The sequence below is a fragment of the Hippoglossus hippoglossus genome, chromosome 13, assembly GCF_009819705.1.
Source record: "Hippoglossus hippoglossus isolate fHipHip1 chromosome 13, fHipHip1.pri, whole genome shotgun sequence".
Lineage (NCBI taxonomy): Eukaryota > Metazoa > Chordata > Actinopteri > Pleuronectiformes > Pleuronectidae > Hippoglossus > Hippoglossus hippoglossus.
This window is the reverse complement of record NC_047163.1, coordinates 13,022,990-13,580,860: the sequence shown is the minus strand read 5'-3', so window position 1 is coordinate 13,580,860 and position 557,871 is coordinate 13,022,990. Positions and strand designations below refer to the sequence as shown.

At 40.9% G+C, this 557,871-nt stretch overlaps 24 protein-coding genes, 1 long non-coding RNA gene and 2 other non-coding genes across 77 annotated transcripts; 16 read left to right on the top strand and 11 right to left on the bottom strand.

The window, feature by feature from the left end:
• Positions 1–30,104: 30,104 nt before the first annotated feature.
• On the bottom strand, positions 30,105–49,462 carry igsf5b (immunoglobulin superfamily, member 5b). 5 transcript variants are annotated; one of them, XM_034605360.1, is made up of 11 exons: positions 49,315–49,462; positions 47,652–47,717; positions 44,700–45,017; positions 40,022–40,149; positions 38,802–38,967; positions 37,486–37,611; positions 34,003–34,027; positions 32,211–32,299; positions 32,006–32,035; positions 31,633–31,697; positions 30,105–30,473 (listed from the first exon to the last, which is right to left on the bottom strand). In XM_034605360.1, the coding sequence occupies exons 2-11, from the start codon at positions 47,698–47,700 to the stop codon at positions 30,363–30,365; spliced, it is 1,107 nt and encodes a 368-aa protein (XP_034461251.1). In that variant the 5' UTR covers positions 47,701–47,717; positions 49,315–49,462; the 3' UTR covers positions 30,105–30,362. The 5 variants fall into 5 exon arrangements, with proteins under 5 accessions (XP_034461251.1, XP_034461249.1, XP_034461250.1 ...); XM_034605358.1 differs by having other exon boundaries at positions 37,486–37,617; positions 49,315–49,461; XM_034605359.1 differs by having other exon boundaries at positions 37,486–37,617; positions 44,700–45,014; positions 49,315–49,461.
• Positions 49,463–50,147: 685 nt separating this feature from the next.
• sh3bgr (SH3 domain binding glutamate-rich protein) lies at positions 50,148–65,714 on the bottom strand. Of its 22 annotated transcripts, none has more exons than XM_034605364.1 (13): positions 65,534–65,714; positions 64,217–64,402; positions 63,410–63,490; positions 62,441–62,524; positions 60,008–60,178; positions 58,711–58,737; positions 58,598–58,618; positions 56,989–57,012; positions 56,559–56,585; positions 54,119–54,145; positions 52,530–52,559; positions 52,004–52,065; positions 50,148–50,837 (listed from the first exon to the last, which is right to left on the bottom strand). In XM_034605364.1, exons 1-12 carry the CDS (start codon positions 65,576–65,578, stop codon positions 52,048–52,050), a joined length of 741 nt encoding a protein of 246 aa, XP_034461255.1. In that variant the 5' UTR covers positions 65,579–65,714; the 3' UTR covers positions 50,148–50,837; positions 52,004–52,047. The 22 variants fall into 22 exon arrangements, with proteins under 22 accessions (XP_034461255.1, XP_034461256.1, XP_034461259.1 ...); XM_034605365.1 differs by having other exon boundaries at positions 60,008–60,175; XM_034605368.1 differs by lacking the exon at positions 54,119–54,145.
• A 1,900-nt stretch (positions 65,715–67,614) lies between these two features.
• On the bottom strand, positions 67,615–72,964 carry get1 (guided entry of tail-anchored proteins factor 1). Its single transcript, XM_034605388.1, has 6 exons — positions 72,847–72,964; positions 72,604–72,763; positions 71,981–72,146; positions 69,455–69,522; positions 69,239–69,353; positions 67,615–68,698 (listed from the first exon to the last, which is right to left on the bottom strand). The coding sequence occupies exons 2-6, from the start codon at positions 72,691–72,693 to the stop codon at positions 68,625–68,627; spliced, it is 513 nt and encodes a 170-aa protein (XP_034461279.1). The 5' UTR covers positions 72,694–72,763; positions 72,847–72,964; the 3' UTR covers positions 67,615–68,624.
• Positions 72,965–73,202: 238 nt separating this feature from the next.
• LOC117773441 (histone H3.v1-like) lies at positions 73,203–76,357 on the top strand. The gene is made up of 6 exons (XM_034605389.1): positions 73,203–73,390; positions 74,413–74,439; positions 74,944–74,982; positions 75,111–75,149; positions 75,241–75,399; positions 75,499–76,357. The coding sequence occupies exons 1-6, from the start codon at positions 73,376–73,378 to the stop codon at positions 75,625–75,627; spliced, it is 408 nt and encodes a 135-aa protein (XP_034461280.1). The 5' UTR covers positions 73,203–73,375; the 3' UTR covers positions 75,628–76,357.
• A 3,820-nt stretch (positions 76,358–80,177) lies between these two features.
• On the top strand, positions 80,178–85,791 carry zgc:153372 (uncharacterized protein LOC767695 homolog). Of its 5 annotated transcripts, XM_034605356.1 has the most exons (13): positions 80,196–80,220; positions 80,486–80,598; positions 80,631–80,668; positions 81,325–81,374; positions 81,977–82,110; positions 82,619–82,769; positions 82,846–82,982; positions 83,666–83,735; positions 84,349–84,430; positions 84,551–84,682; positions 84,770–84,912; positions 85,027–85,149; positions 85,422–85,791. In XM_034605356.1, the coding sequence occupies exons 3-13, from the start codon at positions 80,647–80,649 to the stop codon at positions 85,506–85,508; spliced, it is 1,131 nt and encodes a 376-aa protein (XP_034461247.1). In that variant the 5' UTR covers positions 80,196–80,220; positions 80,486–80,598; positions 80,631–80,646; the 3' UTR covers positions 85,509–85,791. The 5 variants fall into 5 exon arrangements, with proteins under 5 accessions (XP_034461248.1, XP_034461245.1, XP_034461244.1 ...); XM_034605354.1 differs by lacking the exons at positions 80,486–80,598; positions 80,631–80,668 and having other exon boundaries at positions 80,185–80,256; positions 85,422–85,535; positions 85,657–85,791; XM_034605355.1 differs by lacking the exon at positions 80,196–80,220 and having other exon boundaries at positions 80,308–80,598.
• A 346-nt stretch (positions 85,792–86,137) lies between these two features.
• aifm4 (apoptosis inducing factor mitochondria associated 4) lies at positions 86,138–93,899 on the bottom strand. 3 transcript variants are annotated; one of them, XM_034605349.1, is made up of 19 exons: positions 93,733–93,899; positions 92,250–92,333; positions 92,025–92,134; positions 91,812–91,921; positions 90,884–90,928; positions 90,699–90,780; positions 90,464–90,576; positions 89,938–90,024; positions 89,745–89,836; positions 89,513–89,643; positions 89,217–89,332; positions 89,054–89,125; positions 88,455–88,518; positions 88,266–88,342; positions 87,903–88,020; positions 87,705–87,803; positions 87,508–87,583; positions 87,308–87,412; positions 86,138–86,725 (listed from the first exon to the last, which is right to left on the bottom strand). In XM_034605349.1, exons 1-19 carry the CDS (start codon positions 93,882–93,884, stop codon positions 86,695–86,697), a joined length of 1,764 nt encoding a protein of 587 aa, XP_034461240.1. In that variant the 5' UTR covers positions 93,885–93,899; the 3' UTR covers positions 86,138–86,694. The 3 variants fall into 3 exon arrangements, with proteins under 3 accessions (XP_034461240.1, XP_034461241.1, XP_034461242.1); XM_034605350.1 differs by having other exon boundaries at positions 92,250–92,327; XM_034605351.1 differs by having other exon boundaries at positions 92,250–92,331; positions 93,736–93,820.
• Positions 93,900–97,826: 3,927 nt separating this feature from the next.
• tlcd2 (TLC domain containing 2) lies at positions 97,827–123,450 on the top strand. The gene is made up of 4 exons (XM_034604396.1): positions 97,827–98,405; positions 99,348–99,430; positions 102,601–102,683; positions 119,955–123,450. Exons 1-4 carry the CDS (start codon positions 98,227–98,229, stop codon positions 120,333–120,335), a joined length of 726 nt encoding a protein of 241 aa, XP_034460287.1. The 5' UTR covers positions 97,827–98,226; the 3' UTR covers positions 120,336–123,450.
• A 1,113-nt stretch (positions 123,451–124,563) lies between these two features.
• si:dkey-54n8.4 (coiled-coil domain-containing protein 92) lies at positions 124,564–135,400 on the top strand. The gene is made up of 4 exons (XM_034604395.1): positions 124,564–125,005; positions 125,783–125,927; positions 130,859–130,906; positions 133,705–135,400. Exons 2-4 carry the CDS (start codon positions 125,792–125,794, stop codon positions 134,421–134,423), a joined length of 903 nt encoding a protein of 300 aa, XP_034460286.1. The 5' UTR covers positions 124,564–125,005; positions 125,783–125,791; the 3' UTR covers positions 134,424–135,400.
• Positions 135,401–139,872: 4,472 nt separating this feature from the next.
• Positions 139,873–161,333, top strand: cluha (clustered mitochondria (cluA/CLU1) homolog a). 4 transcript variants are annotated; one of them, XR_004615844.1, is made up of 28 exons: positions 139,873–140,293; positions 146,897–147,087; positions 147,596–147,767; positions 148,433–148,576; positions 148,766–148,893; positions 149,059–149,213; positions 150,577–150,702; positions 151,107–151,254; positions 151,355–151,447; positions 151,846–152,280; positions 152,570–152,829; positions 152,917–153,230; positions 154,826–154,927; positions 155,136–155,236; positions 155,340–155,492; positions 155,583–155,645; positions 155,736–155,980; positions 156,078–156,162; positions 156,261–156,414; positions 156,908–157,047; positions 157,137–157,217; positions 157,317–157,442; positions 157,554–157,675; positions 157,800–157,893; positions 157,984–158,118; positions 158,213–158,286; positions 158,764–160,872; positions 161,143–161,333. XR_004615844.1 is itself a non-coding variant. In XM_034604352.1 (27 exons), exons 1-27 carry the CDS (start codon positions 140,164–140,166, stop codon positions 158,888–158,890), a joined length of 4,185 nt encoding a protein of 1,394 aa, XP_034460243.1. In that variant the 5' UTR covers positions 139,906–140,163; the 3' UTR covers positions 158,891–161,333. The 4 variants fall into 4 exon arrangements, 1 of the variants encoding a protein (XP_034460243.1); XR_004615843.1 differs by having other exon boundaries at positions 139,906–140,293; positions 152,917–153,317; XR_004615845.1 differs by lacking the exon at positions 139,873–140,293 and adding an exon at positions 141,319–141,410 and having other exon boundaries at positions 152,917–153,317.
• Positions 161,334–162,495: 1,162 nt separating this feature from the next.
• pafah1b1a (platelet-activating factor acetylhydrolase 1b, regulatory subunit 1a) lies at positions 162,496–194,764 on the top strand. The gene is made up of 11 exons (XM_034604021.1): positions 162,496–162,688; positions 169,520–169,832; positions 179,372–179,456; positions 181,791–181,865; positions 182,121–182,327; positions 185,655–185,823; positions 187,412–187,514; positions 187,651–187,879; positions 189,772–189,873; positions 189,985–190,141; positions 190,810–194,764. The coding sequence occupies exons 2-11, from the start codon at positions 169,801–169,803 to the stop codon at positions 190,881–190,883; spliced, it is 1,233 nt and encodes a 410-aa protein (XP_034459912.1). The 5' UTR covers positions 162,496–162,688; positions 169,520–169,800; the 3' UTR covers positions 190,884–194,764.
• A 594-nt stretch (positions 194,765–195,358) lies between these two features.
• mettl16 (methyltransferase like 16) lies at positions 195,359–216,244 on the top strand. 2 transcript variants are annotated; one of them, XM_034603702.1, is made up of 10 exons: positions 195,359–195,443; positions 195,822–195,959; positions 202,871–203,058; positions 204,373–204,513; positions 205,076–205,191; positions 205,380–205,522; positions 208,169–208,238; positions 209,723–209,812; positions 214,181–214,354; positions 215,277–216,244. In XM_034603702.1, exons 2-10 carry the CDS (start codon positions 195,832–195,834, stop codon positions 215,892–215,894), a joined length of 1,668 nt encoding a protein of 555 aa, XP_034459593.1. In that variant the 5' UTR covers positions 195,359–195,443; positions 195,822–195,831; the 3' UTR covers positions 215,895–216,244. The 2 variants fall into 2 exon arrangements, with proteins under 2 accessions (XP_034459593.1, XP_034459592.1); XM_034603701.1 differs by having other exon boundaries at positions 195,397–195,548.
• Positions 216,245–217,968: 1,724 nt separating this feature from the next.
• mnta (MAX network transcriptional repressor a) lies at positions 217,969–234,867 on the top strand. 2 transcript variants are annotated; one of them, XM_034603693.1, is made up of 6 exons: positions 217,969–218,267; positions 222,918–223,530; positions 224,002–224,043; positions 224,257–224,368; positions 231,615–231,807; positions 232,022–234,867. In XM_034603693.1, the coding sequence occupies exons 1-6, from the start codon at positions 218,195–218,197 to the stop codon at positions 232,819–232,821; spliced, it is 1,833 nt and encodes a 610-aa protein (XP_034459584.1). In that variant the 5' UTR covers positions 217,969–218,194; the 3' UTR covers positions 232,822–234,867. The 2 variants fall into 2 exon arrangements, with proteins under 2 accessions (XP_034459584.1, XP_034459583.1); XM_034603692.1 differs by having other exon boundaries at positions 217,971–218,267; positions 222,915–223,530.
• A 1,615-nt stretch (positions 234,868–236,482) lies between these two features.
• On the bottom strand, positions 236,483–283,131 carry sept4b (septin 4b). Of its 6 annotated transcripts, XM_034603695.1 has the most exons (13): positions 245,680–246,916; positions 244,527–244,889; positions 244,092–244,188; positions 243,891–243,977; positions 243,634–243,757; positions 243,345–243,479; positions 242,124–242,241; positions 241,870–241,971; positions 240,993–241,089; positions 240,559–240,721; positions 239,739–239,838; positions 238,072–238,162; positions 236,483–237,895 (listed from the first exon to the last, which is right to left on the bottom strand). In XM_034603695.1, the coding sequence occupies exons 1-12, from the start codon at positions 245,911–245,913 to the stop codon at positions 238,094–238,096; spliced, it is 1,689 nt and encodes a 562-aa protein (XP_034459586.1). In that variant the 5' UTR covers positions 245,914–246,916; the 3' UTR covers positions 236,483–237,895; positions 238,072–238,093. The 6 variants fall into 6 exon arrangements, with proteins under 6 accessions (XP_034459586.1, XP_034459588.1, XP_034459585.1 ...); XM_034603697.1 differs by lacking the exons at positions 244,527–244,889; positions 245,680–246,916 and adding exons at positions 276,661–276,668; positions 282,880–283,131 and having other exon boundaries at positions 237,575–238,162; XM_034603694.1 differs by having other exon boundaries at positions 237,575–238,162; positions 245,680–246,915.
• A 4,910-nt stretch (positions 283,132–288,041) lies between these two features.
• limk1a (LIM domain kinase 1a) lies at positions 288,042–339,204 on the bottom strand. 3 transcript variants are annotated; one of them, XM_034604963.1, is made up of 16 exons: positions 339,026–339,204; positions 335,527–335,626; positions 313,426–313,564; positions 298,918–299,027; positions 296,883–297,098; positions 296,533–296,638; positions 295,470–295,681; positions 294,732–294,918; positions 294,379–294,465; positions 291,495–291,626; positions 291,245–291,304; positions 290,611–290,676; positions 290,015–290,183; positions 289,785–289,840; positions 289,014–289,171; positions 288,042–288,363 (listed from the first exon to the last, which is right to left on the bottom strand). In XM_034604963.1, the coding sequence occupies exons 1-16, from the start codon at positions 339,081–339,083 to the stop codon at positions 288,189–288,191; spliced, it is 2,031 nt and encodes a 676-aa protein (XP_034460854.1). In that variant the 5' UTR covers positions 339,084–339,204; the 3' UTR covers positions 288,042–288,188. The 3 variants fall into 3 exon arrangements, with proteins under 3 accessions (XP_034460854.1, XP_034460852.1, XP_034460855.1); XM_034604961.1 differs by lacking the exons at positions 335,527–335,626; positions 339,026–339,204 and adding an exon at positions 326,750–326,928; XM_034604964.1 differs by lacking the exons at positions 313,426–313,564; positions 335,527–335,626; positions 339,026–339,204 and adding an exon at positions 304,813–305,062.
• A 732-nt stretch (positions 339,205–339,936) lies between these two features.
• On the top strand, positions 339,937–340,009 carry trnav-cac. Its single transcript has one exon. It is a non-coding gene; the product is annotated as a tRNA-Val (tRNA).
• Positions 340,010–341,175: 1,166 nt separating this feature from the next.
• elna (elastin a) lies at positions 341,176–390,799 on the bottom strand. The gene is made up of 42 exons (XM_034604960.1): positions 390,487–390,799; positions 380,373–380,441; positions 379,307–379,354; positions 378,057–378,137; positions 359,315–359,390; positions 359,065–359,120; positions 358,892–358,939; positions 358,327–358,437; positions 358,079–358,132; positions 357,895–358,005; positions 357,636–357,671; positions 357,192–357,410; positions 356,735–356,851; positions 356,194–356,313; positions 355,959–356,069; positions 355,806–355,874; positions 355,664–355,696; positions 355,399–355,479; positions 355,241–355,279; positions 354,777–354,899; positions 354,100–354,219; positions 353,970–354,005; positions 353,571–353,621; positions 352,627–352,629; positions 352,501–352,527; positions 352,399–352,413; positions 352,263–352,292; positions 352,145–352,171; positions 351,700–351,747; positions 350,972–351,010; positions 350,789–350,887; positions 350,599–350,655; positions 350,281–350,316; positions 349,918–349,989; positions 348,994–349,041; positions 348,449–348,493; positions 346,328–346,363; positions 345,892–345,927; positions 345,452–345,487; positions 345,012–345,047; positions 343,355–343,435; positions 341,176–342,720 (listed from the first exon to the last, which is right to left on the bottom strand). The coding sequence occupies exons 1-42, from the start codon at positions 390,560–390,562 to the stop codon at positions 342,674–342,676; spliced, it is 2,703 nt and encodes a 900-aa protein (XP_034460851.1). The 5' UTR covers positions 390,563–390,799; the 3' UTR covers positions 341,176–342,673.
• Positions 390,800–434,430: 43,631 nt separating this feature from the next.
• Positions 434,431–441,446, top strand: nipsnap2 (nipsnap homolog 2). 2 transcript variants are annotated; one of them, XR_004615883.1, is made up of 11 exons: positions 434,431–434,587; positions 435,175–435,314; positions 435,395–435,440; positions 435,819–435,913; positions 436,645–436,715; positions 436,794–436,934; positions 438,149–438,180; positions 439,821–439,915; positions 440,143–440,226; positions 440,399–440,517; positions 440,548–441,446. XR_004615883.1 is itself a non-coding variant. In XM_034604957.1 (10 exons), the coding sequence occupies exons 1-10, from the start codon at positions 434,496–434,498 to the stop codon at positions 440,461–440,463; spliced, it is 861 nt and encodes a 286-aa protein (XP_034460848.1). In that variant the 5' UTR covers positions 434,431–434,495; the 3' UTR covers positions 440,464–441,446. The 2 variants fall into 2 exon arrangements, 1 of the variants encoding a protein (XP_034460848.1); XM_034604957.1 differs by having other exon boundaries at positions 440,399–441,446.
• Positions 441,447–441,671: 225 nt separating this feature from the next.
• Positions 441,672–445,297, bottom strand: psph (phosphoserine phosphatase). Of its 2 annotated transcripts, none has more exons than XM_034604958.1 (6): positions 445,149–445,297; positions 443,547–443,690; positions 443,315–443,449; positions 442,431–442,576; positions 442,088–442,236; positions 441,672–441,967 (listed from the first exon to the last, which is right to left on the bottom strand). In XM_034604958.1, the coding sequence occupies exons 2-6, from the start codon at positions 443,684–443,686 to the stop codon at positions 441,857–441,859; spliced, it is 681 nt and encodes a 226-aa protein (XP_034460849.1). In that variant the 5' UTR covers positions 443,687–443,690; positions 445,149–445,297; the 3' UTR covers positions 441,672–441,856. The 2 variants fall into 2 exon arrangements, with proteins under 2 accessions (XP_034460849.1, XP_034460850.1); XM_034604959.1 differs by lacking the exon at positions 445,149–445,297 and adding an exon at positions 444,806–445,101.
• A 2,274-nt stretch (positions 445,298–447,571) lies between these two features.
• LOC117773234 lies at positions 447,572–464,172 on the top strand. 2 transcript variants are annotated; one of them, XR_004615882.1, is made up of 4 exons: positions 447,572–448,089; positions 448,373–448,430; positions 448,518–449,274; positions 464,161–464,172. It is a non-coding gene; the product is annotated as an uncharacterized LOC117773234 (long non-coding RNA). The 2 variants fall into 2 exon arrangements; XR_004615881.1 differs by having other exon boundaries at positions 448,373–448,433.
• Positions 447,600–447,737, top strand: LOC117773514. Its single transcript, XR_004615942.1, has one exon. It is a non-coding gene; the product is annotated as a small nucleolar RNA SNORA15 (small nucleolar RNA).
• phkg1a (phosphorylase kinase, gamma 1a (muscle)) lies at positions 448,714–458,206 on the bottom strand. The gene is made up of 10 exons (XM_034604954.1): positions 458,071–458,206; positions 456,886–457,033; positions 454,926–455,104; positions 454,655–454,709; positions 454,506–454,571; positions 454,258–454,421; positions 452,507–452,597; positions 452,262–452,415; positions 451,998–452,123; positions 448,714–449,941 (listed from the first exon to the last, which is right to left on the bottom strand). The coding sequence occupies exons 2-10, from the start codon at positions 456,966–456,968 to the stop codon at positions 449,675–449,677; spliced, it is 1,185 nt and encodes a 394-aa protein (XP_034460845.1). The 5' UTR covers positions 456,969–457,033; positions 458,071–458,206; the 3' UTR covers positions 448,714–449,674.
• chchd2 (coiled-coil-helix-coiled-coil-helix domain containing 2) lies at positions 459,364–463,194 on the bottom strand. Of its 2 annotated transcripts, XR_004615880.1 has the most exons (5): positions 463,016–463,159; positions 461,306–461,564; positions 460,546–460,765; positions 459,592–459,742; positions 459,364–459,533 (listed from the first exon to the last, which is right to left on the bottom strand). XR_004615880.1 is itself a non-coding variant. In XM_034604956.1 (4 exons), the coding sequence occupies exons 1-4, from the start codon at positions 463,063–463,065 to the stop codon at positions 459,732–459,734; spliced, it is 540 nt and encodes a 179-aa protein (XP_034460847.1). In that variant the 5' UTR covers positions 463,066–463,194; the 3' UTR covers positions 459,364–459,731. The 2 variants fall into 2 exon arrangements, 1 of the variants encoding a protein (XP_034460847.1); XM_034604956.1 differs by having other exon boundaries at positions 459,364–459,742; positions 463,016–463,194.
• Positions 464,173–470,799: 6,627 nt separating the features above from the next.
• Positions 470,800–476,490, bottom strand: im:7138535 (uncharacterized protein LOC797998 homolog). Its single transcript, XM_034604953.1, has 8 exons — positions 476,332–476,490; positions 476,112–476,218; positions 472,881–473,006; positions 472,476–472,729; positions 472,311–472,391; positions 472,120–472,236; positions 471,355–471,501; positions 470,800–471,254 (listed from the first exon to the last, which is right to left on the bottom strand). The coding sequence occupies exons 1-8, from the start codon at positions 476,373–476,375 to the stop codon at positions 471,090–471,092; spliced, it is 1,041 nt and encodes a 346-aa protein (XP_034460844.1). The 5' UTR covers positions 476,376–476,490; the 3' UTR covers positions 470,800–471,089.
• A 3,277-nt stretch (positions 476,491–479,767) lies between these two features.
• On the top strand, positions 479,768–495,558 carry si:ch211-235m3.5 (BICD family-like cargo adapter 1). Its single transcript, XM_034604863.1, has 10 exons — positions 479,768–480,192; positions 482,072–482,287; positions 488,085–488,204; positions 489,362–489,508; positions 490,077–490,259; positions 492,152–492,316; positions 492,929–493,006; positions 493,496–493,608; positions 493,763–493,883; positions 494,561–495,558. Exons 1-10 carry the CDS (start codon positions 479,947–479,949, stop codon positions 494,816–494,818), a joined length of 1,647 nt encoding a protein of 548 aa, XP_034460754.1. The 5' UTR covers positions 479,768–479,946; the 3' UTR covers positions 494,819–495,558.
• Positions 495,559–496,959: 1,401 nt separating this feature from the next.
• ube4a (ubiquitination factor E4A (UFD2 homolog, yeast)) lies at positions 496,960–507,779 on the top strand. The gene is made up of 20 exons (XM_034604561.1): positions 496,960–497,056; positions 498,848–499,017; positions 499,134–499,310; positions 499,890–500,002; positions 500,129–500,281; positions 500,384–500,543; positions 500,652–500,854; positions 501,068–501,259; positions 501,365–501,698; positions 501,899–502,025; positions 502,191–502,498; positions 502,780–502,912; positions 503,064–503,254; positions 503,590–503,690; positions 504,144–504,257; positions 504,538–504,712; positions 504,812–504,992; positions 505,194–505,341; positions 505,522–505,679; positions 505,883–507,779. The coding sequence occupies exons 2-20, from the start codon at positions 498,888–498,890 to the stop codon at positions 506,016–506,018; spliced, it is 3,234 nt and encodes a 1,077-aa protein (XP_034460452.1). The 5' UTR covers positions 496,960–497,056; positions 498,848–498,887; the 3' UTR covers positions 506,019–507,779.
• Positions 507,780–510,358: 2,579 nt separating this feature from the next.
• kmt2a (lysine (K)-specific methyltransferase 2A) lies at positions 510,359–548,128 on the top strand. 2 transcript variants are annotated; one of them, XM_034603449.1, is made up of 34 exons: positions 510,359–510,665; positions 520,600–520,672; positions 520,805–524,115; positions 524,725–524,902; positions 525,265–525,493; positions 525,637–526,328; positions 526,440–526,513; positions 526,627–526,863; positions 527,010–527,156; positions 528,656–528,754; positions 529,188–529,308; positions 529,468–529,581; positions 529,830–530,014; positions 530,153–530,329; positions 530,583–530,693; positions 531,327–531,400; positions 533,545–533,759; positions 533,862–533,956; positions 534,039–534,176; positions 534,288–534,446; positions 534,620–534,731; positions 534,834–534,912; positions 535,061–535,221; positions 535,312–535,458; positions 535,628–538,283; positions 538,392–541,025; positions 541,473–541,541; positions 541,622–541,848; positions 542,107–542,181; positions 542,307–542,481; positions 542,782–542,889; positions 543,016–543,096; positions 543,261–543,390; positions 543,487–548,128. In XM_034603449.1, exons 1-34 carry the CDS (start codon positions 510,420–510,422, stop codon positions 543,760–543,762), a joined length of 13,605 nt encoding a protein of 4,534 aa, XP_034459340.1. In that variant the 5' UTR covers positions 510,359–510,419; the 3' UTR covers positions 543,763–548,128. The 2 variants fall into 2 exon arrangements, with proteins under 2 accessions (XP_034459340.1, XP_034459337.1); XM_034603446.1 differs by having other exon boundaries at positions 526,609–526,863.
• Positions 548,129–550,662: 2,534 nt separating this feature from the next.
• Positions 550,663–557,374, top strand: c1qtnf5 (C1q and TNF related 5). 3 transcript variants are annotated; one of them, XM_034604844.1, is made up of 4 exons: positions 550,663–550,861; positions 551,317–551,419; positions 555,695–555,939; positions 556,454–557,374. In XM_034604844.1, exons 3-4 carry the CDS (start codon positions 555,708–555,710, stop codon positions 556,972–556,974), a joined length of 753 nt encoding a protein of 250 aa, XP_034460735.1. In that variant the 5' UTR covers positions 550,663–550,861; positions 551,317–551,419; positions 555,695–555,707; the 3' UTR covers positions 556,975–557,374. The 3 variants fall into 3 exon arrangements, with proteins under 3 accessions (XP_034460735.1, XP_034460734.1, XP_034460736.1); XM_034604843.1 differs by having other exon boundaries at positions 550,663–550,910; XM_034604845.1 differs by having other exon boundaries at positions 550,668–550,806.
• The last annotated feature ends 497 nt before the right edge of the window (positions 557,375–557,871 follow it).

The window sequence follows — 557,871 nt, the reverse complement described above, 5'->3', positions numbered from 1 at the left end:
GAGCTCTGAAGTAAAACGATGCTCCCCGTTTGTATCTTCTTTTAATGCATCACTACAATGTTACATTTGATCATAATTTAATTTCACGTAATGGGCAGTGATATTTCCATGGTTTTCTCTCTGCTCACGTTGATTGCACGGTTCAAGGTTTTGCTAATTAGATTTTCTCTGCATGGTGCATTCCCAAATACCAGCGTGTTGGCTTTATTGCATCAGAGAGACCGAGCTTTGTTTTTTTATTTCATTAAATGAGCTGAAAGAGGGAGAGCTGGTTCGTTGGAGGATGGTGCCTATTTCTAGGGCTTGTGTAATCGTTTTTTACATCAGTTTCACCCATCCAGCCATATCCATTCCCTCCTTCAACATCCGTTTCAGAAACTAAGGTAGTTAATTATCATTATCATTTGTTCTAAAATCCATGCATCCCTTTGTGAAATTCACAACGGTGTTTGACAAATTGAGCAAGCAGCGACTTCATTCCAGAACCTCTACGCGATTCTTGCACATCCGACTGGAAATAGCACCGAAGGTCTGGTGTAGACGCAGCTCGAGGGTTGTTCAGCTTCCCCATGGACTGTCACTGCGAGCGTTGAAGTCCCAGTTGAGCCTTGATAGATGGGGGAAGAGGAAACTGATTACAAATGAAGCCTAACATCTAGCTGCTGCTCTGATCTGCCCTTTGTGTCTCTGGGTATCTGTCAATGCGCCTGACAAGCTGGAGCGAATTTGCTCTAAAATTGCTATGGGGTGTTTGTTCCTCAGAAATAGTCCTCAGATTTCTCTGCTCAAGATGGTTGGAAGAAAGGAAGCGGCGTGGTTTTTGATGTGGGCAGCAGATGGTACTGAGGTTTCTGTGGAAGTTTATAAGGTTTGCAATGAACGGCACAATCTGTGATGCATGAAATGTAACAATAAAGCTGAGATAACGTTGAATGCAGACGACACTGGTTTAAGATCTGAGACCTTTAGCTAAATCTGTATCGACTGAACAAAACAAGATGCACAGAAGCTTTTACATGGCTGAACCTTGAAATGTTAATTAACAATGACAATTTATGAATTTGCAAAGGTCAAACTACCCTGGCTAAGAAATTATGTTTGGCATGAGGAAGCCGTCCTCAGGTGAGATCTGAGTCACTGGTGAGTGCCCATCCCTTCCTTAATATTCAGGTGAAGCTTCTGCATCGATACCTGTTAACATAATCAATTGTTGTCTGAGGGAGTGGAGACGTCAGAAAAATACCTGAGCACAACTGGTTAGAACAAGAGTAGAACATTTACAAGCAGGCACATTGTTGATCAGCTTGTGGAGACATCAGATGATCATTTTGGAGAAACAGCCGGTTGTTGTGGATGGATTAGAGGGAACACACCTGAAGGGAAATGTATACTGACAGTGTGTGTGTGTGTGTGTGTGTGTGTGTGTGTGTTCCTGTACTTATATGAGAACCATTTTAGACAAGTGAGGACATTTTGGCCTGTCCTCGATTCTTCAAAGGGCTGCTTGAGGGTTAAGACTTGGTTTTAGGGTTGGGGTTAGAATTAGGTTTAGGTTTGGGTAAGGGGCTAGGGACTGCATATGTCAATAAGTGTCCTCACTGTGAAAGAAAAACAATTGTGTGTGTTTACATGTGCGTGTGTGTTTGTGTGTATTTGCATGTATAGTCGTACTGAGTCAAATTACGTGAATTTAATAAATGTAATGGTGGTGATGTAAACCTGCAGCTCTCCGAGTTCAGCATTGATTTTTCTCTGCAGGTTAGTACAGGACATCGGTCATGTGACATCTGAATAAAGGGCTCAGGGAATAGCAGACTGTTGCTGTACAGTTTAGTGTTGGACATAAATCTTGAACTTGTTGTGGACATAAAACAGACCTTTTGTGATAGTGAGAAAATCATGAGAAGGTTTGGTTGGTTCATTTTCAGTGGATTGTCCCTTTACAGCGCAGGTTATTGGTGCCCTGTCACTGAACATGAGCTGTGTCTCAATTCAGAGGCCACATCCTGCGGAGGACCTGATCTACGCAGCCGACCTTGGCTGCATCCTCCGACAGCCATGTACACGGCATCAGCCAAATTGACATGAGACTGTCTGGTCACCTATTGCTTCACCAGCTTGTCCCGTTGTTACAGTCGTCGCCTAGCAACAAAGCTATGGACAAAAATATCTTTTCTTTTACTGTAACACGTGAACTGTTAGCTGTTCAGTTGAGCACTTACATTTAAAAATAAATTCTTCCCTTCTTACCCTGCCAGGAGATTCAGCCCTTGTTGCATTTGCAAGAGCAGAGGTAACAGTTCATGGTGGCAGTACAGGTCATGAATCATGCCGCCTCCATGTTAATGAATAGGACATAGGGCCAAACTAAAAAGTCGAAATACACGTCAAATAAAATGTTCTTAAACATGTCATTGTTGGTTGTGCATATCACAATGATGTTTGTTCAAGTGCTCATTTCTCTGGTAAGTTTTTCTTACACAACCTCGATACCACGGCTCCAGTCCTTGTGAGTACAAAAGCGCAAGATGGCAGCACCCGCATCCAGGATATTTTGCCCTCATTTTTGTAAAACAGGAGGAAGAGAAGATGCGTGATCCATCGTTACATAAAGTCTATGTATAGGACACTTCAGCAGGTTCACTGAGAGTCGACACTGAGGATTACATTTATATCCTTCTTGTTGTAAAAGTCTCCCTTCATCTCAAGAAACAAATGCAAAAACATACAAAGGACTCTAAAGACCTTTGTGTTTCATCAGTGATCACAAACACTTTAATTAATGAATCAGTATTATATGATACGTTGTTGAACTTTCTGTGGGGTCTCGTCTGCCTGTAGCTTATATAACTCATCCCACTGTGTAAGATGTTGTGTTTCAGGATTTTGACTCATGAATTATTCTGAAGTAACACCTCCATTGTGGTTGTGTTGGAGATATCCTCCCTCCGAGAGTTACACACAATCTATTTTGTGTGTGTGTGTGTGTGTGTGTGTGTGTGTGTGTGTGTGTGTGTGTGTGTGTGTGTGTGTGTGTGTGTGTGTGTGTGTGTGTGTGTGTGTGTGTGTGTGTGTGTGTGTGTGTGTGTGTGTGTGTGTGTGTGTGGACATACTCTATGTAAATGTGTGGTAACTAAGCCTTTTGTAGATGTTTGCATACATTTCTTCCAGGTTAAAATGATTTTGCTGTTTTGTGTGGAATCCAAACACACACAGTAAAGCCATGCTGTCTGTCATATAAAATTTCACAATAAAAACATCCACAGTTTGTCAGGCACACATCTTTAGCCTGTGTGATGTTGTGTGATATTGCTTTTTAGCGTAATAAATGCCTGTATTATTGCCTGCATACCTTTTTTTTAATTTGCAAATGTATTATTTATTTACATTGTCTTACTCATATTGGGATAAACACTGAATTTTTCATTTTTAATCTCGTTTTAAAGGCGGTACTATATTTCTGAATCAGTCTCTTTTCTTCAATAACAGCCACTGTTCTAAAATGTGTGTTTACAGTGCCTTTGCTTCCTGCTGCGACTGGTGTAAGTGATTTGGCAGAAGAGATGTGAGGAGAGTGAGAGCGATCCTGAGAGTGTGTTGTTGTCAGGGACCAAGATGAACAGATGAATTCAAGCGAACCCAACTGAATAGTAGTCAGAGGAACGTTTTGATTGTTCGCCGCACTGAAAGGAAAATAAAGATACCAACACTGTGACAGTTAACTTAGCCCTTAAACACATAGGACATATATCTCCTCTGTGGAGCACAGCAGCTCTCTGATACACACAGAGAATCAATCTCATCTTTATCAAAGGAGGCGCAGAGAGCGTTTCGACCACACACAGACTTCACTTTCATCTTTCTCCAACAGAAGAAGCCAACCTTAGCCCAGCACGTTGGTGCACAGGGGGCAGAGACAGTGACCTCCTTCCATGCTGCGGGGGGGATGTGGATAAAAATACACACCTTCACGAGCCCAGCAGCAACTGTACAAGTGTGATTGATGTGAAAAGCCTGAATGATACAAACTTACAGTGTTTGCATTATAATGATGACTTTGAAAAAGCATTCGTCAATACTTTCATGGTAAACACAACATGGTGACACAGCAAAACATGTTTGACTATACAATTCATTCTGATGTACTAAACCCCACACATGTAAATCTTCATGCCTCAGAAATCGTTTTTTCACTTTGGTCTATATCGACCCCCTGTTCAAGACTGTTGAAGTGTGACGCTAGTGATTAAACATAATGGATCTGATTCAACTGTCTAAAATATATTTGTTATATCTGTGAGTTAAGGCCCTTGCACATCAACGGCACAAAAACCCATAATGATCTAGTGCTCCTTTTGCCTAAAAGTGAAATACCTACGTACTATATTGATGAAGAGAGGAGAACTTTGTGAGTTTCACTGGTTCAGGAGATTAAACTGTATCACTGTATTCAGGATGTATTTCACTATGTCTGTCGGACAGTTTGAAGAACTGCTGCAACATCTGGCACAAAGATCACAATTTTTTCTTGAATATTAAATTTGTCGAAGATTCCTGTGAGTTTGTACACAGTCCCAGCTGTGCACATCTGGTTCATTAATTTTTCTTCGACAGGAGCTGTGTCGCCTGTTGCCTGATGCAACATCGTGTACTTTTAAAGACCCAAATAACCGTGAGCTGGGGCTAAAGACAAATATATTGAATTCATCAACAAACGTTTTATCAGATTGGATATAGAGGAGGAAGTGCTGCTTCAAAATATGACGTCAACAACACGCACGCTGGCTGGTTAGATGTGTGTGTTGGAACTAGAATCTTGTAATCATTGACCTCGGTCAAAAAAATATCGCTCAGTGAAACACCATCTCTGATGTGGAAGCTTGCATTGATTGTATACAGGTTTGATTAACTACTGTATTAATAACATGCAAATTCATCGCAAGAAACACAAACAACTTGAAAAAAAAATACTTGAAGATGAATTTCTTACCACAGCATTATTAACATAAAAGAATAAGGCTGGCAATATACTTATATAGTTTACAGCCCCATAAAAGTACAATGTAATGATCAAACAGTTATTGCATTTGTAGCCAAAGCCTTATAGCTTGATTCTCTGTGGGATATACAGTAGGTCCATTGAGTGAGGAGCGTGTACACTAACATTTCAGAGCTACTGCTGAAGAAAGAGTCAAACCAAATTATATTAAATTTCATAAAAGAGCTGGTTGCTTCGCAGCTTGTCTCGTATTATTAACATTCAGTAGGATTCAGTGTCCCTTTAATCACCAGGAACAATAGACGCACACAGATTTGTCTTGTTGACACTGGTGAGACAGCCTCAGTGACGGCTTACAGAGCTTCACAGTTCACACACAGTATGACGAACAGAACCAAGTGTACAGTGTAATTCACCGTCACTGCAGGAGACATCATCACATATATAATACAGACTCGTGCCCACAGATCAAATCAGTCCACACACACACATTCACCCCGCAGCACAGGGAAGTGATTCATCTTTATCATCACGTTACTTCACATTCCACAGAGGGAGGCTGGGCTACAATCACAGATGGCTGCCTACAGTTTAACCGACCCCTGATCTGTATTACTAACACCATGAAGAAGAATGTGCCTGTGGGTCAATTACACACTCAGTTAGTTCAGTTAAAGGTGCAGTGTGTACGATTTTGTGGCATCGAGCTGTGAAGTTGCACTTTGCAAACAAATGAATACCCTTCACCTCACCCTTCGTTATGGTCTTCAGGTAACTAAAAAACATGAAGGGCCCTCTCTGGAGCCAATGGTAAGTTTGTCTGCTATGGGCTACTGTGGAAACATGGTGGACTCTGTGAAAGACTCCTGTTGTAGATATAAAGGGTTAATCTCAATGTAACACTAATATGGTCATTCTTAGTTTCAGCAAATTGCCTCATTGCAGCAAATTATATAATAAGAAAATAAAAATAAGTTAATTGGAAAATGACATGTCAAATTAGCAGTGTTTAAGGATCAGGAAAGCAAAGAGTAGAGAACATATGATGCAAATGTGACAACAATGAATGCAGAGAGATGGAAGATGAGATGAAAAAGAAAGAAAAGGAACTCACCTCCCTCTCTGGGCTCAGACGAGGGAGAACAACCAGCTCAGAGCTCCCTGGAAGAAGACGAGAGAGACGATCAAAGGCTCCTTTGAGAAAGAATGAAAAGAAGCGAAGGGAGCCTGGGACAGCTGTTGAAGAAAAAAGAGAGTTACTGAGTTATAGATTACTCCAAAAAAGAGACAGAACAAAGTGAATAAAAGAACTAGTAGAGTGTCTTATACAGTCTGATATATAAAAGTACCTGCACAGACTTTGGTCGAGCTGAGAATGAAGGCGAGTTGAGGGCTGATCAAGCGACTAACGTAGAAGTTGATAAAATGATAACATCGGGTAATTTTAAGAGATGACAAGAGGATTTTTTTTTAAAATAAGATAAGACTTTATTGATCCCATGCTGGGAATGTTCACTTGTTACAGCAGCAGATTGTCAGAATGAGGGAGAGACGTATAAAATGGAAGAAAAAGTCAATAAAATAAAATTGAATAAATATACAGAGAACATTTACATTAGATACATGTTTCACTACAGACAGATATACTATGGGTAGAGAGTAAAGTGCAGTGGCATCGCACAGGATGTATACTGTATTTTGCAGTTAAGATATTGAAATAAATCTAGAGACAGATATGAATAGAAATACTTCTGTAAGTATGTAGGTGAGTGTGGGACAGTGTTTAGTTTAAAACGGCATAGAGGTAATGATGTCTGATCTATTGAGGGGGCCACATGGCTTTCATAGTGCTGACATACAAGCCAGTAGCCAGTCAGATTTACCTTTAGTCTGAGCATAGCCACAAGTTTGGCCTGTATCATTGATTACAAGGCCAAAACACTTGATGTACACTTAAGGTGCACAACTGAGGTTATGTCCCTAACATCCACCGGTTGCCGCTAACACCTGCTAACATCTACTGGTAGTTGGCAACTTAATTTGTGCAGAAGACTTTCAAAAAAGGGATATTCACCATCTTGTCCTATATTTTCTAAAATCTATATTTAAAATTATATATATATATATATTCACAATTGTCTGCAATGCGATATATATATATATATATATATATCGCATATAGGTGCCAAGTCTTATCACAGAAACGTTGACCCCTTATGTGCCTGTTCACAGCTTCAGATCCTCGGGTGGAGCGCTGCTGGCTGTTCTGAAGTCGAGGCTGAAAGCTAAAGGTGATCGTGCTTCTGCCATCAGGGCCCCTCGCCATGGAACGACCTACCTGAGGAGATGAAGCTCGCAGAGTCAGTGACTTCTTTTAAATCACTTCTTAAATCCCATTTTTATAGACTTGCTTTCATGTGATGTCTTTTTTATCGTCATCATTTTCAATCACCTTTTATTTTATTATTTTTATTGTCCCTTTACTGCTGTTTATGTGATCTAGTTTGTATTCGACATAGTTATCGACCACCTCAATGTTGATGTCCTGCCTTCCTGTCACATTGCTTCCTGCCGATTTTTATTTCTCCTGTATTTGCCTTTTGCTTCGCTGTCAAATCCCTTTGTAAACTCTGTTTTTAAAGGGGCTTTATAAATAACGTGTATTATTATTATTATGATTAAACACTACACCCCATAAACCAAGCAAATAACCCATGATTAAAGTCCTTTATAGACATCAAAAAGTACAATTCAGCATTCAGGTACAATGCAAAGACACATGCAAACTAAAGCACATGTGATAAAGTGGAATTATTACACATGATTACAAGTTTGGTGTGTAAGTCATCTGCAGAAACCTGTCCCTCTCACACTGTGGGTGCAGTGGCCTGTTCTGGAGGTGAACGAGCTGCTCGAGGCCCCACAGTGTCAAGGAGCCGGACTGGCATGTATTCATTTCAGTCTGTGGAGGAGCAGGAGCCAGTGCAAAGCTCTAAGCTACAGAAGAGCAGCAGCTTCACATCTCTCGTATCAGGTGGTTCCGTGTGTGAGCCTGAGGCCAGTGTATCGCTCAGCACTGCATCTGTTGTCTCCACCCGTTTGATTAAGGCACAACCACACAGCTCTCAACAACTGTGCCAACCGCAGCTTTTTATATATTTCTGCTCAGGATTGCCGGGATGTGTGAGTGCAATGTAAAGTTAAAACTGTGCAGCTTCTGTCTGCTCCTCACAGCTCAGATAATCACTTCAGATGGGTTGTAACTAACATGTCTCTTATGATTAAGGTACAGAGCAGTCGAGGCAGAACACCTTACTCGGTTGTCTCTGTCATTATCTCTTTCACTGTCAAACGTTGCCTTTCCAATTAAAATAATTCCAAATTAACATCAGGAGATGATTGCATTAGTAGAATTCAACTTCAACTATGCACATATTCACTTTATATATTTACATATGTCTTATCTATACATTGTTTGCATTGAGGTTTTATTTGTTTTAACATGCTTTTAAGATTTATTACCTACCTTCCTACCTACTCTCTATCCATCTATTCTATTTTAAGGATTGGATTTTATTTATGTTTCATACTATGTATTTTAAGTGTGTGTCTATGTTTGTCTGAGCTCGCAAAGACAAATTTCAATCCACTTAAGTTGATGTGACGATGGCGAAGTGTTAAATGTTGAATCCTCATTTTCACTTTGGCATATCTGCACTGTTTTATAAATGGAAGGAGCTACTGCAGACAAATAACATGAACCATAACCTTCTGCCCTTTAGCCATTGCTGCCCCATCTGTACACAATCTACACTCACTGTCTACACTCTTACATGTCGACCACCAGATGTGTGTGTGTGTGTGTGAGTGTGTGTGTGCATGCACCTCTTCACACTCTACAAACAAGCATTGTGCCAAAGGAGCCCAGGGACATTCTCCTTGTGCTTACGACTGTGACTGGCAAGTTAATCGTGTCCACCACTGGAGAGCAACAGACAGCTGTATAATGAAATCTTACACAGCTCCGCCTGCCTTCCTGGGATCCTCTTCCTGGGATGATCTACAGCCATTGTCTCTCTCTGACTCTTCTTTCGTCTTCCTCTGTGCGTCCTCTCCTCACGACTCTCTCCTCCCAGCCGCTGTCTCACACCTCGTCACTGTCCGTTTGCGTGACGCTCCTCCTATCTGTGAAGCGTCAGCTGCTGCAGCCAGGTCCCCCGCATGTGTAGAGTGAAACGCTCCTCCTGATCAGACAGTGCAGAGCCATTTTTATAATCAGGACTAGCTGCTGGGCACTGGAAGCCACAGAGCCAATCAGCTTCTATTAACACACAGCTCGCTGAGTACAAAGTACAGTGCAGCTAATGAGATTCAGCCTGTTTCAGAGGGGAAGGAAAACACAGCTACACAAGCTCAGCGCTTAAAGAAGATGTAGAAAGCAAATGATGCTGATCTCCTCTCGTACTGAACTCAGCCCTTGTGCATAACAGATGAAAGATGAACTCTCATCATCCTCATGCAGTTCATGCACATATGCTCACACTTGGGCTGCGCTCAAAAAGTCAAATAATCTTCTATCCAACCACGATTCCTTGACCCAGATGGAAAACGTCCTGAGGTCAAGGAAAGATGTGAAGGCGAAGCTGTAAGGAAATTGGAAAGGAGAACCACCGCACAGGATAAACTCTGTGCTGTGGGCCGTGCGCTGACAGTTTAATTAAGTTTTCTGTCCAAAACAGAAAGATACATCCTGAGAAAGATGTTTTCAGGTTATACATAAATAACATTTAACCATCAGTTACAAACAGGAAATAACAACAAAACTGATTATATTGAAAATGAAATTAAAACAAACAGGACTGAGGTGTTGAAGATATATAATAGTGGAGAAAATATATTTTGTTTGCATTCTGCAATTGGGGGATTAAAATGACTTTTGCATTTGGTTCTGATAATGATATTAATATTTAGTGATGATGATATGATGATGATATGATATGCTTGTTGTTCAGCGTGACTCCTGTCTGGACAGATGGAACAGAGAAACTCAAACAACCATGTGAGAATTCACATCAGTTCTGGATCGTGTCTCAAGAATAAATCAGCTTGTCTGTTTTTCAATATTTAAGTGGGTTGTGTCCAGGCCGATGGTCCAGGTGCAACTATGAGGTTTCGTCGATTTAAATGTTGATGCCAGAATAAATTGTGCGATGGCATTTTCTCCTTTCCTTTCGACGATTAGTTAGGAAGCACTGAAGCTCCTATCCTTATTATTTAGAGAATTTTAAAAGCTCCTTATTATGGCGGCTGCTGAAATACTTCCGGGTCCTTTTAGGAACCTTCCTTAGCAAAATGGACTATTTGAACACACCCTACGTGTCTTCCACCTCATCTCACATCGTTTCACATGCACAATCATACACAGTATCAATCACACACCTTCCTCACATGCGTTTTTTTTAACTGCACTCCTCCGGCTGCCGTGTTGATCTCCAGCAGAGTACAGACAGTTCATTTCATGTCTCAGCTCAACACACTCCACTTATTTTTGCCTAATCACTGGGAATGTTGCCAGTCAAAGGAAAGTGATGATGGGCTGTCTACATGTCAGGCGCCAGCTGAAGAGTGAGAGAGGGAGACGGCGATGAACAAAGTGGAATCCAGCGACTTGAGTGAATTTAGAACTCCTTGCCTACTGGTGAGGTCTGGATCAAGGGGCAACATCCCGGGCTGAGCGATGAGGCCAATACGGAAGTGCAAAAAGCTGCAGTTCACTGGATGGCCACTTGAGCCTGGCTCCAAGAAGGAGTCAATTCACATTGACTCCCATGTTAAAAAGCCCGACTTTAGAGCAGAATTAAACCTGTTTACAGCCTGGTTCAAAAAACGGTTTTAGTCTCAATCACTAAGTTCTTCCTTCATGACAACTCTGAGGGCGGTGATTTTTTTTCTAACTCACTCGTTTAAATTATATAGAGGTTTGAAATTATGAATAATTATCACTTGATGGACAGGTGACGTCACCGTTAGCGCGCGACTCCAGCTCCTAGCCTGTTGCCTGCTCGGCTTCACCTGAGCTAACAGGCTAACAGGCTAACCCCCGTCACCGAACAGGACCCGAGTCTGTGGAGAGGTTTCACTCACATATCGGATGAATAATACGGTTTGATGTTCGGCTTGTTCCCCGGACGGAGAACTTAAAGACGTCTGCGCTCCCGTTTCTGTGGTAAGTAAAGTATAGTATGTTATGTATGTGTTAGTAGTGATGAGCAGGTATCGGTGTCTCTGTACCTGGCTTGTTAGTTTAGCTCCGCTAGCCTGCAGGCAAGATACCAGCAGTAATGGCGATGCTAACGGGACCGTACGGGAGTTATTACCGACATGAACCGAGACAGGAGACGGTGTGTGTTTGGAGAATAAGCTCCACCACGTAAGATATCTAATGTTATGTAAAGTTGTTTCACTCGCCAACCCATTTGACTTGACTACGTTACACAGATTATTATTCTGCAGAAACCGATTTACTGTGATCAACTGAAACGTGAGTATTTAAAGTCACATCTGCATTTTAAGAGCAGCTGTTTAAAGTAGCATTACGTCTCCTAAAGCTCTTTATTCAGAGTATTGGTGTTGATGTGTTGTAACGTGTTAGTGAAAACTAAACTTGTCGGCTACATTCAGTTTTTACATCGTTAATCTTAGGCAGACTTTACTGAATTGTGTTAAATAAGTGGGCATGCAGAATAATGTATTTTTTTGTCACATAAATAAATTATAGGAAGTGTAACTTTACTAGAATAGACAGTCACATAGAGAACCTGAGGCTGATGTCCACCACCTATTTCCTAAGCTGAAATGATTATGATCTGATGAACTTTGAAGTAATAAACTTTTATTTTTACCATGTAAAAGTCTGTTAAGGAGTTAACCTGGCACATGTATGACTTTACATATCTGTGTATTTGTGTTGAATGTTCCTCTAGGTGACTCAGACAGCCTGCACCTGTGGATGTCCAACATGAGACACAACTGGAATCCAACCAGACTGAACACTGAGGGTCATCACTTCAACACTGACTCCAGGTACAGACCTGTTTTCATAACTTACAAACAATCAAAGCATTGCACATAATACATAATGTATTAAATTATATATGCAATACTATTAATGTGGAAGAACTCCATACTGTACATTCATTGTCTTGGTAGTGCACTGTTTAATCCAAAACCATGTTCAAATACATAGTTGAATATCCACAGAAAATAAGGATACAAACTTTGTTCATAAGTAACACTTCCTCTACAATAATGCCATACTTTTATGTTTCCTGTCATTTTATTAGGGACAGACGAGCCTGAAGGACACAGCTGTGTTGACTGTGTTCTGTCTCTTATGGCAAAGAAGAAAAATAAAACACTGGGTTTTTATCTAAAGTGTATCAAATCAGAAAGTAAAAGATAAACATTGTTCTGATAAGTGTTCATTTTTTTAACCAACCATAATGAATATAGAAATTAACTCTATTATCCATGACACTTAGCAATGACTCTAAACAGTTGCAGGCCATCTTTAGTTAAGGGAGGAAAACATGAAGTGTTGTGCAGATGAAGCTGGTGCAGGTCGTCCTCATGTTGACCAGCCTGAAGCTGCCGATCTCCACCATGTTGCTGCTGCCACAGTGGATGCTGAGGACATCAGGTGCTGCAGTGCTTCATCTAATGAAAAGAAGAAACTCACTATAAAAGGATGTTTTATGTTGTGTATGTTCCAGCAAAGACTGGTTCTTACAGTTTATTCTGTGTTCAGCAGGTGGAAGCACCACAGATTTCAGACAGAACCGATGTACTGGGCTCTGGGTTTGTACCCTCATGGTTAAATGCACATATTGTAAGTCACTTTGGATAAAAGCATCAGCTAAATGAAATGTAATGTACTGAAAGAAATAAAACATTGTACAAATAGATAAAATGTCTTTCTACCTCATCTGTAATATTCAAGGTGATAATCTCCCACAGAGCTGTTGATAACAGTCCACATGAAGTCTCTCCACTTCTCAGTGTGAAAACATAATTATATAATAAATCTGAGAACCAACAGTGGTGTGTGGAGATTATAATCTTATCTAAACTCTAATTCACTGTAAATTCCATAACAGGCTAAATAAACAAGGTGGCAATAGTAATGGTGGTTATACCAGCCTGTATCAGAACATTTGTGAAACATATAGTTACTATCACATGCAACTTACACATGTAGCGTATTCATATTAACTTATTAAAATCAAGTCACAACCTAACACACGACTCTGTAGTAGTATAGTTAATTTGCTTCAATCTGTTCATTACACGTGTTAAATAAACGGTACCTTTTATAACAATTACATATTAAAAACCACTTGAGGCATGTAAGCATATGATTATGATAATAGATAAAGCAATAGGTTTTGTTGTTGTGTAGTTTCAAGGTTACTTACCTCTAGTGAGTTCGTTGTAAACATCGCGACCATCCTGAAGCAACATCACCTCAGCGCTAGCCGGTTAGCAGCCGCGGTTAGCATGTAGCCTAGCTCCTTAGCCTGAGCTAACCAGGTAACGTTGAGCTCTGCGGGCGTGGCTCAGCTGTCAGTCTTCACTCGCGCTCCTCCTCTTTGCCCATTTATTGGTTAGCCAGGAACTAGGAGGAGTCAGCACCGGCAAGATGGCGCCGGGTGAACGCCTACTACTAGCCTCATTTTCACTCTTCAGAAACCAACGGGTGACGTCACGGACCCTACGTCCATCTATACAGTCTATGGTCTTCATCTGTGATTAAAGGAATCCTCATTTGATAGGAATCCTCCTTTGATCAACTTCAAAGTCATACTAGTGTTGTAGACTGAAACAGATCATAGCAAATTAGCTCACCTATTTAAGAGAAACATTTGTCAGTGGAACCAGACACGACGACCGTGAGCCAACGTCAGACACACGAGAAACTTCTCTCCAGTGACTTTCGACCATCGCAAGACAAGAGAATACTCTCCAAAAACTTTTGTACACAGCTACAGAAGAAAGTACTCTAGAGAAACCTTCTTGCTACACTGCAGCACCTGTTACATCGACATGGAGAGGGTCAACAGCTCAGGAGATGAGCCACACAAGTGCAACTTGAGCAAAATGCTCTGCCGAGAACTCAAGGACTTGCATAGGGAATTCCAGGAGCTGGGGGCTGAAAACGCCCGTCTGAAGGAGCTGAAGGCTGAAAGCACCCGTCTGGAGGAGCGAGAGGCTGAAAACGCCTGGCTGAAAGAGCTGGAGGTAGTAAACGGCCGACTGGAGGCTGAAAATGCCTTGCTGAAGGCTGAAAATGCCCGGGTGAAAGACCTGGAGGCTCAAAACCAACGGCTGGAGAGGCTGAGGACTGAAAACGCTGCTCTCAAAAAGCAGGTCACCATGAAAGATATTTCCAGGGGAGAAGAGAGGAAGAAGATGGTCGAGAAGTTGGAGTCTTCTGCCTCACTTCTGTTGAAGTCCAAAGACGACGTGACCAGCTTGATTCAGCTCGTGGAGTCTGAAAAAGCCAAAGAGAAGGAGCTGGAGAAGGAGCTCAGGAACATGAACCTGAGGTTTAAAGTAAAAGAGGTCGAGGTCGTCTCCCTAAATGCAGACCTGAAGCTCCAGGAGGACAAGCTGCAGCAATACATGCTCAAAAATGAGGGCAGGTCTGAGGAAATAGAGGAGCTGCAAAAAAAAAATAGAGCCTTAGATGAAAGGTGGTCCACCGAGCACAAGGAGTCCCTAGAAAGGGAAATCAAGCTGGAGGACGACATCAAACTCCTGATCCAGCAGAACATTGTGCTTCAGGTACGTTACACCAACTCATTCTGATTGAATAATATTGGATTGTTGATTTGTTTCCGATTCAGACTTTGAAAAAGAAAAGAGTGAAACTTATGTTGTCTCTGTCTTTTCAGGAACAGGCCTTGAGGACCGACAGCTACAAGGAGAGGGTCAAGAAGGAGAAAGAGGAGAAGAAAGAAAGGAAGAAGAGCGAGAAGGAGGAGAAGATGAAAAAGAAAGAAAGGAAGAAGGAGGAGGAGATGAAAAAGAAAGAAAGGAAGAAGGAGGAGGAGATGAAAAAGAAAGAAAGGAAGAAGAGAGAGAAGGAGGAGAATGAGGAGAATGAGGGGACGACGAGGAGGAGGTTCCCCTGTTTTCCCTTCAACTTCAAACCCTCCTAATCTCCTCTCCCATCCTTTCTCTCCCTCTGCCCTGTCAATCATCCCCTCATCCCAGCTCCCCCCACTACCTTACACCTTAACCCCCTCCCCTCCTCACCCTCCATCTACCTGTATGTGTTAGAAAATAAATAAAAACGATCTATCAATAACAGTGACCTTTCCTCTGTCTAGTGATTCCAGAAAGCTCTGTCAGTATGTGACTTGTATATCTCAAGAACTGCTCTTCTTATCAGCTACACACATGTTTATTCAAAGGCCGATTGAAGAGCAGTTTTTGTGACTGTTGTGATTTCTTTTTTAATAAACTTTGAATAAACAGACAACCAGCGCTGTGGCTGATGTTTGGTCCACAATCAAAATGATGAAAACCAAACATTTATATGTAAAAAAAACTAAATATCTATTTATATTTTATTCCTTTGTATTTTAGCTGGAAAACACACATTCTCCGCAGCACTATCCTTTTATTAGATTTAATTATATTATTTTGAAAGACACTGACAGACTATGTATCTACTTAACCAAGGTATGTTTACTTAGTTTTTCTGCTTATTATTCTGCATCAAAATATACAGAGGCTGTACATCACGTAATAACTCCGCTGCAGAGATCACATGGTTTTGTTGACACCCCATCGACACCGGTGTCGGCTATCCTCACAACAAACTCTCTTTACGTCTTCATCCAGTCTATGGTTCATCCTCAATAGACGATCTTTGACATGAACCCACTCTGTTAGAAGAAGCGGGTTCATCCCATCTGGATCCTATTTGTCTTGCCTTGTCTGCGCTGCTGATCAATACCAATTGTATTAGAAGTGGAAGAGGGCCAAACCAATGTGCACTGTCAGCACCTGCACACAGATGGATTGGTCTGGAAATATAGGCAATACTGCTGTTTATTCATATCAGCGAGAGACACGTTGATAGTAATTGAATCCATCTTAAAACAACCCCTCTCATCATGTAAATCAATAGCAAATTAAGAATGATTCCCTTGATTCCAAAGTCAATTTAAGGATCGCGGGGAGCCTTGTGCATCGTGACAAGTGAGAAGTCTGGAGAAAATGAGATGAGCACTAAAGCGCAAAACAATGAGAAGCTAAATCTAACACCTAAAAGGAATAATGAGCCAATTTGGGAAACATAAAGCTTCTTTTATTCTTTTCAATAGATACATAGAAATATCTTCAGCACTCACATATTTGTTATAAATATACAGAAGCTAAATACTAGGAGATGTTCAGTTTAGCTAGAATAAGTGTGAACAAAAGTCTCTCAGACTCTGCTTAGTTTATACTATGGTGAAATGCATGTTTTAATTTAGAACGCTAAAGTTACACAATCATTTTTTTGTCACTTTATTTATCTCTTATATAAACAAGTATTTTGTTCATCAATGTTTGTTTTGAAATGTACTTTAAATAAACCGACTGCAATGCTCTTGGCCACTAGACCTGTTTCTAACTGGATCTGCAGTATGTAACGGTTCCCACAAAAATGAAAATTCACTCATTATCTATGCGGTGAACTATCCCTTTAATCCAATATATATTTTGTGATGCTCCACTTAAGTTGGCCCAGAGTGAGATAGAAGCAGGAGCTGGAAGCTTTTAGCAGAGATAAGAACTAAGGGTCATTGCTGTATTTTTACCATCATCTTGTTAAAGAATAACATTAAGATATCAAATCGAGATTTGTATGGATACAGAGAGCTGTAACAGTGTCAGTTTAAACAAGTTACAAAATTGTGAATCGTGATTGCAATTACATGCCGGAGACATTTAAATACCTTTTACATTATCGGCATCACATTTGTGGTGCTGTTAAAAGCAACGGTTCCATTACACTAATATGTCTTTATTGCTTCATGATGCAGCACAGACAACATCAACTGTGTAAAACCAGAGCAGCACAACATGAAACAGTTATAATAGATCATGCATCATAAAAAACCCAAAGCTGTGAGTTGGGAAATGAAAAGGAACCGCCCTGACCATAACTTTTGAAGAGACTTTTTGGACATTTTTGTGGACTTGAATTATATATTTCAACTTGGATCTGTATTCCTGTTTGAACTTGTATTTCAATTACTAGCATTTTGAATTTCTTCCTGTATTACGCCAGAAACAACAACAATTGCGGCTAAACACAAGTTAGCAGCCTATTAGCAGCATTCACAGGCATCGGCCCAACCAATATTACTTGGACCCACTTGGACCACAGCGTTCTTCTCTGGTATTTGACGGTTAATTGATGGACACTCTATCGCCACCTACTGGCCTGGTATGCTTGTTTGAGTGTTTGTATTTTGTTTGGATGAATATTTTTTGTTAAAACGGGGGGGGAAATATCTGTCCAAAAGATAACTGCAGCAAAGTGTAATCAAGGCTCTAGTCCCTGTGCTCTGCTGTCTCTTCTTTCAGTTTGTTGGTTCCTGATCGTGTTCCTCATCCTTCTGTTTTTGCTCCTATCGTGTTCTAGTCTTCCTGTTTCTTCCCTTTGCTTTTTGGAGCTTTTTGAATTTTTCAATTTCCAGTTTGCCTGTAAACTGTAAGCCTGCCACTGCTTGTTAAATGTCAGATTTCTTCTCACCTGCTTTGCCCTTGGTCTGCTATTTGGATGCTGCTGACTGCAAACCCTAACAAAATGTCTGATCGAATCAGACAGGACATGACACATCAGAGAGTTTCATTTAGAGATAAACAAACACAGGGTTTGGCTGAGTGCAGCTTTTATACAGTTTGAGAGGACAGAGTGAAACAGAGGAGCTCTGCTGGCTCAGTCTTTCTAGGAGAAAGGTTTATTCTTTGTTGACTCTCATTACCTAGAAGGGATGTTAAATCAAGACATCCAAGAGAATGTACAAATAAAAATCCCACTGGAGAAGGTGTACAGTTACATTATTTCACACTGTCCCTGGCTCAGCTGGGAAAGAGCAAAGCCACTGTTTCTCTCATTAACTGACCACGAATTTCAGACCTGAAAAAGAGAGAACCAGTCAACTCAGCAGCAAACGAGAGAACATCATGGACAGCCCGTGCTTCATTACTGCCAGAAGTTCCCAATGACATTATTGGAAATTGCTTTTGAAGATGACTTCAGTACAAGAAATGAAAGTGCTGAACGAAGCAGACAGGAGCAGAAAAGGTCTGGGTAGGGCACAAGGGCACATTACTGATGGTCTATCGATAGCCAATAGCTTGGAAACCTATCAATTATTTCTCATTTATCTAGCGAGGAGGAGCAAAGATCCATGATGGAAGAACATGCAACTACACTCTGAAAAGTTCAAACCTACTAAATCAAAACAGAGGGTTCTGTTAAAAGTTCTGTAAAAGTTTATACAGTATGAATATGTCAAAGATAGAACATGTAACTTTGAAATGGACAAAGTCATGAAGTAGAGTGGATATTATTCAGTTAAAAGGCGACAAAAATTAAACGGCACGCTGAATAAAATTGGGGATTTTTCTGGGTTTGAACTTTGTTGGAAACATTATGGATGATGTAAGTACACAAGTGAATAAAATATTTAGTCCTTTGGCCGTTAATCAGGATAGAGTTTTTAATTTTAGATACGTGTTTAATTTACCAGTGCCATTACTTATACCTCTTATTATCCTTTAAGGTGCTGCTGACAGCCAGAGAACATGCACACTCCACAGAGAAAGACCCTGGCCGAACTGGGATTCGAACCAAGAACCTTCTTGCTGTGAGGTGACAACCAATGCACCATAAAACATCAGGATCCTGAAAGTGTCCATTTTTCTGCCAGTTCTTTAAAGAGAAGTTTTGCCCAGTGTGGGATTTTTTTTATATTCATGTCATGTAGTGTAGTGGAGCACTGGTATGTGAGCCCCAGGGAGTTTCTGAGGGATCCTAATCACCACTGGAATAATGGAGGTGTGTGTTAATAACTGAAGGTCAGTGATAAAATGAGAAGCACTCACATTAGGAAACTACACCCTGAGGTTACCGTCTCACTTACTTCTGGATTCTTCTTTCTCTTTCTCCTTCAGTCACTCCCTGTTTCTCACCATTAAGCTACTGCAGAGGTTCATCCAAGGCCACACACTATATTATAACGTTTTTATTCAGACAGGATAGTTCTCGCTTTCTCTATAGTCCTGATTCTTTCAGCTGATTTGCGGTGGCAGTTTTTAAACTCTCATCATAACCCGTATAATTGTAATACAATTATCTTTCAATCAGCTACCCAGTATACTCATTCATTAATCTGCCATAAGCTCAGTAAATTTGTGCATGTGCGTCATTTCAAATTCTACAAACTGCTGCATAAAGATACTGTTAGTTACACTAAGAGATCAGAGACACATCTACTTCCTGCTCCGCTCATCTCCAGATTGCTGTCAGTATCTGCTCTGTTCTCACGGCGTTTTGATCTCGACATGATTTCCTTTTAACCCCTGTTCTCCACTTCTTCATGCCCCCTGCCTGTTTGCTTTAACCTACTTGTCTTCGGATTCCCTGGAGCCTCCTGAGGGTTCTTCATTCCCATGTGTCATGCCACATGGCGCCTTAACTCCTTTCACCTGTCCCCCTTCTCATCGCTCCTTACTTTTGCCTGGATTTCCAATAAACCTTTTTTTATTATTCCCCCTGGCTGGTTATTGAATCTGCTTCTTGGTCCACATGTTTACTGTATCATAACAGACGGTAAACTTTGTTCAAAGACCAGACGTAGCTTCACATTATCCAGCACAAACCAGAGAGAAACAGGACAAAAGTTAAATGTAAAATATCTTACTTAGATACCTACAAAACACAAATTTAACAAATAATGTAAGAAAATTATAAAATGATATGTTTTGATATTTTTAAGTCTGCAGTGTGAGGTGTTTCTGACAGGTCCGTCTCTAAACTGTATGAAGGTGTAAATCGTATTAAAACCTTTCAGTGCAATCTATAGTGTCTCAAAAAACAGTAGTCAACAGCTGAAGCTAAGCAAAAGTTCAATCGAGTTCAGGGAGACTGTCTTCTTACAAGTGCATCCCAAGACTCATTCTCTCTTTCCATCCAATCCCAGTCTGACGCGCTCACCTTGATCCAATCCCCTGTAAGCTGTCAAAGTTTATAGTGTTGTCTCTCCCTCCTGTCATTCAGCTGTCAGTTCAGTGCTGTGATCACTGAGTGACCCACCTCCACCCCTGCACCGCCACAGCTCTGGATACCATGTCATCTCCCTTCAACCGTCCAATCAGAAGCTCTCATGAGACGTCCTGACTTCCTGCTCCATTCCTCATCACCACAAAATGCAAAAGTTGCCGTATAGGAGTAAGTTGAGGAGTTTATTAAAATTGCAAAGAGGAGTCATCAGATACATCTTTTCTCTTTATCTCTTGTAACTTTAACCACCATGTACCCTAGTTGCTCAGCCTCTATTTTTTATTTAGAGATGGTTTTGATCAGTGGGCAGGGTCTCAGGCAGGTTGGGGGGAAGATGAAGGGTCTCTCACAGTAGCATTCACCTCGGGCTCACACACTTCATTTGCCTGATGCCTCAAAATAGTGGAGGAGGGTAAAAAAAAATCAATGGTGTGCTTTACACACTCAATAATTTAAGGAAGATCACAAGATCACGGAGGATTAGTGTTTCACTGTCATAATATTCTGGAATGATCAAGCCAATGGTTGACTTCGATCCAGCGACTGGAACTTCCTGCTCGTGTTTTTAGCAGTCGTATGTTTGGCTGCTGAACTGCAGAGTCAGGTGAAAAAAAGTGCAAGTGGAGAATGTAGCTGGTCCTGTAAGAGGCTTTCAGTTTATCACAACTTGCGAATGCAGCTTAGTCCACTGCAACATTTTATCAAAGGGCACAGCTGTCAGTTCTGAATGATCCCCTTATATAGCCTCTGCCTGGATCCCATGTCCTTAAATTCAGTGCTTATACAACCCACAGTTTGGAAATTACAGTAGTACTTTACATAAAGGCCGGGTTTTTTTCTGCATTTAAGCCCTAAAACCTAATTCAAGATATATTCAATGCATAATGAAATTTGAAAAATGCATTTTATAGAATTTACTTACATTAAATTATATCTTTGATCATTTTTCCCCACTTCTGGCATAATGGTTTTCTTACTTTACTAGACTGTAATTAAAAGTTGATGACACATCTCTACTTCCTCCCACTATCTAGAAATTAGGCCAAATTATCCCAGATATGAACGCAGCCATCTTATGTTGATGATGCCATTTGCAGCCAGAGTCTGCACAGTAACGCTCGTGATGAAGGTCCCACCAGTACACATGCTCGACCAATCACGAGTCTGTCACAGCTTTTTATAGCATCAAAAATCGAATTAAAACCAAACTTACTTTTTTTGGGTCCGTGTCACATTCATTTACATGGAGGGGGCGGGGTTAAGGACCTATGCTGCAGCTTTGGGTTCACTTTTGCGGAGCCGGCAGTGTAAACTAGCAAAGTGAGGCTTGAGTTAATCTTGACATGCAATTTCTTAAAGGATTAGTCTGGTTGTATTTTATGTATTGTCAATAAATCTCACAGAAAGACCAATGCAAGCAATGACTCACTGGCATACAAATTTTCTTACTGCGGACAAATCTTGTTTTCATTCAAAAGACATGTGACGGATCCACTTTGGATTTGAAAACACTTGAGGATATCTGAGTTTAAAACCAGTGGCAGCACAATTCATAACAACATTCGTCACACGTTTTTATTCATGTTCTCTTTGTGCAGAAGTCAACCAGACATTTTTCTGTTCCCTCCATTTGTTTTGGGAATTCTTTAGCGATCAAATCCCAGTGTGCATCGACCACCATCGTCTCTGGGCTATTAGGAGGTGATTGAGCAGTTTCCCCTCTTTTAAAACTGAAATGCACAAATCAATGGCAGAACATGACAAATGCATTTACTGCGTAGCTGATGGCAGATATCGCCCTGGCAGTCTGATTTGTTTAAGGTCAGCATAATTTTTCTTCTGACACACATGTTTGATGAACTTGCTGCAAAGCTGCTGCTTCAGGGGGAGCTCAGGCCTTGAATAATAAACTGTTCTCAATGGATGTTGTATTTTATGCGCTCAACCAGAGGAAGGAAAATTCAGCAGTGATCATGTAAGGTTCCAGTTTTCTTTTCTTTTTTTTTATCGGCAAAACTTATTTTATGTTATAAAGTGTCAATAGAAAAAACCTGACATTTGTGTTTCCAATATTTTAATCTGGTCAGCTACTGTGAGGTTTACTGTGATATTACTGCATGAAGGTCTTTGCACATATTCTTTGTCCCGGAATTGTCGCACGTTTCAAAATAAATGCGACCTCATGTCGTTTCAATCACATTTACGCACTGACTCCGAAACTTCCCTCCGTCTTTATAGTTTTCACAAAATATTCTCAAAACTGTTGCAGAGAGTTGTTTGAACTGTTCAGGATCAATTGCATGAGAGAAATGTGTTTTCTGTTCTCAAATGCGCTCTCAGTACTGGCAGCGTATCAAACTGGACCACTGATATCCTGAAATAGATTTGGATCATTTTAAAGCTCCTTTACACGGACGGAATTCTCCCTGTTCCTGACGGCTTCTCAGGATTGGAGTGGATCGGAGTGGACCACAAAATCATCCTCATTCCTCGACTCTATTTTATCTCCTATTTTGGTTATAAATAGATTAATAAAATGTTGTCAGACTCAGTGTGCAAGGTTTCTGTGGGCAACGATTTCTATTGGATGACGGCTTAAAAAAAGCATTCAAAAAATAAGAACTTGGTGTGAAACAATCTTAAGTCTGAACAGACCAAAGCTTAGATCTACAGATGTTGCCACAGAAGAGGCAGGTGGGAGCTTCCACCAATTCTCGAGTCCCCCTGCAGCAGCCACAGGTTTGGCTCTGACCCGGCCGTGCTAGACACATGTCTTCACACATTTTCCCCATTTGCTTAGTATCCTGTCAATAAAGGCACAATACCAGGAATACTATCTTTAAAGGATAGAGGATGCAGTAGAGAGCAGATCCTGGCAAATATTAGAACATTTAAAATGGTAATTACAAACCTTATCTAGTAAAAGTTCAAGAGTAATTTAGGGAGTTAATCAGGTGTAGTGATCCCAAAAATGAACGTCAAAGTGCAAAGAATCTTCAGCCAGACTTAAATTGGTGTGATTAATTTCAGGACAAAATCAGGTTGAATCCATGATGTGTTTCCAACTTAATCTCGACCTATAGTTTTCATGTGATGCAGAGATGCCAGCACATGGCAGGGAAGAAGCCCCTGTGTTTCTGCTGGAATTGCTTCACCAAGCTACTGTAGCAGTTGTCAGATTGATTGACGAGTCAGTGCTGGATTTTACGAGAAGTGCTTTCTGATACAACAGAGTTGGTGCATAAGTCTTTTTGGGTTCCCATACAACGACAGCTGGATATCATTTATCAGGACAGTGCTATCAGGGGATGTGGTGTGCAGAAGCGCTGACGTGCTGAACTGCTCCCCCCCTTCACTGCCAACTTTACTACCATCTGAGCCCAGCCATGACAGATGGGCAGGACAGGACATGCAATCAAAAAAAGAGGGCTCAAAGGGCTTGCACAGAGGGTCAGCAGTCCCTGTCCCCTTTGGGGGACACAAAGGCACTCAGCGTCCATCAGGAGTTGGAATTGATCTGGGCAGGTGTCAGTTCAACTTTAGTAGAGTTAGGAAAAAAGTGGAGCCATTTCGTTATTACCAATTTATTCAGGGCACATCAAGAGCTTAATCATTGTCTGAAATCGGTGCAAAATATCTAACTTGAAACTGACTATAAGCAAACTTTTTAAATTGTGGTGTAGGTCGGCTTGTCTGCTGTGGCCGGGCTTGATTCGGTATCAAATTGCGCCCCATTGCCCGTCGGACTATCGACTCAGCACGTCTTTGAACATCTACAGTTTCATGATGAAACATATTTTTACTCTTGCCAGTGTCCATTTGTTGATATATTTTATATTCAACACCGAGCACCACATAATGATTTTTTTTCAAATGGGTAAAATCTTTCTTCATAGTAGATCTGTGCACTGCTCATTGATTCATTCTGCCCCTCCTGACTTTGTTTGCTTGCAGATCTTATCTCGTCCTGAGAGAGCCGATCTCAGGATGCACCAATACAAGGTGTGAACAAACAAACTTAGCGCTGTCCACTTGAGATCGTATCTCTCAGGATGGATGTTATTATCAGGTCTGAACAGGGCCTGACTTAACACAGTGAGTCACACCCTCAGAGGTAAGCGACAGCCAGATGCAGACACAGCAGACACCTGCTGCACTGTGTGCCAAGACCAGTAAATCAGACCAGTGGCAAAAACAAGTGACTATAAATATCTATTGGCCTTTTGTATAAATACTGACCATTGAACATCTCTACGCTTCTTGCTGTGGTGATTAGTCTGTGCAAACACTTCATGAGTTCCACTAAACAGCTAATGAAGAGAACTAACAGGTTAATGTCAAGGACTTCAGCCTCTGTTGATGGTAATGATTCTAGACACATTATACAGCAGCACAGAGGTACTGTTGGAGGCCTATATGTGGCAGGAGTTCCGTGCTATATGCTGCACTTGAAAGCATTGGTTTTCAATAATGAGAGGAGGCGTTAAGTAATTAATCCGTGGTGCTCTATCGGTGCAGGAACCTCAAGGGCCTGAACAAAAGCTTGAACTGCTTAATTTGCCCTGACCAGTTCCAAGAGGGGGCCCATTTAATTCAACTCAATCAACGCAGTGGCATGCTGGAGTGGCAGAGCTTTTTACGTGCCTGTTGTGCACGAATAAATATTTATAAAGCTGATGATGAAGTACTCTCAGGGTTTATGTGTCATTACCATATTCATGTTGGAGGAGTCCTTGTGGCCCCATGTACTCAGAGGTCAGTGAAAGCTGAGCCAACATTTAAGGTGAGGAGTCTTAATATATAGTGTATAAACAATAGACTGTATAAAGATGGTCGACCCAGCTCCACTTCCCCCCACTATCCAGAAATGAAGCCAAAATATCCCGGATACGAACGGTGCCATCTTGTGCCAATGACGTCAGAGTCTGCGAAGACCCTGTCTGCGTTCAGCACAGATCCCAGGGAGTGCATTAGCTCATGAACTGCAGGCTAAACACCGGTATAATGACAGAGAAGCTGACTCAGCTGGCTGGAGAGGAGCTCAGGACACACCTGCATTCAGCGTGGATCCCACCGAGCCTGTTAACTCATGTATGGAGCTGCATTATAAGGGAATAACTAATTTGAACCAAAACTGACTTAAGTTTGGTCCATGTCCCACCCACTAACATGAAGGAGGTTGGGTTTATGACCTATACTGCAGCCGACTACCAGGAGGTGATCAAAACAATTTGGCTTCACTTTTAGGAGTTTGTCATGTCGTCCATCTTTATATACAGTCTGTGATGTAAACAAGCAGAAGACAGACTTCACATGTCACTGATTTACTATTATTTTTGACATGCAGTTGTTTAAAGATTAGTCAGGAACATTTTATGTACTACAATTATATGAAGAGACCAAAAGCAACAATGAACTACTCCTAATGAATATTTCCATTTAAGCTGATGACTGATAAATCCTCCACTGTCCAAACATATGGAACACATCAATGAGCCACAGCGTCGCAGTGGGTCACATGTTCCCTCATTACGAGGAACATGGGCACTGTAATTCATTTTGAATTATTACTGTCACACACCGTGTTGCTGCTGAAAATAGTCGCCAACAAGTGCATCACATGTTCCTGTTTGAATAATGTTTATTAACTAAAATTATTTTTTATCTTCAATATAAACCAGTGCAATTTATTGAGAGATGGAGAAACTCACTGTTGGTTTTGGTATTTCCATGGCATCAGTTAAGAATAGCAAAAATGCATTATATTGCCAGTGTTAGACCTTCAGAGTTGCCTGACGAACAATGAAACACAAACAGCAGGCGATGCTGCTCCGGCACTAAGAAAAATGTAAATGTGTGGTTTCAACATCCTCGCTCTGCTCAGCGTCTCCTCCTGCAGACGAGCAGTGACTGGCCTGCTAATGGACCCTGAAGAACAGGAAGTGGAAAGCATAATATAACAAGCCACTGGAGACACCATGTTGTACTCCAGAGAGCCATTAGCCATAGTTTCCATTTATTTATCCATAGACCCAAATTTTTTTGCAAGACTGCAAGCGGCTCCTTGCTAATTGCGTTAAGGTAGCTATGGAGGTGCAGTGGTCCACCCCAGCAGGAGACTCCTCTGCCGTCAGCCCCCCTGATGGTTCTGTTCCACTTTGTGATTTTCTTAACCTGCTATACCGACAGGCGGTCCCCGGCAGACGCAGTAAGTTTGTACACTGACGTAGAGTCTAGGAACCAGAGAGGCACAAGAGAGTGCTGTGTCCCTGTAGTATTACACAGCAAGGTGAGGAGGAGATGGAGAATGAGTGTCAGTGAATCCGGAGGATTGTTATGGAAGGTGAAAGTGAGGGACCTTGTGATCCAAACAAATGGATGTGAGTCAAAAGTTGCCTCCTTGTAAAATAGCAAATGTGGCCAAATTATCCCAAGACAAGCATGGGCTCTTTTTTTAGAAACATGCGGTGCTCTGGGCAAGGTGTAATCTGGATGTGAACCTAAAGGGGCCCATGTGGTAAATGGTGAATATTGGTTTGTTACAGCCTCACAGTTGGAAATCTGGACACTGGCCAAACAACATGAGCGCACAACTTTGTGGAGCGTAACCGACACCCACGATGTTCCCTGAGTACGCAAGCCCCGGGGAAGGGTAGGGTTAAGCTGAAAAACAAAACACTAATGCAGGTCATGCAATAGGCCTCTCATTTTGCCTCTGTCTTTGTCAGAAACCTAATTTATTTAAAAGCCTGCCTGCTTCAATGTCAGGTGTTTGGTGCGAGAAAACAGACGGCGGCGACAACGAAAGCATAGCGGGGGAGAGAGAGAGAGAGAGAGAGGACAATCACATGCCTCACATTCAGTGGCGAGATGTGATTTCCTAAGTGAATATCTGTGTCAGACATATGGTGATAGAAAATAGCAGGAAACCGTGTCAGCGTGCTATTTTCAATAATGCAGAAGCGCATGCTGTCACCGTATAATTGACAATTCAAGGGAGGATTTCAGTGAAATGTCAACTCCTGTGTTTATTGTATATAAGCCTTTACTTCCTGGGGTTTAAATCTATTCTTCTGTCTAAAAGATGCTGGAAAGCCAAACCTTCAACACGATGAAAGTGGTGGGATGTAACAAAGTACAAGTTCTTAGTTACTAATGTGTATTTTTCATATATATGTACTTTACTTAAGTGGATTTATTTTCAGGTACTTTTCACTTTTACTCCACCACATATATCAGCAAATACCTGTACTTTGTCTACTCCACTGCATTTTTACAATGCATTGTAATTTTTACACTCAATGGACAGATAACACTAGACCAGCAGCAGCATCACTGGTGAAGAAACACCCGAGAGACTTAGCCATTAATTAATATGACGATTTGTCTGTAGTCTGGGGGATGATGTTAGTTTGCATAGGTTGTCACAAATACTGTAGTATTACTGTTAGATTCTCCCATTCATGTTTTATGAAGTGAATAAGAAAATCGTGTAATCACAACATCACATTTGTGGTTCATCTTGTCCCTTTCTAATGCAATATTTAAGGTCACTCTGTGTAAAGTTTTAATGATAGTAGACTGTAACAGAAGCACCAAATTTGGGGTGTAACAGCCAAATGTATCTTCTTTATGCTACCGGAGCCTCCTCAGGTTAGTTTCCCCCACTGGCTCTGTGTGGATGCAAAGACCTGTCTGAGCTACTTCAATCAGAGCTGTTAAGTCTCAATGGCTCAATGGAATTCTGTTTAACTATATTCATCTTGTTGTCCACATTTGTTGATATGTCAGAAAAACACACCACGTTATTTCGTTGGGTGGAACATAACTGCAGGCATGGAGGAGGCTCAGAGCACCGCTACCTGAACCAGAGGATCAGTCAGAGCAGCTGAGGGCTGTTAGCTGAGTGATCCTCTGGCACAAAAGGCAGCAGCAGAGGTGCCAGGGGGAGACACTCAGGAGAGACACGTGGACACACATGGGAAGAGACGTAAGGGGGAGAGACTGGCAGAGTTTGAGCTGAGCTGTAAAACCGAGGTGACAGCAGAAATAGCTGGCAACTTTAAGTTGAGTTTGATTTAAGATTGGTATGATTGAGGAAAAAATAAAATGCTGAAAAGAAACTCCTTTTGTCTCTGGGTGTGTGTGGGAGACCCCGGTGACGTCATCAATTGCCACAGTGACCTTTTGGTCTTTTTGGATTATAGTGATACTAGATAAAAGTGAAAGAAAAGGGGTGTGTATTACAAGTTTATTCCATGTATTGATATATCTACTACATCAGCATTATTTTAGCCAGTAGTTGACAAATATTTTGTGTGGCCCCCAAACCTCCAGTAATTTTCCTATTTGGCCAACTTGCTATTGAAGTTGAATATCCCTGCATTAGGCCTGTAGATGCATGTTTCGAAATCAGTGCTTGTGTCTCTGACTGATGATTGTATAAATTATTCTAGTTCACCAAAAAATCCTTGAAACAGATGAATGTTTGTGTGCATCTCCAGTGCCTGCTGTCCTCCTGACGTCTGGCCACCTTGCAATATATCTGCATTATTTTACAATGATATGCAACCAGAGAATTGAGCCCACTGCACATGACTGCATTTGTTTTCAGCAGAGCTTGTGTTTGCAGCCACGTAGCCACCGTGCCATTCTCTGCAGTCTTATAAAGCTAATCATGGCTGCCAGCAGCGATAAATCAAGTGTAAAACTAAAAGGCTCAATCGGAATGTGCATTGGCCCTCAGTGAAATGAAAGAGTATTTTCCTATTCAACATAATACAGGCTGCTGATTGCATTGCTGTGCCATTCCTTTTAAGGCCTTTTGTTTGTGGGAGGTGACAAATGATGCATAAATACTTAAAGAGTCGCCTCAGCAGCAGCATCCAAAAAAGGCCTTTTTACAAACAATGATAATGACCCCATGTGGTACAATTTGATTAACACAGGAGCAGCTCCCTTCACTGGTAAAAATGGTTTCTGAGATGTGAAAAATAACGCATGGAAATAAGTTTTAGTTTTTTTTCTGCCGGACATATTTTTTCCTACATAGCAGCGATGGGCATGTCATCTTTTTAATGCATGCCAACTCCTTTAATAACAGCCGTGCTGCTGAGACTATACAATGTCTGGCAGATTCATAAACCACCACCTCCTCTAGGCTCCATCTTTTACTATTATGAAATGCAAATGTTATGTCACCCACTTCACGCGGAGATAAATCAGAGACTCCTTGCATTAATACATGGAGCCACTTCACTCTCACTGCACCGCCGGTCACACAGAGTTAATGTGCACTCCAGCCTTTGCCACTGATGCTGCCTTTTATAACCCTTTCCTTTCCATGCCTGTGGAAATTAATTGAGTTTGAGATGACACCACATAGGAAATGGAAAAAGAGTCACATAAACTGCACTGAAACCAGGATTAGACCAAAATGATGGAACTGGCTACAGAACTCCAGCATGGTAAGGTGTTGTTGGAGGAGATTCAAGATATTCTTCTTGTTCAGTCTGTGGCGGACAGAGGGAAGACGCTTATAAGAGGAAAATCATTTGTTTATTATAAAAACATGTGTTCCAACTCTTTTTGCTTTCTGCAGGTCAACCAAAACCTGCTCAAAGGTTATTGGTCAAACTAGAAATGATACCCAGAAAGAAATCTACATATTCTACATATTCACATGCAGAATCTGTTTATAGAGATTATATATGGGGTGATTCAAAGCCAACAAAACAAATGAAACAAACAAAAAACATTTTTTGAAAATACTATGTTATGTAGTCACAAACAATTTACATTTTTGACAATTCACTTTGAAAATACAAAAGATATAGCTTCATAAAATCTGTATGCTGTATTCATACAGTTTATTTAACATTAGCCTCTACCTTTACAAAAAGTATAACCATACAAACACTGGTGAGTTGTCCAGTTGTGAATATGATACATCTTAATAATCTAAAAATGCTCTTTTCATCGACACCATATTTATTACATCATAATAAACTACATTCAAACTGTGGTAATCCTCCTGACGTTCACAGGGTTTTCCTCTGACGTACTCGCCGGGCCTTGGCTCTCACTGTGCAGAGACGGGCTGCTAAAGTACACGACATCAGGGACCTATAGAACATCATCAAATTTAATTCTCAAGAACACAGTCACTGGAGAAGGCGCGGTTCTTCTTTGTCTGTTGAATTAATGCTGCTGCATCAATGTACAAACAGGAAAGACCATCTCTTGTCGGTTTGTCCATTACGAGCTACTGTAGAAACAAGGCGGAGCACTGTGGTGTCCGCGGAGGCAAGACCCACTGCTCACTATATAAATATATAAGGCTCATTCTAACAAAAACACTAGGGTTTTTTAATTAAGGTGGTTACACAGTCACTATAACATAGTTATGAGAATTATAACCCATTTTCACAAATACATCCTCATCATTTCTACACCCTGTCTCTGCCCTGAAAGGTTTGTGTGGTCCTACATTGGTGCAGCAGTGCCTCTGTGGATGTTTCTTTGAATTGTAATTACCAATAAAGTATGATCTGGAAGACAGCTATTGCCTTTAAAGGCCTCGAAGTGTGTTGTCCTCCACTGTCAGTACCTCCCAGATGAGGTAATCATATTGGTTCAATACTACAGAGACAGTGAATCGGAGCTGAACTCGTGTCAGAGCTGCTCCACAACACAGTTAATTATGAAAGGAAACTAAATAAGCCGGGTCCACAAGAGAGCAGTTTCACCTTTCATTATTAGACACCAGGATATTCCACATCAGGCATCAATACAGTATAGTTATCCAGAATCAATGTGGCAATCAATAACAGGTCAGGCCAAAAAAAATCTCTCAGGCAAAATGATCTCATCAACATTGACATGTCAGGATCATGTAAAGGACATGAGAATATTTACAAAGTACGAAGACACAAATTTTTCTCAATTTGTGTCTCAGTCAGTTTGGCCCTTCATGTAGTCCTGCAGATCATCACAACATTCAGATCATGTGCTACAATGATGGCGCTGCCACTCAGAGGACGCATTGGTGAGGGCATTGTGTGGAAATCTACCAATTTGGATTCACGGAGCGATGGATGATTTGAATTGTGTGGCGTGAGGTCGGCTGAGGTGAGACAGAGCAGCAGTGCAGCTCTCTTCTGTTCTCATCAACGTTAGAGGAGCTATAGCAGGAAGTCCATCTGCAGAATGACTGGACGCATTATTCAGCTTGGGTTGACTCTATCAGTCTCTCTCTCTCTCTCTCTCTCTCTCTCTGCCTTACCTTGTGAAAACTGGCAAAGTCCATCTGTCTACGAATTTCCATGATTAGCTCATTGTAATCTGCGTCTGCAGGGTGAGAAACAGCAGTTAAGCCTGATCTAACCTTGCAGCCCTTCTGACCAGCTACAGCCCACTTTGGACTCAAAGTGCACCTCAGCAAAACAGCAAGGATTCAGGCGAATTAGTGGCTCAGAGGTCTGGGATGTGTGCAAAATAAACACTGCAAACCGAATATAAATCTGTCTTTTCTTTACCTCTAAAAAATTATTCAAAATTTGAAATAAATGTAATTTGCATGATTTTGAAACCAGCTGATTATGTGGTTTGTTGCTGCTTAATTGATTAACTATTTGATGAAAGCCAATTGTAAGTACCTGGCCCACTGGTTTTACCTAGTTTGTGATCTGCGAAGTACACAATATGTTACGACTATGACAAAGCAAAGTGATAAACCACGGATTTAAAAGACCAAACCAGCATTTTTGCATGTTTTAAACCATTTAAACCATGCTACACTGTCTTCAACAGTTTGAAATTGGGTTTACAGTTCTTATAGTGAACTACGTGTTGCTTACTCACCTGTGGGACCCTCTTTAGAGTATCCCAGGTTATCAGTCCCTCTTGTCACCTCAGCAACCACTCCTCTCCCAACCACCGATTGGTCGAACCTGCAAATGCACAATGGAGAAGATAACCTTTATATGAGATATGGCAGGGCCACTTAATCTGAGACCGCGTTGTTGTGGCCACAAACATTTTTCCTTCCTCCCACAGCTGCAGTAGATCATTGGGCGGCTGCATTGTTGCAAAATGAACCTCATCATCATTTTTCACTGCGTTTTATTAGACCCAACCCGAGAGCTCAACTCTCACTTCAATGTGCTCAATGGAAAAGCTATAAAATGAATTCCAGCTGAATGAGAAAGGCTGACAAAGACGAAGCAGAATGTATCTTCTTCTGAAATGAGCTAATGACCATTTGGATCTTAATCACGTTGTGACTAAATGTAATAGATATTTAATGCATGTCATTTCAAATTCATGTCTTCAGTTTAATCTATAATGAGGAACAATTAAAATACAATTATTCTCAGAAACAAGTTATACGTATTGATTAAGATTCAAACTAAGTCTGAATTTATAGTAGCTTATTTTAAAGGTGTGGTAATCCAATACACTTTTTCCCTCATTTTATCTTAAGCCTTCACAGTTGATCTCATAAACTGCTTTTAGACATGCACTGAACTCCACAGATCCTCTGTATTGTTTCTGCAGGAGGTGCATGTGAGAACGCATGTCCGAGTGAGAGGTGGAGTGTGGGGGTCGATGACACTTCTAACATGCGACAGACGCAAAAAAAAAGTCAACAAATATCTCCCAGTGAAAAAGCAATGACACACACAGAAGACACAGACGAAGATGTCAAGAGAGTTTGTGTTGATAAGAGCTGACGACGGTGTCGTGGAGCTGTAAACGTGATCTCCGCAGCAGAGTTAATACATCGCCTCCTGCCTCTACCTGCGACACCCGGCTGCTTCACCTCTGGCCTGAGTAACCTGGAGGATTTGTTGTGAACGCGTTGTCATGACTCTAGACTCAAGATTATTTTGGATTTGTTGTTTTGGTTTTATTATGGACTCTTTTGTTGATGGTCTTTTCCTGTTTCTCCTTGTGCTGAGGTTTGGATTTGGGTTCTCCTTGAGTTTTCAGTTTCCTGTTTTATTTTGAAGATTTGCTCCTTGTGTGTTTCCTACTTTACTTCCTGTCTTTGTCCCGTTTCCTGCCCCTGTGATTGTCTGCACCTGTTCCTCATGTGTTTCACCTGTGTCCAATAACCCCTGCCTCCCCTGTGTATAGAAGTCTTTGTGCCTCCATTTGTCTTTGTCAGTTCGTTCTGTTGGGTTTTGTCGAAGCAGGTGGACCCAAAAATGCAGAGCAAAAAGGTAGTAAAACAAAAGGTGTCCTTTAATGTAAGGCAAAGTTCTTGCAAAGAAAAAACTAAAATAAAAATCCATAAACTCAAAAAGGTTAACAGCAAAAACAAGGAAAACACTATAGGAGACACTCGAAAAAGAGAAGGGAACTGATGGAGGACAAATGACGACAGGGTGGTGAGACGGCCATGAAAGACGCAAACTAATTCTGTCATCCATAATAAAACCAAAACAACAAATCCAAAATACTCTTAATAAAAGAGGCAAAGTCTAGGTCTTAAATCCAGAGTCATGACGCGCGTCGGTGCAGAGAACCTCCCGAATCCAATTCTCCCAATTTCATGTCTGAAAACAGCTATAGTAAAGAAAATCCTTTTCATTGTTTCAAAAAGCCCCATAAAGCAAAACAGGTGGAAGAAAAAGTTTTTCAATCTCACCATGAAGGCTCCTTTGGGCTTGGATCTGAAAGGTAAAAGGAAAATGAGGCATTAAGTTTCCAGAACTATTATGACCTATCATCTGCTAACTTTATTATTCTCACTGCATTGACAACAGAACCATTGTGCTGGCTCACTGCATCAATATAAATGTCCCGCTGTTTATCAGTTTTGGGTTCTGTACTAATATCCCAGCCTCCAGTCAGTTTGAAATTCAGCAGTGAAAGCTAGAGCTGAGTGTTGATGAGTTTTGTAACGTGGCTTTGTGGTTGTCTTCGCTGAAGGTCCTCCTGGCCACGGAAAAAACACACACCGATGTAACAGTGGGGCAGATGGTGCTTTCCCCAGGAGAGATACAAACTGTTCCTCTTACCGGGGGAGAAATTGCCTTTGTCGTTATATTTTAAATCCCTGCTGTCATGCCAACCAAAGTCTTTGAGGGTGAATATATTAGATCCCTTCTATTTTTCCCAAATTTTTCAAAGCATACATTATTCCCTATTGAGATGGATTACCCAAAGAAAAGCTCAGTGACTTGGAAGTGAGCCACATCGTCAAACATCCTCATGAAGTTAATTTCTCTTGCTCAGGGGTGTTACATAAAAGCTAGGAGACTGAAGCAGGGAGGGGGATGTAGATGGTATTAGAAGTTTCAGGTACAGACACAAACCTGGCACACCTGCCCTTTGATAATCCCTCAGCGCTAAACCATGGCCATGATTTGCAATGGTCCAGAATCAGTCACAGGGATTACATTGACTTTTAAATGTGTGACTCAGGGCCACTTTTTTGTTATCTCACACAAACAGGCCTCCGCCGCCTCCTTGCGCTAGAACAACGATCCCCTCGGAGATGGCAGTCCAGAAACATCTCTGCAACCTCCTGCTTTCCTGGCTAGACTCTTTTTTTACAACATCGCGCCACCTCCAGAACGTGCTGGGGTATCGACCTCACTGCTTGGAAACTTGACAAGTGGTCCCTCCACATCACAAATATTCCGTCCAAGTCAGGAGCTCTAAAGGAGTTGCAGTAAAACTGTCTCACGGTGTGGTGAGTTTAAACCTTATTAATGGGTTTATACAATTTTCCTGACCCACGAAAGACCCGGAGGGCTGTGAAGACAGAGTTGGTACTGCTTTGGTCACCTCTCAGCTTTAAAAACAAAGTCTCAAAATGTTTCTCTTGAAGGTATAGTTCAACATTTTGGGAATTATGCTCATCTGTTCTGCATAAATCTAAGAATAAAAATGTATATTTAAATTAATTAAAACAGAGAGCAATTTCACTGGTTGATAAAACCATTCAATTTCTATAGAAGTCTAAGAGAAAATGACTCGTACTTCTCACTTGATAGTAAACCTTTTCCCTAAGGAGTTTAAAGTCTCAATCGGTTGTTTCAAGTTTTCTTCAATACAGCCTGGTGTTCACTTTGTAAATAATGGTCCCATTTAGTGTAGGTGATGTGTGGTATGCATTAGGGTGTGGATACCGTGTGATTGACAACTAGTACCATCCAATGGGTGTTGTTCTCGAGCTCTAGGTGAGTCTTACCCCCCTATCCTCCAAATATGGTCACTTCTGGTTTCAAAAGATGAACAAATGGCGCCGGCCAAAATGCCAAACTCGAGGTTTCAAAATGGCACTTCATGAACCAATGGGTTACATCACAGTGGGTTGCCATTTGGATATAATGAAATCATCAGTCAGCTGTAGTATTAGAGTTTTTGTTACCTTTGGACAGAACTTTCTTTCAGTCTTATTTGTATGTGTGTCAGACCTAATCCTTTTTCTTTCCTCTCCGTTATTATGCAGATATTGGACAGAGGAGTCAAGGTGCTGTTTAAATGCTCTAAACACATAAATACGACACATATTGTTTACAGCGGCCATGTTTTTTCACACAGGTCTGAACAATTACACAACTTAGAAAATTAGAGGAGCACATGAATGCCCAGTAACAGCAGCATGGTGTGCAGGTGTGTTTGTGTGCTCTGAGAGACGTCAAACCCCAGTCATGTTTACATCACTACCTATCTGATAGGGAGCCATCATGCTTTATAAATTTAGGTAAGGTCAATGGTTTCATAGGGAGGGACTAACGTGTACTGAGCGCAGATCACAATGCACACATAGAGGGTGTGACTTTATTCTCTGCTCAGGATACCATAACTGCATTATTTCTTGATATTGAAAATAGTTTTCAGCTGCTAAACTAATGTTTAAAGCCTCATTTATGTATAACTTTTATTCTCCTCATCAAATATTTGCCAAAAAAGCTGCATGGTGCTGTGTTTCAGTGGGGTATATTCAAACATACAGACTCATGTGGAAGGAATGTGGGGTGTCAGGAGGACCTATTGTTCCCCAAGGTACAACTTCTGTCAGTGTATCAACAATCCTTTTAGCAAACAGGTTGCTCAAGATCTCATTTCCCCCGAAACAACTGTCAACTCTTCCTCATATTTCAATGTCCTTCATCAGACTGTCTCACTGATGCGGCTAACAAGCACTGAGACATAGTCCCTTCTTTTCTACAAGGCAGGCCCACTCAAATGACTATGTTACTGCAACCACCTTTATTAAATCAAACACCTGCAGTGAAAAGATTACTGGTCTCACTCTGGTGGGACGACTGTCAGCGTATTGTGTTAGTATTTCATATTTTTCATTATTATTTGAAGGCTCAAGAGTATAAACGTCAAACTAGATGATTCTAACAACAATGACTAAGAACAAAAAATAAAATATAAGTTACAAATTAAATTACCCAAAATATCGGAATATATTTTAAATCTTTTATGACTTATTGTTTTCTTTTCTTCTTTTTGTTTGTGTGTGTGTGTGTGTGTGTGAATATTGTTATTATTATATATTAATATATTTATACATGCATGAACATTGTAAAGCTCTTCAATCTTTCTGCATCTGACTGTCTGTATGCCCTGACAGAAATCAGACTGCATGAAAAGAAACCCTGCACTGCAGCACTACCGCAATCGTCTTAATTAACATGTTACCGCAATTTCCAAAAATACAGTGAGTTACTGTAAATGCAATCTACCCACAATGCCAGGCAAATTGTGGTAACTAACTGTAAAGATGTTTTATGGTATTTTTTGTGTGTAATTTGTGTTTTTTAACTGTAAAAATACTGCAAAGATTAACAGTGTGCCTTGTTGTTCATGGAGATAATTATTCCTTCCTGTCTTGACTAGTCGAACACACACACACCTCCGTAACCTCTTTGCTGCTGCTTTTTGCAGAGAAGTAACGCTTTCTGCTGACAACTAATGTTCCGCCTTTGTCAGAAAAAATATAGCGTGCCCTTGGTGAAGGCCAGCACGGGGGGGCATTGCCGAGTCACAGCATGTAACCACCCATCTTCTTCATTATACTTTAATCACAGTTTCTTTACAGGAAAGATGTAGGGGGAGGTGACATTCAATTCACCTGGAGCAATTTAAGGAAGAGAAAAGTGCCTACTTGCTTGTCTCCTCTGTCTGTAGCAGAGGACAATGCAGATGCCGAGCAGGAGGAGCAGCAGAAGAGCAGAGAGGGAGGCAGTCACTGCCAGCGGGACCGTGCAGTCATCATCTTCCTGCACCACCTCTGCAACTGAGGAGGGGAGGTCACGTCAGTGTTGTGGTAAAATAAATGCTGAAGCAAGTGTTGTTAGTTTGCAATTCAATTACAGATTTGCAGACATGGTGTAAAGAAAGCTGCGTTTAATATCCTGTTTTAATTTGCAGTGGCGGGCAAAAGAGAGGAACAGTTCTGTCGCGTGGAGTCGAAGAAAACGTACAAATGGAATATGATGTTTTTATTTTACAGGCTGTGCAAACTCATGCAGTTTCGATCTGCCACTTGCTATTCCACTCTGCTCTTCAATAATAACGCTGAGTGATGATTCACCAGCTTCCCCAAAATAAGGAGGGAACTAAATGAAACACACAAAGGGAAACATGCTAGAAAAGGAAACACATAGAAATGAAGAGAGAGAGAGAACTAAAACAGGACAGAACAAAGCAGTGACGAGTAAGAGCTTCCTACTGTGCATTCACATGCATGCAGTCATGTTATGTAAATGTACAATATGTAACTTTGGCCACTAGGGGTCTTTCAATCAAAACAATTATTAGAGTGACTGCCCACTTTTATAACAGCCCTGGTTCCTAAAAAACTTTGTACATAGTTTAAAAGTGAAGGGACTACACATCCTATGAACCATGGTGAATTCCTGACTGATCACTCTCCTATGGCTCAAAACCTCTATTCAGCAAATGAATGGGTTATTTACTTCTGCAACGTCGCTGTTTCTGTAACAAAAGACCAAGTTTGATGACTCGTGAAGCAGCATGAGGTCACCACCATTGCCAATAATCTACCTGATGTGACTTAGGTGCAAATGATGTTCACGGATGAATTAATGCATCAAAGTTTTATTCACGTTACGCGGCAAACAGCAATGTAGAATTGTGATCCATTACCAGTGACCAATACAAACAGTGGAAGGAAAAAACAAAGGACTGGCTAACTGGCTAACTGGCTAACAGTTTGTTTGTCCTTCGTCATACGTCGTTTGAGCTGGAAGTTATTGCAGCTATGGACAAAGCCACAGGTAAAGGAAATGTGATGCAATTAAAAGGCGACCAAAATGAAACATCCCGTTACCTTGAATAATATTGGGGATTTCTCTGAGTTTGAATATAATGGATTATGTACATAAGTCAAAGACATTTTAATATGAAGAATTGTTATATATTCTCTTTAATGTGAAACATACAGTGTTCCAGTCTCACCCACTGTCAGACGGACGCCGCTCTTCAGTGGCGTGGTGAGGGCAGACACGGAGACCAGACAATCCACTTCAGAGCTCTTTGCCGCCATCACACTGAGGTTGCTGCTCACAGTGAAGAGGCTCTTCCCCGATTCTTCACTGCTGATGTTGTATTCAGCCTGGCTCACCTGCACACCATCCCCCACAGAGAGAGGAGCATTATCATTTACTGTTTATTCTAATCAGGATGTCTGCTCCCACTGACCAGTTATCCTGGAAATACACCACACACAAGTATTCATCCACACATTTTTACTGAACAGGACTGATGATGCAGGGCTGGTGTGTATCTCTCTGCCATATTTTCTTAAAGCTCCAGTGTGTAAGATTTCAGTGAAAGGGATCTATTGGCAGAAATTTAATATAAAATAATCATGTGAGGTTTTCACTAGTGTGTTTCATCTCAATTATACGAATCGTTGTTTTCTTCACCCGAGAGACCCCCTGGGCCCTTGGTATTTAAATACTTTATATTTACATCGGGAGCACGTCCTCTCTACGGAGGCTGCCATTTTTTTTTTTTTTTTTACAGTAGTCCAAACTGGACAAAGTTAACATCTTTTGAGTTTTTATGACAACTGAAGGTTTCCACAGGTAGGGTGAGGTGAGGGGTATTCAGCTGCAACGTGCAACTTCACCACTAGATGTCCCTAAATTCTACTCACTGAACATTTAAGTTGTAAAAGAGAAGTTAAAGGAAGCTCAGCTCTTCGAAGGGGATAGACAGTATCACTCCCTCTCTGTTCAGAGGGGGGACAGGGTATCCTACTAAATCACATAATGAAGTTCACACTAGAACTTTTTCGACTAACAATATTATAATTCATTGACTTTGTTGTGGCCAGATTCTTTCTGAATTGTAATGCAGATTGACAATCTTCTGCCATAAAATTAAGGTGAGAGAATGAGCTAGAATTGTTCTTGACCCACTATTGTATTCTATTTTTGCAAGATGCAGCTAATACACAGATACGGACATAAACATGTAAATTCAGTTATGATTTATGCAGCTAGAATTCCCAATATTGTCTCAAAGGGGTTTTTACAATATTTGCAGCATATATCATAATCTATCCTCAGACCTGCAGTTTAAAAAAAATATATTATATGAATAAAGAATATGATCCATTTCAATATAGAGCAGATAATGATGTGCGTGTCTGTCTGCAGTCATGTAGTTACCTTCTTGTCATTCACCTGCCAGTACAGACTGGGTTCAGGATACCATCCTGCTGCTCGGCATTCAAATATCACTGACTTCCCCTTGAAAGCCAACTTGTCGTCCCCCGAGACTTTGACGATGCCCTTTTCTGCAAGCAGAAGAAAATACATTAACAAACTGGAATTTTGTGCTTTTCATTTTTTTAAGTGCCTGCATGTGAAGGTTAATCATGCCTGTATATTCCTCTGGATGCATGTGTGTACATTTAACCGATTTTTATCATCAGTAACCTTTGAAATTCATGCAGCTGCATGCATGTATGTGTATCTCTCTGTTGCCTGGTGAATGCTTTTCTTTATCCCCCTTCATTTTCCTCCCTGGCACCAAATAAGCTACTTAAGGCCCCTGAGAGATACAGTATCTCATCTGTGAGGTCTATTGTCTGGCAGACTGAAAGCTGGTGGAGGCAACAGACAATTGCTATAGACAGAAAGATAATTACAGGAGCTTCACCGCTTTGTCTAAGCGAAGGATATGCCAGTGTTGATTTAGGTTCAAATCCTCAGACGTTTCTGTGCACATTATTGGCCGGCCCTTTTCTCCAGCTGCCTTTATTTGATGCCTGATTTGGTGTCATAAACATTGTCCTGTCCAAGTCTTAACAGCGCCCGGTTCTGATTGTGGACTCCAGCTGCTCTCTGAGAACCTCGGCACCGGCGAGTCAAGGTTGGCGAGGAACCAGCAGCCTTATTTGCACTGATTGGGGCAGGCACATCATGGCTGATTAATCCATCTGAATAGGAAATGAACGTCAGCTCTTCCTCCCAAAGCTCCACTCTAAGTGATCTAAGTTTTCACAAGGGTTGTTAATTACTGTAGGGGAAACTCTTTGGGCTGCAGTGGCGAGCTGTGTGAAGCGGGGAATCCCCAGCTTACTCCGATTTCAGAGATTTTCCAGTAGGGCTCTTTAATTGGGAAATTGCAGGCAGCTTTAAAAGGTGTAGTTAGTGATTCTGGGGAACAACTGTGGATGCTTGAAAACAAATACACTCCTCCTTTTGCTGCTGCTTCAGAAGGTGGTAAACCACTTATCTCAATAAGTTGCATTTAGCCACCACAGACATTAGCATTATATGTCAACAATATGCGAACTCTGCATTTACACAAATGACAACTTCAATGACCAGAATCAACCACAACTGCTTGTGCATATCTGTCCTTGAAAAGCCGACAGTCAGACCATGATGTACCATCGCAGCTGCACCACCGGTGTTAATGACTGGCTGCTTCCTGCTCGGACAATGTTATGTACCGGTGCGTGGTCACAGCAGCCCACAGCAGCCCACAGCACCATCCAGAGGCAACTCCTTGTCATCTCTCCACCCCTGAAACATGAATCTTGACCCTTTTGTTATCTTTGTTGGGTTAGCTTTAGTCCGTGGTGACTCAGTACTTAGAATTTGGAGCGCTACTGTGACAACCCATGTTGCTGATTGGCTAAAATAGTGTTATGCTGTCCGGTCGGCCAGCATTTTTGTCTTTCTTCAGTGCAGAGATATAAGCAGAATTTAACTAAAAGGGAGTGAAATTGCTTACCCCATCTTTATATAACATGCACTTTATGTGTGGTTGCAGATTTATTCCAATTGGGATGTGGGGCACAATTCCTCTACAATTACCACATCCATGTTCACGGTTATCTGATTTATAAGACATCTGGTCATCTTCAGATCAAGTAAAAAGGCTTGCGAGCACATATTGATTTGTCAAAGCGAAAGGATTGTGCGTTTGAGTGAGCGAGAGACATAAGCATGAGGGAGGGGACAGTGACGTTCATATTTACAGCATCTTCATATTGGACAATTAAAGCAGGGAGTGTGGATGATGGCATCAAGAGTCAACCAGCCCTGTGTGGATTTGTGGCCCTGTCCCAACAGTATATTTGAGGCTGCAGTGCACAAATCACAGGCAGAGTTGCTGACTGTTAACCGGCCATGCCAGGATGCACAATTAATTCAAAGGCTGTGTCAGGCCGTATGATCCTCCGCATCCAGACTGGAGGGCCTGATTCACCATACACTCCTGTTAATGGCTGCATATGTCAGTGGGGATTTGTGGCACTGGCAGCAATGAGGGCTCTCTCAGTAATATATTGGCAGCGAAGGATCATTGGTTTTTGTCCCCTCCCCCCCCCATTCGCTTTTTGCAGAGCGAATGTTTCCAGGCCGATCTTCTTTTTAGCTGAGCTCTCAGTTTGGTTTGTACACACTGTTATTTGACTTCTTAAAAAGTTGTCTTAAAAACGCCATCCATACATTTTTCAAAATATAGTTGGTGCGCTTGAACAACCCTTTTCAAAACTAAAAGAGACAAAGAATTAAGACTCAAAGATCTAATTTGAAACCTTTATATATTTATATGATGATCATTTACACTTATGATTTCCAAATTTATGACAATAAGGAGATACTAAAAAGTTTGAACTTGAATTATACCATAGGTCGTTTTTAAATTGCATATTGAATTTGTTTAAACTTTCTGTTATAAGTTTAGGGAATGAATGAACAGTTTGTAATAATAACATTAAATCACTGATATCTGTAAAGATCTACATTATTTGTCTCTTAAAAACAGATATATTGATCTTTGGGACTGTTCAGAGTTTCTATTTTTAAATTGATTCGGCCATTGAAGAAAAATCAGACAACCCTCACTTCAGCAAAAATTTCAACTGTATAGCATGAAAACTTTTTCTGGTCTCTCATTCACCTAAGTTACACACCAATAATCAGATGAAACCAATAAATTAGGAATTTAAAAATGGAAAAATAATAGTGTTTCTCTGCATAATTTTGAAAGTTTGAAGTCCATTTCTATTTTTATTTTTTTACAGTGTACAATCACTAATCTGTATCCATCTATCACTTATGCTGGCTTTCCTTATGGATTGGTGGGTGGTGCTGGATCCAATCCCAGCTCACATTGGGCAAGAAGTGAGTTATCACAGCAACATAGAGACAAACTACCCTCCACACACAAATTCACAATTATGGTCAATTTAGAGTCTCCAATTGACCTAACCTCATATCTGCATGTCTGTGGACTGGGGTGGGGGGGGGGGGGGGGAGCTGGAGTACCTGGAGATGACCCGCAGATTCAGGGAGATCATGCAAACTCCACACAGAAAGGCTAGGATTCAAACCAACAACCCTCATGCTGTGAGGTGACAGTGGCCACATTAAATGCAGGAATATCTTTGGTAATCCCTGTGAGGGAAATCCCACTCCCTAACATGCTGGTTCACACTGCAGTGCATTCAGAGCTGATTCTGTATATCTTGCTGCCTGCTCTGACCTGTTGAGTTCAACACTTTCCAGCTGGTAAGTAGAATTGGATTGGAATTGGACTGATAAGTGTTGGGCCAATCAATTCACCACCTCCCACGCTGTCATTAGCAATGTCACAAGAACCATCAAACATGCCGGGGTAACTGTGTTCCACCACGCAGACCTAAAGGATTTCCCAGCCTACACACTTGTATTGATCTCTCAGGTACCAATGCAGCTGTTATTACAGAAAATTGAAAACTTTGATTCTATTAACTCCACTCTGCAAACCAGCTAAAGCACTCAATTAAGACGTGTCCCCTTAAATCCACAACAATATGATGTCTTTTTTGTGCTCTTTGTTATTTTTAGTGGAGACAGCAGTGTGTGGGGGTGTGCAGCATCAGAGCTGCTACACAACCATTTCTTCGTCCCTTCATTTACCTCCTTTTCGAGTTTATTTCTGCACTTTCTCACACTGCAATGATTTTCAAGAGATGTGCCATCTGCTTAGTTTCCTCCCAGTGTGTGTGTTTGTGTGTGAATGTGTGTGCATGCCTGTACTTATATCTTTGTGAGGACCATTTTGAGCCTATAGACCTTATGGAGAGAGTACATTGTGGGAGAGTGAGGACATTTTGGCCGTTCCTCAATTTTTCAATGAGCTGATCGAGGGTTCTATGTGCAGCGCTTTTTCTATCACAGGCCATTCACACACTGTTGGCACAGCCATCAGGGGCAATTTGGGGCTCAGTATCTTGCCCAAGGACACTTCAGAATGCAAAATGGACGAGCTGTCTATCAAACCTCTGACATTCTGGTTAGTGGATGACCCACTCTACCCCCTGTGTCACAGCTGCCCCTTTACGTGTAGTTGTGGTGGTTAAGGTTATGGTAAGGTACAAGGGAAAGCATTATGCCAAAGAGTGTCCTCACTAAGACAGTAGTAGAAGACAATGTTTGTGTGTGTGTGTGTGTGTGTGTGTGTGTGTGTGTGTGTGTGTGTGTGTGTGTGTGTGTGTGTGTGTCTGTATTTATATAGAGTTTTTGGAGATGATCACTCAAAGCAGTTTATAGTACAGTTCTGTCATTCACCCGTTCACAAACACATTCATAGATGTGCTGCACTTTCTCTATCACACATCACCCACACGCTGCCGGGACAGCTGTCAGGGGTAATTTGGGGTTCAGCATCTTGCCCGAGGACACTTCGGCAGGTGGAATGGATCGAACCGCCAACCCTCTGGTTAATGGACGACCCGCTGTACCGTCTGAGCCACAGCCGTGCATGTGTGAGAATAAATCACACAGATGCACTTAATACCTCAGACTATGTTCTCTCACACAAACACGTACAGACGAACACACAGACCTTGTACGAACAGGTTTGCTGTTTTCCTGTCGATGCCCTGAAGGTCACAGGTCACTTGTCCCTGGTTGTACCTCTCTGTGCTGTTCAGGACAAACACCCAGCTGTCTCTCTTGGAGCCGGAGACTGGCTCAGCTGTCACATTAGTGATGGGGGACTGCAGGACACCGTGCAACTTCGAGATGGTGACCGCCGCTGTGCCGTTCAGCAGCCACAACATCACGGTCCACTTGGTGTTGGAGGCGCTGCAGGTAAACCGAGCCTCCTCCCCTCGCAGGACAGTCAGTGTTTCTGGGTACAGCTTCATCTGAGCTCCAGCTGCTGAAGGTCCAAACATAAACAGAAATAAACCACGGTAACTTTAGTCACATCAATGTGATGCTGAGTCTGAGAACAGATCACATCACCGGAACACCACTTATGAACAGACGAACCTTCAAAGGAACAGTGTGACATTTCTTGCTGAGAATTAGATGAGACCACCTCATATTACGCTGCCTGAGGAAATACTCAGTAGCTTCCTTTGAATTAAAGCTTAAAATGTACTTTTATCGTACCACATTCCCGGATTTTACCTCATTCTAGTTTTTCATTATTGCAACGGGTGGTCATAAATTGAATATCTGTCACCATGTTTTTATAATAAAAAAAAATTATAATTTTTTCTTTTATGCCTGTGTTTTTTAAATGTTACTTCTGTGTGTTTTTACTTGTTTTTTCCTATTTATGAAGCACTTAGTAATTTTATTTTGAAAAGCGCTATAAAGATATTATTATTATTATCTGTTTGGTAAATTTGAACCAACAGCTAGCTGCCAGTTAGCTTAGCATAACAATCTCGCTCCTTCTGAAGGTAAAACCATCTAAACCTAATTAACATGTTACATTTTGTCAAATTTATACAAAACAAAAGTGGAAAAACAAAAGGTTGTGGTGCTATGGGAGGTTATGTGCATCACCATGAGGTTGCCTAGCAACAATATACTTTATAACTCAAAGCATTATAAAGCAATCCCAATTAAGAGGTTGGATACACAAAATGCAAACAACACTATATTGCACAGTTTCACGACTAATCACATTCACAGAAAACATTGAACTTTTTTGCAATGCAAATGGACTCCTTTCGAATACTAAATAGGTAAAAACTACTGTACTGATTTCCACTATATTTTGTAAAGGGGTGGGAAGTGACCAAGGGAGGATCCCATTAAAATTTGGTGCAGGTTTAAACTTTCACTTTCTTTAAAGTTGCAAGATACTGTGTTTTTAAAAATTTCTTTAATTTCTAAGTGAATAAATTATGGATCTTGATGATGATCAAAATCTCGGCCATGTGAATTTAGATTTAGGTTTCATTGAGGGACTGTTGGGCCTTTGTGGAGGTATGAGCTCTGTGAGTTCCATTCAAATTTGTATTATTTTGGAAGAGACTTTGCCTGCAAGGTAAAGGAAAAGCATAAATATGGAGGAGACTCAGTGACCAGTAAGTCGACAGATCCACTCAGTGTGTTCAGGGCCCCGGACAAACTGAAGAATTCAGTGATGTTGTTTTATTCATCGCTTCACGAGCCATATGAGGGTGAAAAATTTAGAGGAGGTTGTTGGCTCCTTGTCTGATGTAGAAATCTGAGTCTTGCCAGAGGATCAAGTGTGTGTCACTTATAGAGAACCTTGTCAGCACAATCAAGACATGGAGAGCAAGTGAAAGTAAGAGTGCAGAGATAAATTAAATAGGGCTGAAAGGACTGAAAGAGACAAATGAAAGAGAATGACGGCACCACTCCCTACCCGTCTGTTTCTTAAAGCTGTTGACAAGATGGCTGATTGGCTGAATGGGATGAATGAGGGTAAACAAGTTTTCAAGTTTCAAGTTTTATGAGTCAAATGTAAGTTTACAGTAAAATGAAAAGTGTTGAACGAGGACAGGTCAGCTCAGCAATGCAATGAGAGCAATGTCATAGCGAATAAAAAGTAAGATAAAAAAATAAGAAATTTAAAGCAAGTAAAGAGCTGAATATAGAAACAAGAATTAAACACAATAGTATATATATTAGAGAATGCATGTGGGAAACCAAAGTGACAAGTGTATACTGTACAAGTTTATGTATATAAAGTTATTGCACATTTTCCCGAGGTGAACCAGGATTTACGAGAAAAAATAATGCATGGCTGTCACTCTGCAGGGTTTTAACAGTAACCTACAGACATCTATAAAGATACAAGGGTCACATGATAGGGGCTAAAATAATCTATAAGGAAACATTCATAACCAAGTGTACACTAACAGAAACACACACACACACACGCGCACGCACACACACACACACACACACACACGCACGCACACGCACACACACACACAGAGAGAGGCAAACATCCTCAATTACAATCTTTCAAATCTGTGTGTTTTTCTGTTGCAGAAAAATGAAGGAGATGTGGAATTAGCATTAATGGTGAACTGTGAAATATGACATAACATGCTCATGCCGCAGCACTGCAGGGTGATGTATCACTTGTTTGTGGCATGATAACTGTGTTACCTTCTACAGCCAGCGGCGCAGACTCATAAATGTTGCATATGTTTAGGAAATTAGGTCTGAGAAATATGTAGGCCGGCACATAGAGCTATTTCTTTTCATCGCAATCGGAGAAAGGCAGACTAATGAGCAGCATTTGTGCAAGATGCTTTTAGGACCATGAACCAGTGACTGTGAAGTCACATACACACTGGCAACATCTTATCTTATCAGTCTATTAACTGAATAGGCAGCCATTTTGGAGAAGATGAATTGTTTTGTTCAGATTGATTGTCTGTGGGTTTAATCTGAAGGGTTCCACCATTAAACACACCACAGCAGTGAATAAAGCTGTTAATACACACAGATTACTTTTCCCCTGTGATACATCACCAACCATGGAAGCTGCTGTGTTTCTTATGAGCTGAACTCTCACCTTGAATCCCGCAGGAAAGTAGCAGCACCAACAGATGAAGCACCATCATTCAACGCATGGAAGGCCCTGAAATGAAAGTTAGTGAATCCATTACCTCTGCCAACGAGTTAATGTTTTCATTGGCATTTGTTTGATGGTTGGCAAGATTGCTCAAAAGCTACTTCACTGATTTACATAAAATTTTGTGGAGGGGTGGAGTGAAGGGCCCGCTAAAGTTTGGAGTGGATCTGGATAAACAGGCTGACATTTTTTTCACTTTCTTTTACATGACGAGATAGGATGTTCGCCTTGTTGGAGGTATGTGCTCTCTGCGTGACTTTCTAGTTCCAAGGACCATAGTTGATCATAATCTCAGGTTTTTAGCTATGCTAGTCACATGGATCCATGACAGTGTCTTAAATATCTTAATAACTATCGGACACACTGCCACTAAATGTGATGCAGGTGCCAGCATTGCCATTAGGATATGCCTTCATGACTTTGGCGATCCCCTTAGCTGCTCTCATTCAAAGTTTTCACTTATGCTGTGAAATACCTCAACATGTAGAGGAGGGACTGGCTGAGAGATTAATGTTTCTCAAAGGATAAATATGACTGATTCAGTCAATGCTTAGATTTTTACTGTGGAACCAGCATCAGGATTATATTTGAGGTTTTAATTAAAATGTCTCAACAACAACTAATGGATCCTTTTAGTGAAATAAAAAAAAAATTCTCATCTTCATAATTCTGATTACAACCATTCTAAAACACAACCAAATTCAGGGTTTACCTAAAGTTACGTACATCAATACAACACATAAAGGACTTAAAGGTCCAGTGTGTAAGATTTAGGAGAAAGAGATCTATTGGCAGAAATTCACTGTAAAATAATTCTAGTGATGTTTTCACTAGTGTGTTTGATCTAAATTGAACTAATTGTTGTTTTCTTTACCCTAGAATGGGCCTTTTATATTTAAATACTTTATATTTACATTACGAGTGGGTCTTCCGTGTGTTTTTTACAGTAGAACAGACTGGACAAAGTAAACACCTGTTTATGACAACTGAAGGTTACCACAGGTTCTCTATCATGTTTGGAAGGGGAGGGTGAGGTGACGGGTGTTTAGCTGCAACATGCAACTTCACCAGTACAATGCAATTGCAATAAAGTGTTTCTATTCAATTCTATTCTATTGAATACATATTACTCTTGGATCACTACCACACACAGAGGATATTTCTATATTGTCAAAGTGCAAGGAAGTCAAAACAGCAGGAATGTGAAGACATTTTCTTGATCTTGAGAGAACCCTAGTAGCATGACTTTTTACAAGCTGGATCTGTTCAGTGGATATCTGGGGCAGACAAGGTAATTTAGTCAATTTAAGAATTACAATATTCCCATCGGCTGTAAACAAACGGCTTCCGTATCCTGGAATTTTAACCATACAACTCCTAAGCTTTCTTTGTTGTGTGGAAAAGAGAAGAAAAAAAAGGTTTAGGTCCAAACTAAATATTAACCTAGTATTTTTATTCATTTATTAAATAAAAACACTAGGGTAACCAGTAAAATTACTGAGGTGTTCGATCCTCTATAAAAAGCAGCATCTCTAAAATACAACTGAAGCTCATCTTACGTTTAAAATGAAAGACATTAGAATTATCTATGTGTGTGACTCACCTCAGTCCAATGTGTGTGTGGATGAGCAGCTAGCGTCGCACACAGTGGATTCATGTCAACAATGCTGCTTCTTCCTCATGCCTGGTGCTCTGCCATGTCGCCCAAAAACAGTCCCGTTAAATATTAGCAGAGTCGGAGCAGGGAACTTTGTCCTCTGCAGATGTATAAGTACACAGAGTGACTCACACTGCAAACAATGCCTCCTGTAAGTCCCCCAGTTCCCAGGGCCCCTGAGACCAGGCCCCCACTCTCTTCACATGAATGCATTCAGACACACTAAATGATGTATGATTTAAAAAAAGATGACAGGTTTGGTAATTAAAAAAATAGAAAACCTTTGGCAACTTGTATTTTATAGGGGGAAAACATATTTTTTACCCTCCTGAGGGTAAGGGCCGGGTCCATTGCTGGCAAAAGTTTGTTTTACTTTTGATACTTTAATATTAGATTTAGCTGTTAATACTTTATACTTTTAAGTATTTCTTTGACCAGTGCTCTTTTCAACTCTCCAAACTTTAAACAAAGAACAAATTCCTTGCCTCTTATTTTTACTTACAGTGGGGTTCTTATAGTCGACAGGCTATTATAACTATATTTAGCATATAAACAATGCTGAAATGGTGCAGTGAGATAACTAGAGTACATGATTGGCCATTTCTTTCCATATCATCTAATAATAATAGCGCATTTTCACTTTACGCCTCCACCCAGAATCTCTGGGGACAAGGCAGTTGCTTTCCTGTTGACCTCCACACTGCTCAGACAGCACAATAGACCATTGATTCATACATGTCGACAAAAGAGTTTAAAATAAAACCAAATAGAACAACATGTTTTTTTTAACCAGTCTACTTTATTGCATTTTCAAAGTCTTAGTCACGTGTTTCACTCTTCATTCAACAAAGTGCATTGATTAGACAGGAGTATTGGCAGCAGTAATTGCAGTTGTGCTGGAGTAGATCGCAGTCCTGCAGTATGTGCGTATTTTCTTCCTAATGTTGCCACTAGAAGTCTTAGTTTGCATTCATACATTCAGTTGATGGGAGAAGGCACAGAAATGAGAGTGCAGAAACGAGCCATGAACCTTTGAATCTGAATGCGAGAAGACGCTACAGCTAAGGATTGCCAAGGTAATGTTTTATTTTGAATAGGTCACTGCCTCTTTGTGCTAGAAAACTAGAAATCTCTTAAAGTAAAACATGAGACACATGTTTGAATTTAATAAAATAACTGTTGGTGCATTTTACAAAAGCTACTCATTAAAAACCAACTGACGCCGCGAGGCTACGCTGCACATTTCCATTACAGTATGACTCTACACGCAAAATATAAAAATTAAGTCATCATTGCAGTCAAAAGGGGACGGTGGGGACTGGGGGGGGGGGGGGGTCACAAATGTGGGCTGTGGGACTTCTCAGTTTGGATGGCGTTTTCAGTGGGGCCTTGGGGAGGGGTGGCAGGAGCTGTCTGAGGATGTTGAGCGTCAGGGGTCGGGGAGAGACGGTACAGGAGGCTCCTCCGGGCTGAGACATAAGAAGAAAACAAAAGAGGTCACACATGTTTCAGTTGTCTGTGGCGGCTGAGGGAGCCACCATCGCTGTGGTGTGTGCCACCCAGTGTGCCCAGTCCTCCGCAGGCACATGTGAAGCCCACTTAGCAATTTCCTCTAACATGGCGTGACAGAGGCTCGCAGGGGTTGGATGACGGGTGGGAGAGCGGCATTGCCTTTCCCTTCAAAGCCTGCTCTGCGGCTCTCTTCCTGCAGTGGGTCATAGATGGCCGACGTGCACAGAGAGGAACTAAAAGACAGGCTTTGAAGATTAGGATTATTATCATCATCATCATCATCACTGCCTGGGAGGGACAAAAATAGGATATGTGTGACGTTTTTCTTAAAGCTCCAAACGATCCTCAGGCAGATGGAGACGGTGGAGGCAGTCCCTTGTAAACAGGCAGCTGAATTAATTGGTTTCCTCTGACTGAACACTTTAAAGTGTAAGTCAACAGAAAAAAAAAAGACAACCAAGGTGAAGCAAGGACGGCATCAGCTTTAGTATATTTCATTTGTTATTAATTTGATTGGGAGAGTGCTCATTAATCAATAGACAAAATACCAGAGTTAGCCAGAGTTAGTTGTTAAAGCTAATTTCCCTGTAGCTAGTATTTACATGGCAACCGGGGATAAAATAAAATGATCCGCATTATATAATGACAAATATCTATGGATGGTATGCGCATCATGCAAACCGTCCAAACTAACCCATGATTAAAACATTGCAGCCAATAATAAAATAAAAATGATAACCCATGATTTAATAATACACCCCAGTAAAAACAAGCAAATAACCCATGATTAAAGTACATAATAAAATCACACAATACAATATGAGATTATATGTAAAGGCCAATTACATTGTACTGTAAAGTCAGCACAGTATATAGTGTAGATAAAGCAGACAGGTTGAGTAAGTGTTGTTGTTGTTGTTAAAGTGGCCTTTGAGCCAGGGTCAAACACACAAAAGCATAAAACCATTTCACAACACAGCTATATGTTTTTAATGAATCTGTTTACATAAAATTCTAATATGAAAGCAAACACCAAGAGGATCAGTTCACATAATGTTGCACTGCCCTCCAGTGGTGAAGCATTAAAACTTGACAGCCGAGAAAAAAGGAGAAGAGTATTCACCTGGGCAGCAGCAAATCGACATCATCCACGTCACCTAGCTTCAACTACTCCGCCTCTTCCTCCTGTTTAAAGACATAATAATGTGTTTTTACAAGGGAAGCAATAAAAGATGTCAAGGGTAAGCATAAATAATTAAAATCTATTTTGAATCTAATCTTTAAGTGTGTTTTAAATTTGCATAATCCCTGTGAGGATTGGGGCAGTGTGTTTGTATCCATTCAAGGCATTTAATGGATTTAGGACAAAAGATAACAGTTGGATCTGCTTGGACCTCTGCAAAGGTACAAGCAGCAATGAGGGCAGGAGATTTCTTCTCTCCAAAACAACCTTGATTGCCATCTCCACTGAGAATGTTAAATCAAATAAAACCAAACATTGCTGGGACTGAAGCTGCACCATTTTCTATTTCCCACAAAAGAACATCCTCTGAGTTCGAGTGAAATAATACTTTTTGCAGGCAGGTCAAGCCCCAGATGGATAAAAAATAGATTCAAGAAAGTAGATTCTACTTTCTCTGTTACACTACCTGTGTTTCTTCCAAGTCTCCTTCTTCTTCCTTTGACACATAAAAGAGAAAAAGAAAGAAGGGTGTCATGTGAAGTCATGGTCCAGGTTGCAGGAAGGTGAGAGGACTTCACGTATTAGTGCTTGAAGTTATGGGTGGGTTAAAAAAAAGTTTAAAGCAGAGAACTAGAGAAACTAAGGAAAGTCTGTAGATCTGATAAGAGTGGTTCTTCGTTTTATGTTGTATTTAAGTGTTAACACTCAAGCTGGGAAAAAGGGAGTGGGCATCATTAACCATAATTAGATGCTATAATCACTTGATTCCATCCAGTCGTACAATTACAGGTAGCTGGAACCATAGACTGTGTATAAAGATGGACGACATGACATTCCCTAAAAGTGAAGCCAAAACGTCTCAATCCCCCCCTGGTGGCTGGCTGCAGTATAGGTCATAAATCCTGAATTTTTATGAAATGAGATGTTTAAAATAATAAGTTAAAAGTAAACTTATTGAACGTTGGTTCCTCATATTTTTAACCGCTAAAGTAACCATCGATTTTACTGTAGCCTATATAAAGATGGACAAATTGACTATTCCCAAAGGTGAAGCCAAAGTGTCTCGATCGCCACCTGGTGGCTGGCTGCAGTACAGATCCCATCTACTCCATGTAAGTGAATGGGACCTGGACCAAACCAAAGTCAAAGTACACAAATAAATCAAATAAAGTTTTCTTAAATTCTGTTATCACAATGATGTTTGTTTAAGTGTAATTTTTTCCAGCAAGTTTGGTTTTAATTCGTTATTTAATGCTAGAAAAATGTAGTGAAACATCATGATTGACAATTGAGACTGACTCATGATTGGTTGAGCATGTGTATCGGTGGGAACTCGCCCCCATGGCTCCACACCGCGACCTCTACTGCGCCGAATGCGCAAAATGCCAGCGTTGAGATATTTTGGCTTTTTTTCTGGATAGTGGGAGGAAGTAGAGACACATCATCCATCCTCATATACAGCCTGCAGTTACTACATACAGATTTTTCCGCTTATTTCCTCGTAGTATTGCAAAGTAACGAGAACTGCTCCATCTCCTCCATCTTATTTGGAACTTGTCACATCCACTTTGTTTGTACTCTTGGCAAAGACAAACAAAAGCCATAACTTCTTAAAAAAAGGGGGGGGAAGCGGACTCGTCCCCCTGTCAAGTCAGCGCATCCCCCGGCACTTGTGACATCTAGCTCATGTGGAGACAGGCAGAGACAAACAACACAGCAAAACTTCCCACCTGTTCTTCCGGCTTCAAAACAAAAACAGTAAAACTGTGTTGGCAGACTCAGAGAAAATGTCTATGTGAATATTTCAAAACACCCACTGCAGCACTGTACTAACAGCGAACACTGTGGTGTCCTCTCTGCATAAATTCCCGAGTTGTGTCACATTGCCCCATTGTGCACTGGACCACATGATGCAAGACTTGCAAGAGACAGCGGTAAAGTTAACATTAACCTGTACTTACAGCCTTTGTATGCAATCAGGTCATGCATGAAAAATCCCAAACTAAATATGATTCACACCGTGCACAACATGGGTAGAGCGAAATTCAATTATACCTCTTGTACTTCAGCCTCTTCTTCTTCCTGTGGGAGATTAAATCAGGTGGTGTTTAGTCAAGTCAAGAGAATATCCATCCTACGGTGTATGGCGGGTATTTCTGTTACAGTCACCATGCTGCACACCAGCAGGCATCTCTATGGAGGGAAAAAACTACCATTCCATGCAGCACACAGAGAGATAGAAGAAAGAGGGAGGATAGTGAAACTCAGGACATCCCAAAGCAACTACCTCACTGCCTCATTCTTTTTGCTCCTGCAAGAAAGGTAGGACGACAAACGGCAAGATAGATGGAGAGTTGGAAAGGAAAGAGGGCAAAGCAAAGCGAAGCAAAGATGATAGAAGAACACGCAGAGGCTGGAATGTCTCTGAGAGGCAGAGTCCTTTCAACAAGATGCTGAGTACAGGCATATTAAATACAATTTTTCTAACTGAGGTTGATCTGGTTAGTTGTGATCTCTAAGGTAACCTGGCTCCACCCGACCTAACGTGCCACTATTAGTGGCACGTTAGGTCGGGTGGAACTTTTAGTGAGCAACAGCGCCCTCTGCAGTCACAGGTGGTGATAAAGTTCTTCATCTGAGTGATGAAGTGGTTTTCATGTAGAGAAAAAACTAAGCAATCTGAACTGAAACACAACAGAACAATGGATATCCCATATGATGCCCAACTTCCTGAACTAGATGAGCTGCTGCTGTAACAAACACACCTGGCATTGTTAAGAATTCTTCAAATTTAAAAAATCTCCCTGCTAAACATCGAAGACAAATGCTGATTTTAATGACCTTTAAATGATGGTACCTGCTCACCAAAGGCTAGAGCAGGAACATCAAACTAATTTTGGAATTGCTATTTTTAAATTTAAATAAGAGCTGTGTGGAGAAGTGTGGAAAGTCCCTGAAGTGAGTCTTAATCCAAATAGTCTAACCCCATCATCAGAGCTCTGTGCTGTTTGAACAACAATATGCAAGCAAGTGCATACAGTAGGTCTGGTTTCAGAAGTGGACGGAGGCACAATGAAGTCCGTAGTCTCCCTAATAACTGAAGGCTGCCTCAGTGGTTTATAAATATTCTACATCTGGAGTATGATGGACAGAGTGAACACTCTTTTCAAAACAATTTTAGAGACTTAATCAAAGTAACACTGTAAAAAAGGGTGGGTAAACAATAAGATTTGAAAAGAGAGAGGGATGTTGTTTAACCCCTGTCCACAGAGAAAGTGACATACCTGTAGGTGCGTGCACGTTAACATGCATTTTGACTCATGTGACTGTATAAATAGATCTGGTAGATGGACATAAGGTCTCCTAATACAGGGCAATGTCAAACTGATGCAACATAAATAAGGGACTTAACAGTATGAGGACAATTACATTACTATTTTCTAATACTGCCAATTTCCCGATGACAATCACTGAAGGTCATAGTTTAATCATCACTGCATATATAGGTGCATTGGAAGAGTACACACTCTTAGAGGTTACAAGAAAAACCTCTTGATATGGCCAACAGTGTTGTCATGTACTGTATTCTGTACCATGCTGCTTATCTAGATATGATTGGTCCCTTTTGGCCTGATGGCATGGGAAACTCTGAAATGACTTTTTCTGGAATGTCTTCAGTGTAACACAAAACGAAGAATCAGGGTCACATGAAGGGTAAAAACAATTTTGAGATTTCGAGAATAAAGCCATAATATTTTAAGAATGTGAATGCAATGTGTTATTTTAGAGGAGGGATATCAGAAGATCAGATATGACCTGTGTTCAAATAAGGAATGTGGAGATTCTTGTTGTTGAGTAAAAGTTTCAAAAATTATCATACATTATCATAAGTATCAGGACTTTGAAGAGATGAAGCAGAAAATTTAGTCTATTCTTTTGTGGAGGAATAAAAGTTTGGTAGTGGTCGGCTGCAGGGCTACCATTAGTTACATCTAAGTGCTACTCAAAGGAGATTCATAGTTTGTCACGAAATCAAGATTTTGGAACCAGAAGAGAGCACAGGTTGTCTTTGCTGCTTATTGCCCTTTTTCTAATTGCATAACGACTTTATTATGGAAATATTATGACTTTCTTCTCATTAAATTAGACTGTCCGAGCAATTTTACTACTTTAGAAAATTAAATCAAAACTTTATTCTCAAAATATTATGACTTTATTTTAAATATGATGACTTTCTTGAAATATTATTACCTTTTACACATTTAATTAAACTTTTTTATAATTAAATTAAAACTTTATTCTCAAATTTTATGACTTTATATTAAATATAATGACTTTTCTTTTAATAGAATTACTTTCTTCTTGATTATGACTTTATTCTCAAAATGAAGCTGAATAGCTTACAGGGAGGTGGGAAGGGATGGGGGATTGAAAAAGGACAAAACAAACTGAGGAAGGCTAGAGGCTGGTACAAAAACACATCACAGGAATCTACCTCAAGCTGTCGCAGTTCTTCTTCCTCCTATAAGGAATAACAGATAGTAGGTCAGCAGGCTGTGTGGGGAGCAAAAGAGCACCACAGGCATGCGCTACAGAAAACAGAATTAAAATGGAAACTATGGGGATGGTTGAGGTTGTCAGGAAGCAGCTACAGGACTGGGAAGAAATGAGGAACATGGGTGTTAGCAGGAAGAGGGGTTAACAACGTGGAATAGAGGGATGGAAAGAGAAGAGTTAGAACATGTCAGCATATCAAAGAGTATATACACAGTTGAGTGGAAACAGCAGACCAAGACCCAGCCCCTGCCCCCCACCACCCTGACTCAACCACAGGAGCCTTCCCTGATTTGTGTACCATCAAACCCACACTGCTGATGATTATATGGAGGAACCGTAGAAAGAGGCGATCACCGACGCACAGTTACCTCTGACTGCAAATCCTCTTCTTCCTGGAGGGAGCAAACCAAGAGATGGATAAAAAGGGCAAAGAAGGGGGTCAAATGCTATATGGTGCGCTCATGAGGAACATGACTGGTGTGTGATCAGCAGCAGCAGGAGACTGTCATGAATTGAAGTGAAGTGATTTAAATGGACTGGAAGACTGACAGAGGAAACATGTAGATTCTTAAATAGAGCTGCCTGAACTGGCTGATGGAAATAGACATGTCTAGTCAATCATTGTTTGAGCTATTTCAATTAAAATGGCTCGATTACAATTTGAACTTCAAAGACGAAATGTACACACTGTTTTAAGTAGCCTACAATGTCTAACTGTACGACATATTAGGGCCATATTGTAAAGTCATTATACTGCAAGAACAAAGTCATAATTCAATGAGGGAAAAAAAGTAATAATATTTAGAGAAAAGGGGTTGTATGCCTCCACCAACCAGTGCAGTTTCCATCTACAAAAATTGGTTTCCTCTGATTCATATAAGGTCACTGTGACATTTATCTTTGATGATTGAAATCTGATCAGTTCATCTTTGAGTCCAGGTGACAACTGTTTAAAGTTAAAGAAATCCCCCCTTGGCGGTGATGAGATATCACATTCAAGAGGTTCCAAAACATGTTTTGTGAGGCTGGTGTAACCTTGACCTTTTACCTTTGACCACCAAAATCTAAACATTTAATCAGTGAGTCCATGTGAACATGTGTGCCAAATTTGAAAGAATTCTATTGAGATGTTCCTGAGATATTATATTCACAAGGTAAAACATGTGTTTCAAGAGGTCAGTGACCTGGACCTTTGACTTTTGACCAACAAACTCATCAGTTCCTCCATGAGTCAAAGTGAACTTTATTCTAATAATATTACAGCTTTATTCTCATAACATTATGACTTCATTCTTGTAATAATATGACTTTATTCCAATAATATTGTGACTTTATTCTCGAAATCTCTTTCCTTTTAAGTGGCCCTAATACTCAAAGTAAGCAAAGCATTAAGAGTTCAAAGTTACTTGAGTACCCTGAAGGTCAAGTAAGACATTCTTTAAACATTGTCCAAATGTCTTGTAATATTTTCCATCTTTTGTATAGGGCTGTTGAATTTGTTTGAATTGTTCCTAATATTTGCAGCACAAAAGTTGTTTTCTGTTCAAATTAGCAAAAAGAGGTAAAAAATATGCAAGTTTTAGATGCTACTCAACTACAAGGGAAAAAGAAGGGGATATGAAGCTTGGAAGTGGGTAAAAATATAGATTAGAACCATATTCACATTGATATGAAAAAAAGATTCATGCATATCAAAAAATGTCTGCCCAATGTTGAGTGATGCAACTGTGACGAAAAAAAGTTTGGATATCCACTAGAATTATTATTACAGTGAATTGATTTGACGGTTAATAGAAAGAAGAGCAGCTTGCGTTAGTAATAATTATCGTAGATGACATTTTCAGATCAGGGTTCAGGCATGCAAACTTGGCTGAGCTCTGGTGACGATTGGTCAGAGCACTCATTCTAAACCAACAACTACTGCTAAGAATGGAAAGAGTTGGTTAATGAACATCCACACACAGTGTCCCTTCTTACCCTGTCATCATCAGCTTCGTCCTGTTCAAGAAAAGACCAGAAAACGACTGAAACACAGCCTCTTTAAGCTTTTAATTCAGTTCAGTGTGCTCAGAAACTTTAGATAATCTCACCTGTTCTTCTTCCTCTGCATGAGCCTGCTGAAAGAGAAGAGAGGACAAAATTTGAGACGTCAGACTGCAAAGACAGAAAACCGAGGACACTCCCAACAAACAGTATACAGTATACAGTATATCCAGACCAGAGACTGTATATAAAGATGGACGACATGACGACATTCCCCAAAAGGGAAGCCAAAGCGTCTTGATCTGGCTGCAGTATAGGTCATGAACCCTGCCTCCTCCATGTTAGTGGATGGAACATGAACCAAAATAAAAAGTCAAGGTGTACACTTCAAGTGCAAATTTTTGGGCTAGTTTGGTTTTAAATAGTTAAAGCTATAAGAAACGGGGTGAAATGTCATGGTTAACAGATGAGACAGACCCCTCGATTGGTCAGCCATGTGTATCGTTGGGACCTCGCTCCTTTCCCCAAATATTACCATGCAGACTCCGGCTCCAAATGATGCAATCAACACAGGATGGCAGCCTTCACATCCACGACATTTGCCTTGTTTCCGGATAGTTCACCAAAAGTGAAGCCAAAGCATCTTGATTGTCACCTAGTGGCTGACTGCAGTATAGGTACCACACCCCACCACATCATGGTATGTAAACCAAACTAAAAAAAGATGTTTACTGTCATTATAGGTCGTTCTTATCACAATAATGTGTATTTTTGGCAAGTTGGTTTTATTAGTTATTTGATGCTACTACTGTGCAGACCCTGGCTCCAAGTGACGTTCATATCTGGGACATTTTGGCTTCATGTATGGATGGTGGGAGGAAGTGGAGACACGTCGTCCATTTTATACAGTCTATGGTTGGACCCTACTGACACAGCCATGAACATGACAGTTAATAGAGAATGTATATGCAGTGCAATTGGGGATCAATCATCAAGATGAGTGGTAACAGAATCATCAGTAAAATATAAAGGGAGGTGACAAATGAGAGTAAATTAAAAGACAAACAGAGACACGTTGAAAAAGTTGCAGTAATAGAGAAGTTAAATGTCCAGTGGTGCTTAAGGGACAAACGGGAAATGATGAAGAGGAATGTTGCACATGGTGGGTTAGTAAATGATTGAATCCAGGGAGAGAGGAGGAGATGCAATACAAGGGGGACAAGAACTTAAAAAGGAGGCAAATCCTTGATGTGGAGGAAGAAGACGACATTAAAGGGAAGGTATAGATGCTGAGGGGAGAGAAGCAGAGCATGCCAGGTGAAGGAAAAAGACATTCAACACATTCAAGAAGTGGAGGGAGAGGCCGAACGAAGAGAGGATGGATTCTAGTCTAGAGGCAATTACTGTGACTTCTGTAACCTCATCTGTTTCTTCCACTGCCTCCTCCTCGTCTGCAGGGGCCTCGTCGCCTTCTGTTTCCTCTTCCATGGCTTCATCATCTGCATTCTCTCCTTCCGCTACCTCCCCCTCCTCCTCAACGTGTGCATCTCCGTTACGCTCCTCCAGTGGAACCTCCTTATTGTAAGGTGAAAACAACAACTGGTGTTCAAAATAAGAAAAACTTTTAATGTCATAGTTGTTCAGGCAGCTCGTCAGTCTGGGAGGTGCGAAAACTTAAAATGTAGGTGTTAGTCAACTCTGGGAACAATGTGGAGGAGGAGATGTAGCAGTTAAAGGTGAAGACTGGAATGTCAATGATCTGGATGAATTTCAATGTGACCATCGATGAGAGTCAGACATGGCCTTAAAGGAATACTTCAACATTTTGGATATTATACTTATTCACTTTCTTAAGAGTTATATTAAATGATCAATATAACTTTCAGCAGCCAACTAGATTTTCTCTGGAAGGAAAAGGCTGGAAACATAAGCTGCTTTCAGACATGCACTGAAGTCTGGACATTTCCAGTGGGTCTGTATGTGAGAATGCAAATGTCCTAACCAATTGCTCTGGACATTTTTCTGAAACCTGTCCTGCTTGCCCCTGAGTTAAATGTGTGGGAAATGTCAGAGTGAGTCCATGTGAGAACACAGCAAGAACATTTGCGTAAAAATCCCAGCGAGAGGGTGTGTTTCTATCATGTGATGGAAGCAAAACTGGAAGAATACAAATGTCTCGTGATAAAAAAAAGAGGTGCCATACAGATAAGATGTCCACTTGGAAAGACAATGAGATTCGAGAGCTTTTGACGATAAGCGACGACGCTTATGTCCTGCCTCCAGCATACTCACGTGGCGTCACATGACATCGTTTTCTTAATCTGCACAACAATTTGACATTATAATTATCAATTTGCCATTTTGCAGAAAGTTATGTACGGTTCCCGATTAAACAAACCATACGGTATGTAACATGTTCTTTGGCGTGCTTCAACTGTTCCTCAACTAATCAGTCTATCACTACATTCCCACTGCAAGCCTTGGTGCTCATTTCAGAGGTTTTTCTGGATCCGGTTTCTTTATGTAGCTGTTCACATTATCTTTTAAAATGTGGCCATGATCCGACTCCAATGTGAACTGGTCAGGGCCCTGATGGGACTCACATCTGATTCTGGCCACTTGGGCCCGCTGTGTGAACGTAGTCTAATTAACAGAATTTAATAAATCAGCAGAGAAACAGAGTGGGAGCTGAACTCTGCTCAAAACAAAATGCAGCTAAATGAACTCAGAATTCAGGTTCAGTTGTACAGAAGCATATAGCGTTTACTGCTTTGTCTTTCTGAATGAACTAGCTCAAAATCCTTGTACTTTCCGTCAGTACAATCCCAAAGTATGATCCCTGAGCTGCCTGCACAAAGCCAACAGACTAATAACAATGCCTTCTATATATCTTAAAGACACAAGTATATCCCAATGTCTTGAACCAAAATAAAACTGAGTCACACTACACAGGCAGGTTATATTTGCTTCAAGTAGTAGGTTATTTAGCCAATTAGGTTAAATCAGTGCTTCTTTTGGGATTTTGAGGAAGGCAATCTCATTCATTGAGAAAAACAAGTGGACGCAGTACGCTTCTGTGCTGCTTAACAGGACTCTTATATTGTCATGGCAACAAAAAAACAATAAATCCATTACATCTTCTTCTGATACTTAAATCTTAAGGTAGAAAATCTGGGAAACAGTATTTTGCGGCCATGTCAATATCCTGCAATGTAATGAGTGAAATGTGTCAGTGGAGTAACATCCTGCGTATAGGGAATGTTTGCTGAATGTTTGTTATTGACTTTGATGGATGAAGAGTGGAATGCAGGAAGTGAATGATTTACAGTATTTTCTTAAGGAATGTTTAGATTTGGGACCCAGTCTGTCTCCTATGTAAACTGAGAAAAAAGTTAGGACAGCAAGGATTTTCTATAGGGAGGAAAAATGTTAGAGAGTGGTATCAAATGTAAAAGACATAAAATGCTTTTTAAACGTCTGCAAAACCACAATAACAACAAAAACAAAACAAAAAAATCACAAAGCAAATCAAACTTTATAAAGTACTAACATGAAGAAAGGAATGTAGGAACATGATGCTTCACTATGCTGTGGCACAACCCAGTGTTATAATGACAACTCCATATTCTGTTAATGTGAAATAAAAACATTCAATCATGCAAAACACAAACAGATTAGTGAACATCGTGATGACTGGGACAAGAGGAAAATAATGGTCTGATCAAGTCGACAGGTTGGGACAGAAGTGAAGCTGTTAAGGGACACTGGATGGAAAAGGAGAAAGGTGAAACACAGGTGAAAAGAAACACAACATGAGGGAAGAAACGATGGCATTACTATTGTGTCCTCAAGGTCTCCGTTCATTTCCTCAACATGGTTCCCGTTCGTCACAATGTGCGCCTTGTCAGCCTGCGCTGCTTCCTGTGTCAATGAAATGTCCGAATGTAACACAAGTGTATGATACAGAATCAGTCCTGAAAAAGTACTGTTTGGATCACCAGACAATATGCTGTTCACATTTTTAAGTTACAGCCTCTTTGAATATGGTCAAACCAAAATGGTTTCCTTGAAATCAAAGTGTATTCTTTCAATGTATCTAATAGTGAAAAAAAGATGTAACAGATTTGGAAAAATGTAGAGAAAGGCAGGGTCAGTCTGAAGTAGCGATATCTTAAATTTTATCCAGCATCCGCCAGGGTGTAGGAAAATATAATCTGACATGTGTTGAAAGAAGTAAAATTTGGTTTAAAAAAAAAAAAGTAAGACAGCTTTTCGAGTCGATTACACTCAACGCGTGACATGCTGTATCATTTATGTATTAATATTTGATAACCTGATCATTTAAAATATGGAATCTGGTTTTCCTATATGTATTTTGGACTCTTTTGTATTATTTAAAATACTCATGCAGCTGGGTTTGGGATTTTAATCTGTTCGTGTAAACATATACTACATGCATGACAAAATAATAAAAACTTTATCATTTATGCGGGTATAGGTGCTAGCCTAAGACCCTTTGTAGGGCTTTTAAGTCTTTTAATAGCCTGTTGATTAGCCTGTTTATTTTTTAAATTTTTCAAGAGGTTGAAATCCTACAAGAATATCCTAACTGACAAAATCATCAACTAACAATGTACCATAATGTCACACAATATCAATAACAGCTATACTTAAGAATATAAAGTTGAACACTGTTGACACTGTCCCATCACAGCAGATTTACAGCCCGGTATATAGGGGTAAGGGAAATATTGTGATTTTGTTCCGATTTTTTTCACACAGTGGAAAATACGAAATTTTTCCAACCTTGGACCCAGGGGGAGGGGGCAGCCCCAGGAAGGCGAACACAGAGTTGTCCTCCTTGGCATCGAAGAAGGTGTCGTAGTCCTGTTTAAAAATATGAGAAAAATTGTCTACTCACTCGTTGTGTGCAAGCAGTGGAGCAGGTCACTACATTGTGATTGTATATACAGTAACTACCATGTTTTAATCAAAGACTGTATATAAAGATGGACGACATGAGCGCTCCCAAAAAGTGAAGCCAAATTGTCTCAATCGTCACCTTCATAAATCCCTTCCACCTCCATGTTAGTGGATGGGCCACGGACCAAACTAAAAAGTCAAAATATATACGTCAAAAGGACTAACAGTGGTCAAAAAACTATCTTGAAACACGGGTTTGACCCCCAACTACCCATGAACTGGCTCTCTGATTTAAAAAAGATTCTATCATTGAATGTTACAGCGAGATTTAATAAGGCAAAACCCACCATTACTTTCTGGAGTATTGTATTAGAAGAATTGTCTAACAATTAAGGATGTCTGTATCTTGGTTTACAGTTTCATTAATATATCGCAAACCTTTGATTTCATGAGTTGACCTTTCATGTTGTAAATGGTTTTACAGTGTTGACTTTTTGATCAAATAAATGTGAATCACAAAAAATATATCTCAAATAATTTCTATCAAAGGTGGTTTCTGATATTTTCAGTCAAAAACGTGGTAAATCCACATGAAAATACATGTAAACTCTGTACTATTCTTCAGAGGTCCCTGCATTTAACATCTTGTGCCATTCAGTAATCAATAAACAGTCTTAAGGACAGACTCACCCCACAGTAGCTCTCTTCATTGAAGATCTGAGGAGGCAGGGGGATCCCGTTGGCTGGCTTCTTCTCCTCTGGGACGTTCTGCCTCATCCACATGCGGTTCTCCTCATTGCAGGCGATGTCCAGTGGATCATACTCCACTCTAAGAGCCTCCAGGAAGCCGACAACATCTTGCTGCTTCTTTTTGATCTGGGGGCAGAAAAATAAAAAAAATAACATGATCTTTATAAAATATCAACACTGATTTCACAGTATGTGGGAGGGAAGGCTGTAATTTCTGATTTCAAAGATGAAAAAAACCCTGCACTTCTATCAGGGTTAAGTGTGCAACAAACACGAGTACATGACACACACAGAGGGTTCAAATAAGGAACTTGACACCCCACACCCCCCCGGTCTCCTGTCCTTACAAATAAACATACAAACCAGGCCTCTAATGAATCGCTGATCAACAGAAAATTAATCCCCAGCTATTTTGATAATGAACTAATGGTTTATGTGATATATTTGCTGGTTTGAGCTCAAAGTGTACTCATTTCGACATAGTAAATTTAATATCTTTGAGTTTTGGGCTGTTAGTTAGACACAGCATGTAATGTAATTTAACCTCTGGAAACCGACGGTCTATTTTTCACTAAGTTCTGACAAATTGTAGCCTAAAGTTTAACTAATTATCTACTCTTTTTTTTTTTAAATAAAGATTGAATTGTCTTCTGCTCATCTGAAAACAGTATGGGCAGCTTGCATTGTCCCAACACAGACTCAATGAGGCTCTATGCACATGCAAATCCAAGGAGAAACAACCAGGTCTCCCTGCTGTGACTGAGACAACAGTTCTATATCCAAGTGGGCCACCATGCCACCATGCCACCACCCCCCAGTTCAAAGTGTTTATTTAGCTCTGCCAAAAGTAGATCTAGAGGATGAATGCGCCCTCCCTGCAGTGGTCACAACCTAACTGTTCCTACAAGCTAAATCTGATCATCACATGTAATAAGAAATTGTTGTTGTTGGAGGGTAAGATCCCAACTGGTGTGGTTTTTAAAAACGTCTGAATATCGGGGTGTGAGACACAAAATGAGTTTGAGACCCCCTGCTCGAGAAAGATCTGCATGTCAATGAGCTCGACCTGATTACAATGAGATAGCACTAAAACAAGACTAAAACACAAATGAGCGCAAACAAAGCCAATGGAATGTGAATAATCAAAGGCGGCTGACATTAATTCCGAGGTTTAGCGCTGTCGAGTCAGAGTGAGTGAAAAGGTTTTGCGGTAAGTTTGCGTCAACGAGAATTCGTGCGCACAGGGTGAAAACTTACCGCAGTGGATCCCGATGAAGAGGCGAGGAAAACTTTGATCACCATTATTTGACTTTATAATGTGGAGAGTGTGCAACAAGTAGACTCTTAAAGGAGCAGGCAACCTCCTCTATTATTAGAGCTCACCCACGACAGAGACATAACACTGAGATCACACACACACACTCAGCAGAGGCTATATTTGTCTCCATCAGTGCAGGATTGGAGGGATCTGGCCCCTAGGGGCGCAGCACAACGCTGACTGATTGGCAACTTCAGCTGTCTGTCGGCACAGGGGCACAGTGGAGTGGTTCTGCTGCGTCCTGCTGAGTTCATATATGGACAGAAATAGCACTGACCAGCAATGTAGGCTGTAAGACTCAGGTTCCCAAACGCAGGCCCTCGGACCCCTTAAAGGCCCGTGGATCAGGATCCCATGCAGAAAAAACAGGGAAATGCTGTATTTCATTTAGTTGTTTGTGAAACTTGGAATATAAGTTTAGACAAGTTAGGATAAGATGTTTAACTGAACAATGTTCCTTTCTGTCAGTGTATGTCAGTGTAATTTGATGGCTAATGTGCAATCGGTCTCAATATATACTGCTCACACTGTTTATATTCTCTTTACACTGTATATTTTATTTCTTTTTTTATATATATTTCCTTGTGTTTGCATTGCATGTTTACATAAATGAGATTTACTTGCACAAAATAGTAACTTCGGTTCATAAAGGAGGAGACCAGGACGCCAGTTGTCGCTCACCTTACTGGTGTTTAATGTAACAGACTGATTGGCCGAGAGCAAAGCAGCTGGACAGGACCCCAGGACACTTGAACAGGGTCACTATAGGCCGTGTATGAAGATGTTTAAAGCGTCTCCACTATGGAATATGAACACTGCCATTTTACACAGTCAGTCTCAGCTGTCAATACCTGAAACAACAGAACCCATATTTGAGAAAATGTCATTTGCTGAGTACTTTGACTCTCTAGTTTTGTCCATGTCCCATCCACTAACATATGAGAAGTCAGATTTAAGACCTATACTGCAGCCAGCCACCAGGTGGTGATCGATCGATTGGTGAGCAACAAGAGACAGCTTAACTCAAAAAGAAAGAAAAAGGGACGCTTTCACTTTTCAGGTTAATATGAGGAACCAATGTTCCTTAAGTTTAGCCAAACTTTATTTTTAAAATCCCATTTTGTATCAAGTCAGTACACGTTGGAATTACAAGGTCTATAGATAAGTTTTACCAGTTTTTTTTCATGCAGGGCTTTTATGAGCAGATTTCTCTGTGATCCTTTAGCTTGAAATCTTCAAATATCTGCACCTGCTTCACGTTATTTTTTTCACTATATCATCAGGTATATGGATATCTATTTTCTGTTAAGCTGAGGCTTATGTTTTCCTGTTCCTATTTTTTCTCAGATTGGAAATGCATGTAAAAGTGAAGTATATATGTGAGGCAGCTGTCTTCACTCTCAAGAGGGATAGTGCCAGTGAGCCTCATCACAGACACCTCCAGATGTTCCTCTCTCCAGACTGTGCTGTGGCTCTCATAGTCCACAACACTCATCTTACAGTGAAGACCAGACTGACTCACTGACGCCAGAGGCAAAGTCATCAGACAAATGGCAAGAATCAAGACTATCTGTTAGAGAGGAGGGTATTTTATTTAACATGATTTAATATGTGTAGCAGGAATCATGGTGCTTATACAGTATATAATGTAAATATATTGAAACTAATTCATCTAATCGTGTGTAGAAAAAAACAACAACCAGGGAACTGTTCACAGCCGAACTATGAAATTGCCTCCGATCAAGCCTCAGCAGGTTTCAAACCAGAGGATCCAGTCTGACAACTTTTCTGCATCAGTAAACTATAGCAGCAGTTAACTGAGGCCCAGACCGAGAATACACCCCCATCATCACCACACAGTGGCACTGCAGCGCTATGCAGAGGACAGTATTCCCTCTGGTGTCTCCCATGCTCAGTCAGATCTGAAACGTTGTTAAATCATTACGTGCACAGGAAGCCCAGAGACACAAAAAACAAGCTGTTGGTGGTTACCCATCCTTAGAAGTTGGAATGATTTATCTGTGTGCACCTTTCATTTACCTACTCCCACATATCACCCAAAGTCTAAATAAAAGTCACACAAATCATATATTGGAGAACAGGTGAAGATCTATATTTGTCACCTATAATTGACCATTAGTGAACCACTGACACTGAGGGCTTTATGCTTCAGTTTGATGGTGTAATTCCTGTTTAGTGGTCACCAGTGAAACTGAGAAAACTTGGATTGTTATTAATGTTCTATGTAAGCATTTTGCTGGCACAGACTTTCGAATAACTTCAAATGTTAATCTAGTTAAGATATCAGACAAGATAGACTCTAGTAATGGTTTCTATTATGTATCATAGACACTTTACTTGCTAATAAAATGTGTACATTTCACGTCCTGGAGGCGAAAATGGCACGGAATTAAAGGAGTGGCCCCAGGCTTTGTGGCCACTAGGCAAATTATGCAATCAGTATGTGTCTGAACACAGTATAACATCATATAACATCGGTAACACAGACTATTGTGGCTACCCTACCTCAGTGTGAGTGAAGGGCGATTGAAGACACAAGAGTGGAAAAGAGTCTTTTGCTCTGAGAGAAGTCATTTCATTGGTTAGTTTAACCTTTAAGATGCCATAAAAAGCTGAACCAGTAGATAAAGTTTCTTCATTTCAATCCATTACAGTTTTACTTTAAGAAAACTACCTGACATGTTTCTACTGGTCAACTCACAATTTGCAAAGTGACACTGAATGAAAGCTTTTCTTTTGATATTCTTTATTAAAAGCGCATTTCAGTATTTCCAAATCATAACATTTTGAACATTCTCACAATAAGTTAAAAGAAATAAATCACCATGACAAAATTCAACAACAACAAATCGGTATGTTGCAAAATGAGACGGCCAACACCAAAAATGCACTGCATTTTTAGAAGTTGACCTGGAGCAGCAGACCAAAAAATAAACGGAACAAAACTTGAGCGTTCAGCTACAGCGTGTTGAGCAATATGTGAAGAAAAAGCTGTTCGATGTTTGATCTCTAGCTGACAGCATGGAGGCCCAGCGTCACTACTTTGTTGCAAACCACCAACCAGGATGTGATTCCCACTCCACCTGAAAGGAAAGGACAACTGTCAGTGAATCAATAAACGGACTGTACTATGTGACAAGTTTAAAGCCCATTTTCCACTGGTCAAAAGCCCACTAACATCTGGCTTTTGTCTACAATGGGAGTGGGTACAATCGTCATTCACTCCTGGGTCAAATGACTCTGCAGAAGACAGGTTTTTATTAGTTCCTGCTCCCATCGGCAGTGATGGAAACAAGACACCCGGGTGGACGCGTTAATTTGGCAAGACTGCGAGGTGAGAGAGCACCTCAGTTTTCAGTGCATTTGTGACATCACGCACCGGGGGGAAAACACGTTTTTTGCGGCTTTACAAATATTTAAATATGGAAAAATAGAGCAAACTGTCCTTTACACATAAACCAAGTCCTAATGTATGTTGTGTTGATTGAAAAAAGGTTATATTTGGGGTGTCCCACTTGCATTTGTAAATAAATTCCCTTATTTTTATCAAATACAAAAACACTGAGTTTTGACTGTGACTCAGACAAATTTCCCCAGTGAATAATAAAGTAAATCTTGATTACCTGCCACTCCTGTTGGGAAGGCAACCAGTCGCTCCACAGGGGCAATCCATCGACTGGGAACCACTGTCACCGGATCAGAGTAATACTTCCATATCAGGGAGACCATCAGAGCAGCCTGACAAATTAAAGAGACACATGGGTTGGTACATCATCAAAAAATAGGTATATCACTATGTAGCTAGTAATGTCACCTATTTTTTAACACTCTCCACCTACCTGTAATATATAAAAGGCAATGTTCACAACCCATTTCATCTTGGCCTGTTGTGCAGTTCTTGATTTCACTGCAAAAAGGAGAATATAAGTCACTGTTAGGCTCAGCAAACTGATTGATGTGGCAATGTAGCCTTCAATTATTCTGCCGTAGTGCCTGTTATACCGGTTAATCAGACTGCACCGCCATTTTGTTTAAATCACCAAGAAGATTATGTTTTCGTCTGCACTTGTTTGTTTGTTAATTAGTTTGCAGGATTCACAAGAACTACTCAACCGATTTCCATGAAATCTTGTGGAGGGGTAGGGCATGAACCTAGGCAGCACTGTGAGATATGTTTTATTGATTTCTCTGAGAGTAATTCATAGATCTTGATGGGAAAAAAAATTAGGAAAGTTCAAGGGACCGATGTATGTGTGTGTGTCCTGATCTAGTAAATTCACATGTGGTTTCATAAGGGGACTGTGTGTGCTCTAATGAGTGCCATTAGTTCATAATGTGAATCACAGATCAGGAGAAACAGGCAGTGATTCAGAGTTCTAAAACCTGAAGAAGAGCTTTTTATTGTCTATTTCCAAGTATTGTTTTCCAGCTATTTGTAGGGTAATATATAGGGTTGCAAAGGGGTGGAAACTTTCCGGAAACTTTCCATGGGAAGTTAAGCTGGGGAATTTTGAAAAAAATTTTTTACCGCAAATTAAACGCTGAGCAATAAAAAAATAATTCAAAACTCTATTTTAAAGATGTATGGAATGCAGCACACGCTGCACGTTGAATTTCAACCCTGCACTGTGCATTTCTCCATCACATGCGCAGTGCATTCTTCCATCACATGCACAGATAATTCCCAGCATCCTGCACACTACAGCAGGGCTATTGAGGCCACACTACTGCATTAGCCCAAGGACTAGTCAGGTAAGTTTTGATGATATTACTGGGGAAAATATATAAGCATGCTGATTGAGGATTGTTCATCTGTTCATCTAACCTATTTCTATTCATTTATCCATCAATTGTAAAATATTTTTAAAGACGATTCCAATTGTTTAGCTAACTATTTATATCTCTGGCATTGCATTAGTGTTTTTTACAAGCTTTTTTCTCATCTTATTCTACAGAACAATGCCACGTGCACTATCTCGTGTGTGGAGACATTTCACCCCAGCCAATGTAGAAGGAAAGGCTGTGTACATTTGCAAATACTGTGCAAAGACCTATGTTAAGAATGCCACAAAGATGCAGAAGCATATAGTCAAGTGCCCAAAGTTTCCTCAGGGCTCAAATCAGCTTATGACAAAACAAAATGTTTATATTTATGTCTGTATATGACAAGGTAAATACAGTTAGTATAAATTACCCACACAATTTCCAGTTTATTCCCGTTAATTCCCGTTAATTCCCGTATATTCCCATGGAAAGTTTCCAACTTTGAATATTCCCGGAAATTTGCAACCCTAGTAATATAGCATGATTACAATACAATTACAGTGTGATGTGTTCAAGGTCTTGAGGAAAGACTGAGGGTGATGTCTGAAAAAGTACATATAATTATATATATGAGAAATAATGATACATTACAGGAAGTATATTTTGTTCATTTTTGGATATTACACCCAAATACTTTTCGTTCAAACAGAGGAGAGTTCCCATTTATCAACACAATGGTAAGGGCCATTCCATTCAGCCGTTTGGGACAGAAAAGAGTGATTGGTTAAAAGATATGAAACATTGAGTAAAACACAGGCTGTGTAGCTTGATCAGGGGAGATAGAAAACTATCTATAAAGTATAAACGTGGCAATTATCTGAAACACCTTTGCACTGCAGGCAATGTGCATCACACTCAAATTCTATTCAGCCACTTCCTTTCTTCACCCGACCTAATCCTGAGGCTGAGAGTGAAGGACAGCGACAGGCAGCAGCTGTTCATAGTGGACATAGAGTGGAGTGTATTATCCAAAACCTACTGCAAATTCCTATGGGTTGTGGTTTTAATGTGTAAATCTGCTGTAGTAGACATGCACAGGTGCGGAAGACTCAACTGTGCAATTTACAGTCACAGTGACAGTATATCGTCATATAGTTTCCCTTGAAGAAAAAACAGCTACTGTAGGTGGACTAAGTAACATGAAAAACAAATCAGCAGTCCTGCATCGAGAACTGCCTTTTTTAGGGCAGGGCCATAAGACAATATCAATACTCATAGCAATATAGTTTTTTAATATAATACTTATACATTGTGCAAGCACAGGAAGGAGATACCGCACATAAATGATCTGCCTCAGATTTGTAAAATGTTTTGCTGTTTATCAAGTATTTGTAATTTTCTGCTCATAAAGAAGAGTTTAAAACCACATCCTTCACTCAGGAGCAAACATCAGTCTTTGAACTGAACTGGAGTAATAATGCAGCATTTTTTGTGTTGTCATTGTTTGTATGTTGTTACTAGATGTTCCTCATAATTAAACACCACTTCATCTTCGGGGCTCCTGCCATCTTCTCATGTCAGTAACTACTGCTGCTGCTCACCATGTGTTTTCAGCTTGTCTGTCATCTTGTTGATTTTGCGCTCCAGTCTGGCATATCTGGCAAACTCATCCATCATGCTGATGGAGGACTGCTCCTTCTTCATCTCCTGGACCTCAGCCCTCATTTCACTCTCCAGCTCAGCATCTTTCTGCACCATCTTTGAGAGCTTTAGGAGGAGAAGGGTGGAGAAGGCTGTTACTGAGGGAGCAGGGGGACATGGTTATCTGCAGTGGAGGCTGTGGTTTATAGATGCAGAGGCTCAACAACACAGTGTTCCTGCTTATTGAGCTATCCCAGAGCTTCAGCCAACAGATTTCCATTATGCTAAGCCATCTGTAGCAGCAGAGCTAATATGTAAACACGGTTACACAACATTACATTATTTCCTCTTGAACAACCATGTTGTAAAAAGCTTGTCCCCTTGGGTTTTGTTATTAGAAATGGTTCTCAGACAAACCACACCCATGTAGTATCTATTATGTATTAGCTAATTCGCTCAACCAAGCTAGTCCACAAGGAGGCTGCAGTCTGAGACGAGGCAAAAACAGAAACAACGACAATACACTGCTCCCGCCTGCGCTTTTCAGTGAAACGTGTCGTATATAACATCAGCCGCTACTTACGAAAGAGGATATGGAGGGCAGGAGTGTTTTCATGAGGTTGCACAGGAACACCGAGCCCAGCACAAGGAACCACGCATACCCGGCCGCCATGTTTGTTCTCCTCCCCCCACCAGCAGCCTCCTTGTTGCAGCTGTGGAGCCGCTGCAGCAGCCACACGGTGCTGTTACATAATAACTAGGCCAGTCAGGTTATTCGGGTTATAACGAAAGCTAATAATGTACAAAGAAAACATCTTTACAGCACCTGGTCGATCTTATTTATTGGATGGTATTGATTAGATGTGTGTTTCACAAAGATAAATACATGAAGCACTTAAACCGATTCACGAAGGTTTGTTTCGTTCACGTGCGGCCTTGTTTTAAAAACTCCATCCATGTTGTTTTATTCCCTTTTCTCGCACACACCCTGTGTCTCGGTGACTTTGCTGGGCTCAGTGATTGGCACACGCTTTGCCCATACAGGTATGGTGTTATGGTTCAAAAAACATGCTGCCTCGGCCCGCCGGCGAATCACCGAGAGCGGGAGGCGGGGCGCCGCTCTTCCCTGTGGATTGGTAGGAGGAGGGATAAAATATGCCCGAGCGGGGGATCCAATCAGGTGCGAGCTGGTCCTGGTACTGGTCGGAGGTTTTGTGTGTGAAGTTGCAGACCGCACTGTGGAGGTGTGGGCAGCGAGAGGTACAGGACAGACCCCCACGAGTTCAAGTGTTTAAAACAACCTAAAAAGGCCGACTTCTATTCTCTTTTGTCTCTGCCTTAAAACCTCAGCAACAATGGGAAGGAAAAGGGTAAGTTGAAAATATGTACGCTTATGTGGGATTTCTCTTTAAATGCAGCGCGTGTGTTTTTAAACCAAACACACGCGGTGTCTTTATGTTGCGTCGCTACAACGTTTCTTTTGGAGACTGCATGTGCAATGTAAGGCTCGAGTTCCTCGGTAGGCTCCATGTGCAGGAATGGAGTCCACCTCCACTGTTCTCAGGTCTGTCGTGTCTCACCCTGTTGATACAGGGAAGTGGCGCCTTTTTACTTAGCACGGCGCAGCACGCGTCTTCACCGAGCAACTCGGCGCGTCGGCATTGTTTCCTCTAACGCAACCACTACATCCGCGATCCACTCGCTAAACACGAAGCTGATGGTTTAATAATATTTAATGTTCACCGTGTGCTAAGGCCAAACAAAGGGGTGTACCCAGAGACCGTCGATGCGCAGGTCCTCAAAGAAAATTTTCTTGCGTAATGGTTATTTGAGCGTATTACCGCGAGGACGCGCTACGGGTTTTCGCAGCGTTTTTGGACCGTGTGAAACCAGCCGCCATTGTGGAGATATTTAACCCACGTTTGTGCGTGTATTGTAAAGAAAAAGGCTGGTGTGTTTTATTTTCGTTATAGCGGCTGATTTATACGACATCTGGTCGTTTTTGCTAACTTTGTTTACTAAGCGTTGGGAGAAGTTTTATGGAGTAAACTCCGAACATGCAGCACCGTGCTGATGTTAGCGCGGAGCGCGTGTTGGAGGTGGAGCGAGCTCATTTCCCCCCTTTTCTTCAACTAGCTGCAGCATCGCGATGTGTGCTTGCAACAAAAACCCTAGATGATCTGGGCTTCATTATAAAGTTTTAACTCGCTTAGTGATTATAGAGAAACGTGTCAGACCTCCCCCACTCACTTTTAAGGTTGCATAATTTCTTTGTGACTTAAGGGGAGGGAGAGGTGCCCATCCCCCCTTTGCACTACACACCCACTTGAGCTCATGAATGGTTGTTGTTTCTCAACTTACTAATTTTTTTTCTCCTTTCTGTCTCTCGCAGAACAGCACCGCTGCAGGCGATGAAGAGGTTAGTATTCCTGTCCCCGGATGCCCAAACTGCCCCCAAATGGTTGTTGCCGTCCAGTGTCCACATCTGAACATTTTGTTCTTTTGTCTGTCGAGAGAGAAAGGGGTGGACTTGGTTGATGCAGGATGGCTGTTTGCAAAGTTTAAGTGCAGCCCAGGGTTATCTATGCAAGTCAAAACCTGAAGTACAAAGACTGGCTTGGTCTGCCAGTTGGTTTTATTTTGCAGGTTTTAAACCTGGTCACTCCGTATTTGGTTTGAATAAATGATCAGCCTCTAGGGGGCACTGTTAGATTTGTTGTGCAAATGGCCCCCTTGTCTACTTCGCCTGTTTCAAGTACCCTGACACTGTTGATGTTTCCACATTTTTGATGAGAATTACCTAATTTTTCAGATTTTCTAACAGTAAGCATTAAGTGATAAAATTGTTTATTAGACTTTGAATAGTTTTCCAAATACGGACTGAGAGAAAATTCATATTGAACACATATTGGTGTCTACATAGGTATCGGTGCCATTGAGGAAGTCTTCAAGGGTGCGATCGGTAAGTTCCACAAAGCCCAACAAAAATTGTCACCTTAATAAAACAATCAGCATATTTATAATGTACTGTATATATTCTGTTGTCCTAGTCTGATACTTAATTGTTTTGTCCGTACATTTGTGTTACAGAGAGAGGATGAACCTAAACCACTGCCAGAAAAGGCAAAGGTAAAACAAGTTTTTGTTGTTGTTCATGTCATTGCACAAGAGCACGACATTCAACAAAAATATATTTCATGCTGTTTGTTTGACCCTGTAGGTACCACCCAAGATTAAAAAGGTGAAAGAGGCACCAAAGCCAAAGGCAAAGGCTAAGGGAAAGACCACGGGGAAGAAAGAAGAACCTAAGGAAGAAGAGGAGGAGGAAGAAGAAGAAGAAGAGGTCCCAGCAGAGAACGGAGACGCCAAAGCAGAAAAGGTAAGAATTTCTTTTTTTATGACGCATGTCTCCTGAAATTGGCTCGTTTGCAAAGTTCAATGAGAATAAGGTATAACGACTGGTTTCTCCATCCTCCAGGAGGAGGCAGCAGCAGCAGAGGAGACAGAAGAAAAGGAGGACAAGACGGAGGAGGAGGACGAGGAAGAAGAAGAGGAAGAGGAGGAGGAGGAGGAAGAGGGAAAGAAGAAGAAGAAAGCAGCAGAGTAGTTACAAAAAAACAAACACTCAATTGCCAATGTTCCCCATTCCTCTTTTCTTGTACAATGCAGAGAATATTTTTATCTATTTTCTTAAGACAGCAGTGTTTTTAGGGATGTGATTACAAAAGTGCTTTTTAAAGGATACTACAAATTACATTCAGTTTCATGGCTTCTGTGAAGGGAAAGTTTGTGGGGTCTCTTTCATTGTACTTGTGTTTTCTTTGACTTCTTTTTTTGTCTTAGGTTGTAGTTTTCTGCATGATCTGCCGTCGTGTCTTATCAAGTCAATTTGATGTTCGAATTAGGAGAGTTTACCTGAGACATTCCCACGTCGTCTTGAGGGTTTTTGTCACCTGTACTGCTTTGGAGTTTAATACATCCTAATGTGTTTGATAGGAAATGAGATGATTAAAAGTCTGACAGTTGTGTTTTAAGCTAAGTAACATCTTCACAATGTTAACTTGAATTATTTTCACTAGTACTGGCATTGGCCACATTGATTTTTCTTTTCTTTTATGCAGTCTGTGATGGTACATTTTTGAGGACAGTTAAATAGATCCACATTCTGTTAATCATACTTGCTGTTTTGGTCCTTTCAGGTTAACTGTATTTTCACCTCAGCCTACAAAATGTATTTGCCGCAAATTTGTGCATATGTTCAATGTGGTTTTTGGGATTTCTCTACTAATGTACAGTTTCCTCCTTTTTAAAAAAACAATAAAAGGATTTTTCTTTAATTTGTGTGAAGTGCTAGTTCAAACAGGAATCAGCTGAAATAATCAAGGGTGTCATACAAGCTTTTGATACATGGCCTCATGGTCAAATAGTCTTCAAGGACCAATTTTAATTGATAATGTGCTGAAGTAGTGTCTGTTTCAATTCTACCAAAGTTACAATACATAAAGTTCAGAAACGTCAGTGGGCAAAACTAATTTTGCTTGTTGATAGTTGAGACCATGGTTTCATCAAGGACTTTTCGTTGACCTTGTTTGAAAATCAGAAATTGTAGATGACTTATTCAGAGTTCCACTGAATTTGTAAAATATGAATTTTGTTTTTATTCTTTCAATTACCCCACAAAACTGAACTCCCATGGACAGATCAACTTGTTTGGGAACCCCAGTGCTGAATATCCTATTGGACTCCTGTTTCCTTCAACATTCCATCAAGTGTCATGCATTCAGAATACCATGCTACTAAACCCAGCCTTGCCTGACCCACAGCATATCTGATAAATTACCCAGTGGTAGAAAGAGAGTGACACGTGAGTCAAGTGTGGCCCTCCAGCAAGAATATTTTACTTTTTACTTTAACAGTTCACATTTAATTTATTCAGGATTTTTCACAAATTTCCTGTAGATAACAAAATGAAAACAAGACAGAAATCCAATGAATTTGAACCTTGTGACAGATACTGTTCCCATGACGAGAGATAGATGCAGGCTATGGTGCTTCTTTTTCTGTGTTGAGCTGTTTTAAGTCTAATAAACCTACCAGTACATAGAATGAGACCAAAATTGTCAGCCGTTTAAAACAATGTTTGTGTTCAAGCTTGGAACATTTCATATATGAGTAATATCTTTCTTGCCAGATGACTATAATCATAAACTGCTTTAATTCTTAGTCCTCATTTAGTCATACATGTTCAATTTAGGATTGCACTATTAATCAAATCCTCTCTCTTTTTTTTGTACTTAAATAGACATCTTCATTTTCACCGCACCTATATCCTGGTTGCCCCATGATGAACACGGCTGAAATAAACAATGGCTTTCCAATGAAATTTCATACACCACAAGTCAGACGGTTTTTTTTTTAATTCACAATTTTATTTTAAATGTAATCAGTTCAAGTCTGGACATAAACCTTAAATGGTATAATGGTGATGAAAAAAAAAAAAGGGTAAATAGTAGTGTTGATTTAATAGAAAACAGACATCAATAAAGATATGTAAGAAAATCAAGACCTGAAAGCTGAAAGCCCACAGGTATAAAGGCACAAGTCGAGGACCAGCACAGACTCTGGACCTAAACCCTGTCAAACTGGTTTGGGATGAAGTGAACAGGAGGTAAAAAAGTTTTATTTCTGCAGCAGAGTTGAAGAACAACTTTTCTTATTTGATTTCTATTGAAGAAAGAACATTGTGAGTTTGTACGGTTGAATGAGTCAAAGTGATAAATTAAAGTATGAAATTCAGTTATTCCTTCTTTTTTTTTATGTCCATGTGTCTAATTGCTTGATTTTCAGAAACATTGAGACAAGAAACTACACCTGGAAATAAATGAAGCTGAAACTTCTGGTGCATATGATTACATAAACATGATCAAATATAGATATTACATCCTTTCACTCTACCAGTCAGGCCAAACAGCCACAGCTATTTCCATTCAGTTCTCTCCACAAACCCTCCTTCCCAACATCTGCTTATTAATCCTTTTATTTCCCCCCCCCCCAAAAAAACTCCCTAATTCATAACATTGAACAAATTTATGCATACATATTTCCACTCCCACACTACACACGTCACATTCCTTTTTACTTTCAGATCAAACCTACCTACCATCAGGTTGTAGTAAACCCTAAAAATCGAAGTTTTCACATTCGATACTGTTCATCTTCCCTCTCAGATTCATTCATAGTCTTTCTACATCCATATCATTCATAACGTTCTTCCACGCTTTCTCGTCAGCCGGTCTTCTCACGTCTTTCCCTCTTACACATCTGTACATCACTCATGTTTACACACACATCAGACCCACTCTGCTCTCTCCTTCACCCACATACATTTCTACTTCCTCTGTTATCTCCCCACAGCCTCTCTCTCAATCATATCCACCCATTCTTCCAGCATTGCCTTCTTAATCTTTTCCATCTCCCCCTTCGCTGTACCCCACAACACTTCATCACCCCTTTCTCTTCTCCCTCATCTACCACTACCTGGGCCCTCATAAACCCAGGGTACATACTCATAAACTAAACCCCTCACCTTTCTAATCCCTGCTTTCCATATCACCCTGTTTACGTTCAATATATCAATTGGCTGATATGGGCCATTCAAGATATGCACCAATATGAAAACTTTTATTGGATTGTATAAACAATATGCATTTATGATTATATTTAACATTAACATTTCTTTTTGTCTTAATTCAAGTTCTATATATTATATAGAACTTGATATTTGTGTTTTCTTTCAATTTATCTTTATTTCTTTAAAAAATATTATTTAACATAAGAATCATTTACAATTATTTCTAATATATGATAGTTTTTTACTTCTTGATATCGGTATCGGCACTGGCCGAGTTCTCATTGTCTGCTGCACATGTGTTTTTACTCACACAAGGTTATTGTTTTGCCGTTGTGTTATTATTGTGTTACTGGGGGTTAAAAACAGTCAAACAAGTGGAAAAGGGGCTTGAGACAGACCAGCAACATTGTGTAATTTCCTTTACCTTGAAACCGCAGCTTAATTAAAATGAGTTTGATGCTTGAGTTTGAATATGGAGAATGTTTCCTCCTTCAGCAGCAGCTTCAACCGTCAGAACCCGGTCCAGCAAGTTGAACTGTTAAAAAAGATCAGGAAGTTATTAAAAACCAGAGTTTATCTCCAATATTCAGCAGGAAACTTTTAAAATAGGAAAAATTCTAAACCGAGTTTTGTCGGATTTGTTACAGCAGCAGCTCTTCTGGTTCAGGAAGCCGAGGATCATGGATCATTTTTCTCAACCTGAAAAAATTCGTTAATAGCCCAAAGACAGCCCAAAAGAGTTAATCATCACATGTGACTATGGAGTATATATATATATATATATATATATATATAGTGAGAAAGTTTTCACACTGGTTATTTTATCTTTCGTGCACAATGTTATTTTCAGCCGCTTGATGGTGCTCTGTTGTTTTCCTCTCGGTTGATGTACGAGGCAGCTCACTGTGCTTTAGTGGCTGTTTGCATCTGTGAGTGCATGTATGATTCATATACATTCATAAAATAAAATAATTTAAAATCTATTTTAAGATGCAGTTTACAAAGAGAAATAAATAAGTGGATTTATAGAAATGTTCATTTTTATTTTCATTTCCCTGCTACTTTTCCTCGTATTTGGTAATTAAATTTTATTGTTGTCACCAGTCCTGTGCAAGCACAGATGTGCAAGCGTGCAGAGTTGAAAAAAAAAAGGAAAAATACTAAGAAAACCCCTGAAAACTCTGCAAACTGTAGTAAGACAACCAATACTAGGCCCCTGACCTTGGGCTCCAGTACACGCGGCCTCCAGCTTAAGCTTAACTCTGCTCTGAGGAGCATCTACCCCCTGGCTTTATACCGGAAGCAACCTCCTACAAGAGAAACCATACAGACAAAATCTCTACAAGATGTGAAATTGAAAATATTGATCTACCCATCAGCATTTCACCCGACCTAGCCTGTCGGAAATATCCCTATGCTCTATTATATGGGCACTAAAAACAGCATTTCTGTGATAGCAGTCAAAACCCCCCTCTGGACTGGCTTTCATGTGGTTCACTCCAGATTGCCCCCTATACAAATGGAGTTGGAATCTCCCTCTTCCTGAACCCTGCATGAAGGCGAGAGAGAGTGAATATAACAGCCAAATAAAACTGTGTCTTAAAGGTAATTTCCAACTACTGGTTGTGGACCCTGTGTATAATTACAGTTTAGCAAGATTGAAAGGTTTATGTGAGTGCTAGCTTAACATGCTAGAATGCTGGCTAATGCCACAGCCATGCTAATGCTGCTGATACTGAGGTGCTGCGACCAATGTTGTTAACATAGCATATGACTAGTATAACTGTGTCCCTCGTTTGTGTATGTTAAGTTTTTTTCAACTTCTATATTACAGGGCATGTGGTAACCCCATGACAGTGAGTCTTTCCAAGATGTGTCTCCTCTGAAGCAGAAGCAACACCACCCTCTGCTGGCGGCAAAGAGAATCATCCCCATAATCAACACTTGTTGCTTTGTGACCATTGAAATTTGGGTTGTTTTTTTGTTTTGTTTTTCATGTTCAGAAAAGAAGATAAAGGTACAATGTGGTCGTTGTATTGCAAGACAACATTTTCATGAGTAAAAATGTCAGGGTTACATATACTGTTTTTTCCTTGATGGTGAAGCAGCAGCAACAGCACCCTCTGCTGGAAGCAAAGATAATCATCATCAACACTTTTGTTGTGACCATTGAAACTTGGGTTTTTGTTTTTTTTAATGTTCAGGAAAACAAGCTCAAGGTGCAATGTTGTCGTAATATTGCAAGAAAAAGAAATGAGAATATTCAATAATTTCCCTCAGTAATAATGTCAGGGTTTCCCTTTTTAGGGCTTGTCCTGCTTTTGTCTCCATTGCAACTGTTTTCACTCTCATTTGCACTAAAGCAGCTGAAATCGATTCACTATCACTTGGTGTTATACTGTGACGATTAAGCGTTCCCTTAATTATATTTGGAGCAGTGTTTATATGTATAATTTGATGTAAAATATATTAAGTGCCGGTCGAGACGTGCACAGTCACGTGACGTAATGACGTGGAAAAGCAGAAGGGTTCTTGATCAGCTCCGAACCTGCAGCAGCAGCACTCGGTGTGGGAGAAGGGGGCTGAGGGGACAGTGGAGAGCAGACCTGACACCAGTCCTGATTCCCGTTAATAACACGTGAAATTTCTTTTTGTTCTTTTATCTATGTGAAGCTCATTTGGACGCGATGACGAGTGCCGATGACGTGCGGGAAACCGTGAAGGTATTGATTATTGATTTTGAATAATTTGTTCACTGGAGTTGATCAACTTTTGCTCTTCTTGTCTCGCAACAGCAGCTCACTGTGGTGTTGTAGCCCACTGAGGGTTTTACTTGAACCTGAAGATACTGAGATTTCTCCTCTTTTCATTCCAAATTATTATGCAACCAATTATACGTTGAAACTCTTGCGCCACGTTCCTAATATAATATAATAAAAATAATTTTGAATCTTTATTCTTTTATATGCAATGGGGGAAATATCAGTACTTCAATAGCATATACTGTTTGTATCATATTGTGTCATTACTGCTTAAATAATGAGGTGAACAAATTAAATATATATTCTTTAAATGTTCTAACAGTTGCTGTGGAGGTGGTTCGAACCATTTTAATAATAAAGCAAATCTAGTTATAATGTTAAAAGTATGTAATTGTAGTAAAATGTGATTTATTTCAATTTTTTTGTAGTAGAATGTGAGTGTTGAAATGTTCTAGGTGACCATTTAGACTTTCCCCTACAGAGTGTAAAAGAATGTTGTTGCATGTCTGAGCCATAGACTTGGTTAATACTTACTTAGCACGTTGCATAACATATGTGTGCAGAAATACTATGGCGGTCGACTGGAGTCCTCCTGTGACCTGCAAACAAGTGCTGCCTCCTGCAGTTTGTCCTGCAGCCCACTGCCGAGCAGTGTCACAGACGCACTGAGGCTGGTTCACCCAGAGGTAACCAAAAGGTACGGTACCTCTGCATTTTCTATGTCAACTTTAGTGTTAAAGCACATTTAAAACAGCCAGAGTTAACCAAAGTCCTATACGATCAACATGAACAAAGAGAAATGCAAGAATACATTTCCCTTCAGGATCAATAAAGCTATCTAGCGTTCTATCTACAGGTCGTTCAAAGGTTTAAATATCTTTGTATGTCTATCTTCAAGAGTAGAAGGTGCAGTGGCAATAAGAGATTAGATACACACTGCAGCCATTGTCTTCATGATGGAGACAGGTCACTGCATTGAGAAAATACTTAGTGAACATCTCTGTGAATACATGGGACAGTATAAACATATGGCTGAAATCTCTGCACAGTCAATGACCTACATCTAGTTCATCAAAATCACATCCAGTAGAAAAAACCCTGGATACCACAGGATGATCTTTGTAATGTCCATACACATCCCATCATTGAACAGTAACTTTGTATTAATGCACTCTTGTCCTTAACAATACCCTCTCAATCTCCAGATTCTTCGGGTGCGGCCTTCCCTTCCCCGCGAAGCTCGAGGGCTGCAGAGTGCTGGACCTCGGCAGTGGCTCCGGCAGAGATTGTTATGCCTTCAGTAAACTCGTTGGCCCGAGTGGACACGTGACGGGGGTCGATATGACGGAGGAGCTGGTAGCTATACATGCATGTACACGCCAGCGACTCTTGAGTTCTGTACTTTCTATTGATTTAACTCGTCTCTGTTTAGGTCACTGCCTCTCGTCAGTACATTGAGTATCATCAAAAGAAGTTTGACTACAAGGAGCCCAATGTGACCTTTGTCCAGGGGTACATGGAGAAGCTGGGGGAAGCTGGCATACAGAGTGACTCAATGGATGTTGTGCTGTAGGTTTAGATCAGAGCTGTTTAGGTTAGAGCTGCTTTCAGACATGGACTGAACTCAGAAGATCCTCCGGACATTCTGTGTATGTGAACACAAATTTCCCATTGAAAGCCTCCTGAGTTTCTGCGGACTCTCTCCGGCCAGTCCCATAGTATAAAGTCAGCAGAATGTCCGGAGGAGCCGATGTGAGAACACAGCAGGAGATCCACCGCAGAATTACGAGTGAGTGGGAGGGTTACTTACGTTTCTAACACGTGACAGACGTACAAATGAAAAATAACAAAAAGAAAACAATTAGTGATGAAACAGCGGTGCCACACACGTATAAGACACAGACAAAGATGTCAACGCCAAAGCTGGTGTCGATGTGCTGTAAACAAAAACGCGGGATCTCTACAGCAGGATTCATACGTTACATCCTGCCTCTGTCTTGTGCACCACCCCTCACCTGAACGCTCCGGAGATTTCTGAGTCATTGAGAACTGCAGAATCTCCTTCTGTATTATTAGTGTGAAAGGTAACTTTCTGAGAAAGTCCGGACCCAATTCTCCGGACATTCTCCAGAGGTCATGTCTGAAAACAACTTATGACTCTACAAGATCTGACAAATAACTTAATCATCTGTTACTCGCAGAGAGCTTTGATATGTTGCTAAAAACCTTTTTTGTCCTTCTAATCTATCCAGATCCAACTGTGTCATCTGTTTGTGTCCTGATGAAAGAGCAGTGCTGCAGCAAGCTTACAACGTCCTCAAGGTTGGTCTGAAGAATTTCTACCAACAAAATTTATAGGCAAAGTAGTGATTTCCACATGCACCGGCTAATAGTCGACTACTCATCGAAGCAGGGCCGGTCACTTTATCTTATTGTGTCCTTTTAATTTTTGGCCACGCTGCAGTGACGCGGGTGAAGTGACGTTGATTCAAGTAAAGCAACAGTTTCCTCTCTTCGGTCCTCAGTCTGAAGGAGACTCGATTTGCTTAACAACAGCATGGTTGGTGAAGCTAATAATTGTTTAGCTAATGGCTTAAAGGGGATATATTGTTTTTTCTTACTTTCAGAGGTAAATATTTGATTAATGGGTCCCCTTTAAACAAAATGTCTGTCTGTAGTCTGAGTTAATGGTTAATTGGTCATGAATCTGGTTTAACTTTGACCAACCCCCCTCTCACAGTGTTCTCGCTGCCAGTTCTCCCCGTATTCGCATTTGTTTTCTCCAGATACTCAACCTGTTGGCCCTGCGACGGGCTGGTGACCTGTCAAGGGTGTACCACTCTAAATTTGAATAGTTCTTCCATGTGTCATGCCACACCAAACAAAAGTTTGTGGAAATGTTGGTACAAACCATTTGATTTATCCTTTCATACAGGAGGGAGGTGAACTGTACTTCAGTGACATGTATGCCAGCAAAGTTGTTCCTCAACACATGAAGCATGATGCAGTCCTGTGGGGTAAAATAACGCTGCACCATCATCTAAAATCAAGTTTAAAGGCCACACATACATAGTAGGATCACTTTATCACTGATAAACAGAATGCATTCACTGTGGTTTTCTTCTTTTTGGTGTTAGGTGAAGGAATGGGTGGCTCTTTGTTTTGGCAAGACCTAATTGCATTGGCCCATAGCATAGGTTTCAGCACTCCACATCTTGTCTCAGCAAGCCACATTGTGATCTACAACAATGAACTCAAGGCAAAGGCAGGTAATGGAAAAAAAAAAGGGGTAAGATTTAACTTTAAAGACGTGTGTAAAGATCGTTCTACAGCTGAGCCAGATCTTCGTTCCGCAGGTGATATCAGCTACGCTTCAGGGACTTACCGGCTCTTCAAGCTGCCCAAACGTCCAGTCGTGTCTAAGGCAACAGTGACCTACAAAGGAACTGTGGGAGATTTCCCAGATCAGCTGGACTTTGATTCATCACACTGTTTCAAGGTACTTCACAAGTGACCAATTGGCGTATTGTTACAAGAAACAAAAACATTAAAAAAAATACTTTAAAACACATGTACTGTATCATTATGTCAATGTTTTCTTTCGGCTTTACAGAAAGATGTTGCAGTGGAGGTAAATGGAGAGATGGCAGCAATTCTCCAGAGTTCCCGCTTCTTCCCTGATTTTGAAATTGAGATGTCGGATAAACCTGAGTCCAACTCAGAGTCAACACCACAGGTAGCTGGTATTTTTGGTTTAATGGCTAAGATGCTTTAATTCTAATTGATAACTGGTTGCATTCACCGATCTTGAACCCATTTTGTGCATGCAATCAGATATAATTATTTGAAATTGTCTTAAATTTCCAACTTTAAATATGAAGAAAAACATCAAATTGCACCACTTAAACTTTGATTCTAAGAGATACTTAAAAAAAAAAAATTTAAGGTTTAAGGCTCTACACCAACAGATAACACAGTGACCACTGATGTTCTTCATTTTTTCCTCAGTACTGCCACCTCAACCCGTTTCTGTTGGCTGACAGACTGGGGTCTTCTGTCAAACAATGCTCCAAAACAAGCAAAGAAAAAGTCTAATGAATACAGAGGAAATGGATTTGAAGACTCTCCTCAAAAATGTTTTGCAGATTTTGTTTTTACAGGTTACTTAAAGCCTTAATATTTGTATGTGCTGACCATCATGTACCTGTGGAGATGTAGTCAAGGATTGGTTTTTTTCAGGATATCACATTGTCTGTTTGTGTTCACAGTCAATGCTGTTATAGTATAATACATACATTGCATCATCAACAAAAAACATGTTGAACAAAAAAGGTTCTCACATTTCAACTGATGAAATATAAATAAAAATCTCACTAATCTTTGTCTCCAAAATCTTTTCTCTGTTGTGGTCGCTCAATGATTTATTAAAGTGTGTGTAACACAAAGTGAAGGGGAAAAGGACAAGTAAACATTACCATAGTGAACCCACAGTTGTTGTAGAACCAACACTCCTCACTTCTCATGCTCAGGGAACACAGTCTTAATGTAATGAAGGCTGATAATATGGATAACCAGTGGTGTTCAAACTCTTCACATTAATTCAATACCTGAGCAATACTTGTATTTAAACACGTATTTCCTGAGTAACTAAAAGACCTTTTAAGATACTACAAAGTACTTTCTTAATTCACTTTCAAGAATTCAGGTTCTACAATTCAAGATAAAGACAGAACAAGCTACATCTCTGCTGTAAACATTTGCGGTATATTGGATAAAGGCATTACAGTACATATGAAACAAAAACCTCGAAGAGAAAAGTCAAAGTGCATGAACTGTTAATTATCAACATATTTCTGTATTTTAGATTTCAAATAACTTAAACCCAAATTCTAACTTTATAAACTCTTCAAAGTGGATAAATCACATTGTACTATTTTTGCAGGGATCTTAAAATGTAAAGCTTACCAATATATTTGGATATACTGATGTATATGGCCAACACAATTCATTAATGTGTAATGGTTTACACACTTTACTTTGACTGGTGAAACAGATTTAGACGTATCCAGGCAATATTCATTATGCTGAGATCAGATTATTCACTTGATGCCCAAAGTGGAAATTCAGTAAAGCTGTGTGTGGAAACTATGGTAACAGGTTTTCTGAGTAAGAGAAGAGGTCTGATTGGCTGGCAGGAGGCCAGATGCAGTGAATGGACAGAGGGGGAGAGCAGTGATATCGTCCGTGAGTGGCATTACTCCTGAACACAGCGGCACTCTGGTCACATCTGCAGCCAGCTCACGTCATCGGATCTGAGAAGATTAAAAAAGTGAGAAAACTAATATTCAGTAAAGAGCAGTGACCAGGTTATGAGGCACTAGTGAAGAGGAAAAACAAAGCCTATCAATGTGTTGACCAGAGCTTCGACTGTGTAGTCCCACTTACTCAACTGAAACCCAACTGCACTGTGGATATTACCCATGATCCCCGGCTTCCTTAACCAAAAGAGCTGCCGTTGTAACAAATACACCAAACTTGCTTTACTCCTGAACTTGTTGGATCTGATTCTGGCAATTTAAACATTGTCAGTGAACCCTCAAACTGACAAAGCTGCTAATTTAAGATAAAAAACGTGTTCCTTTGAAAAGGGTCAATGTCGTGTTCACAGCTTGTCTCTGTTAACCCCAAGTGGCAAAACTATTTAAGGCAGCTTTAATAATTCAAACTTAACCCATGTTGGTAATGGGGGTGTTTTAATGCTGTCCAATGGTTTGAGCTGCTTTATCACAACACTGGTAATAAATGACATACCACAGCAAATATCAAAACTGAGGACTTCATCAGTGTGTCCTGTATATGTGGGACATATGTGAACATTGTACAATATCACTCACTGAGCCTGTGTCTTTTTAAAAACCTGCCCAGTGGCCATCAGCTCTGCGAGACGAGCCACAGCAGGATCGAACATCAGGCTGGCCGCAGCAACTACCACCTCATCCCTGTTGACAATAGGAGAAATAAAATCATTTTTAATTGAGACAAATCCCATAAAATCATATTCATATGTATCAGGAGTTATTCCACAGCTGCTTACTTGATGTAAAATGCCAGGAATTTCCTCTCTTCCACTTTGCCTTTAAATATAATTTCTGTGTATCCTTCCCCGTAGCCTGGACGGAGGAAATGAAAAGGTGAAATGTGATCGAAGCAACCAGGGCTGAAATATTCTGATGTCAGGGTGAGATTTTCTCCATAACTACTAAATAAAATAAATACATGTATATCTATTACCTGTGTATCTAATGCTCTTCCCAAGCAACACAGTCCAGAAGAAAGGAACCGACTTAATTTCGGTTGGTTTCTTCAGCATGTTCAGAGCAGCCACTCTTCCTGAGGTAAAGGAAATAAAGAAACCACCATAAAATTGTCTGGAACAAAAATGTGGAAATAAACAGAACAAAACGTGCGTCTCTGACTTCAGCCTCTTACCGTGAGCGTGTGACATTTGCCAGTGAGCGATGTTGACTCTTTGGTCGCCACGAATGGCCAGAGGGAAGCAGGTAACATCTCCAGCACTGAAAATATCAGTTATATTGGTCCTCATGAACTGTTAGAGAGGATACAGCATTAGCTTTACAAACACAAGTATATAACATGATATCTACTATTCATGTCAGTCATCTGGACACAGGGATTCAGATAATATAACGTGTGTTTGACCAGAAGTATTCAAAAACATGCAATTCAATCCAGCAAGTCATAAATTTAAAGCTGTAAAGACAAATTCTTGTTTCATTAGCTAATGACAGTAACACAGTGATTCAGTGTTGTTGTCCATTAACTGTGTGTTACCTTGTCAACAATCACAGCTTTCCTTGAATCCACCTCCACCCCGCTTCCTTCCAGAAAATCTGAGTTAGGGATCACACCTGTAAAACAGATCTTTGGGTTGGATTTTTTTTTTTTTTGCGGAGCTGAAAGATCTGAATGTGAAAGACTCTATTTGGGGAATTTGAGCCGAGGCGGCAGACGCCTAATTACCGATTCCAGCAATCACCACATCAGCTTCCAGGACTGTACCACTCTTTAGCACCACCTCCTTCACCTGAAAAACATAAAATATGAATCTGTGATAGAAAATACATCCGCGGCATATTGGCGGTTCCATGACAAAATGCTTTTGCATTGGGAAAAAAAAGCACATGTATAAATAATAAATCAAATTCAATTCAAATCACTTTATCTGATGGGAACTTCATCTGTGTAAAAGCATCAGTGCACATATGCATAGCCGCCTATAACTGTAGAAGTAATAAACAAAGAACAGTGTTTAAATGAATAGATCAGTCCGTCTGGTGGGTGTAGGCACAAAGCTGGATTAGTCCTGAATGTGATTGATCTGCATCTCTGACCTGAGGGTAAGTGGCTGTAGTGGCTGTGTAATGTGTGTGTGGTGCCTGAGGCTATTTGTATTTCTTTCTTCCAAATAAAATAAAATTACTGCTTCAGCTTCAGGGTCCAGGTATAGCTCACCATCATGGTTTACATGGACACTTGAATAGAATTGATTTACCGATAATGTTATTATTAACACCTACTACGACAAGGGCTATATGCTAACAGAATAAAGTTAGATTTACCTTGCCATTCTCCCCTTTAATCTCAGTGACTGTGTCATTCATGTAAAACTTCACGTTTTGCTCCTCCAACATCTAAAAGGGGGGAACAAATATTATATTTAATAGAAGACAAAAAATGAAAATTTATTTTCTCACAGTAAAAGATGAATCCTATCATACTTACTTGCATCGTCATTTTGCCGATCTCCGGGCCCAGAGACCGCTCATACGGGTAAGTGGAAGTGCCCACCATGGCCACACTGGCAGCTTTGTCTGATAAGAAGGACACCACCTCCATACCTATTGTGTGTTAATAGTAATGAAAAACACTTAAATAGCCTGCCTTTACTTTGCACTGTCAAATGCATTTTTTATATTAAGAGAGAAAGCTATGAATCATCACTTTACCTGATAATCATTAAAAGAAACAAACACCTACAGAGCTCATTGTTGCAATGTAAAGAAATCGAATGTGATAACCTATGAAGGAGGCTCCGATGACCACAGCCTTTCTCCCAAGGCAGGAGCTGTGAATCTCTTTGGCGTCTTCATGGTTCTGCAGTACGTTCACTCCCTGCAGGTCCCAACCAGGACAGCTGAGCGGCCGCGCTCTGTGAACACGATCAGGAACGTCACACCGCTGTGGAAATCTATGTTTCTGTCTCCAACTGTTTCTAAAAGACTCGAGGAGCAGGATTGTGATGACTCTAACCTGCAGCCTGTGGAGATGAGGAGCTGGTCGTAATGCTGCACAGTGCCATCACCCAACTTCACCGCCTTGTCCGCGGGGTTTACAGACACCACCTGCAAAATAAAAAAACACATTTCTTGACAAAGACCAAAGAGAGTTTTTCCTCAAAAAGGTTCGAAGACATCACAGAGAGTTTGTGTCCTTTTCTTCTCACCTCCTTCTGTGTCCACATCTCTATTCCATGTTGTTGATAAAAGTCACTTGACCGGAGGAGGATGCTGCTGCTGTCCACGTTCATAGCCTGAAAGGAGGTTTATGCCACTTACCAACAATCTACATCTCAATACAGGATACAAACACAAATGATGATCTAGTTCTTTTATTTTGATCAGGACAGTGCTTATCTTGTGATAAATGAGCCAGAATTGGGTGTACATGCAAATTTTCATCAGTGGTTCTTAGACATTTCTTAAAAAAATGTCCTGAAATAAAGTAAGATTACCTATCACATGAAATTACAAATATCCATATCAGTACAATTAAAACCCTCCAAACTAACTGTACATAAAACCCATGATTAGAACACTACACCCAATAAAAAAAGGGAAAAAAAGAAAACCACAGATATAATACGAAGCCATATATACACATATAACCTAAAGTTTATATGTGTATATATGTATACATATAACCTAAAGTTTATATGTGTATATATATATATAAAAGAGTGGGATAATTACCTTACTCAGTTTGGGTTTGTCAAACGGAGGGAGTGTGTCTTTGGTGACCATGATGATACGACCCTCGTAGCAGTTCTGTCTCAGCGTCTCCGCACAAACCAGCGAGGCCGGGCCTTAAAAAAAAAATCATATTCACTGTGTAACATACAGATATTTACTGATAAAACCTATTAAATACACAGGCTATGTTCTTAAACTCTCGGAAGGGCCTGTATTTATTATATCTAGTTCTTACCTCCTCCTATGAGCAGGACAGTATGTTTGATGTCTGGTACCATGCTGCACATGTCCTTCACTCGCCTGGTCAGATTAAGAGACTGAGGGAAACACAAAATCAAGGGAATGTTTAAAATAGGGTATTTATATAAGGAAACACTGTGGTAATTTTACTGTACGTGTGTTTAACTTGCTGCGTCTTACTTTTTTGTCGATGGAAACGTACACCTTGCCATCTTCAACTTTGACCTGTTAAATTAAATTTTTTAAAGTGTAAGTTCAGAGGTAAAAGGATTTAAAAAAAAATCAATATTTGGATAGAATGAGTAAGTATCGTGAACAATATTAACATCTGGTAACAGAACTACACATTTGATGAACTGGGGATAAGTACTAATTTGCAGTTTTACTGCTTCCTTCTTGCAAAGTTTTGATTAGACACTATGAACTCAATGTGGTGAGTAACCGGAATTTCTAGACATAAAGATCCAACATAACAGCTGATTAGTCTTATTATAGTATTCCTCCATGTAATTAGCTTCTTGGCCAAAACATACAGTATACCATTAAAGCTGTTTTCAGATATGAACTCTGGAAAATGTCTGTAAAATTGCATCAGGACATTTTCCAGAGTTTGCCTTCACATGTGAAGAGCGCAGCAGGATATTGTCTGGGTCCGACGCATTCACAACAACAGGAAAAAGTTGAGAATTTTCAGGAGGCAGGACATACGGCATAAATTCCACTGTGGAAAGCATGCTGTTTTTGTTACAGCAAATCAACACCAGCTCTCAAATCTAGTTTTCTTTCTTCAGCCTCTTCTACGTGTATGACACCTCTGTTTCATCCTGAGATATTTGGATTATTCCAGTTTTGTGTCCATCACATGTTAGAAACGTCCTCAACACGCCCACTTGCTTGCTGTGAATATTCTGGACATTTTCCTGCTGTATTCTCACATGACTCCCTCCGACATTTTCCAGCCATTTTACAAGGGAGAATGGAAAATCAAATGAATGGGTGCAATTTGTGCAGATAAACCACCACGACTGTAACTACACTCTTCTGGATTTGTTTCTGTCATAAGATCAGTAAATGTCATTGGAGGTTGGTCTCTACAGCCGTGTTTCACCTTATAGCTGGGAAGACAGTCTAAACCTGGATACTCTTCAATGTCTCCGGTTCGGACGTTAAAACAAGCCCCATGAAAGGGACATCTGACTCTGTCACCAACCAATGTTCCTGCATCATCAGAGGACAGAGGGTTAAATTCACTCAAAGCAAAAGCCAAAAACGTTTAATTGAGTCATAAATCAGATGTTAATGTGCAATGATGAAAGTCTACCTTTGATAAGAGGAGCGTTGTAATGAGAGCACCGGCTCCCAACAGCACTGTACTGACCGTGGGTACGGACCAGCAGCACTTTCTGCTCCCCCACAGTTACTTCCCTCATCCTTAATAAACACACGACAGACAAGGAGACAAAACAGTGAGGAAACAAATCCAGTTTACTCAAACTAATCATGAAAGTATTGATCATCTCGTTTTCCCTGTGAGAAGAAGACTTACTGTCCATCGTTCAGGTCGTCCTCCTGACAAACCAGTCCAGTCACCTGCTCGTCCCCTAGTTCTTGACACTGACTCATCCTGAAACTGTGAGATATGAATGTGTTGAAAAAACTTGTGAGTTGTTCGGCCTGAATTCCAACTGACTGTGAGTGGAACACGTGACACAGGCACCCATAATTAACTATGAATGAAAAGAAAACAAATACATCCTTATATATAGAACCTCAATTAAGAATGAAGCAGTTAGTCTCTTATTAGGAGTTTCATCAAATTCATTGTAGCCACGTCTTAAAAACCCTATATGATAATGATCTAATATTTTATATATATATTATATATTTTTATGTATATAACCTACAGGAAGAAAGAGCAGTGAAATTAAAAATGTTGTGTGATGTTCCTTTAAGCTCCTTTTCATTCCCACTTGTCTGCTGTCGAGACCGTTTCAAGAGCAATTCAATTATTGAATACAAAATGCTGTGTCACTGTTGCAGATAATAACAGTGTCACTTCAAAACCAGTTGTTTTGCAGGACACACCTTCTACACACTCCTTCAGGACAACATTGTAAAGCAAATACCAGAAATACAAAGTAATGCGCATGAGTGCATACATCTCACAACCTGATTTCTCTGTCCTCTCCCGAATAAAATGGCAAAACATTTTGGGCACTTTGAATGTTTAGCTTCCTCTCCATCACATGATAACACAATGGAGGTATCTGATTGGTCCAAAACTCCTTCTGCAGCACGACAGCTACATACAACCAGACTCATGAAGAACTAATCTTCAGAGACAAGCACAATAGAGACTTCTGCAACAGATGATGTGACCACAGCACACATCCCTTTTCTCTGGGATCACATGAGTGGACAGAAACCACTGTGACATGTTGTTAACCTCCATTACAAAACTGCCTCAAGTGAACTGAGGATAATCTGGGCTCTGGTAAAGGCAAAGGGTGGTCACACCAAATTGGGGCTGCAACTAATGCCTATTTACAGCACTGTATTCATTATTTCCTTGGCTGATCATTAATGGACACATCTGAAAGCAGTAAGAAATGCCCAGCACAGTTTTCTAGAGCTCATGGTGCCTTGAATTAGATTTTTGATCAAAACAGGACTTGAGTGATTAATCCTGTAATCGACTAACCATTGCAGCTCTACATCAAACACCGATATCATTCCACTTGTGTCTATTTAATGAAACTTGCATGCAGATATAGGCTTATATAAACAAATCATTATTTAGATATCCTCCCTTTATCTTTAGCGCCCAGAGCTTTTACACTCGTAATTGTAACCACAGCTTTTGGTTTGAGCAGACAGAAGAGAAAACCGTATTATTCTGAAATCAGACGCTATAGAATATAGGATCTCCAGTGCACGTGAAAGGCACCGCATGTTATCTATTATATGCGACCTGTGTATTTTAATTGCGTACATGTATCGACATTAATGGGAGAGGTATGAGAGCTCACCTGTTTTCCTTCACCTGACAGTGATCAGAGGAAACGATGCTGCTCTGCTGATACACTGATCGTCTCCCCTGCACGCACACACCGCGGGTTGGTCGGGCACGCGCACTGACTACTCGAGGTCCACCTCCCACGTGACTGCCAGGAGGAGCCATGTGGTCCGGCTAAAGCTCCTCCCACCACGAGGGAGGGGCGGAGGAGATGAATGGGACATTACGTTTGACTTTATGAACATAAAAATATTGTAAGAAAGAACAATGTTGAGGTGTTCGTACTTGAGTACTGAGAACCAGAGGAAGGGGGAAATTAATGGAAACTTGTCTTATGATAATGAGGGGTGTTGTCCTGTGGATGTGTGGTTTGTTGAAGGCTAAAAGATATCCCAGAGGATAAGTGTGTAACTTTGGATAACTGTGATTGTCAGGTTGTCAGTGTTTTTGCTCTAGATCATTGTCAGTGAGGCAAATCAGAAAACAGTACAACTGCTCTGCATTTTTTACGCACCTCTAAAAAGCCATCACGTTTGAAAAAAATCACTTTCATATTTGTGAAAACGTCATTTTATATATTTGTATTTTCTTTCAACAAGAAAGATTTCACTGCTTCTACCCCAGCAGGTTACATTTAAGAGGGGACTGTTTTTTACTTCTCCACATTAATAAGGCAGATATCATTAGTATAGTTATACAGTGCATCCGGAAAGTATTCACAGCGCTTCACTTTTTCCACATTTTGTTATGTTACAGCCTTATTCCAAAATGGATTAAATTCATTTTTCCCCTCAAAATTCCACACACAATAACCCATAATGATAACGTGAAAAAGGGTTTTGGGAAATGTTTTGCTAATTTATGAAAAAATAAAAAACGAAAAGATCACATGTACATAAGTATTCACAGCCTTTGCCATGACACTCAAAATTGAGCTCAGGTGCATCCTGTATCCACTGATCATCCTTGAGATGCTTCTACAACTTGATTGGACTCCACCTCTGGTCAATTCAATTGATTGGACATGATTTGGAAAGGCACACACCTGTCTGTCTATATAAGGTCCCACCGTTGACAGTGCGTGTCAGAGCACGAACCAAGCCATGAAGTCCAAGGAATTGTCTGTAGACCTCTGAGACAGGATCAAATCGAGTCACAGATCTGGGGAAGGGTACAGAAAAATGTCTGCAGCATTGAAGGTCCCTATGAGCACATTGGCCTCTATCATCCGTCAATGGAAGAAGTTTGGAACCACCAGGACTCTTCGTAGAGCTGGACGCCCGGCCAAACTGAGCGATCGGGGGAGAAGGGCCTTAGTCAGGGAGGTGACCAAGAACCCGATGGTCACTCTGACAGAGCTCAAGCGTTGCACTGTGAAGAGAGGAGAACCTTCCAGAAGGACAACTATCTCTGCAGCACTCCACCAATCAGGCCTGTATGATAGAGTGGCCAGACGGAAGCCACTCCTCAGTAAAAGGCACATGACAGCCCGCCTGGAGTTTGCCAAAAGGCACCTGAAGGACTCTCAGACCATGAGAAACAAAATTCTCTAGTCTGATGAAACAAAGATTGAACTCTTTGGCCTGAATGCCAAGCGTCATGTCTGGAGGAAACCAGTCACCGCTCATCACCTGGCCAATACCATCCCTACAGTGAAGCATGGTGGTGGCAGCATCATGCTGTGGGGATGTTTTTCAGCGGCAGGAACTGGGAGACTAGTCAGGATCGAGGGAAAGATGAATGCAGCAATGTACAGAGACATCCTTGATGAAAACCTGCTCCGGAGCGCTCTGGACCTCAGACTGGGGCGAAGGTTCATCTTCCAACAGGACAACGACCCTAAGCACACAGCCAAGATAACAAAGGAGTGGCTTCGGGACAACTCTTTGAATGTCCTTGAGTGGCCCAGACTTTAACCCGATTGAACATCTCTGGAGAGATCTGAAAATGGCTGTGCACCGACACACCCCATCCAACCTGATGGAGCTTGAGAGGTCCTGCAAAGAAGAATGGGAGAAACTGCCCAAAAATAGGTGTGCCAAGCTTGTATCATCCTACTCAAAAAGACTTGAGGCTGTTATATTTTCGTTCTTTATTTTTAATACATTTTAAACAAACTTTTTTCACTTTGTCATTATGGGGTATTGTATGCAGAATTTTGAGGGAAAAAATGAATTTAATCCATTTTGGAATAAGGCTGTAACATAACAAAATGTGGGAAAGATGAAGCGCTGTGAATACTTTCCGGATGCACTGTATGAGCCATTGTTGAATATTATTCCAGACCTCCTGAGCTGGTTTAGTTTGAAAGCTCTCTCTTATCTCCCAGGTGTCTATTAGTTGTTAGCACTTTCTCTAGAGACTGATTCCCCCCCCCCCTGTTAAACTTCATACATGGTTTCAATTAGATATGTGTTTGAGGTAAGTTAGATACTTTTCACATTTTGCTGAGAAAAATGTCTAAAAACTATTTGTGTTGCAGTACTTTTCTTTCCTCTCCCATGTATTATTTCCCAGCTCACCCTTAAGGGAGCCAACCCCTTAAGTTAGCCAAATAAAAAAGTATCTTCAACTTTAGCTGCTATAAAACAGCAAAATGCTGCTCACACAGAGGTATTAACAATTTGATACGTCATAAACAGCCTGATATAACCCTGACAGGGTCACTTTCTGCCGAATGAGTATTTTTACTTTTGATACTCCAAGCACATTTTTGTACGTTTTGGTTTGAGTCTTTCTTTCACCACTGTTATCTTATCATGAATGTTCATAGGCAGCTAAGAACTGAATAATTCTAACCAATTTGTGTTTTTCCTATTTGCAAACCAAAGATATTTCAAATGAATAAGAATTGTCTATAAATCTCAAAAGAGGAGAAAAGAAAAGTTTCACCACTGATCATTTTATAAATGTTTGTAAAATGTTTTACAAGCCAAATATCAATTTATTTATATCAATTTATTGATATTTCACACTGTCAGGTTCAAATCACCCATATTGACAATATCCCTGTCAGAAGTAATATTGGAGCTGAGGGACATGTGTCCGGCACAATGCACCATGATGCTTTACCAGATGGTGGCGCTGTGTCATTCACGTTCATGGCTGTGACTTGAATGAAGACAGCGCTCCCTCGGTCACTAACACTGAATGAAACAACAGTGGAAAGATGCTTTTCAATAAAAATGATATTTTCAGTTATATGAATAATTTTTAGTGTTAAAAACAAAGAATCAATCTCAGTCTCTCACATGTTATTTATTTACATGTGAAATAAACCTTTTCTTTCTATAAATGTGAACCAATAAAACTTATGTGGGCTTCAAGTGCTCCTCGTAATTTATAACTTCCTTTGTCAGACAGACCTTTCAATTGCATTCCTGGATTGTGGTACTTGTGATGAACCCCTCGTTGGTGACTGTTGTTTTATTTTAGAAATATAGCACTCGAGCGAACGCAGCTCCAGAGGAGGATATCAGAGGACATCTAGGCTAAAAACATGGTGTAAACGACGCCGTTTCGAGTCCAAGCTTACGGACACTTGGATGACACCACAGGAGCAGTATGGTTTTGATCCCAACAGATTTTATTTTATTTTATTCTATTTTGTTTTATTTTATTCTATTTTAACAATTGGTATTTTGATGTATTGTGTGTTGCTGTTTTTCTTGTTGAACCTTTTGCTTTGTGAAGCACTTTGGTCAACCAAGGTGTTTTAAATGTGCTATATAAATAAAATTGACATTGACATTGGAGGTATTTTATCTTTTTTTTCTGTTGTTTTTTAACGTTTGAAGAATTGGTCACCATTGACTTCAATTATATTTGGCTGCAACACTGTTTACCCCTGAAAAGTGTCTTGTGGACTCAAACACTTCACCCACCCCTCAATCGACATAGTGGTGAGTAGATACTGAGTGAAGTAGATACTGAGTGGAATGTTTGGGTCAACAATCCCTTTGAGTACATTAATGATCAGCACAGGCCCTACTGCCATGACATATATATCTCATACACACTGTTTAGTAAATCGTGTTTTCAGTCTGTGGTGGAGAAATGTCCGACGGCTCGTGAACGTAGAACAACACATGTAACGTGTTTATGGCCGCGCCCCTTCATAGTAGGGCGGGCAGAGCGCGTGGTCGGTTTGTGTCAATGTCAAATAGTTACACAAGCGACCGATGAGGTTGTACAACTGGACGGTTTCACAACGACACGCGCAGCCGCACCTCACACCTGTAACCACACAGACACACACACATATATATAATGATATAGATTCAGCTGGAACATCACAGAGAGACGAAACAAGAGAAACCCATCAGGTCGAGTCAGCGGGAAAACCATCTGACACACAACCGAGCTCGACTCCTCTGTTCGGACACCACGTTGTGATTTCCATCGGTAACCAGTCGTCTCCCGTGCGGGGGCCACGCTCTTCGCTGTCCGCTGCGCTCACAGACACAAGTGTGGCCGGTTGCCTCTGCACATCACTCACAGGTCAGTCATGGATCTGAGCTCAGTGATTGTCACCACCGGCGGCTCCGCGGTCTTCTTCAGACTTGTCAATGCCGGGGTCAGTAAGCTGCCCATGCCCGAGTCCGCCGTCAGGAACGCGTGGAAATGGAGAAATATCTCCACATCGGTCGTGCACAGTTTCATCACCGCGATATGGGCCGTGCTCTGGTAAGTTAAACACAACAAACTCTTATTTATTATGATTACCGTTATCATTTTAATTCTATCAGGGGATACACTATGATACACTATGATACACTAGGATGATACTTTTTGATCAGATGTGATAGTTAACAATATTATACGATACTTTTAATAAGATATGATACTTTACAATATTATATGATAACACATGATACAATACTTAACGATACGATTCTTTACTATACTTCAAGATACGATATGATAGGAGATACTTATTAAATCCCTCATGGGGAAAACATCTTACACATAGCACATGGCAACAGGTAACAGAACATCTTTGTATGGAGGCAGTAGACAAGTGGAAAGCACAGCTGCAAGGTGACCATTAAGAAATGATGAGGATCAAACACTTTTTCATGAATGGATTTTTTGGAATTTGGGGAATTTTGGAGTGGTTGTATTCAAATATTAGTGAATTATCCAATAATTCAGACTGCAGTTTGAATTACTTTTGTTTCAATCTAGGCAATATGGCTAAAAATTAAATTAAGATAAAAAAAAAACATGTATATCAGTTGATATACATGTTATAGTTTTCTTTTTAGGTTTAGAATATTTTTGGCTCCTGAGTGAAGGCTGTGGTTTTAAATTCTTCTTTAAGGGGCAGAGAATGACAAACACTTGATAAACAGCTTTTTACAAATCTGATGTCGATCAATCATGTGTTATACCTCCTCACTGTGTTACTCAATGAACAAGTAATATATCGATATATTGAACCTTTGTTATATTGTTATTGATGAAAATTCCATTTTGATAATTGCTGATATATCACTCAGCCCCACAGGCAATTTTGAATGTAAATAAATTTGGCCTGGTTCATCATAAACTCTCAAATCACATTTCACAAACTTTTTTTTTTTTTTACTCTGAAAGTCCTTATCTGAACCGGTGTGTTTTTCGCAGCTTTTTCCGTCACCCGGAGATGGCCGAGGATCTGATAGAAACCTACTCTGTGTTTTCTCATGCTTTGGTGTCGTTTTCGATCGGTGAGTAGCAGCTCCACAGTGTTCACTGCTGAATTACAAGTTGTGTCCTCTGAATGGGACAGCGGAGGGGAGGGGTTGGGGAGGGTTCACCCAGAGAGATGCTGCCACTGTCCTATGGGAAAGTGAGGAAGTAACATCTTCCAGTATTCTGGCTCCTCTCCTTCTCCCACGTGTTGTAAGGGTTTATAAACGCCATGAAAAACAGCAGAAAACTGAAGCCAGTTTGTACAACACATTGTCTACAGTAATGAGGCAGCCACAAACAGCTCTCACTTATCAGTGATATTCTGAGTACGCAATGAATTGCAGCCATATTAATGTGCTCCATCATTTTACTGTTAAATCCTGTGGCTGTTAACTGACAGGTGATATTCACCATATTGTCCTTATGATGATTTATGAAAGTCAAGCTGTCTCTAATTCAAACATAGTCACTGCTGCCTTCAGTGTGAACTCATGGGTGTGTATTTCAATTTAGCTTGACCTAAGTTCACTTTATGTATAAATTGCCTTAACATTGCTACAGTCTGCTTTCTGTAAACCAAACTAGAGACTATCATGAATTCGATTTTGCTTGATGTCCTTATGACCTCATCGCCTGCTACTCCACATTCTTAAAATAGCAACTGGCCCTGTTTTTTAATATTCTGTCAGAAATATTGTTCTAGAGCGACTAGTGGCACGTGAGAGCACTTAAATCCACAAATTTGTTGGATCTGTGCCGAGCAACAAGTTCTCCCAGAGGATTCCCAGGATGTTTGACATTCTTTCAGGAAGCCCAGCCCTGGAAGCTGGCAAAGCGAGGAGCATTGTCAGTGCGTGAAGATCAATGGGTGGCATTATGATCGGTCCCAGGCACCGTGCGTAACCCCTTGTGCAGTCATGTGACATCACCGGGACAGAGACTGCGCAAAAAGGTTGATTTATGTGTGCAGTCCATATCAGATGTGGGTGATAACAGAGAGGGGAGTCATCTATATGCAAGAACTTGGGAAGAGCTTCTCCCAAACCCTCCCACCAGAGATGTGGTGTGATTCTTCTGAGGCGTCACTTAGTTTTCAGAGGAGTTTTATTCCAGCAGATGTGTGGATGGAGCTCGGCTCTCTGGGATACCACGCTACAAAGCTCGCAGTGACATACATTGAATGATTGTAGGCTTGTTGAATGAAGACCTTGTCCAGTGCCTTAAACAATGTCCTGCAGAGAAACCCAAGTATGGTTAATGTTTAAGGGAGTCGAGCCTTTTTCCTGGACCTGGAATTCTCCATGTTTAGTGAATTTCATAGTTTAGTCATTGTATCCCACAGTTTATCGTAAAGGTCAGTGTACTACAGAAGTCACTAATGGAACAATATATACCATCATGTATTAAGAGACAAGAGGAGAGAGGGCAGCACTTCCCAGCCTTCTCTCTCTGTCGATTCTATTCCTTATTCTTATCAAAAATGTTATCAGGAGGATGAAGACGGACAGATTTATATTTGCCGGCCTTTTCACAGTTTAAAAAAGTGTCTTAGCGTTTATCCCGATATTTCCAATGGTGCTTTTTTCCTAAAATTATTACTATTAAGTGTTAAATAAACATATACATTTATAATGGGATTTTCCATTGGCTGGCCGACGTTGTTGCTGCACATCATAATCCATAATCCATGAAAGAAAATGTTGTTTTTATTCTATTGCTGAAGAGCTCAGTATATAGTTCTACATGAAGTTCCATATAGTGAGTAGTGGTTAGTGAATGAGTAGGTGATTTTGGACACAGCCTATTTCTAACATTAAAATATGAAGTTACCTCTAATACAGAAAAAAAAGACATGCTGATAGTGAATGTAAGTCAAGTTTACACCGGCAGCAAAAACAAACTAAGCCAGTGTCATAATCAGGTTTTTCATGCTTAACCAGATTTTTCCATCACTATCATTATGTTGACGTGTGAAGCCCGGTTGTATGACTAATTGGTTTGAGAGAGGAATCCCCGGAAACTCACTGCAGGAGACGTTGAATGGACAAAACGTATCAGCTACTTCACCTGAAACCAACTTTTTCCTCTGCTGACTTTTCTATTCAGGCTTTTAGGTGATGGCAAGTGAAAAGTCAAAGCAGTGTTTGATACCCTGGTTCTCGGTGTAGATGTTGGCATTAATAGACACTGGCTGATATAATAATAATAATAATAACCTTTTTTGTATAAAACTTGTCAAAACACAGTTACAAAGGGCTTTATAGAACAAAATCAAACAGAGCTCACAGTCAAGATAAAAAAACAAAAACGTGAAAAATAGAACGTACAGTCAAGATAAAGACAGCAAAACACATGTGTTAAACAACATGGAAGAGAGTACCTAACTACAATGGAGTGTTAAGATCAAAAGTATAGAGCCTGGGCTTCACAATGGCATTTTGCCCATGTTAGTTTTTATAACATGCTAAAAATAGAAAGCAAGATCAGTTTTTCTTGTTCTGATTACAGATCTATCAGATGGAGCTGAATGATGATACTGAGTTATAATAAAAACACAAGTGCGAGATGAGAGATATGAGTCCGCTTGCTGGAGTTGACGGTTCGTAGAAAACCTTGACCTAAACTCCACCTCTCGTTGCCATTGTTGGAAAGACTGCATTGTGTAGGAGTTCCCCTTGTCCATTGTCGACGGTCTTCTGAAACAATATGAACTCTTATGGAGACCACCTAATGAAAATAAACCAATCAAATGCTTTGCAATAGCGATCTTGCAATAATTACTTGGTCTGGGGTTTGGTAGCAAGGACCTTTGTTTATGTCGAGAAGAACCATCTACGTCGTCACAGCGACAGAAGGGTCCTGGTGTCAGATTTCAAACATAATGGGGGGGGGATTAATTCCTGCTTCACCAAAGCCCTGACCGCCTGTGCACCCCTCTATCCTCAACACTTCATTATTTTTTTTCCAGCATTCAAAAGAGCTGTCACCATGGATACGGCTGGTGGCGGGGAAGGATGGGTTGGGGGTGGTGGATATGAATAGCCCCTCTCCAAGACACATCTTGGTTGCTGTCGTCATGGAAGCAGGGGTCCTCCCGACACACTCGATGAAACCCGAGGCTGCTCTTGTCATAAGAATCTGTTGCGTTTCGGTTGATTAATGAATCGCTGAACCCTAAAATGTGATATTCTGCTCATCCCCACAGGTTACTTCATCTACGACTTCTTTGACATGGTGCTCAACCAGAAGCTGAATCAGTCCTGGGAGCTTCTCTTCCATCACATTGTGGTAGGTCTATCAAGTATAACTCACAGTTAAAATCGAGCTGTGGTCCGAGATTTTATCCTTTGACCGAAGATGTCCCTGAGAGGAGATAACCTGCCCTTTTATATATGAGTGAGAAACCGGATCATGAATTCAATAAACAGTGTATCTACTGTCTGGACGAATCTCGCGCCAAAACTCCAACACACCTGTCAGAGACACTGACACGGGGAAGACAAAGTACCGGTCTTTCTTGTTGAGTTACAAAGACCAAGTGAGGGAGGAACAAAGACAATCATTCCAGTGTGACACCCCCGCCCCCTACCCCTCCCAAGCATGGAACCTCCCCGTCATGCCTCCAGAAAGATGAACTCCACCCGTATCCCTGTGTCTTTTTGCCATCCGTTAAAGCACACAACACTTTACAGCAGTGTCCCGTCAGATCCACTCATCTTCATGATACCGTAACCCTCCCTCAGCCGAGGTATTTTCCTGAGAGTAGAACAAGTCAGACAATTTGACCCTTCCCCCCACTCCTGCTTTGAAAAGCTATGGAAAATAAATAGGGGAAAGACCTGAAGTGGAAACATAGAAACTTCACCCTGAATGAATATTTTCCTCCTCTGCTTCTGGCTGCCTGACCTACATCCAAGACTGTGCTGATGGTCTGTCTGTATGTGTGTGTGTGTGTGTGTGTCTTTGTGTGGCCAAGCTCTTGTTATTGTAGTGCATTGCTCACCCCACAGGGGCCGCATGGGTTAAATTTTTATTGTAAATGTCTCCTGACAGAATTGGAGAGGTGTTGTACTATACAGCTGCGATGATTTACATGTGTGTTTGGCTGTTAAAACAGGAGCGGGGTTTTTATCCTGACAGATGTAGAAATATTTGTCTGCAGCATTTAGAAATGAGGCCACTGAAAACGTGCTGTGTGCTGCGTGAAGAAAAGAGGATATTGCACACGGATGTTCCAGTAATGGACATGCTCAAAATAGCTATATCAACTTGCTTTATATAGAAATGTAAACATACAATCTAGTGGACTGATAAATATCACTTAAACGGTAACATCTTCAAGTGTGGTCTCTCATATATCTCTATGAAATGTAACCTCTGTTCAGTATCTCACACACAAACGCACTGAGGACCTTTAAACCAACACAGAGGCCCAACTTTGCCAGGAAACTGGTTCCAGCAGTTTACTGGTTGCATGATAAGACATGGGAGTTCCTTGCAATGAACACATGGCACAACAACCAGCATTACAGACACACAAAATATGTGTGTGTAATCAAATACTAGAGTCAGAGGATGGTGAACCTTTGTGAGATTTCATTTGTCCAGTGCTGAAGCGTCACTTTTCCCATCAAGCACAGTGAGCGCTGTGTGCTTGACCAGAGTAAAGTTTCCCCCACAATGCAGCAAGTAAAAGTAATTTACCACAAGTAATGTGCTAAGGGGAAACCATCACTTTTTGTTGTAGCTCTTGCAGGACAGCTCCATTCTCCTAGTTACTCTTCTTTAACAACTGTTTCTCAACTGATTTATTTTAAAAGGTTTTACACAGTGCAATGACTTCCTGCTCAACATCGTGAATCTCTCATCTCTGTACACACACAGCTCTCCTCCACTGCAAACAGTACACTGTTAAAGGCTCCAGGGTTTAGTGAATTATCACATCTGCACTATAATAAAACAAATTAAACAAATTACAACTTAAGTCAGTAAATAAGGACTTGCGAGATAATTTATTTCTACTTTATTTTAGGTTTTTGTGGTGGTGATGGCACCGGCCTGTGTCATCAGGGCTCTTTTGTTTCAAAACAAAATTGAAGTCTTACCTGAATCAATGTTTCACAGATTAAACTCACTTTCACTGTTGGAAATTCTCATTTTAGATTAGTTGTATTAATACTGTGGTGATGTTGTGTGGTTCTTTCTGTTGCCAAGCTCTTACTCGTGTTGTTGTAGTACACTGGGTTGAATTTCTACTGTAAATGTCTCAGACAGGATTGCAGTCGACTTGTACTGTACAGCAGCAATGATTTACATGCGTGTTTAGGTGTTAAAGCAGGAACTTTTTTTGTTTGTTTGCAGCCTTTAGTGCTCGTTTGTTCCTCAAGGAAGTTTAAGTCTCACCTGAATCAGTGTTTCACAGAGGAAAATCTGTGTTTCACTGTTGGAAAGGCTTGTTTTGGATTCGTTGTGGGGACACTGTGCTGATGTTGTGTGTACAACCTGTTTGTAGATGGCAAAGGCCTAAGTTTGAGAGTTTGAGAGAAGATAAGAAGATATTTTTTCTCCTCCACTTCCTGTAACCCTAGTGAATGGGTGCTTTGGTGAGGCAGCTGGCTATAGATTGTCACTAGACTGTGGGAGGAACGCAGATTTCTTTCTCATTGACATGGCTCTTTGTGCTTCTCTGCTGTCGCTAACTCCCTTCGTTTCCCTGCTGCGCCATCATTGAGACTTTCATTCATTCTTTTCAACGCAGTTCACTCCTTGATTTCCATGGACCTTGGGCCGTTCTCTTTCAACTCCTTTACGATCTTGTCCCTTTTTTTTTTTTCAACCTTTTCCTGCAACTTTTATAAATTGGGTTATTGTGTTGGAGGTTCGTGAAGGGTTGTAATGCGAGAGAACCACATCAGAGCTTGTTTTTCACCGGTCATCTGAAGTCTCAAGGGGTTTTCACAGTGGGCGAGTGTTCATGTTGTCACCCAGCAAATATCCATAAATCCATCTTTTATCAACACCGCTTATCCTTTGAAGGTCAATGGGTCGGGGGCGAGAGGCGAGGTACACTCTGGACAGGTCGAGCAAATACCACCAGGTACCATACACACCTTGCTGCATGTAAAGCAAGTATGGACCAAATATGTAATAATTCCTCATTAAATTGTTTAAAAACAGCTAGACCTATATTGGTATTATGTATTCTGACGACTTATGTACTTTAATTATTTAAATGTTTCAATGTTCAAATCTTCAATTTTATCCAAGGTAACAGGATGTTTCATTTTGGTCAATTTGGTCATTAAACGTGACTTTGCCTATCTCTGCTATAAATGCAGACGGAAAAAGTTTTGTTTGAAGAGTCAAACCTGTGTTTTTTTCTCATTTTCCTCCTTTGCTGTTGAGCCCCCCCACGTCCTTCCTAAGTGTTTGTCTGCACTTATATATACTTTTTTTTTGTTGACATATCTGCAATCTGCCATGAGGGTTTCCTCTCTCACACAAATGTATAGTGAAAGCCCATGTGGTGCAACTCAAGACATGTTGATCAATGTTGTCGCAGACCAGGAACAACATAATAAAGTCAAACATTCCATAGAAACCCCCCCCCCCCCCCCCCCTTATTGACTGTAGTGGAGATTACAGCGTCTGAGAAACATGGTCCTGTCACAGCCCCTGACGCCTGATGAGATCCTGTCAGCCACAACCTTGTGCTTCCCTTGGAAAACAGGAAGTCCTGATAGCTCTGCCAGAAATAGGGGGCCTCCCTGTGAGAAGATTAAATATGTATGCCCCTACAATATATTGTATAAGAAATACAGCATGCAGAATTATTCAAGTGATCAGAAATGTGCAGATTCTTAAATGTATTGTAGAAAGAGCAGATTACATTTTTTTCTTCTTGCTGCAGCTGTGCTGATTGAAGTATAGTTAATGTAAAACCAAGGTTTGTTTGCTGTGCTTGTAAAAAGACGGGGGGAAAAAACCGCAGATCCCATCCTATGTCTGTTTCAGCCATGTTTGTTTATGAAACACTGAGCATTTAGAGGTAGACGGACAGATTTTTTCCACGCTGAAGAGCGAAAGCATGTGAATAACAGTATGACCAATGTTCTCTTCTGAGATTTATCATTAATGATAAACAGTGGAAACACAGAGTCTATCAGTTTGGGCCCTGCTGTTTTCTCTGTGCTCTCACAGTTTGATGTTTTCCAACATCTTTGCTGATTCCCTCCCAAAAGTCTCTGTCATCCCTCTCTCATTAGTCTGAATTCAGTTATCTCTGTAGAGTGAGGCTCACGGGTTAATCGGCCATCTGAGGATCTGCGCTGTTTTCAATAACATCTTCTCTGCTCCGTCCAGTGGGGCCACCTCCAATTTATAGCTTTAAAACTGTATATGTAGGCCCTTAAATATTCTCCTCTATGCTTAATATTGATCCCAACTGTGTAACATTTAACCATGATTTATTCTCCAGGTAGCATGTGTTAATACTTGCTGTTACACACACAGAAATGATGAGTGGTTGGGGAAGTCATAAATTTCTCATTGCCCCATGCAAGTTCCAAAATTGCTTAAATTTGGAATTTGGGAGTTTTCTCCTCTTCTACGTATATATGCTCAAGATTGCTCCAACTGCACTGGTAGCTTTCATAAAGTACAGGATGAAACAAAAAAGAAACAGTCAAATTTGTCTAAATAACAAAAGTAAGAGCAAAAGTAAAAGCCTTAGGAATAGATAGCGAACATAAAACTCAAATAAAAACATCTGGAGGTAAAATAAGGTGAGATTTAAAGCTCAAATTACCCTAAGGATAAAAATTTGTTCAGCTTTGGATTTTTCTGTATGTTGTTCCTTGTTTAGGTGCATGATGAGAAAAAATGGATTGACCGAGCTCAGTAAAACGGTTGTTACCTCTGTGTAATCCAGTCACTGGAAGGCCACATTAACAGACAGCATTGAGGTGATGTAAGGGGATAAAAGACCAATAAGGGCCTTATTGATGAATACAACCCAGTGTGTTTCTCATCAAAACGAGACAGAGGGCCATCCAACCTTGGCATATAGCTCACAATGATGAGTATTGTACCTCTAATATATGTTAATGCAGTGTGAAAAACGGTGTACAACAGTTTTAGGGCTGCAACCGAAGCACTATGAATAAAATGTCACCAGAATCTAAAACAGAGAGGAAATGTTTCATATAACTGCTCCTTCCATCAGTACATCTTGATTTATTCACCATTGACAGATTTCAGTTTATCAGCGTGTGTCTGTGTGAGGACGTCCTACCTTATGTGCCTTCACGCTCATATTTGCCATGTTTGGAAATTCAACCTCAGTCACATTTTTCCTCTCCAACGTTGGTCTTACACCAACCTCAGACATGAAAGGAACTTGTCTCAGTTTACGGGGCATGAAAATAGATATTTGTGGGAGGAGTGTGGCGCTGTCTCACAAACTCCACAGCGAATGTCTCTTTTGGAAAGCGGGAAAGTACTATATTTGGTGGTCGGCGATGTTGTCATTGGTGTGACGCCAAGGGCTCAACTTTAACAACCTGAAATTCATGATTTAAAGTGCATGGCGCAAGTGCGTATCCAACTTAAGCTAGTTTAACAACTGGGAAAAGAGTTAATGCAACAGTCACATGGTTCAAGTGTTAGTTGTTTAACTCTTTATTCATCGGTGCCAGTCTCTTCCCTTTAAAAGACGGGGATACTTGCACCTTGGCGCGTTGTGGTCGGCAGACGTGCAGAGAGAACGCTTCTCTGCAAGAAGAGTGTATGTGCATTGGGCACCCTCCTATGCAGGGGTACTGTACTATGTTGTTGGTGCATCCTTAAAATAACAGTGAAATCATCAATCACTGACTCAAGACCAGGTGTTGTTGGTAGACCGCATTATTCCTATAGTTAAGTTTGAAGTCTTTTAGTCGTGTCTGAATAAGCCCAAAGTTCTTATCTTGGCGCTGCCCTCTGACCAGTTTTTCCGGGGTCACAGGAAATACAAATTGTTTGTGTGTAGACTTTTCACTTTAATCTGACAAGTACCAAATATACTTTCAAATTTTGCTTTCCCTACAGGTCATACTTCGCATGTGCACAGTTTGGCTTGCATCAAAGCCGCCATCAGGATTCTCTAAATGGTTTGTTTCTCTCTTACAATCTCTTAGCTGAACAGGCGGCTCTGTCTATTTCCTGAGGGATATACTTCTAGTGGTTAATGTTGCATCGACAACAACATAAACAAGCATGTTGTGAAGTGTAGCGTGGTTTGTAATATACCCTTTGTTTTGTTTTTTATGAATAAAGCTGCCGAGGCCTCTTGATATTTTCTTTAGCAGCAGCTGATGTAGTATGTATGGTATGTTTTTGTTTTTGCTCGCCAGCCCACAGATGTACTGTGTTTCCATTCATCCACAGTCTGTGGGCTACGCCACTCCTCCGCTTTGACCCACACTTTGCTGTGAAAGCCCACATGGAATGAGCGTTACTTTCTAAAATCTCAAGCGTCAGCATTGTGTTTGCAAACCAAAGGCTACTGGAACTTCTGCTGTATTTTCTGAGATGTTAGTAGAGCACACGGTTAGCTGAGCGAGATGGCCTCGTATGATTCAAGGGCAACAATATCATGACATACTCGGAAAAATGAAGGCCAATGAGCGGGTGGAGAGACACGTATTGGAAAATAGGAAACGGAATATGTGTGTGTGTGTGAGAGTTTGTTGGCGGGCGAGGATGATGATGTGTTTCTCAGTAGCCTCATCATTTTGGAGGGAGAACCTCAGGAGGTTTCCCCCACTCTGTGTATATCCAGACTGGAGGACAGACATCTGGTCTCCACTTGAACCCCAGGCTCCCGAGACACACACACACACTCACTCACACTCACTCACACACACACACACACACACACACACACACACACACACACACACACACACACACACACACACACACACACACTTGCAGCAAACCTCCTGTTTCCTGAGGGGGGCATTTCCAATTGTGTGCACACCCCCTTAACATTTTTCTTCACTGCAGCTTCCCTCCATATATCACACAAACAGCCTTGTTTTCGACCCCCCTATTCTTGCATAACGTCCAAAACATCTCCTCCTCCACCACCTACTCTCTGCAGCTTGTCCCACCCCCTCACATGGATACAAACCAATGAGAGCCTCCCCACTCTGGTAGTATGATATATTGTTTTTGTGTGGGTTTCTTTCCCTCATGGTACAACGGGTCTCACACTGAGGAATTTCCTTGTGTGTTGTTTTTGTGTCGTAAAGGGTTCCCTGCTCGAGAAATGCAAAGGAGAGAAACAGTAAAATCCACTCATCTATAGTTGCAGCTTCTTATCTTTTTATCAGCCACTGAAATGATGCTGTGAGGCACAAAACTCTCACTGTGGCATATCCAGGATGTGTCCAGTATATATACACAGCAGCAAACTGTTGGCATTGCTTTGGAATTCAAAGTAAGGAAATAGGAGGAACATCTTGTCAATAGATAAAAAACATTTTGATAGTTGAGCAAGAATGCCAAAAACAGATTTACAACATACTTGGTCTTAATCCCATCACAACGCTTATCACGGGAGAGGAATTGTGAAATCCAGTGAAGACGAAAATAAACAGAGGCAGGTCCCGTCTATCCTGAAAAGAGCAGGCTATAGTGTGAATGAGCATTTTAGTGCTTTACTACGAGGTGGACTTTGTTCACAGTTGCCTCAACCTGTAGGAATGCATTCATGTGCGTTTTGAGATAACAGAGGTGACACTCAGTAAACCACTTGTCACTGCTGAAAGCAAGTAAAGGCATTTGTGGGGATTTAAGTTGTTCTGTCATTACGACAGACGTCCATCAATTTGAATCCACAGAGAGTTAGAGGGGTTTGACTGCAGGGCCCCTCTCAGCGGGCATTTCCTGATTTCCTGTCCCGACAGTGGAGCTGACCTGAGAGCCGGATGTGACCCTGCAGAAGGATCCGTGCAGGCAGAGGCCCTGTATGAGATCAGTTTGGACCTGAGGGGTTAAAAGGGAGGAGTGGACTGGAGGGTGTGAGACTGTAAACAAATCCAGCAGCTGTGTGAAAAAGACTGTAGAATGCAATGTAGGCTATTTGAAAGGTAAATGGTCCACGACCCAAACAAAAATATTAATATTGGGTAACTGTGTGGAAACACTCTTTTCTTCACATTCTGCCTTTTTCTCTTTCTGCCTTTTTGACGAAACAGTCAACAACTATAAGTTCAAACTGCTTCTATATTATAATATTATATAATTTTGATTTTAATAAACCAATTTTTTTTTAACTCAATGCAATCGAACTTCCTATAGAAATGTATATGATCAGAGTATGTTTTTTTCCACATCGTATCCATGGTTAACTTTTTTGTTTATCCCCTCAGTGAGTCATTTGTTCCTTTGTGTAAAACAAATCATACCAGTTCTATAGGTGTGGAGTTTATTCCTAGAGAGGAAAAGGGAGACGGAAGGTGACACTCAGAAGAAGTAAGAGTGTAGAGGAAATCTACCGACTCTGACAGGCTTCATAAAGTCTGTCAGGTAAAACAGTGCATTATTAAAACATCATTGTGTCATGTCTTATTACAGTGAAGGGGTCAATAAATTAGTGTAAAACTTCAAATGATTCTTCATTTCAAAAGTTCCTCTCAATCAGTAATATGTGTGGTTTTAAATATCAATAGCTATTTACAGACTCTAAAATGCACTAGAAGACTAATTGTCCTTTATAATATTCATTATATGTTTACAAACGGGTCGGTAAACACATTAGAAAATGCAATAGTAAATATATGAGTATGTGATGGAATAGAATATGCCAGAGGCACCATGTTTGGGTTTTAACAGCCTTAGTTTTTCCCTGGTCTCCTAGAGCCCTACTTCTTCCCTCCGGGCTGTGTGTTCCATATCCTTGTGGAAATGCCTGTGACCCCAGGGTGGAGAAAAGCAGAAAAACTAGAAAGATACCACGGCAGCTGCCAAAAAAGCAAAAAGCCAGACACGTAGTGTTGTAGTGGCCCTCAGGCACACTGGGACAAATTCCAGTGTGCCACCCCATTGCAACCACACCCCACACCCACACCCCGCTGGCCACACACCCATACAAGCACACACTCCTCACTCATCCCTGTCTGCCACACCTATGGCCTTGAACCAACGCATAAAAAGATAGAGAACAAACTTGGCTGAGATCCAGCTGCTGTGGGAATTACAAATTTAAAAACCAGTGTGGGTGGGTACGCAGGCATGTGAGAGTACAGCACAGGAACAGCCTCCCACTGAACACTAGTTGTAACTATTTCATCCTCTTTTTATATTAACATGCTTCCCAGTGATCCCAATGATCAGGGAGTTCCTCATGCTGGTTTAGTGCCATGAATGAACACATTCTACAATAAAATATTATAAAAGTAAATTACCAGTATTTTGTATAATGTATGAAATATTTGCTCAAATGGTTTATATCACTCTTATATCCATGTGATAAATATGTTGCTGGATCCAGCAGATGGTTTGCATAGCTTTGCACATTTAAAGGAAACAGGGGAAAACAAGAAGCTTTGTCCAAAACAACATCTGCCTTCTAGCACCTTTGTCCAAGTCTTCTTCAGTTTTGAACTGATTGCAAGTCTTCAAGTATATATCACTTTGTGCTGAAAATGCTGAAGCCTATTAACAATATAAGTATGTCAGTGCTCGTCTTAATGAGCGTTGCGATGCAGTGGAAGAGCCATCATAACTCAAGGCAACGAAAAGCCCCACCTCTCCCTTCACAGCCAGCCTAAGTACGTCAAGTGACTGTGATTCACCCAAAAACATCTATTAACAGTGACGCAGCCTCGCCCAGATGAAGAAGACTCATTCTGTCAGCATTTTCTTTAACTACCACAAACACACTAACAACTAAATACCTGCACAGTGCTCATTTATCATATTTGCCTTCAGTCCTCCAATAATTGTGTTTGTGCTCATCTAAATCTCTGACCACACGTCTGTAACGAGAAGGAGCTGAAACATCTTGCTGTGCTGCTGTCAGCTGACGAGAGTTAACGCAGGTCGCATGATGATACTTAGTTATCTTTGCGTGTGTGTGTGTGTGTGTGTGTGTGTGTGTGTGGATTAAGTCTTTGCTTTGGGGTTAGAATTAGGTTAAGGGTTAGGGTTAGGCATTTAGTTGGGATGGTTAGGGTAAGGGGCTAGGGAATGCATTATGCCACTGAGTGTCCTCACTAAGAAGTGTGTGTGTGTGTGTGTGTGTGTGTGTGTGTGTGTGTGTGTGTGTGTGTGTGTGTGTGTGTGTGTGTGTGTGTGTGTGTGTGTGATTATTGTCTCGCCTTTCAAAGCTAAACATCTTTCCCTCCATTTCCTTCCTTGTAGACTTTGAGCCTTAGTGAGGTCCTCCCACCTCCTTATTGACCCACTGATGGTCTGTCGTTGACCAGATGGCGATATACATACATATCTCTCAGCTTCCGATTAGTTTTCTCCCCGTCGACTTCACCAGGCCACATCCTTTATGACCTGTGTTAAGGAAGCACCGTCTGTAGTTTTTTGTTACTGATTGCACTTTAGAGGCTCAGGGCAAATATGCCACGATTATGGACAGAGCTCGGAAGTTGTACCAAGACACATAAACAAACGCTAGGGCATACTGCATTTTGTAAATATGACATAATAATTACATTTGAAATTATACCAGTTTATTGTCCAGTCTTGGACAAATCTCCACCACAGACCACACGGGCCAAGCTCAGATCACGTGTTGTATTTTTCTGTTATGGACAATGACGCTTTTTTGTGACTGAACGATTGTCCTTGGACAACTACAATAAATATTGTACAAGATACATGACGTTAGTCTTCTGTACTGAGCCTGTCTTCTTTGTTTATTTTAACAGTACTTTTAGGAACAAATTAACAATTTGCCGCACCTTTTTTATTACTTAAAACAGAAAAAAACATTTCTCCAATATAATAAGAAGCTACAGGTTCAAAATACTTGGATATTTTTATTGCGCTGGTGTACATTTACAGCTCTTATTAGAAGATAAATACGAACTGGTGAACATGGTGATAGCCTCTCTCTTCCATGTGTCTGTGGGTGTGTATGTTTGCAATGCGTGCTAGACTGTGTCAAGCTCCTATGTTCTAAGGTTAATGACCTCCTTCATCTCACCACACCACCCTCTTGGTTTTTTGTCTCATGATGACATCATATCATTCAAAACTCACTTCGTAAGAAACGGGCTGCGTCAGTACTGAGCTTCACCTCCGACTGAGCCAGCTGGAGAGTTATCAGCCCGTGGTAGGGAAACTGGTTTGACATGGAAATCCTTAATCACCGTTCAGTCTGACTATTGTTACAGAAACGGTGTATCCGGGAAGTCGAGCCAAGTTTGAAATATTTGAAATATTCAGAGTCATTAATAAAAACAATCATCAGCATTGCGTCGTATATGCTGCTACTTCCATGTATGGATGTGTGAGAGAGTTGAAGGACGTAAAAATGTCTAACACACCAAACCTGGTGATGTTTACAGGTGGGCGGACATAGCACACACATGCTGTAATAGAGACACGTATGCAACATGTGAAATTCCACATACCTCGAGAACTCTGTTCAATGTATAGGTCTTCAAATCCAATCACTATAAGCTTCTGATCAATTTCTCAAAATTTTGCCTTTCAGGCGTCATCTTATATTTTTCTAGCTTCATCTTTCCCTGTGTTTCTTGTCGTCTTCAACTCTGAATACCACAGTGGCTTAGTACCTGACTTTTTGACCTAATTGTTCTTTTTATTTTAGCCTTACCCCACTTTTTGGTTGACCTTGGCCATTTTAATTTTGCACTTGCTTACCATCTTTGCACTCAGTGTTTCCCCTCTGAAAGCAAGACGAGAGGGTCCCTCACCAGGGTGTAGAGGACAGTTAATTGAGCCCATGGGGACAAAATTCATGGAACAAACATCCACACCACCTTGTTTTTCAGACCTTTGCTTGAAATTTATCCAGGTGGGTATAACAGTATAGGTTAATGTATAGAAGAATGAAGATATCATAACACAAATCTGTTTAAATATTGTAAATGAGTTGAAAGTTCATACCAGAAGGCCCATTATTTGATTTTCTATTTAGTTTACCGTTTATTTAACCAAGTGTGTTGCAGTGAGATTACAAAATCTCTTATTCGAGGCAGCCCTGGCCAAGAAGTAAGCAAAACACAATCTGCTAACATAAAAAAAACATAAAAAAAATAAAAACAGACAATAACAATTCACAGTAAATAGTAAAGCTAGAAAAAGCAGAAAGGACCTTAACTACATTTTAAAAGCCCTAATCAAGATCCGTCTACAATAGCTGTAAATACAGTTGGCAAGTAAAAAGGTGTCATTAAAGCACAAGCTCTTATTACTGGTTTCAAGTAGGATTTACCTTCACATATAAGAGGGGAGCAAAGCAAGGATGGATTTATAAATAGCTATGTACCAGTGATTGTGTCTTCACTCTGCCGAAGAAGGACACTTAACTGTGACATGTGACATGGTGTGACCAACCTAAAAGCACTGGAGTATATAGTGTCCAACCAATGTAAACATTCAGCAGAGTTATGTACAGTATATACAGTAAATCACTATAATCAAGCAAAGAACATAGCCTAGCCCCCCTTACAACATAGAAAAAGCACCATTCATTTCTAAAATAAAAACTGAACTTAAGCGTTAGTTTCTTTCAATGTAGGAAGGTGGCATCACAGCAGTAAATGATTATATCATCTGCATAAAATTTAAATGAATTTGGAATGTTTTGACCCAGTTACTTGACATAACTATTAAATAAAGTGGACCCAAAACTAACCCTTGGGGGACTCCCCTGTAAAATATGGTACAATAGACAATGTATCCAAAATGTCTTTGAAAGATTAACCTTCAAGGGTGTCGTTGGTATGATGTTGTTACCTGAAGCCAGACTGTTACGAAGAAATTACGATATTAGTGCTGAGGAGCTGCTTCAGTTGATCATGTATCAGTGCCAAAGGATCTTTGACAAGACAGATAAAATGAAAATAGGTCTGTGACTGTTAAATGAAGGGTCCACACACATGGAGAACATGGGCAGTCTTCCATTTTTTAAGAAATCCGACATTAGAAAAGCTAATTTAGGGTTTAGCGAATAAAAACAGGGTTTGTATGGCTCCAGATTATCTGGAACTGCAGGTTTTTTGGTGTCCAGTGAAGCTACTTGACAAGGGAACTAAGGGCTGAAAAAAAACAGGGAATCAGAGGCAATAAGGTGCTCCTTGAACAGTCCTGCTTGGCAGAAATGGATATGGGGCCTTAACATTGCAAGGACGTAGTTCATTGCAAATATCAGGCGCAGAAATTGTTTTATTCATTTCATTGTAGCTCACAAAAAGTCCCTGTCCCTGTTTAAATTATCAGTCATGTCAAACAGTGTAAAAAGATTAGTCTTGTCTGTGTTTTGATGGCCTTTGCCCAAACCAAATTTTTTTTTTTTACCCAGGTCAGAACCAATGGTGTCATCAATAAGTGTGCTGGAGATTTTTATTTTATGACTCAATTTTACCCAACAGGTGTTTAAATTTCTATTTTTACGAAAACATATAAAGGACTCCTGAATGTTAAAGTTTTGCAAAAACTTGGCTGTGACGTGACAGGTGTCGGACATGTTGTGTATTTCCATGACAGTCTCTACTTGGACAGTATTTGCTGGTATATGTGAAGGTCAAACCTCAGCAGAGCTTAGCGGGGAAAAGCCTGCTAATGCTGAATCATTCTAATTGTCCGATAGATCCAGGGGCTGGTGGAGGGATTACTGTGACTCGCTCCCACCACTGGGTGTGGGAGCCGGTCCCTGTCTTTTATGGATCCCATCCATGCTCACAGAGGGTTGGCTAGCTGCTTGTGTTTTATTGGTTTATCGATTATACCAGGAGGACGGACACGTGCGGCTCTTTTGTCCATTTTATCTTTTCATGGTTCATCGCTTACATTTACTGCTGCTGGCCTTGAAAGGTTTCACTGAGGTGTAGGTGACTGTGACATAAGGCTTTGACATTATTGAGTTTTACATAAAGGGTCATTAAGGTCCGCTGAGGTACTCTGTTATCTACCTTTATACCAATGTTAGGTCACGCACAACTGTCATTGGCTGATTGCCATAAACTGACACCAATAGATGTGTGAGAGTTGAGAGCTAACCACCATAAAACTAGATGCATGTGCAGGAGGAACATAACAATATCCCTTTTTTTATATCAATCATCTACATATTGTGTTGGAAGGATTTTCATATTATTTCATAATCTTTAATTTTTGGATGTCAAATCCTCCTCGATCCTTATTGCTCTGTTAACCGTATCCTGTCTTATTTAAATTTGAAAAACACTCTACCTCAAAATTAAGTCTATATCAAATATATTTACTTTTATTTAATTAATCTTTCACTCCTAGTTCCTCTACAGTTTTATAACATTTAGTCCCATAGAAGGTGTTTTACGCATCTGTGTAACCGACTCAACGCAGCGAGAAAACAGAGTCGGTTATGAAAGTATCTTCATCATCTTATCTCCAGGTTTTATAACGGTTTGTTTTGACAATGACCTTCTTATGTCGTGTTTTATCGTCCTAGATCAGGTTACACTTATCCAGGTTGAAGGCCCACTCTTATGATGTGTTGATGTGGATGTTATAACACACACACACTTACAAAACTCCCCTTCACGTGTTGTTTTTAGTGCGGGGATTGTTGTAAACTGAAATCAGGGATATTCCATAGCAACCCACCACAAACCTCTTCATGTCATATAGAAACTCACTCTAAATTCATGGGACCTTGCAAAATCCATTAGCTCAATAATACCTTATTACTTTTTTCCTTTAGGTCAAATTATACATGCAATATGTTTTCTGTAAAAAAGCATTGCAGTCAATAGAGATTTACAAAGAAACCAATTATTATGAGTGAGGTAGAATGAAATTTAATTTATTTTGAACAGAGGAACAGGCTTGAGTGGTTAGATCCCAGCAGTAAGTAGAACACACATTAGAACAGTCCTATGAATCTATGAGGCTCTAGGCACCAGTGTCTAGAGCCTAGACACTGGTGCTGGTGGTGAGGAAGGGAGCAGGAAGTCGGGACGTCTGATGAAAGACTTTTGATTGGACGGTTGATGGGAGATGACCCGGTATCCAGAGTTGAGGTGGTACAGGGGTGGAAGCTGGTCACTCAGGGATCGTGGTACTGAAGTGACAGCTGAATGACAGGAGGAAGAGAGAGCATTTTAAACTCAGGTACAGGTGATTGGCTCAAGGCAAGTGCCACGTTGTGGTTGGATAAAAAGGGAGAGTGAGCTGTTTTAGCCAAATAGTAATTAAATAATGATTGTGTATGACCACTAACATCTTACTCACCGGTTATTTGTTGACTTCGAGAACAGGGTGTTAACTCACACCTCATTAATCCAGGAGTTTTCAGACCTGACCTGCTATTGAAAACATTTCACAGGAGTGTTTGACCAGCACTGCAGTGTGATCTCACATATTTGCGTGCGTGTGCGTGTGTGTGTGTGTGTGTGTGTGTGTGTGTGTGTGTGTGTGTGTGTGTGTGTGTGTGTGTGTGTGTGTGTGTGTGTGTGTGTGTGTGTGTGTGTGTTTGTTTTCTCATCTTGAAAATGAATGTCAGGACTAGGAACTTAAAGCAACACTATGTAACTTTTACTGAGCAACAGCGCCCTCTGCAGCCACACGTGGTTATACATTCTGCTGGGCTCCAGGTCCATCTGATTAAGTTGTTTTGTAAAGAAAAAACAAATCCTATCAATCTGTTAACTGTAGATCTGACTGTGTTTTCCCATGATGCCCGGCTGTAACAAATACACCAAACTCTGTTTGGAATTCTTCATATTTTAAAAGTTTTCTCACTGTATATCAGACATTAACGCCGTTATTTTAATAACTTCTAAGTTTTTTTAAAAGTGATCCACAGTTTACTCTTGAACTTACTGGGCCCGATTCTGCCATTTAACGCTGCGACAATCAGTCAGTCCATCACTTCTCACAGGAGATCGTACCCACACTCACCAAAGTTACATTGAGCAAGAACAGACATTCAGGGTTAAGAGTTGGAATTACAGTGGCTCCATGCTCCATATTCCAAGTCAGTGAACCATCCAACTCATTTTGAAGCTGCTGTTTCCAGATAAAAAATTGTACAGTTTTGCTTTGATATCAACTACGAACAATTCTGATGAGTTTTTATAGGGTGCGTGTGCTAGGTGAATACTACACAAAGGCAGAACAAGCTTTTATAGAGAATGTTACCGAGACTAACAACCCAAAAAGTTTTTTTTTTTTTTTTTACAGCAAGTACAACACGTGCAGTGAAGAAACCTTTTGAGCTAAAGACAGAAAGATTACAGAGGATGCGTAGTGTTCTGTTGCTTTACGTGCTACAGTTACGATGCTTCACATGACTGTTTGTTCCGTGAGAGACGGCATCCTGTGACCACAAACACTTACAAAAGCACAAGATGCTTCTCCAACAGAGCCGTGATTGATGGTAAAGGTCAACCTCTCGCACAACAGGCTCATCCCATGACCTTGAACACTTGACTCTACTTTGGGCGGAACACGGCAGCTTACGTGTTAATGATTGTGAAACTACAGTCCAGTCTGTGTGAACACAGTTTGTCCCTGGAGTGTGCTCTGAGTGTGAATGAGGCTGTTGACATGCAGCAGTGGTGTGAGTGGGTGCCGGCTCCAGTGGGGAGTTGGCTGAGCAGCCTGTTGCAGAGCAAACACAATTCTGTCATCCAGATTTTACACAGCTGCTGTGAGGGTATTAGACAGCAGCACAACATACCAGATACTGCTCGTAGTCCTTTCCCCTGACTCCTCAGTGAAATGTCAGCAGAACGGACGTGTTAAGTTGAATCTCAGACAGGTTTTCAATAAAGATGCTGCTGCTGCCACCTTGTGGAGTTCATCAGTGTGTTACATCACACACTTTCGTAAGCACTGCTCAGCAGAAATCAGTCCTAACACGTGATCAGTGTCTATCAGCATGGAAACATCTAACATGGAAATCACCTCTGTCATAATGTTGTGTTGGGTAATATGAAATTTAACGCAACGTTTTTACTGCTGGAATAAAAATAAATATAAAAAAACTCTAAATGTGAATGTTAGGACCCAGCTCATAAGGGTGAAGGAAAACAACATGAAACCAGTTGTTGTTGGCTAAAATATTGAATGAGATTAAGGAAGTAAATTAGGTTTGAGCAAACTAAAAGAGGAAACATGGCTAAAGGGGCTGTTTGAAAAACAACAGAGGACTCCAGAGTAACAGAGTTACCAGTTATCTAAATAGTTAAAGCTAGGTTTGGTAATCTTGAAAAAGCACGAATCAAAATGAATCCCTAATGCTGCACACTATGTATTAAAATACTGTTATCGAATGCTCTGCTACATCCAGGGTAACGCTCCTCCTCCCTGTCTCTCCTGTAGGTGATCTCCTGTTTTGGCCTCTCTGTGGTCACAGGACGCTACGTGGGCTTTGCTGTGGTCGCCCTGTTGGTGGAGATAAACTCCATCTTCCTCCACCTCAGGCAGCTGCTGCGTATGGCCAATATCGCCGCGGGAACGCTGTACCGGGTCAACAGCATAATCAACCTGGGCACGTACGTGGTGTTCCGCATCAACACGCTGGCCTGGATGACCCGCTGGCTGGTGCTCAACCGGGACAAGGTGCCCCTCCTGGCCTACACGCTGGGCAGCGTGGGCATGGCCATCATGACGGTGATGAATATTGTCCTCTTTTATCGGCTGCTCCGGAGTGACTTTTTGAAGAATAGCACCCGGGAAACGAAGAAGGAGAAGGAGATTTAGAGACAAAGAGGAGGAAGAGACACAAGAAGGATTAGATTTCACACACTCATTGCTGTACGTTTACAACCTGTGGCTCAGATTTGGTACCACTTTGCCTTTGTGTTTAGTACAGTAAACTCATAGCTGGGAAATGAGCGATCTTTCTCATATTGTACAGATTGTAACCGGTGTGCCTCATTCCAAACACAGATCACACTCAGCCCTTATCTTTAGCTTTGGCTTCTGTCCTCTTTAAGTGTCATTAGTGGCTCACTGATGGTGAACAAAGGATTATTCATATGAACTTGTAAAACAACACAAAACACCTTCATCGTCCTGCAGGGTGATTCATCTAAATCTAAAATGTAGCTTATGGTAAGTGAATATGCACTGTTTGTAAAACCAACCCTCCAGCACCCATGTATGAATTAGTGGAATACAAATCCTCTGGGTGTGTAACACTAAAAGCTACAGAGGTGATTATTCCTTTTTTCTTTTTTCCACCAAATATCCTCAACCAAAAACCACCTGCTACCTCGCAAAGCTTCTAACAGTCGTTTACTTCTTTCTAGAACGATCTTCGCTGTCAGTGTTTGGCTGGTAGTTTGTTGTTAGAGAAGAGAAAACAGTAGGAAAAACTTTTGTCGATAGAATCAGGAAATCCAGCAAACACCAGTCCTCACGCGAGGAGAGAAGAGGGTACTCGAATGGTGAGAAAATACCAAATACGCCAATAAGTGGCATTTCTATTAAAGCAAAATAGATTTAAACAATAATAGCCTTTTTAAAAGATTACGTAAAAATAACTGTTGAAGCTTAAACAAATCAGTGATAAGTCAGAAAAACTAAAAAAGAGTCAGCGTCCATCAGTCAATAATTTTTTTATAGAGTCTCATGATGGCGGACAGTCTGCAGTAGGAGCTTTCAGACTACCTCTTATTCTTCATCTGGCCTGTGGGTGGCAGCAAACTCCTTAATATCACCTCAGTGGCCTGAAGACCACCAGAGGTGTCTTTTATTTTGTAATATCCTCAGAAATCCGTGCCATTTAATTTTAAGTTGGCACAGGAAGATGTGGAGAAATCCTCTAGGTCAGTGTTTGATCAAGCAGGTGTGAGAGCTGTGAGTACAGCAAACTGTTCAGCACGCTGCTACCTACTCCTCCCACTCACACTATGACATCATGATGATGCCATTTGTGTTTTTTGCGTTTTTGCTTATTTTTTTGTATATTAATTGTCTGAAGGGGTTAAATTGTGTATATGTATAATTTATTTGTACTTAAAATAGTAGTAGGGGATTAAGGAAGGAATGAACACAGTGTTCAGTGAATTTCCCAGTTGTGAAAAACAAGTCGATTATGGTGAAGCTGATTTTGTGAGTCATGTTGCTGTGGGACGTTTTGCCACTTTGGTTAAACATTGTGATTTGTTTTGTTTCTGCTGCTGTCGAAGCCCCAAAACTAACTATTTCACAAACGCAGCAGCAGTAAGTTCAGTGCAAAGGAAACATTACACAAATTGTAAAAGAAGTCAGTTTATTAGGAACACCAAGCTAAACGAATACAGTCTAACACAGAGCAGTCCTGTGATCGATCTCACCATCATCAGTGATCATGTTGAATTTTTATAATACCTCCAATGTTTTTGGGTTGTCCGCTTGGCCGTCCTATTCTTGTGAACACGATATTTCAAGAACACCTTGAGGGAATTTCTTCGAATTTGGTCAAAATCTTCGGTTGGACTCAAAGATGAACTGATGAGATTTTGGTCAAAGGTCACTGTGACCTTACGTAACAAAATAAAATTTAACTAGTGATTAGATTTTGGTGGTTGAAGGCCTCAAAAAAAGGTTTTTGGTTTCTTGAATATATGTCTGCCTGAAGGTAATTTTTTCAAACTTTGATCACTTGGACTCAAAGATGAACTGATTAGATTTCAGGTACATTACCATACATGAAATGTATGTATAAATGTATAAAATACACTGAACATTATAACCTCCATGAAGGGAGGATTTGTTGCTGAACTGAACTGTGTTGGACTCAATTTGTTTTGGCTGAATGTATTTTGCAGATAAATAATTGACACAAACAAAGTCCATAAATTTAAATCTTGGTCCGTATTAACACCAAGACATGGCTGCAATAAACAGACTGCACTGTTTTGGGAGGAAGGCAGTAGAGGTGGAATTATTATTATTCTTGTGACTTAACTCCCTGTTGCCTTTTTTATAAAGATGAAGTGTATCTCTCTTTTTGATTTTATTTTAAATTGTGAATCTAGATTAGCTTTTCTTCAAATGTTTCGGGCAGCTTTGTGGTTGTAGTAAGGAAAACTGGTGATGATTGAAAGTCTTTCTAACAAACAAGCTTATGTTTGTGAATGTTTTGTGCAAAGCTGTAATGTTATTGGAATTACACGTTTGATAGCAGATTTGTTCATGATGTTGCCGGGTGCTCTTATATTATAGGACAGCAGCCAAGTCAAGATTCTTCCTAGATAAAAGATACAGCTGTCTTCACTCCTATTCCGGGTCTTCTTGTTTCTTATGTCTTTGTTTCCTAATCATGATTGCCTGAGGCCACTGGATGGTGCTGTGGTCTTGTATTTCCATGGGTATAGTGGTGATTTTCTGGTGATTGGTGAAATATTGATATTTATTGAGGATTTTACGGTTAAAATAATTAAATTTATTGAAGACTATTGACACTGTGCAGCTCATCAAGGACTGATCCAACCGTTGAGGGGAAAAACCTTAAATACTGAAGCATCAGAGACTGGCTGATGTTTTTAAAGTAAAGTAAAATCATCTGTTGTCTCTGAGCATCAAACTATCACAAGATTTTCTCTCTGATGAATATTAGTAAATGTTTTTGTCAGCGTGTGTCATTTGTACAGATGGGTTTTCTTTACTAACTCACAAAGCAACATTCACAGTGACATCATGGCGACGGCGGTTTCAAATAAAGGCTGGGTTAATGGGGTCAGCCCTGCACTTCCTGGGGTCCGCAGCAAACAAACCTACCTTATTAGTTTGATAACAGTTTTATTTTTAATGTTTTGTAAATGAAAATCCAATTTATGTTTTATACAATAACTGTTTAATGGTAAAAATAAAGATCATTGAAATGAAATGTTGTGTTTTGCTTTCACCGTTCCACTTGTCTGACAGATGTAACCAGAGATTTGGGGATTAATGACATATTATAGTCAGACATGTTACTTAGGTATAGGTAGCAATAGAACAATGTGAAGGTACTCCATCACAATTCAAAATATGCATTTTTAAGGAAGACTGCCACCCTGTCAGAATCATATGTATTATAATACAGCATCAATATTACTGAGTCACTAATATTACAGCATTTTAATTTTTGTAATTGTTCCGGTGCAGCTAAGTACCGTAGTTCTATAAAATGGCAACATATGTTATAGGCTCATTGTATATCTTTTGCATATAGAAACAAATATTAATAAATATTAATAATAATGTGTTTATGAAATCTTGTGAATTTAAATAGGAATGCACCCAAGTAAACTACAAGTAACATTTTCTTTTGTACCAGAATTATGTGGGGAGGACATGAAATCCGAAATGTTATTTTTATCCTTATATAGTTGGGCTTTATTATATAGCATTTGTCGTGTAGTTGTTTGAATAGATTGCCCAACTCAGAGTTTTTATTAGGTAATGTGGTATATGTTGTTTTAATCTGTGGTTTAACTGCATGGCTGGCTTTATCTTATCATAGGGAGCATTGCAATTACTTTCGATTTAAAGGATTATTAACCTTGAACCGACCATTTATTTTGATACTTATATACTTTGCTTCTTTGCTCATGTGGCCTGTGATTTAATAATATTAATAACAGCCTCTTTGTGTGTGTCCTCACTTCCTTTACACAAGTTAAAGACTTGTATTTGATAACCCCATGAATGCTTGGTCCTCAGGAGGACAAACACTGTATCAGCCTCTGACTGTCTCTGTTCGTGGTGCTGAAATCTCACCAACCAAAAACCATGGGTCTCAGAATAATGAAACCTGATTTGCAGCAGATGTTTAAACTATAATTGTTTCTAATCACATTGCTTTAGTATATATTTTACATGAAGGTGTGTTTTCCTTTGTACTCCCACGAGTCCACACACCCGTAGTTCGGTATTGATCCTCTTCAGACTCCATACATTCAGATCAGGGCTGCTCCCTCCAATCAGCTGCCGTCTTCACTCTGTCGTACGATGTTCTCGCGTTTTCTGCGCACGGCGGCTTGTTTTCACGGCATTTCCCGAGCTCGGCGTCCACAGCGGCCTGACGTGCGGGTGATGGGGAGCAGACGCGTGCATGGTGAAGACTATATGTAACAAAACATGGGCTGCGCACCTCATCCTCGGACTCTGAGAACATGACGCATGACGCGGACGTCGCAGCGGAGTGCAGCGGTTTCTCCAGAGCGCAGCGGTGGTTGTGCCTTTCTACGCAGCTCTCCAGCCTCTTCTCCCCCCTCCTGCTGGGATCAGAAGGCGTCACATGCGGCTGAGACGCACTCGGATAACATGTCTGTGGAGGAGAACCGCAGCCTGCAGGATCTGGACCAGCGCTGGAGGCCAGCATGCCCGCACCGGAGGACCTTTTTATAACCATTGCAAACCGTATCTCTTGAATTTAGACACTTTACATCAATTCAAAGGTAAGAAGAGACACTTGTGTTTAGTGATTGTTCAATGCAAAAATGCGTAGTTGGGTTTGTAGATGTACCCTGCATATGATTTGCTGCCATTCCTTATAAATATGGTAATGTCAAAAAAAGTAATGTTTATTATTGTAATCCTGGCATTCCATAGTATTCATTTACGGAGTAATGAGATATGAGTATAATCAAATACTTGTTTTTTGATAGTACATTGGTGTATATTAATATGTCAATGACTTAAATTTGCAAGATCTACTTTTTATTTGTTTGCTCTATCAAATTATGATGATTTGAATGTATTTGAATGTATTTTTTATGTTTGAATGTTGGGATTTGCAAACGGATAAATGACTGTGTTATAAGCCCAAGATGGAAAATCATATTGCTGCTTGCACTAGTTTACAAGAAACTATTGCTGAGTTGGCCTTTTACCAGGTTTGAGCGAAAATGTCTGTGCACGTTTGCTCCCATTTCTGTTGATCTCTCTGGTCATCAATACCTTATTTATAGACCCCCCCCCCCCTCCACCACCACCACCACATGACCTCAATACTTTCAATCCCCTCCCTCTGTAGCTGACACAAGCAGCATTCATCACAGTGTGAGAAAATGACATTTACAGCTTTATATAGTAGCTACTTTGGCCACAAGCTCGTTGGTATAATCTGCCAAGTGTTATTTTATTATTCCTAAAGTGTATCAAGTGTAAGGTCTAATAATTTAGAAACTAGCCATGAGTATTTGACCATGCCAATTCTCTCCCTGTGTCTCCAGACTGCAGCCATGGCTGATGAAAGCAGCAGCGTGTCCCAGCAGTTAAAGAGTGTGGAGAGGAGCATGGTGTTCCTCCGGCAGGAGCACCTCACCTTGCTCCACGGCCTCCACCTGGAGATCCTCTCCCTGCAGAAACGATGCTCAGGTGAACAGTGTGTGTGTGTCTGTGTGTGTGAGAAAGAGAGAGGCCATTATGTCACCTGGAACACCAAAGACATTTTTAGTGGTTCAATAATTTATATAGTAAAATAGACCCTCAAATGAATGAGCAAGTTGGCTTTTCTATATATATTATTAATTATACTTATACTCATATTATAATTTTTTGGTTTAGTCTATAAAATGACAAAAAAAAGAACGATATACTTCCCATCAAAGTTAAGTTTTGTCCAAGTAAGACTCCAAAGATATTTTCTACCACATGTGAAGAAAAGCAGAAAATCCTCACGCTTGACAGGACAGAACAGATAATGTTTGTCATTTTTACTTGAAAAACTATGGATAGGATTCATCAATAATCAGAATACACTGTTATACATTCTCTGTCAATAACAGACCAATGACTTCAGTTGTAAACAGCTCATGTTTATCTGCTTCATTTGAACCTCTTCTTTAGTGTTGCTTTCCTTCTCAGCTGCTTTAATTCTTCATTAATCTGCAGGGACCCCTCTCATTGACCCCCTACCGTCACACAGACGATTTATTCAGAGCTTTAATTACAGGCCTGATGGATTATTAGAAAGACGATGGTTCCAGGCCTTTTTTTAATGACGGTTTAATAATCCTTCCAGCCTGCTCCCACATATAATTCATTTGTAATGGTTTCACCTTCTTTTATTCTGGCTGCATGACCAGTATATCATTTCAGGGCGTGGTGGTGGTTTGGTAACAGTCTTCAGTTGTTGTCCTTTTCAAACAGTACCCATGTGCACACGCTCCCCATTGTTCATCGTGTGGGTGACTGCTCCATCAGTCAGAGGCAGACTGTGACTACATGGTGATGTCATGCTACAATTCCTGTAGATGACATCATATCCTGTTTGAGGCTTAATGGATAATACATCCATATAATCAAGCCAGTGCACATGAACACTCACACAAACACACACACACACACATGCACACTGCTATTATACTTGTGAGGACATTTGATTTAATTCATTCTCTGGAGGCTGTCCCTGTCCTTTACTACTGCAGCTACATGCGTAAAGCCTACACCCTCACATCATGCTGCATTCATGCAATACAGAACAGAACACCTGCTTTTTTGAGTTGTTCACACAATGATCCTATAATCTTAGTGCTAAACTATATAGTCACACCAGATTCAGATGATTTTGTTGTTTAAGGTATTTGCTGCTGTCTTCAGAAGGTTACAACCTAACAGTGTATAGTTTAAATAAAATGAGCAGAATGGATTGTACTAGGGTTAATGTAGCGGTGCAGTTTCAGCCTTGCTGCCAACAGTTTGTCGATATGTCTGTAGTTTTTTAATGGAGTGAAAGATATTGTCTATGTCAGAAATTCCCGATATCTCCAAGTCAGAGGTTGAAGTTTTCCCACTCAGCTGCTCTTAAATACAGTTTAAACATTGTGATATGACCATTGCAGTAATCTGATCTTAATTCTAACCTAAAACCCTAAAATGAATGGGGCTGTAAAGATAACAGAATCCCCAACATTTCGTCTTCACAAACTGAACACAAACATACACATGGTACAGACTAACATACAAAATACTCTAACACACACACACATTTATCGTCAATCAAATAAATCCTCGGAAAGATGCACACAAACATGTCCATCATGGTTTGGTTAATCCATGGATTCCATAGCGCTTAGTAATCCATCCAAAGGGGATTGTGGTTAAACAAATACTGTGTGTGTGTGTGTGTGTACGTGTGTGTGTGTGTCTGCGTGTGTGTGTTTTACAGATAGTTGATGACTTCTGTCCACACAGAATCAAAGTGATGTTCATGTATTCATTCAGCATCCAGGAAAACACGACAGTTGTTTGGCTGAACCTTCAGAAAAACAACATTATAAGAAATCATTTTATCAATAACAGAGACTTCAGAGAGATTTACTGCTTTTTCTCTCTGGCAATAAACACATTCTGTCCTCGTGTCTCATAAACAGAAATAAATCTTTGTCCTGCAGCAGCTGGAGTCATGAATCTGCTCAGCAGTTTGTGTCTGCCTGTAACACAGACCTTTATCTCCACACTCCTCAGACGTTTCTGCAGGGTTGCATAAGCAGGGACAGTGTTCTGCCACATTCACTGAAACACCCAAGATCATCTCCTCTTTCTGCCGAGCGTCTTTAAAGCCTCTTATGATGCTTTCATGCCATAGTGGAAAATCTTCTTTTTAAGGCAAAGTAGGATCAAATGGCTGCTGCACAGGCTCATTGATTCCCAGTATGCAGGAAAATGAGACTGAAAATAACAATCTCTCAAAAATGTAATTACGATCCTCGTTATAGGTCGATATGTTAAGTTTTGGTCGATGTGGAGAAACGTGAAGGTCAAAACAAACGTTGCTGCTTCAATTTATCGAAGCTCACTTACTGGTTGATTATATTTGCTCCTGCACACATCCACAAACAATCCCTGAAAGGCTCACCCCCTGCTCCCCGGATAGAGCTGGCCAAAGTGCTCAACTTTGAAATGACAATTGGGTGTGATAGTTGTTTGCTGCCACCTCGCTCATGTGCAGCCTGGCAGGGTACTGCTAGCTTGATCTGATGGTGGGAGCATGCATAATTATCTCTGTGGTTGTATTGTTGACCTCTACTACCACTACTCCTTATTGGCATGAAGGCATTTACCTTTCTCTAACCTCATTCAAAAAGGGGCCCTTTTCTCTGATATGATGTGTGAGTCACAGAAATCAATTATTTGCGGGTGTGTTCGTGCAGTTTGTCCTCTTTACAACGTCCAAGGTTGAGCCGAGAAACAAAACCCCCGGAATGCTCAGTGAGGCTGCAGGAGATAAGTCTGATCTACAAAGACACACACACACACACACACACACACACACACACACACACACACACACACACACACACACACACACACACACACACACACACACACACACACACACACACACACACAGGATGCTGAAATGTGCTGAGCACCTCTTTTCCTTTATGTGACTCTGTTTTCAAGAAATATTTCTCACAGTCGGCCCCCTGCTGTGAAATGAACTTCGTAAATGCCTCTGGCAGTTGTGAATGAGGATAATAACGAAAAAAAATCAAATTCATATTCCTCAAACACCCCCACCTTCCTTCCTACCTCTCTTCCTTACTCTTCTCTTTTATCTTTCTTCCTCTCCTCTTCACCCACTCATCTTTCTCTTTTCAGGCTCTTTTCAGGTTAGAACTAACCACCATGTGCTCCTCTAGATTATCTCTATTTTTAACCGCTCTGGGAAGTCAAATCTATGCCCCATTAATCTAAAAATTACTGTAGACAGACACACACACACACACACACTCACGTGTGTGCTGAGAGCTTGATGTCAAGATTTCCCCACAGTCAGGCATCACTGACTGACCATCGAGATGAGTGACAGTCCAGACACGACCAGGCAGCCGTCTGGTTTCCACAAGAGACAAATGTTTTTATCAGGGACAATCCAACATCATTAATAACTGAAACCAGTCTGATACATTATCTTCTCAAACCATTAGTTGCTGTAATGCCAGAACATGAGATATAATCCATCCAGAATCTAAAAATGTCAGTGTGCCAGATATCATATCACGTAATATTTGGATAATCCTAATCATACTGCAGAGGGATCTCACTGTGACACGATTCAACTCTCTCACTATGATGGCTACTACAATCATGTCTGTTTTAACCCTGCTTTCATACATGTACTGAAGTCCAGACATTTCCCTGAAATTATTCAGAGGGGCTGTATGAATGCCAATGTTGTCCAAGTCAGTTGCTGTGGATATTTTCCTGCCAGCCCTAGTAAAATATCCAGAAAATGTCCATGAATGAGCCCATGTGAGAATACAGCGGAAAACATTTCTAAAACCTGATAGACGAAAAAGTTAAAAACAAACAAGCAGATTGCAAATATCTCAGGATGAACAAGAGGTACCATACACGTAGAAGATTTGAGAATGGAGAGCTTTTAGTGATAAGGACTGACTTCGGTGTTGATGTGCTGTAAACAAAAAGCAGCGAAATTGATTGCAGGAGGCTGTGAGCTCTACCCGGACACCAACCCTCGCCTGAATGTCCCAGACATTTTCCTGTTCTTGTGAACGCATCTGAACCGGACATGCTCTTGCTGCGTTCTTCAAATTGGAGACTCCAGAAAATGTCTGGTCCCATTTTTGAGAGTTCATGTCTGAAAACGGCATTAGTGTCCATTCTAACATTCAGACAAGATATTTGATGCAAAAGTTATCGATTAAATCAAGCTATGAAATACATCTACAAATATCATGTTATGTGCTGTATTAAGAAGTATACAGTACATAACATGATATTTCTAATTCATCAGCGTGCAGACTGTTTACAGAGTGAAAGTGTAGATTTGGATTGAAATGTGAGTAAAGGTTATTTTCTTAGCAACATCAGATGTTTTAATAATTGCAGCTTAATACCAAGCATCTCTATCTCACTATAGGTTCCTATTTGTTTGGTTTGCATTGCCCCTTGAAGCAAAATTGCAGCGGCAGTAGTTTTTATTTAAGTGTGGATTGATTTCAGGGAGAATTGCTAATGATGCTTATACATCTTATTAAAGTTACAGTAAAGAGTTTTTTTTATCCTCACTGCGACAAGTAATGAAACAGGGCATCACTGGCAGAAAGTCTCTGGCACAAATTCTTTTGATGTAAAGTTTCAGATTTAGCCTCATAAAATATGTATGAGCTCAGTGATGTGCTGGAAACTGCATCGAGCATCTGCTATGTTAACCAACAGGAAACGTCTGGGTAGATGCAGCTTATTTCAGAACCACTCAGCCTCTGTATTTATGCTCTAACAATATGATTTCACATGGTTTTAATGGCTCTTTCCTGTTTTTCTCTTGTGTTTTTCAGAATTGACGAGCGAGCTGAAGGTGGTGCCTTCAGGCAGAAGCCAATTAGGTAAAACTCACAGTGACGAATTGATCTATATGCTTTTTTTTTTGTTGTCTTCTGGTTTGGAGACACAGAGTCAGAGACATGTTTACATTTGTCTGGGCCAGTTACTCTCGCTGCACTCAACCCCCAATCGACCATCTCTCTGTGCCTGCATCCATCTCTGCCTCCCTCTGCCCTTCCCACCCTCCCATCCCCCCCGGGGACAGATCCCTGTCAGCCGCCTGCCTCCTTTTTTTCACCCCTGCCTCCTTACGTATCTCTCTCTGTCTGTTCATCCACAAGCTGCAGGAAGTCTCTTACAAACCATCAGTGCAAATTGCATCTGTGTTTTCCCTTGTATGTGTGTTTATTTGCTTTTTTCCTCACGTGTGCACATTTTCCTGCTTGAAAAGAATTGGTCACGGCCATATGAAGATATACACACAGCTGCAAAGACAGTGGATCATAGCTGACGTTGGCGGGACCATCTATTGTGTCTGGATGCAGGGATAGGCATCATTTTGTCACAGCGAATTAGACACAGATTCAAAAGGCTGAATGTGTGTGTGTACTTGTACAGATTCTTTGTGGGGACTATTTTGAGCCTACAACCTACAGAGTGAGGACATTTTGGCTGGTCCTCACTTTCTGACCCACTTATAACGGGTTGTTTCATCATTAAGATTTGGTTTGAGGGGTTGGGTTAGAATTGGGTTTAGGTTAGGGTCAGGCAATTAGTTTTGATGGTTAAGAATAGGGTATGGGGCTAGGAAAAGCATTATGTCTATGAGTGTCCTCTCTAAGATAGATGTACAAACCTGTGTGTGTGGCTACATTACTACATTACGTTATCCCACGATCCATTAATACAACACTGCCCCCTGTTCTCCTCCCCTACCTCGACAAAATTGATCCATCCTCTTTTTCTTTTTCCTGCTCTCATTTTTCCACGAAGGTCCCAGCGGGGGTGTCCGCTTACAGACTTTGCTAAGAGGGAGGGGAAGCTTAGAGTCGGGAAAAGAGAGGGAGGAAGAGGTGGAGAGAGAGGTATATAGAAGAGAGCAATTAATGGAAAAGGTAAAGGCAGCAGGATCAGGATGCGGTGAGCTGGCAGACATGGTGGAGGAGAAAAGGTTACTATGGGAAGTGAATATCACATTAGGTGGACATTAGTTAGTTTAGAGCCCAACCTGGGGGTGGTGATGGGCGACTGAGACTGATCGGTCCCCAGAGGAATGGGGAATATGGAAGGACAAGGATGTAGAAAAGGAAAGAAAAGGATGAAAAGATGTTCGTGAAAGGAAAGAATGATGTTTGAAGCACCCTATTACATTCAAGCCTAATCTGGACTCCAAGGCTTTAAAGGTCTCTAAAATCTCCCACTACCCTTTGAGATCCTCTCACCCAGAAACCTCGTCCTAGTTCGACTGTCAGCGTCGGCCTCTGTGGATGTAATCTCCTTCTCCTCTGGAGAGCTGGAGCTCAGTCAGCCCTGAGGTTGCTGCACTGACTCAGGCCTTTTCATCTATTCTTCCCTCTCCTCTGGGGATTTTCACATGAACGAAAAAGAACACAAAGGATATATATATATACACAAGCAGAAAATATATATACGGTCTTAAATGAAACCTTGGGACAGAGGTTGATGTGAGAAGACCTAAAGCACTAGTGTGTCTTTGTAGCCGTCTAGGAAAGGATGTCTTATCTGTACTGGATGATGATACTGTACAGTACACAAAGGTTTGTATAGTGCAGCATTAACTGTTTTTGGTTTTAATTACTTTCCTCGGATATGAACTTGGAGGAGATAAACAGAATATAAAATAACAAAATATAAACCTATTGTAAACATATACTGTTTATAAAGATGGATGATATAATGGCTTCCTAAAAGTGTCTAGATTGCCCCCTGGTGGCTGGCTGCAGTATAGGCCATAAACCCAGCCTCCTCTGTGTTGGTGGATGGGACATGGACCAAACTAAGTCAAAATACACATTGATCACCAGAAATGCAGTAAACAGCAGTTTTGATGATTGATCAATTATAATTAATAACTGAATTAAAAAACTAATAATTATTGGTTTAGCTTCTCTCATGTAAGGATTTCTTTCTGTTTGTATCTACGTCTTTGGATTTTTCATTTCTGTTCAGACAAAACAAGTTGTTTTAAGACTTCACATTTGACTGAAAACATTAGTCACATTTTAAGCAGAAGCTAAAAATGAATCTGGCTTATTAACACATCTTAGATTGTAACCATGCTGGATGATGAAGAGTAATTTTGATACATTGTCCTGCTTCAGTACAGCCTTTCATTTGTGGGAATGTAGGTTACACTAATCAACCTATATATAAAATATAATGTATATTATATTTAGCAAATTGTTCCCAGCAGCTGCCTAGACCCACTTTAAAGCCTCCACAGCAATTTCGTAGCTCACACATTTTTTTCAGAATGAAATAATAATAGTTATCATGATTTGGTCCAGTTATTACTTTCATATAATTTTTAAATGAACATATCTGTGCCAAGAATATTATATATGGATAATGTTGGAATTGTGGCTCTGGACCAACAAAGCCTCAGCTTTGCATATATAAGTGAGATTGTGACAATGTGTCACAAAGTAAAGAACACAATTATTTAACTGTGTCTGTATACTCTGTCTGTTTTATGTGTGTTTCGTTTTGTGTGCGTTGTGGAGAGAGCATTCACATTATTTGACTTAGTTTGTGAATTATTGGATTGAGCAAATACACAAGTTTTATTTAAAATCCTATTCGAACATGTTTCAACATTTGCATTTCTTCACTGTGTCAGAGTTACAGGAGGAAGAGGAGCTCCTGGAAGAACATTGTCGCCATGTGGAGAACCGGCTTGAAGAGCAGGATTGCACCTTAGGAGAGCTGCGTAATGAGCTGACTCACAAAGGGGCGTTGGTGGGAGCCCTCAGAGCCAATCTCAAAGAAAAAGAGCGCCATTTCCTGGAGGAGCTCAAGCGACGCAGCCACTGCTCGACCATCCTCAACACAGAGCTGCAGAAACAAACAGAGGCAGCAGCGTACCTCTCCTTCCAGCTGCACGCTGCGAGGCAGAAACTTCACCACCAGCGGATGCAGCAGAGGCAGGTGCTCCTCGCCAGGGCCAACAGTCAGGGGGCCAAGTACGGTGCCGAGCAGAACTCCGTTTCTCCACACATGCCGTCAGGAGCCTCCCCTTCCTCCCCTGTGGTAAAACCGAAGCGTAAGAGCGGCAGGGCATCTTCGAGGGTGGAGCGTTCCCGGGAGTGCGTGCCCATAGAGAGAGTGATGGGCCCTGCAGAGCCCACAGCCATGCCGGACCCTGCGCTCTTCCTTCACCCTCGAAGGCACAGAGCTCGATCCAGGCACACCGTGGCACAGAGACAGACCCCACTCGGCATGGAGAGGGAGGATGAGGAGGAAGGAGGTGGGGAGGGGCCAGTGGAGCCCCAGGATGAAGCTGCCAGACTGATGTCTTCAGCTGCAGTGCCCCCTGCTGCTGAGACGAAGGCAGACTAGGGACTACTGTGACCTGTGCTTTTAACTGCAGTGTGATCACTGTATTAATATCATATGTCAGACTGTTAATGCTGTGTTCTGCACCTTGACCCAATTGATACTGAGACTGGGTTTAGCTATTGAATTATATCACACTTACCATAGAAACTTTTTTTAATTGACTTTGATATAACCTCAATCAACAAAAAGAAACTCAGTGAGTGTCACTTTAAGTCATTCTTAGATTAAATCAGATCTATCTGTTTACACTGCTGCCACATGCTCTGTATACTGTGGGGCCTGATTACAAAGCAATCTCTTTTCGATTTACGGTGAGGGGGAGTTTGAAGAGGGTAGCAGCCATTTTGGGTGGACTACGAGCCCAGCTGTGTGGCCCGACCAACTGTGACCTTTCAAGGCCAACCATAAATCACTCAATGTGGGCACATGTTTGTGTGGCCTGCTGAGAATAGCTAAGGCAACAGACACTTCCTGTTTGATGTCCTCCATGTGATGATTGTAAGGAAGTATGTTTTTCAGTAACTTGCAGTTATTTCACTTTTGGGTACCTTTTGAATTCGTGACTGTGAACACCATTCTGTTACCACAGTGTTTCATTGTTTTTTACATTTTATACCTTATTTACAGAATATACTTTCTGATTTGCCCTAAAACCCAACAACAGACGACAATACTCCAGAAGCTAGAATTCAACAGGCTGTTGAGTTTTATATTAGAAGGGTACTTGGACAGCACATACTGTAACTTCTCCAAGGTAGTGTCCTATCTCACAATGTTAAAGAGAGTGAAATAAAAATTCTGGATTTGCCTGTTTATCCAGATCGCCAAAATGTAAAGGGCTCTGTCTCGGGTCAGTACAGGAACGGAACCCTCTGAACTAAATGGAATTTATTTTCAAGTCAGGTCAAAATGTCTGATGTGCAAAAAATACAAATTTGACCCCAGCCGTACTTAAAAAATGAACTTAAAGATAACGTCAATCTGCTCTGCATAATTACTACAGACCTCTTTGTTTATTATTTTATTATTATTAATTTTAAACTCCGTGCTGTTGGCTCATTGTGAAATCAAACCACAAAAACAGGAAAAACACCACCATACCTACCACACACATGCAGGACATTATTCTTACTTTCAAAACATGATTTTGAAATAATAATATTATTCTTCCACCAATACGTAATTAATATCAGTTGTTAACTATTTTTTACAGATGAAAACTAAATTGGCAACTTAATTTATTTTATCAGGGCCTGTCATAGGTGGATGCAAAGTTCATTCAGTGGTCGTAACTTTGGCCTTGTGCAATCTTTGAATCCAGGGCTGAACACACAGTATTTCATTGTGTTACTCAAAGCTACACACCGAGACAGACATTTGCAACTTCTCCTCTGTAGTGACTGCTTTGTATAAATAGACCACATTCAGGTTATAATCAGTTGGGTCTGGGTGTGGTTTGTGCACTAAACAAACACACGCAATCACACACACATGGACTACTACTTCTTCAACTCATTTGTGGTTGAGCTCGTTGGGTTGGTGGGGTTTTTTTCACCTCAGGAAAAAATGGACAAACAGGAACATAAGTGTAGGTTCAGGTTTGTTTTCAGCTGAAGGATGGTCTCTACCTGCACTGTGTTCATTTTCTGTTTTACACAAATCCCCAAAGACAAGACACTGTAAAAGACAAGACGGCAGGCTCAGCTGAATGATATTAATGGAGTGTGCATGCGTCCACTGTCATGTGCACATGGTGGCCCCTGGTGTAACAATGAGCAAATGGCATCTTTGGAAAATAAGCAGTAGAAAGAAAATCAAACTAACACTTTCAATGACTGTAATTCAATGCAGGACATACTTTTCATGTTATCGCTTACATGTATCACTGCTGATTATTAATTCAATGTTCTGATGAATACCCCACTGTAGCTGCTGCCTTACTATAGAGGAAAATGGATGCTAGCAAAGCAGGACTCTGAACAAAATATGGAGACGTATAAGACATTTATCTACTCAAGTACTGTGTCCTTTTGTTTCTACAACACTTTTATAAGACGCTGTGGGGTTTGCATATAAAGGTTTTTCTTTATTTGAAAGTATTTTATCCGAGTCGGTCGACAATAGAGCCAGGACCTGACTGAACATCAGTTACTCTGACAGGAGCCTTCCCGTAAGACTGAATCTAATTGTGGTTAGTTGCTGTGAGGCTTTTCTTGCCTTCTACAGCTACTGGTTAGAAGTATAGGATCCTGTTTTAGTAGTAAATGTTCAATAAAGCAATATATCAATATATTTATATATTATTAGTAGGTTACATCCACTGGAATAAGTACACTTGAAGTGTTAAAATAGATTATTTAGATTGTTTAACTTTGTATATTGCTACTGTATGTTTTGCTGAATATTTTTCTGAATTGATTTTGAAAAAGTTCTGTTGATTTGTCACATGATTAATTGTGTTACAGTTTACAGGAGGCATGTAGGAATCAAGGATATGTTGTGTGTAAAGCCGCATTAAGAAAAGGGCATATTGATGCAGCATGAGACTGGATGAAAAGGCTATCTTCTTTTTTAGCAAAAATGCAAATGTGATGAGGGCTTTCGTTCGCCTCTTAGCTGGTAAGCTATTAGCATAACTGTGTGCACTATTCTTCCTCTGGTTTTATGAGACAGTTCAAAGCTGTCTTCTTTAAAACAGTTTTTTTTCCTTCCATGAACATAGAGACTGTTTGACCTCATGACATCATCACTCCACTTGTCATCCAAATGAAAGGACAGGTAGATTAAACTCTCCACCCACCTTCCTTAACACTGATTTCACATCTCAGATGCTTTGGTATTATGTAACATCTCTGATGAATAATCAAAACACTGGCTGCTATATATGCACCCGAGCTGCAGTTTGTCCAAAGCCAAGACTGATGACTTGTTTGTTGGCTTTGAAGGAAAAACGCTAATGAGCCAAAGAGGCCCACCACCGAAATTAACACAAAGACAGAATGGTGTGGTGCCTTTATGAAGATGTCTTTTCATGAATATTTCAGCTAAAGGGAGTAACTCTTCACCGCCTGATTTTTTTCTAATCCTCAGAGCATGTCTAACTTCATCACTCAAACACCACAAGACATTTTATCATTTACTCACACCCACGGAGAACGTCTTCCATCTTTCTAAATGCCTATATCATAACTCTAATCCTCATAATAAAGATGCTAACAAATGTCAGCAGCAGAAACACCTCTGTCTCATCCTGGTTGAGATCAAAATGTTTATTTTTAGGGTTATGTTACATGGGCTCTAGCAATAATGCTGTGTGGTACCCGATGTGAGAAGCAGAGAGGTGATGCTCTGGGTCTTTCTACGGTTTTTGGTCCTTGGCTGAGCACAAGCTACTGACTGGTTACCGCATATACTGTGTTTAGCTTCCTATACTGATCTACTGTACATATAATTGGAATAAAATGGAGGATTGTCTAGTCTGCTGTTTATTGAAACAGAGAACACGTTTCCAGATGATTCTATTATTTATATTTTCTCAGACATTTATCTTAGTCAACAACAATAATTTGATGTATGAGAAATCTAATGTCTATTTGGTTGGATTCTGTAACGTCACTTTGACCATACAGGAGACCGTTAACACATGATATTGATAACTGCTTCATACGTCATACAACACACAGGGTCAGAAAGCTGCTGCATATTGAAATATAAATCTTTATTATAAAATAAATAAGTTGATTGAGTAAAAGCAGTCTTAAGCAACCGTGAACCGATTGGTTGATGTGCAATAGAAACAGTGCACGTCATGTACACACACCACCTGATCTCACATTACTAAACAACACAACAAAACAAATGGAAACAAAACCACTAAGGCAGTGTCTCACTGGCTGCAAACCAACCAAGTAAAACATAATCAAACTCATACAAAAAAGTAATAGCATCACTTAGGACTGATAAATGTTTTGGATTACACATTGCAAGTTGTGAGAATGTGGGGATCTTTCCAAACATTATTCTCTCTTCTTATCTATAAAGTAATTCAGTGTATTTAGTAAATAATAAAATAATATTCAAGCCAGTTTGAAATATTATCTACAATTTACCACTCTATAATTGTAAAAGGATACCTGTGAGAAATTATTCAGGTCAGCCTAATTTTTACAGTATTTTTTTAAGAGAAGCAGATACTATCTCATAAGACTCCTGACACTGTTATCTGCTGTGTGTAAAATAATTGTATTACTTGAAGAAAATATTTGGCATGTTAAGTAAAGTTTCAGGCCCAAATTGTCCCTTTAGGATGAGAGGAAAAGTGTTTTCTGTTCTTAACCAAGAGACAAGTTGGACTTTAAACTTATTTTCTTTATATAATAAGGGCACTGTCCTGTGATCATCATAGACTGTATATAAAGATAAATGACATGACATCTTCCCAAAACTGAAAACAAAGCATCTTAATCGCCCCCTGGTGGCTGGCTGCAGTGTAGGTCATAGGGTCGCCTCCTCTGTGTTAGAGGATGGGACATGCGCCAACCTAGAAAGTCACATGTCGAATACATTATTCGTAAAGATTTTTTCAGTCCTTTTAGGTAGTTCTTATCACAATGATGTCCAAGTGTTACTTTTTTCTGGTAGGTTTGGTTATGATAAATTATTTGATGCTGTAAAAATGCGGTGAAAGGTCATGATTGACAGCTCGAGTCTCGATTGGTTGAGCGTGTGCATCAGTGGAACCTCGATACCTTGCCTCCATCCCTGATCGCAACTGCATAGACTCTGGCTCCAAATGTGCACGGTGGTGGAGTTTGTGTCCGGGATATTTTGACCTCATATCTGGATATTGGGAGGAAGGGAAGACGTGTCGTCCATCTTCATATGCAGTATATGGCAGTGGTTCTTAAACGTTTGCACTTGATGGACCCTTTTACTGAAGCAAACTAGACCACAGACCCCCATTTGCAAAGATTTTTCATTTTAGATGTGTTATTTTAGTGAGTGTATGAAATTCAGGAACAGAGTAGTCATACATTCTCTCTGTGTTACCTATAGATTACATTTTGCCAGGGACCCCCTGGAACCTCTCCCGGTCAGACCAATTGGGGTCCCTGCACCCCACTTTGGGAACCCCTGGTCTATGGTGATCACGGTGAAATATCTATATTATGGTCAGTGATCAGTTGTGTATATGTCACAGTTGTGAATTGCTGCTCTCAGTGGGAGTGGGGTGAAGCAGGTCAGTGTAACAGCCACTGACATGTGAGTCAAACTGTCAAAGGTAAGTCCTGGTAATTAATAATTAGTTTGTGTTGTTGATAACAGTAACAGTGCTGCAGTTATTTGTCTTCCACGATCATTTATTCTTCGTGTATATGAGAAACTCTCCACTGTCTAAAAAATAAAGATGAGATTTCAAATTAAAGAAAGAGCGAACCATTTGTCGTATGCGGCTTTCCGTAGCGCCACGCTCAGTGGGTGGGGAAGTGCAACGCAAAGGCAAAGAGGTCAAGAGGAGGGAGGAGAGAACCACGTGTGATCCCCACCATGTACAGCGCTGTCCTTCCTCCGTAGACTTGTTTTTGTAAGCTCGTACCCTTCGCATGTAGCCAGCTAGCCCGCGACAGCCGGAGAAGCAGATAGGGATTTCATTGGGTTGTTTTGCATTTCTAAAGCAAGACTCATACATTCGAGCGAAGCTGCTGGGGGGGGGTTTCTGGAGCGACACTGACTGCCGACCATGGTGAGCAAGACAGATGACATCCCGGCGTCAGTGCCTAACTGTAATCCGGTTGATCTTGCGGATGAAGCCGGGGATGGAGTCCATCACGAATCCAGCAAGACGCGACTGAAGGATTCCTGCGACTGTGGTGAGACTCCGCAGCTACAGAGGCTCCTTCGCATGTTCTGTCATCGCACTTAACATGTACAATACACACGTTGATTACACTTATCACGATGCATGCAGTGAGAGTTATCACACACCCGACACTTGTGTGCATTAACTATGCTCAATGTGCTATATAATGTTACTGTATATAACATTTAGCTCTCAACTAAAGCTGGAGACATTAGCCTCCATGCTTTGTGTGACTTCAAAGTCCTCAGACCCAAGGTGATGGTCTCTTGGGTTGACCCATAGGGGTTGACCCCCTCCTTCTCCCCCCCAACCATCTCCTTGACAGCCTCTTGCAGTTTAAAAGCACCTAGCATCACCTGCTAATCCGCAGTAAACATGCATATGTTTGAGCTGGTTTGTGCTATTAGCAAGTGAGCATCCTCCACTGCATCAAATTCAAGTCTACATCCGAGTGTCATCGCTGTGATCGATTCTGACACTGTCACCGGGAGCACAGAAGGCTAACCCAAACACCGGCATGCTAACATTAGCACCGTCGCTCAGTATGCGGCTAGTTAGCTCGCAGGCTAGCCGGCTAACTAGCAAGCAGCGGCTCCAGTCAGTGTCGCAGAGATGAACGCAGGCGGTGAAAGCGGGTGTTTTACGGGTAAAGTATGAGTCGACAGTGATGCACATGATTCGTGGAGTTTTCACAGTGGAGCCGCTTGTGTTGTACGAACCCGTAACGACGCACATGTTCGGTAATAACATGTGAGAGCCAGGAACTGAAGGTCACCTTCAGTGGAGCTGCTCACTGCTCGCATGAACACGGGGGGGGACGGTCATAAAACCGGTTAGGGTTAGGTGTATTCTACTGTAAATGTGTCCACCAGTTCATGTGACGGATGTGTTACCGCCTCGTTTTTACTGTTAAACGTGCGTTATAATAGATGTCAGGTGGATTAAACACCCAGCGGCCAGTAATAACCGTCTAACCGGCCCCCCTCACCTCCCCGCCGGGGAAGATCATATCTAGCGTCCCTGCTCGACCGGGAAGCGGAAGCTGGTCGTCGCGTAAAAAAGTCACGGTGGTGCGTGCACGGTGAGAGGGAAGGTTACGCTCATGGTGAATGAAGTGCAGGAAGCTGGTGAGTATGGTGACAGATAAAAAAAGTTGCCGTGAGGCGGATTGAACCGACTCGAGCGGTGCCAGCCGGCGGAGTTCACGTTACACAACCTGCAGAGCAACCGGAGTGTGTGCAGTGTGTCTGTCACATGTGGGACCTTCAATTGTCTCTGTCTCTTATAGGGAAACACAGGCGGGGGAAGCTCAATGCGCCCAGTCTGAGTGCAGGTTAATTCATACGTGTTTCTGGGTGGGGACTTCAGTTTGAGCTGTCCAGTCCATCCACAAACCCTTAACATTTAACAGCTGAAACAAGTAGTCCTTCAGTTAGAATGAATTATTCTCATATTGTAGCAGTTTCGGTTCTATTTGAAGCACAGGTCCCACACGTTTCCCCCCATGTTCTGTGGTCCCTGCTCACCAGCTGTCAGGATCTGTGCGTTTTCCTTTGTATTATGTGATATTTAAAATGTATATGTGAAGTTTTGAAGTGTGGGACATCATAAGCGACCTGATGGTATCAACTTGCGCTTTAGGAACCGTGTTCGGCATTATACACCTTTTAGGGCCCAAGTGATAAATAATGAATCCTGACTTGATCTGGAAAATAATCATTAGTTGCAGCTACAGTCGATCAATCAATTGGTGAACTTTAAAAAAATATGGATCAGCAGCAATATTTCATGCAAAAAATGTAAAGTTTTCTCTCTTTACATGCACACATCTGTCTTTTCAGTCTGTTTATAGAGACAAAATATGACATTTTGTGATTCACCTTGTGCTCTGGGAAAATGAATATGAATTGGCTGCTGATTCTAATTTAATACTTTTAGATTAACAAGTTGCGATTCATTATGCATGTTAGTGTTATGACCATGAGCCTCCGCTTCAAAACAATCTGAGCATGATGACAGAGAAACATGCTAGTCCCACCCCCACATCCTCATTATATGGGCTTATTCGTGCTGGCAGCAACTTGAAAATTGTGCAGTAAGAATGAGGAGCGGCATCTCCCCAGACCTCCATTACCGACTGGCTGCTTTTCACCACTTGTTGGCTGCCTCATATTCTTGTGCAAGATCCTGCAGTTTTCTATATTTGAATTATTCTTCTTAAATCTCTCAGCCCATAACAAGTTCCCTGAGCACAAAAAGTTGTCTTTAAATTACTTGCTTTGTTTGATCAACAGTTTAAAAACTCAAATATATATAATTGGCATATAAAAATGATATAACTACCACAATAAAATCATCACATCCCAACAAGCCGAAACTATTTTGTATCCAAAACGATAACCATCTTCAGAATGACTTGCATCTTCTCGTTATGTTTTATTATGTAGCTGAGGGATGTAGTTGTCGTCATTCATTCTTGGCAAGTTTGATTTTATAAAGTCGAACAAGCTTTTCATTCACTCTTCACAGCTGTCACATCTGCATGACTCAGGGTCTGTCTGTCCACCAGGAGCTTTCCACCTTGTGATGCTAGTTGGGTTGTCGTTTCAGGGTTGTCTGGCTGGCTGGTTAATGTTGCTATGGCGGCAGTCAGGGTGCCCATGTCAAGGACTGCAGAGCAGAGAGATGGTTGACTGCTGCTGGGTTTATTATTTTGTCAACAACAGGATAATTTGTCTGTAATAAACAACTAAGGAAGAGTTTATTTCCAAGTGTTGTTTTCTCTGAAAGATGATCATGTGAATCAGCCCTCTGAGCTGATTGATTCACAGAAAGGTTTAGCCAGAGGGAAAATGTTTCAGTGTGTCTCTTTTTTTGTTTTTGTATCTTTCATTGATTCTTTACCATGACCTGGTAGAGGGCTTCTGCCTGGTCTCATACCACAGGTGTGTGATTGTTTTGGGTCAAGACATCGCTGCTTAATGACCTCTCGCATGTCTTCATTTTGTATGTTTTTAGCTGTTGTGGACATTTGAGGTTACAGAGCTGACTGGTTTGTTCCCATTTGAACTCCCCTGCAAATTACTGATGGAGAGTTGGTGTGGCTCTGGTATGATATTTAACTTGGATTGGATTTTAAGAGTTTAAAGTTGAGTGGACGATACTCGAGACAAAGTTAGTCTTTTTTTTAGTGAAGAAATGCTATATTTTAATATCATGGCAAAAGACATGATATTAAAATATAGCAAAGAAAATGAGTAAATATATCGAGATACACTGAATAGTTGTATTATTCTGTGATTAAATGAGTGATTCGCAGTTTAACTGAGGGATAAATTGAAGTAGTTTGGTGGGAGGTGAATTTATTTACTCAGATGTCGGTACTTCATGATGCGATACTTTGACAAATCCGGTATTGTCATAAAACAATCAAGAATTCAGTGGCCCAGAATAACCAGAAATATTACAGGGATAGCTGCGCCTGCAAAAATTATTTCACTCAAAGATGTATCTGTACTGGATTACCTCTTATATCCCTTTTATAATAATGATAAACAGACACATCAGCATCTTCCTTCAGAACAAACTGCTGTTTCATTCTTTGACCGTCACCATATTCTGTCTCGAAACATGCATCTAGATTTTTGCTTCTTTCTCTCTAAAAAAAAAACAGGAGGTATTGAATTTGTGATTTCGACTGTAACTTCACCATCACCTTTCTCCTGTAACACAGACTGAGGCTGGATTGCCTCATCAATCACTGTGGATACTCCAAGCTAAAACAAATTAAACTTACAGCTTCACATTTTATAAAGCTAAATCCAGTGACTCGTTTGGCGTTGAACCAACTGATTCATGGACCAGCAGCTCTTAATATTACAAAACAGTTATTTCTTATTTAACATGGAAATTAGTTCAGTGCATGTCTGAGCGCAGCTTTAGCGCAGCTTTAGCGCGTGTGTGGTTGACGAGGAGGAAAATGTTTCGCTACAGCGCATTTGAGGGGTAACAAAGTAGAAGCTAATTTGCAGTATTTTGTAAATCTAAGGTAGCTAATTCGGGGGTGTTGATGGAAACCATCTAACATTAGCAACACATTATTATTAAGGGGCAGCTGTGGCTGAGGGGGGTATAGTGGTCGTCACCTAACCAGAAAGTTGGTGGCTAGATATCGTTCTTCCCCATCTGCATGTCGAAATGTCCTCGGGCAAAATACTGACACCCCCCCCCCCCCCCCCGAAAAATGTGTTGCCAAAAGATGAATTGTTTGGTAAAAAAAGTCAATTTAAAGGCTCATATTATGTATTGTCCATCGCTAACGTGCTAGCGTGCGACCCATAAACACAGAAACCTTACCATTCTAATACATAGATTTGCAGATGACCCGATACCATTCGTTTTTCTTTGTCTTCACATTTAGTTTCCATTTCCAAGATGTCTGCCTAAATAACTCCTATCTTACCACTTTACCATGTGTAGCGTACAGTAGCTGGTTAAACGTCAAACACGAGGCTTGTGGGTTTGAGCAGGGTCAAAGCTGCAGGCGAGTGAAAAGTTGTTGAAAATGTTGGTTGAACTAATTTGTATATTCATAGATGTGCATATACTAAATAAGGCTAATGTGTAGAGTTGCATCCAAGTCATTATAAGGACATGGGATCATGTTCTTATAAAATATATATATATATTTCTTTCAGTGGATTTTGTTCAATGACAAAAAATGTTGCGAGCCACTGCTCTAAATGATGGATGTAGATGATGGCTGCTCGAAAACCGATGGACACTGTCCTGTGTAGCCTGTCAAATGAGTCCAGCTGAACTGAAACACTTCAAAACTCTAGGTAAAACTTTCAACTCCCTGATCTTATAATCAACTGCCATCTGATAATGTTTCTCTCCTGACAACTGAAAGCACAAACGACTACAGCACCAAAACACTTGACACCAGCCCCTCGTTCTCCTCTGGCTTGTAATGTTACGATCTTGTGTCGTCCGAAGCCGTTGTGTTTGTTATTCAGAGCGTGGCCTGCCGTGCTTCAGCCCCTGCTCCTCCACCATTTTAGCACGTTCATTCCTCACCCGGGGTCGTAGTCCAGTTATGAGGCCCCACCCCTCCCTGCGGGCCCTTCTCCTAAGTAACCCTGACGCTGTGCTACCCTTGATAAGTGAGCAAGGACACGCAGGCTGGCAGCAGTTGTCCCAGTGAGAGAAAACAGTTGTCTGACATCCATGTACGGATACTCGGCCTTGCTGCTCTGAATTAATCTATCCAGGGGCCTTTTATTCATGTCATAATTCGTTCTTCTTAAATTAGCTTGTCATTCATTGGTGTAGATTTTTTACATTACGTAGTTTATATATATATATATATATATATATATATATATATATATATATATATATAAATAAATGTAAAATTAAGGGATTGAACATCAATTAAAGAGGTTTTTTTTTTTTTATCAAATGGGTTACTAGCAGAGTTGATGTTCACTCACGATCAGCCATGCAAATGACCAGTAAAACCCTGTTGTGAATGTTTAAATATTTTGTATTCACCCTCTGTTCCAACAGTGTTGCCTTAAGCAGGTTGTTGTTGGTAATAAGATTCATTCATTCTTTCTTTATCAGCTTTTTACTTATTGTTAATTTTCTAATACAATTATTTGTTTGTTGTAGGTTCAACTTTTGTAGGTTCAAAGAGAAAATGCTTGTACAGTTGATTTAGTTAAATTTAGTGTTGAATTAATCTGAATTAAATGCACTCACACTGCAGCAATGGAATACTGTAGCTTAGCTTTGTAGGCTCTGTTAACAAATTCATAAATATTTCATAAGGATATTCGTAAGGTCGTTGAGCCTCTGGCTACATGTGCTTTGTTTGTCACCAGGCTGCCTGGCAGCGTCTCTGTGAAAAGGGTTTTCTGTGTTGTCAGGATGACTTGCATGGCTGACTGTCTGAACATGCTGTTCACTGTTGCCCAGTTACTGTTGGCTGTTGAGAACAGAGCTGTTTCTTTATACAATTTAATTGTAGTGCAGGATTTCAGGTGTAAATGCTTTGTATATATTGTTTTTATACTAATAGATGTAATATATACCTATTCATTAAAATGTCTAAAAACAACTAGACATACGTTCTACATTTTTTTTGACTTGTGAACATGCATTATCCAAAATATTTCAAACAATGTTTAATCCCAGAAAAGTCCCAAGTTTTATTCAAGATAACAGGGCGTTTCATTTTGCTTGCCTTTTAACTGTCAATCGCCTTGCTTAAAAGTCAGCTGGTTTTTTATTCATTTCATTATTTGTATTGGTCACTTGTAATGGATCATGTATATTCATTTCTGTTTGCTGCATAACGTGAATAAAACTTAAATACATGACCTTATCTGTGAGCTTGATTTGACTAGCGTCAGGTAGATGTAGACGACAACTCCCATGATCCCATGCTGCTTCAAGATGCTATCAAACTAGGTCTTTTGTTATTGTTTTCATTAAATGGCCCAGAGCAGCTGAAGCTACATATTGTACATTTACATTGTCAGAAAACTGTATTAAAACTTGAGTGAAAGGTCCATAATTCACAGCTGACCTGTGTTTTCTGCTGCAGGGCACACTGCAGATACAGCCATGGTGAACGGGGACGGGGCTCACGAGCACACAGAGGAGACTGAGGCGACGCATGATGGGACCAGTGAGGTGGACGGAGATGACTCCAACGAACAGGAAGTGATTGTGATCCAGGACACAGGCTTCACTGTTAAGATCCAGGCACCGGGCACAGAGCCGTTTGACCTGCAGGTAAGGATGTGGCGCTTCACGAGCAGCAGGTCTTTAGGTTGGGTTTAAACCATAGACTAAATTTAAAGTTGGACGACATGACTATACACAGCGTAAGGGTTAAAAAGTAATTTAACTTTTTTTGGTATGTTTGGTTTTAATTAGATATAAAAATGAGGTGAAATGTCATTAACAGCTGAGACTAAATGACTCACACTCCATCACTCCAACAGTCTTTGGTTTAAACTGACACTATTAGCCTCTGGCAAATAAATAAAATGTTAATGTTCTTGGTGAAATACTTTTGACCTGCTCTGTTTTATTTATGCCATTTACCTGGTCATAGTCACAACAGAAGAAGCAATAATTACCTCTAGTATAACTTTGTACAGTTGTGATATCCTTTCTGAACACCATGTTACTCTGATCAGTTGATCCCAAAGTAGCCCATATTTCTCAAGCTGTAAATATTTCTAAAGATTTGCATTTCCAGATTATTTCATCTCCCCTCTTCGCTCCTCTCCCTCAGGTGTCTCCTCAAGAAATGGTGCAGGAAATCCATCAGGTGTTAATAGACCGTGAGGACACCTGCCACCGCACCTGCTTCTCCCTGCAGCTGGATGGAAACGTGCTGGACAACTTCGCTGAGCTTAAGTCTATCGAGGGCCTGCAGGAGGGCTCGCTGCTCAAAGTGGTGGAAGGTCAGAAGCCCGCCAGCAATTTGTTGTTGTCTTTGTGCAAATAGAGAAATTAACGTTGAAAAGTTGAGCTGTAACCATAATGCTGCCATTGTTTTAGTCTGATATTTAAAGCATGTAAAATAAATGTAAATCATTATCCTCAATGAAACACATTTATATTTTCAACAGTCTTTTTCCTTTGGAGGATTTATTCATTCTTATTGAACCAACAAATAAAACATGTAGCTTTTTATTAAATGTCCAAAAGCTCTACGTAAAGATGCAGAGTGTAACCATCTGTGTTGGGAAGCTACAGGGAAAATGTGTTCGACCTCCCAATGAAAATGTCTCAGACTAATCTGGTCATGTGAAAACACATAAACCGTTAATGGCAGTGATAGAGTCAGACTGCATGGGCAGGTGCAACCTGACAAACCTGATCTTACATCATCATTCACAGCAAATACAGTGTTAAAACTGTTTCATCTACATATAAATGGTTTAAGGAACAATACACAAGTTAAAATATAACCTGCATAACTGGTAAAATGGCTGCAGGCAAAGACTAACTGAAATTAGTTATTTTATATTTTCATAACAAATTCAGATTATCCTGATCAATTACTCCCAAACTTCTCAATACCCATTTGTAACCTTTGGGTTTCTTTTGCCTGTTTTTGCTGCAGAGCCGTACACTGTACGTGAAGCTCGTATCCACGTGCGTCACATCAGAGACCTGCTGAAAAGTCTGGACCCATCAGACTCCTACAACGGAGTGGACTGCAACTCCCTCTCCTTCCTCAGCATCTTCACTGACGGAGACCTTGGAGGTACAACACCACAGGGCTTTTCAGAAGTTACATTTTTATATTCAATTTGGTAAAGTTAATGCTTTGTGACATAGGTGTCTCTTGCATGTGGTTACATTATCCTCCTGTGTTGCTGAGTTTAACACATTAGTGAAAGATGGAACCTCCGTTGTCCTGCACAAACTCATCTTACTCGTGATGTGCTTGCAGATAGTGGTAAGCGAAAGAAAAAGGGTAATGACCTGGAGCAGATTGACTGCACCCCCCCAGAGCACATCCTGCCTGGCAGTAAAGACCGCCCCCTGGTGCCCCTTCAGCCACAGAACAAGGAATGGAAGGTGAGAAGTTGCCTGGGTTTGGCTCTACATGTAAACATAATCACGGACAAGAAAAACTGAGCCTCAACCAAGTGCAAATTCATAGTAATCAAATAAAAGAAAGTAAATTAAAATGTTTTCGTTTAAACTTTTTAATTTGACCGTTTGGTTTAATATCCTCGACAGCCTATGCAGTGCCTGAAGGTCCTGACCATGAGCGGCTGGAACCCTCCACCTGGAAACCGGAAGATGCACGGTGACCTCATGTATCTGTACATGGTGACTGTGGAGGAACGCCATATCAGTGTCACTGCCTCTACACGCGGCTTCTACCTCAACCAGTCAGTCAACAGTTCTACCCTGTATCTCTAACGGCTCCATTGTTTCACTTTAGTACCAGTTTATACACAAAGTATTTGGCTGTTATGCAGAGCAACAAATGGGAACCCATCTGACACAGGACACAAAGTGTCACAGGTGCAATTGTCATTTTCTCATTAAGCTCATGTTGTTTAAATACCAAATGCACTTGCACCCATCTGAGCACCTAGGATTTGTTGGTCTTAAAATGTGGTGTGATCAGGAGCTTTGTTGATGCTTCAGGCAAAAGAAACTTATTGCATCATTGACCAATAAAAACCTGGTCTAAAGTCAGTGCAGCATTTCACTGTTTGATGTGCAATATGCACACACACACTTTCACTTTGTATACAGGCAAATCAATTTGCAAGCTTGCCTGGATTTTACTAGGAATGGGGGATGGTACTCTGATTGATTAAGTACATATTACACCCAAAACACAACTGTGATTGATTAAGTACAACTCTTTAATAACCATGCACCTGGAGCATTGACTTTTTTTCTGCTATCAAACAACAAAAGTGGATCTAAATACACTTGCTCCCAAATTGTTAAAGTGTTATTTTATTTATAACCTACACCACCATCAGCTCAAGTCCGGTATCTCGCAGCAGTTAAACCTCGATAAGCTGATGTTTAGTGCAACAGGTGCTGCTGTGAGTGAAGTTAGTCTTGAAACATGCGCCTCACATTTCCTCTGCATGTTGTCTCCATTGAAATAGAACAGGCTTTCATATATTTGCAGCTTCTTTTAATGGAAGACAGTGTGATAAGTGTTGATAGAGACTCGACAACTGTGGTCTATAAGCCGTTGTAGGATCCTAATTTTGGATGCCAGCAAAAGCTTAGCAATCAAATTAATGAGCTGCAATCGGATTACTCTGGAAAATAGAATTGGGGAAGATATTGTTAGGCTTGGAGCAGTGTTGTCTGTTTCTAACAACTTTATCACAGCCATGATACCGTCTGTGTACCACTGGGCAAATTATGTATGTTGTTAATACAACCCCTGCAGCAAACAAACATTAAATAATGTTAAAGCACTGTTCATTTTTATGCCATGAACCTGAAAAACTAGAAAAAAGTCAAACAGTAATTTTGGCTTCTGCAAATGTTTGCGCAACCAGGACATTCTAAGTTAGACACTTTTAGTAGCCAGCCAACTTTTGCCTACAGGTGTAAGTTCCTCATGTTTTAAATTCTGTGAACATTGGTGCAATAAGTTACTTCCCTGCAGTTAAACTAGTCCCCAGTTCAGGCTTGTTTAGTCCTTTATCTTTTCTACCCAGTACTTCATATATTACTGTGAGTTATGATGGTAAAATGTCTGCGTTATTATTCCAGATCTACCACCTACACCTTTAACCCCAAACCAGCCAATCCCAGCTTCCTGAGCCACTCTCTGGTGGAGCTGCTGAGCCAGATCAGTCCTGCCTTCAAGAAGAACTTCACTGCCATGCAGAAGAAAAGGTGACGACATCTCTTCGCCTTTAGTGTCACTTAATCTGTTCTCCTGTCAGAGATCAACCTCCCTACATCTTGAATGATTCATGCATCTTTCCTTCAGCGGATTCACAACCTTCTGTTTTCACTTTGTACTTTACTAAAACTAATTATTTTTACAATCAGTCACTCATTTGTTCATTTACTTTATTTGAACATGTGAGAACATATTCACAGCAGAGATCTGACCAGGTGGCATCAGGCTAAAATCTCAAAGCACAATAACAAATGGATTTACTCTGATTCTTGTTATTCCCTGGTTGTAATTTTAATGATTTCAGAAACTGCTTAAAATTTCAGATGAACTTTCTAAAATGTGTGTGTATATATAAAAAGACCAAGCAAGTAGATATTTTCTGTTTTTGCTGCAGGGTCCAGAAGCATCCCTTTGAGAGGATAGCCACGCCCTTCCAGGTCTACAGCTGGACCGCTCCGCAGGTAGACCACGCCATGGACTGTGTTCGTGCCGAGGACGCCTACACCTCCCGCCTGGGTTATGAGGAGCACATACCTGGACAGGTGGGCGCAACTGAACACATCAGCAAACCAGGCAGATGTACTCTATGATGTGAAGTTGTTTTTCAGTGTTTTGAAGTTGTTTGTGCTGATGCGTCTCCAGACCAGAGATTGGAATGAGGAGCTGCAGACAACCAGAGAGCTTCCCAGGAAGAACCTGCCTGAACGGCTGCTGAGGGAGCGAGCCATATTCAAGGTATTGTTGAGCTGCTCAGGCTTTGTCCCATTGTGTGAATTTATATTGGTTTCTTGTGGTTTTGTAATGTCTTTTAATACATTGATTCATAATCCTCAAATTATTAAAAAGTCTTGCTTTTCATTTTTATAGATTCTTGCATACTTTTTATTTCCTGCTGTAGGCAGTAACATCAATTGTGATTTTGGTATTAAAAAGATCTTAAGTTGAACATTGTCAACCTGCCTGATTCCTGTTGTAAAAACTTTGCAGATGGTGTTAGATTGGCCATGTGGCTCTCACTCTGCCTTAATGATATCAGAAGTAATAACCCGATGACTACTTGCTGACTGTGACGGGCGATGTGTAGCTTTTCTTATAAATCACCACCACGTCTCTTTTTTAAATTTCCCCTGCAGGTCCACAGTGACTTTGCAGCAGCTGCCACTCGAGGAGCAATGGCAGTAATCGATGGCAACGTCATGGCCATCAACCCCGGCGAGGAGACGCGCATGCAGATGTTCATCTGGAACAACATCTTCTTCAGCCTTGGCTTCGACGTGCGGGACCACTATCGTGAGTTGGGAGGAGATGCCGCTGCCCACGCTGCGCCCACCAATGACTTGAACGGAGTACGAGCGTACGGGGCGGTGGACGTGGAGGGTCTCTACACCCTTGGGACGGTAGTGGTGGACTACAGAGGCTACCGAGTGACTGCCCAGTCCATCATCCCAGGAATCCTGGAACGTGAGCAGGAGCAGAGCGTCATCTACGGATCCATTGACTTTGGAAAGACTGTTGTGTCTCACAACAAATATCTGGAGCTGCTGGAGAAGACCAGCAGGCCGCTCAAGGTCAGTAAAGCCCAATTCATGCTTCTGTGTTGAAGCTACGCCGTAGCATACCCGTAGACGTGTACTCTACGCAGAGTCCTCCCCAGAAATGTAAATATGCGGAGACGTGCATTTTTTTAATATATATTCAGGACTTAAAGAATGAATTAAGTCTTGGACTTGAGAGCCACAGACAGGGTAGTCAAGTCGTTGAGTATGAATGACGGACTAACAACCTTTTTTACGTTTTCATAGTGTTTGTTGCTACTTACAAAAGCCTTATCTTTGCTATGCTTGGTATAAATTTTAGGTCCAGAGACACGATGTACTGAACGAGAAGAACGACTCAGTGGACCTTTGCTCCTCTGTCGAGTGTAAAGGCATCATTGGAAACGATGGCCGACACTATATCCTGGACCTCCTGCGTACTTTCCCCCCTGACCTCAATTTCCTGCCCGTGGACGGTGAGGAGCTGCCTCCAGAGAGTCGGCACCAAGGCTTCCCCCGCCAGCACCGCCACCGCCTGGCATGTCTCCGCCAAGAGCTCATCGAGGCCTTTGTTGAGCACAGGTAGGAGTCTGCCACAGTGAGCATGAACGCAGTTCTGTCGTCGCATGGAGCTTTTGTACATCAACTGTTGTTTGTGTCCCTCTCCAGATATCTTCTCTTCATGAAGATGGCGGCGTTACAGCTCATGCAACAGAAAGCAAACAGGGACACTAAGACTGACAGACCTGCCATCACAGAAACATCCACAGAAAACAAAGCAGATACAAGCCTGACTCAGACAACTGCAGCAGATTCGACTGCAACAGAGGTCTCCACAGACAGCACAAGCCTGACAGACAACAGCACCTCTGCTGCCTCACAGTCACCACCTGACAGTGAAGAAAACTCAACAAAGCCCACCACAAACGGGCCTGTAGACCCCCCAACCACCCAGAACGGAGAGTGCAAGAGCCCACTGGAGGGTAAGGAGCTTGAGGAAAGTATTCCAGGATTAGCTCAGGCCAAAGAGCTGGCGGAGACCTTAGTTGCTGAAGATGGATCTGGTATTGGTACGTCCAAAAATAACCCAAAAAGCAAATCGGGGACGATGCAGGGAGAGCTACTCCGGTGGAAAATTGCATAGAAAAAAAGTAGTGTTTAATCACAGTTGAGAAGTATTTTTTCTTGTCTTTGTGCAGCTAATTTTAGAGTGTGTGTGTTCGTAGCATTAGAGTATCTTGTAGAGCATTAAAGTGCCTGTTACTGGATCATAGTGACTTCTCTCCACCTGGCTAGCTGTCCCTGCTCAGTCCTCAGCCTGCTGTGGGGTGGAGTGTTGGCATCCAATCAAATCAACCCGTCGCTCCCTGTTCCAGCCTGCGACGCCTCTGCTGTGGGATAGTAACTGAATAATCAGTTGCAGTCTGTTAATCCAAATCTGTTTTTTGGAATGTAAAAGATAATCATGTTCAGTGATTTGTGTACTGATCCTTAATCACAGTAATATGCTTGTCAAACGAACTGACCTGATCTATAGTGGTTGTAGTTTTGCATGTTCAACGGATTTGAAAAGGTAGTGGGTGCTCGTCCACATTGAGATTAACCTCAACTAACCGACGTTTGATACTGTCGAGCAAATCACTCCTTTGTGCATTTACAAGATGAATGCTCCTGTCTGTTGTGTGATCAGCTGATCAGCAGTAATCACACAACCCTGTGATCTCAGAGTTGGAGGTGACAGAAATTTGGCTTCTATTCATTTGAAGATATTCTGATACCACTACCACCATTAATAAAATCTCACACCGGGCATCGGCAAATATACACAAATCTATGTCCCAATCTGATACCACATCGTTCATTAATTTCACCCAGATTGAATTTTAATGTACTTTTCCTTGAAATCATTACTTGTTCTTTTGCCACTCAAAAACTGCAGTCACTCTGTCCTGCCACTGGCAAGTACTGTGTTTAGAGCAGCTAAGAAGAAGTGATCTTTGGTAGTGTAGCATTATCCAGAGCGAGCTAAAATGTCAGCAATTTAGCAAAATATTTCATGCTGTAAAGTTCCTCAAGTAAAACAGTGACGCGTAATATAGGCAAGACTTCAGTTTCAAGAGGTGGCACTTTGCAACACTAGCAATAGGTGATAGCAGTCATTACTTATACACATGGTCAGTAGCATACAGCTGTTAAACAACTTTATATAAGCTTTTTTTGTTTTTTTTAGCTTAGCTTTTCATCATGATATTATGGTACCTTCATCTGATTTTGTTGGTTAGTGGTATGTAAGCAAACAATTGTGGAAAGCATGAAATCAATTAAAAAGAAAAAAAATTGGGGTATAAGCTAAACTTTTATTTATGCTGTATTTGATTGGTACTCTGTATCGGCCGATTCGCAAAGTCCAGGTATTTGAATCCTTATCAGAATAAGAAAAATGGTATCAGAATATCTCCATTTACACTATTAAGCCATATCACTCAAGTGAGCACCTTCAGCTCCGTAATCCACACGTGTATGTTGCCATTATTTTAAACATTTCTGCTTCCTGTGTTCTGATCCCTGTCACCAACAGATCCCAAGAGCCGTGAGGTCGTCCTTAACGCTTGCAAGGCAGTCGGATCCATCAGCAACACATCTTTTGACATTCGCTTCAACCCTGACATCTTCTCCCCAGGTGAGCGTGACACAGAAGATGAATGATGAAGAGAAGCTTTACAAGAGCTTTAATGTATGTAAAATATTACAATATAAAGCCTCTATAGGATGGAAATATTTGGATTATTTTGCTTCTCAGGAATGAAACCTTAACAGCCAGGCCACTTTGCTGTGTATTGAACATAAACAATAATACATATTAATAAATGTATTATGTTTTTAAACAGGGGTACGTTTCCCAGACGACAGTGCAAATGAAATCCAGAAGCAGAAGCAGCTGCTTAAAGATGCTGCTGCCTTCCTGGTGTCCTGTCAGATCCCATCACTGGTCAGTAACACACAAACACAAACAGATCCAGATCTTACAGGGGTTGAATTTTTCATGTTGTGTATCTGAGCTTACAGCCCTGTGTGCGTGTGTGTTCGAGCAGGTTAAAGACTGTTTGGACCACAGTACTCTGCCCATGGATGGAGCCACACTCACAGAGGCCCTGCACCAGAGAGGCATCAATGCTCGCTATTTGGGGACAGTTCTGCAGTTTGTGGATAAAACCCCTGCTAAAGCACAGCTGGAGCACTTCTATGTGAGTCTGATTCCACGAATCTGACCTTCACATACTGTTCGTACTTGTGTTTATTCATTCTAAAAATATATATTTTCTTCCATATCTTAGAGAATAGGAATCAGTGAGCTGATCACCAGATGTGCAAAACATATCTTCAAGACATACCTCCAGGTTTGAAAGATTTAACTTTCATTATCTACATTCTAAAAAGACAAACCTACTTTTACTTTAATTAATGTCTCTCTTATTTTTGTCATTCAGGGCGTGGAGTTGTCTGCCCTCTCTGCTGCTGTAAGTCATTTCCTCAACTGTTTACTGAGCTCCTTCCCTGATGCTGTCGCCCACCTGCCTCCCGACGAGCTGGTGTCACGCCGCAAAAGCCGTAAACGTCGCAACAGGGTCCCCGGCGGCGGAGACAACACTGCGTGGGCCAGCCTCACGCCCAGCGAGCTGTGGAAGAACATTGCCACCGAGGCACAGAGCTACTATCACTTCACCATACAGTGGTGAGGGCACCATCTTTCAATGTGAAACAAATGTTTAAGGGGTTTTTGATTTTCTTTTAGTGACTAATATCGTGTTTTGAAATGTTTGTTTGTTCAGTGAGAGCGTGGACCAGGTGGTGGAGAAATACGGCCTCCAGAAAAGCACCTTGCTCAGAGAAATTGCAATCAAAACTGGCATCCAGGTAACACCCATGGAGTCTAGTGACCACCTCGTCGCCACTTTACCAAATGGCCATTCTGGTACATTTAATCTATATTATCTTTTTCATATGTCTTGTAGATTCTGATAAAGGAGTACAACTTTGACAGCCGCCACAAGCCTGCCTTCACAGAGGAGGACATCCTGAATATTTTCCCTGTTGTGAAGCACGTTAACCCCAAAGCCTCCGACGCCTTCCACTTCTTCCAGAGTGGACAGGCCAAAGTACAGCAAGGTGAGACATGCTTATCGCACTTGATGCAGTCAGACATGTTAATTTACAAACCTGAGTCAAACATTGACCTCCTGACTGCTCCTCATGCGGCTCCCTTTGTTTGTTAATGAGCACCTACCAAGCCTGAGTAGCCACTTTATCACCATATTGCATATACATGTGTTGCATCAAATACATGTACAATATACAAGGACACTGTTAAGATTCAACACAGGTAAAATATCAATTCTCTGATATAGTTGAAAGGAATATTTGTTACCGTACAGTTACTAAATGCAAATAATTTCCCTAAAAAATGTATTTTGATTTGATTATGAATTGCAAATTCGCACAAAATGTCACCTATTCGTAGATATTGGCACTCTAAACATGCCTTATTATTATTGTTATTTATTTTTTTCATTATTTCTTTAGAAATTCAGTAACTGTTGCACTTGGCGGAGGTAATAAATACCGCCGATGTAGCACATCAACCATTTGTCTTGATTTCCAGGTTTCCTGAAGGAGGGCTGTGAGCTGATCAATGAGGCTCTCAACCTCTTCAACAATGTGTACGGACCCATGCACGTAGAGATCTGTGCCTGCCTGCGCCTGCTGGCACGCCTTAATTACATCATGGGAGACCACGCTGAGGTACGTAGCATTTACTCTAACCTTGTCTGTAACTTTTACAAAAGTGTCCTCTTGTTATGATTTCACTAAACATGTGTATTTACCGGCAGGCTCTGAGTAACCAGCAGAAGGCCGTTCTGATGAGTGAAAGAGTCCTCGGCATCGAGCACCCGAACACTATTCAAGAATATGTGAGTCATCACGCCCAGAGATGGATCTTTTTAGGTTAAAAGTTTGAAATCCTTCTTGTATTTATTTTTATTTCCTGTGTGTGTCTCTCCACTTCTTAGATGCACTTGGCTCTGTACTGCTTTGCCAATGGGCAGCTGTCGACCGCCCTGAAGCTGCTGTATCGTGCCCGTTACCTCATGCTGCTGGTCTGCGGGGAGGACCACCCAGAGATGGCACTGCTGGACGTGAGTATTTAGTTTTTTGAGATTTATAAATAATCAACATCAATAAAATGGTAATGTTGACATACTGTGCTCAGTTTTTAATATTTACTGTTCATGGTTCTCCTTCCACAGAGTAACATCGGGTTGGTGCTGCACGGAGTGATGGAGTATGATTTATCTTTGAGATTCTTGGAGTATGCCTTGACCGTCAACACAAAGTACCACGGACCCCGGTCCCTCAAAGTGGCCCTCAGGTGGGGACACATTCATCATCATCATCATCATCATCATCATCATCATCATCATCATCATCATCTATAATGGTATAATACTGACTTTACGTGATGGTTTATATAACATGTTGTTTTTTTTTTTCAGTCATCATTTGGTTGCGAGGGTTTACGAGAGCAAGGCTGAGTTCCGCTCTGCACTACAGCATGAGAAGGAAGGCTACACTATTTACAAGAACCAGGTACAGCCTGCAGGAATCCAAACTGCTGACAAACGTCTCTATCAAATGTGATGAATTGATACTTAATACTCCTTCTTCTCTTCCTCTCAGATGGGTGAGGCACATGAGAAAACCAAGGAGAGCTCCGAGTACCTGAAGTATCTCACCCAGCAGGCCGTGGCTCTGCAGAGAACCATGAATGAGATCTACAAGAACGGCTCCAACGCCAGCATCATGCCCCTCAAGGTGACTGCTCTCAGTCTGAAGTGTTATTGTCGTTCCATCTGTTAAAACCGTAAACATTCAGCACTGATATCATGTTTTTCCTCTGTTTCTCCAGTTCACTGCCCCCAGCATGGCTAGCATCCTGGAACAGCTCAACATCATCAACGGCATCATCTTTATACCTCTCAGGTAGAGTCCCATTACAATATAAGTGTATGTGGAGTATAAATAAAAATATGATTCCAAAAGTCTGTTCAGAGTTACACACTCGTTGCAGTCACATGTAAATGCCCAGGGTTCCCTTCATTCTCATTGTCAGTTGAAGACTTTACTATTCTATTTTTCCCCTGGTGCGTCTTGTTTAATGTCACAAATGCGCCGGAAACCAATGTGTTAATACAAAAAAAAATCCATGTTGCACGTCGTTCCCAACATGTAAAAAACACCAACTACTCAAAGGTTATGGCTATTTACGTGCCAATGCCCGTGGGTGTTAGTGGGGTTTTTGACCAGTGGAAAAGGAGCTTCAGAATTCAAGTCCAAATAAGGTTATTTTTTAATAAAATTGAGGGAAACATAAAAGGCTCACATTTTAATTTGTGAATCTGGGCTAGAAGTTTCTTCTACAAAAGGTCTATCATTGACCCGTCTCGTTTTTCTTTGCAGCCAAAAGGATCTGGAGAACCTGAAGGCGGAGGTTCAACGGCGGCAGCAGCTGCAGGAGCTGGGAAAGAGCGAGGAGCAGGCTGAAGAAAGACCACTGGAACTAGAGGACACAATTCCCATTGATTAATGCCCAGAAAGCCCTCAACGCGCTGCTGCTTTCTGCTATTTGAGGGGGAGGGAGAAGAGGCTGTGACGAAACAGCCATGTCACCAGGCCTGTGGACCTGAGAAGCAAGCAGTTAAAATCAGCATTGAAATAAACAGGGGAGGGAGAGGGATGGATGGGTCAGGGCAGTCCAGAGAACAAACTGTGTGAACTGTAGGACGGATAAATACAGAGCAGGAAGTTCCTACAAGGTAGGATGCGAGGGAAGAGAAAGTACAAACGACATAGAATCAATATTAATGTGCAATCTTAAAAAAAGAAAAAATATATATCCCCGACCCGAGAACCTGGTGATGAAGTCACTGGAGGCGTCAGCTGCTTAGAAATATGATCATATATGAACGAGTGTTTGCAGCCGGGGGAGGGAGACCAAGGATGACCATGACATTGTATACCAGAGCCTTATCCACTTATCCACTGTACCATCATCCCCAAGTCAGGCTTCTTCTCAACTTAAACTTCCTATAACCACTGAAAGCCCAGGACCACGTTTTGCCCCACCATACCCTTACTAGCCTCGAGGAAACCCCAAGCATTTACCCCACACCTACACACGCCACCCCGCCCTGGTGCTCTAAATGATAAAGCACCTACCCTGTCCTAGAACTCAGGGGTACTTTATACTGTGCACTAAGACCAGAATACAGTAAATAAATTTGAGATTTTTTTCACGTGGGCCTTCAGAATGTAAATGTTCACTCTCTGTGGCTTCTTTGAGCCAGTTCACAACAACCGCTTATTGTTCTCACATGAACCCAATGGTCTATTCTTTTAACCGTTCTATCATTTTTACTTATGACATCCCAGGTGGGTCCCTGCTGTGACCCGTGGTTCCTGAATCTCCAAGCAAGGAAACAACACATTAGTTAGCTTTTCAACTGTTTGATTATTTGCTGGATTTGTTTTTTTTTTTCCTTTTTAAGTAAATGATGACTTGTTTTTGTTTAGTTTTTTTGTAAAAGTGCACAGGAGAATTAAAAAGGTATTTTAGGCCTGTTAATCATCAGTTAAATTAAGCCATGTCTGTTTTATAGAAAATGTATAGAAGTGGGAAAAAAAGATGTATAAATCTCTATCGGGTTTAGACAGGTACTGGATGGATGATAATGGAAAAACCGCAGAATTGAAAACGTCCACTTTATGCAGTAGATTTATCTATCTATATAGTAGCTGTGTCCAACTTTCTATTTTTACACATTGAAAGAAAATGTGTGCATGTGTGTTTGTATGTGTGACGGTGTGTTTGTGTGTGTGTGTGTGTGTCTTTGTGTAGTTCAAGAGAAAACTCTTATTGGCCAGAGCTGTTGCTTATTTTTGCTGCTGCATAGTTTGAATAGAGGCTGAGTGAACATTGGCTTTCCAGATGTTTTATTTTTCTACACGCAGTTAACCTGTTTGGATGGCTGACGCCTCTTTTCTTAAAACATTCATGGCCACCAATGTTGTCAATCTGTTTCTGCATCAAACCTCTCACCATCGGACAGGTGTTCAACATTGGCAGTAGTGAGTGATTTATTGTTGCTGGGTGTATTTTCTTTTTTTTTCATTATTGGATCATGTCATCTTTTCATATGTAACTGAGACAGAAAACCAGCCAGGAGTGTCTGTTCATTGAGCAGTATTTAGTGCACTTTCTTGTGCTGTGTGGGTGTGTTAACATTCACGGCACCTCCAAAAGTGGACAAACGAAGGGCTGCCTCGATGTGATGTACCAAAAAAAAAGACTGATAAAGGGTTTGTTTGCGCTTGTATACATGCAATGTATCCCTCCCATGGCAATTTGTTACTTAATTGTTGCCGTGTCTAAATGTTTATGTGATTAAAGCAATAGAGAGATGGTGCTGGAGCTGTTGCAGAAAATGCAGTTTTTACTTTGGCATAAGATGTGCAACACTGACTGACTGTACTTGGCTGAGTGCAAATCCAGGAGAAGTGTTTATGTGTGTGTATATATAAACAAACAACATAAAGTGAGCTGTAGAGACTGAACCATGACATTTTTACAGTGAGTTTCCTGATTATGCTCCTAAAACATGATGCCCTCACATGCAGGAGCAGAGCCTGGTGTGTACTGTGCCTATTATTTATCCTTCTGAAAGCAATGAGCGTGATGACAGGTAGAATCTTCATAATGTTGAAATATTCTTGATTTTTTTTTTTTTTCTGAATTTTTTGGATCATACTTTTTCAGTTCTACATTTTCTCTTAACCAAGTCTAGCTCGACGGTAATACCACCAGTGTCCACGAGGTGTCACACTAACACCTCTGTCATTGTGAAGACCATGCATTGACCTAAATGTCAGTCATGTAGTGTGAATGCGCACAAATACACACAAGTTCGGTACATTAAAGAGGGAATTTTTATTTTAAGCATTTTGTTTTTCAATTATATTAGTCCGATGACAAAAAATAATAGACTGCTACCTTTTGAACATGTTCTGAACCTGTTGAAATCTCCCAACAGCCGTGAGTCTATTGTTTGGATGTTTTAATAGTTTATAAAATAGAATAAATTCATTGAGAATAATCAAACTGTCTGCAGAAAACTCTATATTGTTTTTTTTTTTAACACAGTGCCTCGGTTAAGTTGTACACATCAGAGTCCAGTTTTCAGTTGTGACCATTGAACAGGTTTAGCTGTTTAAAGTGCATGAGCTTATTTCACACTATTTAACATAAGCATAAGACGTAAGGGAAACAAGAAGGTACATGGTGTAATGATGCAAAACGTAGTTAGAATTTTTTTAATAAACATGGCTTTCAAATAAACCAAATTGCCAAACACCTTAATTGAAAAGTGCAGAGAATAAAGCTGAAATATTAATTTAATTGTATATGTACAATACAATATTGTAATTAGAAATTGAGCAGAGCTGTGTATTTTATAAATGCAGATTATGGTGTCTTTAGTGTACATTCAGCATTGTGTATATTTTTAGCGTGTAATACAAACCTTATCTTGATTTGCAAACTATGAGGTGGCCATAATAAGATTGGACCCAAGGTAATAGTATAACAACTTGTATGAACTTCTACAAAGATGCACATAACCACATGTGCAGAACAGCTACAATGGACAGTGAAATGATCCCAAAATAGACGCATATCTTGTCATATGTTACCTTTTCAATTTCATCCCCATAGTCTTTTACACATCTGTTTCCAGGGGCTTACTGTCTAATAATCCATGCATGGCTGTAGACTATCTCAAATTATACATAGCAGCTACTATATATATATTAGAATATTTTAAATTCTCAATTTGGCATACATATATCAGACAATCTAACTATTCATAGTGTACAATTTATTTTTTCAGGGGGTTAAAGAGTTAACAGTCTCTTTGTTTTGAGTGGTAATACTGCAAGTGTCAGCAAATTGAGAGGATTCACATGAATAGTTCATATCTAATGCTGTCTTGTGTTTGAACCACACTTGATATTAACAGAATTGTAAAGAAACGCCTCGTGTTTGGGACATTTACTTGAGAAAGGAGCCATTAAAGAGTTAACAGTAAATAGTTGTGTTTTTTTTCTTTTTTTCTGCGTGCGCGCTCTCGTCGCCCCGTGAACGCGAGCTCCGTGCGCGCTCCGGGCTGAAGGCGAATGCGGCAGGCGACGAGAAAACAAGCGGCGGAGACGAGACGCGGCTCAGCTCCACATCACAAGACCCGATCCCTCTGCAGCGGAAACCTCACGCCCTGTCGGGTCGTGTTACCGCAGGAGACGGCGGAGGACATCCACGGCCAGAGAGCATAGGGTGAGTCCCAACGCGGTCCTGTCAGCGAGCCGGTCGGGGGCGAAGGACTCGGCCGTTAGGTGGGAAAATGACGATGTGGCTGTAACGTCTGCGCCTCCTTTCTATGTCTCAAAATGGCGGATAGGCCGCTTGGACCGGAGCAGCAGGTACCGTGTCAGCGGACTGTATCCTCGGGTACAGAGAACCGCCTTCCCTCTGGGACAAAATAAAAAAAAAAGCAGTCGGTCAATGTCAGCTACTGCGCGAGCTAACTGTCGCTAACTGGGCTTGAATTGAACGCGGTACCGGAGTGAAGAGTCAACTTTCTGACTGAAGCTAACTTGGCTAACGTTAACTTTAGCTAACGATAACGCAGAGCTACCGGCTGTCAGCTCGACCGGGAGTCGTTACCGACGTCAACACGGTGGCGAGAACGTGTCGGTGTGTCCGGCGTGGTGACACCAGCGTTTATTACAGTGGCGTCTGGCGTCCGGCGTCCATCCCGAGTCGGTAATGGGCAGTAATTAGCACAGTGGGAAGCAGAGTCTCTGCCTGTCAACGTTGTTAAAAAATACCACACGGCCAAATCCCATGTAGCTCACGCGGCCCTAACATTAGCGGTGCTACCGGTGAGTCGTTCGAACGTGTTGCTGCTGTCACCGTGTTGATGTTGTGTTAATCGCTTGTGTCCAGTGTTGGGATCTGAAAAGGGCGTAAAGAGCGGCTCGTTTTCTGTCCTCAGCTGTTTCCAGTGCACGCACACACACACACACCAGTGCAGTGGAGCGCCACACAACCCCTGCTGCAGTTTTCTACCGTGGCATGTTCCTTCGCATGTCTTCTCTGCTGTGTCTTGTAGCTGGAGGGTGCTCCCTGCGTCTCGCATGCTTCATGCGGTTTGTTGGCACGGTGTTATAAAATCAGGGTGGAGCACATCGGAGGGGATGAGTTTATAGGAACTGCCTCTACCCGGTGCCCGAGTGTCTTCTCTCTCATTGTGCGGATGCGACTTGAGGGGATTTGTGGAACCTGGGTTTACATTGAGATGAATGGAAATCGGTGGCGATTGGTGGCTGGCAAGGTTGTGCACTGAATTCCACAAACGGCGCTCTCTCTTGATTTACGCAAGCATGTCACGGATGTATCGGATAGAAAGCACTGGTTAAAGTCGGAGACCGTGGCTGTTTTAGTTTCCTCTGCCACGCCTGTAAGGACTGCCTTGCAGCTGATAGACTGGACTTATTGGACATTGATGAAATTGTTCAGCTTTCTAAAAAGAAACCCTGTCTGTGCTCCACTCTCAGGTAAGAGTGTTTGTGTTTTAGACTTGAATTTAACCAAATGCAACGATTTTGAAAAGGGGTGTGTACCATATTTCTGCTTGTAGTTATTTTGACAGCTATTCTTAGCAACATAACCAAATTAAAAGATATGGATCTACTAAAATGGCAATAATGTTTGTTTGATTTCTAATATCATAGGCAAAGAATATTTTGGCACTGTGGTTGTGGACTTACAGGGTGTTTTCACACCTGCCTTGTTTGGTTCGAATGTTTCCTTTCATTTGCTTTGATGATAAAATCCAAAGCCATAATAGTAATTGAAATATAGAGGCAATGATATTAATCGGATATTTTAATTGTCTCCATTGAAATGAAGCTACACACATGTAGATGATGGCGTCAGGACGTAGCCATGTCATACAAAGTTTTTGAGTGTGCTGGCAAAATTACAATGTGAAACCAAAAGTATACAATGGAGCATAAACATTAACCTTGGACTTGCATCTGTGAAAACACCTGACAGTGATGCTGAAAAGACTCAAAGTTCAAACTAGTTTCAAATTGTGTCTAGCTACCCATTTTCTGTGTTTGACTACTGGGAATAACAAGCTAATATGACAACAGCAGCACTTTGTTTTTGTATAATATCGACATGCTTCATTTCTCTAGTGGTAATTGTGGGAGACAGTGGATGCAGTCAGTTGGTTGTACTTGAAAGCGTTCTTGGTCAGTCCTGAGTTTTGTCAGAGGTTGATTTGAATAAGTGCATCCCTGCAGCGGGGGTCTATTCAGTGCTGTCAGTAATGGAACCGCTGCACCAGCACCAATTGTACATGACTGCAATACAAAGCTTCAGCAGTTGGAAGTGTTGCTTTGCTTGGGCTCGCTTCCACTTCTTCAGCAGGAGACTTGAACACTTTACAGTTACAGATCTTGTTGATTGTTTTTCTCTCTAATACCGTTGTAAAAGACTGACAGGATTTTTGGAGGTATTGCCTAAAAGCGGGCAATGGGGGAATCCTCCTTATTTTAAGTCAACAGATGATGAAAGTGAGAGGCTGTTTGTCTTTGTGATTGTGGAGGGCTGAAGAGCAGGCCTCCACATTACTCTCCCTCCCTGCCCAGTCACACTGACGTTGACCTTCCACACAGCTTACCCAGCAGCTAACTGACTGGTGATAACTGACCTGCTGCCAACAGCAGCTGCCTGTCAACTCACAAATGGCCACTTTGACACAGTGTTTGTCAATCATTTTTAAAATAAAATGATTGACAATGTTTGTGTGAAACTAATATCAGTGCCAACGATCTCAAGAAGCTATTGAATATAACTTAAGCAACCACTTATCCTTTAGTGTGTGCCAAAGTAGCTTTTGGAGAATTAAGAGGTTGGATTTGAACATGTTTCATGCTTGGCAACAACAACTGGCAGACTTTGCATTCACATCCAGTCTAAATTTAGAGCTGTGACAATTTATATCACCAACTTGTTGGCATGACGTGAATGCCCTGGAGAGATCCAAATCATATTGATTTGAACAAGCACCTTATGGCTGCTAAGTGGGACTTTGCTTGTACCATACGAGTAATTGAAACCTGTATTTCTATATGAAAGAGGCTAACTAGTCAGTATTGTGTTGTTCCCACTTGTGTGTGCCGGTTGTTATATACAACTGAGTTGTTGTTTCTGTGAGTGTCCTGCCTGCTCTGTGTTTTGTTCCTCTGTTGGTTTTGTCAGTGGATGAAGGCTCTCATATAATTTATGATTAAATATCGATTCAGTTTAAGATATTGCATTGTACAAAACCAATTTTACTTGGATACAAAAGACATTCTCAGAACTAAAGCTGTAAACTGTGCATGGAAAACTTGGTGCAGGTATTGGGCTGAGGAATTGAAACAATATTCGTTGATTGAGTTTAAGTCATAAGTGCTTTAACTTAAGACAGAGCTTTAACTTAAGTAGAAAAGTTTAATATTTTCTTAGATAATGACCAAATATGCATTTTAAAAAATCTATAATACATAGATAAATGGGTAAATCACAGTAGCTTATAACTATAGTTAATTAAAATGATGTGACCTCCAGTGTTTGTGTGTTACTTGTGCTCAGCTGGAGTCGAGCTTTGTCAACAAGCAGAGTCCACTTTTGTGTCACATCCCAATGAGTGCACACATTATAAAGCTGCATTGTTCAGTCACCTTTTACTGTTCTATTTTCATGCGTCTATGAGTAAGTTAGCTGTTTCTGCATGCCATACTGTAGTCTAGCTTTTTAGAATTGCTCCATGTCATTTGTAAAAAGTCAGTCAAGTATGATGATAATGTTACTTTCCCAGTTCAGAGACGATATGAAGTCACCAAAACAAAAAAATGAAGTCGATCCAGATTCCAGCTGTTTGAGATGCTTGGTTTTGAAAGAGGATAGTGTCATAAGGACACTGAGAAAACTCTGAGCTGTGAACCAGAGGTGACAGTGAGGCGATAGCTTTGTCAACATGATTGTATGTTTGCTTTTTGACAAGCTGCTAGGACACAATTTCACACGAACAGACTTTACTGCTGACTGGTGTTTTTATTTCCATCCTCTCGCCCTGCATTCCTCAGGGGTGTGTTCCTTTTTGAAGACATTGAAGTGTTGATTATTAGAAAATGTTGAACACATACCTTGTCGGCCATATTTGACAGGTTGAGTAATGATAAGCTGTAATATGGTACAAATTTATGATGGGTTGCAGTTTGACCAGATGCCAAATTGGTCAGCTTCAGTGTTGTTACATGTGCACTAACCACTTATTGAGTTTTTGAGAGTTTTGTGCTTTTCTGAACGGTTTTCTGACACAATCGTTATTATTGTGGGTTTTCTGTTTTTGTTACTTGCTGTTTTGACTTAAATCCTGTGTTTGGGTTTTTCAAATATGTAGGCCCAGCTCTAATGCCAGACTTCATAAAAACAGATTGTGCACAGACAGTGACACAATGGGTGTGGTTCATTACAGTTTTGTCTTGACATTTGGCTGTTGAATTGAGACGGAGACAGAGGAATCATTCCATTTTTCATTAAAAATGGCCTTCACTACAGACGACCTGTTGGCACCCATCAGGAAATTAAACATCTCTCAAGAGTCTGCTCCATTATTATAAGGAGCACTTTACTGTACAGTTGTCGCTGCTACACAAAAACAAGAGAATCAATGGTAGGAAGACACATAACCATTATTAACCATCAGCAGGCAGATTTATAGATGCTGCAGCCCATTCCCCCTTCCATCGAGACTGGACTGCATTTTTGTGCTGAGGCAATTAGTCTGATTATGGGATTGTGCAAACAATTTGCTCAATACTGAAGCCACAAACGAGATTTGCAGAGAGGGGAGTCTAACACATTAATGGATACATACAGTGATGACAGCTGCCAGCAGCACAGAGGGAGGTGTCAGTGTATAGTGGATGACCTAATTTCACTCCCGATAGCGGTTGTACAAGTTGATTTAGAAGGTTCGTGCTTTTAATGCACGTTTTGTTTGTGGAGAGTTTTGAAGGAACCATTTTATCTTCAGTGCCATCGTCCTACCGTGTTGTTGTTATGCTATGACCCTGGACCATGGCTGAGTTGTTGGGCAGCATGCACCCCCAGCATGCCGTAATCCACACAGTCAGAGCTAAGCAGACATTTGGATGGCTGTTAGGTGGGGACATCAGGGTTCAGGGGTTAGCTGTTGGCTACGTTAGGTTGCTGTCTGGGTGTCAAAGTGTCAAAAATGCAAATAAAAAAGCAAAAACTAGTGTTTTACTTAATTCCTTAGAAGAATCAGTATTACATCTGTGTCCTTTGTGTCTATGTTTCCCCTATGTTTTCTAAAGCTGCTTTCAGACATGCACTGAACTCAGCAGATCCTCCATATTTTCTCCTGAGAAGGTACATGTGTGAATGCAAATGTCAGTTAGAGGCACTGTAGTTTCTGTGGACTTTCTCCGCCTGGTCCCCTAGTATAAAGTCTTTGGATAGCCAGGAGATTTCGATGTGAGAACACAGCAGGGGATCCCCTGCTGGATTGATGGAACTACTAACATGCAACAGATGCAAAAATGAAATGAAAACAAAAAAACAAACGAATATCTCCTTGTCAAAAAGCTGTGCCATACACGTAGAAGACACTGACGAAGATGTCAAGAGAGTTTGTGGTGATTGTGATCAGAGCTGACGAGGGTGTCTGGGTGCTTTAAACATGATCACGTGATCTCAGCCATGGCATTAATACGTCACTTCCTGCCTCTGTCTGCTCCACCTCTTGCCTCAATAATGCAGAAGATTGGTTGCTGTTGTGAACGCTTCCGTGCAGAGAACCTCCCGCTGCGTTGTGCATGTGTGAAAAGCAAAGTCTGGGTTAAGTCTGCACCCAATTCTCTGGATTTTACCACAGGTCATGTCTGAAAACAGCTTACGTTGCTTTGCTTCTTGTGTGAGCGAGGAGGAATGTAAAAGAGGAATTTTCCCTTGTGGTAATGTCACTCCTGCATCAGCAGCTGAATTGAATAATGTGTAAATTTTCCTTCATTGCAATGGAATGTTTCCAATCCTCATGCTTACTCCAGATACATCTGTTTCCTTCAGGGGACCCGTTCCCATGCAGCAAATCTCTTGCCTAACACACTCGCTCTTCTGCACGTGTCCGGACGTTGGTGCCATGTTTTAGTTTTGTCGGTTTGTTGCAGGTCTCTGGAAAGACATAAATTGACTTTGTTTGAACCGTTCTTTACTGGTCTGGCAGATATTTAGTCAGATTGGTCCCAGTAGACTAAGAGGCTTATTGTAGCTCACAGTTGGTATTCTAGCTGCTACCTGTGTTGGTCAACTGCTTTTCACGACTACGAAGCAGTATAAAAATAGACATTATTGTTCCTCACATCAGTATTCCACTCCCAACAATAAATTAATATTCAGACTCACACTAATAAATGATTACAAATGGATGTAGTGATTTCATTGTGCCATCAGCCAGCTTTTGAGGAGGTGTCATAATGGTATGAAAATGTCAGGGGAATTCGACAATAGCTCAGCCGTTACTCAAGCCTGCTCGGCTGTGTCCTGTTTTTCTTTTCTTTATGCAACCTGGGCGGAGAAGCAGTTGCACTGAGAATGTGGGTCAGCCCTTGTATGTGCGCAGAGAGGAATTTGCTGCAAGAGCAAAGCAGACTGGTGACATGACTGACTGACTGGACATGACAAGACTCATCGTGAAGCGTAGATGGCAGAATTGCAGCTGTAAATCTAATGTTGGAGTGCTCTATGGAAAGTGTATGATAGATGAGTGTATGTTGTCTTTTACATGCTTGATGCTGAGTGCTGTTGAAGCGTCACTGTGGGAGTTATTTTTCTGACAACACAGCTTGTATTGTTTTGTGCTTCTGTAATTTTGCAATAGTTCACAGCCATTTTGTCTGTGTATAACTGGTGCAGATACTGATACAGCACTCCTTTGGCCCGTAAACATTTTCATCCCTACCCACTCTCCCTGTAATCCGTCATGCATACCTAATGTCCATTTTTCCCCTCTCTCTTTTCCAGATGCAGTGTAGATTTGACTGGTGACTGGTCTGCAGCCTCTCCACTTCTCTTGTCCCTGGAGTCCGCCGGTTGGGGGGCAGATTCCTGCGTTCCCTTCCTCTCAGTCTCAACCGTTGCCTGGACAAAACCAACCGCCTGCCATTGGAGTGCACGGCTCATCCACGCCTGTGTTGCCTGGATCAGCACAGCTCATCTCCTGACTGAGGAGAACGTAGCAGCTGCACAAGGTTCTCCTTTTACCAACTGATCCCTCCTAACCCCGCCCACACCTCTCCGTCACCATGGTGCTGTCACAACGACAACGAGATGAACTGTGAGTTGCCAACACACCTTTCACAACATGTGGCTCGAATATGGAGAGATCAGTCATGATTTGTGGGTTGATGCATTGTGGTATCAGTGTTGCTTATATCATGTGACGAGAAACACCTGCTCAGCTGTAGAAAGAATGGCCGTGGATAAATAAGCTCTTCTTTTGATTTACCAAAATATATTTTACTTAATAACTCAGTAAAGTGCTTTGAGTTGTTTTGAATAGAAAAGTGATGTATGAATGCAAACCACCTTTTAATCATGTTTGTTGACATTGAATTTAAGAGGTCTTGCAGCAAACATATATTGATCATCCACCTACACTACATACTGTTTGATGAATGCAAAACAATCACAATGTGTTTTGTGACATTGCGAGAAGCTTCAAGTGCCACACTAGAGGAACAATCAGAAATCCTAAGTGTTGCACCAAGCTTCCTTGTCTTCCTCTGAGCTCACGGTCAGTCAACAGCAGATAGAAGTAATGGTATACAGATCAGAGCATGTGCTGTGAAGTGTATATATCTAGCAAGCGGGTAAAGTGAGAGAGATTATGATGGGGAGGGGGTGTAATTTGGCCCTGCTCAATCTGGGTTTGGTAATTAACCCCTGAGGCAGGAGATGGAAAGTTAAGGCATCTCAATGTGAGATACAAGGTCATGAGTGGGAGTTAACATGATCTTGTTGAGCTTTTCCCCTCCATGAAAGAAGCATGCCTAAAACTTTATAATTTATCTGTGCACTGTCTGAGAAATGCATCAGTGCTCACATGATGAAGCTCTTTAACATTCAGTGCACTGTTCCTGTGTTTTTAGATTAGCACTGTGGGAGGGGACTGTTGGTATGGAGAGGTCCATTGGAATGCTAATCTTTCATGCTATTTGCCATTCAGAGGAAGCTGCCAGCCCCCCCCCCCCCCACAAGTCTCTGGCCCCATAGTTTACAGGAAGCTGGTGTTGGACACTTGAGTCACATTCAAGCATCTGTTGCATTCCACCTCTCATTGAGTTAGTTAGCATGAAGTGTCCTTAAGACCTTGTTCAGACCTAGTATTCACACATTGAGTGATCTGATCTCAAGTGGTCAGGTGTAAACACACCAAAGACACACTGAAGAAAACCGATCACAGACTTGGACCACATTAGAAGGTGTTTGGGGCACATTTGGCATCACATGCAAATGCATCCTGGGCCACATTGAAGGACCGCCTACTCAGCTGAAGTCCCACAGTGTTAATGAACTGACATTTTGTGTTTCCCATACATTTTTATATTATTTGTGGCCACTGATGCAAATACTAACACTGACCACTAGATTATTATTTTTTTTAATGAGAATTTGTATTTCATTGTAGAGCTGCGTGCTGCATTTATTTTTCATTGGGCCCCCTTCTTTCTTTCTCAAAGTGTGGTTCAACATCAGAGCGATGTTGGCATTTGATTTTTATTACTTGGAAAGTAAAGGAGGTTGTCATCATTAATGTCATATTATGCAGTATAACTCAAACTACTGAAATGTTTTCCATAAAAGTGATGGGGCATGATCCAAGGAAGAATCCATATGATTTACTAGTGGATCCAGATAAATGGATGGATCCAGGTTTTTTCCCCCCCACTTAAACATGGTGAGATAGGGCCTTAGCCATGGCAAAGATATGCTCCCTCCAAGTGCCCTTCGAGTTTATCTATATATTTTATTAATTATATACTTGAAAATGGTTTTTCCTTGTTTTTATTGTCTGAAAAGGGAACTAGCCTGTCCCTAAACCGATGCTATTTTGTCAGCACCACAGTCAGATGCTGTAGCTGTTAGAGCATCTTCATAACAGCTCTATTTTTATGTACATAGCGAATGAAAAGCACATTTGTGTTTCTTTCCTGGGTCAGGGGACTCGTCCCCGCCGGTGTGCATTATAAATAGACACAGAGCACAAACTATCAGCTCCCCCTGAAAGACCTGGAGGCAGCCGTGTGCAGATTGGTCCTTGCTTTTGAACATTATCTTTGCTTTACAAAGAAAATCCCCTCAGCCTCCTCCATGTCTTAGGCTACAAGCTTGCTCATGTGATTTTGTCCTTTTTCCATTGCCCCCTGGCTGTGAATGTGATGGATCAAAAGATTAGATGTCGAGACCTCGGCCATTCAGAGGACATAAAGGTGACCTAAACAAGCTATGATGAAAGCTGTTTGAATTCACTCAGTCAAAGCCATGACATGACGAGGTTAGAGTGGTTAAGAGCATCTGTTTCATTCGTATGTATTTACTAGTCTTATAATATTCCTTCACACTCAAATAAGCTGAATTATGTAAAGCTTGAACTTCAGCTTCTTTTGTAATGTCACGTTGTTCTCCTGACTTTTTTATATTTCCCAGCGATCCAAATAGAGATTCTTTAAAAGTTGGTTATGGATTATGATGAACAACGGAGGAAGTGAAATTGGTCCACGGAAATTATTGAATGCAAAGCAGTAGCTGCTGATACACTTTGAGGCTAATTCTTGAAAAACAATGTATTTGTCCACAAAAATTTAAAGCTCATTGTTTTTATTTATTTACACAAGGCTATAAAGATCCTATTATCGTGGTTACAACTCAGGCTGTATGATTTGAATAAAAGCTCATACCAAATAGAGGATTAGGTAATGTCCTGTCCAGATAATGATACATATCATTACTCGTTGATCTTGATTTAGTTTCTTCTTAAATCAGTTGGCGTCCAACATAACTTTTTGCAGCTGTCATTGAGATCATCAGTTTACATTTTTAGGGTCAGAATTGTGGTTTAAAGGCCATCTCTATGTGTAGTAGCAATGTAGTGGTTGGCTGTGACTGGTGTCTTCTCAGGGGTGGGGGCTGCATGCAGATGCAATTTGTTTGTATTAGGTCTGCATGACATGAGAAAAATCTGTGATGAGCGACAACATTTTTCAGTATTGTGATGATGATATGACTTGCGATACATGAATAACTACTGAAATGTACAGTCACACTTCTAAGTCTTCCGCAGCCATTGTGTGTCTGATGGTACCTGACAGCTAGCTGGGTCTCGTGGTGTGAATGCATGGCATCCAGGGCTCCATCTGATAAGGCAAATGTGCCCATGTCGAGTGTATGAATTAAGGGTTTTCCTTGCGTTTCTGGCTTAATAAGTTTCCAATAATGAGACGTTGTGGCTTTTCTCATCAGGGTGCAGCCATATAATGTGATCCTTATCTCATCTTATCAATAAAGCACACCTTATCCAGGTCTTTATTGATGTTCTTATTGGTTCTTGTTATTTTTATTAGGAATACAAATTTGAACAGGATTACAAAAAACAAATAGTCTCTTGAGCAAATATTGTGTCTCTGTGTCAAAAGCTTGTTGAACAGGTGGTGTGATAAAGGACTCTCACTGACTTTAAATGCAATCATAAATGCAATGGTTATGATTGCATTTAAAGTGCTACAAGCACAATTATTGTGACCTAGAGTAAAACGTCCACTTCTCCCTGGTCCTCTTTTTGCCTTTGTGCTTTCCACTGTAATCGTGTTTCAGATGTGTTTATTGTACATGTTCAAATTGTGATTATGATTAAAATATAATTTATCTGTTGATGCTACATTTTGTTGCATGTTTTTGTCCCAGAATCTCTGCATTTGTACTCAGTGTACTAAACTTGCCTGGGTGCAACTGCAGGGGGTCTATTGGCAATACAGATTTGATTTTGCCTCGGGACTAACACAGATGGACTGGCATTGTTACAGAGTGAGTCCTGGACCCATCATCCCATATCAATCATTCCACATTCTTTGGGAAGATGAGTAACCCACTGGATGTTTAAAACCAAAAATGTTGCACTTTTTATGTTCTATTACAATTAGAAAAAAAGCCCTTAGAACCTAAATATTCAGTTCACAATTATGCATGCATGCTGAAGATATGAAGAGGCTGCAAATCCTCTCTTTTCAAATAACTGAAAAGATAAAAAATATTCTCATTACTTTTCTGTTGTGCAGTTTGAGATTGTCAGTTTTCTGTCGTATGTTTCATCACGACGATAAAATCTCTCAAATCCATCATGTCAAAAATGTGTCCTTCTCATTTGCAGCACCGTCCACAATATAATTACTGCTACCAGAGATATTTAAAAAGATTACTACCTCAGGAGAAATGATTTAGAAATAAAATCCTGTCTGGGATAGGAAGTCTAGTCTCGAATCTGTGCTCCGTCTCTCTGTTATCCTTTGTTTTTATAAGCTTAAATTACATGAACATTGGACATGTTGGTGTATAGACCAGACAGCTGGTTTTTCTGCCCCATGCTGATTTTTGAAGACACACAGCACATTCTCCATAATGAGGAATAGTAGGTGAATAGCCTGATAGTGAATGGATTTTACTCTCCTGTGGATCTCAGATGGGGGAAGATTCCCTCTTTAAAGGTTTCTTTGGGATTAAGAGATGATCCCTACTGCAGCGCTCTTAATTTATATGGAAGCAGAGACTTCTTTTCCTCCACAGCCTACCTGTTTCACATTGAAAGAGGCTTTGTGATGCATGAAAGTTGGGAATCAAGTAAAGAACAGAAACTTCCATAGATAAACCAGGTTTTCTCTTTAAAATGATTGTGATTAATTATATGGTTAAAATTGGTGGTCATTGCCTTTAGGTGTCAAGCTTGATGTCTCACTTACGAAGACCTGGGGCTCCTCATCAGTCAAGAAAAATAAATAGTGAATTGGTTAAACTTTTCACTGACATCCAGCGGAAGCAGGGCAATTATGCAATCCTGTCATATGATTTTTGTGGAATGTCATTGGTAACAAGTTCTCCCTCAGACTTTATCAGCTGTTTAGTACTCAGCTGTTCAGACGGAGAAATACGCTGAATGTACTGAATTTGTCCCTTGTTATTTTCACATTGATTAATTAAACCTAGTGTTGTGTTTTTTGCTCAATGTAAAAAAAGAGATGGTTTGTAATGACTTGACTCTCTGGTATTTCTCATACTGTTGATGTGCTACTTCATCAGTTGCTTTGTTGGACTGAGTTGTAGTACTGAGATCTTGTTGTTCTTTCAGTTGTCAAGCTGGGAAAGATGCTCCTATGATTTTTGAGGCTTTTCATCAATTCTCCCAAAATTTGTGCTTTGGCTAAATTGCAGAGCTTTTGATGATACAATACTAAAAAAGACCTCCTGCCTTTTAGCTCTTGAAATGAGAGCTGAAAGACTTAGGTGGGAGTGTTGCTTTTGTTCACACATGATGCATGACAAAAATATCAGTGTAAAGCTGCATGTCTGTTTTAGTCCTGAAATGGAGTTCCATACTTTGCCATTTTAGCACAGTCTTTACCTGAGGATCAGCATAAAGGAACATGAAATTAGATGTAGTATTTTTCTTTAGCAGAGTTGCCATGAGTACATATACTCAGCAGTGACAGTGGTTATGTCACCACACAGCAATGGCCTGTTGTCCCTGGTGTTTGCTCAGTGATTATCATTTTAGAGAACAACCTCTGGTGCAGCCTTTGTAAGCTTTTGTAGGACAGGCGGGGCCAACAGGAAATCTTAAGCCTCATTTAGAGGAGGTAGTACACTTGTTTTCAAACGCAACATGTCTAAGGGTGTGACCAACCTGCTCACAAAAAACTGTTGACAGTGATGCATGCTTATACTGATATGACTTGAAATGATGTAGAGGAAGGTGCATTTTATATGTGCTTAGGGATCTTTCAGAGTTCATACATAAGATGCTTCCTATAAAACATTCATCTGTGGTATTGAAAGATTGAACGGGTCTATACATTGTCAGCTCTATAAAATACTCCTGTAAGGTTTTTACCAGTTGACAAATATACGGCGCAGGTCAGCGGCCTGGCCAGACAAGCAAAATTGCTCTTCAGCTCAGATTAATTAGAGAGAGTCTGTTGCTGATGGGAGTGCTGTAGTCCCGTGTGCTTTATTCCTCTGCTGTCTCTGCTGTGTAAATAATGTGTCCTCAGTTAAAAGAACCATAATCTGTGCCTTAACAAGAGCGTTTACTGGCTTAGTCATGTCTGCTCAGTTAGTTAATACATCTATTTTTTGGGGGCATTAACGTATATATGAACCTCCAATATTCAGACCTGGGCAACCACACATTTCGCTATGACGTGTATTGTTTTGTTTGTTTTTTAAAGATACTGGACATGACTGCTTTGTGATGTTATTATTCCAACATTTTCTATGATAAAGGATTGTACAATCTAAAAAAAAAAGTACAAAACCCCCTCCATTAATCAGTACTCCAACAATTTGTAGTAGCCCTATAGTTGTTTGTCAGCATTTATCAGAAAACTGAGGTAGCTAGCCTGTCTCTCTTTTTTTACTATTATCTTCACAAGAATTGCCTTTAACTAGGGCTGTAACAGATGATTTTTTTTTTCACATCAGTTTGCAGTTTGTTGTCATAGAACATCCTACTGGAGAGCAAGTATGACCCATTCAACTTGTAATCTTAACATTCACGTTTATTCTTTAAGCTGTACCATATTAAAAACATGTAATAAAAATTGTAAACATGGGTTAGACGGGTTATTTCAACAATCCAGTGGCCATTGAAACAGAATAACTTAGGTTCAGTTTATCATGCTATAACTGCACTTTTAAACATATCTGACCACATTTACCAAAAAGTAGGGAAGTCTGATAGTGGGTGGATGCTCAGTAAGTTACTCATCTCCACAATGATGTGAAAGTATATGATCATAGAGTAGGAACTGGCAGGAAGTGATGCAGACATGCTGGATGTGTGACTCACCTCTCTTCTCAGAACGATGAGGTCATTCATACCTCCCTGTGCTCGACCTCGTCTCTCTGTGTCACTCCATCAAGGGATTATTGTTGAGGTCTGACCAACCACAGCACTGATTTAACCCATGTGAGACCCTCCTACAAGATATCTTGCACCTCATAACATGAGTATGATTTTAAGTGAAGCAGAAGCATTGAAGCAGACTGAGTTTACCACTCTCCCTCTCTTCTCTCTGTCCTCTGTCCATGTATTCACCCTGCCCTCTTTCTCACTATCTACCCATCTCATCATCTAGCTTTGGGCTACTGGTAACCATGGAAACCAGCCGGGTTGCTCTTTCTCTGTCGGCATTGATACACATCTCCCTCTTTTCCACTGTCTTCCTCTCATTTCCTCACAGTATTTGAGGGCTCCACCACGTATTGAAAACTGCCTTACCCTCGCACATCCACTGTAAAGTGGGGTTCAGTAGGAGTGGTGGATCCTCTGTGTTGATATTGAGGACTACTCTTTTGAGTGCAAATTGTCCATTTTGACTTATTTAAAATTTTGGCCAGTTTGATTGACTTTGCTTTGTGGTTATTTTCCATTATTAACGAATCTACTACTATATTTTTTTTTTATTGTGTTGGAGTTAGGGTGAATCATTTAGTCCAGGGTCGGGGAATGTCCGTATGCAGCCTGCAAGATTGTTTGATACGGCCCGCGAGGCAATTCATAAAATAATTTTTGGGACAATATAACGTCCAACATAATGTTATCGTGACAGGCCTACATTAATATTTTTCAAAATGCACAAAGTTAGAGAATTCTTTGCACAGTTACTCATATCCAAGCAAAATTGGTATTGTGCGTATTTAAACATGTAGTATTATTTAGTAGTTTAAAAACCCACAAGATATTCAGCACAAAATGTATCTAAATTGTTGACTAAAAGTTTTTTTTTAATCAACTAATTGTTGCTTTAAATGGCTAAATAACTTGGTTGTAAACATTATGCAAGAACACTTAAAAATCCCTGAATCTGCATAAATAAAGTGCTACTGAAAATAAATTGCTCCAGCTGCCACTGCTGCAGGTGAACCCATTTGAGCTCTCATTACATTAGTTCCTAATTTAACAAAGTTTTTCATTTCACAATCAACACCAACTTATGTCAATTATGAGTTAGACAACTAAGTAGTAACATTTCAGACTGTGGGGCATGTAGGTGTTTTGGATCTCTGTTTGTCTTCCTGATACTCAGGTGCTCTGGTAAAGGTTGTTGGGTTTGGGTCATGCAGATCTACTGACACACCCACACCACATCAAACTTTCTGCCTCATTTGTTTCAGACAGGCTAGCCCACCTCAGCCCTCCCCACTAGTTTTGTAGATGTCCAGCAGGCACGCTGTCAGAGAAGCAGATAACCTCTTACTAACCTTGAGCTGTAATAAGGTCTGCTTGTGTTGTCACTGGGCTTCAGGTGGGCAGACGGAGACGGGGGTTTCAGTGCTCAACGCTGACCAAAAGGGCACAGGGGGCACAGGCTGGGCTGACAGATTGTACCCCCCACCCCCTTCATATTGGCACCTCAAAGCACTGCTGCCTGACAGCTTGTCTAGCGTCTCCTGGCATTAATGGTGGGGATCGCTGTGCACACACACAGGAGGGCTGGAATCAGGGAAATATTGTATTACTATTAAAGGAAAATTGCATTTATATCAGACATTCATGAATTCAGTGTTTGTGTTCCTTTAGTCATGTTTTTGTATTTTTAAGTCAGTTATTGCCAAGTCTGGTATTCAGTAGAGAAAACTGAAGGTGCGAAGATGAACAAAATTCGGTCCTGGAGAAAAGAGGTGTTCAGAAGAGTTGTTTTTAAAATAAATACTTTACTGCCAATTGCTTATTCAAATTAAGTTTAACTGTGAGATAATGTGTTTGTTAGGTGTTGATGTGTATTGTAAGTGTGTGAAATTTTCTAATAGAAAAATCAGGAGACAAAACAGGAAGAGTGAAGGTATTGTCCTCTGTTCTTGCCTTCAGCTCTGACTGTCTGGTCTATTGTCTGTCCTATCTAAACATCTCAGCAGAAATTGAAAGTATAAGGACAGTGACACAACGCTGCTGCCATCCCCACAATCTTTAGTGTTGGCTTTCTGCAAGGTCAAGTGTCTTTTGCATGTGTTTGTCTGCAAATGGATGCCTGAGAAGGAGACAAACTGGACCATCAGTAGCCAGTCGTTCCTTCAGTTAACAGACGATTATCCTGCTACCCAATGATTTGTCTCTGTGTGTATGTTGGTGACGGTAGCATGTACAATGAATCTCATTTTGCCCATATCTACACCATAGGGAGTCATCCCTTACTATAATTTGCCTGCAGCAGTGTGTGTGTGTGTGTGTGTGTGTGTGTGTGTGTGTGTGTGTGTGTGTGTGTGTGTGTGTGTGTGTGTGTGTGTGTGTGTGTGTGTGTGTGTGTGTGTGTGTGTGTGTGTGTGTGTGTGTGTGTGTGTGTGTGTGTGTGTGTGTGTGTCAGACTGATTTTATGCATGCAGAGCATTTTAATTATGTGGCTTAAAGCGTTAAAACATTCTGAATGTGTGAAAAACATGTTAAAATTACATCTGTCTGACACGTTTCCTGAACATGCTAATTTGTGTCTTTGTTTCACAGCGTTGAATACAACTTCAGTCTTCACCTCGTTTCTCTCGTGCCAGTTAAACAACTATCACGTCTGCTAATCAGGAGAACTAATTACGGGTTCCCTTTGTCTGTTTCAGAAATCGAGCGATAGCCGATTATCTACGTTCCAATGGATATGAAGAGGCATATTCCACTTTCAAGAAGGAGGCGGAATTAGATAATGTGAGTAGATTAATGGTGGACACGTACATCCTCACCGTCAATCAGACCAATTTATACCAACAATATGCCTTGATTTCCACTAAATTTCTCATTTGAGTCAATATGTTCACAAGTGTGACTGGGAGCACCTGCCCCCAATTATCGTGGTGTGTTCCATTACGCTTTAAGCTGTGCTACTGTTTCCCTGCTTATCTTTGCTTTCTGATAAAATTACACTTTGCTGTATTTGAATATCGTGAAGATACACTGTATTAGGTATAGATGTACCTAATAAATAGGTACAGATGTACCTAATAAAGTGGACAGTGAGTGTACCTCAGTGATATCATTTTACTGTGAAATGTTCTTCATATTCTACTCCCCACATGTAAGTAAAATATTGTCCTCAATAATAAAGATATAGTTGAATCTACTTGAGAAAAAAATTATTCTCTCACTGTTAATCCAATATAGATGTGAACAGCTACCATCATCCTTTAAAATGGAAGTCTGCACTTACACCTCCTAATCATTGTATTTTGAAACTTGATATACCCTATAACAAAGCCAAATTGTGAATGGAAATCTCATTTTCCACCCTCCCTCTCTGCAGCGCCTCTTCTTTCACCTTGCCTTCACGTGACACCCCACCCCCCTCAATGCTCTAGTTTTAAATTGCCCTGTGGAAGAATATATACATACCTGCTTGCACACACAGATTTATTTAACACTGCTGATAGGCTGGCAGGCTGCAGTGAAGCCTGGCACTTGCCATTTTGTGTGTCCTTGTCTCGTGTTTCTGTCCTTCTGTGTGTGTTGGTGTAATGGGCATAGTGTCTAGGCAGATGGTAGATTAGATGACGGCAGACTTGTTCAAACTGGGTTTCCCCATTCTCTTTCTACTCCATTTGCCTCAGTTCATGTCTTTGTCTTTTCATACACCTCATGTTATAGTCGAAGGAATCACCTCTTGTTGTTTATAGGCATCCAGGTCGAGCTAGTTGTGAAATTGGAGTGAAAACACTAATTTTCTACCTCACTGACACTCATGGCTTTCTGTCAATGGGGATTTTTGATGCTTTCATAGTTATTAATAGCCTCAAAGCATGGGCACACACACGGTACCATCATAACATTTATATCGGTTAGATATTTTTTGAATAAAGTGAAATTTCATTTAATTTGAGTGTTTTTACCTTTTTTAATTTAATCACATCTAGGGAAAAGGTCCTTTTTTATTTTTCATCTAAAAACTGTTCCAGGAAGAGAAACACTACAGACTCTTTTACGATGTATTTATGTCAGTTGAGCTCATTGTAATCACCATTTTATTCCTCTTTTTTTAATGCAAGTTATTTATGGTGTCATTGCATATACATCTAATGCAATTACAGAAGATGGTATGTGTGAGATGATGATAATAATAATAATAATAAACAACTCCAATAATAGAAATATCAATCTGTGTGCATAGGGGGCGTAACAATTCTGGAACAGTGATACATCCAATAAATTTTCCAATTTGGACAGCTGGAAACCATCAAATTTCTTTATTTTTTTCTATCGATTGATTTTCAAAATCCAGTACTTTTTTTCTGAACAACTAATTTATAAGTCATCTTAGCGTTGCAGCTCCGCGTGTAATATTAGATTGTTGTTTAACGAATGCAATTTGAGTCTGTCACTGCAGGCTCTTGGAAATGGTGATGGTTGTATTTGACTGTTTTCCTTTATAGCAAACTGTTAATAAATCAAGAAAATAATTGGTAGCTGAATTGAAAATCAAAATAATGGTTAGCCGAAGCCTCAGCATTAATTTGAGTTTGAATGTAGTGACAGAGTAGACATCCCTCCACATTGTTTTGTTTGTTTCTTGGCAGTAAGATTCAAACTGTGAGTGCCATGAGGTCCGTTACGTAAAAGTTAGCAGCCAGCTTGTGGTATTATCCTGCAGGCTTCTGTCTGCCAGGACTGCCACAAGTTAACTTCCACTGCTGCCTCTGGTACTGTGTGTGTGGCTGTAAACTGCCTAAGTCTTCCTTGTCTGCAGAAGATTAGCCTGTGTGAGAGGGATTAGGACTAGGGTGTGTATTTATGTGTGTGTGTTAGTGGCGTGTATGCATGTGTGTGTGTGTGTCCTACACTAGGTTGGCGGTGTCTGGTAGTCAGGGTTGGCTTGTGACTGGTGTGTAAATAATTCCCTGTTCGTTCTTACTAGAGCCAAAGACTTCAACATGCCACCCCAGCTGGCCCCCCTCCCACGGGTCTCACAGATTATGCTGAGCCCACAACTTTGATTGGCTTTCTTTGCATGTTTGCTGATATTTTAACAACCCCCCACTCTTTTCTCCACAGAATGAAGAGTTGGATAAGAAGTATGCTGGCCTTTTGGAAAAGAAATGGACCTCAGTCATCAGATTACAAAAGAAGGTTTGTGGGGCCTTTTCCTCCTCAAAGAATGGTTGTGGGAATTATAGTCTTGTGAATGGTTCACAACATTACTGCTGAATCCACTGTAGGAAATGTACCATGGAAAGCATTAACTCGACTGTTTTAACCAAAAGTATTACACATTAACAGACGCAAGCAAACTTAACCCCTTTATTTCCTCCACGGTACAATGTAAAATGTTCATCTTATTTTCTGCCCCTACACTGCTAACTCATACCTGTTGGCTCTGGACAGGTGATGGAGCTTGAATCCAAACTGAATGAAGCTAAAGAGGAGATCACCCTGGGAGGACCCGTCAGTCAGAAGCGTGACCCCAAAGAGTGGATCCCACGCCCACCAGAAAGGTATGCGCTGAGTGGGCACCGCAGTCCGGTCACCCGCGTCATCTTCCACCCAGTCTTCAGTGTCATGGTGTCGGCTTCTGAGGACGCCACAATAAAGGTCAGTGCTGGTTAGACAATGACAATTTATTCATTTATTTAGATTGTGTCTTAAATGATATTTGCTGCTGAGGGCTGCAGGTTTCCTAAACAAAGCTGCAGTTGGTGATTTGACTCAGGTTTTTCCTCTGGGATTGAATATGTGCAATCACTGGTGTATTCAGAAATAAAACCTGCTGGACTGTGCTCCTTTGCACATGATAAGATAACCCTGGTCTGTTCTGTGTGTCTGTTAATGTTTGTTTCCATTTCATAACCATGTACTGTGTGTACTTTGTGTACACTTCAAGGATTCCAAAGTCACAGTAGAAAATGGAAACTTGATGATAACCCTCAATGAAGAGCTTCAAACCTTTCAGTATTCCAGGGATAAAAAGCAGCTGCCATCCTTATGTTACTTCTTGGGTTTTAGGATATTATTCACTGTACACATGTATTTACTCATTGGAAGCATCATTATAAAGAAATTAAATTGTGTTTGGTAGTGATTAAAGAATTAGTATAATATTACACTTTGTGCTTTGCTGTGCTGTACCTTGCTTTAGACTAATTCATACTCGAGTCAATACTGACAGCAGATTTGTTATTAATGGTAATAACAATAATATTGGTATCAAGCTGAGATCACAGAGGCTGTCATGTGTTGCAGAGCTGGTTGTAGAATTAATGTATTCATTAAGTAAAGCATTTAACTGGTGAGAACATAAAATTGATGTTGATGAAACGTGTGGTAGGCAGGTTTGAGTACTGCACTTGGTCATATGACATTGTCACTAATGTATATTGCACAGTATATCTTGAGTGTTTTTGGATTAAAAAAATAATATATTTAAATCCAGTTAACCTAATTTGCTGAGAGACAATTTTTGAATAGTATTTGTAAAATTCAATTTTTCAGTCTATGATGCCTTCCACTCCCAGTTCACACAGAAAGTACAGGTGTGGCTCAGCACCAATTATATTTAGTATGCACATTTTTTAATTGGAGATGTTTTGACTAAAGCAGGTATTTATACTTGAGAAAAGTCAAACATAAGATTGCACTTGCATTATTATTTCAAATATAGATTTATCAGCTGTCTGATTTCAGAGCTTCCTGCAGGAGACGACTGCAGGCTGCACTGTCAGTGTTTGTGTTCACACCCCCTCCTCACGTTACAATACTAAGATTCAGTTAAATATTTTCTAATTTAGTGCTAGCTTGGTGGCAGCTTGTGCTCATTCTGTTGAATGCCGCCCCTCTCTCCTCCTCCTCCCGTCCATCTATGAAGCTTCACTCTTCCAGACACGCCCTGATCTACACAAACATGTCTCTGTTATCTCTGTTTCCTTAGATTTTAACTCCATGGTCTGTCTCAGGGCTATATTTTCGCCAGCGTCCCTCCCTTGCCCTGCTGTACAATGCCAATACTCTGCTGAGCTGTTTGTCCTCCATATATTATTCATCAGACAATAAGAGACACTTGTTCATCTCCTCCTCTGCTACACCCACACAGCAGGGATTCCTCTCTATGTTTTGGCATCATCTTCCTCTTCCAACCTCACACCTCCCCTCCTCCCTCTGCACCCCACCCACCCAGCACACCGCCTCATTAATCTTCCACTTAAAGCTTCAGCTGCCCCACCATGACTACCTACCATCAGAGACATCCATCCCTCAGCAGGAGGAGGCAGGCATGGGCCCAAATTTAAAATTCAGCCCTGCTTTCTTGCACCTCACTCCTAGCTGGCTCGTCTCTCTGTGGCCTGGCCTAACTCCCCCTGTGTCCCACTTTTTCTCCTCCTGAGCAGCTCTGTTAAATTTTTAACTGGGGAGTCGACCTTGTGCTCTTTATGCTGAAAAGCACAGACTTAGAAGCTCATCCGCTTTCCACCTCATGGCAGTGCCTGATATTCAGACTAAAAGCCATTTCATGTCGTTCAGTCAGTCTGACTTTGTGTTCATGCCACCTCTTTTGTTTTTTCCTTTTTTTTTATTGATAGGAAAGGTTGCTTTGTTTGCCTTAAACAATCAGTGGCAATTGGCACATTCACCCTGTTACAGAAGCTGCAGCAGCGAATAGTCAAAAGCTGATATGGTTAATTTATTTTACGACCAGTCAATCAGCATAAAATTAATCCATTTAACATTTGACAAAATATTAATTGTTTTAGACATTTTCTATGCAAAAACGTTTTCTGGTCCCAGCTTCTAAAATGTAAAGTCTTTTCTTCGTCATATGCCATTAAATTGAATGTCAATAAAACAACCTTAAGCCATCTGGCTCTGAGAAAGTATGAATGACATTACACTATTTTTAATAGAGTAAACAAGTCAGATTTATCAATACAGAAAATAACTGTTAGTTGTATCCGAAGTGACTGTTTGTTTTACTTTTGGCCATTGAATGAACACGATCCAAGGCATTTCCCCCTGAGATTGTCTGGAAAAGATACTTAAATAATATCCTGAGGAGAAGAAAATCATCAGTGTTGGGATACAGGTAGTTAATTGATGATGGTTGGGGTAGAGGCTGCTATTGTACACTGTTCACGTGTAGACTGTTAGACCAGGTGTAGCTCAGAACACATAAACTGCATTGATCTTCTCTTGGATAAATCCCTGTACACACACATCACCATCTGCACTGTCTGTAGCTTCCTTGGGGGGGCAGGCAGAAGGACCAGGGGGAGGGAGGAGAGGGTGGGGTTCTCATGTCACCGTCTGCTCAAAATCTCCCACTCCTCGAGATGGACCACGAAGGGTTTATCCCTCCATGACAAACCGTCTGCTTGAAAGCTAGAGAGATGCAGAAGCTTTCTCAGGCTATAAATCTGAATTATTACAGTTCACGTTTTCTGTCTTTACTGCAACTGGCTTCACTGTACTCAGCATAATGAACTGTCTCATGGCTTTTATCAGTTCTAACTATATATATCTTGGAACATGCATCCCTGCCATAAGTGCCATTAGCATCAGTAATGCATCATGGATTCCCTAATTCAATATGTAAAAAGAGTGTGTGAGGCCTGTGTGAGCTCTGAAGACAAAGGTAATGGCAGTGTTTTTAATGCCGACAGTGTTGGTCAATGTGAGCACTGAAATGTGACTTCTTCCTTGAGCAGCCTGCTTCTGTCTCCTCAGTTTGTTTTGGCTTCAGGGTTGCTCAGCTGACACATTACCTAACTTGGAGTCACAGATGATCTGACACTCTGGGCTTTGCTGGGTTCTGGAAAAGGATTAATTTAAAAATTAACAGCACACTCTAGTCAGTGACATACAGACTGTGGTTAGTGAAAAACTGGTCAGTTCCTCTTAAGATAATACGTGAATGTTTCTCTTCTCCAGGTTTGGGACTATGAAACAGGAGACTTTGAACGCACACTGAAAGGCCACACAGATTCGGTGCAGGACATCTCTTTTGACCTGACAGGAAAACTGCTAGCATCCTGCTCTGCTGACATGACTATCAAGCTTTGGGATTTTCAAGGCTTTGAATGCATCAGGACCATGCACGGTAAGAAGATAAAAATGTTAAATTTTTCAATAAATTCAAATGATGACTTTTATTTCTCGTCATCATGGACATTTTCTGGTATGTTTTCCACGTCATTGCTGTGTAAATGTAGCATGTGACTGTAGGCAGGGCTCAGGTGGTGTAAATACTGTTCATTATCACATTTGATTCTGCTTATAAGCCTCAATCTGCTCCAATTCACTGCACCCTATGCTCAGATATCATGGCCAGCTCTGACAAATGGACTGCTTTATCATGTGTCTCGCTCCACAGTATACTCCCTACAGGCGCTTTGACCCATCACTGCTTAAAATCTAATCATTTACAGTCATTTAAATGGTGAAGAATTGGCTCAGGTTTTTGATGAGCCTATTTATATTCTTTTTCTCCTCCACCATTGGTCATGCCATCAATGAAAGCGTCCTGGGGCAGACATTTCCCTCTTTTACATCCTAATTTTCAAATGTATGATGGCAACATATTCTACATCTGCCCTCAGGCCTTGCTGATGTTCGGCACCCCAGTATGAATAATTTGTATTTCCTTTTTGAAACTGAGAGATGTCACCCCCCCCCCCCCCCCCATACTAACAAGCCAACAGCAGCCTAAACAGTATGAGTCTTCTGCACATGTAGGTCCCCCCCCACAAAGTGCTGCTGTGTCTTAATCACTAATGTCTGACTGTGAAGCAGACGTGAATGAATAGCAATGAATTAAATGAGCCTACTTAAATAATAAAAATGGCCCTGTAATTTTTGTTTAATTCTAGCTGGAGTTGTAAATCCTGCTTTTTGTAGAGATTTACCTGGTTGTCTGTTGTAAATGAGGGAGTAGGCTGCTGGCACACATTCTCAAACAGATGAGCTGCATTCACACAGAAAAAAAACATGTAAATGCAGAGATCATTGTCTGAAACCTTTGATTTAACCGTGCCCGTTGTCTTCATTTGTTCCCCACCGTTTCCCCTCCATCCTTCTCTTTACCTCATCTCAATTCACTTCTAATTCATCTACTCAGCCTTTTCTTGTTTTTTATTTACTCCTCCTTTTTTATATCTGAAAAAAATTAACTGGGCCAACTTGTGAAGTAGATTAGTGCCGATTTGGACAGCAGTTTAATTATCCTCTTCAGCACCAGATAGCCGTTATTATAGCTTGATGGCATTTACACACACACACACACACACACACACACACACACACACAGAGAGTTAAGCTGGCCTTTTAGCGTATACTTACTGTTGTCTTCTTCTGTTTAGCAGCTTAAATATGGCCCAGCGCCTGGTAATTAACCATCTCTTATTCTCCGTGGAACAGCATAGACCTCAGTAACTTGGCTGCCTAAATTGTCATTTAATTGGCTAATTACAACCAAACCCATCGTTTTTGGAGCTGTTGGTGGCCAAATATGTTAAGAAAAAGTGTTGCTGAATTTTGAGTATGATTTCTAGATAAAGAAGAGGAGACTAAAGAGATGAAGTGTTTCCGTCTGAAATTATACAATTACATCTAATCTAGCTTGAAATGGGCTTGTGTTGCTCAGTGTTTATAATTGTCTAAGATCTTATTTTGTCTTTTCTGTTTTTCAGGACATGACCACAATGTTTCGTCTGTAGCCATCATGCCCAATGGAGATCACATTGTTTCTGCCTCGAGGGACAAAACCATAAAAATGTGGGAGGTGGCAACTGGGTACGCAGAATCCCAAAACACCCTTTAACCATCCTTGAAAACCACTGTTTTTTTTCTTAAGGTTGATGTTGTGACTCATGAATCACATCTACTCTGACAACTGGATGAACTTATTTTATTGTTATGTGCTTGTTAGATACTGTGTGAAGACCTTCACAGGCCACAGAGAGTGGGTCCGTATGGTGCGGCCAAACCAGGACGGCACACTGATCGCCAGCTGTTCAAATGACCAGACAGTGCGTGTTTGGGTTGTGGCTTCGAAAGACTGCAAGGCTGAACTGCGTGAGCACGAACACGTGGTGGAGTGCATCTCCTGGGCACCAGAGAGCGCCCACCCCACCATCCAAGAAGCCACAGGCTCTGAGGTAGAGAACCGCTCAGACCTTTACTAATTTCTCCTAATTTTTCTCAGGTCTGGAAGGTTTCAGGGGCGTTGCACTGTAGTGTTCAGCGCAAGGACTTTTTCCCCTATCTTTCCTGATTGACCCAGTAGCTAATATGTCAACTCACCTTATGTTTGGTATCTGAGCAGTATAAGCAGTGTTGTAACTGTCTGATGAGAAATTGGTGAAACTAGAAAGATATTTTCAAGACTGGCCCAAATGAGACAATAACTGACTAGTGAACAAGAGGAGCAATCAAGCAATCATTACTGTGCAACTATCTCACACACTGAGCATGGTGATGGAGCTTATGAATCCTGGAGTGAAACTAAATCTCACAAGTAAACAAATTGTCAATAAATCACTGATATCAACAATTCTAAAGCCGCAGATATGCTTGATGGATTGGTCATTGCGCGCGCCAACTGTGACATTGACATGATGGCTTTCCCTTCCATACTCACCCTTGAGGCACTTGATTCAGTCTAGTCTTCTCCTAAATGATAGATGTCATAAACAGAACAGTCATCGGCTTCTTTCCTCCAGGAGCACCCTGGGCTTGTGCACACTTTTGCTTTGACAAACCCGTCATGTTTTTTAATTCCAGTTTCCTGCAGAATGCCACCTCAATCTCCCTCCAGGAGCCATCTGGGAATATCTCTGCTCCCTCAGGTGTCATACAGATGTTTGTAAAGGTGGACGTGTTTGCAGACAACACCACGCATAAATTATGCCAGTTCTGATGCGCAAAGACAGGAACAACGAACATAAACCAAGCTTAAGCCACTCAGGTCATTTAAAGAATAATTCGGATCAACTCTGAATCTCCATTGGTTGAAGATTAAAAAATTAACACATACCCATACATATGAAGGGTACAATGATGGCGTGTGGATATAACCAGTAAAGTCAGTTTTGAGTCTGTTTGGATGTTTCATTTGTCGCTGATGCTGCTCTTCAGAGACCTTGCACCTTTTATGTGAAATAATCACACCTCTTCAAGGCAAACAAAGCTATTTGATGTGTTCGCTCATTCACTCTGGATTTCTCAGTGTCAGATGATGCAGAATGTGTCCCTCTACATGCGTAACCATGTCAGTTGGTCTTATACGTCACTGCTCCAACAGCCATGTGAATAAGCCGACTCAAATGAGGTGCGTGTGTGTGCACACACAAAAGCGAATATCTGCATGGCCTTAAGTCAACCCACGCTCCCTCGTCATGCCTTGTGACTTTGTGTGTCCAATTGTAGCTTTATCAGATTAAAACAATATTTCCCTTGTAGCAGTTACCCTGTTCTAACCTGTGTAAAGCTGCAACAAACTGTTTTCTTTGTTATTAATTAGTCTTATTTGCCTTTTCTTGGAACACAAAAAGACACACCTGATAATTAGGATTAATCAATGCATTTAATATTCTTTACGCAAAAACATTAATGCCTTAAATATCACTTCCAGTTTTATGGACTGAACAATGCAGACCTTAAGAGATTGCTGTTGTCTTACAGATGTTTGGATGTGCGTTTGTCCTATTTGTCAATAACATTATACACTCACAGTCACTCTAATGTGGTTTATTTGGGCTGTTCTGCTGGTCAGTGTGTTGTGCTACAAGCTCCTTGACCTTTCTGGTTATCGCCTTGAGGCACCTGCCAGCCTGTTTGAACACACTCTCCACTGGTGCAGTTAAATGAGTGATTCCAGTGTGGCAGACAGAGCTTGTAAACATATTTTATTGTGTTTACAGAATTTGTGGTTAACGTAGCAGTTTATGAGTTTACTCCCCAGTAGTGTCGAGAGGATTAAAACCTGATTGACCATTCATTTTTCATCATTATTGACTTTTATTTTTTTCCACTCTTTGTGCCCAACCAGACCAAGAAGAGTGGTAAGCCAGGCCCCTTCCTGCTGTCTGGCTCCAGAGACAAAACCATCAAGATGTGGGATGTCAGCATTGGCATGTGCCTTATGACACTGGTGAGGACCATCTTAAGCTAATAGACTTTTTTGTTTGTATTTATATAAATTCATGAGTGAGATGAATTGGCTTAGACCTGGTGTCTTGAGCAGCATCTGTCCGTGTCACAGGTCGGCCATGACAACTGGGTGCGAGGGATCATCTTCCACCCTGGAGGCAAGTTCATTGTGACCTGTGCAGACGACAAGACCTTAAGGATCTGGGACTACAAGAACAAGCGCTGCATGAAAACCCTGTGTGCCCACGAACACTTTGTTACCTCTCTGGGTAAGCAGCTCTTCACTTCACTCCCCCAAAACAAAGGTTTCATCCTTGTTATTGTTTGACCAGTCAGTCTCTTGAGGTGCAAGGAAATCTCTTTGTTTAGAGAGAGGTTCAGTATCTTCTCCAGCGTCGGTGTGTTGAGTGTCCTGAGGGTTCCTGGCAGCAGGGGGGTAAGAGGGAGACGAGCGCTCCAGGATTTTCCCTCTTCCCCCTTCATGTATCTGCAGCTTTTCCGCACATCAAGGCTGGAGAACTCTCTTGAAGAGGAGATCATTGTGAGCTATTGAAGTGATGAGCAGGTTCTGTTTTTCACTCGAGTACAGTGTTGGCTGGTCAAATATATTTTGACCCATTTTAACAGTTTATTTTTATTTTTGTATTAGTCCAGAATCAAAGTCATGATACTGAAAAGCTGGCTGTGTCGCGTAAAGGCCACAGTTGCCAAACTACTACCTGTCCATAGATTATTTATAAATCTATCTTTATTTTTGTCTATCCTAAATCCACTCTTGTGCCTCTCTGAGTTCCAGTCAGAGGCCTGTTAATTATTGCAGTGGAAATGGGTTGGCAGCAGTCGTGTTGCATAAATCTTTCAGTGATTCTCGGCACAAGCAGAGTTTATTTCCTCTCTCGTACTTCGTTTTGATTATCTTTTTTGTTTTCTTCTGCAGATTTCCACAAGGCTGCTCCCTATGTTGTCACTGGGAGCGTAGATCAAACATTAAAAGTGTGGGAGTGCCGCTGATCTGGACCTCGGAGGATTGGACCACCACCCTAATTACCCAGGCGCTCCTCTGGATCCCATCTTCCCTCCTGCCATCCCACCTACCCCTTTCATCCCAACACCCCCCTCCCCCCACCCCCTCATCTAAAATTAAGTCTCACCCGCACATCTTCATCTCCTCCGGCTGCACTTACCCCCATGGTTATTTACCCATCGCGCTCTCTGGTCCAATAACTTTTGTCCTTCTTTGTAAATTATTCCTGGATGTAGATCAAGCTATTAAATGTTACACAAAAAAGTATTCTTGCATGGTAATCCAAAATTGTATACTGTAAATTTACATAACGTTGTCTAGAAGTACCATAGGTTTAACACGGGGCTGGCCGTCTGTCACGCAGCCTTACCGACCAACCGAAGGCAGATGTTTTTGACTGGGTGTAAAATGTAGGGCACTAAAAACCAATAATTTAAGAAATGACAGTGTCTTTATGTGTAAGATTTATTTTTGTCTATTTTTTTATTTAGGATTTTTTTCTGTTATTTCTCTCCTTCACTGTCGTAGTCTGTTGGTGCCTAGCTTGGTGAAACTTTCGAGAGATAAGGCAGGAGAAGCATATATGACGCGATAAGATGCGATTGTTTGTGGGGCTTTGTTATTGAAATAATCTGTAGCTTTATAACGTCACTTCTCAAGTGTGCATACCATTTCTCTTCATGTGGAACTAGGTAATATTTTATTGGCTGTATATACGAATGTTTCAAACTGTTGTCGTTGGACCTTGGGGGTTTAAAAACAGCTTTGTACTCTTGTCATGTTGGCACATGAACCACTGCTAGGCTTTAGATAAATGATCCCGTTCAATGAATCTGCAGTAAAGAATAAAAAGTTGAAACGTTGCAGAGCGGCTTTGTGAAAAACCCAAAGTTTTTTCCAAGCAGCCCGATGTAGCAAGCATGTTTGTTTGGCTTTCGCTGTTAGTGAGCACCTTGGGTCACAGCAGCAGTTAGGGGATTACACCTATTTAATCTCTAGCACTTGATAAAGACCTTGGGTGTGTCTCCCTCCACCAGACGATTTCCTGTGACCTTGCATGTCAGACTTTTGACAGACAGACTAAACACTCTGTCCACTACTAGTCTCCTGACCAGTCAGTCTTGGTTGAGATTGATGTACCATAGGAATTAGGTAAAGTCAGAAGATGCTCAGTCGACCCATGATGCATCTGAAAGCCACTAACAGAAGCCTCATGTGAAACAGCCCTGCTAAAGATTTAACTAAAGGCATGATGAGGAGTCAAAGTAAGGCCCCCTGGGTTTGATATCTGGGATGTGCAAAGATCTCTTAATTTTAGGGGTGAAATTTAAGTTCTGCATAATAAAAATGGTTTTGAGTGGAAAAAACAGTTTTCTGTGAAAATATGAATTGTAAATTTAGCTTGTTATAGAGAGATTTGGCAATTTTGTATTATCGCACTAAAGGATGAAGTGGATGGGAATGAAGGATTGGTGAGGAAGAGCTAGCAGCGGATGAGCTCTGTTGAGGCTATTTTGTTCATCAGAGGGGTCTGATGTAGAGGTTGCGGTTTTATCGGACTGACTCCTTGCTGAAAAAAGGTGGAGAAACTCCTGCATTAGATAAAAGAGGAGAATGATGAAGCCTGAGCGACGAAGATCTCTGCAGACAAACCCCACAGACAACCTCAACAATCTTTTGAGTGGCATTCCTCAAAGGTTTGACTTTTGGAGCCGTGACTGTAAAATGAAAGACTGTAAAATGAGCGTAAACCAGGCCGTGCTGTAGAAACGACCATTCCACTCCCCGCTGGAAGACAAAAACAATGAACCATCATGCTTGTGACTGTTGCTGGCGCGGTGATTCATTAATCTTGCACATCCCTGTTTTCACTAAGTCTTTGGTCCTTTTTAATAATGATCAAAGACGACATTAAAATTGAATGATGTTGATAAATGCATAAACCTATAATTTCTGATTAGCCTTTTCATTCCAATTCAGTTCTTGGCTAATAAAGAATTCCACTGCTTAACTGATCTTAGCTTATTTGCCAAGTGTTCTTCTTCCTGTGTGTGCTGGACGCGGTGATCTGCTGCTCAAGCTCCTACTAGTGGCTACTGTGAGCCTACTGTGACCTGTTGATGTAGCACTGCTGCATGTAAACCTGCACCAGCAGCAGAGCCGTCAGAACACTGAGCGTTCACAAAGACTCAATTCTGCTATTCACAGACCAATTTGATTGAATATTGATGTGAGAAAAGGTCTGTATTTAAAGTAGTTTGACATTTTGGGAAATAACTTGTTTGCTTTTTATGCAGAGATTTGGATGAGAATATTACATTTCAAAGTCGAGAAGAGAATTAAATATTGTACATTTTTTGAAAATCTAAATTTGTGGACTGACAGAGTTAACAAAACAGAGGTGTAATGCTGCATTCAGGCACTGTCAGCAAAATGGGAGGAATAAAAACGTTTTTTTATGACTCATCACTCCCAACTGTTTAACCCTAGTGCTGGTATTACCCTTGTATTTAGAGCATGTGTTGATAACACATGTATTTAGTAGTTTGTTGTAAAATTAGATGAATGGATTGTATCAACCAGCAGCAGCATCATTTGCAGCCACTCTGCCAACAGTTTGTTGACGTGTTAGTTATTTTTTTATCAAGTTGGAAATAATCGTTGTCAGAAATCACCTATATCTTTGACCAATGATTACAAGGCTGATGGGAATGTTTCCATTCTTCCACTCAAGCTAAAAATGAATTCCTAAATGATGAAATGTGAATGCAGCATGTGTTGACTAACTTTCTGGAGTCCCCCTGGTTGCCTGGCAACTGCTATCTTCCATTGGCTAGAGTCAGGCTATTCGTCTGATTCCAGTTATGCTAAGCTAAGCTAACCATCTACAAACATCTATCTTCTCATCTAAAACTATGTAATATAGTGAATTCAACCTTTTTTCCCAAACTGTCAGACTCCTCCGGTAACATCACTGAGTGTGTATGAGTTCAGACAGCTCTGTTCCCTGGTCGTAGAAAGGCTGGTCGTGTTGTGTGTGATGCAAACTGATGAAGGTTCACCACCTCCATCTTCTGTAAATGCAATGGGATTGTGGCAGACTAGGATGTTCCTAAGGAGAAACCCTCTCCTTCAGGGAATATTACTGATGTCTCCCTTTGATATGTGCCCCCTCCTCCGCCCCTGACCCTTACAAAGGTTTTTATTTAGTTTTATTTTATTTTCTACAAGCTGTTTTCTGAGTGGAGAATCAGCTGTTTTTTGTAGTCCTATTTGACATGGCTAATGAAGATGCCAGTGTGTTCAATGTTCTAGCTGAAGCCAAAAAAATGGAGATGTGTCAGAACAATCTGGTTTAAAAAATGACGCTCGTCTCCTCAGGATCACGCTATGACATGCCAGACCGTAAAATGTAAATTTAAAGGAATAAAATCTTCCCTTCTTTGGTTTTATTGAAGGAAGGTGTTTAATCGAAGGTCAGGATGATGTGTGTCCTGATTCTTTTGTAAGAAAAAGTAGATAAAAAGCAGCGGCTGGTGTTTGTACACCAGTGTGTGCCCTGTTGAAGAAAATCCCCTTTGCCATTTGCAGGTCCCAAGCAATCCCTGTGCTGCTCTGGTTTTGGTGTATGAAGGGACTGACAGACAGGCCGTGACTGTCTGGAGGTCATTTCCTGCTGCCTCAGGTCCACCTGTCCTCTGTAACCTGCCTGTGAACCACATGTGAGGGCTTCAGACTGCACAACAAGCTCCGACAGCAGAGCTTGTGATGTTTTCGCCACTATGGTCTCACTCTTCACTCAGCAAACTGTCAACAATATACCTGGATGTCATTATTGTTTGCAATATAATAAAAGAAGTAAAATCTGCATCTGTGTGTCCTGCTCATTTGTAGTGAGCTGTCGGGGGTTTAACTGAAGAGAGGTGCATTTATAACATTACATTTGGAGAAATTTAAATTAAATTTAAATTTTCCATCTGAGATACAGATCATTGTAGGTTGTGCCGATAAATAAAAATAATGTAAAAAGTAAGATAACTTATACAATGAATAATCAAATGTATGATGAACAGAATAAACCAGCTGTTTTGATAAGTTTGTTCTGAAAATGTTTGTAAAATAGACATTTTTATCTATCATTTAAAATGTGAAATTGGAATATTTGTTGTTCTGTAAACTTGGTAAATTTATCAAAAATATAAAGCCTGAAAAGTAAATAGCAAATATGGTTATTTTCAAATGAAATTGAATTTGTGAATAAACAATTTAACAATAAAAATCACTTTACATTCAAAATATACAATGAACTTATAAAAAATAAAATCTAATAAGTGTATATGATGTTGTACATTAAGAAATTAAATGTGATTGGGAATACTGAGTAATTTTGTTATATTTTATCAAAGATTCTGTTGAAAAACTGAAATGTTTCTGAAAGTGTTTTTTCCTGACGTCACTGCGCATCGACGTCGAGCGCTGACGTCGATGCGCTGACGTCGAGGTCATCCCGGAAGAGAGGAGCAGCGAGTGGGGAACGTTTGGACAACGTGAGTTGTGTGATTGTTCCACACAGTTTTAAAGTGTTGAGAAGTTCACACCGCTCGTGGAATAATAACAAAGCATCGTCACGACAAGACCCAGGCTTTGTGTAGGTAAGCAGGAAGTAGTGTTAGCTACGTGTTAGCTTCCAGAGTTAGCTTACTGCACCGAACCAGTCCGTTAGTCCGTTAGTTTGACTGCAAGTTGGAGAAATTACATATTTGTTTCCTTCTTCAACGTAACGTAACTTAACCTGACACCAGCAGCCGCTATTTGGTGGATATGTAATGCCAGTATTCTTCAGATCAAGTTGTTTTGTAATGTCTCTGTGTAGTTTTCGATCCAAACCCTCACATCATGTCTGGTGTTTCCTGTCTTGTCCTCAGCTCCGTGAACATGGCTCTGAATAAGTCCATGCATCCTCGGAACCGCTACAAAGACCGACCCCCGGACTTCTCCTACCTGGCCTCCAAGTACCCGGACTTCCAGCAGCACGTGCACACCAGCCTCACAGGCCGCCCCGTGTGAGTACCTGGCACTGATCACACTGTTTACTCTGATGAGACCATCTGTGCGTGACTGAGTCTGTCCTGGATCTCAACTCTGTCCTGGATCTCAGCTCTGTCCTCATCATCATCAGTCACACAGCAGCTTTAATGTCCGTCTGCGTCTATTTAATGTGTCAATAGTCACATGAAGGCTAAAAGCCACTGTCCAGTCGTCATGTGATACTGAGTGATACACTGCTGCTGCTGTTTCAGTGGATTCTGCTGTTTCAGACTGTCACTTTTAAATGATTTTATCTAGATGTAATAAGATTTAAAAAAAACAATTAGGTTATCATAAAAATGCTGAATATTGGATCAGATAATCAGCCAGGCTTATAATCATCCAATCCCTATGGTGTACATTTGACCAGACTCTAATCCAATCAATAGTGTTCAACTGATATTCCTCTCTTGTTACTTTGCTATGTTGAGCTTTGTCTGATGAATATGTGTGAGGCCATGATTACTTGTATACGTTCTGCAAGTCTCAATGCGCTCTACTAGACTTAGATCCCTCCCTCTTCCCGTTCGCCATCGGTCCTCATAAGTGCAGATTTCATGACAAAGAAATCGATGGCTGAACAAAACCCTGCTGCCGGGTTTTTAAAAATCAGGTGGAAAAACCTAAAATCAGAAGAATGAAAGCTGTTTAAGCTGCATATTAATGTCTGAAGTTACAGAGTGAGGTGTACGGGTGTCCACATTCTTCTGTCAACTCAATCTGGTCTTTGCTTCTCCTTCATCTTCTGGCATCAGCGGGAAGAATCGGAATCAGAGAGAAAGATCAACATTGAGAAAACAAACCCAACATCACTAGAGATTTGTTCTAATTCACTTCCTCCTCTGTGAAGTCGCTCTAATGAAGAAAAGGAGCAAACAAAGTTAATATGAGCAATTTAAAAAATAGCTTAGTGTGTCAATCAAATACTGAACAGTAAGCTCCCAGTTTCACCTCACACTCTGTGTGTGTGCGTGTGTGGGTACATACACACTTGTAGATCTATCCTTGTGAGGACTAATTGTAGTTAAAGGACATTTTAGTGTCATGATTAGAATTAGGATCAGGTTAGAGTTAGGTCTAAGGAGCGAGGGAAAGCACAGTATCCTCACAAGAGGTACAGGTCAGTGTGTGAGAGAGGGATGGAGAGGCAGAGAGATGCTGCTCTGAGAAGTCATGATGTGAGAGAGTCCAGGCAGCAGAACAAAGGGAATATGTCTGGATTAGTGGCCATTGACGTCAGACTGTGTGAGATCATGATGGCTGCTGCTGTGGGAAAGAAACATGAACCACATCAGCGTTTTTCCTCTGTGATGTAGCACTGGGAGCTCTGGTTCGCAGCCACTATTTGCTCTTACTCTGGCTGTCAAGCACTCAAATCAGGCTGTTTGTGTTTCTATTACGTTTTAATTAATAAAACCCTCATAAAGGAAAAATGAAGGCGTCTGGCAGGAGGTGTATATTTAAAAAGACTATCAATAGACTGTTATCTTCAACCTCTCAAATGTGATAATTTACCACTTTTCTTGGTCTTTGGACATTCAATTATAACTAGTGTTTGGGTTTTGGATCTAACCAGACATTTAAAGAAATCCTCTTTAATTTTAAATATTTTGTTGTAACTCTCAGTAGATACAAACATTTGTCCCAAACAAAGAACCTTCCAGAATCATTTATACTGACAGTTAGTGTTGGACGTGTGTCTGAGCTCTGCTGTTCGTCTGTCAGCTCTGACACCGCCCTCCTTCCTCTTTGTGTTTTTATGAAGCAACTACCTCGTCTGCTCTGTGAGGAAATCACTTGTTATGTTCAGTGTTATGCAGATGAATGCAGATCTGGTGTCAGTGCAGCGAGTGTGAACATCTGTGTGCGACTGTGAACATATTGGTGTGGGCCGATCCTTTGTGGTTGTGAGGTGTCCAGTCAGTCGTATTTCCGCGGGGCGAACGTGCATGTGTGGGCTGGCCGTGTGTGACAGGTGTTAATTATCAATCTGTGGTGTCCGTGTCTGTCTGTGGCTCCCAGACAGACAAACGGACAACGCACAATGTGGTAGTTGTGTTGTGACACCTAGGTAATAGTCGTCTGTGACATTTTTAGTACAAAAGAATGATCACAAAGCACGATCTACAAGCATCAATCACTTTATTAGGAAAACCATACTAATACTAGGTTATAAAACTGCCTCAGTTCTTTGTGGCGTGGATTCCAAATATTCATTTATTTTTATTTTTATGAATTCTCGAGGAGCAGACCATTATATTTGCTAAATAAAATGACAAATCGGCCAAAAAAATTCAACCTGATGAATAGATAATATATTTGTCCAATCACCCAAGTTGAGAAATTGTTTAAACCATCGTTAAAGTAACGTTAGTCAGTTCCCGATTTATTGCTTTTGTCTGCAACATGAACGCATGTCTAACTTTCTGGTTAACCGTCGGCAGAAATCTGGCTCCTCTTCCTCGTCACTCTGTCATTCCATCAGTGGAGGGATTAGCGTGGTTTTGTATTTCCCAATGAATTCATCTCCTGGGTTTTTAAGTATTTAAGCAGCGAGTCGGGGGATGAGGGTAATCTTGGGGAGACACTCACTCAAGACGTGTCTCCCCTCATTTAGGAGTCGTTAGTGGAGTGGGCTGATAGCAGCGGGCAGAGAGTCGAGCTCAGACCAGGCAGCTGGAGAAGATGTGGTGTATGTGATTGGAAATGAAATGAGAAACGGATAAACCCCCAAATAGAGAGTGGGTTTGTTTTTTGGGGAAGGAGGACAGTGGCTCAGATTGGGGAGATAGAGGGGCGGGATTAGGAGAAATGAATGGGTATTAAAAATTAAAAACATCCTTGGTGACATTTAATTTGGCAGTCTTATTTTTTACGGGCAGGGAGACGATCATCTGTAGAACGACTTCCACTTCCGCAACTAATGAAATGTTACATTTTCTCACCCATTTTTTTTTTAGACTTGGGTTAGGGTTAGGGTTAGGGTTAATTTAAAGCATAAATGAATAATTATGACCACACTTTAAATTTATATATGTAACCCTACGATGATCTGCATGACCTCTCTTACTGTAAAGTCCACCATTAACATACTAACTTATTTTTACTATCTAGTGGGAGATAATAGAAAGTCACTGCCTCATTTAGGACATTATTGTTTTTACACAGTTTACCCTCTTTATCTGCTGTGAAGAAGTCATGCTCTTAATATCCAGGTGGAACCACCACTGTATCTTAATTGCTGTTTTTACATCATCAGCAGCTCTGCAGAGTTGCAAAATATCACAAAATAATCTCAGCGATATTTAGAGTCCATGTATCCTGTTTGTCATTTCTGCTCTTGTGAGGAATTAAAACGTTTCACTCAGTGTTTTATAAGAAAAAAAAAACCTGACAAGAGAGAAGTTGCTGCTAATCAGCAAAAAAAGGGAGGTAAATCTACCTTGAAGGTCACCTCTCTGTGGACAGATTGAAAGGGTGTGTGTGTGTGTGTTTTCATGCTGATCATGTAACATGGAGGTGAGAGCGAGCTGTTTGTCTCAGCAGTAAACTTCCCTCTGGTTTAATGATGTCATCCTCTTCATCCATCTGAACCTGAGCCAAGGGCGTTTCTGCTTCTCAGCACTTTCTTCTTCTCTTTCATTCATTTTCTTCCTTCCTTCCTTCACATACAGTCTCACTCTACACTTCTATTCCTCCTTTTCACCTGCTCCACGCGAGCTGGAATCAGCTTTAACTCCTGAATCCTACCTCCTTTTTTTCCCCCTTCCTCTTTTCATTATCTCATCACAACTTCTGGGCTCATGTTTGTCCCACTCGGTTTCCCGTCGGCCACGTTGATGTCGTATGCACGCAGCGCTGCACCTACGTGGCAGCACGTGACGTAAATCGCGGGCACTCTCACGCTCCGTCTGGTATCAGCCATTGCTCCAGCGTGGCCGGATTTGCGTGCTCTCTTCATCTGTTCGGTAGGTGGGGTTGCCATGGAGACGTTGCAGTGCTGCTGATGGGAGTGATCGGTCCATATTACACACACACACACACACACACACACACACACACACACACACACACACACACACACACCATTGTATGCACACACAGTCATCGGGGACTAAAAATAGAGGGCTGGCCTGAGCAGCCTGCCTCTCTGAATATTGATCGTTATCTAATGATGCCTCTGAGGAGAAATGAAAGAGGGCAGAATGTGTGAGAGCTGGACAGATGAGAGAAGCCGGCGTTCATTTTGGGAAACAGTGAGTGTTGTGCTGATGTATCACTTCTGCCTCAATAGCCGGATTCCACGCAAAGGCTGCGTCTTCTTTGTAAACCTGTCGTACAACCTCAGAGGAGCCCGCTGTTAGTTTTTCACCTAGAGGTCACACATGTTCAGCAGCTGATTACACTGGATCATTAACCTAATATGTTCATTAGGTGATAAGACACTGGCTGAGATTAATGTGGGACTCTGCAGGTAAATCCCTTCTCATTTGTATCTGTCTCACACCTGGCTGCAGGAGGGTCTTTGCCATCTCTCCTGACTGAACATTGTGTGTGTAGAAACACTCTACTCCCCTTCAGCCAGATACACAAACCGGTATTCCCCCATTGGAATATTATTACACTTCCTTGTACCAATGTGCATCATGTAATCATGATATCAACTGAAATATCTACGGTATTAGAGTTAGATTTTAACGCATGATAAAAAAGGGCTTCAAGATATATTAATAATGAAGATGCTGCTTTCAGGGTTTCTGCATTTTTGCTTCTCATGTTGTGCTGTAGTCGTGTAGGTGGCAAAACAAATCAAGTCACCACAATGCAGTCGTAACACAAACTATCTTGAGCCTTCTGACTGAGGCCTGACACCGTCTGATAATGAGCAGTTCCCAAGACTTAATTCAGATTGACTTCAGCCCATTGATGTATTGAGAGAGCTGAAAACGGCGCCATCACATCTGCACCAATATGATATCGTTTTTGAATACATCACTTTTGATACGTCCACACTACTCCGGAGCTGCGTTTTAGTCGGGACGTGCAAAAACAAAGACATTTAGAAAGGATCATGCAGTCAGTGGTATTTGCTTCTTTATCGGCTCTTATCAGTCAGGACTCGTCGACCAGCAGTGATTACAAAGTGTTTCTAACACTTATTGTCAGTAAAACTCCACGTTGTTGTCCCTGCTTTTCACCATTACTCTCTCATTCATAATATTTTCTACGACTATGCAACCAAGTGTTAACAGACAATCTGCCTCAGTAACAGCACAAACTTAATTTCATATCTCACTGGTACCTGAAGCGATGCAGCCCTTGGTATTGTTTTAACACAGGACGGTTTTCAGTCTGAACTCTCACCTAAAGAGTCTTTCTAGTAATTACACAGAGCTGGAAAGAAGGGAGAAAATGAATCGGGCTGCACTTTCGTCTGATGTGTAGTATCACAGAGGATGAGCTGAGCAATGAGAAAAATATTCCATCTGTTTGTAAATAATTGATTTGTGAAAAGAAACAGTCTCACTGTGAAAATAATGAAAACATCCGACGTTGACTGTTTTAGTCTCTCTCTCAGTTGTGGCTCTGTCTAACCAGCAGTAAATAGGATGTTTTTTTTTTTCAACTGGAATATACTCACACCAAACTCGTGTGGTGCCAGACCCTCCCATCACCAGGACGCGTCTAATTACATCTGCCAAGGTGTGAAAGTGCTCAGCCAAGCTTTAATTATACCGATCACACCCACTCGTTTTGTCTGCCGCACTCGTGCCTGCCCGTTTGACAGCTGAAATCATTAAACATGTCGAGAGGAGAAGACGGGGGTGGCGAGTGAGTGGGACTAAGAACTGGGAATAAAAAGTGGCACGTCTTAGTGTGGAAAATATGAATTCTATTGTCATTAGCAGGGGATTGTGAACTGATGGGCTGCTTATCTCCACATTGTCCTTCGTGTGTGTGTTTTTTATGTGAAGTAATGGGCTTCAGTGCAGGGAGCCGGCGTACAGTAGTAAGAGCTGTTGGGTTAATTGCGGTCAGGTCTCCTCACTGGTAAAATGAGGATCAGCCAGTGACGATATTAAATTTAAAATCATCCTTTAAGGAGAAACTTTAACTTCTTACAAACCTCAGTCTTTTGTAGCTTTGGCCAGAACCACCACCATCGTAATAATAACAAATCAAATTCAGTAAGTAAACTGCTGGGGTCTGGGAACATGGCGGCATCTTTAATGGAAGGAAAAAAAATTAGATTAAAAGCAGCAGGATAATTTGGATTTAATTTATTTGGCAGAGAAAACAAGGGGGAACAGTAGAGTTATTACTCATATCTTATTACTTATCTTATTATCATATTACTCGTGTCTGTTGTACATTAAAATTCTGTTTTATATAATCCCATATTACTTTGTGATATTCAAACACAGTTTATTTTACCAGCTGTTTTGGAATCAAAAAAAGTCTTAAAAGTTACAAACTAATAAAAATATGTGGATGAATATATATGAAGGAAATGGTAAAAGAAATGGTGCTGAATCAGACGTTCCCAAGTTTTGAAGGTGTCCTTATTATTGTTACTACTGACACGTCAGCTGATTCTAAATGAAGTGGTTTAGATAATCTGGCTAAATCGTTGTCTTGTGTGAAACCTGTCCGATTGTCTGACCGCTTGTGTTTCTGGATCTGTTGGTTTTAGTGATGCGCTGTTTTTTGGCAGTTTTAGTGTCATCATAACAAACAAAATGGCTAAAATTACAACAATAATTTCCTTTTACCCAACAGATATGTTTTAGATGAGAGAGATTAATCCGATCCAAACTACACTGTGTTCCTGTGGCGTTTAAAATAATTCCCTGAACTCATTCAGCCATGTTTGTTTCTCCTCCAGTGTGAATTTCAAAGAGCCGGAGGCGGTGCGAGCGCTGACCTGCACTCTGCTGAAGGAGGACTTTGGTTTGACCATCGAGATCCCACTGGAGCGCCTCATACCCACTGTCCCCCTACGCCTCAACTACATCCACTGGGTGGAGGACCTCATCGACGGCCAGAAGCAGCCGCGCAGGGGCATCGACATCGGTACCACCGCCACTGTCCTCGTCATTGTTGTAAATGTGTGTTTTTGATAGGTGTCACTTATATTATCATGTGGTGAGGACGCTTCAAGTGAGTAGAGCTGTCAGAACTTTTAATAATCACAATGTTCAGTTTAGAAGAAGGATGAAATTCAGTGCAGCAGAACCAAAGAACTGATCTTTTTTACTTCATGGTTTCTTACTCCTCTTTAAACACTGTGTGTCTGATCGCTGCACGTTTCATCTTCATCTTCAACAGAAAGTTATCGTTGTCCAGGATTGAGATCTCACGCAGGAACTAAACACAAATAAACATTCAGATAAATAACAGTTATCACGATATTTAAATAGCACATTTCAAAACAGCTGTTATGTGCAAAGAGGGCAAATAAAAACAAGAATACAAAACATCAACGACAACAAACTAAATAATATTTTAAATCAAAAGTAAATGATATAGTACAACTCAATACAAAAGAAAAGGAAAAAAGACATAGCTAAAGACAATCAGGAAAAAGCCATTTGGCAACATTACGTTTGGGGAGATTATTTAAAAACGTTTCAGGTCTGAGTTCCTCAGGTAAACTATGCCAGAATGAAAATACATGAGTTCCTCAGGTAAACTATGCCAGAATGAAAATACATGTTGGTCATGGTCGTTGCAAATTAAATTGAGATTAAGTGTAGAGAAAATTAAATCCAAGAAATAAACCCATTGAGAGTGTAGGTAATTGTCCCAGATTTGATTTGAGTTGCGGACTCCTGCTCTACTTTGTTCTTCATGTGTGCAGCAGCAGCTCTGAACCACACACCAAATGTCAGCTGTAGCTTCCAGCTGGTTCATGTGGCCAGTCGCTCCCAGTGTTCCCAGCACATACTAGTCCAACCCCCTCCACATGTCCAGAGTGTGTTTGCTGTTGTGTCTTTCATCTTTGTGTGTCCTCTCATTAGAGCCTCTGGTGACCCTGAGTCTTTCAGTACACAGACTGAAGCTGTCTTCTCTCTGATGGATCACCTTCACTAACTGCTGTCACCTCTGGACTGAATTAAGCCTTAGTTCTTTTATAGATGTGAATGATTGAATAAAAGCTCCGGTCACAGACATTTATTGATCCATGAGGCCACTGATTTAAAGATAATGATTTAAAGACACAGATCACACACACTCTGACACAGCCTTTCCTTCGGTCCTTTACTTTAAATAGCATCCAAGAATATGTCTGTACTGATCACTGAGACATAACCATTCATCATCCTCATGATGAAATACATCACTGTCACGCTGCCATAATTGTGTGTGTTATGTGTATTTCCATAGGCACTGGGGCGTCTTGTATTTACCCCTTACTGGGAGCCACAATGAACGGCTGGTATTTCCTCGCCACAGAGGTGGACGACATCTGTTTCGACTACGCTACGAAAAACGTGGAGCAGAACAAGATGTCTGACCTCATTAAAGGTGAGTGTGGTCCTGGTCAAACCAGATCAGAAAAGACGGAGGCACAAAACCTCTCGAGTACTGAGTGTGGTTTATTACCTCCGGCAAGGACGTTGTGTTTTCATTTCCGTCTGTGTGAAATTTAGCAGGATTACACAAAAAGTATTATATAATACAATTTTGTGAAGGGGTGGGGCATGACCAAGAGAAGAACCCATTAAATTTAAGATTGGATCCAGATAAACGGGTGCATCCTGAATTTTATTTTCCTTTCTTCAATATGCGAGATGCGGGTGTTAGCCTTGTCGGAGGTATGCACTCTTAGCATCCTTAATCTGTGCCTTAAAATAAAATCTGTGTCTCAATCATTGTTAAGATTACAAATATTTTGATAATTGACATTAAGTGTCAAACATGTTATGGTTTCTTTGTCTAAATCTCAAAGATTTGCTGCGTCTTTGTTTTCTGTGATAATAAACTACAACCTAAAGTCTGTTTGTCAAAAATTGTCATAATACCTAAAATCATACAGCAAATGCTTGTCTCACTCAAGTTTTTTTTTTTTTTTTTTTACTTCCCTCAGTCGTCAAAGTTCCTCAGAAGACTTTACTGATGGATGCCTTGAAAGAAGAGACAGAGATCATATACGACTTCTGCATGTGCAACCCCCCTTTCTTTGCAAACCAGCTTGAAGCGCAGGTTAGTTTTCCTCCAGCACAAATTGTTTACTGCTGCTCGGTCACATTCTTCAACAGTAAAAGTAAAAATCTACATTTCTCTCGTGGAGCGTCAACACAACACGGAGTAAACACCAAGACGATACATGGTAGTAACTACCTCTAATAGGATTTAGTCCTAATCTCTCTCTGTCTTGTTGCTCTCTCCAGGGGGTAAACTCCAGGAACTCACGCCGACCTCCTCCCAGTTCAGTGAACACAGGCGGGGTGACGGAGATCATGGCGGAGGGCGGGGAGCTGGAGTTTGTCAAGAGGATCATTCACGACAGTCTGCAGCTCAAGAAACGCCTGCGGTGAGGAGACCAGGACTTTCACCTTCAACATTAAAACCTGAATCCCACACGATGTTTGTCTTTAGATGCAACCAAATCCAAACCAGATTCACCAAATCTAGTCCTACAGAGCAATGAGCCGTTACTCTGTGCTGAGTGGCTGTGAGAGGTTTAAATGGCCACTGAGAGAACCAGTGAAGAGGTTGCTGGGCATTGATGGAGCTGTTACCCACACTTGCTGTAGTGATTTTGGCGCACGCTGTACCCTGCACTGTCTGAGAGCCCACAGGGAACAGCTGTGTTTGGGTGGGGGGGGGGGGGGGGGTCTCCAGCGGCCGTCACTTTACCCTCCCCCTTAACCAGGGCTGTCACTGGGGCAGCGGAGTGAGACTCGGGTAGCAGGAGCTGCAGAGTGGTGCTATTAAAACTAATTAGACATGCCACACCTGCTTGGCCTCCAACAGTTAGAGTGTGTGCGTGTGTGTGTGGGCTCTTGTACAGCTGTCTTTGTGAGGACCAGTTTGAGTCTACAACCTACAGAGTGAGGACATTTAGGCCGGTCCTCCTTTAATGGACTGTTTGGGGGTTAAGACTTGGTTTTAGGGTTAGAATTAGGTTAAGGTTAGGTTAAGGGTTGGGGTTAGGGTTAGGGTTAGGCATTTAGTTTGGATGGTTAGGGTAAGGGGCTAGGGAATGCATTATGCCAATGAGTGTCCTCACTGAGATAGCTGTACAAACATTTGTGTGTGTGCACATGCGTGTGTTCCCATAATGCTTCAGTGAAAAGACGAGCAGCCCTGAGAGGGGCTGATGTTAACACCTGCTTGCTCTTGTGTGGCTCTGTGTTACACTTGTGTAGTGAGGACACATAAAGTGAGAATGAACGCAGCCTCATTTAACAAGTTTTGAGGCTCGGGCCAAACCAACCATGGCTGGCTGTCACTCCCAGAAGCATGCTGGGACACCAGAGCCACCAGGTGTCCATGGAAACACTGCCAGCTTGTTGGATTGGTCCTTTGTGACGCTCCACCGCCGCGCCCTCCTCCTCCTCTTTCACTCTTCTTCCTCGCCACCTCAGTATAACACACATCCAGATATCCTCAAGCAAAATCAGAAATGGGGAAACACTCCATGTTTATCAAGGCATTGATATGAAAATTAGTCTTCTCTGGTAATAGGATCGTAATCACATGTCTGTGCTTCAGAAACATGTGGAGAGAGAGAGAGAGAAGATTGCATATGGACGCTGATGCAGCTGCACACTCTGGGCTGTTTGAAAAAGCCGTCTGGAGGAGGAGGGTTTTCTGGGGACTCTTCTGGGTGTTTCCTCCCCACTGTGTGGAGAAGTGAGGAACATCTGTGAATATTAGAGCTGTTCAATATTTCATTCAGTGGCCTCAGTGGCTGACGTGTTGCTCTCCCCACCCCTCCACCCCTCTGGGCATCTTCATTCCTTCCAAACCTCATTACATTTCAGAGCTATTTCAACCCGTCAGCCAGCAGTTTAAACAGTTTTTAACATGTTGCGTGGTTGAGTTGGGTGTGACTGCAGGTGTGTTCAGATCAATGTGGTTGTGAATACGTCCTAACCTTCAAATACATAATTATACAGAGATGATACTTGGAGATTATGTTCTTGAAGATATGTTTATAAAGCTTTGTCTGCTTTTCTTGATTAATCTATTCACCGGTTAGTCACAAAGTGTCGGGAAAAAGGTGAAACAATCTTCTGATTTTTAATTTAGTTTAAACAACAATTTGAAATCCTCAAAATTGATTTATCACACAACAGAGAAAAGCAGCAAATCATCAGAGAAGTTGACGAAGAGAATTCTCACTTTAAAAATTGTTTAAATAATTAAACATCCATTCAATTAGTTTCTAAATAGTCTATTACTTTTTGATTAACAGTATAATAGTTTCAAAATTGTAAGAATAATTGTAAGATAGACTTTTATAAATCCAAAAAACTTGTTACAGACCTGAGTCGTGTCTGTGGTTCCTTCACAGCCTCCTGCTGGTACAGTAGACATAGCCTGAGAGGCAAAACCCAGGGAAAAACCCACTAATAATTTAAAAACTTTATGCTGTGATATTTGAGGGCAACACATCAATCTTTTCATCAACTCTGACCTTCTTTCATCTTAATTTTGGCAGCTGAACAGCCAGAGGCACCTGTTTGAAGAGGTTTAATAAATCAAACACACCCCTAAAAGTTCTGAACACTAAACTAAACAAAGATTTCACGAGTGGAACGTAGCGTCCTAATCTTTGAGTAGATATCCAAATGCTTTTTATTTTTATATTTCACTTTTCAGCCATTGAATAGAGACCATATGATTGTATTGAATTATTATCTCTTGTAATCGGAGCGCTCTTTGTTTCAGACTGACTCTGATGTGTTTATTGTTCCTCCGTCTTCCTCTGCTGCTCACTGATCAAGACTAACCTCATCCCTTTACTGCTCAGCAGAGGTTATTGATCAGCCCTCCACCACAGGACGACTTCAAACCATCTTTTCCTCCACTTTGGGCTGAACATACTCAGCTCTTTGTCTTTGTGTTGCTCCCTAAAGCCCAGCTCAGCTTGTTTGATCTCTGCTCGGTGGTTCACGCCCCGGCCCGTCACTGTCACACCGCTGGTTAATGTGGATCCTTCTTTCTGCAGGTGGTACAGCTGCATGTTGGGGAAGAAGTGCAGCCTGGCACCTTTGAAAGAGGAGCTGAGGAAACAAGGGGTGAGACCCAGAACAAAGACAAACAAACACATCTGCAACCACTGTTTCACACAGCAGCCTCAGCTATTTGTTCTGTCTGTTCCTGCAGCAACACGCTGCTCTGTGCACAGCTTCATGACGGCTTGTTAAAATAATCTTCGCCTCGCATCTCAAACCAACGCTCATCTGGGTGTGAGCATCGATGTTAGCAGCCAGTTGTCGCTGTGCAGAGATCTAGAAAAACGACAACAGATCAGCTCTTTCTGATATGCCACCTAAGCAGTGTCACAAATGAGCCATGAACGAGCTGATTTCTGTTCGCAGTGCATGAGCGAATCACGCGGCGCTCTGCAGCTAACATGCATTACTGTCATTAGCCTAACTAATAGCCCAGCACAGGATTTTCTTACCGCTGCAGACCTCTGGTTTTGTGCCAGTCACTTCCCTCACATGTTCAAAATGCAGAAATGGAGAGTGAGACGCCTCCTCACACCTGCCATCCCTCTGTCCTCCTCCAGAGGTTTCAGAGTTGCTGTCGCTGCTCATCAGAGTGAGTGCAGCCTTGGCTGATGTCCAGGGAGGAGAGTGTAGCCTCCTTTTTAAAGTGTGTGTAAAAGGAAACCCGGCCCAGTTAATATGCTAATGCCTTCATCAGCCATTACTTAATTTTCTCGAATTTCTCCTCGTGTCTTTAAAAGATAAAAACCTACATCAGATACTGAGGAGTTTGACCTGTGACTTTTATCAAAACGACTCTCCTGTACCTTTTGTACTGCAGCAGTTCACTGACTGTTAAAGTTAACAGGGTTTTCACAGCACATGCATGTTTTGTCACATCATGGATATATGCACATTATATTCACACCCATGGTTCAAGATGTGGAGCCAAAGCTCACAGTGAGAAAATGTCTCTTTCACACCATCAGAGGTCGTCGCAGGTCACTGGGTGCTATAGGATTTAGTTCAAGAGTGAAGTGATGAAAATGATTAGAGAGATTTTAAGGCTGTTTTAGATTGTATCACCTGTACTGTACATATTACTCAACCTCCACCCAAGGCAACATACTGCAGGGTTTTCAATATGTTAAAATACTATGTACTAAATATTTTTGATAATGTTATTGCTCATTGAACCCTGCTCCCGTCGCAATTTAAAAATAATCCAAATTTTGCTTTTTTAGAGGAATATTTTGTCTGTATAAACAGTTTGGAATAGTGTGTTGTAGTTCCTTTTCAAAGATTTAAATATTAACACGCTATAATAAAACTATAAACAAGACCAACATGGAACCTTGGTCAGAATTTATCTCAGTACTCTGGGTTTGGCTGTGGGAAAGACTACGGAAACCTACTTTAGTTTGCAAGATAATTTCAAATGTTTCACTCATGACATCACAGGCCCACATAAATCCCTAATTAAACTCTTTCTGAAATGATCTGCGGCATGAATCTATCATCCACATGCTGCTACTTTCTCATTCCGTCTGTGTTTCCTTGTCTCTCAGGTGCCGAAAGTGACGCACACAGAGTTTTGTCAGGGACGGACCATGCGGTGGGCGCTGGCCTGGAGCTTCTACGATGATGTGATTGTTCCGGTGAGTCTGTGCAGATTTTCATTTCTGTTCCCTCGAAGAACTTCGCTCTGACTGCCCACTTAAGACTCATAGGATTGGTTTGTTTTGAATAATGAAACTCAGTGGCTTTATGAAGGGTTATGCTTCGAGAACAGTACCACATATTAATACCCCAAAAAATGAATCTAATCAGCATTGGTCCTTTTTCTCTTGGAGCCGCTGCCCTCATGCTCGTGACTGTTTCTAAACCTGCTTAATAATGCACCGCCTCTGTCCCGCTCCGTCCTCTCGCCTCTCTCCAGACTGTATCCCCTTTCCCCGCAGCCTCCTTTCCATTAGAAGCACTTATTCCTGCCTCTGGGGAGATGTTTATGTGATTTTAACGCGCTGTAGCCAGGCAACAGTTGCCAGGTCACGACTGCGAGCGCACACACACACCTTACATTGTCTTATGTGCACAGTGAGAGTTGGCGATAAATAGAAAATGGGCACACAGAGGACTGAGAATGATTCTTCAGTGGTGTGTGTGGGTGTGGGTGTGGGTGTGTGAGAGAGGACTGTTGGTGTTCTGGACTCTTCAGCATAAAAGCAGTTGAGCAGAAGGATTGGCCTACATTTCCTCCTCCTCCTCCACTTTCACCCAGATCCACTGCCATTCACTGTGTGTTGTGTGGTTACATGACAGAAGTTCTTGCATGTGTGAATCTTTGCATGGTTGACTTCCTGATTCTGCCTGCCTGCATGTGCATCTATGGCCGTCTGGTATAATGTATGTACATAGGAGGTTCATTAAAGTTACATATAGATGATAACATGTGTGACATGCATCCAGATGTGACCTACTTATCACCCTCCTTACCAGGTCATCCTGGAACATGCTATTACTGCATTTACTGCTTTGTTTCCTCTGGTTTAAAATTAATATATCCAGACAGGGGAGACATTTTCCTCTACAAGTGACTAATTGAAACAATCATTAATAAACCAAGTTGAATTTTTACACCTCTGTCAAGTTATTCTGCATGGGGGGAAAAAAATAGTTTTTCATATAAACGACCCACTTTTCTCTGTCTCCAAATGTATCAAGCTCGTGAGAGATTTGATCAGTTATTGTGTTGATTTAAAGAAACAGAATGTTGTGGTTTTCCTTCTGAAGTCTTTTATAGATTAAATAAACAACATATAATGTGTTAATTGGTGAGGTTTTCATGAGCTGGTGGGCAGATTGTGTGAGACTGTACAGACAAGACAGAAAATAATAATGGAATCATTAATCATGTCACTATATTTATCATAGATGCAGAGGATGGATATTAGTGAAGGAAAAGCAGATAAAGAAACCGAGTAAACACAGACAAAAGAGGAGGACAGAGAAACGAGCACATGCAGACAGAATAAAAGAACAGATCAGACTGCGTCAGACAGCCAGGCTTCATCTGAGCCCTGAGGCAGTGGTGGTTGTTGCTCATACAGGCCTCTGGCAGGAGGAGGTTCAGGAGGAGTCCATACAGGGGGGAGTTGACAAAAAGGAAAATGGCTGTGGGGAGGAGAGGGGGTGATCAGAGAATGATTTACTATGTTTGCCTTAAGGTGAAATTGGCTGTGTGTGTGTGTGTGTGTGTGTGTGTGTGTGTGTGTGTGTGTGTGTGTGTGTGTGTGTGTGTGTGTGTGTGTGTGTGTGTGTGTGTGTGTGTGTGTGTGTGTGTGTGTGTGTGTGTGTGTGTGTGTGTGTGTGTGTGTGCACTCAGGAGGTCAAGAGAGATGACTGAATTACCTTCTATCTGGAGAGAAGAGCTCTTGTTGGATCTGTACGCTTTTAGTGTGGAGAGTTTTCAAAATGTGGCGAAACCTTTGTTGTGTCTACCCAGAGGGAGAGAGAGAGTGTGTGTGTCAGAACGTGTGTGTGTGTGAGAGAGAGTATGCAGTGAGGTGTAAGTGGGATTAATAATAGTGTAAAAGAGCAGCAGCGTCTACTCGTGGGTCTCATGTTCTTTGTCTGTGAATCTGTGTTCGTTTCTGTGTGTGTGTGTGTGTGTGTCTGTCTGTGTGTTTTATATACCAGTGTATTAGTGCAAGAATCTGTGTCAAGGATGCTCTGTACAAACACACAGATTTGCCCTGATGGATTTTATTGATTACCTCTCCCTCTACATTGAGCTTCAGGGCCTGCAGAGCGGAAACGGGGGAGAGACGTCTGTGAGAAACGATAAGAAATGAAAGAATCTCTAACAAGCAGCCAGACGAGGCAGCGTCCATTGTTCAGTCCTTGGTTTCAAATATGTCAAACTCCCCTAAACGTGTATTTTAATGGACCATAATTTAAACAAGAAATCAATCGATGATCAAGACTGAAAAACCTTTTGCTTTCAAATTCATCTATTCCTCTTAGAGCCATTACAGAAAGAGAAAACACATTTACATCATTAATTGTAAATAACGACCACAGCTTCACAAGCGATGCACTACAATGAACAAGTAATCAAAACTTGTCTCCAGATCGCTGCAGCAGTGTGAAGGTCAACGTCTGCTCCATCCCTCAGCCGTTTGTAGGTCAGTCGGCCATACTGTCTGCTCCGTCACCGCACGCTGCTGCTGCTGCTGCTGCTGCTGCTGCAGACCCCCGCCGTCTCCCCACTCTCACTCAGCCTGCAGTGACACACAAGTGCAGCTCTGAAATATTGGCTGCAGTGGACGTGTAGCGGGCGATGGCTGCAGAGCGTCAGCTGGATTCAGACACTTTGGAGTAACGACCAGCTCGGCCATGATAGCATGACATCAGAGAGGATGAGAGATGAGGAACGGAGTTTACTTCATTGCAGGTTCAAGTGGAGTTCATGTGGTGTGTGCGCCCTCTTGTGGTGGGTAATGAACATCCATCCAGTGTCCACCCAGCTTGAAGTATCAGATCATCACAGGAGTAATGATCTGATCTGGTTTAATCAGTTGTTACATTTTAAGACAGAAAATGTTAGAAAAAGAGAAGAAAGCTTTTCATAGATATTGCTCTGATGATGACTGCAGTTCCTCTGTGGACTCCGTCTGTCTCAGTGTCTTCTGTCTCTTCATGTGATCTCACACTGACTCTATGATGTAGAGATCAGGGCTGTGGCTGTCGCACCATCTGTTGCAGGACTCTGTGAAGATGCTTCTTTATGGTTGTATGTTTTGGGTCCTTCTGCAGAATAATTGTGGGTGCGGTCACACAACTCTGTGTACCTGATGGTACTGATTGAAGGATAGGAATGTAAACCCTTCATCTCATGTTGTTTAACAGTTGTTCAGAGCAGCTGTCTGTCCATGAACTCTGACTTGTAATTCAGAGTTGGAGATATCAGGAGTTTCTGACAGCAACGATATTCACCCCCCTTAGTGAAAAGTTCGACATATTTGGCAGAAAAGCTGAAAATGCCCCACTGTGAGTCGACAGAATGTTTGAGACAAATACCACATATGTGCATTTGCCTTGATCAGGAGGTCACCAGCTGGACAATTCACTGTTTGTCTCTCCTCTGTCTCCTGTCTCATCATCACTGTTAACATCAAAAATAACAGCAATAAATATACTTTCAAAAAAGAAAGGAAAATGCACCATTGCCTGTAGTTACAAAATAAAAATCAACAGTCGATTTAGTTCATTTTAGAAGAGCTGTACTTGGTTTGTATCTGCTTGTAACGAACATGCTACAAGAAAAGAATATCATTTATGCAGATCAGCTGGCGTGACTAGCCACGCTGGAACGTTGAACACTCCTGCGTCAGAATAAGAAGAGTTTTTCCTGTTCTTCACATTCTTCCTGTAGTGAGTAAATGCAGCATAATGCAGAAACGGTGCCGAAAACATTTGCAGTTCTGTGTAATGAATATTAACATTAGCCATCGATATTCACCACATGTGTGATACAGGTTTTACTTTGTGTAAACTAGTTCTCTTTAATGCCCTTTGATGGTGGCTTTGCTCTGGATATAGAAGCATTGAACTACCATCACTCAAGTAATTTCCATTTCCTGGTGTTTAGGTCTGAAAATGAGGTCAGATAAAGAAATAAAAGTAGTTAGATTAACAATTTGCCGCACGATTGTGTAAAAAGTGAAATAAGTAAAGTGGGAAAAATAGAAAGGGAATTAGCAGAAACAAAAATTCTGTACTGTTGTGCTAAGGTTCAATCAGTTGTTTTAATATTTTAGAATTTGTGTCCATTATTAAATCATCTTATTGATTATGGTATCCATGGTATTGTCAACATCACCTTTCAACTTGTCTGTTTCTCCATGAAACCATGCACGTAATAAGGAAACCGATTTCATTTGTATCCTGTTGCATTTTGTTTCACACATCCAGAATAATCTTCAGTGCGTATTATTGTTTGACTGTCTCTGGTTCTCTCTCAGTCTCCTCCCAGTAAAAAGCGTAAACTGGAGAAGTCACGGAAACCGCTGTCCTTCACACTCCCAGAGGCTGGACTGAAGGAGCTGCGGGTCAAAGCTTTGGCAATGGGCTGCTCAGCCGGCAGCCCAGTGGACAACGTCACCGCTCTGCTGGAGAGGACACTCACTGACCTGAGGGTGAGACTTCCAGAGATGTGACGTCTGTCTCAGACTTGTTTCTGTGACTTGTTGTGGCATCTGACTTCAACCTCAACAGTGTTATTCAAACTACTAGATTTAATTTCTTAGTTTCACCAGCACCTAGAGCAAGCAGGGTTCTCTAATATATGGTGTTTGCTCCCAGTAGATCACAATATAATACAGTACTCAGTGGCTACATCCACACCACTACATTTTAGTTTGAAAACTCTTCACTGTTGCTCTGTTTGCGCCTGCAGTCCTCACTCCTCTGGGTTTTCAATTGTCTAAAAGGTTTAAAACGCTGCCGCCCCAGTTTTAGTTTGAAAGCTCTGGGGAACATTCTGAAACTGAAACATTCCTGATTTCTTATCAGACACAACTCGACTAGCAGCAGTGGACACAAAGCATCTCCAACACTTACTGTCACTAACAGCTACACATCGTTGTCAGCTCAAGAAAACAATTCCCATTTCACTTGTCTCTGGGCTGTAGTATTTTCTGTAACTAAGGAACCAACTAAAAATAGACAATCTGCTTCCTGTGTACACCGGCACGCACATGTCCAGAGTATGAGGCTTTTCCCTTCATATGCATTTTCAGGTGTTTACGTATGGACGGGGATTATTACTGATTCAGAGCTGAAATGTTCATGTGGACGTAGATCGTTAAAATTAAAATGTAAATGTATTACCATGAATGTAGCCAATGACCACACAACAGCTTCAGACGTTACTATAGAGATGAGTCAACACGTCTGACACTTAACTCATCAGAAACAAAACATCAGAAGCTTTAGGGTCATAAAGGTGATGATTATTTGCAGATCTGTTGCATGAATTGTGCACATTTTGATTTGACTTTACTGATCATACCTGTATGTAGCAGAATTATGTCATCGATATGTCTTCTCTCGTGACAGGTGCTGCACAAGCGTATCCCCTGCAGGGAGCAGGAGCAGAGTCTCGTCCTGACGGCTGTGGAGAACAATTGGATTCACGGTCGACAGAAGCGACGTGAACAGAAGCGTCAGTTGCGAGAGCTTCCCAGGGCGCCTCACTGGGCCGCCGCCAGCTCTCAAACCACCGCGGCTTCAGCTGCTCATCCAAAGAACCCACCCTCCAAAAACCAGCCTGCTTCCAAACAAAACAGCAGCGACACTCAGGGTGATGTCTCTCACAAGGAAACCACATCTGTACAAGAGGAGACTGGCAACGGCTGCTCTTCCAGTAAAGATGAAACACGGAACGCGGCTGGAGAACAGAGCGAAGTCTCAAACGATGTGAGCAGTAAAGATGTGGACATGGAGTCTGCAGGCCCGAAGGAAATGGCTCCCGCAGCCAATGAGCCCCCGACACAGCGACCCCCGAGCCCCGGTGCAGTCAAACACTTCCTGTTTAAGTGTCTGCTGAACGTGATGCTGGAGGGGAGCGACGTGCTGATTGAGATGCACTACGTCGAAGGTCAGAACAAAGACCTGTTGAACCAGCTGTGCACGTACCTGAAGAACTCACTTTTAAAGTCTATCGCAAGGCCCTGAACCATCAGGAGGTTAGATCTGAGTGCCTGTCTGTTGAGAAGTGTCTTTCAGGAGAGTTGGAATGAATTGTCTGTGTGTATCCATCAGCAGGCGGCTTTTGACAAGTTCAGAAAATGCTGAGTTTGTTCCAGGAAAGAATCAACTGTGTGTTCAGATGTTTTGTCTTCAAAATTGTGTAAACATTTTGAATAAATTTAGTTTTTTATTTGAATTTTATACAAAGTCAAGTCGTTTTTTTTATGATGATGCATTGTCTCCAAGCGGCCACAAGGGGGCATTATTTGTGTTTCTTCTATAAGGGACCATTCCTGTCATGATTTGTTGTATGAAGATTAAAACCCTTTTAATCTGTGTGTTTTAGACACTGTATTTGTGAGCAGCTTCGGTTTGGTAGTCGTCACATTTTACATTTACACACAGTCTGTGATTCAGGATGTTTGTGGAGCTGTTCCTGTTCCTGGACAACCTTCAGTGTTGTAGGCACCCTTATTGCTCTGTAGTGGCTGACTAGTTTCCTGAGCTGAGTAGATAAGAAGAAGAGAGAGACTTAAATATTCAGGTACATGTGTGTACGTGTAGAGTCACAGGAAAAAACACTGCTCCTGGGTGTACGACATGTCCCTAGGTTATACCAGGGCGTCGAGTCCATTAGTGTGTGTGAGCGTGTGTGTGTGTGTCAGTCATGTGACAGTTGAGCAACAGCAGAGTTAAAAACAAGCACTGACTGTCCTATTGTCACAGAATCCAACTACTTAAACTGTGTATTCAACATCCTGGTCAAGAAGTTAAAAAAACACCAGGCTATATATACATATTTATATATATAGTTAAATATGTATAGTTATACACATGAACCTATTTTTTCACATTTACAAAGAGTGAGTTAAATTCATGTACATAACTGAATGTGTAAATCAGTCTGGATATTCCTGGGCTGTGGATGGAATATAATAACCATATATTTTCCACTTATCTGTGTAATATCCTGTATTACTGGATCATAGTGGATCTGTCTGGAGCTCAGTAGTCTTAACATATACATTATGAGTTATGTTATCTCTGCCAAGGTGTGTTCATCCCAAGATGACGCACAAACCATTCGACAGATTTCCAGGAGACGTAGTGGAAGGATGCATTGTGTGTCAGGAAAGAACTAATTAAACTTTGGATTTATGAATTGTTTTATGTATGTCTCGGTATATGAGCGTGTACAATTTGGTGCCAGCCGATTGACTTCAAGGGGACTGTTGAGCCCCGGTGGAGGAATGTGCTCTGCGGAGCGCCACTCTGGATGTGTAGAGTAAAGTCAGATTCAGTTGAGTAAACAGTACTATATTTTACAATGTAGGGGAATGGAAGTACTTAAGTACAGTGCAAGTATCTCAAACTGTAATGAAGTACCACACTTGACTAAAGTACTTTATTACTTTCCACCACTGTCTATCTTTGTACTTTTTTGCGGTTTACTCCACATGAGGTCATTTCAGGTCACTGAAGTTAACCGTTTAGGAAAGGTCATGGAGACTGAGTGAATGTAGGTCATCAGACTGTACATCATGTTCCATCAAACCACAATGACTTGATTTGGATTCATCTCTGTTCTCCGTGCAAAATCATTACATGTAAACTGCGCTCACAGGTGTAGTTCACACACACACACAACATGGCAACATCGATGGTGGAGCCATTGCTGCTGGTTGATAGTTGAACAGTGTGAGATGTAAAGTGACTGTAGTCACGGTTACTTGTAAAAGTGTCATTTTCAAGTTTATATTCTGGTATAGTTGTCGTTACTAAATCGTTACTAGCTGTGACTCTGGCTGCTGAACGGACGCGGTCGCTAAGCGACACTTGACCTCCGGTGGTGGAGACTTGGTTGTTAACGTCTCCTCCAGCGACATTTTGTGACTTTTCTCCAGTGGGTTGATTGTTGAAAGGACGTGAGTGTGACTCAGGCCCGCGGCTCATGACTGGGTGAGTCCGGGAGACTCCACGTCCACTCCTCCCTCGCTGTCGCTCCGTGTTTTCTCTTGTCGGAGGCAGCGTGTCTGTGGGCGGTTCCAAGCGCTGCGTGATTCACAAACCTTATTTGTTCCTACTACTTTGAGCGCCATCTTGTTTGTAACTCCCCTACGTAAGTGCTAGAGTTTCTGGTGAGGGGGTGTCCGGTTACCCGTTTTTCTCCAGCCTCAGTCTGGGGACCTCTCCCTGTGCTGCCCGGGCACGTAGCGCTGTTTTTGGCTCTTTGGTCTTTCTAGAACATTTTGTTTTTCATTTTTATTTTTTACAACTGGACAGAGATGAGCATCGAAACGCTCCTGGAAGCAGCCAAGTTTTTGGAATTGCAAGCCCAGCAACAACAGAAAGCACGTGGTAAGTTGCTATTTTATTACATTTAAATAAAATGAGTGTCTATCCCTCTTTAGTAACTGACATGTATTCTTATCACGCGTGAAGAATCGTGAAAAAAAATGTCTGCGGAAGATCCATTTTCTGTGCCAAAGACAAACTACAATTGTCGGTGGTTTGTTACCAGCTCGTCTGAACTATCTGCTGTATGCACCTCACTGGTCTGTTGCTTTATAACTTGAATCTGAACCACAGCCACTGAGGGGAACCTGGCTATGTAAATACGCGATATTTTACTTTTACTTTCATATTCGTTTCAAGCGCACAGACGTGCTGCAGAGTTTGATCTCAGTTGTCTCAAATAAACAGCAGTTTAACTCTCACACACACACACAGAGACACTCTGACTGTTGCAGTCTGAGGAGTTACTGCATTGAAACCTGCTGCACACACAGAGCAGTGTTTATGTGCAACAGCAGCATCGCTCTGAACTTGTCAGATCCTCTCTGCCTCTGCTCCTCTGTGTGATCGTGACCGTCTGCACGCACTGCAACACATGTAAAACACGTAGAATAAATAGAAATGCACAACAAACATGGGGGAAGGTGTAGGGCGGTGGCGCAGGGCCGAGCTTCTTTTACATAATGACCTGACATCGTCCGCCGGGGATCAAGTGACTGTGCACGTCGGACCTCCTCTGTTCTAACATCGCTGCTGCTGTTTGCACATGTATCAGCTGTGGTCGTTTAATATCATGTCTCGGGCTACCTGCATGTGTCCCGTTAAATACACAAATAGATAAATAAATAAACAAACTCCCTAAAACCTCTCAGACGCTACTGACGAGCTCCGAGTGTCTGTCGATGACGTGTACCTCCAGTCACGCCCCCATCACGTTAACAGCTATCAGGGAGCGAGGAGGCTGGCCCCGCCCTTTTCACCACGTGCGTGCTGGGCAACCCCTCTCAAAGATTGTTTATGAAGAAGATGACTCTCGTGCTCCCCTAAAGCAGATTGTGTTTAAATGCTCCACTTTCATGACGATAAAATGTGATAGACGACCAGATGCTGCAGCTCAGACATTAAAACATGCTCCCCGTCAAAGTAAAAGCTTTATATATAAAATGTCCAGTGTGTAGGATATAGGTGGATCTACCACTAGAAATACAATGTAATGTTCATAAATATGTTTTCATTGAAGTATAATCTCCTGTAACCAAGACTTCCACTTGACTCAACCATGTTTCTACAGAAACACAGAAGGGACAAACCAGACTTTAGAGAGGGTCTGTCACTTATACATTTGTTTCCTGAAGTCCACAGTAACTTCTCCCAGATGCTTGGAAAGGTGAAGTGACACTTATTCATAGGTAGCAATCCACAAGATGCCACTGAAGTCTGGTCCTTTAACATAACAATAGAGGAAAGAGATGTAAAATTAATGCTCTAAAGTTCTATTCTTGTATATTGTACCCCCCAAAGTTACCATATGTGCTACAGCTACCCTGAGCAATACATACAATTAGACTTTAGCCTTAAAAAGAATGAGCCATTTATGTACGTGACAATGGAACATATCCTTCAACCGTCTGTTGTTGTGAGTGTTTCCACAGCCATGGACACATTAGGCCTCGCTCACACATGGACTGTGATCTGTGTTTGGCCGGCTTCACCTATTGTTTTCACGTTTGAAGAGAAACCACCTGCGACTGTGATGTTCATGTGTATAACACGTGAACCTAATACGAGAAACTGAAGCTGTTAGCGCTGCAAACACACCATGTTGATTCTTCTGTCACTGCAGATATGACTCAGATAACCGTTTTTATTATTCCAAGTTACATGTCCTAATCACACAGAATTTAAGGATTTGCTCTCCTTTCATGGTTATGACAGGGTAACAACAGGTTACTGATGTTTATGCTAACAGTGTAACCTTTTATAAAATACATTATATGAATTTCCTGTGTTGTGCAGGCTTGAATCAAGTATAGCTTTTCTCTATATTTAAAGGTTTCCTCGTGTTTAAACAGTCAGTATAGAGGAGATATATGTATTAAGGCCAAAATGCTATTAAATAGCAATTTAACACATTTTATGAAGGCCTGCATTTTCCCTCCTATTACGATGATGGAGATGTTAGTGATATTTAGAACAGGGTCAGAGTGAGAGCTCCTGTTTTTTTCTCCTCTCCCTGTTCCTCCCGCCTTGCTGCATTGAGAGAGCAGAGTCCTCCCTCCCTCCCCCCCTCCCTCCCTGCTACTGGAGAGCAGGTCACTGTGTGGAGGAAAGTAGGCCAGTGTTTCTCTATGTGCTGCTGCAGTTATATAACGTCTATAGAGAACCCTGTTGTTTTTTTAAGTGTTACATTGGTTTTCGCTCAGTAAAGGACTCCTCTGTTTAGTGTGTATGTTCGTGCTACGACACAAAATTATCGGTGTCTCATAACAAGGCGTGTAACATCTAATGAAAGCCGGCCTGCACACCAACCAGTACATCTTGTTCTTCAGATTTTCCTTTTACTTTGAAGAAAAGATTTGTGATTGAAACATTATATATACACGCGGCAAAAGGTGACTAACACAACTGTTCAATCTGACACCAATAAAATGTTCTCCAGAGATATTGGGAGCTGGAAATGTCTCTGTCCCCTTTTACATGGTTTCTTACAGTGACAAACACGTTTGGCAAGTTAAAGCACTTCCTATAAAAAGTTCATTACAAAAAATAGAATAACTTTAAACTTGAGCTCTACATTTTTGGTAGATTGGAATCTGTATATAACTTATTATACTAAGCAATTAAAATGTAACTGATTAATGCAAAGCTTACACAACAAATAACATCATTTCAAGGCAGAAATATTAGAGAATAAGCAAATTAATATAAATATAAAGTATAAGTATTGTACGCTTTGCTGCTAGGTTATCAGGTACACCTAATTAACAGTTCTGCAGTAAACCTGTCCTCATGTAGGCTGTTCTTCTTTATTATATCTGAGAAGGGTTGAATCAAGGACAACTGGGCTTGTTTGTAGAGACTCGGATACATTTCTGATGAACTGAAGAGACCTTGTCTTCTGAATATATCTACAAGTCTAGTTGTCCTTGATTAAACCCCCCCTGGATAAACATGACCTGGATGACTGAGGATCTTCAGACGTTTTAGAGAGATGATGTGTTTTCAGTAGCTTTTAACAAACACAATGATGTGTAATTAAGTGCAGTTTCACTGTCAAAGAATCTGCAGTGAAGATATTATGGTGTAGTGCTGCTGCAATGACCCTGGTCTCCTTCATAATGATGTTAATGACAGCTACACCTCTGACTCTAACATCACAGCTGTCATAGCAACAAGGCAGCCCCTTCCTCCCGCATCCATACATTATGGAGGGGGTTGCTTGAATATGAATGGGTAGTTCTACAAGGCTCTTTTATTCCAAATTTATGACCAAATACTGTAGCATAGAGATCAGTGAGTCACTCACATTTTACTGCAGTGTGTCCTCTTGACTAACTAGTAGAGATTCAGTAACAGCCAACCTCAAAAAAGTGTTGTTTTTTTTTACTCTTCACTACATGCCTCCTGTGTCCTTGACATGCCTCGGGACACCTTTAACCGAAGTAAATGCTGGACACGTCTCAGTGGTGGGGCTCCCTCAGTGTGAGTTTTTGTTGGTAGAGACAGAGCAGACTTTTACCCAGCCCCCGAACATCAGTGGACTGTGACTGGGATTACATTACAGCAACATCATCGCCATTAAAGCTACAGCCTCTTTTTGTTCGAGCTGCCACAGTTTAAAGCCAGTTAAAGAGAAGAACATCCGTCCCCATTAATTATGACTTTCATTCATCCCTGTTTGCTCATCTGAAATAATGCTAATTTTGCTAATGGGTACTACAACAGGCAGTGATCCTATTAAAATAAAGGCCTTTCCTAATGATGGAGCATCCATTGCTGTTGCTGTTAGACCTTAGTTTTTATCTGTAGATAAATCATTTGTTTTACGGCACTGTAATTTGATTAACACAATCGTGCCACTGACGGCATGTGCAAGTTTTGAATTTTCTGTTGCTGCCTCTTGTGGAGATACCTGGGACTGTTCATCTTAACTGTTCCTTTACTAAAGCTGTTGTAAGGCAAGCGCTAAACTCCAGAAATTTTCTGGAGGGGCCATACATGAGAACGCAAATGTCTGAGTCAGTTAGTCTTGGCGTTTTCCAGAACTTTTTCTTCCAGCCCCTTACTAAAATTTCTGGAAAATGTCAGAGTAAGCCCATGTGAGAAAACAGCTGGAAAGTGGGTGTATTGATGGCGTTTCTAACACATGACGGATGCAATAGTGAAAAAACCCCCAATACAAATCCCTCAGGAGGAAAAAGAGGAGCCATAGAGTTGACATCTTCAGATGATGAAGATGTCAACTTAGACGGATTCGATTTGAGAGCTTTTGGCGATAATTGCACACACAGGTGTGTTTCCCTGTTGTTGTGAACGTGTCTGACCCGGACAATCTCCTGCTGCATTCTTCACAAGTGAAAGGCAAACTCATGAAAATGTCTGGACACAATTTTACAGACATTTTATAGAGTTTGGGTCTGAAAATTGATTTATAGGAGCTGAAGGAGACTGTGGTATTTGTTCTGGTAACCAGTTTTTTTTCTTCCACAGAAGATGAGCTAAAGGAAAAGCTTCATCTGGAGCAGGTGACGGTGCAGAGACAGTCAGATGTTTTCTATAACTCAACAATCCACATCAACAATGTCTCTAAAGCAGAGGTGCTCCGCATTGAGTGCTGCCCGGCCCCCACGCCGCCCTCTCTGCCTCCCGCCTCCATGCCTATTGCTGTCATTCCCATCCCTGTGGTCACCCCCAACCCTGCAGGCTCTCCCACTCTGCCTCTGGCCACACTCTCCCCTTCAGCCGCTCCTCCACTGGCCTCCCCAAGGAGAGACCCTCACTCCCCTCAGGAGGAAAGTGCCGTCGGCCTGCTGAGCCCTTCACAGCCCAAACCTGACCACCTAACCCCTGTGCTGACCACCAGCCACAAGCAGCCGATACAGAACCATCACCACCCACAGCTCATCGCCCCAACTAACAATACTAAACTACAGCAGCAGCTGGTCCAACGCTATCCTGGCTCCATCGTGTCACCCCCACAGCAACACGCCTTACTCCCACAGCTGGTCCCTGTTCTCCAGCAGGCTCCACTACAAAACGGCTCCATCAGCCGGGGGAGTCCTCCCGATGACGGCCGCCTGCTCGACAACAAGAAGAGGCCTGGAGGGTAAAACCTGTTAATTAGTTTACATTATTACTAATATAGGGCTATTGATTTGAATTTGTTAATTTTTGTCAATCAATATCAGCCTTTAAAATGTTAAACATTGATGACATGATAAGAAGTCCAGATGTGTTACTGACCTGCAGACCCCTGAAAGATTAGCAAAGATTAGCATCTGTGTAGCTGCTACATTATTTGAATTTCAATAGTAAAGACTAAAATTATTGATTGAGCAATTTCTAAGCTCTGACCAGAGACCTTCAATTATAAAGTAGAATTTTTGTGCATGTTACAATATCTTTTTTCACCTTAGATAATAAATTCTCCTTCAGTCATCCTGGATTTAATACTGCCATTCTACTTTCTGAGAGTAATAACATGAGAGAGCTCATCTGTGGATGATTTTGATAATTTTTGTCATGTTGCCCTTTTGGAGACCAAATTCTCACTGTGCTCTCGTCTGTGCTCTTACAGGGCAGGCACAAGAGAAGTGCACAACAAGCTTGAGAAAAACAGGTGGGTTAAACCTGTCGGCCACAGGGCCTTCTCTAACAGGGGGTATTTTTACTCTTGTATTAGAATGATTGTTTTTCCAAATGTCTTTTGTTCCATAGAGTACTTTTGTAATTGATGCACTTGTTTGGGATGGTTTAATTTGAATCTTTTTCAGTCACGAACCTCCTGTACCATAATGAATGTCTAAAGTCCTGTCCCCTCTGTGTCCCTCAGACGAGCACACTTGAAGGAGTGTTTCGAGACACTGAAAAAGAACATCCCCAACATCGACGAGAAGAAAACCTCCAATCTGAGCGTGCTGAGGAGTGCACTGAGATACATTCAGGTAAGCTGCTGGTGTCTGAGGTTTGATCACTGTTTCATGCGTACACTTGAGGGATTTTTAAAAAGTAGTTACTAATTGTTAAAAGACTTAATGTTTAGGTCATATCATAACTGTTTATTCTAATATGAAGCGCAGTTCATTCAGTACGTAGTCTTTGTTGTAATGTATCTTCGGCAAAGACCCGGGGCTGAGCAGCAACACCAGAGTTTGAACTTTTGATACTTTAGTAATGCATTGAACTCTCGTGTTACCAGAATATTCTTTGCATCATGTACAGATGTTTGTGAATCTTGCACTAGGATGATATTGGTATTATCAAGATTGGTACTTGTTTGTAATAGTTTGTTGGCAGCAACAAAAGTATGTTTCATTTGTAGTATACGTGTGATCACAGTAGTAATTATCATTATAATAAGTTCGGAATTTAATCACAGTGATTTATGAGTGTTTTTTTTAGCTCTGCCAGGAAAGGGTTATTAGTAGAGCTATAATTGATTTTCATTACAAATTCATCTGTTCGTAATTGGTAAAATGTGGTTTAAAATTGCCTGTCACACATTTTTAACAACCAAGGTGAAACCTTCAAATGTTAAGTCATGTCAAACTTGACGTGAGATTTGATTTAAAATGTTTCAGAGAAAAATCTAGCTTCTTCTTGCTTGATCTTCATATTGATTTAGTCCCACTCTGCTTTGTCCAGCATTTCCTGTCTTGTGTATTTCTATGTGAATCCCCAAAACTTTTTGTACCATTTTTAAAATTACTTTTTGTATTAATATTGGAAAGTCTGTCATGTCTACAAATGACTCACCATGTTTTGAGGTGCTAGGTATGAGAGTAGAGTTGTTGTAAAAAGCTGGTGCAAAGGTCCACCACTGGCCTATTTTAACTCTCTCAGACTGTGACTGTGCTGCAGAGCATGTCAGTGTTTAATGTGTGTCATTTTTCCCTCCTCCTATCGATAGGTCATGTTGGATGGCAGGTTTAAATATGAGATGCAAATTCACCCATGGGCCCAGACTGGCATCAGGGTTTGCAGTTTAGGTATTTATACTGCAATTATTTGACTTGCAAAATCCAGGCGGGAATTATAATTGCATATAAGCCAATAGAATTTTTTTTTTGTAATTGTACGTGAAATCCCTGATTGGTTATGAGCTTTTAAGGGCTCTACGAGAATACTCTCTCCTGTATTTGTTCATATTATTATATAACTGAGGTGTAGATTTACTCATCAAAACGTGTCCACACAGTGGACAGTGTGTTGCTGATTTGATGCTCTGAGTAACAGCGGTCTGGTAATTTCTCTCTGTGTGTGGATACTGAGGGAAACTAGGACAGCGTGGGTGCACAGCTCGTCACCCAATCTCCTTCCCTCTGCCACCTCTCTGTGTGATTAACCAACACAGTGTTCAGGGTGTAGTGTTCAACTGGCAGACGAACCTGCCTCCCCCTTTCTCCTATCAAACAACAGCCGAGATGGACAAGGGATATATTTAAATCAAATAGACTTAGTACGTCCCTCTTTATCACACGGTGTCTTTTTTCACTGGCCAGGCTGGTGCTGTTTAGTTTTGAAGAGGTGGAGTAAAAGACGTGCGTCTTGCCTGCAAAAAAAAAAAAACTCTCCCTGAACACTGCCTCCTCCTAATGTGCTCCTTCTGTACTCCTGTCCTTGCCCTCCTCTGGGCTGGCAGCAGAGCAGCAGCCTGCACACAAAAACATTGTGCTGAAGAGTAAGAGGCTTTAGGCTTAGTATCACATTTCATTTGATTTATTTTACTCATTGTCTTTAGTGTTCATTTGGAAATAAGTACAGTGGTAATAGTGGCTGATTATGATCAGTTTCTCACAGTAAGTGACGTTCCTGGCTCTTGCTCTACTTCCTCATTTCATTTCAAAGCGCAAATGACTCAGCAACTATGACTAAAACACTTGCCTGCACATAGATTGTTTTGCTGTTAGGTTGCGTCGGAGTTTTTAAGTTAAACAGAGATATACATGGGTTTGTGTTTTTATTGTCATGTAGTATATTTGTTCATAAAGGCATTCCCCCCAAGGCTGTAGTAACACACCAAAACTCAGGCTGTAAAATAAGTCCTGATGCATGAGAGCTCCTCCTCTCTACTCCCCCTCCCTCCCTCCCTTCATCCTGCCTCACTGAGCTTTTATGGCCACATGAGCAGCAAGCACATGGCTAGCCTGATCCGCGTGACGTCACCCCCGTGCTGGGCCCCCGCCCAGTGCTGCAACAGTCAGGACTCGCCGTACCAGCAGGCTTAACTGCCAGCCGCAGGGAGGGAATACGGAGCGGTAAACACAAGGTTCGGTTTACTCTGCTCGTGCTTTGTTTCCCTCTTGATGCAGATGGAGCTCGCTCCTCTGCTGCTTGTCCCCAAATGTCAGTCTGAAGCATGTTGTGCCATCTTCTGGGGAAACTGAAGACAGATGAGTAAAAAAAGCCTGTATGTTTCAGTCTTTGCAGCACTGTAGTGCTGATATATCTTCTATCGAAGCATGGCCTTAAAACATAGGTGCACTGGTAATTTTTTTCAGATTTTAAACGTCACTACTTACTAAGCTTTGTAAAAATCTCAGTGACACACTTCACCCACATGATATATTGACTATAAAGTAGTTAATTAGATTTTTGTTGTATTTATCTAAAAGGAGTCTTACATAATTCTGTACTGCAGCATGGTCTGGACTATTGCCCAGTTAGTTCTAAGCCAAGATGAGTTAATTAGGGCAGATATGACCAGCACAAGCGCGTACACAAGCAATGACTTGCAGAAGCAGTTTTTTTTCCTCAGACAAGCCTTTTATTGTTGAAGTCTGACACCACGTGAAATCTTCTGTTCCACCTGGAAGGCACAGCAAGACATGGGTTTATGGTTACCACCACACTGTCACAAGACCTATGTGCAGAAGCCTGATCAGTCAGCCAGGCTGTAAAGCATGTCTGCAACGTGGCCTCTACAGCTCCTGGCCCTTTAAGAAAACCCAGCCTTGTGCTGTCTGTCCCAGGCTGCTGCAAATGTGAGTCAGTGAGTACAGCTTGTATTGCTCTCTTTCAATCCTCTGCTATCTGCCGCCCTCCCCCTCCCGTTCTCTGTGGGGCCATGTGCTCGGCACTCGCATTGCAGTGTGACAGCACTTGATCGGTGTTTACCTTGCGCACACGCTCGCACACAATGCAGGCAGCCTATCACCGCGCGGATCTAGATTTTCACAAATGAGGCCGAGGTGTTGCCTTGTCTCTGTGGAAGGTGGAGGTTTGCAGGCTCAGCCATGTGCAAAGAAACAAAAAGGGGCTTGGCACATAGTGTCCTACCAACCTGTTGATTAACAGGAGGATCAAGTCATGTGGGATCCATCTGCTACAGATTTGGTTATCAGGTGTAACCATGGTTAATGTAGACTCACTGTTTCTAAGGAGACGAGCTTGGTGTGTGTTCTATCCACCATCAGCACTGTAGCAGGAAGAGTTCAGTGGGTCTTGGTGTTTGTAGAGCGTCTCTCCCCTCTCGTTTTTTTTCTCTCGATGAGTCATAGTTAGTGGCACGCACAGTTGTGGCTCCACTCATGTATGACTGCCTGCTAATACATGAGCGCAAGCGGGAGGCAGACAGTTCTTTTTGGTCCATGTGTTACATTTAGTACACACTTTAACACTTTTCATTCTGCTCCACTGACAATCCTTTTTAGTCTTTTGAGACAGCTATTCCCAATTCATCTGAAAACTGTAATTTACAATTACAGCCAGACTGGGTGTTGAAATAAAACTTTGTGTAGAAACCCTGTCGGAGAAAAGTACATTGCACGTTTGGCACATGGTGTGCTCGCTTTTAGGTTACCGAGGAAACCTTATAGGGTTTTTAGCTGTTTCCATGACAACCAAAGATGGGGGCATTTCAGTACCTCATGTGTTGAGGACGAGGACACTGTTAACGTGTTGTGACTGGAACACGGATATCCCCAGCTCTTCTAGTTGCAAAAGAGAGAGACTGTTAATGACTGGTCCTGAGTTACACGTGTCCAGACGTTCATAAATTGTGTGTTAAGGTTGAAATCGGCTCATTAATGTGTGTCTGAAAAGAGGTAACAAGAAATTGCAGTTCTGAACTGTCGAACTAAGTTGGAGGTAATGCAGAAGCAGGTTAAATTTTAAATACATTTCCTCCACGCGAGATCACTTACAATATGAAGATATGTATCTCAGTCAAAAGAAGATAATCCCAGGATATGCATCAGAATGTTTGTTATCAATGTTGGATTTCAAACTGTCAAACCAGTATTGGCCTTAACTCCAGGTACTTCTTGTCCTTGATTAATAGATTGAACAGTGTATGTGGATTAATTTGTGATTAGGTGAATTCACATCTTTCCACTGCTAATGTGATATGTCTCTAGGGCTGGGCGATAAAACGATAGTGATAATTATTGCAATATAACTTTTCCTCGATAGAAATATAAGACATGGTCGATATAACTCCTGAGGTGGACCACTCTGCATCAATGCAGTGACAGAACATAATCGATTCATGTTTTCCGCTACATTCATTGTTTTAGCGGTTTTCCACCACTGAATAATTATAACACAGCTGCTTCAGGATCAGGACAGACGCACATTAAAGGTCAGGTCGTCCTGAATGAATCTCTGTCGGAGTCTGCTTCCTACTCCCACTGTGACCTGCGCTCACTTTACACTTTACCAATAAACGCCATCACGGATGACAAGTTATTAGGAAACGTGCAGTACTGATATTTACTTTGTGTTTGTTCGAGTTGCTCTAGAGTTTATTAGACACATGTTTAAACCTGCTACACGAGATGTAATGTGACGCGCACAGTCAGGACATCAGGGTTAAAGTGACCGGAACGATCAGGAGTCATGATCCGACACCATTATTAATAACTATTTTAGAATATCTGACTTGATGGTGAATGTCCCATGTGATTATCAGTTTGTGTGTGAATAGGGACAGAGACGAACACACACACAGACAGAAGATAAATCCTTCCTGCAGATTTACGACCTAACTTCATTGTTGCAGATGAAGTGATGCCCGTTATCCAGGAACATAATATAAAGTTTTTTTTATAAAGATCAGTTCTACGTGTGAGTGATTAGAAAACATCAGAGGAGCAGAGTCCGTTGTTGACCTGCGTGAGTGTTGTGCAAGTTCACATTTAAAAATATCTACTTCAAAGTTCAGTTCATACAGATGAAAATAAACTAGTTCACGTTCATAGTTATTTTTTTTTCAATTTTGAACTAAGTTCACTGTTCCAAATATGAACTATTTCACGTTCATTTGTTCTGTTTTTTATTGGGATGGTTATGATTTAGATGACACAGTTACGATCATGTATTTGGTTATCAACCGATGTCTGATCAGAAATCTGGATCCTCTAGTGACTCTAACACTGAGTACTGGCTGTGGGCGTCACATCTCACACAAAATTATACATTTTTCAGTCTCATAAAGTCTGGAGCGAATCAAACTCTAAGTTACTTCATGTACTGATCAGGTCCTGAGACTGTGTGACGCTGTGTGAGTGAATGGGGCGGGGCCCAGGGGCCTGTGTGTGTGTGTGTGTGTGTGTGTAAACTCTAACTCGCACCCAGTCTCAAACAAACTGCTTCAGCAGTAGTAGATGCGTCTGTACCGCTAACACCAGCCATGCTGTGCCGTGTCTTTGGAAACGTCATGCTGTGTGTGGTAAAACGGTGTCGTAAAACCTGAGCGGCATTTACTCTCACGTTCATCATATGTAAACTGATTCTTTCAGTTAGCGTTCACCAAGAATGTGAACGTGCACAACACTGACCTGCGCAGAGTAATGCGCCTCAGTGCAGTGGCGCTGATTTGATTTATATCGTGATATATACCGATATTGACCAATATGAAAACATTTATTGTGATAAGGTCTTTTTCCATATCGCCCAGCCCTCTATGTGTCTGAGTTTGTATTTGTGTGTGAACAGCCCCAGTGGGACACAGCCAAAGCATAGAGCTATTGGCCTGTGCATTTCTAATCCTGGATATAACTAGAGACAGGTGCCGAATCAAACAAGGCCCGCCTTTTGTACCCCTTTGCTATTTATGTACGTGCATATTGTGCCACTTATGCACTCACGGGCCGTGCACAGCCAATTTAACACACTGTACGACTAATGCCACACAAACTATCACACAGACATACACAGTGGCATGAACACTAGCAGGAAGTCCAGTCGTCGAGGCTTTATGATCCTGAGTCATCAGATTGTTGGTCACATACTGTATTTCATACAGAGTCACTTCCCTGAGCCTCGATGCCAGAGAGCGTGCTGGATAGTCAACGTGTCATAAATTATATAAAGTGTTTGATTTCAAAACCCTAATCCGGAACAACATAATTCTATCCTGTTGGTACTCTAAGCCAGCAATGATTTATTAAGAAATGTGTTCTTTGCATAATATTTTGGTGCTTAGTCTTGGTTGAATTTTATTAATTCAACCTAACATTTCCTCCTGTTACTGGGAACAGGGAAGTCCACCTCAGTGTGTTTCGTTTTGCTGTGTGTCAGCTGACGGGTTAAGGGAAATTGGGTCACAGAAAGCCACTGCCTAGAAGCACCTCTTACTTTCCACACTCATTCCCTCCCTCCCTCCCTCCCTCCCTCCCTCCCTCCCTCCCTCGTGCGCCTGTCGCTCTGTTATTTTGTTCACTGCACACTGGCTCTGGTTTATTATTTATTAACATTAAATGTCATTACTTGTTGGACATATTCCTGATTAATTAGCTGGGAAGATAGACAAGCATTATGCAAGCTTTTTCTGATGGGATTTTGAAGTAAACACAGTGAATTAACATAATAGATTATAATAAAATGACAGTGACAATATTTAATAACACTTAATATTGCCCAAAACCTCTGTAAAAAAATACCTCTCTGTGTTGGCAGAGGTTTATTCAGCCTGATGCTAAGTTTTGAGGATACACATATCCATGTATTCAAAAGTCCCTCAGATCATTTGTCAAACATTATTGAAACAGTTTAAGTATGTTTATGCTTCGTACTCATAGGCAAGGCAAAATACCTCAGTCTAATTCAAACCTACCAACTAAGGCCTTAAACATTAAACTCAAATTCAATCAGGACCTCCTTCTGTCAAAAGCCCAGTTTCACAAAGACTAGATTTAATGTGGGGTTGCTGTGTTAGATTATTACAAAACATTTACTTTCCCTTCTCAGACGCTGAAGCGGAAAGAGAAGGAGTACGAGCATGACATGGAGCGACTGGCCAGAGAGAAGATCGCCACACAGCAGCGATTAGCAGAGCTGAAGAATGACCTGAGCCAATGGATGGATGTAATTGAGATCGATCGCGTCCTCAGACAGACGGTTCAGCCTGAGGAGGACCAGGCCTCGACCTCGACTGCCTCAGGTAGGCTGACTGTCAGGGAGGTGCCGCTGTGGTCCTGCCCCTGTATTATAATTAAACATTTAAGATTATTTAAACCTATGTTAATCTTAAGTGAGTTTTTATGAGTTTGAAACAGCAAATTGTCAAGAGTGAAAAACCTCATTACCTTCATTAATCTAGGTGCAAAAATCACATTATTAGTTATACTAAGTGAATTCATCTGTTTATGTTGCAGAAGGTGAAGACGTTATGGAAGATGACTTAGATGAGGAAACTGCACCAAGAGCACAGGCAGCCTTACCCATAGTGCCTCAAACCATGAAACCTGAGCTGCACAAGAGTTCAGCACCTGCTCAGACCCCAACCCTGACCCCAGCCACCACCACTACCTCCTTCATCACTCAACACATCTCCATCCAGCACAAACCCCGTCTGCAGCCTCAGCCGCTCAATCTTCCACAGCCGGTTCCCAAGTCTGCAGCTGTACCAACACTCACAGCCATGACATCCAGCACTCCCACCATCCCCAGTCAACCCCTGATCCAGACCCAGACACAGATGGTGACGACGCCCAGCCTACACCCGACAGTTATTGCCCACGCTTCAGTGTCCCATCCTTCAGTCATCCAAGCAGTCAACCATGTCATCCAGGCAGGGGGTCCCAAACACATTGCCCACCTGGCTCCCTCCACCACAACCTCTGTCCAGTTAGCCCCCGGCCACCAACCCATTGGTCACATCACCATTCATCCGGTGGCTCACCTGAGCCAGCATCTCCCTACCCTCTACCCCCAACAGGTGGCTGTCACACAATCAGCTGTGATGGGTCACATCACCCACACATTAAACCACGCCCACACCCAGGTGAATGGCACTACACCTAACCAGGCAGCTGCCACCATCATTGGCAAGCAGACAGCAGTGAGCACCCAAATGGTGACCCACCATCCACAGCTGGTGGGTCAGACAGTGCTCAACCCTGTGACAATGGTGACCATGCCCTCCTTCCCCATCAGCACTCTGAAGCTGGCCTGAGCACTGCTAACGGGACCACAGGGTGCAGAGACGCCCCCACGACGGGACAACCACAGGCCTCGGACCAGGCCATTTACGAGCCCACAGTGACGGCAGGAGAAATGACAGTACATGAAGCATTACAGCTGTTAAAAAGCAACCAGGATCATTCCTAAAACAAAGTAAAAACCCTTCAGTACCACAGTGTTCTGAAACCTGGGATATACCAGTCTGCATGTGACTGATGGTCATCGTGTGGAAGTACACAGAGGGCACATCTTCAGATTTAGTTACTGACGATGGAGAAGCAATAGTCTATTTCACAGTCACATTTTACAAAAACACCTCCTTATAGGGAAGATGTACAGTACAGTACAGTGTCCAGCTTCCTGTGATAGTATGGCTGTAGGTTGGTGGTTAGACTCCCTCTTATCACTTCGACTGCTGTGGATCAACCAATAGCAGCTCATGCACTAGAGAGGCTACAGTGAGGTTTGAGAGCCGTGACTGTGTAAGATCAGAGTGTTGGAGCAGCCATAGGCAGCACGTTGGGAATGTGATTTAGGAGAGCTCCTCCTCTCCAGCAGAGGCACATGCTGCTGGGCTGGAGCTAAACTGTGGCCTGAACTCGATCTCCTGCACTGGAGCGGCAGTCCTCAGTGATCACACATAAAGCAACAGCTTCACCTGCAGGCTGTTTGGGTTTATTAATACTACTATTCCTGTAATGGTGGAAAGAATTCCTCTAAATGAAATACAATGCTGATGGTAGTCACTTAAAGAACACGCAGTTTTGGAATTAAAGGACAATCAACTTGTACTTAGCTCTAATATTTGTCCTTCAAACAAACAAGCAACTGAGCAAAAGTGCAAGTTTAAGGATAACGTTTTTTTTGTCACTGCTGTTTGAAAAAAATATTTTGCCAAATAGGATCATTTTCCACATCTTCATGACCCCTTCATTCAAATGTCACAGCACACAGTGGCTTATTTAAAAATGTAATGTGACAGCGAAAAAAAAACACAGTCAAAGTTGAGTGTTTAGAGATTATGAATGTGAAAACCTAAAAAAAGGTCCATGAAAATAGTGAAGTGTGTTTCTATGCTGTCTTGTAGGGCAAATGGTGTAGACTGTGTTTGCATGCTGTGGATGCATGCCATGGCTTAGTTTATGTAATGATTATTTGCAAAGTGAGGACATCGCTGTGGTTGCAGTAAGATTTTTTTGGCTCAGAGCTGAACCTCTGTCATTCATACGTTTGGGTTGAGATCAGTACAAAGTGATTTCAGCAGCTGACATAAATCCAATCATTGTTTTTTCAATACCATCCTTTTTTCAAAGCTAGCACTGTGAAAATCAACGTTTGTCTCAATGAGCAGCAACCCCACAGTTCAGCGTAGCACTTGAACAGCAACACGCTGTGCTCTGATTTAATCTGAATGTACTGATCGGCAAAAGGATACTGAGCAGCGCACTCACCAGAAGTTTATACCTTTTTTGGGGGTTTTTAATAAAAAAAAAAAAAAAGTGATTACTTTATTAAAGTATCATGTGTATGTAAAGTGTAACATTTAAAACTGATTTTGTACTTCGAGATTTCCTGTTTCATCTAGAGCATAACTTCTGTTCATTGTAAATTTTATAGTATAGCTTTTTTTTTTTTTCGGGACCATGTACAGTGCTGTATGTCAGAGCAGACCTCCCACGCTGATACCACATTCGGCCACTTTGGAAAGTATTCACCCTTTAATTTTTATATGTTTTGTTCTGATGCAATATGATATCAGCAAGTTCTTTAATTTCACATTTTATACAAACTATTCTGAGCAAATGCATTTTAAAACCATATTGCAGCAAAACCAAACGTGTGAAAGTCAACAGGGATTCAGGTACTGGAAGAAGCAACAATAATACATGTCTTTTCCCTATGGAGAAAGTTTACGTTGTATATAGACTGTAAATGTTGGGCTGCATCTAGATCTAACTGTATTATGTAAAAAGCTGGGGGAAATATCAAATGAAAAATTTATTAAAAATATACTTAATAAAATTTATTATGTTTAAAAGAAATGCCTGAAGACATTTTCTTTTAGTATCTCAGCAATTCAAAGATGTTTTTTTTTATTTGGCATTTGAGAAAAGTCAGGATAAAATGGTGATTTAATACAACTACTACTAAGGGGATTACAATTTACATCAGTGATGGTAGATGAAATATTAGTCACACTGATGAGATGTCAAATACTTCACAACTGCATTAACATCAGATTTACTCCAGGCCTGTTCATAAGTTTAAGTTCTGTTTAGCATCCTGGGTGAACAGACGTGGTGTAGTGTGCTGGTACCAGACTCCCTAAATATACAGTCTATGGCTGATACCTCATTGAAGCACGACTCTGTACTTACTGATAAGTTAAAAGCTCATCATGAATATAAATATATAGCATTTCAGCTGAAGTCATCATTCAGTGTGGCCCAGGATGCATTTTGTTTGTGTTCACACTTTTGTGTCTTGTCTACTTTTTACTAGGAAAAAAAAAAATATATCCAATATTATCTGTAATTAATCTGTAATTTAGGTGGGAAATTTTGATAACCTTAAAAAAAATTACAGAAGAGGTTTAATCCTAACCTCCATTTATTAACCTTTCTACTTCAGAGGAAATACAGAGGGAAAGTGAATGAATGGATGACAGCATCCCAGGGACAGTTAGCTGACTAGATTGTGACAATAAAGCTTTCTTAAATATAATAATTGGTTCACAGCCATAGACTGTGCGGTTTAAATTGTACAACTGAAGAGAAGCTGCGATACACGTCGAGTTTATATCTCAACTGCAAAATCAGAAGCTAATATCAGCGTCATTGTTTAACTAGCTCGCTAAAGCACTTTAGGAATCATGCTAACTCTGTTTGCCTTCGCATTTGATAAGAAACATGTTCCGGTGGCGTAAACAAGACAATAATAGATTAACATTCAGAACATGAAGGATAAGAATTGACTCACAGTTTTTCCTGCGTCATTAGCCTCCAGTTTGCTCCTCGTCAAAATGACGCTAACGGCATTCACCCGTTAAAGACCAGTTCAAGCTAGCTAGCCAACAGGTCGTCAGTTAGCTGTTAGCTTCCGACCGAAGCTAATTCCTTTGCTGTTTATGAAGCAGCAGCTGGCGATAACAGTCAAGTTAATTATTCAACTTATAGGAATGAGTCACACTAACTAGTTAACTAGTAACTAACTACAGGTGTTAGACACCTGAGGGGGCGGGGCCTTCAAGTCACAAGTCCTTAAACAAAAGTTCTAGTTTAACTCCAAAATTTAAACACCAGCACATATAGAGCTAATCACGTTTTGTTGATATTAAGGGCGGACGGAGGTTTTTAAAAATCCCTGCAGTACACAGAAATTAAAATTCCCTTTCTGCTACTGTTATTTTCTTTATTTTATGAACTTAAAAAAGACAAGTTAAACATTGAATGTAGCAATAGTTTTTGGCACCCTGCTAACATGTCAGTTCTATTCCCTCCTTTCCCAGCTCTTCATCCTGAGGTTGTAAATGTTGTGCTGTGGTTTTGTAAGACCGACGTTAAGCAGATGAAAATGGATTCCTCTGCATATGATTAATCTCTGGAAGCAGACGCCTCAAGAACGTGAAACTGGAAGGGACAAGAGGCATGAAATCATTTTTGTATTTTATTACAATATTAGAATTTATACATATCGTCCTCTTCATATGTATTTCGTTTTTTAAATTTATTACATAAATACTCCAAGAGTAGAATAACAAAAAAGTCAAATATAAAACAACTCAATTAAGAAAAAAATAAAGAAAAAGAAGTAATACCTGACTCTGGGACAGAAGCGCAAGGAATGTTTTTTTCTTTTCTTTGTAAAACAAAGGTCACACAACATGGCAGAATCATCAGAGTTCCGTCACTCTTGGCTTTGATAAGTTATTCCAAAACAATATTCTTCATGTCAAAATAAAACGAAACCCACTCTTTGAAAAGGAAACATTGAGGACAATGAAGTTTGTCGTTGTTGGCTTTGGTTATAAACGTTAAAGTTAGCACACGTTCAAGTTCCCATGAAGTGAGGACATCATTTAAACCAACCAAAACAATTTCCCCCAGACAGTACATGTTTTCCTTGCCCATAAATAACCATATGATCACTACACTGATCTGCATTCTGAGTAACCTTCACAAAACACATGCAAAAATAAATACACTGCATGGACTCTGGTGCGACCCCTCTGTTAGACGCCCAGCTCATGCAAAATCAAGGGTCTTGTCTTTTCAAACTCCAGATCATCTCTGATCATCTCTGACCACTGACGAGTCATCAGCTCACACATGTGCCCTGATGAAACAGGTCAACCATGTATGAGATGAACCGACTCTGAAACAACTTTGATTTGGGGATATTTCCAAATAGAAATAATAATAAAGGACTTCCTCTGTCATCTAAAAATCTTGATTTCAAATGAAGATATGGTGATCAATAAGCAATAATGACTTCTTATGTGAGTTGTGGTTGACGTCGAGCATCCATGCTGAAAACGGATAAAGCTTCAAATATAAATGAAAGAACCATCATAATAAGTTTAGACCAAATCAACTGCTACATAAAACAATCATCTATACATCATGTCAAGCAGTGCTGTGAGGTGTAGTTAAAACAAAACTAGAGACACGCACAGTAAAAGATGAAAACCATAGAAAAAAAGGACTATGGGTGCATTATAGAAAATTAAATTATGACAGTATATATATATATATATATGCATGTTGACCTTTATAATTAAAAAATAAACACTTGCACCAGAAAAGCGTGCTTATAAAAAAATCTGAGCAGGTCACCAGTACTTGATGATGTAAACCTCATATAAAAAAAAAAAGTCAAACAAAACCCCTGCGATCATGTGGCTAAATAAAGTTCAGATACGTGAACTAACCTTCAAACTAAAGACTGATTCATTCAAACAAACATCAGATCTGGCCATTTTTAATCATTTCATACTTTTTGACAGAAAACAGCAGAGTGGAGGAGGGTGGAGTGTTTTGCAGCAGCGGTGCAGTTAATGTCAGACCCTGTGGAGGATAAAGAGAGTTGATGAGCTGCAAATGTCAGACCGTCTTACCACCTACTCGCAGGTCCCTGATGACGCCGAGCGGTGTTTGGGGGGACATGTAGGGATGTCAATGTTCTCGAGAGGAATTAAGGTTTCCTGTTGTTTTTTTTATCCCAGTGATAGAGAGACACGTACGTGGTGTGACTGGTGTGCTGTGTTAATAGGCATTTTTCTGAGTGTGCATCTGATCCTGGATCCTCTGCAGCATCTCCTGCATCCGCCGCAACTGAGAGGAGAGAGGAGACAAGTGTTAGGATCCACTGTTACAGTTATTGTGTTTGTGTGTCAACAGTCTGAACACGTCAACAGGCTCTGCTGCCTTTTATACACACTAATTATTCACACATGACTGCACAGACAACAAATCAATGACAAGCAGGAGAGGAGTCTGTTCTGTTTAGATCACGTGACCTCTGCTGTCAAACGCAGGGAACCACAGGCTCCTCTCCACCTACTGAATATTCAATATTACATATGCTGCATATATACTGTATCATTTAGTTGATTATCTACTTTTTTCTATTAAAAATCTCTTACAATTACTTTTGCTTTGATTTAGATTTATCATATGATTCATAAAACTTTAAAAATAAATAACAAAGTAACACAATCATTAGCTGCTTTCTAATTTTAGTTGTTAGCATTTGTTTGGTTCCGTTTGTGTAGTAAAGGATGAAAGCTGACAACTATTTCCTCATTCCAGACATGTTGAGACTGATTGTTTAACCACATTTTAACTCATTACACAAAAAATAAAGAAACAACTGAGGACAAATAAACTCTTTATTTGACAAAATAAATAAGAATAATAAGGAATTGAATGGGAAAAAAGGGGGAAGGACACTAACACCATGTAAAACGATGTATGCCAGCTCAGTTTGTATTCAATTACCTTCACTGAAACATAACCAGTGTCTGGACTCAGAGTTTGTGAAGGTTTAAATTTAGAAACCTAAAAAGAATAATACATAAGCTAATATTTCCTCTAATAATATTCTTTCTACCCTGTGCATACAATGTTGATTTTTTTTCGGACAAAAATAATCAAATCATATTTCATACTAAGCCCTTTAAGAGGGGCTATACAAATAAAATTCCATTGATAGATACTATTTTAACATTTAAATATAATTGCTAGGATCTGAAAATAATTCTGTAAAATTCTTACAAAATTTCCTCATGAGTTTGCACCATACTGACATTATTGAACGAGCTAATTTTTTTGATAATTTAATAACCAAAGTCAAAAAGAATAGCTGCCCCCTTAAATGTGGGATTATGAAACATGTCTTAGTGCAGGGTTTGATCTACGGATGTAAAAATTGGACAATAGTTTAAAATCTTGGTAATTTTCTATCTATGATTAATATGTGTGCTGGCTTCTGCTTACTGGGTAAATGTCTCACTTTATGATGAGTGTAGAGCAACATATTCAACACTTCAGGGATTTTAGAGGGCGCAGCACATATGAAATATAACTAATTTTGTCTCTTTTGTTTCTACCCACAGTTCAGAGGTCCAGAGGGTGAGTGAGGACAGGGGAAAGAGAGGTTTGGATGTTTAAATACACTTATTCATGTTTTTGAAGCTGCTCATTGTCAGCTTCAGAAAACATGACGCGAGTGTGCTTCACATAAAGATTATAGATTATTGAGTGACACTTAGAGAGCTTCGTCTTTTAAGAGATGTAAATGTGTCTCTGGCTCGGGCTGAGAGTCTGAGTACTCGTGCTGCTCAGAGCCGTGCTCAGACTTATGGTCGTGACCATGTGACTCCGGGTGGTCATGGGCAGCGTGCCGTACCTCCTCATCTTTCTCTCGGATGAGTTTTTCCGTCTCGCTGTCCATCACTCCGGTCAACGCGGGGATGGGGAAGTCTGTGCCACTCTCCCGGGTTAGTTTGCTGCAGAGGGATTCAAGATGTAGAGAAGTTCAACATTCAATATTTACAGAAGGTTTTTGCAAGAGGAAGTATTTTCATTTTCTATGTTAATATCAAGACGAATCCCAGTTTCAAGTTAACAACATTTACTGCAGATTACATTACATTACATCTCATTTAGCTGACGCTTTTATCCAAAGCGACTTACAAAAAGTGCATTCAACCATGAGGGTACAAACCCAGAACAAAAAGAATCAAGAAAGTACAATTTTCTTCAAGAAAGCCAAACTACAAAGTGCTATATCTAAGTGCCATATAAGTGGTACTAAAGCTCTACTTCATTTAATTATTTTTTTATTCAAGGTATAGTCGGAAGAGATGTGTTTTTAGTTTGCGGCGAAAGATGTGTAGACTTTCTGCTGTCCTGATGTCATTGGGGAGCTCGTTCCACCATTTAGGAGTCACAGCAGAGGTCACTGGGTGGAGCCAGTTCTCACCTTAGACAGACATGACAGATCTCTAAGTGAAGCCAAACAATCTTACACTCATTGGTACAATTCAAATCTGCTCTGGACACTCATCTATTATCACCGGCTGAACAACTGCAGCTGATAAACTTTCTTAATACACCAACACCAGATATCTGTGAGGATAATTATGCTGCAGAATGAACCCTTAACCATTAAATACATTGAAAAACTTGAATGTGTGTGTGTGTCCTGTGCTTCAGTGCGAGCGTACTTGCGGTTGCGTTCCTTCACCACCATGCGGGTCATGCTCTGGATGCACTGGGCTCTGTAGTTCTCGTAGTGGGTCTCCCGGGTCACGTCCTTCAGATCTTGCATGTGCGAGCGGACGAGCATGTTCCTCAGCTTCACAAAGTCACAGTGTGCCGAGTTCTCCACTGCAAATCACAGCAAGCAGATCGGTTTCAACAACATATTCACCAGTCTTCAAAAACTGCTAATACTGAGTCTCTCCGGCCATGCAAGCAACCGTGAGTAGAAATGTTAAAAAGCCTAAGGTTCAATGAACACACGCACTGTCATACAAAATGTATGCAGCTTCTCTAAAGACCTATTATACTACATATGATCTTTACGTATTTTTTTCATTCATTCATGCTGTTACGAGAAATCAAACTTTAACTTGTGACATTCCTTGAGTGTGTCTACCTTCTACGATGCCCCAGGGATACAGACGGCCCCTCACCCTCTTCCCTTTGGCCTCCACCACTGTGTTGCTGCCGATTACAGCAAAGGGAATACTTTCCTTGAGGGGAGAACAAACATTAGACAGAAGGTTAAAAAGGTGTTTTCAAAACAATCTGGCAGTGGAGGAAGAGGAAATAGATGATTTTATGGATGTTTTGGTTCATCTTTCCACACTTTCCTCTTTGGTGTCTTTGTCACGTTCTCTCCAAAATTGTTCCATTTCCTCCTAACTTACTTCTTAACTTCCTAACCAACCACAGCTCTTAGACGATGGACATTAACTTGCTTAATTTTTTTTTTATTTCCCATTTTTAACACTATACTTTTATCAACGGCTTCTCAAGGACAGATGATTAACTGTGTCCTTACGGCTTAGGATGTGAACTTCCGAGGTCGTGTATTCTATGGTTTGCATATTGATTTTAAAATCACTACACTACATAATTGGATAATCTTCTTTGACGTGTTCGGGACAATAAAAGGGAAGAATTTTTCGTACGGATCCAGATCAGGGGCAGATCCATGATTTTGTTTCCACTTTCTGTTATATTGCGTTTTTCAACATTTAAGTGTTTTCTCAGAGAATAATTCTATAAGAGTGTGAAATTTGGTGCAGCTTGATTGAATGTAAGGGGACAATTAGGCCTTGGTGGAGTTATGCGCTCTACTGAGTGTCATTCTGCAGATGTTTTCAGGTGAGTTTAGTTGCAAAAACTCCAGTTCACATTTGGTTGTTTACTTACTAATGCACATGTCCCCCTGGTGAGGTACCAACCTCAGACTGCACAAAAGACAATTGGAAACAAAGACCCTGACAGCTGGCAGCTCTGACTCTCACCTTCAGCTCGTGGTCCTGCTGCTTAAAGTCCTCGTCTTCGTCAGAGTCACAGTCAGGAAACTGGTAAATCTTGATACCGTACTGCTCAATCTCCTCTCTGATCTGCAGAGGAACAAAAGAGTGAATGATACCATCAGTGACGATACATGCAGAGACTCAATAATCTTTTTTCATAAAGAACCATACATGTATATGTGATATGTGATTTCAGTTTCATGTGTGGGATAAAACACAGATACAGTTTACTCTCTTGCCTTGAATTTCTTTTTCTTCACCTCACTCGGGGTGAGTGTGTCAGCTTTGGCCAAAATAGGGACGATGTTGACCTTCTCATGCAGAGCTTTCATAAATTCCACATCCAAAGGTCGAAGGCTACAAGAGATACACCAGATACGCAATGAAACACAATTCTCCCTCTCATGTAAATAAAATAGGACCTTTAACACTCTTACAACATTTCTACAGACGAGTATTAGTGTCAGGCATGAGAAGAAAGTTAAAAGGTGAAGATTTATAGGCAGTCAAATGCATTAACATTAGTAGTTAGATATATTCTTAAAACTTCAACATTAGTTTTGAAATATTGACTTGATTCTCAACCTTACAATTTCCTTCTCGATATGCACAATGAAAAAATTGTATCTTCTGTTTTAATTTGACCTTATTTTTTTTTAAATCTTAAAATGCAAAATGCAAAATGGAAGAACGAAATCTGTCTTCTCGTATTTTTTCTTTTGCCTGGCCCTAATCCTCTCCCATACATAACATTATTTTAACACAAGGTGGTATTTTTCAACTGTTTATAGACATTTCTTTAAGTGCTGATTAACAAGGGACAGTTGCGTTATCAGAAAAGCCATTGTCACTTTCAGTCACGTTCATTTTGAGGCCTGATTTGTACTGTGAATTCATTTAGACAGGTCTGATTCTATGTCGTCAGTATAAACACAATGATTTGACCTTAACTGTTAGCCACTAACACAATGTTTTCATCGTGTTGGTCGATCGATCAGTGTTTTGCTCTCTTCGCTTCATCAGTGTTATCTGCTGAGTAATGACTGAGGCTCGTCAGCAGAGGGAGCCTTTCCTCCATCAGTGTGTCTGAAAAATGCACTGCAGCATCACTTGCAGCTTTGTGGTACATTAGTTCCTTAATGAGCACAGTCAAAGTGGAACAGTGTATGTTAAAAGCACCACATCAGCACTCAGCACAAACAATTGATTAGAGCTAAAGCGCTGCAGCAGATTTAAGTTCACCTGAAGGCAGCAGAGCACAGCTTTAACTCTGGAGAAGAGCATTAACAATTTATGGAGCTGAATGTACAATAAGTGAATAGAGATTTACGATAGAGTTAGGTGGCTGCGTGTGGAGGCTGATTAGGATATAAGCACAGAAGATTCCATACTGCGATAAAGGGGGGAATGTTCCCCATTAAAACAGAGCGAGGGGGAAAACCACTGCAGGTTTGTCGTACCCATGACCGAAGGGTGAGATGAAGTACAGGCAGCAGTGCACGCGGTTGTCCTGGATGTTCTTGCGGTTGAGGCCACTCTCGTCCCTGAAGTATTGCTCGAACTGCTGGTCGATGTAGTCAGTCACCGACTTCCAGCTACGACAAACACACACAGGGTCGTTCATTCTCTGAGGCCACAGCTGCACGATGGCACACGACTTTCTAACCACAGTAAGAGCTCAAATAGGGTTAGCCAGCTGTACTCTGTGAGGATTCATAGGTCAACTGAAACAGTTTGATCCATTCGTACCATTCAGTGTTGTTTACAGCGTCTCCAAACCCAGGCGTGTCCACGATGGTGAGTTTCAGTTTCACACCTTTCTCTTCTATATCCACCGTGTGTTTGGTGATTTCTACAGTTTGTGTGATTCGCTCTAAAGAACAGAAACAAGCAGGCCACTGTTTTTAATATCAGCCACAACATGTTGTAGAACAAATATCTATTAAACAAAAACAAACACACAAATAAAACCAAACAAAATATATGAAAAGCTGCAGCTTTGTCACCTTCAGCATTGAGCAGTTTCCTATCTTTGTAAAGATCTGTGAGAAACAGGCTGTTGACCAGAGTGGACTTTCCCAGGCCAGACTCCCCTTCAAACAAAGAACAACACAGACTGACGTTAAGACTGTGTGATTACCAGTCTCTTCAAATTTGAGGCCTGGGCTTAAGATCAAATGTCTGCTAATGTGAAGACGAGGATTTACCTGCCACCATGAGCGTGAAGTCAAATCCCTTCTTGACGGACTTGCGATGCACCTGGTTTGGCAACGTTGCAAAACCAACGTATTCCTTGTCCTGGTCCTGAAAGTGGAGACGAAGATATGAAAATACATCAGGGAAGCACACATCAACCACTCCAAAAATGTGACGGTACCATTCACAGTGTATGAACTTTCCCGCAGTTACAGAGAAGTCTTAAGAACAACACAAGAGCGAAAAGCAACGCTGGCATCTCAGAGCATCAAACTCAACCCGTACAACCGAAAGAAAATAAGCACAAATCTACCTATATTATTTAAAACAATCTCGCACAAGCTCTGTCACATCATCAGTCTGAAGATGAAAAGTTCAACACACATCACAGCACAAAGACAACTTCGTCCTCTCTGGGTTTCATGGCCAAACCTGCTTCATGTTACCTCATTATTGTTGTATGGGTCAAATCGACCCCAGGGGCTCTTGGGCCTGGACGTACCAACAGGAGACGGTAAGTCAAACTCCACACTCCTGCTCTGCTGCAAACTGGGGTCTGAACCTGAATCCGACTGCGCCCTGCCTGCCACAGGGGGCCGCAAATAAGACGGGGTATGGGGACGGTCTTCGCCCTCAGCTTCCCTGTCAACATCATGATTCTCAGAGGCCTGATGGTGATGTTCGTGCTCAGACTCATGGTGCTCATGGTCCTCATGGTGGTGGTCATGGTGGTGGTTGCCGTGCCCTCCTTGTTGGGGAGGGTCTTGCATAATGTTCTCTACCTCTGAGTCATCTGAAAGGCTTGAATGCTGGAGAGGTATAGTGGTTGAAGGGAGTGGATTAGGTGGTGCAGAGGAACAGGTGGAAAGAAACAGAGGTTGGAGGCAGAGATGGACAGTTTTTCTCTTGAATAGATTTGGATTATTCATCTTCTTTTTTATCCAAACTTGTTTTTCTTTTGTCATGATGTGAAGTAACTTTGCTCAACTCCTGCTGTTTTGACTGTCCGATATAAATAAATCTGTTCTGACTTATTCACATTGACAACAAAAACACTGTATGTTGTTGCATTTCTGTAAAGCTAACGTAGAGTGAGTCGTAATACTCAGTCATAAATTTAATTGTACTTTTACAGAAGCAGAGAGTACATCCTACATGAAGGATTATACATCTCCTGACCACTTCACAGTTCAAAATAAATTGAATAAAAAGATACACAGCTGTAGTGTAAGCTACTGTGCAAACTCCAGTTACAACAGCTCTCCCAGTCCCTCATACTGAAGTCTCCCCCCTGCCATTCAGGCACAAAGATAAATAATGCAGTGACCCTCCGCAGGCATAAGGCCTTGTAAAATGCAGCTGTAGGGCCACACTGTGACTCTGCACTCATGTTATGATTATGCCCTATACATTAACTGAGGGGAAGAAAGAAGATGAAAAATACCTAAAGGCTCAACAGATACAGTTCAGTTGAGACATTTTTAAATCATTTTGATCTTAAATCTAATTGTACAGTATGTTTGCTGTGAGCTAATCAATTAAATAAGACTATGGGGGGTAAAGTGGATAATTTGTGGGTTTTGGGGACGTCTACAGTACCTGCTCAACATCATGGTCCCTGCTTTGATTGGGGGAGGCAGGGCAGGAGTCCTGCTCGTCTGATGAAGAGTGAACCTCGTGGTCACTGTCTGCCATTGCAACTGGGGCGACAGTGCACTCTAAAATCTCCAACCAGAAAGGAGCAAGCGATGTGTAGAGGTTTAGGAGTGTGATGAAAAAAGAGACGAGTCGGTTAGGAGAAGGTGGGTGAAGGACCCCGAGAAAGTCCGCCATGAGGAAATCAGGTGCGTGAGGTGGAGGAGACAGGAGTGAAAACAAGAAGGAAGATGGAAAAAGTTAAATAAAGATTAGATAAAGGCAAAGTAATGACATACAACACAACATACCATTTCCTTTGTTAAATGGTATGAATGCAGAGCAGATGCAAAGACTGTTTGGGTGAGTAGTGAGATGACCGATCTCGATGACCGATGCATAATGGCATTTTGAGGGCAGTTGTCTACACAATCTATAATATAATGTTATTGCTCCAGCCTGGCCTCCTGCCACTACAGCGCTGCCTAATGTTATTAGCTCCTCTCATATCGTCCTTGTCCGTGTTCCAGGCACCACCACAACTTGCACCACGGCAGCTGATGACAGATGAGACGATCTTTCCCAGGTGCAGTTACATAATGCAGGGAATCATTCATGAAAATTTGAATACAAAGTAAAACACGCTGAGACACAGTGTACGTGCCCAGAGAGACTTCATGTATCTCTGAAGCCACTCTGCAGTCAAAAATCACTATCTGCTTTATGCCTTTACATGTTATCCTCACTGGATCCTACTTGGAGCCTGATGCAAGTTTGATATCCTTCTGTCACTCAACCAGAGTCAAAAAGATTATTTGAGTGATCCTGAAAAAATGTTCTCTGTCCTCCTTCCATGGTTTTAATTATGCTGCTATTTAGAGCTTAAGGGATGGAATTGGTAGTTTCACAGTTTAGGAAATCAGTGACCTGCTTTCCTGTGCTATAACCAAAGATCCAGAGATCAATGTCCCACATGGTGAATCCTGTGACCTACATACGAGAGATGGTCAATCGCAGAGCTCAAACAACTTTGTAACAGAAATGCACAAAGTTTCTCTTTCAATTTCATATTTTTTTCTTAATCGTGGAGCATCAAATTTTCTTCTTTGCATCAGTTGTAGCCTCTAGTGAAAAACAAAACTCACGCTATCACAGGGACATTAAAGCACGAGACAATCCATCCCTGAGAAAAGTAGTAACACCACAAACCAAGCTCCCTCAATGCAGGGCCTCACCTGTGGTACCTTTAATCAGCGTGTAAAGTCTCTTCTTCTTCTTTTTCTAGCCTCTCCCTTCACTACTCTTCATGCCCAGTCTAACAGGAAGCAGGAGGCAGAGATCAGAGGCTCCAGCTTTTATACGCCCCTGTCCGTCCCAGAGGACACAGCGCCCTTCCGCCCCATCGAGCCAATCGGTGCCCGGGGCAACTGATCAGCAGCATTGATGAGCTACACGACACACCGACCCACACATCAAGTACAGAGTGAAAAACTTTGAGCTGCAGAGCTGTCGAACATTTAAATATCTTACTTTCTCTTAGTTTGGTGACAGCAAGAGAATATTTTGCGCTTTATTTTGAAAAATGATTTAAACAAGTGATCTTACGAAATAATTTTGGGTCATTGACTAATCAGTTACTCTGCTAATAATTTCAGCTCTAATACAACAAGCTGAAACACTGATGCTCACTCCAACAAAGCACATATTATAGACAGCAACGAAATGTAAAGTGAATGAAAACTGCACGCACCAAGCCGTAAGATCCACCACATAAAATGCTCAAATTAAAATCATAATCCAAAATTATACATTAAACATAACCTGCTGCGCTAATGAGTTCACTACTGATAGACTATTTATACGCCAGCGTATTTGTCTTCACGTGGCACATTAAGAATTTCTCATTTATATGCAAATATATGCAGCATGTTGCTCCAAAACTACTCTACATGGTTTGTCTTTTACACACACGTCGCTCTATAGTTATGGGGACACTCATTGACATAATGCATTCCCTAGCCCCTTACTCCAACCTTAACCATCACGACTAAATGCCTAACCCTAAAACCAAGTCTTAACCCTCAAACAGCCCTTTGAATTTGTGAGGACCAGCCAAAATATCCTCACATTGATGGTATTGAACCAAAATTGGGCCTCATAAATAAAGACGCGCGCGCACACGCACACACACAGTTTGGGACAATTCGCCTAAAAGACAAAGACACAACATTTCTCCTTCAATCTTCAAACACACACCTGTTACCTTCTCATGGACAGTTCTACACTGTCCATCTTTCTCAATCATTCCTGAACATGACCTGAGCTTTAGAGTGAGGTCACAGATTTCTTCTGGTTAATCTGGTTCATCTGGTTAAACATGAAGTAATGAGGCAGAAAGGACTCTGGGCATGTCAGAGATTCACTTTCCACTAAAGCTCTAAATCAGCTTTGTAAAGTAAAGGGACAAAATTTAAACTGGAACACGGTGCAACCTTTTCCTCTCTCACTGAACCAGACGAGCGTCAGTCTGTGATGTGATTATCCTGGATATTAAAGTTTTTGGAGAAAGAAAAAAACAGTTCCAGTTAAGTCATTTAAAAAAGGAACAAAAACAATCAGGTAAAGATTGGAAAGAGCACCCAAACCCCCTGGTCTCTTTTATTACATAACACTGCGGCCTATAGAGAAAATCTAATTGGCTCCAACATCATATTCACAGAGTTTCAGTAGGCCACCACACAGAGTCTCCAAGTCTCAGCTGAGACCTGAACCAATTATAGTTTCCATTATTGGCTGATGTGACATTTCAATCAGTATATCATTAGTGATGCCCTGCAGAGTTTTCCACAGAATAAGCCTCAGACCAGGTGAGACTATAATGTGGCTACTTCACGTCCAAATGAGCTGATTCACGTCCAAAGCAGCGTGGTGCATACATGACGGGAAATGTCTCAAACACTTTGGGACAAACAAGCAAAATAGAACAACTCAAGCTCACTTGGCTTTGAAGACTTCCTCACAACATTCATTCTCAGTTTCTTCACAGACTGGGGAAATCAAACAATGGTATGCTGACAGGAACATTAAGTGTTTGATAATGACAACATGTCAACAGCTGCTTCTCTGGTATTTCCTGCTTCACTGGTAAAAATGCACTTCTGTGTTGATGCCGCTGAACACACTTTCATGCTGATCTACAGCTTGTTCACAATCTACGATCTTTCTCTCGAGGAAATGTTGGCCTGGAATGTCCTGTTTATCATAAAATACATAAAGTCAATTTGACCAGGCAATGTTTTTGTTTTGTAGAAGGATGTTGTATGAATCAGGAAAGAAGAACCCACTGATATTTAGTGTGGATCTAATCGGTTTAATCTACAAGTTCTCACGAGAGAGAAAGAACTGCATTGCATGACAGCTGAAACTATGAGGTCTGACTGTCTGCATGGATGGTAAAAACTTTATAGATGATGGTGCGAGCAAGCATGTTGAACACAGCTATACAATGCAACAAACGGATCAAAACAACAACTAAGAGATGTCTTATATTATTATCATGACAGAGAGAGAGATAATGCTTTTTTGGGATTCATTATGAAACTGCGGCAGGACAAATTAGAATATGGCAGACTGCCACAGCCTAGATAATTAATGGAAAACACTGCATTGACATGGTGAGAAAGGGCATAGCCTTGTTGGAGGTATCAGCTCTCAGGAGGACCCTTCCAGTTACCTCTGCCAAGGAGGTTATGCTTTAATTTTGTATGTCTGTTTGTCTGATAGTCCTCACCAGAAACTTGGTAAAAGGATGTGTAAAGTGTCAGGAGAGAACCGATTACATTTTGGTGTGGATCCGAATCAGGGGGTAGATCCAGTTTTTTTTTTTCACACTTTAACATTATTCAACATTTTGACTGATTTCTCAGGGAATAATTCATGGATCTTGATTTTAAAAAATCGGACATGTTTCAGGGACTGATATCTACGTGTGTGCAATAAGGTGCAGCTCCAAATAAAAATCTAGATCTAGTGAATTTATATGAAGTTTCACAAGGGAGGGGACTGTTGGGCCTCATCAGAGGTATGCAGTCTTTGAGCTCCTTTCTAGTTGCATACACATTCCAGACCAATGCATCCAATCATTTTAATGAAATTTAATGAGCGGTCTCAACGGCAAATAGAAGGTTTCTGCACAATAACATAAACACATCATGTCCTCTGTAATCTTTCATTTAAAGCTTTTCAATGACGCCACCGTTAGAAACTCTTCGGTATGCCAGTCATATTTTAAGATGGGACCCATAGAGTCCCTGAGAAAAAATTGAAGGACATGAAATCCAATTAACCATAAACAAGTTGTGTATTTGACTACGCCGCTTTGTTGCTGTTGGATCGTGGTCATGGGTTTGGCAGCCACGGTGCTGATGGATGATGATTTGTTACATGAAACACAGCTCTCAGGAGAAAAGCTTCAAATATTCGCTGTGTGACATGGGAAATGCAATCAGATGCTGCCAGAAGTCATAAAGAAACTATACAGCACGTTGTAATTGACCTTCTAAGATGAAAACGCATTTCAGCTCCAGAGGAAATGCAGTCGACAAGAGTCATTTATAATCCAGCTACAATAATTTCTAAACCATTATTCAATGACTGCTGAATCATTTTTTTCTTGGCAGACTTCTTCCTTGTTGGCAGGAATGATTACACTTGGTGCTGCGATATCGTGAAGTTAAGACAGTTTTTCAAGGAAAAGCATGAATATAAATGTGTCCGTTGACTTCAGAAACAACGCTCTGTTTATTCTGAGTTAAAAAGTGAATGTTGTGGAATGCTCAGGCTGAATACCAGTGAGGTTTCCCCTCGTGGCGAGGCCAGTAGCAGGTGGTGAAGTGAGCCATGTGCACTCTGTGTGAATGCTGTGGTTGTTTTGATAGTTAGAGCGGGGCTCTGTGTGAAGCTGGCTCGGGACACAGAGAGAGAGAGAGAGAGAGACAGAAATAGACCTGCATCACCACCATCACACACTCCCACAGCTATGAAGCTCCTGCAAATATACACCAAATATTCAACGCGAAATAAAAGACCACAACAATTATCATGTAAGTTTCTTTGGGGCAAAGTAAAAGAAAAAAAGGTGGCAGTGACCTAAGGGAGCGTGCGTCTCTGCACCAAATATCTACCTGTGAGTGTAGCAGCACTGAGCTCCATCATCAGAGGCAGACACTCACCACACTGTCACTCTAATTGACTGTATATAAACATGGCCGACAGGACTGCTCCCCAAAAGTGAAACCAAAGCGTCTTGATCACAACCTGGTGGCTGGCTGCAGTATATGTCATAAACCCAGCCTCCTCCATGTTAGTGGATGGTGCATGGACGAAACAAAAAAGTAAAAACACACGTCAAATACATTTTTCCTAAAGATGGTTTCTGCTGTTTACATATTCTTTTCATACTGTATGATTTTTTAGGTAAGCTTGTTTTTAATTAGTTATTTGATGCTATAAAATCAGAGTGATTAGATTAGAGTAATTGGTCGAGCCTTTGTATTGGCAGGACTTCGGTACAACAGTTCTATCAAAACAACCTAAATCTACTGTGCAGACTCTGGCTGAAATGCACAAGATGGCGACATTCTTATCCTGGATATTTTTGGCTTCATTTCTCGATAGCCGTATAAAGATGAGACGTGTCTTCCATCTTTATGCGGTTTGTAAGTCGTGACGTGTGACATGTGCTTCAGGGGTCTAAACTCTGTTATTTTCAAGATACCACAGTGCTGTAACTGTAGATCTCAGCGGGAGGCTTAAATATGACTATGAAAAAAGTCTGTCGCCATTGTATGCTAACGTTAGCTTAATAGTCTTAGCTGGGCAGCACATAAGCAATAACTGTGTGACAACTGAAATGAAGTTGATGAAATTAGTTGAGTGATGTGTGCTCCTGCTCAGCTGGAAAACATTTTCTAAAATTAAATTTAAATCCCATCTTCACAAAAAAAAGACGTGAATGGTGAATAAATTCCCAGGTTATATCATTGTTGTTTGCTTGTGACCTGAAGGTTTGGACCCAGATGTGGATATTCACGCGCAATGTCACATTTAACAAGCAGATATACAGTCTATGGTCACACCTGATCAATACACATGTGTTTTAACATCTTACAAAGCAGCAGAGAAACGCTCAGACACTTCAGATTGTTCCACAGTCATGTGGATGACAGATATGCCTAACTATGTCAGTTGTTTTGCAGAAAACTTTCATCCCTTGCTCAAAATCCTAATTGAGCACAAGGTCTGGTCACATGCATTCATGTGAATGGTGCAGCTCCTGTGTGGCTTCACAGGGATGAGCTTGAGAGTGTGTTTATGCACAGAGGAAACATGCAACCACCAGATGACTGTGTTGAGACAGGGAGTCACACACACACACACACACACAGAACCACAAGAGTCAGCCAAAAGGAAAGCAGCAAGCACATACCTCTGTATCACTGCTCATTTCTATGTTTGCAGCCATATTATCCCTTCAACACCAGCGGTATTCCTCCAGTTTCACCAGGCAGTAGAAATAAGAGACAGACAGCAATGAAAAGGGCCTGGGAAAGCTCCTCAGTCTCAGTGTCACTTCTTTAGTTTCACAGCACCCCGGCATTACATATGCGCACCTATTTTCCCTGCCTCACCAATCAAATGGCATCCAGGTTTTCACTACACATAACTTCACTACGCTTGGTCTGCAGACAATCTTCTTTTAAGACACAGGTACACCTTCTGTCTCTCCCACTCTGCCTATGGAGCATTTCAATAACTCCACCCTGCTCTCCACTCTTTTGGCCAGTCTGCAGCTGAAATGCAAATGAGCAGCAGCAGCAGCTTGGTTGTGCGGCGACGTCCTGACTTGAGAAGAGGTGTTGCTCTGTGGGGAGCTCTACAACATCTGTCCCGTTGCCTCGCTGCAAGCCTGCCGTGCCCTATTTCTTAAAGCCACATGTGAGACTTCAACACACAAATCTACACACACACACACACACACACACACACACACACACACACACACACACACACACACACACACACACACACACACACACACACACACACACACACACACACACACACACACACACACACACACACACACACACACACACACGTCCCAGATGATTCAGAGATAAATAATTATAAACGGAATAATGATGGTGAGGAAAACCAATCAAGGTGGGGAGATCAATCAGATTCTGTGAAAATTCAAAGATATGGGCTCTGAGCATCAGAGGACAACAACAACAGTATACACACAAATTCTCACAATGGCCGTCACATCCACAAACCTCCCAGCTGGCCAGTACCAGGGCCAGAGTGGCACAAGAAGAATCTGTTTGTGTGTGTGTGTGTCCATGGTGGTGAGTAAAAATGACTCGTGGCCTACATGCTACAAATAATCTTTTTATCTAATATACACTGTCTCTCTCCCACTTACTTTAACACACACACACACACACACACACACACACACACACACACACACACACACACACACACACACACACACACACACACACACACACACACACACACACACACACACACACACACACACACACACACACACACACGAAAGTGGGCCACAGCACAAAGCTTTTCCTTTAATCTTCATGGATCTCTGTGCTTACAAGACGCATTCATTCTTAAAGAATTAGGATTTTGTGATTAAGTTGTGATTGCTTCGGGTTCAGTACAGAAGTGAACAGGCTCAGTGTGTTTAGGCTACGACACAAAGACAGAGATGTAGTTTGAAAAGCTCAGCTCATGTTGTTGCTGGGATCTAATCTTTAGAGTTTTAGTTTAACGTGAGCAAGCAGGAGGGTGCTGAGAAAAACAGAATTCAGCTGAGAATTCATTTTGTGCCTGTGAGAGGAGGAACTGAACGTAACGTGATCCCAATCTTAATCGCTCTGTCTGCGAGTGTGCCAACCTATACAACAGTAATAACTACCATAAGTAGTAGACAGGGAGTAACACAAATAGTATCGGGTGAACAGACGTGCCCGTCCAACAAACCACACAGTGGGCAACTCTCACTTAAACCCACATTTAACACATGCACAGAAATGGCCTGAGTGAGAGGAGGGAGGAAAAAAGACATAGGCTGACAGACAGGAGATGTTACTTCCTACAAGCGAAGATGGTGCTTTGTTTTAATCCTCTGGCTGGACCTCTTCATGATGATGGGTGGTGAGTATCATGTACTGTCTGAAAGGGCTGACAGTGCCCAAGGGATGGATGGCTTAAGATATACAATCTCACTGTATGTGATGGCCTGCACACACACACACACACACAAAGTACGTGAAGACATCACACAGTAGGACAGATGAGACATGACAGTAAAGTGTCATGTATGTTGCCGTGAGGCTCACATTGCCAGTTCTAATTAAAATGTCTTGTTGTGCCAGTTTACTCTGTACAGTCTTCTGGCTCGGGTCCATGCAGCAGAGCTGGAATGAGCCACTGCACAAACCAGACGAGCAGCCAACAACCACTGCAATTTAAACATGTAAAACACCCAGCCAACAAACCAGGGAGGAGATCTGAGCTACACAAAGCTAACCTGCACAAAACACAGCAATGTGTGGGGTTACACTAGAAGAGAATGTCTTTACTCACTGCAGAGGATTTGGCCATTGTCCCCCAGTGGAGCAGATAGTGGAGCGAGGGCAGTGCCACCTGCTGTTTATGACTACAAACAGCCTGACTTTGTTGGACATGTATCTGCATGTGACAATCACAGGGTTGTATACGCACATGACCTTTTACACACACACGTCTGTTAATCAGAGCACTTACTAAGAACATTAATAACATTTTTGTTCTATCTAAATGTCTCAGTAAACCATGACAGTGATATAAGATGCAGTACATCTGAGCCCTGCGACTGATGCAGCTATTAATGTTATTACATTACACGCATGCCTTTCCTCATGTGACACGACAAAACGTCTCCTGCTCCCTGTTGTTTACAACCTGGACATTCAATCGCCAGACGTCTAGACGCTCACAAATATGTAGAGTTGAAATTAACGTTTTAATGAATATTAGCCAATCCCAGCTGGCATTGGGCGAGAGGCGGGGTAAACCCTGGAAACGTCACCTGTCCATCACAGGGCGAGATACAGAGACGAACAAACAATCACACTCACATACACACCTCCATGCAATTAGAGTCACCATATAACCTAACCTGCATGTCTTTGGACTGTAGGCGGAAGCCGGATAACACACATTATGACCATCTTATATTGATATATAATATAATATGGAACAAGTGGGAAAGATGAGATGACATTTAAAATGCTCTAATTGATCAATCAAATGTGATAAACTACGTGCTCATGTATGCATAACATCAAAAATCTAAACTGGTCATACGTGTAAGGCAAAAAGTTTTTACAATCTCACAACACTGTTTTAGGATCTTGATTATAATTTGCATGATCATTCAGGTTGTAAACATAATACTGGACTTATGTTTCACATCCAGCCCCTTTGTCCACTTATCTTTAATGAGCACTCAGGCTTATTCATACAGATTCATACTGTACAGCAGTTGTGAACACGAGGACAACCTTCGACTTTACATGGGCAGTCATGTGACCACAAGATGTTTTTGTGCAAAGAATAAAAACCTGTGTGGTTAGAGGCAGACATGAAATGTGCAGAAAACATGAATTGGACATACATTTTCTTTGGAGCTGTCTGAGAGAGAAGCTGGCTGAAACATCTGAACTACAGAGTAACGTGCGGAGGACACTAACGCCCTCTGAAGCAGAGATCTACCACCTCTACAGGAACATAAATATTGTTCTTCAACAGCGAGGAACGAGGAGACGCTGGATCTGCTGAACTTACACTTCCTACACTTCCTCCTCCATTCAATTAAGCCTTTTAATCTGACACAGAGCGATTCCTGTTGGACGGGACTTCAAGTATTTTCTCCCTTTGTTTTCTTCCCCCTTAAAAATGTGGCATGGTGCAACAATGGCTCATGTGAGTGAGGGGGTTTCCGCTGGACATTTCCCAAAACATTCATGTGAAGGTTTGCAACAGTTTAACAGGGAAACAGCTATTATTTACAATGTATTGTTAAACTTTCAGATTAATGTAATGCATAAATCCAGGCACTGTCCCCTGTGGCTTGTCCAGTCTGTGTCTCACATGGACTCACACCAGCATGGCCTGCAGAGACCAGCTGGTCCATAATCTGCCTCAAGACCATTTTAGCTACATTTTTAGCTCCGCAAAGAAGGTTCTGTTTTCGGTTAGTTTGTCCTTTAGTTAGCAGGATTACACATTGCACTACCTGACGTATTACCACGAAACTTGGAAGGATGCAGTACGGGTCAGGACAGATCTTTGTAAAGATCAATATATCTATTATGATATGAATATATTCTGAATAGATGGATTGTGTGTGGGTTTAAGATGGCGACTCTGTTTATTTAGCATTAGTCTGAGGAAGAGCCTCCTGCTTGAAACCTCACCGGCAAATAAATGCTTTTTTGGGAGCTTCAGGCTTGCGGATTTTGTCTCTTTCAAAAGTTTTGTTGATCCAGCACCCGTCAAAAGATCTTTTTATCGGATGTTGGTCCCATTTGTTGGGGTCAGAGAGAAGCATTTCGAGGCGGATCACAGAATTTTTCCAAGTTCTTTAACATAGCGAGATAGGGCATCTTTGACATTTTGACTGATTTGTCATTCATGGATTTTAATGAAAATAAAAAACAGCATCTGGTGAATTTAAATGTGTTTTCATAAGGCGGGGTTTCTGATTGCTTTTGTGAGATATCTACAAAACATGCAAAAAGAATCAGAGTGAAAACAGCAGAAAAAGAGAGCAATTACAGCCATATGAACTGTATTCTCGACATCTGGGTGTTTGTAATGTTCTGTAATCGTTTGATAAGTCTGAACCGCACCATTAGCAGCGACATGATGGTATAATGAAACCTGGCCAAATTATGAAAGAATCACTTAAAAATATCGAGCAGGTTTTAGGAGTTAGCACACACAAGGTGCTGAAATTACACTTCAAAAGCCACAACTAAAAGGTGTGGTTTCCACTGAACTCAATACAAACATATTATTCCATAACCTCTGGCAAAGTCAAGCACCTTTTAATGACTTATACTGTTTTTCCTCAACCATTATTCTAAATGAGAACCAGGAATTTGGCTCCAGTGGCTCCCATATCGCTGAACGAACCGTCTCAGAACACAAGGAAACCACAGAACAAATTGCATGACTGGGATCCAGTGTTTAAAATGTGCTGTATTATTTAGACTGGTGCTGCAACCTTATATGACTTAGAAAAACCAACACCTCCGAGACAAAAGGCAACGGCAGACAAAACAAAAGTCCGACATCTGCAGGGTGGCGGTGAACTTTTTCTCCCCCGATGAAAGGAAGTCAGTGGGTTGTTGTGTGGCCAAACTTCTGCTGCGCTTAATTCCAACCAATCAATCTCCTACGTTACATTGAACACAAAACCACCGTGTGTGATTTTTGGCTCCTGCTGGGCCTTATCAGAGCTCTGCTGGAGTCTGAAGTCAGAGCCTCAGACCTGCTCAAACAGTGTTGGCATTGTGTCTTAAACAGACTCAATAAGAGAAATTACATCAGAGTCTGGACTGAGTTTCCTGTCTTTCTTAAAAAGAGCCGACCGAGTGGAAACAAACATTAAGTAGCTGAACTATTCTCAGGTTCATTACTTTTGCAAGAGCAGATGAAGGAATGATGTTGGAGGTTTTACTGTTCATTACATCATGTGCAATACATTAAACATGTTTGACTGCAAGTTTGCACTGCAGGCGGAACACATGCCCGTGAGATAATTTGTGAAGTTTAACAACGTGCACTTTTACTGCTACATTAACATTATCAGCTCTATTGAGCTTCACCTTCCAAAGTTTGGTTGAATGTCTTAAAAGACAAACATGTGCTTTTGCTGATTTCAGACCTCTGTAACAATAAACTGAATTAGGATGCAAACGCTCTATAATCTCAGTTAACCATTTAAAAACTGCCTTGTGAAAAAGGTTTTATAAGGTTGAAGAATTCCTCTAAATGAGAAACTGTAGAGTGAACAGATAAAACCAGTCAAACAGTTTGCTCACATCTCGATGCCATGTTCTCTCTAAATGCAGGCGCCTGGAGGGTGTTTCCGTAACACATTATCTTATAATATAATATATAACTTGCAGAGGTGATGATCGTTAAAGTTTGGTGGTCAGGAAATATAAGGTAACTAACATGAACATATTCTAATTTCATAATGTCATTTAACAGGAAAATCCTCAACATCTGTTATAATCCAGAATGTCCAAGATTTAAGAGACAGGAGGTAGAACTACTTACAATGTACAGAAATGTCTTATGTAATGACCAAAGTAGCTGTAGGCAATGCTCCCTCAAGAAGCTTTTAAACTCAATTATGCTCTAGATTAATGAATAATGTATATTTAAGATTAAAGCACAAAACACACGCTCATATAAAAGTGAAGCCATAACAAGTCAGATATTTGAGAAAGTGTTAAATTCTTATAAAAGAGAAACAAAAACCTGAGAATGTGAGAGAACAATCCTCTGTACCAACCTCTTTCCAAAGAAAGCACAATTTTCTGCACCTACCACGTAGACGTCTTTTGGTCTGTAGACTTCAATAAATAAAGTTTGAGCTGCATAAAGAGATACATATACAATAGGCAAACACTTCTCTCCCAATGTAAACAAGATTATGACATTTTATCTGGATCGAGTATTTGTGAAGTGAAAGGCTGCACTAGTTTCCCTGCTACCCCTCCTGGGTCGTCTGGGGTCGTCTCCCTGAGGGGTTTGACTCGTACGTCAAAGATTGTTATGCACTTAACGGCGTCATTGATTGACAAGCAGCAGAGTCCAAATTGAGCTGACAAGAGCCTTTGATTGACAGTCCAGACATTGAATGCGATGTCCCTGTGTGCTAAGGATTATGAAGCTGTTAGCATAATAAGCAGGAGAGCTCTCTGGTCTCAGACTGACCTGTGAAGGCTAACAATCTTCCTAAAGCTGCTGTAAAGGCACAGGGTTGTTTGACTATAAAGCCAAAACACAGCTCTTACATCTGGACTTCAACTGTGAACGTGTCGACTGGAGCTGATTTCCCACTATTCTGACTTTACAGTCTCTGATCTCGTGAGTAAGAAGAGTCTGTTCTTCAGCCAGGTAGTCTGACGTACATGAGTTATAAAAAGGTAACATTTACATTTAGACTCTTTTATGTCACACACGTTTCTGCTTATTCTAAAAATAACTAGAATGGCTCTCAGTTGCACATATCTCCACCAAACAGTCCTCTAAACTTGTCTTAAAATGTTGCAATGTTAAAGAAGATGAAAAAACGAAAATCCTGGATCTGCACCTTTGTCCTGATTCCCCCTGAAATTGAATGGGTTCAATTTGTCTACCAAGATTTATGAAACCCTGTTCTGCAGTTTTTGCGTAATCTGCTCATATTCACACAAACAAACAAACAAACAAACAAACAAATGGACAGGGTGCGTCAACATAACCTCCGTGTCGGTTATAATAAGGATTTAGATACGTGCCAATCTGTCCCTAACGTATACCCTCAACAGATGGTGGTGGTGACTTCTGGGGCAGTGCCTGTTTGGCTCAGGCTCAAACATGTACTACACATAATTGTTCTCTTCCTCCTTCTCTTTCCATCTGTCCTCCTCCTCTCGATCGTAATCGGCTTCTCTAATCTTGATGCCCAAATGACCAGGAGCCACACAAAAAAAAAATACCCATAAAAAAGGGTTGGAAACCTCAACACAAGTGCCCACACACACATGCGATGCATTGCCAGCTGAGTCATCTGTGATGCCAATGAATTTAACACATGCAGCTCAAACATACGTCGTTTGCAATCAAGATGCTCCCCTTCATTCTCCTCTTTGTTACATACTTGTTTAACCTATCTGGTTTACATCTGTTTTTATATTTGAGGAACATCTGGCTGCCAGCAGCAGATGAAAATGCCTCAGCTGTCACTACCGAACATTCCTTTGACCTCAGTAACACTGCCACTGTGAAAATATCCATCCCAACACACACACTGCAGGTACAGTCCAGACAGTCATTATCAAACTCACAGCCTTCCTATTAAAGACTCCTGAGAGGACATCGCACTGAGAGAAGCAATGATAAACATCCAGGTCTTGAGAATCAGACTATAAACGTCAATATCAATGTCAAAAACAAAAGGCAGGTTGATGAACACATGATTAGTGTCTCTGCCTCCTCACAATTTAAATTAGCAGAGCTTGTCTGTGAAACGACGCCTGTGCCATACAGCCGAGCTGATCTCACTTGCCGTCACAATGCAGAAGACACGCTACACTTACCATTGTGCAGATGGCCGAGACACACACACATGCGCCACAAAGTAGAGGACAGCGACTGACTGCAAGCTGCTGCGGGTCTGTGCAGGCGAACCATTTGTGCCTCCAGTTGCAGCAGAGCTACACAGTCTTACAGCCAGACGTTAATAATGTAATGCTGAGCACAGACACATGCTGCATGCATCCCGGGCTGAACAACTGCTGCTGCTGCAAAAAGGAGCAGCGATGGTGGGGAAGGAGAGGAGGGAGAGGGTTGCTGGACTGTGAGGGTCAGAGCGAAGGTGGGAAGACAAGCTGGGAAAAAAAATTGGTGGGAGCTGGCATATCTAAGACCAGGCAATCTCATGTTAAACTTCATGACAGGTCCCTAATTTTATGAGAATTTCTGATTTTGAAATAAGTCTCAGAAAATTCAGCATTAATTCTGTTAAATACTATGTAAATTCACGAGTTCTATTTCTGCGATTGATGTGGACACAGTCCTTTTTCTTCTTGAGCAATTCATGTCTGAACCACAGTACACATCTTTATGGTTTTCCCGTATGCCAAAGCAAATAATCAAACCAAAGTTAAGCATTGGGATTAACACACCAATTTAAGCAACAAGTGAAGCTTTAACCACTGTGGTTTAAAAGACGTGGTGAGGGATGTCACCTCTATTTTGTTTAGCTAACTGCTGCTGCTGTGGCCCCAGTGTGTTTGGGCACAGTTAGTGGGGCATGATGATATTTATTTAGACTGTGCATATCCTGCTCCCTCACACACATGAACAGAGGTTGATACTCTTTGACGGTGCAGTGTCAGATTTACCGCTTTGAAAACCCGTCATCGGGCTTGTAAGAAAAACAAAGTGTTGAGCAGGCCATTAAATGTGTTTCTTTTCAAAAAGCAGAACAAGGGCACAATGAGATGTGAGAAGAGCAGCTGCAGATTTCTGCACAATTCTTGAATCAAAGAGGATGAAATTATGTACAGCACATGTTGTGCGTCACAAGCACTGACACCTAAAATAAACGGGGTGTCAAGACAGCGTCAAAAAGGAAATTGCACGGAGTCAATGTGACACCTGGCATCGTGCAGGGTATCACACAGTGAGAACCTGACAAATGAAATCATACCATGAATAATACTAAACTCCAGTTCTGGAACAAATCCTTACGATTAAGTGGTTATTCAACTGGCAACATATTAAATCTGCCAATTTTTTATTTGGAATTACTGAGTTTCAACATCAGCATCATTTTAAGGTGACAAGACGTAAATGTAGTGAGAGTTTTACATCAGGATCTTTGCAGATATGAAAAGACTTGCACAATGAGTGTCAGACAGAAGCTAGTCTTAAATGTTAAGTGCCTATTTTCTGTCTGTGATGAGTCAATAAACTGTCATTGTCAGGTGTCTGTGAAAAGTATGTCACAAGCAAAAAGTCCTTATTCTGAAACTGGGCCTTTGTAACTTTAGGAAGGTACAGCTGAGTACATCCAGGATAGGAAACGCTAGAGTTAGCATGGATAAATAGTCAACATTAAAGTCTGACCGATACATTGGTTGTAGAATATGACATTTCATTTTCATAAGGGTTTGAAAACGACATCTTAGGAATCAATGACAAACTTTTGTTTTGTTTGTACTGTATATTGTCCGATATACCGGTATCAGATATTGTGTACTCTCAAACATAATTATATTGTCATCTGTCTCCAAAGGTCCATTGCAGTCAGGCTCTGTGTGTACAGTATATGCATTATTACTCTAAAAATAAAAATGTAGTCAGGATTCTTAAATACCTACCAGCCTATAAATACTTTCTGCAGTTTTTCCCCTTATCTCCTTAGTTGGATATTTCTTTTAATCATTTGATGCTTTTATTCAATAGCCAAACCCGACCACACAAACCTGGCCTGACTGCAGAGACACTGTGGAGACAAAGTGAGTTTAACCTGGTTGATGAGTGACCTTTGTGCTGGCAGCAGCAGAAAGAGAGTTGCTCGTGTGGGACTGTATAAGAAGCCTCTTCAATGGAGCTTCAGTCAGACACAGGCTGCTCTGTGAGCTAAATGAAGGGATGAACTCCAGTGTGTAACAGCCTCGGGTCCTCGGCTGCTGGTAACAGGAAGGACTGAGCCACCAGGGCACAATGTGACAGTGATGTGAAGAGAGGGAAGTGGGTTAAGGGCAAGTTAGGAGGAGTTAACAACAGTCACAGAGAGGGAAAGAGTAGAGGAGGAGAGAAACGCCTCTGAGCAATGTAGAGACTGATGCACAGAGATCAGAGACGCCCAGAATCAAATACCATCTCATAACTATCCACAAAGAGGGTGCTCTTTTTTTCCCGTCTTCAGCTCAACTTTATCCTTCGCAGGCACCACTCCAGAAGGTTCACATTCCTGCATTTCATTCAACTCTGCTCAATTAGAAAAGTTAAATATGGCTATAATAACCTACAACATAAGTGAACTGCACATAGCAAAATGCTTCCAGCTCTGTTTCTGCATCTGTTGCAAAAGTCCATCCACCAGATGTTCATCGTATAATCTCCATAAACTAAAAATAGGAGATTTATGTTGCCGGACAAAATAAATTACTGTCACAGTGGATACACAGTCACACACTAAAATTATTCACAAACAACACACTCACACACAGATGTGTGTCAAACATGGTGAACTATTGTCGTATTTAACTCTTCAGCAGTGAAAAACTTTGAGTGAATTGTAATCTATGTGGGTCATGAGGTATTGACTGTGTGTATAGTCAGTGACATTCATCTGTCAGGGTTATACCCGGCTCACACAGGCCATTGGTCCTCTGTTGATGTTTGTTTAAATGATTGTGTGATAGTTGAACATGTGTGTCTCTGAGTTAGGCTGTAAATGTGTGGGATTGTGTTTATGTTCTGACATAAGCTATGTATGTCTCTGTATGAGGGGACAGATTGTTGAGTCTAGCCAACAGCTGTGATGTGCTAACAACAATAATCCAGTCACTGCAGACACATCTGGGATGTAATGAAAAGAACGATAACATTTTCATATGATACTAAGGCACACATATATATAAAAAGGTTTTAGACACATGCAACTCCAAAATAAGATAATACTTTGTGATGGGGACATTTTCTATGTTACAGCAGCTGAAGGGGATAGTGGCAATAGAAACTCGGAAAAAGTAATAAATAAGTAAAGATACAATATAAACAGAGTGATGTATGAGAAATAGAAAATGTATACAATGTGGGCAAAATGTACAGCTCTATACATCAGTTAAAATACTGACTTGAGATAGATTGTAATATCTGATAGCACCAGGCCATTTGAAAAATTAAACTTACGTACATAAGCCTCGCCGTATCAGAGAAGGCAGCACACACAATGGATTCTAAAGTTCTCTGCAAATGCAGCAGCTGATGCTTGGTGTCCACATAAATTAGTAGTATTCTAGAAGGAAGTTATTTAATACAATAAGCAAGTATAAACCCATCCCTTGTACCTCCAAGATTTCTTCAATGGTAAAACCTAGTATTACCTCAGCTGCGATCATTGCATATCACAAACAGGTGTTCAACACACCACCTGGCTTTAGGGAGTGGGCCAGATTAGAGTAGTTTAGTGTTCATAATGTGGATATGGGCCATTGTGATGTCACGTGGCATCATGATGGTACAGAGGCATCAGCTTGATAATTGACCTGGTGTTTCTGGAGCTTCAGGAGCAGTTTTCCCCTTTATTGTTGACTTTATGCTTTTTACCTTGCAGAACTCACAAAAAACTATACAACACACTAGAGGAAAGCGTCATACATCAGGGAGACTTCTTCCATTCTGAGATGCCAGCTACATTGAAACAGTTCCAGTGCATACACATGTGTCATCTCATTAATTAGAGGGAAATAAAGTAGTTGAGATGCGGACGACACCTCCCATGATTAGAGTAAGTCTCACTGTGCGAATCACATAAAAAAGTGAGCCGGTGTAGACAGCAGGACACGACAGCTGGCACTTTACTGGAGGGAAATCTGCAGCAGCAGCAGCAGAAGCAGGAGCGGGTCCCCCTACCTCACAGCACATACATCCTGCATGTGTGGAAGTTTACATACATGAAAAGAAATGTGAAAAATGCCTAATTTCAGGGAGGGAGTTTTTTTTTCCTTTTTCGTTCCACTCCATGAGTTGGGAGCAGGAATCTGATTGCTGACCTTAGTCTAAATTCTCAGGCTAGCTCTATTAATAGCCCAGACACCAGTGAGCGCAAGACTCCTAAGTCAGCAGCCAGTGCTTGCTCACCAGGCCCTGTTTCAGTCTGGCTCTGGATGGATCAGGCTGGTGATTAGAAAGAAAAACAAGGCTCCAATTCATTCAAGTTCTTATTCTTCAGTGTGGACAAGAAAAAGCACAAATACTGGGAAGCAAAGATCTTAATTGTAATAGTGATACACTGACTGCGTTTTTTTAGGCACTAAGTTGTGTTTGCATGGTTTCAATGCACAAAATGTCTTTTTCCCTGATGGCAGTACTGCAGAGAAGGGGGTACCCCATTTGGCACCACTCCCATGGAAAGTGTGTAGCAATGTGAGACAGACACTGCTATGTCACAACGACTGCTCATTCACAGTGAAGAAACTGTGCTTTTGTCTCCACAGACTCTATTTACAGAGTTTTGCTGAACTGCAGCTCCAACGTTGACAAGCGCTCACTGTAAATCAGTTGAAGAACTTGCCCACATCCAGCAAAAGATAAACAACCACTGACAGGCTCTTCGACATATTCTTTCAGACCTGCCAAAACCTATGACTCTGTCTTTAATGGCAGCAGAAATCCACTGTTCAAGCATCGTTCTGTCTCGCAGGAATTCCCACTCCTGTGATTGTGTGAGGTTTGCTTTCTTTAAAGCACCGGGGGATTGTACACATTGTCTTGGGATGTTATGCAATGCCAAGAAGACTTTTCCCCGGCCCACTCATGCTGTAGTTTTCCCACTGAAAACAATGTCATAACCAAAGTGGCTTGAGTGGAAAAGGCCACAACTGTCATTCTAGATAAACATGATCTCAGAGCTACATCTTACTGTCTGCCTACAACGTTTCACTCTATTGTGTAGGAACCAAAATGAGACGCGCCTTATGCTAGTTAACTTTAACAATGCCTGAAATACACACTCCTTTCATTACAGTCACAATGTCATGTTCAAATGAGAAGTTACACTGTGGCCCTCACCAGTTAGAAAGTCATTTATTTAAAGATTTTAAAAAATGTAGTGTGTTTTGTAATTTGATCTGATACTTCACAGTAGGTTTAAAAACATTTCCACCTCCTTCAGGGAGCTCCTAAAATACGCCCCATTCCCCACAAACATAAATATCACAGACATGCGGCACACGAGGGCGGCGGGTAGTCTGCTGTGGTGCAGTAGTGGTGGTGGTGGTTAACAGGTGGGGTAGAAGGGCAAGGACACTGAGGGCGTTAATTTACTGCCCAGTTGCTGCTCTATGATTGTGGTGGTAGACTACAGGGGCCCAAGGGGTCCCCTCTGTGATAAAAAGAAAAGGGTCAGCAGTTTGGAGGTATTTCACGCTCACTACACCATCACATTATATTGCAATATGCGCAAGCCAATGTTTTGAGGCATGACAGGACAGCAGCACTGCAAATTATAACCTAACTAAACTAGAAGGGCACTCAGAGAGCGCATACCTCCTATCTCGCAATGTTTAAGAAGAGAAAAAAATAACCTGGATCCGGCCAAAAGTTACTGATAACACAAGAATAACTGCCTTTGACCACCAAATTCTATTCCAAAAAATTTGAAAGGATTCTCACATGGCAATCTTAATATAATAAGTTCACAAGTAAAAGAGTTTTGCAAGATCACAGTGACTTTGACCTTTGACCTTGAACTACCAAAATCTACTCTTTTCATCACTGAGAAAAATGTTATCAACCCGTTTATGGACAACCTGAAAACATAATACCTCCCACCGGCGTGAAGGCATAACAACAGCCTCTCTTTAAGTGTCTGCATTAATTAACAAATGGGGTAATTTATCATTAATCAACACTGACAGTGATTTGCTTTCAACACAACAAAGTCACAGCTGGGTCAAGTCATCATTGGTGTACAAGCACAGTAGTTAACACAGTGTGAGCTTGTCTTGAGCTGAAAATAGAGTTCACTTCTATGGATAAACAATGTTTTGACCTTGGAGGCTCAGGATCTTATGGGAAATTAATGTGATAAATTAAGCTGGAAATAATGCTCCCACTCTGAGCTGCACAAGTATTCTTACGTCATAGTTATTTTAAGATAAATACATGTTTTTAGCAGTCAGTGTTTCTTCGGCTTCAGTTTTTACGTAAATGGTTCTTCACACATCTTACGGGAAGCGATCAGTGCTCAACCTGCTGTAAAAACTACTTTCCTGTGTCTTTGTCAAAATGTTTTATAAAAAAAACAATGAAAACAAACTCTTTAGAGATACTTGGAGAAAGGTCTGAATAAGACCTGCCAGAATATCACTCTATAAAAGAGTTGCCAGTAGCAACCGGTAAATCTTCTGAAACTACTGGATGTTTTTCTCCTTTCCTTTCACTGACCAGGAATCTAAGAAGAGACTGGAAGAGTTTTTCTAACAGTAAAAATAAGGAAGTCATTAGCCGACTATGGAGCTTCTGCTTTAATAACTAAGACCAGCTCCATAAAGCAGTTAGTAATGGGCATCTATGTTCTGCGTCCTCTTAACCTTTTAAAGAACACGCGCACACGCACACACACACACACACACACACACACACACACACACACCTGTAATTAAATCTACCTCACACAGAGCAACAGTCAATGAGTGTGTGGTTTCCTGCTGGGCTGCCAGAGGTTTTTGAACACGCTATATTTTGTGTAAATTCATTGTGAGTACCCTTAAATTAAGAAGTATATCAATAGACATACAGGTATAAGTGATGAAGGAAATGTGTGTGACTTTATATTTAACTGGAAATAATCTAGATTTAATGAGAAATGGTATAGAGCTTGATATTTAGAGTAGAAACAAAAAAACTACTTGTGTTTTGTTGTCTTATTGTAGATGTTGGCACAGTGACATTTTCAGTACGGTAATTGGTCCCTTACTGATTCTGGTTTTGTCCAACCAAAAGTCCAAAACCCCAAAATATTCACTATTCATCATTATTATTATTTCATAAAAAATAAAAATAAATCACATATGAGTATTTGAGTAGAAAAACTAGAGTTGAGTCTAACTGAACGTTTGTACCAAATTTGAAGACAGTCCCTTAAAGCATTCACATGAATGGGATGTACTGTACAGTTAGACAATCGGAAAACATAATGCATCAAGCCACTGGCTGTCGCTGGTGCAGAGGCATAACAATTGATGATTCATTTTCTGTTGAAGACTAAATCAATTACAAATCTAAGCATTGCCGTTCATAAACAGTGTCTCAGTTACGCCATTTGTCTAGAACTAAAAAACACAATCAGATGATTAGTATAGCTTCAAATTAGTTTTACTGATCAGCTTATTTGTCAACTAATTACTGCAGCTCAAGAGCAGTTTACACATCACTGGATGGTTACAAAGATTCAGCAGTGACAGGAGGTTCATAACACTGATAATACACGTAGTACTACTCTGAAAAATAAAGATGACCTTATACCTATACAGCCAAAACTTCTACCACTTTCTTCCAAATTTTGCTTCCACAACCAACAGCCATTTTTGTGTTTATAAACATATAATGTATTCATCCTGTATAGGTAATGATGAATACATATAATGTATTCATCCTGTATAGGTAATGATCTATAGAAGGTTCTTTCCCATAAAATAGAAATGAAAAAACTTAAACCTGTCTCTTATTTAAAATTTGGGGTTCAGAAATGTGGTTGTTGGCAGTTAAGAAAGATACATGTGGAGAGAGGTGGGCGTGAAGAGTGACCCTAGTGTAGTTTGAGCTCCTGGATAACAGGGAGGTCAACATGCTACAGATGTGAGTTTACGTGAAGGTTAAAGAAAGACTGGAAGACAAAGAGCAAAGTTTGAAAAGAAGGGAGCACATACAGGGGCGAGGGGTGATCCCTGAGAGGCTCCAGGGTTGGAGGGAGGCAGGAACCTCGTGTCTCCCCTTTGATCCTTCAACGAGAGGCACATGTTGTGTTGTTCACCGAGTTCCTATGATCCCAGTCCTCACAAAATCACACCGCAGATACTTCCGTTCCTGAATCCCAACACATTCACAACACAACTGCTTTCAAACACTGAGTCCCAAAGCACTTCACATTTTAAAGCATTTACACACATCAGAGGAGTCGTTCAAACTATCTCACAGACTCTTGACTCAAAACAAAGCTTCGTGATCACGGTTGTAATGTCACAGAAACAAAAAGAAGACCAATCCATACCCAGATAAGAACCCAGACAGGTCATGGCCATGACTTCATCCAAACATACACAAGACTCAATCAATCAATCAATACTGACCAGGCTTACACACACTTTAGTCTATTTGAAGATACCTTGTGTGAATGGGAACAACAAAATTATCTTGTAGCTTTCAAAAGAAGAAATAGTCTCAATAGAAAAGTTTAAATATCAAACATGTTTATGCAGAATTTTGAAAGAAAGAAGGCGATTTTATCACTAGAGCATCATCACAACTGATTCTAAGCCGTATGTGGATATTATCTGCTACAATCACCTACACTGCTGAGTCATCTGCACCTACACTACTGAATACAAAATATACTACATGTGAGTGTAGACTGAAAAAAGGAAAATAGCAGTCAGCTCTGAAATCTAAAGAAGTCCTGAATCTAGTATCATGCAGTCGCTCAAAGAGCAGTAAACATTTAGTGAATGTTGATGTGATAGAGCTGTGGTTATGGATTCAGTGTCTGGTTTCAGAAGGGTTGGCTGCTGAGTGATATGGACTTGACACACACACCAAACACACACCTAAACACACACACACACACACACACACACACACACACACACACACACACACACACACACAGACTCTGTTGTGATAAGTGTAGGAGAGAAAATTCACATGGTCAATAAAAGTGCACCTGGTCTCTCTCTGCCCTCATTACCTCCACCAAAGAGGTTTTGTTTGTTGGTTGTTTTGTCTCTTAGCAGGATTAGGCAGAAACTACTAAACTGACTTTCTTGAAACTTAGTGGAAGGGTGGGACATGGACCAAGAAAGAACTCATTCAATTTTGCCGCAAATCTGGACAATGACATTTTTTAAACATTTAGAGCCATTTAGTTGTGATGGTTAAGGTTAGGGTAAGGGGCTAGGGAATGCATCATGTCAATGAGTGTCCTCACAACTATAGAGAGACATGCATATGTGTGTGTGTGTGTGTGTGTGTGTGTGTAGTTTGGGTTATTCTCATTAGGTTGGCACTAACAGTAGATTCAAAAGTCGACCGAAAAACAATTAAATGATTGATTGATTCCCTCTTATTCTCTCTCTTTCATGACACCTCTTCTTAAACCACAATTACAGTAATATTCCCTAAAAAATTGTGGTTGCGTCTCAAACTCCCGTCCCCTCCTCACTCCTCCATCTATCATCATGTCACAGCATGCCAACACATTCCATGCTTTACTTACACCCAAGTGTTTAAATCTGATACCACCATCTGTAGAAGTGTCTGTTTGGTCTGTGTGTCCCTGCTGGTTGTGCGGATGCTGATGCAGTGAATGGAAGAATGCAGTAGGTTGAGGTTTCTCTACTGGCATCTTGTATGTCTTGTTGGAGGCCAATGGTTTTGTGGAGCAGCTCCTTAAATAAATGGAGAGCTGCTAGGAAGCTTCTCTTATCTTTTGTCATCAGTGTTTATTATGAAGTCTATATCTTCATTGCTTTTCCCTCGCACTATAGCCACAATTCTACTTCTACTAATATCCTTTTCATATGCTTATCTCTACAAAACATAATCTTTTCAATTCCCTTTTTATCCATTTTACATCCAATTATCCAATATCCATTCCTGTTCATGTTGAACTCCCAGATCCTGAGGACACAGGGCTCATTTGCAGATCGCATCAATATACAGATCTCCCGTCCTCCAGGGACATTAACCACCGTTTACTACATCCCCTGTCCTCAGCACGATCTCCTCCATCTCTCCTGCTCTTCCTTTTGGCTTCCCTGGTATTTCCTCTCACTGTCCTGCAGAACGGTGGGAGCATCTGGAAGTGTTTTCCTAAAGGGAGTGGAGGCTGCTGCAGCTAAAGTCCATGCTGCCGGTAGGCACGCAGAACTGTCCTCTCACTTTTACATGCGTACGCACGCACGGTCACGCTACACGCTCACTCTACTTCAGGACCCATTGTTATGCCCAAAAATGTGAACAGTCAATCACCGATTATCAGTGTAAAGCTTTGCATATTACAAGAAAGGCTGAAGGGAAAGTCAATTCAATTCAATTTGTACAGCGCCAAATCATAACATACATTATCTCAAGGCACTTTACATAAGGTTGAGACCTTAAAATTATGGAGAAACTCAACAGTTCCGACAATGAGCGGTGAGAATAGGGGATCAAGTCACACTGAATGGACAAATCAAAATGAGAAAAGAGTCAGTTTTTCTTTATCAGTGATAAAACTCAGAGCCCATTGGCTATCATCTAATTAGCCTCTGGCAGCAACGGACAATATTTTGACAGCAAAAATCTGGACCAAGCCACCTTCTGTTCGGCGTACACCGTTTACAGTTTGACTAGTTTCATTTATCAAACGAGTAGAAAGTTTCTCCGCACGAAACACAAACAGCAATCATTTTTGTAGGTGTTCTAGATCCAGATGACATTTTGGAAAATAGTTAACAGCTTTTTGCATTTTATTCAGATGACATAAGAAGCTGATAAATCATGCATTTAAGTTAATGTGTTCCACATCATTTGCTCTCCATATGGACTGCAACCAAAGCCTGCTCAAACGTGATTGGCCTAACTACAAACAGGAACCAAAAGACTTCCGGCCCAAAACTATTGTCCCTCACCAGCAGATTTTGCATATTCACATGCGGAATCTTTTTGATAGAGATTAGTCAGTGATTAACTGCTACTAGTGGCCCAACAAGTGTTGGATAAGATGGTAAATATATAATATAAATGATATTGAGTGCTCAAAATGTGAGAAATTTCTGCACTTAAATCATTCCTATTTTTTTTTTTGTTTCTATCACAAACACGGCTTTTAATTTTCTGCAGACATCACATCCCATGTCAGAAACGTCAGCTGCTTTCACTGTTAAAGTATGTAGCTGACTGTCCTAATTTGTTATCTGTCTGACATGTAGTTGTGTCTTCAAAGTGCCTCCATTTAGAGTCATTTAGAGTAAACACACCGACTTTGCTCCCAGATGCACAGAGATTAGATCAAGGCTTCCTGGCTCTCAGCATCAGCTACTGTTCATCCCAACAAACGTTGCTCTATCCGATTCACCAGCGCCTGTGTTGTGTGGGATGTCACTGCAGGAGTAAATTTGTAACTCAAAAGAAGTGAGAGAAAACTCGATGCTTTTTTTTTTTTTTTTTTCCGTTATTGAGCTCCATAGTAGCGTAATGGAAACAATGTATATTTTACTGGCAATAAATTACATGTCATTTAGCTGCATCCAAAGCAACTTACAATTACAATTAGTCCGTTCAGCATCAATGAGGCACCATTTTTGGGTGGTTAAGCATCTTGCCCAAGGACACTTCGGCATGGGCTGGGATTCAAGCCGCTAACCTTCTGGTTGGAGGACAACTGCTCTATCCCGTCAGTCACACACCCCCTAAATGTGATTCAATAAATAATACAACTTTTACAAGAATCAATTGATCTGTGCTAATGTTTTAGCTGAGCAACAGTGCAGTAGGGCGAGTTTTCTATTCATGGTATGCAATCAAGTCACCAAATACAGAATAATGGTTAAATGACAACATGAACTACACATGTACAAGATAAACTAGAGGTCCACCTCCTCATTTAAATACATCTTCAGTTTGATTCCAGGAGGATTTGACATGATGCTCCAAACCACAGATTAAAAAAAGGAATTTGAAAGTTGTCCCACAGGGGGTTAGAGCTTAAGAGTGAATGATGCAATACTGTAACTGCGTAATATAGGGAATGTAAATCAGTCAGTCAGCTCCACGGTTAAATCACTGAGCACAGTGGAGAAACTGTGAAAGACACATTTTGTCAAGACAATCTTTAGATGGACAAGTCTCAGAAACAGCTGGAGCACAGACTAATGATCTTCATACAGGAATGTTCCTTGATTTCCTGTGATCATGTGATAACAACTGTGATGACCTCAACACCTGCCTCACTTCCTCCCAGAATGCTGATCATCCCTGAGTTGGGAACAACTTGTGGTACTCACTCTGGTGAAGCTGTGGCATATTGTGCTTTGGTAACTAAGAGCTGGAACCTCGGTAGGGGCCATGGGAACTGGGCTGAGATTATTTATAGCGGGTGGGGGGCTTGGCAGGGGCCACTTCTATGAGGTTCTAGAGGAATGTCTGAGGTCAACCCCTGACCAAAACGTCTTCAGAGTGCTGAGGCTGGAGGTTGGGAGGCGAGCTCGGGCTGACGTGGGACATCTGCGGAGATGAAGACACGAGCCAATTAGCTCGAGGTTCTGGTGAGCTGGCCAAGCAGGGACAGGAAGGAAGCGGTGAGCATAGGAAGATAGGATGTCAGAGGAGGACCAAATAAAGCAATTCAGAGAGCCATTATAAAACCAGCTAAGATGGTTATGTTCAACGTTCAAGCTGATATTCCAGGGAGGATTGTAGAGGAATGCAGGAGATGGGACAGAACACATTGTTTCTCTAGCAATGACAAACAAAAAACATATTTAAAATGTTGCATTCCCTTTGTTTCTTAATGGCATTTGATATAAGTATTTTGGTGCTGAGTATTTGTTGTAGGCTAGCATCAACTGTATGAGACTGTAGTTAGTGGTGGTGGCGTTGGTGTCAGGTTTAGCTTCAGCAGTAGACGCATTGGTGTTTAACAACATTTAACAATGGCTCTGTTTGGTTCAAGTGTCCTAGTAAGGGACCGCATCATTCAGAGGATGTGGCCTCCGAGTAGTCCCCCCTTGGATCCTTCAAAATGGTACAGTCGCAGTGATGCAATCGGACTTGCAGCCTCCCAAGGGTGCGGTCCCTGAATTGGGACACAGCTAAGCCGTTTTCAGACATGAACTCCAAAAAATGTCCAGAAAATTGGTTCTGGACAGTTTGTCTTTCAAACACGAAGAAGGTTGCAGGGGATGCGTTCACAACAACAACAAATATCTGGAACATTCAGGTGAAAGGTGGCGTCTGGGTAGAACATGCAGGAGGTAGGACATGAGGTATATATTCCACTGCAGAAATCACGTTTTTGTTTTACAGTTGGCCCTTATTGTGAAAAGATCAAGTTGAGATCTTTGGCGGCATCTTCTACGTGTATGAAACATCTTTTTCATCCTGGGACATTTGTATTCATTTTGTTTTTTAAGTTTTGCGTCAGAACTAAAAAGGCCGACTGCAAAGGATTATGCTACAGATTATACTGCATGGTGATTCTTATAATTTTGCATGCTAGTAAATGAAGATGAAGTGCAGCCATCACCCCACTCATTCTGTATACCAAAACAAATACTGAATTGGAAATACTTGTGATGGGGTTAGATTAACTCCACATTAACCCTAAATAACTCTTGATAATTGAAAGGTACATTTACAATAAAGCCTCTCTTCTGTTGGAGAAACTGACTCAATAAATTCAAACACATGCTGGTGTCTGCTGTTCACAGCAAATCCCTCTTTAAGCATCATCTTTCACCGTCTCTTTATTGTTCGTCTCATGGCAGCGTCATATTCAGTCAAGTGTTTCCTACGTGCTACCTAACCCGATTGTTTGCCCTCACATCAAAACCGGAAAAGCCCAGAGGGCTGCCTGCCAAAGCGAAGCCCACAGGCCAAAACCCAGCCGCTACAGCCTCAGTGTCTGCATCACCACTGTGCCATTATGATTACATGTTCAAAGGGTGAAGCCCACACACTTCACCTAGCAAAGAGTTACACAGAATGATGGATCAGGTTTCACCGACGAGTGATGCGTCACCCTCTCTCACTTTGGGGCCCACAGAGTAGAGTGGCATTGTTGTGTGTGGATTCAGTGTGATAATGTACAGGATGATATCATTACTGCACAATGTAGAGTATAACGTTAACATTTGATACTGCGTGATGATTCACATGATAACAAATACGACGAGAGACAACTGCTCGATTCTGTGTCTGTTCCACCTCATTTGACACGAGACGGGTTGAACAATGAACTGAACATACCATCAGCATATGTCATGAGATCCTGTCTCACAATCATCACTTGACATTCACTTGGCTTAATTATTGCTGATGTGTCAATCAGTGGAAAAACGGGTGTGGTTCCGCAAATCTGCACATTCTGCCGTTCCAGTTTGCAAATGAATGCAACACGTTGGCAGTGACAGCAAATGAGAAAAACAGACATGGCATCAGGGGAAACTGAGAAAAGGGGGGAAACCCAGCAACCACTGCAGAAGCTAGCAAGCTAATAGGCTAATAAAGTCCAAGTATAGACTGCATATGCTTTGGCTGCACTGGCAGGGAGCAATTGAAGGCACAGGAAGCTAATGGCTAGTTGAGTAAAAGCCACAGAGGAATGCACCATGAAGACAACCTCCGGAGAGACAACCATCCTCTATGCGTCCCTGTGCACAGTTGGCACTGCCCAAGAACAGTGACGTCAGTCTGTGTCTGAGTATGTGTGTGTGCGAGTGCATGAGTGTGAGGTTATGTGTCATTTTAAGGCTAACAAAAGGAAGCCACAGCCACCCTCTTTGCTTCACCACACCCCAGAGTGGTGCTGCATGGTTTGCAGCCATGGGGTGTAGCAGCAGGGGAAGGGCACTTGAGTTATGTCAAACTGGACTGAATGATGGCTTTCACAGGAGAGGCATTGTGTTTAGACAGGAATCGCACAACGGGTTTGTTTTGAGGAACAGGAAATACATTTGTGGAGATTTGTACGACTGTTCTTTTAATCACAACACCAGCCAGAGACGTGCCAAACCATCATAAGTTAATGTTGTCAATCATTCAAAAGCCAACAGTAGCCTCTGGGTCTTATTGAATACACTAACATTAATACCAATAATCTGACAATATTCTGAATTAGACATTTTTGATTATGATGTTTACTAGTTGGGTCCTAATTCTCTGACACATACATTTGATGTTCCTTACAACCCCAACATGGAATCGTTTACTGCACGATGCTACCGTATACCCTTTTGAGAGTTTTTCTTTCTAATTTTGCAAAAGCGTCAACTCCTTATTTTTCCATCATGTTAACATTCGAACACAGAGCATTAGTCGTCAAGCAGTTGGTAACTGATAGGACGTTATAAAGCAATTTACATGTCTAAATAATTTGACTAAGGTCGGAATACTCCACATGTCTTAGTCTGTTTACATGGCAGTATCTTATTCAGACTATTGTCTTAAAACGGGTAAATATTATAATTCATGAGTCTGTGTAAACATGTCTGTTGACAGATGTTAAAAGTTTCCTCAAAAGGTGTTCCCTCTGGCAGCACACACTACAGCTTTGTCACATAGGTTTGGAATGCTGCTGAGGAAGGAACCGAGGTTTGTCACACCCATACAGATTCACTCCTCTCCACCCGACTGTGAATTGCTTGGTCTTGAAAACAAACACGCCCCCCTTTCATCCCCACTTGGTCGGGCTAAACACAGCTGCAGGGCTTTGGGATGTAGACAGTGACATTGAGAAGAGGAGTAAAGAGGAGGAGGTGGGGTGGAGAGTCAGTTTTGACACTGAGGTGACAAGCTGCTTGCTACTGGAAAGGTGATAACAGATGACAATCATGACTCCGGACCCACGATATGCTTCAGGGGAGCTAATGAGTCTGCTGAAGGTGGTTTGAGCAGACGATGTTAAGTATAACCGTAAAATGTTAAGAGTGAAACTCAGACAAAAGCAGCTGGTACACACACAAAGCTGACGCACACAGCAGATTCTCACTTGTCACCTTACGAGACAAGGAATAAGAAAATCTGGGCTCTGTGAACACACCTATTCTCACACATTTCTCTGTGGTGTCAAGTAAAACCCCAAAGCACATAAACAGAGATAAGTCACACAAGCTCAAGTACTCACAGCAAACAAAATCACAAGCTCAGTTGACATTTTCAAGTTCAAATGACTTTTCCACTCACTTGAAACCAACAGCCAAACCCCTTTTAAATTAAACTGCACAGCACGAGTTGCAGTGTCTATCAGGCTTGAAATGGGCTGACATCAACAAACCACAATGTCCTCATTTTGGTGAGATAATTGAGGTTAAATCTCCCTTCACCAACAACCTACTTCGTCTTTAGCAGCGGGACGGAGGAAAAACTATGGTTTCTTACCTCATCGTCTGGTCAGAGGAGGACGATTGATGAGCAGGAGACGTGATTTCAAAATCCACATCCAACAGGGATCAGACAGAGGAGAGGAACAGAAACACATTGTAAGTGAAGTGGCCATTTATTATGCAATAAAATGCTGAAAATAGTCTGAGAAAGGACTGATTGGTGCAGACGTGAGGTAACGTTTGAAAAGGCATCCGACACCTGAATTGTCTGCTCTCAGGACCTGCCTGACATCACTTATTATTTCTAAGAAACTGAGAACATATGATGCCAGTAGGCTTACAGCTGGTTCAGACATTAGTGACTCTATGGTTAGCTTTTACATTTCTCTTTGGGCTTGATTAAAAATTACAACAATCATTTTCCCAAAAACTTCCATCCTTTTAAATTTTAGGACACCCAAGAAACTTATTCCCAGACAGAATCGCAGTATAAGTCAGTTTAAATACAGGACTTTCATCGGACAAAATGGTCGAGTAATCTTTATCACATCCCACCAAAGAAACTGATTAAGATTAAACTTCTGCACATTTAAGTTTTGACCAGGCTCAGTTAAGGTTATTCAGAAAGTATATAAAAGCACATACATCCAAACTTGATAAAAACAAGGTGCTGGAAAGAAGTGATGAAAACCAAGAAAGACAAGAAATGCCCGCACACCTATAGGTAACGATTTGGGCATAGTCTGACAAAGGGCCTGTGCTCGAAACGTAACCTTCTTGGGAGGTTGAATAAAAAAAGTTTGTTGGAGCATCAACTGGTGTGCGGACATTTAAGTACAAAGTTTGCATTTCGTTTATTAAAATTTGACATGGCAGGAAAAATCGACAGCATAGAAAGTTTGAGCTGCGAATAACTGCGTAAAAACTAAAAGAAACACAAAAGAAACATTTAATCAAAAACAAAAGCCTTACGACAACCAATCATAACACTGATAATAAAGAATATCTATCACACTTGTATAGCCCTGATGTTTTTGCAAAGCTATGTAAACTAAAATCCCTTGATTAAATGTGTTAAGTATCACTGTCTAGATTTTGGGTAACAATAGCACCAGTGTGTGTGTGCACATATGTCTGTGGTGAAGCCTGAGTGATGATGTTGCAAAATACTGCAACATGCTTCAAGGATTGCATGAAATTCCGTCTTCAAAAGCTGAGCGTGCTTGTGGTCTGTAAATAAAGGGGTGCAGGGGCTCCCGGTGGGTTTTCAGATTTACACTGGGCCATTACAACATCAGTCACTTCTCGAGGAGTTTTTTTTATTGAACAACGACAAGAGTGGGCCGCGTTAAAACACCCTGTGGAGTCTTGCTTAAGGAAACAAAGTAGGAGTGTGGGGCATGTGCATTTATCTCTCAAAGCCTGGTGCTTTCAGATCAGTCAGCGTCTAAACAGCAGAGAACATTATTCATGATGTTTCCAGTTTACTGATTCTCTCTGTTCTTAAAAAGTCAAGACAAATCTCTTTGCTCAAAACTGCCGCTCCTGGGAAACCTACTGTGTTACAGATATTGATTCACTGCTTTGAACTCAGGTCGATCACAATCGGGTGTCTTACAACTGCTTCAGAAGCAGCAGCAAAGTTACAGCTGACAGACAGTGTTTCAGTGGTCCCTGCATACAGACTATATACTGTATAATGTATGAGCTCCATATTACTGCTGCTGCCCTTTAAAACAACTGACATCATTATGTATCACTCCTGATGCACTTTGAGTGAAAATACTTGACGTGCAAATGCAACTCCTGTGCACTGTTGACAGATCTATCCATTGAACAGATCATTTAAACATCCAAAGCTCTCTGAATGTATCTGCACATTCAGAGCTGAAAACTTCACATTACAGAGATGCAGACAATGTGATCAACATAACTGCTGCGATGGCTACACGCTCCACTGGTTCATTTTTCTTGCAGTTTATTTCTTGACCTACATGCAAAGGTCCTGCGCCAGTGATGCTGTCAGCGCAGCCACAGATAGAAGCGAGATGGGTAGTATCTCTCCACAAGGCTTTTCCCTGAGGAATGTTATCCACTGCCGACTGTGCCACCCAACCACACGCCGCTAACTCTCCCGCTAGGTGCCTTTCAGAGTTAGACATTGTTTTAAGTGAGTCTGATGTCTGGGGACTGTGTTGCTGAATTTGTTAAGTGGGTTATGGGCTCTTGATAAAGCAACTATTCGCACCTACAGCTCACAAGTTCAGATTGAAACAGAAGGTAATTGAGAAATTTCATAAATCACTGTCTTGTTTGCATGTTAGTAAATACTTTGGCCACAGTGCTGCCAAGAAATATCATAGAAATGTAGAACTGCATTTTCCAGTGAGCTGAAACACTAACAGAAAAAGTCAGACATGGAAAAACTAACATTTGAACTTGGCACCAACTTGTAAAATCTGATGTGTCTTAACAAAAATGAACTGGCAAAGACCCATGGTGAATCTTTGGGCAAGCAGTTTCATTCTCGACAACGTCAAAAGGTAACAAAATTAGCTATTCTGGGAATTATGTTCTGAAGCATTCGACAAGGGTTTTAAAACACGTCTGTTTCTCTCACTACTGATGGCTGCTGAAATAGCTTCTGGTTAAACCATTGTAATAATTCATAGTGTTATATCTAGATCTATTCACAGATACATAAACACACGACTTGTGAAAGAAAGAGAGCAACTGGGAGCATCTGAGTTCCCTTTCAGCTTTGGTTAATGTTTATAATCAAATCCAATCATCAAATCTAATGTGCATCAGGAGCTATAATCAATACATGCAAAGAAAACCACATGTAAACTCAGCACTATCTCTTTCTACTCTCTGCATATCACGCACTAGTGCTCTCATAACGTCCCACTTTCTCCACTCAGTCTCCATCTCCAACACACCAGCCCTATATCACTTGAATAAGCCTGATGTTTCAGTATGACTGTTCACTCCAGTACTAAATTATGAGTCCCTGAAAATGAACTAAATATTTTACACAGATACATCATGTCTTTGAAAGAATGAATATTAGGGCCTTTCCTAGAATTTCTTATGTTAAGCACTTCTTTCTTTGTGAAAATATACTATTAGCCAATGTGTAATGTTAGATTTCAACGAAAAACAGCAGCGAATTTAATGTAAATCGATTAAAGTTGTAAAACGAGGCTTACCTCCTTATGGCAGTAGGTGGTGCTATCACTATCACTACATACCGACAAAAGATCTGTTCAGGTCAAAAACACTTGTTTCTCTTCAGATCGTATAAATCTTTCATTCTAAGACATCAAAGGAATCTTTGACAACTGACACTGTGACATTAATCAATCAATCCTCTGATGTGTTCTTTTAGATAAAGCCTGGGTGGAGTTGAATTCAACATGGGTCAAAAGACCCGGCTCAGTTTTTATTTCTATATCTTTGCACTGAATGAATTGCATTATTCAGTATTTCAAATTGTATTATATCAAATTGTTTTTGATCATCACAAATCCTTATTTAAATTTTAAGGAGTTACTTTTTGAATCAAAATCATTTTTGTATCACTACCCTTCCAATGCACAACATGGGTCAAAAATGAGCCGTATTAATTTCCTGTGTTATTTCATGCATGAGTGTTTCTTTGTTTTTCTTTTGAAAATATGCTTTTGATTTTCTTTATCCAGAGTGTTAGCATGGCTGGTCGCAATCATTTCAGACTTACCGTTGACATGTTCATAAAGATGCTACATTAAGAACAGGATACGGAAAATGAGGAGACAATTCTCGGTTCTGAAATCTCTGATGCTGAGAACCTAGACTATGTTCTACAGGATCAAGCTGGAGTTGTGAGTATGTCTTGGAATCTAGCTCTCCTACTGTAAATGAAGGAAAGACATAGAAGATGAGACTTCTATGTCATCGAAGGAGCCTTCTCCTAAATAAAGAAGGTAGAATAAGCTATAAAAGAATATAGCAAAGAAACACCCAGCCATGCATTAAATAAAACAGCCCGTCCACTCCGCTCTGCATCTGTGAATAGGTTTGCTGCTCCCTCACTGCGAGCTAGCCACTCAATAAAATCATGACTGTTTGCTGTCCTGGCTCCTAAATGGTGGAACGAGCTCCCCATTGGCATCAGGACAGCAGAAAGTCTTCACATCTTCCGCAACAGACATGTTTGACCCATGTTGTGCATTAGAAGGGGTTTGCATAGGTTGTGTATCAAAGGGTTAACATATTCAGAGTAATCACCTGAACAACTAAACTCAACAGTGCAGTAAATCGATGAAGAGATGAAGGACCAACAGCTGATTAATTTTCCGCTGTACCTTGCAAAACTAAGGGCAAAGGAGAATGAAAGAAGAGCAGACAAGAACTGCAAAGATTAAAGAAATGTTCATCATGTACGATAACTATCAGTAAACGCAATGAGGAAGTTGCGACAATGAAAAATTTGAAAAAGGTGGCAGATGAAACTATAATTTTAGAACTCAGACAGGAGAAAGAAAATCTGCTAAATCAAAATCTGGAGCTCTTTGAATTGCTGGTACAGGAGCAGAGTTTCAGTGCTGATCAATATCCAGCTCTGCGAAACAAAGAATACTCTGCTGAGTTAACAGATGGACTGGAGAAAACTAGATGTCATCAGGCCGGGACTCTTGTCATTCAAGTCCAGTTTGGAGTAGATTGGACCATGTATATCTGAGATACGACAACCTCCAAGGAATCAAGATGACACTCCTCGAAAATGAAGTTTATCTGATGAAAGCTCTAGGAGGAGTTTGTTAAAATAAACAATGTGTAAAATGGCCAAAATGGCCACAAAATCCAAAATGGCCGACTTCCTGTTGAGTTAATCAAATCGGTGCTAGGGAATTTTTTTTTTGTCCGGTCATGATACACATGTGTACCAAATTTCGTGAAGATCGGTTAAACTTGACAGAATTGCTGCATTTTAGGGGGCGATGTTGAGCCATTTTGCCACGCCCTTTTTGAATTACTCCAGAATATGTAAATTTTCAACAGGCCTGAAGCGCCCGTGAAGTTTGGTGAGTTTTGGAGTATGTTCAAGCCGTCAAAAATGCGAATAATTTTCCTGAATTATTAAATGAAAAAGCAATAGGCTTTCGTAATGTCGGTGCTCGGGCCCTAACCGGGGCTGCGAGCAGCACTGTGCGGGCGTTAGCACTTCTCGGGACCTGATGCGGCTGCGGGGGAGGACAAACAGGGACTGGGCAAAACGGCTCCATGTTGCGTGTAAATTTGTGCATCGCGGGAAGGATAAACACGTCACTTCCCGTCACGTTAACAACATTTAACATTTTATGTAAATCTAATTAAAGTTGTAAAACGAGGCTTACCTTCTTTTGGCAGTAGGTGGTGCTATACCTATCACTACATACCGACTAATAGATCTGTTTAGGTCAAATAAACTGTTGTTTCTCTTCAGCTCGTATAAATCTTTCACCTTTGCAACAGCCTAAGACATCAATAGAATCTATGACCACTGACACTGTGACATTAAAGCAAACTGACTACAAGGAATTCTGCTTAATCAATCCTTCGCACTATCGGTGCTCGGGCCCTAATAGTGGATGATCGGTGATTTGTTGCAGCATTGCAGCAAAGGGTCAAATGGAAAGTGTTAATTGTGTTAGCCTATTGAAGAAGCACTTTCCACTGTCCTGCTCCTGCCTCTGAACTCACAGAGGTGTAAAGTGTGTGAAGCTTCTTGACACAACAACCAGAGGCCGAGCTGCTTGTTTTACTGCAGCTGGAGAGTAAATAAGAAAACAGTCTGTGAGGGATTTAACGCAGACCTCACATTATCGGTGCAATCCAGCCATGTCTTCGTGGTCCTGAAATAGTTTAGTGTGGTACCATTCTTGCATAACTGCAGAATCACACAGTGCTGCTGCTGCTGCTGCTTTGGGCTTTTCAGGGCTTTTCTTTGAGCAGGACGAAGTGTTCCCTGTGTCCTGTGACAGTGCGATTACTCTGCACCCATAATACAACACGTACTCCGATATTCGGCTTATACATCTTGATGAAATATCAGTTGCAGGCGAGCAGACACGATATCAGGTCGCACAACATTTTAACTGTTCATGCTACAGCCCTCACTGAATCCATTTAAACTGAAGACCTACTGGGTTTTAATGTGATTTTACACAGAAGACGAGCTTCACCTGAGTGAAACATCCCACACACGCAGTCAGGTGTGAGGAGGATGTGCTGGAGCTTCTGGACTCACCGTGGTTGAACACTGCGGAACGAAACCGGTTGATGCTGGACAAATTCTCCATCGCTCAAAGTTTCAGTTTGCGTCAAAGGCTGCGTCGTCCTCCTCCGTCTTCTTCTTCTTCGTCTTCTTCACCTCCCTCTTCTTCTGCTCCTCCGGTATTTCCTTAATTCCCTCAGTCTGCGCACAACTGCGGTGAGATGACAGTCTCTGTGTGTGAGTGTGTGTGTTTGACCGGACAAACCCGTCCCCCCTCAGCGTGTGTGTGTGTGTGTGCGCGTGCGCGCGTGCGTGTCGTTCAAACTGATGCTCGTGTTGCCATGTTACACTGAAAGCTTCTCTGTTTACGCCGCAAGCTTCAACTTGAGCTACGTTTATTTTTTAGCCCCAGTTGTTTGCATTTTGGAAAAATTATTCCGCCGAATTCTCTGTTATCGGTCCATATTGTTAAGATTCACTTAAATTAACTGACAACTATTGATAAATTATCTAAATACAGAAGAACATTTTAAATGTTCATTGATCTCAAGCAAGTTCCGGCGTTATAACTAGCGTGGTCCTCTGAGTCTGGGTTTCGGATTAATACTATACTTAGTACTAATACTAAGTGTGAGCAGCGTTGAATGACAAACAATGGTTGCATGCTCAAATGTAAGTTGTGAAGGTTATTTTCACCTCGCCTCTTTCGTTTCATATTTAAAAACAGCCGCAGCCCAAATAACCAACAAGAATCTATTCAACTCGTCCATTAAACGGAAAAACGTCCAAACTGGCAACGCGGACACACGCGCCCGCCCCCTGCCGGTGACGTCACGAGTCTCCCGCCGCCGCTGCAGCAGCGTCGAAATGAAAACAATCGCACGTGGATGAGATGGGAGAAAGGTCACGTGCACCTGAGAGGCCCAAAATGAAATATTTCCAATAACAGTAATAATACTCATCATAAAATAATTTGGATGCTATAACAGCACATTAATACATGAGGGTTGTTTTTAATAGCTGTGGCCTTAATGACTTTTTATACATTTTGGTTTCAAGACTACTTGTCAATTAAGTAAAGGAAGAAATACTAGTATTTTGCAGTATTTATACTATCAGGATCGACAATAGTGTATATACACATATATGCAGCTGTGTTTAGTTTTTAAATGCAGTGTCATTTCACCATAAAATAAATAGCAGAGTTAGATTGCGACATCTAGTGGTTGATTTGTGAACTTACCTTTACTTTACACTATTTTAACCTGTTCAATGTAGCTCAAGATTTTCTCCACTGGGAAAAAGCAGTACTCTTCTAATGTGAACTCATATATATTTGGAGCTGTTGTACTTTATTCTCTATATGTGCTTCAGTAAGTGGAAATAGTCATGGTGATGGTGTGAATACAGGTGAAGCTGTGACCTTTCTTGTCATTGAGATTTCGTGAACTGACAGTGACCGAGATACGTCATCATTAATGAACACACACTGAGTCTTTGGTTTGTTTAAGGAGCAACAGTTTTATTTTTAGCTGTGACAAAAGGAAAAAGAAACAGTCGCCTCCTCAGAGTCTATATGTTCACGTTCAGGATTAAAGTGCAGAATTGTTTTCACAGCTTGTGTAAAAAAAAATTAAATAAGACAACAGAAGAAATATAATATTAAAATATCAAAACTGGCAATGGAGATCTGGAAAATATAAATATCATACAGAACAAGATGAAATCTAATACAACATAGTGTCAGCAATGATATTCAGTCCACTTGAATCAGGCTCGCACTTATGATACATTAAAACAAAAGAAAAAGGAAATCAGTTCACGTTTTTTCGAGTCGTTGGCAAGGCTAGCTTACAACAAAGGCACAGCATTGTTCAGAGGTAACGATCCTTTGCAAAGAAGTGCTGCTGAGACATTCTCATCGACGCGTCTAACATGCTCGACATGGCTCCGACAGGAATGGAGACGGAAACAAAGCCACTCACGTACACTACATGCCCACGGACGAACACATCAACCAGGAGGGGTTCGGTTTACAGAAGCATGTGTTGTGTTATCAGCCTATGTTTATATCGACAGAGGGTAACATGCGCTCCTAGTGTCTGTGACGTAAGCTCCGGAAACATTTTACGGCCCTGAGCCAAAAAGTGTGAGGAGAAGGTGAGAGGTGAGACAGGCCGGGTTAAGTGCTCTATCATCAGCAGTGGTTGCAGCCTCTGGGGGCATCACATGTGAAACCAAGCAAGTCAGAAACAACACAGGACATCTTTCACAAAGGACCAGTCTGTAGGCAGCAAGCAGAACTGGGACATCACATCCTCCAGGTAGCAGAGACCAGGAAACATACTTTCTTGGCAGGTATTCAAGTGGACAATGGAAAATATAATTCATATTTCCCCTAGTGTATAATTTAACTTACAATAAAGCTGCTTCCAGAAATTCACTGGAGATAATCTCCATTCTCCAGAGGGGCTGAATGAGAGAATGCAAATGTTCGAGTGAGAGGCTCCGGACTTTCTCTGGAGTTTGTCCTGCAAGGCCTCTGGTATAAACTCTGGAGAATGTCCGAATGAGCCGATGTGAGAACACAGCAGGAAATCCTCTGGAGGATTCATGGTAAGCGAGTTGATGATGTTTCTATCATGTCACAGGCCCAAAACTTCAAAAAGCTAATATCTCAGCACAAAAAAGCAGTGCCACACACACAGAAGGCACAGACATGTTGCGCCACCCATGACCTGAACACTACAGAGAGATTTCTGAGTTGTGAACGCGTCTGACCAGAGAATCTCCTGTTGCATTGTTCATGTATGAAAGGTAAACTTTGTAGAAAGTCCAGACCCAAATGTGTGAACATTCTCCAGAATTCATGTCTCAAAACGGCTTAAAAGACTCCAGACATTCTTCTGATTTTTACCAGGGGGATGGCCAGAGAAACTCTGGAGAAAGTACACAGCAGGAGATCCTCAACAAGATTCACCGCGAGCGAGTGCGTGTGTTGATGACATTTCACAGAGGCAGAGGCAAAACTTTAAAAAACCAAAAGGAATACAAATATCTCAGGATAAAAAGCAGTGACACACACTGAAGAAAACACCATCAAAGACTTAAGGAGAGATTTTGGTGATAAGGGCCGACTAGAGAATCTCCTGCTGGGTTTTTCATAAGGCAAACTCCAGAGAAACTTTGAACCCCATTGTCCGGACATTCTCCAGAGTTCACGTCTGAAAACTGCGCCAGATAAAAAAGGCTTCTGCCAAAGGTTTTTAAAAACCTGATCCATGCACAAAAATGCATTTTAATAATCAGAAACATCATTTATTAATGCTGATATAATCCGGTTTGCTATCAGGAGGATGAAATTCCCCAGATCCCATTTTTACAGTTGAAAGGCTCTATCAGTGTCTTGCATTCATATGTATATCAACCTGAACTGACATTATTTATTTCCTTATCACAAGTAGCCCAAGAGAGGAAATCAATAAACATGGCTTTAACCAGCCATTTGGTAAGATAGTGCAAATTAAAGTACTCAAATCTGTACAAAAAGATTTCAGTGGTTTTATATATATATATATTTATATATATATATATGTTTAATCAACAAATGCTGTTTTTTTTCCGTCTTTCCTTTATAGCCTGGCTTTCTCTCTCGACTTTTTTTATCCATTCTTTTTTTTCTTATTTAAAATCACATCAGTTAGAAAAAGAAAAAAAACTTGGTTCAGAAGCTGGACAGACCTACAGTGGTGCATCATGCAGCTCGTGAAAACAGCAGGAAATTGAAATTAAGATAAAAAGCTTGTTTAGATTAGAGACAGAAATCTTGTGTTAGAAGGTGCAAGAGAGAGATGTGACCAGTGGAAGAGATGATTTCTTAAGAGAGCGCATTATTTATGCAACGCACGCAGACAGATGTAAGGACGCACACACGTATATACAGTGATATTTACAGGTAGCATTTTCATGTACACAAAGGAGGAAAGACAGATGTGTGAACAGACATGGTAAGACAATACTTTGTGTTGTTATCCACACACACCTGAACTACTGTGCACGTACATGATGAGAGGTAATAATCAACAACAGATCTGTTGCCCTCAAAATCATCATATCACAAATAATCTGAGGTGATCATAATATGCAGATTTAGTTTGAACTCTTTTCCGACACTAATCCAGTATAATGGGGCCTATCAAATGTTTTAGAAGTATATTTTTGATGGAAGGAAATGACAGAATGCAACATTTACTGAGACGTTTCATGGTGATAAGATTCCTCATCTCTCAAATGCTAATAAAAGCCTCTAACCTGCCACAGTGGAATTGCCCCTTTAAATGCAGCCCAACCATCACTCTCCTTTAATGTCAACTGGTCGGCCAGTAAAAATATGGCAATGCAGCGTACGTATATAAAATATGTCTGTACATTTACAATATTTAAAACATTTACAATGTCGCCAGCTATGTACAAGGGTAAAAATGGATGATGTAGTTTAATTCGCCACTTGAATGTGAATGAGATGCACTGAAAAGCTCTTAATATTGGGGAGGCAATGTACCAGATTTGTGATGTGTACCTCAGTATTTCGTCAGCTACACGATAAATGAGGGGCAGCAGGTCTGAGGTCAGAGCGACACGATGAACCAGGGTCTGACCTGAAGGCATTATTTACAGTCATGCACTCCTCAGTGAGCTATTTAAAGCTTGAACGGGTTTTGTTTGACGTGCACAAGTTGGACAGCAACATGATCTCAAACTCTTTGTCTTGAGCGACAAGTCAGGCACCTCTCCTTTGCAATTTTCATGAATTCTGTTTTAAGATCCAAACCCAAAAGCAAAATCAAACCAAACACAGAGAGAAACACCTGCAAACACAGACTGCACCATGTGCTCTGTAGAGAGGAGGCTGAAGTTTCACTTTTTGGACTAACTTATGCACGTGCATACACACACTATGGTAACTACAGGTTTTTTAAAAAGGCATGATGTTAATTCTACACGATTCAGGAGTCATGATTTGAAAGTTGGATCTGATTGCATATGACATGCTCCACTAAAGCTTTGGGTGGAGCAGAATCAAGCTATCGCAGTTAATGTCTCTTGATTTGACTGAATGCTTGCCTATGTATGTGTGTGTGTCTGTATGTGTGTGCGTGCATCTCGCACAGGTGGCTTTTCACATCCACATTTTCCCCCTGAGTCTGTTAAGCCTGAGCCCGCTGGGTCTACTTTAAAAACGGAGGGGTATGTACATGACACCTCCAGTCACCACACCACCAGCGGCAGGCGGTCGCCACCCCAGTGGCGTTAATTCAACTTTCCCACACCTCCTCTTGTGTTCAGTCCTGCTCCGGCTGTTCAGGGTGGGTGTGCAGGCCGTTTTCGGGGCGCGCCATGCTGTGGTTCTCCCAGAAGGCCTTGTGAAGCGTGTCCAGTTCGGACACCAGGGGTAGTCCCATTTCCAAGTGCATCTGAAGGTTGTCCATCCACTCCCCCAGTTTGGAAAAAGCAGGACTAAGAATATATAAAAAAAACACAGGATTTTTGATTAATTTATATTTTGTAGCTTTTTTGATATCATCAAACAGACAGTTCACCGAAGAACACAAAAAACATTGATAATTAATTCAAATTATTTTTCACTTTGAGAACCACAAACAAATTTCAAAGAAAACTATATTGGAATGAGCTTCAGTCAACAAATGCAAAACTCAGCAAACTAGAATGTCACTCGGTGAGCGCATACTTCCATCAAGGGCCAACAGTCACATTCAATTCAATCAAGGTACACCAAGTTTCACACACTCATATATATCAGTTCCCTAAACATGCCTGATGTTTTTCATCTCCATACATGAATTATTCCAATTGGTAGAAACGTTAAAAAACGCAACCTCCCGCACTGCTAAAGAAAGAGAAAAAAAAAGACTGGATACGCTCCCTGACCCAAACCACATCCTTCCACCAGGTTTTGTGGTAATCCCTGATGTACTTTTTGTTTAATGCTGCGAGCTATTATACAAACAAAAGCAGATAAAAACCTAACCTCCTTGGCGGAGCTAATAACACTGAACTTGGAGTGAGAGGAAAAAAAGTTTGTGTTGGGTGAACTGTCCCTTCACACACAGTAACATTTTAGTGTGAATCTATTGTTGATGTCTGACCGTTTGTCTGCATCAAGGTCACAGCACACAGCAGCCAAGGGGAAAAAAGCAGGGGGACAATCTGGGGGACAGAAGTGCTCCAAGAAACCAGACACGTTCAATCCGAAGTCCATCGCCCTGGGGAGGTAGTCCGGATCTGCATTCACCCTGCCAATTACCTGGAGGGGGGGGGGAGCAAGAAGATCACAGAGAGAAGGAACAAGACAAGTTAAAGATGGAAGGATTCAGAGTCCCCTGAAAAAACAGTAAACCCACCAAACTGTAGCTGATCATTCCCGACAGACCACAACTACCGTTTGCCTGCCCGTCAGAAACCACATGAAAACAGCTCTGCTTTCCTGCTCTCTCTAATCCCTGCACTATTTTCTTGCTAATGGCGTCCATGTGGAGAATTCGTACTCTGAATCCAAAAAGCGGAAGGTGTGAGGCCGGGCCCAAACACTTCCACACAGGCTCTGGAAAGCGCCTCCAGGAATATGGAAATTCATACACATAAAATTAACTGCACACTGTATTCTATTTATTAGAATTTTGCAGAAAAAAATTATGTAAAAAAGTAAGCTTTTGTAGACCAAGAAGAAGTAGAGCTGTTCTCCAAATTTAATGAGTTCTATCTTGGGTCATGCCCTACCCCTCCACAAAATGTCATGGAAATCAATTCAGTAGATTTTGTGTAATCCTGCAAACAAACAATATAATCTCCTTGCTGGAGGTTGTAATTACATCTCTGAAATCCTAGCTATCTGCTAGAGAGCGTGCAGGGTCACTCACCTCACAGAGCATGATACCAAAGGAAAAGATGTCTACTCTCTCGTCATAGCTCTTTCCTGTGAAGGAGAAAGGACACATTTTTTAATTGGATTTAGGAGGAACACAGCACACAATCAAATACTGCACTGCAGTGACAGTAGTTTTCTGTAGATATCTGAAAGTGAATGGGTATAATTGAATAAATCTTTATTTAGGTATAACTGAAAAAGCAATGTCCGTGTAGCTCATACCATGGATCATCTCAGGAGCCATCCAGTAGGGGTTTCCCACAACCGTGTACCTCTTCCTGCGGTCAGGCCTCTTCAGACCTGGCAGTTTACCCTGCGCAAACTTCTCCTCGTGCTTGTCATCGATCATGAGCCGCGCCAGCCCGAAGTCGGCCACCACCACTGTGTTGTTCTACACAAAGGAAATCCAACACGTCATAAACAATGAATGCTGCAAGTGCACATGCTGCCTGTCACTGCAGCTTCAAGGTAACAGAGGCGTTTAAAAAGAAGCTTGAAATTTAACCTCCAGCTTCTAACGTATCGCAGAGTAAAATAACTTTAGATGTAAACTGAACATAACAAACTTTGTGTGACACATGTACAATGATCTCTCTGTTTGAGGGGGTAAGCTGGAGGTTAGTTGTGTGCAGCGTGTTTCAAGACTTAAAGCGTAGTGTCTTATAGCTCCTGCTAACAAAGCTCTCCTTTATTTCTGTATTTGAACTGCCCCATGACAAGTGCACCGTGTTAAATCCTCTGTCACAATATACAGAAAACACACTGTATATGCACAGGTATGCCCACAAACACACACACAGGACCATACATGCTCTTACCTCTCGGACGAGACAGTTGTGTGAGTTCAGGTCCCGGTGGATTATGTTCATGGAATGCAGATATGTCTGAATAGAACAGAGGACAGAGAGACAGCGTTTAGTGGTTATCTCAAAGCCGAGAGGAACAATCTTGCCTTGTTTCATCTCAAGTAGCTGCTGTTGTAAATACAATAATCCAGTCACGCACGACACTCATCACTGTGTTCAAGGGAAAACATGAGGGAGTCGTGGTCTAATCCTGCAAGAATTCATGCCGTAATCTCCGCAGAGGAAGATGGAAAATATCGTACACGTTATGAGGAGGAGTGTTGTAGCTCAATAACATGACAACTAGAGAGAGATAAAAGATAACAGGATGCATTAATAATATAATATAATATAAACTACAGCAGTTATATTGCAGCTGTGAATCAGGAGGTAGAGTCATCCACTCATCAGAAGGTTGGTGGTTTAATCCCTGGCTCCTCCAGTTCACATAATTAAGTTTACTGAATCCTGAATTGCCTTGGTGTGTGTGTGTCTGTGTGTGTCTGGGTGAATGGGTGTATGTGGTATGTAGAGTGAAGCCCTTTCGATTGGCCGATAAGACATACACTATTTAAAATTTACAATGCACTTCCATCTTTGAACTCACCATCCCAGCAGCTATGTCCTTGCCAAAACTGACCCGCTGGCTCCAGGGAAAGTTGCTGTCCTGTGAGAGGAAAAAAAAAAAAATGTCAAAAGTGCTGCTGATAAATCATGTAATCTAACTTAAAGATCGTCAAAGTACAATGAGGATCAGATCATGTCCTCAGCCACAACCAGGCCTTCCCCATGCATTTTGAATAGTGAACAGGAAATAGACAAACTCCTGTTCCTGCAGGTGCAAACTCCGTTCTCACCATTTTCTTGATGATTTCCCTCAAGGTGCCTCCTTTTATGTACTCAGCGATGAAGTTGAGTCTCTTGTCTTTGTAGAGGACTCCGATGAACTTGAGCACATTGGGGTGCTCCAGGCAACGCATGACCTTCACCTGATGAAACAACACACAGTATTTTTACACACTGACACAACCTCTCTGCAATAAGTCACAGTCAGCGATATTAAAGTAGTTTATCTTGTAAAGTCTGAGATCATTCTGCTGGTTCACACTTCACTTCTTAGTATGATTTTGACTCTTTGCAGTTCTGCTTTCTATTAATAAAAATCATAACCACACCACTGCTGTAAATGTAAGAGTAAATATCAGTGAACAGAAGTCTGAGTTGAACATTAATGTGGGTTAAGTACAAAATATTTTGAGTTTTGGTAAAATAAAACTTTAAAGGGATAGTTTGATATTTTGGGACATGTGCTTTTTTACTTTTCCTGCTGATAGTTAGTTGAGAGATGTGATACCACTGTTAAAAGATGAATATGGCCCAGAGAACAATATGTTACATATAATGTAACAACCAAAGATCTCTATGTGCTCAGCTGAGATCAAGTATTTTTACCTTTGACTGTAGAAACTGGACCTAACTTTAATTTAGAGGAAGAACAGTGGATCTGTACCAGGTGAGAGTGAGTTTCATGTCCCTTTCATTGTGAACTGCGTAATATTCTGCATTACACAGAAATAAAAAGGAAGGAAGGAAAGAAAGAAAGAAAGAAAGAAGGGAAAGCTTGTTTGGCTCTGTCCTATTGTAACACAATCCACCTACCAGCACAACTGGGACTCACAAAGGATGTAATGGATGTTAGGATGTTAGTCAGGGTGTGGGTAACCCTTTGACCTTCAACATCTAAGACCAAGATGTTATAGATCTTGTTTGTTAGGATTAAAGGTTAAACCTAACTCCTAACCCCGCAACCGACCAGGAACTGTCTTTGTGTTAGGCTAAGATAGCTGCTCGCTATAGCTTTCAATTTAGCATACAGCCGTCAGAGTGGAATCAAGTTTGACGACTTTTCACAGCTACAATGAATTGTTGATCTGACAGCGGCCATGTTGAAAAGAAGCAGTGGGTAAACACATGTGTTACTCATCACATCAATGAGGCTTCTGTTATATTTCAATACAGACCTTTAATTTAAACATCTGTGTTTACCGACTGTTTCATGACAACATGGCCCCTGTGGATAAAGTCTACTCGTGGTTTAAGGTCACTGAACTTTGTGAGTCTGTAAACATGCAGACTGACTTTTATCAGGTAGAAATACAGCATCATTAAGACTTTATAAACCCAACAGAATACCAAAGTTGCCAGTGAATCGAAAGCTTTGTCTCAGCCTCAGTCCTGTGACTCCACTACACAATTCGTTTTGCTGATTTCTCACGTTACTATTTCTCTCTATTCAAAGGCATTTCAAAGGCAACAGAGAGAAAACTTGGTTCAAAGCTGTGGTTTAATCGGTTACATGTGCCGTTCGGAGCGACACCTCATAAAACACGTCCCTCCCTGAAGCTCGGGCTGCGAAGAGGAGGAGGAGACATATCCCCGTTACACACATAAACCTGAAATATTACCACTCGAGTCTCGTGATGTCTTTGTCTTAAGCGTTTGGTGCATTCCTGTCTTATTTTCACCAGAGAGGCCGTGAAGCACATGATCACAAGAGACTCTGTGACGTGAGATATGGGCCACCTACACAACAAACAGCCTGAGGGAGTCATAATAATCACGCTTCATCGTGGTTGAGGTTTGTTTTACTTCGTGGTCATCCGCATTAATTACAGAGCAAAGACTTTATTATTGTAGCTAAATAGTTAAACTAGGGCGCCACACGTACATTACATACACACAACCAGAGGAGAATACGTTTGAGAACTTCAAACATCCTAATTAGAAGGTCTTTAACTGCGATACCAAACATCATATAGGAACGTCTAGGCCACTTCAAGAGTAACAATAACTCCAGGCTTCTATGCACGAGTCAGTCTGTGTTATCTTTTCAGATTAATAGAAGGACGAGATGGAGAGGTGAAGCTTTTGGGGGGTATTTCTCATTTAATTTTTTTCGCATTTGTTTGTTTGTCAGCAAGATTATACAAAAACTACTGGATGGATTACCATGAAACCTGTTGGCAGGATGTGGGATGGGTCAGGAAAGAACCCTTTAAATTTGGGTGCAGATCCAAACCAGGGGGCAGATTTGGGAATGTTTTTTCTCTTTCTTTAACATTGTGAGATGGGTTGTTTTTCAGTATTTTCCTTGATTTCTCAGAGAATAATTCATGGACGCTGCTGAAAAAAAAACAGGGGCCTGATATTCATTATCGTGTGGAATTTGGTGCAGATCCAAATAAAAATCCAGATCTAGTGAATTTAAATATGGCAGGACAGGTATGCGCTCTACTGAGTCCCATTCCAGTTGCACATATTTTACCTTCATTTATTCAAGGAGGAGAATCGCTCCTGTTTTATTCACTCATGTCCTACATTCATACGAAGGAGCTGCTAATTTGAACCTCTATCACCAGGTCCTTCTCAGGCACAGACACATTTTCCCTCTTTATTTTCTGAGCACAGATTTTTCCAGGCTGGTCCACGTATTACCACTGGACCAGCCTGAAACTTGAAACTGAAACTTGAAAACCTGAAACTTTCAAGCAACAAATCTTCTTCACAAACTTTTGGGTTCTTGACACTTATTTTAACATCTGAATCTTCACTCTAATATCTGACTAAATCATGATTATACGAATATTATTTGTGAGGTGAAGGCTTACTAATTTCATATTTCTGTTTAGGACACAAAATGAATCGTATTTTGGCCTCTGATTACAATAAAGTAGATCTTACCTCTTTCAGGAATGTTCTCTGTGTCTCGTCATCAAAGCGAATCAACTCCTTCATCACCATCACCTCCCCGGTCTCCTTGTGGGTCACCTACAACCAAACGCAAAGATGCAACAAATCAAGTTGAGCAAACAGCTGGAAGAAAATATTATTAGTAATATTATCCATAAACATTTGATTGTGACACTGACATTCATTACATTACATTGCATATCATTTAGTATGTGAAAATGGGAATTTGTGTTAAATCTACAAACGCCTCAATGCTGCCATCTTCTGGGCATCATGAGTATAACCACATGAAAACACTATGTATGATGATAAGATGTCAGTGTCTCTTTAACCCCCTCATCTACCTTGATGGCCTGTCCGAAGCAGCCCTTCCCCAGCACCTCTCCGTGGATGAGGTCAGATGGCCGGAAGACGCGGTGCGTTCGGTTTGAAACGACGCGGAGCGACTCTGATCGATTGATGTCCTTCCTCTGGGAGTTGGGGGATGCTGCATTACTGGAGCCTGGTGATTTATCAATACTGCAGCTCCGCCTGGAGGGTGAGAGGGGAGACAGACAGGATGAGAAGAGGAGCAACGAGACAAGGAGAGGGAAAAATAGAAGAAACAGCAATACTATAGATACTGATGGATCCTAATGCTCATTAGGAGACATTTATTTGACTTCATTCGTGTTGAGGGCAAATACAATAAATGCTAAGAGGATGATGTGAAAAATTATTGTAAATACACTCTAAAGTTTTTGAGCTTTAATGTTGATAGTATGAGATAAAATTGAAGTTAAAGAAATACAAAACATTTTTCGAAATCAAATATTTAATCAGTACATTATTGAGTAATGTGAAAAGTGAAATCACTTCTACAGTGAATAGATTTTAGAGATATAGAGGCCAAAATGCATTTTGCTCACAATTAAACATATACGTGTTTTTAAGGTGTTAAAACACACTTAAGTAACTATACATTGATTCATACATTTTATCACAAGAGGGTTCTTTACATTGAGTACATTCCAATAGTGTTTTCTATTGTGCACTTCTCTACTGTAAAGTAGAGTAGTTCTACATCTGTTCATATTTCTTACGTGATGATGCGGGATCTCAGGTTGCTGATGTCGGGGTTGGGGGGCTGGGTGATGGGCAGGACGGGGCTGGGCCCCTCAGACAAGGGGCTGGACAGGGGCCCGTCCACGTGCTCTTCAGCCCCTGAGGAGCCTCCCTCCAGCCCCTGACTGTGAGGGTCGTGCTCGATGGTGAGCTGCAGCAGCCGGCTCGTCTCCTGGATCAGCAAGTCGATCTGGAGCAGAGGAGGTGGTTCGGGGAGGAGTCAGAATTAGAACAGCAGAGATCTGTCTCATAGCTGAAGAAACGGTCTGATGGATGAAGTAAAGCTTTATAACACTCAGCCTGGATCTGTTTGTAAGTTCAGTGAGATGAAAAATTCACTTCTGCTGCTTGGTGCCTGAAGCTTTAATGAATATTTGATTTCCCTCTTACCACAGAGAAATATTAAGCTTTTACAAGTCTGAGGCTCAACAATAAACCATTAGTATAACTTCTATAATACAGGCTTTCTTCAGGTTTCCACAAGTTAAATTTAAGACTTTTTAAGTCATATACGACAAATATGAAGGAATATCAGAGTCAAAGAAAAAACACTTCCCCATAATTGAATAAAAGATGAAGTAGCTTAGTAGAAAGAAATGCCCCCATATCCATAGTCTCCATAGTCTTTCTTTGTGTTAATGTTTCTTAATATCATTGAGAAAGAACTACAACTACAATGTACAAATTGTACATTTCTCTCAAAATATATATTCATAATCCAGATGATTATATTTTACATTTTTTAAGACCGTGCATAATCCCTGTATTAAGTAGATCACAGAAGATTAAACATGTTCGTTTCAATATTCATGGCACAAAACAAAAATTAACTTGTTTCTTAATAAGTCAGTTCCTATGTATCCGCTAGCTGTTCTACTTATTATTGACAGTCACAATTAAAGTTTGGTCGTTTCTTGTTCACTAGATCAAACTACCAACACAGGAGCATGAGAACATTCAATGCACTGTGGTGTCATTTGCATATTTACAATAAAGAATCATAGTTCATTCACACTGACACAGGACCAGTGTGGTGAATACCTCGTCCAGAGGAACATTGTGAATGGGCGTCCCGTTGATTTCCAGGATCCGGTCTCCAACATGAATGGATTTCTTCACATCTGGACTGATGCAGTCTGGGTCCACCCTGGATGAAAAAGAAGAGGAACAGATAACAGAGGATAAAATAACTTTTCAAACACCTTTCTCAGCTCATTTGAATAACACAGAACTAATTTTCCTTCCTCTGAATTGCACATTTTATAATTTATCTCATCCGTCTACATTTTACACACACACACACACACACACACACACACACACACACACACACACACACACACACACACACACACACACACACACACACACACACACGGAGATCAACTCACTGGGAGACTCTGATGGTGAGTGCATGATCAGGGCTGTAGCCATTGGTCGGGCTCAGTGGCTGATCGATGGCCACAGAGAAACCTCGCCCCCTGCGTCCGTTGTTGCTCTCGGCGGTGGCTGGGATGGACACCAGTGTGACCGTGTGAGGGATTCGTGAGCATGGCGAGTCCGGCAGCGACACCGGGGTGACGATGGTCTGGTAGTAACAGTGACCGCTGCACCCAGAGAGGAAGAGGAGACAAAAGATGAGAGAGGGAAGGATGGAAAGAAGGAGGGCAGTTATACAAAAAAAAAAAGGAGGCTATGAAGTCCAGAAAATGAAAATCCACGTGAGGTCTCTGGCTCGACAACCGTCCATGAAATCATAAGAGGAACGTCAGGTTCTCATTAGAACTGTTTTCACAGCATCACATGTTGTTGACAGGATGTTGCTTGAGCTCTGGATAAACACTGTGCACTCAATGTTCAGACGTGAGGGTCAGCGTGACTTCTGAAAAGTCAAGATCTGTTCCCCATAAAATTGGAACACACTTTACTCATTCATTCATTCGTCATGTCTATCAGAATTTGACGTAATGGCAGAGTTCCTCTCCTGCTCTCACCTGAAAAGACCCAGTCTGCCGACGAAGGGATGTAGTGATCAGACTGAATCACACAGTCATCATCCACCTCTACTCAGAGGAGCAGACAAAGACTGTTGTGTCTTTACGTGTCTGTGTTGTGTAGCTTGTTTAATGCTTAACCCTGTTTTTTAAACCCTGGGGCTCAAGACGGTCACAATAAAAACCTACACTGCAGTTCCAGTGGAAAACAACAGGAACCTGAAACAAACACATAATAAGATCTGCGAGCGACTGATGATTTTCATAATGTTCCTGATGTGAGATTTACTGTAACTGCTGTTTATCACCTCAGCCAAGGTTGTGTTTTCATTTCTGTTTGCAGTATTAGGCAAAAAATACGGAACCAACTTAATTCAAACTCAGTGGAAAGGTGGAGTATGGGCCAAGAAAGAACCAATTACATTTTGGAGCTGATTCAATTAAAAGGGCGGATCCGGCAATTGTTTTGTCACTTTCTTTAACATTGCGAGACGGAGCATTTTTCACTATTTTGGTTGATTCGTTTTTGTTACATTTTTGTGAATTTCTCAATGTATAATGCAGAGAACTTGATGGAAAAAAATCTGGCAAATGTACAGTGATAATATCTATATCAGGTGAATTTACTGTGGATCCAGAATATGACCTGGATGTATCTGCTCTCAATACATGTACACGCAGTATGGTGATAAAGTGGCCAATCAGTCTTGGCAGAGGTATGAGCTCTAAGTGCCCTTCTAGTAATCTTATTTGTTTTAATCTTCTCAATGTCCCATCAATAAATAAATTCATCTGAAAAAACAAAACACGACCAATCATTTCATTCAGACATTGTATCAAATGCATCTGTAGCATTTTTTACAGCTTTTCCAGGATTACCAACCCTATCTTTAATACCAGTGATCTCATCTGAAACTACTGACTGCTTTTCTACAGTGCATCTGCCTCCAGCTGCAAACATCTGCATTTTGAGTAGTTTCTAGTATGTTTCTAGCTGCAAAAAGTAGCCTACAAAATATCAAAAGCAGCAAATTTTAAACCATAAATTTAACTACGCCTGATAAAAGTGCGGTTGCCCTGGTTTTCCCACTGTGCTTTGTGTCAGCCGTCCCCACATTTTGTGCTAATGTCGACAATAAGTTCTTTGAAGTCCAAAATAAGCAGCATAAACTTCAGATTCTGTCAGTCAACGGCAGCTTTGGCTTCTGCTCTGTGGGTTTGGTGGCACTTCAAAGGGATTTCGAGTGGATTAGTTTGTGGCAGAGGAGGGAATTAAGACAACTAACTGAAACAAGTAATATAAGTTAGGGGGAAATAAAACACACAAAGTAAAGGGTCACAAACTGCATTGTCATGGCTACCAGTGGTAAAACAGGATGAATAAATCATATTTTAATTTTGGTTTTGAAAGATTTTGATATTTCAGACTCACCAGTAGAGCTTGGACCTCTCCACCAGAGCGTACGTGTCCCCATCACCAATGAATGCCCTGCAGTTCAGGCAGGTGAAGCATTCTGGGTGATATTTCTGTTCCCCTGCGACCTGTTAGAAAGAAAACCACAAGCATAATTAGATAAATAGTGTTCTATTCATTTTCTAGAAACTGTAAACCACAATGTTAGAAAGTTGAAGATCTTGTTCTCTGATCCAGAGAGAAAACAGGGATCTACAACAAAAGTGTCTGTGACGTGACCAGAGCAACAGGCAACATGAGGCTTTGATAAATGGTCGGAGAAGTAGGGCGAGGTCTGGCCACTGAGGGTAAAGCTGAATTACAAGCTGGTAGATTGAGTTTAGTGCAGCCAGATCCCCCTCCAGGGCTTAGGGCAGTTTTGCAAAAAAGGAGAGGGAATTGAGTTATGGCCAAACAACGAGGGAGGCAATGAGCAGATTAATCAGTGTGGCAGATCGGAGCGTGATGCTGCAGCTGGAGGTTTCACTTCTGGGCGTTCTTCAGACCAGCAGGAGAAAACCAAAGACAAAGATCAGCCTCACTGAGCGTCCCACTCACACTGCTCCTCATTAAATCTGTGTCCTCGCTTGTTGTGACTCTGATCGACTAATGCCGCCTCCTTTACATGTCAATATCCGTCCTTTTTAACGCCCCTTGGATGCAAATGACCCACCGACTCCACCACCTAATTGTCTCTATGATTAAACATGAGCTACACATTTTTGCTTTGAGAGGCAGAACATTTTGAAGGGAGCTGGGCCCCCTGACAGCACCTCTCAACTGCAATGATCTGCAATGCTAATTCAGTGTACTGAGTCCGGGGAGGGGCACTGCACACAGGACAACCCCACAAAGAAGAATCCATTCAATGCAAATAAAAATCAAAGCAAAAACATAGATACTTGCATCAAGATTCCTTAAAATACAATTCAATTGCTTATGTCAAATCCTGTTTCACTATAATTTCTGCTCACACTGTATATTCTGTTTGCACTGTAGATACTATTTCAATTTTAATTATAATTTTATATTTCCCTGTGTTTATATTGCATGTTTATGTATTAATTACTTTTAATAAGTCTATTTTTTGACTGAAAAAAGGAAATTCCGAGATAATAAAAGGTAAAGTATTTCTTTTTTATCAACATGGATACAGACACAAAAAACTCATCCACTGCTGCAGCCTTAAAGCAAAATTAAAGCAGAACAGACACGTGGCTCAAATGATCGATAAAAGTGAAACAAAATGAGGGCAAAGAGGGAGAAAATGGGAGGATCAAAGAATCAATAAAATCGCTGTTTAAAGCCATGTGTCTGCTGCTGCCCCACCCTCCTGGGAGAGCAGCAGTAAAACTACGAGTGAACACAAACAGATAAACACATGCCACCGGCCCTCGGGCTGCAGGGAGGAACACACCGTGCAGGCTTATTAATTAACAGCTTTTTAAGTAATTCATTGGAGCAGCTCCTTCCAGCTAAACACCAGAAAAAGATGCCACCACTTGGCCCAGATACACAGAGAAGTATAATGTAATTGGTCTGGCTTATTTAAATCCTTCTTTTTTCATTTTTTTGAGTAAAAATGACAAAGATTTAGAGCTACAAAGAAATCAACGGTAAGATTAAAAAGCTCTCCTCTTGACTCCATGTTGTTTAATGCTCAAGCTGATCATAAAAGATCGTATAGAGAAGGAGGAGAAAACAGAGGCATAGCGGATGTGTAATGGACGAGAGGACGAGGCAGCTGCATGGCTTAATGACCATCTTCATTTCTTTATTTATCCTCCAAGCAGCCTCGTAAAAAGGAAGCATTAACAATTACTGTCAGACATCAGCCAGATAGAGGATACGAATCAGAGAGAAGAAAAGAAAAGGACCAAAGAGAGACGAGAGAGACGAGAGCGAGAATCTAAGGAGGAAACCAAGGAAAGATTCAGAAATCATTTAAAGGTTAAATACAACATTTTGGTTTTTATGTTGTGAGTTTTGGCAGTGGTATGTGTGTGTGTGTGTGTGTGTGTGTGTGTGTGTGTGTGTGTGTGTGTGTGTGTGTGTGTGTAGGACTTAGGTGTCGCCCTACAAATGGGAAAGACAGGAAAAGGAGGACAGCTGGACGGAGATGAAAAGGGCGTGTGGCTGCTTCACAACCTGACATGCTGGCTGCCATTTGCTTGCCATGCAACACATCCCCCCCCCCCCCCCACACACACACACACACACACGCCCATCCTCTTTAAAACCACTTCTGACAGGCGACAGCTGCTGCCCTAAAATTTAGGACATGCTTCCTCTCCAAAGTATACAGATGAAGACAGATTGACAGATACGGGATTTCAAAGCATGTGACCGCCTCGCAGCTCTCAAAAGACAGACTCAAGAAACATCACATCGTGTTAATGCCCCACTTCTTCCGTTTCTCATCTCCGCTCCACACGGTACTGCGGCTTCACGTGTCCTCAAGCCTCCGAGAGTGTACTTCAATCTTTGTGTGTGAGCTCATCGTGCCCATGACTGCGTGTTAGCCGGTCATGTAGCCTCGTGGCCTCCTCTTCTTCTAGAGGCAAACCAGACTGTGTGCACATGTCTCCCCGGGGGGGAAGGGGAGCGGGTCGATGGGGTGCAGGAGGAAGTGGGTCAAATTACAGAACAATGCTCCGTTGCCAGGGGTGAAGAGGCTCTTCATCATATTAACTCTACTTACATTAAAGTATTAAAATATGTCTCGTATCCGGATTGTGTCTAGATCTGAATTTAATCTGATTACATTTACACTTAGTTTTATATATGTGTCTCCACTGTCTGATTGAGATCCGATCGCTTCGTCCAGCTCATGTTACGTCCTCCTGTCTTTCTCACAGGTCCCAAAAATCAACAGCACAAAAAGATGTTCATTTGTGAAGCTGTGGTTTTGTGTGTTCTTGCTATTTAATTGGTCTCCATCCACGACTGTCTTCAAGAACATTGAGCTGAGGACTGAGGAGAGGACTGTTTGTGTTTCTCTGGGCTGGTGGCTGCAAGCTCCCCGCAGCTGCTGCTGCCTCACAGGTTTGGAACAGTCACACGTGGTTTCCGCTCGTAAAGTTTTGCGTGTGGATTGACAATGTAAATGCGTTTACACTTAAGTTCGTGGGGGTGACACTGACCACCTCCAGATGTGGTTTGACCGATCAGATCACAATCGTGCATCTTTGGGTGTGATTACACTTTTGCTTTCATGTGGTCAAGCTCTCTCTGATTGCAATCTGTATTTTAATTCCAGATTTAAATGGTGTAATTGTGACCGTGACTTCATAAATGAACTAAAGGAAATGTAGCTCAAGTACAAAATGATGCATTACGTTTTTTGCGACTTAGACTTCGAACCGCTTTTACTTGTGACTCCTCGATACAAAGTCGAATCAAAAATCACAGTAACATTACAAAATGATATCAATATATCAATTAAAAATAACAGTTTATCCTTTTGTAAATTAGATATCACTGTTTTTTGGTCGTTTTGCATACATAGGTTGTATGTTGTATGAGTTTCAGTGTAACAAGCACAGATGCAGAAAGACCTTGTTTTTTTACTGAGATTTTTTTAGCAAAGCATTTTGTAATTTGTTGTTTGTTGTGTCAGATTTGTAATTCCCTGTCTAACCTTGTGGGCATTACCTACTACCAGCAATAACAACGTTCACTCATTCAGCCCTGTAGTACACGCCTCATTAAGATCATAGAAAAAAAGAGAAAAGAATGCATTCAAGAGTTAAAACCAATGCTTCCATTATATGACACAACAAATTCCCAAGGTATAATTGAAGCAATATAGAACTAGGAGTGATGGTCAGCCTCTGAGACTGTTGACTGAGCCTGTCAGGGCCCTTTAGTTTTATTTGTTTTTAAAGATTTATACGTGTGACCTTAAGTTGGGCTGCAGAGTGAAGAGACCCTTTTAAGCCATCTGGAGGAATTTATGACACTAATACTGTGTGACACTAAACAGTTGAGAAACATGTTGGTGGGTTTCTCGACCATTCCTTCAGGCCAGTCGCCCACTTTTCCTGAGATGAGGTCTGAGTAATAAAACCTGCGGACGTTAGAATTAGTTTGTACAAAATGTCAGAGATGTCAGACGTCAGCTGAAATCTGTAAAAATATTCTTAAAGGCTACATTTTGTTGAATAAGGAACAACTTCTACTTATTTGTTGCTCTTTATATTGGTTACATTTCAAACAGAGTAATTTAGTTACACACTTTCAAAACATTTAATGGGTTCCAAATGATTTCTTTATGCATCCAGTTCTGTTGCCATTTTGATCAAAAGTTGAAGTCATTTTTAATCAAACTAGATTTAACCCCTCGGACGAACAACCCGCAGACGTCACAGCTCCCAGCCTCCAAAATGTAAATACTTTTTTTTAAGCCTTGTATGATATGTAGTTATATATATATATATTTTTTACTGATGGTCAGAAAACAAGATATTTGATGAGTATTTTATAGAGCTAATTATTGGGAATAACTTTCAGAATTAATTGAAAGTGCAAGCTTTTGTAAAACACACATAGGATGGAAGGTGATATAAAACATTATGCATATGGTGTACAGAATCCACATAGCATGTGCATGTGTGTTGAAACATGTGTATTTATACTCAGGAGGACCTCATCCTCCACATCTATTAACACCAGTCCGACCCTGTGACTTCAGTCTGCTTCTGCTAAATGTGGAACAATGACCTCATATCAACACGGCTGTGGGTGCTTCTGAATGGCCTCACTAAATGAAGACAGATCTGGCTCTCCGTAGCCTCCTGGTTGATGTACTGACCTCCTTCATTACGTCAACTCAAAAAACTAAGTCCATATGTGTCTGAGAATCAACTCATACAGCTGGAAAATGTGTTTTAAAAAATGACCTCATGAAGAAATAGTAAAAACAACATGTGCACCAGGTACCTGATACTCCCCAGAGAGAGAGAGAGCTACAACTGGGTCAGATTCCAGAAGTGTGTGGAAGGGAATTCCTACGATTGCCAGATCGAAATGTAGTAGAGCTGCTGTCGTGGTGGTTTGAAGAGAAATAAAGTGAGAAAGAAAAAGAGCCTGATGGCCAAAAGTCCTTATAGACCTTCAAGCCACAGCAGACATCATTTAGGCAAATACAATTAGACTGAGAGCCTGAGACAGAGCGAGGACAGTGATCCACATTCATGCTCTCTGAAAGGAAAACCCCCTCCTGCTCCAAACATACAGTACCACTGTCCACAGGCTTTAGAAACGCTGGTAATGTGTTTCCTCGTCTCTGTGAGCCTCACATTCACTGTCATCAGATGAGGAAATCAGTCACAGTGTGACATGAATGTACCGGAGGTGGTGAATAAAAATAACACGCTGCTGTGACACAGCTATTAAACATGACAACCGCGTTTCTCTGTCCCTGAATGTGATCACACACTTTGAGTCTAGCTTTTATCTGTAGGAAGAATGCTCTCTAAAAATAGCACGCGTGCCATGGCTCATCAGTTTTTCATGACATGAAGAAAAGACGAAAAAAACTGGGGCAAAAGCAAAAAAAAGAGGAAGAGATCTGTAATTACAACGCAGTAATATAGTTCCCCAGTTTAAAGGGACACACAACACAGCAGGGTACAGCAACATGGTTCAGCTTCAGCTTTAAAGTTAAAAACAGAAAGATAGAAAGATGGGAGGAGAGTCTGCAAAAGCAACCAGCAAACCATGTCATTCATCCCCTGAGATTAACTGCCTCCCGGCCTCCTCGCCGGCTCATGCATGACTGTACATCGCCCAGAGGACACCCGGCAACCCAGAGCAGCATCATCAACATCATCCTCATCATCATCAGCAGCAGTGATCAGTGAGCATCCTCACCTTCTTTTCCCTTTTCCAAAGCCTGAGACAGCAGAAGCTCCAGTAAAACAAGTCTCCCACCATATCAGCAAGAGCCGGCGTCTCTCCCTCGCTTCTCTAGCTCATTCTAGTGAGGCGGCCGATTCCCCCACTGTCACAACAAAACACTGGCAGAGAGACACTGCTCTGAGGGGAGGGAGGGAGGGAGAGATAGAGAGAGAGAGAGAGTCAACGCCTTTGCAGCTGAGCTCATCTCTGAACCACTGACACTCCTCCTCCTACACCCTCCCTCCTCCTCCTTCTTCCAACCTCACTTTTACTATGACCTCATCGTTTCCTGTTTGGACCCACCCACTCTTGCACACGCGCCGGCTAGTGGCTTCTACCGCCCCCGCCCCCAACCCCCTGGTTTCTTCAATAAATTCCTCACCCCTTCTCACCTCCCATGCTGCAATCACATTTTGAAACCAATGATAACTACACAGTCACATGCTTCACTTATGGGACGTTACCAGGGGGAGTTCGTTTGATTATTCAGGAAAATGAATCGCATTTTTGACGGCTTGAACATACTCGAAAACTCGCCAAACTTCGCGGGCGCGTCAGGTCTGATGAAAATGTACGTATTCTGGAGTAACTCGAAATGGGCGTGGCAAAATGTCTCAACAGCGCCACCTAAAACGCAGCAATTCTGTCTTGTTTAACCGATCTCAAACTCAGCAGAGTCTTTTTGCTTCGCAGAGCTGGATATTGAGGTCAGCACTGAAAGTCTGCTACTGTACGAGCAATTCAAAGAGCTCCAATTTAGATTTAGCAGATTATCTTTCTCTTGTCTGAGTTCTAGAATTATAGAGTCATCTGCCACCTTTTTCTCATGTTTCATTGTTGCTATTTCCTCACTGGGTTCCTGATAGTCATCGTTCATGATGAACATTTCTTTCATCTTCGGCAGTTCTTGTCTGCTCTTCTCTCCATTCTCCTTTGCCCTCAGTTCTGCAAGGTACAGCTGTTGGTCATTCATCTCTTGTGCCATTGTGGTCTTTTCCTCGGTTTACTGCACCGTTGAGTTTAGTTGTTCAGGTGATTACTCTGAATATGTTAACCCTTTGACCCTATGCAAATCCCTTCTAATGCACAACATGGGTCAAAAATGACCTGTAACATTTCCTGTGTTATTTCATGCATGGCTGGGTGTTTCTTTGCTATATTCTTTTATAGCTTATTCTTCTTATTCTTATAGCTATCTATCTATCTATCTATCTATCTATCTATCTATCTATCTATCTGTCTGTATTGACAAACGTTTCAGCCATCGACATATTTATCATACAGAAGGTAATAATAGGCCCTCTTCAGGGTAGACTGGACACAACAGTGCCTCGTTATTCATTAATAGCGAGTGCTAGTCCTCTACAGTGCCAACAGTGTGAAACACATTAGCCTAGAAATAGAGACCTTTAATATCAACAAACAGCTGCCAGCGCGACACAGACATCAACACAAACTCTGAAGGCTGAAGGGAATGTAACCAACACCATAATGATATTATTCTATAAATCCTATTTGAAAAAGACTATGTTCGTCAAACTACCTCTCACCTGTCACTTTCTTTTAGTGCTGTGCCAACACTGATGAGTCAAATAGTGTCTACAGTCTTAAAGTCAAACTAAACTAACAGTGGGAATTTAGTTATCTCATCTATCAACGTGTTGTTTCTTGTTTTCATGCCACGCTTTTAGCCAATGTCTTGGATAATAGCTTGTGCCAACCTCAGGAGTGTGATCATGTGCTACGGGATGCTGACTGCAGTTTACTGAACAGCCAGATGTCATTCATAATAAGGGTGTTCTGGAAGTTACACATCGAACCTTTAAGACATATGATATGATATTTATTTGTCCTTTGCTTCCTTTCCTTCCTCGTTCAGTCTCTGTTCCCAGCTTCATCTTCGCTGCTCCGTCACTCTTTCCTTCGCCCTCTCCTCTTTGACTCCGTCTCTCTTGCCCTTGTTGTCTCACTTTGCTCATGTCCCAAACATGTCCTGCATAGAAGTGTTAACCCCTCCCATAACTCACAGGGCCGTGCTAGGGGTTCAGATATTAATAGATGGTCACATGCACTCTGTGAACTGCCTGCAACTTCAGGGTAAAGGTCAAGCAGATGATACAACTACACTGTAAACAATAACAGTGACACTGGACATGAAGTGAAGGAGTTTAAGTATTTCAGGGTCTTGTTCATTAGTGAGGGGACGATGGAGCGTGAGATGGACAGGCGGGTCGGCGTGGCGTCAACAGTATTGTAGCGGACTGTTGTGGTAAAGACGGAGCTGAGCCACAAGGCAAAGCTTTGGATTTAATGGTCGATCAACGTTCAAACCCTGACCTATGATCACAAGCTCTGGGTAGTGACAGAAAGAACAAGCTCGTGAAAACAAGAAATGAGTCTTCAGCATACGATGTTTGACCCGGACGTTATAGCAGAGATGGGTAAAGCGGATATGATGCAACTAAAAGGTGACCAAATGAACCGACCTTTTACCACTGATTAAATTTGGGATTTCTATGGGTTTGAACATTGCTTGGAAACTTTTTGGATATAAGTACACAAGTCAAAAGATATATAACATAAAGGATTGTTACATATTATATCTTTAAATAACTTAAATGAATATTTTCTACTTTGGCCACTGAACATTGTGTTTAAGCCTTTAATGTTACATCTCAATTCTTAAACAAAGTGGCTCCGACTTTAAAGCTACAACCTTCAAATTGAGAAAAGTGAAACAGTGAAAGGTTCACTATCTGAACCTGGGGTACACTGCAGTTTACTTCCTGTAACTATTTTAACTTTACATCAAAACCAAATGTTGAGTTTCATCAGACCTGCTGGCTGACAGTCAGATCAGAAGTGAAACCAGCAGCCCACAGTCATACCACAGGGGGGATTTCAGCCCAGTGAGGGTTCTGCTTTTGTCAGTGTTTCCACACTGGAAAGAGGTGATGGTACAAATACTTAGCTGAAGATCACTGATGCAAAACAGACAACCTTAAGTTCAAACCCCCTTTAGAACATGCAGTCATCCAGCTGAAGTGTCCTCGAGCAAGGCACAGAGGCCTCGGCAGCTGCATCCTCCCTCTTTATCTAATCCTCACCTCCCTGAGGCAATTTAAAGAAAGGATCCCTGATCCTAAGTATTCCTAAACAATTTTCCACAGTAAGACAGAGCGCTGTGTTCAGACTAGAATCACCACTGTGTTTCACGCCACAGATGAGATCATCAACAGCTGATCCGGTTGCTAAGACGACAGTATCACAAGCAACACAGATTGTAACAAATAACCTTTCCCAACATTGTATTACACACGCCTGTCTTTACTAAGAGGCACTAACAATCAGCATGTGTTTACCAAAACAAACTGGCAGATTCTTAATCACAGTGCTACCCCACACCAGTGGGGGTTGAAGAAGTTCACTTTATAATCTGGGACTCCGCCATCAACCCCCAGAAGTATTTCTGTTCCTCTACCACTCATAACGTCAGAGAGCAAAGTGACGAAAGACAACACTGAACCTTACACACTCTCTTTAACTGTTGGACTGCTTAATTCAATTAAATTCTATTTGTATAGCGCCAAATCACAACATGAATTAACTCATGGCACTTTAAATAGTAAGGGCGAGACCTTACAATATTATAGAGAAACAACAGGTTGGAGTGTTAAAATTTGAAATTACCTGAAGTTAATAAACAGACCAACTACGTGACATACAATATATCAAGTGTGTATCTAGTGTGAACACCAGGTAATAAATAAAAATCATGATTTTGCTCATTTTTTAAACAAACAAACATTTAAACTTTCTCATTCATGAATTCATACCAGGTCAGATCTGTTATTTATGACAATTACCCCCCACGATGTTCATGTTTTCTTTACTGTATGTATTCCATTTTATAATTTTTTCAACATGACACTATTGTAAATGTTTTTTAACCATAAACAAAAGCAGCTAGAGTCCAATTCAGTCTTAATTCAAGGTCTCTGTATTTGGTTAATATTTGTCTTTTCTTTCTACTTATAGTCATTTATAATAAAGTTTATGGTTAAACTGTAAAATAACGAACCTCAGTTACATTTATTTTTCTTAAACAGCTTAAATAATGGTCAAATGTTTTTCTTTATTCGACTCTGCACTTTTTTGAGCCTTAAACAATACACATGCCAAGTATGAACATGATAAGATGAACACTTCTTGACATAAACAGACAGATTTCTTAAATTAGTAGGTAGACGTATATATTGGCTGATATATTGATATCAGAATTTTTTATTTCCTAATATCAGTATCGGCATCTGTCCCGAAAACTCTACATCTGTCGGGCTCCAAATGACACAATCCAATAGTATCAACCAAACTGAAACCAACAACAACAACTCCTAATGACGCCATGAGGGGAACACACATGGTGTCACATTCAGAACATGTGATTTGTATTTAACATGTTGCCAAACAAAACTCCTTGATTCATAAACACTTTTGATTTAAGGGAAACGTCTTGGATTTCACCTGCAGCTGTTTCTGTGTGTTGCAATCTGTGAAACAAAGAGAGAAAAACAGAAAGTCCCCGAGATTTTATTTGATTCCAGTCAGAGCTGAACCAGAACCATCTGACAGGAGGAAGGTTTTTGTAAAAGCTCTGTCATGATGACATTGCAAACAGCAAATTCATAACTGGTCATGTCCTAACAAGAATAAGACCTAATGGACAAACAACTAGAGGTTCAGTGCTGCACAGAGGACGGTCACAGAAATGTTCACTCTCATAACTCAGCCTCACACATGTCAAAGATCTACACTTTGATCCACTTTGTTTCTCAGGATTCCAGAAGTTAATCCTACACTTTTCAATTCTTTTCTTTTCGTTTTTCCACTCATCTAACTCCAAACAATGAGCCCTTGACTGGGTCTCCTCAGGGATCAAACTCCATCTTAAAGTTCACAATCAAACGAAACCCATGCTAATTAATCCTCACGGTCTTTGCACGTTAAAAAAATAAATACAAACTCATGTTGTGTCGATCATGTTTACACAGGTTCGACTTGCTGCGTTCATCAGCTGACTCTCAGCCGTTAGTCGTTCACAGAAAAACTGAATGACTCTAAACTGAGAGTGGAGACGAAGGTGTCGGAGGGACTGGAGAAGAGAAATTACAGTAGGTAAAGCTGTGTTCACTATGTAAATCAGTCACAGTAAAGGTCGTAAATAACTGAGTAACATCCACTGACTGAATTACAACCTGTTTACTGGAGGTTATAGCTGCTGACAGACACACGCACACAAACAGACACACAAACAGACACACATACACACACACACATCATAAAAACGCTGACCAGAACTGCGTGATCAGCACGGTCTGTTTGGGAGTCAGGTTAAATTCTGGTTATATTTCACTGTGAGACATTCAAGGACACATCTGAAAACAGAGTGAATAAAAAAGCTGCTTGTTTGTCCATTACTTTGTTCAAATGAGAGCTGCTGTGATTTTTGAATGGATGGCTCCATCCACAGAGCAGCTGCAGTTCCTGAGAAAACGTACAGAATACACCAACACCTTCGATAAGAGAACAATCTGTCAAAAACAGTCACACACTTCTATCAGGGGCAATTTGTTGGCTCAGGGTTTTTCCCAAGGACACGTCTCCTAGAGACTGGAGGAGCCGGGCATCAATCCACCCACTTTCTGGTTAGTGGACGACCAACTCTACCTCCTGAGCCGCAGCTGCCTGAGCCAAGAAAAGAGCTCAAACTCAAAGTTAAATGGTAGCAAATTTATAACCTTGGTGGTTTTAAGTAAAAAATCCTTTAACAAAAGTGCAGAGAAAACGATTAGAAAACATTTTGCAAACATTTTAAAGGCTAAGCTTGAAATGAAATCCCATGAAATGCAAACACAGCTCGTTCTTACTTTCCTCTTCTCACATTAATGTTTCTATGGCCGACCATCAGTTGTGTGTCTGCAGATCCTGACTCATCACTGCATGAAGTCTTTGACTGTGACAGCAGAGTTCTTCAGGTGCAGTCGCATCAGAGTATTTCAAAAATATAGGATCGTGTTTCCCTGCTGCTCTGCACGGCCATCAGAGTGACTGCTTCTCCTTCCGCTGGGTGTGGCACAGACGCAGGCCGCTGACCTCTGTCTGAACGTCTACACTGTGACACAGCTGCTGCGGCCATTTTGGCACTAAGACCCGATTGGCTGCCAGATCTCAGATTTACTTAAGTGTAACTGCAGAGATAGTCAATCACTGTGGCACTGTAAAAGGAGAAATAAAGCAGGAAAGACAGGAGGAAGAAGAGGAGAAGTGGTGCAGCAGCCATCGCTCCACCCAATTCACTTTAGAGTCTCCTACATGTTTCATTACTGAGATTGCACCGCAAAGGGCAAGCTGTCTGGAAACAGTGTGATAAAGCATGCACACACGCACACGCACACACACACACACACACACACACACACACACATAGAGCCATGAATAATTTGTGTTCATCGTGACCATGACACATGAGGCCTGCAGAATCTGACCTGGAGGAAAAGTGTCAGAGAAACCAGTTTTATGTTCAAATAATAGACTCTTTTTATTTTAAACCAGTTTCTTCTATCAGAGCAGCACAACCATTCAATGCATTTGTTCTTTTAATCAATATTCTGGGTTTTCGAGGCTTTAGAAACAGTTTATCACCTCAACAGGTCAAAACTAAAGACTCTAAATGGAATTTTAACAACAGCCTTGATATTTTGTTGCATATAATTGAAATGCAAATGTATATAATTTAAGTAAAATCCCACTTCAAATAGCACTCTGAACAATTTCCCTGTCATGTGCGCTTCATGCAAAGTAGACAGGCGGTAGTTTTCCAGAATATGAGCTTCACATATTTCCACACGCAGCTGACACAGTTTTCCTATTGTCTGCTGCCACGGCTGATAATTCTAATTTTACCTCACGGGTGGATACCACGATGAATACCACGGCCCGGCTGTGTAAGCTTTCGCAGTGATGAATGAGCAGGGAGTCATAAATCCTGCTGCTGTTGAACATGGATCAACTCTACACACTGACCACATTCCTAAATACAGCAAACCAGTTTCTGTGAAAGGTTTCCAGATTTATCCCTGAAAATGATGATGAAGTTTGGGTATCCTGTGCTGACACGGTGAACATATTTTTAATACAACAAAGTGTTAAATAAATAGGCTTTATGAAATTACTCCAAGGGATACACATGAGGGGGTCTCTGGTCTATTTTCAATCTTGTAGGGGGTCTTTGGCTGAGATAACATTGAGAACATCTGCTCTGTCAGGTAGTGAAATGTGTTGAGCAGCAGGAGCCTGGTGTTCTGCCACTTTTCACCCAAAAAGTGTAGATGAACATTAAAAAACATTAGGGGTGTCAATACCAGGATTATGCTTAGTAGCATGTGCATGACATTATTGGTAAAAAGTGTTATTTTGTATTTTCATGTCCAATAAATCTGCTGATTACTTCCTAAATTAATGGATTCATTGATAAATTAATTATAGGAGCTCAAGTTTTATTCCTCAAATCCCCCTTTAGTCTGATTATATGCTCCAGAACACACACACGTTTTGTTTTTCATGAGACAAGACAAAGAAAAGACACAGATGATTAACAGTGAAAACCTGGAATCATAGACTGCACCCCAAATGTGAAGCCAAAATGTCTTGATCACCCCCTGGTGGCTGACTCCAGTACAGGTCATTAACCCAACCTCCTCCAGGTTAATGGATGTGACATGGAGCAAACTAAAAAGTCAATGTACTGGTCAAATGCATTTTTTCTTAGTTATTTGATGCCATAAAAACAGGGTGACTCAATATGATTGACAGCCGAGACCAAATCTTTATCGGTCGAGCATGTATATCGACGGGACTTCACTACTGCGCAGACTGTCATAACGTTCGTATCTGGGATATTTTGGCTTCATTTGTGGACGGTGGAAGGAAGTGGAGATGCATCGTCCAACTTTATATATACATACATCTCTACAAACACAAAAATATAAACATCTACTCGACAAAAAACACATTGCACCTTCACTTGTGCTCCAACTGGCCTTGAGTGGCCTTGAATAAATATTCTAGTAGACTGACATTCAGTATTAATCTGTTGCTTCAAGCTTTGAATGAGTGTGATTCAACAACTAATCAACAAATAGACACAACTCTCCTGTGAAGCCGGTATCTCGTCTTGTCTATAATGCAGCAGCACTTATCAACAGAGGTCGACTCTATTGTTTATCTGTTTTTCCGCTGCTGAAGCCACATCTATTCAGAACCTCTGTGTTCTCCTGTGTCACAACAACCACACACATCAACAGCTCTGATGTTCACCGGTGGTCTGTAAGTTAAGCTGACGAAGCAGTCAAAGGAATCAGGGTCAGTTACAGGTCTGGCACCGATCCGACACGCACGTATGTATGTGAGGCTGTAAATTTATGGGTGTCTGTGTGTCGCAGCTGCGAGCTGTGACTCGAGGTTCATCAGCAGACAAAGAAGCAGGGAGGTGATGAGAAAGGAGAGTCAGCGGACAGATCCTCTTACCATGATGAGGCCGGTGGTGATGGGATCATTGCAGCCGTGGCACAGCTCCCCAAACCTGGCCCAGTAGTCCTTCTTGCAGAAAAGCCGTCCATCTTTCTCATAATACCAGTGGGACAGCGAGGCGCTGCACTCACAACATCTGACAGGAGAGAAGGGGCAGAGAGCAGTTAGGTATTTGAGGATAAAATCATCATCATACGAGAGACACATACAAATCCAGGCATGCCAGCAGAAGTGTTAGGGTTCAGGTCAACATCCACCAGAAAATATTTCTAATTCAATTTACTGATCAGAATATTAGTTGATCAGTTGTTCATTAATCAAGTAAATGACTGATCTCAGGTATTATTAAGCTGCCCTGTAACATTTCTTTTGGCAAAAACAGCAGAAACAAGGTGGCAAGCATCATCCCTCCATCACTAATTATCAGTTAGGACCTTTAAAATGAACCAGATGAAGTCGTTTTTGTGTCAACACTGTATTACGTTGTACTGGACTCTGTAAACCCAGCTCTAACCCTCCTAATGACGCCCTGCAGGGCCACAAATTATAGCTTTCATGGTGATAAAAGTCTCTTAGGCCCAATCCTATTTCACCCATAGGCCCTAGCCCTTAGCCCTTCCCCTTCGTTTTGCACGTTCACGTGTGGGGGTAGGCTGTCCCAATACCTGTCGGGATGAAGGGGTAGGGCCAAGTGTTAGGGCATAGCCCATGAAACAAAGATTTTTCAGACCCTCACTTCAAACCAAGGGGTTTCCCAGAATCACCGGCAAGTTGTGAGAGAGACCCACAAATGTAGCAATTTCTCCATTAATAAGGATTAAAAAATTACAATAATGATTGTAATATCTTAATTTTATATCGTTTCAATGTATTATGGTCATTTTTTTCACAACAACCTTAAAAAAAAGATCGCTAGCACTCTTGGGCGATCTTTTTTTGCATGACAAATCCCGTATTGTTATTGTAATAACATTGTTGAGATCTCGAATATATATTTCTTTCAGTGGGTCTGAATAATCTCTGTTTCGAGGGCTGTAAGGCCGAACACTTGGCCCTTCCCCTCCATCCCAACAAGTATCCAGACACACTACGCCTACACGCCAAATGGAGGGGGAGGGCTAAGCGCTAGGGAGAAGGGGTGAAATGGGATTGGGCCTTAGTGTCTGTCACACACCAGCCCAGCTGACGTGGAACATATGAGATCACACCAAAACACACAACACAACAATATCATTGTGGTGCACGACTACACCAACATGCTTTTCAGTTTCAGAGTGTGTGTATTTACTCTGACAACCACAGGGACTGTCATGTTTAGTGGTTAAACATGGCATCAATATGTAGAGCACAGGAAGAAAGAACACTTTGTGAAGGCTAATGGGAACCACGATAAAGGATACGGTTACATAAAGTGCATATGTGCACAAACATGACCATCAGGGAGGAGTTTTATTTGTCTTATATTGACTCTGCAGTGACACAACAAGCTCGACCATACAGACTCATGTGTCCCAGGAGCTTTTGTTGGACTCAGCAGGTTTAAACTGAACCAGCAGGTAGAACCTCACTGACCAGACATCGTGTCTCTATCTGCAAATGCCACATTTACTCTGCATCTGTCCATAAATCTAAATGTGTGCTAATCCCCTGGTCTATAATGTACACATCATTCATTAATCAGTCAATGCCCTGCTTACGTGTTTGCAGGCTTGTGTGTGCATGTTTGTAATCTGACTAAATCTGTGAGTGAGTGTGTGAGTGAGTGTCTGTAGACGTCCACAGCAGAGCTTACCTCACATCATCTTAAAAGCTGCCCTGTCTGCTCTAACATATGAAGAGGGTGTGGAGCAGAATATTTCATCTCATCCCACAAATCATCCCAGTTTTCTCTTGTGCCCACTGTCCAATCATTTTAATTTACTCATTTTAGTAACATTTTGTGGTTCCTGGTGTCTGGATGCGGTGTAGGGATGAAAAAATGTCCTGTGGCTCTGACTTACTGAAGAGACTGAAGATATGTTGCATTTTTAAACTTCATTTATTTAACATTATTTTGCAATATTTCATTTTATTTAATGTTATAGCATCAGATATAGTAATTGCACTACAAAAACTCTAACCCTAACCGCCCATCAGTGGGTCTACATATTTTCTGACGGATTGAGTTAAAACCTGGCCTTTCACATGGACAATTGAACAAAGTCAACCTTTAACAGTGAGCGTGCACGTAAACCGTATGGACCATGGCTCACTCTGGCTGTGACACATCACAGGTTGCTGCAGAAACACTTGCTGGATGAAATAAACCCCAAAAGGTAACATATTGATGTAGTCAGCTCAGATCTGAGCCTAAAATACAAATGTCATCATGAAACTCATCATGAATGTTAAAACTACTTCCATCAAAGTTGTTTAATATATTTACTATAGTTCATATACTTTGTCTTTATATCACTTAGTTTTATACACAGTGCTGGAATTAATCTCTTTGACTGAGTTTGTGGTACTTTTCTTTGTCTTATTTGAAACATTTGGATTTAGGACTGTTAGCTGACAAAAGAAGAAACTGCAATGCACAATTTCACTTTGTTAATATTCAATTGACATATTGCTTGGTCAGTTACTGGAAAAATAATCAATGGATCATCCATACTAAAATAATAATTAGCTGCAGCTCTCACTCACACTCTGTTCTGCAGGCGGTTGAATATGAATAAAATCTATAGAGTCACATCCACTCTGCAGTAAAACATGTTTGTGTCTGGTTAGTAAAGTAACAACTGGTAAACCACTCAATATGACTTTGTGTGTGTGCAAGACCCCACAGTCTTGCACACACATACAAATATACACATGACCTTGCAGTACATACAGACCCAATTTATTTATTAGACACATAGACACACACAGACACACCCTCTCCCTCCAGTGTCTGGGTGCAGAGCTTCACCACAACTCAGCAGATTGTAGCAGAGCAGCTTCTGGTATGCAGTGTGTTGCAGTGTGTTTGGGTGAGCGGGGGGAGGAGGAGGACACTTGGAAGTGGGTCAAGGCTTTCAGAAGACATCTACTACTCACTTGGCTCTTTGTGCCACTCAATAACTGTCCTTCACTGCAAGCACGCACACACACACACACACACACACACACACGCACACGCACACACACTCACACACACACACACACACACACACACACACCCTGCAGAACCCTGCAAAACCCCTTCAGGGGCAAAGTCTTACCTGGGGAGGGTAGCTGCAGTTAAATGTGCATGCAGACACTCTGCACACACACACACACACACACACACACACACACACACACACACACACACACACACACACACACACACACACACACACACACACACACAGAGTGATTTTAATGCACTGAGGTTTAGCTCCTTCATGGAAGCGTGCGTCTCTTGGAGCTGGGAGTGGCAGCAGAGGATTAAAGATATGGGTGAATACATTAGTGACTCCCAGATGGAAATGCAAAAATCTCTGCCTTCAGGACAATAATCTTGTCTCAGAAGTAAAGAAAAAACCCAGAAACACACAGTTTCAAACCATAAATGAAGGAAAACCACAATACAAATTTAGTGTGTGTCAATGTGTGGTTTTGTGTGCTCAGATTTGGGCATTTTTGTGCGACTGAGTTTGTGTGTGGATGAGCATTGACGTGTAAGAGGATTATCAGTGTGAAAGACTCTGCTATGATGCTCCCAAAATCAGTTTCTCACACTCTGCTAAGCCGTGGCACCTCACCGTGCAAAAATGAAAAAATCCAAAGCAGAGAAAAACTAAATAATGCATGTCCCTTTGCTTAGCAAGGAAAACTGAAGTTCAAGGTGAACACACAGAGAGGAACGAGTTAGAGAATATCTGTGAGGCTATATGGAAAACACATTATAAGAAAGGGTAGAGAGTAAAGAAAATAAAAGATGGTTGATTTAAGAGACAATGACCTTGGAGACAATAAAAAAGTCACAAGTTGCTCGGACATAAATAACAAGTGAGAGGGAGCAGACGCTGTGAGAGCCAGCTGTATCCCCTGAGGGTCAGGAAACAACCAGTGACGGAGCAGATGAGACAAATCCCTGATGGAATTAGCTCAAAATGTCTGACAGAGTAATAAATTCCTTTTTTCCAGGTCAAAAGCCAGCAGCCTTTTCCTCAACCTCTCACCTAAAACATCTGACTCCAGCTGAGTGCTGTCACATTCACTTACTCGGTGTTTATAATCTGTGAAAGGTACTTTTCATTATCTGGAAGAGAATCTGTGAGATTTAGGTCAGTGTGAGACAGGCAGCAGGCCAGGAACAATTTTTTTTGTAAGATATAGGAATATTTCACCATGTCTGCACCTATTTCACCAGAATAATATAAGTAAACATCGGGCAAAATCAACTCTCACAAAATATGTAACATGACGAGGTGGAGAAAAAGATGTTTTAGAAGTCACAAGGTAAAATAGCACATGAAATCTTACAATGTCACTCAGTAGAGCACACACCTCCGCCAAGGCCCAACAGTCCCCTTAGATTCAATCAAGCTGCAAATGGGATCAGTGCCGAAAATGTGCTTAATTTATTTAACAAGATTCATTAATTATTCCCTGGAAAAAGGCTGGAAAAAATCACCCTATCTCTCAATGTTGAAGACAGTGAAAAGATTCTTAGATCCCCCCCCCCCCGATCTGAAACCGCACCATTATTTAATCTTGTTTACAAACCAACAATGGACAGGGGTGAAAACATTACATTCTTGGTGGAGGTAAAAATTCACCTAAGATCATTTTATAAAGAAAAAAATGTATCAGTATTATGATTATATATTTAATCTGTGTGGACATATATCTTTTATATTCTATACATAATAACAATATTTAAAATTATTTTTTGTATATTTATAGATATTTTTTGCATAGATATTTGTGTGTGTCTTTGTAGAGTTGAAATGGTTAACACACCAGATAAATGATCCACATGCTGCTCTGTATTAGCCTGGCATTATTCATATTTATTATTCCCTCATTTATCTAATTGGACAGTTTCATGATGTGATGTGTTTTTGAACGACTCCGCGTCTATTCATCAGGCTGACGTCTGACCCAGGTCAATACCGAACATGATTAACTTGTCCCCGCTGATATGAATGAACCGGGAGCAGCAGGTCTGAGAGAAGGAATGAAGGAGTCAAAGCCCCTGAGGGACTGAACTGCTGAATCTGATGAAAATGTAAATATATCCAACAAGACATAAGGACACACAGGTGATGACATCTGCCTTCACCTCTGACCACTCAGCATGTACAACAAATTACATTCCAGCACATTTAAATTAAAATGTGTTGATGTGTTTAAAATACAATTAAAACTAAATTAATTCATCTGTGACAATATTCTAATAATTCATTCATTTTTAAAGCATACATGTGAAAATGTTTTGGGTTCCAGCTTTTACAATATGACGATGTCTTACTTATATTTGTCATAAATTGTAATGAATTAAATAGGGTCAATGATGAGACAGAGCCGATCAATTAAAGAAGTCTCTTAGGAATTATGACTTATTTAATAATTATGAGTTTTTGCTCCTATTTCTGGTTTTCTATGGATCTAATGATTATTGATGAAGAATAATAAACAGCAGATTATTCAGCATGAAATATAATCAGGGTCATCTGTCTGTGAAAATGAACGAGACAAACGTCTCACAGAAACACACACACACACATACAGATAAATGACAGATATGGAGATGGACAATTAATTATTAATTAGGGGTAAATGTCGTCTGTTGGTGAAACTGGTCTGACATTCAGAGCTCTGTAGTTCTGTGTGTGTGTGTGTGAAACATGAATCTGCTCAGCAGCTGCTCCACTAAACAGTGCAGAGTACAGGAATGACACAAATATCTACACTACAAGTCTGAACCAGGGCAGAAACTAACAGCTGTTTTGACCATCAATTCATCTTGAGAATATGTTTTTAATAAATAAAGTCTAATAAAAAATTGAAAATATGTCCATTACAACTGCACAAAGCCAAATGTAAAGTCTTAAATTGACCTGTTTTATTAAATAAAACTTTAACATAAAATGTTTTACTATTTTTGCTAAAAAATAAAGGCATTGATTGATTGTCAAAATATATTTCAATATTAATAGATCATCTATTATATTTCTGTCAAACAGCTAATCCATTAAAAAATCACAGCAGCTCTCATTTGAACAAAGTAATGGACAAACAAGCAGCTTTTTTATTCACTCTGTTTTCAGATGTGTCCTTGAATGTCTCACAGTGAAATATAACCAGAATTTAACCTGACTCCCAAACAGACCATGCTGATCATGCAGTTCTGGTCAGCGTTTTTCTGATGTGTGTGTGTGTGTGTGTGTGTGCGCGTGTGTGTGTGTGTGTGTGTGTGTGTGTGTGTGTGTCTGTGTCTGTGTGTTGTGTGTTGTGTGTGTGTGTGTGTGTGTGTTGTGTGTTGTGTGTGTGTGTGTACACAGATGTAGCCATAGGTCATTAAATGACGTGTAGGCTGACACTGCTACAGGAAGCAGGTGGAGTCAAAAGGAAACCTGGTGTGTGTCCTGGCAGAGGTGTGGAGCAGAATCATTACCAACTGACAGATGCACATTTATGAGGAGCTACACCTCTCTCACACACACACATGTGTGCATCTACTCATTAAATATTAAGTTTTCCATCATCTGCCTGGAGCTCAGAAGGACATCCATCTCCTTCCTGTCTGCAAAGGCAGCAGACCTGACAGCAGAAATGCTTTGAGTACTTGGGATCAATAAGTCGATACACTGGTCGACCCAGCCTTCCAGTACAATCAGGAAAAATCAGACGGTAAACGTCAAGTGTGTGAGAGTCTGACCGTGACAGAGACAAATGTGCCGACCGCAGGAAACCGTCCCAGTGCTCAGCAAATGCTACTGGACCTGCTGGCGAAGCTGAAACCCCCACAGACAAAGAGAAAATACAACCACTGGGAAAAAGACAGGGGGGCTGTGGGTAAGAGGGATGAACACACGTACACACACACACACACACACACACACACACACACACACACACACACACACACGGATGGCTGAAAGTCAAGCTGAGAAACCAGCAAATTGTCTGGGGAAGACCCCTCTCTTGCGCCTCTGGGGAGACATAAATAGACGAGGATTTCTCATCCAGAGCCAAGATTTCCACTTACAGGAGGATTACTAATACACAGGCAAATATAACAAGATAGTATCCTCATCAAGAAATCTATAATACGACTGTGGAAAACAAATACATAATGTAGAAGGTAGAGAATTTACATTTGGTGACTGATGAACTGTTCGTGGCAACAAAGAGACAAATTCAAGAATCGTTTTGAATTGCAGAGTTTATAGAACTCTAAAGATGAAGTCTTCTTTAAATCAGAGCAAAGTGGGAAATAAATATACAAACAATAATATACTATGTATGGTGGAAATTTTTCTAATAATTATAACATTTTGGTGGGAGAGAATATTTTTAACCCTTAACAGAGATTCTGCACAGACTGTAAAAAGTTGCATCTTGTCTCTACCGCAAAAAAGCTGGAACTAAAAATAAAGAGGAACCTCTGAGTCTAACACAACAGACGGATACAGAACGTGAAGGAAAAACTGACACTGTGACATCTTCTCTGCAAACGACAAGGAAGTGGTCATATCTCCGATGAGATAACGTCTACGACATAAAGTCAACAGAGGAAAAATCCAACCACAGTGGTTCCCATATGTCTAAATATATTTATATTTATACATATATTAACTTTTGGTATATAAATTGCTGTTGAAATGTACTGATATAAGCACCTTTGTTATTACTTATAGACACACACACACACACACACACACACACACACACACACACACACACACACACACACACACACACACACACACCTCCATCTCGTTCCCACACTTCCCTTTCTGTGCCCCCCGTTTAACCAACTCCCACTCCTCCCCCTTCCCCTTCCCATGGCAACGGAGAATGCCACCACGATGATGTCACCCTCCCACATAAAGAGGCATTACCTCATTGCCTTCTACAAAAAAATCCCTAAGAACTCCCTTAGCCAATCGGGCTTAAGACTGTCCCCCTGTTATTATTAAATTTATATTTACAATTGGAAATAACCTATTCAAAATAAAAAACGAGTAAAGGGTTTATCTTCAACACAACATTTTCATATACAGATATATGTTGCTTTAAATAATGGTGCAGTCAAATCAAGATTAACATTTTTTTGCCTCTTATTAATATGGAGCATGGAGCAACTTTCATTCCCACTCATCACGAGTGAACGTCTGCTGTTGCTCTATGTAACTTTGGTGAGTGGGTGCGATCTCCTGTGAGAAGTGTGGAACTGACTGATAGTCGCAGATTAAATGGCCAGAATCAGATCCAACAAGTTCAAGAGTAATGCTGAACTGTGGATCCGTCAAAATATGACACATTTTAAACACTCTTTTCTACATGAAAACCACCATGTGTGGCTGCAGAGGGCGCTGTTGCTCAGTAGAAGTTACATTGTTTTGCTTTAATTGGTAATTCATTTTACTGTTGACCTGCTAGTCACGCTAGTTCCTGCAGGTCAAAGCTGCTTTTGTTTTTGACTTGGACTGACTTGATGGTGACACCAGGGCAACCTTCATGTTGGACACCCACTTCCTGTAGCATCTTGACAGAGCCTCAACTTACTGTTCCCCTGACATTGGTAAACTCAAGCTCAGTGGCACGGACACCAGAATTAAACTGCTCCTAAATAAATCAAAAAGCTGCGGAGGAAAGCAGGTTGTGAATTTTAATCAGTGGAAATAATTGCAAGCTGCGTAGCCTGGGCTCTGCTGAACAAATGTTTTAGACGCGCTCTTTATCCCAGGCTCGCTGGTCTATTCAGCTGATAAACAGGAGCACTGGCAGACTGTGAGTGAATGATGTGCACGGCAGCAGTTTCCTTTGTGATTGTTAAGCTGCGTGGACTGACTGACTGTCGGGACAGTCGGTCTGGGCCCTTCACACTTGTTTCACTGTGGGGAAATGATAAAAGGTCTCAGTGAGCTCTGGGAACCACCATGAGTGTTGTTTTCTGGGATTCAGGAGAGACAGCAGAGGCCTCATTCACTAACAGCTCTCTTTGTGCTGCTGCTGTTTCATTTACAGCAGCCAGTTCCACATCTCCTCTATTGTTGATGGTCACTCACTCACTCACTCACTCACATCGCTTACTGGGACACTTGATGCAGTGAAGCCTTTGTCAGTGTTTTAATTTAAACCTCTGCTATTTCCTCCTTTAACAAGTTTAAATGTCTGATGTGAAAAAAGTATTTTAAAAGATCAACTCTATTCATAGTGTTATTTAATATGTTTTCATTTTAAAACTAAAACTAAAACTAAAACTTCCTGATCTACATCCAGAGTAAGTGGAAACCGTGATGTCACGCACTGGTTTGTGACCTGCAACAATCACTGCACCATTTGGACAATACTAGCTGTCAATCACGCGGTATCCACGCCCCGATGCATACTGTGCTGAAAAATAAACATCATGATGTGTTGAAGAAGACTTGAAACAACAATAAACTCCTTTAAACATTTTCACTGATGTTATGAATCAAGTAAGAAGTAATTTTTTAGGGACTTCTTTAGAAACTTTCCACAACCAGAGGAGTCGCCCTCTGGTTGATCATTTAAGAGAATACAGGTTTAAGGTACTTAACATTGGATTCACTATATAGACCTGGAGTCTATGTCTATTTTCATATGCAGTCCATGATCAATAGCACCACACCTGAAGTGAAAATATGCAAATATGCCGAATAATAATTTGATTGGTGATATAAACACTTTTCGTGGACTCGTGCCCCATAAGACTACATTTTATCCACTGACGCCATGTTGCAGCTGCCAATACATACGATCTACTGGACCAATTATAACCATTCATTTAAACACCTACATATATAAACACAAGGCCTAGGTTGAGAAATTCTGAAATTCCCCTTTAAGTTTCCCAACAGTTTTTTAACTAAGCAAAAGAAGTTGAAGCCTGCTTTTTTATAAAATGTCAAAGTTGAATGAAGTCAAAGTCTGTATAATTTTTTTAAACGATTAAGGTCAAACCTGCAGTTACAGGACTGACTACTCAACACAAAGGAGAACGAGGGCATTAATCTTCCTTTCTTTAATCATATTCAGGGTTTAAGTCTGGACTCTATCTGCTCCAAAAGCGACAACATTGAATTTTCACAGTGTGATTAAAAGTACGGTAGTGGAGCCAAAGGTTAGAGTCCGGGAACGGCCGATTAATCAAAATGCGCCAACACACAGGACGACTCCTTTCTCCTGTCTGTACGTTATCAGCAGGTACGAGGCCCTGAGGCGTCACGGTGACAAGGAGCAGGAGTCACTGGTGCAGACAGGGAGGAAGTGTGAGAAGAGAATATTCATTTCTCTTTTAAATGACAGACTTTACTTGAATATCTAACAGCTTAACTTTTCTGTAGATTGAAAATCACTCATGAAAATAGATTTTTATAAAAGTATATCTAAGTGCATCAACTCATGTCTGCAGAGAGCTCCGTGAAAAAGAAATACCTGTACAGTACCATATCAATAAATACATTGATACCAGTTTCTGGTAAGGCACCATCTATAAAAGCACGCCCACCCACACGGTAGTATCTGTCAATCACACAGGATCCATGACCCAATGTTTTCTGTGCTTTAACGTCTATTTGACTCTTAATAGGACCATAATTAAAAAAATGGACATCATTCTGTATTAAAGAAGACTTGAAACTAGAGATTGAATTACCATATTCATTTTCTCATAGACCTATATAATAACTGACTTTGTTAACCAGTGGAGTCTCCCTCTGCTGGTAATTCGAGAGAGTACTGGTTTGGCTTCACTTTCTGGACACTGTATATACATATACTTATATACTATATTTTCATATAGGGTCTGTCATTATAGGCTATTGATAACAGACTTTTGTGGCTGCCAGGTTGTAGAAAATCCTCCTCCAGCACTTTTTTAATGCTACAATCATTAGTGAGACCCCTCCAGCAAACAAGTCCGCAGCTATTTATAGTTAATAAGGCATAAATAAACTGTTCTACAATAATCCAATAAGTCTACACTTGTAAACATTGATAAACAATTTAAAAATGGATTTCCGTCCAGATGTCTGGCAGCATTTCTCCGGAAAATGAGTGTTCAAACAGTTCAGTAGAGAAAAGATGAATTAAAGAGCTTCTGTTCATATTTCTGACTTATAACTGATTAAAAATTAAGTAGGTTAAATGGTTTGTTAAAAGAGTAAAACAACAAGAGTAAAACAACCATGAATTAGTTTACAAACCCTGTTTAAAAGTTGCCAGATCTATAAGTGGCACCAAAATGTTTAACCCATGTGTTTACTATGTATGAATAATTATCTGCTTTGCCACACACACACACACACACACACACACACACACACACACACACACACACACACACACACACACACACACACACACACACACACACACACACACACACACACACACACACACACACACACTATGTACCTTGTGAAAACATCATGTTGTATCGTGACAGCAACATTCATCTATAACAACCAAACATGCAGATGATGTGTGACACAGGAGCATTTGATTCATTGTCCTGCTCTGAAAACCGAAGTCAGCATCACACACGGACACACACAGACAGAAGTGTGACACATAACGAGAAGTGGGAGACAATCTAAAGAGAAATGAGTAAATCACTTGAACCACATTTCAATAAGGCCATCCCTCTGGTAAACCCTGTTTATTAAACTGTGGGTCTGACAGTTTCATCCCCCAGGCCATAAGACTTTTAAACTCCTCCAATCTGTCATAACTCTGCACCTTAGCATATTTGCACTATTGCATATTTGCACTATTGCACACACTTGCACTATTGTTTTTCTTTTTTCTTTAGGTGTATATATATATTTTAGATATGTATATTTTATTTTAAATTTTAAATTTTGATTGAGCATTGTTATAAGAGAGCCTGTGACCCAAGCATTTCATTGCAAGCGACTGCTTAATGTTATCGTTGTGCATATGACAATAAACTCTTGAATCTTGAATCTTGACTGGAGCCTATGAGTGTGATTTATGTATTTTAAGAACCAAATGGTGAAGCTGTTGTTTGTTACATTTGTGTCAGTTTAACAGCTTCTGTGTGGAGACATGATGGGAAGTGAAACATCAGGTGTGAGAGTCAGCTGCTGCTGAACCATGAGACGGAGCATTCAGGAAACAGAGCACATCACCTGTGTTTGATGTTTTTGATTCAATTCTTTCTGCTTTTCTTTTTATCTCAAGAAAATTAACCTCTTGGCTTTAGACTGTTGCTTAGGAACAAAAAGCCCATTAGGCTTTTTATAGGAAACAAGAAAATATGTCAAATTTGAGTTAAAGTAAAAATGTGGTGTTGGACCAAATTTGTTAGCTTTACTTTGTGTATTTAACAGAAACATTAGTGCATATTGAAACTAAACTGGAACTCAGCAGAGATGATACCTCTGCCAAGGTCCAACAGCCTCCTCATGAACCCACATTTCAATTCACTAGATCCAGATTTCTATTTGGATCTGCACCAAATTACACACACTCAACGTGCCCCCTAATCGTGCCTTATATTTCCATCAAGGTCCATGAACTATTCTCTGAGAAATCAACGAAAATATCTATCTCACAATGTTAAATAAAGAGAAAAACATTCCTGGATCTACCCCCCTGATCCAGATCTGTAAAGGAAATAAAATAGTGTCGAAGTTAGCCATTGAAGTTTTGGACTTGCTAGTCTGGAACACGAGACAATTTATGTCATTTCTACCTTGGATAATGTATTAGACAATTTTGCAATATATCATTTACCAAACGATTATCCAGTTAATGAAGGAAAAAGTCGTATTCAGTTGACTGCACGAATCAACAGACATGATTAAATAAGTCAAAACCATAAACATTTTACACCAGATAAAATAATCATAAACTAGATACATCTAGTAAATTCTCAGATTAATGTTTAGTTTGAACAGCCAGACACATTCATCTTTAACCCAGCTGTTATTAGGGTTCCGTTTAATGAAAGATCAACAAGCCACGTCTGCTGGAGCCACTGTGACTTTCGTTAAGTTTGTTATTTTTCAGTCTATTTGTCCTGAGTGATATCATGATAAACCACAGACTCAATAATCGTCCACTCACATAACTTCACTGGTTCACTTACTTTGAGAGTTGCAGTCTGTCATTGCACTGGACCTTTGCTGACATGTCAGCGGTGGGAGCGAGGGTCTTGTTTTGACAGTCAGAGGAACGACTCATGTCAGCAGCTCTGATGTTCAACAGCTCGACCAGCCTCACACTCCCTCCCTGCTTCGCTGGCTCAACCATCAATGACTCTCTCCCTCTCTGTCTCTCACTTCCTCCACTTCCTCTCTCAGCGCAGCTGCACCCAGGGGTCACGCTTCTTCTTTGAGCATTTCCTGTCGTCTACCCTCTGGGAGCAGATATGACCCTGCAGATGTCACATGGCTGCTAGCTTCTTCTTTTTAAAACCCCATGAAGTAGGGCTGGGCGATATGGCCTTAAACAAATATCGCAATATTTTTAGGCTATATCGCGATAAACGATATATCTTGATATTTTGAAATCTCCTCTAAATCAGCTGTGGATCATAGAGGAAACTCTGTGTTTTCACTGTTTGTTTCTACATCAACACAGTCACTGACCTGCTGCTTCACGTGAACGTGCTCTGATCTCACTGTGTAGCGGATTGAGTGGGGGCGGACAAGTACCCCTGACTGCAGGATGCAATTCAGGGCGGTGTTCGACGTGGGCGGAGTCAAACGTTTGTCTCAAAGACACCACCTAGTGGCAGAAGCCATGCAGCACATGAACAAACGTCCATACTTCATGAACATATCATGAACACTGCTTCCTAATTAGACATGTAACACTATATTTGTAAAAAAAAAAAATCATTGCTTGTGTTTAAAGAAAGAAGGTTGAAACAATGTATTTTACTACTAGCTGAATTCAAATAAATTCAAATAAAAAATTGTCGAATCCCCTATAAACAATATCAAGCTGTTTTTTTAGAGGGACAGACCAGAACTGTACATACGTACATAATCAGCCTTCTAAGTATCAGCTTGTCCCTAATTTGCAGCAAAAATATTTAAGCATCTATAACCCCAGAATGTGGTGTTTTAATCTCGTTTACAAAAATTGTAATTGTTATAATGAAGTGAGGTGAAGTGTAACCTGACTCACAGTTAGAACTCATGTTGGCTGTACCATCTGCAGAAAACATCTGTTCAAGCAGCCTCAGACCAATCAGCTGAGGGTCATGGTTCACATGGTTCACAGTCCGTATAGTTTCATTTATCACACAAGTCAAACGATTCTTCACACAAAACACAAACAGAGATATTTTTTGTGGGTGTTTTAGGTCCAGACGACATTTTGGCAAATATCTTTAAACAACTATTTGCATATCAATGTAGATAAGTAAAAAAGCAGATATGTATAACGTTTGCTGCACTGAAAACATCAGACAAAACAAATCAGTTCAGTTGTTCATTTCATGCAGGACTTTTACTTGTAAGGGAGTATTTTTACATGAAAGTATTTCTGAGTACTTCTTCCACCACTGGTGTCGTCGGCTAATTCACTGATTTACAGTAAGTTACACAGAAAAAAGAGAGTCAGTCCAATGATGGAGGCTAAATCCCATGTGGATGTCTCAGCCTCACATCACCATAGAAACAGTTGCTATGGAGCACAGCATTAGAGACTAACACAGTTATCCACAGTTATCAGGATCTGGACATGTTTAGGGCTAAAAATGAGATGTGGTACATGAGGAGAAAACATGTTTTTACATAGCTACGTTTTTATAAACTGAATACATGTTTACAACACAATCTGATAACAGCAATGAAGCAGATTATTTTTATGTCAATCAACGGCTCAATTAAACGACTCATTTTCAGCTCTACTCAACATCACTACTCAACTGTGTTAGATCATCAAAGCTCATTTGTTGTGACTGTGATTGTAATTAAAACCATAATATCACAATATCAACACCAGAGAAGCAGTAACACAGAGGGAGGTCAGTGTTGCACATTATGATTTATTTACTCCCTCAGCTCAGTCACCAGTCCAGCAATAAATCATCTTGTTCTGCCTCCATCTTTTCCTGCAGCTTCTGTTACCGGGCAGAGTTCATCTGCAGGTAGAAACAGCTGAGTCACTGCAGCTCTTCACTGTGTCTGTTACTGAGAAAAGCTTCCCTGCAGGATGGAGCTGCACAACTAAATCTGGTGCACATTTATATTTCAACAATACATGACTTTCTACATCTGTATTATGATTGCTGTTCTTTAGCAAGAGATTTGCTTCAATCTCTTGTTTCAACCTTGCAGATTTACAAATCTATCCCTTCATGTAAATCCTAAATCAATCAGTTATCAGTGGCAGTGATGTTGTTCTGCAGAGTGAGTCAGGGCGTAGACGCATGCAGTCAGAAATGTGTCCGCACAGGAAGACAGTAGAGGAGCTGCAGACTTTGTATCAGCACATCCTGGACGAGAGACAGATTTGACTAAACTATTTCACTCTCACATGAAACTGTTACAGACACAGTAAGATAACTGTATCCGTATATGATTAAAGATTGAAGAGCCCACTTTTGATTACATACGACATCAGGAAGTAAAGTGTATGTGCTATGACACAAGTCTCTGTTGTCCTTTGGGACGACTGCCTCAGCAGTGACTGTGGAGCAGAAATAGTTTTACTGAGAACAGGACAGAGCTGCACTGTGCTGCAGAGACACTGCAGCAGGAGTTCACTGCTTGAGTACAAATATAAAGATGTTGAAAAGATGTGGATTCACTTTTCCTAGGTTCAAGTACATTTCCAAATCTGAGTTAAGAAAAGATATGATCATGTACATATCTCTGTATCGTTTTATTGATTTTATTGCCCATTTTTATTTCTATTTTGCACTTGCTCTTTTGTCTAATTCTAATTAAGGGAATTTCCCCAATGTTCTTATTTCATCTTATCTCTTTTATTATCAAAAGAATAACAGAAAAGGGAATTATTTTTGAATAAATGTAAGCTGCCGTTTAAGACTATGCAATATAAATCTACATAATGACTGGAGATAACAGGACATGAATATCATTTAAAAAAAAATAAAAACCATGAAACCAATAGAATGCTGATCCTCTTATTCCTCATTATATAGAGGCACTCAAGGTTTTTAGTGCCGTCATAAGGATTCTACACCTTCATACTACACAGGTTTCGTCTTTTCTTTAATGGCAAGATCGACATTAACATAATCTCTGCAACCCCCCTGGAGAAGACAAATAAACCGACCCAGAGATCCCCCACGTGAAATAGTCTCTGGCTCTGCTCATTTTTGTTTCTCAGGTGAAAACCACGATTTAATGAGACATAATCTCTCACAGTGGGACATGTGATAAACCAGGAGTGGGAACTGTTTCAGTTTTTAGAACATCCTTCCAGGGCCGATCAGTGAACTACTTTGAAACCCCTCTGTATATCACAATAACGTCTCTGATGTGATGGCTGAGGCTGTTTCTATGAGGTCTGATGTCAGATGGTAGTGATGATGATGATGTTGATGATGGTGATGATGAGGATGATGATGCTAGTCACAGCTCGTTTTACCGAATCCTGCGCCCGAAAACTTTTCTTTTCTTGACAGTTGCCATGATGCTCGACGGTGATGACGCATAACAGCTGCTTGTGCTGCGCTCATCTTGACATGCACACAGCCAGAGGAGACCTGGGACGTACATACTAGCAGTAGTAGTTTATATTTTGTTGTTATTTTCTATGTGAATCAATTTTACTTGCAGTTAAAAATAATTGCAGTCATAAGACATTTTTGATATTTTTGATTATTTCAATAAAAATCATATTGGTGGTTGACTCATAATTCTTGGCACAGAATGGATGTCACAGTCTGTGTAGTTGAGCTTTGGGACAAACAGAGACAGAAAAAACACATCCAGTGTGAAAACAGTTCACAGTGAGAACATGGCTGCATTTCCCATGAAACCACCAGGCCAGTGAACCACTGTTATTTTCCGACGAGCTGTTTTTTTCACCCAAAGGGACTCGGTACAATGTCTACGTAACACTGTCACTTTCATTTAGCATTCCTCTCCTCTCCTCCTCTCCCCTCTTCTCTCCTCTCCTCTCCTGTCCCCTCCTCCTCTCAGACATTTATTTGTTTGGATTTAAGCTCCCACAAGTCAAATGTTCCACAGAAGTCTTGTCTGACAAGTAAATCCATATTAAATCCTGCTCCTCCGTGACGATGCTGTCCCCTCTCAGGATGTGGATCTGGGTCAGACCAACATTCCCTCCAATTTCCAGACCTGGTTTGTTCTATGAGGAAACATCACAATGATTTCTAGGAGGAAGCAACACTTTCCTAAAGACTATAACTAACCAAACTGACGACTTTGTAACTGACATGGCTTTTTCGCTGTATATTTAACACTTCTGTGATGTGTTGTGACTGCATGGTGGGCAGGGAGAAGCTGTAAAGCCGAAGCTGTAGGCTGATATCAGACACCTCTAAGAAGTGTGAATATGGACGGTTTATGTCAAAACAGACCCCTGGGCTCAGAGAGGTAAACGGCCTCCATGAGAGAAACGCTGTCTGATCATTTCTATCTCTTTTTGGTCGTTTTTGTCTCTTTGTCGTTGTTTTGCATCACTTTTGCATCATTTTTATGTCTCTTTGGTCACTTTGTGTCTTTGAACTGAGGTCAATATATAACAGTCAATATTTAACAGACAGAGGCTCTAGCCCAGGACCCCCCTGACCTCTCGGGCCCCCTGGCCTGTGCCTTGTGGTCCAATCGTTCATCAATTACTGCACTGATATCCCACTTAGAGAGAGGGGCAGGGGGGTGCTTATATATGCACTTTGTGCCAAAGCAACCCAGAGAGCCACTGAAATAATTCACATGCTGAGGTAGCCAGATGTCTCTGTACACACGCACGCACGCATACACATGCCCACACACACACACACCCACCCACACACAAACCATTGCCGACTTTAGCCCTGTGTCCAGATACCCTCCTCAGATTTCTCATTCACTCTTCATTAATGACACACTGTGGGGGGGTGTTTCCACACAGAGACAGACAATGTGTCGAGCTGCACAGGAGGAGGCACGAGGACTTTTATTACCTCAAAGAAGAAGAAACTCATCAAGAGACAAAATAAGCTAAATAAATAAAACACCATGTTTTTTTAAACTGCTGGCTATGTAGGAGTCACGTAATGGCCGCCGACAACAAACATCAAATTTCCATTCTGAGAAATAAAAACTAACTCAGGTAAGATGAAGCCAGATTTGAATTGTGGGTAATGTATGAAGCAATTTTTGTATGGAATAAAAACTACATTCTTCGTTCTGCTACATCAGTTCAAATACCTTTTTAAATTGTGGGGTAGTTTTACAGTTTTTAACAGAAGAACAGTCTCTACACTGAAATAACATTTTATTAACTATATGAGAGTAAATATAAACACCGACCAAATAATCTTGTTAAATCTTCTCATACATTTGTCGTCTTCTGTCAAATCTACATGATAGAAATCTAAGCTGTTGATCTCTGATTTAAACAGAATACGAGTACTGGGATCAGTAACTGAACTAATCTTTTCCAAGATTTCAAAGTTTAGCGTGTATTTCCTTCCTTAATTCAGGAATATTTTAAACAGCTTTTAACTGTGAAGGCAACTGTCGCAATAATATTCAAACATACAGCCAACATTAAAGATACTTCTCTGCACCCCCATGGAAAAAACTGGATCACTCTGATCAAACAGAAACAGAGGAGAGACTTTCACACATTGGTGTGTCTGCACACATTTCTGGAGCCTAATTCCTCCCAAAGTCCAAAATCATGCAGTTTAGGTTAATTGGAGACTCTAAATTGACTGTAGGTGTGAATGTGAGTGTGAATGGCTGTTTGTCTCTGTATGTTGACTGTGTGATACACTGGTAACCTGTCCAGGTTGACCTCTCAGCCAGTGTCAGCTGGGATTGGCTCCAGCCCCCTGTGACCCTCAAAAGGGTAAGTGGTACAGATGATGGATGGATGGATGGATGGATGGATATTATAGTGATCATGAACCTCAGTTTTAGAGGAGAGAGAGCGAGCAGCAACATTTACAAGTCCCTGCAGAAAGTCTATTTTTGCAAAGAGCCAATAAAATGTTATTGACTGCATCTTTAAATTACAGTCCTCTCTTTTTTGGCAGGATGTGCAGTCAGTCAGTGAAGTGTATCACAAGGTTATGAAGGTGTTTTTATTCCACTATAATTAAATGGTGACAGGATTCATTGATTCTCTTTAGCATAAAGGTTTTATTCAAAACTGTGGATCAGCTGGTAAATCCTGCTCCTCATTGTGACTCAGTTAAAAGTTTTTTTAACTTATCTTTTTTAATTTGAGATTTTCTCTCATTTTACACGAAATTCATTTGTTTTTAAAACTGAATGATTTTATGATTTGGCCGTTTTGCTGCCTTGTGTGAAACATGTGGTGTGAAACATGTGGGCCTCATCCTTCAGAGGAATCCGTCTTCATATTCTATATTCTGCACCGCAGCCACATAGCTAGCTTGTTAGGTTCGTCACTGATGTGTAATGAATCCTGGGATAGGTTGGCCCGGGAAAGATCCACCTGTCGGAGCCTTTGCTGCTCGACCGTGCTTAAAAGGAGCCTTCAAAGCCTTCGAAGTGGGACTGTCTGGTCACGCCACTGTGACGTAATCAGTCTTCAAATGCAGCCTCCAAATGATGAACCCCCTGAGTCCAGACAGACTAGAGAAAAAAGCTCTGTAAACTAAGCGTACCTTTATTCTTATTTATACAAATCAAATAAAGCTTAATTTCCAAATCACTTTTATTGGTGAAGGTTACAAACAACAACAAGCTACAACGTGTTTCAGCAGAACTCAATGGACAGAGAGATAGTTTGAGCTGCTGCTCATCAGAAAGGAGATTAACTCTCAGGATTTTGAATCTGTGTGGTTAAAAGTCTAAATCTAGCAAATAATTTATATATTTTTTTAATCCAATCATTATGACTGATTTGTAACCTGCCCTGTGTTCTCTCTCTGCTGCAGTCAAAATGTTTTCAATGAAAAAATACTCCAACAATCATCTCACAACATGAAAGAAATGTTCTTTAGGTCTTACATGGAGATTATAATTCTGCCTGGTTACGTTGTTTTGTGGGGATAAAAATAAATAAATCATAAACTAAAGGGTGTGGTTTCATGCCTCTCTGTATCCAAATCAGGCTCCTAAATTTGAGAGGATTCTGCTCATTATTACAGATGAAGGTTTTTTGTTTCACTGGTTGAAATTCATAAATGTGAATAAATGTCTTTCCCACAGAGACACGTGTGATCTCACTGCCCACACACAACATGCCACGGGATCATTTATCAGAATCTGACTGAGAGGAAACAACAGACATTTTGTCCATGTTCACATTTGAATCATGTCAGTGTAAAGTGATGCTTGGATCTCAATCGTACACCTCATGCAGAGAGAAACCTGCCTGAGAGTGAAACACAAACCTGCTCATTCTTCTCTCCAAACAAAACCACTGAAAAGTAAAACTAAACACACACAAACAAATACACACACACACACACACACACACACACACACACACACACACACACACACACACACACACACACACACACACACACACACACACACACACACACACACACACACACACACACACACTCACTCACTCACAGCGCTGTGGAAATGTTAATGACTGTGGCTGCAGATACTAGAGCTCAACGAGCAGCTAGAGGAAAACAGAAACACAACACTCTACCTGAGGACACCAAAGACTTAAAAAGACCAAAACCAAAGACGTGAGGAAGAAAAAAGCAGATAATGGTAAATTTCTAAGAACAAGGAAAAGTGAAGATTGTTGAGAAGCAGCAAAGTGTAAATATGTCTGTGACATATTCACAGACATGTTCACTCACTGCCAATAACACATGCAGGTATATACACACCAGATGTCACATAGAGTTGAATCAACAATCTCCATCAAGAAAACAGGAATAATAATGATTAATCTGGTATTAATCGACTATTTACTCATTTGATTAAATAATCACTGTGATCTTTAGAAAGAAAATCATCAAAAAAACAATCAGTACCGAAAACAAGTTCATTATAAATTATCTTCAAATTATTCCAATATTATATATATTTTATTACCTCTTATATTATATTATTATTATAATATTTATAATATTATTATATTATAAAATATTATAAATCAGCTGTTTTCAGGGAAAATCAGCTGTTTTCAGGGAAAATCAGCTGTTTTCAGGGAAAAACCACTAAAAGTCCACTTTACACCACTTGCACCACAACCAGACACACACACACACAAGGTGACAGTATTTTCAGCAGCAACAGAGTCTGATATTTCCATCAGAAGCTGGAGGAGGTAAATGGACAGAATTCATATCATGTTAACGTGCTTTGCAGAACAATTCACATTCACCCATTCTCACACATTCACAGAGCGCTTCTGTACACAGCACTTTTTTCTCTCATACGCTGTCAGCACAGTTGTCAAGTGTCTTGCATTAGGACATTTCTGCAAGACACTTGATTGAACCAACAACCATCTGGTTAGTGGACAACCCGCTCTACCTCCTGAGCAACAGTCGCCCCACTTATATTCACCCAGTGGTTGGAAACATGACCCCAAATGAATAATAATGTTGTCTAATAACTTGGACTGGCTGTGTAAGATGTCTGTAAACAAGTTCAACACCTTTTATCGGCTGTACCCAAAAAAGAGTGAACCCATGAAGTCAGTTATCATGTCGGTGTGGGGGGGGGGGGGGGGGGGGGCTGCTGAGTTTGTGTTGAACGGTACCTGAAGCAGACAGTGTGCCATTCACTGTTGAGGGCCTGGAGGTACTGCTCATCGTAGATCCTCTGTTTGCATCCCGCACAGACGGGCAAACTTCCTCCTGCTGCAACAACAACAACAACACGTCCATGATCACACTGCATGTACACAATGACTCCTGTACAGGTTTTATAGCTTGTTACTGTGAGCTTTAAATCAACAGCAGTTCTGATGATGAGACGTAGTTATTGCTGATGTGTGTTTGCATGTGAGAGTTATCTCTGCTCTCATCTCGCCTTCAATGCAAATCACCACCGCTGGTTCATAAAGTCATAAAGTGACTGGAGCTGCAGGAGGAAAAGATTTCAACATAACACAAAAACCACAGTGTTCGACAATTCATCGCTAGTGACAAACCAACACAACACACAAGTATGGGAAACCAGGGTTGTGGGTAAAGAGCCTAAAATAAAGATCTTGTTTTCAACTGATAAAGTTTCTCCTCTGAATTGAGCACAGTCTGATAACAACTGATTCCATAAATGAGACGACCACAAATCCCTCCTCCCATCTTCTAATGAGGAAAATGTTAATTATGATTAGGGTGTCAGGAAAAAAAGCAATTTGGGAAAGTTAGAAAAACAGTGAGTGTCGAAGCAGCTGCAGCACACAGTAGATGTTGCTGCAGCTCATTTGACTAAGAACAAGTCTGGTATCAGCAAGACTAATCAGTTACAGAGGACTTGATGATTACTTCTGTTTCCCCTGCATAATTCTTCATTAGCCTCGTTGACCACGTTTACATGGACACATCTCACATCTGACCTTATTCTGAATAGGACATAATTCTAACTATGATGTGTATATGAGTTGCTAATAGAATAGTCCATTCATATTCCTGTTTAGAGCAGCGTCTGATTATGACTCACGTCTACATAACATCCAAAACCCCAGCCTGAAATAGTTTAATGCAGGATGCTACTGTATATCCTTTGTTAGCCTTACCCTTTATGATTTTGCAAAAGCTTCATTCCTCGTTATTTTCCCCTCTTGTTTACACTCAAACCCGAGGATGCGTCATTGAGCAGTTGGTAACTGTCGTATGTTGATGATACAAAATGCTGTGAAAACTTCAATAGGACGTTATAATACCATTAATACGTATATATGAATGAGACTAAGGCTGAAATACACCTATATTCAATTATTGCTTTTTCTGACCTTTTTCAGGTTTATCAGAAAATGCTGTTTACATGAAAGTATCTTATTCAGACTATTGTCTAAATCTAGTTCATATCAATTTATTGGTCTCCATGTAAACGTGTCTATTATTTTAGCTGAGCTCCTGCACTTTCACAGTCAGAGGCCGTTATTTAAAGTTATGAGAATGTCTGAAAACCTGAATCTGCCGTCGACAGCAACACGAAGAACATCATACAACAGAGCGGTATCCCATGTAGAGTGAAACCACCCATAACACAAGAGAAAGTGCATCATTAGGTCCTTTTAAGTGCATGCACAACCCGTACATATGCCTCCAGCATCTAAACATCTGGATACCGGTGCCAGCGTATCGATAACACACAGTGATCGAAGGTTTTAATTGTCAGCGTTTAGGTCTGAAACGTGTGTTGGCAGAGGTTTTGTGCGATCAGCTCATTTCTGTGATGAGTGAGTGCTGCTGCGGTCCCGCTCGTGTTTTATTGATCAGATCCATACTGAGGGAGGTCCAGTTTGCTCCTGTGCCTGTTCTCTTCCTCTCCTTTCACCCTCACCTCCTTATCCATTATCTCCCTGACGGCCGTGTCCACTTAACCTCTGCTGTCAGCACATACCTCAGGAAAGTCAAACAAACACACCTGCGTTCACACACACACACACACACACACACACACACAGTATGTATGACTAGTGCAGGCGTAGGAATATGTTCTCCACCCGTATCTCACGCAAACATTCTTCTTTCACACGAGCTGAACTCACTGTGATGCAACGTGACTCGTCACATAAAAGATCCATTGTTGAGTTCAGTGAACCTGACTGGCAGCTACAGTCACAGTATCTCATCAGAACTGAAACTAAGTGATCATGACAGTATAAGACAATATCAATAATTATCACTATATGACTTTCATCAGTAGAAATATAACAAAAATCTAATTTTTTTTTTTTTAAACATTATGCTATATGCATTGTGTAAGCACAGGTAGGAGGTGTAACACATGATTTGTAAGATGTTTTGCTGTTTAAGTGTCATCCTCTGCTCATAAAGAGTTTAAAACCACCACCTCCACCCAAAGGAACAATCATACTTACTATTGACTGATATGAACATTTTATATCATTTAATCTTTGTCCACATCATTCAGCCCGAATAAGACCAAAGCCTCTTCTAGAGCAAGAAATACAAGAAAGAAATAGGCAATAATTCACAGTTTGAAAAGTAAAGATTAGAGAAAGTGTAAAAATCGTCCATTTTGAAATTTGTACTTTCGTCTCTAAATAAAATTGCAACCTCTCAAATGTATCTGCTCGTACAGTAGAGTCCAGACTAGAGATGTTCTGATACCAGCATCAGAAATGTCTCCAGACGACTACGCAAATCTACTGATCCCATACCACGTCTTCAAAGTATATTAGTTTACACCCACATAAAACTGCAATTTACCATTGTAAAAGTATTTACCAGTGGCAGCATAACGCAACTGCTGTTTTAGTAGTGCTAGCCAGAGCTAGCTAACATATTCGGAAATATTTCATGCTGGAAAGTCCCCACATATTTAACTTTTTGTTTTGTTTTCTTAAATAATTCATTCATTACAGCTGTATAACATATTTTTTTGGTATTAATTTTTTTCCTGGTCATCCATGTCCCCCATGTAGTTGCTCTATGTCCTCATAGGGGGACCCACCCCTCACTTTGAGACCCACTGCTCTAAAGTAATATGGTCTATTTAAAAAATAAAATATCTGGGTTTTTTCATCTTTGAACCAATAGATGTGCAGCTCCACACCAGGAAAACGTCCCAACCACATTACATCAGTGAGACTCTAACTTTATCTACATGTATTTACTCTATTTATTAGGTGATGTCATGTTTACATGACACACCCACAGAGTCTCAGTGTATGTTATTAATCTGTCAACATGTTCATCAGTAGAGTTCATGTGAGTGGAGATGAGGAGTGTCCCTGTGTGGAGGTGAACACACTAACATGATGGTGCATCCTCTCAGAGAGAAAACATGGCTTCAGCTGCAGAACAATATGAACCTGACGCTCCCTGCACACACACAGACACACAGACACACACACAGACACACACACACACACATCCTCCATCTGCTCATCACGCACATTCAACCACACCTTCACTGAGAGATGATGGTACAAAGCATGTTTGGTCTGCAGCCATTCTCTGAGGAGCATGTTTAGAGGATGCCCCGCTGCCCCTGCACCTCCATCCGGCCGCCAATACCACACAGGCAGCCTCTCCTTCTCTCCTCTCCTTCTCTCCTCTCACCTTCCTCCTCTCCCATGCGTTCGTCCTTCCACGTGCAGCAGAGCAGCATCAACCTCATTCACTCTCCGGTCAGAGAGCCAGCCGCCTCTGGTCCACAGATTACCGGTGTCCGACCACCTCCACCGCCGCTGCGTCCGTGTGTCGGCCCCGCTCTGCTTCCTCCTTCCCTCGCTGCCTCCTGCGGCGCTTCATTCAAGAGACAGGCCGACCAATGGAAACGCAGAGCCGGCGAGAGGAAGACACGCAGCGACCAACCAGCGTCGATCCCCGGGTTATTAATGCAGAGAGGCGGGGTGGAGCAGAGGAGGAGGGGGAGGAGGAGGGAGATAGTGCAGTGCAGTAAAGAACTCTGTTGGTGTTGCACTATGCAGAACAGGACATATAGAGGAAAATAATAATAACAGAAATAATAATAATAATAATAATAATAATTGTTATTATTATTAACTTTTCTTACCAATGATCTTTGCTTTACATGGAGGAACCAATGAGAATAACACGATGGGACATGAGCAGAGAGAAGAGAAAAAATAAAAGTAGGATTAATTAGATCATTAGGATTAATCAGGGCTCGTCAGAAACTATTTGTCATTTGTAAAGGTTTAAATAAATAGATTAACACTCAGAGACACATCCACCAAAGTCCAACAGCCCCTCATGAAATCACAGTTACATTCACTAGATCCAGATTGTTATTTGGACTTTTTCATCATGAATTATTATTAATTATGTTGGAAAATGTCCCATCTCACAAAGTTAACAAAACTGACGACAACATTTATGGAGTTGCCTTTTAATCTGGATCAGCACCAAAATGTCATGGCTTCTTGAAGGATGCCTCATTCTCCAAGTTTCATAGAAACTTATTAGATTTTGTGGTTGAAGATGGTTAGTCCCGCCCACTTGGTATAGTTTCCGTAGTGTAGTGGTTATCACGTTCGCCTCACACGCGAAAGGTCCCCGGTTCGAGACCGGGCGGAAACACTTTATTTATCTTTCAGTACAGACATTTTCTATGTTCATATGTTGTATCAACCCTTGAACACTAACTTAACTTTTAACTCAACTCTGCAGCAGTGGTCTCTGTAATTTCATGATTTCTGTGAAATCCAGTTCACTGTATATATTCTGTTTACAATGTACATAATTGTTTTATTCCAAATACTTGTTTTTATAGTTCCTTATATTTTTAAGAATTGCATGTTTACTTATTACTTTATTCATATATTTTGACTGTTGCAGCAACATGGCAATTTTCCCCGTAGTGACACTAATAAAGGATTATCTTACATCTTATCTCATCTCACAGACAGGGGTGACAACATATAAAGAAATGTTTTAAGAGGGATTAAGGAGAAACTTAAGACTGGTCTTTGTAATGTCAAATGGGAAGTGAGTTTCATAACATGGGGGCTCTGACAGCATAAAGCTCAGTCACCCGTTGTTACAAGGTGAAACCTGGGAGCAGCCAGCTGGGCTCCATCCACAGACCTCAGCAGTCAGAGGACACGTACTAGGTCAGTGAATCTGAGAGGTAACTGGTTGCAAGGGCATTGAAGGGTTTAAGAGTTTTACAATCAATATGACTTTTAACAGGGAGCAAGTGTAGAGAGAAGTGTTAATGTTCCTTTAATAGATCTAAAATAGGTTTGTAGTTTAGTTTTATCATCCTGCAGCTCCATAGTGTTTCTGAAGTGGGACATTACTTGACTATAGCTTCTGCTGTTGGAACAACAGTGTGAGCTGCGTTTTACAGGATGTGGATCACGGAACAGTGGTTCTCCCAGGAGATCTCCAGAGAACAGCAGCGTGAGTTCATTATTTCCAGCTGGCACAACACGAGCAGAGTTTATCGTCACCACACTGAGGCCAAAAGTCTAATCTTAATCTGGGCTTGGTTTTCAACACAAGATTATTCAAATGGGCACTTTGCTCAGCGGGACAGACAGGAAATATTTGGCCGAGCTGACGTATATCAAAGTACCCAGGTGGGCAGGAATAGAGCCCAGGATATTATTAGTGTGTGGTGTGTAGCTCACAGCTCACTGATCCACCAGGAAGCTACAGGCCAGGTGGTTTTGATCAAGTCTCAGGACAAACTCTCTCATGCACCGAGACAGAGAAAAGAAAAAAGCTCAGGAAGACACAAGATCTTTAAACACATTTTATTTTGTTGTTTAATGAAGCAAATAAAATGCCAGGAAGTCACATGTGTCATGGAAATATAAAAAAAAGTGCAAAAACCATACTGTTCCTCCTTATAAAAAAACAGTTTTTAAATAAAGATGAAGAGTATCCCACGGCACATAAGACAAGGTCTGACCCAGCGAGGCTCAAAGACAGTTCTCACACAGCACCGAGCGGAGCTACTGAAGCCAGCTAACATCAAATTAGTACAAAATACAGTACACAATTACACACAAAAAAAAGATGGGTCACTTGGCAAACAGCGCTCATGAACCTTTGGTCAGTAAAGCCTTTTTAAAAGCAGCTCAAGTAAATGAAGAACAAGGAGCCCGTGCCTCACGTTAACACACACTGTGGGCGCTCCTGTCAAACCAAGTCTTACAGTTCTTAACAGTAAATGCAAAAAGCAAAGGGTTTGTTCTTGTTCACATATTCCTGATAACAATATAGCTATGAGTCAAAACATGGTGCAAATAATCTTGGGTAATCATGTAATGACAAAGTTAGGTAAATGTAGATAAGTGCTGCGATGAGACTAAACATGTGAAGCATTCATACATTCATACACATAATAGAAATGACAGAGTAGCATCTGAATGGTTTTATTCTTCTTGGAACTAAAAGGCAACACTTTGCTTTCTGTTGTTATTTTAAACATCCTGTAATTAACTAAACATTTGTCATTGTCTTCAGCACCTTTCCTCAGAGCAGCAGCTGCTCTTCATACATCACAAGTTTTGGCAACATTAAAAATGCTGAGAAAACTGAACTGCATAGCAACAAGACTCAGCAAAGTTACTGTGAGCAGATGGGTTGGCCGGAGCCCCGATTCCCGCTGCTCTTTACCCAGCAGGCCTAAAAATAGCAGCAAAGGAAAGACGGGGAGCCAGAGACGACGCTGGGATTGGCCAGATTTCATTTTTTTGGACGAGCCCCAGACCAACCCAGCCCCTGTGATATGTCAGAGAGGAGATCTGTGCCCACTGAGGACAGATCACCTTGCTTTAGAAAAGCCTAGAGGGAAATCGTTGGTAGGTCACAACAACAGGCGATGGTTCAGACAGTCTTTCGCGCAACAGTACAATCATATGCCAAAACAACACTAAACAGACACACAGACACACACACACACACACAACAACACACACACACAACAACACAAGGTGACACAAAACACTCTGTATTCTACATAGGTTGGTGGAGTACAGGAAGTTAAAGCTGAATAACGTGACCACATTAATGATAAAAGGCACGAACAATACTATCAATACGTCACATTAGAACGTGTACAAGACTGTGGGTCGGTGGGTTTGTATAAAAACAGACACTGATGTCAGGTCAGTGAAACAAACATCTTTACACATTGTCTAATTGGGGTTTGTTGGTATATAAAATGTACATTCTCAATCATGCAGTAGCACCATAGTTTTCTTGAGGTCACACTGGATCTCAAGAGATCCTCTACTTCCTCCTCCCGCAGTATTTGCCCTGGCATCCTGCGACTCCACCTGCAGCGAAGAGCAACACGTTTATGCTTTAGTCTTTCACAGCATAAACTAGTTCCCACCATAGTTTGTTAATAAATATGGACGACATGTCTCCACTGCCTCCCACTATCCAGAAATGAAACCAAAATATCCTGGATACGAACGCTGCCATCTTGTGCAGAAGACATAATTTGGAGCCACAGTCTGTGTAGTAGTAATTGGGGGATGGAGTTGTGGTAGTGAGGTCCCGCCCAAAACACACTTAACCAACAGTAAATCAGTTTCAGCTGTCAATCATGACGTTTCACCTCTTTTTTCAGCATCTAAAAACTACAAACCAAACTTACCTGAAACATGAACATCTGAACATATATCAGTGATAGGAACTATCTAAAATGACAAAAACATCTTTGAGAAAAATTCATTTGACAACGTATACTTTGAGTTATTAATTTGGCCCATGTCCTATTCACTAACATGGAGTAGACAGGGTATATAATGCAGCCAGCCACCAGGGGGCAAACAAGAGAATTTGGCTATATTTTTGGGAGCAGTCATGTCGTCCAACTTTATAGTTGACACTGTGTGTTAGCACTAATCCTGTGGCACTGTCACACTTATAACAACAAATATAAATATGAAAGCTGTCTCTTACCTCTGTAGACGCCTCCTCCTGCTGCTCCTCCTCCTGCTCCACCAAAGAATCTCTGCAGTGGACCGTACTTTGCTGCTTTGGCTGCAAAGAAACATAATATAAGCTTTTTACTTTAACCAGAAAGGTTTCTTTGGTTTGTAAATGTTTTATGAGTCGTCTCCTGCATGACTGAGTGAAGTTTATGACCAGAGCTCGTGTGGTGTTTGACCACAACTGATTTCCCCGACCACTGACTAAACACAGGTGCTGTGAATTAAATTACAGATGGATCGATTGACGAGGGCAGCGAGTTCAGAACAACTCACACAATGCGAGTGTGTGAGTTAAATTGTATTTTATCCCAAAACATCTTAGCACAGCAAATAATAGTGTTTATCATAAGAATATATGCATCTTGATTCATTATGACATTAAAATAATATCAGATATGCACATTAATGTTAAAAAGACTGGTGAACAAAATACTGCCCTAAATGTGTGTGTGGATGTATCAGAGACATGGAAGAGAACATCCACCTATGATAATATGAATATATATTGTGTTATATTCTGGATATTTGCTTTTGCTTCTAATTCATATTTTCGATTCTGATTTCGATGTGATCAAAAAAACAATTTTCACTCTGTTTGCTTTATCCTTTCAAAATAGAAATCTCATCATTTATGTTAAATAAACTTACCTCAGTATACCTTTTTCTGTGGCTAATTAAAATAGTTTTATGATTTTTACGACAAAAGTCCAATGGATTATTCAATTTAGAAACATTATCTTATCCACATATACTCCCCATTTTTTTAAATGTAAAAAGTTGCATGATGGAGGAAGCTCTGTCTTTTTCTTTCGTTACGTTCTTACGTTTTTCTCTCTGATCAACAGACAAAGGATGAAGATAAGTGAATTTACTTCAGTTTACTTCCTGCGCTCAAGAACAGTCACAAATTTTGAAGTACAGTTTGTCATGATGGATAAAACTTGACACAATAAAGCTCATTTGAAAACCAATAAATTCAAGTGGATACAGATTTGAGTGAATGACAAAATAATCGCAGTTGCATAAACACAAGTGGCCTAAATCTGAGAGATTATAAAATGATTAAATTGTCAAGCTTCAAGTTTTCTTAACAGTAACAAACCAGAATATAAATTGTATTGGCTGACTGAACTGTTTTAAGGCTCCGCTCCACCACATTGTACGACAATTTACGTAACAATGACATTCCTCTTTAAACTGAGTCCTGATTTTGTAATATTATATCTTCTTTCTTTACATTTACCATCACAATGAGAGTCCATCAGTAACTCAGACACTATAAGAGTAAAAAACAGAGACACGTAGCTCTGAGACACCAGACAAGCTTTCCTTGAAATAATCCCACCAGCCATAATCTCAGATGTTCAGGAAAATGCAGATTATCATTCAGCTTCCTGGTTGTTCTGCACCATCTGCACTGACAAGCACACACCGTACCAACCCACACTCCAGCCTTCATCCAAATAATCTGACATGTTCCCGTCCTCTGCCAAACAGCAGAATTTATGAGGCAAAGTGAGCTGAGGAGCAGTGAATGTTTTCATTACTGCAGCACTTTATTATCGCTTAAGAACGTGGTGTTTTGTGGGTGTGTGGGGAAATGTGAGGAGGTGGGTGTGAGGTACCTTGTTGAGGAGTCAGTGGGGCTGGTACGTATCCACCTAAATAGCCGGAAAGACAAATGGGAGATGAGTTGGAGTCATTACACCTGAGCTGAGATGAAATCTGTCACAGTGGTTGATGTGTTTCTTTTGGTCATGATGAAGAAAATTAATTCACACCAGCAATAATCTCAAATGTTCAGGAAAATGCAGATTATCACTAATTCAGCTTCCTGGTTGTTCTGCGCCATCTGCACTGACAAGCACACACCGTACCAACCCACACTCCAGCCTTCGTCCAAATAATCGGACATGTTGCCGTCCTCTGCCAAACAGCAGAATTTATGAGGCAAAGTGAGCTGAGGAGCAGTGAATGTTTTCATTACTGTAGCGCTTTATTATCGCTTGAGAACGTGGTGTTTTGTGGGTGTTTGGGGAAATGTGAGGAGGTGGGTGTGAGGTACCTTGTTGAGGAGTCAGTTGGGCTGGTACGTATCCACCTAAATAGCCGTAAAGACAAAGACAAATGAGAGATGAGTTGGAGTCATTACACTAGAGGAGATGAAATCTGTCACAGTGGTTGATGTGTTTCTTTTGGTCATGATGAAGAAAATGTATTCACACCAGGAATAATCTCAAATGTTCAAGAAAATGCAGATTATCATTCAGTTTCCTGGTTGTTCTGCGCCATCAGCACTGACAAGCACACACCGTACCAACCCACACTCCAGCCTTCGTCCAAATAATCTGACATGTTGCTGTCCTCTGCCAAACAGCAGAATTTATGAGGCAAAGTGAGCTGAGGAGCAGTGAATGATGTCATTACTGCAACACTTTATTATTGCTTGAGAACGTGGTGTTTTGTGGGTGTGTGGGGAAATGTGAGGAGGTGGGTGTGAGGTACCTTGTTGAGGAGTCAGTTGGGCTGGTACGTATCCACCTAAATAGCCGGAAAGACAAATGGGAGATGAGTTGGAGTCATTACACCTGAGCTGAGATGAAATCTGTCACAGTGGTTGATGTGTTTCTTTTGGTCATGATGAAGAAAATGTATTCACACCAGGAATAATCTCAAATGTTCAGGAAAATGCAGATTATCATTCAGCTTCCTGGTTGTTCTGCGCTATCAGCACTGACAAGCACACACCGTACCAACCCACACTCCAGCCTTCGTCCAAATAATCTGACATGTTGCCGTCCTCTGCCAAACAGCAGAATTTATGAGGCAAAGTGAGCTGAGGAGCAGTGAATGTTTTCATTACTGCAACACTTTATTATCGCTTGAGAACGTGGTGTTTTGTGGGTGTTTGGGGAAATGTGAGGAGGTGGGTGTTAGGTACCTTGTTGAGGAGTCAGTTGGGCTGGTACGTATCCACCTAAACAGCCGTAAAGACAAATGGGAGATGAGTTGGTGTCATTACACCTGAGCTGAGATGAAATCTGTCACAGTGGTGGATGTGTTTCTTTTCGTCATGATGAAGAAAATATTTAAGTGTTATCAGGAGATCACATGGAAGGTACTTAGATCTGGTGTCTGATACAGAGGTCTCATTATTTTAACCAAATTTGAGTCATATTTGAATTAATTTGAATAAAGTGACCTCTGACACAAGAACGTACAGCATCATTTTGCCTTTTGAAAATGGTAGAAAAATCGATTTAAACATCAATATCATTTTAGCATCACTGTAATTAGGTGCACAGCGATGAAAAATACAGATGACTGTCATTCAAACACAAATGAATTCCCTCATTTCAAAATAAACCTCCCATGTGTTTAAAAAAGTTGTAAAAATATTTTGAGTTAAAATTGAAAAGCCCCTGATTATCTTTTGCTTAAAGAAATAAGAGCATGAAGCATTGTGCTCAGGATTTTATGTTAATTGGTTTTCAAATGTATTAATATCATCACAAAAATTCAGGACTTTTCAAATTTAACCTGAGATTGAATGTGGTTATAATCTTTCTAGCGTACGTCAACTTCTAAAATTCGAATAAATGCGCAGGAGATTAGAAAAAGACTGTGCAGAAGCAGCTCTGTGTTTAAGTGAACGAGTCGTGTATAAAGGGAAGGAGAGTGAGAGTCGTTGAATCTTTCAGGGCTACTGAACCACAAAGAGACATTTTTCATGAATAGTAAATTGTTCCTCATGCTTTACTGGATATCACTGAGGATTAAAATAAGGAGTAAGGAGAAACTTCCTGTTCTCCTCTCCCTCTCTTTATGCTCTCAGCTCTAATGGGGGAAGCGACGTGTTAGTCTGCCTGTTCGCTCTTCCCTCCAGCTGTGTTACCTGGCTGCTGGCAATTGGACATTAATCCTCCTCCTGATCCAGAAACAAGGATGAAAAGTTAAAGAATCGTCTGTGATCTAAATCTTAAGATTCGGTGGAGGCAGGTTTGAATCTGCGAGCTTATGGCGGCTGATGATTGGCATCCAGTAGAAAAAATAAGGATAAACTACTGAAGAATGTGCTGTAAATGATCAACTAAAATAAACTGTATATTTTTGGGAAGAAACAGCCCTATTTCCCGATTAAGCCAACCCCCCCACACAGATAGCCTCACCCACAAATCCTCCTCCTACACCTCCCTATGATAAACGACTCTATTCTCTCATCTGTTGGAACCTTTCCACTGATTTATTGCAGAGCTGATGCTCCTTTAAGGTCACTACACAGAATACCGTTTACTACAGGACAAATATACAAAATAAATATATGTGTCTGTCACTAGAAACGTTTACATTGACAACAATATTCTGATACTAACCAGTTTAAGACAATAGTCTGAATAAGACACTTCCATGTAAGCAGCATTTTCTGATTAACCTGAATGTGGTCGGACTCAGAGTGAGCAATAATAGAATTAGGAAATGTGGAGTATTCAGACCTTCATCACATTACGCAGATACATTTATATCCTATTCCTATTGGGAGATTTCAAAGCATTTTGCAGCATCGAAATACAACAATTACCATCGCTTGACATCACATGCCTGAGGTTCAAGTGGGAACAAGTAAAAGGACGTATTTTTGATGTGAATCATAATCTGACTTTGCTCTGTAACATTTAAATGGGAATAAGAATAGTATATTCTATTAGCAACTCATGTAAAAATCTAAATCAAAATCATGTCTCATTCAGAATAAGGTCAATAGTCAGAATATTTGTTACCATGTAAACATAGTTTATGACTCATCAGCAGAGAAAAGTCGACCAGATTTCTGTTTCTGTCCAAACTGCCATGGTGCTTTAATCTGTAAAATGCATCTATTGCTTTGCCTGAGGCATCTTCCATTTTGTAAAACCTTTTTTCCTCCTCTGGTTCGAGGGTCTACGGACAGAGTGCGTTGTTGGTAGTACAGGTTGTGATATTGGGGCTACAAATAAATCAAATTCACTTGACAAAATTTTCATTAGCATTAATACACATGCAGGGGAGGCATTAGTAGTCGTACCTTGGTAGTACTGCTGTGGGTAACCACCTCCATAACCAGGAGCTAAAAATGAAAAACAGAATAGACTCAGTAAACCCACTAATAATAATTCCAGTTGCCATCAACCTCCTCAGGTCTAATCAAGTCCTGTATCTGCACTGTGAATAAATATCCTGGTGATTTGTTGGGATACATTATCATAAATACAGAGCCTTTATCACTTTGACCCAATTTTTATCATCACAGTTTCTGATGCAAAAACTGTGAGGGGAAAATGAAAATGATTAAACCATCTGCAGCAGCGTTTCACACAGATGGACGTCTGTGGCCAATGGGAGGAGGATTAGGGCCGTGAGTTTATATGACGAGCTGGTACAGTATCTGTGGGACTGAGACATGTGGCTGCTGCCCTGTGATTACACTCATCTCTCACTGATGCACAGAGGAAGAGGAGGAGCACAGGCAGGCCCAGTGGCAGAAGTGATATGTGTGTTATATTAGCAGAATATTGTTTATTTTTTCTATCAAAAAGAATTAGAAATTTATAACAAGTATGCAGCGGTCCTCACCTGCTGGCTGATATCCAGCACCACCAACTCCAAGATTCCCATAGCCTGTTCAAAAGAAAATACAATAAACCAATAATAAGAATGTGTCTATTCCTGTAGTGTGTAGTAAACTCGACTTATGTTTTTCAAAAAGTGGCATGTAGCTAGAGGCTCAGCTGAAGTCACAGCCTGGCAGAGTTGTGTTATTTCAGTGCAGGACTCTCAGGGGGTTTGTGTTATCTTTACACGGTTACACTTTGATGTTGTACACAAAATCACTAACAGTAATCAGTCTCCACTGGGAAATGTTGTGTTGCTGTTTGCTCCATTTACAAACTCCTGTTGGTGCATTAACACTTCAGAGATCACTGACATTTTACTGGAGCTGGATTTTATGACATTCTGGCGTCATAACTACTGTGGCAGATTTTATACTGCCTTTGTTAAACTAACTCCCTAATAAAAAACATTTTCCTCGTGAGGAATAGTTATATGGTAAACAATCTCACTCAATGAAATAATTAGAATTTCTTCCCTGAATTTATTTTAGTTAATTTAGGATGCTACTATAATCAACACTTTCCACTATGAAGCAATGAGTTACCTCACTACCTTGGCAAACAGCAGTGACAGTGTTGGCTGTAATTGTACAAACAATGATTTAAGAGCATACTGCAAACATTTGATCCAGTGTAAAAACAATCCTACTGTTATGATTAACATCTCCTGATATTAGAATTGTGGTCTATGACAAGCATATAAATACAAATAGTAAAAAATATATATTTATATTAATAATAATAATAATAATAATATATTATTATTATTATTGATAATAACAAAATAATAAAAATGACTTAATACCTTGTTGTACTGTTTAGTGATGAAACATATTGTGCACACTCTGCTTCCATGTGCTCTATAATAGGCCTATTACATTACCTGGTTTGGGTGCTTTAACTCCACCACCAGCACCTCCCAGTCCAACTCCTGAGGGATACGTCAACCCACCTGCTAAAAGAGACACAGCACTGGGTTAGTTGAGGTGATAGAGACACCCCAAAACTGTTTAACTACAGTAAGTCTGTACTGTACAGGATTGTAAACCAGTTGATTTCCTGCATCAAAGTCTCAGGCTGGCTTCTCATTCCTGACACTACGCCCCACACAGAAACTTATCAGCACGTCGGACAATTTCCTGCACAGGAAACAGTGCAATGGCATCTCCTGACCAACTGCCACTCTGAGCAACGGGCAGAACGATTTTATTGTTGTTGGGGGGGCTTCCTCTCCTTTCATACATACCCTGTCCATAACCATGATGATATGGACTGTATCCCCCTGAATCACGGTGACAGAGGAAAAGTGGCATTATTGTCCGTTACGTTATCTCAGCCACTATAGTTTGTGTTTGGGACGGGTTGATGGAAGAAATGGTAATAATAAAAAAATCTTATTGTTGAGAAAAAGTTGTGTTACATTTTGAAATGGGAATTTCTTTTAATTTGTGCTTTTGATTCTTCATGTTTTCTTGTTTACCGACACCTACAGTATCTCTTGTGTTCTTTAGGTTCATAAAAGCTGTAATTTTACCTATGAAATGAAATGTAGGTGCCGTCTCACCTGGATAAGTTCCTGCTGCCAGTGGGATTCCAACTCCGCCTCCAGCTCCTCCCACAGCTACAAAAAGTTGAACACAACAATGTATGATGTAAAAACAACCCTAAAAACTGTTTGAAATTACGTTCTTGATAAATGTTGGATGGGAGGTTGGTTTTAAAGTAGAAATGTGTCTGCACACACAGACACACACCTGGAGGTTTCAGAGGCTTCACTCCGGACAGTGTTCCGGTTCCAACTCCAGTTCCTGCTCCAGGACCAGGTCCAGTGCCGGTTCCTGCACCATAAGGAACTAAGCACATAAAGGATCATAGCAATACTCACTGGAATGTAATGCATTTATAATGATGTTAAATATAAAAGATGGGGAACTTGCCTCCATATGTTCCACCATAGGGATATCCACCTCCAGCACCTAAGGAGGAGAGTGTTAGAAGACTGAAGGTGTGAATTCAGATTAAATAGAAGATTCATCATTACAATTCATTTGTTTATGCTGTTTTTATCCTCTTTATCAAAGGGGTTATTGTTAGAGTAACTTCAAAGACTTCTTTACAAGTTACTGTGTGTGTTATTGATCTCAATTGGGTGACACTATTGATGCTCCTGTGTTCATCAAAACTTTTTCTTTTCAGGATTTATCTTGCTATCTGACAGAATAAATTTGATAAAATTAAATGCAACAAAAACATCTTGGACTTGGTCTCATGTCCATCACAGGTCAAATGTGCAGTGAAGCAGAGATGTCCTAAAACTGTAAACCCACTGATGCACAGAACCGATGACTCTTCAGTCTATTGAAGGGATAATTGGTTAAACAAAGGCCTGATGCAGCTTTTCCTTATTTCTTAACTGCTGCTTTTATTGATTCCAGTCGAGTCATTAACTGTCTAGACAGAATGTGCACAGTAAGATAAATATACAGCCTGAGAGGGATCTATGAGACTGAATAGGATCATAAAAAGTCTGCTTCATAAGGATGTTTGGATTCTGAAGTTACAAATTTACACACAGGCACCTATATATACAAATGATTTAATATTGTTTTTGTGGAAATGTGTAACATGTTGTTGTCTTTGAAAGACAGGTATTAGTCATATTCACCTGGTAAAAACGGTTTGGGGGCTTTGACACCAGTGCCAACAGGAAAACCTGAAACAGTCATATTTAGAGTTATCATGGTCAGACTGTAGAAGAGACAGAGTTGTTGTTTTTTTCTTTGCCGCCACCATGTGGCCAAAAGGATAAATCATAAGTGTCAATGACAAAGACAAAAGTCTCAGGGAAAAAACATCACACTTTCAACGTAGAAAGTGAGAGGGGGGGGGTTATGAAAACTGAAGGTTACCACAGGTTCTCTTTCATGTTTGGAAGGGGAGGTTGAAGTGAGGGGGATTCAGCTGCAACATGACACTTCACCACTTTATGTCACTCAATTCTACACACTGCAACTTTAAAAGGTATAAAGCTGTAAAGAGCAGTACTGAACAGTTCTGAAAATGACCAAATAAAATGACCACAGATACAAGCAGGGGCTGTTTACACTCACCGGGCTGACCTTGGCCTTGTGTACCACCTGAAAACACAGGCAGATGTTACATCAATTTACATGAAATATAAGTCAATCGCACAATTTGTACACAAAATAAAAAGATCATTGCTCTCACCAGCAGGGGGTGCTCCAACACCTGTTCCACCTGTATAAAAAAAAAATGGCTCTTCAAATTTTGTCACACATCTCATGTTTGAAGAAAAGCTGCACAAATGTAAAGATTGTTGAAGGATCTTTGTTCACATATTTACCAACGCTTGTGCCAGCTGTGAAATAAAAAATAGAAATAAATTCAGCTATCACCTACAGAGAATATATGAACAGTCATAGTTTAATATCTATGTGCAACTCACCATTAGGCTGAAAAATTCCACCAGAAACTGTAATAAACAAGGAATAAAAGATCATTATAACAGATTGAGACATAAGACAAAATTAAATTAAGTAACTGCAAATACATATAAGTAATATGAACCCACCGCCTGTTTTAAATATTCACATGTCCACCACAAGAGTAGGCAGTGCAAAAAAGAAAAGAAAAAGAAAAACAACATTAGTCAAACTTTGGAATTTAAAGTATTTGTCTGTTTGGTTTGGCAACATCAACATTAATATAAAATACATGTATAATATACTACTATACACTAGCTTTTCCAAACTAAAGTATATATATAGTAGCTACTTGATTCAATACATTTTACATGCTGGAAATGGAAGGTATGGGAATAACAAACAGGGACAGAAGAAAAGTCATATTCATTTCAAAGTAATAGACATATTCCAGTGAAATTAAGATGATGATAGTAATACCGTGTCAAGAAAGCAAAGATAAAAAAAAAAACTGAGATCACAGTTCATTTACAACATGTAATTATATAAAAGATAGCTAAAACCTCATTATTATCATATGACTTTCATGTCAGTGGGTTTATGACATTCAAAAATCCCTAACTGTAAAACTTAATTGTTAAAAGAAACATTTAAACAACACTTAAGAGCGTTCAAATGTGGTAAGACTTCTTCTAAAAGTCTCAGTGAAATGGATTTACCAATATCCAAACAATACAGCTATGATGTGATGGGAAGTAAAGAACAGTGAGCTGTTAGTGAAAAGGAAAGAAGTGCACAAGACAAATCCTGCTGAGAGGAAGAGAACCTGTGATCTAATAATGAGGGAGATGCAGAGACCAGACACTAAATCAACTCCTCTTTCAGCACTTTGTGAAGAACTGTTTAAACAACGAGTCTGATGCTCAGCTGTCGTGTGTTAAAATTGTTTTGTCTGGCAAAGAGCAAAAAAAAAACACGTTCACTTATTAAATCATGTAATGCTGAAAGATGTAGTTGAGTAGTGTCTGTCTTTACAGTGCCAAAGGGAAGCAGGAGAAAAAGGAGTACAATACATGCAAACAGCAAGTCTTACTGGGCTGCTGGACCTCTGGGGCCTTGCCAGTTGCATTAATAGCCGTGAGCTCTGTCAAAAGACAACAGTTCCAGGTTCATTCACTGTATTATAAACAGCGGCAGAGTGAGAGAAACCAGAAGAGGCAGAAGCTGTAGGGTTGACCCTAATACTGCCACAGCTGGGAGGCTGTAAGCTAGAGCTGGTCAATAGCTGGCAGCGCTCGCCATACAATCATGTGAGTTTTGTGGGCAGGAAATGGCAAAAAATAATGTAGAGGGGATAAATGATGCCACAGTACTCCTGCGGTCGCCCCTATGTTGAGTACCATTGCCAAATATAAAAGGAAATGTAGCACTGTGGTGTACTGTAAAGCCTACTATATAACTATTGCAAAAACATAATACACACAAACTGTACCTGGTCCAGCAGTTCCACCAGGATATACATCCCTTTCTGCAAAAGCAATGAAAAGATCAGTCACAATACAAAACTCATAAAAAGCTACATCCAAATAATGATCAAATAATGTAAAAATTGTTTTTTTTACCTGGTTTTAGAGGAAAACCCGTCCCACCAGGTGACACAAAAGCAGAACCATCTGGAACACCCCTGACAGCTGTATCTGGAGTAGCTCCTGGCAAAGCGAGTCCTACTCCAGTGATGCCTCCTGAAACAGGCACACATGACGTCAGCCACTGTTGTGCTCTATATTACAATAACAACTTGATTTTGTAAATGTTCGTGTTTAGTAAAATGCTTTGAATAATAGCTCTAATGCATCTGACTGCTCCCTTTTCACAGACTTCTTCAGGCTCAGCACAAAGGCACAACATTTGGCTGCCGTTGTCAGGGCCACACATGGTCTGCTGGATGTAAGGATCAGTTGGGCGGTTTGGTGGCCCCAAGATACTGAAGAGCAACTGGCATTAGACATGTGGTACATTACCTCTGTAGTGGGAAAAGTATGTAGTGACGATAACATCTAGATTAACAGCAGCTGGTGCTAGTGATTTGAACACTATACCAGACTGTTGTAGTAAAAACAGAGCCTGACATGAGGGCTAAGCTTTCAATTGACCAAATCTGCATTCTCTCAGCTTTGGTCGGGAGTTTTGGTTAATGACCCAAAGAATGAGATTCCAGATCCAGACTGTTGCAGAATCTGTTTATTCACTAGGAAATGTGTGTGAATGTGTAGCATGCGAGTGTGTTCAATTCACTCACCGTATTTAGCTGCTTTTGCAGCAGCAGAGTATTGGCCACCTGCTCCGGGTATTACTCCTCCTGCTCCTCCTGTCCCAACAAATCCTCCAGCTCCTAACCCTGCCCCTGCTCCTCCTGAAACTCCTGTTTAAAAAAGGGAGAGGGGTTACATTAATTATTGAAATGTATGGATCATATCAGAATACATGAGAAAATATCGCTTAAGCATGGATAAGTATTTTTCTGTTTTGTTAGGGTTATTTCTGCTGCCATATTTAGCAGCTTTTGCCCCCCAGTCCTAATCCTGCTCTGAGCTCTTGGCCTATTGAATGAACCTATATTAAATACTACACACACAAAGTCTAGCAAATGCTGTTAAACATTTTCAGATCAATAGGAAGACAGATTCAGATGATTGTTAAAATTTGTCAAAAAACAATGATATCAAAAATAATCTCAAAAGCTACTTAAAGAAAACTTCTTACCGTACTTCGGGGGTTTGACTCCAGCACCAGCACCATAACCTTTGAGGAAACAGCATTATTTATTAGATCATACTAACTAATCACAAAGGAAACAGCAGATACACATGCAGTGAACAAAACCTTCTCATCTGCACTGATACATCAATTCAACCGCTCACCACCGTAACCGCCAAAACCAGGTAGTATCTGTCCTGCTCCTCCTGGAAGTCTACCTCCTGCTTGTCCTCCTCCTGCCACTCCTGTTGAATAAAGATCGAACTTAAACCATTAAAAATGAAAGATTACAAATTACATTACATGTGAATATAACATACATTTTATATTATTCTAAATTGTGTCCTGTAGATGAAAAATACTGTAAAGCTGGTTATATTTTATCTAATGTTAATCAAGATACTATGTGAAATTATAAATCAGTCTCACCATATTTTGGAGGTTTGGCACCAGCTGCTAAAGCTGCAGCACAACATGGTAAAAAGGGGTGAGATTAAAAAGTTATCTTAAAAGTAATAAAACATTGTTTTCATTATTCATGTAAATGATTACGTCTGTGGGATATGCTTACATCCATATCCTGGTAAAAGTGGGAATCCAGGAACTCCTCCTGCACCTCCAGCAACACCACTACCTACACCTTTCATGTAAAAATGAGTAAAAAGTATTTTTTTTGTGCAATTTCTAATTCAGTTGTCTTTTCCAGAGTTTGAATTGTTGTTACCATATTTAGCAGCTTTAGCAGCAGCAGCTGCAGCAGCAGGGTATCCTCCACCTCCCAGCCCTCCTGCTCCTAGACCTGTTCCTCCCAGTCCTCCTGCTCCTCCCAGTGCTCCTTGTAATGCGGAGACAAATGTACTCTTTTGTAAAGCTGGTGGTATGGTGTAATACAGTTATTTGTACGACATACATTTGATCATAGCTAAAATGCCCCAAATGTGGTAATTTTTGTGTATTACCATATTTAGCAGCTTTGGCAGCGGCAGAGTATCCTCCTGCACCTCCAAGTCCTGCTCCTCCAAGTCCTCCCGGGCCTCCTTGTCCTGTTCCACCCAGTCCACCTGCGCCTCCCAGTGCCCCCTGAAATATGAAGACAAATTTATTCTAATCTAAAGCTGGTGTAGAATGGTATAATCATAGGGGTAATACAGTCATTTTGTCACGATAACTTCAAATTCAAGATCATTTGACTCGGGCAAAAAAAGGTAATTGTCATGTATTATTACCATATTTAGCAGCTTTAGCAGCAGCAGCTGCTGCAGCAGGGTATCCTCCACCTCCCAGTCCTCCTGCTCCTCCCAGTCCTCCTGCTCCTCCTAGTCCTCCTGCGCCTCCCAGTCCTCCTGCGCCTCCCAGTGCCCCTTGTAATGTGGAGACACATTTATTCTTATCTAAAGCTGGTGGTAGTATGGTATAATACAGCCATTTCGTCTTTTAATATTAAGTTGCTACAACGTACATTTGAGTTGGGCAAAATAGCTTATTGTCATGTATTCTTACCATATTTAGCAGCTTTAGCAGCAGCAGCTGCTGCAGCAGGGTATCCTCCACCTCCCAGTCCTCCTGCTCCACCCAGTCCTCCTCCACCTCCCAGTCGTCCGGCTCCTCCCAGTGCTCCTGCTCATGTTGAAAACAAGATCAATCTAATTTGGTAAAAAGTGATGTGTGATCTGGTCTAACTTTCCCCATAAATAAAGACTGAGAAAATGTTATTCCCACAGATTAATAATTGAAGAAAATCTGAACTAAAAAAAAGATAAAATCAAAGTTTATCTCTTTTGGTTTCAGATTTTCTCACAATACAGGACATTTGATTTAGCAGATATGCATGGTGTAGCAAATGCATTAAAATGTTTTATTGTCCAGAACAAACAATTGCATTATTTATAATTAAAAAGGTCAGTGAGATCAGGATCTCAAGAGCCACCTAAGTAAAGATTTCAGATTTTACCCATACCATATTTAGCAGCTTTGGCAGCAGAAGAGTATCCCCCTGTTCCTAATTGTCCTCCAGTTCCGAGTTGTCCTCCCGTTCCGAATTGTCCTCCCGTTCCGAATTGTCCTCCAGTTCCAAATTGTTCTCCAGTTCCAAATTGTCCTCCCGTTCCTAATTGTCCTCCTGTTCCTAATTGTCCTCCTGTTCCTAATTGTCCTCCTGTTCCTAATTGTCCTATCCCTGGAAAGGAGAGACAAAACATAATTATAGCTAATACTTACAATGCACTGAGTATGAATTTCGTACTTAAGAAGATGTCCAGGTACTGCCCCTGGTACCACTCCTGTCCAGGGAACACCAGTAGAAGAAACAGGTCAAGTGTATTAGTATGAATAGATAGATTGTAAAAAACATAAGGTATGTATATATAAAATTCCATCATATGCAAAACATGAAAGTTCTCACCATATTTAGCAGCCTTGGCCGCAGCCCCATATCCTGCTGTAAAACATTAAAAGAAAAAGAATCATATGATCACATTTTTACAAGTAAAATACATTGAAAAACCACAGACAATAGCTATTAAAAGGACATTTGACTCAATGTAAGTGTGACTTTACAAATAATGTCTTTGATTCAGAGGGACATATTTCGATGACAGGAACTAACAAGCAAATCTGCCAACCATATGTATAGTTTTTTTCATTTTTGAAAGTTATTATACCTCCTGGCACCAGCCCTGGATAGAGTCCACCAGTACCGCCAACACCACCAACCCCAACTCCTCCAGTGCCAACACCTCCAGTGCCAACACCTCCTACACCACCACCCAAACCTAAAACAGAGAGCACAGATGTCGGTCAGATCGATTCAGCACTGGTGTTACACAAATGAATGTGATAATTTACCATATTTGGCAGCTTTGGCCTGAGCAGGTGAGATGCCCCATGGTCCCACTCCTGCAGAATATAAAAAAATGCATGTTTAGTCTTTTCTACCTCTCTACTTAGTCCCAGACAATGTATGTCTGAGACTAACAAGCAAATCTGCCTCTTTATTTCCCACAAAAGTAATTACATACCAGTTTTCTGGTATGTGACGACATTTTTAAATTGCCCTAGATGTTTTTACTTTTCATTTTTGCAAGTTATTATACCTCCTGGCACCAGCCCTGGATAGAGTCCACCAGTACCGCCAACACCACCAACTCCACCAACTCCACCAACTCCAACTCCTCCAGTGCCAACACCTCCATTGCCAACACCTCCTACACCACCACCCAAACCTGAAGCAGAGAGCACAGATGTTGGTCAGATCGATTCAGCACTGGTGTTACACACCTGCACATGTTAATAGGAAAAAAAAAACAATGGGAAATCCGTGTCTTGGTGATTAATGTGATCATTTACCATATTTGCAAGCTTGGCCTGAGCAGGTGAGATGCCCCATGGTCCCACTCCCTGCAGAATTATAAAAACATGCATGTTTGTCTTTTCTACCTCTCTACTTAGTCCCAGACAATGTATGTCTGAGACTAACAGGCAAATCTGCCTCTTTATTTTCCCACAAAAGTAATTACATACCAGTTTTTCTGGTATGTGACGAAATTTTTAAATTGCCCTAGATGTTTTTTACTTTCATTTTGCAAGTTATTATACATCCTGGCACCAGCCCTGGATAGAGGTCCACCAGTACCGCCAACACCACCACTCCAACTCCTCCAGTGCCAACACCTCCATTGCCAACACCTCTTACACCACCACCCAAACCTGAAGCAGAGAGCACAGATGTTGGTCAGATCGATTCAGCACGGTGTTACACAACCTGCACCATGTTAATAGGAAAAAAAAAACAATGGGAAATCCGTGTCTTGGTGATTAATGTGATCATTTACCATATTTGGCAGCTTTGGCCTGAGCAGGTGAGATGCCCCATGGTCCCACTCCTGCAGAATATAAAAAAATGCATGTTTAGTCTTTTCTACCTCTCTACTTAGTCCCAGACAATGTATGTCTGAGACTAACAGGCAAAATCTGCCTCTTATTTCCCACAAAAGTACTTAAGTACCAGTTTCTGGTATGTGACGACATTTTAGAATTGCTAGATTGTTTTTTATTCTGCATTTTTGCAAGTTATTATACCTCCCTGGCACCAGCCCTGGATAGAGTCCACCAGTACCGCCAACACCACCAACCCCAACACCTCCATTGCCAACACCTCCTACACCACCACCCAAACCTGAAGCAGAGAGCACAGATGTTGGTCAGATCGATTCAGCACTGGTGTTACACAACCTGTACCAAAAATAATAGGAATCAGTGTCTTTTGATGAATGTGATAATATACCAATAATTTGGCAGCTTGGCCTGAGCAAGTGAGATGCCCCTGGTTCCCACTCCTGCAGAATGTTAAAAAAAATGTTTAGTCTTTTCTACCTCTCTACTTCATATCAGTTAATTTGTACAAACACGCACCAGTTCCAACCGGATATCCAGGATTGGAACCAGCTGTTCCTCCTGGCAGTCCAGCTCCACCGTTACCGAAGCCTCCATAACCTGAAACATGGTAATAGAGACAATTTAGTATCCTCGGGATTTTAACCTCATGCCACAGTTGTAACAAATCTTTGTCAAGATTTATACAAGAATTTTGTACCAAAGGGAAATTGTTCCTCCTCCAGGTTTTGCTCCATGGCCACCTGAGGAGAAAAAAATGAAGCAACGGTATTTACTAACATGACTAACATTAATTATCTGCAACATGGTACGATAACTTGACTAGACCGTATTGCTATGACAATGTATGAAAAATGTTTCACACAACGACATTATACCATTAAGACAGTAGTAAATCCCAGTAAAAGTTAAGATTAAAGCAAGTAGTTCATTTGGGCAGCAGCCTTATGCTTTTCAGTGTGTTTGTAAACATGAAAGACTGCATGAATTCTTTGGTACATAAAATCTCATGTATTCATCATGTTACAGATCAAGTCATCCACTTTGCACACAGCAAAGTCTATTAATGGCCTTTGCTTGAGTATTACTGGAGCCTTATCATCATTACTCTAAATAAATGTCACATCTGGGTTAAAGATTCTAGAGAAAATATCTGTTAGAAATTAATTTTAGGTGGAATCATCATTTCAATGATCATATAACCGTAGGGCGGTGCCAATTGGTTATCAGGCCATAGGGTGAGTACGCCTGTCTGTGAGCTGAAGAGGAAAAAAACTGCTAAATCAAATTTCAAATAGTGTGGACATATCATCCCATAGGAACACAAGGACGTAATGTCCGAGTAACAGTTACTGTCTAGATTCAGTTCGTACCTTGCACTTTGGGTGACTTGAGCGGGTATCCCGTGAAACACCCTGGTTGCATCTGTCCACCATACCCACGGCTTCCTGTGTCAGGACATTTAAATCTTGATCAGCTGATACCAGTTATACAGACAAAAAAACAAATAGTAATCATGAATAACAATACCTGGTCCTGAGCTCCTCCCTGTCCTCCACCTGCAACTGCACAAGAAAATGTTTGGAAGAGGAGGGTGAATCGAGGGGGTATTCAGCTGCAATATGCAAAACTTGTATGTGTACATCTGGAAAAAACTACATATTACTTGATTTTTGATTCAGGTCAGTTCCCATTGGCACACCAGGAAGAACTCCACGTCCACCAAACCCTAAAGGAGACCAGGAAACAGCCACATTAAATCTCTGTACAGCACTAATGTGTAAAAGTAATGACCATTCACATAGTGAAACACTTGCCAAATGCTGCCTGAGGTTAATCAATAAAAGAGACAAACTTTTCCTGGCACCAGTCCATCCTTGGTAATGTCCAGGCACACCCACACCTGTCACAGCCAATGAGAGAAGACAGTTTCTGCATCTACATTCAAATACATGAGAAGGATCTGGCATGCACGATCGGTTTGTTTGAGGCGATTATGACACCAACAATGAGGAAATTATACACCTATGAATCATAATCACAAAACACCACTTCCACATAGTTAAGCCAGACAGGAAGCAGCAAAGCCAGACAGTTGCTGCAGGCATCCGTAGAACATGGCTACTAGCTGACGTTTTCATTGTGTGTGATCTTTCTTCGTTGATTCAACTATTTATGGCCCCTGCTGAGGTGGTGCTGTGCTTGGCTTCACCTCTACAAATGAGTACTACGAGTTATTTATTGGTGCTTATATTGCATCCAGTTTTAGTTCTGCTGGAAAAATGGCAGTAGTTACATTTAAATGTAATGGGCTTATTTCTAATGATATACACACATTTACATTTTTTATTTGTTCATCTTGTTCTACTTCTCCTTGCTCTGTAAAGTATGATGGATTAAGTCTGAAATATTGAAATTGCAGTAAAGTTTATTTTAGCTGCAATATGTGTGTTTGAATATTAAGGTATAATAATATAGACGAAGCCAATTTAAACAAAAGGCTAAAAGTCTCATACCAAAAGGGAAAACATCCAAAAATGAAGAAAGAGATTTTGTAAAACATAAAATTGTATTCAATTTGATTCTGATTTGTATAGAGTTAATCCATATTAACAGATTCTGTATGATCTGTAAAGATTTTGAGACCAGAGGCCTCTTGGTTTCTGTTTATAGTTTCTGTAAGGAGATCAAAAAAGGTGGAATATATCAACTGAAATACATTAGCCATCAGTTTATAAATGTATCTGTATTCAGATGCAGATAGCTGTTAATAGAGACAAGCCAAAATGTTGTCTGGACCTAAAACGCCTACAACTAGTCAGACTTCAAAAAGTGTCTTGGCCTGGATATCGACCGTCTACACAGGAAGCCACAGAATATTGGCCGTTGCTTCCAGTGGCCAATTCGTCATCAGATGATAGCCAATGGGCTCCGAGATTGGAATAGCTCTGAATCACAACACATTATCTCAAGGCACTTTACTGAGTAAGGTTTGAGATAAAACATCGTTATTTTGCAAATAAATATCGTTTCATTTTTTCTAGTTCCCCTGAACACCTTCCACATTCAACAGAAAATGAATTGGATGAGGCTCCGCTTCCCTGTGAATCAAATCCTGTCTGCCTCCAGTTTTATGTGTTTATTGTTGAGTCTACAAAACCTGGCACTTTGGAAGCTTTCTTTCCTGCCGCACCACCGGCTCCCCCTCCTGGAAGGCCTGTCTGAGGAATAACAGGTACTGGAAGAAAAAACAAATGAAATAAAAGTTAGTTGGCTCATTGAGGGAGTTTGACAAATATACAATGTTAAAAATACACACACATCTTTCTTCTCCAGGTGCTGAGTCCAAACAACTGTAACTGTGATTTCTGCCTCCTTAGGCCACTGGTGACAGCTCTCTTTAAAATTGCTACTTTATTATATTAGGTAAAGAACTGGCTCTGGTAAGAGAAATTAATTCCACGGTACCTGAGGAGCCAATTTAGGCTTGAAATGTTGAACTTAGGAAGCACAAATCACAGTTTGAACGTAACACAAGCTGTAGCTAACGCGTTTAACTTGTCATTATGAACAAACAGTACAAATTTAAATTTAAATAAGCAGCATGATGTGTGTGTGCTACTTGCCTCCAGCGGGCAACGCAGCTCCAGTTCCTGTGCTTAGGAACTCTTCCTGCCCCGAGCACTGTTCCTCCTGTCCCTGTTTAAACACAAAGTGTATAGACATGAAGATAAAACAAAAATATACAATTTCACATTTATCTTAGACTCATTTTTATAATGATTCAAGATGAGAGATGTCACATTGTTCATATAATAAGTCAAAGCTCTACTCTAACCCTAATAAATAAAGAAGGAAGAAATATAGACAGACAACAGTAAATAAGATAAATACAGTAATAATAAATAACAATAAATAATATACTATACTAGAACAAGAATAAGTCAAGAATGCTTGTCAGGTGGTATGAATCCGAGGGTAATGCATCTCCTACCAGAGGTCAGGAGGGAAATCAGTGTGTTGTGTGAGTCACGTCTTTATGATCCTCTGGAACTCTGAGGCACCGCTGCATGTACAGCTCTATAAACCTGCACGAGTATTCTCTAGTAGTACATCCCACGACCATGAGAGGGCCTGTGATACTAAAAAGCAGTAATGAGCAGGTGTGCCTGCTTGTAACAGACTTCACCTCCTCAGCAAGGAGCCACATCCTCAGACTGACCATTGTATTGAAAGCAGCTAATCTGGCCCCCTAGTCTGTCCATCACGGGCGTGATCAAACAGAACATGGCTGATGTATAATCAAATCAGGAGAGGCGGCCAGCAAGCATGGCATTTGCCTTGCCTCAATTCAATGCCTCATTTCTTTGGCTATCCCCTCGTGGAGGAAATGAGCCGTCAGCCTTACTTTGTAAGAGAGTTGGCAGCAGAATAAAACATCCATTTATTTGTTTAAGTTTTTTTATTTCATTTTTTAATCTTAGATTCCCCATAGTTTGCCGGACAGACATTGCGCACTGCCTTGAGTATGTGGCCTGGGAGATTTGGTGAGGAAAAGTTTGGCAAGAGAATGGTTTGTTTTATCTGTGCTCTTTCTGTGAAACAGCTTGGTTCTTTTTTTTTGAGTGTCATGAAAATACAGACTGATTCTAGGGACTGAGGTTTTGTCATTGCCAACCAATACTTAAGAGTAGGCTCTTTGCCATAGAGCAGTCCAGCCATGATTGGACCCTCCTGAGTTCATGCTTAATCAGCCTAAATTAGAGCAAATCATGAGGCGAGCACACACGCGCACACGACGCACACACACACACAGCACTGGCCTTCATGTCATGAGGTTTGCAGGTACACGATAAAAAATGTACATGTGTTTGCCAAAACTCTGTTTTTCATGCATGCAGGTCTGTTAAAGTGCTGAAAAGATTTGAGTCAGTATTCAGAACAATTCAAGTCTGTGGGCCAAGAATCAGCTTACCTCCCTGTGGTAGCAGATGGCCCCCTGCACCTGTGGTTGCAACAACAAGACCTTATACAGCGGTATTCATAAATATAAGAGATTCAGGGAATAAACATCAAGGACCATTAGCAGAAAGGTTGTATTTCTTACCTCCCCCTTGCAAGGAGGTTATGTTTTCACCCCTCTCTGTTCGTTTGATGGTTGGTTTAGTCATTTTAAAACCCAGAAAATATCAGCCATCAAAACAACTCATAATAAGCAAGTGGAACATAATCAGTTTCCTGTGCCAACAATCAATTTTCCATCATCATGTCTGATGACCCCCAGTTTTCCATCACAGTCTGAGCCTTCAGCACTGCACTTTGTTTAGAAATCAAGATTAAAGTGGTCTCTGTCCAATAGAAGCATCAATAAACAAATGATGATTCAAACCTACAGTCAAATATCGACAAAACTACATCAAATGATTTCTGTAGTGTTCTAGTGTAATTTAAATATTCATGATACTCATATTACTGGACATTATACAATTGGCAAGATCAGAGAAGGTGACATATTTCTGGTAAATATGAGTAAATATGCTCAAAGCTGCAAAGTCTCACCAGAGGTTCAAGTAACCAGGAGACTGCCATACAGTGCTTGATACAGTACCTCCTCTTAAAAGTTATTACAAATATGTGGTTGTAACCTCATTCTCCTTCATACGTTCAGATCAAAAGTGTGAGAACTGTGGGAGATGGAGCAAATGCATTCAGGCTCCAAAAGACAACATTTGAAAAAGAGGTAAAGCACTGTAAATGTCTAAATTAGAGCAATAAGGCTATTTATTATATCTGATAACCTTTCAAATATTCATATTTTATCTGTTCATATTCATTTATTTATTATCTGTAGTGTAGTTAAGTTTCTCTACTCCTGAATTTGGTTCCTTTGTTTTGAATTAAATATTTAATGTACTGTACCTAGATCGTGACAGACAGGGTAGATGGAATCAGAATAAAGAAAAACTGAAAATGCATTGAATTGAACGGTACTCTTTGAGAATATGAGAAAATTAAAAACAAAAACAAAACAGAAGCGGTACCTCTTTAGCAGCTTTCTGTCCAGCTCCTGGAAAGAAAGCCCCAGTGCCTCCTCCGTATCCACCATAACCACCTAAAGAAAACAGAGTCAAATGCCAGTGAAACATTTTGTGGGGTGTAAACTTTTAAAAGACAGTTTTGACCCCTATATAAAAAGGTATATTATTATCATACTGAGAGTATAATGCTCGAAACATACTGTCGAACTAATGTTACAAATCTCAGTTTCAGTACTAACCTGCTCCATGGCCACCACCTCCAAAACCACCTCCTCCTAAATGTCCATAACCTGGATGAGAAAGAAATTATAGATGGGCATTCAAGTGGAGTGAAAGAAATAAAGCACAGATGGGCAACAAGTGTCAAAGAAAAGATGCACAACTTTCTTCACTGTGAAGAAAAAAATACTCTGTTGTACTGACCCTTCAATAAAAACAACCCATCACTCAGGCTTTCATCACACATTTTCCCGGACCTGCAAGTACTTAACTGTAGGATAAAAAAAAAAAAAGGAAAAACAAGAAATATGACACAATCAACGTGTGCTTAATCAAATGTGATTTAAAACACTCACATTTATGTTTCTAGAGCCAAGGACTGCATGTTGGGAGCAGTGGAAAGGTGCTGACCCCCGCTGAGTAAGAAACATGATAGACATAACATGGCTGTGTTCTGTATTCCAAACAGTGGAGGTAGCAGTCTGTTCTTGCGAGACAAGAAAGCCCCCAAACTAATCCATGGGCGGCAAAGATTTTTGGCTTGACTTGACAGATAAATAAAATCTATCCCAGCTTGTGTCTCTGTTTGCCGATACCAAAAAAATGAAAGAAAAAGATAGAGAAATGTAAAAAGAGTAAACATGTAATACAATGCTCACCAACTGCATGTGGATTAAGAAAAAATGGAAGACCCTTAAAATTAGGAGCCTAACATGGGAAAATGGGGCCCAGTGTACAGCCAATATTCAGTCATAAACATCAATGTACTAATTCCAGAAATCTGTTAGTCTGTAGTGTGGAGTGAGAACTGTTCCTCTTATCGGCTTTAAACTTGGCGTGTGTATTGTTAAGGGCGCCAAGGAAGTACTGTGTCAAATTTCGTGTGATTGGACACGCGATAGGTTCAATATTAATCAACTTTAATAAACAGCAGTGGCTGGGACTCAACGTAAGTGACGTTGTTATCACAACAACTGGCCCGTTCACATGGTGACAACTGATTCTCCATGGTTTTGCATACTGAGTCGAGCTTCACGGGTCTTTGAATAAACCCGGAACAACTCTTTGTGCAGGCGGTGGCTTCAGGGTCCAGCAGTTGGTCTTTACTTGTCGGCAGAAAGAAAGTGGGACTCAAGTGGATGTCATAGAATGATGTCAATTAAATTGAATTTAATACATCAGGCAATGCCTAAAACATTCTATAATTCAAGTTAAATTCCTTTCAATAAAGTATATTTTTTAAAAAAGGAAAAAAAGTGAAGGTTGGATATTTATTCAACTCCAGTTGTTTAACATAAAGTAGTATCTCTAGAATACGGGCTGTAACATATGGCACTTGATGTGTCACATGCTTCTCAGAGCTGTGTTTCTAAGCTATGAGTTGAACAAGTTCACCAATCAGAGACAAACATGCTGGAGTAATGACTGTTTTTGAAACCAGGAGAAATTCAAAATGCAGCCAACAAGCTAGTCCACCAAGGAACTTGTTTTCATCAATACTTGTAAGCCAAAAAGTCTGGGGGTGAGAACATCTACGCATGGGAAACAAGCTGAACAAGGGAGAGAGAGGGAGACAGAGACACATGAGGCTGGAGGGTGAGAGCTTGGAGTTGCAGGTAATGATACTGATGAGGAGGAGGAGGAATGTGCTGGGAAAGACAGAGAGAAGATGGAAGTGTGGAGTTTCATGACCCAGTCAAAATAAATGTGGGCACTGCCTTGCCAAGGGCTTGGCAAACACACAGAGTGAAATGCAAGCCCAGACGTTAAGCTAAGCATCCTTGCAATAATCCATCTCCTTCAACGTTTTTAGCTCGATTCACCGCGATTGCTCAACCATCCCTGGACACACCTTGAAGTAATAACAACAGTAATCATTTCTTGTATAAATCAGAGTGATCTAGGGCTTTCTCTTTTCCAGCGTCTACTGAGCTGACACAAGGAATCTGTATCATTTGTCTCATTTTTATCAGTGAGCCTCACATACCATAAAATGTTAAGGAATTGACAGGAACTGACAAAAAACAAAAGGAGTTACAAGATAAATGGCACATTGCTGATGCCTGAAACCTTTAGAATGACTAAGTCTGGCTTGAAGTGTTCTTGTAAACTGTACTGTCTGGTATTGCCTCCAGATCACAGAACGTCTCATTGGCCAGAGACGTGTATGCGAATGTCAGAGTGACTGTTGGAAACAGCACAGTGTGCGCAACAGAGAGATTATGCATGTCAATAGAAGAGAAACACTGAGAACGAGTGAAGGCAGGCAGAACCGTGGATACTTTAAGCTTGCTCATCCATCATCTGGCCCACCTGTAATCACATGTGCATGACCCAAGCTGGCTCTGGCAAGTCGTACTCAGGGTCAACCAGCACCTGCCACGTGGAGCTCCGATTTAAAATCAGGAGACGAGATACAGACACGTAGAAGTCAGCCTGAGAGGGTATGTTGTGTGTTTGAACCATGGAGTGCAGGCCTTGGGCAGACAAAAATGTTATACAGGGGAGAAATCACTGAATACTGGGAAAATAAAACACACTAAAGTGAAAAAATAAAACTCTGGAGGTTGTGTACTTTCAGCGCCGAAGTGAAAGGACATGCTTACAAAGCCTGGACCTTTGTTGGTTTGGGGTCCATACACTAATTGTATTTGTGAGAGATACAGTTTTAGTACAAAAGCTCTCAGTTTAGCCGTATTTACGCTATCTGCTCTGCCCAAACAAGCATGCTTTTGTTGGAACTGCCATCATTACAGTACGTCAGCTCACACAAACAGACCTGTCTTAGCTCAGACATTATTGGAAGTCTACACCGATGTTTGTTGTCATGAACCACACACATAGAAAGTCTGCACCATGACCCCGATATCATATAATCACATTTCCTTGGTGCGGCTCCCAGTATTTAGTTGATTTCTAACAAGCTGAAGGGTTTCTGTACGATAATTTAGTGGCTAATCTTTCACGGTGACGCTCAAGGCCTTGTGGGAAGCCCAAGAGACCACTTGAAAGCCCAACTGACTTTGGACAAAGGAACCTTGCAGAAGGTCAACAGTCTGAATATAACAGCATTGGGACAGAAACCCAATACTACACAGGAGGGAAGACTGGGGCCCGAGGAAATTGGAAGGCAAGTGATGCAGTACTGCAATGCATCATAGTTTCCTCCAGTTAGATTTCAAAAAGAGGTGCGACAGAAACCTGGTTCATTTGCCAGTTTCCATTCAGAAAAGACCACTGGCTTCCTCAGCTGTACAGGGACAAGTGCACCAGCAGGTTGTTGAGGTGAAATTTGGGATTGTGTGGCAGTGAATACTGAAGCGTTGCCCAACATTCATTTGGGGTGGCTGGTTTAAGAGCGAGGGTACAAAGGTGATGAGGGACAGGCTGCCATGTTCAGATGTGCTTGTACATTCACTGCCTCCTGCTCAGGTGGCAACCCACTTTTGAGGCCTCGGGATTGTCATTTTGGCCACTGTTATCTTGTTTTTTGAAACCAGAAGTAGGGCGAGCCTGACGGAGATCTCGAGAACATTGCACGCCCACCAATATCTACAACCACTAGTGGTCACACTGTAACCAATGTCCAAAAGCATGTGCTTCATCTTCTGTTTTACTCTAATTTGGACCATAATCTACAAAAGGGAGAATTATAGGGTAATTTTCTCAAACTTCAATAGAGAGAGAGACGTCTTTTTGCAATTGCCCTCTGCTGGTAATTTAAGAGAATACAGGTTTCAGGCACTTTTGCACTGGCTCAACTTTCCAGACCCTGGCCAGTGGGCAGCATGGCCAGTTCTTCCAGCCACAGGTCATCCTCTTAAACTCTAGTCCAGTACAAGTGATGGATATGGTCCAGTTTGAAGAAAGATATCTGGTTTCAATCTCAACATTGAAACATCTTGCTCATTCTCCATTGGGGTTAGGTAAGGTAATTCTCTGTTTCAGAACCAGAAGAGTACAAGATACATCAATCAAAACGTTATCTTCAACCTGCAGTCTCTTGCTTTTGTTCTCCAAAATATTGAATCTCTTTTCTCTTTCTTCTTTGCTCGTTTTTCTTTAAACTGTGTCTAAGTGCTGTTGCGTGTTGATCAGACATGAGGTGGTAATTGCCACAACCAGAGGAAGCCAAACGTGAGAAGTTAAGATGGATTTGCTTGCTTCTTTCCATCTCCTCCCTTTTCCTCACCCGCTCACCCTTCTTTCTCTCTCTACTTTGTGAACCAGCTGGGCCTGGTGGAAGGCTTTAATTTAAGAGATCGAACAATTCCATGGCTGAGATCCACTTTAAGTGATGGCAGACGCTTAGAGAGCAGACGTTGGAGCTGGAAGTCTGGATGTTCAGGATTTTTTGCCATTTTGTTCTTGTTTTTGCTATTTAATCAGGGACGCAGTCTAGGAACAAATGCTTGTTTACTGAAAAGCAAGGAAGGAAGATTAAAACTCTTGTTATTTTAAAAGTGTTGTCAGGAAACCGCTGTCAATGTGAAGCTGCTCCTCTGTGACGGGAGGGTCACAGAAAAATTATAAATTGAGTCGTCTGTTCCGCTAAACATTGGAATCACTAACCGACAATAACTGCAAACATATAAAGAGTAAAGGCTAATTGCGAGAAGCAGAGAGGCGTGATATGGCAATAAAATGCTGCAATTTTTTGTATGTGATGGAAAGTCTTGATGATAATTTCATCCTCAATGGATCTATGGAGGTCCCCATAGGCTCAGCATTTTTCTGTGATTGACAGGGCGGTTTCTGCTCTCCGGCTGTGGGTCCCATATAAATTTTCACTTTGAAAGCTAAGCCTCGTCATTATGTCCTTCACATGTCATGACAACAGATTTTTATCAGTATCAAATTATCACACTGTTCCTCTTCCAGTTAGTGAATAGATTGCATTCTTACGAGGTGACGCACGACCAAGCTGGATGAAAGCAGAATGATGTGAGGTGCTGTAGTGATTACATTTCGCGTGAGACAAGTGGATACACCGAAGCTCTCCTTGATTCCTCCTCTCCAGTGACCTCCATGCTCCTTGTGACTTCTCAAGGTCCTCCGTGCTCCCAGTCACGGGCACTGGGCTGTGAGAAGCAGGACTAGTCACATGTTGGACTGATTAAGTATTCACAGTCACACCACCGCACACAAAGCCCTCCCTTGCTGGCTGGTGTGAGCCAACCGACACTGGCGTCGAGCCTTTTATTGTTTTTGCTTTCCTTTTCCATGGAGTCATTGACACTATCAATGAGAGGTCCCAAAGCCCTGAGCCTCCCACTCTGCCAGATGACCCCAAGTGCACAACAGCCAGGTCAAAGGACTAAACTTTCTAAACTGCTCCCTGCAGTTATTCATTGTTGGTATGGTTGCTCATTTTTTAAACTTTTATTGGGAACATTTGCATCATACTAAAAAGAGAATGCTATGTGGTAAGCTTTTATATTGCCGAAGCACCTTTGCCTAAATTTGGCGGTTCTCTCCAGCCCACACACTTGGGCCGCTGAACACACATCATCTCAGAGGCATTGAGCAACTCCTTCAAAAGGGCTACAAATGAATGGTAAAAGTAAAAGTCATCATTTCATGTTGTGTGGATTACAAGAGATGCCACTATGCCAAACCAGAGCTCCTTGCCCAGTGACGTCTGCAGCCGTCTGATCTAACCAGCTTGAGCCCTAGTGCGCCTCTCACCTCCACAAACTCATGGTTTATTTCAAATACATCTGTGTGAAGAGAGTTGCTGCCGTCCCTTAATTCAAACTGTGCTGATTTGTACAGCATGCATTAAACCATATCCACCGAGTTTGTGATGTCATTGTTTATGCAACAGATTAAACCGAGCAGAACACGCTATGCTGTAAGTTTTCAAGTTGACCAAATATTTCTCTCTTTTGATTAGTTGAGAGGCTCTGCTATTCTACTTATTAAACACTTCTACAGAAATGTAGAAACAGCCAACACTGAAGCCCTTGAATATGTCTTAAGAGTATCCCTAATACAGAGATCATACCATCACCCACTTAAGCTTGGCACACTCACTTACAACATGTACGGTGAAGGCATTCGACAAAGCAGAAACACACTGCAAGCATTAGAGTGTACAGCAGGACACAGAGTTCACGTGCTCTGAGACAAACCAATTTTTTATAACAGCTCATGTCTGAGTTCCACAACCGGAGAAGTTCATTTCACAAATTATACATAGGGTGAGAAAACCAGTCAACGTACACAGCCTGTGGCTAAGGTATGTAAAGTTGGCCGAGAGTGTTTCCTCTCCCAGATGGTCCGCATATGCATCTGACTGCTATTCCACTTTTCTGACAACTCTGGGCTGAGAAAAGAGACTTGTGTCCGACAGGTTGGCTCAACTCAAAACATGCAAATTGAAACAGTGACGTTAGATTCACTGAGGGGGCTTCAAAAGCATTTCCCAAATTCCTCTGACATTACAAAGGCTGTCATCATTGTGCAGCCATCTGAGGCATTCCACACTGACAAACATATGGGATGATCTACGAAGGAAAACAATTATAAGAGATGAATTGTGTCATTGACGGAGGAAAAGCTCTTTATCACATTGTACATTATGTCAATGCGAAGGATTTGCTTCATGGGCTAACATCTAAAGTGCCTAAATAGATGAAGGTAGAGTAAATTTAAAATCCATTTACTTCACTTATCTTCATTTACAACACTGGGACTTTAAAATTTCTGATAAATCATTTCTGAATACAAGTATTTTTTGAAAATTAAGACAGGAATAACTATGTTTTCACGTGTTTTTGTTTACAGCACATAGACACAGGCGTTGGCCCTTATCACAAAAACCTCTTGAATTTCATTGTCTTTCCAAGTTGACATCTTGTCTGCATCTACGGCACCTCTTTTTCACCTTGAGGTATTTGTATTCTTATTCTTTTTTACCAGTTCTGCTTGTGCCGCGTGTTAGAAACCTCATCAATGTGCCCACTTGCTTGCTGTGAATTCCCCTAACACATGGGCTCACTCTGACATTATACCACAGGGCTGGCAGGAAAAACTCCGGAGAAAGTCTTCAGCAACTGACTCAGACATTTGCGTCCTCACATGCAGCCCCTCCAGATAATTTCAGGATTTAGAGAGTACAGTGCATGTTTTAAAGCATCCTATGCAGGTTAAGCTGCACATTTTGATCGGCCGCTGCTATACTTGCACAATGTGGGAACACACACAACTTTTATCAGCTTTAACACCATTTTAATTGCCCAGTTACCCACCAATACACACAGTTTTCCTGATTTAACAGAAAACAGTCCACCTCTACCAATGATTGCAACAAGGTCATTCAAATGCGGATTTGTCTTTATGGCCTCTCGGGGAAAAAAGAGCAAAAAACGTCTCCGTCAGAACATTAACACTTAGATTGTGCTGCCAGATGGACAAGGATAGTGGTCCATGCTCCAGACCTGCTGGCAAACAGAGCAGGGAAGAGGTTGAGCAGCTGCCAGCAGGATGGCTCATCAACTAACACAGAGAACATGAAAAAGAAGAACCACACTGATGGTAACATGCTCACTGTAGAACAAGCCGCAGTCATGACACAGAACAGGGTGGTGAAAGGCCATAGAGCTGTTACTGAGTTATAGTGAAAGTTTTGGTCCAACGAATGGGGAAAATACCTCAGTTAGAAAGTGTAATGTGTGGCATGCGTGATGCATTAGACACCAATAAAAACCAATAAAGTCCTTATCTTATCTTGCTTTACTCTGGTATAAATTCTTATTCCCAAGTTGAATTAGAGAGATTACTGTGGACACTAACAACAACATGTGGTGAGATCATGCAAAATTGTTCGGGAAGCGACAGGCTTTTCCAACGAGAAAAAACAAGCTGTGTTGGCTGTGTGTATGTTGGGTGGGCTTCGTCGAGCATAGGGACAGAGTGGGTCTGATGTAAAAGTTTCCTTTGCAGACAGTTAAGGTTTCCAAAATATTAAAAGTCTGGCACAGAGACAGATTGAGGAAAGGAAGAGAAAGATAGGTGGGTACGGATAAAGGACAAGCTGAACAAGCATGTAATTCGTATGTCTGTGAGCCGAAGGTCCCCAAACCAATGTCGGGATAAGTATTTTAAGATTGCGCAGGTAAGGTATATATGTACATGTATGAGTGTGTGCGATGTAATTACACACAGATGAGGACCATAAACATATTAACATACACTCACGTTCAGGCACATTCACAGGCAGATGCTTCCAGGTCTGAGCTCCAGTAATGAAAAGCATATGTGCTCCCGGAGACTGAACCTCTTCCAAGCTCATCATCTTCTTCTGGCTAAACACTTTCATCTTCACCTCAATCCATCAGTCTCTTTTCTTTTAGCGACCTCTCTAAGCATGTGTGTCGCAAGAACGAATGTGCAAATAATGTTTTTGTCCTTTCCTTCACTTTTCTGTCCTCCCTGTATATTTCCACTTATCTGCCTTTCCTTTATTCTTCCGGTTGTGAAGAAGACAAGTACATTTGGTGCTTCTTCAAACAAATACCCTGATATGAACGAGAGGGTCCAAAGATGAACCTAAAAGAATCAGGTGTATAGATGGACCATGTAGAAGGACACACGTGATGTTCGCAATGGTCCAGAGTTTGTAATTCAGAATCGGTGGATGGATAATAACATGAGCATTATTCTATCAACAGCCTTAAAGTGAGAACCAACATCAAAACAGTCTTGTGTTGGCCAGAGGCAGTTAAAACTCAAACCTACCTATGTATTGTCTGCACCGAGAAGCTTTCCAGGCGGCTGTCAGATCTACTCACAGAGACATGTTGCTGCAATGGATGATGTAATCCATCATTTTAAATTACACACAATTGTCCAACCATGATTTTATCTTTCATGTAACCATTGGGACTATTTTCACTATTACTCCATTACTTCAAATTGTTATGTTTATTCAGTGAAACTAAAGAGCCAAAATAAAGTGAAATAAGAGTTGAGGACTATTTACACTCAGCTCCCAGTTTATTTGGTACAATTATCGGAAACTAATGCAGCCTAATACAACAGCCCTGCAATCAATCCTACCTCCAGGATATAAAGTCATTTTGGAGACAAGGTTGTGGTGTTATTGAGTTGTATTGAAATATAATGTTAGGTTGAATAATAGGCTCATATTACCATGCTCACAATATCAATTTCCTTCGGATTTTCAGCTCAGTGGTTGAGGGCTAACCCTAACCCTAAAAGCAAGTCTTAACCCCCAAACAGTTAATTAAAGGGTGGTCACAAAGTGAGGAGCACCCAAAAAGTCCTCTCTTTCAAAAAATGTCCTCACTCCGTAGGTTGTAGACTCAAACTGGTCCTCACAAAGATTGCTGTACAAGAGCACACACACACACACATATGGAGACTAACTCTCACCTAAACTATAGTTACTACATGCCAAACCCTCACCTGAACCTAAACTTAATCTAAACCTCAAAGCATGTCTTCACCTTAAAATGTAAAGATTTACTCATAATGGGCATTGACAATATTTTGGAAACAGAATAGAATGGCGGCTATAGTATTTCATCCATGTTCTGTGAGAGGCAATATGTAAAATGAAATTGCTTACAGATTCTGACTCATAATATAGCATTTCATTGCTCTCCGATTATTATAATGCTGTACAACATTGCTATCGTCAGTTTCAGATGGGGAGAGAGAGGTGGGACAGACAACACGTTGTTTTCAATTTGTCGACACACCAAAAATATCTCACCCAGACACATTTTTTCTCAACGTGAACCAGACTTTTGTAATGGTACAATAAAGCTACTCCAATAGTGAGAACAGTAACCGCAATGTTTCTTGTTAACTTCCTTCACACTGCCTGAAAGTGACAAGACACTAGCCTACGAAAGCCAAGATTTAGAAATCACGGAGACGAGGATTGAATCCACCTTTGCTTGGGGGGAACGCAGAAACTGAGTCCAACAGCTGTTCATAGAAAGAAAAATCCTCTCTTCCAGCTTTCAGTGTACTGTCAATGTTGGACGATGACAGGCATCACAATTAGTGTAACATTTACAAGGTCTTGCATGAGCTGCACTGCATTTCACTGCAGTCACGCTACTCACATACCCAGCTCCTGCGCTTTATTACTGGCCAGGCAAGGTGTGTGTCTGGGGAATGCAATGTCACCACTGAGCTTCCAGGTAAAAATTAATAGCATCTTTCCTCATGTGTGCGAGAGTGATTTACCGTTGTTTTTTCAGTTAGCAGCAAAAATCCTTCTTTATGTATTATTGCATGATAAATAATGGTCAATCATCTTTTATATGGTGGTAGCAAGTAATTTCTTCTGGCATGTTGTGTCACAAGCCAAATACTGGTGAACTGATGCAGATAGATTCTGCCTACAACTGTGTGAGGGTTACAAACTGGTGAACGATAGATGCACATTTGTGTAGTAATGGAAATGTAATTCTTGTAATTTATTCATAAAATTCTCAAATCCAAATATGGATCGCTGAAAGGTCATTTTATTCTGTTGGAAAGGAAATGGCAAATACGAAAACTTACCAATGACGGAAATATTCAGAGACCACTGAACATAATTATGGTCGGGAAGCAGAACATATCACAACCCCTTCGTGAATTTCAGTCTCTCCTTTCATTTCATGTTTAAAACCTTATCTGACCCTTAGCTGTTCAGTCTGTGTTTAAGGTTTTTCCCTTTTTTTCCCATGCAACAGAGATTAGTATGGAATGTGGGAAGGAGCACCTACACCCCAATTGAATAAAAACACAAGGAGCCGCTTTTAACATCGGTTGCTTCCCTTTTTCTCACTAATGTAATTTCTGCCAGGTACGCCTTGTGAGGGAGAACTTGAATTCATACTAACACTGGGACAATATTTCCCCCAGTAGAGCTCTGCTGATCCCAGCCAAGATCAACTTCCACCAAATATTGGATATTAGGTCACTTTCACAAAATGGCTCTCCAGCAAGTTTTATTTGCTGGCAGGGGTGTGGCCCTCCAGAGGGACCCCTCAGTAACAGGCTGCGTGAGTTATCAGGACAATAAGACGATTGCTTGGTTCCTTATCTTTCTTAACACATAGAAGTAAGCTCAGATTGTATCAGCGGTGCTTACGGAAATAAATGATTGCTAAACGTTCCTACAGCACCAATGCAGTGCAGGCTGAAAGGAAAATATTTACTGTACGCTATCTGAGCGAAGGGCCGTGGTAAATTTCAGAGGAGGTTTCCAGATATTGTAAGGGTCCAACATTACAATAACATTAATCAGTACTCTGGCACCATTGCTTGGCTGGCGTTGATGGCCGTTTGCACACTGCCAATCATCACTCCTTTATACAGCTGAGGTCTAGGAGTGGTGGAATCTTTGCATGGGCCAACCCCGACAGGACGCCCCAAACAGCTGCCGAGCCGGTGTAAACCAGCCCTGACGAAAACACAAGGGTGATAAGAAAAACTTGGTGACAACCAATCAAAAGACTATTTCTCTTTAGCCGTTGCTCTGTATTTATGCAGGTCTCTGTTGGTGTGTGTGGGTGCATTACGCAGTCTGTACATTAACCTACTTTATCCACCTCATAACAATGCACTCTGTTTCCTTCCTGTCAAAGCACTTGACATAATATTTAATAAAGAGGAATTTTCCGTGTTGTAAACTAAAGAAGTCTGTTTCCCTCTATTTCAGTGTTGCTTTACAGCTTTACAGTGCGATAGTGTGCATGAGCACACTATCTTCTAAATGTTAATTGGGTTTTTTCCACAAATGATATGGAAAATTTAACATCATTTTAATGTACAGTATGAACACACAACATAGACCCAGCCCATTGTATAACACCTCATTAATGTTCCAGCTTACCTTAAAAGTGAAAGATTAATTACATTTTTTCCGTGTATTATCAAAATCTTATGTGTTACATATGTGGTTTCACACAGTTTTCCGACAATGTGAAATAGAAAGCTACAATCTTTTAATATTGCTTTTTTCAGCGTTTTCACCTAAAACGGACTTATAACAGTGAAGTTGGGAAAGGAAATAAAGGTGCGAGAGGGGATTAGGACATGCAACATAGACTGTATATAAAGATGGATTATGCTTCTCCATTCCCTCCCACTATCGAGAATTGAAGCCAAATATCCCGGATATGAAAGCAGCCATCTTTCAGCGATTACATCATTTGGAGACAGAGTCTGTAGCAATCAGGGGTTGAAGTCATGAGGTCCCTCTCATACACACACACTCGACCAACCGTGAGTTAGTCAGCTGTCAATCAATACGTTTCAAAAAACAGATAAATAAAAAAACGTTACATCAGTGTGATAAGAACTACCTAAGATGACAAAACAGCTTGAGAAAAATGTGTTTTTATGTGTACTTTGACTTTTTAGTTTGAACCATGTCCAATTCACTAACATGGAGGTTACAGTATTTATAAACTATACCACAATCAGCCATAAGGGAGCTAATGAGACACTTAAGCTTCATTTTTCGAGAGCTGGCATGTCGTTCATGTTTATACAGTACAGTCTATGAAATGCAACGAAGGCCCCCCAGACAGAAATGAATGAAACAGGGCAGCTTCCAGGCGCTGATATCTGACCAACAGCAGCTTAAACAAAGTAAGTGTTTGGATGTTTATCTGTCTTCATACCTGCAAACGCCTGGCCACCAGGTCCAACACCTCCTGGCACCAAACCACCTGGGCCTACACCATAGCCTCCACCTCCATGGCCTCCACCTCCATAACCTCCTACTGTCGGGAATAAAACAGCAACAGGTGTGATTGTGATCAGTACCGTCGTCATCATCATTATTGTTGTCATTATTCACCAGAAATCATCTGCTAACAGTGTCCACGTCATGTCATTATGGCCTCATGAATATACATTGTTAAGCTCATGACTGAGGTTGTATGAGAGAACAGATCTCACATTTCTAAAGCCCAAACTTCCTAATGTCTTCCAATAAACCAGCTTAATAACAGTGGTTGGCCCTAAAGACATTGTTTATTGCCACAGCAATATCCCAAGCGATTTAATTACTCTTGCTTGTGTTTCCCCAACATTTGATGAAACCAGAACCAAGTGTTGACAGGGAATTTAATTTGTGTTTAGAACCTCTTTCCCCCTTGTTCTTGTTAACATAAACTTCACACAGTTTTTTGCTCCAACTTTAGTTTGCACGTAGCTCTCAAATGGTTCTTTAAAAAAAACAACTTACGACATTAAACTCTGCGTAAAGACATTTAAAAAGTCTCATCAATAGGTTCTTCCCAGAGTGATGTCTTAAGTTATCCTTCAAAGACACACAGGGTCAACCTTGTTCAGCAAATGGGAGTTGAAGTCAGGCCAATGTGCCTACGGTTGGTGAGCTGCTGCCAAAGTGGCAGGCATCTGTTATGGATGTGTGAAATGACAAACAGCAGACAGAGTATCTGTGTCTCTGTATTGAGCCCAATGGAGGCAACGGTTGCATGAACAAACAATCAGAGCCCTGAGAAAGCAGAGCCGCTGGCATGACAGAGAGATTACTAAATGAAAAATATTTAATTTATTTATAGTCAAAAACACTCACAAATGAGCTTGCAATAAAGGTAAATATATAATGTAGGGATTAATTTAAATAAGTGATTGAAAGATTGAATTAATAAATGCAAAGAAATGAGTTAAAACCAACGTTATGTTATCATAAAATCACATTGGTCCATCTACAAATTAAGTATCAAGCAATGTTGAGGCTAAAAACATTTTTTCTAAACATTTTAGACTGATTCTACATTTTCACAATTAAATTTACCACATAAAAACATTGTTTCTTGTTTTCAAATCACTACCACATTTGTGCATTTACCAATTTGTGATAAACCAGATGTTTTATCTTAAAAATGAATTTTATTTGTTGGACAACATAACTACTCACCTGCAGCTTTGGCTGGTTTATAGCCTGGAGGGACTCCTCCAACAGATCCTTTAAAAACAATAATAACACAGATTATTGAGTTAAGGTTCGCCTGTAGAGATGTAGCTGACAGTTTGTTGGCCAAACGATTCATCATTTCACCAGTTGGTTTTCTCTCAGGGCACCAGGAGAGGGTGTTGTGACATCTTTTGTGCCATTTTTTATCCTGTATGTCTGCACTGATGGATCATGATGGAACAGGAATCCATACTGACATTTTGAGTGTTTCGAAATCGATAAAATATTGTAATGAAAAGCAATAAGATATGCTGTACACCATGTATGCTCATATGTATGTATGTTTCCATCATACATCTTACTGGACACTGATTCCCCCTCCTGTGTTTAGTTGTTGAGAAAATGCAGTGAGTGTGGAGAATGAAAACACTGCAGAGGCCAACACAAATGAGCTGCAAAACATGCACATTAAAAAAAAAATTTGCATGTTTTTTTACCTTCACCAGGAAGTTTATAATGTCGCCTGCATTTGTCAGTTAGCAGGAAAACCCAGAACCTAATACCTCTACTACTGCACTGATTACAATGAAACTTGGTGGAAGGATGCTATATGGGTCAGGGAAAGACCCATTAAAAAATATGATATATTTAAGGGACTGATATTGTGTACTTTGGTGCAGATCCAAATGAAAAAACAGATATAGTGAACAGTTTAATAAAGGGAATTGTAGGGCCTTGGCAGAGGTATCCATTTATTTATGGTATACAATTTAAAACTAACAGACTCATTATATGTGTTAAACTGTGGTAATCATCATTTTTATTTGAGCACTGGAAGAGATATTCTGTATTTTACGTCAACACATAAAACAGTAAGTATCTTTACTTTAGGTTCAATGGTATATTGAGATATTTTTATATTCTTGTTTTGTTTTAATAAAACCTCTGCTCTACAGCATTATTTTACTCTCATACCTTTGATAATCATAAACAGACTTTGTTTGTTGTGGCTGAGTTCTGGATTATTTTTGTTTAAACTGTCCAGACAAGTCGTTGGAGGCTCTGTTACCTGGAAAGAATCCAGTGCCTGTTCCAGCGCCTCCTGGTCCGATTCCAGCACCAGGTGGTACATACACACCTGGAGGACACAACAGAGAGAGAGCAGAGGGTCGTCACCATTATGTGTCACCAAGCCAGAGCAGCTTTCACCCATCATTTTACTGAACAATGACCGGATTTATTAGACAATCAATCTCCCACATGAATCATCAGTGACCCGAACAACATAACTGAAACCTGTCCTCATGCCCAGGTCACAGGAATGATGCAGCACATAATAAAACCTGAACACAGCAGCTCCAACTAGAGCCAGAGTGAAAATCCCAAAAAAGAAAAACTTTCTAGTCTTGATTAGAAGTAAATTCCTTTTTCTGTTTTCATGTTGATGAGGTATTGCAGTTGGAAATCTTCTTTCAGAAAGCTGCTGCAGCACCATGGACAATGTTGACCCCCACCTCCATCCCCCAGCCTCATTTCTAGCAGATTTCTGGCTGCGCACCAAACTAACTCCTGAGATGGTCGTTCTTGATCCCAGACACAGTGGCCTCATGTGTGCAAGGAACAACAACAGCCATAAAAGAAAAGAAAAGGGGGATAAAAAATAAAAATGACTCCAGTTGTTTTGGGACAACTAACAGCTTAATCCACTGGGACTGGTGAGCTAAGGCAAAAATTACAGTGATATTTTTTGAGGGCAAACCTGGTTTATATCAGTAAAAAGGGAGAGATCAGGGCTGCAGAACCATGATGATTATGTATAATGGTTCTTACATGTTTTAGGAGGCCAATTAATTTAAACCACATGTCACAGGCATCCTTGTGTTTATTAGCAAACACCGCAAGAAAACAGCACTTTGTCCACTGAGTGCGGCCATTAGTGGAAGAACATTACAATGAATCACTGTCCGATTGAGTTGAATGAAAAGTCATGGCTTTGACCTTTGAAGTTGAGACAGATTTATTGGGTTTGTGCCATAATAACATGGCACAAACCCAGCTGAGGTTAAGAAAATGAGCAGCCAGTGCCAATCAATGGAGAAAAACAGCCATGCTGTAAGGATCTACTTGTTGGATGGGTTTATAAAGATAACGAGGATTAAAAAAAGTAGGATGACTCCAAGAAAAAGTATGAAGTTTATATTTTAAGCTTTTATTTTGGGGTAAAAATTTAAGAAAATCTGAGTCTAAATGACAGAATTGTGTTGATATTGAGTTGATTTTGTTGATGTTAACAAGGACAACATTGCCATATTCACATTTCCAAAACTGCTCTCCTATATCTGATTGGAACATGTAAGAAACATTTGTCTGTTTTTGTTTGAGAGAAACAATTTTCTTGAGTTTAAAATGGTCATCTGCACAGAAGAACTTGGTATATCTTTGTTTTTTTAATAGTGCCTGTGTAAACGGGAACACTTTTTGTTCTCTGTGGGTCCTTAAATGAAAACATGAACAGACAACCAAGAGGGAGGCTACATTGAACTCATCTTGACTGGAAAGATCAGGGGGTCGGATGATGGTAGAACTGATCAGATTCCTTGAGGTCCGACCTAACAATGAAGACTGAAATCAAATAAAAAGAGGGAATAAATAATAATGCTCAGGGCTCTCTATTTCATTATCAACTGACTAAATCAATGCAAGTAGCATGGTTGTCTGTCACCATGCCCATGCCCTTGACTCTGTAGCAGTGATTTTAGGGGCAGGCACCACACGATAGAGATGGAGTAATTGTTTTAACTCTGCTCCTTCATTTCGCAGTGAAAAGGAGGATTTCCTGTCTCGGCATCACAAGCGAGGCGAGAGGGAGTGTGTGTCTGCTCCACTTTTCCTTTTTCTAAGAATCCCATCATGGTACTGTACCAATTTTACAGAGTGCATTAGGTTCACTGTGGCCGTGTATCCAAATGAGGCACATGCTGGCCTCTGTCAAGTAACCTGACCTTCCTCAATATATCTGAAGATATCGTCATGATTGTTCTGATCATCATCGTGCGTTTACGCTGCTTGTGAAATCAGCCAGGTTATGGGAATGTGCTGGAATGTGTGTGAAGGACAGGACTGACTTGTAGACCATAAGGGATATGAAGAGGTATAATTTATTTCACAGTTGACCCCAGACAAGAGTTTGCCCTGAGTGTTTGTGATATGATTAATGTTGGTGAATAAAAAACTAAGAAAAAAAGATTAGCAGATTTGAACATTTATTACCAAGCAGTGACTTTTATTCGCGATCTTTATGAAAAAATGGTTAGAAGCCATCACTTATGACTACATTATTCAGATGGAAACAGAGAAATAAGTGTGAGAGTTTTACTACTTAATTTTGACGATGTGTTAAAGGAAAGTCAGGGAAGCGTTGATAAATTACTGCCAGTGAAATACAATGACAGGTTGTTAACTGAACTTTTTACTGGTATTCATTGACTCTAGAGTTGCTGTGAGTATATTAAGAGGGCGATGATGTACATGCACTCTAACGGGAATCCCGCCAGTGATTTAATTTTGTCATCACGCCATTTTGATCTAATTTTCAGAGGACAGAGTGTCAGTAAGCTATGAATGAAGCCAGTCATCAGTAAAAAGGGAATCAAGTGGATAGAATGGGGTTCAAAGTCCAGGAGTGAGACAGCAACACTGACATAAATAACAATATGATAATTATTTGTTAAGCTTTTTGAAGTGCACAATGTGCTTGAACAAGATACAATTTTCAAAATGCATTCAATAATGTGTGGCTTTGCAAAAAACTATAGAGTCAACAGTGAACAACGATTGACTTAAATGTGCACCCTTACTGAATCAGACAATCAGAACCAGATTTTGGAAAAATCGTGGATCCTCTACTGGAAATTTGAGTCCCTCTCAGCCAACAGCTCTGTCATGTCACTGTCTTGGGGCCATGAAGTGATGTTGGGCTAGATTTTTTTTTTATAATACATTTTTCAAATCAAATTTTTCCCCAAATCCATACCACCACAAATGTATCTCAAGCAACAAATTGGAGCTCCTTCTGCAGATTCAAGGTTGTGACAGTTCACTAACGTCACCTGAGCTGCTGTTTGTGGGGGACCAGGGGGTTGGCCCCAATCATTAAGAGTGTGTGCGCGATCGCACACAAGTTGAAACTGGCCAAGAGATAGGATGTTTTGAACATGAACATCAAAAACTTTTAGACATGTTGTGATTTCTACAAAGTTAACAGGAAGGTGAACGGACTAATACAATTCAAAAACAAACTTTAAAAACCTCCAGACTTCAATCCAGCAGACAATTTTGCTCTAATACAGAAAGTAAAGATGAAACACTTTAGAAAAATCTACTTTTGTGCAGTCTCTACGTCTACTAGAGCTTTACCTTTTTTTTTTAAGGGGTATAAAAATAATGCACCAAACAACATGAGCCCTGAAATTATGGGGTTGCCTAAAAGTTTGAACGGTATTATTTTCTATAGAAAGGAAATTCCGGATACCATTTCTACATCATTATTCAATCCATAATCTAACAAGGCAACACAACGGCTGAGATATCTGATAATCAGATTGAGGTTTCAAATTTGTGTTTGTATAACTCAAAGAATGCGATGTTTGAAAAGCTCAAAAGCTTAAACGAAAATCATTTTCATACACAACATGTGCGTATGCAAGTGTTTTGGTTTCTTCGGTTCCGTTGATTTGAATTTTGATAAAATGATGTAGTTCATCAGACACAGGCTTACAGGAGAAAAGGATTGGATCCAGCCCCTTGCATGTTTAGTTTTGCATAATGGGATGTTGTGTTGGCCTGGAAGTGACATGTTTATCAATGGTTTTCCTGGCAAGATGATTTATTTGATATTTTACCTCTACATCAATACTGGTGATACAGCTTAAAGAAGAAAATTTATACTGGCTTGAAACACTTTATTTTATGGGAGATATGGGTCACTGGGCCCACGAATAATGACTGAATAGCAGAGAAGTTCGGAAACTCTACGAAATAACTGTTATAGAATCAAACCAAAGCCAATGACGTTTTTCCGTAGTTCCTCTTCATGTTAATGGGAGTTTTTACAATTTCTCGAGACTTGAAAGCGTTTAGTTTTACCTCATTTACAACAGGCTGGTGAGTAATGTGACATTTTCAGAAACCCTTTTCTGTGGTTACTGCTTAATAATTGGCCTTTTACTAAATAATTAAATCCTTAAAGAGTTGATAGAACAAGCAGCATTCCCTGTTCATTACAAAAGACTTACGGGACCATTACCATTTATGATCTCAGTGCTGTGCACCACATAAGCTGGGAAGTACGAGGGAAAACTACGCTGTAATGTGTTTACATCACTCCAGCCACCTGATATGTACAAAGATGTGCACCGCTATTTCAATCGCTTTCGAAAAAAACTAAAACATATTTTGGCTAAATGTTGGCTGCATTTACTTGTATCTGAAACCGCTATCGCAGAGGAGAGAGTTTGGTTCTGCCTTTATGGAAATCTCTCATACTGCAACCCAGAGCAACAACACTGTGAGGTAAATACTGTGGTTCCTGGCGCCCTTACATGTCCCATTATCAGACACGTGACAGCTGGACAACTATCAGCCTACTATCACCCCTCGCACTGTTCATTTTCCACAGCATGTTGGAGGGTGGAAGAGGAAAGTGTGAGGAGGAGCATCCCAGAAAAGAAAAACTTAAGTGGGGAAAATTTGTTTGTTCTCGTACCCACCCTACCTGACTTCACTATCTCTTTATTTGCTTGTACGTACAAACACAGCCCATAATGACCAAGCATGTTTGCCTCTGTGTGTCTTGAGTGGAGCCTTCCCGTAGGAAGCTGACGGGAATCATTACAACTGACTCAGGAAATGCACGTCTTTGATACTGGAAACGAAAGGGGTTTGGAAAAGCTTTGGGCTCTCCTCTATAAGTATTTTAGACCTCAACATGACTAACGGATAAGCCATGGTTGAAGATAACCATCAACAATGTGAAATCACTACATGCTGGTGGAACAAACAGTTCATATTATGACTCATTCCAGAAACTGATTTATGCGATAATATGGAACTGACAAGTTATGAGTACAAGGCCATAAAGGAGCAAATTTACAACACACTGCAGTTTCACTTGTGTTGCGTCAAAGACATCCATCAGATAGGACATGTTAGACCAAATACAATGTACTGTTGGTTTTCTCACTGAAATATTGGTGAACTTATCTGATGTGATACCTGAAAATACAATACAATACAATTGAATTGTGTAGACTTGAAGAAATAATAAATTTAGGACATGAAGCAAGTTTTTGTTGTGCTTTGGATGAAATATTAAATCTATGTCTGAATTGTGATAAAGAACATGACTGGGTGAGGAAACTTCAGTGACATTTACGATATGTGATATTAACATTTAAATTGTATCTTTACATGGGTGAGGACTAAGGCCCAGTTGAATGGTGAGAAAGCAGTGATTTATTTCAAAGAGGAAAAAAGTTCCACCATCATGTTGCTAAAACCTATCAAGACACTTGCAGCTTTGTTTGGTTTAGACCTAAAGGTGCCATGTCAACTCTCACTGCCTCCAATGAAAAAAGTGCACTGAAACTAATACAACACAGCACACAGTGTTTTCTTGCCAGAGGACTTTGATTAAATTGACGTAATGTGTTTAATCTGAATTTAATTTTGTTAACATCTTTTCTCAACAGTTATGGAAACATATTAATACAACAGTTTTTATACTAATGTTGTGCTCATGTTGTCAAGTTGTTTGCAAACTCAGGAAAGCTTTGGTGGGTCAAGGTGAAAACATTCGTGACAGGAGCCATTTCAGATTGCTGGCCCAGTGAGACTACTGCTAGCACACAGCCTGGTGAGGGCTGGGAATAATCATCTGACTTAATGCGCTTTGTTAAAGACTTGGCAACGGCTGAGGTGACCAGACATCTGACTGGAAGATGATAGGACTGACATTTAGCCACAACTACAGACTCATGGCTAAACTGATTATTAATTGAATATTAATTAACTACTAAGTGTATACCACTAGAGGAGGTACTCACTTTACTTAAGTAGAAGTACAAATAAATAGACAAAAGTACTCAAGTAAAAGTACCACATTAACTTTTCTACCAGAGTAAAAGTAAGTACTTCCTTTTAAATATACTTTAATAAAATTGCTTGCAAAGTTTAGCGTATTCAATAATGCAACCGTTTTCTAAACCATTAACTGTGCCAACTGCATACTGTTTAATAAAAATATCATAATAAGAATAGCACAGACTGTCATATAAAAGAATGTAGCAGATGATGCTACTAAAACACATCATCATAATAATTAATGGCTCGACAGTGGCCTCTTTCATTTTAGGCGATTTTTTCACATTGAAAATGCAAAAAAAAAATTGAACATGTATAAACAATGCATTGGAGTAGAAACTACAGGTATTTGCTGATAAATGTAGTGGCTAAAAAAGTTTAAAAACTACCCAAAATAAATCTTCTTAAATAAAGTACAGATACATTTAAATCTACTTAAATACATTAATGAAAAAATATAATTTGTTACAACCCACCAATAGTGAATGCCCTCACATTATCAATGTTTATGCTGTGTCTACAAGTGCAGAGGTACGACCTCGGTGAGAAATCAGTAGGTGTTTCTCTCTTGAGGATTTTGGATTGCACATCAGCAAGTCAGTCATTCATTTATGAAGGAACTGGATTGCATTAGACACTCAATCAGATTATCAAAGCTAAGACCAATAGTTGTAACAATGACGTGTGTAGACCTAAGGAGTTACACCCAAGACTTTTGTGCAGTCCTTTAGAGTTACAGTACAACTAATAAAACAAGTCATCCATCCCAAACCTCTGGTGCCAACAACTCTAACAGTTTGTTGCAGTAAAAATTGTGACAGGAAAACTTCTAGGCCAAAATGTTAATCGCTTCTGGCTAGGACCATCAATACAGAGTGTGACTTCCCAGTCATATAGCACGCTGTGATGCACAGTTTCAAACCGTGAGCGGAATTTGTCCATTCTCCCAAACACTTACCTGGGACGTGTGCCAGAGCAAGACATGAATACATGGAATAACAGCTTTTTCCCAATAGCAAAGCCTGGTCACTCAGTGATTGAAACCAAAAAGCCAATGAATACTGGGTGAGGTCACCTTACTGCAGATTACACCAAACCATTCAACATCAACAAATAAAAATGCTTTTGTTGATTCAGTAAAAGAAGATCAAGAAACTGAACAAAGAAGAAACCGAGTAAAAAACATTCCTGTAACTGCAGCGCAGAGTGCTGGGATCACTATATGTCACATTAATCCTATATGCTGTGGCTGGCAGTCAACCCTGCAAGAAGATGAATCAGTGCCAAATAGGTGCTTGCAACATACGCTACCAATCAAGCCTGAACACAACATCTTTGGGGAATCAAGAAAATAATGCTACAATCCATAATTCACCATTCATTCATTGTGAAAGCTAAAACGCACCAATTTCACTTGACTTCACCTACCGATTAATGTGCAAAAATCCTCTGAGGATTTTTATGCTTGGACCTAGCCGATGCCAAATGCGGTAAACTGGCTTCCAGCACCACTAAAGAAAATATCGCACAACCTTTTTTAATTCTTTGGAGACGGTGAAAGAACAGAGCAGTTATTTTTTTCTCTTCATCTCCCGCTGGTCTCTGCCAGTCAGAATAGTGCCATTGACCATGTCCGTCATAAAAGCCAAACTAATGACTTTGGTGTGCGCCAGTTGGTTGTTGAGGTTGCCTAGAGGATTATAACACACGTCAAGGTGAGTGATGTGATAGTTGATACTCTCAAAGTTGATTGTTTACTCTCAAATTTGTAAGCACCTTCTTAGCTGCTCACTCTTCCCTTTAGTGAAGAGTGCATCTGATTAAATTCCTAAGTTGAAGAATTTATTCAAGGAATTTTATCATCCGCTCCGGCCTGGTTTTGATTCAGTTATCATATATAGCAATAGAAATTGAGGCCACGGAACCCAAGCTTCGCAAACATGAATTTTCTTTTGATAAGTATAACCAGAGATGTTAGAGGAGAGAAAAAAAAAACACTTAAAGAATCCTGAATAGAAAAGCGCATAACGGCCAAGATGGCAGTTGTATGATTCTGCTATAAATTTCGGCTCTCTCTCCCATTTCATGTAGATTGATTCCTGGTCTTGTTCGCCCAAAATATCTGCCCAAGGTTGTTGCATGATGGCTGCTGAGTAGCATGTCTATAAGGATTTTGACAAAAATAAATCCTCCAACTCATGTGACAGATGCTATTTGCTTGTGGAATGTAGAATAACTGCCTCCTTTAACATATGAGGGATAAACAACAAACATACCTGCACCTGGTCACAGGAAACATGACAGAGGACACATTTATTACCAGACTCCTTCACAGATGTTTCCTCCAGGACTATGAAAAAAATCCACACCAGCCTCACACTGCATCGTAATTCAAGGGGTGAATTACACAAGCCTTAGGTGTTTTCTGTGCGGAGGCATTAAATAAATGGATGGGTGTTAATGAGGTTCATGTTACTCACAGATAATTGACCTCTGGAATAAGTCGAGGCCCCCCCCCTCCCAAGTTTAATCGCACAGACACAGATGGAACTAGTTTGAGCGCCAAAGAAATCCTGGATATGGATGGATTCAAGGCTCACTTGAGATCAAAGTTTCGCTCCTAAGCCAATGTTGATAACTGTTGGCTCCTTTACTTGATATATTTTGCCTGAATCCACCTTGAAATATCAACTGAAATGTGGCTGTAACAGAGAAACAAGGATAACATTTGGTATGAGTAGAAGGGCAAAGATCTTTTTACATGATACAATGTCCGACCTGACAAAAAACGATTTAAGTCAACATGATCAAATTAGAAAAGGCCGACAAGCAAAGGAAAAGTGAGCCTTTATATGGAGAAAACATTTGTTTTAGGAATCTAACAAATAACATGATGCATCTGAAGGGATGCTTGGACAATGGAAGATAAGAAAAATAGGGAAACAGCTGTGACCTTTAAGCAAATCAATGCAACAGAAAACATTCTTGACTCCAGCATACCTAGTCCCAGATGCTAAACATGTTTTCCAGTTGGGGGTTGAATAATTCAAGAGAATATCAGCCACAAATCTGACCAAGAACCAAGTTAAAGCAACATGGAAAGAGGAGAAAAAGCAAACACGGAGACTGAGGGAGAATGGTCGGAACCTCTGTCTCACTTTCTGTCTGTCTGATAGAGATAAGCTGCAAAATAAACCCCTAAAATCTGCCCACTGCTACTCTGACTTGAAGAGACGACCCAGTCGAAGCCGTCACAGTGACACATACACTCCCACTCCCTGTGGGAGTTCATCAGGGGTGAATATAAACGGGGGTTTTACAGAGTAGGGAGAGCGACCAGCTGGAACCTTCACTTCCTGAAATGTAATAGGACAGCGTCTGCAGCCATGTAAACATACTGTGTGTGCACAGGTGTGGAAAGGATGCAATTCAATTGTCTGAATGCATTTAAAATACATATCAATAAGAAACCAATATACCTTAGTTTGTTATTTAAATTTAGATTGCATACACATAGAAACAATGACGTGTTACTGTTAAACCCATTAACAGTTTAAAGTGGGACGCAAGTTTTGCTCTAGAAAGGAATTTTAACAGCAGCAGTAGATATCAAAATATGATGTAAAGAAAAAATCTCTTCTATTCATGATTTATTAAAGGATTCAGTTTAGATGTAATAGCTCAGTCAGACTTTAATTTTCATGATTATAGCAGGAAGACTTATCAATGTATATTAATTTATTGAAATCACCAAATAAAAAATACATAGGAATGCACATGCAGAATTGTCTTTTTTTCAGTTATAGCTGGGATCAAGCCAAAAGGAACAATAAAACAATAAAGGTTATAGCCAAACACATCACTTTTATTTCCTGAAATTTCACACACCAACAGAGAAATGTTAGTTACATAAAATGTCTCAATTAAATAAATGAAAGTACCACTTGATGGTATATAAGTAAAATCAGAACACTGCACCTGGTCCAAGCCTGTATTCGATGCAGCAAAGATCACGGCTCAGATCACCTGTAGCATACACTTACCTCCTTGTAGAGAGGGCTGAATCAGTGCTAAGAGGAAGAGTCCACAGAAGAGCAACAGAATGTTTCTGTTAGCCATCTCGCTCCAAAATGCACCACCCCTCTCCCGATCAGCTGGTTTTATTCTCTTCAAGCTAATTACCTCGAGCCCAAAGTCTTACAGAGCGGCGGAAAAGGTGAAAAAAAGGGAAGAGATGTGAGACTCTACGTAATTAAGAGGGGGCAATGACTCCGGTTCAATGGATCACTTTGCTTTTTTTCCTCGTCTGTCTGGTGTTGCTGTTTTTATTCAGGTCACTCCTGCCAACAGCACAGACGCTGCTGCCAACAAGGAAAGAGAGAGAGAGTACGAGACACACACACAGACAGGGAGAGAGAGAGACAACCCCCCACTCTCATCCAGAAGGAATTGAACTGTCTGCCAAACATTTGCATGGACACAGACCATGCTTATCTGTAAGAGTCGAGAGAGAGAGACGGGGGAAGAGCAAACCACAATCCCAGATAATAACCTTTTCTCTAATGGTCAGCTGCATAGTTTTTAACATACATTTTTACCGTTTCTCGCATAACCCAGAAAACTTTGAGGAAGAATGAAACGAACACAGTAACTATCAGCACGTGTGCACAATATATCAGAACAAGACATTACAAAGTGACTGGCTGCATAAATAACAGGGAAGCAGCAGTGCACTGTCTGGGAGTCCACGTGCGGACACCGGTCCCACTGTTCATATATGAGAAAACTGTCAGCCTCCCACGCAGATGACAAAAAAAGCTAAAAAGTCCAGAAACATCAGCCTGCTACTCTGTGCATCCCCTCAACCACTGAACGGGGATATTATCAGTCTCCAACCAGCCTCCGTCCATACTCAGCTTTAGATAACTCTGAGTGCAGCAACTGTACTTCTGTGATCAGCAGCTGATACATTTCACCCTTGGATCAATCATCACACTAAATAATTAAAGAGAGTAGAGAAAAAATGCTGCTCATGTCTTGAATATTTTTTATGGCTTTCTAAAGTCACAGATAACTTATTGGAGCGGCCGTGGCTCAGGAAGTAGAGCGGCTCGATCCCTGGCTCCTCCAGTCCGCACGCTGAAGTGTCTTTGGGTTGACTTGAATAAGACTTGTAGTGTAAAGCTCTTTTAGAGGTTAAGACCAGAAAAGTGCAATATAAACAGTCAATTTACTCATTGTGACACAACTATTATGGCATGGTCCTTTTTCCTCATAATATATTTGCAGCAGTGGCCACTTAATTCATCAAATCTTTGCTATAAAGTATCTGCTTGAGCCTGACCATGATTTTTCAGTGTGGAGTTTGCATGCCGTGAATGGTTTGTCTTTGTATGTTGGCCCTGTGATGCACTGGCGACCTGTCAAGGGTGTATCTTGTTAAATCAATGAGTCAACTGAGATTGGAGCTAGCCCCCATCAACCTTTAAAGGATAAGTGATATAATTTAATATTAATTGATGAATGGAAGGATCATGTATTTGTCACATTTGCCACCAAATTAACATTCATCTATTAACGTCAAAAGGAAATGTTGTTTATTACTTCAAATCACAAATCACAAATATATTAATGCTGACTGCATCAGTAAAATATTCACAATGTATTTCTTTTTATGCCTAAACTTTCCAGTCATGCAAAATATTCAAATGTAGTGAAAACAGAATTAATCAAGTTTTTTATGGTTATGATTAAGGCACTTGGAGCACTTGGATATAGGAAAATATCCCATTCTGGTTTAATACCAAAAACAGTGACTTCAATGTATTTATTTAGGCTACAGTCAACCAAAACTGTTCCTTAACCCAAAGTACTTTTGTTGTCCAAACCAGACAGAACCTGTAGATGTGAATCAAGGTCTCTGCCGTCACAGCCCAGAGGCTTTGACCCACATCATCTGCTGGAAGCTCCTGTGTGATTCATTCATTCAAAATACATCATTGACTCTGAACATAAACCAGGCCCCAAGTACATTTGCAACCAAAACAGTTTCAGGATATATAAAATTATGTTCTAGCAGAGAGGGTTGTTTGGCAAATGCCTTTTAACACACCAGTAAAAGAAAAAAGCTTGGTGAGAAATATGAACTACCTTACTGTAGGTATATTAACAAATACATATCAACAAAACAACTTTCTTAACTGCTCGTCTTTTTTACGAATGTTGTGTAGATAAAGGATTTGCACAGGAGTGCTATTACTAACAGGACACATCCTCTCCAGACACCTGGTGTGCAGATTCATCTTGGCTCAAAACATCAAACCATTACTTAAGAAACCCCTCGACGCCGACAAGGCCGTCATTGTCTGTCTTTTTTCCTCCCTGGGACGCATTTCTGGGATTTCAAGTCAACAAGGTTGAGTAGCTGCACTTTTTTACTGGCAAGAGCTGCAGCCAAAGTCGTTACTCTCGCAGACACAAACGTGACAGACTGACCGACAGGCTTTTGCACGCATGCTAATGGTTCTGCTTTCCAAGACACACACTATCCTTCATCGAAGTGACATCCACCATTAATGTTCATAGTCCCTAATGATGATTTCCTTAAAGTTAGGCCAGGCATCCTTAGAGCTAATATCAGCTGTTAACGTTTTTTTCAGACAGAGCGAACCTCGATTTCACTTGAATTATTAAGTATTATCAAACAGCTACAGATAAGCTTCAATTTTTCACTCCAGTAGGGTTAGGCAGCAGAGCCACCCAGATACTGTAAAGGCTAATATCAAAGTTTTTCACCACACAAGCCTTAGTACATTCATGTGGAGAGCATCAAAATAATCAAAATATTTCTAGAACATGGTGAGCCAGGGCATTAGCCTTGCTGTTGACCGTGCGCCTTTCTAGTCAGTTTTCCATTACAGCGGAATGGAAAGTGAAATCACTTCGTTTATACTAGAGCCTGACCATTGGATTCCGATGCTGATACTGATACAGTATAAGGCAGTAAAAAAATTCCAATGCCAAAATGTCTGCTAATATATATTTGAATAATGGCAATGAATCACACAAATATGTAGATCTTGAAAATAATATAGAATTTTTTCACTTAAAATGTAAAAAAATGCACATCATCTCTGCAGTGTTCATTCTGTAAAATAAGTTTTTCTATTGACAAATATGAGTAAACATATCTATCATATCATATGCCTTGACTCACATTGGCCAATATTTATCGAGCTGCCATGTTATTAATTTATTGGAACGGGTTTGTGTTAAGTTCACTGGATTGTTTGCCTTTGAATGAACTATGTAATTTTGCTTTAGGTTTTTCAGGGCACTCCCGAGATCCCACTGCATTAGTGTGCCCTACCACACACTCGTAGCCAGTGGTAATTTGAAGCTGCCTACAATATTCACATATGATAATACAGGGGCGATGATTTCAGCAATGAGTGCAACATCTGTTTTTCTTAGTGAACTCATCAGACACATGAAAAAAGACACCACGTAAGTGCAAAACATCCATTAAAGTCTATGACAAACAGTTGAACTCTTGATGATTAGAGCAATTATTTCAATGTTTGATTTGAGACCAAAAGCTGCAGCCGGCTGGATTGTTTGTGCGTTATTCAACATGAGAGCAGTGTTTTTGTCTATTTATTTGAGTCCAAATGTCCATTTTAGCTCATGTCTGTTACTCCTCTTTTGGCCTGAGCTGAACAGTGTTTTGGCCAAAACGGCTCAGACCGACTCAGATCCAGACGAGGGAGAGATCACACAGAACTGAAATAATAGTCTGTCCATTCTTCATAACATTTACATTGTGTGGTTTGACGAACTGCATTTTTTTTCACTTTTTACAAATAATAAACTGATTTAAAATACATAGTTATGGACAACATGGGTATATCTTCAAATTTGCCAAAGAGATCAGAGGAGAAATACTGTATGTTCTGGAGCCTTGGTTCGTACCAATGTACAGCCCAGATTATTTGGTTGTGTAAGCGATTACAAACCTCCCAAACTGCCTGCAGGATCTTGTGGGCAGCCTTGATAATTATCGAGCATGTTTGAATTTAGGCTTTGAATTCAAGATGAGTACGACAGTACTTGACATTGCTGCAAAGTAAGAGTAAACATTCTGAGGCTAACGTCAGATAGCGTGCTACTGTTGACAGATATAACTGACAGTTAAAATCTCACCAGAAGAAAAGGTAACCCATGTTGATGAGTCTCTCCAAATGTTTTCTCATCCAGACTCATTTAGCCTTCTGCTTTTGTTTATTAATGTTAGAGCGAGTTGTTGCTCCACACTCTCCATTTTGTTTACATCAGCTTCTCCATGAGGTCACAGGAGAGCCATGAAGTTCTGGGTCTCCACATCTGGAGCAATAATCTGATTAATATCCTGTATTATGTGATGCCCCATTATGTTTCAAATTTTGTAATGTAGGCATGTTTAAGATTATAGAGAATATCTCTGAAGACTTTTCTTATGTTCATGATGCAACTTGATTTCAAAATCAGTAAAGTTTCTAAAACCCCTGTAGTCTGAGCCCAGCTTTGGTTTCATGCAATTAGTGGAAGTGTATAAAGCAAGATATTTAACTGTACCTTCTGTTTTAGAGTTAATATAAGTGGATTTGCATGCTGGCGGTGGAGTCTTTGTCTATTATCCCGCCTTGCAGATTATTCCAGCAGATGTGTAGATGTGTGCATGGTTAGAAGACAAGCTCTAATAAAAATCAAGGTTATTGTTTCATCAGCCTCAGGTCACTAGCCAATCATATCATGAGCCTAATAAGATTGAGTTCAAGACTTTGGCCTGCTTCAAACATTTAAGTCTCTATGAGAGTTTGGACCTTCTTTATGTCTTTGTCACATCACATTGCCTGACATGCCCCAACATTAAGGCTTTTGTACTAGAAGAAGCTCTCTTGGAGACAACCGGGAATTACAAAAGACCCTCACTATAATTGCTCTGAATCTGCAGGCACAGTTGGCAGAGCATCACAATATAATCCACTTCAACCTTCCAAGTACTTCTGGCTTTGGTAGAGGGGAAATTAAGTCTGTAAAGACAAACTTTTGAGGTCACTGCCAGAAACCATATCCACTCACTGAGGTAGAAGTATATTAAATTCCAAAGAAGTAGAGGCTTCATTTACTAATAGACATACTACTTCATTCTCATCTCTAAAACTTAATCACCAAGTATCCACAGTTCAGTAACCAGCTGAAAACCAGCCTGAAGTCAGTTGCAACATTCCAGTTAAAATCAGCTGGTTTGGGCTTCCAACTGTCATCTTTCTGTTAACACCTCACTGATATCGCATGCACATGATGTCACAAGTTATAACTCAAACATCTGTTTGCTGAGCAGGAACATGATATCTTTATTGGTGGCATGCATGGTGAGCTGATTTGGCTGCCTGCGATGGTCTCAGTTTCAAACGACTGGCTGGTGTTGTTTCCTTGTGTATTTCTTGTAGCATGAGGGGGAATTACGGTTTAACACTCTACACATGGACAACTATTGGAACAATGAAGCTTTGTTTACTAAGTAAGTGTTTACATCTTGCCGTGGGGTGCTGCACTGCATCACTTCTGAGATCAGTATCATGCAAGGATACCAGAGTGAGGTTGGTCAGCCATGTTGGTTCTGGCATAGTGTTCATGCTGGCATGCCAAAAATGGATCGTCTTTTTCTAAAGCTGACACAATACACACTGGCTTCTACGAGTTTGCCTATTACAAATGAAGGTGATTGACTGGGTCAGACGAGTTCTCAACAACAGGAAAATATTCCAGAAAATTCAGGCAGGGGGTGGTGCCTGAGTTTAGAATGCATGGGGCAGGACCTAACATATGAATTCTGTTGGGGAAAGCAAGTGTTTTTGTTTAAAGCACATTGACACCGGCTTTGGCCCTTGTCACCAAAAGCTCTTGAATCTCATCATCTTTCCTACTTGATATGCTCGTCTGTGTCTTCTACATATATGGTTCTTTTTCATCTGGAGATATTTGTTTTCTTTTTTTTCAGTTCTACATACATCAAACCACTCACTGTGAATTTTCATAAAATCTTCCTGCTGTATTCTCACAACATTTTACGAGGGGGCTGTTAGCTAAAGTTTCAATAAATGTCTGGAGCAACTGAATTTAACATTTGTGTTCCCATCTACGGCCCCATAATCCCAGACAATTTCGAGCGTTCGGTGCAGTTCTTCTTCAGACAGTGCAGAGTGAAAGCCATCACAGATTGGCAGATGTTCAGTACCCTGCTGCAGCACAAACACCATTCTCTTAGTGGCTTGTGTTGTCACCAATACACACAGACGTCTAACCTGGCCTACCTCCAAAGTGTGACACACACATCCAGACCACACTCCAGATGTGGTCTCTCTGCAGTTAACATTGCTCTGCAAGTGAGGTAGGTTCCAGTGAACATCAGATCCAAGTCAAAGCTCCCAGGGAAAACTGATGAGTTTTGGTGAGAGCCAGACCAAGCAGCAGTGTGACTCATATTTGGCATTAAAATCTTTAAGACTCTTTAGGAGAGATTTGAATGCACTCAGTAAAACCTTCAAGTCTCAACTTTTGCAGTGATCATGATTTCTAGTGAGTGTCAGTTGCATATATTAGGAATCCAGGCTGTTTGGTTACATTGCGTGTGAAATAAAGCAGAAATTAGACATGTCATATTTGTCACAATGATAACCATCAGTCAGTTTATCTTCTTTGAAGCCTCTCAGTTTAATAGCAGAGCATAAGAGATAAAGTGGTTTATTTGTTTAAAAGTTAAACATTAGGATTAAAAATAAAGAAGGATTCATCACACCATCCTTTGAGCATGACTAAAGCACTGAGACAGTGTTCTCCATTATTAGTTGTTTGGGAGGAGTACCACAATAAAAGCTGTGTGTTTTCCTTTGTTGGTTCATGTGCAAAGCTTTTGGCTATTCACAGACCTTAGAGTGTTCTGCTCAGTTTAGAGTCCATCAGAGCTTGAGGGCGGTCAACTATCTACCAATTTTGTGTTGTTAAATTCACATAATAGAAAGTATTTTGGAGAAATGTATCTGCAGTGGTAGGGTCAATGCCAAATATTTGGTCAGCAACTCTAATAGCCCATCCATCCGTCCATTAACTACACAAGTTTATCCTTTGAGGGTTTTTGGCGTCTGGGTGGAAGCCAGAATAATTTGAGAAAACCCATGCAAACACAGGTAGAACACACAAACACCCCTCAGGAAGACCCCTCTTTACTACTGATAGGTGATCACTGGCATTGCAACAGAGTAGTAAAAGCAGGCAAGGCCTGGGGCTCCGAGCTGAGAAGGAGCTCCCCCTGAACGACTGATTATGTTGGTCTGCAACAACAAAAATCTTGTAAGAACCCCATTAAATTTTATGATTGGCTATATACAGGAGACTCCAACGTCATCATGTTAGGAAACCCCTTAACAAGGCCCCATGCCACTATTCTCCCAAAGCCTTTGTAATTTTAGAGGTTTGGTTGAAGTAGTGTAGTTGGTTTTGGTATGATGTGTTCCTTTGGGTGGGAGACCCAAGGTCTACTTTACCTGGGGCCTTGAAACGCTCCTGTAGAAGGCTGTTTAGGACAAGACATTTTAAGACTGTAACTGTAAGGCTCAGTTGAAAAGAATCTGTTTCCTCTGCTTCAGTCAGTTACACTAAAGTAACACATTCACAACCATAAATAATAAACAGTAGAGTTGACCGAGTAGGGCAACGATAATTCACACTGAAAAGTAACGCTGACATATTTGTGGTGGGCTATGCTTGATTTTTGGCTTATCAGAGAATTTCTCAGGCTTATTTTGGGACTCTGCGGCAGAAAAGTCTGGCCACTTAATAGTGGGAAAGACAGTAGGCAGCTGTGTTCATGGGCAACATGAAATGCTGATGAAACAACTTTTCATCGTGTTGATGATGGTGTCCAGAGACAAACATGCGTGGGATACTGTAACCATTAGGTGAGTTGTCAACAACATGCTGTGGTTGTACCCAACACATGGGAAAACTGAGAGAAGCTAAAATGATCTGGATACACAAGCGTTTCACCAACTTTTCACAACTTAAAATGAGCAAAAGTGAAATTTCCTATTTCTACAGATCAAAGTTACACTACCGTTCAAAGGTTTGGGGTCACCCAGACAATTTCTTTGCTTTGCTTTCGTCAAAGAATGCTCCATTTGCAGCAATTACAGCATTGCAGACCTTTGGCATTCTAGCTGTTAATTTGTTGAGGTAATCTGTAGAAATTTCACCCCACGCTTCCTGAAGCACCTCCCACAAGTTGGATTGGCTTGATGGGCACTTCTTGCGTACCATACAGTCAAGCTGCTCCCACAACAGCTCAATGGGGTTGAGATCTGGTGACTGCGCTGGCCACTCCATTACAGACAGCATACCAGCTGCCTGCTTCTTCACTAAATAGTTCTTGCATAATTTGGAGGTGTGCTTTGGGTCATTGTCCTGTTGTAGGAGGAAATTGGCTCCAATCAAGCGCTGTCCACAGGGTATGGCATGGCGTTGCAAAATGGAGTGATAGCCTTCCTTATTTAAAATCCCCTTTACCTTGTACAAATCTCCCACTTTACCAGCACCAAAGCAGCCCCAGACCATCACATTACCTCCACCATGCTTGACAGATGGCGTCAGGCACTCTTCCAGCATCTTTTCACCTGTTCTGCGTCTCACAAATGTTCTTCTGTGTGATCCAAACACCTCAAACGTTGATTCGTCTGTCCATAACACTTTTTTCCAATCTTCCTCTGTCCAATGTCTGTGTTCTTTTGCCCATATCAATCTTTTCTTTTTATTGGCCAGTCTCAGATATGGCTTTTTCTTTGCCACTCTGCCTAGAAGGCCAGCATCCCGGAGTCGCCTCTTCACTGTAGACGTTGACACTGGCGTTTTGCGGGTACCATTTAAAGAAGCTGCCAGTTGAGGACCTGTGAGGCGTCTATTTCTCAAACTAGAGACTCTAATATACTTGTCTTCTTGCTGAGTTGTGCACCGGGGCCTCCCACTTCTCTTTCTACTCTGGTTAGAGCCCGTTTGTGCTGTTCTCTGAAGGGAGTAGTACACACTGTTGTAGGACATTTTCAGTTTCTTCGCAATTTCTCGCATGGAATAGCCTTCATTTCTAAGAACAAGAATAGACTGGCGAGTTTCACATGAAAGTTCTCTTTTTCTGGCCATTTTGAGAGTATAATCGAACCCACAAATGTGATGCTCCAGATACTCAACTCGCTCAAAGGAAGGCCAGTTTTATAGCTTCTCTCACCAGCAAAACAGTTTTCAGCTGTGCTAACATAATTGCACAAGGGTTTTCAAGGGTTTTCTAATCATCCATTAGTCTTCTAAGGCGATTAGCAAACACAATGTACCATTAGAACACTGGAGTGATAGTTGCTGGAAATGGGCCTCTATATACCTATGTAGATATTTCATTAAAAACCAGACGTTTCCACCTAGAATAGTCATTTACCACAATAACAATGTATAGAGTGTATTTCTGATTAATTTAATGTTATCTTCATTGAAAAAAACTGTGCTTTTCTTTGAAAAATAAGAAAATTTCTAAGTGACCCCAAACTTTTGAACGGTAGTGTATATAAAAGAATATAAAAAATGTCCAAGTGAAATCCAGTTGCGATTAGTTTTACCACATTTATCAAGGCTCAATTAAATGCAGTGAGACTAATTTCCGACAGGCACACTAACACACTTCCTCGACATTGTTTTAACTTCCTTATGTTGCAGTAACAAAAGTGTTGGGGCCAACAACAGGGTGCAGCATAAGTGCAAAGTAACCTAGTCAACTTAGTGTGTGCTCCTTGTGTGTGAACATGAATCAATGGCCTTTTCCTAAATACCAATGAGGAAAGACAAGTGACAAACTGACCCACTCCAAAGATAAGCAAGCCAGTTCTCACACCAAGTCAAAGTGGGTCACACCCTAAGAGACACTTTCCAAAAATGTGGTTGCTCAAAACAATCTAAAGGAACCACAACATCACTGACCTAGGCCTTAATCATTCAAAAACACAATGTACTTCTGTAATCAAATGCAGCTCTTTCTGCCCACTCCTCATCTGACACTATGTTGAGTGCTGTTGAGAGAAAAATGGTGTACACATTGTCTTAATATTATGCACCTGATGTGTATTTGTGCCTGTATATACAGTATATGTGTTTATGTTTCTCTGGGACTTTGTACCTACAGACAGTGTAGCTGTGCCATTGGGATGCACATACCACAAAGTTTCGTAACAGTTATGTCAAAAAGCAGCAATTGCAGCAAAGAGCACGTTAAATAACCTTTTCTCAAAGATGATTTTTTTTAATTTAATTAGTTCTTATCACACTGACGTACGTTCAAAGGTTTGGCTCTAATTCCTGACATAAAATATCTTGGTGTATTTCGCTTGCTACATTACTGTAGTCTACTGTTTAATTCAGCTCACAACCATCTCACACTGTTAAGACTGGTGAGGTACATCAGCTTGTGTGTCATGCATGCTCATGGCCTAACCGTGGCAGTCTAGTGCATTGTTAATTAAGACTAACTGCATAGAACTGTGATCTTCACTTTCTGGTTCTTTTCACATTACGAATAATTTAATTTAATTTGAAATAATGCTTAATTTATTTTTAAATACTCCAACAAGGACAATTTCCTGTCATTTTAATTATGACAAAAGTTATGTTTTTCAACAATCCTTTCATTGAAATGTTGGTGTACCTATTGCTCTGCACTAATGTTTTAGCCTCAATCATTATCATAGTAAGACACTACGATCCAGGCAAAAATAACACATACTTAATAGCACTTAATGATTGATAAGGTCTTACTGAATCCTGGCAGCCAGATTCCAGTATCAACATAAATGTTGGCCATGATCTCTGAATAAGCAAAACAGACATGGAGAATAGATAAATACTTTATTTTTTTTTATTTTTTTAAGGAAGTGTTTCCCCTATGTGGCCCACCACCGCTGCTAAGAAAAATCCTAGGGGAAACACTGAAAGGACAATTTAAATACTGCCTTCTTCTATGGTATATGAAATATAAAAAAAGTTTACAGTCGACAAATGCAAAGATAAAACCAAGTTTATCAAGACAGAATTCCCTAATTTACTGTGTTTTATGCAATGGTCATTTAAATGGATTAAATTCATTTGAAAATGGGAACACAAGCTTTATACAAATTGTTTGCAAACTCACCATGCTAAAGTATCCACTCGTTCAACTTTGTTAAAATAACACCAATCATACATTTATCCAACTTTGCATTCACCCTAAAAACATTTCCTAGATCGTTGATCCCTTCATCAAATATAATGGAATAATTAAAGAGGCTACTTATGTTACTTGCACTGTAAAAGTTTCAAAGTTTATGCTGCAGCAGAATAAGGTTCATTGTTTTATGTGTCTGGAGAAGATTCCTGGTAAAAGTAAAAGAACTAAGAAACAATTACACTGAAATAAAAAGCTCTGACAGCAGCAAGCTCCATTTCTGAATAACAAACTGACCAACAGCTAAAAACAATGATTCAAGGGCATGTCTCTGGACTTAACTTTGGCTGGAAACATCCATCCCACTAAACAGTCCAGCTCTGCTTAATGAGGCTTCTTTCAAACTGGCAGAAAGCGCCGTGAGACATGAAATAACTTCTGGAATAACTGTTTTTAAATAATTATGTAACTGATACATCTCTGTCTTAAACTATTTTGTGCCAGTAACTGAATTCCTCATAAATCAATAGAGCAATAAATAATGGCCAAGTTCCTGAACATGGACTGAACTGCTCAAGTATCTCTGACTACATTCACTCTCATAAATACTTGTTTAGTTATAACCAGGTCATGTACTGGTTAAACCCAGACAACAGAGCGCTGGAAAATTGCAAATAAGAGGGTTTGAGCCAAGTTATTTACGTAGGCCTGCAGGGAATAATTGTAAGGACATTGAAATAAGTTTAAAAATAAGTTTCTAAGTAATTAAAATATACAATTCTAAACTACAAAACAAAAAGCCACTGTTTGTTTGTGCAAAACAAAGTGGGTCAGCTGTTATAAAAACAATTTCACAAAAAGAAACTAACAGAACAGAAAGAAGGAGACAGATAAAATAGCAGAGAAGAGGTTTGGAGCAGACTGCTTTAAAAGAAGATAACACAGCAAAAATAAATCAAAGGAGAAGCTGTCTAGTTTTATATGTTCTGACCACACAAGTTGTGTTGGTCACAGACAAAACAAGCTCTTCAGCCACTCTACTGTAGAGAAAAACGAAAATGTTATCTAATAAGTTATACGTTATTAATGTATACTGTCATTATTCTGCCCTGACCCCGAACTTTGAAAGTCTATTTTGGTTCTGTTTTATGGACATTTGCCTGGGTTTTCCTTGTGTTTAGATTTGTGTTCATTCTGAGTTCTGTGTTTCCTGTTTTATTTTAAAGTTCTGATCCCACTCATGTGTTTCTGTTTCTACTTACGTCTTTGTCGAGACATCTTTTCAGTTGCTGTCTAATTTCATGCTCTAGTTTTCCTGCTGGACTTGCCCCTTATTTTATGTTTTTTTTATTACACCTGCCTTGCTCCTGCCTTTGGCTCCACCTGCTCTATAAACCTGACATATACTGGACTATGGAGTTAGTTTATCTGATATCATGCATTGTTTCTCAGTGTTATGTCCTGCAGTGTAAAGCTGATTATTGGTTGCAAGGAACCAAATACATTTTTTTTGATGTTCAGTACTTTTCTGAGCAAGCTAATTCCTTTATTTATTTTTTATATTTTTTTTACCATTTTACCATTTAACCCCCCCATCAATAAAATATCATAGAAAGCTTTAAGTCGCCATAAAAGTCCTGTCTGCTGCATATAGGCCTACTGCTCTGTCTGCTGTGTATATTCAGTTGAAGTCATTACATTCCCTGTGCAGCTGCTGAAACGTGCATGCCAGGTCAGCTGTTTACCCAGAGTGAGATCACATCAGATAAAACCCCAGAACTCCCGAAGCCAAAGTGTAGAGTATCACTACAATAGCACAGGCATTTAATGTACAATATATTTACAAGCAGATTTTTACACAGATATCTAGCTTCAATGACAAGCTCCACAAACTGCTAAATAATCACCTTCCAAGTTCTTGGCAGTGCAGTCTTCTCAAATCATACATTTACACATCTACTCTCCAAAAGATGAACATTATAATTGTAATGTACGGTTTGGCAGAGAACACCATAAACTTTTCATCTGTACAGGTATATACAGACAGAATATATACGACACTGAGGTCATCTATTGTTCTAGCTTTGGTGACGCTTAAAATTAAGAAAGGCATTTTGACATATAAGTATTGTTTAATGCAGATGGATAATGAAAGCTTTCAGTGTCTCTATTATGTACATGAATTGATGAAGCTTATGATTAAAAGGACAATGATACTGAAAAGTAAACCTCTACATTTACTGAGTAGTGCTGAGAGTAAACTTACAAATCATGAAATAAAAAGAGGTTGGCTCATGTATTAAAGAGGAAGAAGAAATCAAACCTTTGGTATAGAATTTCTGATCACATATTCAGACCAGTTTAATATTTAAGAATGTCACTGCTTTGACGATCACAAGCCCCTTTCACACTGAACAAAAAACTACACTCACACTCATTATAATGGCTAAACCTAAGCTTTAAGCCACAACGTCTAGTAAAATAACAAGGGTTCATTTTCTGCTACGGGATATTTATTTCTCACCGGTCTATGGTGAGAATCATTTAACAGTACAGTGAATACATTTCCAAAAAATACAATACAACAGTGCATTTACTTGGCACGGTATGGCAGTCAAAATTTGGTTTGGCTGTGCTCCACCATCTAGCAACACCGAGTAAAAGTCCTCCCTATATGCACAATCATAACAGCTATGGACTAATTTGGTGTCCTGCATACAATTATCGCCAAAGCAAATGGCTCCTACACTCGGGACTACACCAAACGTGGGAAAGGGTACAATAAGCATTCATTGTCAAGTCAGATACAGTAGTCATGGGTATTTATCAGCTCTGATAGGGAGTGATGGAAACGGGTGGACACGCAAAGTGATGCATGTCATATGTCATGGAGGCAATGAAGGCTTGTTGCCTCTGTTGAGAACATATGCAACCTTTTTCCATCTCAGCCGTTGTGGTCACGAGCCTCCTTGCTGCTTTTAGCTGTTTACTAACCCATGTTTGTGGTGTCAAACAATACACAGCAGAAAAATTTAAGAAAAATAAACATATCTTGCAGGAATGGAACAGAGTCAATTGCCTCGTTTACCCACGTTTAAAATACCAGCACATACACGCTAAGATGGTGTAAAACATGGTTATACTGTTGATTACTATAGCCTGAGCAAATGTTTTTTTCTTTTTACTAAATTTTACAATAAAACCTGATAATCTATATAAAGTGTGAAATTCATGGAGAATGATCAAGTCAGGAAGGAACTTATGTTTGATCATTCGTCATAATCCTCAAAGGCTCCACAAATTTCACTCCAGACTTCCAGCCTTGTAATAAGTCCAATTTGCGCTGCTTAGCATTTGGAAATATGTATCCAAATGTCGTGCTGCAGCCCTGTTGTTAATTATGACCCGAATCTTCCCTGGAGATGTCATGTATGATTAACACTATGTTCAAGCAGAAGAGCTAAGCATCATCAAACATGTTTAGTATCTGAATAAGTGTGAACCCCAAACACGACCAGCTGAGTTGTACAGTAAAGACTCCAAAAACATTATAGGGATTTTCCAGAGCTTTTCACTGTGCTGGAAAAAAAATCTGATAATTTTTGGCTTTGTTGCTGTAACATACAGATGAAATCATTAAGTCTTTATCTTACTTCTATCCAGTCTCTTTAATGGGAGAGATGAGCTCAATGATTTCAGTATTCTAAATAGAATCAGTGCATAATCCAGCAATACTGCTACTTGTGCCACATTAAATCTGCTGAGGTCCCTGCTCTTCAGGGCAAACATGTAATCCCTGAACTCTATTCAGTAACCATTAATGAGCTGTTTCTCTCAATGAAGATGGTGCCACACTGTGCCGATTTTTTCTAGGAGGCTACTCTGTAGCTCAGACAGCAAAATTACATCATTTTTTGAATCCCAAACAAATGTGCTAAAAATACTGGAAACTAACAAAGATTGAAGGGGTTGGGGTTTAAACAGCTTTAATGTAGTGCAACACTTTCCACATGTTACAACAACATGCATAGTTTTTTTTTTTGCTTAAAATAGTTTTACTGAGTATTAAAGAGAGCTGTTGTAGGGACTCAACCCACCCTGTGTTCCCCTGCAGATGTCTGATTCACCAGGGTAGTCCATTTTCACCCAATCCCTACAATTTTGAATGAGCTGACCGGAAGCTTTGTTTAACAGATTGCAAAACTTTAAAGTAGAGTTAGCTGGGAACAAGGCAATGTCATGTAAGGAGGCATAAAATCTATTGTCACGCCAACCAATCACAGCACTTACTTTTCCCTGTTCTATTGTTTACTACTCCTTTACCTCCACCGAGGATGTTACTTCATGTCTGTTCATTTGTGTGTATTTAAGCAAGATTTTCACAAAAAATACTGGACGAATTACCACAAATCTAGGTGGAATGATGCGGTATAGGTCAAGAAAGAACCCAATAAAGCTTGGGGTGGATCCCGGAATTTTTTGATCACTTTCCTTCTCATTGAGAGATAGCACTTTTTTTTTACATTTTCACTGATTTCCCAGGGAATAAATCATGGATCTTGATGGAAAAAAAGGCCCATTTAGGAGACTGATATATATACAAGTGTTTCGTACAGCTTGATTGAATTTAAGGGAACTGTTAGGCCTTGGCAGTAGTATGCACTCTACTCGTTTTGGAAAGTACAAGTTTTGTGGTAATGTCACATTTTCCATTGATTACACAAACTTTCAGGATTCCAGACTCTTATTTTAATATTAATAGAGAAGCTGATTTGTTCGATGAAACCTGACCAATGGTACCTCACTTTTAAAATGTTTGTAAATGCAGCAATGTGCTGTTAGGGCCAAGTTTGTATTTTTAAATACATTTATTTTCCAAGCTCACAATTCATTTAATGTTTTACAGCACTGCTGTTTTGACAGGTATTGGTTCTGTTCACTATAGGTGGCAGTGAAATAAAAGGCTCAAGAGTGAACATTTCCTCATGAAACACTATTCAACGGTAGAGACCTTTTTCTGACAATCCCTTTGGCACATTGTTGCAGTTGTGCCACTTTCGTTTAGCTACAAGCTGGACTGTTAATTTCTGGATGTGGATCTTGGCATGAAGGTATGGACGCTTAATGGGGCAAATCGACTACGTAATGTCTGTGATATGTCCACTGAACATGCTCAGGAAGGGTTTGGCATTATTGTTCTGTATGTGAGCTAATTAAGCATTGCCAGCTTGGTCAGATTGTCAGCACTAAAGAAACAAAAACCCCCCCCCCCCCCCCATTCTCTGTTTGTCCAACTCTCCTGAAGTGACTCTTGTTCTCTTGTTTTGCAGCAGCTGTGTTCGCTTGGGAGGGAATGACGAAAGGAAAATGTGAACTAAGATGTGCCCGGGATGTGCCAGTATTTTTCCTTTTTGTTTTCTGGAGCAACTTATGTCTGTTGTCACAGTCTTCTCTATATATTGCACTCTAACCCTTAACACCACCACAGGTGGCACATATCAGATTGTTAAACACCAGAAACAGTTTTAAAAAGGTGCCAACCACACAATGTCAGTGTCGGGTCAAGTGATTAAAAACCATCTGTAACCAACAAGTACAAACAAACAATCTGTTTATATTTTAAAGTAACTTCACCCCAAAGTTTTGGCTGAAGTGCCTCTCCCTCTTAATTCAAAAGATGTCAATTGAATGCTGTGCTGGGAGCCAGGGCTACCTACCCCCCATCTCTCCCTCCTCCACACACACAGACATCGTAAACACACACACAAACGACATACCAATTAGCTTGCTTAAGATAAATAATCTAGGTTGTCTAGCCATGAGTGGTGACTCCTGTATCAGCACACACACTTGCAACAGAAATGTAATTTGAAGTAGAGGCTTCCCACCTCTAGAGTTTCCCATTGGGACAAGACCATGGTCACACCGAATTGTTTGATCATTCGCACAGGCAGCCAGTGCTAAGACAGCCAGGGTTGAAGCAACCACGTCTGAGGAGCATGGTGGTCCCGAGCCGTTCAAAATGCTGGTATAGACGGCTGTGGTCTTGGCTCCCAAGAAACTCAATGATGAAGCCCTCTACTTCTTGCAACATTTCTGTCACAAAAGAGTGTGTGTGAGAAGCAGCCGTGTCAGAGGACATAGTAGGGCATGAAAGGATGGTGGACACCACTGAATGGTGGCAATGTGGTGGTTTAGGGGATTTGATTAAGCAGAGATATTTAAAAGGGTGCAGCTCTCCAGATTCCCGCTGACGAGTGTTGCTGTTGGTATTTTGTCATTTTAGACAGACTTAATACATGGTCTCTAGCTAGTTTATTTAAGAGTAAAGGAAACCGTCTGTTTGTAAAACTATATAACTCTGTATTGAGGTCATTACTGGGACAAACATCAGACCTACAGCTAGAGTGATAAATTGTTTGCCCTCTAAAGAGGTTCTTTCACTCACAGTTTTCTATTGTTACTGTTGAGAAAGGTGACTTGAACCTGAAACATAACAGTGTAACAGCAAGATCAAATCCAATCGGTAGACTCAGTAAGTCCAGGAATGGCAGCAGGGGCTTCCTTTTTTAAAAAGCGTAACAGAGATTTGTATCTTGAGGCCCTTAGCAGGTGTTTTAATGGGAATGTGTTTGCTTTTACAAAGAGTAAGAACAGCCTTTAACTTCACAGGCACTTTTTAGTTCTAAAATCGGAGTAAATATAATTTGGTTAAGGGGACATCAGGGACTCATTTCCTGGTTCTGTTTTCAGCTGAGATAAAACCTTTATGCTACCTTTCCCCAGTGTGATTCAAGATGTGGTAGGCTCAATAGATCGAGATTGTCACATAATTTGATCAAGAATTGTCTTATAAAAGTAAATATATATTTGGTTAATCTGTGACTTTATGATTCCTGTCCTGTAAGACAATCACTCCAGTAACAAACAAAGTGTAGTGGTGATCTAAATGAGGCATAAGATGCGTCATTAAATAGGATCATTGTTAAATATGCTGTAGTGGCATCACGCTAACTTAGGTCATTCCTAAAATCATATCCAAGAGGAATCCAGATGTAGGGTTTTCAGTGAACATGAGATTAATCTTGTCATCACTGTCTTTCCAGCTGGACGCTATTTCTGTCTGTGATTTTTGACAACTGGCAATAGTCCTGTTTGACATCACCCTAAGCTAATCAGGAGTAAGCTAAGAAGACAGCGCAAATTCAATATTTACGGACTCCAGCTTTAGAATAATTATCAGTAGGTACACAGCTTAAATATAATTATCTGTACTTATAGAAAAGTTTGAGCCTGGCCAACACAGCACCTCTGCGGCGGTTTCTGCTCCTGTTTTTTTTATCTTATCTATGAGTGCTGGGTGGCCTGGAGCAGTGCAACACATGAGCTTATGTCTGGCTACCTTCATAGGCTGTGAACATGCAAAAGGTCAGTGTTGGGAGAGAAGTAGCACCCGCTACTCCCACTAAAAACAGAATAAGCAACTGGTGTAATGTAAATTAAACATCATGTTTTTTAGAAAGTCCATTATTCAGTTACCTTTTAGATTTTTTAGGTTGCTTGTAAATGAGGAAGTATGGACCAAAGCACTAAACAGAGAGGACTGCATATGGCCTGGCACCAAGATAACCTTTTGGAGCCAGGGGGAGTCTAATAATGGGATGAAAACAATCTAGAAGAAGAGGAACTTTCATTGCCGCCCTAACATTTGCATGACAGACTGAGCAGAGCCAAACCCACAGGGTAGAGGGTGGCAGCTTCTTGTTTACTTAATTGGTACCAGATATCATGGAGAAGACTGGATGACTACATGACCACATGAGGTCCTGTCACATAATCACAATTTACAGAGTATCGTAAACAAGACTAATGTTGAAGACAGAAAATATTTATGTATTGGTGAATCTACCCATCTACAATGAAACAGACAGTACGAAGACTTCAATTTATAGACTGAATATATAGACGTCATGAGAGCTCCCCAAAAGTGAAGCCTAAGCATCTTGATTGCCCCCTGATGGCTGGCTGTAAATAGGTCATTAACCCTGCCTCCTTCATGTTAGTGGATGGGACATGGACCAAACTAAAGTTAAAGAGTTAAGAGGATTTCTGTCATTTTAGGTAGTTCTATCACAATAAAGTATGTTTAAGTGCCATTTTCTTTTGGTAAGTTCGTTTTTAATAAATTATTTGATGCAATAAAAACATAACATAACATAATTGGCAGCTGAGACCGATTGGCTGATTGTCATCCCCCTAAATTTTGGGAAAGTGTAGCTAAGATCAGTTTAGGTATTTGGGGTGCACATGGTTCTTACCGTATAAGTAATGAACTACAAGCAAAGCTATGTAATATAAGTCTATCATTAATCATCTTTGCAACAAATGGTAATATAACCCAAAAAAACATGGATCTGATTTCATTGCTTTTTGTCTCAAATGGATTCACATCAGGAACGTTCCACACCACCTGCTGAGTGACACAGACGAGACCGTCACTGCAGTTAATAACGTGAATCCTCCACTCCCTGGAAACCTTGCATGATTTTCACATTGCCTGAACAGTGCCATATTTTGAATCAGAACATAGGGATTTCACAAGTCGATAGTCGACTTAATATCTACCAGAGGGTCAGTAAATCACTTAATAGCCTGTCTCAGAGTCACTGATGGAACACTACTTACTCATTTCCTGGCAGTGCCTTCCCCAACAAATACTGTCTGACAGGCATATTATGGATAAAACAAAATCCTCTCCGGCTCGTTGTGAAATAAACCTTGAAGAATTCACGAGACTCTCATTGCGTGTAATAAAAAGGATGCAACTGCTTAACTATTCAGGAATCAACAATCCCAAGCAAGAAGAGAATGCTTTTTTGTTCAGTGAAAGATTACAACAGTCAAAAGAATTTCCCCCACTGTAAAGATGAGCTTTGTATAGATGACAAAAACATACACTGCTAACAAATCAAACTTGGACTAAAACATGGACAAATGAAAGGAACCGTGAAAGTTAGCGTAAATATATTATCCTAATTTGCTTTATATCCTGCACAGACTTTCATAAGCATTTATGATTCTGAGTCAAAATCAAAAGCACCCTGAATACCATAGACTGTATATAAAGATGGACGACATGACAGCACCCCAAGCCAAAACATTTTTGATCGCCTCCTTGTGGCTGGCTGCATTATAGGTCATAAATCCTGCCTTCTCCATGTTAGTAGATGGGACATGGACCAAACTAAAAAGCACACTTGTACAAGTCCAAGTACAAATTTTACCAGTAAGTTTGGTTTTAACTAGTAATGTGATGCCATAAAAAAACGGGTGAAACTTCATCATTGACAGACTGACTCGCAATTGGTCAAGTGCGTGTATCGACGGGACCGCACTAATGCGGCTCCATCCCCTGATCATTACTGTGCAGACTCTGGCTCCAAATGCACAAGATGTGAGCGTTCGTATTCGGGATATTTTGGCTTAATTTCTGGATAGATGGGAGGAAATGGAGACGTGTTTTAAATATGATGATTCATACATACACTACCGTTCAAAAGTTTGGGGTCACCCAGACAATTTCGTGTTTTCCATGAAAACTCACACTTTGATTTATCAAATGAGTTGCAAAATGAATAGAAAATATAGTCAAGACATTGACAAGGTTAGAAATAATGATTTTTATTTGAAATATTAATTTTGTTCTTCAAACTTTGCTTTCGTCAAAGAATGCTCCATTTGCAGCAATTACAGCATTGCAGACCTTTGGCATTCTAGCTGTTAATTTGTTGAGGTAATCTGTAGAAATTTCACCCCACGCTTCCTGAAGCACCTCCCACAAGTTGGATTGGCTTGATGGGCACTTCTTGCGCACCATACGGTCAAGCTGCTCCCACAACAGCTCAATGGGGTTGAGATCTGGTGACTGCGCTGGCCACTCCATTACAGACAGCATACCAGCTGCCTGCTTCTTCCCTAAATAGTTCTTGCATAATTTGGAGGTGTGCTTTGGGTCATTGTCCTGTTGTAGGAGGAAATTGGCTCCAATCAAGCGCTGTCCACAGGGTATGGCATGGCGTTGCAAAATGGAGTGATAGCCTTCCTTATTTAAAATCCCTTTTACCTTGTACAAATCTCCCACTTTACCAGCACCAAAGCAGCCCCAGACCATCACATTACCTCCACCATGCTTGACAGATGGCGTCAAGCACTCTTCCAGCATCTTTTCACCTGTTCTGCGTCTCACAAATGTTCTTCTGTGTGATCCAAACACCTCAAACTTTGATTCGTCTGTCCATAACACTTTTTTCCAATCTTCCTCTGTCCAATGTCTGTGTTCTTTTGCCCATATCAATCTTTTCTTTTCATTGGCCAGTCTCAGATATGGCTTTTTCTTTGCCACTCTGCCTAGAAGGCCAGCATCCCGGAGTCGCCTCTTCACTGTAGACGTTGACACTGGCGTTTTGCGGGTACCATTTAAAGAAGCTGCCAGTTGAGGACCTGTGAGGCGTCTATTTCTCAAACTAGAGACTCTAATATACTTGTCTTCTTGCTGAGTTGTGCACCGGGGCCTCCCACTTCTCTTTCTACTCTGGTTAGAGCCTGTTTGTGCTGTTCTCTGAAGGGAGTAGTACACACCGTTGTAGGAAATTTTCAGTTTCTTCGCAATTTCTCGCATGGAATAGCCTTCATTTCTAAGAACAAGAATAGACTGGCGAGTTTCACATGAAAGTTCTCTTTTTCTGGCCATTTTGAGAGTATAATCGGACCTACAAATGTGATGCTCCAGATACTCAACTAGCTCAAAGGAAGGCCAGTTTTATAGCTTCTCTCACCAGCAAAACAGTTTTCAGCTGTGCTAACATAATTGCACAAGGGTTTTCAAGGGTTTTCTAATCATCCATTAGTCTTCTAAGGCGATTAGCAAACACAATGTACCATTAGAACACTGGAGTGATAGTTGCTGGAAATGGGCCTCTATACACCTATGTAGATATTTCATTAAAAACCAGACGTTTCCACCTAGAATAGTCATTTACCACATTAACAATGTATAGAGTGTATTTCTGATTAATTTAATGTTATCTTCATTGAAAAAAACAGTGCTTTTCTTTGAAAAATAAGGAAATTTCTAAGTGACCCCAAACTTTTGAACGGTAGTGTATATCATGACTATATCTAAGCACAGTGCCTCATTGTAAAGGTAGTATTCTTTTATACAATGTTGCACACAGAAAATTATCCATAAACCTATGTGTATGAGGGAGGGATTAGTAGTTCAACAGCATCTCCATGCTTTCAGTGAACAGGTAGGTCTCCAAATATGGGTCATTGTAGGGCTGGGCAAGTAACCGAAAACGTATCATAACAGAAATTTATAACCTCTAACTGACCTAATCTTGCTCATGTTGGTTAATTCGGTTAATACTTTCCCTAATGCGTGGATTCACCAGGGGTTTCCCCTACGTTCCTTGATGTATCGCCCTGGTGTATGTCCTCCCTTCCTCACTATGCCACTGATCTGCGCTCATTTTACATGTTAACAATTAGCACCATTACTAATCAGAAGTTATTAGGACCTGAACAGTACTTGAAGTTTACTGTGTTTGTTTAATTCACTCGAAAGTTTATGAGGCACATATTGACACATACATATTTAAACATATTGAAAAGTCAATACAATAACCGTTCATTAATTGTAATCGAGGTAAAAGTTTGAAATAATTGTGATATTGAGTTGAAGTTGTATCGTCCAGCCCTAGGTCACTATCGACTGTCTACTTTGTCAGGCCCTGCTTTCTCATACTTATGTTCTCGCTGATGCAGTTCGACTGCGCTTCGGTGGTTGTAATCAGTGCCCTCAGCCTCTGCAGTTTGATCTGTCAGGACTGCTAAGCCCTGAGAGGCAGTGGAAGCTCGGACAGAGTGAAGGATTGTTGGCTGATAGATGACTGCACATGGTGCATGATCAGTGCACACCCTTACAACAGCCTGTTGGCTTTGCCGCCAGTATTTATAGCAAAGGAAAAGTACAAGCTGTCTAACATAAACTGCTTGGTCTTTTGTTAATATGATCATAAGAAATTGATTATAAAGCCATAGATCTTAAAAAACGAACCTGCTCTTTTGAGTTTCATGATCTACTTATGTGTTTTTATAAATTTTAAAACAAAATAACGGTTAATTACTCATGTGCTGGGATACCTGGAGATGTAAACCATCAATGGAACTTCTAAGACACTCTACACCATGTTTGCAATTGGTTGAATTGACTTAAAACTTATCAATTACATTTTAGTTCCTTTATAATCTCAGAGATGGGATATCATATGAAAATGTGATATCAAATCAAAGCTAAAACACCCTTTGAGAAAATGGATATGAAATAAAAACAAAAACGTACAACTAATTCGTCAAGATTTTGTGTCATTGGCTCATAAAGTTTTGACAGGCAGGACAAACTGTCTAACTGAGAGAAAGAGAGAGCTCTAAAAGTCCAACACAGATTTTTTCCATAGACGTTGCCAGGAAAATATCACAAAAATGCTTTTGGTGCAACTATGGCATGGTACATACCTAATGGGACCTTCGTGAGATCAAACTTCTCAAACTCCTGGCATGGAGCTGAAAGGTTTGAATAGACTTGGCAACAGTGGGAACTTCTGATGCACCATCAAGTGTTTAGTTACATCTGTATGAATGCTACAGTATTTCTTCAAGGCCTGCGTGTGTGTGCGTTGGGGGGGCAGACGGATACATTATTTTTTAACATTAAACGAAAAAGTCATTTTTGTTGCATGTGCGGTTACAGAAATATAACTAAATAACTTCAAATGACTTTCTTTGGATGAGGGTCAGAAAGTTAGTTTAAAATGTGCAAACAGTGTGAATGAGGAAATCGTAATCGCTGTTTGGTGTAAATACCATGAGTTTTTGAGTCATAATTTATCACTTAGGAGATTCAGTGCAAAAGACAGAGTGGACAAAAAACAAGACAAAAGTATAATAGAAATGTGTGTAAAGAACAAAAGCTGAGGCAGCACCTAATGGAGTTACCATTTTAATTCCTGTGCCCCAGTTATTTGTCTCTAAAAGCACAATCATGTAGCCCGAGGACCATAATGTACCTTTAAACATGTCTTTTAGGGGAACTCTAAGGGCGCTTTCACCCCTACCTTATTTGATCCGGACCTTCGGACTTTACTGTTTAATTGCACGGTCCGGACCAGACCAAAATGAACACTACGTTCCCACAGCGAGCCCAAGTGGTCCAAATCTGATCTATGAGACCCAAATCCGATATTAATAATCTGATAATACCGACTTCTTCTCATTGTTTACTCCCATACACAGCACGCCGTGTGTTACGTCTTCTGTGCATGTGGGTCACATCAGGGCCATGACCAGTTCACATTTGGGTCCGATACTAGCAACATTTTAAAAGATAATGAGAAAAGCTACACATACAAAACACAAAACAAATCTGAATTTAGATTTTGAAAAACCTCTGAATTTAGCACTAAGGCTTGCAGTGTGAATCTAATGCAAGTCCGACCAAAAGAGGTTGTCTTGGTGCAGATCAACCTGAAAAATGGTTCAGATGGTTTGCAGAGTGAAATTTTTATTTTGGATAGTTCTGACTTTTAGACCAATTGCAGTTTCCAATTGAAAAATAAATGGAAGTAGCTCACATGATTGTCTTCGCGTCCAATGATGTAATGTTTGAACGATGAGGACATTCATTTTGCTGTTAGTTATACCATAATGATATTACACTGGCAACTAAATAAACAGAATGAGCTGGTAAATTTTCATTAAAAAAAACTACTTTTTTCTATGCACATTATTCCAAAGATTTAGCGAATACAATAGCCAAATATTGACAAACGCCCGTCTACAAACCAATCAATGTCAAGTTTAGGTATATGTAGCCCACATTGGGGATGTCGACAAGTTGTATACAAAAGTCTTTACTACTGTAGTCCAGACTTCCAGGTGTGAAAACACCCAAACAATATCAGTGAATGTTGCTCTTTGGATACAGATCTCAAAAGCTGCTTCTTTATACATGTCAGTGGCCACAGACAGTTACATTATCACAATTTCCCCCAATGTCCCACTCTCTCCTTCACAGAAACCATGACCAATGATACGTATCTGCAACAAGTCTTCAAGTCTTCTGTAACAAATTGAACATGAACACAGCACAGTCATTGTGAATCTTAGTAGTGACTGCTCTTTAACTCACAATGTGGTTTTATTTTACAAAAAAATCAAAATAAAGCACACGCCAAAAGCATCAACCTTTATGAAGATGCAAAACTGTCAGTGCTGTGGCATCCACAATGTTTCTCCATTAAATAATATAAACCATGTCAGATTATTGGAAATTCGCAGTGAAAGTTTAAACAGGACAGAGAACTTTCTTACTGAAAGCAAGAAATTCTGGTCATGGTTTTTACTAATGGAGCTAAATGTTCATAACAGCATATTGAAAGAAAGTGAAAGTTTCTGCAACATATGGTTGGATGTTAGGTAGTGAAATATGATATGGTTTCAATGCCTTCAAGCAGAAACAATTTTTTTCTATGTGGAAAATCTTTATTCTCTGAAAAGAATTTCAAGAATTTAAAATGCTTTTCGTCAATAAATCTGTGAATCCTATGGATTTACTTAGATCAATCAAACATGGACCCTTTCCCAGTTTGATAACCTAACAGGCCTTGTGAAATATTATTTATTATTAAATGATCATTCCTGATCACATTATATAATTTTTTTTTAAATGTGACTGGTAAGAGTCTAAATCCCTGACATTAGTGACAGATGATGTGAAGAAATGTGGACGTCCTCTTCAAATGTGTTTACAGAGCTGATTGAGCTCTCTCATCTGACCAAGGTGCAGCAGAGAGCTCTGCATTATTTGATTTAAGATTTTGCACAGCTGCACAATGTTTCATTTCCCTGTAGCTTCTGCCTCATAGGAAGATGCAGAATGTGGATGTCTGTCTTTCCAACAGGTGTTTTCCTTTAAAATCTAATAAACCTATACTACTCAGTGTGTCACAGGTGCAAAGTCATTGATTTACTTTGAGATTTATTTAATTGAGTGTCCTTACAGTACCGTGCATCACACAGAAAGATATGAGGCCAGTGTTATTTTTTATAACCAATAGGTTTTTCAAACATCTGGTGGAGCTATATGAAAAAAAGAAGAAGCCATAAATAGTCTGCGAAAGGTCCTGCTATGGAGGATCTGAGTGAGCCACCTGACATCTCAGCAGGAGAAGCAAAGATGCTGTGACGGTGCCTGAACTTTTAACCCACTGTTTTGAAATCACAACAAATGTAATCATAGAAACTGCAGCTGCTTCCAATACCTTCCAGAAACAGGACTAGATTGGGAGCTGCCAACACTGACGTTTATGGTAGCCTGAGCAGAACGACTTGTGGAGCAAAAATGAATTCAAAAAGATATACACCCTCGCCAACAATCAAGCACAGACATTATTTTATTTAACAGATGAATGTGAATGCCTGAAAAATTGCACCTGAAGGCTCCAGGCTAACTTTTTACATTGGTTGCACCGGTGCGCCTAAATTTTTCATAATTGAGGTGCACCCAAAAACCTTCTACTGCACATTTTGGCACCGCAATAAAAGACCAATTCAATGCCGATTCAGTTCAGGATATTTCATTGTACAATACCAATTATGCTTGGATATAAAATAAATTCTCAGAGAACTAAAGGTGTTTACTGTGCAAGGAAACCTCTAACTTGGTGCATTATTGAAGACATTAAGGTAGGCCTGTCACAATAACAAATTTTGCTCTCACCAACTGGGCTTGGCTTCTGCAGCTGCCGGGCCAGGTGCTGCCTTCAGGTGCTGTCAAAAAACCGAAACACTACATAGAGTACAACCAAGCTAAAGTCTCACAGTGTACACAGCTTGCCCATGTAAGCAAAGCAGGCAATTGAACTTTTTTTGACATATTTTGAATTAATCACACCTGTATCATAAAAAAGAATCAGTGTTGTGTTTAATTTTAGTGCTGTTTGTTCAAGTCACAGAGAAAACCATTAATGTTACTGTGCTCTAGCCCTTATATAGTTTGGGGGGCTGGCTATGCTAATGAGGGCTGCACTTTGTCATGCATGTCGACCAATACAATTTATGATGACCCTCTTAAACTCAGGAATCAAGGAATTCTGTAAAATGATTCACAATTCAGTACCACATAGTTACCATTCCTTTCACGTTTTCAGTAATCACTTACTGACACGTATTGCATGCTAAGAGACAAATTATTGCTTTGGTTTACACAGCCTTTAAATATGTGTCTCATAAAAAATTCAGTACTCTTCAGATCCTAATAACTTGAGATAAGTGTTGGTGTTTATTGTTAAAGTGTAAAGTGAGCACAGGTGGTCAGCAGGATTGTGAGGGGAGCAAACCCAGACAGGAGATTCTGAAACGGTACAAACAAACCGATGCTTTTGCTTTGATCCTTAATTAGCGGTGCTATCCGTTTTGTATTAGTGGTTTGTCAAGAAAACCCTGAATTTGCCGATGTTCAACATTTACCAGGTACTTTTGAGGGTTTTAGGTTGGATGTAGGTCTATAGGTGGCTAACACAACTGGTGAAGAGTATGATTTTTAAGTAGAGGTTTAATTACTGTGGTTAGCGATTAATAAAGATCATAGACTGTATAAAAAGATGGATGACATGATGGCTCTACAAAAGTGAAGCCAGAGCGCCCTTGATTGACACCTGGTGGCTGGCTGTAGTACATGTCATACATCCTGCCTCCTCCATGTTAATGGGTGGGAAACGGACAAAACTAAACGGTGAAAGTACATGTTAAATCATTATTGTCTCAAAGATGGTGTGGCGGTAGTTGATTGGCACAGCCAAGGTTAGTTGGCCAATTAACTTTCCACCAACCCGAACTGACTCATGCTTTGTCTACGGTAAAGATAAACTAATGCCATCCAATATTTTTAAAGTATATTATTCAATTTTAACTCTATACACCGATCAACAATTAAACAAAATTTAATAACACCAGATGAATTAGAAAGAAAACATAAGGCTGTGGGCTGCAAGTAATTTCACATGACCCCTGGTTTTGAAGTTAATTAATCACTCCGAGCTGAATGAAGCAACCCTGGGAAAGCTAAACACGGCAAGAACAATAAAGTGATAAGCGTTTAGCTGTGCTGCAGTGTATCCTGTCTGTCACCATGCTGGCAGAGCAGCTTTCATTAATATTTGTAGAATCGCACTGATACAGGCACATGGTGATTATAAGCCCAAATAGATCTTTGAAACAAAATTCAAAGAGGTTAGGATATTTCCCTGTTTGGAAAATATATTGAGAGCCTTATTTTGAAGTGAAGAATATGGCAGAGTAAGGGAACATGTACATCTTTATTGTGCATTTCAGCATTAAGGGTAATTGAGGGTGTTTGCATTCAGATGTTTACATTGGTGTGCATTTGTCTGTTAGTTATCTGCATTACACAAAAACTAATGGATCACCACGAAAACTTGATGGAAGGATGTGATATCAGTCAGGGAAGAACCCATTGATTTTTGGTGCGTTCAGAGATCGGGATCAGAGGGCAGAGCTTTCTTTAACATTGTGAGATAGTATATTTTCTAAATATTTTCACAGAGAAAAAGGCACATTTAAGGAAGTGATATCTATAAGTGTGTACAATTTGGTGTAGCTTGATTAACTTGAAGGGGACTGTTGGGCCTTGGCGGAGGTATGCACTTTACTGGGTGGCATTCTAGTTTTTAATGTTATGCTGATGAAAGCAGCTCTTATAATGAGGTCATTTTTAATCAATTCGTGATAGTGCAGGAAATGGGTAACAGTCTTCCAGTGAGAATCACCAGTTAGCAGTGAGGAAACTCCATCAGCTTGATGACATAACAGCTAACACCTGGGTCAAGATGGCTGGTCTTTGCTGCAAAGAATTTTCCCAATACACCAGTGATTCAGACCTGAAGGACATGGTCTACATTACTTCGATAACATAAGAGCTCATGAACACTTGTGGAGTGACAGGGCGAGCAGCCTCTCTGCTGTAAGAGACAGCACCACAACTGATTTAGACTTGAACTTCATGGTCTTTTGATTCTAAAAGCTTCTTCCATCTGTTAATTCCAGACAATATAGCGAAATAAAAGTACAGTGAAATATTTTAGGACTTTGTCAGCAATGTCCAAGACTTGTCATCAGCAGAATAGCCCCTGACCGTTGTTTCATATGGTGTTTATTTGGTGTGTAGGTGTCAAGAATAGAGTATAGAGTAATCCTGTAATTCAGTGCCACTATATCCCCATAGATATCACTATATGAACGATAACGACAACAAATTTTAATTCCGGGCTTCAGCATACTAAGTTAAGTTTCATCAAACTTGAATTGATAGGTAAACAGCTCTTTGTGCAGCAGCAGTGGTGCGACTTCAGGGTGTCAGGTGAAGTGACTGGAGATTGATGCTTTTAGAAAAAACTTTGTGCTTCCTAGAAAATATGAAACCACAATCAATCTCCCCTACAACATGTTATTTACTGACATGTAAATAGCTTTGACAACATCTCAACTGTGAAAAGAAGCTTGAGGGGATTAAATACATGTAAAATAATAAAACAATTCATAAGAACGTTTACAGTAAATGTCATCGGCTGACTGAAAGTCTGCATTTTCTGGACAAAACTAGATGTGATGAAAATAAATGTTGATACCAATAACAACACTTGATCTAACCTTAATGACACCCCAAACGCTCACACAACTAACTCATTAATCATGTTTATGAGAGGAAAGAGACAAACATGCTCATGTCTAACTGGGGATTTTGGTGAACACTACGGCACTGTTAACAATAAAATGATTCCCATCTGGGGAGCTTCAAAATCCAAAAGACTGAATCAATCTTCCTTAATGTTAAGGTTGTGTTGGCACAAAGTGGACCGAATGATTACATCTGTTTGGGTGTTTGCTCTTTCAGATGTTGAAATCGCATTGGACACTTCAAAGCTGTGTAATGAGTGTAATGCCCAATGCACAGTCAAATAACATCCAGCAACAGTACTGCTAAACAATGTTAAGTGTTGACAAATCAGACTACAGCATTGTACTCATGATTGCAATTGTGGAAAGATTTGGTAAGATCACAGATAGTGTTACAGCCCAACATGAGCACACTGACGCACTACACATGCTCTCTAACCTGTTCTGATGACTGCTACAGTGAGAGTGGCTCAACATATATTCTCTGACCAGTCAATTGAAGTTTATTTTCTATAGCACGTTCCATTTGATAAGCAGAGATTCAATGTGCTTCAAGATAAAAAGCAAAGATACATGACAAATACATGACAAAACATATGAGTTTGAAATATATAGAATAAGAGGATATATATATATATATATATATATATATATATGATTAAGGGAAAACAATGTAAATAACATAATGATATAGGCAAGAATCATAGTTAAAACAGAGAGCAATAAAAATATAGAAAAGGGACAAAAATATTGATTCAGCAATAAATACAATATAGAGGTACTCTTTCATAGTATGCTAATTAAAAGCTTGCAAAAAAGATATAATATGAATTTGCTTAAAAAAATAAGAAACTGTTATAAGTGGTAGAGTATCAGAGAGTGAGTCCATATAGACTGAAAGCACCATAGAGTGTCTATTCTATAGATATTGCGAGGAGACCTGAGGGGTCTGTCTGTATTCAATAAGCATGTCAGTAATATAGGAAGGAGCAAGAAGCATTTACACATTTAAAGACAATAAGAATAATTTGATTTACTGAGAGCCAGTCTAGAGAAGTTAAGAAAACATTAAGTGAAACTGGTGCCTTAAAGCCTTGGCAGACACTAAAAGAATCTGTCTCACTAGTGCGAGTTTCTGGATATTTACAATCTAACCAGGTTTCAGGAAGAATAAGGATCAAAGTATTCACAGTGTCTGATTCATTGAGCCACAGGTCAGAAGAGGTAATCAGAAATGTCTAACAATAACTTCAGTAGAAAGCATCTCCTTGCTGCCACAATTCATCATTCCTTGGGAGTATGTACAATCCATGTAGGTAAGTAAAAACAGTGCCGCTAACATTCCCCCATTAATTTAAATTGTGGAAAAAATATTAAACACTGAATATGTGCAGTTTTCAGGACCAAGATCTGGACTAATAATTTCCCCAACTTGAGCCATAAAAAGTTAAAATCCCACTTCACTGACCTCTTCCAAGTATTCGTTTTTTGATTTATAGTGCAGGTCAAATCAGGGAGCGACTTCACACATGCTGTGCATCATCATCACTGTTTCCCAGAATACACTGACATGGAATTACTGTTTAAAATTGCTAAAAATAAAATAGCTGTGAATATAACTTTTGAATGATGAGTTAATCTGTGATATTGTACAATATTACGGTTAAACTCAGCTGGAAAAGATCTGTTGTGAGTATAGGTGGATGAAATGACTGCTCCCCTAAAGTGAAGCCAAAGCATCTTGATCGCCCCCTGGCGTCTAGCTGCAATATAAAGTGTACATTTTTGGGGGTTAGTTTGTTTTTGATTAGTCTTTGATGCTATAAAATGGGGTGAGACATTATGAGAGATAGCTGATAATGAATTGCGATTAAATGAGTGTGTATCTTGATGCCATGGCTCAGTTGTGAATGCGCAACTCTAGTTCCGAAAGACGTCAGCATTCCTGGATAGTTTGGCGTTATTTCTGGATAGGTAGAGGTGTGTCATCCATCTTTATATACACCATTGTTAACCTCTGGGTTTACAGTTACAGACTTCCGAACAGTACACAGGCTATGTAAGCCATCCGACGGCGTTTCCTGTTTCTCACAATCTTGATTCCAGGGAAATCAATGTATTTTGTTTAGAAAATAATGATATGTCATAGAGTTTTTCTTACCTGCTTCACATCATACGCCATAATTTGACATGTATCTATCAATCTAGGCTCCACCAAAAGTAAAAGTAAAACATGCCTCAATTACTTTTCAAGGCATTTTTCCTTTCTGACGCTGTCGAGTTTAAGCATAAGCAGGAAATTACTTTCACATGGAGGCAATGTTTGCCACATTTTGTCAGAATATCTTTCCATGATATTGACAACATCATCTCTTTTGGAGGGACTTCTCATAATCTTACTGGAACACCCTGCCAGTTTGGAGATGCGTGTATCTGCATAATAAACACTAACCACCATGAGAATATTATCGAAAAAGCAAAAGCCGTAGAAAAATAAACCCTACAGGATTTCCCCTTCAAGTAAAACCATCTGTTGTTGTCCTCTACAATAAATGAACCCTCTCTTGCAACAGCCTTTTCCTTAGTGACATGTTTTGTACTCTTCCATCTTACTTGCTAAAAGCTGAACTGGTCTTTAACATCTTTTGAGAACAGACTCTTTCAGGCAGCACTACGACCTATGGTTGAATCAATAAAATATATTTGTGTTATCCCATATATATTTTTAATTTGTGAATCAAGTTTTGTTCTGCTTCAAGCAGAATGCAAAAATACCTTGCTTTTAATTTAAAAAAAAAGTGTTTTAAACAATTCATTAATTCATTTACCACTCTATGCCAACTCATCTCATTTCATTCAGGGAAACAGTGTTTTGTGATAATAAAGTTCAGATGTGCAGTCTGGCTCCGTGCTTTTGAACAGCCTACTGCATGTGACCTAATACTGCAAACATTTGGCTGAGTGACAGGTTACATGGTGTCTTATAAAACACTGATAAATGTTGGTGGTACTTGCTATAAGGAACTAGGAACTAAAGCATTAGGCATCTCAACATGTTTCCTGTCTCTCAGCTATAAAACACACATGCACAAAACAGCAAGCAAAGAATTTAATGCATGTAGTATATGTATTACTACACACCAACTGGTTTAATAATACCAATTGTAAACTAATGCTTTACAATGCATGAAATTATTGACATTATTACATCTGTACTGACTGGAGGTTAAGTCACAGATGCAGTCTGAGCTTCTCCTTTTCATGCTAATCACTCTATGAACTACTTTATATTGACATTCATGCTCACATATGGTGCAAAACTGTGCTCCTCTCAGGAGATGTTGATGCAATGCTATTACACATGGAATTCACACAAGATCATTTAGCTATTTTGCAGCTGGAATATGAGTCCAACATTTACCTCATTTTCTGTCATCAGCTGTCGAGTCTTGGATGAAAAATACAATCAGTACATCTCAACAGAGGTTGGCCCTGGACCACTATGTCACAACCCCATCACTGTGACACCTGCAGTGAAACCAGACTGGCTGTTGTGAACATTTCTTATTTTTGAATGAGTCTTTTGCTCTCTCCACATTTATCGCAATCAGATCATTTAGTAGCCTCTAGTTAAAGTAGTGTGCCTGTTACCTTGCCCGAGAACTCATTCTGATCTCTGTTTCCAGGACTCAGAGGACCTGCATCAACCGTCAACCAGCACCTTACTATGACTTCACCTACCAGCCACCACAGTCCTTTCTCTGACTTTTTTCATTGAAAGACCTTTACCTTGTTGCTGATCTGCTTTTGGGTTCTGCCTAGTACGTGACACACTGTGTTTTTTTAATACCATAATCATAGAAAAATAATTGTGTATGTTGTCAGTATTACAGTGGTTTTTTAACAGGATTAATCAAAATTATATTATCAAAAGATATATTTTCCAAATACTGAATCCTAACTTTTTCATATATTCTTTGACTTAAGAGTACTCCTCCATGAACCAGATTTGCTCTTCTGTAGTTGCTGAAATGCAGATTGCCATAGTTTTTTCTGCTTTGGCAGCTTAAAAGTGTCTCACATCCAGCTTTAAAGTCTAAGTGTAATCTAATATAACATCACATCTGCGGTGCGTAGGATAAAGCATGGAGTTGCTTACCTCAAAAGTAAGTAAGTGCCAAAGTCCTCCATAGTGTGAGCTCTCACATCTGGCCTTTACAGCTACAGGTCGAAGTTTCACTGTTGTGGATTCAGTAGAGATAAACCAGAACATTATTGTACCTCAAAATTTATATTTCAGAAATATTTTTGACTACTGCTATGACCTGACATCATCTATAGTGGTAAAGAGAATTGCTGTAAATCTAGGACATCCAGGTACTTTAAGTGTGCATGCAGTTTTATTATTTCAGTTTGTGGGTTTACACAGCTAGCCAGTGGCAGAGGATGTATTCAGATACTTCACTGTAAAGTAAAAGTACCAATACCATACTGTAAAAATGGTCAAATCCTGGATTAGCAGCTTAAATGCATTATGTTTAACCAGTATTACTTAGTTACTTTATTGATCTGCTGGTTATTTTCTAAATTCATCCATTTATTGTTTGGTTTGTAATACGTAAGAAAATGAAAGAAATGCCTGTCGCAAATACCCAGAGCTAAAACTGACACAATAAAAGGGTTACTCTTGTTTTGTCAGAAACAGAAGTAGGGAGTGGTGGGGTTAAATAACTGAAAAGGCATCAGTATCATATGATGAGCCGTCCATATGCATAAACAACCTGTTTCCAGACAAGTTATCTATAAATAAAATAAAAAAGTTTCAGCCTCCTGTGACCCTGAAGGGAAAATATGGAAAATGAGTGAACGACTTAACAAATATAACAGCAGACATACCTGAATATAAAGGTACATTTTTCTAAGAGGAAAAAAATCTAGGATACTCCGCTGTGAGAAATCATCCTCTATCACATCATCTTGCTCTTTAACTGCTTCAGAGGCAGACCGGTCTACAAGCATCTTAGCTTAAATTAGTCTCTTAACCTCTTAACCAACTTATAGTCAAAGAGACTTCTTTATTTTATTGTGGTTAAACCTTTTCCACTTGAGGTTGTTACAAATAATTGGTTTGTATATGAGTTGACCTTGTCTCACGTCCTCACATAAGATAAGTAGATGATGAGGGACCTGCTGCTGCTGCTCCACTCTCTGTGGATGTATCTGAAACTGAAGGCCACGTTATTTGTGATTTTTCCCGGGTAATATTAATAGATAATATTACATAAATTTACATCCAATCCAAGCAGCATAATGATTGAAAATATTCTTCTCCGTTCTTGGTTTACATGTCCTATTTAACCCCCTGAAAACGATTGTGGAACATCTAGCATTAACATTTCTGTATTTTGAAGGCTGTTGGCAACTCAGTTTGTAACCTAGTTTTTATCTAGCCTGTATCTATCTCTATCTATCTGTATTTAGACTCAAACCTTTAACCTAATTTCCAAGAAAATGTATCAACAGTTGCAAGATCAGACCTTCCACCAATCAGAGAGATAAATGGTGACAGTAACAAAATATAAAAACAGACCACAGTGTGCAGATATGTGTTGTTCTTTTAGATTAAATATACCCTGTAATTAATTTAATATGATCTCAATGGTGGATTCAACAAACCTATCAAACCCTCCCCATGTTGGATAAAAAGTTCAGATTGGTCTGACTAGTATTGCATTGGAATGTAGCGACTCAATCTAAACAACATATTTGCCATCGGTTTAGTGAGTCTATTCCATTATTTGACAGAAACTGGGCTGTTCATGATAATTCTTCTTAAGAGGTTTACACAACTCTGGTTCACGCTCCAACACAGTGGGTGGTGGTAATGCACCTCAAAGCTGGTTGCCAACCACCAAAATACGAAAAAGATGAAAACAGCCATTTTCGTGATGGATAGAAATCAGACTGAAAGGGAGGGTGGCCAAACTCATGTACAAGAGCTAATAAACATAAACTAGCTAATTGGTCTGATGCCTAATTTGTATCACATGGATTTTAAAATCGCAACGAACATTATAGCAAACATGTTATGCTAGCTTACTTAACAGTGAGGTCAGTGATGACTGAGTGAAAACTCCACTCTCAATGGGTGTTAATGAACCTGAGGGCCATTTCATGACGTTAACCTCTGCTAGCTAATGTTGATAGATATGTCATTTGACACTGTGGGACGCTATGATGCTAATTCATTTACGTTATCATTGCCAATGTGCTCAGAGCTAGCTTCATGGCTAACCACCTTCAATCTGCTGATATTAGCTTAATTAAACCATTTGTTAGCTGTGTTTGTCGTGCTCACCTTTCTGTTGAGAAGCTGTTTTCCCACAGTTCCTCTGTTCTCTTTCTTTCTTTTCCTTTTTTATCTCTCTTGTCTTTTCATATACTCTGTTTTGTTTCTGGTTCGGGGGAAGACATGACTCACATCAGGATCTGCAGCCTCCAGCTCCTCCATCATCACTTAGTTGGATTAGCAGCTGAGTGCAGGTGTGCTGGGACGGACCAAACCATTTGGCATCACTTGTGAGGGGTGAGAGGAGCCTAAAAGAACATACCCTACTTTATTTAATTTCTCATACAGAGTTCAGTCCCTTAACCATTTTTATTCGGTCAATTTAATTTACTTATAACAGTAATTCCTTTCAAAATTGAAAGCAAAAACAAACTTTTCAGTCCTGGCTTTTCTGGGGCTTTCCCTCAGTGGGGTCCTGAGTAGTCAGACCCGCATCCACCCCTCTCTACAATGCCCCTGCTGGTCAGACACATTCAAATATTCCTGAATAGATACTAGTTGTGTTTTTCCAATTGCAGTGGACCAGATGGTACAATGATTGATTTAATTATAGCAAAGTATCTGCCTCTCCCAAGAAAATCATGAGAAAACATGTGGTCTGAAATACCTCATGAGGACAAAGCAGAGAAAATATTTAGGCCAACCATTCATCCATCAAATCCCAAAAAAGCATGTTCTCTCACACATACCCACTGCTGAGCATTGGAACACAGCCCATGCTCCTCAGAGCATGGACCTTAGTTCCTCTAATGTATGATTTAAAAAACCAAACTCTGCTGTAATATGTGGCTACCTCTCTCTGAGTCTTAAGAGGTGATGTGAAGGCTAAACCGCTTCCAGACAAACACCTCATAGGTGAATGAGGAGACCTGGCTCGAGAAGGTTGTTCTCGCCCTCTTAAAAGTCTTATTCTTGGCCTTGATTGCTGCCCACTCAATTTTTCATTCACGCCTCTGAACTTATGTCTGAGTGCGACCATATATCGAGGAGGACAGCAACGCTGCAGCAGAAAGATATAGATAGAGTGCAATGTCATGACACACCAGAGGAACAGGATTCCTTCATTTCCCAGGACCCCATTCTCAAAGGTCGATGGAGGGATTGGCCTGGTAAAACATATCGCAACAGAGGTGACACAGGTTAAATCTCACATGTACCCTTTCATAATGCTGTCGATGAATATACAGGTAATAACTGATCAAAATCGAGCAGGAGCTGGTAAGTCCTTTCAAACCTTTGGATGTTATTTCACATGGTCCAACTACTCTTCGATCCAGTACTAGCTCATTCTAAGGCAGTCTGGAGAGAGGTACACAAGATGTGTGGTGTGTCGCACTTAAGACAATCATATGCCTCTCTATGGCATTATCCGGCCATACGTATTGGGAAGAAATCTGTTTACTGGAATCAATGGCTTATTAAAGGGATATACAAGATAAGTGATCTGTATTTGGATGGAGTGTTTATATCTTTTTCTGAACTTGTGAAAAATTATGAAGTAAAGATAATTTTTGGAAGTACTTACTTTGAGGGGCCATGGGAACCTTGCTAAAAGCATTGCTGGGACACTGAGGATCTGGTTGTACTATTGTAACTGCTAAATGTTTATTCTGATTGTTCTAAATGGGTGTATTTCTCACAGGTCTTTGGGAATTTTGTAACTCACTAAAGTGAATAAAAACTTTAATTACGAAAAAAGATTTGAATCAGCATCATTTTGAACATTATACAGAGCTGGAGGCATTTTGAATTATACAGGCAGGCTAATTTGGCACAGAGAAGTGGATTACAGCAACTCCAGTAATGGAACTCATTGTGTACTTCTCTTGTATATTTACAGAGTTTCAACACCCTGTGCTTCAGTGTCGGACTTGCCCTTGTGTGCTTCAGCTAAGTTTTCCTTTGTGTCACCAGCTCTGGCACTGCCTGGATAAGTAATGGCACATTTCCTTAGTTATCAGGTTGTGTAAATAGTATCATCCGTCTTTCAGTGGGCTCACAATGGCTGTGGAAACAGTTTAATCTTAGTATGGGAAAGGTAGTGTATAGCTGGCCTGGAGGGCAGTGGCATGGCAACTGTAATATTTTGTAGGTCATAACCAGAATGTAAAGAAGATTTTTTTTTAATAATGAAGACAAGTTATCTCTTATTCATGGGATAAACTTTAACTTAAAATGTTAAGTGCACTTCTGTATTGAACCTCTGACATTATACAGTCAGTGTATACTGTAATGTCCGGATGCCCTGCTCTCTCACATTGATACTTAAAGCACAAATGTAGGATAAAAAAAAAAAAAACTCTATTTATTTTTATTTTAGATGAATTCAAGTAATGGTACAGTAGAGATTATTTTGTAATAACTGTGCGGTTTAGAAAGTCAAGTAAGTAAAGTAAGTGTAAGCTGCACTTACACTTACTTTAAGACGTAAAAACTTGAATGGTCTTACAACAAATGAAAATAAACAAATGCAGCTTAGTAAGACCTTTCTGTCCGTTCAGCCTGACTCAGCAGACCCTTCAAGATTGTGCATATTCTGGCAATTCTTGGAAACAGTATTTTTTCTTATATATTACTTCATTGAAATAAAAACAAAGACTAATTCCTGGATATTAATCTATTAGACATTTGAATGCAGTAGTGCTGCCTTCACTCACTGCAGCGCCCAGACAAGATAAGGAGTTATGTCTGTAAACAAGAAGTCCAAAGTATTTTCTCACCAGTCTGATGGCATTTCTTGAATATCTTTTAACAGCAATCATGTGACTAATAATAAAGCCAAAGATAATAAGAGGAGGGAGATGGGAAACTGCAAGAGGAGATTGGAGATATTCAATTAGCTGAAGACCCTCACAGGACATGCTGTGTACGAGAGAATGGTTAGGGGGATTTAGCCTCATGGGTCCTGGAGATATATTTCTGAATTCCCTGGTAAATGTTTTCCATCCTTTTCTGGTGCATTAGTGAAGAATTCATATCAGCTGTTTTCACAGCTGCTCTTCTGAGAGCCTCGGTTCAGAGAAATTCATGGTATCCAAAAGTGAAATTTGAGAATATTGTAAGCGATTGTAGAGCTGCAGGGAAGCAACAAACCAGGACGTGTACTACAGAAATGAAGAAGGATCAATCTATCTATCTATCTATCTATCTATCTATCTATCTATCCATCCATTCATCCGGCCATCCGTCCATCCGTCTGACTAACTGTCTGTCTGCCTGAGGAAGTTTACTCTCGATTGTGAAGTTTTTTTAGATGAGTAAACGTACAGAAAGATAGACATAGCTTTCTGGATTTATTAGTAGAACAGCATATCATACCAGTAATGAGGTACTGTTTATGTAATTGTGGAGCTGTGAAACAGGAGTTCTTTGTAGGAAGCTGATCTCACTTCTTCCATCAATAAAATGTGCCCTTTGTGAAAGGAAAGAATTCCACTTCCAACTCTATTCATTAAAAATACAGATCAGGCCTCTTGGATTAATTCTGAGATTATAACAAGCAACTAATGTTCATGGCAAACAGGAAATAAGTGAGATACATAAAAATGTTTCTTACTCGAGATCAACCTCCTGGATGAATTTGGTAATGTAAAGAGCTAAATTTCAGTGGATACGATCAATAATAGTTGAAATTCCCAGACATTTTGGCTTTTGTTGTTCAAAAAAATGTTTAAAAGTAAAAATATTCCCTCATGATTCATGTCTTTGAACTCCAAATGAAAAATCCCTCCATTGTTTCTGGTAAATACTCTTTCTACTAAAGCTGAGGAGGCCTGAGCAATATGGTCCCATTTAGATTCAGAGTCACTCTGTCAAATAATAAATCAATCTTAACTGTACTAAATTCCTGCATGGCTGCAAATCCCATCACGCTCTCCATCATCCACATGCAACTGAATTGTACTGAGCTGATGCGCTCATCCCTGAGGCGTCAAAACACGTCGAGATCCAGCTTAGCCATTATCTTCCATCCATCATTACAAACAGCATATCATTATTTAAGAATACAAGGTAAATGTCCCACAAGGATTAACATATTATCTTTCGTTTCTCTATTTGTTAATGAGTTATTCATTATAGTACACTCATGTGTCCCAAAGAGGCAAGTTTATAAGATAAATGTGTCAAATTTCTGTCTCGTGTGAGATACAGTGGTGGAAGAAGTACTTAGATCTATCAATTAAGTTAAGTAAATACACAATATTGTAAAATGTTTAAGTTAAATTCCTCCATTACAAATCAATCTTAAGTATAAGTGCAAAAGATAATTTGCTTAAACTATCCTGATAATTTGCTAGTTTGTGAAGCTATTTTGAACTTACTTGAAGTTCAGCCGTTATTGACAACATGTAGTGTTTCCAGTTAAATTTAATATTGGGTCTGGAAGTGATCGTCGTAAAGTTATTGTCAGACGTGTGTCATTTCATTCCCACTGTTCATTCTGATGTTGTCTGTGTTTTTATGTGACTGGACAGCAGTGTCTTATAGGGCACTAAAATCCTTGTTGACAGGCTATGAATTGAATAGTAGCGCCCCCACCTGTTCAACAGATGTAGCATGCTTTGGGATGTTTTTATTAACATAAAGCACCTTCCATACATGCAATGCAAACTGCTTTATAATATGGAATTAAAGAAAAATACAATTGAAAAACAGAAATAATAAAGTTAATAAAATTCGAATGAAAGATCCAATAAAACAAAGAGAAATAAAAATGGTTAAAAAAAGACGAAAGAAGAAGAAAGAGAAACTCACACTGTACAAAAAATTGGATTATTAAATAAATTGACAGAGCTTTCATAGCAGCACAGTAACTATTAGAAGTTTCACTGCTTGTTTGGTGCAGCACTTCAAGAACAATTAGAATACCAGCTTCAGACTCTTATTGGTTGGTGAATACTAACATGAGCCTCAAAGCTTAAATCAAGTATATAAACAAGTATATATATATATTATATATATATATATATATATATATATAAAAGTCCAAAATGTTTGGACTTTATTTTTCATGATTATTATGGAAACATCTTATTTTTGTGTTCATTTGATCATTTTATGCTATCACTATACTTTCCTGGAAATTACCAAATTAACGAATGAACAAATCAGTGACTGTTTCATAGTTGATGTCATTCGATTCTTAAGTTGTGTTTCTGTTGTTTCATATGTTATCACCAGTTCAAATGTTTTATTTCTTAAAGTAACAGTGCTTATACTGCTGATGTATACCGTAAACAAATTACGTTATATTATGTTGTATCGTTGAGGCCAACAGAAGAGAAACTCTCTCGGCCTTATAAAATAATCTGTATTCTAATTTTTCTTAATCTCCAGAGCCCCACTTCTCTCACAGACTCTTTATTTCCCAGTCATGCCAGCTGAGGATACTTGGATGTGTGATGTGGTACAGACATACTCAAATTGACAATAGTGGAACCAGCCTGTGACTGGGCTGATGTCGACCACAAGAAACAATGGACCTTTATCCTTGCAGACAGTGTGACATGTCACAAAAGGAGAAAACTGCAGTTGTAAATAATAACAGTAATAAAAATTCAGTGTTCTCGCTCCATGGTGGTGATGAAGAGCTGGATCACTGGTAAGACTTGTTTTGTCTGAATAAACCAGAGCCAACATTATTTTTATTTGTTACACCTGTGTTTTCTCTCCTTTGACAACTTTAAACCATCTGCGGTAACAACAGAATAAAAGAAGTGATACGGAATCATGGAAACATGTTCAACTGGATGAGTTCACACTCTTTGCTGGAGTTTGGGAGACCAACAAAGCAGCATTTACCAGACCACACTCTGACACAGACAATGTCCTGCAGGCGTGTTGCAGGGAATGAGCTAATGGCTAACCTCATTCAGAAGGAGAACTTGTGAAGGAGAGCCTTGTTACCCCGGTGGAGCTGCTGGCACATTAGAAATTGTTCCTAAATGTCACTTTATCTTGAAGAACCGCAGCAGAACCGATTACGAATATGGCACAAGAAAGTGAAAAAAACACGGACAGCGAAACATTTCCAGTCTTTCTGTCTGGCCTCAATGAAACGACAGAAACGAGCCATGCATTTTTGTGCAGGCTATTGCACTGAAGTTTGATACAAGACAGGAACTGCTGTGTTTGAAAGCCATGTATACACGCATTGCCAAAAAGAAGAAGGTCCAGCCATCACATTGAAGAGACGTTCAATACATTTGTGTGGCCCTCTGAGGGATGTTATAAAAACTTTAAGGGCCATCGATAGAAAAACAGGTTACCTATGTGCCTGGGGTTTACAGGTCCATTCCAATATGGTGGCGACATTGATGCACAATCCAGCAGACATGCATCATCTATGACTGTCAACTAGAGCCGTATTTCTAATCAATACCTTAACTCCCATTAGAGTGTCAGTACAACATGAGCCTTTCTCAGACTGTGGCCTTGTGGAAAGATTTTTGATGATGTTATCGCAATTATTCTCACATCACAGGTGTTTTTACTTCTATTCAAAGTCTCAGCTCTTTTCATGGTTGGAATGTGATGTTTCTTAGCATTAGCGGTAACATTTGGACTGAATTTAATAGACTGGTTTTCTTTCCAATAAAGTTAAACAGCTTCATATTAAAATGATCCATGCAATGGACTCATTCACAATGAATTCATTAAACAAATAGTTTTCCCCTGTCTACAAAAAGAGGTTGAGTTGTTTTCATCATTTATTTTACGTTTGTACTCATTCTAGTAACTTTTGGACTTAAATATCTCACATTAATCTTTGGAAAACATAAAGTCTTTTACAAAAATTACGGTTTTATTGGTTTTATTTTTGAACGTAGTGTCTAACAGGAAGGAAGTTGATAACTTGGTGATAAAAAAAATGGGGCGACTTTTGGGCAAATATCATATTCTTCAGTTTCTCCCTTGTAAAAATGTTGAACTTGAACCGTTGTATAGATCTGTATTTATGTATCATTACATGTGTATTTAAAAAACGATTTAATTTCTAAATTAATTATGGATATAATTTATTTTATTTTGGACTGTGTAAATTAAGTGTTTTGGTCTTTAATGTCCATGCTATGTATTTTCCACATTGAAATGGTTTGGATAAAACATAACAGTTTGCTTTGTTAATATCTATGAACATGTAGTGTGATGTGGTGGCCAATATAGTTACTGCTTGAGCTGGGGGTTAGCAGACAGAAAGTATCACATCAAAATCTGTATATATACTATTATTGATATTGTTTTATTGCCCTGCCCAAGTATGACTTATTAGAAGAACAGTATTTCAAAATAAAGAGTGCAACATTTTTTTTTAAGTTCATTATTTAAGTGAGTTAAGTGAAAAATTAAGTAAATGATTTAAGTGAATTAAGTGAAAAATTAAGTAAATAATTGAATTGAATTACGTGGATTATTTGAGTGAATTAAGTGGATTATTTAAGTGAATAATTTCGGTTAATAAATTAAGTGTTTTTTATTATCTGTGTATTTTCCACATCGTCACTAGATAAAAACAACAACACGCTTCCTGGTGTTCAGCTGTGAGCGCTGCGGGGCTGCAGCATCACCTGCTGGACGGGCATGAGAACAGCGTCCTTCCTGTTTATTAACGGGGGAAGATGGCGACCGGAGTCCTTCAGAGAGTCCGCGGAGGTTTGTCCCGGGCCGCAGGCAGGGCCCGCCCGGCCGGTCAGCTCGTCCTGTGGAGCAGGTGGGGCGGTCGTCAGTGTGCAGGGTTCACTGTTTATCTGTGGGTGTGTGTGTGTGTTTATTAGTGGGTGTGCGAATTGGCTGCGGGGAAGCTAGTGTGTGTTATCTGTTGTTATCTGTTAGCCAGACCTCAGTGGCCTTCAGCTGTAACTTCACACTGAAACGTTGTTTGTTCAGGAACATTTCACATCGACCCCACATGTGTTTGCAGGTGGAGACGAAACAACACAAGTCTCTGTCACCTTTTGTCTCTGAGCAGCTCCGGGGCTCAAGGTCAATGTAATAACGTGTTTTTCTCGTGTGTGTGTGTCCTCTGTTAGATGCTATAAATACACCACGCTGTGTTTCATACTGTTAGCTGCTGTGTTTCACTTACATTAGCACAATTGTGTTTGTATTGTGCGCACTAGAGGAGCTGACGTGTCAAAACCAGACTCTGTTTCCACCCAGCAGCTGTAAACCTGCACTGTTAGTGTTTATAACCAATAAAGCACCATTTAAAGATGTTGCATCTGCTATCAAAGATGGAGATTCGGCCACCAGAGTTATTGTATAACATAATAACACACTACTTGTGTGTGTTTGCAGGGGCTTCTCGGCCTCAGACAGCAGGAGCGGACAGGACAGCTGGTTTAAATCTCTGTTCGTGAGGAAAGTCGATCCGAGGAAAGATGCACACGCCAACCTGCTGACCAAAAATGAGGAGAGTAACCTCTACAAAATTCAGTGTAAGTTGCCTTTTCTGCTGTTGGAATCAAACCACGATGAAAATGAGATTGTTTTTCCTAATGTCTACGTTCTTTTTCAGTCCACAATGTGAAGCCAGAGTGCCTGGACGCATACAACAAACTCTGGTGAGCGTTATTTCATATTAATGTCTGAATCAGTATTCTGTTTATACCCTGTAGTTCAGCAGAAGATGTGCCGACAGATTTAGAAGTAGTAGTAGTAGTATGAGACCAGGACAACATAAGTACAGTGTTGTGTATAAATAGTAGAGAGCAGTCTATTCCTGTGAGGTGATCAGACCTTCACAGACCAACTGTGCCCATAGCTAAGATGCCTGGAGGCTGCTGAGTTGTACTTAGGGACAAACGTGGGACTTGAAACACTACTAACAGGAAAACTGTGATTGTCATTTGGATTTGAAAATTACTACCTCAGGAGACATGAATGCAGATATTTTACCATTTGATTCGAGTGCTGTTAAATTAACTTGTCTGTCATCACAGTGAGGAAGTGTTGCCCTCCATCCATGCTGATAAGTACTACCCCTGTGAGCTGGTGGGAACCTGGAATACCTGGTATGGAGAACAGGATCAGGCTGGTAGGATTACTATTATAACCACACATACACACATCTGCAGTACAACAGAGCTGGGCATGCTAGATGCAACACATCTGTCCTCGTGCAGGTATACCAAAAAATAGCTTAAATCCGCTAAAACCCTATAGAAGCTATCAAGCTTATATGAGCTGTTTTCCAGAGTCAGTATTTCTGATTCTTGTTGTTGAACAGGTCCGGTTGGTGTTTGGGCTGTTTGATCAAGTCAAGTCCATGAAAAACTAGAATGGCACTCAGTAGAGCAGATTATTTTGATCTGCACCAAATTGCACACACTCATAAATATCAGTCCCCTAAACATGTCTGATTCTTTTCATCATGATCCATGAATTAATCTCTGAGAGATCAACAAAAATGTCACAATGTTACACAAAGAGAAAAGAGAAAATCCTGGATCACTCTCCTGATCGGGATCCGCACCAAAAGTTTATGGGTTCCTCCTGGGGTCATGGGCCCCCCCTCCACAAATTGTCATGGAAATTAGTTGAGTAGTTTTTGTATAACCCTGCTAACAATCTAACTGACAAACAGACAGAAACATAACTTCCTTCCTTCCTTCCTTCCTTCCTAAGATAACCTGTTCAGACTAAAGTACAGTTCTTGTCAATTTCATGTTGCCTTATCAGATCCTGTTGATAATCAGTTGGGTTTTATCAATATGTTTTTCTCTAGTTATTGTGATTTTGGATCTATGGTATATTTTATTTCCACAGTTCATCTGTGGCGTTACAGAGGAGGATACCCAGCTCTGACAGAGGTGATGAACAAGCTCAGACAGAACGAGGTAAAGTCTCCCTAATTCTTTAGTCGTACAGCCAGGATTTGAAGTAAAGCTTATTGATTGGTGTCCGTCCATTGGCAGAAGTTCACAGCGTACAGGAAGGAGCGGGGTAAGATGCTGTTGTCTCGCAGGAACCAGCTCCTGTTGGAGTTCAGCTTCTGGAATGAGCCTGTACCCAGAGAGGGCCCCAACATCTATGAGCTCAGGTCGTACCAGCTCAGGGTGAGTGTTGTAGTCTGGGTTAATCTTATCATTGGCAGTGCTGTTGATGACAGCGACAGATTTATGAACTAAGTCACGTGTTATGTCTGACTTGGTACATTCCTTGGCTATGAAGTCAAGAAATATCCGCTCACCAGCTGATGGTCCCAGAGACCTTTAGTTATCCCCCAGGTAACATTTTGAGTATTTTTATTATTATTATTAAGAAGAACCTGTGCCCGTAAATGTCTCAATAGTTTGTGGGAGCATCAACTGGTGTGTGGACATTTTCCCCGTCCTCTATGTTTTCCTGGCTTCTGTTAAGCACCGAGTACTTATCTAGTTTGGATGTGCGTGCTTTCGTATACTTTCTGACAAATCCAAACACTTATTAAACTTAAAAATAAAGAACGATTAACTCAGTATAAGTTGCTACACCCATATGAGTATTCCAGTTTTATCCATGTAAGCCAAAAATCTCAAATGCCTTTCAACAACACACAACACCCTCTATCTTCTATGCTTAGACTGCTGGTTCAGATGTTTTTCTCACTTCTGAGCAGCTTCACTGCACGAGATGGGGCCTCAAGGCTAAAGGTCACCTGCCCAGCAGTGGTTGCAGAAAAGGAGAACATTACTCTTTCACTTACCTCACTCACATGTTCCCACTTAAAAACCGAAGCTCTCCCGGTCACATGCTTTACTGTTGTGACTCTCTAAATTACCTCCACCCTCTCAAACATACTATATGACATGGATTGATTCTGTGTCTTCAGCAGTTACAAGACATGTGCTATTTTCAACTGGGTCACTTGAGAATTTATATAAACAATTTATATCATCTCTTGTCCTCTGTTGGAACTGGTAATCCAGCGGCACATGATTCTTACTCATGCACACTGCATGATACACACTCCTCCAGCTGCAGATTAAGGCGTTCTTTCTAATCCGAAAGACAAAACTGTGTAGATCAGCGCTGCTTGCGACATGTGATGAATGTAAGCTGTTATCCCTCATCACGTACTGACATTGCATCAGAGAGACGCCATTTGTTGTCTTAAGCATGAGAGAGTTATTGAAGACAAAAATACCTGGACTATGAGTTTACCGTTCATTTGTACCATTACGTTAACCGTGGGAAGAAGACCAACGTGTGATATCTAGTTGTAGTTTGCAAAACCTTGAATTCTACATGTTGTTAATTATAATGAAGAATCCTGTTTTCTCCCCTGCAGCCAGGAACCATGATCGAGTGGGGTAATTACTGGTAAGTTAGCCTGGATTCATTTCATTCACTGAAATGTAGTTACAGAAGAGTTGCACCCCACGAAACCTTCCTCATCACACTGTCGTTAATAAGATCTATTCCTCAGAGAGGAACCTATTTACAGCTGTAATGTCACGCTCTCTAACAAAGATTCAGTTTAAGTGTAATAATATATAGACCAGGGGTTACCAGCGGGTATTGCCTTAAGCTAGCTTGCATAATAAAGTACCTCTGTGCTGATGTTGTAATGTGTCCTGTTGTGCTATAAATCAACCTGCTGCAGCCGATGCTATGACTACGACTGCTATGCCCTGCGATCCTGTGACTGAAATTAGCATCGTTTTATCTTAATCAACTATTATTTTATCTTTTTGACTAATGTGGCAGCTCCTAGTTTGGGATCCATTGCTTTAGACGACCAGTGTGTGTCCATAATTGTTGTTGATAATGAATCTGAAACTCCAGGTCTGACCGAGCCAACAGGTCAACATTTATCAGTTTGTGCAACTCAGTTGATTGTAATTGATTAAAATGAAGACGTGAGCTCTGTGCACATATTGTACGTGTCAACAGATTTTTTTTCTGTTAGCTCTGTAGTGGTCTGACCAGTTTTTTTTTTAAGGCATAACAGACTGTGGTGGATTAAATCCAAGTGTTTTTGTCTGCTACAAAGGCCTTTGAAGTTACTGGAACTTGTTCTTTAAAATCTTCTGTCTTTTTCCAGTTAACAGATTTGTGGTGATTCCCAACCATCATGTGCATCAATTTATCTGTTTATCAATCATCTTTTCTGCTTTGAGGATTCATGTTGCTCAACAGTCCCCTTATGAAGCCACATTTAAATTCACTAGATCCAGATTTTTCTTTTACTTCACACACTCATAAATATCAGTCCCTCAAAGGTGTCAGATTATTTTCATTAAAGACCCATGAATCTTTCTTGGCCCAGGTCTCATCGTTCCACCAAGTTTTCATGGTAATCTGCCTAGAATTTATTTTTGTAATTCTGCTAACTAACAGACAAATAAACAAATATTCATAGGGGAAAAATGTGTTTGATAAAAAACTTGAAATGAATGTTAACTTGTTCCTCAAGTGTATCCTTATTCTTCCATCTTTTCTGGTTTTGTTTATGTTTACTTTAACCAAGCTTTATTTTAACAAACCTCTGTCGTCATGGAGTTAATACCAGTAAATCAACTAAAGGCAATTTCAATGTAATTAGTGAGGCTGAGGCTGTATAGTTGAAGTACTGAAGCTGTATAGTTTCATATCCAAACAGTGATTATGATTTAATAAGTGCCTGTTTGCCCCCCCCTCACCCCAGTCTGTTCATTTCACACATGTCCAGTGTAAAGCTCCATAAACATACATACAGTGAGTTATGTGATCACATCTTATGATCGGATGTATAATCACAGCTTTGGTGCAGAATTGTCGTACGTTGTCTTACGTTAACAAAAACCAACTGAATCCACTTGTGTAAGTTAAAAACAGTCCAGAGTAAATTCAGACATGATGTTGAAATCCTGGTTTGAAGACTGGTCAAGTATCTTATGTTTGGTAGCAGGTTGTGTTTTCCCAGATGAAGCCTTGGTGTTTTTGGCCTGGGTCTTAACTGGAGTTGTTCTTGTGTGCAGGGCCCGGGCCATTGGATACCGCCAGCACAACAGTGAAGCTGTGGGAGGGTTTTTCTCTCAGATCGGGAACCTCTACATGGTTCATCACCTATGGGGTACGGTCAAATACCAGCTTTATGCAGAATGATAGTGTCAAGGATACAAGTGACAATCAACAATCCTTATTCCCAATTAGTTATTAATGTCTCTCTGTGTATATATGTAAATGCTGCTGCCACCCACTCTCCAGCAAAATGTGTTATATTGTGAATGATTAATCTTTTAATCATATTAGGAAATAATCATTACTGTAATAACAAAACGTGTGATTTGTTGACCTCAGCCTACAAAGACCTTCAGTCCAGAGAAAACACGAGGAACTGTGCCTGGCAGCAGGAGGGCTGGGACGAGGTGGTGTATTACACAGGTGAGAGGAAGTCAAATCCTGTTTCGAACACAAAGTGGTGATGAAAACTTGTTATTTTAGGTGTGCAAGTCATTTGTCTAGACTAACATACTGAATTTTAGTCTCTGTTCTACCCTGCTGAACCTGATCAATATCCAATAGACTAAATCATTTGTGTTCCACGTTTCTCCAGTTCCGCTCATTCAGCACATGGATTCCAGGATTATGATCCCGACAAAGGCTTCCCCACTGCAGTGAAATGACCAGCGAGCTGGAAGCTGAAAACAAGTGGCACCCTTTCGAATGTCAACATCCATCCAGAGCTTCACTATCACGGTTGTCTCCCTCCTGTCAGTGCTGCCAGATAACATCCCTTCCCTTTTACTTCAAGATGTCACCAGGTCAAAGGAAGCTACAATGCCTGCCCTATATTTGAAAATTAAAAAAACGCCCAAACCATTTAACAGCACATGACCGCGCACAGCTTCTTTTCTTTCGGCTCTGGAGCAGAATAAGTAAATTGAATTAAACCTCCTGATGGTTATGTCCGACGTCTCGTGCCACATTAGAACTGGTCCACAAAGAGCTCATCTAAGTTTAGAACCAACCAAAGTTACTTGAAGGCGAGCAGCTGTCTGGTGTGGGAGACCAGATGGCGCTGCTGAAGCTCACTGCATGATGCAGTGGCCGTTTATTTATTTAATGTAAATTTGGAATTCTTATATTATCAGTGTGCTGTGGAAGGGGCACTTCCATGTAAGCCATGCTCTTGGGAGAAGTGGGAGAAAACCTCTGTATATCCATGGAAATGGTTTAAGGTGATATGATGTATAAAATGTAAAACTGAGGTCTATTATACATCAAACACCTTTCAGTTGCTTTTTCTGGATGTTCCTAAGTTCCCCATCATGGTTATATTGTTGTTTCATGATGCTGTGTTTGTAACTATGGCTCCCACTTTTCTTTCTTGAGACGACAGCATGCCTGGTTTTAAAACCTGTTTTTAATCTCAACATGTTGTCATGAGGCAAAATATTTATCGTGTATAATAAATCCTGACGACAAACATTATCTATCATTGGCCGAGGGGCCAGTCAAGTTGCTGCAAACTGTGATATCAAAGTTTTATTGAACTGAAAGGAAGCATGTTTTCCTTGTGTTTTTGGTTCATAGGGAACAGTGTAGAGGGAAGGAGAGCAACGCCAACACAGATTAAATAAATTCAAACCAATTCAATTCTTTGACAGCATGTTTTTCTTTAACGGGACTGACGTCACCACACTCATAGACATGCCTGGTTACAGCTCTTAGTATCCATACATAATTAAAACACTTCTAACGCTCATTGCACATTGACATAATGTACAGGAGTTGTATTAGCTTAACTAAAGGCTTTGATGCAAAAAGTGCAAAACACTAAAGTCTTCTTCGTAACCTACCACACACACAGTGTTTGGTTATTCTTGTAGTATCTCCTAGTATAAAAATCAATAAGGCAATATCTCCATGAAGGTAAAACTGGTCTCACTGATGTAAACATATCCATTTATTATAAAAAAATCTATTGAGAGTCTAAGGAACTTTGTGCACTGGATAAAACCATCAGATATGCAAATATGAAATGTTAAAATGACAGTTCATTTTCGCATCTTTAAATCTTCTCCAGTTCTTTGAGGAGCTCCCCGAAACTGGTCACGTACCACGAACACCTCTCCTTCACCTGCGGCCTGGTGACGTTCCCGCCAAATCCAATAAATGCACTCTGAGGGCAGAGGGAAATAATATTGTGATCACACAGCCACTCCCAAAATGCTCGGATTGTTTCAAAAATACACAAACAACATGTCAAAGATTTACGTGTGCACACTTGAACAGCACTTACAGCAGGAGGGCAGGCCTCAAGATCAGTGACTCCATCTCCGATCATCACCACAGTCTTGAAGCCGTACTGTTCCTTCAGCAGGCTGATGACCTTCCCCTTTCCACCGCTCTCAGCTGTGGGCTGACTCTCATCAAAACCAGCATACTCTCCTGTAAACACACAGGATGCACAAGTAGAGGTTGACGTCCAAGAACAAGATGACGAGAGACACTTGAGATGAAGGAAAGGTCTGTTTTTGATATCATCAAGCCTCGTCATTTCATTCATAGAGCGAGCACTGATTTGTTTCCCACAAAAAATACACTGGTCCACTCCAGTAAAAAGGGAGAAAAGTCAAATATACCGTTGAAGTAGAACTTGAGCCTGTTTGCATAGACGTGCTGCAGAGGAATGTTGAGCTGAGTGGCCACATGTTCAACGATGCAGCGGAATCCGCCTGAAATGAGGAACACCTTTATGTTGCGCTGGTGCAGATCGTCCACCAGCTCCCTGGATAAACACAAATGGACATTTCGCATCAATCAAATTGGACACATGCATGCAACTGTCTCGTTACAGTTGATTCCGCTGAACCAGTGTGAATAAGTGGCAAGGTTTTTTAAATTATTTTTATTTTGGGGTTGCAGACAATTGGAAACCTCATTTAGACCATAGACTGCACATACAGACAGACGACATGACGACTGGCCAAAAGTGAAATCAAAGTGTTTCTATCACCGCCTGGTGGCTGCAAGTGCACATTTTTCCTGTAAGATTCAATGAGTTATTTGATGCTATAAAAACGAGGTGAAACGTTGTTGATTGGTCGACTGCATGCATCGACACCGCTGCGCCATATGCCGATCGCTACTTCAGACTCTGGCTCCAGAACACGTCATCGGCACAAGACGGCGGCGTTTGTATCTGGGACATTTTGCTTTGTTTCTGTATAGAAGGAGGAAGTGGAGGTGCGTTGTGTATCTTTATATAAAGTCTATGATTTTGGCCAAGAAGCCTTAACTATAAACTGTGGCTGAGCAGGTTTGTGAACAAACCGTGCTTGCACACGTTTTCCAGTCAGGGTGAGTACTTGGACAGCTTTGTGGAGACAGGAAAGGCTTGTAATGATAAATACATGGGAAACACTGCCATGCATGTTGTATGCACATACCAGTATTTCAGTGGAATACAAAGCCCACTGACTGACTGACATTACTTAAAAATAAAGAACAATTGTGACACGCTCACCTGATACCTGGTGTGAGCTGAGGTGGGTGGTCTGTTATCAGCTTGTTCACTTGCTCTCTGGAACATCGGATGATGGAGAGACGCTCAGTCAGGGCCGTTTTAAACGTCAATGAGCCGCCCATAGCTTTCCGAGTCCTGAAATGTGAGCGTAACACAGGATGGCTTCACATCCAGAACCAACGCAGTAATATCAAGTGAAGACGAGGAACGTTGACAACATTTCTGTACATACATCTCAGTGACGGCATCCCCAACACCACAGAATTTGGCGAGTTCATCGATGCCCTCCTCTTTGATGACTGTGCTGTCCACATCGAAACACACAGCATCTGCTCTCCTGAACAGTTCCTTCGTTTGGGAAATTGACGTCATCTTGCTGGGAGGAAAACAAAATGTATATCTGAAAAACACTCAAAAACAGCAGCAGCAGTTCAACTGGATTTACGGGTCTGCCAGCATAGGTTTCTGTTTTCAAAAGGAATATTGTTTTGGTATTTCAAGTTTACACTTTTCATTTTCTTTTTAAATAAAAGCATAAAACACTGACACCTCTCAATTCACGTCAGACAGTGTTTCCTCATGAATGTTTTAAACATTGTTTTATTTTGTTGATGTGCTCCAGCACACGCAACTACTATTGCACTTCTGTCCGTCCTGGGAGAGGGATCCCTCTCTCGTCACTCTCCCTGAGGTTTCTGCATTCAGCCTAGTGGAGGGTTAAGGACTGAGGATGCCACACCGTGTACAGATTGTTAAACCCTATGAGGGGAAACTGTGAATTGTGAATATTGGCTGGAGAAGGTCTCTTGCTATAACATTTTCCAACTAATGTTGACGGTTATGTCTTCATCAGAGTTAGACTAGTAATTATCAAAATCATTGTTTGTAGAATTACATTTATTTATACTTCTGTCTATAATTATTTGTATTATTTGAGTATTTCTTTTGTATATATTTTTAGCAGGGACAGATCGGATTTCACTTTCTTTAACATTGCAAAACAGAGTTTTATTTTATTTGACCAGTTTTCTAATTTCAACAATTTGACTGCTGCTACTACTACTTATATTTTGTACTTTTTGACAGTATGAAACACCTTCATTTCTCTGAGCTCTGCACAAAAGTTTGTTGGACAAAACTTTGAATGCATTTTAAATGATTATCTCTAGATAAAAACATTATGATGTGGCAGCGTTGGGAAGTCACCCGAGGGATAATCACCTGAGGGATAATCTAAAAGTCATGATCTCTAAAGCTGCAGAGGTGAGGAGGAGCTCTGTGGTTTTTCTTTCCCCGGCTGCTGCTGCTGCTGGACTTTGTTGTGTAACTAAAGTCCTGTGCGCAGTGGATGTCTTCAATCCAGTGGCGCAGCAAACTCGTCCATTGGGTGAAATACCGACAGTGTGTGATCCCGGGATCAAACACGTGTCCCTGGCCCGGTGATGTGTGACTAAATAACGTTACATAAAGCAGCAGGCTGCATAAACAAACCATACAAGAGGGTGATGGACATCCTCTGCCCGTGTTGCATCACCCGATGCGCACCGCGGTGCAGTGGACCCGGGCCCCCGCAGACCACCCGTGAAGAAACGGTGGATCCCGGTGATTAAACCAAGTGCATCTGTGTGTTATATTAACCTCCAGATGCAGGAGAAGCCTGTGTAAAGTTAGCATGAACATACGACCGTTACCTGCACCGTGTCCTGTTCTGCTTCCAGCCGCTTTAAACACTTTCTCTTTCCCTGTCGAGCGTCAGGAAACACTCCGCAGCGTCACACTAACACACCGGATGTCTTTACGGTACAATATCCCCCGGTTTCCCGCTGTTACTTACCGGGAAGAGCAGAGTCGATCCGGCAGAAACAGCAGCTGCAGCAGGATTCACCGACCACTCCGCATTCAATGGACTCACCGGGCGCTGACCAATCACAGAGCCGCTGCCGTGGGACCGCCCACTACCCGCTGCCCCGGCTCCATGACAACAGGAACAGTCCATTCATTCATTCATTCATCTTCATAATGTTCAATAAGTGGTTATTCGGTGTCAACATCTGCCAATCACAGGGGAGCAGCTCCGACGACGTCACTTCGAACGAGGAACTAAATTGTCGTTCACTTCCCCGCTCTGTGTGCAGATGAACAAGTGCGTCATGGGTAGGGAGGGGGGTGTCCATTTAGTAAAAAATGTATTGTCATGGGACAAACCATAGAGGATAAACCCCCTTGAGATGTACCATCTCGATTTAGAGGGGGTCCAAAATGGTCTCATCTAATTTTCAAAAGATTGAAAAAATTATATTACACTTTTAATACATTTGGTTCATTCCTTGCCTACGGAGATTAGATTTGCCAGTTACCTGTTGCTTAAAACCTATTATAAAAGTAGGCCTTTTAATGCCTTTTAATGCCTTTTAATGCCTGATTTTGAACTGGTGTTGATTGTTTAAAAAAGTGTTTTGTGTTTAGATTTGTGCTAAAGGTATAAAGATTAATATTATTATTATTATTATTATTATCATTGTTGTATTATTAATAAACTGTAGCATGCCAGATGATGTCAGCTAAGTGGCCGCTCCTTCATTGTGGCCCAGAACCACATTTGTGTTGCCAACAGAAAGCTTCCCACACCCTTTTCTAATCTGGTTTTTACCACTACCCCGAGTGACTCCACCACAACAGCACAGCTCTAAATACATGTCGTGCTGCAGATCTCAGAGTGTGTCCTCGAAGTGTCTTTAACCCTAACCCTAACCCTGGTCCATGAGCAGATGATCTGCTCATGGAGACCATGTCAGGAGTTGGTCTGGGACCAAGTCTGTGGCAATGAGGGCACATTCTTGTGCTCTTGTGATCAGATCACCTGAGCGGGATGTTAATAACAGGGTTTGTGCCTCAGCAGTGTTACTCTTATCTGGTATAACACAGTACAATACATTCTTTTTAAAGTAGATTTCCAGTTATTTTAGTTTCCAGCTGATGTTGAGGGTTTCACCAATGATTTAAAATGGGAACATTCACCTTTTACAGTTGAAATTATAATAATTTTTGTATTATTTTTGCGTCTTAAATGGTTTTATTCTATGTTTTATTCATATTCTCTTATTGCAAAAAGGCCATATCATTTCTTTCAGAAGTGGAAAATAACAACTAGACAACAGTTAATAACAGATTTCTTTATGAATGAAAAACAATCAGGACAGTAGGCCGACTGCAAACGTCTCGCTGTAGTGAAGACGCGTGATCAGAGCAGATGAGACGAGTCCTGAAATCAAATCGACAGGAAAGGGAGGGCTCAAGTGTAGTCCAGTACTCCAGACCGCATGGTGGCGGTAATGAGGCGAGGGTAGTTTGCAAAATCCAATAAATAACTGGGAGAAGACGACAAAGAAGAAGTCTACCGCATACAGCCACGAGTACCAGAGCTGGTTGTGTGGAGCTCAGACAAAAAATGTTTCTATACTCTCTCCTGTGTCGCCTTAAAGTCTGGATCCAAATGGAAGTGTGAGTATTTATGTCAGGACCATGTATTTCAGAGTAAATGTCAGTCATCAGCTTTTATATTCACCTTAACCTCTGTGGTGCGGAAAGCACGTGGTCCTACACATGTGTGTCAGTAATGAGTATTTTAAAGTTAATCTGAGTGAAAGAATGGTGGGTAAATGGTTTTGTAGTAGTGTGACAGCGTGTTTCTAGTTGTATTTACATGTTCTAGCCTCTATAAACCATTACAAGTATCAAGTAGTTTGTATGATGTCGAGGTTAGCCCAATTTTGTGTGCCACAGTTATAAAGCCTTTGCGGATCATTTTCACTTTTCACTGTTATTTATTTGTACACCTCTGTTTTCTGATCAACTCACAGCACCACCCTGGAAAAGGTGTCATGACTCCGACCTCCATCTTTACATAATCAGACCATGTGTCAGAGCAGCAGGAAGTCACTGTGCCCTCCTACAGGAGGAGGACCTCGGTAAAGTGAACAACATGGTAAAGGGACATTTAATGGACTGTATTATTTACTGTTAAGCACAAACTATAGTGAATATCTTCTGCAGCCAGGTCACTAGTGCAGTGCTCATCACAATAAACAATTAAGCTTTAATGATAATATAATGCTAGATATTGGAGTGAATTACTGATATTTCATAGCTAATAATATTTTCATACCCATTTTTACACATCTATGGTCCATTGGCTTGCTTTTGACCCAGAACCTCATTCAAATGCTTTTTAAATGTTTTGTTAATGTGGCCTCGTAAATAGTTGTTGATATCCTGTGTTTTTAATGCATGGAAGAATTCTGTTTTACTCTTGAAATAGTAAATGCAGTCAGACACTATGCTAAATTATTGTTTTCACACACTGACTCAAAAACAGAAGAGTGCTTGTTCTGTGCCTCTTTCTTATCTCAGAGTGAATACAGAAACGTGTTAATAGTTTTGAATTATATGGTTTGTATATGATTATACACAACTGAATATTGTTTTCATTGATTAGACATGCAGTCATATTCGTTCAGATATTGTTGATTAGTTAATTAAGTCAAACAATAAGGATTAGTCCACTTTTTAAACCCTGCTATGAGCTCTGAATGATTTCATGTGTGTAAGAGATGAATTATATAAGTAGATGAATTACTCTCCTAACATATTTTACCTGTTTTCTTCTAGCATGTGCATTTATGGTGAAGTGCTGTGATGCAAGCTCAGTCCTGCAGCCCGTCTCCGCACACTGAAGCGGCTGTGACCTCCAGCCGGTGAAGAACGGCCGGTCGATGGTACGTTTTGTACACTGACGCAGGACATTATTATTCATAGCCCTGTAAATGCTAGAGGAGGCTTGGACGAATTCTGTTCCAGCTGCTCTGTGTTGGACACAGTCAGACACCATGCAAAAGTATCGTCTCATTCCTGCTAAATTACTGGATGTGTGCTGCTCCGGGCCTCATCTTACTCGGCAGGAATGAGTACAGTGATGCACAAGGAAACTGAAGATGCTGCTCTGTTAGAGTTTCTGCTCGTTTTTTGATTTTATGTGTTCTGTTTTGTTAAATTCTACAGAGCAGCCGGTGTCTGTAGCTGAAGCTGGGCTGAGGGAAAACTGTCCACTCCTTCACTCGTGGTAAGAAGATTAAAATATAAGTGACTATTCTCTCCCTGTTTTCTGTTAAACTCAATCATTTTCTCTTTGCTTTTTCCTCCATAGATCCATCATTGGAAGGCAGATCTTATACGTGTGCTCCCTGCCCATGGATGAGTTCTATCAAAGATGTAGTGGATGTGAATGTACCTCCCTCTTTTATAATAAACTTGTAACTGTATTCAGATTGGGTCTCGTGTAATTGTGCTTAAATTTATTGGATAAACTGAATTAAAAAGAATCAAATAAAATGACAAAGGTTTTAAATTAAAAGCAATTTTAATAAATACATTTTAAAGCATAACATTTATGTCCTATAATCTTTACAACTTCCCTTGAAGCTGTTACCAATATCGTACATCCTGCACAACCATCAAAAATCCACACAGTACACACGCGTAAGTCAGTGCCAATTCAAGTATGGAGATTCTCTTTCATAATCCAGTTGCAATAAGTTTCCACAAGTTTAGCTTCAGCTGTTAAGCCAAGGTCTCACAGTTTAAGAATGACATTCGGTAGAGCACAAACCTCCGCAAAGGCTCAACAGTTCCATTAAATTATCTGTCTGTGAATCATTCCCCGTGAAAATGTCAAAATACAATATAAGATATTCAAGAACGTGATGGAAAATTGCAGCATCTACTAATTTGTATGGACCTGTGTTTAAATGTAATGGGTTCTTTCTTGGCCAATGCCCAATCCTTCCAAGTTTCCACTCTGTAGTATTTGCATGATGCAACTGATTTAACACATTCCAGAAAATGGTTTATACAACCAGAAATCAATTATTTTAATGACAATTGTCATTTGAATTTGTTGCGGAGTGTCTCTGATAATTAACATGGAGAAGCTGTTGCCTCCATTTGTTAAAAACAAGCATCAACACATTTTCAAAGCAAATACTTTACAGTGGAGATCTGGATAATTTTAAGTAACAAACTTTAAAACACTTTTTTAACAGTACATTTCTTGTTTTAAAGTCATTTTTTAAACCTTGACCACAAGCGAACTGTTTAACAGTTACACGTCTTACTTGCAGAGTTACAGACACCCATGTGTGCCACACTTGGTACAATTGTACTGCAGTATTGAAAAGCGCTTTTAAAGTCCAATCCACATTAATGACATACTTATTCAACCTTGTGTGGTAGAGGTCAGACACCAGATCGTACAGTGGGGAGAGTACAGCTCCATCAGATGTGCACCTGAGGAACAGGTGCCTGTTACCAGATTTGGTGAATGGGCTCATCTGCCTCGGCAGCAATCGACATCAGGATGGCTTTGGGCGTGTTCTCGAACAGAGCGGCTCTGTTTTGAGTTTGGCCCTTCTTCACCCAGTGGCCGTAGATCTTGAAGGCGCAGGCGTCGATGAGCTTGCGGATGGGCTTGATCGAGTACGGGTCGCTCTTGATCACCTCCTTGGTGACAGGCTTGGCACGGCGGTAGTTGCAGTAGATCTTCATCGTGGCGAGCACTGTCAAGCAGATGACCTGATGGAGAAAGGTCAGCAAAGGTTGCTGGTTATTGGTTTTTTTATATGTTCGAATTGTGGGAAACTATCACGATCCCTGTGAATTTCATGAATTTAAGCTGCTGATTTTTTATGCTCATTAAATGTACTTTGCTTGTATCACAGATTACCCTTTTTCATCTCAGTACTTGAAAATAGCAATTAAGATAACAAATAAATGCAGCCAATAAATTGTAGAATCCAAAAATAAATAAAAACATGAATAAAACATAAAACAGTCAATAAATAGTAAAATAATTCAGGAAAATTTTAAAATACATACACTACCGTTCAAAAGTTTGGGGTCACTTAGAAATTTCCTTATTTTTCAAAGAAAAGCACTGTTTTTTTCAATGAAGATAACATTAAATTAATCAGAAATACACTCTATACATTGTTAATGTGGTAAATGACTATTCTAGGTGGAAACGTCTGGTTTTTAATGAAATATCTACATAGGTGTATAGAGGCCCATTTCCAGCAACTATCACTCCAGTGTTCTAATGGTACATTGTGTTTGCTAATCGCCTTAGAAGACTAATGGATGATTAGAAAACCCTTGAAAACCCTTGTGCAATTATGTTAGCACAGCTGAAAACTGTTTTGCTGGTGAGAGAAGCTACAAAACTGGCCTTCCTTTGAGCTAGTTGAGTATCTGGAGCATCACATTTGTGGGTTCGATTATACTCTCAAAATGGCCAGAAAAAGAGAACTTTCATGTGAAACTCGCCAGTCTATTCTTGTTCTTAGAAATGAAGGCTATTCCATGCGAGAACTTGCGAGGAAACTGAAAATTTCCTACAACGGTGTGTACTACTCCCTGCAGAGAACAGCACAAACGGGCTCTAACCAGAGTAGAAAGAGAAGTGGGAGGCCCCGGTGCACAACTCAGCAAGAAGACAAGTATATTAGAGTCTCTAGTTTGAGAAATAGACGCCTCACAGGTCCTCAACTGGCAGCTTCTTTAAATGGTACCCGCAAAACGACAGTGTCAATGTCTACAGTGAAGAGGCGACTCCGGGATGCCGGCCTTCTAGGCAGAGTGGCAAAGAAAAACCCATATCTGAGACTGGCCAATAAAAAGAAAAGATTGATATGGGCAAAAGAACACAGACATTGGACAGAGGGAGATTGGAAAAAAGTGTTATGGACAGACGAATCAAAGTTTGAGGTGTTTGGATCACACAGAAGAACATTTGTGAGACGCAGAACAGGTGAAAAGATGCTGGAAGAGTGCCTGACGCCATCTGTCAAGCATGGTGGAGGTAATGTGATGGTCTGGGGCTGCTTTGGTGCTGGTAAAGTGGGAGATTTGTACAAGGTAAAAGGGATTTTAAATAAGGAAGGCTATCACTCCATTTTGCAACGCCATGCCATACCCTGTGGACAGCGCTTGATTGGAGCCAATTTCCTCCTACAACAGGACAATGACCCAAAGCACACCTCCAAATTATGCAAGAACTATTTAGGGAAGAAGCAGGCAGCTGGTATGCTGTCTGTAATGGAGTGGCCAGCGCAGTCACCAGATCTCAACCCCATTGAGCTGTTGTGGGAGCAGCTTGACTGTATGGTATGCAAGAAGTGCCCATCAAGCCAATCCAACTTGTGGGAGGTGCTTCAGGAAGCGTGGGGTGAAATTTCTACAGATTACCTCAACAAATTAACAGCTAGAATGCCAAAGGTCTGCAATGCTGTAATTGCTGCAAATGGAGCATTCTTTGACGAAAGCAAAGTTTGAAGAACAAAATTAATATTTCAAATAAAAATCATTATTTCTAACCTTGTCAATGTCTTGACTATATTTTCTATTCATTTTGCAACTCATTTGATAAATAAAAGTGTGAGTTTTCATGGAAAACACAAAATTGTCTGGGTGACCCCAAACTTTTGAACGGTAGTGTACATGCAACACAATAATCCTTATGGGAATTATGTCATTAACATTGAAAATTATACAAAAGGGTGGAAATCAGCTCTAGGAAAAGGGGGGCATGTAAAACATTAAGGTTTTTTTCTTAAAATCTCTGTTGTCTCACCTTGAAGCGTCTGTATGGGCTGAACTGTCGCACTTCATGCACCACATACTGTGAGAAGAACGAGTGGTTCAGAGCATCCATGGCTGTTAAACGCTGCTTCGGATCCACCACCAGCATCCGAGAGATCTGAGGGAACCACATGAAGAGTTTCACTGGTTATTGAATGAGAAAAACCTTAGTGCAACTTCAAAGATTTCTTAAATGATCAGATTCTTTTATTTTATGAAGCTCATTGAAGGTGTAGACTTGAGAAAAAAATCGTACCAAATCTTTAACAGTGTCTGAGCGGTCTTCCCATTCAGGAGATGAGAAGTCGTAGTTACCGGCCAAGATCATCCGCAGCATCAGCGTCTGTTTCCTGTGCCAGAAGGGCGGAGAGCCTGCGAGCAGCGTGTACATGATCACGCCTGAACTCCACCTGTAAACATAAGCCAGAGGGGCTTCAGATTTTAACCATTATATGTTCAAATGACTTTCTGTTGTGGTTTTAGCCTCTGAACAACACTCACATGTCCACAGGGGTCTCATATCCTGCATGTCCTGCGTCCATGGAGCACCCGATGATCTCAGGGGCGAGGTAACCAGGGGTCCCACACACCTCTGCAGTACACACACACATCACAACAGAACACAACTCGCTTGTGTTTCAAGTCCAGTGGATTACATACAACTTCTAAAGATCAGAGCAGAAACATGAACTTAATGTGAAATGATAATTCCAATCTTTTTATGAGCTGTAAAACCATCTGTTAAAGGATTTTTACATGTGTAGATGAGAGTAGTTTAGTCTTAAGGTGTGAGCAGAGCAGTGACATCACTCAGCCAAACAGAATGTTACTTAAACAGATGTAAAATTACTTTTTGAAAATTACTTTGATTAAGTTACATTAGTTGCTCTATTTAACTAAAATAGCACTTACTTAATTACAAAAGGTCACGTAAAAGCTCCAATGTTAAAATAACTTAATAGAAATGAATAGAATGACACTTAGTAGAGTTCTAACCTCCACCAAATCCAAAAGGTTCCCTCATGAAACAACATCTCAATTCACTAGAACCGTATTTCTGTTTTAATCTGCACTTAATTCCACACACTCATCAATATCAGTTCAGATCCATGAATTCATCTCCAAGAAATTAACCAAAATGTTGAAAAAAGCCCATCTCAGGATATTAAATTATACAAATAATGTTTAAAAATAATTCCTGGTTCCGCCCCCTGATGTGGGATCCACTCCAAAATTGTGTGGGTTCTTCCTTGGGTCAGTTCCCACCCCTCCACACAATTTCATGTAAATCAATTGAGTATTTTTGCATCATCCTGCTAAATAAGAAACAAACAAACGCAGACGAAAACATAAGCTCCTTGGCCGAGGTGAATATATATAGAATTTACTCTGCATTCACAGAGTTTGTGTTACAGTCACTGTTTATATGGTAGTAATCTAACACGCACATCACATGCTCTATTTACCAACTAAGCAAAACCATGCGGTGATGTACAGACTCCATAGTGTCTGACTTCCCGCTGCAGACGCTCTGCAGGTCATTGAGGAGACTCAGTGGAAAGGTCAGTGTGCTGTAAGCAGGACTCCAGCAAACAGATCAGAGTGTCCTGTTTCATCTTAACCTTTGTGGGAGCAGCTCAGAGAGAAGATTCTCCTCTGACCACCAGCAGCAGCTGCTGAGCTGAAAAGTTCACCGAGCGTCATAAACATGGGACGTCTATTGGAGCAGGACATTCAGAGACGCTCCACTAGAAGAGACTTCTGCTGCATTCACACCCTGAGTGATTCGGGCCACGTAGAAGTTAACTTGTCTTTGCAGGATGACGTAACATTTATTTAACAATTCAACAGTTTAACTTTCCCCTCGGGAAACAACATTTAAATTCACTAGATCCAGATTTTTGTTTGGATCTGCACCAAATTACACACACTAATAAACTGAAGAACTAAAGAAGCTCCTTGGATGAGAAGTGAAACATCAAGCAAGTCCAGTTGCCCATACATACTGTGCATTTGTACAACTTCTAAAAATCGTAAATATCAGTCCCCTGAACATGGCTGATTTCAGTGAAAGTGATAATAGATTCATGGAAAGATGCATCCTTCCAACAAGTTTCCTTGTCGGTCAAGCAGTTTTTGCATAATCTTGCTTACAAATAAACAAGCAAAGAAAAGGACAGGGATGAAAACATAAGCTCCTTGGAGGAGGTTATAATTTTTGCTGGTGTGTTTCCACACAACCTCTCACTGACCTTTGAGCTTTTGACTCGGCTCAATTTGCATGGCGAAGCCAAAGTCCGTGAGCTTGATGTTCATGTCGTCGTCTAGAAGGATGTTCTCAGGCTTCAGGTCCCGGTGCACGATGTTCTGGTTGTGGAGGAACTGGACCACCTCCAGCAGAGCACGCATGATCTTCCTTAAAACCAACACACACCACAACTCAGACAATGTCTCAAAGAGATGAGGATGATTCTTTCATTTCAGTGACACGCTCGCTGACCTGGTTTCCTTCTCGCTCAGAGTAACTTTCTCTGTGAGGTAGTCAAAAAGTTCACCCTTCTTCATCCTGGAGGACAGAAACTATTTTTGAAAGGCTGGTAATTCATAGTTTAAAATTCAATAACGTTAAACTTGAGATGTGACACTTACAGGTCAAAAACCAAGAAGAAAAAGGCGTTGGACACGTAGCTGTCTTTAAGCTGTACTGGAGAGAGGACAGAGACGTTTGAGACACATTCACTTTTGAATTTAATTAAGTCAGAGACCTCTGGGATCATGTTGATCAGCAAGTTAGTGGGACAAAGGCCAAACAATGTATTTGCTTTGTGTAAGCAATAATAAGACTTGTGTTGGGCAACAGTACATTTCCAAAATAGATTAGATGTGTGTGTGTGGGGGGGGGGGATGTGTCTGTGCTCACTGATGTTGTCCTCTCCGCAGACTTTCTTCAGGATGTCGATCTCCTTCACCGTCGCCTCCCTGATCTCCTCGATCTCCTCCGGGGTCGTCTTGTCCGAGGGGGTGATGTCGATGATCTTCACCGCGTACTCCTGAGACGTCCGCTTGTCGATGCAGCGACGCACCACGCTGCTCACCCCCCTGAGGAGAAACACATCCAGTTCTCTATTTCGACAGCTTTGCCAGTTTACTTATTTCCTCAGAGTTTTTCCGTTAGGACAGCTGGACTCAGGAGGCAACATGGCTGGGGGATTGTACTGAATTTTCACAAAGTAATTTCACATGTTTGACCTTTTCACTTCCCCAAGGAGGTTATGATCTCACACCGGTTCGTTTGTTTGTTTGTCAGCAAGATTACACAAAAAGTACAGAACATATTATCACAAAGGTTAATGGAAGGAGGGGACATGGGCCCAGAATTAACCCATTAAACTTTGATGTAGATCCGGACAAAGGGCTGGATCCAGGAATTATTTTTCAGGGGAGGGATCAGGAGGAAAGAGTCCAAGCTGTTAGGGGCACACATCGAGGTTTGACCAGCCTGTGGTGGGTCTGCCAACTGATGACACGTCCCTAACATCCACTGGTGGTCGCTAATATCTGCTGTTGGTTGGCACCTTATCATCCAACTAATGCAGGAGACTTTCAAACGTACAAGGGATAAATTTCCTCTACGTTTTAAAATGATCTTTGTGATTGTTCATCTGATCTCATGTATTTACTTCAGGACAGACACTTGAAGGTGACCAACATTAAGAAACTATAACTAACACACCGACCCCTGTGTTTGAGAAGCTGATGGTCTCATCCGGTGACCTTGTTGTCTGCATGTGAGACAGTGAGCAACATAATCTAATCTGTCAGCACAGTCCCGGGCTGCTCTCAACACTAAACCCTTTGTGCCAAAAACATGTTATAAGATAATGAATGCAGCCTACTTGAAGTGTGTGTGTGGTTTACATAACAGCACCACTGTCTGACGGGTGGTGGGGAATGACAATGAGCCGGCTCTGCACAGAGGACGGCTCTCAGGGACTTCTGGGAAACTCCAGGGAAACCATTCAGCTTGTTTCTTTTTTTGTACTGTCCACACGAACAGAGGTGGTCAAAATGAACAAATAAACGTTACTAATCTGTTGATCCGCAGCATCAATCCTCTGAACAAACTCTCAGCAATAAAGACAATAAGAATTGTTTCCATAAAATGTTGAACTAGTTCTTTAAAATGAAGCAAACTATTATATTAACTGGACTGGCAACCAGTAGAGAGCAAATACCTCTGCCAAGGGCCAAAAATGTCAAGAACAGTCCCTTTGTATAAATCCACACAAAAAATGTGTTGCCGTACAATAGATGAAAAAAGCCTAACCCCTTAAAATTCAAATTTAAACTAAAATCCACTAGATGTGGATTTGTATCTGAATCCATACCCAATTGCACACACTCATAGGTGTCAGTCCCCCTGCGCATGCCTGATCTTTAAAATCAAGAACCATGCATTCAGTGAAAAAAACACAACGTTAAAGAAATTGATAAAAAAAAGAATTCTGGGATCAGCCCTTAGTCCAGATCTGTACCAAAATTTAATGGAGTATTTATTGGTCCATGTCCCATCCTGCCACCAAGTTTTGTTGAAATCCATTTAATTGTTTTTGTGTAATCCTGCTGACAAACCAACCAACCAACAAACAGGCAGAGGTGAAAACACAACCTCCCTGGCGGAGGCAAAAATATGTGCATCACCTCTTTAAAGGTCACAAATGTCCACTGGTTGTGACAAATGAAAATCAAGTGTGATTTTCTTTCCTTCATCAGAAACAAAAAAATGTAAATGTAAATCAAAACAAAAGATTTTACATTTGTGAGGTCCTGACGCCCATATTCAGACGATATTATTATATACATGTTCTTTATGATCGTACCTTCCCAGAATCTCCTTGGTCTCATACTTGTCGTAGAACTCCTGAGCATCGACACAGTCAGGGATCTCCTCGTCTTTGGTCATGATGGAGTGACGTCAACTTCACCACCACAGATAGAACAGTGTTCTCCTCTCACAGCTCAACACTGCTGGAGGACAACACGTGTTCAACATGTTCAACAGGGCAACAACCACTGACACCACTCGGACAGAGTCATTTATCAGAGCTGGACGTAAAGTCACACGTCTGAAGAAGATATTTGGTGACGGTAAGTATTCGTGTGAAATAAGTTTAGTCAATAACAAACTCTTACTGGCTGCTGGTTTTCAAATGTAAGGATTTACTATTTTTCCCTGATTTCATTGTAAATCGAATTGAATGGGTGTTGGGTCAAACAAAACATTTAATTATCATTTTTCTTTTTGCTCTGCGACTGTATAGAACATATTTCTCTGTTGTATTTTCACATTTCATGAAACAAACATATTGAATAATTGAGAAAAAAATCAAATCTTTCAACATTGCATCCCTGGGTAGTTTTTTATACTTTTGTGTAGATTAATTTGAAACCGTATATGAAGTCTCATAAACTGATCATATGCTTTTAATGTTGCCATGTTCGCTTAATGTTTTAAAATTAAAATGATGTATGCTACTGACTAATGTTGTGACCTCACAGAAAATACTTATTATGCTCAGTTATTCAGAATAGGAATTAAATGTTACTCTATATTACCAATATGATAATAAATTGTTCTGCTTCTTTGCCTCTGAACCACGTCAGATCTCTGATCTAAATATATATAATCTTATTTTCCATTTATAAAAATAAGGAAAACCAATCCATCAGACTAGATAAAAATAACAGATACATGGATTTCATTTAACTTATTTATTTCATGCACATTTGACCTTGTTCTTATATTAAATAAAACACAAATAAAGGGCTGTTTTCAATGGATTTCGATGACTTATATAATGTCAGCTCTGTCTCGTGTTTTTGACAACAAGCACAATGATCGTCCTGAACTTCAGGTCATGTCCGGAGACAGATTTCAGTGTGGACTAATAAAGCAAAGTGCCACCATGTGTGAACTGGATCCCTCTCCTCCTCTCTCACCATTTGACCTTTAACCAGCTACCACAAACCATTGCATTAAAACAAATAAAAGTTGGATCACTCACCGTATCAGTACCGATCACTTCCTGCTGTGAAGATAATCCATAATCAATCCTGGGTCTGTAGAGGAGGAGACGCACACAGAGGTGCAGTGAGTCTGTGGTGCTGCTGCTGCAGCTTTGTGGGGTCACTCCTCTCTCTGCTGAGGGTGAGCTCTAATGTCAGATGCCAAAAATAAGTTGGGAACACAGTGGGAACACACTGCGAACGTGTCCATACAAAAATATGATCAGACCTACACTACACAACATTACTACACATGCAGTGCTCAGCTAGAGGGTCTGAAACCAGGCTGGAGTGACATGACAGCTGCTGGACAGACCTCTGCTTTTAACACTACAAGTCTTATTAGAGAAACTGTGTGTAAAAATAGAAACGTTTCTTGATAAGTCCAGTGTTATAATGTTCCTTCCAGACAGGAACTGGGAGAGGTATTTTCTTTACTGAACAATATCCAAATCAAAATGGCACCTAGTTCAAGATACTGTATAACATAGGGAGCAGGTGCAGCTAGAGAAATGACAGACATGAAACTAAAATAAATTGTATTAAACATAAAGTAAATGATAAGGCCAAAACCAGAAATACTGCACACAGGTTGTATGCTTCCGCCAACAAGTATTTCTAGTCTTCATAATAATTTGTCCAGACTCACGAGGTCACTGTGACCTTTGACCGCTGAAATCTTATTAGTTCATCTTTGTGTCCAGTTTTCAACTGGTCAAAATGTAAGAAATTCCCTACAGGCAGATTTGATATATCATGCACAAGAGATGTTTTGTGAGGCCACCGTGACTTTGATCTTGAACCACTAAAATCGAATCAGTCATTTCCTGAGTCTAAGTGAACATTTGTGCCAAAACTGAGAGGCTTCCCTGGAGGCGTTCTTAAGATGTCGCATTAATGAGATGGACGGACAACCCAAAAACATAATGCCTCCAATCTCTGGCTGACTCTGATACTGGTGCCATATTGGAAGAACATTTTAAGTTGGAACATTTTTGGGGCGGGGAGCCATTAAGGAACATCCAGCATTAGAGCTTCAGAATAAAAGCATTGGTGAAATAAATTATCAGTAGTTTCTGTTAAATCACAAAAAAAACAATTATTGGTATCATTAAAAAATCCTGTCTCAATGAGTCAGTGGATGGACATTTAACATTGTTGGTGGACTTGGAATTTTGAATATCAGGTTCGTATCTTGTGAATAGTTTTTATTGGATAAAGTTGTAAAAGATAATGTTGAGTACAAAATAGAACCTACACCCATGAAAGACGTCATCACACCACACAGAGCATTCACGGTCCAAGTGCTTTATTACAGTGGACATCTACAGAGAGAGATGTGATTTCACAATTTATCAACAAATAATGCAGTTCACCTTATAATAATGATACTGGAGGAATTTTAAATTAAAAGCACTGAAGCAGAAGAAAAACATCAACTCAAAACACTGCAACACAAAACCTATGAACATTATTTATACGACTATGATTACAAGGTCTGCAGCTGTCTCCTGAGAAACAAACACAATGATGTCTGATGATCAAATGTCTAAATGAAGCATGTTTATTAATCTCTTGTGAATTACACCAGTAAGTATCCAGTATGGTTACTTATTGCAGTTTGTGCGTGTACTTCTCTCTCCAGGTATTTGTCTCAGCCTTATGACAAACCTGTGGAGAAAAGACAAGTTTGATTAACACACGGTCTATCATAGTTATTAAGTATTATAATCAGGGATTTGGTTTATTTGACCCCTTTGAACTTTGCAAGAGAAAAAGTCCACCAGTGACTGTTTTGGTATTTTTACTGACTGTGATGTCTAATTTCTTGGAGGATATTCAAATACTTCATATCACTCAACTCTGTACAACCTGCATGAAAAGGTTAAGCAAGTCAATAAACAATAAAGAAAGAAGTTATTTAAACTATGTATGTTTTTGTAAATTAAGTCGCGACACTCTCAGGTGCCACTGCATGATATCAACACGTTTTTCACTGCACACAACAAAATGTATGTAAACGTAGGAGACAGAGGCCTTTGCTTCTGCTGCAAAAAGAATAAATGCCCTGACTATTATGGTTTTTCATTTTAAATTGATTTGTACAGGATCGTGCACAGGAGGTCCAGTTTCAGAGGGTTAAAAATAATACAATACAAGAAAAAAGGTTATATAAAACATTCAGAAACTACTGCTACTCCCTATGGCCACATTGGGTGGTGTAACACATTACAACACAACTCTGATGCCCTTGATGACAAGAGCTTAGGTTTCGCCTTTTTTATTTGTGTTAAATCAAACATAAAAAGTAAAGCCAACCGCAAGATCAAGACTACAAAGACCCTGTATTGATGTGATATAAAATAAAGGATGAAGCCGAAATTGTGTTGAAACATTATGATATAATTACACTTTCCATCAATGAGATGAATTCTTTAGGTATTGGAATAGAAGTAATTCCACACTTCACTCACCATTGGAGAACTTGCACTGCTTGAGCACTTCACTGAAGCCCTCACACAGTTTGAAGTCGCTCTGGTTTTGGGCGCACTCGACGAACTGTTTTAGTTCGTAAGAGCAGGCCTGCTGTTCCTGCTGAGGAGGCTGCTGCTGGTACATGGACTGTGGCTGCTGCTGGTACATGGACTGTGGCTGCTGCTGGTACTGCGGCTGGTACTGCGGCTGCTGGGGCTCCTGAAAGACACGAGGCAGATGATGCAATTATTCATACATCTTGTGTACATACGGTATTTTAAGACCAAAATAATGTATTGAAACGAAGTAATGTTTATAACATCTGGTTAACTGCTAGCTATTTTAGGTCAAATAATATTTTTTCTCCCACAAAAGCTGTGTCCAGTTAATCTGAACATGCATCTTTTCCTCCTCTGTAACCAAATATCTGTACACAGATAAAAACACCAACAAATACCAGGCTATGAAAAGACTACTGCAGGTAAGAAATCAATCACTAAATAAGAAGCACCAACTGCTGATAGAGCTTTACTGAAAACAAGATCACCTAGTTAAGGTGTGAGGTTGCAAATATCATTATTGTTTAGTATGTACATACACAGTGCATGTACTCGCATGTTCGGATCTGTGGATTACATCAAATGTTTGTTTCATCAACACTTCACCACACACACACAATCTTCAGTACCTGTGACCTACCTACCACGATACAGACACTAATCTGATGCTAATCCAGCCCTACGATCGCAGTTTATTTACCTGGTATGTGACGTCAGGCTTGTCGGACTCTGATTGTCCTCCACCGAAGCCTCCACTGAGGGCGTGGCCGATGGTGTGTCCCACTGCCGAGCCCACTGCCACACCGGCGGCTGTAGTCGCCATCTGGGCAAACATACCCGGCTGCCTGGGTGCTGCTGGTGCGCCCACAGCAGAGGCAGGAGCCTGCATTGGAACTGGAGCATGGGAGGGAGGAGGTGCAGCCCTGGCCATGGGTGGAGGTGATGGTGGTGGTGACCGCCTGTGAAGAGAACGTTTATTCAGAGGTTTGGTCCAATTGCAATCAACAGCTGGAAACTATCTGCATTTACTGACATAATTTTAAATAATGTCTTTGAGTTCTCTGGCTCTGTTCAGACCTGGTATTAACATCCATCCTGACAAATCCGATCACAGGTACACTGCGCTAAGTTCGCCTGTTCAGACTTGGCACTAAAATGTGTTTAGTGTTTCTCCTAACACCACTTGTGATCAGATCTCACTTACCCGCTCTACATGACAGAAAATCATCTACGTCATTTGTGTTCGCAGAGAAACAGACGTGTCCGATGTCAATGTTTGTGTGTTGGCGTGAGCAAGAAAGACAGAGAGGAGTCGGGAGCGGCTGAATGAAACTGGTACAGTTCTGCTGCGAAGACGGGTTTAAAAATGCAAGAATTATTTTAGAATCAGAAGTATTTATCATTATGTGGTATTCAGCGTTGTTACTTAGGTGGTGGTTATAAACAAAATAACGTATGGACGGCGATAAGTGTAAGAATACTTTGACTCAGTGTGAAACTGTGGCAGGTCATTGACGTCATGCGAGTGGAAAGTCCTTCATATGTGGCCCAGGGCCGGATTTGTGGGGCTCAGATATCAGGACGCTTTGGGGACACATTTGGCTGCGTTCAGACCTGAACTTAGTGCTGACCACTTGTGATTGGATCACTCAGGATGGATGTTAATACCAAGTCACAGCCTCTGGTATTTAATTATTACTAAATTATTAGTCATTAGTCGATTAAATGTTGTACTTTTAAAAAGAGACAAATGATTAAGAACACTTTAAGAGAAACAATATAATTAACAATGAAGATATATTGTGATAAAACAGTAGAAAACATCAGCAGATCAGTGTGAACACTACAGTAGAAGTAGCAGTGGCCCATGGGGTCAGTTAAGGTCCCTGTTATGAGACTTGCTGCGTTTGGTTGGTTTGGCATTAAAATCATGTTAAAGTACATGGACCTGAGGATGTTGAGACATGGGGACAGGAGGTCAGAGGTTCGATGCTCATGTTAGAAGATCACATTTAAGATAAGACAAATATTACACGTCTGATTATTTATACACTGAAGAAAATCCAAAATGATATCTAGTCGTTTTAATTTACTTGTGGGTTTGTAGGAAACAAATTTAGCGAAGAGTAGTTTTTATATAACAAATCGTTGAAGCGTGTTTGATGCGACACAACAGAAAAATGCCGAAAACACCGTGACCTTCAATTTCTGAATTCCACTGAAGGTTCAACACACGTTTCAAGACGTGTAAATGTACAAAATAATCCACAGTTATAAATGTGTTGAATCTCCAGGAGGCTAACATACGGTGCAGTGACGTAGGTAAAGTGGCTAGCCGGTTCTCTAAACCACTCTCACGGTCGTTACAACAACTTTAAACCCACAAATGTGATTTAAATCGGGCTGTTACCTGGCTGGAGGGGCCATCCTGGATGTCCTGCTTCTGCTTCCTCTCGGCATCGTTATAACTGTTGGTAAAAGTGTTGCTTTTCAGGCGGATTAAGATTCAGACGCGGCGCTCAGGTGCTGTCAAGCTAACTCGACCTTTGGCTAATCGGGAACTTTCCTTGTGTTACATCAGTTGTCTTCCGGGTGACTTCCTCGTATAACGGAACCAATGGAGCCGCCTGCTTCATCTTCTTCTCTGGAGATTAACGGGAGCGTGCACCCACAGTGTTGCACTACCGCCACCCTCAGGCTTTATTCTACCTCGGGCTTTATTCTACCTCGTTATCATAGACTGTATACACACCAGAGAGAACACTGTTGCGTCAAAGAGAACACACACATCCAAGATAACTAAGCAGCTAGTCTGACATCATAGCACCAGGTTTTCCAACAAGCCACGCCCCCAAATATTGACTGTTGCTATAGCAGCGGTAGCTACCTTGGGAAGCCATGGGTTCTTTTGACTTCATGTGACTCTGCACCGCACTGATTTAACGTGATGCATGCTGGTTAGAAATTTTGTCTGACTTTTACCAGCGCTGCAAAACATCACCATGTCACATGACCTTAACATATTGTGGGAGAGTCAGCTGCAATCAGACCGTGCAGTTGTTCTCCTTCAGCTGCAGCACCTGGGTGCATAAAAAAGTACATAAAATGACGGAAACTATCGTTGTTAAACTTTATTCAACGGCCGCAGTAAACACCAGAACATGTGCAAACTGCATCATCATTATAACATCTGTCAAAACCACGCATGTTCACAGTAAGACAAGCTGGAGGGTTTTACTTTACATTTCTTCTTCACCCCTTTAAAATCTTTTATTGCTGCAGCCGGAGGAACTGTACTGTGATCACTCTGCAAGGACTCGGCAAGGAGCTGCCTTTGGGCATTCAAAAACACACATTCATTTTTTAACATCTGCTGTGGAGAAAGAGTCACTTTGCTGAAAATCTTTGTTCAAAAGCCTTCAAATGTCGCAGGCAACGACAATTAAAATGGAAATGGGAATCTGTGGGGGACTAAAGACTAAAACTTATCCAAGTTACACACTTTCATTCTGGTAATCTGGTAACAAGATTCTTGATTAAAAAGGTTTGGAGAAGGCGTTGCACAGTCTGGAGAAGAACCTGCTGATGGCGCTGGATCTTGATGGTGGTGTCACAAGCAGATCTTTGACGACAGAGACAATATATTTGTCCAGTGTTGGGTCTTCAATTTCCAATTCTAACAGCACACTTACAACCCCGTGCCACTTTTTGCAGATTTTTTTGAAAACAGCTTTGTCAAGTTGTTTCATCATTTTTGGGGTGATCTCAAAATCTTCATCCTTGATTTCGACCCATATGTTTTCGAGTAGACGCTCGATGATGGTGTTTGGTGATCTGAGAGTGTTCGACAACTTTGCTTTAGCAAAGATCCTCGAAACCAGCTTCAGAACAATTATCCTGATGGGTAATTTCCTTCCTTCCACTGTTGGTTCTTGCTCTTCTCTGTATTCTTCACTGAATTCAGGAGTGGTCACCTTGCTTTCTGAGCCAGACCCATTACCAGGTGCCGAAGGCAGACTGGCCCCACCGATCGGGCCCTCTGACACAGCTTTTTCTAAACTATGTGTTATCACCGTGGAAGTGAGAGTTTCTGACTGTGTGTGAAGCCACCACCTCATTACTCCAAGGAAACACCACACAATGGCAAGGATGTCAGCTGATATTATAGCACGTGGCGGACAAACCGTTATGCTTGTGCACCGTGGTTGTGAGGCTTTTGGTCGTGAGGTCATCTTAAATCTCATCCTATCTATGTGATTGCTGAGGATATTATTCAGCTCGTTGGTTAACTCGAGGGTTTCACCACTGAAAATATCATCCATCCATTGAGACCCATTCTGCCCCTGCTGTATCTCACCAACTGCTGTTGGAAGCAGAGCGTCAATATCACTCGTAACAGATTGCATTGACTGCCTACCCAAAACCTTGTCAAAGGCCGGGTTGTAAAGGCTGTCAAAGTACTTGTTATTCAGTCTGCCCACAATACGACAAATGGACGCTTGGGCAAACTGCTTTGCAGCGATTGTCCTAATCCTTTCAGACACTTTCTTCAGAGAGGGTGTGCTCTGGGCTGTTTCTGGATCATCTTTGTTTTGCGACATGATTTCATCCACAATCACCTCAGCAACGTCATCTGCAACATTCTTAATCTCCAGAGTGGAGCCAGATTCCAACTGATCATAATCATAGTCGGATATTTCATCGTTAGTAGATTCTGTGTATTGAGAGACCTCCTCCTTAATGATCTCCTGGACAGTTGTGGATGTTGCAGACAGAAGACTTTCCCTGTCTTCTGAGATTGTCTTCTGGGATGAGGATGATGACTGACTGTCATCTTCATTGACCAGTTGGTAGACCTTCTTTTTGCTCTTAGAAGGTGCACACATACGTTTCAGATTCCTCATGAGTCCCTTGATCATTTTGCCGGCCTGTTGAATCATACCTTGTAGTCTTTTTGGAGGTGTGACACGAGGAGTAGTTGCCTTCACACTGTCCACGCCCATGGAAAGGACAGAGTTGACACACTCTGCAATCTCTTTAGCAGTCAACTGGGTCAAATTCTCTGAACTTACAAGATTGATTTCATCTGGAACGTCAAGAGCCTGAGCAAAAACCTGAGGAAGTGTGTTGCCCAAAGAGCAAATCACACTCTTCTCAGACACAGGCACAGCTGTGCTCTCAAGATCCTTTAGGATGGATTGTGTCATCAAAATGACAATTTCCAGCAGTTTCTCTCCGAGTATGGTCATTGTGGCCACATCAGGTTTGCCTTTTTTCGAAAGATTCCATTGTTCTGATGTCATGCCTTGGAAAAAGGACGTCACAATGGGCAGAATGCTGTCGATGTCCATCTTCATGTTTCTGATATTGTTTTTCAATACTTCTCTTATTGGCTTAGTTTTTAAAAATCGTACTATTCCTGTCGGAAGTGCTCTCTCTGTTCTCCGTGTACTACCCCTACCATACACTGATCAACTAGGACAAAGGAGATATCAGATATGAGATTATAGCACACACCAAAGGGAACACACACACCAAAGAGAACTTGGTGCTAAAGCCTGGTGCTATGATGTCAGACTAGCTGCTTAGTTCTCTTTGGTGTGTGTGTACACACCATAGACTGTAAATATAATGGGCGTAGGGTCCGTGACGTCACCCGTTGGTTTCTGAAGAGTGAAAATTAGGCTAGTAGTAGGCGTTCACCCGGCGCCATCTTGCCGGTGCTGACTCCTCCTAGTTCCTGGCTAACCAATAAATGGGCAAAGAGGAGGAGCGCGAGTGAAGACTGACAGCTGAGCCACGCCCGCAGAGCTCAACGTTACCTGGTTAGCTCAGGCTAAGGAGCTAGGTTACATGCTAACCGCGGCTGCTAACCGGCTAGCGCTGAGGTGATGTTGCTTCAGGATGGTCGCGATGTTTACAACGAACTCACTAGAATTAAGTAACCTTGAAACTACACAACAACAAAACCTATTGCTTTATCTATTATCATAATCATTTGCTTACATGCCTCAAGTGGTTTTTAATATGTAATTGTTATAAAAGTTACCGTTTATTTAACACGTGTAATGAACAGATTGAAGCAAATTAACTACACTACTACAGTCGTGTTTGGTTGTGACTTGATTTTAATAAGTTAATAAGTTAATATGAATACGCTACATGTGTAAGTTGCATGTGATAGTAACTATATGTTTCACAAATGTTGTGATACATGCTGGTATAACCACCATTACTATTGCCACCTTGTTTATTTAGCCTGTTATGGAATTTACAGTGAATTAGACAGTTTAGATATGATTATAATCTCCACACCACTGTTGGTTCTCATATTTATTATATAATTATGTTTTCACACTGAGAAGTGGAGAGACTTGATGTGGACTGTTATCAACAGCTCTGTGGGAGATTATCACCTTGAATATTACAGATGAGGTAGAAAGACATTTTATCTATTTGTACAATGTTTTATTTCTTTCAGTACATTACATTTAGCTGATGCTTTATCCAAAGCGACTTACAATATGTGCATTTAACCATGAGGGTACAAACCCAGAGCCCAGTACATTGGTTCTGTCTGAAATCTGTGGTGCTTCCACCTGCTGAACACAGAATAAACTGTAAGAACCAGTCTTTGCTGGAACATACACAACATAAAACATCCTTTTATAGTGAGTTTCTTCTTTTCATTAGATGAAGCACTGCAGCACCTGATGTCCTCAGCATCCACTGTGGCAGCAGCAACATGGTGGAGATCGGCAGCTTCAGGCTGGTCAACATGAGGACGACCTGCACCAGCTTCATCTGCACAACACTTCATGTTTTCCTCCCTTAACTAAAGATGGCCTGCAACTGTCATTGCTAAGTGTCATGGATAATAGAGTTAATTTCTATATTCATTATGGTTGGTTAAAAAAAATGAACACTTATCAGAACAATGTTTATCTTTTACTTTCTGATTTGATACACTTTAGATAAAAACCCAGTGTTTTATTTTTCTTCTTTGCCATAAGAGACAGAACACAGTCAGCACAGCTGTGTCCTTCAGGCTCGTCCGTCCCTAATAAAATGACAGGAAACATAAAAGTATGGCATTATTGTAGAGGAAGTGTTACTTATGAACAAAGTTTGTATCCTTATTTTCTGTGGATATTCAACTATGTATTTGAATATGGTTTTGGATTAAACAGTGCACTACCAAGACAATGAATGTACAGTATGGAGTTCTTCCACATTAATAGTATTGCATTTATAATTTAATGCATTATGTATTATGTGCAATACTTTGCTTTGATTGTTTGTAAGTTATGAAAACAGGTCTGTACCTGGAGTCAGTGTTGAAGTGATGACTCTCAGTGTTCAGTCTGGTTGGATTCCAGTTGTGTCTCATGTTGGACATCCACAGGTGCAGGCTGTCTGAGTCACCTAGAGGAACATTCAACACAAATACACAGATATGTAAAGTCATACATGTGCCAGGTTAACTCCTTAACAGACTTTTACATGGTAAAAATAAAAGTTTATTACTTCAAAGTTCATCAGATCATAATCATTTCAGCTTAGGAAATAGGTGGTGGACATCAGCCTCAGGTTCTCTATGTGAATGTCTATTCTAGTAAAGTTACACTTCCTATAATTTATTTATGTGACAAAAAAATACATTATTCTGCATGCCCACTTATTTAACACAATAATTCAGTAAAGTCTGCCTAAGATTAACGATGTAAAAACTGAATGTAGCCGACAGGTTTAGTTTTCATTAACACGTTACAACACATCAACACCAATACTCTGAATAAAGAGCTTTAGGAGACGTAATGCTACTTTAAACAGCTGCTCTTAAAATGCAGATGTGACTTTAAATACTCAGGTTTCAGTTGATCACAGTAAATCTGTTTCTGCAGAATAATAATCTGTGTAACGTAGTCAAGTCAAATGGGTTGGCGAGTGAAACAACTTTACATAACATTAGATATCTTACGTGGTGGAGCTTATTCTCCAAACACACACAGTCTCCTGTCTCGGTTCATGTCGGTAATAACTCCCGTACGGTCCCGTTAGCATCGCCATTACTGCTGGTATCTTGCCTGCAGGCTAGCGGAGCTAAACTAACAAGCCAGGTACAGAGACACCGATACCTGCTCATCACTACTAACACTAACACATACATAAAATAAACTTTACTTACCACAGAAACGGGAGCGCAGACGTTTTTAAGTTCTCCGTCCGGGGAACAAGCCGAACATCAAACCGTATTATTCATCCGATATGTGAGTGAAACCTCTCCACAGACTCAGGTCCTGTTCGGTGGCGGGGGTTAGCCTGTTAGCCTGTTAGCTCAGGTGAAGCCGAGCAGGCAACAGGCTAGGAGCTGGAGTCGCGCGCTAACGGTGACGTCACCTGTCCATCAAGTGATAATTATTCATAATTTCAAACCTCTATATCATTTAAACGAGTGAGTTAGAAAAAAATTCACCCCCCTCAGAGTTGTCATGAAGGAAGAACTAAGTGATTGAGACTAAAACCGTTTTTTGAACCAGGCTGTAAACAGGTTTAATTCTGCTCTAAAGTCGGGCTTTTTAACATGGGAGTCAATGGGAATTGACTCCTTCTTGGAGCCAGCCTCAAGTGGCCACCCATTGAACTGCAGCTTTTTGCACTTCCGTATTGGCCTCATCGCTCAGCCCGGGATGTTGCCCCTTGCTCGTTATCTACTTATTTTTAATCTGCTTGTCCACTCCACTCATTGTTAAAATCATAATAATAATAAATGTTTTTTTTAAACATTAAACGTAAACAGCTGTAAAAGAATTATACTTCATGCACGGAGCGGGTTAGTATCTTAAAGAAAGTGAAAAGAATCCTGGATTCCCACAAAAAATTGAATGGGTTCATCCCAGCCCTCCACAAAGTTTCATGGAAATTGATTGAGCTGCTTTTGCATAATCCCACTAACAAACAAAAAACAAACTAGGGCTACGTTGTAGCACTAACGGGCCCAAGCACAGGCATTTTGAAGCCTGTTGCGGTTAGTGGAGAGAGCGATCATTTTGTGTCAATTGGACAATGTTACAACAACTTAATTATCACACTGATCAGTAGGTGGCGCTATGACCCTGCACTAATATTAATATATGGAGCTGTGCAGCTCAGGATTGTGATCATAGGTCAGCATTTGGGGGCCGGTTGGATAATGCAGAGTGGATTCACAAAGTACTTCATGTTTCATGGCAAATCAGTAGGTGGCGCTATGACACTGAGGAAATATTGACACAGAGCTGTTCAGGCTTGGTCTCTGATCAGGAGACAGAAGTTTGGCGGTGATAGGACAATGCACAGCGGAGTTATGACAACATCTTCTCCTTTGGCGAAGGATGAACCTTCGCCGCACCTCAATGTTTACACGGTTTGAGGAAATGTCACAATTCTGACCATGATCCAATAACTTGACTGAGCTCTTTTGAGCTGTTTATTGTAAAGCAGCCAGGAGCAGTGCATCAAAGTATGAAACATGTCACTTCCTGTAGCCAGCAGGTGGCGCTGTGATATTAAGTCATGATTTCTGTGTAGATGTCATCAGGCCGGGACTCTTGTCTTACATGTCTAGTTTGGACTCGATTGGACCAAATATGTCCGAGATACAGAACCTCATGTTTTGATGGCGTGTAATCAAACTTTGATGCCACGCCACGGTCACACCGTGTGATGAAATAAAATATACCGAGGTAGTTTATATCTCCATCTTGTTGAGATGACATTCCCAGAAGTTGAAGTTGATCTGATTAAAGCCCAAGGACAAGTTCATCAAAGTAAAATTGTAGAAAATGGCCAAAATGGCCACTAAAGCCAAAATGGCGGACTTCCTGTTTTGTCTAGCATATCTATCCAAGAGACTTTTTTGTTTGTTATGTAAAGACACATGGCCCTACCGATTTTTGTACATGTCGGCCAATCGTGGTGCCGGGGCTGCACTTTAGGGGGCGCTAGTCAGTTATTTGAGCATGTCTAGGCCCTGAAAAAGCCCCAAAAGGGAAATAAAAATCCTTTGAAATACAATAAATACTAATACTAATAAACAACCAAACAGACCCAGATGAAAAAAATAACCTCCTCCGCTGAGTTTATAGCAAAATTCCAATAAACTTGTGTTTCGTAGGTTCAAGTATCCAGAATAAAATAAACCTCATTATATAAATGTGCAAAGCCAACATGTAAAAGAACATGTTAGTTTTATTTTATTCTTTGATAAACAGAACAAAAATATATTTTTCCATACCAGTACATTACAGCAATGACAAGCTCTTTTAGAAATGTACATGTCAGGTATGTTTATGTGTTATAACTAAAAAGTATACACACATTTATAACTATAAAATTAAATCCCATGTGGCGATCCATGGCCACATTTTATTTGAAGTATTTAAATAAAGGAAAATGATCACGTATTCCTTCATTTGAGCAGCAAAACTAAAGACAAAGACATGTTACAGGTTTTTCCCTTTCTTCTTATCTGGAAATTTACGCCGATGATGGTGTCCACCTCCTCGACCCCCTCGGTTCCCTTTCGCGCTTCGCTCTCCCCACACTGGCATAGGCGGCTCAATTTCCCCCGGTCGTCCTCCTCTGTCGGGTACACTGCCCATCCGTATCTAGTAAGACCAAAGACATTTTAGAAACCATCTGCATTCAGAGCTGAACACACCTTCAATCAGACTCATGGACTTGGTGTTTAGGTGTTTACAGTTGTACCTTGTACACGGCAGTGCTTTTTCCAGCTTTGATCGGCTCAATGAAGGACTGATCCTCTCTGGCAGCAAGCAGAAGAGACAGAGACACTCGGGAGGAGCGGGTGAGGGACTCAAGAGGAGGCACCGAGGCAAGCGCTTCTCTGCGCTCCTGTAAATAAAGAACTGATTGAACTGGGCTGTCTGATTTTATCATGACACACAGTGATGCATCGTGTCGTCAGATTTTGACCAGAGCTGAAACAAGAATCTGAGGAGTCGAATGACTGAGAAGTCGTCAGCAGAAATTTTTCACAATGGAACACTGTTCCTGAGTGAAATACTGGGAAAAAAATTACTATACTAGAAGGACACTCAGAGAAAGCATTCCTCCACCAAGCCTAACACCATATCTCGCATTGTTTAAGAAAGGGAAAAAACTATTCTTGGATCTGCCCCTAAATCTGGATGCGCAAAAAAAAAAAATGTATTGGGTTCTTCCCTGAACCATATCATAACCTTCCACCCAGTAGCTTTAGTGTAATACTGTTAACTAACAAAAAAAAAACAAATGCAGATGAAAACATAACCTCCTTGGTGGAGGTAATTATATACAATTAGTTATCACACTTTATTCTCTAGGGACCATACGTTTCCATAAAAAAAATATTTTAGCTTAAATTTATTAAGTAGTTGTTATAATTTTAATCAATATTTCAGTGTGGATGGACATTGTGGCTAAAAGTGACAAGAGTCAAGGGTAACAGGCGCAGTGACTTAACATTCCTACCTTTTGTTTTTCTCCCCATCCAAAGGACTCGAGTGTGACCTGAAAGCGTTTGGTCATCATCTGCCAGCGACGTTGATAATCCTTTGACATGACTTGACTGATCTTTTTAACTTGAATCTTAAAGCAGAAAAGAAAATAAGATTGAGATGCGGCTTTGAGGATTAAATATGAGAACAGCTCTGAAAACGTACCCACTGCTCTGAGCGGAGGTTAGTGTTAAGCAGAGGGTCCATCATGGCTCCACCTGGTAGACGAGCGAGCCTGGACTCCACCTGTATTAAAATGCCATCAAATTAAGCTTTTACAAGTGTGATCATGACTTACACAAAACTCATTCTCTCTTTTATCAGCCTTACTTCACTCAACACATCCTCAAATTGGGAAGAGGCGTCCATGTTAAGTGCATGCAACACTAATATCCACTCCGCCTGCATCTCAGCCTTCCTCCTCTCTTTGTCAGAATAATCTTCTTCTTCCTCATCTTCGTCTTCATGGCTGTGATCTACAACTCGCTGCTCTTTTTCAGGCTCGTCTCCTGTTGTCTTCTCCTCATGATGTAATTCCTGACGCTTGATCATGTGAGCTGCTTGCAGTTCTGATACAAGGAATTCTGAAGGATGAAGCAATAATACACCCTTCATTTAAAAGGGATGTTCAGTAAATGTATAGATCCATAGGCACTGAAATCATCTGTTATTAGCATAAACAAAGAAATTTGCAGCAGAAGCAAGTGGACGTGTCTTATATCTATCACTTCTCACCAGTGACTTTGTTGAGGACAGTTGGATCCAGCACCTCTGACATCAGCATAGTGAGAGGAGAGAACATGCCGGATAGTAAAGTTCTCAGCTCGCCCACCAGCAACACATTGCCCATTCCAACTGAGTCTACAAAAAAAAAGAAAGACGAGCACATTTTATTTATATAGTTCTAGCATTTTAGAGTTAAAATGATCAGTCAAATAATCGATTAGTAAATTGATGGAACATGAATTCTGTGATTTTTTAACAAATAATGTTTTGTTTGGCACTTTTGGTCAAAAAAAAAAAGGAATTTGAAGACATTTTAAATTACTTATACAGCAATCTGAATATGATCTCTTAGGCTTAATTCAATGGACCAAATGACAATTAATGGTGAAAATAATAATCTGATAGTTGCTAGTTGCAATTCTAATTTACAACTAGGGCTACGTTGTAGCACTAACGGGCCCGAGCACACGCATTTTGAAGCCTGTTGCGGTTAGTGGAGAGAGCGATCAATGACCAAGCGCACGTCTCCACGTTGCATGCGTTTTGCGCACTGCGGCAAGGACAAACGCTTCACTTCCTGCGTCCGTCACGCGATGTCGATGCCTTGCCTGCTAATTGCTCATTACGGTCCACGCTATCAATTGCACATCACACTGTGCAAGTCCAAACTGTGCACTGTCCAAAAAAAAAAATAATAATACGGACAGACTAACTAAAAGTACAAAAGTAACTAAAAAGTAACTAAAAGTACAAAAGTAACTAAACAGTAACTAAAAGTACAAAAGTAACTAAACAGTAACTAAAAGTACAAAAGTAACTAAACAGTAACTAAAAGTACAAAAGTAACTAAAAAGTAACTAAAAGTACAAAAGTAACTAAAAAGTACAAAAGTAACTAAAAAGTAACTAAAAGTACAAAAGTAACTAAAAAGTAACTAAAAAGTAACTAAAAGTACAAAAGTAACTAAAAAGTAAAAAGTAACTAAAAAGTAACTAAAAGTACAAGTAACTAAAAAGTAACTAAAAGTAAAAAGTAACTAAAAAGTACAAAAGTAACTAAAAAGTAACTAAAAAGTAACTAAAAGTACAAAAGTAACTAAAAAGTAACTAAAAGTAAAAAAGTAACTAAAAAGTACGAAAGTAACTAAAAAGTACGAGAGTAACTAAAACGTAACTAAAAGTACAAAAGTAACTAAAAGTAACTAAAAGTAAAAAGTAACTAAAAAGTAACCCAAAGTACAAAAGTAACTAAAAAGTAACTCAAAGTACAAAAGTAACTAAAAAGTAACTAAAAGTACAAAAGTAACTAAAAAGTACAAAAGTAACTAAAAAGTAAAAGTAAAAAAGTAACTAAAAAGTACAAAAGTAACTAAAAAGTAACTAAAAGTACAAAAGTAACTAAAAGTACAAAAGTAACTAAAGAGTACAAAAGTAACTAAAAAGTACAAAAGTAACTAAAAAGTAACTAAAAGTAAGGAAAAGTTACGTAAAGTTACGTAAAGTAACGTAACGTAGGTGGTGCTATGACCCTGAACTAATATTAATATATGGATGTGTTCAGGTCAGGATTGTGATCATAGGTCAGTAGTTCGGAGCCGGTTGGATAATGCAGAGTGGATTTACAAAGTACTTCCTGTTTCATGGCGAATCAGTAGGTGGCGCTATGACACTGAGGAAATATTGACACATAGAGCTGTTCAGGCTTGGTCTCTGATCATGAGACATCAGTTTGGCGGTGATAGGACACTGCACACTGGACTTATGACAACATCGTCTCCTTTGGGGGCTGTTGCTACACAAATGTAGTTTGAGGGAGATAGACCCATGAACACGGAAGTTACAGCAATTTCGTGTGTCACAGCGAGTCGATGAACTTTAACGCCATGCCATTAATATGGCGTTTGACGAAAAGTCACAGTAATCTTATGCCTACATTATCAATGTCTTGAGACCCTTTTGACATAGGTTTGACATGGCTGCGGTCAGTAGATGAGGAGGAATACTTCCAAGTGTAAGACATGCAAAAAACAAGACATTTCCTGTTGCCACCAGGGGGCGCTGTGTTTTTAAGTCATGATTTCTGTGTAGATGTCATCAGGCCGGGACTTTTGTCTTACATGTCTAGTTTGGACTCGATTCGACCAAATATGTCAGAGATACAGAACCTTGTGTTTTGATGGCGTGTAATCAAACTCTGACACCACGCCACGGTCACACCGTGTGACGAAAAATCGATCTTTGAGGTAGTTTTCCTCTCCATCTTGTTGTGATGACATGCATCTCCATATGAAGTTGATCTGATGAAAGCCCTGGGACAAGTACATCAAAGTAAAAATGTGGAAAATGGCCAATATGGCCACTAAAGTCAAAATGGCGGGCTTCCTGTTTCTTTTTTCCCAATTGCACCGCTGACCTTTTTTGTTTGTCTTGTCATGATAAACCTGGGCTACGATTTTTGTGAAGATCGGTGAAAGCTAACTGAGGGGCTTTTCCTTAGATGGCGCTGTTGAGCCATTTTTCCACACCCATTTCAAATTACTCCAGAATACAATTACTTTTTGGGGTTTTGAATTCCCTGCAAACTTTGGTAACAATTTGAGCATGTCTAGGCCCTGAAAAAGCCCCAAAAGGGAAATACAAATCCTTCGAAATACAATAGGGCCTCCCACCGGAGGTGCTCGGGCCCTAATTACAACAAAGGTATGTGGAAGAAACCCACAATAAATAAAATATAAGAAAAATGCAACACAAGTGAAAGGGTATAAAATATTAAAACCTTATTAACAACCCAGACTTGTAGACACAGTTGTAACAGATCTCAGGTGATCTGCCAGTTTGATTCAGAGAAAAGTAGAATATAAATGAATTGAAATAATAAGTATTATTCTATTCTTTTTAAGGGCTCAGAGTGTCTTGTGTGTTTCATCCTCTTAGATGTACTTAATATTAAACACCTTCACTAGATGATGATTTTATTCTACTGTCAGTGAAGCTACCACCTGCTGATCAGTGTGCAGCCCCACACTCAGCAGACAGGGCTCTATAATCAAGTCTTGTGAACAGGCTGACAAACCTCACTCCACAGAAGGTTTTAATGTTTTTAAATGTATTTTTGTTACCGTAATTTGAAATTAAAAACATGTGTACACTTCCTACCCTCCGTTGGTGTAAGATTATTTAGAACATAATGTTTGAGGGGGCCCCCCTGGGACGTTCTGACTCTAGAACCGGCCCTGCTCACCCCTCAGCTCCGGACAGACCCTCCTCAGCTCCGCAGACAACCAGCTAAGCAGCGGGCACGGGAGCTCGTCGCACTCACACCGAGTCCGGCAGCAGCTGCCCGGGTACCTGAGCAGGAAGTAGAGCCCACAGGTGAGAGACAGGTGAGAGTCAGGTCTATGCTTTATGGTCCTGACGCTGCTAGTGTCACAACAACGACAGCTTTCCTTGACGTAACTTACCCTAAAGCTTTAATGGCGGAAGCGGTCCCCCCGCTTCTCTCCATTGTGTCTGTGAAAGACACGTTCACACCTGCAGCTGTAAATCAGCTCCACACAAACAACCACAGTTCAATAAAGTCTATGGTTCAAACGTGTTTACCACTGCACTTCCTCTATGCTGCTTTTTACAGGGTCTGGTGGTGGGACGCACATCGCCCCCTGAAGGCCGGAGTGTGCACTGCATGTGTGGTTTAAAAATATATACACAAAAAATGTGAAACCACTTGGAATTAATAGTAAAACAAAAGTAAAATTATTTTTAAAAAAAACAAAAAAAAGTTGAAAGAAATATTTACAACTGAAAATAAAAGTGGGGTTTATACAAGAGTTTGAGCAAAAAATAATTAACCAAAATTATAAATACAAAAATAATAACAAAACATAAAAGGTAAAACCTCTGTTTAAAATTGGAAAGGAAATATTGTATTATATACAAAATAGATTTTTTTACATAATCTTAACATTCAATTTTAAAATAAATCAACAAAATTACATGAATATACAACTTAAACTGTAAGATTTTGAATAATGTTTTTGAGTTTTACTTTATTTTCAGAAGCTTTAAATTGAAGGTCATAGAAAGTGTGTGATATAATCTGTCATTCTACTTCCCTCTGCTCCCCCCCCCTCCCTAAACACCTGGACAAGCTTGGCTGACCCCCTTCCCCATAACTTTTATACACCTACTTTACAATAACCACTCTACCTTAAGAGACAAAGTCATCATTGTTTACAAGATTTTTGTCACATAACTCAAATGAAACTGTACTTGAGAGGAAACAGTCAGTCCAGCTGTGATGTATCACATATTTTTATCCACTAGAAGCCGCTAGAGCTCTGTGATGATGATGGACTGTGGTGTTTTAATAAGATAAAATCAAATAACACACAGATCAAATGTGGAAGCAGAAAGAATACTTACTTAAGTGCAGGATACCTGCACTACTATCTATTAGGATAATGAGCTATGATGTAACTTCCTGATATCTCCCAGGCCTATGTACAGTATGTCTTTTTCTTTCTTCACCTCAGGTTAGTCAGCCTGATTAAAGCCAGTGGGCAAACATAAGCTACTCTAATAAAGACTTTTTAATTCCTCCTCTACAGCAAGAAGTTTGTTTGCTTTTTATATGAAAATCTATCAACCTGGGACCAAAGAGCACATTTCTTTCCTTTTTCTGTCCAAAAAATAACTAAACAAAAAATGCTAATTGTATAGTCGCAGAGGACCATGGCTCTGCCTTCGTCTTCTCCTCATCTTTATTATAATCACTTCTCACAACATTTATACGCCTGAGCCTGGTTTGTCCCACTCAGCACTCTCACAGGTCTTGCTGATGCAGGCAGTGTAGCTCACACACACACACACACACACACACACACACACACACACACACACACACACACACACACACACACACACACACACACACACACACACACACACACACAGATAGTGTTATATGGAGTATTGTGGTTGTCAGGGGGCACTGGCAGCTCTTGATTTAAAACATCGATCAGGCTTTTATGGCTGCTGGTTCTGCTTGGGTATAGCACACCTCCTGCCGCAGCTCTCACAGCAGAAATCCTTGAATTTAAGTGGCACCATCACACTGGGAAAGCTAAGTGAACTTGTTCTCTGTGATCCGGCTCAGTAGATGAAGATATGTTTATAGTAATAAGTGGAGAAAGCAGTTGAATTTCATTTTTTGTGTCTTGTGCAGCCGCCTGATGCGTAACAGGGCTGGTCCTCTGATGTCTGCTTCATTAACTTTGTCTGATTGTGTCGTTGTGGCTGACTCCAAAAGGCCTCCCCTCCTCTGTGTGCACTGTTTGACCACATGCGGACTGCACAGCGGGCGGTATGTGAGACACCTCGTCATGCTTACGGCACAAGCCCCTCCATCAGTGGCCCGTAAACCGGACAGGAACAATGGAGACAATGGCAGCGAGGCGTGCTCAGCCCTGACGTACAGTGCTTCTAAGTTTGCTTGGTCCCTGCCGCCATATGTACAGGAGCTTTGGCCTTCCTGACAACAAAAGCCTCGCCGTGCGTCAGGATGCTTCGTTTTTTATTCCCCTGACACTGGCCCCTGCTGCATCAAACCTTGTGGGTGCTGACCTTTGACCTCTGGCAAGCAGCCAGACAAAGCAAGCAGAGACTCCCCCTCTTTGACACTTGCTGGATGAAGGAGAATGAGTAACACAATGACGTCTTGATGTCCTAACTGGAGCCAAAAGTGCATCCACTAAATACAGGCCTGCAGGGAGAGAATAATCGAGATAATCGGATTTTAAATTGTATTAAGATTATAGAGATTTGTTGTGATTTTGATATTAAAGGGTATTTTCCATCCAAATCTACTTTGATTCAATGCTGTGGGGTAATAAACAGGACATTTCCAATAGACCTGTATTTTTTATAGTATATGTTTGTTGTAGTCCTGTGATTAATTTATTACCTTAACTGATTGTCTATTTTTGATATTCCCTTAGCTGCTGCATAAATCTAATTTCCCCTATAGTGGGACTAATAAAGGTTTATCATAGGCCATAGTATACAACATATTTCCATTTTATAGTCTAAAATGGCTGAAACTTTTCTTTGATAAAATAATAAATCTTTAATACAATATTAAAGATGGTAATCAGGATACATTTTCGTATGCCAAAATATAAATGAAGTCTTAAGGAGAGGTGAAAGGCAATAAGAGAAAACATCTATGATTATGTGTCTTTGAAATAGATAAATATTGTTAAACACAAGAAAACAAACAGTAAAGAAAGTCAATGGTTTATTATAACAAGACAAAATGCCCCCACCCTCAAGCAAAACATCACAATGCACTTTTGTACAAGTGTGGAAGGGGAAGTGGTGAAAAAAATTGTACCACTTATAATAACATGAGGAATAACAGGAGGAATCGGTATGATAATATATTTCCATTGTCAGTATGGTAGAAGACAGAGAAAGACCTGTTACGTATTCATGAAGTATTCAAATCTACCGTCAAGATTTATTGAAATTAGTTTGGAAATGTGATCGTTTTTTTGGGGATATCATATAGAAACCCCAATGCCATCTGACAACGTTTTCTGAAAGCCTTTTCATTACATTTCTACAAACTCTGCAGCACATAATGAATCCTGTAGATTGCCTGGAGATATTAGACACAAACAAACAACTGATCGTAAGAAATAAAGTATTTAATGTATCTGATCTCATCAAACATGTTTTTCTGTGTAATTTCCCCTGATGACAGAGTCAGTGTGAGTCAGGAGCACAAGACAGGTGTCAGTGTGTGTGTGTGTGTGTTGACAGTGGGGGTGGGAACAGTTGCTCAGGTGACTGCAGCTGGTTACTCCCCCTGGAGACAAACCAGTAAGCAGTCATCTGCTGGTGACACAGGGAGCAGCCTCCTCTCTTGGCTTCATTCGCACGCGCACACTCACAGAGACAGCAGCCCGTGTCAGGTGCTATGGATGAGCATCTCATCTACACCTGTATTTATTAAACAAAAACACTTTATTTAAAAAACATTTTTTACAAGAAGACGTGAGCGCATCTCCTCTGTTATGGATCGACTGGATGAATGGGGCTTCAAGTCCAGGAGCATGAAGCTGGAGGAGGATTTCTACTTCGACTACGGAGCGGAGGAAATAACAGATTATCAGGACCCCAGTGAACTTGTGGTGGCTCTGAAACAAAAGGAGGAAGAGGTTATTTTGGCAGCTCAGCTGGGAAACGCTCTGCTCCTGGAAAACCGAGAGCTGAAAGAGCAGAGCGAGAAACTTCACGAGCAGTACGCAGACAAGCTGGAGGTAAGAGCGGACTTTACGCACAAGTGGTTTTCATATCAAACTCAGTTACAGTGGGTTTAATAGAAGCTTCGCGGGTGGTTGTGTATTTTAAAACTCTCGACGAGGCCTAATGCTGATGTTTGAAGTGGACGGATGAAGACGTGAGGTTTCCTGATTCTCTTTGAAGAATGTTCGTGTGCGTAAACTCAGAAATTTCGTATTATGGAGTCAGATTGAAGGTTAACTTTGACCACTCAGTTGACATGGATTGAAAAAATAACTATTATCAAGTATAGAAAATATAATGTTATCACAATATAATTTTCATCAATAGCAATATAACAAAAGTCCATCGATACATTGCTTATGTGTATTGTGCAAAACAGTGATGGGGTATAACACATAACTGATCTACCTCAGATTTGTACCATGTTTTGATGTTCATCAAGTGTGTGACTCTCTTAAAACCACAACACTCAGGACCAAAAATCAGTTTTTACACTTCAAAGAAATAATAATGTGACGTTTATCAATTGATATGAAATTTTTTATATTGTATTGTATTATATTGTCCAGCCTGAGTAGAAAATATCCCCCACATTAGTCTTGGATTTTTTAAGTATCATAAATTATACTGACCGTAGATTTGAGGTTATTTCTTATAGACTATATTAAATATAAGAAGTTACTTTCGCACTTCGACAGTAAGCTTTGATAATAAAGAGCTATTTGTGACTTGCAGTTTGAAAACACATGACATTCATAGTAATGTGGATACAAACAACATTTGTTGTGTGTGTCCTAATTAAACCTCATTCAGAATATTCTAAAATGCAATGAAAAGTCAGTTATTTAAATGTATATTAAGGGATTTTATCATAATTATGAAAACAGCTGCCAGGCACATGGTTCCATGTCAATATGTTGTGCTAATAAAATGTCAGTCTGGCTCAGCATAGAAGAGTTTCATCTACACTAATACAAAAGTTATCTGCACTGGTTATGTAAGCAACTGGCAACCTCCTCCTCCTCCTGCTCCTGCTGCAAAAATCCCACTTATGTAAGACACCAGCTCCTAAAGGGGTAATAAAAAATACAAGGATAGAACAATGTCAGCAGCGATGGAGAGATTCTCCATATTAAATACATGTCAACACAACAACAGAGGCAGCAAATGAGAGCATTTGGCCTGTCCCCTGCTGCCCAGCATCACACACCTGGGTGGTTGGTACAGACTAAATCCTGGTTGTCTCAAGGTGAAGGCTGTCGTCTGCCTCAGATCTTCTGTCCTGAGTCTTATCGGGTGCGATTAGGTGTTACATTACAGTATAAGGTCAAACAGCCAAGGTGGGAAAGTGTCAAAGTGCAAGGACTTATCTGATAGAGGTGGAAATATTAGGTGTTCATTGATTTTAAGTTTAATTAATCATTGTAGATTGTTCCGATTATTCAGCAGATTATGCTGTTTATTGCATAATGTAACAGAACATTGCTCTTTTTGTCTTATTTAACAATCCCAAAACTCAAAGATGTGTTTTTTTTTAACCATCATATTAAAGATGGAACTGTGATGCAGATTTTTGTTGTAGAATTACATTTATGTTGTAAATTCTCCGTGCAAATTGATTCAGATTACAGATGTCACAGATTTCCCATGATCCTTTCCCGGACTAATTGAGGCTCATTGTTGCAGTTTGTCCTCAGATTCCCCACAAAACAATGTGTTGTTGTTTGTCACATCCGATCGCCATCAAGGTTAATTCACCAGCAGTGTAATTTCAATCCAACACAGTACAAACACTTTGAGTGAGCTGTATTTGTTGTCATTTTGTTTGTCCCTCTGTGATGTTCCCACCGTCACCTATTAAGACGTTTTTTTCTTTTTTCCGCCTGTGTCTAGGGGCTGGAGCAGGGTCGGCATGAGCTGCGGTTGAAGCTGGAGGGCTGCCAGTCCCAGTGGGAGAGCCAGGTGGGGGACCTGGAGAGGGATGTGAGGGAGCTGAGCGCCCAGGTGGAGCGGCTCACCCTGGCGCTCAGCGAGGCCGAGAGGGACAAGAGTCGGGCCCAGCTGGAGCACAGCGAGCACACGCAGCGGCTCAGGGAGGAGCTCAACACCGTGAGTCCCCACACATGGATGGTAGAGTTGAGCAGAATGATTGAGTAAATTCAATGATAATGTGATTCTATCTGTACCACATTTATAAAGAAAAGTGAGCGTGAAGTACATATCTGGGTGTAAAGAAACCTCCGGGCTGCAGCAGGTAACTGAGCCTCGCTGAAACAAACACCTCCTGTGAATTTCAAGCAGTTGGTCCTCTGAGACAAACTCGATAAGGCGAGCTGTCACGCAATCCACACGCTGAAACTCTGTGTTCTTTACAAACCGCTCTGGTATCAGTCTGACTCAGTCTAATCTGCTCTCGAGCAAGGCCAGGCGCTCAGGCTGTTTATACACTCAGAGCAAGGCAGAGGCCAAAAAATGCTTACTGCACAAATACAGGAGAAAGCTTTCATCTGAGCAGGAGAGACCGAGGGGGAAGTGAAAGTCTGTTGTCTGTTCTGTTGTCGTCCTGAGACAAATGATCTGTGCCAGTGTGCAGCAGGATGGAGATGATATGTTAGTGCCACAGTCTGGTTTTAGATCCAGGACAGAGGAGAGGAAGATGCTGCTTCCACTTGAATTCCACTCATGCATGTTCGTCAGTTTTTTGGAAAAGAATCCAACACATGATCATGGGGCTGAAAGTAGTTAATTGATAACGTTCTCAATAATTAAGGACCTAGATTAAACCTAAAAAGCTAAAATATACTGGTTGCAACATCATGTACTCGACCAAATGTGAATATTTGCAGATTAAACTAAATATCTTTGGGTTTTGTAATGTTGGTCAGACAAATCCAGATTTCGAAGACATCATATTTGGGTCTGCAAACTTTCTCAATTTGTCTTTGACTTTTTACAGACCAAACTAACAATCAAAACTAGAATGACACTCACCTCTGCCAAGACCCAACACCACCACATTTCACACACTCATAGATATCAGTTCCCATAACATGCCTGATTATTTTCATTAAGAACCATGAATAGCTTCTGGGAAAATGCCCTCTCTTTCTATTTTAAAGAAAGTGGAAGGAAATTCCAGGATCAGCTAAATCATTCACTTGTTTTTGTGTAATCATGCTGATCTTATCAGGAAAAAACAACAACATTCATTTCTGCCTTTCAAAGTCACTTCTTGAGGAAAAATGCAGAACATTCAGATCCCAGCTTCTGTGTTTTCTGTCTTCGTCTGTTTTATCTCATAGTTAAGTGAAAATCTTTTAAGTTTTGAACAGTTGCTTCAGCAAGACAAGATAAGGGAAGACATCACCTTCAGCTTTAGTAAATAAAAAGCATTTTTCAATGACCTCGAATCACAAAACCATGAAACAATTGAATCACATGTGAGGATTGATTGGTTATAAGAATAATCATTAACTTCTGTCCTGTATGAGAACATTATAGTCTATGAAACCAGATGTGCTTTATTTAGTAACATAATTAAGTTTAGTGTTTAACTAGGTGACGTAATGGATAAAAACAGCTGAATGAATCATGATAAGCAACAATATGTGCTGAGGTTAAATCTCCGTGAGAAGACAACGTAGCCTGGCAGGAGAATCAAACCGGTGACATGTTTTACAGCCTCTTATCAGTGAAGCTGGAGGACCGTGAGTACTTTTCCAGCCTGAGAAAGGTGGGGCTGTTTTGCTAAACATTACCGATGTGACGTGTTGCTTCACACCTGACCAGTCACTCAGTGGAGCGGTTCCTTGTGTTGTTTTAAAGATGATCATCAAACCTGAGCTGGCAAAGTTAAAAATGAACCCAAACAACAGAGAGACACTCTCCCATGAGTCAAGGTCCGCAGAATGAGGAACTGTGAGAGTCCTTCCTCCTCAAGAACTTGCACTGAGGAAAAGCGACTCCCCAGATGTCCAGGAAAAGGTCCATTTAGATAAAAGGGGCTATCTCTGGTTAGGAAGTTCAAGAAGAAGGAAATGGGGAGGAAACATTTTTTTTTACTTGGCTGTCGGGCATCAGACGTGTGTAACTCTGGAGTCGTGAGGGAAAAGAAAAGGCAGAGCGAGAGGAGGGTCCATGCCTGAAGTGTCTTTACCAGACGTGGTGGTAAATGTTACTGCTGCCTCTGTTGCTGTGCTGCCGGGTGTGGTGAGTTGTGTTTGTGTGTCTGTGCTTATGTGGGTGTGTGTTTGTACAGACGCTTCCACAGTTATGATAGGAGCAGGAGATTTGGTCCTGATTATTATTTTCACTTCAAATGGTGAATAAAAAGTGAAAAATATCAGTCACATCAGAATATCCATGTTTGGGATCAGAGGGCAGTGTTGGGCCCAGTAAAATTTTGTTTTACTTTTGCTTTACTCAAACAATGAAATACCTCGACCAAGGAGGTCATGTTTTCATCCCTGTCTGTTTGTTTGTTGGTTTGTTGGTTTGTTGGTTTGTTTGTTTGTTTGTTTGCAGGATGACACAAAAACAACTGAACCAATTTCCATGACATTTTGTGGAGGGATGGGGCCTCACTCAGGGAAAGATCCGTTAAAGTTGAGATGCGGATCAGGGGGCGGATCCGGGGGATTTGCATTGATCTATCAGAGAATAATTCATGGATGTTGTTGGAAAAAAATCAGGGGACTGATATTTATGAGATCTGGTGCAGATCCAAATCTTGGTGCAGTGAATTTAAATGTGGTTTAATCAGGAGACTCTAGGATCTTAGGAGAGGTACGCACTCCACTGTGTGTAATTCCAGGGTTATTTGTCTTTATGGATATAAAGCTAATATTTTTGGTAAGGAAATAAGAAATTCCAAGGCCCCAGCAGCCTTTGGTGCTGATACATGTTGCCATTTGTGGAAAAAAAGCTGTAAATAGTTTTGGTTTTAAGTTAAATGTCCTTGCTGATGTATAATTGTACATCAGCGGACTATTCAAGCTGCTCTCGGAGTCTGTAGTCTTTTTGTAGATTGTGAGTCTACATATAATGAAGCACGAGCTGGTTTTCAAAGAGCTTGAAACTCGATATCGTAATTGTGGGAGTGTAACAGGAGCCTGACGGGAATCTGGAGGAGGAGGTCGACGACTGTATCGCGCTGCAGAAACCTGAGAGAGAATGAATTCATTGTGTTGACCAGCAGCAGCAAAGTAAAGCTCTGATGTGAGGGGTTAGATTTACTGGTTCATCTGATGCAGCGGCTGCACAAACTGACTCTATAAAGAGCAGCTCAGGTGCAGGAGGATTAAGGTGTTAATACAGCAGAGAGTGTTAAATGATGTCAGGATGTTTTCCGGCTGATCCCTTTACCAATGTTTTAATTTCTGCCACTGGAAAACACCTGAGAACACTTTAATGAAGCAATAAGTTTGTTGATTCAGTTTTGAAAGGGGATTTCCAGCTTATCTGTAAAAGAAAAAAACATGAAGTCTGATTCTCCCGAGCCAGACGGTTATGAAATTATTTACACTGAAGGAAAGAAAAATGGGATTGAGATGTTTTGCTGATTAAGTTTCACTCTTGTGCAAGAACATCTTTCACAGCTCAACATTATCAGTGTATTAGAAATCTGTATGTAAACATCTACTGAAGAGGAGAAGGAATACCAGTCCGGAGCTGAGGGAGAGTGGTGAGATAAGATAAACTGCACATTCTGATGAAACTGGGTTTGTTTATTGGGAAGAGTCATTTGATTTGACTCTTAAGAATTACGGTAAGCTCAGGACATTAGAGTTAAGTTGAATATAGCCCCCATTATTACTCTATTCACTGTCATGTTTCACCCCAAAAAGCAGGAAATCATCTCATTTGAGAAACTAAAACCAGCAAACATTTGGTTCCATCAATTTTCTGTTGATCAGCTAAACAATTAATCGACTAACTGTTGAAGCTCTACTTTAAAAAAAACAAAACATAGTTTAATTCATTGATTAATTGAGTAAAGAGTGAAAATTATCAGCACTTTCAGCTTAAAATATTTTCTCCACCCTGTTTTTATCAATAAAGTTGGACTGGGCATTAACTAAATATTTAGTGATCTGGTCTTTTTTCCCCCCACTCTTCCCCTCTTGTTTTCGGCCCAACGGTACATGATTACCTTCACTGATCACAGTTTGTTATTTGACAACTTGACAAATCCCTCACTGCGGGTTTCCGTTATTGTAAAATGAGACGCCTAAATTGAGGCGAGCCCCGTGACCTCTGCCCCTCTGGCAGCATCACCCAGCTCATAAACAAAAAGAAAAAGACAGTATACATCGCAGAGAGATATAAATCTTTCATTTGCTCTTTTGATGCTGCCGCCGGTGCCCCATCGTCCCAGGGGAAAGCCGTCTTTTCTGTGTCCTCCCCGAGGGGCTCGGCTGTGGCTGGGGTGGTCAGCTGTTGTTGGATACCTCTGTGTTTGGACTGGTGAGGGCCTGAGGCTCGGGGGCCATGCGAGGGGATGCCATCTTTGTCTCTCTACCAAATGGAGCGTCCTCCTTCCACTTCTGTTTTGGTCGATTCTCAGTGGGTCGCTGCCCCTATTGTGGAGGAGACCCATGTTGGCGGGACGAGGCAGCAGTAATGATGACTCACAGACACAAACGTTCATCTTCAAGGCCCCCCCCCCCCCTTTCTCCTCCTCATAGTGTGTCTGCATGCTATGTTTTGTTATTGTCCATCAGTGCATGCTTTACTCTCAGACACACACACACACACTTCCCACTAATTTTAGCCCTCACGCCGGCCTCACTTCCTCCGCACACTCTTGCAAACACGTACACACAAGCTGTCCCCTCCACTCTACCCCCCCGATGTCCAAGTTTACCCTCCACCACATTGTTGTCTAATGTGGCATGATGATGTCACTGGCAAGTCCAAGATGCCCCCTGCTCCATCTGCCTCAGAGGACGCTCTTTCATCTTGCATTATGTGGCGGTGATGGGACCTGACAGGGGCCCACCGGACTGCTGAGTAAGGGGAACTGAGGGTCCGAGACCGGGACGGGGGGGGAGGGGTTGGTGTGAGGGCGACGGGTTGTTCACCCGGGGCCGTCAGAAGTATAACAGCGGTATAAAAAAATTTATGTGTGTCTGTTAAAGGGGTAAAGTTTTGGAATAGATATGATGAGGAACAAAAAACATGTAACCCTTAAAACCATGGACCCACTTATAAAGACAATAATCCATCTCACGATTACTGGTCAAAAACAGCCAATATGCCCTTAATGTGTGGTTATGAGTTCTGAGTAGGTTCTTTTCTTCTTTTTTTTACCTGAAGGAATTTGAGGGCTGAAGTTGTGAAAATATCCAGTGAAAGCAAAACTGATTTTTCTTCTTTCAAACCTTTAATCTGATTGTTATGTCCTCCCAGTTTTTTTTTTTTTTTTTTATCTCTGGATCTTATTGGGATGTAGCTTGGGAACCACCGAAACACACAGTAGCCACTTTCAGTTTTTTTTAGGGCAAAGTCATGTTTCATTTTCCTTCTGTTACAGGGCCCATAGAAAAAACAATAGTAATCCCAACCTTTAGGGCAGATATCATGTTATATTTCTTCCCACCGGGGTCTCTATCACAGGTCTGTATCTCAGAGACCTCCTGCTACACATATATGGTTATTTTTAGATGCAAGATTGTGTTCTCAATTCTCTTAAAGCTCCTGCCTCGGGTCAGCTTTGTTTTTAAATTTAAAGTTGAGTGATCCCACTTTTCTTGCTCTATGACTTCTGGCCTACATCCTTCTGTAATCTTTTCCTCATGTCAGAAGGGTTGACCTGCTGACCTTCACATTCAAAAGCTACATTTCTGTTTTCTTTCACCCTATTTGTACATTTTGTGTGTCTGATGTGCATTTTCTGTGTGTTTAGGCAATGGAGGTGGAGCGGGCCGTGTCCAGCGAGCTGCAGGCTCTAAAACACGAGCTCCAGCAGAAGGGAAGCCACAACAGGCCACAGGATGAGGAGCTGATCAGTGCCATGAGGGAGCAGGTAACTACTGCACACGAGTATACATGCACCAATGAAACCAATGCTAAAGCCTAAACAACAAAATAAATACCAAAACCCCCAAAAAACAAAACCCCAAAACAGTGACCAGACTGGAAAGAGTTCTTGTCTGTAATGCTGATTTCATTTCCAGACACTGGTTCATCTGGCCTTAGCTTCAGTTTAGTGTCATTTACAGAAGAAAATCCTTGACTGAGGGTTTTTGAGGTTCAAAGTTTTCTTTCCCAATACGTAAAGAACATCATTTGAGTGTCTAAATCTCACAGTAAAACTAAAATGAGCAGGCATCAGAAGTAATCCAGGCACATAAAGCAAACGTAGAGAAATGAAATAAGACAAACCATTAAACAAAACAGTACAAAGGCTACAAAGATACATGAATTGTTCCCCGGGAAAGAGCACTATCTCACAATGTTAAAGGAAGTGAGTAAACAATGCCTGTTTGTGCCCTGTTGTCTGGAACTGCACTAAAAGTTAATGGGCTCTTTCTTGGCCCATGTTCCTACTTTCCACCAAATTTCTTGGAAATATGTTTTTGTGTAATCCTGCTGATAAACAGATGAACAAACAAACAAACAAACAAACAAACAAACAAACAAACAGACAGGGGTCAAAACATAACCTCCTCGGCGATGGTAAAAATGCAGCACAAATACAACAACAGCAGTTTCTCAAAATAGAAGACTAATTTCTACGTCTGTAGAAAAATAAACACGAAGACAGACGTTAAAAAAAGAAAACAAACTTGACAAAACTTATCTTGATAATGATTAGTCTTTTTTTTTTTACAGATTCAAAAGAGATTCATTATTAATTGTAACTAATAAAGCATTTTCTGTTCTTCAAGCAGCAACACACGCACTCTTTCACTCTGTACTTGTGATGACTTGTTTCCAAAAAGCAGAAACCAAACAACATTCCTTTGATATAGAAGAGAAAGGGTCTACTGCATTTTTTACTCTTCCAGGAAATGTGTTTTGTTTTTTCAGGCAGAATCAAGTCAAAGAAAAACTCCCAATTTCTCAATGCTCCCAGATATTAATATTTGTGGATTGATGTGGTGTGATTTAAGGGATCAGCTGGAGGTGGTCGGGAGTCAGAGAGGTTTTTTTACTTCATATCTGTGTGTATTTTTTTAGGTGTTGCGTCTCACCCAGAAGGAGCAGGGGCTGGAGGAGCGTTTGAAGAGCGTGTGTCAAGAAAACTCTGAGCTGAGGACGAGTTTGGCCTCTTTACACACACGTCTGGCTCTGCACGACCAACTCAACCAGCAGCACAGCCAGCAGGTGCGCACCTTCTGCATTTATACATCACCTAGTGAAAACCCACAAGCACCACGACACAGACGCACCACGAGCTTCACTCTTTCAGACAACACAGAGCAGCTCAGTGCGGTCGGTGTATGAATGAAAGAGCCTCAATAACAAAGGGGATTTTCTGCGCCCTGCCCGGGTTTCGGTGGGATTGTGGAAAACATTGCTAAACAATCACCTCATCCCCGTCATTGTAACTTTTGCTCACAGCTCTGGATTCCACTTGTGTTCGTTCGTTGAGTTTCACGTCGGGCTCGGGGCTGGAATCTGGCACGTCAGGATTTCTCTCGCGCTGAACATTAGTAGAGTTTTTAGACGGTGTCTCACGATGCAAGTTTTTTAAAAAGCACACTTTTACGCCTAGAGTAAAAAAAACAAGTGTTACAATATCCTTCTTCCTCTGTCAGTTATCCATTTAATAATCTACGAGGATCTTAATGTCTGTCGTCTGTTGTAAAACCTCAGACTCATACCTATGCCTGTGTGTTCTGTATCTACACATGTTCATTTGTGTGTTCATCCCTGTGCTGTTTGTTTCCAGCTCGCAGAGGCGTGGCAGGAGGTGGAGGTGGCCCGGGGTCGCTCCCAGCAGCTGCAGGCCCAGGTGGAAGAGCTTCAGGAGGAGGTGTCCCTCCAGGAAGCCAGGAGCCAAGGAGACGCCTCCCTGCTGTCTGAGCTGGAGAGCAGCCTGGAGACGGCAGGGCTGGGACTCAGCAAAGAGGAGGTACGGAAACAGAAGCACTCGAGTGGATAAGTGTTCAACACAGTTTGTTTAAGACGTTGTGTCAGAGCAGAAGAAAATCTGGCGTAAATCGGACTCTTGCCAGTGGGATTTTAGGAAAAATACAAAAGATGATTAAAAAGGGATCAATGAAGTAAAAAATATTTCCACAAAGGTCAAACATTGACCAAAGACTTTCATATAACCTACATTATACAATATAAACAAATATAGTGAGAGGATATGAATAATAGAAAAAAGGGCAACATATCAGTTACTTATTTAGCTGGATTAGCCATAAAACATTATTTTATTCAGTTTTATTAAACTGTTTCTGATTGAACTCTATTACAATATTTGCCAATATTATGATTTGAATATTATATATATAGAATATTAGGATTTTTATCTACATCAGATGTTGTTCTCACAGTTTCAGTCAGTGCTGCAGATTGAATGTGCAAAATGAAACAAAGTCCAGAAATCGTAAAACACAGACATAATCTGAACTATACAACAAACTCTGACTTAACTACAAAGCAGAGGCAATAAATTCAACAGTGTTTCTCCACACTGTGGTTGGCAAGTGACAGTTTTGGTCTTGTTCTATTGTTGTCCTGCCCACAATGAATCATGTATGTTCTCAGAGGAAACAATGTTCCTGTGATGACTGGAAACACACACTTTGCATTTATGTGTCTCAGCTGAAAAAAAACTGTGAGATCACATGTTAATGACACCAGAGAAACATCATCTAAGCTGAATTAAAGCTGAAAATAGTTGGAATTGTATGAATGTATGAAAGCAGAAGTAAAGTAGCTGTGTCTGCAGAAAGGAACGCTCTGACAGAACATCTTGTGCAAGTTCTCTGTGACAGTGTGACTTGTGTTTGATGCAAAAAGAAGGTGTGAAAGTCCTGGTGTGCAAAGCGAAGACGCCACAAAAGGAACATCTGATGAGGCGCGGTGCGGAAGACCCACGTTTGATTTACGCCTTTCGAGAGGACAGGAAAACTGACTTGAAAACAGTGAAGCAAAGACTTCTAGATCTCACGCTCTGGCCGTCTGCCATTATTGTTTTGTTCCAGCAGGAAAATGTGATGTATAACTCGACCTGTGAGTCATTCGATACATTTCCTGTTTGTCACGACCACATCGCCGGAGAGTTTCTTCTTTAAAGGCACATGTGTCTATGACCTTATCATAAAATATGACATGATTATCTCTTCTAAAAAAAACAAACCTGTGTTCAGTTATCATGAGATCAGTACCGTCGTGCTACATTTGAGTCAAGGAAGTAAGTCAGAAATAAAGTGATGAGGTCATACTCCCAATAATGTCACATGTGAAGAGAATAAAGTATATCACATGCTGAAGTGTAAAGAGGAAAAGAAATGCCTGGTTTTGACCCAGTTTTATTTGTCAGGGATCATCTGAAACATTAGTTCTCTTCTATTATGTCAAGTACAGAAGTGTCTGCACTTCACTTGAGTATTTTTCTGATGATATTTTACTTTGTCTCCCTACATTTTAACACAAATATCTGTACTTTCCACTACGTAGTTTTTCAAAACAGGCTCGTTATTTTCGTTTTAATGCATTTTTGTGGAATTATCTGTTTCATATATAATATAGTACATTCTTTTTTCATTTCATTTGAAGTAAGAGTGTTTAAGTTAAATAGTCTTTGAACTATATTCATGCGACATGAGTCTAAAGTTTGCCTTGCACAGATACATCCAGTAGAAATATACTTTAAGTGCGTTTCAAAGCATGTAGTTTTACACTTTTCATGATACGTTTTGAACACAATTATCTGTACTTCTGCTTGAGTACAGAATGTCTTTTTGTCATAATAAATATAAATCAACATGCCCTCCTCCCTTTTCTACGCAGCTAAGACAAGAAATGGGGTCCATCCTTCAGTTACTGCTCCCACTGACCCAGGATCCGAGCTGCTCAGCGGGGTCAGATTTCCCGGATCAACGGGACGACCTGCAGTCCGTGCTGCTCCGGCTGAAGGGGGTGGCCCAAACCCTGGCGCAGGGATCCAGCCCTCAGGTGGGTGAGAGACACACAAAAAGAGCAAGTGGGGCAGGAGAGGAAATGAAAAGAAAAGGTCGACCTTGTTTTTTGAAACAAGAGGAGGATGGGAGTTTTTGAACCATTTGTCATTACACTATACAAATGTTTTAATGTTAAACTCCCTGCTCTAAAGTCCTAACGTCCAGTGCTCTCATATTCTTACATAGTCTTACATTAATGGGATCCAGATCTATAAAGCAGCCTACTCTCATCACACAGCCATCAATTTATTCAGTTACCCTATCTGCCCCCCAGTGGCTGTCAATGGTCCTAGTGTCTTTACTTTGAACCATGCTGAGTAACAGTGCAACCTTGTTTGTCTAAAGAATGCCTTTGAATTGTTGCCATTGTCAGCTTTACTAAACCTCTGTTTGCTGTGACCGAGTGTGTACAGCTGTCCAGTTGTGTCTCATGGCATGTGTAGACCAGTCAGACCAGTAACACACATGCATCTGTAACTAAATATCCCTGCCCAGCCACTTCTTCCCTTGGAGCAACATGCAAATAGGCCAGAAACTTGCTTTTGGTGTAAATGTCTGTGAAATGCTCGACTGAAACCCGATCTTTTTGGTAATGTCTCCGTTTCAGGAGCTGAATCTGGCTTTTGTCGACAGGACGGCTGATCAGTGTGGGAATAGGAGTGAGGCACAGGAGCTGAGGGATCAGGTAACCCAGTGTTGAACAAATACGTCTGTCAGGGAGGAGCAGCACCTGTGGCTGCTCCATTATTTTAGGATTTGGCTCTGCCGGTACTGACCTTGTTACTGTCACTGTAATCCATCTTAGTGTCAGATTCAGGAGTTTTTATTTGACACAAGGTTACATTGTCTGGTGGCAAATTTAATTCAAATAAATTAAATAATATACTACATCACTTGTAGAGGTCTGTTAAGTTTAGAAGTTAGTTATCATAGGTGTGTGGCCGAGTCTAACACCCGGATTATTATTCAGGTTCACAAATTACATCAACGTGTCTTTAGTTTTTGTTTTATTACGAATTGTAAATTGCAACATAAGTGGTGTTGCTTTAGTGCAGCAATCCTTTAACATTGCTTTGAGTCTTTGAAACCCATTTTAGTGCAACAACAATGTCGTCTGTATTGTGCTTTAGGCAAACAGAGTCTAATCACCGCTCATGTTATGTTCCTCCTGCAGAATGTCCAGCTACAGCAGGAAAACACTGAGCTGAGACAGAAGCTGCTGAACGTCAAGGAACAAGGTGAAGTTGTCCAACAGGCCATCAGAGACCGAGATGAAGCTATAGCCAAGTGAGAAACTCATCACTTCTTAATACCATCACTGTAATTTACAATATCAAATATATCTCACATTCCATTATAAATCAAATCCCTTTTTCAGTCAAATATATGTAAATGTTTGGGTTTATCTATGACTGAAGAGGTTTCCTTAATTTCTTCATAGGAAAAACCTGATGGAGGTGGAGTTGGTGCGAAGTAAAAACGACATGATGTCTCTGAACAACCAGTTATTAGAAGCCATCCAACGTAAACTGGAACTGTCCCAGGAGCTGGAGGCCTGGCAGGTGGGCTACATGTTTCTCTGTTAATGCTTTTTCCCCTTCTCATCCAGTCTACATTATCCTACAGCTCCCTATATGCTGTAGTTCTATCACTCCATCTCACTGTCTTCTAAATCTTTCTGCGCATGTCCTACTTCATGAAACCTTTGACCAATGTATGTGATTTACAATTTTAAGCTGTAAAACATCACAGATTATATTCATAAATAATCACTGAGGCATGCTGCGTGCAGTTCTAGTGATAGATGACAGACACGAGAGGGATGGGTCTTATTGTGAGTGTCGTCAGTGGAAGGTCAGGGACGGACGCAGCCATATTTCTCTCATTCTCTTACCAGTCATGAAGGTTATGAATGGCATTTGAGGTAGTTGTTAATATGATTTTGATTTTTACAGTCTATGGAGGAAAGCAGCAGTATGCTAATTCCTCTTAAAAGGACAAATTCATCTAAATGAAATATATGCAGAGTTCAGAATCAGAATCTTAACTCCTGAAGTGAAAAAAAGCACATTGTTGACAAATCAAATAAATCTCATACAATCAGAGGATGACGTACACTGAGTTAGAAATGTATAATGACGATTTGGAGATGCTAATCTTGCCGAACATGAGACACCAGCCTTAGTTGCTGGCCCTCAGACCTCCTGCTCATCCCTTCTTCCCCTCCACCTCTCCTCAGGATGACATCCAGATCATCATCAACCAGCAGCTGAGGTCCCAGCAGCAGTCGGAGCAGCCTCAGAAGAAACCTGCCTCCAACAGCATGTCATTCTTCCGCAGGCCCAGCAAGGTGGCCTCCACCTGGACCCACCAGCCCACCTCCTCCTCCTCCTCATCCTCATCCTCAACCTGGAGTTCAGACATTAATCCGGACAAACCCCAGTCCCCCTGGAGGGACTGGTTAAGACGTGGGAAAGGAGTGCAGTATGGCAAATAAAGGACGCTGAGTATGAGAGGACAGAGGGACGTCACAACTGAACTGATTTATGTTTGGTGCTAAAGAGCCATAAAAACACTTTTGATTCAGTGATGAACAACAGAGCCACACTGGACTTTTCAAACAGACACTGACTGAAAGACATTTTACTGAGAGGCTGAGCCTTCATTAAACCTAAAATGTGACAACCTGCAACACTGTCATGTTCACAGAATCACGCTCAAAGGTTTGCTTGAGACTGTAAATATTGTGCCTTATTTTGTAGTAATGTGAATGTCTTTCTGTCTGAGACTTTATATCATATACTGTGCATAATACTGTAGATGTAGACAGTTGGAGTATCTGTTTGGATTATTTAATGTAACAGAACAAAGCAAAAAATGTAATGTCAGGAAAGAAATGATAAAGATTTCATTTGTTAAAAAGAGTTAAAAAGATTGTATAAAAAAAGTTTGATTTGTTTAAGAAACACTATGTTTACTGAGAAAGCTGTTTTTCTATAATTTTGTTCCTTTTTTGTTTTCAATATAAAACAAATATGTTTCTGAATAATCAGAATAATGGTAGAGCATGTGTGTGTGTGTGTAGCAGACACATGTACTGTATGTGTATGTACTGTGACTCAGTGTTCACTATCGAAGCTGCTTAGTTCAAACTGTGTTGTGTCCTAGGTTGTGTGACTGAAAACTTCTGGAATGATTTGCCAGAACATTTCATAAAGAACAAATAATCCTGTCAGATTTGTGTCTGTGAGTCTTTGTGTTCAGAATAATATGATAAACTGACCACGGGTGAATCAGACAAGTAACAAGAAGTGTCTACGGCAAATCCTTTGCCACAATGAATTTCAAGATACATTGAACAATCTCCTCTGTGTTTTACAATTTGTCTTTCTGGCTCTGTCTGATTTTCTTCTCAATGTGTTTAACAACCTCATTCATTTCTTGTTTGATTGTGACTTCACATTTTATGTAATGCACATACTAGGATAGGAAATGTGTATAAATATGTGGAAAGTGAGTTTGGTTGCATTATGGAAAAAAGTTGCATGATAGACAGCCAGATCATCATACTGCACATGTTTCTAGCACCAGTAACTTAGTAAAAGCATGACACAAAATGTTTAAAGGGAGAAAAACATTTAGTCTAATTACAAAACAATTCTGCCAACAAATATATATTTACTGTAAGTCATAAACCGTATTGAATTTAATTATTAGAGCATTATTACAGCTTTGAATACAACTTTTCCTTTTATTGATGTGATACACACTCTGGCCTGCACTTTATCAGACAGCTGAGGTAATGGTGGGCTGCTGCCCTCTGCTGTCCAAGCTTGTGGTGTGGCAGGTTAGTTTCAAAATACTTGACATAATTTGATGAAAATAGTGAGGTTATGTCTCCATAGATTAAACGTCATATTATCCTGTTATTGGAGAGCTGCAGTGATGCAAACAAAATGCTTTTCATTAGCAAAACATCTGACAGTTCCTTTCGTCAATGATTGATTAATTGTGCATTGTATAAAATGCCAGACAATAGAAGAATTGCTCATAATTAAGTTAACAGATTTAGATTGCATAACAGTCAAGATGTTGACTTTGTTTTCATGGGACACTGAGACTTGACATATTAAAATTTCTGTGGTTTTATTTAGGCATTTTTGCTTAAGGAATTATTAACCAATTATCGCCAATTTATTTTCTGTCAATTTATTGATCAGCTATTTAAACTATAGACAATGGGTTGGTTTGTGGTTGCCAACAGTTATTTTGCCTGAGATGTTAATCCATCCATGATGCATTTTAAACTAAATAGGTCAAATCTAGTTCTCCCAAGAATATTGTAAAGCAAAGCACTTTCCTTCATTCTTCCTTAAATCAGATACAATAATATTTAATCTGAAACTGCTCTTTATTTATAACATTTAAAATAAAAGTCAACAAATATTCTCTCACAAGTGTTGTGTGAATCTAGTTTAACTGTAGGGGATGTGAGACAATTATACATATTTACTATTTATAAAGCTGTGACACTGAATGCTGTTTTATTTTATTTATAAAACACTTTCCCAAAATTTATTTTATTTTTTTAATGAAAAAAAAAAGTTACTCAGTAGACAGGATGCTCCGTCTCAGTTTGATGACGTAGATGATTTCTGTTTACTAAGGAACTCCCTCTGGTTTCGTAGGATCCATTTGTTTAAACCACAAACACACACCTCTTCCCGTCAAACAGGTACGACATCACTCTGTATCGTTTCTATTCGTTGTGTAAACTGGTCGTAGATGAAATCAATGTAACAGTTTGTTAAATCGATGCTGAAATGGAGCCGTGGTTGACCCCATGACAGCTTAGCTAGCTAGCTAGCTCGTCAGCTAACTAGCGTCACGAGGCTAAAGCTGGGCATTGAAGCACTTCAAATGTGAAGTGGCACCTGTGATGCAGGGTAATGGAGGGTCGTCAGGGAGCCAGGCCCGGAGAGGGACGTGTATTATCGGTGTGAGGTGTTGAACTTGTGATTAACCGGGACACGCTGCTGCAACGTGAAGCTAAAGCACCGAGCAGACGTCCGGTGACCGGTACAGACCGTCAGTGTGGTGACTGAGTCCACAGCTCGGTGTCAAACTGTGGGCATGAGGATCAGCTTGGCTGGGTCTGATTGTCATGACAGAGGCTTTGTAGTCCCGTCAGAACCGGTTTCAGTGCCACTGTCTGATGAGGCAGCAGCAAAGGGTTATAATCCCTAAATAACTGTTTTATCGTGCCATTCATTTATGCTTTACAAATTAGTAATAAGCCTTTAATTCGGAAAACTTCCAGGTTGTGGGAAATCCTTCTGCAGCATGAGCACATGGAGACCCCCTCTCTTTTCGGGTCTGTTTGACCTCTTATCTTCTAATAATGCTGCAGGACCTCTGACCCCAAATCCATTTAGAAAGTCCTTATCAAAATGTACAACTGCAGATGTGATGAATTACCCAACACTGGATTACAAACTGACCAAAGGCCCTCAAGTTCTTTTTCATTTGTCTTAATTGCAAAGTTGCACCTCTTCGAGTGCAACACCAACAGTGAAGGGCCCTCCATCCCAATCTTGTGTAAGAGAAAACAGAGACGTGTTGTTCTGAAAAAACTGACATGAGTTTTTATTCAAACAACATAATGGAAAAGTATTTACCAGATCTCCTGCATTTAAGTTTTAGTATTAATATGTATCAACTAGTGTTTAATCTGCTGCATCCAACAATCATCATGATCTCTTGTATGTAATCTGGATAAGAATAGTAACCAATCAAGGAAGATGAGCCACATTCTTGTGCATCTCTGTATTCATCAGCATTTTGGAGACAGTAGACAAACTGGCTGAACCAGCTGTCAATACAGGAATTGTCACTTCTGTTACAGACTGGTGTAAAAAGTACACCAGAGTGCGGAGGTGGGGGAGTGGGCAGAATAATGCTTTTATGATATTTATTGTTTTATGACAATATTGGACTGAGTAAATGATTGTAGTATCCAGACAGTGAGGAGGGATGAACCAGTACTAAGGCAACATGAATGATACTATAGCTACTGTAAAACATCAAAAACGGAAGAGGAACATGCGCTATTCACCCATTGGCACGTCTTCATTGTGACGTTGACTTTAAACTGTCACCCTACAAAAGAGACGGAGAATGACATTTATTATGATGCGTTCTGATTTAAAGTATAATCAAAATTTGATTAAGAGGGATAAACAACGCTTCACGGTTGTCTGGAGACAAAAAATTCCAGTTAATCTAAATGAAGTGATGATAATAAATGAAAGTAAGCTGTTAAAGATCACATTTAATTGTAAGGTTGAGCTTGTAATCATAGACTGTATACAGTCAATGGTGGTGTTGATAATAATTAGACTCTGATGGAAATTATAATTTCATCTATATGTGGTAATATGCTGCACAGGCTCACTAATCCCTTACCTGGTTATTACAAGTCCTGCTCCTATGCCACTTATTTGTCATGTCTGAATTGCTCCCTCAGGCTGGGATCTTGGATGGAGTGAGTGTTGAGCCCCAGTGAGATGACTGACCAGGGCAACAACAACCAGAACATCTCCTGCAACCCCTTCGCTGCCCTCTTCAGCTCACTGGCTGATGCTAAACAGTTTGCATCAGGCCAGAAACCGGAACAGCAGTCGGCTGAACCACCACGTAAGAAGAGTTATCTGATCCTCTGCTTTTATTTCGAGTCAGTTCAGGTCATACTAACATCTAACTCAAGTAAATCCACATGGTTTCACACTTAAACCCTGTATCTGGTGTCACAGTGGAGGACTCCGGGGAGAGCCAATCGGACTCAGAAAACTCTGTGTCAGACAGCGTTGATGAAAATGACGACTCTGTGGCAGAGATCAGTCGCTCATTCCGCTCCCGACAGGAGCTGTGTGAGCAGCTCAATGTCAATCACATGATCCAGCGCATATTTCTCATCACTCTGGACAACAGTAAGTAAAAGGAGAAAAATTATTGGGTACTAACTCATTCGGGAGGGTACAAGCTACCCTTTATTTTGGTTTTTGACTGTGAACACTCATAGTTATAGCTGTCTAAAAACGTTGGTTGCAAATAGTAGCATAGTATGTTTTGTTCGGTGGTGTCGGTGGATGTTGCTGTTCTTGAAAATCAATTTAGAAGTTTCCAGTAAATAACGGATGACTCACCACCTTTTAAGACAGAACAAAGCCCTCACACACTGTGAGGTCTCCCAGTGAGACGGTTACATCTCTCCAGCGCTGTGACTGTTTAAGAATGAATCATGATTTTCAGGAAATGCAGACTAAAAGCCCCTCGGGTTTCACAGGGAGCCATTTCAATGAATTCCTCTTCCACCTCACTCTCAAATATACCAGAGTAAACACATGCTGTGCATTTAATCCCCCTGTGTTTATTTTATTCTATATTGGGCTTTTGATTTATTTCCAGTATTCATGATTGGTCTGGTTTAAGCTTCATGGGATGTTACGTATAATATTACATACAAGCAGACTTTATTTTATAAACTCTTATTCTATATTCAACCCCAGGTGATCCCAGTCTGAGAGGAGGTAATGGGATCCCCCCTCGTTGTGTGTACCTGGAGGAGATGGCTGCAGATCTGGATGGACAGGACTGGCTGGACATGGACAACATAGAGCAGGTCAGATGTCAACAACGTGTTTTACAACACCACACTTTAGTTAGTTGCCACGTCTTGTTTCTCTCCTCTCAATAAACATGTTACACGGTCTGATTTGTATCTGTGATGTTTCCCTCTGTTCCTCAGGCTCTGTTTAACCGCCTGCTGCTGCTAGAGCCAGGAAACCACCTCATCTACATGACATCATGCAGTGCTGTGAATCTATCTGCGGACCGCGACGCTGGAGAGAAATGTGCCATCCCTTACCTTTTTGCTTGTTACCAGAGAGCCAAAGAAGAGGTGCACGATTTTTCTATATCACTGTATATGTGACATTTAAATACTCAGCTGTTTTTAGACTAATCTTGATAGTTGGAAACTTTCTCGATATCTGTCCCCCAGGTGACGAAGGTACCAGAGAAGTTACTGTCGTTTGCTGTTCGTTGTAAGAATCTGACGGTTTCTAACACACGGACAGTTCTGCTCACCCCAGAGATCTACATCAGCCAGAATATCTACGAGCAGCTCTTTGACCTGCTGCTGGAAGGTTTCAACGGAGCCCGTAGGTTTAGTGTTGTTGATAGTTTCCTTTCATGTGTTGCCTTTTTTCCTCCCTTCCTTTTACCCTTGTCTTGGCATTTTCTCCACTTAAAAAATCGTTGTGTTTCAGAGTCAGAAGAGGTGGTTGAGTTTGTGGAGGAGGTAACTGCCGGCCTGCTCTCTGACCAGGAGGTGCGTACCTTCGAGGAGGTGATAGTACCAGTGTTTGATATCTTCCATGGACGCATCAAAGACATGGACCTCTGTCAGCCTCTCCTCTACTCCTACTTGGATGTTCTCCTGTACTTCAGCCACCATAAAGATATTGCTAAGGTTAGAGGACACACAGAGACATTATATCTGCAAATGTCATTGTAATCTACCTTTTGACAATAACGGATAATTTTCCTGCTTACTTCTAATCATGTAACATACAATAATAGACTGAAATACCATAACATGTGACAGTGTTACCTAATAATTGTTATGTCGGACCCCTATCTTTTCAAATATTCCAAAAGTGACTCTTTTTTTTTGTTTTCTCAGGTACTGATGGAATACATTCAGCCCAAAGACCCAGCCAATGGTTTGCAGTACCAGAAGAGCCTATTGGGGACAGTGCTGAGTATCTCCTGCTTGTTAAGAACCCCAGGTGTGGTGGAGGGACATGGCTATTTCCTGAACCCCTCCCGCTCCAGTGCCCAGGAGACAAAGGTCCAGGAGGCCAACATTCACCAGGTCCACGGAATGATTTGAATCAGCATTTTTGCTGCAAAACTACAATATTGTCTTTAAACTACAAACACATCTGTGCTGATTGTCTTTGCTGTTCTTATGTTACAGTTTATGGGCCAGTTTCAAGACAAGCTGCACCAAATCTTGAAAAACTTGCTCCAGAGATCTGGTGAGACGCGTCACCTTCTGCTCTCGTGGCTGGGCAACTGTCTGCAGGCTAACGCTGGACGGGCAAAGATCTGGGCCAATCAGATGCCAGAGATCTTCTTCCAGATGTATGCTTCAGATGCATTCTTTTTAAACCTGGGTGCTGCCCTTCTGAAGCTGTGCCAGCCTTTCTGCAGGCCTCGTTCGCCCAAACTGCTCACCTTCAACCCCACCTACTGCGGCCTCAAAGAGCTGAGCGAAGAAGAGAGGCGCAATCGCAATGTGCACGCAAAAGGTGAATATATGTGAATGATTGTCAATAACACTTTTCCTGTAATCATTTTAAATGCTATTATTTTGTTATTTTTGTTCTATCATACAGTAGCTATGGTTTTTTGATTTGCTTTTACAAGTAGGTTTATAGAAATGTTTTACCACACCTTTTTAAAGGCTTAAGGTTTTCAAAGAGTACAACTAAATGATCGTTCATTTCAGGTCTCGACAAGGAAACCTGTCTGGTCCCTCTGCCCCCTCAACAGCCGGTGGAGTCTGCACAGTCCTACAGCCTGCTGACTGAAAACCTCATCCTCACACAACTCACACAGCATCTAGGATTCCACAGGTACATAGCAACATCTTCTTCTATCAAGTTAAAATAGCAAATTTAGACTTATCTCAGCTAAAGCCTTTAAAGTGAAGCTGTATTTTTCTCATATTTTCACCATATTTCAGCATTAACCCTCTTTGTCTTGCTCTGTTAATGTCCATGCACAATGTCCGTGAGCAGACTCCATGAGCAGATGGTGAAGATGAACCAGTCTCTCCACCGGCTCCAGGTGACGTGGCAGGAGGCCCAGCGGAGTGGCAACCCGATGTCGGAGCAGCTCCTTGAGCAGTTTGAGCGTCTGATGATTGTGTATCTGTCAACCAAAGCTGCCACTACGCAGCCTGCTATGCTGCAATGCTGCCTTAACCTCCAAGCTTCCACCGCTGCTCTGCTGGTTCAGCTTGGAATGGGAAACCAGGGGCCTGAACATGTAGCACTCAGTTTCCCCCTGCCCCTGCTGCAGAATACTGTGCTCTGCTACGTACCAGGTAGGTCAGATCATTCACTGCACAATACAAGTTCATAGAAAAATACCTTTTTGCTTTGTCGAGCGACCCAATGAGTTCAGAGGAGTTTCTCTGGAATTTTCTCTTTCACTTTTCACTTTGTTTTAATTCATAGCCACAATACCACAGGTCACTGTCTCAGGTCATCTAAAACCAAGTTCAAATAGTTTTGGTCCTGCTATTTAAATCTCTAACTGATACCAATGCTCAACACTCCTTAACATGACAGTCATGGCTAAAGTGCATCTTTGTATGTTTGTCAGAGTTTTTTGCAGAAAACATGGGAGATTTTTTCATCTTTCTGCGGCGGTTTGCAGACGATGTTTTGGAAACTTCTGCAGAAAGTCTGGAGCAGATTCTCAACTTCATCACCGTCTTCATGGGTAATGTGGAGAGGTATGTTTTTTCTCTTACATAACAAAATCATGACTGCGATTGTAAACAGTTGTCTGTTGAACTGAAAGGATGAAGGAAGCTCATCTAGTTCCTCATCCTAATAAAATGTTCAGATAATGCTCAAATCCCTTTTGTCCTCTTCCTCCAACAGGATGAAGAACCCACACTTAAGAGCCAAGCTTGCGGAGGTCTTAGAGGCGGTGATGCCACACATGGAGCCTGTGACTACTGGTGCTGCTCAGCCAATCCTGTTCCAGCGAGAGAGAGTCTTCTCTTCCTACAAATATGCACCTCAGCTGGCCGAGGCCCTCATCAGTGTGTTTGTAGACATTGAATTCACAGGTGAATCAGTTGTATTCCTCACAGGTTTTTGGCTAGCTAGTGTTAGCTGTGGATGGAGATGCCACTGAACTTGGAAAAGTCATGAAGATCATAAAGTCATACTTACATCCATAGATTGAACAGAAGCTGTTACAAGTGTGCACACTTGAAAAGAGTCCAAATAATCTGCCTCAAGGCAATAATGGTATTATTGCGAAGACTGACAGAGGTTGTGTGCACACCTGTGTGTGTGTTCTACAGAACAAGATAAGGAGAGGAGCTGGGTTAAGTGACAACAAATAGAAGGCATCAATGAAGCATGTTGATTTTATTTACCTTTCCTCACTCTATTTCAGGGGATCCTCATCAGTTTGAACAGAAATTCAACTACAGAAGGCCCATGTATCCCATCCTCAAGTACATGTGGAGCAAAGATAGCTACAGAGAGAGCATCAAGGTAATGAGGTATCAGTGTTTTTGACGGCCTGTTTAGAAGTTTTAGATGGTGATATGTCTTTATGACAAGAAGTTCATAGGTTTGATTCTGTTTCTGTGTGACTTCCAGTCGGTGGCTGCCAGAATATTATTGTTTGCTGTTCCAATAGTGAGACACTGTAAACTCCTCGAATACCTTTGTATCAAGGACATTCTCTCAATTCACTCACCACTAATGGCTTATTAATAGGTTCCATAAACATACTGTATGTATTATTATGATTACAGTATTAGTATTAGACACTATTACCATTTCTCAGCCAAATAGTGTTCAGGTGTGAGAGGAGTAGTTAAGGACATGGAAAGTCAAAAGGTGTACACTCATAATAGGGACTGTGAAATGTAACAGAATTTATATGAAAGAACATTGATCCCATCATGTGCTCTTCATTTTATGTAATATCTCTCGTTTCAGCACTTGGCCGACTATGCATCTGTGAACCTGGAGGCCATGAACCCCCCTCTGTTCCTCAGGTATCTCAACTTACTGATGAATGATGCCATCTTCCTGCTAGATGAGGCTATTCAGGTGAGTTCACAAGGCTCACTGCATATTCACCTGTTTTTGTCTGTAGAGGTGCTCCTAATTATTTCGTTGGTGGTAAACGCTAGTTTCACATTAGCAGCAATCTCAAAAAACTGCTCCCAGTCATGCACAGATTTTGTCCTTTTGAAGCAATATGGAAATATAAAAAAGTTAGTGTCAATCCTTATCCTATCCTTAGCAATAGCTTATTTATCATCTACGAAGACTTTTACTCTCTTTCACTTTTTTCATGATCTTAATAACTGTAATTCTTTTCTCACAGTACCTGAGTAAAATCAAAGTTCTGCAGCTGGAGCGGGATCGAGGGGAGTGGGAAGGCCTGGCAGCCGATGCCCGAAGAGAGAAAGAGTCGAGCCTGCAGATGTTTGGACAGCTGGGACGCTTCCACAACATCATGTCTAATGAGACCATCGGCACACTGGCCTTTCTCACCTCAGGTAAGGCAGAAAAGATTTTTATATGTGACTCTGTGTATTGATGAATCATTATCTTTATCCATCAACGTTTGTTTTCCTTTTTTCTGATTCCCTCTCCAGATATCAAGGGGATCTTTGTGCACCCCTTCCTGGCTGAGAGGATCATCTCAATGCTGAACTACTTCCTGCAGCACCTGGTGGGTCCTAAGATGGGCGCCCTTAAAGTCAAGGACTTCAGTGAGTTCGACTTCAAGCCCCAGCAGCTTGTTTCTGATATCTGCACCATCTACCTGAACCTGGGGTATGTTGTCACACACACCACATTTACAAAGTGAATACACATGTGAAACAGAAAATAAAATGTTTATAGTCTATTCCTTGTATATTTGTTTGGTGCTACATTATCTGTAAGAGAAATACAGTGGCACATTGCTGACTACATGCTACAGAACAAACTCTGTCGTGATCCCTAATTAAAAAAAAAAGTTTTTGTCCTTGGCAGGGATGAGGAGAATTTCTGTGTTACAGTCCCAAAGGACGGCCGGTCGTACTCTCCTATCCTCTTTTCACAGACTGTTAGGGTACTGAAGAAGATCAACAAACCTGGTGACATGATTGTTGGTTTTGGAGTTCTTGCTGATAAAATAAAGGTAAGATTTGATTTGGAAAATGTTGATAAGAAGAGCACGTTTTTATCTTTTACAAATATTTGTCCTTTGAATCTCTACTGATGACTGATAAATATTGATATAGTAGAAAACTCATTAATTTTGTACAACCGCAAGGTGTTGATTTAAAAAAAATGATTTGTCATTGCATCTCTGTTTTAGTCCCATGCAGATAGGCAGCAGCAGGAAGAGGAGACATATGCAGATGCTCCAGATGAGTTCTTGGACCCCATCATGTCCACTCTGATGCTGGATCCTGTGCTTCTCCCCTCATCCAACGTAACAGTTGATCGCACAACTATAGCAAGGCATCTCCTTAGGTAAGTTACTTCCTACAATGCCCAGAAATTCACTTAAAGTAGAATTACATCTGGTGAGCACTTATATATCTATGTCTTCATTGTAATCCGATTAACTGGGATGACTTTAGAATCAGAACTCAAACTTGGGAGCATAATGACAGAATAAAAGCTTGGTGTGCAGGAGTCAAATGAGTAATTCATTGCTTATGTCCTCCTTGCAGTGACCAGACGGACCCTTTCAACCGCAGTCCTCTCACCATGGACCAGATCAGGCCAAACGAGGACCTCAAACAGCAGATTTTACAGTGGCTGGATAGGCATAAGCAGGAGAGCTTGCAGCTGGGACCCAGTGGCTAGCTGTGATCCCTCGCTGTGACAAACAATGACTGAATCCTTCCTTTCTTTCCTGGCCCACATCTCATGTGCTCCTCTGCTTTCTTGGCTAATCCACGGTGTGCTCTCCTCTGTGGAGTTCTTCTGAATCCTCAAATCCGACTAATGTTGCATTAGGCTTTTCATGCAGCCTTCATCCTCACTGGATCCTCTCTGTGACAACAGTCCAGACAAACTGTAGCGCACCAGCTGGTGGCAACTTCAAAATCCATGCACAGCAGCTGACTCCATTGACTCCAAACATTAGTTGGGGTGATATCACCTCTGGTTCCTTTCCCTCCTGAACACTGTGTATTGATTAGTTATTATTACAGTCAGAGCTGTGGCCAGAAGTATCAGATTCAACAGATCTTGTTGAATGTACTGAATGAACTCCTGGCTGAGCAGCTGGCCAAAACAAGGTTTTATACTGCAAGGTGAGTATTTTTGGGAACTCATGAGGCAGAAGATGGATGGAGTCATATATGATTTAACCTTGATTTCACCTTCATGAAGAATACACTGCCTTTCAAAGGTTTTGAACACCCTATATTTTAGCAGTTTTGGTTTAATCTGAAGCAGCAATGTAAATAGAATTAGTCACTCAAATTTAAGTAAAGTAAGTAAAAATATAACTGAATACTGTGGGACATAATTTATTGGAAAATAAACTATAAACTAAAAAAAAGTTTCCTTATTTGAAAGAGTAAAGGCTTTAATTTGCTGTTGGATAATAGTGAGAGGATAACATATTTTAGCACAGCAGGTTTGAGTATGAAAAATGCTTCTAGATCACGCTGACATTAATGTGGACTGTGGTTAACTAATAATTATGCACTGAATACCACTATGTAATTGAACTGGAATTTTTACTGAATTTCCACTTAACTATTCACCCAAATCAGACTGCATGAATCTGAGGTGAAAAATGAGCCAAGCAACCGCAAAAAAACCCACCTAATTTTATATTCACAACATCTAACACTGCAAATCTGTTCTCTAAACATTTGCTGATTTGTCTCGTCCCTATTTTGACTGAGCTGAGTGGCTTCTCAGGTGGATATTTCCTAAATCAGATCTTATTACTTTTTTTATTAAGATCAAAAATCACAATATTTTCTCCACCATCTGCTCAAATTCATTTTTTAAGGTCTTGCCATTAGCCATATTTCTTGACATTGGACCAAAAAAGCAAGAATATAGGGTTCAAATATTTTTGACTGGCGGTCATTGTCATCCTTCGAATTAACATCACCGGGTTTTAAGTGATGCTGAACCGAGTTTTCGTTGTGTGAATGCATAGTGAATTAGCGAGTGGGCAAACAGCTGATCAATAGAACTGGTGCCTAAAACCAAGAGCCTTGCAGTAAGTGTAAGCGAAGGAGGATCTGAATTGTTTCATACTTTAAAGAGACATAATTTGTCCGAGTTTGATTCAGAGAGGCATATGGGGAGCGGAGGTAGAAAATGAACATAAATCAGAGAAGATAACTTGTTTTTGAGAAGCTTTTTCAATTAAAAGGGTTTTAATTCAAGTTTAAGTGTGGTTGTATAAAATGGGAAACTGTGATAGATGTACACGAAGCTGTATTCGCTGGCATGCCCTCATACTGTATGTTGAATATCTACCACCTGAAGGATTACGTGGGTTAAATTATAATGCAATATTTTTGTTTTAATTGTGATCATAAATTGTTTATTTTGATTGTACAGTATGATTAAAAAAATAAAAACTAATGTGCGTTATATAAGACACTGTGATGTTCTCTTTCAGAAATATGATTGATTTAAATACATTGAAATATACTTAGAAAATTTGTATTTTTGTTCGTGATATCAACTATGAAATTGATAACAAGCAGAAAAGGAGGACCTCAAAAGACATGTTTAGAGGTACACGACGTAAAGGTAGATTATTCACCCGTTATCAATATTTGATACATTGATTTAGAAAAAGGTGGAGATAAATATTTGATGTTAAAGATAATATGAATGTTGAAATATTTTACTATTTCTTTGATAACTCAACTTTGTCTCACGTTTTTGTGTAGCTCTTTTCCATCTGTTTTGTGGTTTTTCAACTTTTTGGTCCATTAGTTTTTACATTGTGCCTACTGTGCACTAACATTTTAAAGGGAGACATTATAATGCCAGATTCTCAAAGGTTCTGGTATTCTAGTTATTACTTAGCAGTAATTGAGTTGTTTAGTTTGGGTTTTAAAACAGACAATAGTTTTTAGTTGACAAACATTGAATAAAAATGTAGGTATGTTCAGCTGAGAAAAAATTAAAATTTTCTTCGCTTTCCCAGTTTGTATCTGAAGTATACAAAGTATCTGAATATAAATCTCAGTTGCTGACAATTAGTGTTATGTACAAACAAACTACATATGATTCTGTATAAAGTTTAATATTAAAGAACCTTGAAGTTCTTAAAGTGTTACATGCTACATTAGGGACATCAACTTTAATGGAAGACTTATTTTATTATTATTTTTAATTAATAACAATAATAATAATAAGCTTTTATGTATCATTATCACTGACAATGGCGCAATAAGTTTTAATTACAACTAAGAAACCTGCCAAAGCATTTCCCTCTATAACTTTTTCTTTATTACTTAATTATATACTCCAGACAGGAGAAGGGAGTATGCATCACCCTCTTGAAAGATGACATGTTGACAATTTTTTCAGTTTCACTACTTTGATTTGATATTAAGATAAATACAGGATAATTTGTTTGCATTAATGCTATTAAATTCTTAATATCACTGATGAGAGTATTTTGGTATGGATTCTCCGAACTGTAGATGGAGGACTTTGTGAAGGATCTCCTGCATCAGACCCTGATGGGAGAACCTGCTGGATACAGACTTTTTCTCTGTTATTTTGAGAAGTTGTATTTCAAGAAGACCATTTGTGGAGTTAAACTCATATCTGCACCACGTGTTTCCACAGCAGCTTTTTAAAGAAAACCTTTCAAGATAAAAGATGTCTCAAATCACTTACTAATCACTATATACTGCACTTTATAGTGAGTTCGCCAATTTGAAGTTTCTTATACCTATACAGTGCACTCATTGTTTCCCACAATGCATCATGAAAAGTAGTATACAACCGATTGTCACTAACCGAGCAATATATACCATCATGGATTGCACTCGTGGCGGAGAGACAAGAGGAGTGAGAGCAGCAGGATCAGACCGACCTGCCATACAAATGTAAATAGAAGCAGAGCAGCGCATCACAGCACAAAGTGAGGGAAACACGTTTATTTCTACATTTAAAGATGATCATTCAACATGTTTTTTTTTTTACCTTAAAGGTTCAGTGTGTAGGTTTTAGGTGAAAGGGATTTATTGGCAGAATACATTGAATTCAAAATAATCCTAGTGATGTTTTAACTAGTGTGTAATAATCTAAATTGTATGAATTGTGTATTCTTTACCCTTTTATATTTACATCAGAGTGGGTCCTCTCTACGGAGGCCGCCATGTTTTTTACAGTAGCCCAGGCTGGACAAACTAAACACCTTTTGAGTTTTTATGACAACTGAAGGCTACCACAGGTTCTCTCTCATGTTTGGAAGGGGAGGGTGAGGTGAGGGGAATTCCGCTGCAACATGCAACTTCACCACTAGATGTCACTAAATTGTACACACTGACCTATACCTACCGATATACCTGACTTACCATAAATACTCAGTGTAAAATAAACATTTACAATTTACTGTGGGATTTTTCCACCGGCCGACGTTGTTGTGGTTTAACGTCAAAATCCTGCGAAAATGACATCATTAGAGTCAGGAAGCTTTTTTTTCATTTTCCCCGATGAGCTCACTACATATAGTGCTGTATATAGCTATAGTTATTGAAGTAGGAAATAGTGAATGAGTGGCTAATTTCGGACACAAAGTGGATAGAGTGGGTTGTGTTGCAGGGGGCACCAGAGAATCATAGGCTTCAGATTTCCTTGCTGCGCCCCTGCTTTAACAGGTATTCACTGCCCTGCCTTTCCAGTTCTACTTGGTCTTGTATCATCTTACACTTTGACTGCCACTTATTAAAAAAACACATCACTTTCCTTGTTGTTCAAACTGCACCGGGAACAACGGCCTGGTCCTTTCTACTGATTCAAGTGCGGAGCTCCTTTCCCGGGCAAAGCCCCTGAACCTGATTTGGAATCAGCCATGCAGAGTCTGAATGAGGCCGCTGAGGAAATGCATTGTCGGGGTTTCTTGGGTGCCGCCCCGCAACATGGATAACGACGTGTCGGCCAGTGAGAGCGGAGCGCTGTGGCGGAGGTTGTTTATGTGAGTGCTGGGTTAGGGTTCCGCCCACCGATGTATCTGTGAGCGCAGGGCAGACAGGCAGAGAGTGTAAAATGGCGCACAGCTGTCGGTGGCGGTTCCCCGCTCGGCCCGGAGGGAGCAGCAACTCCGGTACCGGGAGGAGAGCGGGCCGAATCAGGGTTACTGCCTCTCTGCGGAGTGTCTCGGGAGGCCACCCCAACGCAGCTGGGCTCGGACCCGGGTTTGATGCTGCACTACAGGTCTCTTCGGTCATCGGGAGCAACCTGCAGAAATTTCGGGATGTTTTGGGGGAATCGAGCGACTCGAGCAGCGGGGAGGTAAGCACGGGACGGGGCGGGAGCAGAGCCGGCGGAGCGTCGGGTGGGACCGCTGCTGGGCTCGGTCCCCCCGGAGAGCTGCTTCTCACAGACCAGGAGCTAACGGTTACTCTCTGACCATCTCTCCCTCAGTGGGGCTGGGAGCAAACTTGTCATTGCCCAGGATGCAGTTAACTTTGAGTTGCTTGTTGTGGCCTTAAACTCCCCGGTAACGTGTCACCGTGTTAACTTCAGGCACCGGCGGGTTCTCACATTTAGGTTCTCAGCGGTTCTACCTGAGAGAAAGTTTCCTCCTCGGTGGAGTGAGGGGGGGGGGGGGACATGCTACATCCACTCAGTTTGGATGAGCAGCTGCTAGCATCAGTCTGCTAACCGAACCAAAACATTGTGGAGAAACCCTGGTGTTTTCCCGGCAATCACAGCCCACAGCACGGTTACCACACAGCACAGACACCGGTACACCCACTGACTGTCTGTGCTGTGTGTAGCTAAGCCGTTGTAACTGGTTTACTAGTTAGCTCCTTGACATTAGCTTGACGTGAAGCCTTCATATTCATGTCACATTAACGCACAGCAAAAGTTCTCGTCCCGTTTTAGCTTTAATATGATTTCTCCACAGTAAAGCAGTGTTTGAATATGTCTGTTTTATTATAAGGATGTTTGCTCGGAGAGTAGCATCCCGGGACCTTCATGGTAGCGTGTGATGTGTTTGAAAACAAGACATGTCAACTTGAGGGAGGCGAGAGTCTACAATTGTGGTTTGTAACTAGCTAACGTGAACTTAGCGTCCGTCTGTAGCTTCTCTGTGAAAGGGGCTGCTCGTTATTCACTTGATTTGCTCATTACTATCTAATAATCGGTCCTTACAAGCGTCACAGCTCAGTATTTACAGCGTGAACTCAGGAGCTCGCTCTTTTCAGTGAGGTGCCAACCGTCCAGCGAGGCTCGGCTAACGTAGCTTGATGGGTTAGCTCGCAGGCTAGCTGTCTACACCTCACAGCTAAAACCACACCATTATCCCTGCCGACGTTAAGCGGCGTCAAAGTTGCAGGTTCGCCCGGGAGGCTGCTGTGTTCTCCTCCGGCCGAGCACACATCGGGTTAAAGCTTTGTAGCCGGAGTTGGCGGAGCTCGCACACAAAAGTAAATAATTTCCATGGCTGGGTTTTAGTGGTGTGCTAGGGCAGCTACCATGCTACGCATTACGCCACGCTAGCCACTGGGGCTATTGCTGATGCATAGGAAAATGGGAGGGGGACATGTTTTCCCCGTCTCCTCACAGCCACTACGTAGCTTGTACCAAAATAATATCGGGCTGATAATGCTCGGGGGTGACGTCTGGTGCACGGCCACCCGTCCAGAATCGCTCCCCCCGCCGGCGCTGGAGTGCTTGTAAGAGTGTAACGACGGGGTTTGGTGTCTGGATTAGCTTGGTTTCAGCAGAGAAATGAGACTCGGTCGTGACAGTGCGCATGCAGGGCTGGCTACAATAACAACGAGCCCCTTCTTGACGGACCGTGTGATGTGGGGGTGTGTTCGCCTTAGCGAACTACCATCTTCCTTCTCCATGATGAGCAGCACGCGTTCAATGCAGTGGGAGCACGCTGTGTGGGGATGTTTACCACCAGCTCCACTGCTTCCAGTCGCATTTGGTTGGAGTACAGGAGTGTTTGCACACACGCTACTTTGACGTTTAGCTGCGTTTTTTTTAATTTTTTATTCTGAACTTGAAAAATGCATGGATCTTGAATACATTTTTGAATGCTGATATTTGGGAGATTATAAAAAATCCTCACAGTGTTGCAGTTACATTTTGCTGAATATTGGAAAAATATATCATTATCATATATCATATTAACATCTTTATTTCACAGTATTCTAGAGAAACATACGTTTTACAACACCATGAGTCCATGTGGCCGTTCAGAGTGCAGCAGTGTTTGGGATGTGTGGAGGAATAAGAGGTCCCTGTAAAACCTAAATAGAATGGAAGATGTGCATAAAGCATGATGACTCAATTGATTTTACAGTGCAATATATTTTAAATCAATGCTTTATAATTTTCTGGAGAAACACACGTTTTACTTGAAATGTAAGTTTTGTTTTCAAATAGCTTTTTGAGCTCTTCCCACCCCCTTTCTGAAAGACTGAAAGCTGTGAGTATACCAGTGATCGGGGTGTGTAGACACAGGCTGGTCTCTAAAATTAATTTGCAGGTTGAATCATATAAAGATTTTGGAGATAGCATTGTGGTCGTGACGTACATTTGTGCTATAAATCACAGCTTAATGATACTCTAGAGGAACAGATGTAACGTCAACCTTTCAAGAGAATGGTGTTACATGTAACAATACATTCCCTCTTCCCTGGCTCCAGTGAATGAGAAGATAGCAGTGTCTGGACTTGTACAGACAGGACTGGACCAATAAACCCCCCTTGGCACCTGAAGCCTGTGGAAGATGCGGACACAGCGTGGGGATTTAATAGAGAAGCAGTGTAGTGCCTGTCTGGCCAGAACGGGGCAGGATTGTTCAGTGTCACACTGCAGCCTGCTGAGCTTACGGGGCGACCCTGAACTGTGTGCCAGCCTGACACTTGGTCACCCCTCCTTCCTCCATCCAAGCAGAAAAACCCAAATCCACTTCAGACACACACAACGCCATCTGAGAGGCAGAGCAACTTTTCTTCTGACAGCTGCCACTTTGGAATGGATCACTAAGCCTATTGGGGTGGCTCAAAAGGGTTCTTGTCGGCCGTTGCTGCCCTAATGAAGGCATTTGTTAGCTTTATGTGTGTAGGGAATTCATTTTCCTGATCCGGCCAAATTGTTTATTGCTTGTTTTGATGCTGAATTTAGTCCATGTTGACTTTTTTTTGTAAACGTGTGATCTTATCACCCCCCACAACCTCACTGTCCAGCTAATCAGGCTTAGCATAATTTTCCCTTTTTGTCCTTGCTCCATTATATCATGCCTCCTGCTGCATCTATCCATCCCCCATATTATTATCAATGTTTAATCATTCATACAAAAGTGCAGCTGAATAGATGTATCAACCTAAATGTCTCTTTGCCTCACTGATTTGAGAGAAATGGTGTATTTGAGCGGAAGGGGTTTCAGTCCAGCAGGTGTTTGGCCTATTTAAATCGAAGACAACCCCCCCCCCCCCCCCACCCGCTTACCCATCCCAGAGACAGCGTGTGGATTGGAGCAGGAAGCTTTGTGTCTGCTTTTATTCTAGCTCTCACAAAGTGCAGGCAGCTGAAAGAGCACAGGCAGGGATATCAAAGGGTGTGGGGCGACACCCCTCCTCCCAACGGGACAACGCTGGGAGGAGAATTAGTCACAGACCCTCCCATCCATGGCTTTATACTACTACAGCAGGCGGGCAAGGAGCTTTCACCTCTGCTTTAGGAGTTGCCTGACTGGGAGAAAGGCGACAATTGTGTCGTCTTACTCTTTGTGTGTGTGTGTGTGTGTGTGTGTGTGTGTGTGTGTGTGTGTGTGTGTGTGTGTGTGTGTGTGTGTGTGTGTGTGTGTGTGTGTGTGTGTGTGTGTGTGTGTGTGTGTGTGTGTGTGTGTGTGTGTGTGTGTGTGTGTGTGGGGGGTAGGGGTGTCCCTCAGACTTTATGTCCCTTATTGCACTCAGAAGTGGGCATGCCTTCTTTGTCTTTATTTTGATTAGAACTTCAATTCAAGCAGCCTACTTGGGTGGGTAGGAGGGGGTGTGTGTCTATGGATGCCAGCCAGCCTGTGTGTGTGTGTGTGTGTGCAAGACAGACACCATACACACATGCCAATCTGTCTGTTTGTCTTTGTCCATTGACTGTTCGTGTCTCCCTACGTGCGAGGTGTAGGAAGAGGAGGCACCTTTCCCTGGAAAGTGTTTGTTTTGGTTTGTGTTACTGTCGAACAAATGTGAAAACAGTTGCACTTAGTGTTTGGACACTTGAAAAAACAAATGTCCACCTTTTGCTTGGGGGCTGACAGGGGTTACAAAACAGTCCCACCACAGGGTAATTCATTCTGGTGGAAGAAACAAGATGTTTTAAGCAGTGACTCATAGTAGATTTTAAACATTCTTTCATATTAATCATGTTCACTGCTTTGTATAATTAATAGCAGTAGTTGGCACAATTCTTGGAATTCCTCTTTGGCCTTTTTGAAGAGATATGTCATCAAAGGGCCATATAGGAGTATGAGCTCATCTTCAATTTATATTCCAGGAAAGGATGATGCAGTAAATGTAAGCTTCTTGGAATGTGTCAAGAAAATGTGTGTTTTTTTCTCAGAGTAGTAAGGAGGAATAACCTCTTAAGAGCATCACAGTGACTGACAGGGTCCTGACCTGACAAATTAAACATTTATTTGACATCCTTCCCCTCAGTCTGAGCCAAACTCCTACCACTCTTTTCCTCCTCATTATTCATACAGATGATTTTTTATCTTTAAATGGATAACGTCTGACTTAAAGTTTCTCAGCTTGCCTAGTCATTGTGATTATAATGCATTTGTTAGCAAGATTTGTTTGAAATATTGATGATTTATAAATGTTGGCTTATGTTAATTTTGCATTTATTGAAATATGTGGGAGAGTATTGTGTTGGAGTGTGTGGGGTAGTTAGGTAGCTGAGATGAGACACTTGTTCTCATACCAACAGTTTCTTGCGTTTCAATTTAACTTGTCATTAAACCATTTTTGTGGTATCTTTTGTTTATGGCTTAGGAAAAAATTGAATTTCCAATTTCACCTCCTTTCTTCCTTTTTTAACTCCAAATCTTAACTGTATTTCTTTTGACTTCCAGAATAAACTTAACTAGGTGCAATATAGTGCAATACCTAATTAACATAGGTAAGAAAGTATAATGGAAACTGAGTTTGCTGGTATTGATAAGCAGTAGTAAGTCTATCTGGTAACAGATTCTTATTGGTTTGTTCTAACAAAAAGTCAGAACAAACTTCTACACTGAGCCTTGGTCCAACTATCCATCTACCAATGTACCCAATGTCATTTTTTTGCTATTTAATATTTCATGAATGATAATATTATATTTGAAGGAGCAAGGTTGACTGGGGGCTATACAAGTATTTTCTTAGTGAATTTGTTTATTTTCCTAATGTTTTCACATGTCTGTAGGTTTGTTTATTTTTCAATAGGGTTTGGTGTATCTACTAAATCTGAGTGTTTACAGTGGAGCATCACAATTGATGATGTGTGTTTACTAAGCTTCTACACTAATAATCATTAGCAAGAATCACTAATAATCATCATTATCATTAGCAATGTAGCGTAGAAAACATTCAGCTGGTGCTAAGCATCGCTGTGTTCAAATACAAATGTGCTGGTAGCAGTTGTATCATCTGATGTCAATTAACTTGATGGCAGCTCTAAATGAAACATGGCTGTTTGTCAGTTTGTGTGATCTCTGCAAGCCACTATCTTGTCAAAGATAGATTTGTGAGAGAAGAACCACCACTCTACAACCACAACCATTCTACAAGCATGGGTGAACTGTGTGTTTCTCTACTTCCAATGAATTTAACAGAGTGAGACGTCTTAGCGTTTTGTATCACGTCACTGCTGACGACACTGTTCTCCAAGATGAACTTTCATTCATCTCATCTTACATACACATATTTTTTAATACCATGTTCCTCAGTATTTGGATGAATAAGCTCATAAAAACAGGGTGTGTGGGAACAACTAGTCTACAGCTCTGTTATTTCAATGTGTCAGATACACTGGGAATTTGATCAAAATGTAGGTGCCATCATTTGAAGTACAGAATTGTTATGTTCAGACTCGATATTAAAGGTTCGGTGTGTAGGAGTTAGTGACATCTAGTGGTGAAGTTGCATGTTGCAGCTGAATACCCCTCACTTACTTAGTCAAGTTTTGGGCTACTGTAAGAAACATAGCGTCCTCCGTAGAGAGGACCCACTTCCAATGTAAAAGGGCCCATTCTAAGGTAAAGAAAACAATTAGATGATTACACATGAGTTAAAACATCACTAGGATTATTTTATATTCAATATCCAGCAAATAGATCCCTTTTACACACTGAACCTTTAAAAGACTTGTGAAAATAAACTTGTGCAGGAAACAACTTGTCATAAATGATAAGTAATTAGTATATTTTTCTATATTATAGCAGGGACAATGGAATTGTAATGTGTGTGTACATTTGTGTTTGTGGCAGGGTCTGTCCGGTTGTTGGTTGGATTGGGCTAAAGGGACACAATGGTGTTGTCCATTGGCCCAACCCTATTTGTCAGTAGGATTAGGCAAAAGTACTTGGTGGAGGGATGGGGCATGGGCCAGGGAAGAACCTGCTAAGTTTGGCTCCCGATTTAAGTTAAGGGGGTTTCCGTAACATTGGGAAATGAGGAACATTTGTATGGAAGTAAAAGTCCGACATTTTCAATATAGCCTTGGCAGAGGTGTGCTCTAGTTTTGTCTGCTCATACACTTTCAAAAAGTTATGGGCTTATTGTGATTAATTACAGCTTTTATGAGCTCCTGCAGGTTAAAGCTGTGTGCATTAACTCTAAGTAATGAAGACTAATGTAGGTGATTAAATATAATCTATGTTAAAGGTAGTCTGAGAAACCATAGTGAAGAAAAGACTTGTGTAGATGAAAGCCTGGTTTATATCCTGCCCAGGAAACTGGTCCCTTATCTGCAACCCGTCGTCTGGGATCAGTTTGATTTCTGCTAAACGCTGTCTTGATTGTCAGTGAAAGTCCCCTTTGCTTTTCAGTTTGAGAGGTTTACCTCAAACCAAATTTATGTTCTTCTCATAACTGTCAGGGACAGTCCCCTGCACCTCTTGGGACTAATGATGCTGTTGCCTCAATGATTCAGATCAGTTTCCTTTTCTTTTATCTTTTATCTTTGGATTTCATATCCAGTCATTTATGTATTGATCATTTACATGAGATGTGACAGAGCAGCAGGAAGTCAAACTGCTCAGGATCTCGTGGTGAGAGCGACAGCAGGAGAAGAACTAGAACATTTGTGTTCAAAAACATTCTTGTACAATTTTTAAGCAGAAGAGATAAAAAAGAAAAGGGAAACTCAGATCTTTTCAGTAACTTTTTATCCCTTGCATGTTGCAACAAAAGGCAGTGCATGAACCTCACCTTGCTAGTCTACTACAGTGTTTGTTTACTTCTTGATGGTACCTCCGTTTGCCTGCCCTACTATTGAGCTCATGGTGAGCCTTGTGTTTCACATGCTGCTGCTTAGTGCTCAGTAGTCAGTGGGTGGGAAGCAAGTGAGCGAGCAGTGAGTGACTGAATATGTGTTTGGGAGCATGGCATGGAGCAAGGGGGAGGAAGGGGGTGCCTTGTCGTGTGTGGGAGGCCCGTTTAGATTGGGATTTGGCAAGCGGCTGCAGGAGCATGTTGAAACCCCAAACCCTTTTCATCCTCTGCTCCCGGGAGACTGCCGCGCTCCCTCTGTTGTTGATGGTACATGTGGTCAAAATGCTGCTTCCTTGTCTCTTTCTTCTCTCCTCCTCTCCCTCCTCCCACAGACCTCCTCCTTTCTTTGCTCTGCTTTGCTTGCTTGCTTGCTTCGCCTGTGCTCCCCTCCCCCGCAAACCTCACTCCTGTGCTCCGCTTGTTTACATCTCGCTGTGCAGTTCATGCGCAGGTTTTTCTCCTCTCTCTATATGTGTGAAGTGTTTGTGTGGCTGACAGCATCGGGCGGTGCGTGTGCACATGTTCGAGTGTGCATGTGCAGCATGAACCTGCACAGTCCGCTCTGTGCACTCTCCCCTACTAAAGCGTGTTGTGATGTCATTGACTGCAACTCACACTATAGCAGCGAGTCAGAGGTGTGTGTTGGTACTCCGCCCCCCTCTGCTCTGCAACAACACCAACCAGGAGCAGAAGCTATCTCAGAGAGGAGAGGATGCTGGTATTACAGTGAGGAAGGGATGTAAGAGGAAAAGGATGCTCAGCTGCACTATGAGGAGTGGAGGATGCTCAGGTTTATATTTCATACCAGGATAAACAGCATTGTTGACTATCTGTTGTTGTTTATATTGTGATTTTGAACAAATAAAGGAGACTTTGGTAGCACACATCAGGATGTGTGAAATTCTTGGCTGGTGCAAATCAGTTCTCATGTAATTGTGTGCGCACACTTGGTTAGCAGCTGCTCTACAAACTGGGCCAACGAGACCTCGACTGTATCCCTGCATGCTGCTATAAATAAACATGATGAAATGACATACTCACCTCGACTCTTAAACACACACACACCCTGATTGGAAGAAGTAGTGACACACACTGAATTCTCAAGATGTTAATCATCCTCTGATAATTTCAGTGTTGTACTGAGAGCACGAGAGGAATATTTTTTTTCTGTTTTTACAGTGTATTACATTTACTCGCTCATTTCTTGAACCACCACAGATAACATGTCAAAGTTGGTAATTCAGTGAGAGGAATAACACTCACTCAATTGCCAGGTGCATTATGTCTGCTTGCATTTGTTCCTGGAATATAGTATGTTTTTGCTGTGCACGAACATGCCACATCATTCATTATAGTCTGGTTTATCTGCCATATAAGGTTCACAAATGCTTTTTGATGCATTATCAGTCCCAGTGCCTTGTGCATAGATGAAGACTTGTTTTTTATGTCATGGACCAAGAGATGAAAAAAGAGAAATAATTCCGCTTTTAAGAAGTCGATGTCAGATGTCGATGTCTCTTTAAGGCCCCCTCCGAATAAAGCTCAGTCTGCTCTGATTGGCGGGCTGTCGCACTCTGGAGTGACTGGTAAACCACTTCCACCATATGTAGGAAATGTTCACCTTCGCTCTTCCTTTAACTGGCTTTGTTAAGGGCATACATTATGCAAACTGGGGCCATCTGACATCATGATGCTGTAGAAGTATTGGCTAGACTACTGAGGTGTGTTTTCTTTGGAGGAGCCAACTTTACTGTGGACTTTGGGCATTTTAATCTTTTACATACACAAAACTTTAAACCTCAATAGATGAAAAATTGAAAAAAAGCACAATGTGTCTCCTTTAAGTGTGATAAGCTCCATCTGAGATGCTCTGAAATGCTTACTGCGTAAATTATATATCACCATAGGAAGGCAACAACATGGCCTTGTGCACCAGATATGAAAATACACTCATTATCTACTCACCACTATGCCGATGGAGGGGTGGGTGAAGTGTTTGAGTCCACAAAACACGTCTGGAGTCTCAGGGGTAAACAGTGGTACAGAAGAATCCAATACAATTGAAGTCAATGGTGAGTCCTCCCTCAGACATAATAAAACAACAGGAAAAAACATAACAATGCCTCCATACTGCTCATGTGGTGTCATCCAAGTGTCTGCAAACCCCGACATTCATGTTCGTTTGGAAACAATGTCGTTTATATTTCACCCACCCACTCCATTGGCATAGTGGTGAGTAGATCGTGAGTGAATTTTCCTTTTTGGGTGAACTATCCCTTTAAGGCCTCTTTGTTTTGTCTGTGTCCGGGCTCTCTGTCTGACTGTACATCTATGAGCAACCACTCTTAGAATATAACATTCCCTTCAGGGAGCGGGAATGCGGGGCGATGTGTTAGTCACCCAGTAAGATGTGGATGTTAGCAATTCAATCTCAGTTGTGGTTTGAGACTTCTCTGGCTACAGACATGTCACCCTGAAAACCAAAGAACAGGAAAGCACAGTGTGAGCCAGCAAGCGAAAGTGATTGAGCATTTCATAGCCTCGAAGCTATATTTCTTATGAGGCCTACTTCTGAACTGATATTAGTGTTGCACATTTAGGCCAACTGACAATTATGTAGCATGATCGAAGTTGTACATTTGTCCAACCATTGCTTCTATGCTGTGTTTTATCATTACATAAATTGTATGTTCACAAAGGATTTAATAGCTTTTCCCTTTTTCTTGTAGGAAGAAGCATTTGGAGGATTTGGGATGGTTGCCGAGCAGAAAAGAGTACAGTGTGCTTCAACAACCTCTTCAGGTAAAGTAACTCCCTGCTGGCCTATCAGAGACCTTGCAGTTGTCTTGAGATGCCTATTCCTGTACGGGTTGTCTATATCTAATGCTTCCATGCCACCTAAATGTCCCTTGTTTTGCTCTCTGGTTTTATCAGAAGGCCCACCCATACAAGAGAAGAAGCCCAGAGGCCGACCACCACGGGCCCTGACAGCCCAGAAAGCTGCTACAAGTCTACCTTCCCCTTCTTCGCTTCCCACCCCCACACAGACAAAACCTGAGGGTCCAGAAAGGCCAGCTGACAAGGTAAAAAGGCTGCCCGGAAGGCCACCTGGCACCGGGGAAAAGAGAAGAGGTCGACCCCCATCTTCAAGTAGCAAGAAAGCTTGGAGTACAGGCAGCCATGCAGCAGGGGATGACAGTAGGCAGGCTGGGTCTGAGTTGGGCATGGACACAGATGAGGACACGGACAGAAAGGGTGCCAAGAGGATGCCACTTGGCTCTACTCAGCCTCATGACAGTGAGGCAAAGCTTCCCAAAGGGGGGCGGGGTGAATCCAAAGTTACCAACCTGAAGAGGCTAAGAGCAACGAAACTTACCCCTCTCAAGGCACGGCTTAAGACTTTGCCTGGTGTACCCCGACGCAGACGTGGTCGACCACCCTCTGCTGAACGGCTCAAAGCTGAGGCCGCAGCTGCTGCTGCTGCTGCTGCAGCACAGCTTTCTACCTCTATTGAAGGTGGGGAAGGGAAAAGCAAGGCCTTTAGGGCCAGAGGGGGGGATAGAGGTGCAGAACCACATACTCCCCAGCAGTTGATGCTGAGGAATGTAGATGGAGCTGAGGACCAGGACTCTTCCAATCCACCTGCTTCCCCATCTCCCTCCAAGCCAGGCAAGACGGTGGGCCTCAGAAAAAGCCCTCGCCATAGAAAACCTGTCAGAATTGTCCCCCCTTCTAAACGCACTGATGCAACCATTGCTAAACAGCTGCTGCAGCGAGCTAAGAAAGGAGCACAGAAGCGATTGGAGAAAGAAGCTGTATCCATCGGCGGCAGTAGGACAGGAGCCATTGAAACTGGCATCAGGAAGACACAACTGAAGAACATCAGACAGTTTATCATGCCTGTGGTCAGCACTGTTTCCCTTCGCATCATCAAAACCCCTAAGCGTTTCATTGAAGATGAGGGTGGCTTTGGAATGCCACCACCACATGTGAAGATGCCACGGTTAGAAACCACCCCCTCATCTGTCTCTGCATCTGCCCCACTCACCTCCACCACCACCACCTCCTCCTCACTGTCTCCTGCCCTGGTCTCTACACCTGCTGTTACTAGCACTGGTACCTCCGCTCAAAATGACTCCCTCCCCCCTCCTCCACCTGCTGCCCCTATCCCCACGGTTCCATCAACTGCTGCCAGTCTGCTCAACAACGACAACACCAACAATGCCACCAATGGGCGATTTAGCAGTAGCGCTGCATCTTGTGGCTCAAGTGCTGTGTCGCAGCATTCCTCCCAGCTCTCCTCTGCAGAGTCTTCCAGATCCAGCAGCCCAAGCTTGGATGACTCATCATGTGACTCCCAGGCTTCTGAGGCCACACAGGCTTTGTCAGAGCCAGAGGATCATTCTCCGTCCTCGCAAGGAGAGAGGGAGGGCAACCTGTTGCACAGTTCACGGCCTCCTTCCCCTCCCTCTGAGCCAGAGCCTGAGCATGAGCATGTGTCGGCAGAGAGGAATCGACGAGGCCGGAGAGAACCAGCAGTTGGCCGGGGAGGTCAGAGCCAGAGAGTGAGAGAGACTCTCACCACTGGGCCTAAAAAGCCGATCATCAGTCCACCAACAGGAGTGCTGATGTCCTCCTCTACACTTGTAAATTCCCAGCAAGCTTCATCCACAGCTTCCTCCTCTTCTTCACCTCCACCTCCGCCTCTCCTCACCCCTCCACAACCTCTACAGTCAGCTTCCTCCAACACAGCTGCTATCAGTGAACACCACTCGCAGTCCCCCTGGATGCCTCATTTTCTGTCCGGCCCGTCAGTGATGTCCAGCTTGGCAGACAAACGTAGCCGCTCAATTTTGAGGGAGCCCACCTTCCGTTGGACGTCCCTGTCCCACCCTGAACATCAGTACTTTTCCTCGGCTAAATATGCCAAGGAAGGCCTCATTCGTAAGCCTGTATTTGACAACTTCCGTCCTCCCCCTCTCACAGCTGAAGATGTTGGGCTGCTGCCCCAAAGTGTTAGTGGAGCAGGGGGAGCTGCTCCAGTGGCATTCCCTGCACCAGGCAGTGGAGCAGGAACAGGAACTCGTCTATTTGCCCCTCTTCACAGCCATACCCACCACCAACATCCCTCCTCATCTCGCTTTGATGCACCACTCCAGAAACGCAGCCCATTGCTCCGCGCTCCACGCTTTACACCTAGTGAGGCCCACTCAAGGATATTTGAGTCTGTTACCCTGAAGTCATCCTCTGGGAGCATCTCTAGCTCTCACTCTCCACACCAGTCATCCTCTTGCTCCAGCAGAACCTCGCGGCGCAGGAGACGACTTGTCACTGGAACGCTACGGGGCCACCCGCGGTCTCCTTCTCATTCAATGACCAGACGCAGCAGCCAAATTGGAGGCCAGATATCTATGAGGAAAGGCTCCTCTGAGAGGTCTGTGCTGATGGGCTCTGTCAAAAGTAGTAACCCCAGCTCTTTGCCAGGGGTCTCTGCAAGTCCACTAGCCACTAGTGCCTTAACTCCTGCTTCTTTCAGCACCTTCTCCACCGTATCCCTGAGTCTGGCCTCACAAGGGACACCTGAAAGCAGGAGGGGAGCTGCTGGAAACCCACCTCCTTTGTCAACTACATCTGCCACTTCTTCCCCACTTTTCCCTATCTTTCCTTCCAGTGCCCAGGACACAGGCCGAGGAGCTGGTAAAGGAGGTAAAGAAAAAAGTTCACCAGCTCCCCAGGAACCTGCTCCTAAGGAAAAAGAAAGGGATTCAGAGAAAATCCGAGAGAAGGAGAATAAGAAGGAAGGGAGGAAGGATGGGAGGGACTCAGAAGATGCTCTTTTATCTCTTGCTCCAAAAAAGGCTCCAGGAAGAAAAAAATTGACCTCAGTTGACACGGTTTCTGACACTGCCTCCTCAGAGGTACGTGGGCCCCATTCCTCTGTTCCTGTGTCCATCGCTAAAGGACGCTTACCCAAAAAAGGTAGACCCTCTGAGAAAGGACCAGAAACGGAGGATGCAGAAAAGGAGAAGGAGAAACAAAGTGCTCCTAACCAGCAGACTGCAAGCCCTCAAGGGCAGCCGGGTAGACAACAGCTTCCTGTCTCCTCTCTTGGATCAGTGTTGGACCAAGCAGAGAAACAGCCTGTGAGTGACAAGCGGGTAGTTGGACTATTGAAGAAGGCCAAAGCACAGCTCTTTGACTTGAAGAAGAGTAAGCTGAAGCCTGCGGACCAGACCAAGGTCCAGGTCAGTTTTCCTGTTCATTTGTTGCCTTCAATGTTACTGTGTCTCACCTAAATTCTTCTCCGTTTCTCTCATTCACATTATATAGCCACAAGCAAGTGGCTCTGACATGCTGCTATGAATATTTGTTAAAAATAGAAATCTGTGTTTGTACTCAAACTGAAACTTGATAATAGGAAAGTCCCACAGAGGGTGTTACATAAGGGGAATTCTGTTTGCTTCATACATTATGCAGAACGCTGCACTGGCTTTGCTTTTGAAAGTATTGTCTTTCTGAACAGAATATACTCATCTGTTCTTCTACTGTTAATCTAAAGATTAAATGATTATAGGCACTGCACATTTTCAACTGTTTCAGCTGAACTCAAACCAACCCTCCTCCCCTGTCACCACATCATCATTTTTATTATTGCACATTGTTCATAGATGAGAGTTCGGTTTGGTTCAGTCAAGCATTTACAACAAATAAAATCTAGCATCCTAAGGACATAAGCAATATCTTAAAATGTCAGCCTTCTGTATTGAACATGTACACATGTGTATTCGCTTCTTATTATGAAGCTCCTCAAACATTTGTTTAACTCTTTTGTGGTGATGTGTGATTGTGAGCAGGGCCAGGAGAGTGACTCGTCAGAGACCTCAGTCCGTGGTCCACGCATCAAACATGTATGTCGTCGTGCAGCTGTGGCTCTTGGCCGTAATCGGGCAGTGTTCCCTGATGATATGCCCACACTTAGTGCCTTGCCCTGGGAGGAGAGAGAGAAGATCCTATCTTCCATGGGGAATGATGGTAAGGCACACTCAGTTTTATTGTCACTACTTTGTTGTTTGTAAATTAATAATCTGGGCTCAACTGTTCAAGTTTATGTATTTATTCTGAATAGGGGCTTAATAATAAAAATAATAATATAATTATAATTTCTATATCATAAAACTAGAAGTTGCTTTGGAGTATTGTTCACACAGCTGAGAGATACAAATAAAAGCCCTGGTTTTTATTTGCTTAAGTTAGATTTTTTTAAATTCTAATCTATATATGATAGAGAAAAAGTGTTTTTTTAACCAATTTTAATGTAATAGATATCATTCTTTTTTAAAAGCACCCTAGTTTACATTTGTTAAATTGCATGTATGATGTTTCTCTTTTTACAGACAAGTCATCAGTAGCAGGTTCTGAAGAGGCAGAGCCTCAATCCCCTCCCATAAAGCCACGAGAAACACGTCAAAAGTCCATTCAAGAAGCTCCTCCCAAGAAGGGACGTCGGTCACGACGCTGTGGCCAATGCTCAGGCTGCCAGGTTCCAGAGGATTGTGGTATCTGTACTAACTGTCTCGACAAGCCTAAGTTTGGAGGACGAAACATTAAAAAGCAATGCTGCAAGTAAGTAAGACGATGAGCCCTTTGTTGTGCAGGATTATTATCAATCTCAAGAGAGTATTGAAGATCATTTTATTACAAATTAGTTTTTTAATTAGATCGTTAAGAAATGCCGTGTTGAACTTTGTAAATTTCTCTATCTACAGGATGAGGAAGTGTCAGAATTTGCAGTGGATGCCCTCAAAGATGTTTCTTCAGAAGCAAGGCAAAAGCAAGAAGGACAAGAAAAAGTACAGATTGTCTGAGAGGAGAGAGGGTCTCAATCCGGGTAAAGGACTGAACTCAGAGTCTGCCCCTAAGTCGTCTCCTGCACCACCAAAGGAAGAGCCCCCTCGCAGAAAGTGTGAAACTCCTCCTCTAAAGCTGGGAGAGGAGAAGTCAAGGCAGCAACCATCCTCAAAGCAATCATCACCCGCCCTCACATCTTCCCCTGCCCCTGCTGATTCACCTCAGACCCCCAGCACAGTCACAGCCCAGGCTCCATCTCCAGCCCCGACATCAGAGCCCAAACAGCTCTCCGTCACGGCCAGTGTCACCAGTAAGAAGGGACACAAACCACATCTGCCTATACCAGCATCCTTCTCCTCGTCATCCTCCTCTTCCTTGTCGTCTTCTTCGTCATCGTCATCATCCTCCTCCTCCTCGTCATCTTCAGCCCAGAATTCGCCCTCTCAGTCTACGCAGTCTCATCAAGCATCCCAGCAACAACGGGCTCTTATGAGTCAGGCGCCTCCAAAAAAAGATGCTTCACCCAAGATTCCTCTGAACGAGTCCAAGAAGAAGCCCCAGCAGCACTCACTGCAACAGCAGAGCTCCGCTACAAATATTTCAGATACAGGTAAAAAAAATTAAACTGGCTGCACCGTATTCCCTTAAGTAAAGTTTTGATAGAGATATATAGTTCATACCCAACACAATATGAATGTTATGTCCTGTCTCTTTTTAATAGTCGAATCAAAACAGTTGAAGAAGCCAACTTCTCGCACTGTCCCTCCATCTCCCAAACAGAGACCAAAAGATAAGGTAAGAAGAGTTCACTTTTTTATTTCTAAAAACGGTGGTACTTCACATCGACCACATATAATTCCCAATATTAACCCTATGTCTCTCTTCTCCTGTGTGATAATCACCTGAAGCCGCTGACAACTAAACCCCCCGGCAGCAGTACTTTAAACTGGCTGAGCACTCCCTCGACTAGGGGCCAGACGAAGTCCAGAGCGCCCTGCGACGGAGTGCATCGTATCAGAGTGGATTTCAAGAAGGACCATGATGTGGAGAAGGTTTGGGAGGCAGGTGGCCTCAGCCTGCTCACCTCCATGCCGGTCACACCCAGGGTGCTCTGCTTCTTATGTGCAAGCAGCGGTAATGTTGAGGTAAAAAAACTGTCTTCGTTGTTGTTGTTGTTAAAAGTTTTCTTATTCATTTGTCTGCGTAATAACAAAAACTTCTAACAATCTCTTCTGTTTCCCCTGCTGCCTTCCCCTGTCTGCTGTTTCTCTCTCTGTCTCTTTATCGTTAGTTTGTCTTCTGTCAGGTATGCTGTGAACCGTTCCATCTCTTTTGCCTGGGGGAATCGGAGCGCCCTCTTAAGGAGCAGATTGAGAACTGGTGCTGTCGACGATGTCGATTCTGCCAGGTCTGTGGGCGCCAGCACCAGAAAACTAAAGTAAGCCATTCAGTTCAGTTCTGTTCATTTCAAAGCTGCTCACAAAAGAAGCTTAGTTTAGAGTGTGTAAAGGCTGAAGAATCTTCCTTAGAAAGAAGCTTGCCAGCAGACAGCACTTAATCAGCTTCTTGGAATCCTTCCATGATTTTATTATTTAACTCATGGTCTTAGTGTAGCATGGTTGTTATGTTAGAAATATATGTATACATATTTGGTCTACACAACACAATCATGTGTCTTTTGAATTGTTTTGTCCAGTGGCTACATGTTAAGTAGGTTGTATGAACTTGTTGGTTATTGGTCTGTCAGTAGTCCGCGGCATAAGATGTGACTGGTAGGGAAATTGATTTATTGCAGCCAGTTCAATGAACCAAATCTCTGCCCAAAGAGCATTGAGACATGTATTTATTTGATTGGCTTTAATCTGTGACCAAATGAACAGCAGCAGAGCTCTGTCACTTTCTGACCTCACATCTCACAGTGCGGCTGAAAAGTCTGAAATCTCAACTCCTGGTGATACTGGAGGCTTCCGGCATCACAGATAGTCTGTGCTACATGATCATAAAACCTACATATTGTATCAGGCATTAAGCAGTGTTTCATTACCAGATAAATATTAAGTGGTGTCATGATAAGGTCTTAAAAGGTTCAGTGTGTAGAATTTAGTGGAGAAGTTGCATGTTCCAGCTGAACACCCCTCAGCACACCCTCCCCTTCCAAACATGAAAGAGGACCTGTGGTAGCCTTCAGTTGTCATAAAAACTCAACAGGTGTTTAGTTTGTCCAGTTTGGGCTACTGTAAAATAATGGCGGCCTTCGTAGGGAGGACCCGCTCCTGATGTAAATATAAAGTATTTAAATATATAGGGCCCATTCTAGGGTGAAGAAAATAACAATTCGTACAATTTAGATGAAACACACTAGTGAAAACATCACTATGATTATTTTATATTCAATTTCTGCCAATACTTCCCTTTCACCTAAATCTTACACACTGGACATTTTAACTTGCCGATGTATTATTTTTTTGCAATATTAAATAGCAGAATGGCTCATAGTTTGGAAAAGAAAAAATGTGCTGCGGCACATTAACTGTATGTTGTAAAGCCTTAACGTGGGTTGACTGTGTTGACCCAAACCCACAGGAAAAACTTGACTCTAGTTGCCACTTAAGTGGCTGTCTATAAACTCTGCCACGCTCCGCTCTGTACAGCTCAAACTGTAGCTGCATCGTAATGCCTTTTAATTATGATGTTCATCCATCCATGAAGCCCACAATGAATGTGCCACTCAGTTACCTCCATTACACTGTAGTTAAATGTATGCATGACATCTTACATACAAGGTGAATGATACCATTACATGTTGGAACCAGGTCACATACTTGTTGCCAATTTGCTGTGAACAGATCTGTGTTGTTTGTTGAGCATGGACAATTTAATGTGGCCACTTTTCATTTTAAAATAATATCATCTCACTCTCTGTTTCTGTCACTGTAGCAGCAGCTGCTAGAGTGTGATAAGTGCCGCAACAGTTATCACCCGGAGTGCCTGGGTCCCAACCATCCAACCAGACCCACCAAGAAGAAGAGAGTCTGGGTATGGACACACACACACACACACACACACACACACACACACACACACACACACACACACACACACACACACACACACACACACACACACACACACACACACACACACACACACACACACATATCTTCCTTTAGACACCCTCTACGCTTTCACCTTTGTGTAACTAACACAGTTTGCACCACTGACAAACGTTAGTCAAACTTAAGCATCATGCGCACACATTTTTCTCTTAACCTCTCCTTTTGTTCACACATTTTTCCAGCTTCTCACCACTGCGCGACTCACATTCATGGGAGCCTCTCACAGGCCGTGTCTATGAAAACATTGAACTCCTCTCACAGTGTCACTTTCACACCATCCCTGCTCTTTAAACAACTGCTCGCAAGTTTTTGCCATGTAGTCAGCGCCTTGCTTGTGTGCTCTTTCTTTCCAGGTTTGCACCAAGTGTGTGCGCTGTAAGAGTTGTGGAGCCACTAAACCTGGGAAGTCCTGGGATGCCCAATGGTCACATGACTTCTCCATGTGTCATGACTGTGCCAAACTATTTGCTAAAGGTGAGCATAATTACACCTCAGATTTCTTTTTTCTGGGTTAGAAGGAGAATAATTTCGTAAGAATCTGTTCTGTATTTTGAAGCAACATCTTTAAAAGGACATTTTAATCTTAGCCAAGCTGTTTAATCAGAATGTAACTGTCACCGTTTTATCCCTCAGGGAACTTCTGCCCACTCTGTGATAAGTGCTATGATGATGATGACTATGACAGCAAGATGATGGAGTGTGGTCGTTGTAACCATTGGGTTCATGCCAAGTGTGAAAACCTGACAGGTTAGTAGGCCCCACACAAGCCAGGTAGAGACGTGTATTAAAACACAAGTTTTCTCTCTTTTCCTCACAAGTGGAGCTCTGTATTTAATATTCCGCAGCACTTGTTCTTTATTTGTCTTGTCAGCTGTCAGTGACTGTGCAAATGACTGACAGGCTGCTCTGGGAACGCTTTCATGCTGATGAGATGCTGAAAGACGATAAACTTAATAACACACAATAATGACCTGTCGTCTCCCACTGTCCCCCAGATGAAATGTATGAGGTACTGTCAAAGCTGCCAGAGAGTGTTGCCTACACTTGTACCAAATGTACTGAGCGCCATCCGGCCGAGTGGAGGACGGCGCTAGAGAGGGAGCTTCAGGGCTGCATTCGCCACGTCCTCACTGCACTGCTCAACTCGCGTACATCCACACACCTGTTACGCTACAGACAGGTCAGATACACACTGTTGCTTCCTCCTCTGTGATTTCAGAACAACTATTTATTGTTAGTTAGAACACCTGAATGAGCAATTGCAGCTTAATGAACAGGATAGTGATATTCAGTGTGTAACCCTTTGGCTTTTGGGCAGGCGGTGAAGCCTCCGGAGCTGAACCCAGAGACAGAGGAGAGTCTTCCGTCCCGTCGTTCCCCCGAGGGCCCAGATCCTCCAGTTCTGACTGAAGTCACCTCCACACCTTCCAGTGACTCCCCTCCAGACCTGGACAATGTTGAGAAAAAGATGGATCAAGGCCGCTACAATTCAGTGGTATGTTATGTTTTCAGTCTGTTGTCTGGAAAAGTGAGGTTTTATTCATCTCGCAGAGCAGTTTGTATCTATTACAGTCATAACTTTGAAGCTATGACAACAGTTACAGTTGTAGATTTAACTATTGGTCTCTTCTGAATCTGTTGTCAGGGAGATGAATAGTTTTGTTAATGACTTTTCCAGTGTCCATCGCCACTTCACTGTTTTAACAATTACTCACCATATGTGTGTCCGTTCTCCATTTCTCTCCCAGCTGGAGTTTAGTGACGACGTCGTGCGAATCATTCAAATAGCCATCAATGGTGACGGTGGCCAGCCGGAGAGCAGGAAAGCAAACAGCATGGTCAAGTCTTTCTTTATTCGGGTAAGAACTTCTCATTAATTATCTAGACTGTGGCGTCCTGCCATATTCTAAATTGTCCCGTCACACTTTAGTAATGTACCAAAACATTTTTTACACTTATCATAATAACATATGAGATCCCTAACTTGGGGATATGTGCAACGTATGCAGAGCTATTTGCCGTGTGTTCACTGTCGCACTTCTGCATGTGTGCAATACCACATGCTTTTGTAACATCAATGAGGTTCTTCCACTCTTTAGTTTGTGTACCTGTCAATGTCAATGCTATAGATTGAATCAGTCCCCTCAGCACCAATGGAAACACAACATTGCAGAGCAGCTCACAGGCTCTCACTCAGGCTCTGTGTTTGTATGAAGTTATATTATGCAATATTCTTTTTTGACACACACAGCTTTACAAAAACGTTCACCAACACATCTTGTGTTTTTAATAATAACAAAAAATAACTTTATATCCTATGATTGGTGTACTCCTGCAGCATGAATAGGTGAAGTATCTTAGTCAAGGCATGGCAGCATCAAGCTAGGGCCCTTCTGTTGAGCTACAGTATGACTAACTGCAATTCTTGCCCCTAATTATGGTCTGTGCAAATGCTTTAGTGTGCAAACTTCATTGCATGTTTTCTCTTTCAGCAAATGGACCGGATCTTCCCATGGTTCAAAGCGAAAGAGTCCAGGTTCTGGGAAAGGCAAAAAGTCTCTGCCAAGTGAGTGTCTATCACACCATAGTCAATGCAAGAGTTTGTGTTCAGTGGTCAGTGTCCAACTCTTCTGACTAACTCATTAGAGTTATGTAAGCCATCATTTATATTACCAGTTGCTTCTCAATGACTTTTACAGAGTTATGATGTCATTATTCAAAAATGTTTTTCTACATTAAGACAAGTTATGTACTTACTGGTTTATTTTGTTTCAAATTGAATGATTTGATATCCACGCGGTCAGGAAACAGTACTGACTGAAAGCTCAAACTAACATGAAGAGTCTGAAAGTCAATATTTAAAGATGCCTCCCAGGATGCATTGCTCTCAATTTTGTGAAGTGTGTGATGTGCTGTTATTTTATAAACTTGAGCTGCGAGTTATGTTGGTAATTGCACAGAAGAATTTTTTGGGTACTTTTGTAACGTGATCCCGTTCCAAGACCCTTGAAAGAAGAAGAACTGACGTTTTCAGGAACTGTAGGTCTGTAATTATTGAAATGAAGAGTAAGATGTGGTTTCTCTGGGAGAAGCTGCAGGATCATCATCAGGGTAAAGGATGGAACCAGAAAGCATTGAATTAATATTTCTAAAATGTGTGGGCTGACTTTACCAACAACCCCTGAAGAAACATGAGCCAAGTAGAAAGATTAGGATTTCGTAAGAGTGGAAATCTGCAAAGTTGTATGCTGGTCAGTCGTACTTAAGTCAGGACAGTGACTGTGATTAAAGGTCCTAGTCACGATTTAAAGGTGCAGTAAGGAAACTGATTACACAGTCTATTTGATTAATGAACCCACTGGACAGTTTAGTGGTGAATGTGAGTGAGTGATGACTGATGTGATTATTACAGTATCTGGTGGAAAGATGTAGTCAGTATCTCTATTAGTCTGCACTGACTAGAGAGTAATGGATCAATGAAATCAACTCCCCACAGCTGTAGTTAAATATATTATATTATATATTGATTGGTGCTTTTATATAAATGATTCATAATAAAATGGTACTTATGAATAATTGATGCTGTTCACAAAGATGTCAGGTTTATCTAGATTATTAGAAAGAATAGGTCATAGCCATTATATGGCAGCAGGAGTATATGAATAGTGTGTTTTACTGTTCAGCCTATTGAAATTAACCACTACACACTCTTTCACACTCATTAACTCCCTAACTCTCTCACTTAAATCGAGCTATCACCACTCCTCGGCCGTTTATCCTGCCTCGCCTCGAGGCGTTGTGGGAGGCAAACCCTACGAGTGTCAAATTTCATTTGAAGGCTCTCTGATACATACTTGTGGTCTAATTGTGGTTTACTTGTCAGTTTGCTCTCTTGCATTATGTATCAGTGCCTCGGTCCAGGAAACCAGTGATCCACGCAGTGGATCCTGTGGCCATCCATTGGATGGATGCCTGTTTTAAAGCCTCTGCTGGTTTATAAAGTATCAGACTTAAAGGGATGGTTCACCCAAAAATGAAAATTCACTCATTGTCTACTCACCACTATGCCGATGGAGGGGTGGGTGAAGTGGTTGAGTCCACAAAACACTTGGCGACCACTTATTCAAATGTACAAAAACATCAGAAAAAAACATAAAATGCCTCCATACTGCTCTTGTGGTGTCATCCAAGTGTCCGAGAAGATATATTTGCATCATCATAGGCTTATTGTTTATAGTATATATTTGTAATGTATGTAAGGACATGAGTTAAGTCGAGTAAATCTATTCAAGAGGGAAATCTACCATTGCACAGACTAACAATTAAACAATTAATGCCTCAAGATCTAACTTCCCTAATCCTAAATAAAATTTTAGAAGCTTTTTAGAAGGGGTTTAGGAAGTTAACAAAAGCATGCACATCCAAACTTGTTAAACATTAAATGCTGGACAGAAGCGACGAAAACCAGAAGTCAGGAAATGTCTGAGCACCTGTGTATGCTCCCATTAACCCAGAATTATTTGCTTGGAGACTTTTTCATGTCACTTAAGTTGTAAATCTACATAGTGATGTGTGTGGTTATTTGAACTTTGGTAGTTCAGTTGTTTACATCAGTGCTTCGGAAATAAAACAATCAATACTTCATATTTTACCCAATCAATGTTGGTACTAATAGAAATGTCCCTGTCTCTGCTCGTCATTACTCCACAGCAATGGGCTCCTCCCAAACGCTGTGCTGCCTCCATCCCTGGATCACAACTACGCCCAGTGGCAGGAGAGACAGGAGCTTTCCCGCGCTGAGCACCCCCACCTCATGAAAAAGATCATACCAGCTCCCCGTCCCAAGACCCCCGGTGAACCAGATTCGCCAGCCTCACCTCCTCCTCTCCCTCCCTCTCTACCACCACCACCTCCACTCCTATCTGGTAAGATAATAAACAATTATGTGTGTGAATACTTAACACTGTTTCTTACATCTTGTCACCATCTGTGTATTCCCAAATTCTAACTTGACCTTTCCCCCTTAGATCGTGAAGACAGCCCAGAGCTCCCTCCTCCACCGGGTGTGATTGATAATAGGCAGTGTGTCCTGTGTCTGAAATATGGAGACGAGAACACTAATGTGAGTCAGAAATCCACCTAAAATCTCTTAAACACACACAAAGGTCAATCTATGTCACTTTCAACATTTCTGTATGTTTTAGGAGGGTGGCAGGCTGTTGTACATCGGCCAGAACGATTGGACCCATGTGAACTGTGCCCTGTGGTCTGCTGAGGTGTTTGAGGATGATGATGGCGCACTGAAAAATGTTCATATGGCTGTTCTCAGGGGAAAACAGCTGGTAAGATGGGATACTTTGTCCATCACAAGTTCCCTCACTTGATTTTCAGTGTATATTTATTGGACTGAGTTTGACTTATTCATACATTTATACTTTCTATTTTCTATTTAGCACTGTGAGAAGTGTCAAAAGCCAGGGGCTACCGTTGGCTGCTGCCTCACCTCATGCACCAGTAACTACCACTTCATGTGCGCCCGCCAATGCCACTGCATCTTCCTGGAGGACAAGAAGGTCTATTGTCCAAAGCACAGGGACCTCATCAAGGGAGAAGTAAGGAAATATCATTATTTTCGATATAATAACTTAGATTAATAGTAATTATTACATTTAACACTTGGTCACAAAATAATGTATATTTATCTTGTGTTGATGAACTCGAAAATGTGACTTAATATTCTTTATTTTCTACTCACCTATCCTATGTTTGTGTATTTTTCCTCCAGGTGGTGTCTGGGTTTGAGGTAACCCGCAGGGTCCTGGTGGACCTGGAGGGAATCAGTCTCAGGAGGAAATGGCTTGCAGGACTGGAGCCTGAAAATGTCCACATGATGATAGGTAGGTCGACTGCTGCTAATTGTTTGTCGATGATTGTTGCACTATTTCCTTGTCTTACTGTCAGTGTCCTCTTAAATGCTCATTCAAACCTCATCATTACAGGCTCCATGACCATTGATTGTTTGGGGATACTGACTGAACTCTCAGACTGCAAACGCAAACTCTTCCCTGTAGGATACCAGTAAGTGCTTTTCTTTCTCCTTTTCATTTATCTGCAAGTCTTCTCTTGCTAAGTGCCATTATTACTACTGTCTCTACAAGTAAAGTACATCCAACTGCAGGAGGACATTTAAATTGCCAAGTAAGTTAATTTATTTCCATCTCTACAGGTGTTCAAGGGTATACTGGAGTACTTTAGATGCTCGGAAGCGCTGTGTGTACACCTGTAGGATCCTAGTTTGTCACCCACCAGTGGTAGAAACTGACCTGAAGAACATGATGGCTTTCGAAGAGAATCGTACAATAGCACACAGCCCACCTCCCATGACAGGTAACCTACACACTAGTTCAGTCTTCAGTCTGTACTATTTTTAGGACTATGATGTGTTGAACTTAAATGTGTAACTTTTTTCACATTTAGACTTTCCTGATCCATTTGAATCCCCGAGGCGTTCCGACACCCTTTCCCCCACCAACACCCCCAAGCTCAGGGTTTACTCCAGGAATCGACATCCCAGCTACCCCCCTTGTCAGCGCTCACTAGGCCCCAGGCCCATGCCTTCCCCAGGTATGAATAGACATTTTTGAATAAATTTTGTCATAGAAAGAAACATGTTTTTTATATTTCTTGATAAGTAATAAAAAAGAATAAAGTATAAGTAATTCCATTGAGTGGAATGTCAATGGTGTCTGCTTTCCACTGAGTAATCTCATTTTCTACTTCTTTTATTTTGTAGGAGGTACCTCTCAGCCTCAAAGCCATGAGATTGTGACAGTAGGAGACTCCCTGGTGAACCCCGGCATGCGGAATATTGACTCACGTCGACACAGCTCCCCTCCATTCTCTCCTCCTCCCTTCCACCTGAACAGACAGAGAGGGGTGACCTCCCCAACTCAGATTTTGTCACGACCCCTTACTTCTCCCCCTCCCCTCATCCCCTCTCCTGCCAGAGACCCAGAAAAGTCCAAACACCCCAGCAAAGACTCGGCAAAGAGTCCAGTCCAGAGAGATGATGACAGAGGTAGACCATTCTCCACAGACAGAAACAGGCTGCGAGAAACCAGAGATCAAGGGCTGAGAGATCCTGACAAGGGAAGAATTTCAAGTCGAGATCAAGCTTCTAAAGATTCTGAGAAGAACAGATCGTCAAGAGAGCTGGCGCAAAGAGACGCAGACAAGGGCGAACAACCAGCCAAAGAGCCGGAAAAGAGGAGATCGCTGAGTAAGGACTCTGGTCTAAAAGAATCAGAGAGGGGAAGACCACTCAGTCGAGATTCAGAAAAGGGGAGACAAGTAAACAGAGACTTTGAGAAGGGGAGACAGGCAAGCAGAGAGTCAAGCAATAGAGAAACAGATAAGAGCAAATCATCCTCTAGAGATTCCAGCTATAAGGATGTGGACAAAACAAAGTCACTCAATAGAGATTCTGGGTTTAGGGACTCTGATAAACATAGACAATACAGCAGAGAAACAGGAAAAGAAGTTAAAGACAGACCCTCTAGTAGAGACTCTGACAAGGGTCGACCTCCATCTAGAGACTCCAGTTACAGAAGCACAGAGAGAAACAAAGATTCAGGCTCAGGGAAAGACAGTAACCCTGGCACTCAGTCCAAACAGGCTGGAGGTGAGAGTAAGAGCCCCAGACTGGCACCTGCAGGTTCAGGCCAGTCCTCTCCTCCTGTGGGCACTGCTGTTCTCACAGGTCAGCAGAGAGGGGGCAGCACCAAGCAGATGGACAAGCAAGGGAAACACGGAGGCAAAGACCAGGATGTTTCTGCAAGCCTCAGTTTATTGCCTCGTCACCGCTCGACCCCCACCTCCAACATTATCCAGTCTAAGGACAAGCCCAGCTCAGGGAAGGAGAGTAGTAGTGGCACTGGAAATCTAACATCAGCTCCACACCATAAAGACTCTGTTGTTGGGAAATTTGGCTCCGCACAGCCTTCATTTCAGAAGTCCAGTGCAAGGAAATCCAATGATTACTCTTCAGGTTCAGCCTCGGCAGCGGTTATGAAACCCCTGTGGCTGTGTAGGGCATCGGCGGAAGATGATGTGGTCAAGCGAGGCTCCATGCACCTGGGCTCCCCAGCTGCAGCCTCAGCTGCCAAAGACAAACACCCCAAAGTTAAGATGGCAGGCAGCAGAGAGGTTTCCAAAGACCGTGAAAAAGACAAGACTCTCCAAAACAACAACAACAGCAGCAACAAAATTCCCATTATCAACAATAATACTAAAGCCACAGCCGGCTCCAACACACATGTTTCAAACCCCAGTTCCCACAACAGCAGCAACAGCAAAGCTCCAGTGCTGGGAAACAGCACTAAAGTCCATGGGAAGTCTCCGCATGGGGATAAGCATGAGAACCAGGGAGCAGACAGATTCTCCTTAAAGAGCAGAGAAATTTACTCTGAGAAGAAGAACAGCTCCACTCTGGACCTACAGCAGCTGCATCAGGCTGGATTAGCTCCAGAGAAAGGAGTGAAGTCATCTTCCCAGTCTCACTCCAAACAAACAAACAACCAGCTGACGCTGTCGTCTAGAGAGAAAAAGCAATCAGTTAAACCCCCCATTTTAACTCCACTAAAGAGTGATATCAAGACTGACCCTAATGGCACCAGCACTTTTAGTGGCATTTCTTCTTCTTCTTCCTGTTCCACGACCACTACCTCCACCATTTCTCCTGCTGGCCAGGGGACCCGTTGTTCTGCAGGCTCTACTCTCTTCTCCTCACCCTCCGCTAGCAGCAGTGACAGCTCAGAATCTGACACCCAGACTCAGACAGAGGACGACGACGTGCACAAGGACCACTCACGCAGTGAGCTCAGAGACCACCACGGCCTCCATACTCAAGGCCACGAGGATGAGGGTGACGGCCCGGATGACGACCACGACAGGGGTCTGGATGACAAACATCATGAGGATGACAGTGATGGGTCAGGCTCAGCCAAGCGGCGGTACCCTCGACGCAGTGCCCGTGCACGATCAAACATGTTTTTTGGCCTCACGCCTTTCTATGGGGTTCGCTCATATGGTGAAGAGGACCTTGCCTTCTATGGTGGCGGTGATGGAACCGGGGCTGTGGTTAAGAGGAGGTCCGGTGGCCGTAAGAAGTCCGCTGAGGGGCAGGTAGATGGAGCAGATGATATCAGCACCACCTCTTCATCAGGGGACAGTGGAGAGGATGAAGACAGCGTAGTGAAACACAGGGGTAAAGACCCTTACTACTACAACTTCACCCGAACTGTAATTAACCCTGGTGAGGGCCTACCGTCTATAGAAGGGATAGACCAGTGTCTCGGACGGGGCTCCCAGCTTCAGCGCTTTCTAAAAGACGAGGAGCAACAACAACAGAGGGCTCAAATAAAAACTGAAGAGGACATGCTGAGTGCTTTGTAAGTCCACACAATTGTTTTGGTATAATTATTAGCAAAAATCATAAAGAATATTATTCTATGATCTTCAATAACATTTTGATATATTGTCTTTGCTTTATTTAACAGGACATTAGGCAAGCAGCGTATTGGGCAGCTTGATGGCGTGGATGACGGCTCTGAGAGCGATACGAGCATCTGCACCACCAGCACCACAACTACTACCACCACATCCTCTTCCACCCCACCTAAGAGCACTCCTAAGAGGAGGGGCAGAGAAAGACACACTGAGAAACATGACTCTCATGACTCGAACAAGGAGGCCGACAACAGTGGAGGAGCAGTGAGTAGCAACACCCGAGAAGGAAGAAAGAACCAGAAAGAAAATTGCCTTCCTCTAGGAGTCGGCGCCAAGTCGCAGCCTCAGACTCAGGGTCAAGATCCTCTCGAGGCCCAGCTGTCTCTTAGCACAGACCTGCTCAAGTCAGACTCCGACAACAACAATAGCGATGACTGTGGGAACATTTTGCCTTCAGACATCATGGAGTTCGTTTTGAACACGCCCTCCATGTCAATGCAGGCTCTGGGTCAGCAGTCTGAGCCGTCCTCCTCGGAGCTGCTGCTGGACGAGGGTTATGTTGGGGTGGATGTCAACCGGCGCAAAGACATTCTGTTTGACGACTTCTCCCAGCCGCTGCCCAGTGCTGAGAGTGGAGGTGTAGTGGAGAGTAGCGTGAACAGCTCCATATCTGTTGAGGAGCCATATCTTCCTCTGGAGCTGCCCTCTGATCTCTCTGTCCTGACCACACGCAGCCCGTCTGTCAGCACCAGTCAGAACCACACTGCTGGAAGTCTCATCTCAGATACCTCAGACCGCACCATGCTCAGCTTGACCTCTGACCCAGAGACCATCAGTGCAGAAAAGAGTGGGGACAAGAAAAGAGCAGGGTCAGGTGTGTCACCATCTGAGAATCAGCATGATGCTCCAACTGTCACCGAAGGTCACATGACCCCTGAGCAGTTTATTCCCAGTCCTGCTATTGGCCAGGTCGTTGACGCTCCAGGTAACCAGGATGTTCCAAGGAGTTCTGGCACTCCGGGTTTGCCAAGTTCTCCCTCCCTGCCTCTTCAGGGTCAGAAGTATCTACCAACATCAACTGCAGCACAGGGCAGCCCAAGTTCAGTCCCTGGACCAGGACCATCCCAGACTCAGGTTTCCAGTCCGGCACTCATCAAACCAGGCCCTGACAAACTCATTGTTGTCAATCAACAGTTCCAGCCCCTTTATGTCCTTCAGACTGTCCCGAATGGTGTCACCCAAAAGATTAGTGCTACAGGAGTGATGGATACCAGCTCTCCTGCAGTGCTGAGCTCTATGACACTCACCACAGGGTTGAATACTGGTTTATCCACAGCCCAGTCAATATTTCCTGCCGGTGGCAAAGTCCTGGGCACCATGTCTCACCCCTCTCATATTCACACCTTCACTGGAGCCGCACAGGCAGGTTTCCAAACTGGAATCCCCAGCACCACCTCAGGGCTTCTCATTGGGTTGCCCACTCAGCCCCACGACCAATCCCAGATTCTGGTCACAGAAGCGGGTCGACCACATGAGTTAGGACCCAATGTTGCTATAGTGTCCAGTACCTCTTCCCTCACTTCCTCACAGACGGCACTCGCCTCTGCTCACGGCAGAAAGAGGCCCATCTCTCGTCTTCAGCCACGAAAAGGCAAAAAGTTGGCCCGCTGCCGTAGCCAGCCTACTCTGGCCCCGTCGGAAGTGGGACCTCCTAACATGACCCTTATCAACCTGTCTTCCCCTCAGATCACTGCAAGCATCCCTGGCCAACATGGTGGCCTGGTTGAGTTAACCTCCCTCTCTGCTAATCAGCGCAAGGTTCCAAATATCATCAAGAGACCAAAATCGGGTGGGGTTATGTACTTGGATCCCACTACTCTAATTCAGCAGAGGATTCCTGGTACTGTTCAGTCTGGGATCCTGAGTCACGATTCCTCTACGCATCTCCTGCCTTGCACAGTCTCTGGTCTCAACCCCAGTCAGTCAGTGTTGAATGTCGTGTCTGTGCCCTCTAGTGGTGCTGCTGGTATTCTTGCACCAGGATCAGTCTCCCTCTCAACCCCTCTACTTAGCTCCACTGAGATCACAGGACCAATTAGCAGTCTCCTGTTTAAGGCAGGTCCGCATGGCCTGGGCCTGTCAGATCAGCCCATGGTCCTTCAATCAGCAGGAGGAGCTCCTCTGATGTCACAGCTTAGCTCTTCAGTGCAGACATCAATAGCCGGTAGCATCTGCGTTCTGCCCTCCCAGCAGACCATCAGCATGGCTGTCAGCCAGCAAGGAGAGAGCGAATGTGGTAATATCCACTTACAGCATCAGTCTGTTAACAGAGTGCAGAGTGCAGACTCCTGTCCAACCACCACTGTCACTTTAGCCCCCTGCACAGCCACCCATCTGAGCACTGCCAAGGGGCGTGTTATTGGAGTGTTCACGACACAAACACAAACCTCTGCACTCTCGCAGGGCAGCAGAACCATTCCTATTTCCAAATCATCAGAACAAAGGCTTTCTTACTCCAACACAATCGTGACTGCAGCAAGAACAGGTTCAGGAACAGAAAAGGGCAAACAGAAATCCAAGAGGAGCAGACAGAGTGCAGACACAAGCAGCGGGAAGAAGCTCAAGGGCTCTCGGGCAGAGGAGCATCACAGCAACCCTGCAGGACGACTTCCATCAAGCTCAAGGTGAGACCGCCATACTGTCCTGGATGTTTGAGATGTATCAATATTATGTGCTGGGTTTGTTTTTGTTATGCAATAACTTCTTTAAGGTTGTTCTGCATAATGAATGTGACTTTTAAAACAGTAAGTTAGTTATTTAAATGACTTCATAGCCCTCTGTCATTATACTGTGAGTTTACCTCAAACAGGTTCTTCAAAGTAACATTGCATCTGCATGGAGATAAGATACAGTATAGCTCTTTCTGAATCTTAGAATGGGGATATCTCTTCAAGAGAATCATTTTTATGCAAAATTATGTTTTTAAGTAAGGTTCAGATAAAACATATAACCATCTACAATTCACTGTTACATTTTGGAGGACAATTATCTTCCATTTTCTTTTGTTAAGTACTTTATGTAGAATATAAATATGTTTCCATTTTGAACCTTTCTGTATTTTTTGCAAACAGTTCCAAAGAGCTGCTCTCCCCTGAACCCATGGACACCGGCAAACCTGCAGATAAGGCGACCACCAAGGGGTATGGAGTTTCAATATTAGTCACCCATTTTCAAAGTAATCATTTAATAGAGTTCTAACGCTTCCTCATATCTTTTCCAGTGTTCTTGGTAAAAAGAAGACATCTGAAGGTTGTGTTTTACCGGGGAAAGTTGTGGGAAAAGACAAAGCATCTGCAGCTGAAGGGGCAGTGTCTCTTCCTGTGACTTCACCCCCCGACCAGGATGGGAACAGCAGGGACACCGGCCTGGACAGCAAACCCAAGAAGGGCATTATCTTTGAAATCTGCAGTGAGGACGGCTTCCACATCCGCTGTGAGAGTATTGAAGGTGAGAGAAAACAAACTCTGGAAGATCACAACCTACACCCTGAAACACTAAATACTGTAAATAGTTCAACTTCCCTTCTGCTTTAAATGAGAGACTCAGTAAATATTCAAGGTGATTATAACATCGTTCACATTAATGGTACATACATATACTATATTTTGTGTGTATAGATTGCTTTTCTGTAAATATGATAAGAAAAGCCAAAACACTGGGTGCAAAACACTAACTGTCATCTCCCGACTGTCTGTCCTGCTACAGAGGCTTGGAAATCTCTGACTGACAAAGTGCAGGAAGCTCGCTCCAACGCAAGACTCAAAGAGCTTTCTTTTGAAGGTGAGGCCTCACACTCACTAAATACAAAATAAGTTGTTTTTGTTCAAACTGTTTCTAAGATGCTTTCCAAACACACATGATATATTTAAATGGAAGACTGTAATGACTGTCTCCGCTCCTCACAGGTGTGAATGGACTGAGGATGCTGGGAGTCGTCCATGAGGCAGTGGTCTTCCTGCTGGAGCAGCTGTATGGCTCCAGACACTGTCGGAGCTACCGCTTCCGCTTCCACAAACCAGAGGAAACCGACGAACCTCCCATCAACCCCCACGGCTCGGCTCGTGCAGAGATCAACCACAGGTCAGCAACAGATCTATATGACATTGTTAGAGCAAGTTGTTTAAGCAGAGTCTGTAAATAAATTTGTGTCTGTATCTCAGGCATGAAGGTTTTTGCCACATTATTACTAAAGTAGAACCACTTAACTTCTACTGATTCTATATCCACACTCTACTATTGTTGATTGTATGCACCATATTTGCTGCACACTGTTTATAAAGGGCTTTTGTAAGGAAACTTCTTCACTTAATGAGAACATTCCAACTTCCTGTCTCTTGTGTGTTTCTGACCGCTTGTCTATTCCACCTGTCTACCCTCCAGGAGGTCTGTCTTTGACATGTTCAATTTCTTGGCCTCAAAACACCGCCAGCCTCCTGAGTACAGGCCGCATGAAGACGATGATGAGGAAGGGCAGCTCAAGACAGCCAGGTCAGTTACAGCAAGCGCCGAACTTAATCTTGATTTTATTGTCCAAATCATTGTGTCAAGATGATTTCATATTAGTAAGCAGAGAAACTGTCATCATAATGTTGCTCATTCGTGCTACTGTTGCAGGCGTGCCTCCATGGAGCTACCACTCACTCTGAGGTTCAAACAGCTCAAGGCCACATCCAGGGAAACCGTGGGAGTCTACAGGTTAGTGGCATAACATCACATATAATCGTTGAGGATGATGAAAAGTTTCACAAGAAGTGGATCAAGTAGCTCCAGGATATAAAATGAAGGAGATTAGAATTATACCTGCATCTATATATCGAGACCTAACTAATGTTTTTGCGATTCGCTGCTCTCCTCTGCAGGTCTCCCATTCATGGCCGCGGTCTGTTCTGCAAGAAAACCATCGATGCTGGGGAGATGATCATCGAATACTCTGGAAATGTCATTCGCTCTGTGCTCACTGACAAAAGGGAAAAATACTATGACGGAAAGGTGAGGACTTGGGGTTTCAGTTTTAGCTGCTGTTTGATGAACTTGACTGAAAAACGAATGAGTATGATAAAACCTCTGTCTTCTCTCTCCTCAAAGGGCATTGGCTGTTACATGTTTCGGATCGATGACTACGAGGTGGTAGATGCGACGGTGCATGGCAACGCCGCCCGCTTCATCAACCACTCCTGTGAGCCCAACTGCTACTCTCGGGTCATCACCGTGGACGGCCAGAAACACATCGTCATCTTTGCCTCTCGCCGCATATTCTGCGGAGAGGAGCTCACCTATGACTACAAGTTCCCCATCGAGGACGCCAGCAACAAGCTACCCTGCAACTGTAGTGCAAAGAAGTGTCGCAAGTTCCTCAACTGATCTAAACAAGTAAAAGAGGACTGAAGATCTGGTGAGCAGCAAGGCCACAATGTTCTGAGGACGCCCCCTGCTGGGGGTTTGTTGTGGCACCAGCACTCCGAGTTTGGTCCATGTAGGACCACAGCTGCCAACTGTGCAACAGCTCTGTCAGTGTTTCTGCTGCTGGTGTTGGCAGAACACGGCAGAGACAGAGCCATTGTGGGTCGTAATGTATATGCAGCTAAAGCCACTTTAGTTTAAAGGCCATTTGCAGAAATTCCAACATATTGTGCCTCCTTTTGTCTCAGTTACATTTGGCACGGGACGTTTCACCTTTAGAGGTGAGGTATGAAACGGTTGAGCCTTCACAACATTGAAATTACAATATTAACTTTTGGAAGTTACCCCATCATGTTCTCTTTTTTTTTTACATTGCCACGACCACTTATACTGAGATTTGATCATAGAAAATAAAAATCAAATAACTTGGTTCCATTTTACACCAAAGTGCAATTTGTTAAAGGGACTGGGAAAAGTAATCTTTACTAGAAAGACTAATTAGAGACTTTGTTAGAATTTGTTTTTTTATTTGCGTCACAGTGTCGGGTGATATTGATACACATCTCCCTGTGTGAATGTGCCCTGATGCCTTCAGAGCCATTGTGATTTTACTGAAACCTTTCCCCTAAAAGCTTGTAGGTGTGTAAATAGGAGCAGCTGGTGTTCAGCAGCCTGAAAAGAGCTGTACTGATGGAAACACTAGGAGGAGCTGTGGCCACAGGAGAGAAGAGAGAAACGAGGAGGATTGAAATTTAGATTGGTTGAAAAAAACAGAAGGTTATTTTTGGTAGTTCGTGTAAAGGAGTGATATCTGAGGTTGATATCATCCTGTGTACTTAAAGTAACGTTTAGTCTGACAGCTTGGTAGCTATGTAGACATGTTGTTGTTGGGATTGAAGCGTCTGGCCTGAGAGAGCGAGGCAGCTAGAGATTCTGGTGGACTGACAGCCAAGGGACTGGAAAACCCTACTGATGTGCTTTAGTAGAAATATTTATAATTGAATTTTTTTGGAGGTGTGAACTACAAACAGCCATGGATCTTATGGAACCATACAGACGGATGTGTTGTCAGTTTGTGCATGCTGTTGTTGATATCAGACTTGTTGTTTTTTGGTAATTATATAAGCTCAGATTTTGAATCACGTTCCAAATTACAGCAGCAGAGAGAACCAAACATCACAATTTAATTTTCTCACCACTTTTCTTCTTGGCCTGTTATGATAACTGTTACCATGGAGAAGATTTTATTTGTAAAAGTCTTTTAAAGTCTTGCCTATTATCTGTCTTTTTATTACGGGCAGGGAAGTATCATGCTTGCTTTTAAAAAAACAACAACAAATGTAAATAATGTATATTTTTCTACGAAAAGACTTAAAAGCACTCACTAGTGAATAGCACTTAATGATGGTATTTATATTTTTTAAAAATCGTATTTATTTTATTGCCATTTTTGTAGGAAATAGAGGTTTACAAACACTAATGCTCGGTCTCTATGTTTTGTATTCCACTGCCTTTTCAAAGTTGTTTTTGTTGTGATTTATTTTTTTTTAATTTGTAGCCTGAATGTTTTCTTTGATTCCAAAGACTGACGCTGGTCTGTGGCTTGGTCCCGTTTTTAGTTCAGTCCACCAGTAGCTCTTTATCTATCCCAGGCCGTTCGGTCGGAGCTGACAGTTTTTATTTTCCATTGTTCCAGTTCTAGCTGGCAGTGTGGCAGTCATACCAACTATTAATATGCACTTGAGAGAGTTCAGATTGTTGATCCATAGCAGATATCTCCTCTCTCCAGCCTTATCGTCTCCACACCACATCACACCGAGAGTCAAGTCCACTTTACGGACTGCTGCAAGGCAGCCTCTTCTTGTCGCTTATAAACTGTGGGTCGGGAGACCTGCAGCCAACTGTTCACATGTGTAAAAACCCAACCTGAGTCCTGTCGGTTTGAAGTGTTCTGTCCCTCTGCAGTCACTAGTAAAGAGGTGCCTTTATTTTAAGCTACCAAGGTCATTCAGCATATCTGTGTTGAGCCAGTCCGTTTATTTGGTGACCACTCACCAGCATTTGGAAATCACTTTCTCTTCTTTTGGTTAGTGTCCTCTGGGTTTGCCTTAGTTGTAAAGGAGCATGCCTTCATGTACTGGACCCGATATCTAATTAGACTGTTTCGACCGACTGGTCCTGAAGTCACCTACTTCCGTTTTTGTCCTTTTTAATGAAATTATTCTTGCCCACCTCTCACTCTGACTTTATCACCTAAAGGCCGTTTCCCTCACACTGCCCTCTGTTGTTGTGAACAAAAAAGTGACCCACACATTGGTTTGCACTTAAGTTGTGACACAGGCACATAGGAAATCTCAACTCTTTCTCCAGACAGACAATGCAACTGCGATGCAGAAATAGTGCATGAGGCCCCTGAGTTCAGTTAAACCTAGAACTGAACATGGTGTTTGAGGCTCTAGCGAAGTGCACTTGACTTTTTTTTTGTTTTTTGCAGCAAAGTGAAGGCAGGGACCACACCAGCAGCCCGTTCCTTCCTGAAGGTGCAGCCTGTGCAAACCTCGGCTGTGCTTGGGCCCAAGATCAGGTCTTGTCTGACAGGTCGGCCTTGTGGTTTTACAGCTGCAGCCACACCGGGCTCGCTGGGTTCTGCTGCTAAGGTCAACAATGAATGTATGTTCCTCCTCCACATCACCAGAGTCGTGATGATGTTGATACTTTGTCTGCCACATTTGTTTTCCGTTCCTGCGTTAAACCACCCTGGTAGATAACGGATGATGTTTAGATGGGACCTCACGCTGGGCAGCAGGAGTTTCGTTTCAGTACTGGGAATAAAAAACAGCGACACATGAACGGCAGCGACATGTCTGCCTGTACGTCAACAGGTTCTTACTGAGTTAGCTCAACAGTTCACGCTAGCATCGGTGACAACACATTTACTGATGCCAAGGGCTCTGTCTACAACTTGCTTCTCGAGATCCACTTCTGCATTTTCAAGGTCGCTGGGTTTAGCGAACAATAAGTCTGTGTATTTCACTTTTTTTAAACAACATATATACAATAAGGAAATGGTGTCTGTTGGTTCTTTGGACTTCGTTTTTACCACGCCACACCAGTGGCCCTTCTCCGTCACTATCTGTAATTATAGTATAAATACATGACAATAATATACAGAAACGTGCATAGTAATTTCTTGTACTATACAATATATGGAATGGACAGACAAACTTAGTTACAGTAGCAAATCAGCAGATTTATAAAGGTTATTAGCAATGTTTCAATGTACTCTATAATGGTTTTGTGTTACAGTACTATCAGATGAAACTAACGTGCATCATTCTTTTGTATATTAATATCCAGTACCAGTTTTGCTGTGCCTGTGAGCGTTCCTGCACCAGCAAGGGACATTGCAGTTTTTCCTTTCCTTTTTCCTTTCTCTGGAACAGAAATGGTTTTTATGTGATGAGAAATGTACCTGTATTAATGTGGTTGTGAATTCTTGAGGTCAGCCTATTTTTTTGTTTTTATTTTGTTTTGCTTTGTTTTTGTTTGTTTCCCCCCTGGCTGTTGTAGTGAATGTTTTTCTGTTATATTTTTTCTTTGTGCGTGTTAACAGGGACGTTTTGACAACTTACTTGATGTGGTATAAATGAAGAGCGTGGTTTGTGGAGACGGATCAGGAGTCTTTAAAGATTTGCACCAAAATGTCTTTTGTCTCATTTTGGAAGCCTCTCGTGTCTCCCTGACCACCTCTCTCTCCTCCGAAGCTTTGGTTGTACTTACCATGTACTGTTTTTATAGAAAGTCATAATGCTGATGTTAAAAACATTTTAATTTATTTATTTTGTGCAACATCCACCCTGAATTGTTCTTTTACAAGTCAAGGTTTGGGAGAGGTGGGACAAATACTGAGTATGTATTTGTCATTTTCTACTTGTTTCTCGTGTATAGAAGTTGTCAGCCTAGGATGGGATGTGGTGTCACAGGGGGAGCGGATGTATGGATCATGGATTGTGGACAGGCTTGCTTTCTTATGCCTTGAATATACCTTTGTCTTATCAATACTCCTCCTGCTCTCTGTAATAACGGTGTTCATGAGTTCAACAGTCATATTTCCTCCCGTTTTTAACAGTGTTCTTTCAATACACATCAACGAAATGAAGGAAAACCACCACAGTGAAAATAAACCACAAACTACTTGGTTGAATGTATAATTAGGAAACAAAGTTGTACATAAGTGTAAAAAGAAAAGTTTCTAATCATGTTTATTTTCTATGCACTTTTTTATTTAAGTGATAGTTTAAATAATAAACATGTCTCCTTTACTCTTCTCTGTTTCTTGACTCAATCATTGAGTGGAGACATTAACACCACTGGTTGCAAAAGGGTTTAGTTTAGTAGTTTATTAAGAGGGGCCATGCACAAGACATGTTAGCGATGTATGTAAGGGTTTCAATGGGGTCTTTTAAAAGTTTGAGTTTTTTCTAAGATTGAATAAGGTGAATTTTAGTCGTAAATGCACTAAAATATATACATAATTTTGTTAATATTCATTTACTACAACTTCTATTTGTGCTTTTTGAGCAAAAGACAAATGTTTTGGTGGCCTGCAGAGTTCGTAATGTCGCCCTGGTTCTTTCATAACGATACAGATATTCTCACACTGTAATAAAGCTACGAACAAGACCAACATGGAACTGATGTATCTTAGTACTCTGCTTGTATGTTGGACTATAGATACCTACTGATGCTGCCTGTAGCTTGCAAAATCACATACCAAGGGTTATTCTCTACTAGATTACTTCTCCTTATCTTCAATTATGAGGAAGTATGAGTAATTCTGGGACTATGATGTTTCCTCATACCTGTCGTATTAGACATATGTCTTAGATCTATCCATTATGGTCTTAAAAAGTCTTAAATCTAACCTGATGAAACCTGCAGACACCCTGTATATAGCAAATTTGCATCATCTGTCCCTGGGCAGGAAAATATAAAAGACAATAAAACAATAAACAGCAAAAAAATATGAAATATCTTATAAAATATACATGACAGTCTCCATGTTACAAAGGTTGTTTTGAGTTGTGTTTTAAAAATACTGAATCATGTATTCATCATCATCATATAAATTCAGTTCTTTAGCTTTAAATGTAAATGATCTTCATAGTTGGAGTTGCTTGGAAGCCGGGTTTGGACAAAAACTCTGTTTGCTCACAAAGAACGTGCAATGTGATCAAAAGCTCCAGATCAGCTACTAAACGGCCCTCGAGGTGAGATGGTTTTCCAGAATGAACTTTTGAAACTGATGTTAATGATGTTTCTACAAATCACACATCAGTTTTCTCTGGAAACTGTAACAAGTTATTTTAAAGTTTTGAACAGATTTCTCACCCACCAATAGCAGATGTTCTCGAAATAAATCCATCATTACATTCAAGTCTTTTTTAAAGAAGCGTAAAATCTGTGTTCAAATCTTTGTGAGATGAAAACTTTCCCACCATGTCTTTGTTTTTACTGAAACACAGCTCAACCCTAAACTTTTATGTAGCAAGCAGTTTTTTTTTTACAGCTCTTTTGCTAGAACTTCCCCACTACCCTCTACAAATAAACTCACTCTGCTCATTTACCAAATGGTCCACATTAACAGTAAGCCCTGCATTCAGCAGTTTATGGATTCTTACAGGAAATCAGCACAGCAGCACCAGAATGTGCTGATTCGGGTGCTGCTTATTAAAACCATGTCATAACTCTGCTGTCGCCACAGGATCCTGCTGGAACTCCTCCTCACACCAGCCCGAGGAGTCGAGCTCCAAGGAAAGTCGCCTCTGGGTTCAAAGAGCTGCTCACACCCTCACCCCCGTAAAAAACAGTGCTTTTTAGTGTTGAAGCTCTAAGCAGACACATGTGTAGAGTCAGAGCTGCTTCACTCTTTGCTCTCACACCGGGACACCAAACATGTCACATCAACGTGCTTCATTTAAAAATGGGAAGGGGTGTGATTCATTATTCACAAGCAATTGTGTCATTTTAATTTTCTCAGTATGTGATAATAACTCACGAAGACTGAATTAATTATATGATTTACTTGTTTAAACTATTACACCAGTGTTTTTTGATAGGTGGCCTGTGTGCTATAAAACTTTAAATACTCTGATAAATCCTAAAATGAATGGCCCTGTGACAAATAATGACTCCCCCCAGACGAAGAGACACATGCAAACTGTGCCTAATGGGGTCCTGAAGTATACTTACTATCCAAACTATATGTTAACCCCATGTTAGCCGACTGTATCATGTCCTCATTGACCATGTGTTCAAGCTAAGCTAATGCTACACTGGTCTGCACATGGGAGCCATGTGATTTTCCTGGTCCCCATTTCCAGTGCAGGCTCCATTGACACCTTTAAATGAGTGAATATAAAATGATTATTGTGACTTTACACATTGATTCATGGTTTTATCCATTTTGAAAATATATTTCGCAGTGTTTTTGACATATTTAACAGTTTTTTACATTTATGTCAGTACGAAACATTTCATTTGGTTAATGTTCTTCATTCAGCATCAGCTCATGACGGTCAAATAGTTTTTTTTACATGTTTGAATTGTTCCCATAACATGCTGCCCCTCCCCAGTGAACTTTAGGTTAATAAAACTGGCTCATGGTTCTGAACCTTTAATTGCAGACTTCTGTTTATTTTCTCTCTTCTCCCTCAGAGATTAGCTGGATGGACCGTGGCCTCTCACATCTCCTCTCCTTGGCACAGGGCTGGTTCCTCCAGCGTCTCTGCTGCTGCACGAAGCAACTCTCACAATATGTTTTCATTGGCCTGAACTGAAGGCAGCTGCACGGTTTTATCAGTTCAACCTCAGCTCTCCTGCCAAAAATGATAGTTTGACTTTTTTTCTCCACCGACTTCACGCTGCCACTGAGGGGATTACAATCAAAAGAGGATTACTGTCGGAGAGTCTCGCTGGAGTAAAACGGCTGATAAGGAGAAGATGGTATCTGGATCAGACAAACTGCTTCATCTCGGAGGCAGATAATGAAAACCACAGAGTGGAGAAGACTCGTCATGCAGATTGTGTGCGCCTGTTTGCCTCATGATGTCTGTATTTACTTCTCTTCACCTTTCTCTTTACAGCATTGGTGTTTCTGAGTAATAGAGACGGTTATAGCTCATTTTTCAGCTGCAGGGCATTGTCCTGGCGTTTGTCCTTTTCTGACCACAGCCCTCTGAACTCTCTGGCTCTGTCTCAGAGAGTTTCCTCAAACACTGTTGTATCATCTCTCAAACATGTATCACCCTCCCCTAAACTTCTCCCATCCTTCCAAACCGAACCCTTCCCTTCTTTCCAATTGTGCCACATTTTTTGATTTGGTTATATTTCCTGTGAATTTGTGGTAGATTACCATCACATATTTCACTCTGCATCCTCCCTGCTCTCTCTCCTCCACCCTAGTTCCTCCTCCAGTCTCTAATTGGCTTTCATTACATTACCGTTTCCGCTCAGTTTTTCCTCAGCCAGACTCTTGTGCGGAGGATCAGTTTCAGCTGGAGTCTCCTCGACACTCACGAACATCAGCAGCAACTTAAAGTCTTCATCACTTCAGCCAGTAAGTTAGGTTTTATTTCTTGAATAATGAATCCAAGCTGTCTACTGTATGTGAATGTCAAGGGACACATCTGAAGTCTGAGCATGACAGACCTGAGTTACAGTGTTAGTCTTGACAAAAGTGTTTCTTTTACAGCACAGAGCACCATTGTGTATTTTGTTAATATTACTGTTGATAACAAAATAACTAGAAAATTCCTCCTGATAATCTTTAATGTGCAGTATAACTGTCAGATAAATGTAGGGGAGGTAAAAAGTACAAACATTGATCTGAAATATAGCAGATTTATAGTAGAATTAAAGAATAAAGTATTGGAAATAAGTATAAATTGTACTTAGTTAGAGTATGATTTGTGAAAGAGTATTATTAAGCAACACCAGGTTCAAATAAATGAGCAGCTCTGCCTTTAACAGCCTGATAATGAGTTACAGTAAATGTGGATAATATCTCAGAACTCCAGCTGGTCTGAAGGCTTAATGCCAAACTTTTTCCATGTGGCTGTTTGGGTTTGTTCGCTGACATCCTACAGAAATCTGATCTTGAAACTGTCCGTAAAAGTTCAAACAGATAATCCAACCAGACTTTCAACCAATAGGCTACAGTCCAGTGATTTGGATTAAGCTTAATGTATACTTCTTCAAACTGTTTATTAAACTAAAAACAACAGGATATCCCCCAAAAATACAGAACGGTAAAGAAAGTGTTTAAAAGGCTTCAATGTGTTGACATTAACAGACCTTCACATGCAAAAAAGCAAAGCCAATGATCTGCTCCGACAGTGTAAAGTGAGAGTGGAGTTGCTCAGTAAACACTGATGTTCACATGTCAGTGAACTTCAGAGGAGGATTCTTCAGTGTGTGTTTCTCATCATCGGAGGGTGACGGAGACAGGCAGCTGCTCAGACTCTCCAGTATTTCTCCTTTTGTCTGCTCCCCCCGTCTGCCAGTAATCCTGATATGCAAGTCTCTCGCTCTCTTCCTTCTCCTTTTCTCTCGCTGGTTCCCTCTTTTTATATCCGTTTTACCCCCCCCCCCCCCTCTTCTCCACTGTGAGGTTACTCTCTCTCTGTGTCTGTAGCTGTTGTAGATGTACAGTGTAAACTCTCGATTGCAATAAGGAGACCTGCAAACAGACAGCTTTCATTACAATATCATAGAGCTGGAACCCAGTGCTACGAGCCTCTATGTCCTCTAAGCTCTGACACACACAGCTCAACAGAGGCAAGCTGGTGTTTCCTGACTAAAACTCCCACAGGAAAAGACGAGCGTGCTGCAAATACTTTGACGTTATACTGGGTCGGTAGCAGCCACGTAATTTGATAACTGTCCATGTCGGGTCAACTGAGGATTAGAGCTTCTTTATTCATGTTCACACAGTCAGAAAACACAGGGAGACAGTGAGGGAGGAGAGTTTGAGGAGGAACTTTTTAAACTGTTAAGTCTGACCATGAAACGACTGTCTGGTATTCAGCATCTCATCATACTTTGTTTTGAGAAGCATCTGGTAATAATTTATTTGACCAATATGAGTAATCGTGGTCTTGATCTATGAGTTTCACCTTCCTCATCTGCAGATCAACTATATGTAGCTAAATCTGCACTTCATTCTCAAAACCATCACATATGACATGTTAGAAATGTACAAGGGTATTTACATGGATAGTAATAGTTTGTAAAATGATCAATTAGGTCTGTGTAACTTTACTTGAACAAACTTATTTAATTTGTATGTTACCAACTGAAGTATATTTTGATAAACAATTTTCATTTTCATCCGTTAAATTGGACGCATAAAAATAAATGCGTTTGGGATCATGGATGATTTGACACCTTTTCTTCTTTTATCTCTGGTCATATTTTCCCTCCTTCGTTCCATCACTTCCTTCCACATGCCTTCACTCACACAGAGCGTGCTGTTCTTAGTGTCGTGACTCAGAGACGTTTATTTGCAGAAGCTGCATCACTGATTGAAACCAAAACCTGCTACAGAGTTAATAAAAACTAGGGCTACGTTGTAGCACTAACGGGCCCGAGCACAGGCATTTTCAAGCCTGTTGCGGTCAGTGGAGAGAGCGATCAATGAACAAGCGCACGTCTCCACGTTGCATGTGTTGTGCACACTGCGGCAAGGATAAATGCTTCACATCCTGCGTCCGTCACGCGATGTCGATCTTTGCCTGCTAATTGCTCATTATGGTCCACGCTATCAAATAGCACATCACACTGTGAACATTTTATGTAAATCGAATGATATTTGTAAAACAAAGCTTACTTCCTGTTGCCAGTAGGTGGCGCCATCACTATTATTACCTACAGACTAATATATCTGTTCAAGTAGGGGCTCTGATGTAGCGTGAGCAATTTTGTGTCAATTGGACAATGTTACAACAACTTAATTATCACACTGATCAGTAGGTGGCGCTATGACCCTGAACTAATATTAATATATGGAACTGTTCAGGTCAGGATTGTGATCATAGATCAATAGTTCGGAGCCGGTTGGATAATGCAGAGTGGATTCACAAATTACTTCCTGTTTCATGGTGAATCAGTAGGTGGCGCTATGACACTGAGGAAATATTGACACATAGAGCTGTTCAGGCTTGGTCTCTGATCATGAGACAGCAGTTTGGCGGTGATAGGACAATGCACAGCGGAGTTATGACAACATCTTCTCCTTTGGCGAAGGATGAACCTTCGCCGCACCTCAATGTTTACACGGTTTGAGGAAATGTCACAATTCTGACCATGATCCAACGACTTGACTGAGCTCTTTTGAGCTGTTTATTGAAAAGCAGCCAGGAGCAGTTCATCAAAGTATAAAACATGTCACTTCCTGTTGCCAGCAGGTGGCGCTGTGATTTTAAGTCATGATTTCTGTGTAGATGTCATCAGGCCGGGACTCTTACATGTCTTACATGTCTAGTTTGGACTCGATTGGACCAAATATGTCTGAGATACAGAACCTCGTGTTTTGATGGCGTGTAATCAAACTTTGACGCCACGCCACAGTCACACCGTGTGAAGAAAAATCGATCTTTGAGTTAGTTTTTATCTCCATCTTGTTTAGATGACACTCATCTCAATTTGAAGTTGATCTGATGAAATCCCTGAGACAAGTACTTCAAAGTAAAAAACGTGGGCACTAAAGCCAAAATGGCGGGCTTCCTGTTTGGTCTAGCATATCTATCCAAGAGACTTATTTGTTTGTTATGAAAAGACACATGTCCCCATCGATTTTTGTACATGTCGGCCAATCGTGGTGCCAGGGCTGCCCTTTAGGGGGCGCTAGTCAGTTATTTTGCCACGCCCATTCCTTAAAACCATATGAATATTTTCAGTATTTTCAATATTTTGTAAAAGTACAAAAGTAACTAAAAGTACAAAAGTAACTTAAAAGTAACTAAAAGTACAAAAGTAACTAAAAAGTAACTAAAAGTACAAAAGTAACTAAAAGTACAAAAGTAACTAAAAAGTAACTAAAAGTACAAAAGTAACTAAAAACTAACTGAAAGTACAAAAGTAACTAAAAGTAAAAGTGTGGCGACCACACTTTACCCTCAAAACAAGAGAAGACTTTGATGAAAAACATAAAAGAGTGTTTTTTTAATTCATAGTTTGTCATAAGTATTCTACAATCCCTTCTTAAAATATGTTTATATTTAACTTTGTTTCCTGTTTTCCTATTTTTTATTTTATACTTGCACAAACACATCACAGTAAATTCCAACTGGTTCCTACCTGGCAACAAACTCTGATTCTCTTAATTTATTAAGTGCAAGATCAAATGTGTTCAAATTAGACATGTCAATTTTGGTTGAATTACTCAAAAAATAGATATTATATTTTATAAATCTGTACTTGCAGACAGTTTTGGGACTAAACGTCAGTGTGCAGTCTTTTCTACTGAACATCATCATGCAGGTTTTAACTTATTCTAAATAGTAGTGTGAAGAAGTTGTTGCCCTCAGTGCATCATGGTTTAGAATTGTCAGCTCTGCCTGAAAGACAAGTCTTTAAATTCATTTGGTAGATTCCATTTCACTGGAACAAGAAAACATAAACTGTTTACAGATGTTGCTGTGTCATAATTTATATGTGCCTCCCCCACAGTTTGTAATCTGATTACCTTTGGTTTGACATGATGTTTATAGTGCTATCTGTGGAGGACTGGTGTTTAACCAGATCACTGTAATCCAGTTGTGTGTGGTTCAGTTCGAACTCTAGTGTTATACACTGTTGTAAGATATTTAAATATTTATCTTTTCTCTCTCAGCTGTGACACTGCAATGACCTCACTCGGGTGGTTATCCTTGTTGCACTCACTCCTTGTCCTACAAGTCCACTGGTCCAACCAGTTAGAGGACAACAAGATCCCACCCAGTCTGTGTACGGGTCACCCTGGTATCCCGGGCTCTCCTGGAGTTCATGGCAGTGCTGGTCAGCCAGGAAGAGATGGGAGGGACGGGAGAGATGCTGCTCCCGCCGAGAGGGGAGAGAAAGGGGACAGGGGAGACTCAGGTGTGTGTGGATAACAGTCACATTATGAGTAACAAAAAGCAAATTCCCATGATATAGATAAAGATGAAGGTATGGTTAAGGTTTAGGTGTAGGTGTAGGTGTAGGTGTAGGAGTAAGTTAAAGTTAAGGTTAAGGTTAAGGTTAGGGTTAGGGTTAGGGTTAAGGTTTAGGTTTAGGTTTAGGCTAAGGTTGGGTGTAGGTTTAGGTTTAGGTTAGGTTAGGTTAGGTGTAGGCGTAGGTGAAGGCTTAGGTGTAGGCTAAGGTTGGGTAAAGGTTTAAGTTAAGTTTTAGGCTAAGGTTAGATTCAGGTTAAGGTTAGGGTAAGGGTTAGGATCAAGCAAGTAGTAATTATGGGTAAGATTCGAGTAAGTTTTCAGGAAATCAATGTAGGTCAATGTTATGTCCTCTGAAGGCATTGAGACACAACTGTGTGTGTGTGTGTGTGTGTGTGTGTGTGTGTGTGTGTGTGTGTGTGTGTCTGGGTGTTCACGTCTGTGCTCCTCTTTTTCTCCAGGTGAGACAGGAGCACGGGGCCTGACCGGAGACAATGGCGACCTAGGGCAGAAGGGGGAGAGGGGCCAACAAGGCGAGTGCGCCGTGGCCCCCAAATCAGCCTTCAGTGCCAAACTATCTGAGGGCCACACTCTACCCCTCACTGTGGGCGACGCTCTGTGCTTTGACAAGATCCTGCTGAATGAACAGGGCGACTACAGCACTGAGACCGGACGCTTCACCTGCAAAGTCCCTGGAGTGTATTACTTCAGCGTCCACGCCACAGTTTACCGTGCCAGCCTGCAGTTTGACCTGATGAAGAACGGACACACGGTGGCATCTTATTTTCAGTATTATGGAAACTGGCCCAAACCGGGGTCACTGTCTGGCGGCTCCCTGCTCCACCTTGTCCCTGGTGACCAGGTGTGGGTCCAGATGGCTCTGTCAGAGTACAACGGGTTTTACTCCAGCACCAAGACAGACAGCACCTTCACCGGCTTCCTGGTGTACTCCGAATGGAAGAACTCTGCTGTGTTTGCATGACATGTGCTTATGAACAAAACAAAGTCACTTTCCTTTGTGGGAAATGAATCACAACCTTTTTATAAGATTCCTAATTGAGATTTTCTGGATAATGACAAGTGAATTGGCAGTGATGTGCCACAGCTGTATTTGTGTATGAAGTAAAAACAGACAATGCTACTTGGATGGCACATACCGTACTGGTGAAGTGTGAGGGGCACACACTGAGCACTGATGTTTGTTCAGTGTCTGTTCTTCAGTTGCAGCTTTTAAACAGCTGAGACACTTGATTCTTCTACCAGATGTTGGGACTTATCCAACCAACTCCAGGCCACAGATTCGAACAGTCTTCATGCTAATAATGCACTCTGTTTCTGCTCAGTGAACATGAAACAAGAATAAATCATTTTAGTTTTTAAAAAACACTCGACTGATGTTTTGGGCCACAAGTACACTTAAATACAGAAGAGAGATAAATGTGAGGAGATAACTTTTGTCAGGAGTTTCAATATACTTCAAACAGGACTGTGGAGCCACTTGCTCATAACACACCTGCCTGTGCACATCTGTAATATTAAACAGAAGTTTTATTAGACAGATGTTTATTCATTTTCATTTGGTGGAAGTAACAAAATACTAAAAAAGACACTCTTCACTCCCATTTAGGTAAAAGCACAGTAGAAATCATAGGCAACATGGAGCCCCCATTTATCTATCCCTGCATCCCTCCATCCCTCCATCTCTCCATCCATCCATCCATCCATCCATCCATCCATCCATCCACCCACTCATCTAACCATTCATACTCACAAGCACACCTACAGTCAACTCAGAGTCTCCAATTAAGTTAATCTTCGATCTGCATGTGTTTGGACTGTGGGACTCAGAGTAAACCCACGCAGACACAGGAGAACATGA

Excerpts from the sequence above, each read along its gene's own strand:
- igsf5b (XM_034605358.1), bottom strand. The coding sequence starts at position 47,700 with ATGATGGTGCTTCATCTGTTGGTGCTGCTACTTTCCTGCGGGATTCAA. Across the intron at positions 45,018-47,651 it reads ACTTTCCTGCGGGATTCAAG|CAGCTGGAGCTCAGATGAAG; the intron begins GTGAGAGTTCAG and ends TTGGACCTTCAG. Across the intron at positions 40,150-44,699 it reads AGCAAACCTGTTCGTACAAG|AAAAGGGCATCGTCAAAGTC; the intron begins GTCTGTGTGTTC and ends TTCTGCTTGCAG.
- sh3bgr (XM_034605364.1), bottom strand. The coding sequence starts at position 65,578 with ATGGTGATCAAAGTTTTCCTCGCCTCTTCATCGGGATCCACTGCG. Across the intron at positions 60,179-62,440 it reads GAGACCTTGAGGACACAATA|GAGGTTCCACTGGAGGAGCG; the intron begins GTAATGCCATCG and ends CCTTACAATAAG. Across the intron at positions 58,738-60,007 it reads ATGAGGTTACAGAAGTCACA|CAGGCTCATGCAGAGGAAGA; the intron begins GTAATTGCCTCT and ends CTTCTCTTTCAG.
- get1 (XM_034605388.1), bottom strand. The coding sequence starts at position 72,693 with ATGGCGGCCGGGTATGCGTGGTTCCTTGTGCTGGGCTCGGTGTTCCTG. Across the intron at positions 72,147-72,603 it reads TGCCCTCCATATCCTCTTTC|CTCTCAAAGATGGTGCAGAA; the intron begins GTAAGTAGCGGC and ends CTCCTCCTAAAG. Across the intron at positions 69,354-69,454 it reads TTGCCTTTTATATATTACAG|GCTGCTCTGATGGTCTCCCT; the intron begins GTAGGTGGAGAG and ends TTAATTTGTCAG.
- LOC117773441 (XM_034605389.1), top strand. Across the intron at positions 75,150-75,240 it reads CACTGCCAGAAAAGGCAAAG|GTACCACCCAAGATTAAAAA; the intron begins GTAAAACAAGTT and ends TTGACCCTGTAG. Across the intron at positions 75,400-75,498 it reads GAGACGCCAAAGCAGAAAAG|GAGGAGGCAGCAGCAGCAGA; the intron begins GTAAGAATTTCT and ends TCCATCCTCCAG.
- zgc:153372 (XM_034605354.1), top strand. The coding sequence starts at position 80,205 with ATGAAGGCGAGAGAGAGTGAATATAACAGCCAAATAAAACTGTGTCTT. Across the intron at positions 82,983-83,665 it reads GACTCAATGGATGTTGTGCT|ATCCAACTGTGTCATCTGTT; the intron begins GTAGGTTTAGAT and ends TAATCTATCCAG. Across the intron at positions 84,683-84,769 it reads TGAACTCAAGGCAAAGGCAG|GTGATATCAGCTACGCTTCA; the intron begins GTAATGGAAAAA and ends TTCGTTCCGCAG.
- aifm4 (XM_034605349.1), bottom strand. The coding sequence starts at position 93,884 with ATGGCTCCTCCTGGCAGTCACGTGGGAGGTGGACCTCGAGTAGTCAGT. Across the intron at positions 92,135-92,249 it reads GACGACCTGAACGATGGACA|GATGAGGGAAGTAACTGTGG; the intron begins GTAAGTCTTCTT and ends GTGTTTATTAAG. Across the intron at positions 90,577-90,698 it reads TGTCCTGCTCATAGGAGGAG|GCCCGGCCTCGCTGGTTTGT; the intron begins GTAAGAACTAGA and ends TTTTTTTTTAAG.
- tlcd2 (XM_034604396.1), top strand. The coding sequence starts at position 98,227 with ATGGATCTGAGCTCAGTGATTGTCACCACCGGCGGCTCCGCGGTCTTC. Across the intron at positions 98,406-99,347 it reads GCGATATGGGCCGTGCTCTG|CTTTTTCCGTCACCCGGAGA; the intron begins GTAAGTTAAACA and ends TGTTTTTCGCAG. Across the intron at positions 99,431-102,600 it reads TTTGGTGTCGTTTTCGATCG|GTTACTTCATCTACGACTTC; the intron begins GTGAGTAGCAGC and ends TCATCCCCACAG.
- si:dkey-54n8.4 (XM_034604395.1), top strand. The coding sequence starts at position 125,792 with ATGGCTGATGAAAGCAGCAGCGTGTCCCAGCAGTTAAAGAGTGTGGAG. Across the intron at positions 125,928-130,858 it reads CCTGCAGAAACGATGCTCAG|AATTGACGAGCGAGCTGAAG; the intron begins GTGAACAGTGTG and ends TGTGTTTTTCAG. Across the intron at positions 130,907-133,704 it reads TTCAGGCAGAAGCCAATTAG|AGTTACAGGAGGAAGAGGAG; the intron begins GTAAAACTCACA and ends TCACTGTGTCAG.
- cluha (XM_034604352.1), top strand. The coding sequence starts at position 140,164 with ATGGTGAGCAAGACAGATGACATCCCGGCGTCAGTGCCTAACTGTAAT. Across the intron at positions 148,894-149,058 it reads CACAGAACAAGGAATGGAAG|CCTATGCAGTGCCTGAAGGT; the intron begins GTGAGAAGTTGC and ends TATCCTCGACAG. Across the intron at positions 156,415-156,907 it reads ACAGGCCAAAGTACAGCAAG|GTTTCCTGAAGGAGGGCTGT; the intron begins GTGAGACATGCT and ends CTTGATTTCCAG.
- pafah1b1a (XM_034604021.1), top strand. The coding sequence starts at position 169,801 with ATGGTGCTGTCACAACGACAACGAGATGAACT. Across the intron at positions 181,866-182,120 it reads TCATCAGATTACAAAAGAAG|GTGATGGAGCTTGAATCCAA; the intron begins GTTTGTGGGGCC and ends GGCTCTGGACAG. Across the intron at positions 187,515-187,650 it reads ATGTGGGAGGTGGCAACTGG|ATACTGTGTGAAGACCTTCA; the intron begins GTACGCAGAATC and ends TGTGCTTGTTAG.
- mettl16 (XM_034603702.1), top strand. The coding sequence starts at position 195,832 with ATGGCTCTGAATAAGTCCATGCATCCTCGGAACCGCTACAAAGACCGA. Across the intron at positions 203,059-204,372 it reads GCGCAGGGGCATCGACATCG|GCACTGGGGCGTCTTGTATT; the intron begins GTACCACCGCCA and ends GTATTTCCATAG. Across the intron at positions 214,355-215,276 it reads GGACACTCACTGACCTGAGG|GTGCTGCACAAGCGTATCCC; the intron begins GTGAGACTTCCA and ends CTCTCGTGACAG.
- mnta (XM_034603692.1), top strand. The coding sequence starts at position 218,195 with ATGAGCATCGAAACGCTCCTGGAAGCAGCCAAGTTTTTGGAATTGCAA. Across the intron at positions 218,268-222,914 it reads GCAACAACAGAAAGCACGTG|AAGATGAGCTAAAGGAAAAG; the intron begins GTAAGTTGCTAT and ends TTTCTTCCACAG. Across the intron at positions 224,369-231,614 it reads GTGCACTGAGATACATTCAG|ACGCTGAAGCGGAAAGAGAA; the intron begins GTAAGCTGCTGG and ends TTCCCTTCTCAG.
- sept4b (XM_034603695.1), bottom strand. The coding sequence starts at position 245,913 with ATGGCGGACTTTCTCGGGGTCCTTCACCCACCTTCTCCTAACCGACTC. Across the intron at positions 244,189-244,526 it reads ACCCATACAACAATAATGAG|GACCAGGACAAGGAATACGT; the intron begins GTAACATGAAGC and ends CTCCACTTTCAG. Across the intron at positions 241,090-241,869 it reads AGCAGGACCACGAGCTGAAG|GAAAGTATTCCCTTTGCTGT; the intron begins GTGAGAGTCAGA and ends TCTCCCCTCAAG.
- limk1a (XM_034604961.1), bottom strand. The coding sequence starts at position 326,913 with ATGGTTGAGCCAGCGAAGCAGGGAGGGAGTGTGAGGCTGGTCGAGCTG. Across the intron at positions 297,099-298,917 it reads GAGAGGTCCAAGCTCTACTG|CGGTCACTGTTACTACCAGA; the intron begins GTGAGTCTGAAA and ends CTCTGGGTGCAG. Across the intron at positions 295,682-296,532 it reads ACAATGTTCCTCTGGACGAG|ATCGACTTGCTGATCCAGGA; the intron begins GTATTCACCACA and ends CCTCTGCTCCAG.
- elna (XM_034604960.1), bottom strand. The coding sequence starts at position 390,562 with ATGGCTAACAGAAACATTCTGTTGCTCTTCTGTGGACTCTTCCTCTTA. Across the intron at positions 357,672-357,894 it reads TCCAGGGCTGGTGCCAGGAG|CAGGATATGGGGCTGCGGCC; the intron begins GTATAATAACTT and ends AATGTTTTACAG. Across the intron at positions 357,411-357,635 it reads GGCCAAGGCTGCTAAATATG|GGATAGGACAATTAGGAACA; the intron begins GTGAGAACTTTC and ends TCTCCTTTCCAG.
- nipsnap2 (XM_034604957.1), top strand. The coding sequence starts at position 434,496 with ATGGCGACCGGAGTCCTTCAGAGAGTCCGCGGAGGTTTGTCCCGGGCC. Across the intron at positions 435,441-435,818 it reads GACGCATACAACAAACTCTG|TGAGGAAGTGTTGCCCTCCA; the intron begins GTGAGCGTTATT and ends CTGTCATCACAG. Across the intron at positions 436,716-436,793 it reads ACAAGCTCAGACAGAACGAG|AAGTTCACAGCGTACAGGAA; the intron begins GTAAAGTCTCCC and ends GTCCATTGGCAG.
- psph (XM_034604958.1), bottom strand. The coding sequence starts at position 443,686 with ATGACGTCAATTTCCCAAACGAAGGAACTGTTCAGGAGAGCAGATGCT. Across the intron at positions 443,450-443,546 it reads GGGGATGCCGTCACTGAGAT|GACTCGGAAAGCTATGGGCG; the intron begins GTATGTACAGAA and ends CTCACATTTCAG. Across the intron at positions 442,577-443,314 it reads CAGCTCACACCAGGTATCAG|GGAGCTGGTGGACGATCTGC; the intron begins GTGAGCGTGTCA and ends GTGTTTATCCAG.
- phkg1a (XM_034604954.1), bottom strand. The coding sequence starts at position 456,968 with ATGACCAAAGACGAGGAGATCCCTGACTGTGTCGATGCTCAGGAGTTC. Across the intron at positions 454,422-454,505 it reads CTGAGCGAGAAGGAAACCAG|GAAGATCATGCGTGCTCTGC; the intron begins GTCAGCGAGCGT and ends GTTGGTTTTAAG. Across the intron at positions 449,942-451,997 it reads GCCCATACAGACGCTTCAAG|GTCATCTGCTTGACAGTGCT; the intron begins GTGAGACAACAG and ends TTTCTCCATCAG.
- chchd2 (XM_034604956.1), bottom strand. The coding sequence starts at position 463,065 with ATGCCGAGAGGAAGCAGAAGCAGGACATCCAGGATGGCCCCTCCAGCC. Across the intron at positions 461,565-463,015 it reads AGGATGGCCCCTCCAGCCAG|GCGGTCACCACCACCATCAC; the intron begins GTAACAGCCCGA and ends TTCTCTTCACAG. Across the intron at positions 460,766-461,305 it reads AGCCTGACGTCACATACCAG|GAGCCCCAGCAGCCGCAGTA; the intron begins GTAAATAAACTG and ends CGTGTCTTTCAG.
- im:7138535 (XM_034604953.1), bottom strand. The coding sequence starts at position 476,375 with ATGGAGAGAAGCGGGGGGACCGCTTCCGCCATTAAAGCTTTAGG. Across the intron at positions 476,219-476,331 it reads TCCGCCATTAAAGCTTTAGG|GTACCCGGGCAGCTGCTGCC; the intron begins GTAAGTTACGTC and ends CTTCCTGCTCAG. Across the intron at positions 471,502-472,119 it reads GATGGGGAGAAAAACAAAAG|GAGCGCAGAGAAGCGCTTGC; the intron begins GTAGGAATGTTA and ends CTTTATTTACAG.
- si:ch211-235m3.5 (XM_034604863.1), top strand. The coding sequence starts at position 479,947 with ATGGATCGACTGGATGAATGGGGCTTCAAGTCCAGGAGCATGAAGCTG. Across the intron at positions 492,317-492,928 it reads CGCAGGGATCCAGCCCTCAG|GAGCTGAATCTGGCTTTTGT; the intron begins GTGGGTGAGAGA and ends TCTCCGTTTCAG. Across the intron at positions 493,609-493,762 it reads CGAGATGAAGCTATAGCCAA|GAAAAACCTGATGGAGGTGG; the intron begins GTGAGAAACTCA and ends ATTTCTTCATAG.
- ube4a (XM_034604561.1), top strand. The coding sequence starts at position 498,888 with ATGACTGACCAGGGCAACAACAACCAGAACATCTCCTGCAACCCCTTC. Across the intron at positions 500,282-500,383 it reads ACCAGAGAGCCAAAGAAGAG|GTGACGAAGGTACCAGAGAA; the intron begins GTGCACGATTTT and ends TCTGTCCCCCAG. Across the intron at positions 500,855-501,067 it reads ACCATAAAGATATTGCTAAG|GTACTGATGGAATACATTCA; the intron begins GTTAGAGGACAC and ends TTGTTTTCTCAG.
- kmt2a (XM_034603446.1), top strand. The coding sequence starts at position 510,420 with ATGGCGCACAGCTGTCGGTGGCGGTTCCCCGCTCGGCCCGGAGGGAGC. Across the intron at positions 530,015-530,152 it reads ACCTGTTACGCTACAGACAG|GCGGTGAAGCCTCCGGAGCT; the intron begins GTCAGATACACA and ends GCTTTTGGGCAG. Across the intron at positions 542,890-543,015 it reads GGGCAGCTCAAGACAGCCAG|GCGTGCCTCCATGGAGCTAC; the intron begins GTCAGTTACAGC and ends CTACTGTTGCAG.
- c1qtnf5 (XM_034604844.1), top strand. The coding sequence starts at position 555,708 with ATGACCTCACTCGGGTGGTTATCCTTGTTGCACTCACTCCTTGTCCTA. Across the intron at positions 555,940-556,453 it reads AGGGGACAGGGGAGACTCAG|GTGAGACAGGAGCACGGGGC; the intron begins GTGTGTGTGGAT and ends CTTTTTCTCCAG.